This window comes from Brienomyrus brachyistius, chromosome 25 (genome assembly GCF_023856365.1).
Source record: "Brienomyrus brachyistius isolate T26 chromosome 25, BBRACH_0.4, whole genome shotgun sequence".
In the NCBI taxonomy this organism is placed as follows: Eukaryota; Metazoa; Chordata; class Actinopteri; order Osteoglossiformes; family Mormyridae; genus Brienomyrus; species Brienomyrus brachyistius.
This window is the reverse complement of record NC_064557.1, coordinates 4,309,073-4,885,788: the sequence shown is the minus strand read 5'-3', so window position 1 is coordinate 4,885,788 and position 576,716 is coordinate 4,309,073. Positions and strand designations below refer to the sequence as shown.

The 576,716-nt window shown below is 44.7% G+C and overlaps 2 protein-coding genes and 1 long non-coding RNA gene across 10 annotated transcripts; all 3 read right to left on the bottom strand.

The window, feature by feature from the left end:
- Positions 1 to 48,707: 48,707 nt before the first annotated feature.
- On the bottom strand, positions 48,708 to 57,596 carry c9orf72 (C9orf72-SMCR8 complex subunit). Its single transcript, XM_048996447.1, has 10 exons — positions 57,502 to 57,596; positions 56,085 to 56,594; positions 55,233 to 55,328; positions 52,925 to 52,989; positions 52,728 to 52,800; positions 52,489 to 52,605; positions 52,022 to 52,257; positions 51,386 to 51,443; positions 50,975 to 51,084; positions 48,708 to 50,315 (listed from the first exon to the last, which is right to left on the bottom strand). The coding sequence occupies exons 2-10, from the start codon at positions 56,535 to 56,537 to the stop codon at positions 50,129 to 50,131; spliced, it is 1,395 nt and encodes a 464-aa protein (XP_048852404.1). The 5' UTR covers positions 56,538 to 56,594; positions 57,502 to 57,596; the 3' UTR covers positions 48,708 to 50,128.
- A 76,179-nt stretch (positions 57,597 to 133,775) lies between these two features.
- Positions 133,776 to 361,407, bottom strand: LOC125720292 (leucine-rich repeat and immunoglobulin-like domain-containing nogo receptor-interacting protein 2). Of its 7 annotated transcripts, none has more exons than XM_048995508.1 (4): positions 360,002 to 361,407; positions 225,059 to 225,127; positions 198,478 to 198,572; positions 133,776 to 136,651 (listed from the first exon to the last, which is right to left on the bottom strand). In XM_048995508.1, the coding sequence occupies exon 4, from the start codon at positions 136,637 to 136,639 to the stop codon at positions 134,780 to 134,782; it is 1,860 nt and encodes a 619-aa protein (XP_048851465.1). In that variant the 5' UTR covers positions 136,640 to 136,651; positions 198,478 to 198,572; positions 225,059 to 225,127; positions 360,002 to 361,407; the 3' UTR covers positions 133,776 to 134,779. The 7 variants fall into 7 exon arrangements, 6 of the variants coding, with proteins under 6 accessions (XP_048851465.1, XP_048851462.1, XP_048851463.1 ...); XM_048995505.1 differs by lacking the exon at positions 198,478 to 198,572 and adding an exon at positions 156,609 to 156,688; XM_048995506.1 differs by lacking the exon at positions 198,478 to 198,572.
- Positions 361,408 to 460,799: 99,392 nt separating this feature from the next.
- LOC125720298 (uncharacterized) lies at positions 460,800 to 461,723 on the bottom strand. Of its 2 annotated transcripts, XR_007385411.1 has the most exons (3): positions 461,520 to 461,723; positions 461,092 to 461,343; positions 460,800 to 460,857 (listed from the first exon to the last, which is right to left on the bottom strand). It is a non-coding gene; the product is annotated as an uncharacterized LOC125720298 (long non-coding RNA). The 2 variants fall into 2 exon arrangements; XR_007385410.1 differs by lacking the exon at positions 460,800 to 460,857 and having other exon boundaries at positions 460,891 to 461,343.
- Positions 461,724 to 576,716: the final 114,993 nt, after the last annotated feature.

The following is a 576,716-nucleotide window of genomic DNA, read 5'->3' as shown; positions in this document are numbered from 1 at the left end:
TATGCGGCTATTGTATCTGTTGCCATAGGGACTCCATGTTGGTTTAGGCCTGCCAGTGTACAGTGAGAGAGAGGCGCATAACAATGCAAAACATAGGAGGCTCTGGAAAAAGAGACAAATGAGGGCATGTCTTACAACAAGTTTGACTGACACATCGGTTCCCAGTCAGAAGCAACTCTCCTGCAGTTTAACAGATATGCAGATCAAAATGACATTGCAAATTCATTTATTCTACATACGTGCTTGTCCTATGCAAGGTAAAAAGCGCGTCACAAAAACAACAGACAGGGAATAAGCCAGGATGGGGTTCCATTCCATCACAGGACACACTCACACACCAGTCACTCACACATGCAAGGCAGAGAACACCCCAGGATGGGGTGCCAAGCCATCGCAGGGTACACTCACACACACCATTCACTCACACACCATCCACTCACAAATACAAGGCAGGAAATAGCCCAGGATGGGGTGCCAAGCCATCACAGGGCACAAGACAGGGAATAGCCCAGGATGGGGTGCCAACCCATCACAGGGCACACTCACACACACCATTCACTCACACACCATTCACTCACAAAAACAAGGCAGGAAATAGCCCGGGATGGGGTGCCAAGCCATCACAGGGCACAAGACAGGGAATAGCCCAGGATGGGGTGCCAACCCATCACAGGGCACACTCACACACACCATTCACTCACACACCATTCACTCACAAATACAAGGCAGGAAATAGCCCATGCCACCCAAAAATAATTTTAAAAAAATGGCAGCAAAATATTTTAATTTTGCTGTGTTGAATTTTTTTTTCCTTTCTTTCAGCATTCTAAGTTTAGTCGCTTCAGAGCCTTTTCTCAGAGTTTTATATGCGTGATGTGTGAGGTGAGGTGAACCTGAGGCATAAGATGTCAAAGTATGACCCAAAGCACCATCGCCAAAGTGCACAGTGTTTTCTGTGTGTTTATGTGTGAGACAGAGTCATACGGACAGCATGTGTGACACTGACTGACCTTTCCGTCTGTCTCTCTCTCTAAAGAGACCTTGGTAACCATACTTGGGCTGTTGGCCCATTCTCACATATAATGCCAAAACAGCTATAAGAACATCTAAAGGCACATAGCAGCAACCGTAAAAATATGATAACATTGTTGTGTTCACATCCCTACTTATGTGTACCTCATCAATTTGTTTACGTTTGTTTTTGGAATCTGAATCCATCGTCCATGTTCAGTTATTTAGATAGAACAGCCACAGTCCCGTGCTTCAGACGGGCCGGAGAGTTTAGCTTCCTGTGAAGCATGATTGGCTGCATCTTTAAACAGGAGAAACAGAATATCTACATCAAGAAAGAAAAGGAATTCCAGCAACTTAAGACGGGCCTCGACCCCACCACACACCGAGCGGTAGAGCAGCTGCAGGAAAACATACCCTATGTAAGGGCGAGGCCTTTGTACCTGTGATCAGAAAGTTGCTGGCTTGACTCCCATCTTCAACAGAATAATCACATCTGTTAGGTCCTTGAGCCAGGCCCTTACCCCCTCAAAGGCTACCAGGTAAGTGGTCAACCATGTACTTGGACCCCAAGCTTTACTCCCATCTATCTCAAAAGAGATCAGGATGGGATATGTGAACATAGGCATTGCAGTGTACCTATATATGCAAATGAAAAATGACGCATCATTTCATGTAACACTGGTACTCTGGTGTTGGGTGACCATTGACATACTGCCACAGAGAATGACCCCTCCGTTGATGTAGGCTATAGCAGTGTCCATATCGTCACAGCTGGGAGTCCAGCACAGGGCGGCCAATTGCCGCACCCCCAGCATTCTGACATTTGGATCTTAAAGCACACTTGGGGTGCTAATCTATCAGGCTGAGCGTGTCTGCATCTATTTTTGTATTTGCCGTTTCGAGTTTTTCTCTGTCTGCTTCCTTTAATTTCTCTGACCTACCCTTAGTAACTCCCATCCCCAAACGCATTCAGGAAAAAAAACATCGAAACAGACAAATGCAATAGTGTATCTTAGCATGACGCCTCAAGCTAATACTCTTGTCCAGGCTCATTCACACACACACACACACGGACACACACATGGACACACACACCCCTGTCACTTCGCTCCACTCCGCTGCCTCCTGTTGCCATTTCCAAGTGCACAGCAATGATCAATGAGCAGACCCGTCTAAGAAAGCTGTTAGTCTATTCAGATTTCCATTTGGAATTCTCTGAAACATTACTTAAGGACTCCTCTTAATGGATGTCGGAAGAAAGCGTATTTGTGAAGCTCACTCCTTATCCGCCTGGGAGCTTGATGGAAGAGATGAGACCAGAGTGGATGGAAATTGACCCCAAGGACCATCTCTGCCAGATCAAAAACCTCTAGAAGATTTGCCTTTTTTCATCAGACACCCAAGGCAGCATAAAGTGCATTAGGGTTAGGGTTAGGCATTTTTTTGGTATATACCTTGTATTTCCACTCATAACTGCAATCTAACCCTTCACCAAAATCACTCCAGCAGGTGAATCAAAGGCGTCCGAAAGGAGATCTTCAGTGTGGCCACCCCGCCCCTAACCACAGGCCTCTGCTGAAAGGTACCATCCATCAATAAACCGTTTCTTTTTCCACTCTCCCCTAGTCACCTACTGTCTCATGTCGGACTTTGAGATTTCATGAAGCTCTAAAACCCATTTATTAAGGCCCCGGAAATTGTGTCTTTATTGCGACTTCCCAGAATGAAAAAATAGTAATGAAAATGAAAAAGATGTACCCCCCCCCAGTGTGCTACTTCAAAACAAAATCTATAGGTTCATATAATAACAACAATTATGGTGATAATAATAATAATACGAAGAAGAGGAATAGTTATTATTATTATTATTATTATTATTATTATTTTAGGCTTGCCTTTTTTAACAGGGCTTGGTCACTAAACCATCGTTACCTCATTGATTAAACTGAAGCTGATTGACGCTGCTTCCGGTCCGCTGCTCCTGCACACTCCCAACCTCAGCAATCCCCTTGCCCTTTTTTGCCTTCTTTTGACCAAACAGAGTAGATGACAGCATCCCGTGCTGCGCCGAATTGCGTGTGCATGCAAACAGAGTAGATGACAGCATCCCGTGCTGCGCCGAATTGCGTGTGCATGCAAACAGAGTAGATGACAGCATCCCGTGCTGCGCCGAATTGCGTGTGCATGCAAACAGAGTAGATGACAGCATCCCGTGCTGCGCCGAATTGCGTGTGCATGCAAACAGAGTAGATGACAGCATCCCGTGCTGCGCCGAATTGCGTGTGCATGCAAACAGAGTAGATGACAGCATCCCGTGCTGCGCCGAATTGCGTGTGCATGCAAACAGAGTAGATGACAGCATCCTGTGCTGCGCCGAATTGCGTGTGCATGCAAACAGAGTAGATGACAGCATCCCGTGCTGCGCCGAATTGCGTGTGCATGCAAACAGCTCCTGCTGCTTTTGCCTCTGTATGATTTGGTATCACGGATCCTGATCATCTCTATTCACAAACTGTCAAGCCAGCTGGTATTCAAATGTGGCTCCCCCTCCCCCATTAGATGCTAAAATTATTCTCTATACAACCCCTTACCCCATAAACACCCCCGCGCAAACTGTCTGGCTCAATGTGCACGTATCCATGTCTATGATTTTTAACAGCTTTAAGTACATAAGACGGACTAATCAATGGGAAAATTTACTGAGATATCCTTGCAGGTATTAACCTTCACTGCGAGGCCTATGTTTTATTATCGGGGTTAATAAGATTCATCGCTGACCTGGCAGCTCGTATTACACCAGCTGAGTCATGCAGAGATTCGTACTTCTCATTAAAACAGCGTGCAGCGAATGGCACGACCCTCTGCCCCACTCCGCTGTTACTGCCGTAGAGACGTCGCCGGTGCCTCCTCTGTAAGATCATAGCCATGCAAGGTGTTCCCAGAATGTGCCGGTACAGAGAAAGTCCTGTTCACAGAGTTTAGGCTGCTGCAGTAAGGAGGAAACCCAGCCCTAACCCCAACCCCAACCCTAACCCTAACCCTAACCCAGCCCTAATCCAACCATAACCCAGCCCTAACCCTAACCCAACCATAACCCAGCCCTAACCCAACCCCAACCCTAACCCTAACCCTAACCCAACCCTAACTCTAACCCTAACAAAAGGAGCCAAACAAAATACGAGACTTTTGGCATTTTCATTTTACAGTATTTGATTATATTCATAGATCTTTCTGGGGATCTGAAAAATGTCAATATACTGTAACAGGTTTTACTACATTGTGGGGAAATTTGGTCCTCACAATGTAATATAAACATAATCCATGCACACACAACCACACACACTGGTAATTACTATTTCTTTTATTGGCAGTGATGTCATGTGGGTTTTATTTTTGAGAAACTTCACAGGTAATTCTGACAGCCTTACAGGGACTATATTTTTAAGAGCTCATTGGAACATTATTAAATGCTAATTGAAATAACTTCCTTCTGAAATATTAACCGAGAGTTCATTCTGTTACTATTTTTGTTCGTTAGCTGTGGTATGAGTGGGATAAACCATTTCCAAATAATCACTTTCATAAGTTGTCATTGATTATTGCCATGTAGCGGCACACCTTGTCATGGGTTTTCCCCTCCATATGACGCTTGTGTCTCTCATTTGACAAATTTAGTCAACCCCACATGCAGTCCTTTTAAAACTCGCTTGGCTGTAAGCCAGTAGGCCAGTGTGTCAGGGGGAGCTGAATTTCTAGCTATGTGCCTCATTATGAAAGCTACTTCACAGTAGTTGATGGTTCTTTTTTCACACTTGTTGTGTGGTTAGCAGTGCTGCCGGAGTATCCTGCATGAATATGTGGTTTGCAAACTGCCACCTCAGACCAAACAAATCTCAAGGAATGCTGTCAGATGGAGGTGGAATGGTCCTGATGTGAACGGAAAAACAGGCCTGTGCAGGCTGTGATCCTGATCTGGGTGGGATGACTGTCTGTGTCTCCAACAAGATACCGAAAATTAGACAATGCTTTTCTCAGTTCTCGACTGGCTGGTCTGCAGCGTTAGTCTTTACATCATCAAGGGGTGTAAGTAATGTATAAGCTAATAGTACGTAATGCAAAGCTAAACGCTGTCAGAAAGTGTTAACGGCGGAGGTGTGAGACTGGAAGCCATGTTGATGTGTCAGGAAGCATCATGTCACATAGAGAATAAATATGTTACGGGCTCACTGAAAAAAACAAGGTGCTGACAGCCCAACTTACCTCTTTCTCGGAACGTCGGAGAGCGTGTGAGAGAAACGATCGCCTGACTGACAGCTGAGCTAATCCAGGACTCTCTGTACAAACCCTCCCGCTTTAAAGCCATGCTGAGAATCCTTTTATTGACGCGAGTGCCCCATTTCCTGAGCAGAAGCAAAAACGGAACTCTGACTGGACATCACACTCACAGACTTTAGAAACTCACCTACCTTTCGTGACGGAGTGCTACATCCATAAGAGCTAGTCAGCTTCTGAAACCCCTCCAGGTGTGAAACGTAGAAAACCTAGACAACACTATATATAGCTATATAACTATATATATATAGCTTTGGAACATTCCGGCGATCCCTGCTAGCTGCTGCATTGGTTTAAAATAACAATAGTAACAACAAATGGCTCCTCTGTGGCTCATTTTAAAAACACATTACAGTATAGAATATGGATTTTGTGGAACTCTTGATTTCCTTACGTACGCGAAACTCAGGCCCACCCATTCCGCATTCACAGCGAGTGATACAGTACGATAAACTCGGGCCCACCCATTCTGCATTCACAGCGAGTTATACAGTACGATAAACTCAGGCCCACCCATTTTGCATTCACAGCGAGTTATACAGTACGATAAACTGAAACCGACCCATTCCAACATGCACAGCGAGTGATACAGTACGATAAACTCGGGCCCACCCATTCCGCATTCGCAGCGAGTGATACAGTACGATAAACTCAGGCCCACCCATTCTGCATTCACAGCGAGTTATACAGTACGATAAACTGAAACCGACCCATTCCGCATTCACAGCGAGTGATACAGTACGATAAACTCGGGCCCACCCATTCTGCATTCACAGCGAGTTATACAGTACGATAAACTGAAACCGACCCATTCCACATGCACAGCGAGTGATACAGTACGATAAACTCGGGCCCACCCATTTTGCATTCACAGCGAGTTATACAGTACGATAAACTGAAACCGACCCATTCCACATGCACAGCGAGTGATACAGTACGATAAACTTGGGCCCACCCATTCCGCATTCGCAGCGAGTGATACAGTACGATAAACTCAGGCCCACCCATTCCGCATTCACAGCGAGTGATACAGTACGATAAACTCGGGCCCACCCATTCCGCATTCGCAGTGAGTGATACAGTACGATAAACTCGGGCCCACCCATTCCGCATTCACAGCGAGTGATACAGTACCATAAACTTGGGACCACCCATTCCGCATTCACAGCGAGTGATACAGTACGATAAACTCAGGCCCACCCATTCCGCATTCGCAGCGAGTGATACAGTACGATAAACTCAGGCCCACCCATTCCGCATTCACAGCGAGTGATACAGTACGATAAACTCGGGCCCACCCATTCCGCATTCGCAGCGAGTGATACAGTACGATAAACTTGGGCCCACCCATTCTGCATTCACAGCGAGTGATACAGTACGATAAACTCAGGCCCACCCATTCCGCATTCGCAGCGAGCGATAGAATACGATAAACTCAGGCCCACCCATTCAGTGTTCACAGCGAGCGATAGAGTACGATAAACTCGGGCCCACCCATTCAGTGTTCACAGCGAGCGATACAGTACAACAAAACAATAGTATCTGAGGGGTATGTGTGTGCATGGATAGATCAGTCAGAGAAAATGTGCTGTTGAGAGATAAATAAACTTGTGACTCGAATTGTCACCGATTTTTAGAGATTGCAGAACTTTATTTATCTGTTTGTTTAACTGTTGCTCTAGTTAGTTATTTAACCATGTAATGTATGATATTTGTAAAATCATACATCGGACGATTAAATATAAGTAACTGGAACAACAGTTGAATGAAGTTCTACAATCTCTAAAAATTAGAAGTGTTTCCACGATATTGACAACCAATGTAGATTTGTCTTTCTCTTTGTTCATTTGGTCGTAATAATTCCAAGGGTCTGAGTCTGTAGTGTGATTTTATCGCCCACCTGGATCACTGCCAGCCCCCCGTAGTATGATTTTCCGGCTCCACTATGGCTAATATATAACTGTAAATATGAAAATAACATGAGTTCTACTGGACGGAATTTCAGTGGCTTCGCAGTTGCTCTGCAGCTAAGCTGTCTACTGCACGTCAGAGCTTGTCTGACAAGCATCTGCTTTACCATCCCTGCCAAAGGTGGGCAGAGACAGGTAGAAGGACGAAAGTGATGAAGTGATGGCATGAATGACATTTTTCCTTCATCTACCACTACTGAACTGATATATGTAGTCTGGTGGCAGCACCATGATTATTCAATCACACCTAGAGCTATTAAATCTTCCAAGATTAATAAAAATGTGAATGAGGAATTATAACTTGCAATTAACATGCACAAAGGTGAGTGTGACGCCCTCATTTTCCTTATGAGGTCTGGATAGCTTTATTTGAAGGGGTTGCGATTTTTTTCCCTATGTTCTTCTGGATTTTGATTCTGCTGTAAAGTAGTTTGTGAAAAAAAAAATCTTTAACAAAAATGACATTTCATTAATTTGGTAAAATTTTAACCAGAAAATTCGTAACCAGTTGCCAAAAAATATCTTGACTTTTTCAGGATGCAGTGGGACTTATTCCAAGTGGTTTATAGTTAACCCCTACTGGCCAAAAGTAGGCTTTCTGCTAGCGGTCTAGCTGGCCCTAGCTAAGGTCCGCCTTGATTACCAGCATGTATTTGCCAAACATGGGGTGCTTGTCCTGTCCCAGCTCACCCTCACGCCCTCAGACGTTGGTGCCTTAAGAGACAGCCTATTGACTAGGCCTCTGCCCGTACAATAAGGTTCCCCAATTCCCTTCCTGGAGCTCCCGTCTTCAGCACAGTGTACAGATTTTCCTGCTCAAACACACCTAGTAAACCTGGCAACTACCTGGTGAATCAGGTGTGCTTCAGCAGGAAAAGTTTCAGACTGTGTTACAGATTGGCCCTCCAGCACCTGAACTGGGAAACCCTGCAGCAGCACCAGATGAACAGCATCCTCTGGCTATAGACACGTGGTGAGAGACACCAAAGTACGAGATGGGCTAAGCTAGCAGACGGCCCAGTAGAGGACTCGGGTGAGCCTAAGACATGCTGGATTGGTTTGCTGTGAAGGACTCGGTGAGTTTCATTTTCTTGCCTGAGTGATGACCTGGTGATCAGCTGGGACAGTGAGGCAGATGTCAGGGATTAATGTGTTTGTCCAAGACCATCTGTAATACTTCTAAATGCCATCTATGGCTGACTGCTGGGTTCTGTGAAGGATTGCCTTTTTTGTGTACAACCATAGTTTTTGATCTTGAAAGTAAAAGCATTCATTTTATTTTAAAGTGTCTCGGAAGCCCATGATACATAAGTTAATTTTTCCCTCTACAGTAGTTCCAGATCATTACCAACTGCATTTAATCATAGCCAGTTAATTGTTTGCTGTGTAATTGTTGGTGTATGCACATAGCCGGCTCTAACAATTGATTAGATGAACACAGCTGTACACGATTCAGGTCTCTGAAATAAATACAGAGTTTTTGCTAATCTCTCATCTTTTTTCCTGCATGCTTTTTTGGCAGAAGAAATATTTTGAAATGTGTCTTACCGGCACAGTAAAATTACATGTCAAAGGTACACAATAGGTCATACAAATCAATCTGTGGAGAGCTTTCATTGGCCGGTATATGTCATGGGGACCCGCCCCTTTTGGCACCCGGGTGATTGAGGTGGAAGGTTAGAGGCCAGTCCAAGCAGAAGTAACTCCACTGTAATTCACGGTGCATCACATTATCTCAGTCTCTCTCCTTCACTTTCTCTTCCTCTCTCTTTCACACACACATACAGTACATACACACAAACTTAATTTTTATTACTCAGTTTTGCTGATAAAAAGAGCCCAAAGTCTCAAATGTCAGTAACGGCCAATATATCTTTGTTGTTTTCTCGGGATGATGGCCACACTTGGGTTGTTTCGAATATGAAAACTCTACATTCACTGTTGCACCGACTTTCCGGCGTAAGCGTAACGACAGCGAATTACCTCCATTTTACTGGTTAGCAGCAGTTCAGAGTGATAACAAAACACATGACAGACACCAGCTGGGTCATCGCTGGGGGAGAAATGCAAATACCAGTTTATGCCCCAGTCCTTGGCATCTATTTACTTCTCCAGCTATCTAATCACCTCCCTCAAGCTAGTGGTAGCCCCACCCATCGTCACTTTACAGTTTCAGGTCTCCTGCCATCCAGCACTATACAGTATTCCAGTCATTCTCCCAGAATCCCTATGCCACTCACACAAACAGCAGCAATACTGTAAGCACCCAGCCCCTACAAAGGCCCCCAGAGTAAGCAGGTATATGATTATGGACCAATGCAGCCAAGTTTCACAAGGTACCTTAATACATCTGATGGGGCTTCACTTTGTCTCAGTCAGGGATGCCGGTGATGATGCTCGACTAGGGGCCACATGGGCTTTAACCGGTGCTGCTCAGACAGTCCCTCTGCACGCCATGATGGATTCTCAGTCCTGGTGGTTAGTGCCATCAAAACGTGTGGCCAGGCCTTTGTAAGCATATCCTCTGCACAGAAATAGTATCATGGAGTGTATTTCTATAAAACTCATTTCTTACTGAGTTTTTTTATAAACTCATTGCATCAGTGAGGTCTGCATCAAAGTCAACTGTCATTGTACAAGGACAGAAATGTACAGAATGACAAGAACCCAAAAGAATCAAAATGCTGCATAAATTGATAAATAAATGTGGGTTTGAAACCTGTAGTGGGCTGATTATCAACATATAATCAAAAGTGTACAACAATACAATACGTGCAAAAAAATAAAAACAAAATAATGCATGAGAGTGCAAATCAATAAAGACCATACAAAACAATACATCCATCCATCCATCCATCCATTTTCCAACAAAACAATACAATACAGTGCAAAACAATGCAAATCAGTGCAAAACAGTACAGAAAATCCAAAACAGCACAAGACAACTCAATGCAATACAATAAAGACAGTGCAGAGAATACAAGAGTGCAAAATGATAAATGCAGTGCAAAACAATACAGGATACCGCCAAACAATAAAGACAGTGCAAGACAGTGTGAAAACCAGACAATGTGACAGTGAAATGACGGATAAAATGAAGTAACAGTGCTGGTTTCATCATCTTCTCATTTTCCTCTGGGGTTGGAGCTGCCGTAGACAGGCAGCATGCGGGAATCCCTCTTGCAGTTCGTTACAAGGCCCAGCACCAAGCACCTGAGGGCAGCTGGCTGCCCCGGCTAATTCGGCGTGACGGGTGATCCCGTTTCCTGATTACGGGGCTCGAGTGGAACAAGGACCCCGGAGCACCTCCAGTGATCTGGCGACGAGTGGTGATTCACTGCCAGGTCGGCTTAAAAATCCCCCAGCTACGGCCATTAATCACAGGCCAGAAGGCCTGGCCCTGTCTCTTCACTGGGACAGCAAGCCTGGCACGTCGGATCTGAGCAAAGGGGAGAGTAGTGTGTGACGCACGCGGTGTAGGAGGAGTATTTGGGGAGGACGCTGCCACAGGAATCCAGTTCCAGCCCATTACTGTGACCAGGGCGCAACAACGACAGACCATCAGCGCTGGGCATGAACAGTTAAATCGCCAGCAGGCACGTGAATCAAATGACGATAAAACGGATCTCAACTCCTCTAATGCATTCCACAGCATATGTAAGTGACAGGCACATTGTGGGTGGTTGACTGTGTTAATGTATTCCAAAACTGACACTGGGGGGGCCCCCATGCGGAGCAGAAGAGTCTCAACTCCCTTGAGTCCTTGTGCACAGCCCTTAACCCCCTAAAATTCTTCACGGGTAAATGGCAGGAGCCTATGTTCAGACTCTAAGCTTCATCCTCACCTGTGTGAGAATGTCTGCATATCTCAAAGGACAGCAATATGTAAAAAGTAGCAGCCCGATGTATCTGTACATATGCTGAATGGCATCATCTCATTACATTTGATAATTCATAAGGTGTTGAAATACCCTATGCAATGAAACGATCTGACTGAAATTAGTGTTGTGTTCCAGGTCTTAGATGTGAACCAGCAAACTTTATTTAAACCCAGCTCATTAACCTCCAGGATATGTTGTTCCTCGGGTTTCAGTTTCGAATAATTCAATTGGAAAAAAAAATCATTCAGACATACCTTAGCACGGCACGTTCAGTACAGGCCAAGGGTGATTAATCAACGTCGTTGTCTATAGAATGAGCCGGGATGTGAAGAATCAGCAGGATTGTGGTAACGACACCTTCACGACGGCTTTTTAGCTCATTCGAAACACAAGCAGATGCTCCAAATGAAAGAGAATGAGGTCCAGCTTGCTGCATATGGCAGGAAGCTCAGGTAGCTCTGTTAGCATATGCAAGGCTGTGACTCCCAGGGCTCCTTCTGAAATGAGGCTTTCAGATAAACCCCAAGGCCGACTCCCTTTAAGGCCTTTGGCAATCAAAGGCAGATATTGAATCCTGCCTGTGTTTCGCTATGGACCCCGCCTGAGACAGGATGGCACCTTTAAGTTGTTTTCATTGATGCATCACGGATAATGTTTGGATTCGTGTATCACGTTTAACTGCTTATCCATGCAGACCAAAGCAGTTAGTTATCCTGCTTCTGCATGACAGCATGAACCTTTCTGACACAAGACTCTATGATCACTCTGCTATTTACTGCCCTTTGGGCACATTATAATATTTAAAGGTCAAAAAGGTAAAGGATAGAGGAAAGAGGACTTGCACCATAGCTAGGGAAGAAATGTGGTTTCAGGAGTTGCAATAGGTGGGCTTACTGTGCTGTGTCAGTCATTTTAACTTACTTCCCATTGGTTGTTTCACTGAATCCCACTGGGTTGGACAAATGACTGATGGCAAGATGCGATGGACCGACCTTGACTTCTTCCATCACTAGGGGCTGTTTCCATCTCGGAGCTGCCCTCTGGTGGCCTGTCCTGGTGGCGTCATACTGACCTCCCTCCTCCTTTACAGCAAATAAACAAAGTCCCTAGCTATGAATATTGTAATTAAGGCAGAAAACGCAAGGGACTTCACTCCCCAGTGTGAAGGTACAAATGGCTTGTGGGGCCCCTGTCCTTTTATTACATAAAGGGATTTTTAAAATAAATGCCTCATTCATCGTCTCACAACTACATTCTCATAATGTGAGGCCTGTGTGGTGTTGGTGGTGGGGGGGTGTTGTGTCTTACCCCTCACCAGGAAAATAGAACGAAGGCTTTGGGAAGGACACGCCGATCCACTTGAGGCAAAAAAAAACAATATGCATGAGTGTGCCCCCTATTGACAGTTTTCTGCAATGGCAAAGACACACTTTCTCTCTGAAAGATTTGCAGCTGTGTGGCCCCAGCACATTCAGGGTCAGCATGAATAAGTGTTTCATAGACATTGGTACAGCCAAACAGTCGGTTTCTTGGACATTGGTACAGTCGGTTCTTATGAATGGAGATTAAAACAAACACACAAAATTCTGTACTGCACTGACATCGCAGTTCAGTATCTGATTACTGAAGACTGACAGGCTCACATCCCTGATGGTTGATCCCTCTGCTGGTGACATGTGGTACTGCTACTTGCTGATTGGAGGGATGAAGTGATATTCAGGGCCGGCTGCCAATAGGTTACAGACTCATCATAATCAGCCAAAGCCAGTCTGGGAGAGCTGGGAGAGCTTGACAGGCTACCTGCAGCCTTCCCCTGGTAAAATACTGCCGCAGACTGGGGGACACCATGGATGGGATGCCAGTCCATCACAGGGCACATAAATGTACACAATCACCATCACAATCACATACTATGGCAAATTGGAGGGACTGGACTGTGGACTCCAGAGCCACCATGCAGCCAGCTGAATATCTAGCACATTACTTAACTGGTACATCAGGTGGCAGGGTTTCCTCCCCCCTATAAGGCTGGGGGCTGTATGTGTGTGTGGGGGGTGTTGTCCCCTTGTTGAGTGGATTTCCTCCTGAGGCCCATGCAGTTAGATAAATGTAGGTGTCTTTAAATTACCAATAATGCAAGTGCCCTGTGTCACCTGGGATGGCATCCAGCCGCACCCCCCCCCCCCCCATCGCCCTTTCTGGGGTGAGTGGTTAAAAGATGGATGGATCACTTATGAAAACAACACTCAGTTCACATTTCCTCGGTTGTCGGAAATATGAATAGATCCACAAATGTGATGCTCTCAAGTTTGCTTAAATTAGAATGTCACCAACACGCAGGAAGCTGATTCGGGGGAGGGGGTCGGGTGTTCGGAATCTCAGTGTCACAGAAAGTCACACTGTACAGGTCATGTGACATCCATACTGCTGTTGGAGGTCAAAATTTAATTCTTGTCTCAGGTCACAGTCTAACACTGAAAGCTGAGACACACCAACCGAAACCTAATTAGCCTCTATACCTGTTTATACCTGTTTATTCAGCAAATGTATGCATTTTTGTAAACTGCACATAATTTGTGTTTATTTTATATTCTGTTTCTTTATTTTTACTGACCACTAAAGTGATCACTCAGTATTCCCCTCTGTCAGTATGTTAGCAAAATATAAAGTGCATTACTTTGTACATCATACACTTACAGAGTCTTTTATAGAGCGTGACAAATCACATGCTCTATAAACACAGAGCTGGCAGACAGCCGGAAATGGAGAAGACATCCGTATAGCTCATTTAAGCCATTCTGGTTTGGCACCAGGTGCACTCACTGACACAGCGAAGATCCCTGCATTTCAGGCTGCCTAGAAGATGCCCGTTTGAGAAAAAGGTGGCCATCTTCTGTTGTTTTTCAACTGAGGATTACCGCAGCGGCCCCCGCCTCCCTTAGGCCTATGTAGCACCTAAAGTGCATCACTCATTGTGCCCCCCCCCCCGGTCATTAAACGTGGACACGGTTCCGCTGAAAAAAGAAGTGCTACGCCAGACCGCCTGAAGGGACGTCAATGACGGTAAGCAGCAGGGAGCCAGCAGCTGGAAACACGTCGCTGTGGCGTGAAAAAGCGCACAGATGTACTTATGACAAGTGCCGGCAGCCAGAAATAACCCAGGAGGTTGTGCTGCTGGAGTGACGACTCGGAGATGGGCTGACATTTTCTGATTCTGGAATTCTGCCTGCTGGAGAAAATGATTAGACTTTGCTCGCCTCTGTTTCTTACGTCACGTTATATTCATTATTCAGCTGACACAGCTGGTTAAATGCTTATATTTGCACTTATAAAGTCATAAGGCTCACAATTACAATCAGACAATTTCATGACCCTAAATTCTCAGATATGAAAATGTAGGGTGACCAGATAATCCATGACAGGGAGGTGGATTTATAAACGACCATTTCAATCAAAAGGATCAGGATTTCATTTTAGCTCTTAGCTCTTGCTGTGTGCTGATTGGTCAGTCTCCTATAATCATGCATGTGCCACTAATGTTAATGTGCAACAACTGGATGAGTCTTTCAATCAAGGAAACAAACCAAAGTACAAGGGGAACAGAACTGTTTAGCCTTTCAGTTTGAAAGCAGTTTGTAAAACCTTAAGTAGCTCACAGCGTCCCTCCTGACACGGATTATCTGGTTCCCCTGTGGAAATGTTCTCCCTTTTGAAAATTAAATGTAGTACCTGTTAGCCCAGCTCCTTAACTATTATCCCACCTGTTGCTACAGTTCCATGTCTATAAGAGGCCGACCATATGCAGCCCTGAGCTTTTATGGGGCTCATCCCTTTAAAACACTTGTCATCGTGTGGAAAAACATGACGAAGGAAATTATTGGGTGATTAAGCAGTTTCTCTTTCATAAAGTTTTTGAAATATTTATTTCCATGCTGGACGCAGAGCTGATGCAGCCGCAGTCCCTTGACTGAAAACATAATTAATAATAAATGTTTTTACTTTTGCCTTCTTTTAAGAACACTGACATCAATGGAGCGTTTCAGTGGACAGCCAATTGTTTCTGAAAGACGCCACTGCAAATCAGCATTGAGCAGCAAGACGCCACTATCGCAGTGACGTTAACTGCAAGACGGATCACATTTATAACTGTCTGGGTGAAAGCAGATCATGCAGCACTGTGCAGTTCCTCACATGAATGCGTTTCATTTTGTTTGTGTTATTCCTCTTTGTGTTTTTGCTGTTTTCCTTTATGGGTGAGGAACACACAGGATCAATCAAATGCTAGTATTTGACATCTTTCATAAACAGTTGTTGTAAGATATTTGACTTTTTCTCCATGCCGAGCTCAGTTTCCTATTTTTAAATAGAAATAATAAATAAATATACCGTCAAAGAGAGTAAATGGTGACACTTCTTGCAGTCTTTGACTGAACTGGTATATTTTTATATTGTTAACTTTTGTACACAATACTTGTGCTTCAGGAGTTTAGCTAAATAACTAAAAAAAAACTCCAATGCTAGATTATTTCAATTATGTCTGGTTGGGTTTCATATTAAAATTATACATCAAACAAATTTTAGACATCGGATCTCTCATTTTCTCTTTCAAGGATTTTCAAAATCTGCAACCCCCCCCCCACTTTAAAATTCAGGCTAAATTAAAAGGTATACCCCCTCCGGACGACCCCTGCTCCAAATCACATATAGAAGCTTGGGGGGGGGGGGGGGTGCTAATGCGTTTCATGCTTTGTCTGCAACAAGTCAGCAACAGAGGCCATGTTCATTAACTTTTATCTATTCATTGCCTTAGCAGTGGTACCCGCAGCCGGTTACCATGGAAACAGAAAGCAAGAAGAGGAGGAGTAGAACAAACAAAAATTGATATACAACCGTGGCGGCTAATAATGGCAGCTATTCACAAGAATGCGTCGTTCAGAGATTAAAGCCAGCATACGGCGTCTCCCATACATAAAACAATTAGCCCCCCATCCAGGCCCAAAACAAACGAAATGACTGAGAGAAGCTTCTAGAACAGATTCTTTGCGTAGAAAATAGGTTCATTTTCATTGCTTCCCTGCTTTGCTGTTTACGCTTCGTATGGAACTTGACAGTCTTCCTTTCGAGTCCTCTGCAAGCGTCGTCATAGTCCGCCGATGCAGAGGGCTGGTACACTTACTGCCAGGCCCCACCCATCGTTAGGCCCCGCCCATCATTAGGCTACGCCCACCCAGACTGCTACAGCTATGGGTCATCCCATCTCACTTCCTCCCTTACATATCAAGTAAGGACATCTGCAAAGAAGGTCCCTTAAAAAATATCAGGTAGTGGGGAAGTCACCCCTGCAGGTTCTCATTGGTTAAATAAATTGGATAGCTGGTTGAAATGAGAATAAGAGTTTCAGATGTTAGTGATGTACTTATTTCGCTCACTTTCAACCCACAAAGGCCAAGTAATGTCATTGTCCTTCTTTAGAGAAGACAGTCATTTAAGTAAATCACACAGAATCTGCATTATCAACCCCCCCCCCCCCCCCAAAGTAAACCAGTGCTAATATTATTTGAGAAATTCAGTTCCGACTATCTGCAGAAAGATATAAACATGACTGATGTATGACAGACGTAAGACCTGCCTGCTCATACCCCGGAATCACAGAAGTTAAATATGATTGACACATCCTGCATTGTGCACCTGAAAGTGAATTATCATAATGTCATTTCTGCTTCTTCTCTTTGTCTTTGTCCTTCTCACTTGCAAAGCTTTGTCTGACTTCTGATGTTTTCTTTCTTTTGACATGTAAGGGTGAAGTGAGTGGCGCTGTGACCTCACGCCCCGAGGGCTGCTGAATCGTAGCCCTGGGGATTTCTCTCCAAAAAACGCGCGACAAGTAGCTCAGGGGGACTGCTGGCCGTAAATTGCCCCTTTCCTGGAGTAGGAAATGGGTCCACATTGGATAGTGTAAGTTGTTGTGTAAGATAGGAAAAATGGGAGGAAACCTGAATAATTGGCACTGAATTGAAATAGCACTTACTTCCTGTTCTCTTGTTTCCTTTTCTGCAGAAGTTATGCCCAAGTTGTCTGTGAAGATTCTCAGTCATGCAGCTGGACTTCTCTCTTGCAAGGTAGAAACGTTTCACTGCTCATCCAGGCACCTTCTTCAGTCTGTTACACCCACGTTGACTCCTTAACAGCTGTATGGGTGTTTTGTACTGTCTGCTTTGTAGATGAGGCATCTGCCTCATTAATAAATGTAAATAAAACATTTTGGTGAACTGAACTGACTATCCCACCCCGACAGCAGAATCACCCGATTGTGGATAAGCAAAGTCTTCCCAGAATGGCTTAATTAAGGGCAAAAAAGGCTCATCGATGCATTTTAGTGTCTAAAGCTAAAGCAAGCGACAGGGACAATATGTCTGAGCCGAAACCTAAATGTGTCCTGGTCAGAAGATGGTCCATTACATGCAGATCATACCTCAGACCCTCCAAAACACTCAGCAGTACTCATCTCCTATAAACCCAATTTCCCCAAGCAAATGAACCTGCTACAAAGCATCACCATCTTCTGGGACCACATGTGTTGGATTCAAATCGCTTTCAGTTCCTATCTGGTACGATAGTTAATAACATGCACAGTAAGTATCCACAGACCTGGTGTCTGTTGAAATAGTCTGCAGAAGCCGAGAGACTCCTCAACCAGACCTCCTTCGCAAGAGTCTTAAGAGGTGAACTTATTATACAAATTGCATGCTAATAGTATGTATCCCTGTCTTTGAAACTTTAGCAAGGCATCTGTCACTCAGGAACCACCTGTCTGAAACAGAGTATTGCCAAAAATAACACAAGCATGATAAAGATCTGTCAGCAATAATTGGCTGCCAGGAAAAAAAGAAAGAAAATCACGCAATATCACAAAAAAATTAGAGGTTGGAGTTCAACACCCCAAGAGGAGTGAGAATTACAGAGAGCAGGAGGCGAACTTGAGTGATGGGTAACCGTGGAGACGATGCCTCGTCACACTGTGTGCCTGCAAGGGCCGATGTACAGTGACACGTTTTGATGCGTGTAAGTGGATCTGTGTTCACAGCGATCACACACCGCTAGCACTTAGCTTTGTGCTACTGATGGAATTTGACTCGTGGGGAAGAATCGTTTGAGACCCTGGCACTAATTACTTATATTCATCAGTTAAAGATTGAGGTTGAATAAAAAAACAACCCCCCCCCTGTAGTTCTGCAGGACTGCAGCCATAAATGGTACGGAACCCATTTCTGGCAGCCCTGTTGCTGCAGATCCTTACATTCAATGGATTTTGGCAGATCAGAAAGATGGTGTCGGTGTTGCGGTGGTGAACAGGCACCACCCTTCCTCCACAATCTTGCTCATCCAGTTGTCACTTCAGGATTGGATGCCAGCTTAGACAAACCCACCCCCTGCCCCTGTAAACCCCAGCCGCATGAGGCCAGCAAGTCCTGACAGCACTAATGGTGAGTGTCGGCCCACGACTTTCGCTCTCATTACCAGGACAGGCACCATGGCAAATTGTCTGCACGGTGAGACCGTCAGGGCGGCCATCGCTACCCCTCCATGGGACCCATCTTTTTATCTCACTTCTCATCTTCTGATATTAACAAGCATCTAGCGAGATCACAGTCATGGATCCTACATTCTACAAAGAGGATCTAAACATACCCACATACATATTTATGTCTATATTTATTACTTATTACTTCGAATACTCTTTCCCTCAAAGTGGTGTACAGTTGAGAAAACAGGGTCAGACAGGCAATTAGGCTTAAGATCCGCGTTCGAAGCCCTAATGGTAAAATGGGATCTGAACCAACGACATTCCTACCGTGGGCACAACCCACAGCGCCGCACACTGCCGATAATATTTATGATTACTGATCCAGAGTTTAATGTTCTCTGTTTAGAAAATGAAATTTATTAGTACTTATGGTCATAAGTCGTACTAATTGTCTAAATATTGTCGCATGTCAATTATGCAGATATCATGTGCATATTTATAGACATGCTAACAAGTTGGTTCTATTAATTTGTCATCTTGTTTCGCATCCTTGGTGACGGCCCCACGCGATTAATATGAATCAAGTGGCAATGAACAGCATCTGTAATCATACGGGATGCAGTAATCAGCCCCTTAATAGGGAGAGGATAGCCCACGGTGGGAGACGCGGGGGAAGGGTGGAGGGTGTGGGCACTCCTCCTCTTTCTTGGGACAGCCAATCAGACGACTGTCTGGGGTCCCTGGAGAACGCTGCCGAACGGTGATGTCATCGGATTCCATTCTTACTCACATCACATCACAGAGAGGTGAGCGACAGTGTGACCCCCCCCCCATCCCTGTGCTAACAAAATAATTACCAAGTGGGGGGGAGGGGGTGACATTTGTATCATTCCTCCTGTGCAAGATTGCTCTGCAAAGCAGACACTGATAAGTATAGGGTGAGAAGAGGTAAAATTAGATGGATAGAAGTGAGTGAGGGACTGAGAGAGAGAGAGAGAGAGAGAGAGAGAGAGAGAGAGAGAGATTGGCCAATCTGACAGAGTTGGAGTAAAAACTAATTAGAACATACCAGGGTTCACCAATCAGGCTCCAGCTAATTTGCTGTGAGCACTCTGTCGCCTTTGCACACACCGAAACAAGTCACTAATATGATTTACATCTCCACCGATTCATTGAACCGACACACCTGCCGTTGTGTGTCCTTTCTACAGGCGATAGACATCCAGCAAGGGCACCTCACCCAAGTCAGCGATCGAGCAGACAAATCATATCCCCCCATCTTGAAGCTTATAAGAATATGTCCATCCATCCATCTTCTAACTTCTTGTCCTGCTCATGGTTTTTTTTTTGGGGGGGGGGGGGGGGGGGGGGGTATTATAATGAGTCCTTCCTTTCCTGAATCTACATCTTGTGACAACACACCGATCTACTGAATCATTAAATAAACAGGATGCTTGGAGAATGGAAAGTGATACTAAATAAATAAGCGGTGAATAGACCTGGCAGACCTGCACATCGCTGCTAATCTCGCTTGTTTTTCCGTTTCCAGGAAACACACACCGAGGGAGGCGAGGCTATTTGCAGCCAGACATTCATGCTGTCAATGAATCAATCAGATGTTGGAACCATTAGCACCCCTCCCCCTAGGAAACAGCGGAAATGGAATCTTCAAGTTCCGCTTTGGTGGGAGGGGGAGAACCATGTGACTGGAGTGGGGGGCGGCTTCAGCAGGGAATTTGAGAGTTTAATGAACAAAGGAGTGGAACCAGCGCAGATGGTGGGTTTAGCACTGGAGAAGATACAGAGGAGATTAAGCAGATGAAAGAATTTGTGACGCTGTAACATGGCCTGAGCTGTTGGGATCCAGGTTCCTGGTGTACAGGGGCCAAGAGGGTAATATTATTAGAAGTTTCCTACTGGTTGATGGGTTCAGTCACATTGGCCTCTCCCAGTATGTCCAGACCCTTCTCCCCTGTTACAGAATGCCATCCTTTTACTGGAAGCATGGTGCTTTAACATGTAACCGCTGATTGGCTGGCTGGTTTTAGAGCGTCAAACATGACGTTCCCTATGAAGCATGAAGGAGTAAAGCAGAACCAAAGGAGCAATGCACACTTTTCCCTGGTTAAAAATAAAGGAGCATGCGGGAGGTTTGCTACAGAGCGGCTCTCGCCTCTTTTTCTTGTTGTTTTGCTTGTTAAAGCAGCAGAACCCAGTCGGATCCAAGGGCTATACAGGGAAGAGGGGAAGGTGCTTCTGACGGTGGACCTACAGCCCTGCATCTCAAACAAGCCGGATAACATTGCCAGCGGGGGCAACTGGCACTGAGCACACATACATATAGGCAAGAAAGGGAGCGGGGGAGGTGTGCAGCGCAGAGGGTCAGGACTTTGCGCCTGTGATTGGAAGGTTGCTGGTTTGAATCCCATCCTCGGCAGAGTGATGTTGTCACTGGGCTCCTGAGCAAGGCCCTTAAGGTTAGGGCAGATCCCTCAATTTCGGCTTTTAGACAGCTGAATATACGGAGTGAAGCCCCACCCCCCACTGTCATGGTAACAGCTGCATTCATGTGTCACATGATCCCAAACTCGTAGCCAATAGGCTAATTATTATCAGGTGCGTCTACAGGGCAGCTGCATTAATCACTTACAGTATTACCAAAAACAGGATGGTGTCTTTTTTCAAAATAGTTTGTTTATTTGAGGGGGGGGGGGGGGGGGTAATTGCAGTTTGACAGTGTAAACTGTGGCTGTTTTCCCCCAAAAAGCAAATGAATATTTGCTAACAGGGAACAGGACAGCATGAGCCATAAATGCGACAGTGATGAATGATTTTTGTAAATTCTCGCTTTAAGCAGATGTTCTGCTGTAGTGGGATCTCTTACCAGGCTAACAGTTAGCAGTGGAAGGTTTACCAAGTTACCTGCCCGTCCGCTTGGGTGTGCCCCTCCGCCACCCCCCCACCTCCTAGTGAGGGAGGGGCTCATCAAACACAGCCCACATGGGAGCTATTCCAAGATCTCATCTTTCCCATCGTATTCAATATATATTCATAAGCAGCATGGCCTAATTGCTTTAACTGCTGAATCTACAGTATAAAAGGGCACGCGGGTACAGCAGACGTCATCTTGGAAGATAGCCAAAGTGCCGCCTGCACACGCGGGCATTACGGCTATGACTGGCAGGCACCCGAGGTCTGACAAATGTGACACCCATTCCCCCCAAAATCACGGGCACTATTACACACGCACAGTTAAAAGACTGTGCGTGGAGGAATAATTGCCAGTTGCATTCTGAAAAGAGGACATTTTATTGTACCTTTGAGCAGAGCATTACTCTTTCAATTAGGTTTAATAAAATAACCAGGAGCCTGTTTCACTGAGGCAGGATGCAGCATTTCTTCCTGCTTGCTTAGCCAGATAATGTGTTGGATTTAAGGTGGTCTGGGCTAAATGGACTTCGTCTTCGTTCACTTATATATAGCCCAGACCACCTTAAATTCAACAGGCCATCCAGCTAAGGAAGAAATCCTGCTTTGTGACAACTGAAATGGGCTGATCCAACAACGACCAACCATGCAGGACAGTGAGTATAAACACCCTGGGTGAAGACGCTGGAGAAATCCACAGCGGAGCCATGGTGTGGGAGATATCAGCCTGTTGGTCAGATAGCTATGCCTCCATCCCGCCTTAATGGCTCTGATGTGAAGGGCCCCGATTGGCCGGCAGAACACGGACAGTCACTGAGGATGTCGGGGTCCACCGATCCCCGGCTGCCAGTTTCCTGAGCACGCTCTGAACAGCATCTGTTACTAGGCAGCTCCCTAAGCTGATCTACAGCTACAGATTCTCACCAGTGGGAAGAAGGTTTCCCAGCGCAGGCCGTATTTTAATTAACTGAATAAAAAGCATCTGTCGATGACGAGCCTCTTGCCAGAGTTGTCGCTCAAAAAATACAGTACAAGGTGGGGCTGCAAAAATCACAACAGAACAGTGGGTCATCGCATGTGTTTCGAAGCTGCGCTTTGTTAAAGAGGGGGTCAAAACAGCCCCAGAGCTAAAAAAATAAATAAAGGGGGAAACCGAGAGCGGAGCACCTTTCAAAAGGCTCTCAGACACAAACATGTATTTCCATGCCTGCTGCAGCTTTGCACGCCCTCATATCTGATATTTGCCTCAGGGGGAAATCGGCAGTGGAGCCCCTGAAATGTATTGATTGATGGGCCCCGGGTCAGAAGCACAGCGGGATAAAGGATTTTTAGGTGCAAAGCAAAGGGACAAAATCCTAAAAGCTGGATGCCAGGTAGAACCTCTGAAAGAGCATCTGGATTTCAATACAAATGTAGCCTTTGTGATAAGGCACCAGTATTCTACTATAGTGACAACAGCGTTCTATGAATACTAACAAAGTAAGGGAACAGTGTGTAGGGAGAGGCTTAGCTCAAGAAACAGGACTGGATATACCGTACCAGTCAAACGTTTAGACACACCAAGCCCCCTTCAAAGCAGAGTTATGGTCTCGCGTCACATGACCTGGTCACCTGACCTAAACTCAGTCGAAATGGTTTTGGAGCAGTTTGACCAGAGAATAAAGGAAAAGCAGCCAATGACTGCTCAGCATCTGTGTGGGACCACCTGGACAGCTGGAAAAGCATCCCAGGAGGCCACCTCTGTAGAGGAGACAGTGGGGTCAACTAGTCCCTGGAGTAATTGGGGTTAAGGGCCTTGCTGAAGGGCCCAATGGTGCGATCAGTCTGCCGACCACCGGATTTGAACCAGCAACCTTCTGAGTCTCAAACCACAAAGCTGCACCCCCCGCCCCGCCAAGCAAATTATTGTTTTTTTTGCAATAAATTCTCAGTATAAAGCGCCGGCCCCCCTCAATCTGCCAGGATATCCACGCCCCTACTGTGGCCCCTGTAAAATGCCGGCCCCCCTCAATCTGCCAGGATATCCACGCCCCTACTGTGGCCCCTGTAAAGTGCCGGCCCCCCTCAATCTGCCAGGATATCCACGCCCCTACTGTGGCCCCTGTAAAGTGCCGGCCCCCCTCAATCTGCCAGGATATCCACGCCCCTACTGTGGCCCCTGTAAAGTGCCGGCCCCCCTCAATCTGCCAGGATATCCACGCCCCTACTGTGGCCCCTGTAAAGTGCCGGCCCCCCTCAATCTGCCAGGATATCCACGCCCCTACTGTGGCCCCTGTAAAATGCAGGCCCCCCTCAATCTGCCAGGATATCCACGCCCCTACTGTGGCCCCTGTAAAATGCCGGCCCCCCTCAATCTGCCAGGATATCCACGCCCCTACTGTGGCCCCTGTAAAGTGCCGGCCCCCCTCAATCTGCCAGGATATCCACGCCCCTACTGTGGCCCCTGTAAAGTGCCGGCCCCCCTCAATCTGCCAGGATATCCACGCCCCTACTGTGGCCCCTGTAAAATGCCGGCCCCCCTCAATCTGCCAGGATATCCACGCCCCTACTGTGGCCCCTGTAAAATGCCGGCCCCCCTCAATCTGCCAGGATATCCACGCCCCTACTGTGGCCCCTGTAAAATGCCGGCCCCCCTCAATCTGCCAGGATATCCACGCCCCTACTGTGGCCCCTGTAAAGTGCCGGCCCCCCTCAATCTGCCAGGATATCCACGCCCCTACTGTGGCCCCTGTAAAATGCCGGCCCCCCTCAATCTGCCAGGATATCCACGCCCCTACTGTGGCCCCTGTAAAATGCCGGCCCCCCTCAATCTGCCAGGATATCCACGCCCCTACTGTGGCCCCTGTAAAATGCCGGCCCCCCTCAATCTGCCAGGATATCCACGCCCCTACTGTGGCCCCTGTAAAGTGCCGGCCCCCCTCAATCTGCCAGGATATCCACGCCCCTACTGTGGCCCCTGTAAAGTGCCGGCCCCCCTCAATCTGCCAGGATATCCACGCCCCTACTGTGGCCCCTGTAAAGTGCCGGCCCCCCTCAATCTGCCAGGATATCCACGCCCCTACTGTGGCCCCTGTAAAGTGCCGGCCCCCCTCAATCTGCCAGGATATCCACGCCCCTACTGTGGCCCCTGTAAAGTGCCGGCCCCCCTCAATCTGCCAGGATATCCACGCCCCTACTGTGGCCCCTGTAAAATGCCGGCCCCCCTCAATCTGCCAGGATATCCACGCCCCTACTGTGGCCCCTGTAAAGTGCCGGCCCCCCTCAATCTGCCAGGATATCCACGCCCCTACTGTGGCCCCTGTAAAGTGCCGGCCCCCCTCAATCTGCCAGGATATCCACGCCCCTACTGTGGCCCCTGTAAAGTGCCGGCCCCCCTCAATCTGCCAGGATATCCACGCCCCTACTGTGGCCCCTGTAAAGTGCCGGCCCCCCTCAATCTGCCAGGATATCCACGCCCCTACTGTGGCCCCTGTAAAGTGCCGGCCCCCCTCAATCTGCCAGGATATCCACGCCCCTACTGTGGCCCCTGTAAAATGCCGGCCCCCCTCAATCTGCCAGGATATCCACGCCCCTACTGTGGCCCCTGTAAAGTGCCGGCCCCCCTCAATCTGCCAGGATATCCACGCCCCTACTGTGGCCCCTGTAAAATGCCGGCCCCCCTCAATCTGCCAGGATATCCACGCCCCTACTGTGGCCCCTGTAAAGTGCCGGCCCCCCTCAATCTGCCAGGATATCCACGCCCCTACTGTGGCCCCTGTAAAATGCCGGCCCCCCTCAATCTGCCAGGATATCCACGCCCCTACTGTGGCCCCTGTAAAGTGCTGGCCCCCCTCAATCTGCCAGGATATCCACGCCCCTACTGTGGCCCCTGTAAAGTGCCGGCCCCCCTCAATCTGCCAGGATATCCACGCCCCTACTGTGGCCCCTGTAAAGTGCCGGCCCCCCTCAATCTGCCAGGATATCCACGCCCCTACTGTGGCCCCTGTAAAGTGCCGGCCCCCCTCAATCTGCCAGGATATCCACGCCCCTACTGTGGCCCCTGTAAAGTGCTGGCCCCCCTCAATCTGCCAGGATATCCACGCCCCTACTGTGGCCCCTGTAAAATGCCGGCCCCCCTCAATCTGCCAGGATATCCACGCCCCTACTGTGGCCCCTGTAAAGTGCCGGCCCCCCTCAATCTGCCAGGATATCCACGCCCCTACTGTGGCCCCTGTAAAGTGCTGGCCCCCCTCAATCTGCCAGGATATCCACGCCCCTACTGTGGCCCCTGTAAAATGCCGGCCCCCCTCAATCTGCCAGGATATCCACGCCCCTACTGTGGCCCCTGTAAAGTGCTGGCCCCCCTCAATCTGCCAGGATATCCACGCCCCTACTGTGGCCCCTGTAAAGTGCCGGCCCCCCCTCAATCTGCCAGGATATCCACGCCCCTACTGTGGCCCCTGTAAAATGCCGGCCCCCCCTCAATCTGCCAGGATATCCACGCCCCTACTGTGGCCCCTGTAAAGTGCCGGCCCCCCTCAATCTGCCAGGATATCCACGCCCCTACTGTGGCCCCTGTAAAATGCCGGCCCCCCCTCAATCTGCCAGGATATCCACGCCCCTACTGTGGCCCCTGTAAAGTGCCGGCCCCCCTCAATCTGCCAGGATATCCACGCCCCTTCTACACCCCTGATTTGACACAGAGATGACAGACTCCATAGAGACAGAACGGCCAGAAGATTAACTCCGAGATGCCAGGCATGTTCCCTCTAAGCCACCCTAGGGTAGATGGATAGTAAAAGTCGAAATAAAATCCAGTGTATCCCTTTAAGAACACAGGGCCGAGACTCCAGTGCGACGGTACCTTCCGCTGGCCATGTTTTCAGCATTTACAGCCTCTTTCTTTCTCTATATTTCTTCTCTATATCTCCCTCTTTTTCTTTCCAGCTGGATCTTTATGTCAGTCAGGGTCTAATCATTTCAATTACAGCCAGCTGGGTGTCATTAAGTGTGCCGCTCACATTTTGCCGCATTAAGTTCTTGGTGTTGTTGAAACTTCCCTTTCTCCCCGACCTGCCATCACTGGCCCACAGTAAATGAATTTATTGCCCTTGGGGAATTTCCACATTAATGTTTTACATGTGAAAGGTGTGTTTTAGTGGCAGGGAATGATTGGTTATTGACTCCAGCCTCGCAGGGATGCCTTGTGGGAAGCAGGAGCTGATATAGAGAGAATGCATCCAGCCCCCCTCTGAATCACACACACGCTGGCCATATGGGCTACTGTACAAAATGCAATTTTGTCAAACTGAAAGTCATTTTATAATTATTCATAATGACCTTCAAGCAGTCTAACACATGGAGAAAGACTTAACGTGCATATTCCCTTGGCTAAGTTATACAACTTTGTGTCCTTAGAGCCTTAATTTTTTTCCAGGACTAAGGAGTAAAGGTCAAAACCAATGTTTATCAATTATTAAACTGTATAAATTCTTACCAAATCATTCATTTAATCAATTATACATGTTACATTTTGAAAGTGGCACCTGTGCTTGTGGACACAGCGTCCTTGTATGTCTCCCCTGAGTGATTCTCATTCCAAATCCAAAAACAAAAAACATGACCATGTTTGCTGATGCCGCTTCCAATTTTGCTATCATGCCAGCCAGCCATGTGGGACGAGCTACTCCTGTGAATCGGTGACGCCGCTGTCACTCCGTCCGTCACATGCTTAATGGGGGAAGAAAAAGCTGGCTGGCTTCAGCAGCTGCCAGAACTGCCTCCTGTCCCTCCGCCGTTCCCGTTCCAGTCACTCCACCGCTCGCCCTTCCGCTGCTCCCGCTCTCATCCCTCCGTCGCTCGCCCTCCCTTCCCTCCGCCGTTCCCATTCCAGTCCCTCCGGCGCTCGCCCTCCCGTCCCTCTGCCACTCCGGTCCCTCCGCCGCTCCCTTTCCTCCGCCGCTCACCCTCCCTTCCTTCCACTGTTCCCATTTCAATCCCTCTGGCGTTCGCCCTCCCGTCCCTCCACTGCTCTGCTCCTGTCCCTCCGCCGCTCCCGTTCCTCCGCCGCTCCCGTTCCAGTCCCTCCGGCGCTCGCCCTCCCGTCCCTCCACCGCTCTGCTCCCGTCTTTCCGTCGCTCCCGTTCCAGTCCCTCTGGCGCTCGCCCTCCCGTCCCTCCACCACTCTGCTCCTGTCCCTCCGCCGCACCCGTTCCTCCGCCGCTCCCGTTCCAATCCCTCCGGCGCTCGCCCTCCCGTCCCTCCACCGCTCTGCTCCTGTCCCTCCGCCGCTCCCGTTCCTCCGCCGCTCCCGTTCCAGTCCCTCTGGCGCTCGCCCTCCCGTCCCTCCACCGCTCTGCTCCCGTCCCTCGTGCATCGTGGCAAGTAAAATACATACTACACACTGGAGGAAGGACAGCGAAAGACTGTCAGCCAATTCACAGAGATCAGGTGGGGGAAATCCAGGGAGTGTGCAAAGGACTGGCTAACAACATCTGCCAGTAATGAAGTACAATTAACATTCTGGACAAAACATACACTCATGCTCTGCAGATGATGGCTTTCATCCGGCTCGTTATCGGTGCTTCATCGACGAGAAACACATAAGCAGTGCGAGGAACCGTGCAAAAGTTTTTAACCCTGAAAAGGCCCCTGACTCCAGTCGAAGGCTGCATACATCCTGGGCTGCCAGCTCTCACGCATCTGGTGTGACATTCACGTTTTCAGATTCTCACGTTCACACAACAAATCGTACAGCAAATCTATATTACTCCATTATAAACTTAAAATTAGCTACATCTAAAGTGTTGGGGTAGTTTGCAAACATTGTTTGCAAACAATACAGACTATATTTGCAATGCAATTAAACTGCTATATACATGTAAATGGGGGCGGCATGGTGGTGCAGTGGTTAGCAGTGTTGCCTCACACCTCTGGGACCCGGGTTCGAGTCTCCGCCTGGGTCACATGTGTGTGGAGTTTGCATGTTCTCCCCATGTCATCGTGGGGTTTCCTACCAGTACTCCGGTTTCCCCCCACAGTCCAAAAACATGCTGAAGCTAATCGGAGTTACTAAATTGCCCGTAGGAGTGCATGTGTGAGTGAATGGTGTGTGAGTGTGCCCTGCGGTGGGCTGGCCCCCCATTCTGGGTTGTTCCCTGCCTCGTGCCCATTGCTTCCGGGATAGGCTCCGGACCCCCCGCGACCCAGTAGGATTAGCGGTTTGGAAAATGGATGGATGGATGGATGGATGGATGGAAACAAAAGGTTAAACCCAAGTAAACTTGTCTAAGTTCTTGGTCTCCCCCACTATGAAGGCAATGGGAGTCAAGACCCTTGCTGAGGTGCTCAGTGGTGGCATCACTCTGCCACCATTGGGATCTGAACTAGCAAACTTCTGACGGTCAAAAGCAGTGGCCTAACCTACTGAGTCACACACCCCCCCACCCCCACGGCTTGTTAGTAATCGATCCACCGATCCGTCCGCTTATCTGAATAAAAGGCTCTGAACCCGGAGGCGTCGCCCTGCTCAATGTCTGCAGCACCGGTCTTCTATCAAAAAGTAAAACGTCTTAATATTTACACAACATGTTTGCTGCAACATATTTTCACGGTGATCAACGGAAACCTGATTATTTATACACAGATGCCTGTTAATTAATGTCATATTTTAATTAGTCTCATGCCGCCGCTGATTACCTAATGTATCTAAACAACGGCGTCTGTGGGCTTCGCTGAAATGCAGCAACAGCAAGACCTGCTGGGTCACTGCGCCGACCTAAACACACACAACATAAGAGAACTTAATATTGATTAAAAATGAAAGCTAAACTTCTGCTGTGTTCTGCTGTGCGCTGAAGCATAAACACCCATCACACAATAAGCAAACCACCTGGGCTCTATTAAGTGCAGCATCCGTCCGTTTGACCGCTGATCGTTATATGACATCACGCAACATTGACTATCCATTCTTGCAGGGAAGAGACAAGTTTTCGGACAAACCACTGAAAAAGTCTCTCAAAAGCACAGCTGAGGAATAGTCCATTTACTTCTGGGCAAAATAAGCTGATGATTTAATACTTTCACCATCATCTGTAACATACTGCTGGTACCACATTTTCAACACGGCTTGGCTGCATCAAGACAACTGCTCCCAGTTCTAGCATTGACAGGCTAATGCATGAATAAATCACTTCAGTTTGGGAAGTAATTAATGCAACTGAGTAATCTAAGAGGTAAGCAGAACAGGAACCTTCACATATATCTGCCCCACTAGACTGAGAAGAGAGAACTCGGTATGGATTAGAAATAACACTTTTAAAAGCAAACACCCAGAGACTGCTCTCTTTGTTTATAGATCTTAAGATAAAGTCCTTGAGCTGCGTGCAGCTCTTTGCTTCAGATCCCTTGCTAATTTAATTCCTAACATTTTGGTAATAATACAACAAACACCATTATTTTTATTCTAATTATTAAATTTGCTTTGAATATTAAAGATATTTCTTTGGAAGAATTAAAAGTCATAATGTACAACGTATAAGCAAAAGAAACTGGAGAGAAAAGATGTTTATACAAAAAAACCCAGTTCACAGATTAGGAGCCATTAATGGGAGAGATGGGCTTGAAATCAAAGCCTGATGTTCTTATTCATTTTCCCCAGTCACCATAAAAACACACTTGAGTCTTACAACTGAGCTCTGATTCCTCAGAGTTTAATGCCCCAGTGAAAGTCCATTGTCAGCCTGAGATGGATAGAAGGAAGATCTAAAGCACCCTCATCGTTCACCAGAACAGAAACCTTCTCAAGCTTCAGTCCGGAAGCTGCTGTTGTCAGAAGCCTGCACCAACACGGCCTGGACCAGGCTGGGTGGACTGGGAGCTCAGCTGAAGCTGCTCCGTGACATTTATAACTGACAACCATTATCCCACATAAAAGACAGGAAAGTAAAGAGGCTCAAAGATAGACCACCCATTCAATAAATCAATCAATCAACGAACAAAATCAAGCCAAATCAAATCGAGTCAAGTTGAGTTAAGTCAAGTCGAACCAGGTATGACCTTGCATACAACCACAGATTAATAATTAGAGGCCAGTGAAGGGTAAGAATGGGCTTTTCAGCTGACTTTGCCCTGCCCATTACTGTCAACAAACGGCAACGCTGCTCTTCCGTTTGGGGTCTGTGTGAAGGTAATTTGCTTTTCTGGATATAATCAAACAAGCAGTCATAAAACCAGGCACCAAACCCCACAGGCAACAAATAAAATAAAACCTGTTACTTTGTGGCAAGATGACTCTATAATGAAATACTCTGTAATTTCAGGCTAAACACAAACTGATAATGAGTCATTTGAAAACTAAACTTTTCACTCAAACCGTAAGACTTCAGTGCTACAGAACTCCCTTTATCAAACTTTCCAGGATATCTGTGTGTGTCATTCTTATTCTCATTACCATGATGATAATAATAATTTCTATTTACAAAACATCCAAATGTCAGGCCTTCACAATCAGCAAATGAGCATTCATAAACAGGGACGACTGCAAATTGCTAGGTAACACATTCTTGAAGGTGCTCTACTGGAAAACCATAACAGCGTTTTAATAATTATCGCGGAACAGTCTCTAAAGTGCTTCAGAATATTTAGCAATTATCCATCGTTTATGAAGGTTTAATGCAGCGCCTTTTTACGTTAATTGTTACCACGGTTACCTTGTTCTCCGCAATGGGTGGCATTAAACTGACGGGCGGGTGGCTTAGCAGGTAGCTCTGTGTGTGGCAGGTTAGAGGACGTTTAAAGAGATTCAATTTCATGCCCGTGTAAACACAATCTGGGAGCGAAAGCCTAGCATGGGGGCCAAATTAGCCCTGTGTGTGTGCGAGTGCACATTGCCCTGTCCTCTTCGTCTGTAAACAGGGGAGGGCAACCTGGGGGCATGAGAAGTAATGGCACTGACAAAGGAGCCAGTAACAGTGGTCTGACAGACAAAACTGCCTTAATATCCTGCCTCCTGCTGTATTGGGCTGGAATGATGTGTGAGAGGTTCAGGGTTATCCACTCATCATACCTCCTGCTAGTGCCGCAAAGACCGTCCTGCAGGTGGCGCTATCCCCAAAGACACCAGCTGGCTTGCTAGTGACAGTGGGGAGAACTTTTGGTTCTGACCCCCCAGCCCAGCCACAGCCAGGGCCCAAATTTTCATTTTACAGGGTGGTTCGGAAAAACTGCTTTCTGATTGGCCAGTGATTGCCTTAAACAGAAAAAATAGGCAGCACACATCGATGGAAGCACGTCCACTGGCCAATCAATTAGCGCTTCTCTCATAAATATTAATGAACTGGGCAATCATGTAGAGTTTCTCTCATGAATATTAATAAGATTTCCCAAACCACCCTGCAAAAAGAAAATTCACAGCCAGAGCTGGTGGGTATGCAAACTGACCCACTTTATTACCCCCTCCCCCCCCCTCACACACACACCCCAGCCAATGTATCAGACCTTTCTATTGTATTCTCATATGGTGCCAAAAGGACTCAACACTGCACTGAAGTGGGCAGCCTGGATGACTGAGTCTCACACCTGAATTTAACCAAAATAGCTATAACTCAACTGCAATAGGGTGGCAGGTTGTCAGCTGCCTTGTCTCTTGTGCTTTTTGGGGTATGATTCAGGCTTACTCGGACCCTACATGATGTAAGTGATATGAAAAATGGATGGATGGATGGATGGATGGATGGATGGATGGACAGAAGGAAGGAACCAACTACATCCTCAGCCACAGACCTTTTCATAGTTCGCACTGTAACAGAAACTAGGTACCAGAAAACAACTAGCTTAACTTCCTTACCCTAAGTCAGAAAAAAGAATCAGATTATTCATTAACATAGTAATGCTCCTGCGTTTGACTAGTCCTTCGCAAGCCCAAGAGGAACTTCAGACACTAACTCATACCCCATCACACTGGAAACAAACGTCTCCTTGAAGGTCATGACACCATACATCACGCCTGAGTCGTGGCGCTCTACCCCACAGAGCTGTCGCTCTCTTTCAGTCAGACAGGAACGTTAGCTGACTAGATGACCTTTGACCCCATCCTCTCGCCCAGAACACATATGGGTGACTTCATTTGGCTCCTCTGACAGTCCAGACGCCTGCATGCTGCCATCAGCCGCTGCAGCTCTCTGGGATTGACATGCGGGAGATTTTACAGCTTTGCTTGAATTTTGCTCTTCACTCCTTTTGACATTTTTATTTTAAAACTTCGAAATATGCCATCATGGTGTCAAACGGTGTGTCGTGGCAGAGATTTAAGAGTATAAATTCTTATACGGCATTAGAGGAAATGTAGAGATAGAGATCCATGACCTGTATTTCAGTCTGCTGTCATCTCCTTCCCTGGAACAGCCAGCCAGATTTCAAGTTTAAGCCCTGGGGAGGAGACCTGCTTGTACTCCCTTGCATTGCTGTCCAGTAGCTAGATAAGAGACACCTGAATTGACAAAAATTTATTTTCTAGCCAGTGCGGTGTTTACTGTACCACCACCCAAACCACGCATTTGTGTGGGGTTTCTGAGGTTTGTGGCCTCCTGTTTGCATCATGTGTTCCGGGTGTGAGCAGGTCCAGGTTTCATAAACGGAATACCTGCTATAACACCTGCTATAATACCTGCTATGGCACCTTCTATAATACCTGCTATGAAACCTGCTATAATACCTGCTATGGCACCTTCTATAATACCTGCTATAATAGCATCTCTGCTGCACATTATGCCCAACAAAAGTCCATTTTTCGGGACAGAAGTGGCTCTGAATGTCAGTGAGCCAACCCCAGCATCAATTATTCTAATGACGACAATGAGACTGCAGCCATTTTATCCATACCAGCCTCCAGCTGTAATCAGTAGACATAAGATAAAAAATACTATTCACGGGTCATTTGTTGGGGAATTTACGTCTGCTGAGAGAGGGTCCTTTTCTCACACAAACTCAGCGAATGAGACAGCAGAGAATAAACACTGCTCTGCCTACTGCTGCGAGAACCAGACACTTTTTACAATTTCTCTTTATTTGGCTTTACTGTTTGAAAGACCAATAACAAACAAGATTGAAATCCTTTTGAAAACACACACACACACGTTAACATGCACATTACCACAGGGTGTTTGCTCGGTACACAACAACAAAGACTAAAAGCAGACATGCCATCCAGAGCAGAGCTGTACTGAGGAGAATGTGAACCATTTAGAATGATCTGTTTTCCATATAATTCTTTTTTGTGAACAAATTTCTATTTTAAATCAGTTAACACTGGATTGAGAAGGTAGCAACACAGATTTACAACACAAAGTAATACCCTGAATATACCTACATTACCATTGTCATTACTATCATCACTACGAAGGGACCCCTTGTATAGTTCTGACATAAACGTTCTCTTTATATAATTTCCATCTTGCCTATTCATCCATTTTCCAAACTCGCCTGTCCTACGCAGGGTTGTGAGGGTCTGGAGGAAGGCTGAACCATCTCATCCACAAAGGCCAGTGGGTATGCAGCTTGTGCAACTAGGAGTTGCAGTGAAAACCCGCAAACACAGCGGCCCTTTCTGGATGAGATTGTTCACGCCCGGCCTAGAGTCTTTCCTGGAAACAATGGATGCAACACAGGGAATAACCCTGCTATATAATGTTTTGCTTAAATTTTTCATACAAATTAAACAAATGTTGCACAGGCTGCTCTCCCCCCCGTTATGAATGAGATCCATCCCCTAAGTCGAACTTTAAGTCAAATTTGTAGGTAAGTCAGAGTAACAGTTTGCATTTCAATGGCCATAATCCCACCAAAAAACAATAACATATATCATGCAATACACCGCAATGATAAATTTACAGTAATAATACTGTACACAAGCCTCCGAAGCTGCGCCCTGGTTTCACAAACGTTACAAAGCAGTGCGTGCGTTCGTTAATTATGAACCATCGTACTTCACCTGAACGGGCTTTATGGCAGTCTGTTCGTAAGGACGAGTTGTCTGTAAGTCAGGCAATGTTGACCTAGGGACGGCCAGTATTCGGACATCTTGATCTGAATATCTGCTATCTGTTGGAATGAGTACTTGTGATTTAGCATGTGGGGGCAGTGTTTTTATCAGCAGTGACTTCAGCAGAGTCTCCTGAGGAATCCCACACATCACCAAGCCATTACTGGTGCTAATCAGAAAGGCTACTTATGTGTCTATACTGTCAGACTGCAGGAGATGGATACAACAGCTTTAGAAGTGGGGGGGGGGGGAGATTCAGTCATTTAAATCTCTAACCACCAAGAGAACAGAGATAGTGAGTGCTTGCTTTTAAATTTCAAAATCACCAGCAATCATTCACAGATGTGACTCCACAGATTATTTACCTGTGAAGGAGTTTCTGGGTCTGTCAAAGTCATTTTCCACATCTCAAGGGCGTTTAGTACTACTGCCTACAGCCGACCATGTAAATATGATTATAATGCCATCATAGGGGAGTAAACTCCCTCTAACATGTTTATGAAAGTGCGCCTGGGGATTGACTGGCATCTTATCCAGAAAATCTCCTGCCTCATGGTTTGCTTTTTGCTCAGACAGGTTCTGGGTTATCTGCAGCCATATACTGTTTAAGTGATTATGAAAGATAGATGGATGGATGGATGGCCATATTATTCATCGGCTTCTTTATTCGTATGATGTTAGCATAGGACATTAGCAAAGGACGTTAGCCTAGGACATCAGCATAGGACATTAGCAAAGGACGTTAGCATAGGACATTAGCATAGGACATTAAAACTTAATTATGGTCTCTCTGCTTTGAAAGTTCCTTTTACTAACCCAGGGTGGGCAAGACGTACAAGTAAATAAATAAACAAGTTCTTTCTCAAAATATGCTCACATCTCATGAAAAAGAAATTAAAACAAAACAAGTAAACCAGGCTTCGGGCTTGTTCACTGAAGTTTCGGGAGGGTGGGTGCTGGAGAGAGACAGATGCTCTTTCATTTTGGGGGGGGGGGGGGGGTAAAGGCCACTATAGCACAGGGACATGCAGGTCCTCTCATCTACTCCATAGTCATATTAAGGCCATTTAAATGCAAACTGTTACTCTGACTTTGTTACTAATGCTAACCAATGTCACCTACATAGTGCAGTGCTCACCAAACGGGATCCTAGCCAATGTAGGGGACGCCCTAGATGGGGCTCCTGTCAGTCAAGAGGGACACAGACAAACAATATAGGCAATTCAGAGCCAATGTACATGTTGGGAGGAAACTCAACCACCCAGGGGAAAGTCATACTGCTGGACCACTGCAGAACCACACTGCACACAATGCACCATGTAATTAGTGAAGAAACGTCAGCCATGTACGTCATTGTTCATCATAATAGGTTCTGGGTCCTGCGCCCCTATCTAGGACAACCAGGTATGGAAGATGGATGGATGGATGGACAGACCTGCACATTATATTATTGTTATTTATCACGGGCTTTCAACCCCCATGGCCCTGAGTAGTACAAGTGGGGATGCATATTGGATCGGTGCTTTTCACCAGCACATGACGTTAAAGTCTACAAGGAGGTACGCAAGCAAGCATTTCATTATACTTGTACTTGCACCCTTGAGTCCATGGTTTGTGTGTACGGTGTCACCTCATTAGTCGGCGGTCAGAGCCTTCATGGAACAGTACATCAAAGTTGATCATGAAAGAATCATTAAGCCGATAAAATATTCATGAGATCGAGAAGGAGAACGGCCAATTGAAGGCCAGGGGGTAATTTTAGCATATCCATTGAGGAGAGGCAGGTGGTATCCGAATTGTGCGTGAAGCCTAATTATGCTTAATGATGCTAAATGAGGTTGACAACACACTGTGGGAAGAGCATCAATGGTAACATCCCTCTAGTTAACATGGGTCTCCTTCAAACACTAGGTGAGCAATGGACCTTGGACCTACAGGGGTCACATAACCCTGAATGCACTATTCTCTTCAGGCCCTATGCTTTGCATCCTAATATTAACCCCCCCCCCCCCCCCAAAAAAAAAGAAAAAAAAAAGCAGTTGCTTTTATCCAAAAAGCAGAGCCAGACAGTACCTGGCGCGACTGGGGGGGGGGGCTTTGCTCTGGGGCCCAGCAATGAAACTACCTACTCCGGGATTTGAACTAGGAACCGTCCCATTACAGACACGGCATCCTAACCAGAGCCTCATACCATATAGTGCGTAACTGAGGCACAGCAGCAGGAAGATTAGACCTGCTGTAGGATGCCTGAGGGGAGGACACGGACCTTCCAGCATCTTCATTTATGGAGGACAGATGAAGAAAGAGCCCTTGATCTTCTGGGCATCCAATGTCACACTGACACCCAACTGACCAGTAAGCAGAAGTGAGGGACCAATGAGGGTGTGGTAGAAATCCTTCCCAATATTTCATTTGGTTTCATTCACCCCCATCCAAACAGAATAGACTTTTACATAAAATTTTATGTTGCCCCCTGCCCCACCCCCGATGACTAACTCTTTCCTGCACCCATACCAGTAACAGTAGTAGTACTCATTTTACTAAATAATTCTCCTACTACTACTACTTCATGAGAGGCCTGATGTCCCTCACTGCACAGTACAACAAAACGGACATGGGCAATGTACCGTCCTAGACACAGTTGTACAGATACATTGGAGCACTTTTCCCACAGGGCCACGGGGTCAAACCAACACCTTAGTAGCATTTCAAGGCATTAACGGTCTTGCTGAAGGGCATGAGAGAGACATAACTGCTTGGCTGAGGACGGGACTCAAACTGGCGACCTTCCATTCACGGGCACAGAGGCCGAACCCGCTGCTGTGTGACCATGGACTCACACAAGACCAACAGGGGGCGATAAAGAAACATCTGTTCAGCACATAATCGGTTCTGCAACCCAGCAGGAGGTACAGCCCTCCACAAAGACCAAGTGTTAGCGTGCAGGGAGATCTCGCCGAGGGAGACTCAGCAGCCCTGCCCGCCGTCAGGAGCAGAGAGACCTTAATGACTTCTGTCATTAAACCGACGGGGAACGTTAATCGCCACCCTGCAGCTCGCTATATAGCCCATCCTTATTTGAAAAGCAGAATATGGACTCATATAGAGCGCAATTTCTATATTATGCTTCTAAGGAACAAATGGCTACAACTCAAATAACCAGGTGATGTAAATGCAGTTGTGAATGAGAAAAAAAAAACTGGTCTGTTTAGAGTTCAAGGGAACATGAATAATCTGTGTAGGTCATTTTAACGGGAAAATAAATGTGTTGCAAGAGCGTCTCTTATTTTGATAAATATATAAATTTCATATTTCAGATTACGAGAAGTATCTTCGAGCTGTCAAGGGCAATTATTTTTCTACAGTGTCTTAATTTTTTATTTCAGTGTTTCCATTTGTCTAATGACAGCCATGTTCTTGGTAAACAAGCAGGTCATTTTGTAACACTTCGAGAGAGAATGTGACAGTCAGTGCACTCTTGTAATTTAACTGGTGAATGGAAAAAAAAGCTACAACGTCTATTAAACACACAAGAAACATCTGTGCATAAATACAGTCCCTACAAAAACTGTAAAATGTCACTCAGACGTTTAACCACATCCCCTATGGATACTCATTTTCACAGATGTGTGTTTTACTGGGACAGTTTCGTTTGGTATCTCTTCAAGACAAAAATTTCAACCATCAAATAAACTGCAACCCAAGTGTGCATCTTTCTGCATACTACCCTTATGGTAAAGGTTGCCTTGGAGATCAAACAAGGGAGACCCCTTAGGATTCAAACTGCAGATCACCAAACGCATACATACAGTGAGACCATGGAGACATCATAGCATCATGACGCAGAGCAGTAAATATGATTCTGAAATAGTTGCAGGCATGCAAACGGGCTGACGTGTTGACAGACGCATTTTTCAGGGCATTACCCACAATGCAGCGTTCCAGCATCTGTGCTGTCTGTTCCAGCTGGGACTCTTTTAGTGAGCTAGCGGCAGAGACTTCAGCTTAGACAAGGGCATTCGAGGAAAATGATTAGAGTGGCCTTCACGTCAGTCCACGTTTATCTGATCTGCAGCAGCTCCAAGAGGCTGTTTGGAGTGATAAAAACACAAAATAACAGCCCTTAAAACACTGACGGTGGGCATGTTTTCAGACCGTATGAGACACATGACCAGAGCTTTACTCGCCTTTGTACAAGTATGACAAAGGGTACATTGGATTCTCCTTTTCACAGACCCCATTGTGCTTTCCTTTGAGACATACACACACAGTAGAGTGCAAATGTCTTAGGCAGTCAAAGAAAATGTTTCCTGTTGGTGTAAGAGGATTTTATGTCTGTAAATGTGTAAAAGTGTGTCAGTTTAAATCCCTCTTAAAGTTACCTCAGTGTTTTCTGTGACTGTCCAACACACCAGTGTGTTTGGCTAATCGATACCTCATTGAATTATTTAACAAATTAAGTTAATTCATTTATTGAGCCGCTGGTAAAATTTAATGAGTACATGGAACGGCTGAGGTACCCCTGAGGAGAGGTTTGAGAACTCAAGCGGTGTTCGTCTAGCCATCCAGCAAGTTATCAGTCACTTTATGGGGAACGGAGGAAATTCTTGTACGTTTTTATTGTTACTCTTAATTTGCAAATATCGTAATGTTAAATTGTGTTTTTTCTCTTAGCAAATGCACACTTCCTACTCAGAAAAATTGCCTTAAACAGTTTCTTTGAAAACCTGAAACTTTTGCATAGTATTGTACAGCTCAGGAAAAAATAGAGACCACAGCATTTTTTTTTTAGTTTCATTCATTCCTTGATTCATGGGTATGCGTCTATGTGAAAGATATATTTTTTTGGTGAACTTCAACCTGGCATCTCATTGATGAAGGGCTTCTTCCTTGCTATATAGGTCTTCAGTCCTGCTTCTATAAGCCTGATACTAGCAGTGCACTTCACACCACTTAATGTTTCCCATTCCTTTTGAAGGTCACTTGAGGTCATCCTCTGATTTATGAGGCACTGCCGGATAAGTTGATGGTCATCTCTGGCATTAGAAGGCTGCTTCTGCCCTCTACCTGGCTGGTTTCTGGTCCTTCCCAGTGTCTCCTGCTTCGCCATATTGTTGTGTCCTGCTGGCTTAGAAACTTTGAGCCTGGAAGCAGCCTGCCTCGCAGTGTAGCCTTCTGCCAGGAGAGCCACGATTAAACCAGGATTTAAAAATGAAGATTTAGAAAAAAACAGAATGGTCTCTTCATTTTTTTCCAGAGCTGTATATATAGATGAGATATTGGAACTTGGGTTCCAAGCGCAGGACCAGGCCATTCACCCAGCATTCCTGGAGCATATTTTTGTGGCGTTAGGGGCCTTGTTCAAGGGCCCAAAAGAGTTGCACTCATTCAGCCAAGGATAGGACTTGAAACTGCAACCTTCCTATCACAGGCACCGAGGCCGGAACAACTGAGCCGCACATCATCACCCTGGCAGAGGTACTCGTGTCACAGGCACATGGGAATGGTTTCTCGCTCTTGCAGTTTTGCTGGGGAACATTCCAGCTTTCTACCTGCACGCATCAGAGCTGATGCTGCGATTGGGCTGGAAATACAGACCCTGTCAGGATTTCTTGCTTTCTTAAATCAAAGTCTTTATTTACACAGTGAGCTATAATGTGAAGGATTCCCAAGTAGCTCTGCTTTGTAGGACAGCCACAAAGCTATTCGGGTGAGACGGACAGAGGCACAGCGCCCCCAGGGGGAGTGGAAGGTGAGTGCATCTTTTAAACAGGCTTGACATAAAAAGCTAAAAAATAAATAAATAAATAAAAACAAAAACAACAGATTGGAGACGGCCGCGCCAAAGGCCTAGCGTGCCGCGCCGAAGGCCTAGCGTGCCGTGCCGAAGGCCTAGCGTGCCGTGTTGAAGGCCTAACGTGCCGTGCTGAAGACCTAGCGTGCCACGCCGAAGGCCTAACGTGCCACGCCGAAGGCCTAGCGTGCCGTGCCGAAGACCTAGCGTGCCGTGCCGAAGGCCTAGCGTGCCGTGCTGAAGACCTAGCGTGCCGTGCTGAAGACCTAGCGTGCCGTGCCGAGTAGACAAACGGGCTGTGAAGAGAAAGACACACAAGCTAAGGCTACAGGAGCAGAAAGCGGGAGCAGAGCTGTGCCGCCCATGTGAAATACATCAGGTGGATTCTAGATTACATTAAGACATCATTCTGAAGGCAAATGAATGTGGAGATCAGCTTCCACTGGTGTGCTCATACTGGTAAAGCTGAAAATCACCCGCAGCAATGTGGCATCCAGTATTAAAAATGGAAGGAATTTGGCCGGTAGGGCTCGCTAGGTTTGCCGCTTAATTAGCACAATTACTCACAGGGAGGCTGCCTGATTCCATGCTGCACGATTAACCCCGGAGCAGGGAGCGGAGACGCTTGCCATTCTTCAACATGCAGCTCTCGCTTGAACTGACCTGGGATCAGCGCCATTTCGAGGCCGTGCTAATTAATGACTGCTGTCCCCTCCGGTCAGGACCTCTGTGGCTTTGCGGCCAGCCAGAGCTGGAACAGAATGGACCTGTCTACAGCAGGATCTGCCATACATTAGCCTGGATGCTAAGGACACCTAAGGGCTATCTGGGATAACTCCCACAATCCTCTGCTGAAAACCGGTGCAAACACCTTCACTGCTATCCATGATTTTCATGGTGGACGAGGGAGAGCTGATTAAAGATGCGTTAGAATCCAGCTGAACGCATTTGCGTTACCATGAAATACCATCATTAATCTGATGCAGCTTAATTAAATTATGATAGTGATTAACAGTATCATTTTTAAAAATCATGCATTGACACATAATGCATGCACATTAACAAGGAATATCGGTTATTTTATAAAACACATCCATCCATCCATCCACCAACCACAAAACCGGACAGAGTTACAGGGGTGCTGGAACCAATCCCAGGCAGCACAGGGCCCAAGGCTGGGGGACACCTTAGATGGGATGTGAACCAATCTCAGGTCGGTCTGTGATACATCCCTGTGACATCTCAGTTGCTTCAGGTTGGCCCAGAATCTGAAGCCATAGAGGTTTCTGGGTCCAGTTCTGGAAACACTTCCTGAGAGGCGGAAATGTCAGGTGCAGGAAGTACAAACCCAGACCAAGATTCTGTTTCAACCAAGCAGCAAAGCATAAGGAGACACAATCACAGAGAACACAGTCACTGGTTAGTCTGTAGTTTTACTTTTTGGACCTGAAATTTCAACCTCTGCACTTCCTGGTGCAAAGAACCAAGGAACCCCCCCCCCCCCCCCCCAACCTCCCCCCCTCAGAGCCAAAATGTACCAAGCCAATCTGACAGCGAATTCCCTGGCTGCCCTTTGCTGCACATCTGCCTATAGGCTATAAGCCAAACCTTGAGCAATCAGAGAACAATCTCTCTGCCCAAACAGCGATGGGTGGCTTCTGCCCCCCGTCATGCTTTATGACAGAACTCCGTGGCTTAACAGCGCCATGCATTTGGTGATCCCTACCGTATAATTAATCATTTAACCATACACGCTGAATATATCACAAAAGACATCTGTCAAATAGATGAAAGTCTGATTTGTTAAATATTCAGTTTTTTAAAAGATACAGTAAAACCAAGCAGATAATCTGACAGATTTAAAGCGAACATTTTCAGTCCACAAACATACAGAGATTAATTCCTCAGAGACTAGTTAGTTCTGTCGGTTCAAGTCTGATTGCTGATAACCTGTGTAATAAGGACAGGCAGAGTCCAAAGATGAGCAGCTCGGTGCAAACGATGCCCATTTCAGATTCAATTATGGAAGCCACTGATGCTTTTCAAGGCAGACAAACGATAACCTAGTAAAGCAAGCAGAAAGAGATGGCGGTGGGCTTACTTCAAGCAAGAAAAACAGGAATGTCGACAATAAACAGGTGCAACCCAGAACAAATGGGTATGGGGGCTAATTAGGTACAGACTCAAAAGGGGGCAGAAAGGAAACGATGTTTTAGTTGCACAAGTACATTAGAATGCTTCTTCTTTCATGTCCCATATTGCTCTCCTTTGAGACACAGAAAGTTGACAGGCACAGAGGCCTAACTCCGCTAGGCCACCTTCCAATGACAGGCACAGAGGCCTAACCCCGCTAGGTCACCTTCCAATGTCAGGCACAGAGGCCTAACCCCGCTAGGCCACATTCCAATGACAGGCACAGAGGCCTAAACCCGCTAGGCCACATTCCAATGACAGGCAAAGAGGCCTAAACCCGCTAGGCCACCTTCCAATGTCAGGCACAGAGGCCTAACCCCGCTAGGCCACATTCTAATGACAGGCACATAGGCCTAACTCCGCTAGGCCACCTTCCAATGACAGGCACAGAGGCCTAACTCCGCTAGGCCACCTTCCAATGATAGGCACAAAAGCCTGCCCCGCTAGGCCACCTTCCAATGACAGGCACAGAGGCCTAACCCCGCTAGGCCACCTTCCAATGACAGACTCAGAGGCCTAACCCAGCTAGGCCACCTTCCAATGACAGGCACAGAGGCCTAACTCCGCTAGGCCACCTTCCAATGACAGGCACAGAGGCCTAACCCCGCTAGGCCACCTTCCAATGACAGGCACAGAGGCCTAACCCCGCTAGGCCACCTTCCAATGACAGGCACAGAGGCCTAACCCCGCTAGGCCACCTTCCAATGACAGGCACAGAGGCCTGCCCCTCTATGATGAACATCTCCTCAGAGAAGAACGCAGACACATTCATAGGTTGCTGCTTATCAAAGTAAAAGAAAACGTCACGTTTATTGGAAGTGAAGAGTTCACAGGGATTTACTTCAGTGTGAAGCACGGCATTCAAAATGAGTGTCTTAAAACTACTTAACACGATCCGTATCCCACAATGCACCTGGGTCCACCAGACTTTCCACATCATGTCTTCCGAGTATAAAGTGTGAGCATTCAAAACAACCACTGGTAAAACCTTTGAACAAAAGTGATTTGGGGGTGAGGTAAGCCATGGGACCTTACTGTGTCGACTTTCCGAACCTTGCAAACATATTCCAATTACACAAATAAAAACTAGAGAAAAACATGCCTAGCAGGATAAACTGGAACAGCAGAGAGTGAAAACAGGCCATCTTTGCTCGCCCTGACCCTTACTGTGTACACAAATCACTGAGTAACTTTCTCTGTCAGTACAAGGCAGGATAGTTACAAAAGGCAAATAGGCATATATTGGAAAATACATCTCGTTGTCATTCTGTATGGAACAGTGATGAGTATTAATTGTGTTTCTGACCTACAAACCTGACATAGGATGGTAAGCTCTGCATACAATTTGAAATGGCAAGGCAGACATCTCAGTATGTTTGGGGGGCAGTTGACCACCGCTACCAAATGGCACTAGTAGACAAACAAATGGATAGACAGAGACAGATTGACAGAGAGATAGAGTGACAGACAGAGCGATATAGACAAAGACAAATAGAGGCATAGTAATGTAAACAATAATATAAGCATAATATATACGAATAATATAAACAGACAGATTGATAGAGACAGACAGACAAACAGTCAGACAGACAGACATAGAGATAGAGGCAGGCAGGCAGACAGACAGATATAGAGATAGAGGCAGGCAGAGAGACAGACAGATATAGAGATAGAGGCAGGAAGACAGACAGGCAGACAAAGGCAGCTAAGTAGACAAACAGGCAGGGAGGGAGGTTGACAGACAGACAGGAAAATAGAATTTAGGCATCAAGTAGCTTATGCATACAAAAGACCAGTATGTAAAAGAATAATACTAAAAAGAATGAAAAAAATATATAACTAATGATACTAACAATAGTAACAATAATTAAGGATAATAATAATATCGAAAGGTGAAGTAGTAAGAATACTAATCACCACGGAGTCATAGTGGTAGAGTATTTGCCGATGTAGGTAGTGGTAGTGTGAGTGCAAAGTGATGTGCAAGATAGAGTGTGTGCCACTAGGCTAGCACTGTTATGAACAATAAGCTACAAGAAATGTTCTGCAGAGACAGTATGATTATCGATTCAGGTATGTACCACTTATCACTGTTATAAAAGTGAGAGCAGCATTGCGGTTTCCCGTTGCGGCCCAGCAGGTAAGGCCTGTGTGCTCGTGACTGGAAGGTCACTGGTCTGAGCCATGTCCTCGGCAGAGCAGCCACATCACTGCGGGGCCCTTCAGCAAGGCTCTTAACCCCTAGAAATGCTCCCTAAAAAATTAATAGCTGACCGTGTGTCATCACAGCATATGGGGGCAGAATGTGGCTCTGTGGGCTAAGCCTGTAATCAGAAGGTCACAGGTTCGAACCCAGCCTCAGCATGTCTGCGGGTCCTTGAGCGAGGCCCTTAACCCCCAGCTCCCTGGGGGCCCCAAGGCCCTTAACCCCCAGCTCCCGGGGGGCCCCAAGGCCCTTAACCCCCCAGATTCCTGGGGGCCCCAACAGGTGGCTGCCCTTCGCGGACGGCTTACTCTACAAAGAGCAACTATAGGAGGTATAAAGACAATTTCCCCAACGAGATTGATAAAGTATGAATTATTATTAAATGATACGTGCTGTACAGATACATTGGAAATCTTCTCTCTGCCTACTCCATCTTGCTGTCCATAGCTTGGGGGCGACAGTGCAGGGGGTTCAGGACGTGTGACTGTTCTGCGAGGCTCAAACCGTTGATCTTCCGACCACAGGTACAGAAGTGGTCACAGCCTCTTAGTCTGCTGAGCCGCTCAGCGACCCCAGTGTGAAGATCTCAAACAGCAGGGAGGGATACGAGGCAAGAACCACTCCTATGTGCCTATACTCACAACTAAAACTAAACCTTATTTTTATTCAGCTGAAATACTGAACGCGGACACAGGAGTTCCCAGGTCAGGCTCACGGGGGGAGCAGAAGACTATCACAGGTGGCACAGGGCACAAGGCTGGGGTACATCCTAGACATAATGCCAGAGACAAAATTCAAAGCAGCTAAGTGTAAAACATGGAAAAAGATTCAGTGAAGTATACTTTAGGATGAAAGGAGCCCATCATCACATGAAAGGAGGGAGAATAAAAAAGAGCAGAGTTTAGACTAGAAGAGCATGAAGAAGTGACACGTCAGCAGATTATGCTGAAGTCAGAACCATGTCCAAGGTAGCATAGATTAGACAGACAGACAGGCAGCCAGGCACGCAGATAGATGCAGAGGCAGGCATGCAGACAGACAGGCAGCCAGGCATGCAAGCAGACAGGTGCAGAGGCAGGCAGACAGACAGGCAGGCATGCAGACAGACGCAGAGGCAGGCAGGCAGACAGACAGCCAGACAGACAGCCAGACAGACGCAGAGGCAGACAGGCAGGCAGCGGGGATTCAGGTTATTGACATACATTAGTAGTTAGTGCTGTGGACGGCTGAGGTAACACTGGAAGAACATCTTATTTTTGTGCCAGTTGAAGTGAGTCTTTCAGCCAAACAAAGAGGGAATACTCAATAGTTCTGACAGATGCCGGAAGCTTCTTGCACTAGCGGGACAGCTGTATTAAAGAACAAAGTGTCAAACATCACAGCATCGTCTGAAAGGTGTAGAGAGGGAAGAGGTATCTCGAGGGTACTGATTTACCGTGTGCTGGGCCGGGCCCGGGAAGGACGAGCTCGAAGGCGGCGGCGCTGGGGAGCAGGGCGGAGACGGCAACCCAGTGAGAAGCTCCTGTGTTACAGGGCTTAAGCAGCAGATGGGCCACGGGGCTCTGATTCAGACAGAGGATCTGAGAGAACATAAGGGAAAAGCCGACGGTGAGATGCAACAGTCTAGACGAGCTAAAGAGCTAAAGTCTGCAACCCAAGCCTTGTGATGAGGGAGACTTCAGACTGGCCGGTGTTGGGGGGTTGACACACTGGGGAGGAATCGGCTGGAGTCTTCTGATATTTGGAGGCAGATGCCATGTCATAAGCTTCACATACATGCATGCGAAAAGATCAATTATAAGCAACAATGGGACTGGAGAAGATGCACACTTATCTGTACTTTTCTGCGTGCAGCTTCCTGATTGGAGTGCAGGAGGTCACATGACAGGTGACCACAGGCCAACAGGTGGAATGCAGGCTTACCTGCTGATATTACCAGAGGATTCCTCCGTCAGATTTCTGACAGCCCAGAGGAAAGGAGCTCCTAATTCGCATGAAACGACGGCTACATTTGGTTCCGCTTGCACCGACAGGGCCGATAAGCAGGCTACCAGCAAAAGCATATACCAGTGAAGAGCGGGAAAGCACTGCCACCTAGTGGCACATATGGAATTGCACAAGAAGTTCTAAAACTACGTCAAAAAATTGAAATTTTGGTTGTATAAAAAACAACATAAAAATGTCTCCCACGCTACTATTTTCATAAATTTCTCATGTTTAAAGACTCTTTCAAACCCAGCAGTACTTCCAAAATACTTTCAACACCTACTCTGCAATCCTTTGCGAATCCTTCAGTTGTATAATAAATCAGTAAATATGTCACTATCGATGAAGACTGATCAAAGGCTTTGTGAAGGCACTCAGCACTTTGATATCATACAGGGATTTGCAGGGCACAGTTGGCAACAATCACATCCTGCACAATAAAAACATTACAAAGGTTAGATTTAACTACACCAGAGGTACTCAGTGCACATACGCTCATTAAGAAATCACCACACACACTACACTCGATGAATCTGTCTATCTATGCACAACGTTCTCTAAATGGCTAATTAAATAAGACAACTTCACAAAGTCTTTCACACACAGCTTCATTTTTTTCCACAATTGCCTTCAACATGTTTTCGCAAAGCAACACAGTGCTGTAGTCAAATTAGTATTTAAATAAGATATTAAGAAAACATTTATATCCAATGTTTATATCCCAACAAAGATTCACTTACAATTACAAAACAAAATTTAGATATTACTTCTACCTAGCAATGTATTCATTATAATTGAGCAATAACTGATGCCCAATTATAATTAATTTCTGAGCATGCCTACTGACCCATCACTTTGCAAGTGGTTTACAAGCTCTTTCGTAAACAACCAAGAGCAAGATATGATTGTAATACATTTAATTTTGTTTGTGAACGAATCTTTCCATGAATATATTTATGAATATATTTCAATATTTTGATAGCCTGACCAGTCTAACGTTATGTAACATAACTCCATTTTCACTGCCCACTAGTGGTCAAAAGGATGAACTGCACCAGTGTGGCCAAGCACAGGCACACCACTCAATGTCAGATAATAATAAAACAATCATGCAGTTATTAGGTCGCCTGATATCTACACATAGCAAGTATATTGAGGGAGAAAACTGATTTACAAGTGTTTGGATGGCATTTCAGTTGGTGACTAACTACGTGTGAAGGTCCTGATTTTGAAGACCAACCGGAGATGAGTCAAAGAGCATTTAATCGGGTGAGAGTGAGTCGAGAAGGCATTTTAAGTAAATTCACGTCTGAGTGAGCATGTTGCACTAGACAGGCCAGCGGCTGCTGGGATTGGCTGGGGAACACAATTTATAATGGCCGAAAAACCAGAGGACTGCATCAGGGTCTCGGACGGGGGTTTAGTCCTGGGAACGGAGCCGCCACGAAAAGCCCATCTGTGCTCCATATAAATGACAGCAGGGGGGCCAGACCCCCCACCCCCAGCACGGCGAGGAGGCAGGTGTTCCCAAAACATGTCGTTGCAATTCAGCAGGCCTCTCTTATGAGTCACGGGGGTAATTTTGGGGGTAAAAAACATATGGGACTGAAAATAAAGGCAGGAGAGATTTCCCTAGTCTGGGTGGGCATGTTGATTCCTAGAATATGCAAGGTTGTTCAGGGTCATTTCAGCATTTCATCACTTAGAATACAAATGTAGAGAATTTCCCCACGGGGATTAATAAAGTAATTCTGATTTAGATCCAGCTTAAAGTAATTACACAAGTTACAAATGCAGACCACACTGAAAAGGGCGACTCACAATAGTCCAAAGCCAAACATTAACAATAAACAGATAACCTTTAAATTAAACCATTTATTAAGAAACTTTTCCAGTGTAAAAATACAGCCACAATATATGGTAGTTAATCCGAGGCATGCGCATGGTGGAGGGCGAGATGGAAACTGGTAATTAAACGGATTAACCAAGCAACAGGTTTTAAAATGTAATTACATACCTGAGAATAACCAAACATGCCCGGGATGCGAATCAACAGATGAAAACCAAGGCAATCGTTTAAATAATGCAAGAAAGATAAATCACACATGGTGATGAATGCCGGTGCTGCAGAACTAATGTAAGGTACGGTGTTAAGCGGCTCTGCGGATCTACGGCATTCATACTGCAGCAAGCGAGTTTGCACTGCGACGTAATTCTTCAGCTATCCTTTCCAGTACATCTTTCCACAGGTATGTTCACAAAAAACACATTCTGTTCAGACACCGTATGTACTGGCATTGAAACACACACACACACACACACACACACACACACACACACACACACACACACACACACCTTTACGTACGCCGTTCCTGCTGCCTGGGATGCAGCGTCGTCAGTGATCGGTTTCAAAGCCCAACCGCTGCTCGCATGTTGACACGGACCTGAAGGTACTTCCAGGCCCTTCGCTCATCACAGCTGATGATTCATGAAGACACCTGCATATCTTTTGGAAGTGAGGCCTCCAGGGCTGAACCAGGACTCCTCTTCTTCACACCAGGAAGAACAGCAGAACTTCGGCCTGAAATCCTCGAGCATCTGTGAGAGTTCTATGGTGGTACGCAGCACATGACCTTTCACCTCTGAAGCAGCAACTCATGTGACACCACACAAATATACACAGTCAGAATACATGGAGATAAGCATTACATATTACAGCTATAAAACGAAGCCTGACTCTTATGAAACAAAGGGGATCGGACGCCGCGGAGACAAGCACCAGTAGATCAAAGACCGGCAGCTCCTTTAAACATCGAGAGTTTGAAACGATCACACTGAAAGTATGACTTCACACAATCTGGCAACCACACGTTACTTGGAGCGGTGGGGTTCCTCATCACTGAAATGTCCACCTCCACCTGTACAGGGGTCAGGTTTCCACTCCAGGGCAGAACAAAGCCTAGCTCCAGGAACTGGAGGGCCGTAGGACCCAGGGGGAGTTCATGTGATGGGTATCCCTACAGTCAAAGTGCCAGCCAAGTCCAAGACTAGTGTTTCCCAATCCGTCTTCAGGGACCTGCAGACAGTCCATGTTTTCGCTCCCTCCCAACTCCCGGAAGCAAAAATGTGGACTGTCTAGCTAGGAGATGGGAGGGAGCAAAAACGTGCACTGTCTGTGGGCTCCCCCGGACCGGGTTGGGAAAAACTGCTCAAGACTCATATAGTACTGGAGGATCCGGGTCTTTCCTGCCAGGTGGGGGCCGTGGATGCAGGAAACCTCAAAACCCCATGAGCACATCGCGCTCCTGGACACTGGTGTAGAAGGGCTTCCCGAAGACAAAGGAGTGCAGGCCGGACTTGAGCTTCTCGGCCAGGGCCATGATGATGTTCAGGTCGCCCTCGGAGGTCAGGTCCAGGTCGGTCTTCAGGCTGCGCAGGGAGCGAAAAGGCTTCTTCCCCTTCTGCCTGCAGAGGGACGGAGAGCGGACCTGTCAGCATCCACAACATGGCTCTCCTACACACAAAGCTGAAATACAACCACACCCACCCCTCCCACTGCCAAATGTGTGTTATTCTGGGAGAAACATTGACACAGTTATGTGTATGGCCGCCTGTTCCACGCCTGAACCTAGGTAACAGGTGTAAAAGAAGACAAATGAATCCAACAGTCAACCTGTAAATGAAGTGAAGTAACTGCTCACACTGAGAGACTGTTCGTGGATATTTTTCAATCCTGACTGGTAACCACCCCCACCCCAAATCACACAATGATGTCATTTTCTTTACATTAGTTGCCATCCTCAGATACTCAGGACCATCTTCTGGGTGTTTATGACTTAGCAACAGAGAAAGGATCCCTCTTTAACAGACCAGGCAATATGAAATCTAAAGATATATTGTTTTCACTGTTAGTTTTGTTAGCTGTAGACCGGTTATTTGTGGATAGTCTCAGATGATGGAGAGGCATGTAAGAGTTGTACAAGATTTAACTTACAATCAGAATTTAAAAAAATGATTATAATTGTGTTTTGTAATACTAATAATAATCTTTACATGTGACACTAAAAGACCCACAAGTGCAGGTCGAGTTTGCTTTTGAAAGGAGGAAACAGGCTACGACTCACGTTTCGTCCTCGATGTACTTCAGCAGCGTGAGGGCCTTCCTGTGCAGCAACAGCAGGAACTGGGCCAGGTAGGTGCTGCGCAACGATAGGCCCGGCTTCAGCAGGAACACCTATGAGGGGTGAGCCCAATGTGAGTGACAGCAGTGACAGCTAATCACGAATGGGATCAAAAATCAAGGCGGAGTCAGGACACTCGGGAAGGGGTGGAGCTACGGTCATGGGGACATAAGAATAAGATTGGAGTCTACTGAAGGTGGGCGTGGCCAAATAGAAAAGGGTACCGCTTACTGAAATGAGGGGGCGGGACTTATAGCTGGTAGACTAATCAGGAAAGGGACATGTTATATATGAGAGGGGAGGAGCAACACAGAAAAGATGTCCAGCCAACCCCCCCCCCCCATTGGCCCTCACCTCGTCCAGAAAGCCCATCACCAGGGTGTCCTTGTGCATGACATCCTGGAAAATGTTCCTGAAAGATACAAAGACCGTCATCTAAAGGTTCTTACACGAAAATGAAGCCGCCTCTGATGCAATTTCCTACCATGGGAAACACGACGGACTTCCTCTGAACAATCCAAGTAAGATGTAACGTGGGTTAGTATAAATTTACCCTAGAATCTCTAGAAGGTTTTTTTTCAGAATTATTGATTCTTTTAGAACAAAAAAACACATCATAACAGCGGCTGTCGAGTCCGTTCTCGGCCCCTCTGCTGATTTACACACCTTATTTGGTTGGTCCAGCTAACCAGCTCTATGATTTATTACAGAGTTTCCCAATCCGGTCCTCAGGGATGCAGAGTCAGACCATGTTTTTGCTCCCTCCAAACTCCCTGCCAGAATCCACATTTTTGCTCCCTACCATGAGCTGGGAGGGAGCAAAAGCATGAACTACCTGCGGGTCCCTGTGGAACTGCTTGGGAAACACTGATTTATCGGGTTGAAGCGGCCAGTGGCGGTGGAAGCTCCTGGGGTGCGCTTAGCAAGCTGCACCTCCCTGCCCGGCAAACTGCAGACGGGACCGGCGGGGGCTCGGCGGGGGCCACGTACAGGTCGGGTGTGAAGGTCTCGTCGGTGTGGATGACTGTGTCGGGCAGCACGTCGTCCTCGCCGGCCGCCTTCCAGAGTGCGCCTAGCTCGGCCCGCATATAGCGCCGCTGCGTGTAGACATGCTCGTGGCACGGCGGCATCTGTTTGACCGTGTTGACGTCCACGTCGATATGCGTCGTGGGGAACGGCGAGTACAGCACCTGCCGGAAGGGCAGCACAAAGCTGCCCGTCGAGTCCTGCCGGCCAAACCATTCAGTGTTTGTCTTTATAGCGCCTTTCACGCTGCCTCAAGGAGGAGCATAAGTTGTACTAAATGGTTCGTGATACAGAGATAAAGAGAAGACACACAAAGGGAAGGAAAGAAAGAACATCGGAAGATACAGGAAGAGAGGAGACCTTGGAGGCTCGAGACACACAGACACACACACACTGTACAGACTCCCCAGCCCAGCCGCGTGACAGCCTACCTTGAGCAGACCCTGAACGAAGAGGCCGGTGTCGTAGGAAAAGGAGCCGTCAGCTTTGCAGAGTCGGGAGCACCGGCGTTCGGTCGGCGTGAGGAACAGGCACAGTGTGCGGACGATCTGGGGGGGTGACGGTTACCAGCATGAGATTCGGGGGCAGGAGAGAGAGAAAAAGCTACCCAGGAATAGCTGTACCCGGCAACAGACGTTTTATACAGTGGAGGGCAGTGTTGCACTCGTACCTTATTGACTTTGTCGGGGTTGCTCCCAACCACCATTGAACAGCCGCAGGTCTGCAGATGAGAGCTGATGGCTCTGCCAGAGAGAAGAGGGACAGACTTAATACCCAGCAAGCATCTATCCTGCCCCGGGCCCCAGTGAGCCAGTAAACAGGCAGTGTGGGAGCCTGACAGCACGTTAAGGGAGGCAGGCATCTTACTTGTGCAGGAAATCTTCATGACAACTGTCCCCGATGTCGTCGTCATTCAGAACCGTGTCCTTAATCTGAAACATACCAAAATAAATAAATAAAATGAATTATTAAAAAACAATGATAATAAGACGAGCTTAAAGCATCAAACATTAGACAAGGTCAAGCAGAAACACATCGCAAAGATCAGTCTCCAGGGGTTTAAGTGGAGTTCAAAGTTACAGTTTAGCCCGCATTCGTCAATAAAAATAATCTGCAGTTAGTTTGGAACATTTTAGACGGGACCAAAGAAATGCCACCACACAAGGCATTAAGGCGTGTTTAGCTGAACACTAAATAACCTTCTAGCAACATGCAGACGTTAAACATCCAACCCTGGCCTGAACAAATTTAACAGGAGGCCGGACTCTCCTGTGGAACAGGAGGCTGAGATGCACACCCAGAAGCAGTAGGCAGTGTAAGCAGGGTGCTAAAGTGGCACTGCACACAGTACACACACTGCACACAGTGCACACAAGTCAGTAACCAAGGGTAACCGCCGGATCTCTGAGCGGGTCGCACGCGAAATCCTCCTCACTCAGACCCCCACCTTCCGATAGCAATCTCTCCACTGCTGAAGCTAATCGCAAGCCTCCAGTTAAACAAGCAACCAGGAACAGCTACTATTTACTGTAATAAATCAATTGAATTAAATGCATACATCTGTGTGGGGAAGTAGCCCGTAAGCCTAGGATTGTACCCTGTTATTGCAGTACGGTTTAAAGGATTACCCCAGGAAATTCTCCGCCTTTATACTGCAACCTGAATTTAAAAAAGCCTAACATTCATCTTGGGGATAACAGAGACAGCACTGAAGATGTGCACATGGACTGAGAAAGGAAATTCAAGTCAGCATGCAAATAACGTACAAAAGGTAAGACGATACACAAGAGATGTTCACGTCCAGAACGTACAACCAACCAGGTGAGTATAAAGAGTCCCAGTCTGTTGGCTAGAACAAAATCTTGGTCTGAACTTTTACTGTTTGGACCAGAACTGTCCACCTCTGCGATACACTGGACCTGAGCAGTGGCCCCTATCATACGCAGTCTGCAGCACGATCCCACGTGTCTGACACTCTTCGACCTCAGTGGCAATCGTGGTGTTAATGAAAATAAATTTAAAAAATCCTTATCGAATTGCTATTTCGACTGAAAACGGTTTCCTGGATTCCCTTCATTCAGCGTTTCTCAGATGTTGGGATTAAGTACCACTTCAGATCAAACCAAAGCAGTCAAGTACCACATGGGTGAATAAGTCACAATAACAAATTCCCGTCGTCTTCCGGCACCCCAACAGGGGGCGCTCCATGTACGGCAGGTCAATCTGCCAATTGGACGGCCCAAGACATAAACCTTAGCATTCTTTTAACATTCGTTCAGGTTGCAGGCAGGTCATATTTACCAAAAATGAACAAAATATTAATTACATTCTCTGAAACGTGAACATATTTTAAGCTTCATTTTATATCAGATACGAATTAGCAGACTAGCCTCTCATTGTGGGTCCATTTGTCTTAAGCAGCAACGGAGACAAAAAAAGGTCAGAGTGAAAATCAAATAAGGAGAATTAAAAACAAAGAAAAAAATGGTTGGGCAGAAAAGTTACGTGGGGGAGTGATTTTGTGAACTAGTTAAGCATGTCGAGTCAACTGCCGGGTTTGTCATATGTGACACAGTATTAGTATTTTTAATTGTTTGTATTTAGGAAGTTTCATTGACATGCAGAATTTTATTCTGAAAAGATAATCAGTTAGCCTCAGCAGTATCTGTTTCGGCCGCTGAACGCGTCAAGCTTTATTACGGTCAAACGTTATTACTAGCGTTTAAACTGTTTGTGTTTGGGAAGCTGCAGTGACAGTAAGGATTGTAGTTTGAAGGGATTCAAGAAATTTGGGTAAATACCTGTTGCTAGTTTTATTTTACCAAAAAGGAAAAACTTTTACTTGAAATGAATGTGTATTTATTGAACACCAGCCTAACAGACGTCACCACATCACACCACATCATCACGCTTACGTACATCCCACTAAGAAACACTGGTACTGTGTGATCAGGTACAGGTCTCCAAATCGGAGCAGGTAAGTGGCTTGGGCGGGTGGCGGGTGGATGATGTATGTGTGCGTGTGGATTTGGACGACTTCAGAGCCGATATACACATCACTACTAAGCCGAAAACCTCTGGCTGTAGGAATACATGGTATGAGCACAGGTTTATTTAAAAATAAATGGGTTTAAAATAAAAGGTTTTCCTATCAGAATGAGAAGCGAATACTCACATCGATGTCCTCTGGGACACTGTGGGTCTTCATGGAGGACAGCAGCTCCATAATGGGGACGATCTCCGACGTCAGCACCGACACGATGTTGTAACCCTGGGGGATTAATCACAGTCAGTAGCCGGTTACCCCGGCAACCACGCAACATCAGCAGCTTTTTAAAGTGCCCTGCACACCCAGTTTTAAAGAATCACGCCAGAGCAAGGGCAAGACGGTAACAGCCAGCTGTGAACCCAGGACCTGAGCTAAAGCATCGCGACGACTTCCATCCTTCTGACCCAGAGCGCTAAGACACCCGTGAGAATGATAGACCCTCCGTTCGGGGCACATTCATCTACCTCACAGATTATCTCACAAACAAGTGTAATTCACCATTCCCTGCACTAGAGGGCATCCAGGCATTCCAGTACAGCTACACTGTACGTTTACTATAATATATTATAATACATATACATGGGGACCATTCAAATTACTAGTCAATCACTAACTCTAAATGGTATTAACTGTTGTTGCTAATGTTGTTTCGGTTGTCAGTTTTCACATCCTTGCATAAATTGCAATTTTACTCAATCGCCTGATGCTTTTATCCAAAGCAACTTGCAGTAGAGGGAAGGGCTACAATTTATTTGTGATCCCTGGGCTTCGAACCTTTGACCGTTGCATCGTTAGCACAATGCTCTACTTGCTGAGCAATAACACAAAGTCTCCATTAATCACTCTGAAAGGATATATGAGGCTTAGCAGACCTGTGCAGCTGTGAGGCTGACCCCGATGTTAGCGCTAGTGTTCCAGAATGTGCACAAGACACAGAGTTAGCTGTGACCACGATGCCATGACCAGGGACAGCCCTACCTTCTGCATCCAGATGCGGCCCTTCCGGATGCTGTGTTTGAGCCTATCCACACAGACGGCGTGCAGCGGTAGGTAGAAGCCGAGCTCGGCCTGCGGCAGGATGACGGAGAGGGCGCAGGTGTTGCGGTCACCTTTCAGCTCGCCGTCGAAGATGAGCGACACGATGACCACGCCCTTCTCCGAGAGCACGAAGAACTTGACATCGATGGCACCGCTCTCTGCACTGCGCAGGATCTCGCCGTTCAGCGTGTGGTTGGCCAAGAAGGTGATATCGCCGTCACCCAGATGCACTGCCAGCGCTGGGGGGCCCCGAGGAACCCAGATGTGCCGCACGCGTGGCCCCAGGATGTTGTCCCAGTAGGCGAAGGTGGCGGCCAGCAGGGGACAGGACCCATCTACCGCCACCTCCGTCTTGGCCACGGCCGGGGACTGCGGGGGGCAGCCCGACGACATCTCCTGGGGGGTGTCTGGAGCCTGCCTCTGGATGGGAATCTCCACGCTGAGCTGTCTCTGGGGATGGGGTTAAAAATGTTTACATTTCTAATATCCTGGAGGACAAAAATGAATGCAAATTAAATATTGGGGGGTCACACCCCCCCCCCTACTTGTAGTTACAGACTACACACTTCACAACTGCACAAAAACACCTAAAACACACACAAACACACCAATTTCTATATATAATTAAAGAAGTGTAACATATGAAACATAATAAGAAAATTGGTAGGATAATGTAATAATTAATACAGAAAGAAAGAAAGAAAATCGAGCCAGTCTTGGCAGCCATATCACTGCCATACATCTCACATTTGAACCTTCTTAGAGCATTTTCAATGGCGATATGCTCGCATTCACTAAACTCGAAAACAAAATCAAGAGACTTTTAGCTGCTTAGACTGCAGCTGTTGTAGCTCAGTCTGTAAATCTTCCGCAAGATGCTTGTCCTGTTATATATACTTTAGTCAAAGAGAGAGCATTACTTCGTGCGGCATCTCCAGACACTATGCAGGCGTGGACAGACCGCCTTCACAAGCCAACAGGCGGCTGCTCCATTTCTGCTTACCATGCTGGCCGTAAAAGGACGTGTTGCATTGTGTCTTTAGGATCTTTTAAATAATAAGAAGAAATGTATGCCTGCATATATGCATGCACATATCCTGGATCTAAACAGCATTTTCAATGCATGTGAAGCACATAAACCTCAGGAACTTCACTTGACTGGATATCGAATAAAAATCCCTGCTTTATTTTGACTAGCTACCTGTTTAACACTAAGAGGAGCAATTAAGCCGCTTCACGAAAGTAACGGCATCTCCGGCTTTAGTATTGCTGAGGTGGCACACGAACACGTTTAACAAAAACATCTCGAGCGATCGACTGTTATAGTTTGGAATGTCATGAATGTCATGGTACTTACAGCGTAAAACTACCGGATAAATAGCCCAGTTCGCTTTTTCCACCGTTAACAGCGCGTCCTTGCCCTTCATTTCCGCAACACTTCCTGGTGTGACGTCACAGCCCAAAAAATAAATACGAGCCGCGGCGCTGTCGCCCCCTGCCGGCCGCTGGCATCGTCTGACAGGAAACATACGGCGCTATGTGGAAGCATGTCTCTTCCACGCAATCGTGGCGTGCTCTCATTATCAGCCTCCATAGGGATAGACCAAGCGCTAGGGGGCTTTTCCTCCGTCACACCATTTTCTGTTAAATCTAGATGCTGTAGTGTGTGAGAATCCCAAGTGGGAGGCTGTGTCTGACATGCAGGATGCTGGATCCATTCACACCACGTTCAAAAACCACTGGGATCGGGGATCTCAGCCATTCAGGTCGTCCCGTTAATGAAATACTGAACCTTCCATGTTAAACTGGCCACTGAAAGTGTGTGTTGTATGTATGTGTGTGTGTGTGTGTGTGTGTGTGTGTGTGTGAGAGAGAGAGAGAGAGAGAGAGAGAGAGAGAGAGAGAGAGAAAGCACCTGCAGCTCAGCAGTTGCGCGTTTGAGTGTAGCAAGAGTGCCCAGTGGAACCTGACATGACCCAGAGAGAACATGCGAGCTCCACACACGCCAAAAGGCTTGTGCGGGTCCCCCAAAGCCGGAAGCGTGCTGCAGAACCCAGCCTGATACCATGTCAAGCAAGTCACTGACAGCAGTCTACGATCTGAAGATTATTTCCAGCGCTTTCTTTCACCCTTCCAATTACACGACGGTTCCCTGTTTGCAGCGTTCCCCAAGAGCTACCGTCTTCTGAGGGGCAGATTGAATGTTTCACTGGAAATCCAGTTTAATTGCTTTCCCGTCCGCTGTTCAGACCGAAGGCCTCCTTATCCTTTCACATGCCGGAGGTGCGGCCATTTCAGAGCAAATGAGATGCGTGCTTCCTGGAGGTAATTACTGACTGTAATGGAAACAGCCACTGCAGCGATGCTCTGAGCGCCGTCTGGGTCTCCACGCATTACCAAGCTCTCACCCCTCCTGCTCAGAGTGTAAAAGCCAGGAATTTTGTTCAGATGACCGCTTACCTGCTAAATGTAAACTACCCATAAGGACGGTAGATTTTCTTCCAGATTCTTCTAGAATGCTAAGTCCCTCAAAGCCTTTCCAGCATATGCCTCTTTATACAAACAACAGTAAAAGGAAAAAAAAATAATAACTTTCAATTAAAATTCTTCTTCTTTTCAATATTTAATCCTACGTCTTATACAGATAGGCAGGATGCAGTTGGCATATTTCGTAAATGTATGGTCATGTTTCAAAAGGTATTTATTTTACAGAATAACTCCATGTATTGTAACGTGGTGGGGCAGGTGGGCCTGCTTCTCTTCTCAAAAGGTTAAACAAAGCCTGTTGTTCCTTTTTCTGAAGTACGAGTGTGTCAGAGCCACTGCTGTACCCTTATTAATTGTAAAGCTGTAAAATGTCTGCCTTGCTGCTGATATTTAGATGTCCAAAATAGTTCAGATCAAAGCTGAGAGCTTCTCAACATGGGAGACGGGGACCTAGTTGGTATCTCAATTTTAATAGGAGGGAGAGGTAATATGCAAAAATGACCAATAAGCTAAAGAGATGAGCCAAGGACTGGGCTAGTAAGGACCCAGCACAGTTGGGAAGTCTCTGCACACTGCGGCCAATTTCTGTGACTTCACGGCTTGGCTCTCGCTCTGCTCGGCATTGCCAGCTGTGGCAACTTATATAGACTGTTAATGTCCTTCCAAATCACATCCAAGCAGTTGAAATGGAGAGGACAGGTGGACTCGGAACTGTGAACTCTGAAGGTGCAGAAAACATTTCAAAGATGAGCGATAGAAGCAGGATGCATCTCAGCTGCATTTCAAGCATCGATAGTAAGAATACTTTTGTGCCATGTGAGTTTCATGTGTTATTTTTCAAATAAATGATTAAAATCCCGTTTTTCGTTTTGTCATCGTGAATTATTAAGCATAGACTGCTGACGGAAGAGACGGATTTAAATGATATTAGCTTAAAGCCGTAACACAGTGAACCCTTCTAGACTGTATGCATCCTGGACGAAGAGGGACCCCAATGAATGGACTTCGGGTGGGGTAGGTGAGTCAGTGGTCAGTACCCCGCTTCTCACAAATCCAGGGTGGGGTAGGTGAGTCAGTGGTCAGTACCGACTTCTCACATATCCAGGGTGGGGTAGGTGAGTCAGTGGTCAGTACCCGCTTCTCACAAATCCAGGGTGGGGTAGGTGAGTCAGTGGTCAGTACCCGCTTCTCACATATCCAGGGTGGGGTAGGTGAGTCAGTGGTCAGTACCCGCTTCTCACATATCCAGGGTGGGGTAGGTGAGTCAGTGGTCAGTACCGCTTCTCACAAATCCAGGGTGGGGGTAGGTGAGTCAGTGGTCAGTACCGCTTCTCACATATCCAGGGTGGGGTAGGTGAGTCAGTGGTCAGTACCCGCTTTCTCACAAATCCAGGGTGGGGTAGGGTGAGTCAGTGGTCAGTACCGCTTCTCACAAATCCAGGGTGGGGTAGGTGAGTCAGTGGTCGAGTACCGCTTCTCACATATCCAGGGTGGGGGTAGGTGAGTCAGTGGTCAGTACCGCTTCTCACAAATCCAGGGTGGGGTAGGTGAGTCAGTGGTCAGTACCGCTTCTCACAAATCCAGGGTGGGGTAGGTGAGTCAGTGGTCAGTACCCGCTTCTCACAAATCCAGGGTGGGGGTAGGTGAGTCAGTGGTCAGGTACCGCTTCTCACATATCCAGGGTGGGGTAGGTGAGTCAGTGGTCAGTACCGCTTCTCACATATCCAGGGTGGGGTAGGTGAGTCAGTGGTCAGTACCCGCTTCTCACATATCCAGGGTGGGGTAGGTGAGTCAAGTGGTCAGTACCGCTTCTCACAAATCCAGGGTGGGGTAGGTGAGTCAGTGGTCAGTACCGCTTCTCACAAATCCAGGGTGGGGTAGGTGAGTCAGTGGTCAGTACCGCTTCTCACAAAATCCAGGGTGGGGTAGGTGAGTCAGTGGTCAGTACCGCTTCTCACAAATCCAGGGTGGGGTAGGTGAGTCAGTGGTCAGTACCCGCTTCTCACATATCCAGGGTGGGGTAGGTGAGTCAGTGGTCAGTACCGCTTCTCACAAATCCAGGGTGGGGTAGGTGAGTCAGTGGTCAGTACCGCTTCTCACAAATCCAGGGTGGGGTAGGTGAGTCAGTGGTCAGTACCGCTTCTCACAAATCCAGGGTGGGGTAGGTGAGTCAGTGGTCAGTACCGCTTCTCACAAATCCAGGGTGGGGGTAGGTGAGTCAGTGGTCAGTACCGCTTCTCACATATCCAGGGTGGGGTAGATGAGTCAGTGGTCAGTACCGCTTCTCACAAATCCAGGGTGGGGTAGGTGAGTCAGTGGTCAGTACCGCTTCTCACATATCCAGGGTGGGGTAGGTGAGTCAGTGGTCAGTACCGCTTCTCACAAATCCAGGGTGGGGTAGGTGAGTCAGTGGTCAGTACCGCTTCTCACAAATCCAGGGTGGGGTAGGTGAGTCAGTGGTCAGTACCGCTTCTCACATATCCAGGGTGGGGTAGGTGAGTCAGTGGTCAGTACCCGCTTCTCACAAATCCAGGGTGGGGTAGGTGAGTCAGTGGTCAGTACCCGCTTCTCACAAATCCAGGGTGGGGTAGGTGAGGTCAGTGGTCAGTACCGCTTCTCACAAATCCAGGGTGGGGTAGGTGAGTCAGTGGTCAGTACCGCTTCTCACAAATCCAGGGTGGGGTAGGTGAGTCAGTGGTCAGTACCGCTTCTCACAAATCCAGGGTGGGGGTAGGTGAGTCAGTGGTCAGTACCGCTTCTCACAAATCCAGGGTGGGGTAGGTGAGTCAGTGGTCAGTACCGCTTCTCACATATCCAGGGTGGGGTAGGTGAGTCAGTGGTCAGTACCGCTTCTCACAAATCCAGGGTGGGGGTAGGTGAGTCAGTGGTCAGTACCGCTTCTCACATATCCAGGGTGGGGTAGGTGAGTCAGTGGTCAGTACCGCTTCTCACAAATCCAGGGTGGGGTAGGTGAGTCAGTGGTCAGTACCGCTTCTCACATATCCAGGGTTGGGGTAGGTGAGTCAGTGGTCAGTACCGCTTCTCACAAATCCAGGGTGGGGTAGGTGAGTCAGTGGTCAGTACCGCTTCTCACAAATCCAGGGTGGGGTAGGTGAGTCAGTGGTCAGTACCGCTTCTCACAAATCCAGGGTGGGGTAGGTGAGTCAGTGGTCAGTACCCCGCTTCTCACAAATCCAGGGTGGGGTAGGTGAGTCAGTGGTCAGTACCGCTTCTCACATATCCAGGGTGGGGTAGGTGAGTCAGTGGTCAGTACCGCTTCTCACAAATCCAGGGTGGGGTAGGTGAGTCAGTGGTCAGTACCGCTTCTCACAAATCCAGGGTGGGGAGGTGAGTCAGTGGTCAGTACCGCTTCTCACATATCCAGGGTGGGGTAGGTGAGTCAGTGGTCAGTAACCGCTTCTCACAAATCCAGGGTGGGGTAGGTGAGTCAGTGGTCAGTACCCGCTTCTCACAATCCAGGGTGGGGTAGGTGAGTCAGTGGTCAGTACCGCTTCTCACAAATCCAGGGTGGGGTAGGTGAGTCAGTGGTCAGTACCGCTTCTCACAAATCCAGGGTGGGGTAGGTGAGTCAGTGGTCAGTACCGCTTCTCACCAAATCCAGGTGGGGTAGGTGAGTCAGTGGTCAGTACCCGCTTCTCACAAATCCAGGGTGGGGTGCTGAAATCCCACCTCCCCTCTCTCCGCGGGGATCTCTTCATGATTGCAGGGATCTGCACTGGGTTCTTCACTTCTGTAAGTAGGCCGGCAGTCCGCGGACAACTCGTGCTTAGGGAGGGGCTGCCATAAAGCCTATTATATAACCAGCTCGGCTTAAATACAGTGATGGGTGCCCTGCTTTGTGACGCTCAGGACATCGCACGGCCTCCGCAGTTCGTCAGCTTCGGTACAGCCCTGAAAGTACTTCCTTTTATCATTACTGTAATTATTGTTGTTAATCAATGCACTGTACTATTTTTCAGAAATTTGACTAAAAGGCAGTTGGTAAGCTGAGGACTTCCTGTATAATTGTTCTGAAGATGTATGGGGGTGAGTGATGGCCTTGGAACTGATGCAAAAATTACAAACCAGGTTATTTTTTTTTTCGGGGGGGGGGGGGGGGGGGGGGGGGGGGGGTGGAGAATACATCAACAGGCAGAAAATGCTGTGAAGGAGACTCCTGAGACCATGCAAGGAAGACAGGGACGAATCACTACAATACAAAGTAATGCATATGTGGTATAATGCAGTTACACCATGGAGCCTGTTGTCAAACCCTAGATGCAACAGGAATTCCGTACTTCAGTACAAATGGAAAGAGACTGAAGATTTTGGTATGTGACTTGCCTGGGACAGAAGCTCTTTCTAAGAGGCTAAATGATGTAAGATTTCTGTGTTAACAGATCATTCCGATTAGTGCCCCCCCCCCCCCTCCCAAAAGGGGCATGTGGCCCCCAATCAGGCCTCATTACATGGCTGCAAAAGTGGCTTCTGATCTTCACAAACACGGGAATCTTGATCAGACACAGTGCCTCCACTCCTTGGACAGATAAGTGTCTAGTGGCCGCCAGAAGCGCTAGCATTTGTCCATAATTACATTTTTAGGCAAGTTGCAAAACTTAAGAAGTCATTGCTAGGACTCATTCGATTTTGCAAAATACTAAACCCCCGAAATGAAAGGCAATCTCCTCTCTTCAAAGGAGCAGAGGAAAAATGTCACACTTGAAGGCCTCTCTAGTTTACTGTAATTATACTTTCAAGCCTGTTATTGTCATGACTGGGAATTAAATTGAACGCACCCCAGTACAAATGCTTAATGCGTTTACTCCGGGCTGTTTGAGTGTAGGTGGCACCGTGGTTCAGTGGGTAACACTAATGCCTGAACCAATCAATCAGAGCCGCTGAACATCTGGTATAGGTGTGCTTGGGGGCCGGGAGGGAGGTACAGTATGGGCTGCCGGGGGTCCCTGTGGACTGAGTTTATAAAGCCTGCCACACAGGGTGCACGCCAGCCCCCTGTCCTAAGCTAAGGTCCCTCTCCCACTGCAACCATGATAAGTGGCTACAAGACAGATATGTGAATGTAGACCTTTGGATCTTTGTTTCATTAATGGCACTTAAGTCAGACTTCATAGTCAGTCCATCCTTGATGACATCAGATAGGCGATGGAGACAGATGGTGTTCTTCTCCGTCACTCTTTGGCGGGAGCCGGAGACACATCAGTCTCCTTACATCACGGTGATTAACGGGCCCCTGCGCTGTAGAGATGGCTGTCTGCATATCCCTTCCCCCTTACCACTTTGATTGACGGTGTGGCAGCCCGCCGTCAAGTCGATCATAGGTGGTCCTGTTTACCTAATAACGTGTCAGGGGGCCGTGGGGTCTTAAATATTCCTGCCGCTAAAGTCGTGAGTCATACAGGTGCTTTTATGAAGACCACATTCCTTATGAAGCCACGTAAAAAGGATTTAAGGAACGCGTTTAGCGATCCATAAAGTAGTGAAACAAGAGAAGTGTGTGCAGCTCAGGATCAGGGAAAAATAAAGAACGAGCGTTTATTATCCTCAAACGCGCCCATGTCGTTAAAACGGCTAATAATAATAATAATATTGATAATAATAATAATAATTATAATAATAATAGTGTTGTTATAATAATAATAATAATAATAATAATAATAGGCTTCAAACAAGACCAGTTCATGTCAGCTCATAAAAATGCATTTACATCTGTTATATAATGGCGATTTAGCATTCCGGAATTAACATCTCTGCAACATTAGGAAAGATAAATAAAAAGCACAAAGATTATTTACCACATGCTGCATTTTTTCCACCTGGGACTCAGAAATGAATGTGGTTTAATCACATTATATGTGTGAACAGCAGTTCTCAATCACAGCAATTAGAGCCTGCCTTTCTGTCATGGGGGCGCCCTGTGTGCGGAAAGAAGAGCGAATGGCGGTCAGGAGCCTCTGATGGCTATGCAGATAAGGACATGGGCAGAAGTCTGAGAGGCTCCCCAGCCAAACCCTGCTCCCCCAAAGCTCCCCCCAATCCTGTACCCTGTACCAGCCATCCCCGCAGCCACTGTTCTTACTGGGAATCTGACTGCTTGAAGAGTGGTTCTCTAAATACTGTGTAGGCTGATTGGTTTTCCAGATGCTTCTCGACACTATTTAAACGTGAATCGTGTCCACCTGAGAATCCTCTCAGTTGCATGTTTAATTCTTCGAGGAAACTGCTGCATGGGCATCGCTTTTTGTACAGGTGATGGGGGGCGGGAGGGCTAGTCACGGCCGATGGACCATGAAGCATCACAAAGCATCATGGTGCCTCTGATTATCTCACTCCACGGGTGCCAGAGCAGTGAGGAATCGATTAGGGAGGATAACCTGCATGTTTCCAGCCCTTTGCTACTGATAGATTGTGGAAAAGAGAGCAAACGGGATGCAGAGATGGGCAAAGAGGTTCACTTTCATCAGCATCCTGGCCCCACAAGTCCTGATTCTATTTCATACAGTCGCTAAACTAATCATTGCCATGGTGGTCTCTGTGCTCAGCTCAGGAGCTCGATGTCGTGGAAAATTGCTGTTTCGATGTGGTAGATCGCCTGGAGAATAAAAAAGGATGCAAAATGACTGGCAAGGATCTTCAGCATCCTCAAGCATTACTGGCCTGTTAGTATTGCAGGTTTTCACACTGAAGATAAGTATAGCTTTGCCAAACTTTGTTTGTAACCCTTACTGCAGTGCTCAGGAATAACCCACACCACCCTTACTGCAGTGCTCAGGACTAACCCACATCACCCTTACTGCAGTGCTCAGGACTAACCCACACCACCCTTACTGCAGTGCTCAGGACTAACCCACACCACCCTTACTGCAGTGCTCAGGACTAACCCACACCACCCTTACTGCAGTGCTCAGGACTAACCCACACCACCCTTACTGCAGTGCTCAGGACTAACCCACACCACCCTTACTGCAGTGCTCAGGACTAACCCACACCACCCTTACTGCAATGCTCAGGACTAACCCACACCCCCCTTACTGCAGTGCTCAGGACTAACCCACACCACCCTTACTGCAGTGCTCAGGACTAACCCACACCACCCTTACTGCAGTGCTCAGGACTAACCCACACCTTTTATACTGTCTAATACAGCATTTTGGAGCCTGCTTTAAGATATGAAGCATTTTTGTTTGCTCATATGTTCATTAAGGAGGTCATTAGTCGTCAGCTATGAGCATAGACTGTCTTAGATGCAGTGTTGGCAAGGTTACTTGTGAACTGTATTAGGTTATATATTAGGTTTTTATCATTAAGAATATATTTGTATGTGACCCCTTGTAATCACTAACATTTTAATTAGTAACTGTAATTTAACTGCATATTGTCTCAGCATGGTGGTGCAGTGATTAGCACTGTTGCCTGGTGCCCTTGAGAGCAGCGTTCAAGTGTCTGCCAGGGTTCCTTGTGTGTGGAGTTTGCATGCTCTCTCCCCATGTCATTGTGGGGTTTCCTCTGGGTACTCCAGTCCCCCCCCCCCCCCCCCCCCCCCACACAGTCAAAAAAATGCTGAGGTTAATTGGAGTTACCACATTGCCCATAGGTGTGCCTATATCAGTGAATGGTGTGTGAGTGTGCCCTGCGATGGGCTGGCTCCTTCCCTGGGGTGTTCCCTGCCTTACACCCATCACCTCTAAGATAAGCTCCGGACCCCCTGTGATCCTGAAGAGGACAAGTGGTTACAGGTAATGGATGGTTTGTTACTGCTTGTCACCTCTTAGAGACAGAAACGTGGACGGCAATTATCTGTGCTTGCAAACACGTGATTTCCAGACCAAAGTGATATAGAGCCTTGGGTCTAACACAACCCCCTTACCCCCCCACCAGCCCTAACCTTAGCTATAAGTAACCAAACAAAATATGAGACTTTTGGCATTTTTACTTTTTTTACTGCATTCACAGATCACCAAACAAAAAACAGAATTTTATTACATTATGGGGGGCATTTGTCCCGACAATGTAATATACATAAACATAATCCACACACACACCATGTTCACCTTTCGTGCTGTGATGATCCTGTCCATGCCTCTGTCCCAGTAAGTCCTAAAACCAGTAACCCACATTGCTGTATATATCATGTCTGCCCCAGTCCCACTCTTGCTGCCTTGTTCCTCCTTGGAAGAATATTGCATTTTCTGTGTTACTTACTGTAGCTGGCACATGTGTGTGTGAAAAGAAACACATGTAGGATTGGGAAAACATACGTATTGAGAGAAGCATGGCACTGAGACGAAGACGCTTCTTCTCGCAGGGCTGCAGGCCTGCTGCCGTGTGGCTTTGAAGCTGCAGTCAATAGGATAGGATAGGATAGGATAGGATAGGATAGGATAGGATAGGGTAGGGTAGGATAGGGTAGGATAGGGTAGGATAGGGTAGGATAGGATAGGGTAGGATAGGGTAGTACTTTATTGATCCCACAGTGGGGAAATTTGCGTGTTAATGCAGCTCCAGACAGCTAGTAAGAAAGAGTTTACAAGAGTAAAAGAATATAAAAATACAAGAATAAGAATACAAATAAGAAATAATATGAAAAGATAGAGCACTAGTCCAATACTAGTAATAATGCCTATAATTTCGAGCCCGTTTTCTCCCAGAAGTTTTCAGAACCTTGAAAAAAAGAGGACAGTCCATGAAGGGGTTTCCGAGTCCATGGCAGCCGCTTAACGCCACACCCAACACGTTACTTTATGTTCAGAAAGCAGGCAGAAGATATTCTGTATCTTATTAAGATCTTTCAGTAAACGCTACATTCTGACAGCTAAGCTATGTGGGACAGTCTTCAATGTACGGGAAAAGCCCTTCAAGGTTTTAAAGTAATTTTTTAAGTGATTTAGTCCTGCGTTTCTCAAACTTATTTGTCCTGGGGACCAGTCATGCTAGGCTTTGGTGCTGCAGGGCCCTGCATAAACGACCACCCCCAACCCTCCCCCGCGGATGCATATCTGCATGGATGGATGCATGGATGGATGGATGGATGGATAGATGGATAGATATTATTACTATAGATAGACAGTGTTACTATTATTATTATCTGACTGAATTTTGATTGCTGCAGAAGCGAGGCTCTGCGGACCGGCAGGAACCCTCTCACAGACCGGCAGGAACCCTCTCACGAACCGGCAGGAACCCTCTAACGGACCGGCAGGAACCCTCTCACGGACCGGCAGGAACCCTCTCACGAACCGGCAGGAACCCTCTCACGGACCGGCAGGAACCCTCTCACGGACTGGCAGGAACCCTCTCACTGACTGGCACTGGTCTATGGTCCATAGTTTGAGAAACGCTGATTTAGGCATCATATGTAATGCCTAAGCAATTATTTTGCTCCATTACCCTTTATCAGACTTGTTTATGTTGATATTCTATTCCTTTCTCTTAATGAGTTTTAAATTTCAGTTTCTCAATATGACACAAAAAATTCAGAATTTTCTTTAGTTTCAATTCATTTCCAGTTTTAAGACACTCGACTGAATGAACACATGCCACTATTGCTTTGTTTCAAGGCTGTGCTCCACATCTTTATCTAATAACAGGTAAGAAATGACAGAGTTTCTCAGGCAACTTTTATATAAAATGTACCACATTCCGGAATTAGAATACACCCACTTACAGGCTTACAGTATGATCTTCTTTTAAATAAAAGCCACTTCCATGATTCTGAAACACTGTAATTATTTTTAAATATAATTTTAAGCACTACTTATCTGCTGTACAGGACGGAGGCCAGAATTATTCCTTTTTAAATAATTGTTATTTTGTCATATTAACCTCATATAGCCCAGTGTTCCTCTGTTATCTCAGCAGGTTATTCAATTCCCTTGATAACAGAAATAAATGTCATTTATTTACTGGACACTTTTATTCAAAGAGACGTGCATTTTTGAGGAGACTGGGTCAGTCCGTCCATGGTAGTATCGTGCTCTAGAGCGTAATTGTGAAATTAGTCTGCTGACCTGAGGATTTAAGTCCATGACCTCATGACCTCCATGATCACAGACACGCTGTCCTAACAGACTGATCCACACACCACTTCCCCGAATGTATGGAAAAAAATCCAAATTTAATGGGCCTTAGTAGCATTTATAAAGTTTGGCATGAGCTTTGTGTGTGTGTGTGTGTGTGTGTGTGTGTGTGTGTGTGTGTGTGTGTGTGTGTGTGTGTGTGTGTGTGTGTGTGTGTGTGCGTGTGTGTGTGTGTGCATGTTCTTCATGTATCGGCACAGACATCGTCAAGGTACACGAGATTCCTCAAAGCCAGCCTCTAGCCCCCCCAGAGAGCGGTGTCCCAGAGTGCACTCTGCTCTTTGCTTCCCAGGATTGTGTCCAAGTTCCTACAACCCTAATTGGATCAGTCGTTACTGGAAAAATGCATGCATATTCATAGTATTCCCACTCATATTTCATCACTATTTATACTCCCCCCCCCACCATTTCTCAGTGTTCCACACTCAGATTCACAGTAGGTGCTGAATAAATTGAGAAAAAACAAGTCTGTTTTGCTTAAAAGAACAACATGGCCATTTGCTCATTGCAAAAAAACTATAAATGTATAATGTGTTAAACTGAGCACATCGTTAATCTTCTACTTGGCTCAGTCTGCACTCTGACAGTCAGTCCACAACATTGTCAAACAGGCTGAGAATAAGGGTGACGTTACTCTTTCATCCATACGTGAGAACATGGCTGGATCTGCACATAGAAGCTGGACGGGCCACAGCTGATGAAAGACCTACAGCAGCCCCTGAAGTTGACCAAAGCGCCATTTGCAGCTGGAAAGTGCTGGAAGCAGGTGGCCATTTGCCTGGCTGTCTAAGTGACCTGTGCTTAAGTTCCCCAGTGTGTGTGAGATCATATGGGGCAATAAGGAAGAAGGTCAGTCAGAGCCAGGTAGAGAAAGGGAGTGTATTGAGCAGGCTGTAGAGAATCCAGATGCTGCCATTTCCTACTGCTGGAGTTTTGGCTAAGGGTGGGATGGGTGGTGCGGTGGTTACCAAGAAGGTCCTGGGTTCGGTCTCAGGTGCTTTCTGTGTGGAGCTCGCACGCTCTCCCTGTGTTCACGTGGGTTTTCACCGGGGCTCTGGTTTCCTCCCATGGTCCAGAAGTGTGCCCTGTAGTTGTGTGAGTGTGTGTGAGTGTGTGTGTGAGTGTGTGTGTGAGTGTGTGTGCCCTGCGGTGTGTTGGCTTGGTTCCCGCCTGCGCCCATAGTTCCCAGGATGCGTTCCTGCGACCCCAGTTTGAATTCAGGAGTTTCAGAAAACGGATGGATGGCTAAGGGTGGACTTCAGAGGCATAAACGTTTGCCAGTTCGAGGCCACAATTGCACATTCATAAGGTCTGCTGACTTTGCTCAGCTTGCCGGAGTGAGCTTTTCAGTTCCAGTCTGCACACACATCCACACACTTTTACATGCATGAAACAGTTTTATTACACTGTAAATAGTCTGTAGGGTTTGCAAACTACAGCAGAGCTTTTGATGTAGATAATTTTAGGTTTATAATGGAACAACATGCATTAGCCGTAAGACTTCTTGTGTGAGTGTGAGAGTCTGAAAACGTCAGCAACCCTGCCTTTATAAGATAATATCTTACAACTGACCCAAATTATGTTCTACCCAGTAACGTGGATGGGGAAAATAAAAGTGGTTCATACCTCAAGTAATACTGGAGACAGTTCCTGCTGAGCATAGCAATGGTTAATAATGCAGTTAGTAGCGGGATGCTAATATATGGGTCTGAATTATCTTATGTTGGGCACATCCTTACCGTAAAGAGGTGTGTGTCTTTATTTGGAAATCCCTGGACCAGCTCATTAAAAGGCCCATTAAATTTTAACTCCCTATCGCTAATGAGCCCTACAAGATGAAGTGCAGTGTCTTTTCCCACATGAATTGGCTCCACCTCAAGGAGATCAGAGACATTTTAAGGTAGATTTCTGTGTGCTTTGTACATTGATGAAGGCTACATTCACTTATTTAGCAGACAAATGAGGATCAGCAAGCAGAGTTAGGCAGCTTTCCTGGATCAGCTGGGGTAAGGACCTTGCTGAAGGGCAGAAATGGTGACATCACTCTTCCAACCACGGGATTTGAACCAGCAACCTCCCAACCATGGGCACAGAGTCCTGACCTGCAGAGCTACACGTAGTCCAAATAAGCACAAATCTGTACACAAACACATGCTGGGCGCCTGTTTTTTTTCCCGGAGGTCTGTTTACGACGCGGGAATTTCTTGTCACATCCAGCTTGTCAGTTGAAAAGCCCAGACTTTGACACGCCAGTAGGTGAGAGTGAGGCTGAGTCAGGGCACACGCTGGGAGAACCAGCTGAACTGCCACGTATGTGCCCGTCCCTGGTCACGGCATCATTTTCAGAGCAGCGGCCGCATGCCGTCTGCCACCCCCCACCCCCCTGGGCAGATTTAGAAACACGTAGGTGGGTTATTTGGCTTAGGACCCCAGGAGGCTGGCTTTGCAAAGAGCTACAGCGGGAAAGATAGAAAACTAACACGTATACACACAGGCACCTACACGGCTAAATAATGCATAAGCCCAGCAATTAAGCATCTAAATCTCAGCACTACACGAGCCAAAAAATAAACCCGGATTGACTTCATGCGACGTGACAAGCCAGGTCCACTGGGGTTCACCCCCTCCCTGATCTGGATGGCAACGGCTCGGTAAACACAGTGGGGGCCGGCTTATATATCGACCAAGCGAGTCGGAGCTACAGCTTCCTGGAGCTGGTCCTCGGCTGGGAGGCGACGGACTCCATTGAGCTGGACCCATCGCAGTGGAGTTGAGGGCTCGCTCAAACGATTAGCCTAATGACACCGGGGATGCCAAACTGCAGAACAGAGTCAATCATGGGGGTTGCAGCTAGAAACCTGTGTCCCTACTCACCTCCTCGCTCTGCTCAACTATTATGCCATTAGTACCCTGGTCCCACTGCAGTGCTGGCCGGCCCTCAGCAGGGCCTAAGAGCTACCTGACTATTTTACTCAGCTAATCAGGCTGTGCATCACCGCAGCCTACGGGCCGCGTCGTCTTGGGCTTCGGAACCATACAGCCGTCTGAGCTGTGCTCCGTTCTGGCAGGGCGATGTTTGGGCATAGTTTAAGTAGGAATCAGCTGTGGTGAGAATGCCTGGGAGGCTAGAACCTCCTTCGTTCATCTAGATGAAGCCAAATACTAACATTAGCTTTGGCATTAGCCTGGGGCTATGAGCTGGACTGACTTAGCTGACAGCTAAGCAGAGAAGCGGAGGTAGGCCCTCGGTGAGCTAAGTGGAGAAATTGGGGCAAGTCCTCTGCTAGCTAAGTAGAGAAGCGGAGGCAGGCCCTCGGCGAGCTAAACGCAGAAACTGGGGCAGGTCCTCTGCTAGCTAAGCAGTGAAGCAGAGGCAGGCCCTCGGCGAGCTAAGCAGTGAAGCAGAGGCAGGCCCTCGGCGAGCTAAGTGGAGAAACTAGGGCAGGTCCTCTGCTACCTAAGCAGTGAAGCAGAGGCAGGCCCTCGACGAGCTAAGAGGAGAAACTGGGGCAGGTCCTCTGCTAGCTAAGCAGTGAAGCAGAGGCAGGCCCTCGGCGAGCTAAGCGGAAAAACTGGGGCAGGTCCTCTGCTAGCTAAACAGGGAAGCGGAGGCAGGCCCTCGGCGAGCTAAGCGGAGAAACTGGGGCAGGTCCTCTGCTAGCCAAGCAGTGAAGCAGAGGCAGGCCCTCGGCGAGCTAAGCGGAGAAACTGGGGCAGGTCCTCTGCTAGCTAAGCAGAGAAGCGGAGGTAGGCCCTCGGCGAGCTAAGCGGAGAAACTGGGGCAGGTCCTCTGCTAGCTAAGCAGAGAAGCGGAGGCAGGCCCTCTGCTAGCTAAGCAGTGAAGCAGAGGCAGGTCCTCTGCTAGCTAAGCAGTGAAGCAGAGGCAGGTCCTCGGCGAGCTAAGCAGTGAAGCAGAGGCAGGCCCTCGGTCAGCTAAGCGGAGAAACGGGCAGGTCCTCTGCTAGCTAAGCAGTGAAGCAGAGGCAGGCCCTCGGCGAGCTAAGCGGAGAAATGGGCATGTCCTCTGCTAGCTAACCAGTGAAGCAGAGGCTGGCCCTCGGCGAGCTAAGCGGAGAAACAGGGGCAGGTCCTCTGCTAGCTAAACAGTGAAGCAGAGGCAGGCCCTCGGCGAGCTAAACGCAGAAACTGGGGCAGGTCCTCTGCTAGCTAAGCAGTGAAGCAGAGGCAGGCCCTCGGCGAGCTAAGCGGAGACACTGGGGCAGATCCTCTGCTAGCTAAGCAGTGAAGCAGTGGCAGGCTCTCGGCGAGCTAAGCAGTGAAGCAGAGGCAGGTCCTCGGCGAGCTAAGCAGTGAAGCAGAGGCAGGCCCTCGGCGAGCTAAGCGGAGAAACGGGCAGGTCCTCTGCTAGCTAAGCAGTGAAGCAGAGGCAGGCCCTCGGCGAGCTAAGCGGAGAAACGGGCATGTCCTCTGCTAGCTAACCAGTGAAGCAGAGGCAGGCCCTCGGCGAGCTAAGCGGAGAAACAGGGGCAGGTCCTCTGCTAGCCAAGCAGTGAAGCAGAGGCAGGCCCTCGGCAAGCTAAGCAGTGAAGCAGAGGCAGGTCCTCTGCTAGCTAAGCAGTGAAGCAGAGGCAGGCCCTTAGCGAGCTAAGCAGTGAAGCAGAGGCAGGCCCTCGGTGAGCTAAGCAGTGAAGCAGAGGCAGGCCCTTGGTGATCTAAGCGGAGAAACAGGGGCAGGTCCTCTGCTAGCTAAGCAGTGAAGCAGAGGCAGGCCCTTGGCGAGCTAAGCAGTGAAGCAGAGACAGGCCCTTGGCGAGCTAAGCGGAGAAACAGGGGCAGGTCCTCTGCTAGCTAAGCAGTGAAGCAGAGGCAGGCCCTTGGTGAGCTAAGCAGTGAAGCAGAGACAGGCCCTTGGCGAGCTAAGCAGAGAAACAGGGGCAGGTCCTCTGCTAGCTAAGCAGTGAAGCAGAGGCAGGCCCTCGGCGGGCTAAGCAGTGAAGCAGAGGCAAGTCCTCTGCTAGCTAAGCAGTGAAGCAGAGGCAGGCCCTCGGCGAGCTAAGCAGTGAAGCAGAGGCAGGCCCTTGGTGAGCTAAGCGGAGAAACAGGGGCAGGTCCTCTGCTAGCTAAGCAGTGAAGCAGAGGCAGGCCCTTGGTGAGCTAAGCGGAGAAACAGGGGCAGGTCCTCTGCTAGCTAAGCAGTGAAGCAGAGGCAGGTCCTCTGCTAGCTAAGCAGTGAAGCAGAGGCAGGCCCTCGGCAGGCTAAGCAGTGAAGCAGAGGCAAGCCCTCGGCGAGCTGAGCGGAGAAACAGCTCACCAAGGGCCTGCCCCTAAGTGCCAGGGGGATTTTACAGGAAAATCATGTGATGCTATTACATATATAGTCAGACTTTCTTCATGGTATCACACAGAAGTTAATGATGTTCCTGCATTGCAGGCCTGATTCTGACCACCAATAAATAAAAACTCAAGGCTGACTGAACTGGGGATTCATTTTGACCTTTTTTGACACAAGTTGGAAAATTAACGTATGGAAATATTTGCTAATCACAATTAGCCGAGCACATTTGAAATGGCATGGTGGTCCGAAGGGAACTTTCATTACAGGGAAGTGACACTTTAAGCTAAAGGGACATTTAAGGGAGCGTCACGCGCTAAGAAGCGCAGCCGCACCGTCGCTGTTAGCGGCCTGTGCTGCCAGGGACAGCGGCCTGCTCTGCATTGCAAATGAGACTCATGCGTATGCATGCACCCGCATTCGGCCGACTGCGCATCCGCCACTAATAAGCTCTGTGTGGCCCGCAGACGGATTAGTGCCGTGATTGTGCCGGCAAGGGGGGCCACATACGAGGAGGTGCTATTGAGATGTTTCTACTCCCCAAACGGTGCTGCAGCCTGGGTGTAAATGTCGCACAGCGAGTATGTCATCCGCTGTCCCTGAGTGAGGCCCCTTACCTGGTGCTGAACCCCCACTGCATGCAGCTGTAATGAAAAGCACACTGGAATCCCATGCAGGGTGTCCCCTGTCCCGCGCCCTTATGCGGCCAGTGATAGGCTCCTCAAACCTCACTACTGATGGATGCTGATTCAGCCTCAGAACAAATCTGACAGCAGACCTGTCAGTTATCGGGTTGGGCGGCAGGGTAATAGTTGTCAAAGGGGGATGGGTTGTATTGGTTTGAGGGGGCCCACTTGTTATAATGACACTGCATGGATGGATGGATGGATGGAGGGAATATTGATGTGCTCAAAACCTGCGTGAGATTAGAACCCAGATCTGGGATCAGAGACGGCCTCCGCTAGCTAGGCTAGCTAGAGAAAACACTGCAGAGAGAGAGAGAGAGAGAGAGAGAGAGAGAGGAGAGAGAGACTCGGGCAGGCGTGAAAGCCCATGAGAAGCTCCCAGCTCGCGTTCTTCATTTCTGGTCCTGAATGGTTCACTTTCATCCAAAATACAGGAGAAATTCAGAGGGAGCACTGTGCTGAAGGATTAGAGCAGCAAGCCTTCCCCATGCCCTGTGTGCTGGCTGTGAGTAGCTGCGTCACCGTTTCTACAAGGCCTGCTCAGCTTGGTATTTACAGTCCATTCTCACTCAGGAGCCACCTTCCAATGGGATATAATGTAAATCTATATAGCAAGCGGCGCTTATAGTGCAATATGTGCCATCCCTCTTACTCTGGTTCTGGCCTGATTGGTTTATTAAAACAGATCGCTTCTGTCTGGGGGCGAGGCGAGGCGAGGCGGGGCGAGGCTGCCGCTCTGGCTGTGAGCGTCGTGTGGGAATTGCTCTCATCTCCTGCTCTCCAGCTCCCGAGAGCCTTCTGAAATCACCCCGGTAACAGGCGGCTCTGCATTCCTCCTCGAGATAAGGCGTGCGGGTGTTTCTCCCAGACGTGCCAGCAGAGGGCACTGTTGCCCTTGGTCTGTGCCTCCAGCGAAAGAGAAGCACAGCCCATCGCAGAGTGGGAGGGGCGGCGGGCGAACAGACAGACTTAATGCAGCCTCATCGTCTGAAATGTCTGCATACACACCTGCTCTGGCTGTGTCAAAGCAACAGGCTTCATTATGAACTGCATATCGCCCGCGCAAATTCAAATGCGCCCATTGACATCTCTGCCTCTCTCAAAGCACCAGCGAACTGAACTCACTTCGCAGCCGGTTATTGTCTGATATTTCATACCCTAATAATTAGCAAGGATAATGACCAAGACTCGGCCTGTGTTCCCTTACTTTGGTCTTTCTCTGCAGGCAGACAGCTGAGAACTGTACTAAAAACCTGCCCTTAACATTTTTAAATGAAGCAGCAGCTTCACCATCGATAAGGCAAAAATTGTTTCATTGTGTCACTGACTAGTACAACTGTCAGAGAAACCGCACCTTTGCATATTCTGAAAGACCGATGTCACACTATTGTTAGCTAGCTGTGGTTCCGTCCTACACACAAAAGGCAATGCGGGGGACACACAGCAGGTATCCGCGGCGATCTGCACCTGTAGCTCGTACTGAACATGCCCTGTAAAATGTGAGCCCCGTTCCCTAACACCCTACGGAGCACAGCGAATGGAGAGGGCATAAACTGCAGATATCTGATAATAAAAAAGATGGAGCTGGACTTTATGAGCGAGGGGCTCGTAATTTCAGGCTGCTGTAACCCTGCGTCACTTTGTTTATTGCCTCAAAGGTGGAGGGCAGGGGGCGTCGATCTCATTGGCTGTCAGCAGTCATTTCATGATGTTTTTTAGGGGACCTCTTTGTCTGTGTTCAGAAGGTCACAGGTTCGACACCCATGCGCGGCAGAGTAGTCGCATCTCTGTCAGGCCCTCGAGCAACACGCACCCTTAACGCCCTGAAAAATGCTCCCAACGGATGTGCTTAGACAGCAAGATTCTCTCTCGTCTCTGTATAGTTTAAAAGGACGATGTTGGGAGACGTTAAAAAAAGCATTTTAGTGTTCTGTTCTAATCATTATACGAATGGCAAACAATGCTTCTTTTCATTATTTGACTGGAGAAATCCAAACTATGCAGGGCTGACTGACCTTATCTCCTTGACCACATATTGTCTGTCCATCCATCCATCCATCCACCCATACATCCATCCATCCATCCAAATTCTAGAAATTTATACCAGCCAGGGTTATGAGGGGCCTGGAGTCTATTCCAGATGGATAGGACACAAGGCTGAGACACACACACAGGGTGGGATGCCTGTATCTAACATCACCGAATGAGGTAACTGTTGAAATCTAATGAATTAATGATTGTAATGTGATGAAGGAATGAAGATGGAGCTGAGAGTGCTCTTTGAGAAGTCTCCCTTTTCCTTATCTCCGGTGAGAAGGTCAGGGAGAGATGTCCAAGAGGGATGTGAGAGATTGTCACACGACGCGGGGGCCCTGCTTATGTCGTGAGTGGTGCGGGGGTATAACTCTCCTCATTCCGCTGCTCAACAGGTGCATTTGCTCAGCAAGACCAACAGTCAACAGGCTCCACCATCAGGCCGGTCAGGGAAGTACAGCCTTTCGGAACGTCACCAGCCATCTCCACTGTGGTTATGAGGGAGACGGCATGAAAATCCCAGCTAGAGGACGAGCGTGACGTTTGTGAGACTGAGGTGGGTGAGACAGAGATGCAGCTCCCACAGAATTCTGCCATTTTGAAAACAATGAAATGAAATCTGGAAATCTGTCCTGGAAAGAAGAGCACTCCCAAACTGGCAGCCTAACAACTGGCGGTGTATTGTAATTTCTAGTGGATTTCTAGAATTATTCAAAATGCACCCAGCCTAATTGGTATGCAACATTACTATCAATCTCTGTATAAGGTTGTAGGTGCCTGGGATAGATTAGTTTTGCTTCATTCTCATTCCAAGATTTGAATAATATTAGCACACAGTTTCATTTTTCATTCTAAACCTTCTTGCTTGCCCATCAAATTGGCTTTTTATTGGTTGTGTGTACAGTTTGTGCTGTGTGTGTCACACGCGCAGCCCCTGGTAATCCTGAGGAGGAAACCCCACCCGTCCCAGGCTCACACCTGTCAGTTTGTGCTGTGTGTGTCACACGCGCAGCCCCTGGTAATCCTGAGGAGGAAACCCCACCCGTCCCAGGCTCACACCTGTCAGTTTGTGCTGTCTGTGTCACACGCGCAGCCCCTGGTAATCCTGAGGAGGAAACCCCACCCGTCCCAGGCTCACACCTGTCAGTTTGTGCTGTGTGTGTCACACACGCAGCCCCTGCTAATCCTGAGGAGGAAACCCCACCCGTCCCAGGCTCACACTCGTCAGTTTGTACTGTCTGTGTCAGGCGCGGAGCCCCTGGTAATCCTGAGGAGGAAACCCCACCCATTACATCTCATTATATCTCTTTCGTTCAGTGTTCGTCGCTGTTAAACTGATTTATGTACGGTTACATTAATTTAGCAGATGCTTTTCTTCAAAGCGACATACAAGGGAGGCATTTTGGTTTTCATACCAGATTGTATCTATTATATATATTCATATTTTGGTCCACTTTTGCATCTCAAGTGCAGAGTGCGATAATCTCACAAACAAACAAATTAATAATAAAAGGAAAAAAAAAATTAAAATAAGTTAGACTTCTTTAATTACAGATAACCTTTGGCTTGAACCCCCAGACGGATTTCTGGTTAATTGCACTTTCTCGTTAATTGTCTTTTCATGTTATTTGTGTCTATATCGTGCCCTGTCTGGTTGTCTTGTATTTATCTGTTGATGCAATGCCTGCAGATTTCTTTGGGATTAATAAAGTCTGTCCATCCATCCACCCATCCAACCATCTATCGATCTATCTATCTATCATGTCAGCAGAGAGCACCTGCCTAGGTGCACCTGCAGAGAGCACCAGCCTCTAGGGGCCGTGACTGTTAGTCACAAAACAGACACTGCCGCATGACGCTGTGGTGATTCCCTCCCGTCTTTCCTCCCATGATTTCCAGTTGTGAAAACCGTGGAAAAAAATCTGCTTTGCCCATCCAGAGTCAACATGCTTGTAAATAATTGTCTGCCCACGGGTGGTGCTTGCGAGCAGGCGGATTCCTGCCGGAGTGCGTGGCCTTAGTTTATTTTTAATTCTCGTGTCGGACCCCTCTGCTTAAGATGAAGATCTCAGGTTTTCTGTTGGCTTTAAAGATGACATTCCTGGAATGTCGTTTCTCTATTAACAGATAGATGGGTTCCTAATGTTTAGAATCTGTGAGTGACCAGGTAGGCAGGACTTTCGGGGCCAATCAGCTTTAAGCCCCTCCCCTGTAACCCTACTGGTGCGTTCGTTTTTCTCTCGGAACTCAGAAATTCCAAGGTGAGTGACATCACATCTGACAACCTCCCGTTCCAGCTACCTCATCTCGGAACAAACATGGCTGCCTCCATGAATGCACTGCTGTGTGTTGTTACTTTATGTTTTAGCAGATTCTTTTTTCCGAGAGACATACAAACAAGAAACACAAACTAGGCAAACCACATTAAAAGCTTTATTAAATATTTTAGCACATTCAAAGCGATATTCTATGAACTACACAAACTACAAACCAAAGACCCTAACAAGTCTGGTAAAAATCTAATATTGCTGCTAGGATACTGTTTACGGTCACGATATGGTATTCTCTAAATCAAACACGTGCAATTGCATTTATAACTATTAATACATTTAAGAAAATAAACATTTTTATATATATATAAAACAGAGTTACTGTTGACTGCATTAGCCGCCATGTTGAAATGACATCACAGGGGAAACTCGGACAACAAAATTCTGTCCGACATCAACTTCAGAAAGAAGGTGTGTTTCCGACAGGAAGTGGCGTTTTTCGTGACATTTTCATCCGAGTTCTGACTCGGAGAGAGATAATCGACACAGGATAACACCCAGGGTGTCCCCCTACCTCATGCTACCTGGCACAGTCTCTACCCCCCACCGATCCTGTACTATGTAAGCACATGGATGAATGGATCTAATTACCTTCTTTAAACATCCTGGTGTTTTGCAGTGTTAAGAGAGCCCTGTGGCATCCAGTAAATGGCATGCAGCCCTCCAGTACTTAAAAACCAGCCAAGGTAATGGGCAAATTATTACTCCAGCAAGCAGGGAAATTCAGAGACGATGAAATTCCCTTTAAATTTCCCTTTAAACATGCAGCTAGTTCCAGTAGAACACCCCTTTCCATATACCCGGGGCCAAAAACACAGCTCAACGCACAGCCTTCATGAGAGAAACATTAAATGTCACAGACATTAGACAGTTTTCGCTGATGATGCCTGAGTAACTTGGAAGGCAGTTCAAGATACGATAAAAGATCAGACAGGGTGACATGTGAGTTTCAGATTTTGCTTGACATGTTACAATGGCCTTCAGTGACCGTGTGAGACTCAGCGAGTCCTTACCGGATCCCTGGCAGGGTTTGAAGCTCGGCCGTTCAAAACGCCAACGTTGCCTTATATGTGAGTGAGAAGGTGCCCGGGAAGCAGCACTGAGAAATGGAGCTGGTCGTCCATGGCCAAACGCAGAGACCATCCATTTCCGGAACTTTCTGTGTCCTGTCCTCCTCTGCATACGAAACACTGTCATCTTACCTGCAGTGTTGGGGAACAGTGGATAAATCTGGGTGAGTAAGAGTTGTCTGGGAGGTGACAGTTTGAGGTCTGGGTGTTGCAGTAACTGAAGGTTTTGCCTGTGTGATGCAGGCACGCTGGTCTGGGATCAGTGCTTCTGTCACTGATCCCAGCCATCGACACTGAGCCGTCTGAGGCTGAGAATCTGGGTGGGCGTGCATTCAGTCAAGGTACGGGTGGCTACAGTAAAGGGGGGTGATGGGGGTGTCGCATGTTCTTCGCTTGTTTCCTCTGGGTTTCCACCCACATTCCAAAGGCATGGAGTTAATCCAACAGGCATCTACAGAGGAGGTTAGTTCCGGTCCAAAAAGTTAAAATCCAGACCAAGATTTAGTTTCAACCAACCAGTTGAGTAAAAAGAGAGTCTGCTGGTTGGTTGAAACAAAAACTTGGTCTTCACTTTTCTCTCTGGACCAGAACTACCCACCTCAGGTCATCTATAAATAAGTCCTAAAAGTCTTTAAAATATCTATAAATATCTTGAAAATATCTTCATAAACAGATAAAAAAAAAAACTACAACTACAGAAAAACTTTAAATATTACTTCTTAAACTAATGGAAGGAAAAAAAAACTAAATACAAATGTCAGATCCTTTCTCCTACTTCTAATAGTCATTAGTAACAATACCTGGAACATCTCTGATCGCTAGAGAATACTACCTGAACACACAGGGCACATTATACACTAGTGTCCTCAAAGTGAGCAAAACAGAAAATAGCTTATCCCTAGAAATATAATTACTAAAACCTAAAGTGAAATATATAAAAACTAGAGATATATCTTTTAAATGAAAAGTAACAGAACCAAACAATTTAAAATTTTAAGTTATATAAAAATAAATTTTATACCATACTAAGACTGGAGCCTGCAATGAACTGCCATTTGTATGTATAATGCAAATATATATATATATATATATATATATATATATATATATATATATATATATATATATATATATATATATATATATATACACACACACACACACACACACACACACACACACACACAGACACACGCACAGACACACAGACACACACACAGACACAGACACACGCACAGACACACAGACACACGCACACACACACACACACACAGACAGACACACACACCTCAGCTAATGCCGCCTGTGAGCCAGTAGCGGGTGAATGTGTAGCAAACAGACAGATTGCCTTCACTGCCGTTATCACTGGCCACACCACAGCATTACAGAGGCTGCGATACAGAGGTTATCACTCTTACTGCCATCTAAGATCATCTGTCCCCGGCTGATAAAATGCACCACACTGTCATCGAAAAGGTGCGGAAAGTTTGAGATGTTTCCATGGCAACACGGTCTGATTGTTTACACTGATGTTATCTCCATGTTGCCAGTAGAGAGTGAAATGCACGACTCGCTGGTTTGGTATTGGAAAGATTTATGAAAAACTGCATCCTTCTCACTCACATGGGAAATACATCTTGTTGTAAACAATTGCAGCAGTAACACCCATAACCAGACACACTTGGTGTTGTACCCCCCCCAGGCAATGCAATGTATCACATGCACAGAACATATATGGACTTGGTTTGCTTCATGTCTTCAGGAGACTGGATCTGACAGTCCGCAGAAACGCAGGCAGATAACCAGCCACGCCCCCCCCCCCACATTCCCCCTGGGGCCAAATGTTTCTAAACCAGCAGAACCAGCCAATTCCTAAACTCTCTAGGCTTGCGGCGAAAAATCAATGCCATCACTGTCACCTGCGCTGTAGCCAAGCAGAAGCACCTCTAAGCAGCGTATAACCAGCAGCCCCTCTGCGGGCCCCATTATCCCCTACAACCACGCTTGGTGCAGAAAGCAAAGAATTAAAGCAGCCAATCGAGCGAGGTACTTTTGTTTATTTTGGCAGTGACCAATAGGGTCTCTGTCATTGTCACCGGCCGAAGCCACTCTGCAATGCAAAACCCTCATAGCCCCGTCCGTAGTTTAGAAAATTAGTGTTTTGGTTTGCGGTAGAAAATGAGGATCCTGCGTGCAGCCGCTTCATTTCGCAGGGCGGGGGCATCGCTCACACCCCCAACTGCAAACATTGGGAGGCAGTGGAGGAATATTAAGCTGGAAGCAAAATGAAAGACAGAGGCTCAGTCAGGGAGCTTCATCTGCGTATTTGTTCCAGTTGCTCATGCCGTGTTTGTTTTCTGTAGTACGGGCATGCGGGGGGTGGGGGTCTTTAAGGGGGTGTTCGAAATGCGATTTCATAGAGTCCGGCAAAAGCTCACACAGTTATAAGTCAATTTTTCCTGTTTCTCTGAATTGATCCAAAACGGCAGGTTGGCAGTGTGACAGAAAAGATAATGGGGGGGGGGGGGGACAGGCCTTTTGAGGAAAGCAAGGCTTAGGAATATATGTGGGCAAATAAAGACAATGAAATATGAGGAGGACCAGGAGGCAGAGTTGTGTAGGTTCGAATCCCACCTCTGTGTGCAGTTTGCAGTCTCTTCTCTGCATTTTCTCTGGATACCTTCTGCTGTCCCAAGGCGTGCAGTTAGGCTAATGGTCTGTCTGTAGGCTGTGTGTGAAGGTGCGGTGGCAGATTGGCATCACATCCAGGGTACTTTGTAGCCTGGGATTGGCTCCAGACCCTCCCATGACTAGAATAAATGGCTAGACGATAGATGGGAAGAATCACATTTTATGGCAAATGCTAAGAAATGCTATTCAGGAATGTAGCTGTGTGAGACAATCAATGCCTGTGCGGAGGGAGATGTTTGGTCGCATCCCCTCAATAGCAGGAGGAGAACAAGCCTCGCCAGTGAGTCAGGGAGAGATTAACAGCCCTCTCAGAGATGCCAATCACAGAGGGACATGTCTCACAAAGCTAAGGCCTGCAGATCCATCATAGCTAGGCGTCCTGCAAGGTCTGCCTTCAAACAAGAGGCCTCCTGCCAGGCAGGACTCTCACCACCGTGCGTGCAATACCCAGGGCAATGAGAAATGTTCAAAACTATGTATTAAGTAAGTAGTAAGTAAACTAGCGACTCAGTAATAGCAAACAAACTACTGAAGTCATTCAGCTTGGATTCATGATAAAGGTTTTTTTTTTTTTTTAATTGCCCAGTTGTCTGAAGAAACAGCATCGGTTCACACAATTATACAGAAGGTTTCTTCATGCATATTCTGTTTTAGGCACTAATGACTTTAAAAGCTAACAGCTATTAGAGGATGCTACAGGATACTACACTTTACATAAACTGAAAATTTACATGCTTAATTGAAGAGTAAATCCCAAAACTCACTCAGTTAAAATCAGGCTTCCTCATGATATATTGCTGTACTGGGACCCAGATGTGACTCAGTCCTTATTTTATCCAGCAAAGAAGTTTTATGAAATTTCCAAAATTCACTCAGAAAGTCCGCAGAAAAGTTCTCTAAAATGTATCCTATGGATTGAGGGAGTTTTGAAAATTTGCTTTTCATGGCGGAACAGGTTTGAAAGTGAAACTCACACACATGCACACACTGCTCTGCAGTGGACTAAGGCACAGGAGTCGATAGTTCAGGTCCATAAAATAAAAATCCAGACCAAGAATTTGTTTTAACCGACTAGTTGAGTAAAAACAGTCACAAATTTTGGTCTGGACTTTTACTGTCTGTACTTATCCACCTATGTAATGTTTATTCATTTTCTCCCCCTTTGGTATAATTATAAAAGTGGTCGAAGAGTACTGAAGAGTATTGAAGAGTACTGAGGAGTATTGAAGAGTACTGAAGAGTATTGATCACTCCCCTTGGCACTGCATTCATTTTTACACATCTACTATTCTATATAAGTAAACTATACGTAAAATTCAAAACGTCTCCAAAATCCTTCGCCGGGCCAATAACGGCACATCACAGCCTGCATTAATACATCTGCGAGAAGCAGATCAATCATCACCCCCTCACCTGGACTTTTACATCTTCTTCCTGCCAGACTGTGCCATTAATTAACCAATTAGCCCCCTACATGTTCAGCCACGCCCACCGTCTCTCACCGAGGGGACAGACGCACTCCCATCTGGCTGGCAGATAGACCGAGGCGCGGAATGAAGCGGCCTGGTCTGCCATCGCCACGGTGACAGGGGGCTCCCAGGAGACCGGCTTAAGCTCCGGCGTGTGACATGTGCCATCAAACTCCCCCTGCAGGCTAAGGAGGATATCAAAGAGCCACCCGACCAAATGTGACACAATTCTGCTCGCGGAAAGACTCCTCTGGAGGACTGAGCTGCCTACCGGAGGCAAGAAGAGGAGCGTCGATGGCGCGGAAGGCGACGGCAGACAGTGATCAATGGCCGAAGCCGGTAACTGCTTTCCGGAGCATGGGGCCGCCTGGCGACAGTGATGAATGTGGCATCTGGGAAGGGCGACGCTTCCCCCAACTTTTCCTCGCTTGTGCCGTCTGCTTAATTGCTTTAAAATGCCTAGGAAATAATTACCCTGCCTCTCCGTAGGGATGGAAAATAAATAAACAAGCGGGACGACCAGGCAGCAATTACAAGGCGGGAGCCAGGACTTTTACTTACTTCATAAGCCAGTCGCACGCTTGTGTAATATACGGCATGCATCTGTTTTTCACACTTACTGACAAATTTGAGCATGATAGTACATTATGAACGTAATTAACATTTCCCCCCTTCGATAGACTTTGCAAGTCTGAAAAGGGCTTTCATTTATGTATATTCACTCTTATTTATTCAAATTTATGAATGAAAGACACTAGTTTCAAAGTGGTCGACTTTGCTTCAGCTGCATTTCATAATACTTTTTACATAATACTTAATAGTTTTATTGCAAAGCAGAGCAGTCTGTCCAAAAGGCCTTTTTTGCAGTTTGTAAGGGGCTGGGGGAGAAGGCTGTTCCATAGCAAGGACTAGTGACAAGCCTCTTCATCTGGCTTTTGCGATTGCATAGCGTTTCGCACAGTCCCTGCCTGTTGCTCCCTTTTGCTAAACCTCGGCTCTCTTTGGTAAACCTCCCTCAGAACCTAAGGAACCATAATCCAAAGAAATGCACTTGAGCTATTTGGTGTCTCAAAATCACCCCTAATACATGCCAGAGATTGTGTGAGTGTGTGTGCCCTGTGATCGACGAACACCCTGTCCAGGGGGCCCCCAGCCCTGTGTCCTACGCTGCCTGGGACACACTGGCAGATTTTCCATGTGTCCATGTTACACTGACGGTGAGACATCTGTATATCCAGGGATTTTAGCTCTGACTCCAGACCATTTCAAAATGCCTTCTTTCTTCATTGTCAGCTAGTCTGTTTTGGATCTGCTCGAGTATTTTTGGATCTCTGTTTAGTTGCACAATCCATTTTCGGTTCGTTTCTGACAGATGGTGTCACATTCTGCTCACAATGTTCTCTGGGACACTGTGGATTTTACTGTTGACTCAACGATAGCCTGAAGTCCCAAGTCCTACAGCAGCAAAGCAGATTAAATCTATAGTCCAAACACCAAGTTTGACAATAGACAGAAGGTTCTTCAGTTCAATGCCAGCGTCGCTTTGTGCCAAACATGACAGGTAACATCAACATCCAGAGCACAATGTTCCTGAAGTCTTCAGGTGACCCATAAAAAGTTTCACGTTTACATTCTTTTTGATGGTAGAAAATCTTCAAACCTTCCACTTTTTCAGATAGTTGACTGAGGCACATTGACTTTGACCGTAGAACGATATGAATGTGGAGCTTTTGATGTTGACCTCTGGTTCTCTGAGTCTACGAGGCTGGACTGAAGTACAGAGTGAACCAGCACTGAACCAGACAGGGCAAATCAGGAACCAGGAAAGAGAAGCATACTGTAGGTCAAATAGCTGAGAGGCAGAATCCAGACAACAGCAGAGGGTTTTGTGGTACTGGTACCAGAGAGATAGAAACCAGGATGACGTGAGAGTACTAGGACAGTGAGGCAAAAATCAACAGCAAAATATTAGATCAGTGAGATCAGAGAAGTTCCAACAGCAGCAAGATTCACTAATGAAGGTCAGCAGGAGCTCTGCAGCTTCAATGTTAGCGATTGCAGGAAGCACATTCTGCTGACTTTACAACCCCTGACTCCTGCAGATCACGATGAGTATGTGACACTGAACTGTCCAAGCTACCCTCTAATGATTTGCTAATCATTTGCACATACAATACTAGTCAAAAATCTGGACACGCCACGCTGCCTATAACGGAGTGATAACACTGGGTCATGTGACCTGGTCACCTGACCTAAACACAGTAGAAATGGTTTTAGAGAAGTTTGACCAGAGAGTGAAGGAAAGGCAACCAGTGAGTCTTCAGTATATATGTGGGACCACCTGGACAGCTGGAAAAGCATCTCGGGATCACAGTAGCGTCAGCCAGTCCCTGGAGTAATTGGGGTGAAGGGCGTTGCTCAAGGGTCCACTGGTGGGATCAGTCTGCCGAACCAGGGATTTGAACCAGCAAGCTTCTGAGTCCCAAACCACAGACCTGCCCCCCTACAAATACATTTTTTTTGTTTAATACTTTTTTGGTCAGTGCACAATTCCATATTTGTAATTTTATTTAATGTGAAAATCTGTAATAGTTTGAAAAATGATTTGCCCAGGTATGGTATAGAAGACTAAATAAGAGAGTCAGATTGATTGGTACTAAAGCGAGACTGATGTAGCATTGGTGCAGGGCTCAGTGGCTTAGGATGCGGCACCTGTGAGCATCCGGGACCCTGTGAGTAAAACACACAGGAAAGCGAGACTGATGTAGCATTGGTGCAGGGCTCAGTGGCTTAGGATGCGGCACCTGTGAGCATCCGGGACCCTGTGAGTAAAATACACAGGAAAGCGAGACTGATGTAGCATTGGTGCGGGGCTCAGTGGCTTAGGATGCGGCACCTGTGAGCTTCCGGGACCCTGTGAGTAAAATACACAGGAAAGCGAGACTGATGTAGCACTGGTGCGGGGCTCAGTGGCTTAGGATGCGGCACCTGTGAGCTTCCGGGACCCTGTGAGTAAAATACACAGGAAAGCGAGACTGATGTAGCACTGGTGCGGGGCTCAGTGGCTTAGGATGCGGCACCTGTGAGCATCCGGGACCCTGTGAGTGAAATACACAGGAAAGCGAGACTGATGTAGCACTGGTGCGGGGCTCAGTGGCTTAGGATGCGGCACCTGTGAGCTTCCGGGACCCTGTGAGTAAAATACACAGGAAAGCGAGACTGATGTAGCACTGGTGTGGGGCTCAGTGGCTTAGGATGCGGCACCAGTGAACAAAAGGCCTCCAGCTCCCAGGTCCAGCAGAGTGCTTTCATTCTTACGCCATTGAACAAGGTCCTTAATCCCAATTGCTCTAGGAACTCTGTGACCCTGCTAAATAAGCGTCGGCTAAATAAACAGAATGTAACCGTACCAAGAGACTGGAACCCCCCCCCCCCCCCCCCATTCAACAACTTTTACTGTTGCCCTCCTAGACCTCTGACACAATTCGAACACTGGCTGTGACCATGTAAGGCACAACAAAGGAACCAAAGGCATATGCACCATTAAAGAAAGCTTTGAAAGCACTGAGGTGTTTCACGATACTCCCAGCCAAGCAGGACTGAATCAGCCTGTGGCTTTCAGTCGCAGAGCGCAGACAGCGAGCAGACAGAGGGCAGACAGCGCGCAGACAGAGGGCAAACAGAGGGCGGACAGCGCGCAGATAGAGTGCAGACAGCCCGCATAAAGAGTGCAGACAGCCCGCATAAAGAGTGCAGACAGCCCGCATAAAGAGTGCAGACAGCCCGCATAAAGAGTGCAGACAGCACGCATAAAGAGTGCAGACAGCACGCATAAAGAGTGCAGACAGCACGCATAAAGAGTGCAGACAGCACGTAGAAAGAGTGCAGACAGCACGCATAAAGAGTGCAGACAGCACGTAGAAAGAGTGCAGACAGCCCGCATAGAGTGCAGACAGCACGTAGAAAGAGTGCAGACAGCACGCATAAAGAGTGCAGACAGCACGCATAAAGAGTGCAGACAGCACGCATAAAGAGTGCAGACAGCCTGCAGACACATCAGCGACAAGGGAGACCGTCACATTTCGCTCAGATTCTTTTCTCTTCAATCTCAACAGTCCAAACTCTGTTCCTCTGTTTTTAATAGATTTATTGAAAAGAAACAGCAGCAGGAAAATTATCACACATCGAAGCTGAATGCATGTGCCTCTACTGATTATTTGCTAAACGCTGGATTCTTGCAGGTGTAACACCTTGAGGTAAGCTGCTTAAATGCAGTTTAATAGCCTTGATGGTCACATAGTCGATGCAAATTAAACTCCCTGCAAACCACAAAATCACTGGGAAGCTCTAATCGAGCAGAACTCAGACCTCCGTTCATGACGTGTTTAGAAAGTCAGGCATACATTCAGCAGGTGAGCAAAATGTGTGGTCTTTGTGCCATCCATCCATCCATCCATCCATCCATCCATCCATTTCTCTATCCATGCTTTGCTTACAATCGTGCAACCAGTGTTGGAGAACCCAGACCCAGAGCCTATCCCTTTAAACACAGGAATCATGGCAAAAGACACCCTGGATGGGATGCCAGTCCATCACAGGGCACACAATCATCCATTAAGGGGGAATTACAGCCTAACCCCCGTCTATGGAGAGTGTACAGAATTAAGACAGGGAGAACATGCAGCTACACACAGGGGGGTGGGGGCTGCAACTGAATTCACAAGCACGGAGGCCATAGTACCACTGGTCTTTAAACCAAAAAAAAAAAAAAAAAACATTCATTATCCTCTAACCATCTTCCTCAAAGCAGGATATTCCTGGGACAAATGTCTAGATAAGGGTTCTAAAGGCAATCAGTACAATTCAACAACCTAGAACCCATTGGAATTTTCTGCCAACCACAGGAACCAGATCAGTGATCAGAATAGATGTGAATCCATGTTTATTACACATCTGTATGGGCTTCCAGCCGAACGTTTCTCGTCACGCTATGAGTCAGGAGTGCAGAAAGGGTGACGAAAGCACTGTGTGACTCACCTGTCACCTTACATTTCTGATTTCGCCGCCTTAATGCTTCTACGTGAACAAAACAGCAGGAGCCGACGCTGCGGGTGTTTATTAATTCACGACAGGCCTTTATCTGCTTTACTTGGATTCAGTGAAGCCCTCCTGTTTAATTGAACTGATGCCGAACGGCTCTGAACCCAAAACCCGTTTGTGTTTAATTGAGTCGGAGGTGAAGGCCCAGGAGTTCTGGAAACTTCCGCTGAGTTCTATCTGACGGAAAGGGGATGTCAGTCCCCGGGGCTTTAATCATTCTGCTGGCATTACCCACTGTGTTTCCCCGCGATAAGACAGGCGTGTTTGTTATGAATAACTGTCCATTGTTTACGCATGTCTATCTGTGATGTTTATAAGTAGGTTAAAAGTAAAGGTTTATAACTCATACACTATATTGAACATCTTCGCAGTCACACCAATATCACAGCGAAAGACAAAAAGAAATTAATCTCTTTGTGGGCCTATGCTTCATTCATGAAGAAGGTCCTATCTTTCAGGGGCACCTAAGACATAAAGTTTTGCGTCTGTAGAATTCAGCAGCTTTGTAGACTTTTTTTTTTTTGGGGGAGGGGGTATTGTTCAGTAGGACCATTATGATAATTCTGTGGGGGTGGAGTTTCCCCAAGATATTCTGATGTATTCTCATGTGTGTAGATCAACACCATGTGATTTAGACAAACTGGTGACTCGAAATCTCCTGCAGTGTGTGGTTGTGTGTCTCCCATAGCCTCATGCCCTATGCTGCCTAGGGGAGGCCCCAGGGTCACCCTGGCCTTGTGCTAGTTAATCAGTATAGGAGATAGGTTTGTCATAGGCAGATTCCCCCCCATCTCAAAGTCCTGCGGGGTGTTCCACAAAGCAGGATTAAGGGAAAGTCTGACTTATTTCGACAAGTCTGACTAATTTAAGTGGGAGTTCCGTTCCATCAACGTGTCTTAAATGAATCCCGGCTGAGCTACCATGGTAACTTATGCGAGTAAACAAGTCTACTCCAGACCAAGTTAACTGTCTCGCTTAGTTAAGCGTTGTCTTAAAAAACGTCCGACGTGTGGGAAGAGATTCCCAAAACATCGTTCCGTCTTACTACTCATGTCATGTAATCTGTTAAAATATGTGTCCTCATCTGTCATAATATTTTACATTATCTGATTGAATTATTTTATTAATCTGTAAGGTGTACCAAAATGACATGATTTCGTTTGAGTTAGCAGGAGAATGAGTCTTGTATATACATATATAAAAAATGGAACCCTTTTCCAGGAGAGTATAAAAATCATCTTTTCTGAAGTAATCCTCTGCATGATACTTCCATAATATGGAGAACACAGCTGAGATTGCAACATAATAAATATAATAAAGCCTATAAAATCACATCTTAGCATTCCAATTAATTCCAAAATAATTATAATAAAATCCCATTATAGTGAACTCGCTTATAACGTAATATCATCTATAACGGACGAGGTCCCCTGGTCCGAGCCGTGTGCCTTTAAGAACATGCAAAAAAAGCATCGGATATAGCGGACTAGCATATAACGGAATTTCGCTTATAACAGACAAACAATTTGGTCCCCATGGCGGCTTTTAGCTGTAGTTTTGTTCGCTATAACGGACATGCAGCTCCGCCTACAAGGCGTGTGGCCTGCCGGTGATATCCACCGCAGATACCTAGTCGGGATTATTAATAGTCACGCATCTGGTCAGGTGAAGTTGGATTACTACATGTACAATATAATAATCTATATCACAAGTGTGTCGGCTGGGGTGTGGCATGAGTAAATGGTGTCCTGTAGTTGTGTTCTGGGCGTACAGCAACTCTGGTTATAACAGACTTTGGATATAACGGACTGTTTTGCCAGGTCCCTTGAAGTGCGTTATAACGGTATCTTACTGTAAAATCAAAGCGTAGGCATATTACAAAGGTTAAACATGAAATGCAATGACTGAAACTGGAAAAAAAATCTGTTAAAATACGTATGAACAGGAAGATATATTTGTTTAATCACTGTCTATTTTGAAAGTTTATTACAAAAATAGCAAAGACAAAATATGGTTATTTGTGCAGAACATTTCACACAGATGTGATTGAAAGTATTTTACGGAGATCAAATAATACAGATTAACACTATACAGTAAGAATGACACATGAACTCAACCCAGAAGGTTCCCCGTTGGCTATGGGGATCGAACCAGGAACTTTCAGTGTAAACCACTGTGTCACCATGCCACTGTATTAGGCACTTGTACCATTTACGTAAGTTACGCATTTAGTCTGTCTGCAACTCTTTGCCAAGCCAACTCCCTGGCTGTGTTTATGGGCACAATATTGTCTTTTATTACCGATTACATCTTTGTATTCTTTATACAGCTCGATCAGCAGCATTTGTTCTGCGGCGGAGAGAAACATCGCTCTCGTTTTACACGCTTTCCGACTCATTTGGTCGATCTGTTGTTCATCCATTCATTTGGGCTTCTTAAGTATTGCTTACACTAAGTAAGACTATGCAAATCTGCCTTGAATGGGCCTTAGTTAGTTAAAGCTGAACTGCGTTCGTGGAACAACATGAGGCTACGTTTTGAGATGGTGCTTGGTTGGGAAAATCTGCCTCTCTTTAGCTACTTTCATGGAATACCCCGCCGGCCGGGTTTTAACCCTATTCCAGCCCGGGTTTGATTGGAAATAGCTTTCGTTTGCCCGGGCAGAAAGCAGCACTCAGCAACCAGAGCCTCGCCACATCTCTTCAAAGACTTCTGAGTTGTATTTATAATTCCTACAGAAAATGCCTCATGTTGTATCTCGTGCTGAGTGATTTCGATACATGGGGGTCCACACCATTCGATCTGGTGCTTAGACCTGCCTGCTAGGAGGCAAAGGAGGTTCTACAAGAAAAAAATCTCTGCACCAAAATGAAAGCTCTGACAATGACTCCATCACTATCTGTGATCTCCATCTACCATCACAAACCGCATGAGGGCTTCACCTGTGTTTTAATAAGACTAGATTATATAAATGTCTGTGTACGAAACACTGGGGCTTTTAAAACATATATGCCTTCATCACATAAAATGAAGCCAATTATGTCTTTACACCAAATAGCGCTATTTAAATTCAAGGCGATTCAGCTACCGAGCCTGAGGCCCAAGACTGTCATTAACATACTTACACTCTACATTATCATTCACGGGGTCTAAGGACAAAAGGGCAATTAAGAACCACACACACATGCTTAACCACGTGCATTTCAAAGACAACACGGAAAGCATTAACATTTATCCTTTGGCTTTATTTTTGTTGGGGTCTGTGGAAACACAGCTGTGAGAGAAGTGAAATATGATGAATATAAAAGCAAAAACCATGCAAAATTGCTCCACACACACACACACACATGAATGCACAGGTCTGTAATTAAATTTTTATGCAGACTCTCTATTAATTCCTATGGATAAAACTGTAATCCCAACATGACGACCTTAACCTCTACCCAGCCCTGACCTTAACCATGATTTCTTGCATGAGTTTGAGAGTCTAAAAGTGTGTCACTCCAGATGCAGGATAGTTCGCAAGCCTGGCATAATCTACACATAATGCAGAAATCTAGCAATGCTGTTAACGGCTCCAGGCCTCACAGCCAGGCGGGAACATGCCTCAGCGTCTGATTGGTCCAAGGCATGATGGGAAGTGCAGTTCAGGAGAGTTCAAACAGACAAACAAATTGTACATATATTGACCCCCCTTTGGCAGACGGCCATAACACCATCCCTTCCATTCATCAGTCCAACTTTTGTAAGTGCTTATCCAGTACAGGTTAGTGGGGGGGGAAGCTGGGGCTTATCTAAAGAAGCACAAGGCACTGGTCAGGTCAGAGGGGGCTGCCTACACAGAAAGCCAGTCCACTGCAGGGCACCAAGCACTGCATTCCGGGCACTTCACAGTCAGCGCACACCCTGGATGTAAACACTGCTCTGGCGTGTTGGAGAGCACCCGGCCATTAGTGAACGGCTTGCAAGGTCTTGCCTTTTGTACGCTGTATTCCCTGGAGAACAACGTAGTGACTTTAGCTACGGCCTGTCTGAGATGTGACGAGTCATTCGCTCCTGCTTCGAGTTTCGTTACACACTGAAGCAGGCCTGTTCACCAATATAACGTATGGTACATGTACTGTAATATATACTTATAAATACATGTTTTAAAAAGCATTAATGTAAACAGGCTGAAATAGAGGAATGGTAATTAGGTATGTAGACACAGAAAGCCTCTAGGCATTTACTCTCTCACACACACAGACAGTCTGGCATCATTCGCTATGCATTTGGCCTAAATTTCATCACTGCATTTACACGAGGACCCTCCTTGTAGAACTAACCCTGAAAGCAGGGAGGGAGATACCTGCATTTACAGAAAGAATCTCCTTGTACCAGTAACCCTGAAAGCAGGGAGGGAGAAATCTGCATTTACACGAGGACCCTCCTTGTAGAACTAACCCTGAAAGCAGGGAGGGAGATACCTGCATTCACAGAAAGAATCTCCTTGCCGATATCCCCTGATGTCTCCAGGCACATCCCTGCCACTTACAATCCACTGCCAAGCTAAAATGATCTGCACCCGTCTCCCCATGGCACATAGTCGTAGTCCTGCTAGGTCCCGACAGCCACGACTGCATTTTAATTACCATAAAGAACACGTCTAGTCTTATTCCTCATAGGAGTTTGGCCAGTTCTTCAGTAATATGCTTATTTTTGGGTTTCTCGATATGTGGTGGGTAGCAGTGAGGGATAGGGATCTATGCATGTGTCCAGAATGTCATGGGTTTAAATCCCATGTATGGTAGAGTAATCGTATCACTGTTGGGCCTTTGTGTAAAAACACTTAACCCAAACTGCTCCAGGGATCTGCACTCTCATGTCACTTTGGACAACAGTGCCTCTAGAATTAAGTTCAGTAACTAGACTATACAGATGCAGATATACAGGTGTGCAGCCACATGGTCACTGGCCCCAGTTGAAAGCTGATTGGCCCCAAGAGTGCCCTCCCAGCTGTCACTCACCAATTCAACACATACCATTGGCTAATAAGGTTGGCCTATCTGTAAGAATCATGGCCCCTTTTATGCGCCCACCGTAAAAACTCCTAGAATCGCCGCTATTGCAGATATCCGAAATTGAGTTCCTATTTTTTTGTTATTTCTTGCTAGCTGAGAGGCATTAAATCGGTTATAACCCATCACAATTGTTGCAGCATGGGTTATGTGCCACTAGTTTCCCACATAGTGATCCCTGTCATCTCCCACTGCGGCCTGTTTTGCTTTTCAGAAACCCGGCTCTCTGGTTCTTCTCTCTCAATGCCCTCTGAAGCATGAATTGTTACTAGGCAACCATTGTAACACCCATGCAGGCAATGCAAAGCCTGAGGTACCTACATGCCGCTGCATTTAATAAGACATTTAACAAGATGAGCAAAGTCCTGCACTCTGAGGCGACAAGTCCAGTCATAGCATGCTAAGTGCTCATCTCACATAGCCAAAGTCAGTGTGTTAATAACCAACTGAAAACCAACTCTTGAAGCTTTTAGGATATATTTTCTAGAAAACTTCTGTGGAGGTTTTTATGTGAATGTACCTCAAGTTCAGTTTTTTATTGTTTTTGACATGAGACCATCAGTGACCTAAAGTCAGGCTTCAAGTCAGGCACCAAAAACTCACTCAGGTTTCATGTGAGCCAACAACGGACGTCACAGAAAAGCCCCTGCAGAAATGTTAGCGGACACGTATCTCAAGGACTGTCTGCTCTTCAGTTTGCACCTTATGCAACTACCATTTGGGTATTTTTCTTAGCTTATTATTTTTATATTAAATATAAAGTATATTCCAATATATTTTAACAATCTCAGAAAAGGATTATGAGATTTTATCTGAAGCAAAAAAAAAAAACGGGAAAACCTTACTGAAGAATTAATGCTCTGAGGGCTGGAGCAAAAAGAAATTAAGTAACATCTACGTCTCTGCAAGGCAGAAAGGGAAAATCCCGCGGCAGGGTAAAGTCACATGACCTGTAAAGGTGTGTTCAGACCCTGAGGCTTGAGACTGCCCCCCATGCCCCCCATGCCCCCCATGCTTTCCAAAGCCCAACCTTAGTTTGGATTTGCTGCCAGTCATTTGTTTTCCTTCCTTTCCACAGTTCTGTTAAACTCTCTTCTCCAATACCATGCAAAAAGCCTACAGAGGGTATGCACATGACATCACAGTAGGTCGAAGTCACTGCGGATCCATCGAGTCCAACTGCTTTTCATTTAAGCAGATAATTGCTTGTTTCTAATTTTTCCTGACTGAAATAAGCCATATCACAGTGTGTTTTGCCACCCATTCCATCTGAGGGGGGCGCGTTTTGGGGGAGGGGAATGAGGTCAGTGCATACCCTCCATTATGTCCTCCAATCCCGTATCACATGGTTCTGTTCCTTTCCGTACCGAAGCAAGTCTTACTGTATACACATGTGATCTGCAAGCCACTGAGCCCCACACCACCCCCCCCCCCCCCCCCCGCCATATATATGTGTGTCTAAACAAAGAATGACATCAGCAGTCATAAGTAGTACCCAGAGGGCTCAAACATGCTCCGGGCTGACCAAATTAACGCCTTGCAGGGGATGGATCATTCCAGAGAAGAAGAGAGTACCACTCTCTTTGGCTTCTACTGACAAACACGGGCAAAGCCGCGCATTCAGCACCAGCCCCCACACTCATTATGATCAAACCCAGCAGATATCGGCGTCTCTCAGCATCGGAAGGCCTTTCCACAAAAGGACGCACTAAAGGAACTGTGTTGGATTCGACGGGGACAGCATCTTGTGCAACGTTTAAAGCTTTGGAGTCGTGTTTCGGGCTAACGTGTTGTCTCACGGGAAACGCTGCTAAAGCTAAACTTCACCCAGGAAATGCCAACATGAGGCTATGAGCATTTCTGAGGAGCCACACCGTGGTACCCATCTACCGCACATCACAAAGACGAGCGTTTCCCTGCCACAGATATGCATGTGATTGTAGTTTTCCTCTGAAAAGTAAGCTATTGTCACTCCGCAGACACCATAACCTAGTTAAAAGAATTTAGCCGAATGTTTTTATTTACGAATAAATATGGAGACTGAACAAACAACCCTGCTTACCCCTAGCTTACTGCAAATGGACAGATCTGCCTCCTACGTGGATCCTTGTGAGGAAAAGGACTTCTGTGAATGTCTAAGCAGTGAGCCCTGTCTGGCTTCCCTGAGAAACCAGGCCACAAGCCAGAACACGCCCAGAACTAATAACCTTGTATTTCCATGGCTGAACACATCCCACGTCTGAAAGGGAGCTTGAACCAATATGAGGCCTGTTACAGGGCTTTCCAGAGAGCGTCATTAAACAAGAGGGTGAGACAGAACAGCTGAAAGTGGTGCCCGCTGAGGACCTCTTAGGTGACTCCAGATTTAGCTCCATTTGAACCTCTTTCTCGCATCTATTGAGATTTCCGTGCCAAACAACAGTCCAGTTGCATGCTAATGTTAAGACATTAACTAGGACTTTCATGAAAAATGAAAAAAGCAAGCAATCAGTAGTTGCATAGTCATGCTTATCTACATATCTACCTTAATGTAATATTTCTAATACATCCCACAAAGCTTAAAGATACAAAAGCTGATAAGTAATAATTAGGCCGTTATCATGATTAAATCTTTGGTGGGGTTCCAACTTTAATAACTATCTCACACAATATAAGAGTTGGAAGGTTCCCTTTCATGTCATGGAATAATTAATCTAGAAAGTTCATCCATTAACTTAAACTCCACTAATTCATCATCCACTTTTGAGTTGAGGTCACAAGCCATGATGGTTTTGCTAAAGGACACTTATTAAACTAAAAATAGCTCAATTTAAAGTTCTAACTAGCATCAGATATCAAGAGATCATAAAAGATTATGTAAGGCATCAGCTCTGGGCGTTTTAGCTTTGACTAAATGCAAAGCTTCACCATAGGCCACCAGAGGAATTAACAGTATCAACAGACTATCCAATTACATGGCATCACCCTGCCAGCCAGCTCGAGGGCATCACCCGGCCAGCCAGACCGAGGGCATCACCCTGCCAGCCAGCCCGAGGGCATCACCCTGCCAGCCAGCCTGAGGGCATCACCCTGCCAGCCAGCCTGAGGGCATCACCCTGCCAGCCAGCCTGAGGGCATCACCAGGACACCAGGGCACAGCCGCTGACGCTCAGAGCCACCGCTTCCAGTTAGGAGCCCAAGCAGAAAAACTAAACATCTCGACATGTGAAGGAAACACAGAATTTACATCACCAGAAAAGACTACTAGCTAGGCTGTAAAAGTGTAGAATGAGTAACATCAATAAACAACCAATACATACTACCGAACTAAACACGGTGGGTTTAGAATGACCAGCACATGTGATATTCAACATCATTAGCAATGAGAAGATTCTGTCATCGATTAGCTCTGCCTCCCCTCCACCTGCTTTGAATGAAGCTCAGCTTGCCATCATGCACCACTCCTCAGAATCATACTTACAGCACAAAAGTAAAACTCTTTTTAAGGGACACATATCACCAAATGCTGTCATTCACACTCGAGGGGCTCAGACTCTCTAATGAGTTGCTATTGCTAATGACTGCTAGCATCTGCTTGCTAACTCATACCTTTCTGCACTTTTCACATGTTCTTGCCTTCAACCTTAACGATTTCTGCGGCGATGACGAGCAGACTGAGTGGATAGCCGTGAGCGCTAATACCACCTTTCGCTGACACATTCCCTCCCGCTATCCTCTCCTCCGGCATGCCGGGAGGGAAGGTGGTGAGGTCACGGCTTTTAACGGTTGGTGAAGGATTAACCCAAGGGACATCATACACTCCGGCAGGAGGAAAGCGCTTGTACTAGGGAAAAAAAAAAAGAGTTAAAGTAGCATATTATCAGTGACAGGAGCGATCAGGTCAAAGGTCAAACTTATTATTCAGCACATTGTGCCATGCCTAGTACACGGGCTGAGGAAGTCTGCAGGCCCGGAAGCCAATGGACCATCGTTCTGGAGCCGAGACAGAACCAATCAGATGATGCTCACTGTTATCTGCAATGATCCGCATTCAGGTAACTCTGGTTTCAGGCAGCGGCTGAATCCTTCCATCTGATAAATATTTACAAGCACAGGGGTAACACCAGTTCCTAGCCATGTTCTCGTTTTGCTGCCCTGAGCTGGTTTTCTGCAGTTTGCAAATGAAATGTGAATTTTAATGTACTGGGTAATGCTGTGGTCTCACACCCCTGTGGTCAGGGGCTTAGCTTTTAAGCCTAAGATCTTATGTACTTTCACTGTGGCTCTGTAAGTCTCCTCAGAAAGTCCAAAAACAGTTTAGGTGTATTTGTGCTTTAAAATCATGCGACATGTGAGCCTACTGATGGACTGACATCCCATCCTGGGCATCCCTTGCTTCATGTCCAGTGTTTAATGGCGCAGGCCCCAGGTTGGCTGTAATACTGCAATCGATGACTGGTTATGGAATACAGGTGGATTTTATTTTCCTTCCAGTAATAATTAATCCTTTAGAAGGAGGGATGCATACTATATGAATTTCTAACTAGTGACTTTGCTGGTGATAGCAACTGATGGATGCTAAAACTACATTTCATGGATTGGTCTTTCTATGACTAGATTTGCACACACACCCACACACACACAGTAGGATTGTAATTATATCTTTGTGGGGACTCTCCATTCATTTCTACGGGGAAACCTCTAATCCCAACATGATGACCTGAAACCCCACCCAGCCCTAACCTTAACCATAAGTAACCAAACAAAATACAAGTGTTTTAATTGCAGTCGCAGATTTTCATAAAATTGAGTTTCCCTTCTTGGGACCAGAAAAATGTCCCCACAAGGTAAAAAGCTATGGGTTTTTTATCACATTGTGGTGAAATCTTTGGGTACTAATTTTACACTGCAATCTATACTTAATAAATATCTACATCTGTTGGTCCCAGCAGGGACGTTAAGTGCTACCAAGTTAAAGCGCATTTTCAGCCTCACCAGTAAGGCCCATAATGGGCTGCATGTCACCACCAGACCCGAGGTGGACTGCCTTTAGCAACTCTGAGGAAATGCGAACCACCTTTCTCCAAGGTATCCAAACTTAACTACAGAATTTCAGTAAAAGAAAACAATATAGAGTCAAATACTCACAATGAACATTTAATGGGAGTGATTTTATCAGAAAGCTTCAAACACACACAGCCTCTAGTGGTACTTGAAGTGCCATCAATTCTATTTTCCTTAAACCTACCCTGAATGTACCCTGGAAAAAAAATAAGTTCCTTTCGGCAATGAACAGAACCTTGGTACTTAGATTTGGAGGGTGTTACAGTGGACTTTAATATCTCCCATAATGCAACAGACAGCAGCATTTCGACTCTAACAAAGGACCAGCAGGCATGGAGGCTGAGTTTTCACTAGTCTTTGCTGCTCCCACAAATTGCCCGGAAAACCCAGATTTTCATCCCAGATAATCCCGTCCCACACTGTATGCATTCATACCCAGTTTTACAGATGTATCACCTGCCATCAAAATACTCCTTTACCAACAGAAGAAATATTACACTGACTCATAAACAATTTTATTCTGTTAAATTTACATCTGGATAGCAGACACGATAGGATTTTTCCTATATAACCACCAAAAACCAATCTATTATAGTTAGACACGGAAGGAAATCATGAGGAAAAATATTTTAAACATAAGGACTGTAATTCTCAGCCTACTTGTAAAACCGTCAGTCTCCATAATCAGTAACAATATCCTTGCTTGGGGCAAGGATGCTGAATCCTATACTTATCCAAAACAAAAAAATAAGACATGAATATGTAATTTCTTTGTTTCAATGTTGTAAATTTCCCACGGAGGTAATAAACAGGAACAATCCATGAGATACAAAGGAGGGCAGCACCACAGCTGTGAACTCCTTTTCTATCAGCCCCGCTCATCATCTCACACCACAACTCCAAGGTCCCTGCTGGCTTTTGGGGATGCGGTGATGTGCTCCACAGCGTCACACCATCAGCAATCTCACGCCGTCGGTACCGATACTGCGGTCCCGGCCTGGCCTCCCTCTCCTGCTGTCTCCAGCCCAAATCACTCCATCCATCCCTCAGAATTCGGGGGCTGACGTAAGGTGAGGTGCGCCGTGGGCCAAATGAATGATGGCCTTTGTACGGAACTGTCCTCGGGCTGTTAGTAGCAAATCCGAGGGAGGGATTGATTAACTCAGAGAGGATAGTGGGGCATATCCACAGAGGAGAGGTTGATTTTCTTTAATGTTTAATTATAACCGACGCCAGCGTGGATACATACTCATTACAGTCTCTCGTGACGGGAATTTCCGGGCAAGGCGACACGTGATTTCTCCTTCGTGGTACCGAGCCTCAAAGCTTGCCACGCCAAGAGCAGACACTGGCCACCTGGACAGATTTCCGAACCGCCACCCTCGTCCTTAAATGCCGCACTGCTGCTTATCCAGCCTTACGACGCTCGGAGATTCAGCAGTCAGCCGAGGTTTGAGGCCCTGTTCCCCGCAGTCAAACAGAAAGTGAGCTGACTGAAATCTGTGTAATTAAGCCCACATAATTAAATATCTTTTCCTAGCATCCTGCTCAGAAACAAATCCATTGGGTTCTCTTAAATTCTACAGTGTTTCTCTTTATTGTTCTACTTTGAAATATTTTTTATGCAAACTAAGTCTGTTGCTAACTTTTTGCTCCTACACTACATACAAGTTCATGACAGACATGCATAATTAATGCTAATGGTATAGACTGATTGCTGTTTCAAAGAAAATGTCGCCGACTATGACAGGACACACATTATAAAGGTATATTGAGTACAGTACGTACAGTAGTCGTGTAACTACTGTTTAATTGATAAAGATTGAGATTAAGAATGAACAATGATGACAGAAGCCAACGTAAAACATATGTGCTACAAGAAGATTTTTTTGCTCGCCACTTGAAGTCGAAGTGAGACGTTTTCAGCTAATAGTGTTAGCGCAGGTGGCTATGAAGCCAACTCACTTTTAGGAACAGATTTGCCCATCTATGCTACTTTTTAGAAGTTGAACAAAGCTCTTTTTCAGTAGTGACAAGGCAAAAAGGAATGACAAACACCCCTGTTTCGTACGATTCGGTAAAGCATTACTCTTTCTTACTCGTTTCCATGAGGACAAATGAAAGCAAAGACACACAACAGAGGGATATTGCAGAAAGAACCATGACGTGGAGCATCTGCATTTATTTAAAGCAGGCCTCGCTTAATGGAACCGCATTCGATTTCCCAAGCAACCCGAAAGATAAATGGCCTTGGTGGGAGGCTGTAACAGGGACAGGTGAAAAATATAAGATCTCAGCACATTTTTGATCATTACTTTCACCCCGGGCACAATCATCCAGCATGATATTCCCTGCCATTATTTTGGCGAAACGTTGTGATGTCAGAGTCTGTGATGGCACAATCGACAGACGTGCAAACCGCACTGCCCGATTTCCAGGATCAGTAGATCTGTCCAACTAAATCAGGCCCAGATCAGGACTTCAGCTGAGCTTGGAACCTACATCCTTATGAAATTCCAATGACCCCCTAGCCCTGCTAGATCTGGAAATTTGCATCTCCTCAGACAGAGATGCTTTATGCTTAGGCAAAAAATCGTCAAAGTCTCCCCCCCAGCTGTCTGCGGTTTTCAACACCCCCCCCCCCCCCACTTTTACGGAGGAAAGTACATCCTTCATTTGCTGGAAGTGGGGGCTGCAGAGGGGGCCAGAGAATCAATTTCAAAGCCCAGCAGACTTGATGGATAAGGCATTATTCAAATGCACGGATTCAAGGGCCTGTAGCATAAAAAGCTCTTTCTGGATAATACGGGGATTGATAAAGAGTCTGACATCAGGACAGCCATCTTGACACCTGAGTATTGAAAAGAGCGATGCATTTAAGAGCACGGGATGGTCCGCGTGGCCATGTGTCATCGAGCATCGATCTGGTTTATCTCCTCAGCTCTAACATTCTCGACAGGATCACCTTCGCTGAGACACTCTCAACAGGCAGGTAAATAAAAGACGAAAGGGAACACCGGAAGGGGAAGGGCCTGTTCTGGCGTCAGCTGATATTACCCAAATTTTTCAAAATCCAGCCTCATTAATCTGGGTATTAATTGATGTGCGCAGCTGTTTTGGCAGGCCTCCCGGCCCCAGTCTTATGACGACGTCGTCCTCCAACCTCCATATCGCTCATTCAGCTCCAGGTAACTTGATGAGTAACAAAATGAGTCCCAGCTACTTTTAAAGATGGTTTATTTATTTAAGCATCTGCAACTCCATTGCATAAAGGATTGTGTTAAACAAGCTCTTATTGCTTTTTCCAGGTCAAATGATTTTTTTAAGGTGGCAGGATTCTGAACATGTAGACATTTCTTTGTTATACTGTATTGTTTAGGCGATAACGTCTATTTAAACAGCATTTACATTGAATTAGATATTAGTAATTATAGATCGTAGATTATATGCAAATACTGCAGTATTTTATATAAGGGACTTGAGCATCCGTACATTTTGGGGGTTGGGTGAATTCATATTTATGCGTATAGTCCTGAAAAAATACAGGACATAGAAAAAAAAGCCAATATGGGACACAAACACACTCAGCTACACCCACACCGTCGCCTTGTGGGGGCTGAGGTCTCTACCGATTTAAGGGGGTCGAGGTGCCCAATGTACTGGCCCCCAATGAAGACATAAAAATATATTCACTCACCAATACAAAAGGCAGCTGATTCTGAAATGTAAAGAGGCAAACCAAGCAAATTTCTAAGATCTCTTTCGGAAGGAATCCTATGCTTCTAGCCCCCCACCACTGCCACCCCACACTTAAAATAAAATCTGACAAATCGCAACCTTCCCCTGAATGGATGTGCGATCTAGCAGAACCGGCTCCGAATTCGACTCTATTTAAGTGCTTTCACCTCACGGATTTCACCCACTAGTTCCCAATTTAGAGGCTTTGTCGCTCCGATTTCGTAAACCAGCGCCGTGGAAATAAATCCATGTAGGAGCGCACGCTGCAGCCGATCAGCGTAATCATTCGGCAAACGGAAATATATTCCGCATCGAGCCTTTTCTTTGGTTATGATCTGTTGCATGTCATTTCCGAATAATGAGCACAAGTGGACAGGCATGTAATGAGAGTCAGGGAACATGAATTGCATCCGAGGAAATCTTAGTACGATTATATGGGCAAAGTTATTCTTTGGAGAAATGCAAGCGTATAAGGCACAGAAAGCCGGGCATTTTTTTCTTTTTTTCAGCAAACCGCTGAGAGCATAGAAATTGAAAGGCAAAGCAGTTAAATACGCACGGCGAAGAGTGAGAAGCGGAAGTAGGCCGGCTGTTTGCACACCAAGCGTGCCATTTTGGAGCATTTATTGACTTGGTGGATCCGGCTCTCTCGGGCAATTTTCAGAGCTTACAGCCATTACACTTTGCACACATGGTGATTCTCTGAATTTGTCTCAAATTACTGGAAAAGGCATGCCGGAAAACTCCGGCAACAACTTGCATGTTTTGAGTCCATTTCAGTGAAACTGCGTTTGATGACATGGTCAACCCCACAAGCTTGAGCTTTGCATCCTCTCAGGTGAAGAAAACGTAACGTTAACTACGGACCCCTAAAATAATTTCTAAATTTAAGAACACAGTTCACACATAAGCAATATCATTACCCAAGAGAAAGAACAATGACACTGACCCAAAGCACTGTAATTAGCGCTGAAGAATCAAATTCAAATTCTGTTACATGTTTATGTTGGAAATTCCATTACAAATTCTGTATGGTTTGCTTTATTCTGCATGACTAATCCATGACATACAAAATTACACGTACAAAACATACTTCTTTTCCACAGATAATTTCTTTTAAACATATCCTTAAACTATTTAATCTCAGTTTATTTCATTTCCTGTGCCCTTTATTCTGAGGAGAATATTTAATTAAGTTTGACTAGTTTCTTCGGAAATACTTTAAGGGAGTTGTTCATTGCGACAAAAGGCTTAAATTTCTCATGGGGGGTTTTCTTACACAAAAATGTGTAAGGGCAGAATTAAAAATAACCAGATTATAGAGTAGGTGGGTCCAAGTAACTAACGGAGGTGGAGCCAACCAATCAGATGTCTTGGTCTCACCTCCTCTAGTTGCTATCGTGACAATTTCTTATTGTTATTGTTTAATTTCTTCCAGTTCATCCATCTATCCATCAGATCCCTTGTCTGCTTACCCTGTACACAGTCACAGTGGGCGTGAAGCATTTCTAGCTGGACACCCATATCTGACGCCGTCATGATCCTCAGAATTAACATCATTCTGCGTTGGTCACAAAGCTCAATGTTTGAAGTGTTTTTATAGTTTTTTGGCAGCATCATTCCTATGGAGTAAAAAACCCTCAAAACTCAAAGCGAAGTGGATAATAAATGGGGTGAGCAGCTCTACCCTCAGGCTACACTGCTGCCTTTACTTTCCTCAGGGCTAATCAGCTATTGTCATATGCCTCCTTTACATGCATTACGCGGCACATGACTGCCATTGTTAGCCACTGGCATGTTTATATGAATATCAAGCTGCTGTGATGGATTCTGGGAGATGCAGGAGGCAGGGAGTGCAGCCTCTGAATGGGACTACAAGGGCATGTCTTTGACTTAGCATGAAATAAGCTAAACTCCTTTTATTCCTTACTTTACAGCATTAGACCAGAGTAATACAGGAAACCCATTTTAACCAGTTAATCCAACCTGTGTTTCGGTCAACCTTACACAACACACTTCATTATTTGCTTCCACCAATGTGTGGCGTAACAGGCTGTTTATGTTGGATGACATTTTGGTGACGACATGTTTGAAAACGTCGCGTCTGTTTCAGGGCTCTAACGGTGGGGGCCCCGGCTCTGCACTGAGAGACCCCGCAACAGAGTCATTGATAAGTCATTTCATTTTCTCAAACCAAAGCTAATTAGGCAGGAGGGTGAAACTGTACCAGCTCATTGGCTACTCATTGGCTGCTCTTCAACTTCTCATTGGAGAAGGCACAGCTGGAGTCTTTCCCTAACTACAGTTTACATTGGAGGCAGACCTCCAATGAAGTGGAGACCAGGACACCTCGGCCTTCAGAAGCTCACATCGCGGTGTGTTCAGCCTCTCACTGGCGGGGTCTGTTTGCCTGGACCCCTGGTCTGACCTCTAACAAGACCGACAGCACCCCACATGTGCACACACACACACATCAGCACTCTCTTTGACTCCAGCTTTCAAGTTCTTATCTCTCAATCTTCACTGCTCATCAGTCTCTCGCCAGTCCCAGTCTGTTACATAATCTGGTTGCCAAATGGGGGAGTGGACCGCAACGGTCATGGAAGTTCCTCAAAAATATTCTGAGGGCAGAATAAAAAAATAAAAAAAAACACCAGATTGAAATGAGATTGTCAAAGAGGTGGGTCTAAGCAACTAGAGGAGCCAGGACCAACCAATCAGATATTTTGGTCCCACCTCCTCTACAATTTGACTCTCTGAAACAATCATTTTTTTGTTCTGTCCTCAGAACTTTTTTGTGTCACTAAAACTTCCACAAGCAACCCAACCCCTGCTGGCCTGATGAAAACACTATTGGAACATACAATATTAGCAGGGGCACACAACGGGTACATGAGTATATATTCACCCTATAAAGCGATATGCATGGAAATTTCTTCTTGAAGCAGTGCAAACGCATCTTTATTTTATGTGCATTCATGCTGTTATGCCAAGAAATTACGATTGCAGTTTATTGCAGGGCATGCGCTCACACACACTGACACGTACACACTCTGCAAATAATGCAGCGGCACCAATGCCCCTGAATCAGGCCTTTGCTCTGTGGTCGGATACCAATGCATGCAAAGATCAAGGAAAGCCATAAGGCACAGAGCCACACACCTAGATTATTACATATTAGCACATGTAAGAAACAAAGTACAGGAGCATGCTGACAAATGCTATGAGGATGCAGAAGATCCTGATGTGTTTGGGAAGCATCAGTAGGTTATTCATGCTGAGGCAATAAAAACCCAGCATAAGTTACAAACGAAAGATAAGTGTGTGAGGAGGTGATTGTACCAATAGCAGAGTGTCAAATAAATCGTAGAGATGTGATTTGCGATATTAGGCGGAATCGTGCCATGCTGGATGTGGCGACAGTGAAAGTGGGATAAAGGTGAGGAGAAACAGCGGCAGATATCAGATAAGAGGGACGGGCAGGTCTGTCCGTGTCGGCGATCGGAGGGGCACCGTACCAGCACACAGCCTGCTTGCGGAGCTTGAAATAGGGCTCTTCCTTTGGACCACGGCTAAATAATCTGTGGAATGAGACAGAAATGCAGTCAGTCATTAGTTTGAAGTGCCTGCTGTCCGTCGTACTCATCGCAGGTCTCCGGCCAATCAGCTGTTGCCATGCCAAACCCCTTTAGTCGCAGGCTACTGCTGCAGTGAGATGTGTTCATCTGACAACAGGGGAAAATCCTTTAAAGCCGTACTTCTGTCTTGAAGTGATTTACTGCATCGTCCGTCAGGGAGAAGTGGTTTTTGGGCGCCGTGATACCGTACAGGTGTTATGACGTGACCTGCGGCCAGCTGCAGTACACTGGATGATGTCAGACATTTACAGCTACTGACAAAGTGCTAAAGAGCCATAGCAGTGAAAGCTGACGCTGCCGGTTTGGCAAGGCTTCAGACACCCGGCTTTTTGTCTTTTTCCCCCGAAAAAATATTTCTCTAAATCCATTTCACGATTTGTCCCATAAAAACGGCAACCCTGCTGAGAGCCGAGTTGGCCCACAGGAAAAATTCAAAATCACCCCCCCCCCCCCACTCCTTACCCGCGTGCTGGACAAAGCAGGAAATGTTATACCAGGGGTACAAAAAATGAAAAATAAATGGTTTTGATTAACAATGATTAAGCTTTGTTCCCCCACCATATACATCATGCACTGCGGCCTGGTCACATGAGTGTCAGAGTGAAATTTGAGGCTATTCAAAGTGATGTGGAGTTTATAACTGCTGATCCATTCATTCTTGAAATTTTCTGCTTAATACCGTCGGGCCACAGTAAACTACGGGTAACAAACCATGGTTACTGAATCAGCAGATATGGTGGGGGGGGGGGGGGGTACACTGCCAGCCAAATACGGCTTTAACATACAGCAGCTACATATCTGGCGTTTTTACATATTGAAAATGCGTGCATTTAGCATGCAGCTTCCTGGGGATGGTATGTGGCAGGTTAGGAGACTGCCTTTGACCAGAAGGTGACCAGGTCGAATCCCAGAGTGGCCAGTTTCACTGCTGGTTTCGGGAGCATAGCCCCCCCCAACCACTGTCTGACCCTGAATTCTCAAAAAACGTACATCACTTATACTGAATGGACTAAACCTAGAATGTAATTTGCAATGTCTCCAAACAAGAATCTTGATATAATTGGCTTATTCTGCCATACTTATAGTACAGCCAATATTATTCACAGGTAATAGACATATTTACACATTCCCCCATGGTTATCTGGATAACTGTAATCATTTCTCAGCACCAGTGAAGCACCATCCAAATTTTGGAGCACCAGACTTTACCTCATCCCCCCCCTACTGCCGGGATGCTCCTCTCCCCCCACCCGCTTGCAGCTCGTGTTGTCAGCACAGCGACAGAGGGCTCCTGCAGTTGTTGATAAAGCAGAACCTCACGCGGGCAGCAGAGGACGACCCAACGCAGCCGAGGGCCCCAGGGCAGGACCGAATCTGAATGCTATAGGAACCATTAGTCAACTGCAGGAAGCCTGAGCGTTTCATACGTTTTATACTTCTGTTTGTGGCGCTTTACGAGCACAACCACCTCCATGATGATTATTTCACTTTTGTAGTTAGAGAGGAATGACAGCAAACTGTTGAATACTTAAGTCAATACAGCAAGTACACATTTATTTTGGTGGTTGAAAGATATGGGGGCAAAGCCCCCAAATATTTGCCTAACGATACCCCTGCTTCACAATGATCTGCAACTATACTTTTCATAATAAAATTATTCATAGAATTATTTCACGGTTTGCTAGACCAGTGTTTCTCAAGCCCGTCCTCAGGGACCCCCTAGACAGTTCACATTTTTGCTCCCTCTCCACTCCCAGCATATCTTAACCAAAGCAAAGAAAGGCAAGTACCTGGTACAGGTGTTCTATGAGCTAAATGCAGGGAAGGAGCAAAAATATGGACTGTCTCGGGGGTCCCTGAGGACTGGCTTGAGAAACACTCAACTAGGGAAAGATGAGGTGGAAGGTTGAGTGTCACCACTGTATTCCCCCCCCCATCCCATCTCACATGCTGACTACCTGAGATCCACCATAACCCAGCCCTGGATAAACAGTTCTGAAAACTAAATGGGTGGATTTCTTAAAAAGCAGGGCCTTCTTAAACATTTGCCTTCTCATCAGTTAGTTATACCCAGCGACTTACCTCCTGTATCAAGACACTGAAGGTGAACATTCAGCAAATCCCCTGGCATGCACTTCCTGCTTCATGCTGTAATTCTAATCATTTTATAAATCTGTAAAGACGGAAAGTCAGGTTGTTATGGTGGCAGGGCATAGCACAGGCAAGAACGAAGGTGTCCATCCCCTTTGAGGCTCCAAGACAACATAGAGGGCTTATTAACCAAATAAGCCATATTCACAGACACACTGCATTCCGTTATATACAACAAGTCACTGGGGCAAAGAACTAAGGCAGGAACTTAAGTACACAAAGCAAACTGCGCTAATGAGGGCGCAGCAGTGAAGCATTAACAAGACAAGCAATCAAACAGAACACAGAGTAACAAGCAACAGGTGCAACTAAAGAAGAGGGATAATCACAGAACTAGGAGGGTTAGCAGACAAACTAGAAAACCCCAATCTAACACTAGGAGTAGAAGGTTAGTACCAGGGTGGACCATGCATGGGAGGAGTAAGACAGAAAAGACACACTAGGAAACTCATAATCGGACACTGCAAAGGACAACAGAAGTCAAGCAAGAAACCAAAAACGTACGTCACTGGACTTAAGCAGGGTTCAAACCCAACACATAATGGGTTCTCAATCACTGAACCACACACTCAGGCCCCTGTGCTATGTAGAAGAAACACACAAGGGTAAATAATTCAAAGAGAAAGGAGGATGAAAGTATGGCCAGCGACACCTAGTGGCCAAACGGGGAAGAGATATAAAGGGCAGCGTGGAACAGGCACCAGCCTTACAGAGGTGAAAGGATGATGCTTCCTTGTTGGCTTTGAATGGTCTCTGCTGTTTCCTATTGAAGGTGCTTGTCCCTAAACTTATATATTTGATTATTTAGTGTCTGATTATTTCTGTGGTGTCTTCAGCCTGGTGCGCTGTACTTTCTTACCAAGACCTTAAAACGTTTTTTTTTTTCTTCAGACTGCATTTTCAGTCTTAGTCGACCCTTCCACATTATGGGGGTTAGGGGCGCAGACTCCCCCACAATTTGGAAAAAACCGTGTTAAATTTTTTTAGCCACCCCTGGCGACCAAAGCAAGCATGCTAGCAGAATGAGGCAAAGCGAAAGGATACAAGAAAAGCCAGATTCAAAGATCACTATGAGATCACATGGAAATATCACATAACAGGCCACTGTAATCACTCCTGCCATCCTCCAAACCAGCACCGTACAGATATTTATGTGTCACTAAACTTTTCATGTGTTGTGTGAGGTTTTCAGAAAGAAACCTCATTTAATTTCTTATGCCGATCTTGCGATGTATCGAAACTGAAATCTGGATTTTTAATTCAATAAAATGGAACCATTGATTTCTAGATGGTTGCTGCATGGTCCTCTTGTTTAATAATCGATTATCCATATGAAAAGAGCTTTAATTTGATCAGTTTAAGATTAATTGAATAGAATACAAAACAATACAATAGAATTTCTTTATTGTCATTGTACATTTTCAGCGAAACTGTGGCTTTCTATCAATGCCACATGTTACAAAAGATAAATAAAATAAATTACAATATTAATATATAATATAGATGTGCAGTATTAAGCTGAATGGTGCAATAGGCAATGATGGCTGATTAATATGAGAACATTATCTCGGATTAAAACCTGATTAGCAGACACTCTTCCCCATGGTTGTTAAGTATTCTTCCCCATTGACATATTTCAAACAATTTTCACGTTGCCCCCCCTGTCGGCTGCTTGCCTCCGGCTGGGCCACTGAAGGACGGACGGACTCATTGGTTGCCGCTGAGCTGCTTGAAGTTATCAGCCTGGCGCCTGCTGACCCGTGACGAAGTCGCACTCGCAGACAATAGGACAGCGGGGCGTGACAAGGGGCTGCTAAACACTGCAGTCTGAATGGCTGATCTGTTCGTCCGCCCCTGAATCACACATGCATTACTGTCAGATAAACCACGAGGGGGCCCGCAGGGGGGCTAATGACACTCAACAGAAGTGCCTCGGAGAGCAACAGGGATAAATGCCGTCACTGCATGCTCAGATTAACAATTTTTGCACCCTTTCTCTCCCTAGAGAGGGGCACTAGTCAAGGTGTCTAATTTGCTAATTTTATTCACATTTATCTAGCAGGTGGTTTTTTCACCCCCAAAGGAAGGAAAGCTCGGCTTCAGAGAGGAAGGTCAGCCAGAATCCAACACCCCTTCAATAATTACAGGGCGGTGCTCAGAGATTAGGCTGCCCTCTGCGGGATTCGACCCCATGACCTTCCAGATAAGGACACAGAGCCCTGAAGCACTGAGCTACATAGCACCCCATCACTTGTGGCAGACCTGCATTAAGAGTGACATGGAGGTGACTTTGAAGGAAGCATTTGATGGCCAACTTCTTACGCAGCCGAACTCTATCCTACAGCAAACAACATGTTGCTCCTGTTATTCTGAGATATATGGTAGAAGTGCCCTTTCTCCCCCAAGCCTGGCATTCCTCATGTCTGAGGGACACATCTGTACTTAGACAACGCAGAGCGAACCCAGCTTTGGCCGAATGCCGTGGAGGTTCATTCTGTTTATACTCTTCGGTTAGACACAACCATATTTTACGGTGAAGGCTGTCGCTGTATCGTCTTTGTGTATCATATATCATTCAGCTGCTGAGGAGGGCTCTGGAACGCCCAAGGACATGTGCGACTAAAGGCAGCTGATTGGGAACAAGAGCTGTGATAGAAAATAGATGCGCTGTGGAGCCCTAGATGTCCTAATGTGTGGGTGTCAAAATCTGAACAATTTCCAGAGGAGCAGCTGGAGAGGCAGGTTAAGGTTCAAAGCCTGGCATGTGCCCGCTGATAACAGCGTGACTAAACAAATAAATTATGGAAAAGCTGCACGCCAATTTGAATGCTTTGGAACGGATACAAACTGGCCGCTATTCACTATTCAAAAGTGGAATTACCAGGATGTTGATTACGGCATTCGCAGTAAAGCCAGAATCACGCGACATATAAATTGCCTATATTACAATGTTTAACACGGACTTATCTCTCTTTATTGGCACACTCTGTTCATGCAGTTTGCTGTAAATATTATAGAATAGCATTTTAGTATCTTCTGCAGCCCAGTATTTGATATGCGTTTGGTAAAAGGATGGATTTTAGTATTTCAGTCAGGTACAAATGATGCACTTATGCCTGTGTTCATGCTATTTTTTGTGTTCATTTCTTTGTTTACTTTAATTGCCATTTGTCAATGCAAAGTTCTGCATGATACTTTGGAAAGAAGCATCTGAAAAGAAACAAAAGCAAATGCGAACGTAAATGTGAATTATTATATTATCAGGGTAAACCTGAGATGTGGGAAATCTCTCCTTGTAATGGCTCCCGATCTGGACTTGCGAACATGGCGTCAGGTCCCTTGCTAACAAGCAGCCAAAGAAATGCCGACACATGTCGATTCCACGCTCCCTGTGGTACGACGGTTCTCTTCATTTCTAACTAAGCTATCCTCTATCTTTGAGCAAAGGTCTCTGGTTTACGTCAGGGGTGCTGCAGCTGTGCCTGAATGGCGCAAAGAGCATTAGTGATGTTGGCGCCGCGGCTGTGATGAGCAGGGGGATCGAAGCAGGTTCATGATGCTTCAGTGGTGCGTCACTGCCTACGCGCTTTCTTCTTATTCGCTTAGTGATAGCAGTTTGCTGGCTCTGCTGTGCTAGAGATTAATGTGCAGTAATCAAGCCTCTGCAGCTTCCGATCTTGTTTCCCATCTGGCTTTCGGGGCAAAGGGATCGGGGCCAGTTCGCGGAGCGCGTCAGCATTTAAGTGGAATTATTTCTCTCGCTGGCTGCGGCTTTAGGCCAAACCGACCTGTCTAGGGGGCTGGCGGAAGACCAGCAGTTGACATTAGATGGCAACGTTGATCCCCCTCTCCCAGCGGAGCAGAGAAAACCCCAAAAAAAGCCTTTTAATCACAAGCTGTCGTATGGTTTGCTTAACTGCTTGTGAAGCTGACATGCATTACGTAGCCCAATAAACACTAAATATAGTTCCTGTATTAGATCCTTGAATCATGGCCTTAAACACAAACTCCAGATTTTGAACATTCCCCAAGCAATTTGGAATCTGGAACTTGCCCTGGCAGCTGAGAAGAGGGCTGTGAGACCTTGGACTAATGCCCAGAAGACCTGACTGCCTGAGGCTTAGCAGATGCTGAGAATATATTGCAAGGCTGGTGATGTCCAAGACTGGAGGGGTGGCTTAACCTTCAGGACCAACATATGCTGGCACACTTTGCTTCTATAGTCCACCACAATGCTTTTGTTATCCCCGATGCCTGTGGGCCAAGTCAGCTTGGCACAGCATCTGAATTAGCTTGTACTTAGCACCACAATAGACGACACTGCAGTATTTCCCAATCTGGTCCTCGGAGACCCATAAATGGTCCAAATTTTGCTTCCTCCCAGCTGCGTGCCAGGAAGTCCACATTTTTGCTCCCTCCCAGTTCCCAGCCAGACAGTCCTCATTTTTGCTCCCTCCCAGCTCCCTGCCAGACAGTCCACATTTTTGCTCCCTCCCAGTTCCCTGCCAGACAGTCCACATTTTTGCTCCATCCCAGCTCCCTGCCAGGCAGTCCACATTTTTGCTCCCTCCCAGCTCCCTGCCAGACAGTCCACATTTTTGCTCCCTCCCAGCTCCCGGTAGTAGCAACAATATGGACTATCTGGAGGGCCCCAAGAACTGAATTGGAAAACACTGGACTACAGGATTATCTTTGGAGGCTGAAATATTTAAATGCCTTGAGGGGTGGTGTGTGGCTCACTGACCCTGAACCCGTGATCGGAAAGTCGCCAGTTTGAATCTAGGCTTATGCCGCCGTTGGGCTCCCGAGCACGGCCATTATCTCGCAATTCCTCATGGCGTGCTGCGTGCTGGCTGACCTGCGCTCTGACCCCAAGCTTGCTCTGGCTTGTATATATGTCTGTTTGTCTCAATGACAGCAAGATGGGATATATATATATATATATATATATATATATATATATATATATATATATATACACACACAGTACTGTGCGAAAGGCAGACCAAAGAAATGTTTGAAGCTGTATATCTGGGTAGCAAGTGTACTTTGGCTTAGAACAAAAACACAATTTAACATTAGAACATGTGCAAATTAAGAGTAACACAATAAAGTAATAATTTCTTCTGTTTTCTAAAAAGTTACTGATATCTGGTTGGATGGCTAGATGAACACCGCTTCAGTTCCCAGTTTACCAACTCAGCCGTTCCACGATTTTGTTAAATTTCACCAAAAGCTCAATTAAACAATTAAATATATTGGTTTAAAAAGTCACTGACAGATTGACTATAGCTGTATGAGGTGTGCTAGTGGCCAAGTCAAAAAATACATGGCTGCACTGGACGGTCGCTGCAAATACTAGGATGATTTTAGCAGAGGTTCTGAAATGGTGAAGCTGACACACTTTGACAGGCATAATATCGTAGTTTTACACCAACACGAGGATAATCTAAACATCATTTTCTATGCCTGCCTAAGACTTCAGCACAGTACTGTATAAATGTATTTGTATATGTAAAGTACCAGTGAAAAGTACAGATATGCCAGGCCACCTACAAAAGAAAGTGAAAGTGTCGCATCACATGACGTGGTTACCTGACCTAAACCCAGCAGAAATGATTTTGTAGGAGTTTGACCAGGTAGTGAGGGGAAAACGGCCAATGAGGGCTCAGCATACATGTGGGACCTCCTTCAGGACACCTGGAAAAGCATCCCAGGAGGCCACCTTGTGAAACTGCTGTAGAGGAGACAGTGGAGTCAGCCGGTCCCTGGAGTAACTGGGGTTAAGGTCCTTGCTCAGGGGTCCAGTGGCGGCATCACTCTGCCGACTGAGACCCAAATCACCCACCCCTCTTTGTTTAATACTTTTTTGTGTGTGTGCCACGCCCCCCTGATTACCCACGTGTTCTTTCCCGATTGTACCCAGCTGTGTCTAGTTACTTTTATCAGTCCTGTGTATTTCAGTCCGTGTCTTACCTGAGTCCTTTGTCTGTCATTGATGTTAGTCGATGTTCGTGCTTCGTCCCTGGAATAAACCCCTAGTTTACCCCGACTTTGGCCGTCCTGCCTGATCCTTGCCTGCCTGCCTGCCTGTCCGTGCACCTTACCCGCAATCCACGCTCGTGACATAGAGGATGTTACAAATGAACTTTTCTGAGGTTAGGTATGTCCAAACTTGGTGCTTTGTTTCTGTTATTTTTCATGTGAGGAAGTGAACAGAACCTGGCTTGGCAGATGGTTCCTGTGAGGCCATGAGCAGGAACTCAGCCCAAGGTCTGCATGTGTGGCATTTTCATGTTCCCTGACATGTGTGACTTTTTCTGGGACACTTAAATAACTATATGAAGCCTTAATACATGATTGACCGTTGAACATGAATAGATCCATGTATGTCGCAACACACCTATAAGGTGAGCCCAGACGTCTCTCTCCATGAAGAGGTACATTATATATTCTGGAATAATCAATGAAACAGACTAGCATCCCATCCAGGGTGGAGCCCAGCTTTGTGCTCTGTGCCGCCCCCGTGACCCTGAGGAGGATAAAGGGCTCGGTGCTGGATGCCGGTTTATTTCCAGACGGTGGCCAGCGGCGACAGAGTGTATCTAAGAGCACGAGGGAAGCTCCTCCTCTGCTGTAACGTCAGGAAGGATTTGTTGTATTTTCCTGTCGTATTTACGTTGGTGTTACAAAGACTGAGCTACACCGTGTTCACCCGCATGGCCAGTCCGTTCAGAGTCAGCGATAATTTCTCGCGGGTCATCTAACGCGATTCCTTTTGTCATACATTACATTCCCATGGCAGCACGATCCAATAACTTCGGCTGCACTTCTGATTTTAGTGTAGCAAAGCTAGACGTTTATTGGAAAATGCTTGAAAGCGTCATTTCCAGGGAAGCTCAGCGTCTCTGGGAGTAAATGGGGCAGTGGGCGGGGCAGGACGCTGGGCTGTCGCATGATGATTGGAGGAGCTGTCAAAGGGGCTGGGCTTCTTGCTGATTGACAGCACTTTGAAATTATACGTCGGCAACAGATCATTTCAAGTTTAATCCCATGTGGATTTTTGCTGAGTGAAGTCTTTTCATTTTTTCGATTTTCATTTCTACATACCCTATTGTAAATAAAAATATAAATATAGCATTCTTGAGTTTGCTCCTTGTTTCGTTAGTAAGGATCATTTGTTTATTTCAAACTAGTTCGGCCACTTCCCCTGTTTAAAAGACCACCAGCTACCACTGGCTGTATCACCTCTGTTTGAAACCACCTTCCTTTCGGGCAGAGAAGTTGGGCTCAGATCACAGAGTGCTTCAGAAAAAGGGGTATTATTTTTCTGCCTTGACTCTATGTCAAACTGACCTCTCTGGGAAGCTTCTGGAATAGGCAACGGAAAATGAGAAATATATATTTGGGAGATAATGAAGGTAAATTATAAGGCAAGTACCATCTCGAGTACGTGGATCTGTAAAATGTCCATTTGATGAGCAGTGAAACCCGTTTTGAGACCTGGCAGACCCTCTGTGTAATTATGCTTATTTTATTTTGCAGGTACTGTTATCTAAAACGACAGACTGTATACTGTTTGAGACAGCAGGCTTTGTCCCTACAGCAGTTGGGGTGTAAGGGTCCTACTCAGGGGCCCAATCAGTGCCACCATGCTGCCAGATGAGGGATCAGACGCCTCGACGTTGCCGTCACGCGTACAACGTGCCCTAACTCGCTGATCCACACTCTGACCCCCAAACACAGCGCTTTGATCTATTTCTTTTTTATTAGATTACATCCCTCACGTATGTCTGCCTTAGTTAACGTGACACTGGGTGCTATCATTCATGTTGTTACCTGGTAGAAATGTTTCTCTGTTCTGTGTTTTAAAAGATGGACGTAACCTCCCTGTTTTATCTGTTGCACATTATTTGAATGATAACACAGAGGATGATGAGTAATTTTCAGTGCAAATATGCTCAGACCCTGAAAAATATTTATTTGTCCAAAAATTAATACACTGCTACCAGCAACCACTTCATCACAAAAACTCACACACACACAATAAAACAAATCGTGTTTGTAATTTCCGTTTTTTTTCCCCATACATTTTCCTCCACTTGTAAAATGTATGTAAATCTATCCCTGCAAAACGGAATACAAAGCAGTGCTCTGTGTCCTTAAAAGCAGTTTGTGTGCCTCTCTGCCATTACAGAGCTGCCATCAGGGCTGAGGAGAAGCATGTTTGGCCGCTATGCTAATAAGCCATCTTGTTGGATCATTTCGGCCACGCGGCACTCGGCAGACTCGGCACTCAGACAGTCTGCCTTGTGATAGGCAGTCCACCAATATTTATCCCCAAACAGCTTTCTGAGCACTAGTCTTTTAGGCTCGCATGCTACGGAGCACACATCGGCAAGCCGAGGGGATGTTTGGTAAACATCCCACGTTTTAGCGAGCCTGCCGACCGCAGGTGTCTGGCCTTATCGCAACGCGTCACGTCTTTGGTCAACGAGACCAAAATGATAATTATGCAAGAAGGATCGATGGCCGTCTGATTTGAAGGCGTTTGAAGGCGTTTGAGTTTAAACTCTTTCATTTCCAGTCCATTGAGAAGTCACCTCCTTTGGAAGGAGCTGCCTCACGGCCTCGTTCCTCTCGTCTTCCTTCACGAAACTGAATGCTAACATTAATTAAGGTTAATTAAAAATAAGGAAGAAGGACTGTTGATGGTAACCATGGAAACAACAGTTTTGCCTGGTAGCAGGTGGACGTTCTGCTTTCACGGATTGTCTAGGAAACGTGGAAGATGCCTCAAACCCGGAGAGTGGAAGGTGAATGGCCGGCTAGCCGCAAAGCCTGGCGTTGAGTTACTCTTAAGTACAGTCCTACTTAGACTTATTCAATGATTAAATGGCCACGTGTTGCAAGTGAACGTCTTAATTTTTGCAAAGAAGCAAACAGCTACCTGTAAAAGATTGATCCTCATTATAAACATTTTTACGTACATGCAAGGAATTTCATTTGAACTGTTCCTACTTTAATATGCCAGGCAAGAGGGCCCGAATTGCTGGGCCTCGCCCTCCAGATGGGCGTGTTTGTTCTGGGAAAAGGGCAAAGAGAGAAAAGTCACACGGGGTTTTTGGTTGCAGTGACAAGGGAATTACTATCACACCCATTACCTCTACCAAAGAGCCACAATTTCTACAGCACTGCTTATTGTATCAGGAAGCTGTAGTCCCCATGGAATGAATAGACAGACAGACAGACAGATAGACAGATAGATAGAGAGGATTCGATTGTTTAATCCAGTGTTTTTAAAACGCTGCTTGGGAACCTGCACACAGTTGACATAGTTGCTCTCACGCAGCACCCAGCACACTGGAAGGGTGCAAAAACATGCCACAAACACAGCGGCCCTTTCTGGATAAGATTGGCCACCCCTGGTCCATAGGAAGCAGCGACCATCAGGCAGGAGACATCGGGGGCTGGACGCCACTTTGTCCCCGAATGTAGTCATCTTAGCATTAGCAATAAAAGCCAAATGAGTCTCTTTCCCTACACAGTCAGTGCTCTTTCTAAACAGCCCTGGGAGCACATTACAGCCACCTATCTGAATTAGGCTCAGTTAGGTTTGTTACAAACCTTAATGTGTATTCAGTAACATCACATTTATCAACGTTCACAAGCTACTTGTTGCAGATTGTCAGGATCTGGGCCAAATACTTAAAGAGATTTCAAAAATGAGGTGTCAAAAATCCTGGATTTATTTCAAATCCCTGTAAACACAGACATACAGTAAAGCAGACTGAGCAATGGGAGCCTAGGAAGACTCTGCTACATGCACACACACACACATATACACACACACACACACACACAGGTCTCTCATTGTATCATTGTGAAAAAACATGGGGAAAACCCTAATCCCAACCTGACGCCCTTTACCCCTAACCCAGCCCAAACCTTAATCATACGTAACCAAACTAAATACCAGACTTATAGCTACTGTAGTTTTTTTGATTGCAGTCACAGATTTTTATAAAATTGGGGTTTATATTTGTGGGGACAAAAAAAATCTCCCCATAAGGTCAAAATAGCAGGTTTTTATCACATTGTGTGGACATTTTGTCCCTCCATCCATCTATCCATCCATCCATTTTCTGCCGCTTATCCAGCGTCCCGTTGTGGGGACATTTGGTGAAGCATATGACATGGGAGATGGAATCAGGGACAATGTGCAAGATTGGAGACACGTTTTTAAAAAGCAGTGGACACAAGTGGACACAAAGGATGGCCATTAATATGCAAGCCCAAGAGAAAGAGACGCATGTCACCTAAAAGGGGTTGTTGACTTGAGGAACAACAGGCGTTGGGTCCAGGCCCATGTACTGGGGGTGAAGTAGCTGAACTAACTGTGTTATAGAATGACTGTGAAAAACACACAGCCTTACCGGGACACAATGCCAATTAACAATTAATCAGTTGAATTTTTAATGAATTATTATGAATGATCTAAAGAGCAAAGTAAACACATTTACAGATGATGAAAAATGTTTATATGGGAAGTGTAATCCTTCAAACGTGAAAATAAATGCTAATAAACTAAAACGGATTGTCTTTATTCCATCTTATTAATTTGTGACAATTACCCTAAAGCAAATATTATGCAAGCAATTTCATTTAGAGTAATTAATTCTTTAGTTGTTTAATTGCACATCAGACAATCTAACCACCCACATCTTTCAAAATAAACAGAAATGTATTAAATCTAATTATTAAATGTCTAAATTAATTAATTAAATAAATAAATCAGTGAAATGTGCATAAAGGCCATTGATAACCACAGACAAATTTCCTATGTTTGTGTCAGCATGCAGGATTTGGGCAATAAACCTGGTTCTGATTCCTTGTCCTCTCTTAACACACAGGGGCGTGACATTATCTCATGAATATTAAACACGATATTTTTCCCAATTTTCAACAAAAGGTACGAAATGACATCTTACTCTGACATCTGATTTTTTTTTTATATTAAACTTGGCATCTGAAACCTTATTTGGGATTAAATATTCAGTGATTTATACTGGTAGAGACATATTTGCATATAATGTTAAATATAATCTGCAATGATTGCTTTGATTTATGTATTTCTGGGTTTAGGTGATTGGTGTAATGAAAAATGCATCTGTATGCTTGACTTAGGTTTGTAAAGGAGTGTACTGTGTATTTCTGTAAATATGTTTGCTTTTTTATTACATTTGACAGCCCTGTCCGGAAATCATGGCTCTCTTTTACGCCACAAATAAAACGCTCAGTGGATAGATCTGTGTCCTGGATCTATTGCATCCCTTAGCACTTGACTGCTATAAAAGACACACACACACAAATATATGTTACAAAAGGCGACAACTTCGGGTGAATTGAGCTGTGTTATTGTGACTTCTGGGGAGATCACAGACTCGGATGTTCATGGGGTCTCGACTCAGCTGACTTCCATTAAGTGCTCTCTTGTTCTTCTGGGAAGTCATAAAACAATCTGATTAAGATCAATGAGACCTCATAGCCCTAATTTCCTTTCCTTTTACTCTGATGCGTATTGTGACGATCACACCATCGGGATTCAGGATATCGCTCTTTATTGCCTCTGATGAATGTATTTGAGGTCATTCGCGACAGGAAGATGGCTAGGAGCTGAATGAGATTATACACCAGGCAAGCATTGAAAGAGCAGACCTGATGTGATAGAGGATTTAAGCATGTATAAGTGTGCAAGCACACTTCTGTATGAAGATAATCTAATGAACCACAGAAAGTAGATGCCTATGTTAACTGCACATTGCAGGCTGTTTGTAAGGTTTCCTGGGACTGGTTTAATTTATTTAAGAATTCTTCCTCCTTTACTCTATAGTGACTGATATTGAATAAGAAGAGTGGGTGGAATCATGCTGTCAGCCAATCAGCTTAATTAGAACCAACAAAGTAACCAATGGGAAGACAAATAAACCTGACTGACAGAAGACGACCACCCCAGGCACCAAAGCCTGCTTCCTGTCTACTGAGCAGAAGCAATTTAGGCTCATAATTCATGCAAGTTTGGGATGGCCGGCTGTTTTGTTTGTGGTCATGACGTGAATGCATGAAAAGTGTAGGATTACTATGCACCCTACTCACAATCATTGGGCTCGTACTGATCGTTAAGGCACAGTGGGATCAAAGCCACTTGAGTATCTCTCAGAAAGGTGAAAGCAGCAACCAGTCCAATCTTTAAAAATCCAGTCTGTAATTATATTAAAATCTGTATGACAGTCATGCTTATCTTGCTCGTTTTGTTTTAGCTTCTGCTATAATTCCTTTGGCAAGTTAATTTGTTTTACAATATGAATGTTTCCCTTTATGGTGCACACTAGTAGCAGAAATACAAATGAGATACAATTACACTAATTCTAACATTTAGAGAGATTATGCTGTGGAAAAAATGCCAATGCATTGCTGGATAGCTCGCACTCACTCTCTCTGTCACACACACTCTCACACTCACTCTCTCACACTCTCTGTCACACACACTCTCGCACTCACTCTCTCACACTCTCTGTCACACACATTCTCACACTCACTGTCACACACACTCTCTCACACTCCCTGTTATACACACTCTCACACTCACACTCTCAAACTCACTCTCTCACTCACTGTCACACACACTCTCTCACACTCCCTGTCACACACACTCTCACACTCACTCTCTCACACTCATTGTCACACGTGCTCTCTCTCTCACACGCTCTCTCACACACTCTCGCTCTCACTTTCTCTCCCTTGCACTCTCTCTCACTCTCTCTCTCTCTCTCTCTAACAATAATAGACATTTACCCATGGACATCTTTTGACTGTGAGAGGTAGGCAGGCTTCCCAGAATATGCAAAGAGCAGGAAAAGTGCTGGAGCTTGATTTAAATTCAGCAGCATTAACGTCTCAGCAGTGTGTGTTGGATGGCTGGGACACGTCTACATAAGGTCACCACTGTGGTGTTTAATCTATGTATGCATGTATATCTTTACTAGTTTTTTATCAGGCCTTGTATCCAAGGTACTTAACCATAATCTTGTGTTGTCTTTCTGTTCCTATCTCTTATGTTAGATGGGTCGGTGCCGACCCGTGTCTTAAATCAGCCAAAAAATATCCTCGAAGCCATTATTTATCCTCCAATTGGCTTCTTACCTCTTGGTTACCTTGTTAGGCTTCCTTATCCATGAAAAGGTTGGTTTTAATATTTTTGTTGTGACTTTCTGGATCTTTCTTTTGACAGCATACCTCTCGTTTTCAATAAAAAATAATGCTAAAATAAACCTCAATAGAATTATGCGAATAACCTGAATTGTTCTTATCTTGCCTTACATGTCTGGACATGCCTTGCCTAGTGAAATTTTTTTTAAATTTTTTTTTTAAATAGAGGTTCCTGACAAAGTCTAAAAGCCTTGATGCAGTACACAAATTTGCGTGGTGCTTTAATGCATTGTAAACGTACAAATGGGTCGGTGCCGACCCGAACAAGATAGCAAGTTTAAATGTCCGCACACATTAGCAGAGATGTATGCATTGTGATGTGATGTGGGTTCCAGCATTAAACAGCATTATCTGCAGACCAGATGTGCATTGTGATGTGATGTGGGTTCCAGCATTAAACAGCATTATCTGCAGACCAGATGTGCATTGTGATGTGATGTGGGTTCCAGCATTAATCAGCATTATCTGCAGACCAGATGTGCATTGTGATGTGATGTGGGTTCCAGCATTAATCAGCATTATCTGCAGACCAGATGCGCATCATGATGTGATGCGGGTTCCAGCATTAATCAGCATTATCTGCAGACCAGATGTGCATGGTGATGTGGGTTCCAGCATTAAACAGCATTATCTGCAGACCAGATGTGCATCGTGATATGATGTAGGTTCCAGCATTAATGAGCATTATCTGTAGACCAGATGTGCATTGTGATGTGATGTGGGTTCCAGCATTAATCAGCATTATCTGCAGACCAGATGTGCATTGTGATGTGATGCGGGTTCCAGCATTAATCAGCATTATCTGCAGATCAGATGTACATTGTGATGTGATGTGGGTTCCAGCATTAATCAGCATTATCTGCAGACCAGATGTACATGGTGTTGTGATGTAGATTCCAGCATTAATCAGCATTATCTGCAGACCAGATGTGCATTGTGACATTGCCAGGTCATCTCACAAGGCTTATGGCAGCAGGGTAGACATTCTCCCTGGTCACCAAGTGGCATTGCCTGTGTTAGTCCCATGGGATCAGGGTGGAGTCAGTAGAGGTTTAGTTACTAAACCTTGTACAATGCATTTTTCCACAGTAAGTTAAAAATTTAAATCCATTAAAAAGCTGGATATTCTATTTGGCATCATAACTATGCCATTAAATGATACCATAGCTGGGTTTTCAAACACGAATACGCAACCTTCTGGGTACAAGCCCTGAATGCTAGACCACAATACTACTATGTTGCAGCTACCGCCATCCACAGATTGGACTCTGCATCTTAGAGAAGACGTCCTTATAAATAAATTCATTTTGCACTGTTAATTACTTTTGCCCTGCAGGAACCATGAAAGAAAAAAAAAATAAGGATTTTCTCTGATTTTACAGAACACATTTAAATTAGCGCCTGGCTAATACCCAGAACTGTGACTGAAGTGACTTACTGTCCGATTAATTGCTTGAATAACAGCTGGCTGGGCTAGAATTAAAGAAGAAAAACAAACAAATGAGTAAATAAAGAAATTGAAAAGCTCACCCTACAGAGCTCTGTGCGTCTTGCTTTTTCCAGTACAGAAAATGCAGCCATAGTGATGGCCATGCATTGGGAGCTGATGTCTGCAATGTACTTCTGTGATGATTCATCGAGTTTTTGTTTAATAGGGATCGGAGAAGAAAGGCCCGGAACTTCAAGAATTCCAGACCTTTTCTGAAAGAACATTCCACTCTTTCTTTGTTTCTCAGAGGTTTCCACAGTAAGCTCATCTTGGAGAGACAAAGAGAATCGCAGACGTCACAGGGCTCCATTAGAGCGCTTTGGGCGCAGGCAGCGTCCTTGACATTTTGAGAAAAACGCTCGGGCCGGTCAGGAGCTCTGCATTCGTGGAAGCATGACATCTGTTATGTTAATGAGAGTAAACAATGGGCGAAAAAGGTTACTGACGTGGCTTTAGCAATTAAACACACAGCAGTTACTTTAATTGGCTGGGCTGTGTGTTTCTAAAGTGCGTCACATCATTTCGCCAAGATTCTACCTGAAGATTCATATGTTAAAATCAGTGAAAGGTGGTCCTGCGCTAAGGTGCAGCTGAATCTTTAAGGTGTGCAGAATTGTTTTGCTATTGTTTTACTTGACATATTTTGGTGGGCTTTAGTCCAGTTACTGTATGCTGTCTTGCTCTTCATTTGGGTTCCTCAGTATCCAAATTAACAGGGTTACAGGGGTAAATTAACAAGAACTTAATTATACGACCGTACGGCTGAAGTCACGCCACCATGAGTTCTCCCAGATAAGGCAAAACGTTACCGTACCCTATATGGGCACAAGTATTGGGACACACCTCCTAGTCAATGAATTCAGGTGTTTCATTCAGGTCCATTGCCACAGGTATGTCAAATCAAGCACCATGCAGTCAGCTTTTAAAATGTTCATGAAAGAATTGGTCGTTCTGAAGAGCTCAGTGAATTCAAGCGTGGTACTGTGATTGGACGCCACCTTTGTGAAATCCCTTCCCTGTTAGATATTCCACGGTCAACTGTAAGTGGTATTATTGCAAAGTAGAAGCATTTAAGAACAACAGAAACAGCCATAAAGTGGCAGACCACCTAGTATGAGAGTGGGGTCACGGAGTGCTGAGGTGCACAATGCATTAATGTCTCCAATGTTCTGTTGACTTGCACCGTTTGCAGCTGATGAAAAGCCCATGAGGAGAGCCTTTGCTAGGGAATGGGAAATGAATGTAATGAACTGCCTGGGCAGCAGAAAGCTCTCCATCCATCAAAGCGGAGTTTCCAGATGGACAGCCTTGCATCTAACAGCAGGATATGAAGTGCCAGGACTATCATCGGGGCAAAGAGACGGACGGAGCCCTGAAATCTCTAGAAGGTTAGAAAAAGGGGTGGAGAAAGAAAGCAGGTCTGTCAGTTCCTGGAGCAATTTGGGGTTAAGGGCCTTGCTCAGGGAATCTATGGTGAAGTCACTCTTCCAACAAAGGGATTTGAACCAGCAACCTGACCCAAAGAGCCACCCCCACACTGCTTTTAGAGAATGTACTCAGGACATTTCACCCTGTCCATCCAAAGACATAAAAGGAGCATAAATGTCAATCCTTCATCTCCTTCCATCTACGCATAGCACTGCCTATAATGTCATATTCACAGCTGGGCTACTTCACTGTAAGAGTGAGATTTCGCACGCAGTGGCTCAGTATCAGGCTCTGTCACAGCAGACCTCCATGATTGGGGGCTTGAATCCTGCTTTGGGTTCTTGCACTCAAACATGCTTTGTCGCTAAATTGCTTGTATTGCCTGCTGCCCATCTTCCTCATACCCTTTGCCAGTGTTTCTCATTCCAGTCCACAGAGACACCCAGCCAGTTCACGTTTTTGCTCCCTCCGAGCTCCCAGCATGCATGTAGCAGGTATTCGGTGTCCTTGACTGGCTGGGAGCTGGGATGGAGCAAAGATGTGGACTGCTGGGGGCCCCAAGGACTGGGGGTGGGTAGTATTTTAATGCTATTATCATAGAGGAGCCACCTTGAACTGTGATCCTTCTCACAAGAGTGACCATAAACTTAAACTTATTTCCTCTCACAATTCAAACACATGTATTCAGGTGTCTACAAAATGACAGTGTGTGAGTGTGAGTGCTTCCTTTGAGAGGCTTTCTCTGCATGCTGTGTATAAGGGGTGAGACAGTCATACCACTGTGATTCCATAAGATTATAATACTTCATAGTGAGCATAGTAACAGCTATGTTACTGGTTTATGTATGTACTATATGCTGTACTTTTTAATCATCATTATAGACTGTAGTTTTCTACTGATAAAACAAAACAGACTGTAAAACAGTATGCTGTGTCACACATACAGCCTCTGATATCTCTTATTAGTGTGTTACTTCTCCGAGATGGCGGCTGGTCGGGGAAGGAGTCTCCTATTACCTCCTGGCTCCAGACGGCAGAGCAAACGATGTCAGCGGTGGCAAATTTGGTGCAGAACTCTGGCCACCAAACGAAGGCTGCAGCAAGAGCTCATAATGACGTTATGATGATGATGATGACGATCGAGAGAATGATGAGATGATTAATCCAATAAGCATGCTCCTCGGTGGGGCCACTCGCTGTGAGATGGCCCTCCGGGTGTGGAACACTTCAATGTTGTGCAGAAAATGGAAAAGAGAAATTGTAGGAATTGAGTAACAAATCCAAAGGTTTAATAAAGCCCACTGGAGAGCCTTTGATGCACTTACAGTGTCATCTAGATGTCTGCCGGCCACGGTGTCGGAAGGCAGCCGATCGTTTGTCATCACTGGAAAAATGAAAAACAAAGAGACAATCGCGACGACTAAATATTAAAACAGCAAAATGCTTTTTGTCTTCTTTTATGCTAAGCAAACACCCAATGTGCCAGTCCAATCGATACCCTTTATGGTGTAATGCGTCTCGCCTTCCCATCATGCACTGCCTGCTTTCTAAATAGCCTAAACCATGGGAAGAATATAAATAATACAGAGAACACCGTTCTGCACAATCTGTTATTGCTTAAGGTGTTATTCAGTTAAAAAACTGTTATGGGCGCGGGGCATGGTGCAGGCAGAGTGAAGTGATGATCCACTAGCGGCTCCGACACAGAGCGGATTATTGGGGGCAGAAGAACTGGGAACAAACAAAAAAAACCAAAAGGGGTTAGAAGCAGGAGGAAAACAGCACAAACTAAGCCTACACAGGGAGATGAGTGATACAGAGAGCAGAACTAGAGAGACAGGCAGAGTAACACTGACAGAACCAATCACAGTGACCAACTGGGGCAATGAACTTAAATACAGAAACTGAGGACTAACACAGGACAGGTGTGAATAATCTAGAACAACCAAAGAAACAGCAAAGCAGGGCAACAGGAAACAGGTGGAATGAACTGCAATAACAGAGTGTTGGACAAAGTAACTTTAACAAACAGCAAGACTAGAAAAAGGACTAAACAGGTACAAGCAGAAGATAATAAAGCAGAGCACAAGCACGCTAACTGAGAACAGGGAAGCGATGATAACTAATGAGGAACACTAGGGGTAAAAAACAGGAAACGAACAGAACAGGTAAGGCTGCCCTAGAACCCACAACCAAAGGATTCTTAGCCTCTAAGCCGCACACTCAGAGGGCGGGGTCAGGCAGGCTCTGACCCTGACAAAAATATTATTTAATGCCTAATAAAGGCAGCATATCCTGATAATGTTCACTTTTACGTGTGATACAGAGGAGGAAAATGTTGCTGTAGAGGTCTGAGGAATCGATATTATTCGTCTACATAGACAAAATGGGCTCGTAATCGTACTGAATGTAACATTCCGTCTGCTCATGACTTTCTCGATAGAATAGCCAGGCTTTATCCCTCTCCGTGCCTCCCATCTCTCAATGGGCAATTCTATCGCTAGCTATCCTGATGTCCGGCTTGCCGCCACGGGACCCGATCCAGCCTTCTGCAGCCAGAACCTGTCCCGAATGCCACTTCCAGCCTCCAAATCACCCCAGACAACTGCTAACAGATTTCAACTGAAAATTTGCTCATGCAATCTGTGAGCTGTGCATTCAAAGGCAATGCACTAGGTACTTGTCAGAGCCATGGATAATAATTTCTTTTCATGTTATTCCTTATGCACGAGTTTCATATTTGTCTTATTTTTGTGTATATATTATTGAATATTTCATTGAAGATACCTGTTCCTGTTAGCAACAATGTCTAAATCGTGAACCGTTATATTGTTCTTTTCGGTTTGACCCCATCTGTGCATAAACACACAGGAAGCGTGGAGCTACGCAGTTTCTGACCGGGCAAGTTGAGATTGTGAACCTTTTTATCAAGTGTAGTGTACATGTGCAGCCACCTCAATTTACTCCTTCTAGCCAGCTGCCTGCTGGCAGCCAGCCAAAGGGAGCAACCCCCCTCCTTCTGGGGGTGTGCCTAAATTCTCATCTAAACCCGCCCGTTTATTCATTTGCAGGGTGTTACCATCAGATGGCGCTTTCTTGACAAAAACACATTTTAGTTGTGGTCACAAGTTTACACACACAAGTATAAGAGGTATCAACCAAAATCTTCAAAATTCTGGCATAATTCTGGCTGAATATTTGACCACTCTTCTTTGCAGAATTTCTATGTCATATAAACTAGCTGGGCTCCTGGCACGGACCTGGTTTTTAAGCATAACCCACAAATTTTCAATAGGGTTGAGATCGGGGTTACTTCACAAAGTGGGATTTCTTGCTTAGCCGAATAACTTGTTGGAGTTAAGCTACACTGAAGACACAGCCAAACACCAGAGACAAACAGGGCTAGGTACTTGGCTAGCAATCATGCCGGTACATACTAATCCAGTGCTATGGCATTATACGGTACATACAAAAACCCCTCGGAAGAGCAAAGCATGTGCTTTTCTATCTCTGCTTTCAACCAGACCGTAACTGTTTTGAAGCTTGGCATCCTGATCAGGAGCGACAACTTGTTGTTATAATATTCATTTATTGTTTTGTATTATTACTGTAATATAATGTGATTGCACATTTTATTCATCAGTGTTTAATCCGTTGCATGTTATAAACTGTAAAAAGGCTAGTATTGCATCTATTCTTGCAGTTTTTTTCAATTGCTAAGACAGAGTAGAATCTAGGGTAGTATCTCTTAACATGCCTGATCCATCCTTGGCATTTGCTTTGGAGAAATATCTTGGCATCCAGCATTCCTTGTTTGATCTTCTGTTAATTTGTTTACTATCAAGACCGTTTCTAAAATAGATTGTAAAAACCACATAATTTAACAAAATGACATATTTCAGTTTTGACTGCTTTTATTAGCAGTTTTAGGGTCAGTATGTATGTATGTGCAAAGTGCCCTCTGAAAATTTTATGTTGCGAGTGAGACAGGAATCCATGACTTTTCAAGCATTTAGTCATTGATTGCATTTTGTATGAAAGCAAAGTGAAATGCTTAACAGTTTAGCCCACATAAGCTAATGGTGACTGTACGGAGAGTTTGGAGAAAGCAACTTCAGTATTGCAGTGTCTGTCTTAGCAATTGAAAAAAAACTGTAAAATTGACACTGCCTTTCCAAACTGATTGGTGTGAGGAGCAGTGACAGACATTCCAGACTGAAGGGCCATTGACAGTATGCAAAGGTCTGGTGACTCCAAAGTCACTTCAAAGTTGTAACACTTTAGTAATCAAACCTCATACAATTCTTTGAATGTCTCATTCACCTTTGTGTAGCCAGCCCCTATGTCTATAAGCTTCAGAGCTCAAAAGTCTTGGCTAGAAATGTTTGTAATGTGATTTTATACAATTTGTCAGCACCACTGAAAAAAAGGTATTTGAAAAGTGTATGTTTAAAGTAGAGTTTAACAAAAAAATAGAATATTCACATTTTAAATGATCTCAGATTATTGGTGCTGAATAAAAGCATTTATAGAAATTTGGGATAAATGTTTTTTAGATAGGTGTGTTGTAGTTGCATTTATAAATAATGTCTACGTCAGAGTTACTCTCTAGCTTGTGGAAGCCCTCGCTGCCCAGCTGTTTTGGGACCAAATGCTCCTTTTGCTCAGAAACTTGTTCTTTTTATAATAATTGTGAGCGATTTTGGTTTATTTCTTCTTTTGGCTCAGACTTGAAGTGGGGTCTGATTTCTTTAGGTATGATCTGCACAGGCATATGGTGAGCACCTAGTCCGTGTCAGGACGGACACTTTGAGCTACTTCAGATTTTACAAATTACTTTAAATCTGAAAGGCTTCTGTGATTGGCTAAACAGTTCTGTTCTCCTTGTACTTTGACTGGTTCGTTTCCTTGACTGAAAGACTCATCCAGCTGTTTCACATTATAGGATGTTATAGGAGACTGACCAATCAGCACTCAGAACTCAGTGCTATCCAGATCCTTTTAATTGAAATGGTAGTTTACAAATTCTGTCCTGGCTCAAAGTATCTTTCCTGACATGGATTATCTGGCCTCCCTAAATGATTTCAGCAAAATCGGCAGAACAGCCCATGATCAGGCTAAATGAATCAATCAGGCTAAATGAATTATAACTTACTTTTATCATATAAAACTCAAAGGGTTTGTCATCTCAAAAGCATGCTAGTTATGCTTGGGTGTGTATCAAATGTGCAACCTCTGCTTATGGGGACATATGTTCCTCATGGCTGGACGGCGTTGGAGATTCAATTTCCAGTTGCCTCCTTGGCCGCTGTGAAGATCTGGAGAATTAAAGCAGCACCGATTTACACTTTAACAGATTTGCATGTCAAGAAATGCCACTAAGTCATTTCTCTGCACGCTTAATTACTTTTGCACCTCGAAATGATTACCTATGTGGAAGTAGGCCCTGAAACTCTGAAATATCGTACGGGGAACCATCCTATTCCAGGAAACATACCAAAAATCTGAAATGTATTCAACATCATGCAATTCCTTGGGGATCTATGGCTAGCACAGAGCGTAATCCAGCACTTCCTCTGCCAATAGTGTGAATACTTTTTTTGTGTGAAACATCGAAGGCAGGAATTGCAGGAGAAACAGGACTATTAAATATTTTCAGTTTTTCGTCTTTCTTGATAATGTTTTCTTCAGTGGAACTAAAAAAACACCGCAAAAGCTGACATAAAATGACAATGTATTTGAAATTACTGATAAGTAATAGTGAAGATCCTTCAAAGGGCCTGTCAACTTAAATTAAGCTGGCGCCTGGTCTGAATGGCTGTGAACACACTCCAAGCAGGCATATGTACAGATGCATGTTCCGTCCAGTCATCCTTCTTCCAAGTGGTAATCCAGTACACAGCAAGCCTGGAACCTATCCCAGAATGCACAGGGCAGGAGACACCCTGGATGGGAAATCAGTGGCCCAGAATTCAGAATATGGGATTTATAGAGGTATAGTTCAGATGTAAATGAGTATGTAGAAGGAGAGATATCTGTATGCAGCACAGAGATATTCATGCTATGTGGGGGCTCACTTTAAATGGGAGAGAATGTCTGACGTGTCAGGCATTTGCTGGTCAGTGAAGGTTGGACAACACACGAGAAATCAGTTCAATGCTACTGTGTGGAATCAAAATAATAATTGCGGATGTTGTGGGTTAAGGCACACGATGTGAAATCTTAAACTATTACTTCGTTGTCTATCTCAAAATACCAGCCAGTGAATTCCACTTTAACAGTGAACGAGATGAGGCAATGAAAGAGAACAAAATATATTTAAATATCTGAAGGCAAGTTACTCAGAAAATTCTTTTATCAATATGACCCAGAACTGGATAAGCAGTGTTGGTGAATGGATGGATGGATGAATGGGAGGGTGGATGGACGGAGTCCTTGGTTATGGAGGTCTTGCTAACAACAATGTTAAACAGCAAATAAACAGAGAATGCTAATGGCCAGTTAGATGATAGGCTTGATAAAATAAACTTTCGGTATTTATAAATGGTCTGTGTAAGGCAGAGGCTGGGTGGTAAAGTGGGAGTATTTAGGGTTTAGTTACTCGGGGAGATGTTTCTATAACCCTGGTGCTTAGCGAGATGGACAGTAAACCTTCAGCCTGATGAATAGATGGGTTTATTCATCATTGTTGGAACACGCAGTGAGGACACTGAGGTTCTGCTGTCACTGGGACATGCAGCAAGAATGAGGCAGATGTACAAAGCTATGCCCAGTAGGTCTTGCTGAGGTCTCTTTGGCAGGATCTGCTCACAGCAGAACTTTAGCCACACTTACACAGGGAGGCTGTTTCTTACCTTGGACTATCTCCTGCTGTGAAGTCTTCTTACATCTCCCACACGTGTTGGTAATGTACCAAGGGCCGATCATGCCTCAGGATTCACTGAGTTTTACACTGCGTGGAGAGGCCCACTTTTCTGCTGAAAGTGTGCATCGGAACCTTACAGCATGTCGGTAGCTGGAGCTGAACTTCAAGAGGACCAGCCTGGGACTGTGGTCAAAGTGTCTCATACAAAGATCCCTCCCCCTAATTTGTGCCATGGAGTGCAGAGAAGCATCGTGTACCATCAGGGTGCAACAAGTTTAACCGGTACTAGAATGGAGCATGTGGTCACTATGCCAGATATTCTGTACACTTCAGCAGAATCAAACATGGATGCATAATACGCAGCTTCTTACCTACAACAAAAGCTAGAGCTTCAGCATTTACTGCATCAAACCGAGGTGAATCCCACCGAAGGACAGTCAGCTCCCAACAAAGCAGGAATCCCAGATCCGTCGCGACCCTCACATAATAACTCACCACACAGCACAGATGTCCTCAGTCCAGCGAGGCAGGTGTGGTCACATGCTGGGGTGTCTTTGCTGTATGACAGTCAGAGCAGTCGGATGGAGGCGCCTGCTGTGAATTAGCCACTGATATAAAATGAAGGTTGAATGTTGGGGAGGGTATATATCAGTTAGAACTATGATAAAGAGGCATGTTCTTAAACTCCTGCACAATTAACCATCCATCCAAAGTCAAGGGAATCCTAAAACACAAGGCAGGGAATGTGCAGAATGGAATGCCAATCCACTGCTGGGCAAAAACTGCTGCTGCACATGTTATGCACAAATCATTTTTTTTCTAAAGAAAAAGTGAGTAGTATAATACCGCATCAACGTTAAACTTCAATCTACAAGAGAGCCTTGATTGTTGCACCATTTGGATGGTGACCTCCAAACATGGACGTTCGTTATCTTTGACTGCATACTAAATAGGACTGTATCGCTAAATTGCTTGAAACATGTTCACCCAAGTAAGTTCCATGCATGTGTCTGGAAGGATGCAGGTTTGAATCGTGCCAGGGAGGTTGTAGGTTTGAATCACTTTCAGAAGGTTGTAGGTTTGTATTGCGCCCAGAAGGCTGTAGGTTTGAATAGTATCATTATAACACTGGGTGCTGGATGCTGACTAACCCCACCCTCTGATTCCAAGCCTTCCCTACACGGACGACAGTGTCTAATAAATAAACAAACAAAGTGATCATATCTATGAATAGGCAAGTATGGACTAGCTTTTCTTTAAACAACTGCTATGTATTCTTGGATGATCCCGACAGAAAGGCTTCTTTATGTGGGACCATATGGTTCATTCATGACGATATCAGCAATAATTCTGATGGTCAACTATTCCATTGTGTACGAAAGCGGCATGTTCTCCATTTGTGTGTTGATACTAAAACCAAGTTTACAAGCGCAGAAGAGCTTGGCTGCAAAACATTTGGATTTCAGAGGGATCCTGGATGATTTTTACAAAATCTCCAAATCGGATCCCAGCACAATAAACTTTCAGAACTTCACTGAAAGAAATTACCATATGGCATTAGTTGCTATAAAGTCACTATAAAGTATCTGTTGGACCAATGGCAGAACTTTACTTTTGACAAAGACATTTTTCCCCCAGCCCATAGCTGCCAATATGGATAAATTATGAAACATTCTTAAAACACATTTAAACAGCAATGTTTGGTTTTGCTTTGGCCCAAATCCACATATATGAACCAAAACAAATAGATATTCTTTATTCCACATACATACATTTTTTCCTGTTACTTTTCACAATATGAATGTTATGAACAGAAATAAGAAACTACCACAACAAATTTCAAACTTTTGACCAGGAAATGAACGGCAACTCACAGCAGAAACATGGAGAAATATAGCTTCATTTACCCTGATAAAATAACTAAAGGTGATTCATAAGGTAATTAAAAATAAGAATATGTGTATATATATTTATACACTATCAATAAATGTGGTTTAGAATCACAATTTTTTTTTTGCTTTTTTGTTCTTAGAACATGATTTAATTTAATATAATGTTTCTGTCACTGGGATTGAAAAATATCACTGTTGCTGCTGCATGTTTTGGCGGAATCTCTCAGCAATTCCCAAAAATTCTTGGATCCTGCATAAACAGAGTAGGATTTGTGTCAAAGCCCTTTCCTTACATGGAGTTACTGATGACAAGTAACGGTGAGGCCCCTTTGAAAGAAAGGTCAATTTAATTAAAACGGGGGTCGCATGTATATTGCTTTAAAAAAGACGCAACATAGGCATACATACATATTCGTAATATAGAATTAAGTATATATATGAAGCCTATGCTTATGCTAAATTACTGCTGTTGCTGTGAATAAGTATGATGCGAGACTTAACAAATACAGTTTCTTTAGATAGAAAGTTACACTGCACAGGGTTCTGGAGTGTCCTTTGAAGCCAGGTCTGCACTGTAGGATTCAAAAAAACAAAAACAAAGATAAAATTAAAAAAACCAATGAACTCCATATAGGACACCTGTTGCTTCAGTTCCAAGCAGAACCCTGGTTGCCGCTGGTCTGGTTCACTAGAATCCGCAGAGGGTGATATGAGTGGCCCCAGCTTAGCATTTGGCTTTGGGGTGGCTCCTCGCTCTATAGCAAGTCCTTCCCTGCCTTCGCCGGTACTCTCCGGCTGGCTAACAGAGGCATTAAATCATTTTCATGTTCACCCGCCGTGGCCCGCTAGTCTCTGGTGGGTCCACCGGTACCCCAGCCACTTTCCGGGGCACATACTCGATGTCAATGTTGTTTTTATGCTTGCCTTTGCCACGGCTCCACACGAAGAGGAGCAGGAAGCAGAAGAGGACCACGCCCAGGAAGGTGAAGCAGCCCATTGCCGTAGACACCAGGATGGTCTTGAGGTCGAGGCCAAATGGTACATTGGATCCAGTCCCAGTCCCATTGGATGCCGTGCTGTTGGGGTCTGTGTAATATTGATGGGTCCTGTTAGCGTAAAGTGACCTGTCGCTGATGCCGAGGCTCTTCACAGCCAGCGAGACCGACACCGTATCATTGCCGGCGGCATTGCTTGCCACGCAGATGTAGACGCCGCTGTCGTGCACCTCCGACACCTTAATCTCCAACGTGCCGTTGGGGTGCACGATTACCCGCCCATTGGTCTTCTCAGTAATCAGGCGCCGGCGGGGGGTGAGCCAGGAGATGATGGGCCGGGGCGATCCTTCTGCACTGCAGTGGAGCAGTGACGGTTGCCCCTCATCCACCAAAAAAAGCTCCACGTGCTCCTCCAAGATCTTCGGCTCGGTACACGTGACATAGCGAGAGAGCAGTGGCTCTTCCAGCTCCTTCAGGGCTTGGCCCCGGATGGCCTCAGGGCTGGAGCACTCGGGCTGGACGTTTCCGAAACGCAGGGAGCGCCGCTTCCTCAGGATCCATGTCAGGCGGCAGTCGCACACCAGTGGGTTGCCGTCAATCAGTAGCATCTCCAGGATCTCTGGATCCTGGAAGGAAATTCTCTCCAGAGTCTCTAGCTGGTTGCGGGAGACATTGAGGATCCGGAGAGACCTCATGCCCTGGAAGGCGTGTGGCTCTACAGTGGCCAGCCGGGCTCCCATTAGGCGTAACTCACGCAGGCGCAGCAGATCCCGCAGCATTCCACCCTCGATTTGCTCAATACGGCTGAAGGACAGATTGAGGTGCGTTAGGTAGGACATATGCCTCAGGGGCTGGTAAGGAAAAGCAGACAAGTTGGTATTTGTGATCGAGAGTGTGGTGAGGTTGAGACCGTGCAGTGTATTAGGCGGAACCACATCCAACGAGAGCCAGCTATCGATCTCCAGGTGCCGCAAGCGGAACAGTTTCTTGAAGGAGTATGGATGGAGAGTGCTGATACTAAGTTGCCTCAGATGGAGGCTGACCAGGGCATGAAGGTGAGACAAGGCTTCAGTGGGCACCACCGTCAGGTTACATCTCTCCAGGGTCAGTGTCTCTAGGCTCACAAGACCACTAAACGCCCGGTGTGAGATGTAGACCAAGTCATTGTCACCCACTTCAAGGGACTTCAGGTTGCGCAAGTCCTGGAACATGTAATCTAGCAGGATCACGATCTTGTTGTCGCTGATGTCTAGCAGTGTGAGATTGGACAAGCCTGAGAACACACCCATGGGAATGAGATAGATACGGTTACTCTTCAGGCTGAGTGAGTGCATGTTGACCAGGGCGTTGAAGGCCCCGGGTTCCACTTGGCCAATAAGGTTGCCACTAAGGTCCAGCTCCTCCAGCTGGGGGTAGGAGGAGAAATTGTCAGGGTTGACGCTCCGCAGCTTGTTCTTGCTGAGGTCCAGCACACGTGTCTCAATAGGGATGCCCTCGGGGATAGTCAGGAAGCGTTTCCGGTGGCAGTTGACGGACTTGGTCTGGGCGGAGCACTCACAGCGGGCCGGGCAGCCCACAGCAGAACCGACGAGGATGACCACCAGGGCTAGCCCAAGGAACGGTTGCCAGCATGAGGTAGTCGTGGGCAACATGACTTTGCTGATGTAATCTACCATTCTGTCAAAGCCCTGAAAGAAGAACAGAAAGAGCGAACCGTTACAAAGATGCATTTTTGAAGTAGGGCAGTTTGCAGATGCTAAATGGCACATTAGGGGAACATTAACTGCTCTTCTCTTTTGCAAATATATACAGTATATTTGTAAGCTCAGCAAATGAAATGATAAATCAATGTGTTACCTCTTACAGGATGGTCAAGAATCAATATCAAACTCACAGCTCTATGCAAAAAAACAATAATCTGGCCTTGCAAGTATGATAAAATTTACAGTTTTTTATACGCAATATTCAATGGTATTTTCATCAAAGCTTCTCCGATAGTCTGATGCAGGTCACGTTTTATACAAGATTCGATAGCATTCCCTGGACTTCTGTATACTAAACAAACCTTCGAATAAGTTCTTTGAGTTTTGCTGTAGACATTGACTGATTAGGATCTCCCAAAACAAGATTCCCATAATTCTGTTCCCCTCATCCACTGATCAAAACTGCAGAACTATACTGTGATTTTCATTTTCATGAGTAATAAGCAAGACTTTTCATCCTCTATGAGATGTTAAGTTCCATTTAAGGGGCATCCGTGGTTAATAGCTAGACACCCCAAATCACTAATTATGGCTACTGACCTTCTCTGTACAAAAGGGAAAATGATATCCTTTCCCCTAATCTCTGAAAGGAAAAGGAGAATTGAGAATTGAAGGTTGTGCTTCTACCATAAAATCAAATGAAAATACTAGAGAAACTGATCAAAGACATATTCCCATCCATGGCTCAATTCGGTTATCCTAGAAATTCTCCTAATTTTTATCTACCACTGTTTTTCCTTAATAACAAGCAATGGCAAACAGGTTTTTTTTTCATCAGCCATGACAGTGATGGAGTGTGTGCCTACCTGAAAAAAATCTACATTGGTTTCTTAAATATAGGAGATCAATGTTTACTGAATTTCACTTAAGTCATGTGATTAAGTAACAGACCGTAGTTATTCTGCTATGTGAATTGGGTAGAAAAGAACAATTAAGATACAGATGTCAACTACCCTTCTAGCTGGACTGAAAATCCTCAGAATATATATTTTTTAAATATACCGCTGCTGTATTTTTGAAGCACTGCAGCCAATATCAGGTTCACGGAATAAAAGCAGATTTTATTATTATTATTATTATTATTTTATTTTATTTTTTCTTTGAGCTCAAGTTCCATTCCACGTAGTATATTCCACATATATTCCACTGTAGTCTAGGCAATTCTTTAGGCAATAAATGTTACAACTTCCTATACAATTTGCCAGAATAAGTGGTCTTTGAAGAAACAGCTTCACTGTGCAAGAAAAAGAGGAAAACAAACACCTACGATGTGTAAAGTGAAGCACTGAATAGCAGATAGTGAAAATGATCATTTGCCAAACTGTATGGATCTGTACGCACCCAGATGCGACTTTCCTTCCGATTTCTCGCAGCCTTTGTCCCCTCAGAGCCACGAGTCAGGGTGGTCTAATCCCTCCCTCCAGGAGACAGTAATGAGCTTGTGCAGAACTAATAATGTGCCACACGGGTGGGATTGTGTGCATGCTGGGATTTGGATTGGCACCATGGATTCCGGGCGGTTCCGCTCAGATACGCTCCACTTTGGATTCACAGCAGCCCCGACGGACCCTCGCCTCGCACGGCTCAGCGACACCGCGACCCGCAGCCACTGCTCACGCCGTCTGGTACGGAGGCTATCGCTATAGCAACGCTCTCTCTCGGAACTGCTAGTCACGCAGCATCTCCCATCACCACACTCCCCACTCTCGGCCGGCACGCGCACCTCCTGTCAAAACTCACCTGAGTTTTCTGAGCGGTGCCAACATTCACGCCGTTAGCCATTACGGTCTCTCCTGCCAAAATGCCTATGATCCTGAGTGCACGGTAAAGCTCACGCACACAAGGGAGACGCCTTAACGATGAGCTCAGTCTTCAGGCCATGATGGATGAGTTTATCCGCTATCATCCACGTGCATCACTTCTGACAGATGTTTATTGCCACGCATTGGTGACCATTAATCAATCACTCCACTACACCTGAATATTTAACTCCCAATTTTGTTCACCTGGTTCCACCTGTGTTACTCTTGACAGTAATGTCAAGCTGCTGCATTTATCCAACAATCAGTAACTGCCAGGCAATTATCCAATCAAAAACAGTGGCAGTTCACAAGTGCGTTCCCTGTCTCCTACATCAGCAGAGAATCGTACAGTTCTCCCTGAGTTAACTGAATGTGACTTCCACTTCACTTTGCTATGACAAACCCATTCTAATTCACCAAGAAGTAGGCAAGTCTACTTTGAGTCAGAAAGAATAATGTAGTTCAAAAGAGTAGGATATGAAAATTGACTGAAACCGCAATGGGCCAGGTCTAAGGATCATGCAGGTAACTTAATTAGTTAGTTAATTAAACATTATTCAAAAAGTCAACTTTTTGCCCTTTCCGCCCTTATATTTCTACTTAATTCTAATCGCAAGGTAACAGAGATCATTTTATTACCTGTTCGGCAGTATCACGATGAATGTTTCAGAGTGGAAATTAAGCCTGCCCTGAAATACAGCCTACAAAATGTATATTCACACCCAAGTGTTTGCAGATATAATTAGACTCAGCATGCATAATTACATCCATCTTTTCCCAGTGACCTCTTATCAAACAGCTGAAGCTACCCAGACTCTATCCCGGACTGAGGCACCCTGGAATGGACCTCCATCAATCCTATGCAGTCAGTCCCACAGACACACAGGAGGAGGTTGGGCTGGATTTAAACCCTGCAGCTGTGCAGTGTCCATGCGACAGCCCGAATCTCTGCTCCCTTTTGCAAAAATATAAAAAAATAACTACTGTCTGTAATTTCCATCCTTCTGACTGAAAGTGTTTATCCTATTGCAGCGTGATTACACCACATCTCCGTGATTACACCACAGCTCCGTGAGTACACCACAGCTCCGTGAGTACACCACAGCTCCGTGATTACATTACAGCTCCGTGATTACACCACAGCTCCGTGATTACACCACAGCTCCGTGAGTACACCACAGCTCCGTGATTACATTACAGCTCCGTGATTACACCACAGCTCCATGATTACACCACAGCTCCATGATTACACCACAGCTCCATAATTACACCACAGCTCCATGATTACACCACAGCTCCATGATTACACTACAGCTCCATAATTACACCACAGCTCCATGATTACATTACAGCTCCATGATTACACCACAGCTCCATGATTACACCACAGCTCCATAATTACACCACAGCTCCATGATTACACTACAGCATGTCGATGCAACCCTGAGGACTACAGTCTCAAAAGTTAACCCATGGATCTCATTCTAAGCTACCAACAGAAGCTCTTCAACAAAACAGTGATAGACCTGTTTGTCTAGAATAAGCTGTATATCTTTACAGCAGTAAAATTGTTTTAATGGGATTTTTTTGTTTTGTATAAACAAATGTTTATATATAGTGTCTTTCCTGATAGTCACCCCAAGGCATGTCTGGTGCACAAAACAGGGAAGATGGAAAGAAAGAAAGATCAAAGACAACAGAGAAAAGGAACCAATAACAACCAAGCGAGGAGGAAAGATCGACAGGCTGTTCAACACCCCCATATATAAATTACCTCACCTCACGGAAGTGGACTAATCACATGACCACTCTGCCTTAAAAACCCCACAGCACTGTCTACCGTTAGGGGGGCTGTAGAAACCAAACTATAGATGCTGCATAGTAGACACAATATACTGAGCTCATCAGATGGACCAGGTGGGTTCAACGGCTACACTTACAGTACAATCCAATAATGACACCATAATGACATCATAATGACATCATGTGATGGGTGATTCCCAATAATAGCACATTTCATTATTCAAAGCATTTGTTGTACAGAGTGTGTAGGTGACAAATATAACAACATTTTATTCAATGAAAATGACACGCATAGAGAGCGAGATTTAGATATTGGCTCATTTTTAAATAGAAAAGCAATGGGCTTCCTATCAATGAGAAGCGTGGAAGGTTATTCTGCTCAATATCTCTCTGGGCTCTCATTCTAGAAGCGCTTTATATCTTTGCAGAGAGACAAGAGTGCTGGCGTTACTCCATTAATTGACTCATTCCCATTCTCTCTAGGCTTTCTCTCACGTATTTGGGGGCTGGGCGGAGGGGGTGTCAAAGGCCAATCCTCACATGTCCCAGAAATGGTCTTTGCTTTTTTGATGAGCTTCAAGAAAAAATAAATGGAGAAAAGAGGAGAAAGAAAACTGGCCGAGCGAAAGGAACTGAAGCTGACTGAAGAGAGAATTTCCACATTAGTATGGAATTCATCATCCATAATAATTAATAAACATGGGGGGGGGTTTCCACGCTGCCATTTCAACGCATGTTTTTCTCCTTTAAGATCAGAGAAAGCTTTCTTTATGAAGTAATGAAGGAAAAAGCACAGCAAAGTTGAAGAACACAAAGCACTGCAAGGTCTATTAATTCTGTTAATGTGGTTGCGCAGTTATAAGAGCTTAATTTTATTTCTAAAATATACGACTCGCTTTGATGTCGATTATAAAAGAATTAACGGTTACACAACTCTTTTTCTACACTGATTTTCTGCTGCATGAATCCAGCTTTAGCGAAACATTAAGAGACAGAATTTTTTGAAGTTTACATGAAGTACCTTTTAGCAATAAACATGGAGAAGACCTTGGGTACTAGTCAAACAGAACATGTGGGTGAGCAGAGTTTTATGGCCAGGAACGGCAGTGGAGACAATGGTACCATTTGGGGGCAGGGGTAATGACCATGTACTCTGATGTCACTTTGCACGTCTCCTTTCTTTGGGGTGGGGGGGGTCAATGGGCCTAATGGAGGCAGAGGACATGGATAAACTGCATCACATACCAACACGGCGATGAGGAAGAATAAATCTTTACTCTCACGCACTGGCTGACAAAAAAGCTTCTGACAATAGCTAATGATGTTTTTCGATACAATAAGTATTTAACCTTCTCACAGAATTACTTCACATATATATATGTAAGTAAAGGGAGACATTTTTTTTGTACATTAATGGCATTAATTTCACGTGAGCAAGTTGTACTACAGGTGCTTTCCATGTGTTTTTAAATGAATGCCCTTGCAGAGATGTCAACCTCCACCAAGGTATTATGTTATTAGCAAGGCAAGTTACGGGTAAGGAGAGAATGTAAGCAGCAGGACTGAAAAGCAGCCAATGGCTGGCTGGATGTGATAGCACCGCCCACTTTGGGCCTCACGGCCATTCCTTACCCATCATCCCTCAAGGGAGAAGGGAAGACAAATGTATCCTCTTTGACAAAAGCTTGTCATTCTTAAATTACTTCCAGATGTGATAGTGCAAACTGAAAATTTACATGAAAGCCACTTTAGTAAACTTTCAAAAAATATTTTTTCGGTGCCGGTGTTGACCAGAAGTCTAGAATTTAACATATAATGAACAGAAGACAGTAAATACAATTAAAAAATAGAAATAGGAATCTAAATATGCAAATAATAAACATGTAGAGATATAAATCAAAGGAGACAGTCAGACGTATATAATCTAATAATAAACATGTAGACATATAAATAAAGGGAGACAATCAGACGTATATAATCTAATAATAAACATGTAGACATAAAGGGAGACAATCAGACATATAATCTGATATATAATCAGATATATATAATTTATAGATAATGACCGCACTTCTCCTTCAACACCCTGGATAGTGGCCACCTGTCAAAATCACAGCACCCAATGAAGCGTCTTGGAGCAGGACACGCCCATAATTACCCCGAGCACTAATTACGCCAGCTGGCTCCGCTTTCCACTTGGCTTAGGGAAGAAGACAGTGGCAGGCATGCCAGAATGACATAGGGGAGCACAGGGCTATTGCCTAGACCTGATCTAGGCACGGCAGGCCTCGGTTAGACCACCGCACAGTCAGGTGCCTTAATTAACCAGATCCCCACTCCCCACATCCCTTCATGCTTTTTCTCTATCCCAGATGAAACTGGCAGTAAGTAGAGGCATCCAAAAACCAGCATCTCATGCCTCGCCCTGTTGGTGCAATACGCTCCTTAAATCCAAGCACCAACCCTCCCTAACCCACCTCCTACTTCCCCATGCCCTTTCTGTGCATTTGGATTGTGAGACCAGTTAATAAACCTCACCTCTAGGGGGCAGTCACTCATGATACCTCTGTGGTGTGTGTGCTTCTGTGATGGTACATATACATAAATGTCATCCCCACACACAAGCGTCAAGCACTTTGGAATAATAACCGGGCGATTGTTTTTAACAGCGTCTCATTAACTGCTCGGATATTTAAAGCCCTGAGCTCTTCATCTCTCTTGTGAGCTTTTCTCTCTCACACCCTTAGCCTGTGAAATGACTTTGGCTGTGAATTTTTTTAGAAATATACTGTGCGAAGATCCCTACATTCGGATGACATGGCAGTACTTAGTAGAAAAAGGCAGACTGACACAGAATAAGAGATGGAATAACAGATTACAAAACACATTTCATGTTGTTGTACTTCTAAGGATTTAAACCAACAGACAAAGGCATGAATACAGATTCTTAATAAACTGCTTCATATTCCTTAGTAAGTCAATAAATCCTTGATGAATGATGCCCGCAAATCTTGCATGATGTTTTTGAAAGGCGTTACACTATCACTAAGGTAAATTCCAGGTTTGGATAGAGTGAAAGCAGCAGGCCCACGGCCAGAAATAAATGTTATGGTGTGTCCGGCAACCCGATAGAAAGTTCTCCCTTGGTAGATTTGGCCGGGTGCCTCCTAAGCAGGGAGGTAGTGTAAGAGGCACACAAAGACATTCTGTTACTTGCAGAGATATTCATTAATAAATGGACACACAGCCCATGCACATTCCATCTTATTGCAGTCACACATAAACATACCAGCCAGTAATGCAGGTTGAAATGCGGATGCAGCATACAGCATTGAAAAACAACATAAAAAAGCTCATCCAGAAGACAGACGGACCGTTAGCTCAAATGAAGCAGAGCTGGGAAATGGATGCACGATACACAGCAAATTTATTTCACGTGAAAAGAAGTAATTGCTTTTGAGAGCCAAATAGGAATCATTAGTTTACTAGCTTCATTTAAATATAAATATCTTTCTATTTAAGATAACAAATTGGGACATTAACATGGAGTCCCCACTGTTTCCACAGCAGCGTGCGTTTAATTAAGGTGCGTATACAGTTCAAAATAAATAGCCCTCCGCTATCATACTAAAGCTAATTTCAGGAAACAAGCAGCCTCAGTATCGCACACACAGTTCTCAGGTTCATTTTCATCTTTTTTACAATGTTGTTATATTTATTTTGCAATTATTTTATTTAGCAGGTGCTTCTGTTCTGAAGCGGCGTATAAGGAAGGTAAATGGCACATTACAAACATATTGCGGCCAAAGAGTTGGGCTACAGGGGCATACAGCTAAGCTGAGCTTCCAGTGCATGCCCAGGTACACGTATAAGCAGCATTACAGTAAGGGCCGAAGCAGGAACCAAGCAAGAACCTAAGACAATTATTCAAATAGGGAAGTGCAACATTAAGGAAGTGCAATGCCATCTATCAATCTGCGCATTACCTTTTGCTCTTTATCCCATAAATGGGACTGTGGTTCTGTAAAACACGCCACACATAATTTAGTTCTGCGTGTGTTAGTTCCCCTGATTCCCCACACTTCCTGGGAATTGCTTCAGATCAACACAGCCCTAAACGAATTATGTAGCAATCAGCAATGGCTGGAAGGACAAGCCATATCAGTTTGTAACTGCAACATTTTCAAGTTGATATGAAATCTCTTCTTCCAGGAGATGGACTGAGAACCAGGGGTGTAATTGTAAAATAATGAACGAAACATTACTTACTATCCTGCCGTAACCTCTAGCAAAGCAAGAGCCATTTCAGTCATCTTTTATTACTAATACCGTCCAGGCAAACAGTAAATCACAAAACGGAGTCTCACAGAATCTGCCTTGTTACCCCAGTCAGTATCACTGTGACTGAAACCATTTTCCATGAAAAAATCTTTCAGGTTTGAATTAAAAAATATTTCTTTTAAGGTTGAGGTGATTAGAAAAACTGACTCGTATCTTGGGGTAGGGTAGTGAATTATTGCTTCGACCTCCAAGGCTGTGTGTCTTTGTTTGTGTGTGTGTGTGGGGGGGGGGGGGGATTTTCAAATATCCTCTTACCTATATGTGAGTGGGACTGTGTGTGGCTCGGAATCATCACAACCCAAAATCGGTTAGCAAAAAAACTGGTTTAAAAGAAAAATAAGATTACAGGAATTAATTGAAAATTAACATAAATAACGCATTGATTCAATGAATTCATTATTTGTTTAATCTGGATACAATTATTTTTTTCTTCCATCTTAGCTTTATAGAATCAAATTGATCAAAATTCCAATCAATATAAGCAGTGTAAAGAGTGGACACAGACCTCAATAACTACAGTTCACCTAAATGTACAGCTCATCCACACAAGGCACATAGAAGGTAAAATAGGAACCAAAGGAAGCACAGTTTTCATAGCAAACACAGCAGATTGCCACATGTGCATAGAAAGATCCGGAAAATCCCCGAGTGTCACCACAGTGCCGTCAGTGGGGAGCGAAGCTGAGTGACAGAGCCAAACTGCTTCAGCTGTCTGGATCAAAGTCAGTGCAGGGCTGCTGTACGCCCTGCTGAAAGGTACTTAGTCCAAGCACTTTCAACGTATCTCGGAGGATAGTTAGCAACACATGGGGGCCGTCCTTTCAGAAAGGGGGGGCTCGTCATATTACACCAGAGAAGGAATCCAGAGAATGTAGGACTGTTTGCAAGAGAATTAAATGTTGCATCTTCAATCTAATCTTCATCAACAAAATGACCCAACTGAAAGCTCAGTGTAATGGAGAGATGAAGGACACTTTGGATAGTACCTTCACATGCTGCCGTAAGGGCAACTGCTAACCATTAAAATGATATGCATTGTAAGGGCCATGTGATTAATATTTAAAAGCTGTGCTCCAGAAAAGCATTAGCAGCCAAATGTGCTCTAGTTCAGGCATAAAATATGATACCATTGAACACTGTACTGCCAGGCCGTAAATCGCCTAAATGACGTGCATTTCATAGTAAAAGCTGGAACCAGAGAACCAGCATTCACCTGGTGACACAGGTTAATAACTGGAAAATTCTGTATATTGTTAATATTAACCAGTGGTGGGCAGGGTCCTGCTAATCCGCTGACCGCTGATTAGCAAAGTTAACTTTTTCATAAGCGGATCAGCATTCCCAATAACTGTTAGAGGACCAGTTAGCTTCCTCTAAGTTTAGTTCCACAAACTGTAAATCCACTCACATTTTCTGTCAGGTAAAGTGAATAAAGTTGACGGTCAGAAATGTTTGTAAACCCTATATTCATGCATATTCATTTCTGTCTGTTTTGAGCATGTCTGCATTCATGTCTACCTGGCAACCTGCTGGCTGACTATGTGCAAACAGAATCGATAACTTCTCAGATTTAAATTAGTCTTAGCCAAAGTTAAATGAAGTAAAATTCCATTTAAATTGGGGTAGCCTGAATTAAGCAGAGAACAGGGGCATGTATCATGAAGCAGGATTTCTTGCTCAGCTGGACAACTTCTCAGATTTAAGGTAGCCTGGCTCAAATGAACTTTATCTTAGTTCACTTACTTTTACCCAGACTACTTCATATCCAACAAGTTATCCGGCTAAAAAATCCCGCTTCATGATAGAGGCCGCTGGTTGTATTTTCTAGGTTGTAATTGACAGCGCTATAGACCAATAAACAGCTGAGACCCTCCTTCCTAGTTCCCAGGTAAACGGCGCCATGTTTGTAGTCCCCATACGACTTCAGTAAGGGCAAAATGTCAGCATGGTCTAATTACGAAATAGGGCATCTCTGACAAAAACACTTATCTCTGTAATGGAAAAATCACAGAAAGAAAATTTCAAACAAAGATTTATTCTAGAGACTCAACAAAATATCCCCTGGTGATCCAACAGGGTCCAAACGATTGGACTTCAATGTTAAACAGGTTAAAATTTTAGCTCTCTTGATATCTTTTTTGGGCTGGTGCATTCCTGGTCCCACTCGACAAAAATTACAGATGGTACCCCCCACCCAAGTCAGCAAAATTAACCAAGATGGACACCCCCTGGTTGGCAAAATATTAGCCCATTTCGAGCCCAGTAAAATCACTGTGTCTAATCTGGCCAGCCCATTATAAAAAGTCTGGCTACGCCCCTGCTGCAGAGCCACCGGAGACCCCAAAGTCTAGGGCCGAAAATCAATCCTAGCCCAGCGAAGACTCAGGCTGATCTTATTTGGTGACAATCACAGGTGACGACCATATGTTGTACTACAGGGGGCAGCCTGTATAACACTTAAGTAGAGCTTATTTATTTATAGCTTATCGACAGACAGTAACTATACTAGCTGAGCACTGAAGAATGCATACAATACTGTTACGGTCATAACTTTATACAGACATGCAGTGTGCAGGAAAAGGAGCACATCAGCCATGGTGAAAAAAACCTGCAGGTAGAGACATCAATTTCAGCCCCTAAAGGCTCCAGAATTGAATGTTTTTACTGCCAGCTCATATTATGTTTTGCCCTCTAAGTCTCCGGCAAATGCAACATGCCTTCTGGAGCTGCTGCAGATTGTTCTGAGCAGAAATCTAACTATTTTATCCTCCGGCTCCATTACATATAAATAAAAAAAGCCAGCAGACGGCAGCTGCTGTACAGAGCTGTTACGCGGCTGCATTACACTTCCTTAAAGTCTTGTATTTGTCTATTTTATGAGCTAACCATTCTTACTTAGCGCCCTATTTTCCTGGCTCCATCAGGAGAAGGGCATTCTCACTGGAATAATGGTGCGGGAAAGTTATTAAAGTCTCATTTGATCTTAATAAGCCATATTTCTTATGGCGATTAAGGAGAGAGCGTCTCACTGGTCAAACACAGCACCCCGTGAGTCTAATATCTTGATTAGGGACCTCTAGTGGCAACAGTAAAGGAAGGAAAAGTGGAACGATTTTACAGAGTTATCGGAATAAAGATTTTTAGGTCTAACGACAAAGTAGACAAGTTAGATAGATCCTACTTGCTTTCAAGATTAATAAAACACAGCCGGGGTTCTGCTGTCTCCTATGCCAGACCTCCCACTGAATGCTAAATTTATAATGCTTTGCTAAGCGGTTAAACACATGTTAAATAGTTTCAAACTCCATTAAACTCACCCTAAAGACAAGATACAATACAAAGATGTCAGGGTCTAATATTTCAGCCAATCAGTCAATTAGTTAATAACGGATCCCTGCTGGTGACAATTAGCCTTGAAGCGCTAATTAACTAACGTTAATGAAAAAAATGTGTAAGGAATCTAAGGAAGGGGAAGTAAATTATTTGGGATGAATTCCTGTAATCATTCTGAGTTATTAGGTATTAAACTTACATAAAATATGCATCAATAAATTCTTTGGCTAGTTAGAGAGGCATAAGCTTCTTAGAAGGGTGTGAGATTTTGGGGGAGCTCTTCATTTCATGGGAAATGTTTTGCTTTATACAAAATCAGACGTACAAAAATGACCAGCTAATGGTTAAATGTTACAGATGTACTGCGTATCTTTGTGAAAAATCCTTAAGGTATACAATATGAACTTTTATAAGCTTGCCATAAAGCAATAATGATAACACAAATTTTGAACTTTGAGCATGACAGTTTAGCTAGCCAGTCACAGGGTATGTATATCATTTGGTTTCCCGCGATTCATAATGCAGCGTAATATGCTTCGGTAATTTTTTCCTAATACATCAGTAGCCTTCTGATCCTCCCTGCAAAGGTGCCCATCGACCCTCCATGGCTGATTGGATTGGGAAACACTGGCCTGCTCAGTATAGCATGATGGCAAGTGGCTTAATTGGCCTGAGCACCGTGATTCAGCATAGCTACATTTCTGCACACTTTCAGTACTGAGTTCAGAGCCTGTTTTCCAATCAAACTCTCATTTGTAGTTCCTCAGTATTAGTAATTTTGGGTTTTGTGTCTGTTTTCAAAGTGTCTTTGGGAGATTAACATTCCTTAAACATATCCTAATAATTCAATTTAAATCAGTTAATAAATTGAATTATTTTAGGCATGTCCACATCTCAAGGTTCTCACTCCAGATAACCATCTGAACACAGAGCTAAGGTTAAGCAGCGGTACAATGGGATGGTGTGGTTTAGACCACTACTCTGTGGTTTAGACCTCTGCGTCTGTGCTCAGAAGGTTGCTGGTTTAGAATCCTGTGGTCGACAGAGAAGTTACGTCAGTACTGGGCCCTTGAGCAAGGCCCTTAAATTCGCTTGCTCCAGGGTTTCTGGATAAATACCTGACCCTGTGCCATCTTAACTTTTACCTGTATGTGTGTCTGTGTCTCACAGGAGAGTCAGACAGGAATTCTGTTGTACATTCTCTTTTTACCACGACAATAAAGGCATTCTATTCACTCCTGATCCCTCCTATCAGAACTGTTTCAGGAAAAAAAACACTCAGAGGAACTGATGAAAAGGAATATGTATTTTCCTACAATGGGATTCCAGCCCTAACTTCCTTTAGATCCCAATAAAGTCTCAAACAGCTTCCTGGTTCCTGACTGTGGGTGTCCTGGAGGACGTGCCCTCAAAGAGCAGCCATTAGCGTGGGGCTAAATGCTGCCCAGTACAGCAGACTGGAGACCCGGCTGAGCTTCCCGGGTAGGACGCTAAACCAAGAGCTGCAGCCAGACTCTCTCGGCACTTCATGCCAGATGGCCGTGGTGTGGCCCTCGAGAAATCAAGCACTGTTAATTAGTCTCCAATCAGTTGGGAGAGAACTGATTCTCTTATTTTTTTACTAACTACTAACTTACAGCAGTCACCCACCCACTCCTTACAATGAGTCTCACGCTGCGATTCTCACTTTTAATCCCATGTAAAACAGCCCTTAATTAAAACAAAAAGAGGAACTAAACTCTAGACTGAGGGGAAAAGCAATTAGCACAGTACAGCAAGTTACTAATTAATTGTACTGTGACGGAATTTTAAAGTACGTGCTACTTTGACATGGAAAACCGTCTGGTCCCACAGTTAACACAACGCATAAGATCAAAGCTCCACGCGCTGCTTGCAACACCAGCCAAGAGAAGCTCACATTTGTCTAGTATTACCCTGATCCTCTGTGGACGCATGGGGGGGGGGGGGGGGGGGGAGATGTATTGGAAGTTATCACACGTGTTTGTATCTCACACATAATGAGCAATAGTGCATATTTTATAATCCCAAAATGCATAGTTACAGGTTGCATGTATGCCAATGTTAATTCTACCCAGTTCTGCAGTGTTTTTCACTTATCCATTGTACTGTACCTTAGACCTCCTGTGAGGCACTGTATAAGTGTACATTTCTTATTATTATTATTGTTATTGTAATGATTATTATAGATGTGAACACACACAGCATTACACATGAGAACAGGACATTCCCAGTCTAGTTTGGATATTTAATAATCCCACTAAGAAACACACGGCCCTCTGTCGAAGCACCCAAACGGTTGCAATGCCTCTGAGTCAGTGTGCCCCCCCCGTCCGCTCAAAATGTTTGGGGGCACGGGCCTGCGATGACAATACCTGTGACGTGCGGCGTGGCCACGCCAGGAGATCCTTTAGCACCCCCCTGCCCCCACCGCTCCTCCCCAGCTGCGGTTATTCATATCCCCACCGCCTGTCACTGCTCCCCTAAGCCACCATCATCCCTGAACCCTACAGGATCATGGCAGATCCTCTATCCCTCCACCACACTGCCAGGTACTACAGCTGTTCTCTTATTACTTCTGATTACTTTTTTTTTGAGGGGGGGGGGCTGCACACATGCCCCCGGGTGTCCAGACCATTCCCCTGGTTTGACCAGTGCCCCCCCCCCCCTTTAAAGGTGCTCAGTTACTGAATGTCCCCCTGTTTCTACTTTTGGCTTCTGCGTGGTCCTGCTGTTGATGCTAAATCTGCATCCCAGGACGCAAATGCATTGGCGATGCTCCTATATGAAAATGAATTGAACTGATTTTAACGGTGACTGCATAGACTGGGTTCTGATAAGTCCATCAAGCAAACAGCAGTTACATTACTGATAAGCATTTGGACTTGTGAGCCAACAGAAGAGAGCCTGACCTAAGAGGGCATTCCGGCCCGTGCAGAAGCTAGCCAACATACACTTCTATTATTCTACGATTCACTCAACCAATTTCTAAAAAGCTTCTTAAATCCTTTTAAATGTGCAGCTAATAACTCGCTACAGCAAAGACCAGCTATGGAATGCATAGGGTTTCATTTTAATCCTTTAGCCAGATACAATGAAGAAAAAATGAGACCAGTGTGATGCGATGGAAGCAAAAGCAAAACTGTCTCTAAGAGGCATGAGAATTATTACATTTGTGACATTTTCTCGGTAATTACTCATATACTGCTCTGTGTCCCAGGCTTTACAATATGTGAGTAATATTCAGTGCAACGTTGATTCTATATTTTAAAGGAGTTTTTATTTATTTGTTTGTTTGTTTATCTAAACTCTTTCCCAATATAGTTAGTGGAAGTGGTAGGGGCATACTGTAGTTAAGAAGTCTGGGCCCCCAGACAAAAGGGACTCTCTCCCCCCCGGGCCCTCTGGTTCAAACCGTATCACACAATTGAAAATCCAAAAGATTTGTGCTTAGCAGTTGCTTTAGACTTTTGCAGTGTTCCCTTTTTTGTAACAGTAACACGTGGCTGTATGCCCCCGTGAGCACTGACAGGGGTAAAATGAAGATCTTTTTGGTGTTTCGGTGAAAAACCCCAGGTCACATGGCCCACATCTGCCCTGAGAGGTGCAGCACAGCTAATCTGCGCATTTTCTGTTTGTCCTTTTAACGAAACGGGTTTATCAGAATCTACATCCAGCTCGCTCTCCATATGGACCTCGCGGGTCACCAGCTGGCCGTCTAGCAGATTACCCGACCACCCTCTCCGCAAGGCGAGGGACACCTGTTTCAGAATTCTGTCCCGGACTGCAAAATTGGGAACAGATCTGGGCCGACCAAGACCGCGGGGCAGATGGAAGCAGGGGCTGTACATTTGGGGGGCGAGGCATCTCTCAGCAGGCTAGGGATCTGGGCCAGAAGCTCATGAGTTCAAATCCCATGTTTGGAAGGGTGACTTCATCGTTGGACCCTTAAGCCCAATTTGTCCAGCTACACTGTCTGACCCTGTTCTCTTATTCTCAGTCGTACGTCGCTTTAGGCAAAAGCATCTGCTAAATAAATGTAATGAAATATGTGGGGAGGACTACAGGTATAACTGTACATGTGTATAACATCAACGTGTCTTGTGGAGTCTAGGAATATTGATGAGGCTCCAAAACCTTTGCTAAAATTGCCTTCACAAGTAATTGCATTTGCCATTCCAGGAGAATAGACTGCCTGTCTGAAATGCCTCACGGACAGTCCCCAGGTTACATACACTGCCTGTCTGAAATGCATTATGGACAGTCCCCAGGTTGCCTACACTGCCTGTCTGAAATGCATCACGGACAGTCCCCAGATTACATACACCGCCTGTCTGAAATGCATCACAGAGAGTCCCCAGGTTACATACACTGCCTGTCTGAAATGCATCACGGACAGTCCCCAGGTTACATACACCGCCTGTCTGAAATGCATTACGGACAGTCCCCAGGTTACATACACTGCCTGTCTGAAATGCATCACGGATAGTCCCCAGGTTACATACACCGCCTGTCTGAAATGCATCACGGACAGTCCCCAGGTTACATACACCGCCTGTCTGAAATGCATTACGGACAGTCCCCAGGTTACATACACCGCCTGTCTGAAATGCATTACGGACAGTCCCCAGGTTACATACACCGCCTGTCTGAAATGCATTACGGACAGTCCCCAGGTTACATACACCGCCTGTCTGAAATGCATCACGGACAGTCCCCAGGTTACATACACTGACTGTCTGAAATGCATTATGGACAGTCCCCAGGTTACATACACCGCCTGTCTGAAATGCATCACGGACAGTCCCCAGGTTACATACACTGACTGTCTGAAATGCATTATGGACAGTCCCCAGGTTACATATACCGCCTGTCTGAAATGCATCACGGACAGTCCCCAGGTTACATACATGCTCGAGGTGCAGTGCAGTACTATATGTACTGTAGTTGCTTTTATTATTACCCTATAATTATTACGATGTACTATGATGTATAGAATCCACCACCACAGTTAGCATGTGTATTATTCTTAAATTGCTATATCAATCACATCAGCTGAGGCGCGATATAGAAGCCAGAATGTATTACATCCATAACAAAGTTCCCAAGATCATTCAGAACATTCTAAGAAAGAGGTGCGTTTTATTTCAAATTCTCCACAAACTACAGCTGATTTTCTCTTTTATTTCTAATGATTGAACCCATCCATCTTCCGTACCAATTTGTGTATAATGGATGAATTACATGTTAATTCTGTGTTCTTGTACGAGAGCCTCTCTTCATCTTTCGTAAACACCAGTGAGACCTAGGAGCTAAGCCCAGGTAGCACAGAATGCAAGGCAGGGGACACCCTGATTGACACATGAATAACATACTCTACTAACGTTTAAGATTTAAAAATGTTTAAGAGAGACCAAAACAATATAAATACATAGAAATGCATCTTTTTATGCATTAATATTTCGATTCTATGTGAGCCTTCTGTAAGGACATACTGTAGGACTGAAGGTTCATCCAAAAGTAATCGCCCTGCACATACTGATTATAGATGGTCTTACCGGTACCGCAGTGTGGACAGCTGCAAACGAGCAGGATTCTCTATCAGTCTCCTTCAGCCATGCCAGGATGCCACTGTGACTTTACCAGGGATCGATGCCCCTTTTATCTACTCCTTTCTCCAGCAGACGCACAGGCTCTGGGATGCCCGACCTTTGTCCCCGAGCTGATCGTCGGAATAACCTCTGACTCCTCATCCAAAGTTGTCCATCCTTACCTCCTACCAACATTTTCCCCCAGATCCTGGTCACTCCTGGGTCTGTGCTCTCAAATTAATTTGCTGATAGTTCAAAGGGAACAAAATATATCACCGGGAACATTGAATGAGACCTACTGTTTCATCTCTTTGTCAACAGATTCAGACGCTGCATCATGTTCTTGGTAAGAACCGTTTTTCACCCGTGCCGAGTGATAGATGGAGAAATCGCTCAACAAATATACAGCCTGCTTGGCTGTTACTTCTGTTAATATGACATGTGCATATTTCCAATCTCATACATTTACTGTCGAACACTGGGATTTAATCTGATACAACATATAACATTACCTGATGATGTATACCAGAATCATTTGAATATGTAAAGTACTTTTAACTCTTCTCTCTTATTTTACGTCTTCCCTCATAGCCCAGTCCTGTCTCCAATCACACACCGGAATACCATTCCCAATGAGTTTTTTTTAGTATACGGTGTGTTCACGATTCTTAAATTTGTATTGCAATTTACAGGAATGTGAGTCAGTCTATTAACTGCAGATCTGAGAAGGATTGTATATACAGCTGTGGAAAAAATTAAGAGAGCACTCTATATTTTTAAACAAATGTGCATTTTTAAATCCTGATTTAATCGTGGTTCTGCTGGCAGAAGCTACACTGAACAGCAGGCTGCTTCCAGGCTCAAAGTCTCTCAGACAACAGTAGGAATAAGGTGAAGCAGGAGACACTGGGAACGACCAGAAACCAGCCCGGTAAAAGGCGGAAGCGACATTCTAACGCCAGAGATGAGAGTTAACTTATCCGACAGTTTCTCATGAATCGAAGGACGACATCAAGTGACCTTCCAGAGGAATGGGAAACAAAGTGCAGGTGTGAGGTGCACTGCTAGGAGAGTTTGTATCAGGCTCCTAGAAGCAGGACTGAGGTTCCATAGAGCAAGGAAGAAGCCCTTAATTAATGAGGAACAGGGAAGAACCAGATTGCAGTTTGCAGTTATTCACAGATGCGCAGCCATGAATTGAGAAATGAGTGAAACAAAAAATTGTGCTGTGGTCTCAGTTTTTTCTGCGGCTGTATGTACAGTACCAGTCAAACGTTTGGACACACCTGAAAAATATAAATGTTTATTTGTACTATTCTCTACATTTTAGAATAATTATTAATATATCAAAACTATAAAATTGCATATATGGAATTATGCACTGACCAAAAAAGTATTAAACAAAAAAAAAAAAAAAAACTGTTAGGAGGGAAGTTCTGTTGGCTTAGGACTCAGAAGGTTGCTGGTTAAAATCCCTGGGTCGGCAAAATAATCCCAATTTAGGGCCTTCTGCAATCTCCCATGAAGGAGGCTTAGTGTGTCCAAACATTTGACTGGCAGTGTATACAGCATGCATCTATCCATTTCCCATAACTGCTTATCCAGTACCAGTGGATCTCAGTGAAGCTGGAGTGGATGAGGAACATCCTGGCAAGGCTCGTGACACATAATCACCTGCTGGGGGATCTTAGAGACACCTAACATGGACAGAAGTTGCAAACTCAATAGAGAGCTAAGGAAAGAATGAATCCCCCTACCCAAGAGGTGTGAGCCTGCAATTGGAAAGAACAATCTAGCAAAATAGCTATTAAAGATGTTTCTATCAGTCTGAGGGTGGGTGTCTTATGCCACAGATAGATGACATGTTTCATATCAGTAAAATATATTAGCAGAACATCAGTAACGAATGTAACTGTAGAATATCAGCATAGAAACCATGTATACAACCTGACTCAAAGAATATGTACTTCACACATTAGTAAGCGGAATATTGTAATACCAGAAAGTGTGCGGCATGCAATTTGATACAGGATTCCATTTAATTAAGCGTCTGTGATTATGAAAATGCTGCCAATTTAGGATTAAACAGTGCAGCTTAATGAAACGGAAAGGAGACATTGTTAGAAAAAAACATCACATTAATTAAGTGTTCTGAGAGCACCTGTAAGGGTTACGGTAATGATGCTGTGGTTTTACAAAGCAAGAAGCAAAGCTAATGGTTTTTCTGCAATTCTGCTTATAGTGTGTGGAACTGAGGCATAGTTGGAGAGACACTCGGTGCTTTCCAGGGAATTATGGGAAATCCCATGGGAACACAGAGCCTTTGACAACGGAAAGAGCTTCTGCTAAAGAGAAAACAATGGTCCTTCTACAAGCCAGCCTGTTAGTGCTTTCTGACGCAGGTAATCATAGGAGAAGCTGCTTGTCTGAGATAAGATGGTATATTTCACATTTCATTAATTGCAGAGGAAAAGCAGCTTTGAATGAATCTCCTGCTTGTTGATCTTTATTTTTACAAATTTCATGTCAATATGCAGTTCATAATAAAGCCGAATCCTGCGTCAGTACGCAAACCTCATAGCGCAACAGTGCAGCTAATCACAGTAGCAGTTACCCCATATTACACCACCAAGGTTGAATATGTGATGGAAATATGTCAATATTTTACTTGGAAAATCACAAAAAATGGCAACAAATCTTCTGCTTCAAAAAATACATGCCTGCCATTTTTAAAAATATGTATTCATAGTTTAACCGGGTGCTTTCAGAATTTATCCCTTATATTATCTTATTAGCAGGGCTAACTTCTCTGGGGGCTCAAGGCTCTGGGGGCCCAAGGCTTTTAAAGGGGCATGACTTTGGACAAAAGCATCTGTCAAATCAATGACTACAAATGTACAATAAACAAATAAAATAAGTGCACTGCCTTTAGAAACCATACTGCTGAAGCTGCTGCCGTAGACCGACTGCTTAGAAAGGCTTTGAGGAACTTACCATTGTATCGATTTTCTCTTTCCTGTTTCATCTCCTATCACAGGCAAACAGGCAAGTCCTCAATTTTTTCCCCTAGGAGACTAATGACATTTAGTGCTGGTCATTTTCACAGATAGGAGTTTTATACATGCAGCCATACATCAGTATCATTGGTAAATCTTTTGTTAGTCTGCATTTTGGGGTGTTGGGATCTATGAAGAATTCCAGTAGAAAAGACAGTCAAAAACACAACTAGTTGGCCAGGGAAATACAGGCCTAGTGCAGTACAGGTAGGGTTAAGGATTATTACTGTATTACTGTTATTATCCATCCATCCATCCATCCATTGTCCAAACCGCTTATCCCTCAGGGTCGCAGGCGGTCTGGAGCCTATCCCGGAAGCTATGGGCACGAGGCAGGGAACAACCCAGGATGGGGGGCCAGTCCATCACATGCCACCCCTATTGTTATTATGTAGTGTAATATTATTTTTCCAACATACCTACAAATTCAACTTAAAAACAGACTTAGAGAACGGATCTTGGTTATACCCTGACAACTGCCTGTAGTAGACAAACCTGCTAGCTACTATGATCACTGAACCAAAACAAAACTCTTAATTCTAACAAAAAGGGACATGATGGACGGTAATACAAAACCCAGCCATCGCCTACAAGCGCTTATACAGTACAGGGTGACAGTGAGTGCTGAAGAAATGCCAGGAAACACCAGGTACATCCTGGATGGCATAGTCCATCGCATTACACACACTCACACACTCCGGGCAATTCACAGACACCGATTCACCAAACCACATCTTTGATGTGAAAAAGGAAACCTAACCCTAACCTAACCCTAACCTAACCCTAACCTAACCCACAGACACAGAGTGAACATGCAAACTCCACACACAGAATTACAGCTCCTCTGTCTCATTACTGTTTTTATTATACTCATTCCCGTCGAGGCCCTGGCTTCCCTAAGCTGAGTCAGCCTCATTTAGGGAGAATAAAGGTGATTCGAAATACAGCGAGTGCTCACAGCCAGTGTCGCCCTGACGGACAAACACCGCAGCATGTTGACTCGAACTCCGGAGCGAGTCAGCGGAGTCTCAAAAGGGACACGTGGACAAGCCTCAGCAGCCTGGCGAACCTCTGAACTACATTTCAAAGTCACCGCAGATGCCTGCCGATTTAGTCTGTGTAACGTCTGTAAAGTCTTTAACATCTGTAAAGTGTGTGACGTCTGTAATGTCTGTAAAGTCTGTGACGTCTGTGACGCCTGTGACGTCTGTAACGTGTGTAACGTCTGTAACATGTGTAACGTCTGTAACATGTGTAACGTCTGTAACGTGTGTAACGTCTGTAACGTCTGTAACGTCTGTAACGTCTCCCTCGGCTTCACTCTGCCGCAGGATGCTGCCAACGCGCCTCTCGTCTGGAGAAGCCCCTTTCCAGGAAATGCATGGTAGGGGGTCTCCCCTGAGATGGGCACGTGGACTGGCAGGGGGCATTAATCCAGAGTGATTACCGTGCCCAATGCCACCGTACATAGGAAATATACACACACACACAGACCTGTACTCATATCTTTGTGGGGACTGTCCATTCATTTCTATGGGCAAACCCAAATCCCAGCAATGACAACTTTAACCCCCCCCCAGCCCTAACCTTAACCATGAGAAACCAAACAAAATACAAGACTTATGACATTTTTAGTTTTTTTTACTGCAGTCACATATTTTTATAAATTTGAGTTTCCGACCGAAAAAATGGATGTAATGAATGTAATGTATATCTGACCCCCCCACGCACACAATCGTGCACAAATTCTATCCATGATTAGGCCACTGGCGAGTGTTGATGATGTCATTTTTGGCCAGCATTCAAGAGTAACTTAGAGAACTAATAGAATTCACTGGTTAACTCCACACAAAGGAGATGCCTTCCTTTCGGTGTTGACGCAGACTTTACAGAGCCCTTACTGTGCTAGGAATTTATGCCTAACCAGGGAATGTAACATTTACACAGGCTAGCTTGGCTGGCAGTAGGCCTATAACCCGAATCAACTCACCTTTCCTCTTTTGATTTTTATTTTTTTAATGAATTTCGCTTGAGCACTGAAGCGGATCAGGGCTCCACCTCCAGGGACCTACAGGCAAGCCAGGCTGAGTCTTTGCTTTTTAATCAGAGCGATGCCCAGCAGAGATGACAGCAGGCGCCTCTGAATTAATTACCGCAACCGCACCGCAAAGGCGCCCCGAAATGCTGACCGTAAACGTGCGCGTTGTTTCGGGTTTTCAGTCACTGAATGTCTCACTCGCCTGCGGATACGAGCCCCGATGGCGAGCGGGATAAACGGCTCTTCCAGGCGGCGCGGACCCCTGAAAAGACACGAGTGCGACTGCGGATGATGAATAAGAGACATAGCAGGACAGGCTGGGAATCATAAGACAGTAAAGAAAGGAAACTCGCCTTTCTTAGCACCCTTCCATTTCATTTAATTTTTCAATGATTACACTTAAAACTGCTGTTGGGTTCGTGCTGTGTGACTGAAACAACGGCAACCTTTGCATTTTTAACACGCTGAAAACATCCTTTTAAATCATCCCTTTCGGGAGGTTTGTTATCGCAGATTAAATTGCCTTTAGCTAACTTAGTGTTCTGCGGTGAATTGCAAAACTCCACCATTAGGATATATTTATTAAACTATAATTTTCTTAAGGTTTGAGACAGCATAACCCACAGCCCCGGCCCTAAAACCTTCATCTCCACACTGAACGCTGAAAACAGCTTTTGATCACCGAGGACATTAGAGCCGCGGTACAGGGAAGCAGACAGTGATTATTTACTGCAGGGGCTGTGCTGCTGTCTCAGTCTTTCCCGAAGATTTATGCAGGTAATGACAGTTAAAATGGCGCCTTGGGTCAGTGAGTCAACAGCCGCAACATGTTTGTCATTATGATGATGAAGATGATTATTGAGGCTCAGCAGACATATTTATCTACAGATTACATTTCGTCATGTTTGTAGAGCACAGTATTATCATCAAGCCATTCAGCGAGTTAAGGGTACAGTAGCAAAAGTGTTTGGGCTGGGAGTCACGGGAGCACGAGGTTTAGGAATCACCTCACATCTCACGTTCTGATTTTATCTGAGAGGACAAAGCCCTCTGGCAGGGAGCCATCCATGGGGCATTTCTCACCCCTGCTGAAGAAAAAAAACAGCACAGACCAGTATGATTTCCATGCTGGTTTATGCTGCGTTGGTGCTGGTCTGCCTGCACGTGAAACTGGGCCACCAGCAATATTTCATTAATCATGCCGGTCCACCAGCACCAAAACACATCATATACTGGTTTGACCAGCATGTATATTGCTGGTCATGCTGTCATTTAAAACAGCTCTTCCCTATCTTCACACGCATGTCAGATGTCGTTTATATGATTCTGATTAATGTGACTTGCGCTCACATGCACACATATTTCAGTAAGACTAGAGCTGCAACTAATGACTTCCTATCAACCGATTGGTCAGTTAATCTAAATTACTAACCCTCCTCACGGAAATCAAAATGACTGTTTCATTTAACTTAACGTTATTTTGACAACAACAAACTGTACGTCGTTGCAGGGCATTAGATAACACACTGAAAATAAAGCTGCCAAAGGCCTCCAGTCCAGGTAAACATGAATGACCAGGAGAACCAACTGGATGCAGAATTCATCATGGTCCAGGGGACCTGGGTGAAAGAACTCAACAGAAATAGCCAGTAGACTTGGGACTGTTAATGAGAGGCTCAAGAGACAAAGTCACAAAGCAAAAATGTAAGGAGATCCGAGAGAGAATGCATCAAGTTCATCATGTGATGTGAAACTATCATGCAACCACATTAATGTTTAAGATGCTTTACCCAATCTGAGAAGAGAAAACACCAGGTGACCTGGCTCAGGTCCTTCAGGTAAAGGAATGTGTTAACAGATGCGCCTGACCTTGCTGACTGGTACAGAGACACATAGCCCTTTGCTCATAGCGCTCTGCTCATAGCATTTTGTTCATAGTTCTCTGCTCATAGCATTTTGCTCATAGCTCACTGCTCATACTGTACCGTTTTGCTCATAGCTCTCTGCTCATAGCTCTCTGGTCATGATGTTGGTGTCAAAGGTGAGACAAAGGCATGGACAAGCTTCTCTGCATCTGCCAGGGAAAGTGTTGGGCGGAGTTTAGCGATGTTCTTTAGGTGTTAGAAGGATGACTTACAGAGGTGTTTGATGTGGGTGTCAAAGGTGAGTTAAGAATCCATTTTAACACCGAAATTGGTGACACATATGGAAAGGGGGATGTTTTGGCCAGAGAAAGTGATACTGGTGATGGTAGAAGAGCGGAGATGGTGTGGTGTGCCTACTAAGATGGCTTCTGTTTTGGATTTGTTCAGCTGAAGGAAGTTGAGCCTCATCCACGCCTCTATGTCCTCCAGGCAGGTAGTTAGTGTGGATGTCGGCAGAGGAGCAGTAGAGGAGGTGGGGGTAGTCCTGAGAAAGCTGAGTGTCATCGGCATAGCAGTGGAAAGATAAACCATGCCTGCTAATGACATTTCCAAGGGGGAGCATGTAGATGGTGAGAAGGATGGGGCCAAGCACAGAGCCCTGTGGGACACCACAGGTGACGTTGTGGATGTGAGATTTTGCGTTGCCAAGGGCGACATGTTCGGTTCTGCCAGTTAGGTATGACGTGAACCAGTTATGAACAGTTCCTGAGAGTCCAATGGTGCATTGCAGGCGGTAAAGCTGCAGCTGTTTTTTCCAGAACTTTAGAGAGAAATGGAAGCGTTTTGCTCATAGCTCTCTGCTCGTAGCCCTTTGTTCGTAGCTCTCTGCTCGGAGCTCTCTGCTCGGAGCCCTCTGCTCATAGCGCTCTGCTCATAGCCTTTTGCTCGGAGCTCTCTGCTCGGAGCTCTCTGCTCATAGCCTTTTGCTCATAGCTCTCTGCTTATAGCTCTCTGCTCGTAGCGCTTTGCTCATAGCTCTCCGCTCATAGCTCTCTGCTCGTAGCACTTTGCTCATAGTGCAGCTAGCACGCTCTGCACAGTGATGGATTTTAAATGGCACTCATGCTAATCAGGCAGCGGCTCACGTTGTTCTGTTGGAAATTGAAAGAGCATTATAGTCCAATAAAAGGCCGTGTCGTTGTTATGTTCATAATGAGTTGCCTGACTGCCCATAATAGAAATCGACATGATAACTCTTTTTCCTAATGATTGATAGGCTGATTCTAAATGAATTCAACCAGCAAATATAACCACCGTTGTGTTTTGCCATACTGTTAGCAAAGATCACTTATTTATGGCATATATGTCTCAAGTGTACACTTTATGTGGACAGGATATTTGTAGGAAACTTATAAGAGGACCGTGGAGGCGTAAATTTACAGTGTCTGTTTTAAATGCCTCAAACTGGACTCTGCATGTTGCCAAATGCTGAGAGAGTACAAGACTTCATGTAGGCCTAAGTGTATCAAAAAAATAAATAAGTAAAGAATAAACCAAGTAATATTTTACAAAATGGAGACATGTTCAATAAGGTGTGACTAACATTCCCAGTACTGTGAAGTACTGAAGTGATTATTTATGTATTTATTCATCATTTTACGCTTTGAAGTCACTAATCCAGAGACTCAAATACAGCGCAGTGGAACCCATCAGCTGGCAGAGCTGGATTTTCCCGCTGAATATCAGGCCCAGACTTTTTTCTTCAGCACCAAATTCCAAGTGGGTCCACATCCGTGACTGTTGATGGTCCCAGGTTGAGCCCAAATGCTCCCGGACTGCTCAGAGCGCATAATACAATGCCTGTTCTGTCAAAGTTCTCTCCAAGCCCTTTCTGGAGAATTCCAGCCTCCCAAAGTTTCACAGTTATTGCCCAGAGGCTGACAGTTACTCACGGGTTTTAAGCGCCACCTCCTTTGACAACAAATGCAGCATTTTTCAACCCCCCCCCCCCTTTCTACATTCTTACGGTGTTTATTATTACTTATACCACAGTGTGGTTGAATTCTCAACTATGATTGGTCAGACAGGTGTTCATTAACATTCTGACCACACGTGTACTTCAGGCCAGGAGAATCTCAGTAGTAGATCAATGCACTATAATAATCTTCAATTAACTGATGGCTGATGAATGACAGGAGGATGTAATCACCCTCCACGGCATTTTATGTGGTAATTTGCCTCTGAAGCTCTGAGTTTAAAAATGTTTAATGCCTTGCTTGTTGTGCATTAAGCCCTTATGTGACACAGCTTGGTGTTTCATTCAAACACAGCATTTGGTGAGTGAGACCTTCCACTCTGGCCCTCTGATGGACAATAGAGTATAGAACAAAAATGGGCTTCGCTCCTCTGAATATAAGAGGGTATCACAGTGCTGACAACATGGACGACGCAAAGTAAGAGAACAAACAAAACAACAGCTTGCACTTTGCCTAATGTTATTAGATTTAATTGAATGCCAAGCATTCCAGGATCTGCCGCGGTTTTGTGCGGCGACGTTCAATTAAATAACATAATATTAAGTAAAGTGTGAAATGTTTTTGCTGTCCTGCGACGGAAAAGAAATTGTGTCTGCAACTCTTGCGTCTCAGGTCCAAGACGCATCGATTTTAAGATTTCTATGGTTGGGATGGATATTAATCTCGCTTATTATCTGTTATCTGGAATCAGAGAATTACTTTCTTCGCTGAATGCTGAGTTACAGGAGGGAGCACATTCAGCGTGCATGAATCAGACTCCCTGCACAGCAACTCATAACTGTCTTTTGTTAATGCTTTTCTTGGGTTTATAATTAAAGCTGTAAAGAAAGAAATGAGTGATTATTCAAGGTTAAAAAAACACATACACAATGTGCCTTTGCCAAGGGTTTCTATTTTAGTTGTAATTTCTGTATTTGATGGATGATGAAATGACATTATGGGGTTTACATGAATAGTTATTGAATTATTTTGAATTTTTAAGCACAAGCATATGCCCACATTTGTTATCTTTCCTAAAATATTTTAATGCATGTCAGGATATATCAGTCATATACAGTATATTAGAATAATGTGTATGTGTGGATTAGTTTTATATTATATTGTGTGTTACCTGTTTTTATGTTGTGGGGACAATTTTTCAGGTCCCCACAAGTATGTGTGAATGCAATCAAAAAAGTAAAAAAGCCAAAAGTCTTGTATTTTGTTTGGTTACTGATGGTTAAGGTTATGGCTGGGAGGGGGTTAAAGTCGTTGTGATAAGAGTTTTCCCCATAATAATGAATGGAGTGTCCCCACAAAGATATAATTACAAACCTGTGTGTGTGTGTGTGTGTGTGTGGGGGGGGGGGGTTAGGGTTAGGGTTAGGTATGTTCCTGCAGGTATGCTTCGGGTCCGTCAGCTCCTTCCCATGACCTAGCCTCTCTAAAACATACGTAGAGTGTCAGTATGTATGTGTGCATGCAGTGCACCGACACCCCCCAGGGTGTCCCCCGCTTAAAACCCTGTGCTAAGCAAAGCACATAAGCACCTGGAAGACAGATGAGTTCTATTTCATACTAATGCTGCGTATAACTGTTTGCTGGGTGTATTTATATCTGAATGTCGTTTGAGAGACGTTCTGTGGTGAGGGACTATAAAGGGACAGCAAAGGCAAAGCAAAAACAACAGACGCTAAGAATTAATATTTGTTGAGAGGTTAAATGAAGACCTAAGGAGTACAACTGTCAGGTGAGTAAAACACACCACACTCTGGGATGCCCTTTGGATCTTCTGGTGAACTTGCTGTGGAACAAAGAGGTACCACAGAGCTACCAGTCAGGGAATTGTGCAATTCCGAAACCACTTTCATTAATTAAATGGCTAGTTCAGACCTGGATCCTTGGATCCCAGCTTTAATGAGACGAGTTTTCCGGCAGACGACGGTCCGATTAGTGTGATATCCCGCATGTCCGCGTAATCCCGCTATTTAAGCACCAGCGGTCGATTTGACAAATTAGGTGTTATTCTCCCGATTAGTTCTCTTCAGGTCCAGCCGGAAACGGGACTAAATGTGTAGGGTCATCTCTGGCTGTCCAGCAGGATTACCCAAGAGGAATCTATTCGCGCAGTATGCTGTGCAGAGCATGGCAGGATTGCAAAGGAAGACTCTGATCTGCTTTTTATGGGCATGGAAAAATGTCTAATCAGCTCAAATGAAGCATAGCAGATAAATAAATAATGAGTCCTTTGAGGTGGGGGGGAGGGGGGTAATCAGTGTAATTTGCTGATTTGGGTGAAACAGCAGCACTAACTTCTGCCCCATAGGACTGAAGATAACCCATACACTAACCTCTGCATGAGCCTCCAAAAAGAGATCCCTTACCGACTCTGCAGGATGCAAGGCCTCGACTCCACCAGGCAAATCCACCGCGGTGCAAAGACCCGACTCTGGACCCCACGACTGGATGGAACTGGCAAAGAAACCTGGATCCCGGATAGCTGCAGAAGACGTTCCCGAGCTGGATCAAGCACCTCAGATGCGTCGCAGCCCTTAGCAAAACTGCCCCCACTCCAGGCTTCAGGAGAACTTTCCGGAGAAGTGACTTAGGTAAATGATAAATGTGGTTGGGCACAAAGGAAGCCCAGCTCAGACGAACCGTTCGCTTGCATGAACGCCGGTCCCTATCTCAGCAGCGTACCACGCACCCCCTCTGCCTATTAGCTCCAGCAGGGCGCTACTGCCTCCCACTTGTAATTAACCGCTGGAGAGACAGGCGTAGGAAGCTCAGGTTACAGGGTAATAGGTCTACTGGGCTCAATCAACCCTTCAATTAAACACTGTATTCTGCATAAAACTGTAGTAGTAAACACATTTCCAGAATCCCCTGGGACCTTCCTTAATCAGGCTGCCAGACTGCTAGGCTGTGAAACCATTAAAAATAAACACAGAAACACACGATGTCCTCACGCAGCTGGGGAGTTTCTCCTGCACAGCATGAGCACTGCCTGGGTGACCAGAGTACGGCCCGGTGCAGTCGCACTAAGACAGACAGGTTCAGGCCTGACGTCGACCGGAGCATGGGGTGTGTTTGGGGGCTGGGTCAGACAGCCAGATCTCCACCTGTAAGCTGCTCTAGACGCATGGCCATTGCTTCTTAGGTCATTTTTAGGGAAGGGTTTATGGAATTGTATCTGTATATCAATTTAATAATAGCAGCCTTGAGATAAGATGTTCCTTTTCCCCACTAGGAGCTAGAGCAAAAGCAGCATTTATAAGCTGTTATCATGCAGTGCTGAGATTTAACAGATTATTATTAGTATTATTTATTGCCATTTTTTGCCATTTGTTCAATTTAAAAATATAAATAAATCAAAATGCAAGTAGATAATTTGTTTATCTTTATTGTCATTAATAGCAATTAAAATTTCTGACTTAAAACATATGATGCAATGTTTCCCTGGTATTGTGTGCCAAACCTTTGTAATTAAGTTGAGGTTAGAGTTTTTTTGTGGTGGACTTATTTTCTCATCTGCGTTATTTTCTATGTACGAATATTTTAGATGCTTGGCAGTTTAAATTTGCCCAGGTGTAAATATATTTGTCCAGAATGCAAACAGACCATAATCGATCTTTCACATGACATTCGACACACTGACATCTGTTAGAAACATAGATGTGACAGATGGTGATGCTTTGGGCAAATTAAACCCGATGTAAAATAAAGATTTGCAGCACTTCAAAAGCATTTACATAGGATTAGTAGTTTTGTCTTTCAGTCTGTGCTGTTAATCTGAAATTAGTGCGAGCCTCTGTGCAGGGAGCGACCTCTGTCTGGAGCAGACTACCCCTCTGTGTTCCTCTGCCCAGCTGGGTTTTGTCCATGCCGGTTATACCTAATTGGCATTCTGGGTCGGGCAGCCCTGTTTCAACCCCTTAATAATCTGGACCAGAGTTACACAGACCTGGCATTTGCCATAAGCTTGTGTGTTTTGTTTTGTTTTTTTGAGACACAAACAATAATTCACTTTCCTCCACCCCCCATCCAATAAAAACACATTATCTCGTGGCTGTCTCTTAACCACCAGGATTCAGTCTGTAACCTGAACAGGAGTCGTTCTGTAATCAAATTCAGCCTCATGTGATGTGATTCTGCTCACTGTCCCCGTCTTTGAAATCCTTCGGTAGCAGCTGCTTACAGTAATAAAAAAATACGCCTCACAGCTGGTGAATTCTGGCCATCTGCACCACATAGATGCTCGCTAATGATACACAAAACATTATAATCACATGAGGTTCCCCCCACACCTGGAGGCATTCCATGGTGTCCTGCCAGGAGATGCATTCAACGTATTCATGCTAATGTGCGTCTGCTCCAAAGTAAGTATTTTAGGAGCTTTCTGAAAGGCTGACCATATTCATTTCAGGATTTCAGCATTTTATCAGTGCAAAATGCACTTCATTCTGCAACAAGAATAGCAGTAGAGAAATTGCTGGTTATAATGTCACTGGAATTAAAATGCTAATCCCCAGATGAAACAGGACAAAGGGCAATTGCAATTTTTAAACAAAGGGACGCACTTCTGCGTCACCCGGCTACATTGTCCCCAGTACATTCAGGAGAAAGTGCCCTGTGTCAACCCTGAAAAAGCACAAAGACCAGAACTTCTACAACGGAAGGAAAACCCTGACATTTCATTGGCTGTTACAGTCCCGCATAATCACAGATGATAAAACAAACTACAAAGTGCATTGCTAAAGACATAACAGCTCTGTCTCGTTGGGCATCGCAGACTTAGTCACCCAGACTTTGCCGGGCGTCGCGGACTTGGTCACCCAGACTTTGCCGGGCGTCGCGGACTTGGTCACCCAGACTTTGCCGGGCGTCGCGGACTTGGTCACCCAGACTTTGCAGGGCGTCGCGGACTTCGTCACCCAAACTTTGCTTAGGCCACACGCATTTTTGAACCAACAACTTTCTGGTCCAGTGTTGAGTTCACTGGTCACGATCCGGACCGAAACATAATTGGTGCAGTGAGCCTTGGCTTTGTGCTGCTGATGGAATTTGGGCCTCGGGGAAAATCGGTGGTGACGCCTGGTAGTTTTTCAGCTACACTACCACTGAAGACCCTGGGAATTGGTGTGCCTTCTATGTATCCTGGAACTGCTAATCGAACCCTAGTAAATTTGCTGAAATTGCACCTTGAGAAGCGAACATTATCTGTCTGTCCATCCATCCAACTTTGAAGTTCAGGTTCAGAAAGTAAAAATACAGATTTTAAAGATTTTGTTTCAACCATCCCACTGTGAATAAACAGTTACAGTCACATAATATTCAGCTTTCTTATGATACTGCGAATCAGTGCCATTGGCCCCCTATTATTTCAGTTGTTTCTCACTTCTGGGGGTAAAAAAACAGGCTGCAGTTTGCATGTGCAGCCTCCACATTGTCCAGTGCTACACTGGCATGTCATACTCAGTGGCGGAGAGCTGTGATCCTGTCTGGTCCAGGTGGCCACGCACAGCTTGGAGAGGTGAAGTGCACTGAGGCAGGTTCTGTCCCATCGTAATGCTGCCCAGAATACCTGTACCATTAAACATAGCCCCCTCCACACATCTTACATTTAAAGCCATATGCTCTTACGATACACCCCCCCCCCCCCCACCCCATTTCAATCCACTCCCCACAACACCTCTCCAGACGTCCAATACGGAAGACGGCGCCTCAGACTGCAATGCACGCTATCTTTGAAAGAGAACCACGGGACCCGCTGAGACCTCCCAGCTAAGTTCCTCACATCAGCCTCTTCTCCGAACAGCTCCTCCACAGGCACTTGTTTGCCAAGCCCTCACTGATGGGGTGGCAGCTCCCCCCAGGAGAGGCACATGCAGCAGTCTAACCAGCCGGGCCGGGTTCTCTCCGCAGATGATGCGGAGGGTTAGTCAGCTGGCAGCCAGTGAACCAGGACGAAAACGGCTTGATCTCAGGACTGTGCATTCGCCTGAAGGATAAATAAACAAAACTGACAGGCAGGAAGTCAGATCAAACAATCTTCAGAGTGATAGACGGGCGTGAACAAAGGCAACATGCTCCTATAATACTGTACGCCTCGCAGCAAAGCTTAGCTGCGGCACACGGAGAGACACGCTTTGTACAAACTGCTTACTATACACACTGTCAGAGGAGCTGAGCTAGTTAACCATCATACTCATTCATCCATCCATCCATCCATCCATTTTCTGAAACTGCTTAATCCCAATTGGGGTCGCGGGGGGACCGGAGCCTATCCCAGGAACACTGGGCACAGGTGGGAACCAACCTTGGGCAGGAACCAACCCTGGTCAGGAACCAACCTTGGGCAGTCACCAACACACCACAAGGCACAAACACTCACTCACTCAACTACAGGGCCAATGTATACTCACCAATCAACCCATCTTGCACACTTTTGGACCATGGGAGGAAACCAGAGCCCCCCAGCTAAAACCCGCATGAAGACAGGGAGGGTTAGCCAGCTGCTCCACACAGAAAGGACCCGACACCGAACCCAGGACCTTCTTGCTCTGAAGCAGCAGCGCTAACCACTGCTCAACTGCGCCACCCCTTGTACTCATTCAGATGCAGATAATTAGCCTGTAAATAAAAAATAAAAATGACCCACCCCCCCCAACAGCACACTGAGGACAGACTCCTCCGTTTGAAAAAGACAGAGGGCAGAAAAGAAGCAGTTACTGCAAAAATCCAACCAGTCAGGAGGAGCGAAAGCTGTACTGGTAAATCTAGTAGTATCTGATAAACGTTTTTTGAAGTGTGCGTTACTTTCACAGTGATAGTAGCATCGTAGTTGCTTCAAGTGCAGCTCACTTATGCTAGATTGAATCAGCCGTGCCCTTTTGCATGGACACTTGAAAGTACCCTTTTGATAACTGCCAGTCACGCAAAGTTTACTGAGGAGGACCCCCCAGTCAGCAAAGTTTACCCTAAGCTTTGCCTCCCCTCCCCTCCGTTCGAGCATCTGCCCCTGCAAAAGTCTGTGCACGTCACCAATAACATGAATGTGTTCACCTTATTACAGGGAGCCACTGTGGCCTGCTAACGAAGCAAGAAATAATTTAGAACTTCCTCCGAAGAGGGGTGACAGTGATTTATTGGTTAGGTGGGGTCTGTGCTGATAATTGGTATAAGGTGAGGATGGTAATTAACAGAGAGACAGATGCTCGGATGAGGTCATACTTATTTGCATATTATTTCACTCAGTTATCAGTTATAGTTAAGTAATAATAATAGTAATAATAATAAATAATAATCCATCCATTTTCAGTAACTGCTTATTGTATTTACCGTCGTGGGGGGTCCAGAGCCAATCCTGGGGCTACGAGCACAAGGCAGGAAACAACCCAGGACGGAGAGCCAACCCATCACAGGGCACAGTCACAGCTACAGGCAGGAAACAACCCAGGACAGAACGCCAACCCATCGCAGGGCGCAGTCACAGCTACAGGCAGGAAACAACCCAGGACAGAACGCCAACCCATCGCAGGGCGCAGTCACAGCTACAGGCAGGAAACAACCCAGGACGGGGCGCCAACCCATCGCAGGGCACAGTCACAGCTACAGCAGGAAACAACCCAGGACGGGGCGCCAACCCATCGCAGGGCACAGTCACAGCTACAGGCAGGAAACAACCCAGGACGGGGCGCCAACCCATCGCAGGGCACAGTCACAGCTACAGGCAGGAAACAACCCAGGACGGGGCGCCAACCCATCGCAGGGCACAGTCACAGCTACAGGCAGGAAACAACCCAGGACGGGGCGCCAACCCATCGCAGGGCACAGTCACAGCTACAGGCAGGAAACAACCCAGGACGGGGCGCCAACCCATCGCAGGGCACAGTCACAGCTAGAGGCAGGAAACAACCCAGTACAGGGCGCCAACCCATCGCAGGGCACAGTCACACACCGTTCACTCACAGATTCACACCTACAGGCAATTTGTTCACTCCAATTAAGCAGAGCATGTTTTTGGTCTGTTGGAGGAGACCCCACAAGAACACAGGGAGAACATATAAACTCTGCACACGGACCCTTGAACCCTGGTCCTAAGTGTGAGGCAGCAGTAATAGCTACCATGATGCCCGATAACAACAACAATAACAACAATAATAATAAGAAGAAAACAATAGCAATGCTTATTATTATAATTGATTTATAAAATGTAATGTCTATTCAAAGATTACATTACATGTAATCCTAGATTGATTAGTAAAGTACTATAACGTCAGTTTTACTAAATGTCTGCTGTACAAAATCAAGACAAAAACACAACAATTTCTGAAACTCTGAGAAAGTGCTTTTCTTTCATGTAGACTTCCTAATCAGGACACGAGACTTCATTACAGCTTATGTCTGTCAGATTCATTTCACAGCTGTGGCTCTTCTGAAAATAAACGCACCAGTCATGTCTGTTGTTGACCCAACACTGACTAATATATGCGAAAAAAATAACATAAAAGAAAACAAAACAGAAGGAAGCAGGAGGCTTTGATCTCAGACACATAGTTGGGCCCATTTCGAATGAAACCCAGTCCATGGGTGACAGTTCTGCCTTTCTGGGGAAGTTACTGTTAATCACTTCAAGTGTCTTGACATGATAAAATGGGGGTCTAACGCTAAGAATGTCTGAACAGCTCTCGTATTTCAGTGTGCCTTCATTCCCATATCATTAAGCGCATGTGAAAGCTGTAGATCCCACTGAAGTCTGGGGTTCGACATAATTACCCATGAAGCATAATGAGTGAGACAATGAGACAAGATAATTCATGACAGAATGTGTTTTTGTGGACAAACCACACAGGTAAGTGGATTCAGGGAAGTACATCTATTCTTTGTTGCATTTTTTACCCAAGGGGCATCTTTTGAAATGAAATATTTAGAAATGTTTGCTGTGTTAAAATTGGTTTACTTTTTAATCAAACAACCCTGAAGGATTGCGCTGTAATCATTTTATCCCAGTTTGATGGACGTGCTGACTCTTGCATAAAGCGTCTACAAGCATAATATATCTCTTATTTTTGTTAATCCTCAGTCCCAGTGCAGTCATAAAAAAAGTACAAGCCTTAAAAAATACAAATATAGATTTTTGTTTATAATAACTCAAAGGTTATCGCTACATGCAGTACAAAATGACATGTAAAGATGCTAGTGTCTGTTCTGAACTGAAGAAACCCTTCTGTGTAATTTAAAGGAAATGGAACTGAGGCGAAAATGCTCATATCATATAAGCAGTCAAAGACAAATGTTTGTAGCGTTTAACCAACTAAATGCCTGGTTATTCAGTTTGTGTACTGGGACAAGCCCTGGTGTTGTACTCTTAGCTACAATTACCAGAACAAGTATCCTCAGCAAATTAAGTGTAATATTTTGAGCCCTTTACATCGTGCAGTATTAAGAAGAGAAGGCAATTTGCAGAGTATGGCCGAGAGAAATACAGAAAGCTTACATTCGCACTGAACGCCGAGCCAGTGGAGTTCCTACAGGCAGCTACTGCTTCAGTTTCACTATCATTATCTGGTCTAAAAACCGATTTAAGTCCCAACCATCTTCCGAAACAGCTGATATAGCACTTTGTCATGGGGGGATCAAATTCAACCGTTTTTGGGCTGCAGCAGGATACCGGAGTACCGGCAGGAATGGAGGAGGAACATATTAACTCGACAGACACTGAGCAATGGTTCCTTTTGAACCCCAAACTTTGGGGCTTTGACAGTATGACAGTACTGTCCACTGAGCCACGCTGCCCCAGACGTAGCAGGAACATGCCGATGTTCTGCCTGCTGTGGATGACGCCACAGACAAGAATGAGGAGGGCACAGACAGACCCAGACACACAGCTCAGGGGACCAGGGATTAGTTTCCTTTTAGCTACATAATCAATATCCAGCACACTAGTAATTTATCAAAATGCGAACAAATCACAATAGATCAGGAAAACTATATAACCTTATAAGTTCAATAGGCTGACTCCCACACTGAACACATTTATGCAGAATATACATTGCCTGTCCTTAGCCAGGTTACGAAAAACAGGGTGATCAGGAGACAGGTAAGGTCTGGTGATGGAGAGACAGGTAAGGCCTGGTGATGGAGAGACAGGTAAGGCCTGGTGATGGAGAGACAGGTAAGGCCTGGTAAGCTAGACAGGTAATGCCTGATAAGCGCGAGACAGATAACCCCTCATAAGCAAGAGACAGGTAACATCTAATAAGGAGGAGACAGGTAAGGTCTGATAAGTGAGAGACAGGTAAGGCCTGGTGATGGAGAGACAGGTAAGGCCTGATAAGCAAGAGACAGGTAACATTTAATAAGCAGGAGACAGGTAAGGCCTGATAAGTGAGAGACAGGTAAGGCCTGAAAATCGAGAGACAGATAAGGCCTGATAAGCAGGAGACAGGTAACGTCTGATAAGCAGGAAACAGGTAAATGTTTTCGAACATAAAGAGCATGAAAGCTTCCAATCAAGCGACAGAGGATGGAAATATGAATATGGAAGCCAGTGACAGTTCATGTTAGCCCAAAAAGTCGGACGCATCTACATGGGCCTCCATTTTCAGAATAGCGTGATCACAGATAGCACCGATAGCCTTGTATCGCCTATGTCCCCTTTTTATGTGAATTATTGTTAGAGGACAGAAAGTGGCACAAAATGACTTTTCTGAAGGTTGACGTTCATTAAGGCTCATAACAAGCTTGCTCTATTATGGATGAGGATGAGAGAAGATGACCTGCTGCTACTGGGGTGAATTCAGAAGGACGAATCCCTACAGAGAGTATGGCCAATGCAGAAAATCACTGCAGATAATTTGGACTGGAGTCATTATATGGGGGTGACCACAAGGCCTGTTCCCTCTGGCACACCTTCCTTCTGATTCCTTCTGAAAGCAGGCCTTGCATTGCGCTCAGTTGGGGAGGAGGGGGCACCCACCCGGCCCCCTATGGCCTGTCATCATGCGCTCAGTGGTGGGGCCCGCCCACGCGTCGGACGCCGCTCTCACGCACGTCAGGAGCAGCTGTTCTCCAGCTGCTGTGCTGCTCTGCTGCCCCGGAGTTCTCTCATCCATCCTGGCTGCCCGCCCCCCCACCCGTGCCCGCTGATGTTCTGCGGTGCCAGGCTGGCAACACGCCCTCTCATTATCTCCATCCCTGTGCCCTCACAGCAGGGTGCCGGCGTGCCTGCACTGGGATGCCCTAGCCATTTGCGGGGAGGACGGCATTGGCTAAAATGCATTTGATGGCTCTGAAGACGACTGTGTGTCCTATTAACCAGCTGTGGGGTACCTGACCCCAAGGAGAAAGGTCAATCAAGGCTACACCTCAAGAGTGACTAAATCTCACCCTACCCACCTCTCAAACATGAGTCTATGCTGCTTACAACTGTTTCATACCTCACTGTGGGCATTACTTTCATCAACCATTCATGCAGAAGCTTTTAATAACCGAAGAATTCCAGTCATTTTATTCTGACTTGTTTATATGATTTCACATAAAAACCAGCCAGTTCTTTCCCTTCAATGCCTTATAAAGTGTGCAACACTCTCCCTCACCTGCTCTCCCTAAAATGCAGCCCGAGTCAGACCAAATCCCTGCAATCCTTAAGTATCCCCTCTAGGTGGCCGCAGACGATGATTCACTGCCCCCTATGGAGACCTGCAAGAACAAGAACAAGAACAAACTTCTCCCTCTTCCCAAGACCAGGAAGCTACAGTATTTAATTAGCTGCTGTACTCTATAAATGTTAAATAAGTAAAAGTGATAGTCATTAACATTTATTTCACTGTAAAAGTTACACTGAATTATTGCTTATACACTATTAATTATAGAACATGAGTGTAAAATCTGATCAAAGGCATATTACCCAGCATGCCACGCTTAGCAGCCTCCAGGTTTTTGAACCCGCTCTTAAAGACATTCAAAGCAGACTGTCTAATTACTCGTGGTTATAGATAATCTAAGGCAGTCTCCACCCCTTGTTAAATCATTACGGGACATTTGCCAGGGAGTAACGGTAACTTTGCCTTGCAGCCACCACTCGGATTTGAGTGTGAGTGAAGGGCATGTGGGGGAGCTTGTGATGGGACAGAACGGAGCAGTGGACTGGCCCAGTTATAAAATCCATCAAGACGGCCGGGCTCCTCGCGAGCCGTAAGGCACTCGGCAGTGGAGGGAGGGAGGCCCTGACATCGATCAAAGCCCACAGGAGGGTTTCAAGTCGGGTTTGCATCTCATGCGCTGAAAGGTGACCTTACGCAGCTCGCACACGCTAAGTGCATATCTGGGTCTTTTTCCGTTCCCACTAAGTATATGAACTGGTATTATGGAAAAAATAAAAGCATAAGTAAGACATCACTTGCCAAGCTTATATTTATCCTTAAAGAGCTGTAAGGTATTTTACAACAAAAGCATAGATTTGGAACACAGTATTATTGTATTAGCTGTCTTTCTGCTACAAACATGTAGTTAAGGTAAGAAATCACAAGACACAACATGTCAGCCTGAGTAGGGAGAAAACTGAGTCAGTGGTCATTGAAGATAATAATTCATATGGATTAAGGATACTTGGTAAACACTTAGTATGAATGCCATGTCTACAAGAATACATGAACATATTCATGACACATTATGATGCATTCATACAGCATTATAAACATGGCTATACATATTTATAAAAAGGCATAACACATTATATCCATGTTTATTATGAGTTATGGATGCTTTATAAAGATATCTATAGTGCATTATAGATGAGAGCTGAAGGATAATCAATAGGTAACGCTTTATATTAACTGCACCTTCATAGTCCATTCATTATGCATTCATAGAACATTCAGTGCACCTTCATAAGGCAGTCATTATGCATTCATAGAACATTCAGTGCACCTTCATAATGCATTCATAGTGCATTCATAGAACCTTCATAAGCAGCATGCAAGTACACCTTATAATAACCAACATTACATGATTATACATTTATAATGTTTGTTCCTATTATATTATGTTTGCTATTAATGTATATTACAGTTGTTAAGGGATGTTAGGATGCAGGTATGAACGTTTTATGAACACTTAATGAATACATTACAAAGTTGTACTGAACGTTTTATGAATGAAATATAAAAGCATTATGAAGGTACAGTTACTGCAAAGCATAACCAATCAACACTATAATGCCTTATGACTGTCAATAGAAGATACCGTAATGCTTTATTAATTCTTAATATTAATTCTTTAATGCATTATTAAAGTATGTATAGTGCATTATAGATGACAGTGTTACTGTATCCTCAGAGAATCGTAGCGCTCTTGACTGACCCCCTGTGGTGCAGTGTGAGGTCTGGCTTTGGCTGCAGGCCGTCTCTCTGGTGAGATTCGTGTCGAGGGAGGGTTTCTCTGGGAGAGATCTCTTTTGTTCAAAGAAGCTTTGTTCCCATCCTCATTGATCTGGCTCTTCAAAACTACATATTTATTTATTTAACATGCGCCGAATGAGCAAACAAGCTGGCAGTAAGACAGTCATGAGTCACTGATCTGCCGGGTCCCCCTCCGCAGCCCAGACACACCCATAACTGTGGCTAATGGGTCATTAGCTAACACCAGTGAAAGTTCGGCTGACGACCACAGCTAAAGGTGTTTCCCTGGTGAAACCTGCACTGGCCAGACACCCATGAACACCATCACCAGCTTAGCTGAAATCTTATGACTTTCCTAGGTGGCTCACTAGCCCTCACGATGCACACCTTCATGGTGGGGGCTGCTTGAGGAGTTTGCATGTCCCCCCCATATGAAGTGGGTTTCCTCCTGCACTTATGTGAACTGGTGTCTCAAACTTTGGGGGTTATGTATATATTACACTGGGGGACCAAATGTCCCAACAAAGTCTTAAAACCAGTTATTTTGATATATCTGTCACTAAAATCAAAGAACTTTATGTATTTTGTTTGGTTACTCATGGTTGAGCTTAGGGCTGGGTGGGGGTTGAGCAGGCTGTCATATTTGGCATTAGAGATTTTCCAGTAGAAATGAATGGACGGTCCCCACAAAGACGTGTATACAAACATTGGTGTGTGTGCCCGTGTGTATGAGGGCATCGGAGCAGCATGCCATCTTGGGTGTCCCCCGCCTTGCTCCCTACACCGTCTGGAGGCGGCTGGAGGCTCACTAGGTTAACGATCTGTGTCTGGAAGGTGGATGGGCCCTTCAGCAAGGCCTTCAACCCCAACTCCTCCGGGGATGCTGCATGCAGGCTCCCTAACCCCCAGGCTTCCTGTGGTTGTATGTTGCTTTGGAGAAAACTATCTACAGAATAAATAAATTCAGATACAGGGCAGCAGGCTCTCCTGGATAAGCAGCTAAAAGACGAACGGATGGATGGAACATGTTTTATCCCTGCGGAGGGCTCTCTAAAAAGAGCCTCAAGTGCTGTGGGGCGACGAGTTTCAAGGGAAGCCAGATTCCCATCCAGCCTTCTGTGAGATCCGTCTTCGGTTAGACTACATTTCACTTTCCTTCTAATTTTATAACATTAAATATTATGAATCACATCCTGCCAGGCAGTATATAATATTCAAGGCATACTCACCTCGATGTGCGCTCTGAAAACTCTCAGTGGGAATTTCTCATCTGTTTTTAATATGTCCTTTATATTATCCGTTTCTTACAGTCTGGAGGAGACGTTCAGCTTGACTTCAGTACTAATACCATCCATAATTCTGCACCTGCAATATTATCTCAAATGAACGTGGACTCCTCCACTCCATTAATCATTACGCACAATCAGTCAAGATGATACTTGAGCAGAATGAAAATCCATTTCCCTCTTTAAAGCATCTGAGAGCTGTTCATTGACCATGGATTATTAACGGCAGACACCATGTGTGAGCGAGGCAGATAATTCCGCTCCGTCTGCTGTTTACGTCCAGCTCCTCCACGCCTAATCCTGCGAAACGCTCTATCTGTGGAAACTTACAGACGCTAATTTACATTAAAATGTTTAGGTTAGACTTTTATCTCAAGGAATGAAGTGACCCACTCATCCAGCTGAATATCACACCTTCAGGCTTGGCGGTTTCAGGCTCACCTGGGTTCTGGGTGCATCTCCCCTCTATGTCTCATACAACGTGACTCTTAGGCTAACTGGTGGGTCGTGCCCATACTCTATGATTGTGTGTGTGTGTGTGTGTGTGTGGGGGGGGGGGGGTCCCACAATGTGATAAAAACCTCTTTTGTCCTGGTAGGGGCATTCTTTTCGGTCTCCACAAGGGAGACACAATTTTATAAAAATCTGTGACTCCAATCAAAGACATAAAAATTGTATTTTATTTGGCTAATTATGGATAGGAGGTAAGATCGTCATGCTGGGATTAGGGTTCCACGGCCAAATATCCATCCATCAACTGCCTGGGATAGGATCCACGATCCCCCATGGCCATAAAAAAGTAAACAGTTGGTAGATGTTTGGATATTTGAGTGCATTACTACCTGGTCCCTGTACAAATCTGAGTTAGAAAGCCCCTCCCTTCCAGCTGCTATACCACCCTACAGTCAGAATTAGCTGTTATGTTACAACTCCTAGATACATTTTCCTTTATTCATTTCTGTAGGGAATATAAATGATTTCATATGAAAGCCTAAATATTATAATTCAGGCTTAAAACTCAATTTTCAGCCATACATGCTGAATGCTAATCTGGCCAATCGTCAGTAATAAACAGCAAAGACTTGAGACTGAATAATTTATAACCTTAAAGTGTAGGGAGCCATAGGGAAGGTGGCACCAGTGTCTGGAAGAGTGAGTCAGGTGACCACAATCGTTTGCATAGATTGGTCACAGAGGTCCCACATGAGCTACGCGTGTGGATTTCCCTGTAAAGCCAGAAATGATGCATGATTTCTGTCGCCTGTTTGCATGTCAGTGTGGCTCCTGAAGACTTTGCCTAACCCTAACCCCACCCTCTAATCAAAATTCACAGTTAATGGCTCTGCTTAATGATCAGATCAGATCAGGTCCAGTCCAGTCCAGTCCTTGGGGACCCCCATACAGTCCACGTTTTTGCTCCATGCCAATTCCGTGCCAGACAGTCCACATTTCTGCTCCCTCTCAGAGCTGGGTAGCAGCAACAACATGGACTGTCTGGGGGGCCTCGAGGATCGGACCGAGAAATACTAGATTAGAATCTTGATAGGTAGGCAAAATTATCCAGCAAAGGCCGCTGTGTAAGCTGGCTTTCTCTGCAACTCCCTAATTAGATCACTAATTACATAACTGATTGGCTGAGGAGTCCTCACACCTGGGTTTGAGCAGCTGACCTAAAGCTTATCCCCAAAAACCTGCTCACACATTGCGGAAAAGACTGACCACCCCTGCTCTAGGTGATTCTAATATTTCTTTAGATGCAAAAACATAAACCCAACACAGCCATAGCAGCACAAACGTATTAATAAGAAGGGGCACCTTTGACTGTGCATGGGGGTCAGAAGGGAGCCGACGGCGCTGAGCAACAGTCATTCGCTATCAGAGGATCAGAGTCCGCTAATGCTACCTTCTAATAACACACCGATTTATAAAGCAGACACCAGTACCTTACTTGTGGAGAATCTATTGTATTATCCTCACACTCCTCTATTGTCTGCGATCCTTTGCTTTCCATGACCGATGGCCCACGGCAACAGAAGCTGGCCTGCTACCTTTTATGTGTTACAAGGCGGCTGTGGGTGATATCTGGTGGAAACTTACGCTATTGATTTCCGAGTGAAGCGCTAGGCCCTCTCCTTCATAGAACAATGAACCTGAATGGCGGCAAGGCCTCCATTCGCATCAGACTTTTAAAAGATGTTTAGCGTCTTTGCAGGAGCTGTGATCTTCTTGCTAAATCCAAAATGCCTCCCCGGGCATGTTTCATGAAGAGGTTCTCTTAGCACCTAAACAGCTAAGGAAGCGTGAAAAGCATACAGAGGAAGAAGCAGCCTCCCTCTATCACTGCTCTAGATGTTTTTGTCCAGTCTATTTCATGTCTGTACAAAATCATACCTCGCTTTTTACATTCTGAAGCTCCTTTGAATCAGGATTAGGTATTGTAATTCTGTTTATACACTAGGCTGTTTATACATGGATGAGCAAAATATGGGTACCACTTAAGATCATGTTTTTCTAAACACAGTCATGGTGCATAATAACGCATTAATAAAGCATTAAACATGGTTATAAATATTCATAAAAACGCATAACACATTATAACCATGTTTATTGTGCATCTCTAATGCACTGTAGATACCTTTATAATGCTTTACAAAGCATTCTCAATGTTTATACAAGACCATTATAATGCATTATAATACATTATAGATGACAGCTTCATTGGCGCTTATGAAGTATAAACACTATAATGCCTTATGACTGTTAATAGAAGATACTGTAATGTTTTGTTAATTCTCACTGTTATACTGTAATGTATTATGACAGTGTCTATAGTGCATTATAGTCAGAGATTCATAAAAAAATCATAATCCATATGGCTATAATGTGTTATTCCTTTGGATAAATATTTATATCCATGTTTATAATGCTTTATGAATGCATTATTACTTCTTATGAATGTGTTTATACATTGCTAAAAACATGGTCTTAAGTAAAGTGGTATCGAGGTGAAATTTGTTTTTCACTTTTTAAATTCCTAAAGAATCAGATTTTAGGGGTCAAGACATGCGACAAAACTCACTGCCCATCACCAGCTGAGGGGTCAGGAACCTGTACCCACATTTACGCAAGAGCCAATAGGAAGCCATTGCAAAGTGAAAAATGCAAATGCGTGCACATGATCCCATGTGACCCTGCATACAACATGCAGTAATCAGCGATGAGAGACCTCATTTACACTATGCTGTGTTACTGCTTATTAAACAAACCATTCAGACTGCTTTAATCCACATGAAAATGGCTGCGAATGTAACATATACAATAAATAATTAATTGCATTATATCCATTGGCGAAAAGAATGCTCCGGTTGATGGTAATTAGCTTATTGCCCTGGGGTATTTTCGGGGAACCTTCCATATTGTTAAATCGTTAAGCGTTAAAGAGCGGCATGCTACCTGATTGTTTTATTTCAGTCTAAGGATCATTATTGTGGCATAAACCTGCTGATGTGATTGAACAGGTCATGAAATCCAAACTCTAAAACGTTGGCAGTTCTAGACCCTATTTTAATCTTAGCCCCCCTGAAATCATTTAGCGGTTTGTTCTGTATTTCTGTACATTTTGTATGATTTCAATTACAAGTTTCCTAGGGGGTGGTGTCCCATATTCCGACAAAGGGCAGAGCGCCCCCTAAAGGCCAGGTCCCAGAATCCTTCCCTGCTGACATGCTCAGTCCTTACCAAGCCAAAGCAGAATTTCTTTTATGAAAGCTGCAGTTTTGGAAGTTGGGTTTAGAGCCCCCTCTGTACTGTTACTAGCTCCTGGACGTGTATGTTGTTTTTAACGCGCAGCCAGCTATGAACTCCTGTTCATTCAGTGAGAGAAATGACAGCAGCAGGGGAAGGAAACTGGAAAAGGAAAACTTTTAAAGTCTTTTAAAAAAACTGTGATGTGTCATTTTGCGAGACACCATCTATTAGATGGCGTGGGTGTTTTTAAGCATCTCTTATATATTTATTTATTTTATTTTGCTTTCACTTTACTGTATGGCCTGTATTGCTTCAGATACTTGCACAATAAAAGTACAATAAAACTCCTGCGCTCCCTCTCTCTCTCCCCCTCTCTCTCTCCCTCCCACCCTCTCTTTCATGCCCTTGGCCTGGGTTGGCTTCTCTTCTTTGTAGTTTCTCTCTGCTCTGTGTTCCTCATTATCTAGGTGTATATCTGGACAGAGATACATTGGTTAGATGAGGAAGGCCAGCCATGTAACTGAAATGGTTTCCATGGCGACCACACTTCCCGCCATTTTCTGTGTGGTCTTCCGATCTGATCAGAACAATACAGAAAGCAGCAAGTAACAGTATCTAAAATACAAATTACCATTTTTTTAGTTGACTCACCTAAATTATGTTATAATTTTCACCATTATTGAAAACTCCAACATAAATGCACTAGAACAGGTTAAATCCCTGGACGCTTCATTACAGTCAACTATTTTCTGTCCACTACTATGACTATAAACATACAGTATATAAACTATAGACTTTAAATGGTACAATAAATGGATTGCATTTACGTAGCACGTTTTCTACTCCTGCGAGCACTCAAAGGGCTTTACAAGTTTTGCCTCATGTTCACCCATCCACACACACACACACACACGTTTGCACACCGAGGGCGGAGGCTGCCACGCAAGGTGCCAACCTTTAACACTGGTCAGTGAAACAAGTTAAATATGGATAAACATTTGCATCACATGACTACAATGCAGCACATGCCATCATTCTCTGTTTTTGCAGGAAAACATTCCTACCCAACACTATAGCTGGTGACAGTTACTCATATCCATGCCAGCTAAATCTTTCATTTTCCTCAGTAAGTCTCACGGGCGTGAAAATCAGTTTCTCATGGATTTGTAAGCTATGCAAAACACACAAGTTGGCGCCGCCGATTTTCCCTGTTTGCCACTTTAAAGGAAGACTCACTAATTCTTCCAGGCTTCTCACGGGCTTAGGATGCGTGCATTTTACCAGAGTGATGTTAACCAGTTTCTGGGATTTAAGAAATAACCCGACTGCCTTCTTATGTGGAGAAAATAACCAATGCGCTTCTCCATGATGCAATGGGCTGCAATGGAGACGGAGGGCTTTCAGGAATGGACAAGTGGAGATAAGCGAAAAAACACAGATGAAGTATGTGAACCACATCATAACAACAATGAGATCCCTCATGCAGCTTTACAGTATGCAGCATGGGGCCCTCGGGCCCTCGCTCACGTGGCATGACGCCGGCCGGCCCTCGGGCCCTCGCTCACGTGGCATGACGCCGGCCGGCCCTCGGGCCCTCGCTCACGTGGCATGACGCCGGCCGGCCCTCGGGCCCTCGCTCACGTGGCATGACGCCGGCCGGCCCTCGGGCCCTCGCTCACGTGGCATGACGCCGGCCGGCCCTCGGGCCCTCGCTCACGTGGCATGACGCCGGCCGGCCCTCGGGCCCTCGGGCCCTCGCTCACGTGGCATGACGCCGGCCGGCCCTCGGGCCCTCGCTCACGTCGCATGACGCCGGCCGGCCCTCGGGCCCTCGCTCACGTGACATGACGCCGGCCGGCCCTCGGGCCCTCGCTCACGTGACATGACGCCGGCCGGCCCTCGGGCCCTCGCTCACGTGGCATGACGCCGGCCGGCCCTCGGGCCCTCGCTCACGTGGCATGACGCTGACCCGGCCCTCGGGCCCTCGCTCACGTGGCATGACGCCGGCCGGCCCTCGGGCCCTCGCTCACGTGACATGACGCTGACCCGGCCCTCGGGCCCTCGCTCACGTGGCATGACGCTGACCCGGCCCTCGGGCCCTCGCTCACGTGGCATGACGCCGGCCGGCCCTCGGGCCCTCGCTCACGTGACATGACGCTGACCCGGCCCTCGGGCCCTCGCTCACGTGACATGACGCTGACCCGGCCCTCGGGCCCTCGCTCACGTGACATGACGCTGACCCGGCCCTCGGGCCCTCGCTCACGTGACATGACGCCGGCCGGCCCTCGGGCCCTCGCTCACGTGACATGACGCTGACCCGGCCCTCGCTCACGTGGCATGACGCCGGCCGGCCCTCGGGCCCTCGCTCACTTGACATGACACCGGCCGGCCCTCACTCACGTGACATGACGCTGACCCGGCCCTCGCTCATGTGGCATGACGCCGGCCGGCCCTCGGGCCCTCGCTCACGTGACATGACGCTGACCCGGCCCTCACTCACGTGACATGACGCTGACCCGGCCCTCGGGCCCTCGCTCACGTGACATAACGCTGACCCGGCCCTCACTCACGTGACATGACGCTGACCCGGCCCTCACTCACGTGACATGACGCTGACCCGGCCCTCGCTCACGTGACATGACGCTGACCCGGCCCTCGGGCCCTCGCTCACGTGACATGACGCTGACCCGGCCCTCGGGCCCTCGCTCACGTGACATGACGCTGACCCGGCCCTCGGGCCCTCGCTCACGTGACATGACGCTGACCCGGCCCTCGGGCCCTCGCTCACGTGACATGACGCTGACCCGGCCCTCGGGCCCTCGCTCACGTGACATGACGCTGACCCGGCCCTCGCTCACGTGACATGACGCTGACCCGGCCCTCGCTCACGTGACATGACGCTGACCCGGCCCTCGCTCACGTGACATGACGCTGACCCGGCCCTCGCTCACGTGACATGACGCTGACCCGGCCCTCGCTCACGTGACATGACGCTGACCCGGCCCTCGCTCACGTGACATGACGCTGACCCGGCCCTCGCTCACGTGACATGACGCTGACCCGGCCCTCGCTCACGTGACATGACGCTGACCCGGCCCTCGCTCACGTGACATGACGCTGACCCGGCCCTCGCTCACGTGACATGACGCTGACCCGGCCCTCGCTCACGTGACATGACGCTGACCCGGCCCTCGCTCACGTGACATGACGCTGACCCGGCCCTCGCTCACGTGACATGACGCTGACCCGGCCCTCGCTCACGTGACATGACGCTGACCCGGCCCTCACTCACGTGACATGACGCTAACCCGGCCCTCAATCCTTCCATGCAAGTTCTATATTCTGTGATGGGAGATCGCCCATAGAGGCCCAGGAGCGACATCATCGCTGGAGGAATGAGTTATCCAGCCCAGGAGAGGCCTGGGCCATCTTGCTTACCAGCTGGCCTCTTCCCTCCTGCATCCCACTTGGGAGTGATAGACAGACCTTCACTCCAGGCCTGCTTTCATTCATGGCAGGTGACCAGTTGCCAGTTTGGGCTTTTACTCAGCTCCCTGCGCTGCCTGCTAGCGACCAGCAAGGCTAATTTGAAATGCACACTGAAATGCTGCGATGCTAGTGACAGGTTTAAGGGTGCAGGCTCACACTCTACCTTAAAGCGTGGAAAACAGGAGCCGCGCAGTTGCATTTAACCCCCCTTAAGTGGCTCAGATGAATAGGCAGGGAATTACGACGAGCTTGTTTGTACAGGCAATCACTGTCAGAAGTGAGAGTAGCCACACAGCATGTCACAGTACAGAGAGGTTAATTTAATTACCATAAACAATACTAATATATATATATATATATATATATATATATATATATATATATATATATATAAATGAATGAATGAATGAATGAATGAATGAATGAATGAATGATGAAAAATATCTGGTTCCTGGACATTACCAAGGGCTATAACCATTTCTAAAAGAGAAGTGATCATGTGACGTCTCCCCAATCACAGTGCTTGCCTTCTATTGTTTATGTTGATTAAATAAGTCCTCTCTGTTTGCCATCTCCTTCACTAAATACCAGTTATGTTTTTCGTAAGAACTGAAAAAGGCAACTAACTCTAAAGACATGCAGGCTTAGAGACATGCTGAAATCTCCCATAGTACATGCACTCTGCAATGGACTGGCATCCCATCCAGGGTAGGACCTCAGCTTAGAAGGAATGCTTGGTGAAATGAGTAAAGGAAGATACCATTTACCATTTGCACTAATATGAATGCAGGCACATTGAAATGCTTCTCTTCGCCTCCTCCATTTTGCTCTCCAGGAGACACACAAACAGGGAATAGTGAGCTTCAGCGTCATGGCACAGGGTCTGCCAGCATGCAACCCCCCTGGAGCTGGGGGGCTTGGGGCCTTGCACAAGGGGCCCCCGCACATGTGACTGTTCTGCCAAGGCCGGGGTTCAAACCAGCAACCTTCTGATCACACGCACAGAGGCTTAACTCACTGAGCCATAAGTAAATGGAAGAACTCTGCATTATTAATAGTACCAGACTTTTCTCATCCATTCATCCATCTTCTAACTACCTGTCCTGGGTTTCTTACTGACGGGAGCCTATCCAAGGCAGCAAATTGCACAAGGCTGGGGTTGTGTTCTAAAAATAAAGATGCAAAAACTTCTGCACCTATGATGATACAGTATAAATGATCATTTCATACATCTGTTTGATTTATTGAGTTACAGGTCCTACTAATATACATGTAAAACAAAAACATACAATGTTTACAACTTTGCTTCCTTTGATCGTGCATCAGCCTATTGTCCAATGTTACTATGCGAGCGCATTTTTGAAATCACAGCTTTGGATGTAACATCATAAATCCAGTAAAATTTCTAAAAGCAGCTAAAGATACGAAAAGCTGACTGTCAGACAAAATTGACTTTTTAAAGTAGCTGTCTGTGCTTGATTGATGGATAATTCTGGGGAAATGTTCCTTAGTCCTGCAGTAAGGGTGTACAAAAACGCGGGCAGCACACAAAGGGTAAAACAGAGTAAGTAGCATGCAGATACATCGAGCAAAGGAGAAATGAGAGATGTGGTGAAAATGAAGAAGTCAAGAGATGCAACAGGAGAGGCGATGAATGATGGGTGCAACTCGACTGAAAATCTCCCGGAAACAAATCTGTAGCCAGAGTTTCACAGGAAGACGGATGCCGTTGGCATTAGTGGCTAGTGGTGTCATGAGAACTGGGACTCGTGAGTGCAAGAGAGAAGCCGCTAGTAGGCCTGGCTGCTGTCTCTAGAACCTTCTGGAATCTCAGCACTGCCAAAGGATGTGAGGCAGCCGAACAACTTTCCCCGAGTTTGACCGAGAAGCCACTTCCCCAGTCACCGGGCGGATTTCTGTGGATGCTCCCAGGCCGCATATCACTGCAGCAAGCATGAGGATAAATATTTATCTGTTTGAAGAAACTGACATTGTCTACCCTGATCCTAGTGCATAGACCATCTGGAAAGCAGGGAACACACGCAAGATAAAAGAAATATTTTTTATATACTAAAATATTCACACTAATTCTGGTACGAAAAGACCTGCCTTCATCTAGTAACACTTTATTACCAGCTGACTTCACTATTGTTGAAACACACATACACACACGCACGCACACACATACACTACACAATCAGACCTGCTTCTGAAATGAACTAGTAAAATGGTGGTTTTACAGATCATGTTTTTAAAAAGCTTAGCCATCTGGGATCAAGTAGGTGTGTTACATTATTGTAGTCCCCCTTATTTCCAATCAAAAGACCCGCCATCGTAAAATTTATTTGTAACCCTATGTCAGAAACCCTTAAGTTCTTCTTCAGTCAGTGAATGCTGACTATTATTTCAGATGCCAGTTAAACAAAACCCTTTTTACACCGAGTGATGCGTAATGAAGTGACACGGATGATAAATTGCCCAAGAGTAAGAGTGATCCTAAGCTGTTCTAGCACCTTCTTGACAACCCCGTACGTATGGCGCCTGGTTATTTACCCAGTGCCGAAGTAAAAGTCACACACGTCGTGTCCCGTTTTCTGTATTAAGCTGACACAGCGGACAATGGAGATTCCTGGCAACAGCATTACTCTAATTTATTGACTTGCATCCAGTTAATTATTCATTTCATGGCTGATACTAAGGTCGTGCAGGCTTGTAAACATTAGGGAAAAATGTTGACATTTCTTCAAAGAATTTTTGCGATCACTAAATAATCTGGATAAACAGATACAAACACACAGCCCCACAGATGAGACAGCTCATCTTTCTTAGCAAGGAGCAGCTTTGTCAAGGCCTGAGGGCCTGTCATCCCTAAACAGATTAAACGTAACTCCGTGTCTCCCTCATTGCCTTAAGATTCTTAACATTAGCTAACATGCACCTATTTTGCAAATGCCCTCATGAAGGACCCAGCATTCAAAAAATACACAAAAAGATGTACTTAAGAGCATGAGCGAATTCAGCCGTGGGAAGGGCTAGGCTGCATGGTAATGTGACATAGGGGTGATAGCCATCATAGCGTTACTGTTGCGATTGATCCTCTTATCAGCTATACAGCAAGGGATGGTCAATGAGAAAATGAAATTACAATAAATAAATTAGAAAATTTTAAAGGAATTTATCCGGGTAATAAGTGTATACATTCACCCCTCCAGATAACAAATTTAACATTCGTTGTTTGTTATTTGCAAGACGGCCATGAATACTAAAATGGGAATATCTTTGGAGCTGGCTGGAAAATTGTAGAAACTTGCAGACAATGCGAATACCAAAAAAATATAAATACTGAAAATGAATTGGATCAAATAAAATCATATATTATATAATTATTAGTTTTATTCACAATAGATCAGTTAAAATAGACTTTATGTTATTGGTCAGGCTAGCAGACTTATGGTTTGAGATTTAGAGAAACCATGTAGTGCTTGTGAATTTTCACATTTGCGAGGATCTGCTGCCCTTAACCCTCTTTAATATGAAGGAGTAACTGTATTTGTTCAGAAAAAAAAAAAACTATTTATAACAAAAGCAGGTTTACAGTAACAATAAAATCTAACAAGAATCTCTTCTGCTCTCCAAATAGTTAGTGATATATAGTTGGATGGCTAGATGAAGCCGGCTTTGCCTCCCAAACATCTCCTCGGGGCACCCCAGCCTTTCCTTGTATTCATTACATTTCATCAGCAGCTCATTTAATTAATTAATAAAATTAAGCAGATAACTCAGTGAGTTACTGATTACCAAAACATGGCAAGTCACAAAATACGTGGGATGGTTGCTGCAAATACCGAGGTGAATTTAGGCCAGGTTTCGAACTGGATAAGCAGATATAATTTCATAGTTGTAAACCAACATGAAATTCATTTAACACCAACATGAAGATCATTTTCTTTGACTGCCTGAGATTTTGCACAGTACTGTATATAAACAAATTAACAGGATTTGTGATTGGTGAAAAAAATTACAAATAAACAAGGGAAAGGAAGATTGGGTAAATATGAATAACTGGTCATTTCCGAAATTAATGGAGTGGTGGCTCTGAGGCTAGGGGTATGTGCAACCGGAAGGTTGTCAGTTCGAATCCCATGAATTCTAGGAGTGTTTCTAGTCCACTGGGCCCTTCAGCAAGGCCCCTAACCAGCAATTGAAAGGTAGGGAATCTGTTACATGGAGGGCCGGTGTAAGTGCGGGTTTTTGGGATGAACCAAAAATCAACCAATAATAAAATCAGTGGTTCTCAACTCCAGTCCAGGAGACCCACCGTTATTGGATGATTGAGAGAACATTCCAAAAGCCTGCACCAACACCAGCCCTCCATGGAACAGGTTCCCCAACACTGCTGCAATTGCTTTGCCCTGGGTATGACGTTACTCTACATCTAGCCCTGCAAGCAGGTCCTCCAACCTCCATGGAAAATCTGGAGGTTGGTCGCAGGATTGGCACTCTAGCTACCGGAAAAAAACTTCCATGCCATTCCAACTAGTGTGGTGCTGAGGTATCACCCACTGCACAGCTGTGCTCAGGTTCTCATCCCTAAGGTGGTTCATCGTGTGGTGTGTGAGGTAACGCGCAGTCGCAGCATGCATTCCTTACCTACCTTAACTCCTCCCTGATCAATGGGTAAAGAACAAATAACAGAATCTGCTTCCTTTGCTCACCCAGTGTAATTTAAAATTAATTAATGCCTCTACTAATACATATATAATGCATGATTAATCAAAGGAATTTTTTGAAAGCAGTGTAATTGTTAAGGACGTATAATCCAGTTTCCAGCTGAGGAGGGACTATGCTGTAGTATACGCTTAGGCCTAATCCTTCACCTGAGGTGCTGGAGAAATCGATTTTGGAGTGAAGCAGCTGACCGGTATCCTCATGTGTGTGGGATATACAAAGTGAGCCAGAAGACTCACGGAGGGACAGTGGGCAGGACTGGCCTGATACCTCCATGCTGCCCTTGGCTCTGAACGTGTGCGGAATTTCAGCGTTTTCCCCACCTCTGATGAAATTTGCTCTGCAAACCCCCGCTTCCTCCCTCAGTCCAAAACTTATTTCAGGGAATCGATGTCTCCAGGTTACCTGTAAGGTGAGAGGTTGCACAGAGCACCAGACAGAAGCTGAACTGCCTGCTGAACGTCACTTCCTATCCATAGGGCCATATATAAAACTAATGAATTACTTTTTATTATTAAAAAAGAAGGGATGAAAAAATAAAACCTATTTGGTCCTACGATTATGGTTTGTTTAAAATTGCGTCTCAAATTGAACTGCCCATTACAAAGTAACTAAATAAACAGCCATGCTACTGGAAACAGTGGAAAATTTAAAACTATACATTAGAGACTAACATGACTGGTTTCCATGAGAATCTCAATATTTGTTTGTTTGTATGTTTGTTTAGCTAAAACAGAGAAGTTTGCTTTAATAGCAGTTAATAGACCCATCCCCTTCCCACCAGCCTGTTGGCATAATTAAGAAAGCTACAACCTAGCATAAGGTACAGCTTGAAATTTTAAATCAAATAAAGGCATTTTAATCAGTACTCCATTTGTTATAAAGAATTAACTATCAAATCACCTAAAATGCTTGGGAAATGTTACAAATCATAATAATATAAGGACTAAACAATTAGACTGTTAAGGCACACCATGACAATCCATGGTTTGGCTTACAGACAAAGCGGATTTTATTGATAACTGAATTCACAATAATTAGACACAAAAGGGACCATAGGGCGTCAAAGCAGTGTAAAACAAGAATGAACAAAGGCAAAACTAACCAGGAGGAAAAACTAGCAACAAAGAAATACAGGAAATGCAAGCAGGAAACATAGTCAGGAAAACACACTGGAATAAACGCAATGACTGACTGAGATACAAGGAAAGGGCAGGTATTTAAGTACATAAAACAAGGAACAGGTGTGAGCCGAAGCACGTATCCAAACACTAAGGCCTAGGGCAACAAGGAACAGGTGAGAGCCGAAGCACTTAACCAAACACTAAGGGCTAGGGCAACAAGGAACAGGTGAGAGCCGAAGCACGTAACCAAACACTAAGGGCTAGGGCAACAAGGAACAGGTGAGAGCCGAAGCACGTAACCAAACACTAAGGGCTAGGGCAACAAGGAACAGGTGAGAGCCGAAGCACGTAACCAAACACTAAGGGCTAGGGCAACAAGGAACAGGTGAGAGCCGAAGCACGTAACCAAACACTAAGGGCTAGGGCAACAAGGAACAGGTGAGAGCCGAAGCACGTAACCAAACACTAAGGACAAGGGCAACAAGGAACAGGTGAGAGCCGAAGCACGTAACCAAACACTAAGGGCTAGGGCAACAAGGAACAGGTGAGAGCCGAAGCACTTAACCAAACACTAAGGGCTAGGGCAACAAGGAACAGGTGTGGGTCATTAACAATCTGCAGACACTAAAGAGTATAAAACACTAAAAAACAAACAAAAAAAAGAAGCACAAGGCAACTATAAAACTGAACACAGGAACGAAAACATAACAACAAGAACCAATACTAACACACTAAAACAAAAGAAGTACAACTAACATGGGGAATTGAAAACTAATCAACCTCAAATCCAAGAATGTATGAATGCCCAGAATGGGAAAACCAGAGACACCAGCTGGCCAAGCAGGGAAACAATAGATTAGGCTGAGACTGATCCTGACAAAGACCAGAAAATTGAATGATAACAAGTACAGAACATTATAATTCAAATTGCTCTTTGCATGGACTGCTAGCTTCATCAGCTAATTAGCCCTTGATGGCGATCTACTGCTGAACGAATTCACTGTTGACTTTATGTGTGAGATGAGTAGACCAGACACTGTTTGACAGCCGTCCTTTCATTTAATTGTGCAATTCACTTTATTGTGGTGGTCTGTTTATATCGTAAACTGGGTGTCTGAGTGAACGGCTAATTTATTGGAAGGGGGTCTACATCCACAGCTGCAGCCATGGATATGGCATCATCTTTCATTCTTTTGAACAGATGAACAAATTAATTAATGAACGAATGAAGACACTGGAGAGAGATGTACCGTAACACATGATCTGTACTATGCAAAGCCTGTAGGCTGCCAGGATGGGGCAAGTACATGTAACAACCATTAATGTAATAAATACCGTTTTGGTAGTAGCTGCCAATAATGTAATGATTTTCCCCATTCTTAATGTAATGAAAGGTAATAATATAATGACTTACCAATAATGTAACAAAATCAAAACTTGATTACGAGTTATTACATTGAGTTTTATTACATTAATCCTTTCCTCTAATCAGAATCCCTTTCCCTGCATCATGTTACTGCACCCTCATCCCTGTCATTCAGCACGGAGGCCCCCCCTCTGCCAGTCCCACACACGCTGGGCCCCCGTGCTTGTCTTTGATCTCTGTTAGATTCAGGCCCAATTTAATGCTAGGGACAGCTGTGGAGCTGTGAGCCATTTGAAAGCTGTAGTGCATCAGTTCCATATCCTGCCAAACAGGATCTGACTACAAAGTGTACCTCAGTGTACTATACCTTTGCCTTATTGTATTGTCCATTCATCCACCCATCCATCTTCCAAAACTTCATCCAGTACAGGGTCCCAGGGAGTCTGGAGCTTGTCCCAGGCAGCCCAGGCCACAAGGCAGAGGGGACTGGGAAGCATGCCAGTCGCTCACTGGGCAGCCCTGCATTCTGCTGAAGCTTGCTGTATTGGAGTGTGCTGTATATCCCTGCTGTGTGGTACGACAGTCATATACACTGGCTGTGCATTCAGCTCTAATGTCATGCCTTTGCTTCCCAAAGCAGAGGTTTTGTGCAGACTATGATTCAGCAGTTAGCTCATCATACCACGAAGCACCCACGTCCAGTGCAGCTTCTGCGTCATCTCTGGACGTGGGAACTTGTGAAGTTTAGGTCCCTTCTGGGTCATGGGCAGCAGGTATCTGAGTGAGACTGAGGACACAGTGGCGTTACCTTCAGGCTCAGTGCCAGGCTGTGGGATGCTGGAGTCAGGAATGCAATATCAAATGCTGAAATAGCCAACGAAATCAATCAGCCCATTGCAGGTACAGGTAAGTATGCGGTTATAGGGAAATGTTAGCATAAGGTCCAAATATAAAATCTCTGTTGATGGAGCGATGTGCTCTACCAGTGCTGTGCAGCACTGCACTAATAAACAACTTAGTAACAAATATTCCTCCTGGGGCCAGAAAAGACACATCTTATCTTATCACATCTTTTCTTATAGTCTTGAGATAAGTTTTCCAGGTGACTGCTTATTCATACTTCTGTGATATTGTTAAAATCCAGAATAAGACGACTATTTGAAATAAATACTTAGCAAGTTGGGCTAGCAAGACATGAAAAGTTAAAGCCGGTATTAAAGATCCTTCATCGTTTAGGTTCTGCTGATGTATGATCCATAATCAACATAACAGCGGGATCCAGGGCCGGAAGACAGAAGACCTCAACTTCATCAAAGTGTGAGCGGGGGGCAAATTAAAAAATGTCTAAAAATAAGGCTCAGGTGTGTCACACCTCGAACGTCTGAGTCACCGATCACTTTACATCCGCAAATTAAAAATGGCACACGACCACACCGGTTCTCCTTCTCCACTGCCGCACCTGAAACCGCTGTGGATTCCAGAGACATCCGGCAGCTGTTGTGAAAATGACCTCGCAGCGTGTTAGACAAACTTCCCGCCGAAAAGCAAGAGCCGGGAACTGGGGTTCTCCGGGGATCCGGTGCAGTCCGCCACAGCAACAAGCCACTGGAGTTTCGAAAAGCACTGAAGCATGACACCTCTGGTAACGAGATGATTTGAAAGCCTCATTTTCAATATTAGCTCCATTTTAGTTAAAACGTTTAAAACCCAGTTGTCATCATCCAATCATAGAAAGAGAAGAATGTAGATCAAATACAAAACATAAAGTAGGAAGTAAATGTTATAAAAGTAATGACACTTCATTGATCCCTGTAGGGAAATGCTCTTCTCGCCCCCCCCCATCTCGCTCTCCATGACGCACATGAAGGTGAGACTGAGCTCTGCAGCAAAGAGGAGCCACCATAGCAGCACCCATGGAGCTGGGGGGGTTAGGGCCGGGCTGAAGGGCCCCCGCACATGTGACTATTCCGCCAAGGCCGGGGATCAAACCAGCGACCTTCTGATCACACGCACAGAGGCTTAACTCTCCAAGACAAATTCATATCGGAAAAAGTATGTCAATACGACAGCATGTCTTGATAAATTGGCAGGATTATGAACTTTTGACAGTAATTGCCTACAGCTCAAAGTTTTAGTGCTTCAAATCCCAAAACTTATAAGAAACCTGGGTAACACTTTCTATGAATGCTATTGTCATGCCCCGATCCTCTGCATGCAACGCCCCCGCTCAACCTTGTGTGGAATCCCCCCGTTTCCAGCTGTTCCTAGTGATGTTAATTACTGTGGTGTATTTAAGCCCTTGTCAGTGTGCCTTTCGTTATTCCGGTGTTTGTCCTCCTAAGTATGTTGATCCTAAATAAACCCTGTGTTCACTCAACTGCTCGACTCCTGTGCCCGTTTCCCCACTATGAGCATTTTTTAACACATTCATAACAGATTACAATGCATTCATAAAGCATTATAAACATGGCGATACATATTTATAAAAAGGTGCAATATTATAGCCATGTTCATTATGCTTATGAATTTGGTCCATCAGCCAATGTATTACAATGCATTACCATGGTCAGGATAAGGTAGGTATAATAAATAAGGATGTTCTGCTATGCATTATGAAAGTACCTATGGTGCATTATAGATGAGAGCTTCATTGGGACTTATGAAGTATTATAATCAACATTATAATGTCTTATGACTGTCAGTAGAAGACACTCTATTGCTTTATTAATTCTCATACTGACCATTATAATGCATTATGAAGCTGTCTATAATGCATTATAGGTGACAGCTTCAAGTAAATGTCAGTGAAATGCAGTGTTGTGGTTTTATGCATAAAGGAACCCACACTTTTCCAAGGTCACCCTTCATGCTTTGTGTGGAAACAACGTATGCGAGTCATGCTCAGAATACAGCATCTGCAGGACAGATAATCTCCCGTCCATCTCTGATCCATTACAGATCATTTATCATCAGAATCTCTTTTCCGTTTTTTCCTCTCCGACTCCACCCCACACCCTCAACCACCCCTCACATTCCCTTCAGAAGCATAAGTGCCCTGGCATGCAGTAATTGGACGCTGATGTGATAAGTACCCGCCCTAATCAGGCCGTTTTGGGCTTGCCCTTTTATTCCATCTCCTTTACGGGCTGCTGAATATGAGCCCTCATCCGAAGCATGCAAATAAAGCATGGGCGAGTTCATTTCCCCACGTAGCCCGCTAGAGATTCCAATTTTAAAAATAATAATTAAGCATAGTTTCCCATCACTAGAAGGATCTCAACCTGGGATCAAAGATGTCATGGCAGCAACCTCATGAAAGACATCACCGTCTGTTTACTGTTAAGAGCATCACACTACCGCCGCCCTGGTGTCCACCCCACAAATTACACACTTCAAACTGCAATAATATTAGACTTTTAAAGCGCCTATAAGCGATAAGCATTTTCTTAAATATATACAGAACTTGGATATGATGTGGCTTGAAAGGTCTGGCAGAGGATATACACGTGTAAAATATATATATATATATCTCCACACATCAATAATCAATGAGTGCTTTATAAGAGTTACGTAAAAATGGTGAATTAAATAAATATTGAAGGGTTGGTATGATGGTTCTAAGATTGCCCTTGAATACAAGACTTAATTCATGAACCTAGTACATGTATAATTTGCCTTGTATAATGCTTATGTTAAAATAGGTGAAACTGGCTGGTTAACGAAGCGTACAGCTGAACATAATGGCAAAACTGAAAGAAAAACAGACAAACGAAATATGAGGAAACCGCCTTTGCTGTCGGGTGCTGAAGCTTTACCAGCAACAACTGCTGCTGGCTGTTTGTTTCTTTGTTTGTAAGTTAGCACCTTTCTTTGTATAGCTATTCACAGATTGCAGAAGATCCCTCAATATAATACATTCATTGTAAACTCACAAAATATACAAAACCTGTACATACTGTATAAGGGATTATATTTACTTGAATACACATTGAGCACAAGCATAGATCATTTCTATTTTATATCCTCAAAAGCAAAATGCCCCAATGCAGTATATCCCAGTTCAATTGTGCTAAATTCTCACAGCATTTAAGTGTCTTTCATAAAACATCATTTATCAGGGTTGTGGTCTTTTATGGGTCCAAACTGCGGAGCTCAGATTGTCTGACGCGCTCTGCATTCCATGTGGACAGATGAGAGCTCGCAGTACTTCTGCATTTCTCCTCAAGACATGGCAGAGCCACCATCTCATTTCCGGAAGGTGCCTTTTCCGCAGCTCTCTCACATCTCATGACCTCCGTGGAAGGCAACTCAACGAGCCAATCAGTACCAGTGTTTCCATCACCCAGCCATCGCTGGACGTCCACAGAGACAAGTGATAGCTGTGTTTACAATAGCAAGAGCAAGAAGACCATGGGAGTATGGTCTTCTTTGACATTAATTACAGATTTTTGTTTCAAACAGAAGATTCATTACAGCAGTTAAAAGCTAAACAAGACATAATACCCAAAAATAAGCTTGATATTCTATGAAAATGGAGGGTACTGAGTATTATTACTATATTTATGTATAGAATTTTTGGATGAATGTTATGTACACAATACCACGGCTTTGGAAAGTACGATTGGTTATTGGTTTAGAGTTGTCATGTGGATGTTGCCATTATTTCCATGTAACTGTGCAGGTAGTACGTATCTCGGGGTCTTGTTCACAAGTGAGGGAAGGATGGAGTGGGAGATCGACAGGCGGATCGGTGCGGCATCAGCAGTGATGCGGGCGCTGCATCCGTCTGTCATGGTGAAGAGAGAGCTGAGCCAAAAGGCGAAGCTCTCGATTTACCAGTCGATCTACGTTCCTACCCTCACCTATGGTCATGAGCTATGGGTAGTGACCAAAAGAATGAGATCGCGGGTGCAAGCGGCCGAAATGAGTTTCCTCCGCAGGGTAGCTGGGCTCTCCCTTAGAGATAGGGTGAGGAGCTCAGTCATTTGGGAGAGACTCAGAGTAGAGCCACTGCTCCTCCGCATTGAGAGGAGCCAGATGAGGTGGCTCGGACATCTGCTTAGGATGCCTCCCTGGTGAGGTGCTCCGGACATGTCCCACTGGGAGGAGACCCTGGGGAAGACCCAGGACACGTTGGAGGGACTACGTCTCTCGGCTGGCCTGGGAACGCCTCGGGATTCCCCCGGAGGAGCTGGATGAAGCAGCCAGGGAGAGGGAAGTCTGGGTTTCCCTGCTGAGACTGCTGCCCCCGTGACCCGACCTCGGATAAGCGGAAGATGATGGATGGATGGATGGATGGACTAATACTGAATGATCTATCATTAGGCACTTTCCTGAAACAACGAACTAATAAATTACAGAGTAACAAAAAGAGATCTTATCAATTAAGTACAGTAGTAATAATTAGTATGTCTGCACAGTGTATTCTAACACATGGCCAGAATCAAGGAAGAAAAGCAAGACCTGGACACGCAGGCTGCTTTCATTCATCGGCAAAAATTCTATGCTTCCTGCATTTATTCCACAAAAAAACAAATCCAGAATATGAAATGTAGGGTCAAGGCGCCTCGACCAGTTTATCGCTTCCCACGTCTCTCTTCCTCTCTGCCTCCACACTCGGCGGACCTTTTATCTTTGTTTGGGCTTGTCAACAAGACTAGATACAAGATGACCTTTCGCCTCGGCATGAAGCGGCACAGACAATGAAGGATCAGACGGATGCGGCCAGCTTGCCTTTAGCACAAAGACTGGGTATCGAGAAGGTCACCATGGAGACACGGTGTTCCGGAAACGTCCGTCTATGAGGAATGCATGACGACAATGTTATAGTGTCGACTTTTGCTTTTTGTAACATTTAAATTAATGAACGAGTGCTCATCTGTAATCCGGAAAAGCTACACAATCTTCAGTTTGCTCAAATGGAAGCTATCAGATTCGTACAGGGGTAGTGTTTACAAACATGGCCTTATCATAATCCGGCATTGTTTATGGACTAATCAGAGATAATGGCACCTCTCTGGAATGGTCTCAGTCACGTGAGGACCTCGCCTTCTAAGAGATTCTGGGTTAGACCGCGCACTCGGCTCAAATTACAGTTATTTGAGGCAACAAAGAATGCAATTATCTCCATACACCCTGGGCTTCGAGAATCACCTGGTCTGGCTTGTCATCTATAATTTGAAAATGCAATTATCAGCAGAAAAGCAAGAGTTGTGATATTTACCTCGAGTGCTGTTTTCCCAAAATTTGATCATTGTGGCTGATCTACAGCCTCCTACCATTTCAGCATTCAAAATGGTGAAATATTTGAATCAGGTGAGAACCAAGATCACTGAGAAAACTGAAGAGAGCAAACCAAAAACTCAGAGCTTAGGAAGCAGACGTGTCTAAACCCGAGCCTCTTATACTTATTAAAGAAGTATTTCATTAGGTACAGGGTTAATTTCATGCATAGCAAATACCCTATAAGTTTGGGATACAAGTTCAAGGTACATTCATATTGTCCTGGGAGGTAGTGATAATGAAAGCCATTACAGTACAAATAATATAATATATAATATAATATGTAAATATACTATCGGGAGAAGCTCTAGGCTCTCGTCGTGAGCAGTTAGGGAAGATGGATGGTTAAATCTGTAAAAAACAGGTTAAGGACTGTTCCGTTACTTGAAATATGTATTGTGTAATGTTTAAGTCGGTTTGATATTTTCTCGTGACTCGCCGAGTTCCTTTGAGCGTTCGCCTACCTGCTTGCGTATTCATCACGTGGCCGCACTTGCGCATTGGAGCTGGTAGTGGAAGAGCTGCACAGGCACTGTTGAATGTGCTCTTATTACAGCATCTGCAAGCATCAAGGAAGTTGTAACTGCTCACCTCCTGGTAAATATTTAGCCAGTTATTCCCCCATACAGAATGCAGTTGAATTGAAAGCAGCACAGTGTCATGTCCTAAACATTTCACATAATATGGCAGGTGGGGTGGGGGGGGCAGTATGACTAATGCAGTGACATTCACAAATTGTTGGGACTTCTGCTCCATGTGACGGTTTAGTCACGCCTGGCTTTGTTCCCACTCCACATTTTTCCAGATGGCACTCAATGGGACTCTCTCAATGCTAATTGCACTCAGCTCTTGGTACTGATGAAGCCGCACGGCCCACAAACTCAGCGGGCCACTGGATGAGGAACGGAATGGGGTGCTGGACGGCGTGCTCAGTGGGATGTGGGATGGGGTGCTGGACGGGATGCAGGATGGGGCACTGGGCGAGATGTGGGATGGGGAACAGAATGGGATGCAGGATGGGGCACTGGATGGCACTGGATGGGATATGGGATGGGGAATAGTACGGGACACTTGATGGGATGTGGGATGGGGAACAGGATGTGGAATGGGACAGGGCACTGGATGAGTGTTGGGATGGGGTGCTCAATGGGATGTGGGACAGGGTGCTGGACAGGATGCAGGACGGGTTCTGTATAGGGAACAGGATGTGGAATGGGACGGGGCACTGAATGGGATGTGGGATGGGGAACGAGATGTGGAATGGGGAATGGGACAGGGCACTGGATTAGAGTTGGGATGGGGTGCTCAATGGGATGTGGGACAGGGTGCTGGACAGGATGCAGGACGGGTTCTGTATAGGGAATGGGATGTGGTATGGGACAGGATCCAGGATGGGATATAGCTGGAATGCAGGATGGGGCACTGGACAGGATATTGGATGGGGAACAGGATGAGAAACTGAACAGGATGTGGAACGGGATGGGATGTGGGACAGGGAACAGGATGGGGCACTGAACGGGATGTGGGGTGGGGAACGGGATGTGGGATGGGGAACGGGACGTGGGATGGGGCATGGGACAGGGAACAGGATGTGGGAAGGGGAACGGGATGTGGGAAGGGGAACGGGACGGGGCGTGGGACATACGTGGGATGGGATGCAGGAAGGGGGGCGGGATGGGATGCAGAACGGGATGAGGGACAGGGCACTGGACCTGGACATGGGCAGGATGCGGGAAAAGGTGCTGGATGGGGCATGGGATGGGGTTTTTGGACAAGGAGCTGGATGGGGAGCAGGGCAAGAAAAAAAATCCTAATTTTCATTCTGGATAAATAAAGTAAGTATCTATCTATCTATCTATCTATCTATCTATCTATCTATCTATGTGGGATGAGCTGCTGGACAGTGTTTGAACAGGGTGCTGGACGGGCCGAGGGGGTGCGCTTCGTAATTCAGGCACGTTGTGACAGGAAATCTAAAGTGCTATTGTCAATGTACGTACCATGACAAAAGATCTCTGGGTAAATTTAATGAGTCCTTAATACCACGTTTGTGTTTGGAGCTGCTGGGATGACAGTGTTCGAAAGCAGAAAGGCTTTATTAAGAAAATAACTGGATTTGATGTTTTGCATCATAAATGAACAAAAGAGAAGAGAAGCAATAAACAAAAGCTGGAAAACAAAAGCAGTAGCGGTCTTCCTCCACGCTCCCCCACCGAGTCGCCCGACTCCGCTCATTTGGCCCTCCTCACCCCCGAGAGGCTGAACAGCTTTCATTAATCAACTTCCATGCCACTGACAATAATTCCACAATCGCACTGATATGCCCGACAAAACCAGACTGGAACTGAACTAGACAACCTTAACAGACTGGCACAGTAGTCATTCTGTACATCACTTAACAAATTGGAAAGGAGAAAGGTTGCTATGGTAACCAAACTTAGTGGTCAAACAATCATGGCTCCTGCATGACAATAAGCAGTTCCTTAGGCAGTTTTTTCTCCTTCATTATATATACTTACAACCTTCTCTCTAGCGACCACATGAGCCGACGCAGTTCCGCTTACTGTCTGCACACCATCCACCCTGGCCATCCACCCTGGCCATCCACCCTGGCCATCCACCCTGGCCATCATGACTGAAAATGTGGCTTCTGTTATAGCAGTACATAATTGACCAGGTTACTATCTGAAGTAATAAATAACCCCATTATGGAGGCAGCGGCAGCTTTGCCGTTTCTGGGCCCCGAATCAAAAATCACTTTGCAGCTCCCTTCGCCCCTCAGGTGTTTAAAAAAAACCATATAAATTACTAGCAAGTAAATTCAGAAGATCATAACTAGCTAGCTGGCTAGCAGAACCTGCTGCTTCAACATCTCCAATATAACATGAATGTGTTTAATAATTGGTGTAGTGACTGTTCGTGGCCAACAGGGGGCACCACAAACCTCGGTGACACCTAGCAAAAGTGTAGCTTTAGTGGTTGCAAACACCACTGCTGTATAACGGGAGATGTCAACTACAAAATGCTTCCTGAATTAACTGATTTGACTTGGTAGGACCAAGCCAGCATCAAAATTGCTGTGACCTTCCATAGTACAGCTTATGTAGTCATGGAGGTTGCAAACAGGAAGTGAGGCAAGAGAAGGTGCTATCAGGTTGTATTTATTCTCGTGGCAGAAGCCATAGAGCGGAGAAGCTGATTGGGTAGCTAGGCTTTCCCATTAAAGAGCCAAGCTTCATCAGTGACATTGGAGTCAAGTTGCTTACTTTGGATGGATAACTGTGCCTTTTACAGGATAGTTAATCATCCAGTAAGTGTGCAAGCCACAGGGCACAGTTACACAATGATATTAATTTTGCAAAGACCAATATTTTAACATTAAAGTGTAATCTGAAAAAAAAAATGTATAGCTGATAAAGTATAACCACTTTAGCTTTGTGCAGCCCCTCAACTCTGAAATGACAGAAAAAAGTACAAATTTATAATTATATAGATAAAAGAATGAAAAGAGTTCAGCTGCTAGAGCTTGCTAAAAGAAATGATAATGTACAGGTATACTTTATATAATTAAAAATGTGCATAACATGCAAGATGAAGGATACCTTCTAGACTGTTACAAGAAAAAACTGCACATGAATTTGTAGCTACAATTACAACAGAAAGAAACCTTAAACTTGCATTACAAACCCCATTGTATTTCTGAAATGTGAACAAGGTTAAAGTCACAGAAGATGGCGTGAAGGGGATCAGTGAGCTCAGCCAAGCAGCTCCATTCACATTCCTCAGACATCTTAATAGTTTCTGCTATACTGCAATGGTCAGGGGTGCTTTTGTTTAAACATTCATTACTACATGTGGTACCTCTGTCAGATTCATGGATATTTCAGAAGCGCACGAGAAAGACACTAGTAAGATATTGAAAAGAAACCTCACCAGCAAAGATTTCAGATAAAGAGAACTAATCCACTTTGATTAAATAGTAAGTCAATGTAAAAAAAATAGCTTCACATAGGAAGATGAATGAATGTAACATTTATACTGCACTTTTCAAAACACCCAAAGAGCTTTAGAGACCCAATGGGGAGCCACTTTACCACTGTATAGCCCCCACCTGGATGATGCGCCGGCAGCCATTCATTCTGGTCCAGTACGCTCTCCACACAGTAGCTAAGGTGGTGGTGAATTCCAGTTGGAATTCATCAAATAGATACAGGGACGATTAGGAGGCCATGCCAGTGGGCATCAGGGCATCACTGGATCCCTGAGAGGCAGGACCTTGGTTTGATGTCCCATCCAAAGGACGGTACCATTGTTACATCACAGTGTCCCTGTCACTGCACTGGGGCACTGGGATCCACACAGACCACAGGATGGACTAACCTGTTGGCCACAGTGTCCCTGTCACTGCACTGGGATCCACACAGACCACAGGATGGACTAACCTGTTGGCCACAGTGTCCCTGTCACTGCACTGGGGCACTGGGATCCACACAGACCACAGGATGGACTAACCGGTTGGCCACACCAACACCTCTTCCAGCAGTAACCCAGATTTCCTAGTTGGTCTCCCAGCCAAGTACTGGCCAGGCCCAAACCCGCTTAGCTTCAGGTGGGTTACCTGGTCTGAACCGCAGATGATATGGCTGCTGAAAATACACTCTATACTGTACTAGTATTTCCCAATCTGGTCTTTGGGGACCCAAGACAGTACACATTTTTGCTCCCTCCTATCTCCTTAAGCTGGGAGAGAGTGAAAAATGTGGTCTGTCTGGCAGGGAGCTCAGAGAGAGCAAAATTGTGGATCCCTGTGGGTCCCTGAGGACCGGATTAAGAAACACTACTCTATATGCTGTGGATTTAAAATAACAGAGGAGACATAATGATAACACATTTTCTTTTGTGACTACTTTCCTAGAAAAAAAACCTGTTTTATAAAATTACCAGTTAATCCGTCAGCAGAATTTATCACACAGGACACCTTCTAACCTTCTTGCTAGCAAATGTGAGCTGTTTGTGACAGATGTTTATGTTCACTAAAATCCTGTAGGACAAGAGAGAAATAATTCAGCTGGGTAAAGTAAACAGAGGTGGAATGATGCAAACCGGACTTGCATGGCGAGAGCGGAGCATGAAACATTCTTACTTAGAAGTTACAAGAGGCAATTATGTCCATAGAAATTAAGGCAAAAATAGACTTTCTAGGCAGGTAGAAAACTAAAGAATAGTCTTGGCCATTAATAACTGAGTGAAACTAGCAAAACTTTGAAATGAATTTTAAAGGTACATTTTCTGTACACTGACATTGGCAATCCATTCATCTGGAGCCCAAGGGAAGCTTCAGTACTTCATGCTGAGCTTCTGAACCAGTGACGGAGTGCAAATCGCTAGACTGCTAATGGTGAATCCCTCTGAGAGACAACGCTAATGAGAGAATAAGCAAATAAACTGAAACAAGAAATACAGTGAAAAATGGAGAACGTCTCTGGGAAATGGATTTTCACACTCTTCTCTCTGAATGGATATTCACTCAGACTAGTGTGAATATTCCCTGACCAAGAAAAGATAGCATTGGCCTTTAACAGTTCTGCCATGTGACGAGACATAGCTACCATTAGCCCAGACAAGACTTGCCCAGGAGTTACATGTGCTTAGATATCAAGAAGGATTTTCAGCTTCAGAGAAACAGCCAAAGTTCCTCCCAATCTGACAGGCTTCAAACGACGGCCACAAACCTGATCTCTGACTCAAAAGTGAGACATCAGAAGGATATTTCTGCCATTACAACTTTTTTTTTTAAGCCTGAACCATATGAAAGCGATTGGAGGAAAGCCTGTTCCATTACGCACTGGGTATCTCAGTTCTGCTTCCTCACTGAGATTTTTCTTCATTTTCTATGATATTGGGGAGTGAAAGAGGGACCCGCAGTTTTGCTACAAACTTTGTTCATTTTCAAAGGCATTTATCAGACTGCCGGCATTTAGCACCAGGCTGGATGAAGATGAATCCCGTTGTGTACAGTGGCAAACTTACCAAAGATTAATTGATGACAAATGTAGCAGGGAAACAAGCTTGTCAGGCTTGAGGCACACAAATGTAAGCTCCCTTCTCTCTCGCTTTACTGGAAACTTCTATAGTTGTAGGAACATTGACCAGTAAATATGAGAACTAATGGCATTATGGCATTAACCTCCAGGATGGTGATATTTGATAAAAAAACACAACAATTAGAATCTTTTGTGCATAAAGGCCATAAATATACTCAAATGAACTGTCCATTACTCCCCTGTCATCTGTCATTTAGGGACAGACACACATATAAGGACGACATGGAGGAATTCAAACAGAAAAAAAAGTAAACACACAAGGACAGCTTTTTCATGTTGCTTGGAAATTGCTCAACTTCTGTGTTAATGAGGGTTATCGGCTGGTGCTTCTGTGTGGCCCAAGCAAGCAGATAAACAACAAGATGGAAAAAAGTACAAATGAATCCGTTTCAAGCCATCACTAATCTCGAATTTTTCATATTTTTCTTCGGAATTCATGGCAGGGACTTGGCACTAGTGGTGCACCGATGTGTAAATTTTGTCCAATACTTATGTCTCATGTTAACGTTTGACGTATCCACAAATCTGCAGTGGAACTGATACCTGTCACGTTGTTTCTTGAGATCTTGCCAAAGTGTGTAGCAACTACACCATATAAAGCAGGCTATGAGAAGTCAGTGAAGTGGTGAATGTCGACAAAATCCTTTGTCCTGCACTATGGAAAATGGATGACCATCCAGTGTAATATCTCCATTATTTTAGCAATTTTGCAATTAGCTCTGCTGCCGCTAATTTTGAATATTGAGCAAATAACTCTGAATATTGACTAAAGTCTAAATATCGGCTGACAATATTGAGCAAGACTGACACATCGGACTGACGCCGACGTCTTTATTTATAACAAACATTGGCTGGTGTGTCACAATATGTTAACTGATACATCATGCATCTATAGTAGGCGCCATTACTAGTGCCGATAAAAATGGTTTGGGTCATGGAGGGTAGCTGGGAAAATGCAGGCGCATAATGAACGTCCAATTAACATTTCACACAATATTTAGCAGGTGTTCCGTGTTCGGTCAGCTCTCAGACATCTGCGGTGCTTGCCTGAGAGGGCCGACAGCCTTTAGAATGGTCGTCTTCTCCACCCACACTCACCCTAACTCAGTTACTGTCTTTACTCCTCACGCTGATGCAAACAGGCAGTTTGATGGAAGGCATTTTTACAGTTTCGCAGGGGCGCGGTGTCGCTACAGCCGTATTAATGGGCAGCCGGGGAGGAGGGCAGCCCCTCATCTTGCCAGAAATGTCCACGACGACACGACGGATACCAGGCACCCGCACAAAGAATGAGGTGAGGAAGAGTTTCCGTAAAACAGAAAGGTTCATCCCCCAGACGCGCAACATGCCTGCTTGGCAACGGCAAGCAAAATTGTATTGTGGGTTTCCAAGTAGACTGGCCCCCCACCCATAAAGACAGACAGGATAAACAACCCCCCCCCCCCCCCCCCACACACACACACACACACACACACACACACACACACACACACACACACACACACTAATTATGTGATCCGTGCTGTCACAACAGACTGCATTCTGTCCAAAGACTTGCTCAAACCCTCTAGCTACAGAGACAACAGTGTATAATAGCAGGCTAATGCTTTAGCTCATCAAAAAAATATTCCCGTTTTGTTTGATATCGCCTCCCCCCCCCCCCCCCCCCCCCATGCTCCCTCCTGCCCAGAGGCTCTCAATGCAGAAAATCACACGACACAATGTCACCTTATAAAACAAAGTCCTTCCCCACATATATTGACCAGAGACGGACTAATAATTGAGAAATATAGCACAAAGGTAGGAGCCATTCTATGTTCAATCTTCTAGCCAACAGACTTTTGTATCTTAACTGTTATGCCACCTTCTGGTTGACAGAGAAACATCCATCATCGTGATGCCAGATTCAGTCCCTCAAGCTCTGAATGAGGCAGCAGCACAGGCCACTGTGCAGTGAAATCTACCGGTTTATCATTCTGTTACTCGGTGAGAAGAATAACATCATCCTCACCATAACTTTCAGATCAACTCATTTACCAGGGTGGTTGTGAATTTGACTCGCCAACTGCATTCCACAGAATGGACGAACACCCAAAAGTCCCAAAAGGGAGCTTTTACATTTACAAAATGCAGAAAGTGCTGAAATATCTCTGACGTCAAGTCAGACATGAATAATCTAGGTTTCTTTGGCGGTAAAGACTCTAACAGATCATGATCTCACTATTTACAGGTTTTCTGTCAATGCAACCGATGTGAAAATAGTTATAATGGCGCAGTGTATTAACCCAGAAATGGTAAACTCCAGTGGAATACGGACAAATCAGGTATAAAAATAACAGTCACTATCCACTTTGGACAAGTACAAGGAGTCGTAGTTTTACTGTTAAAAAAAAAAAAACACCCGCTCTGACTCACTTTATTTTTACTATTTTTTGGAGGTAGATTTAAATAATATCATTTTAAACCCTATTAATGAAGTCCCCATAATGACCTTAAGAAAAACAGTCACCTTAAGCAGTTCTGCCCTGCAGATCCTCAGTATTGTACATCAGCCACTGGAGCGACTCTGCTTACCTGACTGGAGGTGACCAAAAAGTGCCGGTCTAAGCCAGAAGAGGGCGTACTGATTACAGTGCTGAGGCTCTGGTCGTAGCTGTCGCGGATGCAAGCTCCGGGATAGCCGACGGTGTGTGTCACGCAAAGGCTCGGCGAACAGGCGATCGTGTGGGCGGTTGGCCAGAAACCAGGCAGACCAGGCAGGATCGGGGAAATCGGGGGTTTATTTGGGGAAAGGAACACGGGGAACATGCAAAGGCTAGGGCAGACAAACACCACGCACATGAATCACGTAATGACGGACCAGGGTAACCAGAAGGACCAGGACTTAAATAGGACATGACAGGATCAAAGTAATTGGACAATGCTGGAGACGATCAGGGAAGCACACGTGGGTAAGCAGGGGGCGTGGCACACACGAGGAGCGGACGAATCGGGCATGACAGTGTGTAGTTTGTTTAGGAATTACTTATTTATTAATTGATGGATAAGTAAAATGAAAGTTCTAAACCTCTCTGGGGAGGCGCTTCTGCCAAGAGACGAAACGTCCGATAGCCCTTCCAGCATGTTAAACGACGGGACAGTTTCTAGGCGGTAGCTCTGCACTTATGGCACATTTTTCCAACTTAAAATATTTATACAAAAGACACAGTTATGCAAAAAATAAAACATGCAACAGCAAAGCTGACACGTGGTTTGCGTGGCGTACCCGAGGTGAGAAGATCGTCCCTGGAGCCTCACAGCCCAGCCGGTTAGTAACACGCGTCCGCGGAGCGAAGCACGTCAAACGGCCACCTGCATTTACATTGGGGGGGGGGGGGGAATCCCAACCTGCTACCTCTAACCCTGAAACAACCGTGTGTAAGTATTCAGCCCCAGACCCACCTCAAACCACAATTTACATAATTTTATTTTATTTCATGTCAAGTGGGCTTTCCCGTTTTACCGTCCATATGCATTTATACAGTGACACAGAGTAACGCCGCCCCAGGAACATATAGCTTAAGGAAATATAGTAGTTTGTGTCAATAGGTTTTAGGTTTTAACTTAAACTCAAGTTGTTGTAAGTATGAGTCACATCCAGTGTCTTCTTGGTACTAATGTCTAGTCAGTGAAATTAACTGGCATTTTTTTCCCTTACATGAGTCAAAGTGACAGTACAAATGACACTGTGGTACTTATACTCGCTGCAGGGGCCCAAACTAAAGTCACCTGCAGAGAAGCCTGCATTATGACATGACGCTCCGTCAGATAGTAAAGGCGTCATGCATTTTAATACTGCCTTTGCTAATATAATTAGCTGTTATTCCTGCCACATGCCCAGCACATACTTCTACGTCCAATAATAATGATGCACGCTTTAAAAACACACATGCTTCGATGGCATCAGCTTAAACGTCATTTTAATCCACTTTGGCTAAATTTATGAGTAATTGCCTTAATGAAATGCCCAGAAAAAAAAGCTTCTAAAATGCCAGTAAAAAGCCTAGCCGTCCACATGAGGAACAAACAAATGCAGTTATTCTAGGTAGGGTACTGTGGATGAAAGAGCCAACGTGGAGGAATAAATTAAAATAGATGATAAATAAATGATCAAAGAGCAACAGCGGAGAGATCATGACTCCCCCCCCCCCCCCCAGCTCAATATCAGTTGACGTCATACACGGAGATTCTTGGGCCAGTGAAACTCGCTTCTGCCTAAAGAGGCGGCTTTGTTCATTTCTGCCGCACCGCCCCCTGCTGGTGTCGGCAGGAACTTTTCCCCGATTCTCACGTGGACATTAGGTTGCTGTAGTCTTTCTCAAGCCGGTGCACATGCACTACCTCTGAGGCCATGACCCTTAGATTATAAAAGTGCTCCATCTACCCCAGCGTCCTTCGTTATGGAACATCATGAAACTTTCCTCCTGGGCCTCGCTGACTCGGTACTTTCCTGATGATTGCTTTCCATTAACGTGAAACGGAAGAATGGATCCATTACGCTTCAGATCTATACAACCATCATATTTTATAGATTCCTAAATGATGTTTATTTCTTTAAATGTTGCGATTTGAAGTCCGTAAGCATCAGTCACTTTCATTTTCTCTAATTTGCTGTCAAGCAGTTTTCCTTAGTATCCTGTGATGGGAACGCGTTTGTTACACAGACATCGAAACGCGTAAATGTAAAAGAACGTATAAGAACGCATGAAAACGCCGCATTTCTGTTTTCTCAAAGAAGCTCTTATTCCGTAGCACGTCTTCGGCATTAGATTATACTTATTCATTGCTTATACATGGATCAATGCTCAGTGACGGTAGTACTTCTTCCTGTACCTTTTCCATTATAATATGTCTTTTGTGCAGTTAAATTCCTAATCTGTCGAATAGCATAACCGGTGCTTTTTGATAAACGTCAATCCCGATATTATTCTAATCTGATATTATTCTAATTCAGCCCGTGGTGCAATTTCTTTGATGCATTACGGTAATTCACAACCTCGTAATGTATGCATTATCTTCTTTTTTTTAAAGCCCTTAAGAAAATTGTATTGTATTCTGTTGCATTACAATGAAGTTGATCTCTTAGGATCTGACATCACATTAAAAAAAGCTTTTTTCCCCCAATTTCTATTAAAAAGAGGTTAATGTGACATTTCATGATATTCTAAGGAAACAACTTGGTCTGAATTAATCTGCACAGTTTAATAGTCATGGAAAAATTCAGCTGCATTTACAAAGAATCAGTGGATTCAGAACAGAACACAGCAACCTTAATAATTGTGCCCAGCCTATAGTGTATATAAGTCCACTGACACCCCCCCCCCCTTGTGTGTGTGTGTGTGTGTGTGTGTGTGTGTGTGTGTGTGTGTGTGTGTGTGTGTGTATATATATATATATATATATATATATATATATATAGAGAGAGAGAGAGAGAGAGAGAGAGAGTTAATAATTTTACAGTAAATTGTTGTACCGTTTCAGGGACTGGGGGCTGAAGAGAGCCCCCTGCAAAGTGTAACCTGAACAGGTTAATCGCCACTGCAGATACCACAATATTAAAGCGTAAAAGCAGACACTCATGCAAAGGGCAAAACAAACAATACAAAAGACAAACGGTCCTGTTGTAGGCAGTTCCTCACTTATGCTACGTCTCCGTGACCGACACATGTTGGATAAAAGCAGAGCTCCACTCTACGCTGCACTAATCGGTCCCTGGGTGTGAATGACCCGACAGGCCCAAACAAACCAAAGCACTCACAAGCTCCAGTGCTTCTCCGACAAATTTTATTTACGAGTTTAATCTTGTTCCGCACGGTAGTAATAAGTGTGGGATAGAAGTCGCGGCTCAGCCTTTACGAGAGATGAGTCTGCTATTTGGTGTCAGTGACTGCAAAAATGTCGAGTCTCCATTGTGTACGGAACTAAACCAAGAATTCATACAGTGTCATGATTTTACATACATCCTTCATACATAAAAATTCCACCATAAAATCATATGCAGTTATTATAATATGCAGATATGGGCAGAGTTAGCAGAGTGAATCCTGCCTCTGGATCATTGTGGGGGGGGTTTGCATGTCCTCCGCCTGTTCGTACCCTTGGTGCAGATTCCAGAGACACATGCTGAATTGGTCTCTGCATTGCCCATATTGTGTGAGAGTGTGTCCTACAGTGAGCTGCTGTTCTGTCCACAGTGTCCCCTGGATTTGGTCCATTGTCCCTTTGTTACTTTGGGCTCACTGTCCAGCAGCTATGAACGATGGATGGATATATTAATTAGCGATCTACTGTTAAAATCCAAGCTAATCGACCTGAAATTAGTAAAGAAAGTTTCAGAATGACAGAACCATTCTGAGCCAAGTGCTGCTTGACCGTGATCATATTGCAGAATAATGCATTATTTTTGAGAATCATGAATGATAGTATTTCCTCACGCTTGTTTGTTTGAAAAAAGTTGGAAGGGCTTAACTCCTAATTCTCTGCTCTCCCGAGACTTCAAGGAGGGATTTGCACCATGTAAACCATCTAAATGCTAATTCTCTTTGGCATTTGTTACTAATTAACGCTGGTGTGATTAAGATCAATCAGGCTGATCTCAGCATTTTCTGGACTTTGTCCCGAAAGGCCATCGGTTCCCAGAAGTGCTCATCTTCACAGCTGAACTCTGGAGAATTAATAGCATTATTTATTTTTGGTTTCTTCACATGATTCCTTAATGAAAAAGGCTTCCAGGGAACAACAAGTTAGGGGCCTCAGCCGGTAGTTTAAGTGATTAAGTTGTGTGTGTCCCCCGCCCCCCCAATCTCAAACTCTCTCCTCTGCCATTGCTGCTGGCCGTGACAGACATCAGCTTGAGGACTCCCTCCTCTCTAACAGGTGTAGAGGTTACGATGAGACACTGAGGTTTTCGGAGTAAGGAATGGTGAGGAATGTGTCTGTGTGTGCAAGTGTCTGTGTAACCAAATGTCCCCATAATGTTAACAAAATAACAAAACTAAACAACAAAAAACTGTTATTTCAACATTGTGGGGACCTTTTTTTTGGTCCTCACAAGGGGAAAATCAATTTTATAAAAATACGTCAAAAAAAAACTAAAAATGCTAAAAGTCTTGTATTCTGTTTGGTTACTTTAGGTTAAGGTTAGGGCTGGGTGGGGGTTAAGGCTGTCATTGCTGGGGTTAGGGTTATGCCCATAGACATGAATGGATGTGTGTGTGTGTGTTTGTTTGTTTGTTTTAAAAGTAATATGAATAGAATGTCCTGCAACAATACTCTTTACTAATTTATTTAGTTATATCTTTCACTTCCAAGTCTCCAAAGCTTAGATGAAAGGCGAATCTAGGTGACCTTTCCGCTAAAAGGTCATTACTGTTGCTCTGAGTAATATGTTTGCTTATGACAAACATGCAACCTTTGAAAACTCTTAGCACGGCTGTTGGCTTGCCGTCCGCTCCCCTCTCCCAGGACACAGCGAGATGAAATGGGGATGCACTCGTGCACGTCACTGCGATCTGTGGGTGAACCAGACCACAAGTCACTTTTGCAACCCGGCCGTTACTATGTTCAGCCATGTTGTGACCAGACTTTCTCACACCGATAAACGACAGCTCTTCACTGCTGGCACGAGTCTTCAGAATTAAATCTTATGAACCTTAGAAATATCAAACCTGGACAAACGATACAACCTCAGCATATTGATTTTGATAATATTACAAGGAAGTGATTCCAAAAGCCAGGCACTGCAGTCCAAAGTCGCAGCAAAAAACCTAAAGTATGTCCTGCTACAGTCTTCCAGTCGTGTGGGTTGTACGTTCTCTCTATTTATGCATGCTTACAGGAGCAGAAACCAAAATAATACACACAGCTCATTCAGGCGCTCATTAAAATATTCATACATAGAATAACTGAGTGGTTAATGGGGGAATGCTGTGATTTACTTTCATACTGCACTGAATGTTGTCAAATATATTCATCCCATCTTTGCATTTCAAAATCCACAATATTAGCAGTTTATTTATGCTCATAAATCATTTATTAAGAATGAAGCATTTGACTAAAAAAGTATTATAATAATAATAATAATAATAATTATTATAAATTTTATTTGTAATGCCCTTTACATCACAAGATCTCAAAGGGCTACAAGTTAAAATGAATATATAGTATATTATATTTATTATATAGTATATTATATATATAGTACATTAGTTATGAGGTTCTTCTGGTTTTTGACAGCAGTGGATTGTTCCCTTAATAATGCAGTTAAAAATGTACATCCTCGCCTTTTATAAACATGTGATCAATAATTCGCTGGCGCTGTTAAAAAGGACGGGGCATCCTGATCTCCAAGTCCATCTGTTTTCTTCGATTTCGTGTCATCTCCTGTGGCCTGCCAGTAGGTTTAATTGGTTCAGGCCTGAGATGTGGGCAGGTCCGTGGGCTGGTAAGGAGGGGTGCGCTGTGATGAAGAGAGCACGCCGTTCCGAGAGACTAATTCTCCTTCCAGGCTTCAGCCCACAGCACTAGCCCTTTGTGGCGGGGAGTCAACCCATGAAATATTCATGTGCTTATTGGCTGTGTCTTTCATCTAAACCAACCCCCCCCCCCACACTCACCCGACTACAGTCACTCCCGGTCATGGGAGCCTGAGGACCTCGCCTCCGGCTGAACACCCCTGGTACTAAACATCCCCGGTGCTGAACGTGGCTCGTGTCTTGGTACATATGGGACAGCGATGTGAGGCAGGGAAGTTAAGGAAGCGTTTTAGCTGTGCTATCTACACCCGTGATGTGAGGCAGGGAAGTTAAGTAAGCATCTTAGCTGTACAATCTACACCCGTGATGTGAGGCAGGGAAGTTAAGTAAGCATCTTAGCTGTGCCATCTACACCCACGATGTGAGGCAGGGATGTTAAGTAAGCATCTTAGCTGTGCCATCTACACCCACGATGTGAGGCAGGGAAGTTAAGTAAGCATCTTAGCTGTGCCATCTACACCCACAATGTGAGGCAGGGAAGTTAAGTAAGCATCTTAGCTGTGCCATCTACACCCACTATGTGAGGCAGGGATGTTACGTAAGCGTCTTAGCTGTGCCATCTACACCTACGATGTGAAGCAGGGAAGTTAAGTGTCTTAGCTGTGCTATCTACACCCACGATGTGAGGCAGGGATGTTAAGTAAGCATCTTAGCTGTGCCATCTACACCCACGATGTGAGGCAGGGATGTTACGTAAGCATCTTAGCTGTGCCATCTACACCTACGATGTGAAGCAGGGAAGTTAAGTGTCTTAGCTGTGCTATCTACACCCACGATGTGAGGCAGGGATGTTAAGTAAGCATCTTAGCTGTGCCATCTACACCTACGATGTGAAGCAGGGAAGTTAAGTGTCTTAGCTGTGCTATCTACATCTACAATGTGAGGCAGGGAAGTTAAGTAAGCATCTTAGCTGTGCCATCTACACCCACGATGTGAGGCAGGGATGTTAAGTAAGCATCTTAGCTGTGCCATCTACACCTACAATGTGAGGCAGGGAAGTTAAGTAAGCGTCTTAGCTGTGCCATCTACACCCACGAGGTGAGGCAGGGATGTTAAGTAAGCGTCTTAGCTGTGCCATCTACACCTACAATGTGAGGCAGGGATGTTAAGTAAGCATCTTTGCTGTACCATCTACACCCGTGATGTGAGGCAGGAATGTTAAGTAAGCATCTTAGCTGTGCCATCTACACCCACGATGTGGGGCAGGGATGTTAAGTAAGCATCTTAGCTGTGCCATCTACACCCACGATGTGGGGCAGGGATGTTAAGTTAGCGTCTTTGCTGTGCCATCTACACCCGCGGTATGCAGACAGGAGTTACTGTCATTAACAAAAACTTAACTAAGATATTTTTGTAAATTAAAAACGTACGAAAAATAAAATACTATATCTAAACAAAAAACTATGAATAGTGCTTCCTGAAATAAAATTAAAACAAACATCAAAGACTTTACTATTTTTAATACTAATTTAGCTAGAGTAATGATTTGTTTTTCTTTATTGACCATTAATAGTCCCTGGAACATATTTTGCTCATTTTAAAATATAATTATGCAATGTGTATTCAGGTAGGATTCTCTAAAGATAAGACACATAAAATAGTTATAAATCTAGTCATAGAAATGTAACTACTAAAACTACATATAAATATATCTTTCAATGAAAAACTAATAAAAATCAATAAAATCACAATAAAAAAAAAAACTGCTAAAACTAAACCAGATTTCAGATGAAAAGTGAAAGTAATATAGCAATAAAAGGTACATTTAAGAAACCTGTAAGGACACTGGTGGACACATGTAGATGTAAGTACTGCCTGAGAATAGACACCGAAGCGCTATTAGCTCATCCTTTTAGCCGGCCAGTCGTGCGCTCACCGGCGCCCTCTAGCTGTGAGGCAGCTGTGGAGAGATCTGATTACCCTCCCTTGGATGTGGTCAGCCAGCTTCTGTCTCAAAGCTGTTTCACTTTTGAACAATTAGTCTATGGTTTAAACATGGATAAAAAGTACATAAATAAATAAAAACCGCTTACAAAATGTACTGAAAGACTTATTTTTACCTGTGTGCTGCTTTGATCTTTCTTATCAAAAATTTGTGACATGCATATGTTTTTAGGTAAAGCTCTCGTTCATTTGCGGTGTACAGTGGACTCCAGTATTGATTTTACACTGAGGAATAACAGTTAGACACCTTGCTGAAACGCTGCAGATGACAGCACAAAATGACTGAGAAGAACGAGAGAGATTAAAGAGTCGGTAAAGCTTGTAAAACACTGGGAGGAGACGTGCAAAAGATCAATGTGATTTTTAAATACAATCAAAACCAAACAGCACATGGCGAGCTGTGAATAAGGCTGATGCACCTTAAAGATGTCACATCGGTAATGGAGGAGACAATTTATCATCCCTGGGGGGCATGGGGTGAGGGGGTGACAAAAAAAAAACATAAATAACCAAAATGTATAAACAAACACCCAGGATCCTCCCTCAATTGGCCAGGTTAGCTGCGTGTACCCTGGCTGAAAACACACACCTCCTCCTCTGACGAAATGATGAGGATGATAAGTGGTTTGGTGCAACCCATGGTGAATGGTTGGTACGTGTCCTCCTTATCCAGCCAGATCACCATGCACCTATATACATTCAAACCCATCACCTATACGCATTCATACCCATCAGTTATACAAACTCATACCCATCAGCTATATACACTCATACCCATCACCTATACGCATTCATACCCATCACCTATACGCATTCATACCTATCACCTATATACATTCATACCCATCACCTATACGCATTCATACCCATCACCTATACGCATTCATACCCATCACCTATACGCATTCATACCCATCACCTATACGCACTCATACCCATCACCTATATACATTTATACCCATCACCTATACGCACTCATACCCATCAGCTATATACATTCATACCCATCACCTATACGCATTCATACCCATCACCTATACGCATTCATACCCATCACCTATACGCATTCATACCCATCGGCTATATACATTCATACCCATCGGCTATATACATTCATACCCATCGGCTATATACACTCATACCCATCGGCTATATACACTCATACCCATCGGCTATATACACTCATACCCATCGGCTATATACACTCATACCCATCGGCTATATACACTCATACCCATCGGTTATATACATTCATACCCATCGGTTATATACATTAATACCCATCGGCTATATACACTCATACCCATCAGCTATATACACTCATACCCATCGGCTATATACATTCATACCCATCAGTTATATACATTCATACCCATCGGCTATATACATTCATACCCATCGGCTATATACATTCATACCCATCAGTTATATACATTCATACCCATCAGCTATATACATTCATACCCATCAGTTATATACATTCATACCCATCAGTTATATACATTCATACCCATCGGCTATATACATTCATACCCATCGGCTATATACATTCATACCCATCGGCTATATACACTCATACCCATCGGCTATATACACTCATACCCATCAGCTCTATACATTCATAACTTTCATCTCAGAATTAGCTTAGCATCCTCATTTTTTAAAAAACATTTTTAATACACTTAAGCGGCACACTGAGTAGTGCTGCCCTGTCTGTAAGTACTTTCCCAGCTCCATCCTGTTTTGCAGTGACATTAGGGTACCTCTGTCCTACTGCTTTTACAAGTACAGTAGCTTTGCAGTGTGTCATACTTAGGCTCTGAGGGAGGTGACCCGGTGTTCACGCAACAGAGAGCTTTTTATAACACAGGGATTAAAAGGCACGGCAGCGACAGCTAGGGGGCTGACTTCAAGTATGTCTGGTAAAGGAAAAAAAAACCTTCATCGTCTTGCCTGCACAATGCTCTGCATCTGTACTCAAAATCTGGATGAAACAGCATTCCCCATACAGTGTTATGTAATAAACTATAATTGATAAATAATCTGCTGATTTCATAGTAACTTCCCGTCCAGGGTGCACCCTAGCCTTGTGCCTTGCGCTTCCCTGGGATTGGCTCAAGGTCTCCATGGGACAAAAATCAGGATAAGTGACTGGAAGATGGATGGATTGAAAAGTAAATAAGGTCAGAGATAGTTTTAAGTAGCAGACAAATTACTGTGTTGATTATTGTAGTGACTATCATGTTCATGGAATGAAAACCAATAAAGAATCCCCAAACCACATAAAATTGAAATGGCTTTCACAAATAAAAAGGTTAAGGGTTGTCAGAATACTGTAAGCGGAGATATAAGCCAACTGGGAGTCACTGATGAAAAATTTCCACATTAAAATCCTGTCCTGTTTGTCAAAGCCGGGCTGGCTGGCAGACAAACAGCCAGAAAAACAAACAAACAAATGTGAACAAAGACACAGGTGTCCGTCTTTTCACGTCACATTTCACATGCAATCGATGCACAATCATCAGAGAACGGTCCGCCCTGTTGCCCGGATACCACGGCGCTCTCTGTCATTTCCAGTCCTGCCTTCTGTAGACTGACTCTCACTGAGGCAGAGTGCACTCCCCCTCACCCTCAGCCCAATGAAAGGTGACTCTGGAACATTCCGGGCACTTAATGGAAGCAACTCCAGCCATGAAATGAAGAGGTGCACTAAACTGTGATGTTATATGGACCAGCATTCTCTTTCAGATCACTGCACAAGGGATGCCAGTGGCCCAGCGTAATACAGGACCCTGGGCCGCGGCACATGATTAGGACTCATAGCTACTCTGGGACTCCTGTGGCCCTCTACTGGTCAGGCCACAGCATTACAGCTCACTACCCAGACCGAAGACTGAATTAGCAGTTTGGTAAATTGAGCATATATGCTCAGGTCTGCTGGTACCAGATTAAGGACACAAAAACGTAGACAATAAAGATAAACACAAGGCTCAAATTAAACACTTCGGACAGAATACCAAATTGGCGGAAATTAATGAATCAGAAATTATGAAAATTAATCTCTGTAACAGGCTGGGAGAGCATTTAGTCTGATCTCTGAGGCTAGACCAGGAAGCAGACAGTGAGAAGCAAGGAAGGCAATGAAGATGGAGCTAGTCCATCTTACTGCATACAAACGAGGAGTGTTTTAAACAAATGGGATGGACTGGTGACTCAAATGTGTTTTGCTTTTAATATCAGCCATAATGAAGATGATACAAGAAACAGGAAGTTTTGGAGAGCATGCACATTTTGAGGGCGCTGTCTGATGATTAATATTTGAAATTAGGATATTTTAAATGTATTCATTATGGCTAATCTAAAACAGTGTTACACATAACATGGAGAAAGTTAATTATATTTGAGTGATACAGAATAACTGTATATTATACTTAGAAGAAAATATTTATTTCAAAGCAAATGTTACAAAGGCTTCCATATGTGGTAGTTTGTGAGTCCTAAGTCCTTGGATCGGCGTCAGCATATGCTGCGCTTGTATAGTCAAATGACTCGTTTAGCGTACGCAGAGGCCAAGGTCAGGACGGAGAGGAGGGGGCTCAGGGAAACGCCGCGCTACAGGGATGCTATTCTGAGGCGTGCTGAAGATATTTCAATATGTTTCACTGCCAGCAGATTGTATTTACTGTGCTCTTCAGAGCAAGCAGGAGCCAGTTGCTTGGTTCTGGTTATGACAAGTTTATGGTGTCTGAAAAAGAGAACTTCGTCTCTATGAAGTCTTAATGAAAGATCCCAAGCTGTGAGAAAGGAACTGGAACTGTATGCTTTGCATAACACAGCTCATAGTATCTCGATTCAAAGATTCAAAATGCATTAGAGTGAATCTGCACTCAGATGGGTGACTCATAAAGAGCCAGAACCTAAACTCTGGTATCCAGATCTGAATATTAATAATTATTCTTAACTAACTACAATACTAAGCACATTGTATCTGCTTTGGGGAATTAGTGGTCAACCCACACACAGACATCCAACATAAATGAAAGAGAATGCACTTCAGAGAGAAGTCTCCAAGGACCTCAGGAGACGTCAGGAAATGTGGAGGAAGGCAATTACTGCAGGCTTGTTTGCTGACCTGGATGACGGCTGTTGGAAGAAGCCTTTCAAATATTCGTTTATTTTTCTGATTGATGAGCCACTGATCAACAGTTTTCTGGAAATATTTGTGTATTTGACAATGGGTTTGATGCCTAGTTCTGTTGCTGATCTAGACTTGTTTAAAACCAGTCATGCTTTTAAAGTTTCAATGTTCTTAATCACCATCATGAGGCTAAGCAGTACTGTAAGTTTGGTCCATACTGTCACTTGGGTCTCCAGAGTTGAGTTGAACTTTATTGTTATTCCCTAAGGGGCAATAACAATAAAGTTCAACTCAATTATGTAGAGCTGACGGAGGACTGGAGGAGATGGTTTCTGCATGGGAATGCAGCAGTAATCTGGGTAATGGTTTGTCAAAGCCAGCTGATGACAAAAACGATCCAGAGGCTGGAGAAATCATCAGCAGACATGAAAGACAGAGACAAAGAAAGGAGATGCAGCGCAGAAGGATGAAAAGAGGAGGAAAAACTGACTCTTATATCGTCGTGGATCTCTGGGCATTTGTGGGCTTCACAAATAAGTAAAGATAACTAGCTATCTTGTTTTTTTTTTTAAAGATGGTTTGTGGTCCAGGGGCGGCATGGTGGTGCAGTGGTCACACCTCTGGATCCCAGGTTCGAGTTTCCGCCTGGGTCACATATCTGTGGAGTTTGCATGTTCTCCCCATGTCATCGTGGGGTTTCCTCCAGGTACTCCAGTTTCCCCCGACAGTCCAAAGACATGCTGAGGCTAATTGGACTTGCTAAATTGCCCGTAGGAATGCATGTGAGAGTGAATGGTGTGTGAGTGTGCCCTGTGATGGGCTGGCCCCCCCATCCTGGGTTGTTCCCTGCCTCGTGCCCATTGCATCCGAGATAGGCTCCGGACCCCCCGCGACCCAGTAGGATAATCTGCATTAGCTTGCGTACCAGACTCCCCCTTCCAGTCTGGTACAAGGGAACAGTCGGATATGTTACTAAATCCTGTGGAGCACCATTTGTCTGGTGGAACCTGAAGTAACCCATCCCTATAGGCTGAAGATGCAACACCATTCGACAAGCACTCTGAATCAAACTCTGACAGCCAATAACGTCCAACCTAGGATGTGTAGCCAACGGCGTCCAACCTGGGACACGCAGCTCCAGGACTCTGTTTCTACTGACAGTCAGTATGCCTCACTGGTCTTAGAGCTGTTAGCACGTTTCCTCACACACAGTTCTTACTGTGACTCCACACTCGCTATGTTATATAAAACAGATTTTTGGAACTTACAGGGATAAAAAACCAATATGTCAGCCAAAAACTACACTCAGTTGGAATATGTTCTAAAACAAAGAGAGAGAGAGAGAGAGAGAGAGAGAGAGAGAGAGAGAGAGAGAGAGAGAAATCAATTCTTTGTCTTGGCTGCTTCAGGAATTCCAAATACGGAGAATGGTTTTGGGCACAAAGTTCAGGAACACGGAATGCGATTTATATATCGCTTTGTGTATATACCTTATGTGTACGGTGTTTGCACATAGGCCTAAGTCTTCTGCATTTTGATTCTCTCTCATGATCCTTGTCATGCACACAGGATTGTAATTATATCTTTGTGGGGACTTTCTATGGGGAAAACTCTAATCCCAACATGATGACATTAACCCCGACCCAGCCATAACCTTAACCATAAGTAAGCAAACAAGATACCAGATATTTGGCATTTTTACTTTTTTTGATTACATTCACAGATCTTTGTAGGGACCTGAAAATGGTCCCCACAATGTCATATAAATATCATCCAGTCAGACATGCAGAAACACAGAGACACACACATGTGTGTTAATTACAATTAATCTCTCACTGTCCCAGCACTGTCATTATTCATTTCTATATCGTTTCTATTAGGGTGCTTTTGATTAACTGAACAAAATCACTGCAGCCACACAGTTTGAATTTAATTAACATACATTTCCTGACAATTAATGGTGCTTCAAAGTATGTTTCCTACAGGCCTTACAGTACGTAGGCTAGGCTACGGCACACACTCATTCCAATTAAATTCAAAAATTTTATTTTCCCTATCTTTTATCTTTGCGTGCAGTGCACATCAAGTGAATTTATTAATCTCTCTCTATGTATAGGATTCTTTTATCAATTCAAATGACAGGAAATGGACCATGTCACTGAACCTAATTTATAAGTGACCCTACAGTTTGGTGCGTGCATTATCGCCTTTAGTACTGAGCACAATTTATATTTTTATTTAAAAACTTTTGAAATGATTATTAGTTTGCAGTAACAATGTCTCATTTTCCCACGTGAAACATTCTTTTTAATACTCCTGTTAGCCAATTAATACACATATTAGCACCAAGTTACGAGCAGTCAAGGACACGTTAGAAGTTGTTGATTCTGTGCCAAATGAGGCACAAATGTGAGACTATAAAGGAGCACAGAGGATCTGGCAGCGTTCAAAGTGCCCCCCCTGCTCCTAAATGTGTGTCCTGGTGGGATGAAACCCAGCACGACATCACAAAACCCCCCCCCCTTCAATTGCGGTGTAAGGGACCGATGCTACCTACAATGCCAAGCACAGAGCCTACAGCATGACTTTCCGAAGCTGTACAGATCATCTCAGCTCTTTCTTCTGGACTGGGACTGGAAGGGGGAGTTTGGTACGGAAGCTAATGCAGAGGGCCTCCCATGTCTTCCACAAACACTGATGGACCATAAACCATCTTTAAAAAAAAAACAAGATAGCTAGTTATCTTTACTTATTTGTGAAGGCCACAAATGCCCAGAGATCCACGACGATATGAGAGTCAGTTTTTCCTCCTCTTTTCATCCTTCTGCTCTGCGTCTCCTTTCTTTGTCTCTGTCTTTCATGTCTGCTGATGATTTCTCCAGCCTCTGGATCGTTTTTGTCATCAGCTGGCTTTGACAAACCATCACCCGGATTACTGCTGCATTCCCATGCAGAAACCTTCTCCTCCAGTCCTCCGTCAGCTCTTCATCCACCATGTGTCACGTTCCATCCTGGTTAACCTTCTTTCATAAGACTTTACCATCTTTAAACAAGCTAACATCTTATGAGGGACTCTCCTAGGCTGCTCAGCCTAGCTAATCTAAAATGCTTGAGCTACAGGGTGCTGCCTGCTTCAACACCTCACATGACCCTCTCGTGTCATGTGACTAGACCGGGGTGATATAAAATACATCCCGACTTTCCCTTTTTCTAAAATCTGTCAAAACTTCCAACTCCTTCTCTGGTTTTAACGCTGAACAGACGGTGCCGACATAGCCGGGCATGACAGTTCAGCTCGGTGCATGGCCCACCTGGGGGTGTAAGCACCCTGCAACATCCCTCACACAGTCTTGACATAACTGCATTTCGTCTCGCTGACACGAGCAGCAGGGATGGGACCCAGCTGTGACGTTCAGGAGGGGGAACTTGGACGAGGAGGAAAAAAGAGGGGAAGGATTCCAAAACGCGACAGGATCATCTGGTGACGTTTCTGCCGAACCTTTCAGAGGCCTAAAACAACAGCAGGACATTGTTTTGTTTGCTTTTATACCCTAAACTGATCCTATAAGTCTACCTCTTTCCTTAGTTGCTCACTAATGGGTGAATCGATGGATGGATTGATGGATGGGTAAACTGGACTATTAACTGCAAAAATTTTCCATTTCCCAGTAAGTTTCAAGAGTCACTCCTCATGCAGCATTACAATACTCAAACACACATCTCAGTCGTTTCGCTGAAACCACATTCTGAAACCAGTGAGGCCTGTTTGGGTTTAACAGCAAGTTAATTCCAGAGGTATTTCAACCGGAATACTTTTCTCAAGATCCAATACTGGGATTTCAAACCTGCCAAGGTTTAGCCCATTAGATAAATGGCCGTATTCGACGGTCACTGCCGGCATCCAAGCCGGACGTGGTGTTATCACATTGGCTCAGATATGTGGGTACTTCCTGCATGATAGGCCACTCACCCTATTTCGCCTAGTTCCTTGAAGTTAATCTGGATTCATGCAGCACTAGTACCTTGCCCAGGCAGAAAGTTGCACTGAATTCATTCCTATGAAGAGCCTCTTTCATAACCTGCAGTGAGTGACGAATGCGGCTATAGAAGTAAGTGTCACTCAGGCGCTGGCAGCTCGAGGAAGCAGATGACAGGGTCTTAGCTGACCGCCCGCTATGAATGCACATTACGACAGACAGGAAATTACAGAGCAACTGACAATCATTGTACAGGCACCCTACAGGAGACCACTGCCCCCCCCCATGACATTCCCAGGGGTCCTAGAACCACAACTCCTGTCTGAGAAGCTGGAAACGTGCAGCACTTCAAAGAGGGGGCCTTCACTGCTTCGTTTGGACTTTATAATAACATGGATTCAATATATAACCACTCCTTCCCCCAATTCCATTGCCACTCCCTTCTCAGCAGATCTGTCATAAGCTCCTATTGGATTAAACCAGCTGGCTAGTGAACAGTGCAAATGAATTCCTACTCACTATTGGTTACAAAGCCTTGTTCCTCCCATTACCAGCCAATAGGGTAAAGCCTTTGGCATTCATTACTAGCGGTTGACTGAAGCCCAGCTGGGTTTGGGTACATTTGATTGGCAAAGTTAGAACATTCTAAACGGAAGCCACTTTGAAGGATTCCCCAGTGAGGCACTGGGCTGAGTACGATGTGCTCTGCAAGGCCGTGGGAGGATGTGAGTGAACAGCAGTCTCCTCAGAGCTGGTTACTCTGCTTGATGGAGCCCGCGGCTTGAGGCCGTCCCATCCCCGCTGTGCTACATTAGCCATCTGTAGCAAAGAGGCCAAGAGGAACAGGATTGGTCACTGGGATGGGTTCCTCAAACTCTCATTGGCTCACAGCGGCGTGTGCTGCTGCCTGGGCCCCCTACAGGGCAGTGTGTGTAATCAAGCAAATAGAACTCCTCCGAGTACATTACGTCACTAAGGCAACCTGCGGACTGCAGAGCAGCTAGAGAAGGGCGTGTACTAGTCTTCACCTATAGAGGGCACCTATTATGGGACTGACTTGTTTGGGTAAATATGGGAGAGCAATTTTTATACATATAATATGCAGACACAAATACACAAATCAGCATGTCAAATTCAACTAAAGCCTTTCACAGAGAGGAGGTATTAGCACAGAGATTTTATGCAAACACAGCTCATCAGATGAATGTTAATGAACTTTCTGGATGGACTGCGATATGAACAATTAACAAGTGATCCCGGTTTTTTCCCAAGCAAACGTGACACTACGAATACAGCAATATATCATGCAGCAACCAACTATTCAATAATATCATGCAAAGAAGCTATTTTTCACAGATAACTTCCTGCAAACACACACCAACTGCGGAGAGTTCAGCGTCCATTCCCTGTTGTGAAGTCATTAAAAGTAATGTCATTAACATTCTAATCGAATATAGTCCGGAGAGCTTTCCATCTGCTTTTCAAAAATTTCATTAACCGTGAATTATTTATCTTGCATTTCGGGTGACGATTGTTCTCTTGGACAGATAACCATTAAAATTCAGTCACAGACAGCAAAGCGTGATTAAGAGGTGTCCCAAAACCTGGAGTGAGCACATTACGTTTGCGTGGCTTATGATGATGAACATGGGATTTATATTTTATAAGGGGCAGTGTGGGGTCTGGGACACTCCGGGGGAGTGACGTTTTTTGGAACGAGCATCCGTCCACACGACACACTTGACATCGCTGGAGTCTTGGGGTGACTCAAAACTCTCACTTTTTTCCTTACGTTTGTTTTTTCCTCTTAACTGAAATCTGGACGAAGTCTGGGGAGCCTAACTAAGCCCACACAGAATCAGAATGTGTCGCTCTCTCTTGGGATCCAGCCATCACTGTCTTTCCAGCAACAGAATGCTGGCAAACTACGTAATCGCTCGTAAAATATCATGGGTAGTTACACAGGGAATAGAATTACAATGATTAGCTTAGCGACAATTTCGCTTTATACATTTTATTGAATAAACCTGGATACTATATTAAACAACAAGAAAATAACAGCACCCGATGCAAGGAAGGAATTGTCTCTCACACAAGGTGGGACATTAACGAGATTCATTTTCGGCATTCAATCAGATCTTCTAACCACTGTTCATTACCTCCTCTTCATGCACTCAAATCAATGACTAATCAGGACATGGGTTCAGCATGGAACATAAAAGCCAGTGCACCGTTTACTCCATCTACTGCTCCACCCAGCAGCTGATGGAGTAAGATTAGGAGCAGGGAATTAGCGATGACATTCATACCAGCTCCAGGAGATACCTTCTTTTCAGCCATGGGTCTCCGCTCAGTTCTTCCGCATCGGTGTCTTAGTCCTGGTTTGGAAAGACAAGAAGAAAGAGTGTGAACAGCAGTGAACAGCAAGTCCAGTGAGGTTTTTTGGCAAGTTTCTTTGTTTACAGAAATTTATGCATATGTTCAAAGAACAGCAATAGTGAGAGAGAGACCTGCGGGTGACCTGAGACATATGTGTTGCTTAACTTGGCTAGTTTAGCTACCATACATGATACTTATAAACAGGCTTTATAAGCTTTTCAAGCTGCTCTTTTTAACGTTTCTGAGAAGGTATTAAACATGGCAGCTGGCAGACGTTTAAAAGGCTGTGATGAGATGGCGCTCCTCATTTTCCATTTCTTTCACTTCCAGGGCCGATTCTGCCACACCTTCTCCCTAGCATCGTGCAAGATTGCCACTCTTATGCTCACTTATCATCAAGCCTTTGGATAGTTCAGGGCAACCCAGTGATTGACCTTTTATAAGAAGGAAACCAGTTTAAATAGCAAATTGTCAACAGTAGCTTGAGCCAGGGGGATAGGTTTGGTTTCAGGAGACCAAACCAGTCCCCAATCCCCCACCCTCCTAAAACACACATGCTGCTCCCACAGTATTGGCAGGGTCATGTCCCCACTATCCATACCCAAATCGACACCCTCATTGTTAAGGTTCAGCAGGTAGCACTGTAACCATGGAGATCGATTCGATTCCAATGCTCAACGCCATGTGATTAGAGCTTCCATGTTCTTTACATGCTTTTCTGGGTGTCGTGTTTCAAGCTACCATCCAAACCGTGCATTTATGTGAACTGATGTCCCACAATTGCTCATAGTGTGCATCTGAGAGCCCTGCAGTAAATCGGCATTCTGTCGTAGGCTTGTGGTCTGTTTCCAGGGATCAGCTTAAGGCTCACAATGCCCCCAGTAGAGGATGAGCAGTTATGGGAGACAGATGTATAAACAAATGGATAGATATTGCCAAGAAGGTATGTTCTAATCTGCCAGTTTATGGAAATAAATCTTCAAGTAGAAAATAAGATTGCAAGGTTTCCGTCCAGAGGAGATTTAAGGAAGACTCAGGTAGGGGTGGATTAATGCATAAACTATCCTGTGCTCCAACAAACATCTGAGACCCGACCTGTCGCAGGAAAAATGGAACAGTTAGCTGAATCGGCAACACCGGAGTGTACGTGCTGATGTCAGTTTAGGGCTGCTGACTAAATTAATCCAGGCTGGACACAGCTCTCCACCTTCAGATGGGAACCTCAGAGGCTTCTGGGTAATCGCATAAAGGTGGAAAAGTGCCTCATGCTCCTGTACAGCAGCGCTGCTTAATGAGTCTAAGAAGAGGGGTTAGGCCTTTGAATCACAGTCAACATCGTCGTGGTTAAGAAAGAAGGTAGGTAGAGCTGAGGGCGATCTCATCACTGCAAGTTTATTTCCAGGCACACGCCAGCTACGATGAGCTTTGCTGCACTGAGTGCCTTTAACATCCTATAAATAGCTGAAGGACACTCTCCGTCCTGCTGTTTGGACGCACAGCTACTCTCCCCGACTCCGGACTGGCGATGTCAAGCGTTCCGGCTCCGGTGGAATACAGATGGACCGTCTGAGAGGCATTTGGATGCCTGTCCCGCCGGCCCACGATGCAGTGGGTACAGGTGTCTGGGAATGGACGCATAGGGCATGCGAGCCAGATGGCTGGCCCGAAAAGAACAGACAGCGAGAGAGAAACGAGTCAGGAAAAGCCAGGGGTTCAGGATCTTTCCAGCCATCCGTCCATTTTCCCAGTAGCGCTTATCCGGGAGGTCACAGGGAGCCTAGAGCCTATCCCAGGAAGCCCAGGGCACAAGGCAGAGGCCACCCTGGTGACTGGGCTGTCAGTCTGTTAGAATTTAGGTTCGCAATCCACATACCAGTCAAAGCTGCTCTATCAGTAAGCCAGTGTCTCATATAAACCATCATTCTGTTGACAGATTATCATAGCGTGACTACTGGCCACAAGGTGTAACACACAGGTATTAAAACACCTTTTACGCATGTAAGTTCCATTAATACATATTAACCAACAGGGAGAAGTCATTTAAGTGAGACAATTTCAGTCATGTGAAGCGTTGATCCCAGTAACTCTTCTTCAAGCGCAGGACAATGATGTTTCATCTAAGAGTTGCCTTCTATCAAAGCCCCATAATCTTATATTCAATACTGAACTTCAGCATCCAAGGATTCAGACAAATTGAAAACATCTTAACCACTGCATCACCTGCTAGCTGTGAAGATGGCAGTGATGGCAGTGAAGATAAAGCAGTGAAGCTTCACTGAGGTCAACAGCAAAAGGTGCAACAATCGACAAGAAAAGTGTTTAATAGGACCTGTAATGGTGAAACGGAGAAGCCTGGACACCCTGTACTACACAGAAACCTACATGGTGTCACATTTAACAGGTTCAGTCACTGCAAATGTATTGAAATGGCAATTTGCACAGCACTGATTATACTGAGCCATCAGTCACATCACTGTAACTGTGCCATTGTCTAATTGAGGACGAGCTCACTAGGAAACCGATCTGCTGGCATCTGTAAGAGGAATAAGTCACAAACCTGAGAGGCGCACGATCCTGGAGGGCGGGGCATCAGCTGGAGCCGTGTGCCACCCACCCAAATGTCCAGACCAATCAGGCCTCAAAATTAATCAAAAAGACAGCATGGTCTGGGAGTCTGGTTTTCAGATAAGGTGAAACTGATTACAGTGATCTTCCAGGCATCCCTGCCTTGTGCAGAGGGAGCTCATCCCTGCCTCGTGCAGAGGGTGCTCATCCCTGCCTCGTGCAGAGGGAGCTCATCCCTGCCTCGTGCAGAGGGAGCTCATCCTTGCCTCGTGCATAGGGAGCTCATCCCTGCCTCGTGCAGAGGGAGCTCATCCCTGCCTCGTGCAGAGGGAGCTCATCCCTGCCTCGTGCAGAGGGAGCTCATCCCTGCCTCGTGCAGAGGGAGCTCATCCCTGTCTCGTGCATAGGGAGCTCATCCCTGCCTCGTGCATAGGGAGCTCATCCCTGCCTCATGCATAGGGAGCTTGTCCCTTCTTTGTGCAGAGAGAGCTCATTCCTGAAAGAGATTTGATGGCGGCTTCCCCCGGGTGAGCTTCCATCCCTGCCAAAACAGGAGCCACCAGGGAATCGGTGTGTGGCGTACAAATTTCCGTTCCTTCCCATAGAGATGGGGGGTGGGGGGGGTTCGGTGGGGTGGGGGGGCCGCCTGATAATAACCACATCGGCGGCAAATTCGGTTTGGCACAGTAAAAAATTTGGGAAACGCAGCAACAGTGCTCTGCCATCTGGTCAACACGCCAGCGTTCAGTCGAAAGGATTTTAATGATGTCGTTTTCTATATTTAGTATATTTACATCATAAGGTGTTTGAAAACTGCTGTTAAGTCTAGGGAACCCATTTGTGGCATGGAGAGGGTGTAGATTTTTCATAGGAGGGGGCTAAGGTCAGGGACAAACCATTCTACTCACCTGTAACTAAATTTAATTTTAGGTTCATGCTGTGCTAGAGAGGCTGTGTTCAGCAGTGATGGTCTCGCCATTTTAGGTTTGCAGTTTGGCTTGTTTAAGGTGTAGATTTTGAAACACCACTATTTTACTGTGGGGAATTAATGGATATGCAGCATACAGGAAAAACATGCAATGCGATGTTGTGAAACAGACGTGCATCTGACACTCAGCAATGACACGAGCAGGCGCTCTGATTTCTCAATGTATGCGAGAAACAGCGTCGTTTGACATCTTCGTGGGACATGAATCACTAAGTGAGATTTGTCGGTTAGCTAGGACTTTGTTCATTATATTTATCCTTGTTCACTTATATTTAGCCCAGACCATGGGCGAAAATTATTGGGGGCTACCTTAAATCTGACAAGTTATCTAACTATCCAATAAATCTGTAATACAGGCCCCTGCTCTCTGCCTGTGTCAGACTTGTGTTTATCTGAGCTTCGGCTGTAGCTATTTGGGATAATGATACTGTTCCTAAGCTTCCATTTCACTAAACTACTTATGGTTGGGTAGCAGTTATCAGGATGCACATATCTGGAGCCAATCCCAGACAGCCTGGAGTGAAAGGGGGTGTGGCCTAGGAGAGACAACCAGATATCATGCAGGACAGGTAAACGCACTATCACACTATGGGCAATTTACCAATTCGCCTGAATACAGGAGGAAACTGGTACAGAACAGGGAGAATTCAACCTCTCTGCAGACAGAGAGATGGAGGCAAAAACCTTGTAGATTCGGTATTCTGCTGGCTACCGAGTCTCCCCAGACATAAAGATTAATAAATAAATGTTAGACAGAGGTCATTGCATAACTCTACATTTCCAAACAACCGGCTAAGATGGCAATAAAATATTCCAACATGAGTCTTTGTAATTTGTTTTTATTACCTACTTAGAGCAGTAATGCATCTTTTTAAAGATTCTAATAAAATACAACCTGCGCACAGAATTTAAATGATCGGTCTCTGAGGACTTAAGAAACGTCTCGGTTCGAAATGCTCAAATCGCCACGCCGAGATCTCTCTTCATCACACAAGGTTTTGTTCTTGCGCCGGGCATACTCCTGCATTCCAGATGCGCTGAGAGGCTGTGTGTGTGTGTGAGTGTGTGTGTGAGTGTGTGTGTGTGCCACAGTGCGTTCCGAGTGGCACGCGGCCCAGCCATCCTCTCCGTATTCAGAACAGGAGCGCGTCTTCCCAGAACAAAAGGCCGTGCTTCTGGTTGCCATGGAAACAGACTCCGTCTTTCCACGCTTATATGTACAGGATTCACGTTGGGTGCCACTTCAGAATTAAAACCCCAAAATACTCGCTAACAGCATCTGGTTGTTAGGCACTAATCGATAATTCACTTTATTTACATTTGATGTTTTATAAGCTGATAACCGCTCTTAATTGGTCTGCATTGTTTACGCATTACAAGTAATTTAACAGGGACAATGGACAAATAAGCCTCTGAATCTGACAGCATTTAGGATTAATGTCCGTTTGGACCTGCTTGCTATTGGTTAATTTATTGATGATCACTGGAATCACTCAGGCAGGGACTGACAGCAAAGCAGATTACAGCAGATGGTGATTAATCCAATTGTTCACTATAAATATTTGTTTTATAATGGTGTGTCTTTTGTAAATGCATTTCTTTTATTTCCAGATATTAGTGGAAACCAAGGATCCACTGAAAACACAAAATGTCTCTAAACCGGATTATTTATTATTTATTAGACAATAAATTCATGTCTCTTTCATCCAGAATAGTTTGAAAAACAACACAGAAAATGGAATTAATAAATGATCAGGAAGTGTTTTAAGCAAATACAACCTCAGCTGGACTCGCACCAAGAAAATGTTTTTTTGGGAATCTGATATATTCTGGGCTTTTAAATTTGATGTAATTTCATATACAGGGATTTCAGAAAAAGCTTTTTGCAACTATAGCAAGGTGGATGAACTGCAGTTCAGTCACCCGACTCTGTACATAAACAGCTGCACTTGCAGCGGAATGGAAATGCAATAAGCACTCCGAGTGAGGCCAGAACACAGCGCTCAGTTTGGCTACGACCTTCATCAAACATTCCCTCGGCAGGTGGAGAGAAGATGGACCAGCTGCCATCAGACAGTGATAAGTTGTTGTAAATTGACTTTGCTGAGATAACTAGCAAAGCACTTTGAACAGAAGAATTAGACCACACAGACCTGTTAGAACCTTTCAGTGTCTGTGTACAGATGTATTACGTAACAAACTACATGCTAATGGAATTTTCTGGGCAGCCATCTATTATAAAATCACTATTCAACTGAGTGCACAACGTGTTCAGGAGATAGTCAGTGTTTCTTCATCTTGCAAATGTTTATCCTTTTCAGAGTCAAAGATAAGGCACAAGGCTGGGTGCACCTGAATTGGATGCCAGTCCATCACAGGGCACAGGGACATACAGTCATGCTCTGTGCTCAGTTAAGTAAGTCAGTCAGTGTAAACTGCAGCCAAAGAGCAGAAGTGGAGTCCGAATCCAGATTCAAATTCAGATGTGAGGCAACAGTACTAATGTGAGCAAGCACATTACCCACATATTGCACATATTTATAAATAAATTGATTATTATTATTATTATTATTATTATTATTATTATTATTATTAAGGGCTCTCCAATATACCTGTGTGTCATAACGGGAAATAAACTACAAAACCGATTATTTTAACTTCAACGAATATGCCCTGGGAAACAATTTATGTAATTGCGTTACGCTTCTCACAACGCATAATCTGTGCAGCTAATTACAAAATCGGCGCGAGTGTACTGATACCAAAAAAATGAAAAAGAATACAGAGGCAGTCTGAATTCACCCCGAGCTCAGCGAACAATGCGAGGATGAAACGATTAAATACTGTATTTTGAAAGAGGCTGATATCGGAGCCGATCCGAGCCATGAGGCGGGAGCGATGGACGCCTGTCCTCCACCTCCAGGGATGCCCATGACGGCGGGCCGTCGGGGGTAAAGCGAAGTACGCCTCCCTGCAGTTCATTTTGTCAATGCAATAAAACCTATTAAAATGGGGCTTTGCTCGAACCGAGGGCTTTTTGCGGGTTACTGAACCACGATTTCGCCCCGTTAGAATAACCGACTGGTAATACAGCCTTATAAATAACGGCGAGGCTGTATCAGGTATCAGAGCAGCGTGCGGTCGCGCAACGTGATCATTTATCATGAATAATTATGCTGCAAGCCTTTTAAAGGACACGACTGATGGTTTGCGGGAGGGGACGTACAAGGGTGAGTAACTCCGAGATCCCGGAGACAGGGTGGGTCTTCCCCCGACGCCCCAGAAGAGAGGGGGGCGGGGGTCGGAGCTCCAATGGCCGACGGGGCGAGATGCAGTCGGGGCTTAAAAGCGGAGAAGGTCGGGGTTGGCTGGTATAGTTCGCAAAGCCATGCGAAGAAGCAGATCTACCAAGAAGGAATCTACAGACGGAGAGTGGACCTTCAAACCGAATTCGCAACAAGAATATATATTTTTCTAGTAAGGGTTAGCTGGATAGTAAATTAAAGAAACTTTTCAAAATGGGTGACTAATATTCCTTACATAATAATAATAATAATAATAATAATAATAATAATAATAATAATAATGGACAGCTGTGAATTCTAATTATTACTTATTGAAACCCCGATGCCTTTTGTATATAGCGTAAAAAACGTCATAATCATTTTTATTATTTCACCCGGACACGCAGAAATGCTCTCCGTGAAAATAACCCCCCCCCCCACGGAGCCGCGGCGTCGATCGAGGTGACACCATGAGACCTACACCCGTCTTTTCATAAAGAACTCGGCGGCGTGTTTCTCGGAGCCTAAGGACGGGGCGTCACGACCTCACGGCTGTCCATTCAATTCTGCATCGGGAACCTGATGTTCTCAACCTTCTTATCCAGGGAAAAACTGGAAGCCTGCTTGGTAATTTTATATTTACTGATTGAAGCCGGCCAACTCATCCATTTTTTCTTTCTTTGTGACACAATAACTTGGATAGTTATAAAATTAATTGGCAGAATTTAAAAAGTGTTATGTTAATGTTACTGTATACAATAAAATAAGAGGTGCCCCGAATGTATTAAATGAATCCATAACTTATTTGAAATGAGAATTAAATTTACAGTCTATCCTAATTAATTTAAACCAGATCCACAGTAATTATGCACATAATTTTTCAACAAATAGAGTACAGAGGTCAGGAATCTTTAATGAAGTGACCGTGGGCTGTTTGCCTCACAGTGGTATCCCATACAAAGACACGCCACTGGTTTCCAGTTCAAATCAGCTCTGCCATAATGCATCTCGCTGGTAACCGTGGAGACCCTGATTGGAATTGCTTGAAATATTTTTGGGTTAGTGACTGAAAATTAAGGTAGTGTTACATCCCACCTCTACCCTTGGATGAATTTGATTCCATTTTGCTGCCAGGTCAGCTATCACACACATAACAAACATGACTTATGTAGTCCCATGTTCAGTATACAGTCAAGGCATTAGTACTTTGTTCAGTAGAGAGTTCAGCTGTATGTCTGTCCAAATTCTAGATCTGTGTTCAGTAGGTAGTCAAGTTGTAGTCCAGCGTTCATTAGATTAGACTTTCTACAACTCAAGTAAACAGGAGTATAACCAGACTGTCATAGTCTGGTTTTTAGTAAATAGTCCGGGTATAGTGTTGTCTTCAGTAGATAGTTTAGACGAGTTCCTGTGTACATAGTTGAATTGTAGACCTGTGATCTGTAGATAATGTAGTATGTCCACAGGAATGCTGTGGAAGTGCTTGGCGAGATCAGAACAGAGGTAACCTCCAAATTTCCCCCACTCTCTCTTTGACGGTGCTGCTGTGTGATCCGGCCGTGTTCAGCCCAGGATTCCTGCAGCTGCCCGAGCTGCCATTTCCACGCCGCTACCATTCCGCTACACTGATATCACCTTGTCAGCTAGGTGGCCGTGGAGCCTCAGAGGTCAAAGCAGAGACGCGTCCGGATTTAATTTACGGCCCTCGACATCGCCAGCACGGCATGACATAATCTTAATTAACATAATGCTCCCACAAACTATCAGGCTTGTGTGTGTTTTAATGACTTACGGCAACAAATGCTATTGCTGCTTGGGCAATTTAATTTAATTTTCAGAAACCTTTGACACAGAGATTGACTATCATTTTCAAAAGCTTGTCATCACGTTGTCATAAACAGGCTCTCTGATGAGTGGATCGGTCTTTCTGGCCCGGTCCAGGATGGGAGCCAAGCACAGCTGGCAGTGGCCACTGTCATGAAGCGAAGTTACATACTTGTGAGAAGCTGTCATTTTTCCCTCCCTCAGTCGACACAAAAAAGAGCACATTTCTCAAACCCAGATTTAACATCAAAATTATAGTTCTCCACAAGCAGAGCCGGTCGTGTGCATCGAATGACTGGCTTTTAAAAAATCATGGAGAACACGGCTAACTCTCCACTTCTCAAATCAGAACATGGCCGCACTCCAAGTGGGTCTATTTTGGGATATCAGTCTGAGTGCCACCTTGACTTTCTCTTCGGGCTAAAGAGACGCTGCAATCAAGGGAACTCTGATGCATTTTTTTCCTTTTTCCTGGGCCTGTTATCTCACAGCCTTCATAGCACATATGGACTAGACCAAAGTGGACCCCCCAGCCAGCCCGAAGAAGTCTATTCTGGGTCTACATCCCCTTGAATTCCTCACATCCCCTTGAATTCCTCACATCCCCTTGAATTCCTCACATCACCTTGAATTCCTTACCTGGCTCCACATTTATAGCTATCAACAGAAACTAGGTTCTTTTCAAAAACCCAGTACTCTGACTCATGCATAACCATTATCACCATAAATATCCATCCATTATCCACGACTCCCCATCCAGTACTGGGTCACATCATGCCTGGAAGCATGGGGGCATGGTGCCGGAGATGCCCTGGACAGGATGTCAGTCCATCACGGGGCACACACACAAACATCACACACCGAGGGCAATTTACAGACCAATTTCCGCAGGCTGCAGAGGTCCTGGGGAGAGCACCGCATGCACATCAAGACTGAGAAATTGGTAGAAATATGTTTATCACCAAACCACAGCATATCAAAACTAAGAACCAGGTTCGAGGTTCACCTTGTATCTCAAACGTACCTGCATGAAAATGGCAAGTGCAGTCTGGTTTGTACCCCCAACACTTTATAAAAATAATAAAAAATCTTGGTGTGCCCCTCAACACAAATTAAATGTTATCCTATCAAAGACTCGCAGAGTCCTCGCTGGAGAGAGGAACCTGATTACAAACCTAATTGAGCATCTCTTTCTGTCTATGGCGGTGTTATTTTCTTTTTTCAATTCTAATTTATTATTATGTATCGATTGCTGCTGTACTTATTGTATTATATGTATTTGGCATTATGGTTTACAAGAAGCATGTAAGAATTCCATTGTGCTGCTTGTGTACCACAATAAAAATCTTTGAAACCTTGGAATGTTGGCGTAGAAACATTAATAGCTCCCCGATATTGTCTGACATAGAGGATTTTTCATTTCTGTAGTGGGCTGAATTTAAAGAAACTAAGTATAGAGGTGGCTGTTTCAGACCATACCTGATACTGAATACAATGTTCATTACGAAAAGCACATTTCCAATAGCGCAACATAAAAATAATGAAAGATGCTCACAACGAAAGTCTACCTCTCTATTTTCCACTTATGGCCTGACATATGTGTTAAATGGCAGTCGGAATGTTTACAGAAAAAAAAAACAAAATATAAGTACTTGCACTTAAGCTGAGTTAGAAAGGAATGAGTGTCAAAGTGAATTGAGCATTCAAACCCTATAAATAGCAAGCGTGGCTGTGGAGGGATGCAGGATGGGTGTACAGCAGAGCCACACCACTGAGAGGCTGTGGGGGGATGCAGGATGGGTGTAAGGCAGAGCCACACCACTGAGAGGCTGTGGGGGGATGCAGGATGGGTGTAAGGCAGAGCCACACCACTGAGAGGCTGTGGGGGGATGCAGGATGGGTGTACAGCAGAGCCACACCACTGAGAGGCTGTGGGGGGATGTAGGATGGGTGTAAGGCAGAGCCACACCACTGAGAGGCTGTGGGGGGATGCAGGATGGGTGTAAGGCAGAGCCACACCACTGAGAGGCTGTGGGGGGATGCAGGATGGGTGTAAGGCAGAGCCACACCACTGAGAGGCTGTGGGGGGATGCAGGATGGGTGTAAGGCAGAGCCACACCACTGAGAGGCTGTGGGGGGATGCAGGATGGGTGTAAGGCAGAGCCACACCACTGAGAGGCTGTGGGGGGATGCAGGATGGGTGTAAGGCAGAGCCACACCACTGAGAGACTGTGGAGGGATGCAGGATGGGTGTAAGGCAGAGCCACACCACTGAGAGGCTGTGGGGGGATGCAGGATGGGTGTAAGGCAGAGCCACACCACTGAGAGACTGTGGAGGGATGCAGGATGGGTGTAAGGCAGAGCGACTCCACTGAGAGGCTGTGGGGGGATGCAGGATGGGTGTAAGGCAGAGCCACACCACTGAGAGGCTGTGGGGGGATGCAGGATGGGTGTACAGCAGAGCCACACCACTGAGAGGAATTGCAGAGGAATAGCTCTTACAAATCCCTATAACTAATATGTCTGTGGTTATGCATGTGGCATTATGTGTGTGTCTGTGTGTGTGGTTATGTATGTAGTTTTGTGTGTGTGTGTGTGGTTATCTATGTAATTTTGTGTGTGCTTGTGTCCGTGGTTATGTATGTAGTTTTGTGTGTGTCTGTGTATGCCGCTATACTTGTGGACTACGGAACATGGATTATTATGTAGGGAACTTAAATACATACCTTGTATCTTTAAACGGCATTTAAAAATTTGATCTCATTGATGTTTTTAAAATAGGAAGAGCTGCATGGAAGGATACTGAAGTCTTCCAGAGAAACTTATTCCTGGTGGACAATGAGCCATATAAAGCAATGGGGGAGGCGGCCCCGCAGCCAGCCAATGACAATCGATAACCACACTCCATTTACTCCAAAGAAATGCACTTCCTGCTGCTCCCCACACCCTCCTGTAGGCACAAACGTTGTTTTCGCCAGTGTCTAGTTTAAGAGCAAATTTGGCAGTTGATGATAAAGGGAATATTTGATGTAGCTCCTAGTGCACGAAAATGTGAGGCTTCAGTCTTCACAGTGCAGAAGCATCAGCTTGACTTCCCAGTCTTATTCTGGGTGTTTGCAGTAAAAGAGATAATGACATCACTTTGGAATTAAATATTATCCCTGTCTATAAATATTTATCTACAATCCATCTACATTAGGTCATCATTTATCCAGTCAGGGCCAGAGTGATCACATATTTGCAAACATGATTACACTTTAAATGATCAGTTTTTATATTTGTGCATTTTATATTAGCCATCCATCCGCTTCCCATAATCCTTTGCAGGGTGGATGGGACACCAGAGGACACGGGGAAAGGACACCAGGGGGCAAAGAAGACGGGATGCCTGGGAACACAGGGGACTGGACGCCAGGGGACACATGGGACGGGACGCCTGGGGACACGGGGGACGGGATGCCAAGGGACACGGACGATGGAAGGCCAGGGGACACGGGGGACTGGACGCCAGGGGACACATGGGGCGGGACGCCTGGGGACATGGGGGATGGGATGCCAAGGGACACGGGCGATGGAAGGCCAGGGGACATGGGGGACTGGACGCCAGAGGACACATGGGGCGGGACGCCTGGGGACACGGGGGACGGGATGCCAAGGGACACGGGCGATGGAAGGCCAGGGGACATGGGGGACTGGATGCCAGGGGACACATGGGGCAGGACGCCCGGGGACACGGGGGACGAGATGCCAAGGGACACGGGCGATGGAAGGCCAGGGGACACGGGGGACGAGATGCCAAGGGACACGGGCGATGGAAGGCCAGGGGACACGGGGGACGAGATGCCAAGGGACACGGGCGATGGAAGGCCAGGGGACATGGGGGACTGGACGGCAGGGGACACATGGGGCGGGACGCCCGGGGACACGGGGGACGAGATGCCAAGGGACACGCGCGATGGAAGGCCAGGGGACACGGGCGATGGAAGGCCAGGGGACACGGGGGACTGGACGCCAGGGGACACATGGGGCGGGACGCCTGGGGACACGAGCGACGGAACGCCAGGAAACACGGGAGACGGGATGCCAAGGGACACGGGCGACGGAACGCCAAGGGACACGGGCGACGGAACGCCAGGGAACACGGGGAAAGGATGCCAGGGGGCAAAGAAGATGGGATGCCTGGGAACACAGGGGACTGGACGCCAGGGGACACATGGGACAGGACGCCTGGGGACACGGGGGACTGGATGCCAGGGGACACGGGCGATGGAACGCCAGGGGACACGGGGAAAGGATGCCAGGGGGCAAAGAAGATGTGATGCCCGGGAACACAGGGGACTGGAGGTCAGGGGCGACAAGACCCCAGGGGATGAAACCAGGAGATTCACAAAATACTAAAACCCAGAAAACTAAATACTGACTTAAGTCCCTGAACGGAGAGGACCTCAATTATTGTTTTATGCAGAGTTTGCACTGGTGCTGTCCAGTGCTGGGCTTTGTGGCATCTGCTGGTGCAATAGTCACCCCTGCATATTTGCTGAATGCTTACTGCTGGACTTCCGGAGTCTGCATAGCATTCTCAGTCCAAAGAAACACTAATGGGCAGAGCGGTCAGGAAACGCAGAACTCCGCTCAGCACGGTTCTGTGGAAGCTGGACGGAACTGCAGAGCGACAAAGGCCCAGACCAGTGTCTCTCGTGACCTTCATCCAATCCTGTCAGATAAGCGAGTGGCTGACCGAAATGCCTCTGAATAAATGTGCCGGTCGTACTGATACGTAAATAATGCAACGACTCGAATATAAAGAAATAGGAAAAGCCTTTCGGGATTGTGACTCATGGGGATGTTAGTATCACGAGGCTGTGAAATTGGCGGGCAGGTGGGAGGGGGGAAGTGTGGGCAGGTAAGGAGGGGCTGAGCGGGAATATCCGGCAAAGCAGAGGTGTAGCAGGATGCCATGCTGGGATGGGCATTTGGGTGTGCAGGGGGGAGACCAGTGTTCAAAGGGTGTCAGAGCTCTTGGATGGGGTTGGTGGGGGAGGGGCTTTGCTGTGAGATGTCTCTTTAGAACACGACACCATGGACTCTCCACCCTGAGGCTTGTGGACCGATGTCACATTCTCGAAAGCACAGATACTGCAGTGATGGTCTCACTTATTCTGGCCTTGGAGCACAGACCCCCCCCCCCCCCAACAAATTGTATTGACAGGGAGGGGGGGGTTCAAAGTCATTGGTTTGTTAACCGGTCATTTTAATACGTGGCTATGAGCCTGCCTTAGGGGCTGAACCCAAAGAGTGCTTCGATATATGTGGCTATGAGCCTGCCTTGGGGGCTGAACCCAAAGAGTGCTTCCATATACGTGGCTATGAGCCTGCCTTGGGGGCTGAACCCAAAGAGTGCTTCCATATACGTGGCTATGAGCCTGCCTTGGGGGCTGAACCCAAAGAGTGCTTCCATATACGTGGCTATGAGCCTGCCTTGGGGGCTGAACCCAAAGAGTGCTTCCATATACGTGGCTATGAGCCTGCCTTAGGGGCTGAACCCAAAGAGTGCTTCCATATACGTGGCTATGAGCCTGCCTTGGGGGCTGAACCCAAAGAGTGCTTTGACATACGTGGCTATGAGCCTGCCTTGGGGGCTGAACCCAAAGAGTGCTTCGATATACGTGGCTATGAGCCTGCCTTGGGGGCTGAACCCAAAGAGTGCTTCGATATACGTGGCTATGAGCCTGCCTTGGGGGCTGAACCCAAAGAGTGCTTCGATATACGTGGCTATGAGCCTGCCTTGGGGGCTGAACCCAAAGAGTGCTTCGATATACGTGGCTATGAGCCTGCCTTGGGGGCTGAACCCAAAGAGTGCTTCCATATACGTGGCTATGAGCCTGCCTTGGGGGCTGAACCCAAAGAGTGCTTCGATATACGTGGCTATGAGCCTGCCTTGGGGGCTGAACCCAAAGAGTGCTTCGATATACGTGGCTATGAGCCTGCCTTGGGGGCTGAACCCAAAGAGTGCTTCCATATACGTGGCTATGAGCCTGCCTTGGGGGCTGAACCCAAAGAGTGCTTCAATACAGTATATGTGGCGGTTACCCATAATACCTCGGAAAACAAAACGATGACTTTACTAACTAGGCAATTGCAATTTCACTACACACCTCCCTGAAGATCTCACTCCCCACTATTTAAAAGGAGATCTCACCCTCAGTCAGGGAAGAACATCGTGATCTTTCACTTGATCGCCTGTGTGCAGCCTGAAGGCTTGGCTGAGATGTTTTCTCCCTGAGCTCTCCCCAAGGCTTCAGAAGAAGCCTGTCACAGACGTCAGGGAGGTTTGACCTGGCAAGTCACATCAGGCTCTCGCAGACAAGACCACGGAGGAACATCACAAGTTATTGGGCAGTTTTGTAGTGGAGCCTAACTTTCTAGAGGAAGCTAATATTCTTTTGTAATACCCATCATACATTTTTAATAAGCAGTATATGCTGCCTTTCTGTTGGGGACGCACAGAGAACCGTGTCACCGAAAGTTTGGATAGGAAGTCAGTTTGTCATGGTTCAGGGCAAAGTAGGGATGTCAACATCACATGAAAGGAAAGATGAAGCAGTAGAAGAGAAAATGAGCAGTATGGAGAGATGCAATGGTCAGATGACTCTCACACTCACCACATTAGTACTACAGTGATTAGCGGCCTATCACAGGAAGCACATGGGCGGCTCATTAAAACAGACACACTTTATATCCCCGTTTCAGCATTTTGAGTGTTTAAGCTGAGGATGCATACTGCAACATCCAGTGAAAACCCAGGACAAGCATAGCAGGGCTTCATAGGCAGAGACAGGTTTAGATTGGGATCGCAGCCCTGAAGCAGTGAGCTGATTACTGAGCTGAGTTACTCCCTGTGTCAGCCCTGTCTGTGCAGTGTAATGTGCTCCGGTGCCTCCTGGCTACCATGTATAAATGCTGCTGTATACAGAACATATACAGTACTGTGCGATTAAAAGTGCAACATACGGACAGTGTTCTCTAATTAGACAAAATGTCTCCAGAATATTATAAAAAAACTGCTATTTTGAAGTTGTGGGGACAATTTCTTCAGTCTCCACAAAGGGAAATTTCATTTTTTTTTAAATCTGTGACTGCAATCAAAAAATAAAAAATGCAAAAAGTCTCATATTTCGATTGGTTATTAATGGTTAAGGTTAGGGCTGGGTAGGGGTTAAGGTTGTCATTGCTGGGATTTCGGTTTTTTGAATATGAAGATGAATGGATGGTCCCCACAAATATTTGTGAGTGTGTGTGTGGTGGGGGGGTGTTGGAGGACTCGATTTTACCATCAGTAAAACATGAGATTTCACTGAGATTTAAGCAAACTGAAGCTGTTCATCTCCCAGTGCCCTCTCAGCATACAGTATAGCCCTCAAACTGGCATGTCAGAAGTCTGGAGAATGAAACTGTAATAGTCAGAATACGACTCACAGATGAAATGGCTGGGGCCTGCCGTGTGCATACGTGTAAATCTGGCTGAAAGACCGCTAAGATTAGATAGTGCTGCTTTACAGAAACTGGGCCACTAATGAGTGTAATCAATCAGAGGGAAAAAGAGACTCACTGCAGTCCTGACTCTTATCCATTAATGCGGCCAGGTAATTTACCAGAGTAACTCCGGTTAAGTACCTGTGTCCTTGTGGTCAGACATCCTTGTGCTTAAACACCATAGTACCTCATGTCAAGCCCCAAGCCCACAGGTAACCGGTACTAAAATAAAGCAGGAAAAATTCTTATTATGAAATCATTGTGGCTCTGAGTAAAATGAGACCATTTCAAAATACAGTATAATACATAGTCACTTTTACTAATGATACTACTTTATAGAATATGGTGGGGGTATCCATGCTATTTGGTGGGTAATTGAAGGAGGTGATGTCGCTATGGGCGCCTCTGGGTTCGATCAGCTCATAATTGGCCTGAGAGCACTTGGAGGCGGGAGTGATGGTTCTGCGCTGAGGAGCGGGTGGCCATGAGCACTTCTCAGGCTGAAATAGGACCTCCATAACGCAACAACACAAAACGATACAAAACACGCTGCTGTACACACTAATCCTCCCAACGAAGAAGCAAAGAGACACGACCCATATATAACAAACGGTAAGCGATCTCCATAGGTTCTGGTAAAGGCTGATCAAACAGCACAGCTTTTTATGACTGTAGAATAGAATAGGACAGCAGGACATGCGTTGGATAAGCGAGCATCACCACGAGTTCATGCAAGCTTCAAAGCGGCCGCTTGTTAGACCCGCCTTTTAAAAAGGTGAGGAGAGATGGACAGAGACTATATTTAAAGGGTGAGCCCTTGTGAGCGCAACCGAGTGCGTGATTATGGAAGAGAACCCAAGTTCTGCTATATCACACTATACTCATTTTAATAAAGATGCTGTGGAATCTTCAACTTCATATCAACTAATCAATTAAAAAAAAATGAATTCAGTAATGAGCTCACTGAAGAATTTCCTGCTGCTCTGCACTTCTGCTACTTTATGGTTCTGCAACTTTGAGTTTGGCTGTAATTTACAGTCTATAAGTCTGGGAAAAGACCCTGTTTATGTGCGTATCAGCACACAGGGCAGGCGATGTCATGCACAACTCTCTAGATGAACCTCAGTCTCTGGAAGGCGCTCTGTCCTCCTGTCACCTAGAGCAATGTTTCTCAATCCAGTCCATGAGGACCTTCCAGAAAGTCCACATTTTTGCTCACAGGGAGCAAAAGTGTAGAATGTCCGGCAGGCAGCTCAGAGGGAGCAGAAACCTGGACTGCCTCAGAGTCCCCAAGGAGCCCGAGCACTCAAAACAACTGTCCATACGTCAAACAATATTAAAAATACTGTAGCACCATCAGTATCTATTCTAATTTTCATACCAAGGTAACGGTCAGGTGGTCATATTTAAAAAATGATTTTTCGCGTTTTAAACCTAACTCATCTTTTGAAGTGATCCATCAGTCAGAAAATTCAGGAAAGGGGCTAATGGCTAAAGCTGAGCGAGAGACAGCACAAGCCCTGAGGCAGTAAGGTACCATAATATACTGTAGGGGGGCACCAGGGGCAGACGCGTGTGAGGGAATCCCCACAGAGCCCTCGGGAGAGACACCAGGCTATAAGCAGAGCCGCTGGCCGAATAAGGGTTCAGGAGCGAAGAGCTAGAGTTTCTGGTCTCTGATTTCACCAAGGAGAGCGGAGAAAGAAGAGGAAGGGAAGCTCTCAAGGGGTTCAGAGGAATGGAAGAGATGCATCTCTCCAGTGTGGGAAAGTCGAGGGTTCTTCAGTTCCGGTCCTGGAATGCGAATCTGAGACACAGTCTGCAGATTTCCCTGCTCAAGCACACCTACTGACCCTGGAAATTAGCTGTTGAGCCGAGTAAGATGTGTTTGAAATCTTAGCAGTATTTACCTCAACATACAGCAGCACACAACACAGCAGAGAACAGATTCAATACAATACAATAAATAGACATGAAAATAAATAGCCAGCACAGCAGCTGCAATGAGGGATGTCGACCCTAATGGCTGATAGGGCACATGCTTATCATACTGATAGCGCACAGCTGCATTGTACTCAGAGAGCTGGACCCAGATGTGGCTCCTGAGCTTTGAGTGCAGCCATCTAACACATTGGTCTGTCTGCATTCAACAAAAGCAGAGAGCATGCTGGGTGGGGGGGGGGTTACTACTGGGGGCATCCAGTCTAGCAAATGCATGATACAGAGGAAGGAAGATTTATATGTGTAGCATTGATAGTGCATGAGGGCAAGTCGTCCGATTCCTGTGACGACACACCCCCACCCCCCCCACATGCACACAAAGACTGAGCCTCAAACAAACTCCTCCAGCTCGGCCCTAAGGCTGAACACAGGTTAATGTCTTCAAAGTGCAGATACAGCCACCTGACAACAGCACAGCCCTGCCCCCCTCCCAGGCTCACCTGCCGCCATCCCCTCCCCCGAGAGACTGCTGTGGTGTCTCTTTCCCCATGGAGCAGCATTCCCATTCCAAGCGGGGGGGGGGGGGGGCATTAAGAAGCTATACTGCTTTATCTCGCCCCATCTTCTCCCCCGATCTGGAAATCGGAACCACAATTCCCCAGAAAGCCCCCCAGGGATGCCCCTGTATACGCTGGCCCAAACAGGCAGGGGAACACAGCACATGGAGGACAAAACAGCAACCATTTAGAAAAACTTGCCCCTGGGTGCTGAGTCTATGAATGCAAACTGTTATTGTAAAATCTGCTGTTCTTACACTTAAGTTGTGAACTTATTCATCCATTGGGGGGGGAGCATGAGTGAGGTGAAAGGGTGGGGAGAGGAGGGGCAGGGAGGGGAAGGGGTGGGGTGAGGGGGGGCAGGAAGAGGTAGTAAGGTGAAGGGGTGGGGCGAAGGAGGATAAGGGGTGGGGTGAGGGGGGGAGGGGGGGGAAGGGGTGGTGTGAGGGGGGGCAGGAAGAGGAAGTAAGGTGAAGGGGCGGGGCGAAGGAGGAAAGGGGCGGGGCGAAGGAGGAAAGGGGCGGGGGGAGGGAGGGGAAGGGGTGGGGAGATGGGCAGGAAAAGGAAGTAAGGTGAAGGGGCGGGGCGAAGGAGGAAAGGGGCGGGGCGAAGGAGGATAAGGGGCGGGACGAAGGAGGATAAGGGGCGTGGCAAAGGAGGATAAGGGGCGGGGCAAATGAGGATAAGGGGTGGGGCGAGGGGGGGAGGGAGAGTAAAGGGCGGGGTGAGGAGGGTGGGGTTTGGGTCGGTGAAGGCCTTCCCAGCACAAAAAACTTACTGGTTTCTAAACTGGACTGTGCTGGATATGTGGTTATGAGGTGAATATGCACATAGCCATCAGAGGCTGGATATGACAGATTACCATCAATATAGAGTGTACTTTGACTAAAGAACAATAAATATTATAAAATTTAGTGCTGATTTACTCTGAAATGTACAGCAGTAGCTGGGAAGGATAATGACAATAATAAAGTGCACTGAAGCATGTTTGGCTTATGCTAACATTACGGCTAATGCTCCTACATAAATAAGGGGCTTTTAATAGGTGAGCCAGTAGAGAGATAAACGGCTGGCAAATTTAATCATAATAAAAAACTACCCAGGTACAAAGTCAAAGGGTTTTCTAATAGGACATAAAAAGCAAAATATGATACCAGAAAAATAGTGCTTAACAGCAGAAACCACAAGTTTCCCGAAAAACGAGGTTTAGGATCCACTGAAAAGGCCAAGAAACTGCCAGCCAACAAAAGACAATTTTTTCTGCCCTTCAAAGCCGAAGAAATTCATATTTGTAACTGCAAACAACAGCACAATTCTTTTTGCCTCAGAGCAGTTTACTGCATTTTGATATGCTGCACAAATGCCAAAAATGCTGCACCATTAGCACAAGTTCTATATTTCATTAGTCTTTCTTGCACATCAAAGGGGCATTTTCAGCCTGGCCTCAGTGCGTGCGGCAGCCATCATGTGACAATGAGACTAGTTTGGCCGTTAAGTCACATGACTCCTGGCGATAGCATGGCTGGGCCGTTGCCAGCAGGGTCCTTTAAGAGTTTAATAACCCAGTACTGAGAGAAAGGTGCAAATTAGCTCAATTAGGGGAAGATCAGCTGCTTAACTGTGGAAAAACAGAACGTAAATCAAGCTCCTGGGATGGGGAATGGCAAACCCCGCCCACATCAACTGTCCACTCAGACAAAAGCGATGTTTTCAGAATTTTCCCGATAAACATTAAATCACAATGAATCTCGCTGAAGGTCCCACAGACCCCTGGAAAGGGAACCCAAAGGGATGGCCTCATGGAGTCTATCATCCAATCATTCGCCTGCGCCTGAGATGAAGCTGATCCTTCAGGCATTGGAGAAGATGCCCAAGGCTGTGTACTGCTCTGGGTGCAATTAAGCGTCACTTATGTACCTTGTTTTGTGCTAAGCTGCCATTTTCGTGTCTATATGATACCATCAGTTAGTCTAGTCAAGTCTGTCCTTTCTTTGATCTATCTATCTATCTATCTATCTATCTATCTATCTATCTATCTATCTATCTATCTATCTATCTATCTATCTATCTATCCATCCATCCATACCTATCCCGTTGCGTCCACTGAGCCCATGAAAGATGAGACACAATCACGACACAAAACGCCAGTCCACCACAGATCACAGAGTCGCACACTCGACAGTGGCGTTGCCCCATATATAGCTGGGGAAATTTCAGTTAATTTATCTGAAGGCGTTTGTCAGCACAAGGGAAGCGTGTGAGACGCTTGCAAGCTGGACAGAGACTCTTTGCTGATAGGCACTCAGTCATAATGGAGTTAAACATATCAGGGAAATCGCGAATCAGGGAGACAAAGGGTGCTATGGATCAGGAGGCATGTGGGGCCTCTACAGACAGTAATTAAGCCACAAAATGGGGGTGTCTGCATCCCGTGTCACTCAGCCATGCACAGCATTTCGGCTTAGGTGAGACTAGGACACCTGCCTGTGTTTGTGAGAGATCGGTATCCATGTGTGCTAACGAACATGCAGTGGGGTATCACTAAAGGCCTGTTCAAAGAGATTCAACACAGAAACAATAGCAATAAAATTACTATAATGGCTATAATCTTATTAGGTTCTGTACTGCATACCTTTGGACCTGGACATTCACCAGAAGCTCAGCCTAGTTACACTTATGCCTAATCGACACCTGCACAGCCATATGTTTGTAATGGGCTATTTACCTCACATGCATGCAAATGTAAATAATCAGATCAACAACATGTTGCATCTATACCAGGCCAAAGCAAGTCACAGAAACGAGGGACGACCTAAGCGAGAGTCTCCTGAGTTACCTAAACCGTGCATCTTGGGGGAAACGAGAATGTGCAGAGGAATCCCATGGAGACGCGATGACACACACGCACTGTCACACGCACACACAGACACACATACGCTCACACACACAGACACACACACGCACACACAGACACACATACGCTCACACACACAGACACACACAAACATACGCTCATGCACACACACACACGCTCACACGCATACACACACACACTCACACATGCACTGTCACACACACACGCTCACACGCATACACACACACACTCACACACGCACTGTCACACACACACACAGACACACATACGCTCACACACACAGACACACACAAACATACGCTCATGCACACACACTCACACGCATACACACACACACTCACACATGCACTGTCACACACACACACACGCACACACACATACGCACACACACACTCACACACACACGCACACACAGACACACATACGCTCACACACACAGACACACACAAACATACGCTCATGCACACACACACACGCTCACACGCATACACACACACACTCACACATGCACTGTCACATACACACGCACACACATATACGCACACGCTCGAGCCCAATATGATGGGGCCAGGTTAGGCCACGTTATGCTACAGATACAAGAGGAAATTCCAGAAGGCTATCGACCTCAGCAGCAGATACACGAATATTCCTGTCAACTAAACGGCTTGTTTTTTCATTGCTGTTTTGTACAGTAATAATGACAAACTTGAACTCGAAAGTAGATGTGCCAATATTTACATGCTTTCATCCCACACGTGATAAGAGCGAAGTGAAAGGACAGGAGGAGGGGAAGAAAAGCAGTAACAGATGGTGGCGGGAAAGTCATGTTTGAAATGGACCCTTCAGCTTGCTGGAGCTTTAACAGGCATAATCAGTAGCTCATTATTATTATTTTTGATGTAAATATACTGAACTGAGTGTTTTGCAGCCCGGCAGCCCATCAGAGTACATACATTTCTGCACTTTAATGCTCAATTCAGACTATTTTCTCATTCCTCGATGTACATGTTCTCAAAAGACAGTTAAATACAGAAATGTAAGCTAAGTACAGACCCCCAAAACTTATACATTAGAATAATAAGAAGAATAATAATACAAAACAATGCTAGTGTATTCTATCTGCGTTTGGACTGAGCTGCTTCAGCCTTGTGTGTTTTCGAATGCAGTACGCTTCAGAAATTCTGCTAATCCAGGCACGTGTCTGTGAGATCTAACCGCTCTCTCCGCTACAGAGAGACAGCATTCATCAGTTTGATATTTGTTTCCAAACACCACTAGTCATGAGCCAAATAAATCATGACGGCAATAAAAAACACTCAAAGACTTAAAACGGTGCTCATGCCAGTATGGCCGGAACGTACTGGGAGCGTTTGAGGTGTGGAGTGTAGCGTGGGAGCTTGGGCTCGACCCCGATCTGCCCACCCAGCACGGAAACGCCCGGAAGGGGGGGCTTTGTTCCGGAGTAGTGGGACATGAACAGACACAAGCCGAAAACAGTGCCTGGTTAAGCTGGCAGTGTTTCAGGTAGCCTTTTCACACCAGCATTAACGCGGTCGGGGGGGGGCCAAGGGGGGGTGTTGCCAGGGGGGTAGCGCTGGTAAAATTTTATTAAACAAAGTTAGATGAGGGGCCTTTTTAGTGAAAGCCTTGTATGCCAGAAATATGCTAATCAATGTTGGACCGCGAACAGCAGTCTGACAGAGAACCACTACAAGTCGGTGATTAAAAGCGAGCCTCTTGTGTGAATGCATCGGTGCGTTACAAACCCCCACGACTCACAATTAAGCCCTCGCTCTCCCCCAACCGTGACTCCCTTGGGGAAGCCCCGTAATACGAAATCACTCATTTTTTTCTTTTGCTCATCTGGCTGCTGTCCTCGTGACAGTGTTAGGGACCCAAAAAATGGCAACCCAAAGGAACGCAGATACGCTGCAGTTCCTCCACACAACTGGAAGGGCAACATCTTAAACTTTCCAGTTTGGCTGAATCTGAGATGCATCCAAAAAAATCTATTTTCTCTGTTTCAGGCGTTCAACAGGCGCAATGCACATCATTCCCACGTTTTTCAAGATGGCCTCCACTGCTGCTATCGCTTCATCTCTCCTTCATTGATCCCTCTTGAGGCCACCGCCATGAGTAATACATACCAGCTAGTTTCTGTTCTTCTGCATGGACGTACCTCTGTCTATAAAGCAGAGTAAGTATACAGTGTAGGGAATAAGAATAAAGGTTCTTGGTTTACATCCCATGGAAGGGCCTGCTTGTGAAACCTTGAGAATGTGACTGGCAATCACTGTTGAAATTGGTGAAGAAAAATAATAAATTTAAGTTGTAGCAAGTGACAGTGATGCCAAAGCTACAAAATGTAAATGTAGTTCAGCCACGCAAGTGTACAAACAACATGAAATGCAGTAAAACATGCCTGGAAAAGACACAATAGTTGAGTCAGAGGGGCTGAAGCAATGCTGCTGTAGGACGTCTGCCGTGCGACGCGTGGGAAGACGCACCGCTCCTTAGCTCTGCTGTCTTACTTTGTGAGCCCTGTTTTTGTTCCCAAACTCAACTCCCAGTTTCTGCGTCAGTAGAACATCCCTTGTAATAAATTTCTACGGAAAGCAGCATTTTCTCCAGTGTTACATTTCGTGGGTTTATCGTTTGAACAGCTAATGGAGGCTCCTGCACTGACTCTGGACATTTTTAGTTTAAACGCAACGCTGAGAGTTTTTCGCTCCACTTACAGCTGGGAACTTGAAGGAACAGAGACTTTTGTCTTCCTCCTTCACAGGAGCATCTCAACAGGGTTGCAGGCATAACCAAATGGATCTGACACTGACAGCCGGCCACTCTCTACTTTCCATAGCGAAAACTCCCACAACTGTCTCTGTGGCCTGCACACACTGCTACAGTACATATAATAATCGTCATGCACTTACTATGAGCATGGGAGGAAATTCCCGTCAGTGTTAATGCTAGAGCAGTATTAGACTGATTAGAGACTCAAGCTGATTCTAAATAGGTAAATAATTCTGAAAAAAAATTGCGCTGGACATCTCAAAGGTTCTTCCTTTGTTTCTGATACGTTGATGCGCGTCCCCCTGCATCTGCATCTTTCTTCATATTTACAATAAAACCTCTCCGAGTGTTTTTTTCCAGCTGTTTTTCATCTCAAAGAGCCCTGGAGCATGTAAGATGTAAGCGGCATTCAAAACAAACTTCAAAACCTTCCGCTCTTTATCCGGAGGATGCCCTAACCCTCAGTCCTTCCCTTTTGTTCCCACTATTTACTATACATTTGTCTTTTTATCTTAAGTGGAGGACAGCACACTCTGCACTTAGTTAAGCCTGTTTCAGCAGTGACATTTGAGAGGCGGTGTGGTATATTTCTTTGTGACATATTTTGACATTAAAAAAATCTCAACGAAAGGATTGTAAAGCCCCACAGCCTCATTATGGACAGAAATGACCCACTTTCCAGTTCAGGGTGCACTTTAGGCCAATGGCGACAAAGCAAGGGAAGCCAGCTTGTGTAACGGCTGTTTCGTCTTGAATATAATGCCTCAAGTGTTTTTCACAGCTATTTTAAGAAATGAACTCCATCTTCCTTCTTGCACTGAAAAAAGCCTGTTATACACTCAGAAAATGTATATGAATGCATCGGAAGTAATTGCGTTTTTTAAGGTCACAGTAATTTCAGTCAAGCTATACGTTGGTGTTGCAGACTGCGAGGAACATTGAGATATTGCTTTTCACCTTTTGCATGTAGCTCTAGACTGCTGATCTGAGAACCATCACTGCTTTGATTATGGTACAACAGTTTTGGACAGGGTGAACCACAAGAGTTAAATTACACGTTACTTTTGATTGTCATTCTGAAAATGAACGTGCTAGCCAACTGCATTCAGCGGTGATTAATGGCGTAAAATGTACAATGTTTTCATATTAATGTCAATATATCATTCAGCGCGTCTCATAGATTTAGCCTCAGCTAGCAAGACGGCTGTTTCCCTTACATTTCTGTAACATAGTTTCTTACAAAGTTAGCTTTGGCAAATTATCCCCTTTGTCTTTCTTTTCCATACAGTATGATCAATGATCGGTTTCATTTTTTGGATGTTCCCTTGCATCGTCTGGCATTATACACATAATTAGCTACTAAGTACATTCCTCTATTGTCAACCCAGTAGTGCCATTGTTTTTCTATGCAGTCTGAAGTTAGCCTCCCTAGTGGCTACATTTAGCCTAAAGATAAAAGCTCAGCAATGGAAAGTGTTCCCTCCATGACGCGGATACTCACCCAGCGGAGTTCCAGTCAGTCCTTGAAGTGAGAGATTCCCCATTTCTCAGGATCCATCCCCCTAAACCGCATTGATCTAAATGCTTTGTACCCTTAGAGAATGTCGCCTTGCCTTTGTACATAAGAGCCTCTCTGCTCTTTACGCCGTCCTGCACCTCCCGCCCCCCCCCCCCCCCCCCCCCAAAGTTTAATGCTGACACAGCCTCCACCCAAATGCTCCCTCCTCGTTGACGTTAATTGCCTGGCATTCATTTTACTTAAAGTGTCCTTGAGCTCTTGTGTATAGAAAATATCGGGTAGTCATTCAATGGCCACCTTCATTTCTTGCCTTTCACGGGATTCTTACCTTGTGACGCAGACAATCTGTTAAGCTAAGGACAATATGCAAGCAACAAATATTAATTTGAGAGGAGGTTGGAGGAGGAGGGAATTGCACAAGGTGTTAGTGATAGTAAAGCAATGAACTCTTCCTTAGTCTACATGCCTGGCATTTACAGCTATTACAGTCCCTATGAATAGGAGAATCAGCAGCATATGCTTATTGGTTTACAGCAATTCTTCAATGCTGTGTTAGTTGCAGGCCATTGCTTGACATATAAAGCAGAAACACAACAGCTCGCACATGCTAACCTACGAGGTGTCTCATTCAGTCCTTTGAGTGTCAAGAAAAAGCTCAGTGAGAGAACTAGTATTAAGAAACATCTGTTGGGGTCACACACGTTTAGAACATATAGAACACACATGTTTAGAATATTTAGAATGCACACGTTTAGAACACACACATTTAGAATGCTTTCTTGCAGAGTAACCTGCTGTCCTTTAAAAGCAAGGGCTAAAATACTATGAGCAAAGCTAGCTTTACGGAGAACATAGCATTCAAAGACAATGTTTTGTGAGGTGAGCTGATCCTTAAAGTCCTGTAGCGGCATTTTCAGTGTGGCATGTGGACTTGCTTTGCACGCCTGGCACACAGCATGTGCCGCGTTCAGCCACCAACATGTAGCCTGGCCTTCATTTATGTTTCCTTTAGTTCCGCACAACGATTCGCTGAGGGCAGAATTTTCCTTACGCCCGCCCCAAGGAGCAGCTTTTCGTGTCGGTTGCCATAAATTTAAAACCAACTAAACGGAACTTCTGAGCTTACAAATTGGGTAAACTGGGCAATCCATTACAGACAGAAGTGTGTCCGGGGACTGACACACGTCATATTTACCGTGGTAAATTGACAGGAACTGCAGCAGGCCCTATGCTTACCGTGCCAATGCACTGGAACAGCTGCTTGCTTAAGAAGCATAATCTTAGATGTTGGAGTAAACAATCGCTGCAGTGCCAGACTTACAGACAATGCTTCATTAATGACATTATTTAATTAGCAGATGACTATCTATATTTAAACAAAGGGAGGCAACAGAGTGTTTTTGGGCCCCCTACTCACCTCTAAGAGGAAGCAAACTTCTTGTGTCTTAACAGAGCTAGGAAGAGCACTGGTCTGCCTTCCATTTTTTACCTGAGCTCATTTCATCCAGAGAGCCAAAAGGTAGCACTGTCAGTTGCTTTGCCCACCCGTCGCATCTCAAGGGCTGTATTAAAATGCCACAGGTCCTTTCAAAGCTCCCACGCCCTGAGGATCAAGTTGTGAACAGACACACAAGGGCCCTGAGCATTAAATCACCAGCCTGCGGAAGCCACAAATTCAATGAAAAGAGTAGCGTTTGTGTAACCTTTTAACGTACTCTACGGACTTATTTAATCCATGCCAGAGTCATTCAGCTAGCAAAAGTGTTTAAATATTCAGATATGAATTACTTGGCATCCTGCAGGAAAATAGTTACACTTTCTTGCATCAAACTGATATATTTTTAGATCATTAGATTCTGCGCAGAATTAATCAAAATGTCTTTAGTGGCTAGTTATGCTACCATGGATTAGTTTGTATGTTACAGATTTTATTCAGATAGTGTGTTTTATGCCTCTGACGGTATTATCATAATACCTATGTTTGTCTTCGGAATATAATGGAGCCTTTGTATAGGGGAAGCTTTTACAGTGGGGACAAGCTCTTCCTAGCAGGAAAATCAGAACCTCCTCTTCTTCGAAATGGTTTATAGACATGGAATATATACAGAGATGAGGCGAAACATCACATCCACCATCACAAGACTGTGCATCGAGCCTGGCTGCGTTTTGGGCTGCATGCATAGCCGCAGATCAGACTTGCTGGTCCAGTGCATCCCACAGGTGCTTGGCATGTAGCTGATCATCCAACAATGCAACAGAAAACAGGATTCATCAGCCCAGACAACCTTCTTTCCGCGCCCCAAGGTAGGTCTGTACAGTGAGCCAGTACTGAAAAATACTGTGGTACCGGAGTTTTGAAAACAAGTGCAATACTTGCATTTTGAGAAAAGCTGAAACTTAATTATACTTCTCCATAGCAGTGTTATACATTCTCATATGCAGGCTAAATACGAAAAAAGACAAAACATCGTCTGACCTGCTTTTTTGACATTTTCTTTGAACTGATCTGCTTGACTATGACACGGATGATGTCGTTAAAAACATTTTTCTTTGACATGAAGCCGCTTATTTCAGATCCATTATGGAAACTAGGAGGGGGGGGGGGGGGGGGGGGCGTGGTTGAAAAACAAAATATCTGAGAATGTTTCCCCCTCTTTAGGAAAAAATACCAAAAATTATTTAAATTGAAAATTGGCTGAGAAGAGTGCTTGCAATTATTATTTTAATGCCATTATCTGAAGATAATATAATTCAGACCATGGCTTGCAGCTAATGGACAGTTTGCATTGGTATCTGAAGCTCACTTTGTATGTTGTGAACAGCGCTGCACGTTCACTTACTGGAATAACCCACAAGAATTCAGACAGCATGTGCAGATTTGAAAGAGGCTGTGAAGGTCTGTTTATACCAAACATTTTTATCATATCATTATCGTGTTATCTCAAAAAAACAATAAAAAAAAATTCTTTGCCTCCGTAAGTTAGTATCAATACCGAAACATAAATATTTTATGTTGTCACAGAACTACTCTGACTTCCAGTTCAGATGCTTGCGTACTCATTGTAGGGACTTCCGGTGATGGAGGGGCCCCAGCACGGGCACTCTGACTGGCCTCTGATTATGCAGGTGCATTCACAGCGGGGATCCATGCTCTGCTCGTCATGACCAAATACTCCTGCCCTCCTGTTGGTTTGTACCACACTGCCATTGACAAGACTTTGCTGCGGGAATCCCTGTCAGTAACTCATGATCTTCCACTCCTCAGAGTGCTGTGAGTAGGTACTCACCCCGGCTGACCGTCAGCCCCCCACAGCTCATGCTCCAACCAAGTTGCTTCACATGCTTTAGATGTTTCAGCTATCTGATGTATTCACTAAAATTCCATACCATGCCATGTCACTTGAGACCCTGGCAAAACAGTAATGTTGTGGTGGATCGCGGGCACGAAGCAGGAAATGAGGGGCAGGAATCCAGAGTGTCAAGGAAACGTAGGACTTATTTGGGGAAGGAACACTCGGAATACAACTGGCATGGGTGACGTGGAGACATTACCACGTTAATGAGCAGGACTGGGGAAACCATCACAGACACTCACTTAAATACACCGACTTAATCAACACGACTAGCATCGGCTGATGACACAGGGATTCCATACAGGGATTCCGCACAGGGATTCCATACAGGGATTCCATACAGGGATTCCACACGGGGTAAACGAGGGGGCGTGGCACACAGGGGGATCGGAACGATCAGGGCTTGACATGTGTATTGCTCAAGTTTATATTTCAGAGAGCTAGTAATTTCAGCACAGTACTTACAGATGCATGGCATGTGCTATTTATATATTTTTTAACCTCAGGATACCCTGAGCTCGTCTGTCCAGCTTCCGCTGCCCTATTTTGAGCATTACTCACGTCTGCTTGAATTCACAGCCAGAGAGGAATTACGTAAACAGCTGTGAAGAGGTATTTTGGCCCTTTCCTCTATAAAAGGTTGGCATATTTCTGGGGTTTATTTGATGTATATTTTTGGGACATCTTGCTTCAGAATATGCAACAGCGTTTCAGCCCAGGATTCTGACTCGGCTGTTCTGAAATATGAATTCATTGTGCTTGTGCCGCTCTGTTGTTAATTCACGTCCATGTTCTGCATCACTGTCACACTGGGCTTGACCCAACTTCTTTTGAGTTCCAGATCACAGACACTTGTATATTCTGCTGTAGATTTTTGTAATACAAACTTAGAATCCATTTGTTCTGTCAATGATCGCAGGCTATCCAGAGACAGAAGACAGTGTCATTAGAGTATGTATTACAGTATGTATGCATTATCCAAGCATAATGCTGTATTCATTCACTATAAAAGGACAAGCCACTGCATCCCAGGCACTCTGGGACCCGAAATGTCTGGTCAAACTGAGCTGTGTCTGCTGCTGCAGCTGAACAGTATTAACACTCCCTTACTTTAACTGCAGTAATAAATGCACATGTTCATCCATTCTTGTGTTAAGAGTAGCTAGTGTATTATATCATTGGAGTCGGACAATTTTTTATATATAAAACATTCACTGTAACTTCACACCACTGGCTGAAAGCCTTAAGCTGATGTCATAATGAACCAGCACAGTTCTGGAACAGCTTAATATCAGCAGACAATTTGATGAACTGTAATAACAGCGAGTTTCAATGATGCTACATGGGAAATCACTGCAGTAATACAGCACTTAAAATGTGCTAAATCATGCTTATATTATAGTGAGAGTTAAACATGCCTCCCATTCTATCATCTGAAATTCACCACTGATGAATTAACCATAAATGGTAATTTTCCATCTGTATATTTTAGCCATTGTCATCCTTAGCCATACAATTATCGTTCCATAATAATGAAAAGAAAACAAAAAAGTTAATTATTTGCTTCACTGGACAAGTTTTGAGCAGCAATGCATAGACAAATATTTAACAACCTCTAAGGTACAAATCAGGCACACATGCACAAACCAGGGGAGTTCACTGGGCAAATCAGGCACACGTGCACAAACCAGGGGAGTTCACTGGGCAAATCAGGCACACGTGCACAAACCAGGGGAGTTCACTGGGCAAATCAGGCACACGTGCACAAACCAGGGGAGTTCACTGGGTAAATCAGGCACACGTGCACAAACCAGGGGAGTTCACTGGGTAAATCAGGCACACGTGCACAAACCAGGTGAGGTCACTGAACAAATCAGGCACACGTGCACAAACCAGGGGAGTTCACTGGACAAATCAGGCACACGTGCACAAACCAGGGGAGTTCACTGGGTAAATCAGGCACACGTGCACAAACCAGGTGAGGTCACTGGACAAATCAGGCACACATGCACAAACCAGGGGAGTTCACTGGGTAAATCAGGCACATGTGCACAAACCAGGGGAGTTCACTGGGTAAATCAGGCACACGTGCACAAACCAGGTGAGATCACTGGACAAATCAGACACACGTGCACAAACCAGGGGAGTTCACTGGGCAAATCAGGCACACGTGCACAAACCAGGGGAGTTCACTGGCTAACATACTGCCAATGGAGCAGCAGTCAAAAAGATGTCCTTGCACGCTAAAGGTTGCCAGTTCAAGTCCATGAGCCCCTTCAACAGTATCTGCATGATACTGAATCTGAAGAGATCTAATAGGAGCAGTAATGGGGCCAGGAATAACATAGGCTTAGCAAATGTTTTACTGTAAGTCATGTATGGGGCAGAGTGTCTCAGCGGGTGTCTGTGATTGGATGGCTGCCAGATGAAATCCTGTGGATGGAAAAGTCCTTTTCTTATTTTTCCTTGCTCCTGTGCAGTGTCTTCTTAGATGCACACTCATCTCCACTTGTTGTGGTCCAGGGCGTCCGCTGGGTCCATGCCACCACGCTACATATCATCCTTCAACCAATCCATCTAGCGTTTTGCAACCATTCTCCCTGGCGCTTCCCTGGGGCACCAAGGTGCTCCGGATCACGTGTCCATACCATCTGCAGTGTGCTTCACACATCTTATTCACACTGGATCATGTGTCCATACCGTCTGCAGTGTGCTTCACGCATCTTATTCACACCGGATAACATGTAAATATCCTCTGCAGTGTGCTTCACACATCTTATTCACACTGGATCACGTGTCCATACCATCTGCAGTTTGCTTCACACATCTTATTCACACTGGATCACGTGTCCATACCGTCTGCAGTGTGCTTCACACATCTTAATCACACCGGATCACGTGTCCATACCGTCTGCAGTTGCTTCACGCATCTTATTTACACCGGATCACATGTCCATACCATCTGCAGTGTGCTTCATTCATCTTATTCACACCGGATAACATATTCATACCGTTTGCAGTCTGCTTCACACATCTTATTCACACCGGATCACATGTCCATACCATGTGCAGTGTGCTTCATGCATCTTATCCACACCAGATAACATGTCCATACCATCTGCAGTCTGCTTCACACATCTTATTCACACTGGATCACATGTCCATACCATGTGCAGTGTGCTTCATGCATCTTATTCACACCAGATAACATGTCCATACCATCTGCAGTCTGCTTCACACATCTTATTCACACTGGATCACGTGTCCATACCATCTGCAGTGTGCTTCACACATCTTATTCACACCGGATAACATGTCCGTACCATCTGCAGTGTGCTTCATGCATCTTATCCACACCGGATCACATATCTGTACCATATGCAGTATGTTTCGCACATCTTCTCCAAAAATGGCATCGTGCCCATGAGCTTTAGGACCCCCGTGTTGGTGACATGGAGCACTTGGCTTGGGTCAGGCTTAGCGACCAGCGAAGGATTTGCATCTCCACTGTGTGTAAAGGTCGGCTGTGGTTGGCAGAGTGATGTCACCAACTGGAACCCTGAGCAAGGTAGTTAACTCCTAATTCTCGAAGAACTGTCTGACCCTGCATTCTCAATGGCACATCACTGGAGTACTGGAGTATGTTACTACCCATTTTAAATTAGTACACTTTGTTTTTGTATAACCAGAATGCATATTTGTAATATAGACATATTTTCCTGAATTCCATGTAGTAATATAGTATCTGTTACCTGGCCAGAATCCTCACTGGACCTAAAGCTCAGGTCTAATTAAAGCAGCTACTCATTTAGAAAGAGCAAACAGCCTTGTATTAATTTGTTAATTAATATGTTTTATTTGATAGGAGTTAATAAGCACACTCTTCTGTTACTTCTATAACAGTGAAGGTAGCGTCAGACTATGAACAGGCAAATGCTGATTGGCTGAGATTCCATACACGGTTCTGGGTAGAAATCACAGGGGAATCAACAGGCTTTGACGCAACCATAAGTCTCCACTGCGGTATGATGGACAAAAACAGGTGCAGTGGAAGAAAAGATGGTTCCTCACACATTATTAAAACAAACAACCTTTCAAACATGGTTATCGATTTTATGTCCCTTCTAACAGTCAGCAGTAACAGTCAACAGTGTGACATTATCTTGTTGTTAAAAAGAACAGATTTTCTGTTGAATTGATTAATAAACAAATGAATAGACAAACTATATGATTATTATTCTACTAGTCTGACAAGTCATCAGCATAGTTTTTCATTGTTTGAGCAGGCAGGAGATATTTATTCTAGAACATACCATCTGTATATTTCATGTCCCGAGACCCAGTCTGTTCAGGAGCAGATCAAAACATTGTGTAAGGTCAGCGGTTACAATGAAGCGAGGATGAATCTGTCAGCCCAGTAACAGGATACAGAGGCCAAAGTAATTACTCTTTCTCTGATTTACCCACAATGACACAGAATTTTCCAGAGCAATTAAGAATGTCTATGGGCACTAGCTGTGCCTTGAGGATTGAGTTGGTGCTACTGCAACTTCATGATTTACACCATGAAAGATACATACGGTCTCTCAAACACAGAATTGACAAGTGCAACAGGACAGAACAAAGCGCACAATGGCTAAGCTATTTATGGCCAACAATCGCTTCTTCTAGAACATTTTCAACTGGGGATTCACAGCAAGTGAAATGTCACTTGATGGTACAGAAAACATTAATATTCATTCAAATTTCTTCATATTTCAGGACAGTGACTCAGACCACTGTACACTTCAGACCTGAAAATATCTGCTACGAGTAAAATTTAAATTAAACTGATAAACTGTCGTGAAACAGCCCACTCGTACTGTATAAAGTGTTCCTAACGTTACATTTACATTTATTATTTTGGTAAAGCTTAAGTACCACTGATTATAAACTCCAATGACAAGAACCACACAAACATCACCCAACTGACAATCCAAGAAGCAAAGTCTAGGTTTAATATAAAGAAACAATGGGCTTTAACCTTCAAGGAAACCAGGTGCAGGTCCACGGCAGACAGCTGATGACGATGGTGGAAGTTTGGGGGCAGTTCTGAAGTTCTGCCCCTCCCTCCAAAAAAATAACAGGATGCTGTATCCTGACAGTATTTGAGATTATGCCTACTGCAAGTCTCAGGGCCGGGTTATAATAGAAGGGTTATAATTAATGTACTGTACAACGCCTACAACCCCGGGATTCAAACCCACAACCTTTGTATCGTTAGTGCGACACTCCACTTGCTGAGTCAAACAAATGAAATGGGGGGGCAGGGGGCACGCTGATATTACGGGGAACCCCATATCACCCTCTCTGACACATCGCCCCTGGAGGATTGTCGCCTGAATAAAATATTCATTTATTTTAACATTCTCAAGAGCTGCAGCACTTTTAGAGCTAAAAATTAATTGTAACAGATTGCACGGAATAAGAAATCATTACAGAGGTTATATTAGATGATTTACACAACACTAACAATTCAACATGTTATTTGCCCAGGCAAATATATTAAATAATTAAATGTATGCGGTACTGAGAGTGACAGTAGAGTCAGTGGAAGGCAGGTTGACGTCTCTCTGGAGCGACACCCCATCTGTGAGGGGTGAGTAATGGGAGCCACTGACCAGTGCGGTTTCTGTTGGCTCATTCTGCTTAAAAAGCTGCAGTTTGCAATTGGATCGCTTGGGAAGAACAGAAACATCAGGCAGCCGAAGAGACGGGACAACCTGCGAAAGCGGGTCTTCCAGACATCAGGCCTCTCTCTGGTGCCACACAAGGTCACCTTAAGGAGGTGATGGCAATCATCCACAGTGCTGCTCTGGAACATGGAGCGACTAGAAAATGGGTCCAGAAGCCAGCATCAGTATCCATGTGGACCTTCTAAAATTCCATCACTGTGCATGAATTATGCATTCAACTAATTAAACATGGATCCATTTCCAAAATTAAAATACCAGCCAACTTCAAACCACTGACCAAGAGGCCGGGGTACAGGATGTCTGTCCATTTCAGGGCACATAAGCACATATACTGTAAGCTGTGGGCACATTAGAGACATCAGCTGGCATAACTCCATGTCTTTGGACTGCAGCAGGAAACCCGAGTTTCCAGAGCAAACCAGTGTAGCACAGGGAGAAAAGGCAGGAGCAGAACTCCATCACTGGAAGTGTCACAGTGGTCCTACCCAGTGAGAAGACACTCAAAATCAAATGAAGCATAAAAATTAATAATCATATCTGGGGAATTAAAATAATAATTCTTAAATGTGCCTTGGGTTTCAGTGGTAAAAATTCAGAATTCAAGTATTCAAAGGAATTCATTGGAATTCAATGGAAACTCAATGGGAGACTGGCAGCAGAGACAATGAGATTAATTCTTATCAGTCATCTGCAGTGGCCAAATTTCCATATCAAAAAGTACAGTTCAGGACAGTCTACTTTGTCTATTAGAAGCCATCAGAACATATATAGTTTATGCAGGTTCTAAGGAAATACACACACTAGACTTCATAGCCAAGCACAGGACATTTAAGTTCAATTAATTCAATCAAGCAATTAATCGATTGATTTTTTAGAAGACAGGCAGTCTCATTGCAATAGCAAAAGTTCATTCATAGGCAGAAGAAACCGCTTTTCAGCCGAATAAAAAGAAGAGATGTCCAAAGACTGCTGGACAGATGTGAATGCTTTGGCAAAATGGCACAGGTGGGAAGGAACGCTACTACCACCCTCAATGAAATGAGGTTACAATGACTTTGACTCACAAGTGACAAAGTTTTTAATAGGAGGCCTGAATCCATTTCATTAACTTAGGATGGGTAGCTATCACTGAGTAATAGCTCAGTGACGCTTAAAGTACAACATAAGTAAGTGTCTAATTTCTCTGGCTGCTAGCCGAGGCAAAAGCCTAAGTCACGCCCAAGGCGGGACTCGGAGCGAAACGTCCACAGTGGCCCTTCTCATTTATTTTTTCCCTGTTCCTGATCTTGCGTTTAGTGGGGCTGTCACACGATTTTAAACTTGTTGTTCTCATGTCAGCAGCTTAAATAATTTACAGCCAGTTCCTTCATGCGGGAGGTAGCTGGTTTCAATTCAATGACTGGCGTTAATATCCCTTACTGTCACTGGCAGAAAATGCAGTGTCTGTATGCGTCCGTGTTCTCTGGTGATGATCCGTCCCTCTGGCTCGCCCTTATTCTTCCATTTTCTATTGTACTCTCTGGCTGATTCTCTATTGTACTTGTACAAGCAGTGTAGCTGGAAATGATTAATCGCCTTGGCAGCCATTAATCTCACCTAAAATCGATTTGATCTTTTCGCTAGTTGTTTTTTTTTTTCTGCCCCATTTTTTTGTTTACTTTATCCAGGGATTTATTCATTTGTTTCCATTGCATGTCCACAAACCGGAGAACAGGCTAAGACCTGAAACCATTTTGCCATTTATCATAACCCATGTTTAACTAAGTTCATATGAAATACAGTGCTTGGAAACAGGGACTCAGCACGCCATGTCTCCACAGAAGCAGTAGTTATTCATCTTGACACCCTTGCTCAGGTTTTTGGATATTTTAATAGTAAATCCAGAATTATGTGAGCATTCTGTATAAAATTGGTTGTTTCTAGGTGTTATGCATTCACATCTTACGTACAATGCAGTTCATAACATTGATACCTCCGAACACATTTGTTACATTAACCTCCAACAAAACTCCATGACTGATTCCCCAGTGGAGTTACGTTACGAGCCTGAAGCCGAGCCCTTGAAGTGCAGGGCAGGAAGGAGGGGCTATGCAGGATGAGATGCTAATCCATCACAGGGCACACACAGTAATCAGTACAAAAGCCTCTTTAAAAACTTTCAAGGACATGCAATGAACACATATGCTCAAACACGACCTGAAAGCGAGGTTTTCTATATTGGTACTTCTGAACAAATCTATCAATCTATCTCTGCAAGACTGGTGTTAAATTCTGAAACCATCCAAGGCCTCATCGCTAAGCCTTGATAGGTTTGACTGAAAGTTACCGTCGCATGGAGCGCAAAAAGCACCAATTTCACAGTGAATTACTGCAGTCAGACATCACTGATGGATTTGTAAACACAAGACAGCTTTGTCAAGCAGACCCACAAGAAGGCCAGTTTCGCCAGTTAGGAAATTTAAAGTCCACTGAAGGAAGAATGTGACTGTGACTCCAGAAAGCGAAGAACAGTAGATACTGTGTGGGCCCGGAGGACAGAGAAAACGCCTCGGTCTTAATCAGCAGTGCCATCTATTCTTTATTCTCTAGTCTTTAGCATCAAGCTGTTTTATTACAGCTAGCTTTCTGAAAACAGCGCTGCATTACAACATTGCACTCAGTCCAAACCAACCCGATATGGTTGGTAAAAGTGAAGACCACCACTGTGGTTTACAGCTGATTGTTTCAATCACCAGATCTAAATTAGATATGGACCTGCACACCCAGACACAAGCCCTACCTTGCAAAATGATGTAATTTGACTGCTGCAATTAGCATTAGCCACTTAACATTCTGCTGGAGCATGATTGGATCTTTCGCTTCAGCCCCGAGGTTAATACCCTGGCTTTTCCCCAGGGAAAGCAAATGCCCTCAGAAAATCATGACCAAGACTTGCACGTGACGGAAGACATTGAAAAAATCTGTCAACCAAAAGCCCTCCCCCTCCAGAGGTCGCCCTGCAAAACATTGGGATGCCACCTTAAAACAAATTGATCAAGTCTAAAAACAGCATAGAAATGACAATAAGCCCAAATCTTACATGCTTATTTTATTGATGTTAATTGAATGGCCTGATATCCTCCAAGTTAATCCTTTAGCAAGTAAGTAGCTGAGATATTCTGCATGTTTATCACTAGAGGAAGGTGGTCTCACACCACCAGAACTGTACGGCCTTTTCCTAATGCCACTTTATGTGAGCATGTATGTATCCTGGAGGCCCAGTCTCCGACACCGTTTGCAGGTGTCCCTGCCCAAACACGCATCCGAAACCTGGCAATTAGCTGCTTATCTAAATAAGGTGCGTTTGAGTAGGAAAATATTCAAACTCGCCTTCTAAGACTGGAATTGGGGAACCCTGGTCCTGATCCACTGTCACTCTCTACTGGGCAAGCCTCTATGGAAATAGGATGGATTATGGATTGATGGATTTATTGATCAGCAACACTAAACATTCATTTAACATGTCGTTCAGTTAATTGGATAAAGTGTCAGCTAAATCTACATTATACTGAGATTTGACCTGAGAGATTCAGCTAAAGCACCATATTTTAAGCTAGGGGTGTGCGATATGGCAAAAAATAGTCACATCACAATCTTTTTTGGTCTTTCACGGCCCCTGATCTTCCCATGATATTTTTTTATGTTGTTTTCTTTTACTGAACAGCACCACCAAACTAATTCCCCAACTTAGAGACCAATGTTGTCCCTGCCGCAAACAGAGAGTGTGTCACAGGCTGCACATTGCATGTTGGTGCCAGGCTGCAAAAGGGAGAGAGGAAGAAAGCCAAGTTACTACCTACTGTGTTCTTTTACTGGATTGTTGGTGTTTCGGAATGTATTTGGCTGACAAAAAAACTTTAGATGCGTACATGAGCCATGTAACTGCAACATGTGCATTGTAGCACAACAGTAACGATCTCTCCGTAAGGTAGATCATGGAAACATTTTACTCACTCAAATGGCAGACCCCTACTCTAGGTTACTACAGCAAGGCTCCTGTGGTATTCGAACCAACAACCTTCTGGAGTCACGCCCTTAATGGTACTTAATATGTATTTAATATTAACAAGGGAAGGGGGAATACACTCCTGGCGAAAAATTGGGCCAAACACTAATTGCGCAACATTAAGCTTTGGTCCATTTTTTTGCCCCAGAATGTAGAACACAGCTATTTTCACATAATGACCACACCGATATTAAATGTATAGTCAACTCAGAAAAGGTCTTGTATGATTTTACCTCTGAACAGACACACAACAGCAGATAATGAAATCAATTCAGAGTGAAATTCAAACATAAAGCAGAGATACGCCTCTGTGGATCCCTTTATCATAATGCCCACGCCATGGCAACGACAGTCCTGCTCGTTTCTGGTTCCACCATCAGCAAATCTCTTACAGGGTGCCGAGCTGACAAAATGATGAACAAGTGTTTTAATACATCCATCCCTGCGTTGATGGCAGCCCATTTTTCAGGCTTATTCCAAGGCAGTGACAGACTGCTTTGAAAAATACCCTGTTTACTTCCCCCCTTCTCTCGAGCTGGTCACGTTTGCATGTGGCGTTCAGCTGACCTTTAAAAATTAAAGACTAATAAACAGTTGATGAATCGTTGCTTTGTTACCATTGTATGAGCAGGCTGCCGCTATTAGCTGCTGCTAATGGCTATTGTTACCGTATGAAAGTCCAGATAACTCTGCCATAACATTGTAATACACAATGCATCACCCCGGTGTAAACAGCATGTACACATTAATAATTCAGATTAAGATCTTTTGTAGTGTCTTTCAGAGCAGGCATGGGGATTATCATCCTTAAGGTAGTTAAAGGTTATATTTAAGCTCTTTTCCAATTAGCAGAATGAAATGAAAGTGCATGGCTGTGAGTTTGATGGCATCGATGGTTTAGCGCTAAGCTGCACAAGTTCGGACTCCACTGCGCTTTATCATAATCATTTGGATAGCAGGTCGATCCCCTGGCCAGTCAGGTGGCTAATATAAATGCCTTCCCTATAATCCCGTGCAGTGGCGGACACTGGCAATCAGCACTGCACTTCTCTGCTCTCTATTTGCGTTTGCTAAAGTCATTAATTCTCATTTAGAAATGCCTTCTTTATAATCCCGCACAGTGGCGGACACTGGTAATCAGCACTGCACTTTTCTGCTCTATATCTGCATTTGCTAAAGTCATTAATTGTCATATACTTATTTATTCTGTAGTTAGACAAAAATATTATGGTCACAGGATTAACCAGAACATGTTTGGAAGAGACATATAAAGAGCGACTGCAAACTTTATCCCTTTACCTCATTTTTTTTTCTTATTCCTGAAGGATTCCAGATTAAGGGCTTTTCAAAGGGATCAGACAACTGTATTCAAGTGGGATCTTACCAAAGGCACCCAGAGCACTAACGCAGTCTGTGTAAATATCATCAAATACAACCGTTCATCAAATTTTTTTTTTATTCTCTTGACTCATGCGACCCTGGTAAAGAAAATGGATGGATGGATATTAGTTGTCATTCATTTCTTTAGCAGTGCCCCCCCCCCCCCCCCCCCCCCCCAATCCGAGAGTGGGATTCCTTTGTCCGTGGTATTCCGAGCATTCTTGGAGGGCTTTTCCTTTCCTTCCTCCTGAGGATGACCTACAGTAACCCACCATAGCATTCATGCAAATGACACCTCGAATCCACTCACTTCCCTCTATTTTTTACATTGCATGGTAACATTTTACTTCATGGGGCAAAATACTTATATATTACTTAACTACAAACTAAAAAAGTCTTAGATACATACTGATCTCATGCTAATTCATCATTAGTAAATTGTGACATTTTATGTCAAGCAGTTACTATATTTGTTACTATACTATATGTTAATTCTGCAAACCTATATGAACCACAAAGCAATCATCATCGAATTGTGACATCAGTTATTTCAAGTAGTGACTATACTTGGTCATGATTTGTACATTTTGTTTAGCAGACACTTTTATCCAACACGGGGTGCAGCTGAGAAAGCTGGGATAGACAATCCCTGGGCCACCTGAGGAATGAGGCCCTTGCTCAGAGGCCCAACAGTTACCTGGCCAACCCTAAGATTTGAACCAGCAGCCTTCTGAGTAGAAGTACAGAGCTTTAACTACCTGAGCCACACATACCTCTGGGCTGCCCTGAAATTGCCAGGTAGCATCACCGGTGCTGAGCAGAGACTTAAAGAGAAGTGCCACACAGCCACAGCACTGTCAGACACATCCAGTGGGATCACCGCTCTATGTAATCAGCGACCTAGGTGACCAAGACCTCTATTTCTCAGCAGAAGCACTCAAATTCCTCTGAGGGACATGGATACCCTGATAGATTTAGTAACTTCTACTGTCAGGGGCCTCAAATAGGAAAATCCAACAAAAGGGGCCCAAGTTAGCACTTTGTCAGTGCGCCTATAATTTCTAGCTCTGCCCCCTGGCTGTAATCCACTGACATCTCCTGACTCAGTCCCTTAGTGTATCCATCTCATTCACATAGTCTAAACAAATTCTGATCAAACTAGCTGTCACTTATCATCTTCCTTTGCGCTCTGGCATGCTGATCAGATGGGCCCCATGTGTCCACTGGGTCCTAACAGCCACTTAGTTCTCTTATGCCTTGGGCCTGCCCTGACTATGGAGCACAAGGAGGCCGGTGTGACAATGTTAACTTGCCTGTATTTATTCGGTTCACCTTCAGAGAGGGAGGCTGCAAGTGGCCATTGTAAGAGTCGGGCAGGATGAAGGACGACACGTGGCACAGACCGGACCCAGACGGGTCACACTGAGGCCCGGCGGCTTCTGGCTCAGCATGAGCTCGGAACCGCACAGGACTGACGATCGCTCCAGAAGTTTTTATTTAAGGGAAAAAGAAAATCCTTTGTTAGACTTGAGTCAGGAGCACATGGAAAATGCAGCAGGAAGCTTGCCACCCCTAGCGGGGCTTCACTGCCGCCATCACGACCTGAGCTGGACCCCGCGGTGCTCCTCAACACGATACACCATCGCCAGCAGTCATCTACCGTGACAGGTCCGGCCCAGGCGAAGGACACCCGTCTGACATGTGCGTAGCAGTCCGACCCGATACGATCTGATCGGATCATGTGAGCCTTGCAGGTGGGATTTAAACCCACAGCTGGAACGAGCAGCGGGGGTTTGCACCTGGGGACAGGGGCTTCTTTACAAAGGCAAATGGTTTTAGGGTCTGATATCACTGACTTTTGGACACCAACACAAAAGAGCCCAGTAATGTAATTTCTGAATCTACGGCACTTACAAATATTAAAAAAATTAAAATACCCACAGGGTACTGTATGTGAGAGCAACCTTGCTCCTCTCAAACCTGCTCATAAAATCACAACAGTATGCAATATTACAGGGGCCACAGCATCGCAGCTCTCACAATCTGCCAGTAAATATCCTCTAATCATTATAGTTCATTCCGCTATAAGACATTAGAATGTATAAACAGTGCATTTTACTTGCAGTTACACTGTCCACTCAATGCACGGTTCCCCTGCATAGCAAAGGCAGCAGACCCATGTAAAGGTGGGATGGATATTATGCTAATATGGACACAAGCATTTCACACATACATACCATTACAGCTTGTTAACCGCAACCAAGAGCAGCCTAAACCTATGCTCAGTATCAACAGAGAAAAAGTGAGCAGAGGCTGATCCATTGGTTGTAAACTGGATGGACACTTGGCTACACTGGACAGGCAGATGCCATCTTTACTGGCAATAAACTGGGCTGAAATGATCGTAACTGAGGACTAAACTAGGGAAACATTGCTGTGGGGTTTTCAAGCTCCTAATGCAGATATAGGAAAATAAATACATAGAGTCTGAGCTTTCAGACCGTAACAGACAGACAGACAGTAAGAACAAAGACACAGATAGACAGACATACAGCAGTGGTTCTCAAACTCGGTCCTCGGACCCCACTGCCCTGCTCGTTTTCCTGCTATCCCTGCTATCCCTGCCCCACACACTAGTCCCAGCTGTCTTTCAGATTCTGATTGACTGAACTCACCTGATCCAGGTAATCAGCAGTGTGTGGGGCAGGGATAGCTGGACAACAAGCAGGGCAGTGGGTCCCGAGGACCGAGTTTGAGGACCACTGACATAGAGAGTAGAGTATTTTAGATTAGATTAGATTAGCGTTAAAAGTCCAAGGGGGAAATTCTGACAGACAGACAGACAGATAGATAGATAGACAGACAGACAGACAACCAAACAAACAGACAGAAAGACAGACAGATAGATAAGCAGAGAAACCACCTTGTTCCTCGAGTTTGCCCCGCCTGCAAGACCGTCACGTTTTGGAGACCCGTGAGCGGAGTCAGCCCTCTGTGAGCCGATTGGCCATCATAATCATCGCGCTCATTATCATCATCAGCTGACAGCTTGCCATGGCTTTGCGGGGGAGTGGGGATGGGATGGTAAGACAGATGGAGCTCCCAAAGGTAGAACAGGCATCATCCCCGCATTCTGCTCGCCCATCACATGCATGATAAGTGTATGCCATCCAAAATAAGATAACTGAACTCTCGAACTTGTCATTATCAAAGATGCTTCAAGAACGGGTTCTTCATTTCCTTGTTTACACCCAATTCCCATTTACAGTACAACCTGTAATGAAAATATGATTTAATGCATTTCTATTAAACAAGAGCATTACAGAACATATCAGCGTGCTTCACATCTGAGGAAATGAGACGTAATGAGACATATTGGTTGATGCGGCATGCGGACCCTTGATTTTATCAGATGTCCCTGGGGACAGTAATTGAATGAGCACAGGGCTGATTACTCCAGTTCTCTTTAACAGCATTTGACAGGTACAAAATGGCTGGGGATACCTATTTAGCGGGACTCCTGACAGTATCAACACCTCCTATGGGAAACTAGGGCTAATGCACTTTTTTCAGTTCCAAACTTCATCAGACAAATTGACATCACATTGCCGTTCATTATTAATAAAGGAGCGATGCCTGGGCTCTTTGCTTCTAACCCTAACCCTATAACGTCCTTTGATTTGGCAAGAGGTTTCACATCAATAGATTGCTAGTTGAACAGGTTTCTACTAAATTCTCCATGTTCTCATTCCCGTTTGCAATAAGAATATAGCCTTTATGCACAAACTACTGTATGCGAAAATTAGTAGGCAGGACACAAGTTACCCCTTTGGCCATCCTGACAAAAGTCCCATGTGATGTGAGAGGTGGTCAGTAGTTAACAAGCTCTGGCGTCTGCTGAAGCTCATTACCACCACGCCTCCATAGGTCCAAGGCAAGCCGCCAGTCCCCTCGACCGCTCGGTTCGGAGACCGGGTGTTTGTCAGCCAGAGGGAATAATGAAGACACGCACAGGTATTCCCTGCAAGAGCAGCCCCTTTAATTTTCTAATTTTTTTCAAAGAAATGGTGATTTGGCAGGACTGTTAGTACAGATTCAATGCGATTCTCAATTCAGATGCTTTATGCAGGAGTAAAAGATGCAATGAGATGCTTAGAACAGAACACTTGTTGTGTAGTTAATGGACTCTTCTACAAAGAAATGTATGTAAATACTAAGCAGATGCTTACCACTAATGGGGGGATGAATGAGACTTTCAAACCTGCAGAGGGTCGGGCTCTGCAGCACCGCTATTGACATCCCAGTTTAACCCAATTAGAATGAACAAAGTAAGCAATGGGAAGAGGGCTAAATCTGACAGGTAGCGCCTAATGATCCCTTGAACTATGACTTTATGATCCTCACTACCCCCCCTCCCCCCTTATAAGTTGTGTTGAGGGAGGATCCACACTGCTGAAGTCACATGACTCACTTCAGCCTGTGACGGGTGACACTTCCACACTACTCAAAAGCTGACCAGGCACAGCTGCCAAAATGACAGACAGGAAGTGGCAGCTGTTTTTTGTTGGGGGGGGGGGCAGAAGATGGGCCATAATTCATACAGACGGACTTACCCTATCAGTGGTTAATGATGGGGGCCACTCAGCTTCCAGCTGAGGCCAGTGCCCTTGTGGCCCCACCCCTGCAGATATGCCTTTCAATGTCAATAGTGTCGCCTGAGGTGTTCTGCTCTCATGAAGAGGACACTCTGCTCCACATAGATGCCATGCACCAATTACAAGTCCATTCAACAAAACACTAAACAAAAAGCCTCACTTTGAGATCACACAGTACCGGACCCAATCAATCACTAGACCACCAACTTCTCAGTAGAGACCTATTGGCATAACTGGACCAGCCGTTTGTCTTAAAAAATCTTCCAGTAACTAATTTTAGCATAATTGGCTTTTTAAAGTTGCACAGTCTACAAAAGAGCAATTCAGGATGCATTTCACTTCGTGCTGTACTTTGTATAACTATGTATGTGACAATTAAAGAATCATGAAACTTGAATCTAATTAAGATTGCGGCAAACCAGAAGCTCTCCTGGGAAGCTCCGAAAACAAGACAGCGTTCAGCTCACAGCGTAATGCCAGTGCATCTCAGGGGCTGTGGAGGAACACCATAGGAGGAGAGCATGCGAGCCGTGTTCACACAGCAGCAAGCCCTGACTAATAAAATACACTGTCACCTTCCAGATGCTGTACACTCACAGTCATTTTTTTTTTTTTACTTATTACAGCTCTCTTTGGAAGTATTATTGTTAACATCTGAGTTTTTAAGGAAAGCCACTCAGGGAGTGAAAAATGTGCACGAACCCCAGGAGGCCCTCAGCATACCTCACCAGCTCTGCTGGGCCATTCTGAGGAAAACACAGCAGTTTATTTCAGTGCAGCCCGGCATATTTTTCCATCATCAATGTAACTCCCACACATATCATATTTCTTCGATGCAATAAAGGCGGTAAAGAAAGTATCTCACAGCAATATGTTTTCACAGCAAAAACTTATTTCGGGATTATTCAAATACACTCCTACTGATGAGAATAAACTTCACTCCAAATGACTTCCTAGGTGCAATTTAAATTTTAATAATCGTCTCCTGCCAGCGGAGTGCCACCCTGTTGGGGACGTTCACGCAGGCAGAACAAGCTCTGCTGAGGTCTGCAGTAGACCGTATGAAACAATGAGATGCACTGAGAAGGATCTGCCATACTGGCTCTGTGGGGTGAGTTTCCCTCAACTGAACCCCATTCAGAAACCCCTACGACTGGCTTCTTCAAAGATAGGTGGCTCTAAGCCCGGGGGGATGTTCCATAAAGCAGGATTTCCCAGTGTGAAAAATGCCCAATAGGAAGAGAGGCACGTGACATTCCTATTGCATGATCCTTACATTTGGCTTATGTGGCTAATGGAGAAATCCTGCTTTGTTGAACACACCCCCAGACCACTAATTTTCCTCACCGCATAAACATGGCAGCATCCTGAGCCATTGCATCCGGGGTCCTGCTGTTTCTAGAAAAAGCTGCTATTTGATGATTGCCAATTCGCGGCCTGAACTTACCCTCTGAAAACTCCTGGGGGAAACACCCCTTGTACTACCCATACCATGCATCTGCACCTTACACCCCCCACGTCCCTTAAGCATTTCCTGAGGCTAGATGATCCTGCTGGTTCATAAACCCCACTGTGCTTCAAGACAGCATACTGATTATCAAACAGGAGTTTATAACCTGAAAGCAGTTATGCATAAAACCGAGGAGCTTATTTTAATTGCTGATTCTGGAACGATCATAGAAAGTTAATTAGCTTGCCGACTTGAAGTCTTCCGCCTTATTTTGATTACTACTTTTACAAAAGGGAAAATGTCTCCGCCTCATAAGAAAGGCTTCATGCTAATGGCCACCTGTCCGTCCTTATAGGGCAAAGTGGTGTTTATGAACCAAAGACCTCCAAATGAATTCTTAATTAATCATTGATCGCTGATGAATAATTCTTACTTAATTTAATTGTGTGCATATTTTATTTTAAAAGCAGCAAAATGAGTAGTATTTATTCATTTATTTTGAAAGCATAAAGGTAAGGGACTACTGGGGCTGTTATAAAATAAAATATTTTAGAAGTATTTAAATATTATTTTACATTAATGATTGGTTTACATAATTCTAACAGTTTTATGCGTGATGTCAAACAGTCTGGTTATTATTAAATATTAATAATAATAGTCAATAGGTTGTACCTTATTAAGGTAAAAGTGTCACTGAATGAACATGTTAATCAAACTGAGCGAATCCTTTTAGCTGAACGGAATTAAAAGTACAGTATTGTGTCACTAACACGATTTTCCCATTAACCTCTACATTTGCTTTCATTTGATACAGAGTTTCACTTCTTGCTGTAATACTTCTCAGTCTGTCGATACGCTTCTTTTCAATGATACAGTGCGGCAAAACATTAATCCCGGACACATGTACTTTATATTAAACTGAACAACCACCAGTAAAAGAATGACAATGAGGAACTCTTTAAATTCCCCTTCAAAACAGCCCAGCTACTGTAATATGCAGCATTTGATCTTCATAGTTCAAAAAATATAGGCTAAAAAGTACATGGCTGGGTTACAGCGTCATCCTCAGGCTGACCGGGTCCTGTTGCTTATCTGATTAAGGGGTAATTCTGCACCTTGACAACAAAAGTGGGCTGTGTAGGACTTCAGGTCTTTGCTGCCCATCCTGTTTTATGGCAGAATCACGGTAACAGTAATAATGATAATTCTAACACAAACAAGTAAGGATCGAACATCATGTCATTGGACATCAACAGGTACGAGATGAACCATCTTCTCAATATCTGATATAATGTGGATGTCTTCCGCATTTGTACTGTACAGACTTTCAGAGGAGATGTTTAACCTAAAGCCTCTGTCAGTAATGGAACTCACAGATAATGTTTTGTGCAAAGAATTATGGGTAACTCTTGTGGCATGCAGCAGAAAAGAGCACTGACACCCAAACGCGATAAGATAGCAAAGCGGCGAGCAGCACTACCTATGTAAAATGTTACATCTCCATTGGACGATAGGAGGTGAAATAAGGTTACAGAAAAAAAGGGAAGCTAAAACAATCTACACACGTCTTTCGTTTTATGTGGAAGCAATAACTGTGTTATAACTTCAGCTGCCTGTATTATTTCTGAAAGGAAATACAGATCACTGACTAACTTTCTGTTAAGTTCACCGAAACATTCCAAGCAGAATACTAGTCTATACATTTGGCAATAGTAGAAACAAGGCAGAAGAATCGGATCTATATTAATGAAAACCCTAAGGCTCTTCTGCAAAATTCTGTTTTATCATACATTCTAAAGTACTTGTAGTTTCTGAAGTTTATACTCATTAATTAAATTTTACTTGGTAGTTTTTTGAAAAAGTCATGGAACAAAACAAAAAGTCCAAGTATCCTCATTCATACAGTTTCCACATTAAAGGAGAAAGAGCATAGAATATTCTTATATTATATACACACGTGGACAAAATTGTTGGTACCCTTCAGTCAATGAAAGAAAAACTCACAATGGTCACAGAAATAACTTTAATCTGACAAAAGTAATAATAAATAAAAATTCTATGAAATTTAACTAATAAAAGTCAGACATTGATTTTCAACCATGCTTCAACAGAATTAATAAAAAAAAAAACTCATGAAACAGGCCTGGACAAAAATGATGGTACCCCTAGAAAAGACTGAAAATAATGTGACCAAAGGGACATGTTAATCCAAGGTGTGTCCACTAATTAACATCACAGGTGTCTACAATCTTGTAATCAGTCAGTGGACCTATATATAGGGCTTGTCTATAATTATCTTTCTAATCTCCTGAGACAACTCTTTCCTTCGCTTCCTCTGGTCCATGTTGAGTGTGGTACACACTATGTCACCAAACAACACAGTGACTACCTGGAGCCCTATATATAGGTCCACTGACTGATTACAAGATTGTAGACACCTGTGATGTTAATTAGTGGACACACCTTGGATTAACATGTCCCTTTGGTCACATTATTTTCAGTCTTTTCTAGGGGTACCATCATTTTTGTCCAGGCCTGTTTCATGAGTTTTTTTTTTTATTAATTCTTTTGAAGCATGGTTGAAAATCAATGTCTGACTTTTATTAGTTAAATTTCATAGAATTTTTATTTATTATTACTTTTGTCAGATTAAAGTTATTTCTGTGACCATTGTGAGTTTTTCTTTCATTGACTGAAGGGTACCAACAATTTTGTCCACGTGTGTATATATATATACACACACACACACACACACAGGTTTGTATTTATAAACTTTTTGTTCATTTCAATTGGGAAAATTCTGATCCCATTATGACGACCTTAACCCCTACCCAGCCCTAACCTACATCATAAATAACTGAACAATTTTTACATTTTTGAATGCATTCACCGATCTTTGTCTTGACCAGGTAAAAATGGGGTAAAGATGAACTGCTTGCCACACTAAAGTAATTCCCCCTGTCAGATGGCTGGGAAGTTAGACATGCGACATGCCCTGTGGCCCACCACCAGGATCTGACGCTTGTTTCAAAAACAGGTATCAAGCTTTGATTTTCTGCAGGGACATTAATCCGAAATGCGCAGCAAAATGTTTATATCTGCTACACTAAGAGAAAATTAATTTAATAAAAACAAGTAATAAATGAGCGCCCCCAATAAATATATGTTTACCCATCATGTATGTGTGTGTCTGTGTGTGTTAGGAGCGGGGGAGGGGGTTGGCCAGCGATTTATGAGTTCATGCAGTTTGCTTACTGTCTTTTGAAGAACCATCAGATTTTATTAAGAAGTAAGTTATCAGCATTATAATTAAACCCCATTGTCTATCTACCAGGCAAAGCATACAAAGGTATCTTTAAGAGAGGAAGTGAAAGTTCAGCACAATTATACCACAACTGAATTCTTCTTTTAGAATGAGGAAAAGGGTCAGAATTGCAGGCATACAGTTAATACAAAAGACCTTTGCATACAACAAAGAACTTCTGTTTAGGGAAAAGTCCAACCAGACAGCACAGGACACCGATCGTCTTTCTTTGCAATATGTCTTGCTTTCTTTGTGTGATAATAAGCTAAAGATGTTCATACCCAAACTATAGTCGATTTTACTGGGGGTGTATGGGGGAAGTTGCATCCCTTATTGATCAAATGAAAATGCTATTTGAACAGATTAAGTTTAATAAAATCAAATGATATTGTAAATTTATATTTGAAAATGTGGTTTGTGTTTGTCATAGAAATGTAATATATTTACTGTGTTTTTTTGTTTTTTTTTTTTTACAAATGTATGCCTTTGGATAAATTTTGGTGTAACCTGTAATGAACGATTGGATTGGCTCTGTTACCTTGCACGCCCTGGGGAAGAAGCCTACTGGCATCCCAGCTAAAAGCCCTGTGCTTCCTGCCACAGGTTCCAGGCTCAGTGGACTCGGAGGAAAATGGATGGATCCATGGAGGGATGAAACTTCTCAGCAAGGCAGCTAGAACTACCACTCTAACGGCAAGCCGCTGGACTGGATTTAGTCCCAAACTATAAAGACTAAAGCTGACTCACAGACCAACTATATGTCTGCCAAGAGCGGGTCCATAAGGGCACAGGGTGTCGAGAACTGGGAGTACCTGACTATACTCTCACCCAAATACCACTTAGACAGAGTGTCTTCTGATAGCACCCTGCGGCGTGACAGCATGCCTCGGTGACGGACTTCAGTCATAGCTGCAAGAGCCACCAGGCAAACGAGGCTGATCGTCAAGGGCCTACTACTCCAGGAAGGTTCCACTGGGCCGCTACTGACATGCGGCATTTGTACATGACCCGCAATTTGGCATATCGAACTGCTGTGCTTACAAATAATTATGCTCTTGGTAATAAACTGAGAGTCTTATCTCTGATAAACATTCTGAAGTCAAGTAGCAAAATGAATCTCTAGTTTCCTTTGATTTTTTTTTTAATTTGCATTGATGACCCAAGCTCGTAGAGTGGGAGATATGTAGCCCTTTTAAATGTCGGGTTATTGGAAAATACTGCAATATTTTTAAGTCACAAGTAGGCTCAAGGTCAAAGAGGTTAGTCATTTTTCTTTTATGCATCACAAGGGGCCTCATCTTCAACACTATGCTGGGAATCTGAAGCTATCGTGAAAAAGAAGGCTGGGTCACATGACCTTCGGTCACATGACCTTTGGTCACAGTGCACCCGCCTCCCAGCCTCAGAGTTGCCGACCAGACAAAGACACATCGCTTATGATGTGCTAATTGGCCTCAGTATCCACATTTAATTGGAGCCTGATTTTAGGGAATAATTTTTTGGAAAACAACAGAAGCACATCAAAGATCGTCATCAGCAGCTTTTCATCTGACGGAAAGGCCCAAAAATGCCAGTAGATGCGCATTGTCCACTGAAAAAGTGCTGTTTCACAATATTAATGCCCACAAGCACAATGTTTTACAAGCTATTGGCAACTAGGAAGCCAATCTGTATACTGTGATAGCAGTCGTAACAGAAGGTGTAATCCCAACTCAGAGATGTTACACAGACAGCGGCGGTTTGCTTCATGGAGAGAAAATGCAGATGGTGAGACCAAAGGACACAGGACACATGGACCCCTTATGCAGGTATAAAGTGCTACAGGAACAATGTGCCACATCACAATCAAATAATTCAATTATGGTTTGAAAAGGACATGTAAACAGTATAAATCCACATAATAATGTCTCTGGGAGGGACAGAGAGGCCTCACACCTCTAGAGAGCAGGGTTCGAGTCTCCGCCCTGGCTCTATGCGTGATATTTTCTGCCTGGCCCCTGGGACATGCCCAGACTCTCATGACCCTGCATAAACCAAGCAGCTGTGAAAGATGAGTAAGTAGATGGGCTACATTGTAGCTGGCAACAAGAACAATGTGTTTCTTATTTTTGGTTTCTTTTCAATAGGTTTCATAAAGTTGAATGGAAACTGGCAAAAGCACAACCAAAGTTTGTGTTCATGAAACTTCTTACACGATCAGTTACAAAATTCCCATTGGGTCACGGTGACTGGCCGTCGAGGGATGTGGTCCAGCTGTACAGCACATCATGCAAAAATGATCCTGCTGTGATCCTAACACAACGGAAGCTCAGTAAGCTCAGTAAACTCAGACAGCCTGATTTTAACATGAACTCGCACATCATTCAGTACTAAATAACTTACATGAAGACTTGTATTTATTCATGACCGTATTTCATCCATCCATCCATCCATTTTCCAAACCGCTTATCCTATTGGGTCGCAGGGGGGTCCGGAGCCTATCCCGGAAGCAATGGGCACGAGGTAGGGAACAACCCAGGATGGGGGGCCAGCCCATCGCAGGGCACACTCACACACCATTCACTCACACATGCACACCTATGGGCAATTTAGGGACTCCAATTAGCCTCAGCATGTTTTTGGACTGTGGGAGGAAACCGGAGTACCTGGAGGAAACCCCACGATGACATGGGGAGAACATGCAAACTCCACACACATGTGACCCAGGCGGAGACTCGAACCCGGGTCCCAGAGGTGTGAGGCAACAGTGCACCACCATGCCGCCCCGTCGTATTTCATAAGTATGCTTATTTATTAATAAGAATCAATAAAGTACATGCTGAGGGCTATCATTTCTCATATCTCAATTCTTAAATATACAGCATATTTTATGATTTTTATGTATTATTAACAGGGGGCAGCATGATGATGCCGTGGTTAGCACTGTTGCCTCACACCTCTGGGACAAGGATTCGAGTCTCCACCAGGGATGTAGGTGATGTGTAGAGTTTGCATGTTCTCCCTGTGTCGTCGTGGGGTTTCCTCAGGTTTCTCTCCAACATGCTGAGGTTCCCTGGAGTTGCCTGTGTGTGTGGGTGTGAGAGAGAGAGAGTAAATTCTGCGTGTGGGAGTGTGACTGAGAGGTGTGTGAGTAAATGCTGTGTGTGTGAGTGTGAATGAGTGGTATGTGAGTAAATGCTGTGTGTGAGTGTGAGTGAATGGTGTGTGATAAAATGCTGTGTGTGTGAGTGAGTGGTGCGTGAGTAAATGCTGTGTAGGTGAGTGTGAGTGAGTGGTGTGTGAGTAAATGCTGTGTGAGTGAGTGTGAGTGAATGGTGTGTGAGTAAATGCTGTGTGAGTGAGTGTGAGTGAATGGTGTGTGAGTAAATGTCGTGTGAGAGTCTGAGTGAATGGTCTGTGAGTAAATTCTGTGTGTGAGTCTGAGTAAATGGTGTGTGAGTAAATTCTGTGTGTGAGTGTGAGTGAATGGTCTGTGAGTAAATGCTGTGTGAGTGAGGGTGAGTGAATGGTGTGTGAGTGTGAGTGAATGGTGTGTGAGTAAATGCTGTGTAGGTGAGTGTGAGTGAGTGGTGTGTGAGTAAATGCTGTGTAGGTGAGTGTGAGTGAGTGGTGTGTGAGTAAATGCTGTGTGAGTGAGTGTGCCGGCCTCGACCAATAGGGAGGGGGCAGCTGCCCTCGTTACAGCGGATCGGCCTGCTAAATTACTGCTGGGATCTCGACGAAAGACAGTTGCAATCAAATGACACAAGGTTCCGGTTGGTTCCGTAGCCCTTAAGCGTCCTGGGCCCAGCATGGGAAAATGTAAACATATGCCAAGACGATAACAAGCTGCTTTTAAGCCCCCCAGTTAAATCCCAAATGTCCCCTGAACTTGTCAGGAGGCAGCAAATTAGTGAAGAATGAGCTCCAGGGTCACGCAACCACACACAGGCATAAGCGGAGTCCGCGTCACCTCCTTTCCTCCCTTCAAAGGAAAAGCCACCCCATGTCCTGGGAACGGACGTGAAGGTGCGGGTGGCCGAGAAGGGGCGGGAGGCCGAGAAGGGGCGGGGGGCCGAGAGTTCGCATCCAAAGACGTCAAAGCAGCAGCAGCAGAGCAGACTGCAGATGCGTTAAGCTCCTGGTTAAAATAATTCTTTTTTTGCCAGTTAATTGATGGAGGAGGCTAAACTGGGGTAAATAATACATTAGCATGAGGACCGTGTTTGTGGGAGGATCTCTTTGTGCGTATAAGAATGTCTCATTTGTGTTTGTAAAATGTGCTGTAAGTAGTACAGTAGGGGGCTCCACTGAGCATAAGTGAGCCGTGATTAGCAGGAGCTGGGTGTGGACATCTAGGGTTTGCGTGAGGTCAGGTGACCTGCTCATTCATTCGCTTACCCTCAAGCTGATTCCCGGAAGGATAAGACCAGGATAGCAGGACAGACTCTTCATAGTCCTTCCCAAGGATGCCACCCATTTTTTTGCCCGCTCCCTCTCAGAATGATGCCGAAATGCTGGCCTAAACCGCCTCCCCAACCCCCCCAAGTCAGTACTCCCATGTCCATTTTTAGCCTCATATAAAACCTTGAATCCTTTCCTCCTCTTTCTCATCCTCCCGTCCTGCAGTTCCCCCCATTGTGTAACCCCCCCCCCCAGGTCTCAAAAGAATTTGGCAGGACACAAAATTTACACAATTCCCGATATTAAAAACAGATCATACCTTCACACTTTAATATGTCAGGGAACCAAATTTACTTTCATCACAAGCATGAATCCACTGCATCATTTGCAGTGTGGTTTAGAGGAATCAGTTTGCTCTATGGTGGCGGCATGTAGACCGCATAGGGTGAAGCAGACCACAAGGGGTGAAGCAGACCACACAGGGTGAAGCAGACCACATAGGCTGGTCAGCTAGAGACATTGCACTTGTGCATCCATCCTCAGAGAAGCATATTAACTGTAGCCTAATCTCTCTGCCTATTATAGACACAGAAGTATATTCCCCATTTGCCTCATCATTGCTCCTATGGCGCCACTGGAAAGACTTCAGTTCTGGGCCCCCGAGCTTTTTTGTGAAGGTATGTAAGATTGTCCCGGTTCTCTCCCGCTGTTCTCAGAGGTGAATTCCACACTGGGGGAAGCATCCCACCTAGAGGGCCCTGAGGCTGAGGTAACCACTTCAAACAGAGCTTTCTTCCATAAGCAGCATTTAGCCCTAACATCCATGGGCTTGGTGGTGTTTTTTCTAGAGAATTCCAGGCATAAATTACCAATTTTTTATGCGCAAAAGCAGATTTTCATGTTGCTAAAAGGGCTGCATATTTTACCTTTGTGTTTCCCATCTTAATATTCATTTCAATGTTATACTTATTTATCAGGAACTGTTGTCCCGTTCAATGTACAAGTGAGGGTGAGACAGCACTCCTGAGGCAGCAGGCTGCCCAAAACGAGATGAGAAGCTATGACCATCTAATAACAGGCAAAGATCCCAAACCACATGCCATATACCATTCATGGACAGACAAACATAACTGAATATCATCCCTACAGCTCGAAAAATTTATTATACCACAGTCATGGAGTTGTATGTCTCCTGTTTTAGCTACAGAAAAGGCCTTGGAAAAAATAAATCCACTTGAAGAAAAGAATGTGCAGTATGAGGACTCATTATTACAGCGCGTCTTGGGTGCCACACGGTACGTCTCCATAACAACCGCATCAACATCAAGGCCTGTCATAGCAAAAATATGAAAACATTGAGAGGTACAAAGTGGAATACAGCCACGCTCCAAGAATAGTGAAGTCCAACACACGGACAATCTTATTAATGGACATAAGTTTGGAACAAAGTTCTTCCGTATGCTAGAATTTGTTGGTGTTTCTCACTTTGATGGAACATGTGACTGAGACGTCCAGAAGACTATTCACATGAAGACAGTGCAAGATATATAAAACCTATTACCTATTTCTTTATGAACTGCAATACATCCTTAGTTATAATAGTAAGTACAGCCATCAGGAAAACAATTTTCTGCACTTGCTTGTCTAATGCAGAGTTACAGTGAGTTTGGAGCATGTCTTACAAACTGCACGGGGGATACAGTATGAAGAAAATAATCACATTTTTCCAAAATGACGAGTGAGATTGTTAGTCCACCTGGGTGAAAGTGGAAGGAGGTTTGATGCATAAAGGCAGGTGGGCAGCAGCATCATTTGTTTATCAATGACCACATTAGCCATCAAATTGTTCTACTCAATGTCTGAATTCTGGGGAATTCGATCATATCAGTCATCGTACTTTTCATTCGTATGTTACTGGTCTTAACAAAATGGTTTGTGAAGGAAACTACACATTCTCACTTTGAACAACTAATTACATAAGAGTATAAGAAATTTACAATCAAGAGGGTTAGGGTTAGATCCACCATTTGGTCCATCATGCTCATTTGGGGAGAACTTCACTAATAGTTCAGAGTTGTTAAAATCTTATCTAGCTCTGATTTAAAGGAACCCAGGGTTTTAGCTTGCGCTACACTAACAGGAAGACTATTCCATACTCTAACTACACGCTGTGTAAAGGAGTTTTTTCTCAAATTCAGTTTACAGTAAAATGCTCTCCCGCTGATTTCCAAATATCAAAATGACCAAATTACTGCTGGTGCAATATCCAAAAGCAGCACCAAGTGCTTAAAGAGATTTGCAATTAGAGTTTGTTGGTCTGATCAGATGGCAGAAGGTCTCGTACATAATGACGAGAGCAGAGGCGTGACATGGACCAGGTGTAATATGTCTGGAAGGACGACTGATGCTCTGTAAATGATTAAGCCAGTGAGGTCCTTCCAAAAAGCAATCAATTTACAGTTAGCAAGCTGCTAGTTAAAAGCTAATGATGTGACATGGTTGAACCTAAACCTTTTGTGGTCTGAAATTTAGTATAATTGCTGCGTCCCAGTTAGAGAATGTCAGAATCTCTGGAGCACGTCTGCAAGCATCACAGTGGATAGCCTGTATTTGTGGAGAAAATATCCCAGATGCAAATCCCAACAATCAACCAGTAGCCGCAGAGAATCACCAAACCCGTACTAGTGCCACAAGAAACAGTGACACTAAAAGCCATAAAGCTCCTGTGCTGACTAAGGAAGAGAGACTTTAAACTGCATAGTGGGCGGGATTATCTTACATCATCAATCTGTAGTCGGTCTAACCCACTTACCATATGGTATTTTATTGCTCTCTGTTAGTTTACATCAGGCAGTGATATCTAGCACTCAGTGTCACTCCTACGGTTGGGACCACAATCCTCTCAGGAGGCTGAACCCCCATCATGACAGAAACACTTTGCCATAGACCGGCATGACTGACACACTCTATTACTGTTTTTTTGTCATTTATTTTGCCTACTAAGGGCTGGACTGGACCAAAACCATTCCAGGAAAATGTAACTTACGCTACAGCACGAGTGCTGTTCACCATGGGATACGAGCACTCAAGTCCGTGGGCGTCTCTCACCATGGGATACGAGCACTCAAGCCCGTGGGCCTCTCTCACCGTGGGATACAAACACTCAAGCCCGTGGGCCTCTCTCACCGCGGGATACGAGTACTCAAGTCTGTGGGCGTCTCTCACAATGGGATACGAGCACTCAAGCCCGTGGGTCTCTCTCACCACGGGATACGAGCACTCAAGCCCGTGGGCCTCTCTCACCGCGGGATACGAGCACTCAAGCCCGTGGGCGTCTCTCACCGTGGGATGTACATACACTCAAGCCTGTGGGCGTCTCTCACCACGGGATACGAGCACTCAAGCCCGTGGGCATCTCTCACCGTGGGATGTACATACACTCAAGCCTGTGGGCGTCTCTCACCGCGGGATACGAGCACTCAAGCCCGTGGGCGTCTCTCACCGTGGGATATACATACACTCAAGCCCGTGGGTCTCTCTCACCCCGGGATACGAGCACTCAAGCCCGTGGGTCTCTCTCACCATGGGATACAAACACTCAAGCCCGTGGGCCTCTCTCACCGCGGGATACGAGCACTCAAGTCCGTGGGTGTCTCTCACCACGGGCCATGCATGTACTCGTTTTTTCAGGAGGCACAGGGTGGAGAGTGACTCATCTGACCATGTGATTCTTTACCTCCTGCTCACTCCAGCCCTGCCCATGGTATATACCTCATTTTTCTGGCTAAATTGTATTTTTAGGTAAACATCCGGGCACCCCAATTACAGCCTCTAGCTGTGAACTTCTTAACAGACTGTACTTGATAAATAACTACCTGCAGTTAGCCTAACACATGTAATCAACTGATTCAGTGGTTTTCCTCTCTTCTTGCATCTCAGACCAATTCAGAGACAGAAGAGCAGAGGAGTATGACCAATGATGTCTTATGCATCGTCGTAGCAGGCTGATGTGGCCTTAGCTTTTCTTGACGTGATGTCGAGTAGTGTCCGTCGCAGACCCAGATTCCCAACCTACTCTAAAATCCGTTGCACGTCCATAGTCACCATTAACTTTTCTGCCTATAGTGGCACCTGGACCCGCCTGGAATTTCTTTACATGACGCTAAGCCTGGTGGGATGCCAACTGTGTAACTCGTAAGTCACTCCAGAGATTGCACTGGTAGCCAAGTCTAGGTCAAAAATGATCAAAAACATGTATTGCTGAATATGTCCTATGATCTCTTGAGACCATAATAATGCAATTACAACTACAGTTACCACAACGCGACCTGCATCAATCTGAGGGGTGTCTGAAACTCCGCTCTGGCTCGTCTTCTCGAGTTTTCCTTAATCTCGTTTTTTTCCAGCTGACCTTTCACAATTTCTCATCCTTCCTGGAACAGCACTTATTTCTCATATTTGAATAATGTAAATAATAAAGCGAGCAGCAGCCATCAGGGAGATTTCAAGTGACATTTTCAGCATAATATGCCTGTGAGCTTTGGGACTAACCTAAACACAGGTTGTGTCCAATCATACAGATTATTAAATCCTCCTTCAAATGGCAACTGAAATATCATTACAGCAGCCGCGGAGACAGAAATGTGAAGGGGCAGCTTGTTTTGCTAAATGAGCTCCTTAAGGTATTCTGTACCACCCTCTTAGAAAACCCCAAGCATCACACCCTCGCGAAAGGCAGCAGCCGTTATAGGGCAGGAATATGCCGTTTTCCTCATGGAATTTGATGAGTTCTGACACTAAGAGATCAACTGACATCATAAGCATGTTAACTATATATGACATCATCACACGACTCATGATTCATATATTACATCACAGGCAAAGGCAAGTGTAAACCAGCTTATGAACAAAGTGAATAACATCAATGTGATACTATAATAATCAATGAGAAGATAACAGGATTTATTTATTTAAAAAGAAAGAGACACATCATCATGCCTACAGCTATATAGATTCTTCTTGTAGCCGGTGATAGGGCTACCTTTATCCAGTCCAGGGCCACCGTTATCCAGTGCAGGGCCACCATTATCCAGTCTAGGGGCTTCCGTTATCTAGTCCAGGGTCACCGTTATCCAGTCCAGGGTCACCGTTATCCAGTGCAGGGCCATCTTTATCCAGTCCAGGGCCACCATTATCCAGTCTAGGGGCCTCCATTATTCAGTCCAGGGTCACCGTTATCCCGTCCAGGGCCTCCGTTATCCAGTCCAGGGGCCTCCGTTATCCAGTCCAGGGCCACCGTTATCCCGTCCAGGGCCACCATTATTCAGTCCATGGGCCTCCGTTATCCAGTCCAGGGCCACCGTTATCTAGTCCAGGGCCACCGTTATCCCGTCCAGGGCCTCCGTTATCCAGTGCAGGGCCACCGTTATCCCGTCCAGGGCCTCCGTTATCCAGTGCAGGGTCACCCTTATCCCGTCCAGGGCCACCATTATCCAGTGCAGGGCCACCGTTATCCCGTCCAGGGCCACCATTATCCAGTCCAGGGGCCTCCGTTATCCAGTCCAGGGGCCTCCGTTATCCAGTGCAGGGCCACCATTATCCCGTCCAGGGCCTCCGTTATCCAGTGCAGGGTCACCGTTATCCCGTCCAGGGGCCTCCGTTATCCAGTCCAGGGTCACCGTTATCCAGTGCAGGGCCACCGTTAGCCTGTCCAGGGCCACCGTTATCCCGTCCAGGGCCACCGTTATCCCGTCCAGGGGCCTCCGTTATCCAGTCCAGGGTCACCGTTATCCAGTGCAGGGCCATCGTTATCCAGTCCAGGGCCACCATCATCCCGTCCAGGGCCAGCATTATCCAGTCCAGGGGCCTCCGTTATCCAGTCCAGGGCCACCGTTATCTAGTCCAGGGCCTCCGTTATCCAGTCCAGGGCCACCGTTATCCAGTCCAGGGCCACCGTTAGCCCGTCCAGGGCCACCGTTAGCCCGTCCAGGGCCTCCGTTATCCAGTGCAGGGCCACCGTTATCTAGTCCAGGGCCACCGTTATCCCGTCCAGGGCCTCCGTTATCCAGTCCAGGGCCACCGTTATCCCGTCTAGGGCCACCATTATCCAGTCCAGGGGCCTCCGTTATCCAGTCCAGGGCCACCATTATCCCGTCCAGGGCCTCCGTTATCCAGTCCAGGGCCACCATCATCCCGTCCAGGGCCAGCATTATCCAGTCCAGGGGCCTCCGTTATCCAGTCCAGGGCCACCGTTATCTAGTCCAGGGCCACCGTTATCCTGCCCAGGGCCTCCGTTATCCAGTGCAGGGTCACCGTTATCCAGTCCAGGGTCTCCGTTATCCTGTGCAGGGCCACCGTTATCCAGTGCAGGGTCTCCGTTATCCCGTCCAGGGCCACCATTATCCAGTCCAGGGGCCTCCGTTATCCCGTCCAGGACCCAGTATCATGTTGCAGCAGCTCTTGCTTGGCGAGATAACTTGGTGGGTTTAAGGTACCTCAGTGTAAATGGACTTTATCTTTGTTCACTTACATTTGGCGCAGACTACCCGAAATCCGACAAGTAACAAGTAATCCGGCTAAGCAAGAAATTCTACTTTATGATACAGGCACCTGGATTATTATTATTATTATTATTATTATTGTTGTTGTTGTTGTTGTTGTTAACAATGATATATAAAACTCAGGATTTGGTAAACCTATGAAAAAGCATGGATATGAGCACAGATTTGAATAAGACAGCCCTTCCCAGAATGCAGCTGACTGCCAGGGGGCATTAAGAATGTGTGGCATTAAAGGTAATCCACACCTGCTGACACCCTGGAGCGTCACGCTGGGGGACAGAGGGCCGCCGCTAGCGCACATCAAACAGCGGCCATCCTGGGATCAATGACAAACTCCACGCTGCTGCGGTGGGACTGCGCTCACCCCTCAGATATAGTTAGGCATTCCGTTTTTAGGCAAGATCAGAGAACACTTTCCCCAGAACCGTGGGGAAACTTAAAGGTTTATACTGCTCTTTGCGACCAGCACTGGCGAATTACAAAGCAGGGCCGCAGTGAAGCACTTTATTTCATTATTTATTGGTCTTGCTTAAAATACAGGATAAATTGTGATAAATGTATCGGCTGATTTTGTTCTTGTGGATTGCAGTGTGTCAGTTCATAGACTATAATACTTGATACTTCCTCTATTGTAAAAGATCTCAATTCTTCTTCTCCTCTTTGTTTTGTGTACCAATCAAACATAATTATACCTTCATGAAGAGCTGCTGCTGCAACTGGATGTTGTGCATTATAAGTGATATCCGGCATCCTTAACTCTAAATGTGCAAGTGTTTCAATATTTTCATGATATTCATACACAAACCAGCTGTTGCATCTGTCATGGCATTAGACCAGCTATAATTTGACTTAGGTATCCAACCCTTTAGAGAGTATGCAGTAAAATATCAGAAGGAGATATTAGCAGTGAGTTTGCGGTGCTTAAGAAAGGTCTGATCTCTGGGTTCCCGTCAAAGCTGAGGTCCTTTCGGGGCTTAGCAGCTATCTGCTGCGCTGAGACCAGGTCATCTCCGTCCTCACCCCTCCCCAGAGGACTGGGGTGTCCTAACCCTTAAGCGTCTTTACATGTCTTTACAGCACTTAAATGTCGGGGCCTCTTTCATGCTGATGTTGGCTTTTCACACTTCAGCTTTAACTTTCTGAACTTGTTTTTTCATTTTCTCTTTACTTTTCTCTTGCCTATTTATAATGATTCATATACAGAGAAGATCCATTCACATCTCTTCTTATACCAATGAGCTACAACACAAGTTAAGCTGTGAGAAGGTTATACAGATTTACATTCACTTATGCAAATAAACGGGTTACTGTGCTTATTAGATTTTTCCTTTGTAAAAAGAGACTTTTATTTATTTATTTGTTTGTTTTTTTTGCTTAGCCAAGAGTTATATTGCACAAAGTTATATTCATTTTCAAAGTTTATCAAGCGTACAAATGTGATTTATTATCAGAGAGTTTTTATTGTGACTGCATGGCTAAATATGTAAGCATCAGCATTTATTACTCAATAGAAAGTCTTTAAATGTAATGTAGCTTCATTAGTAGCAATGTCTGTATCCTTGTGTGAAACACAGCCAAGCTTATGCTTCAGCATACATCACGTGCACCTAAAGAGGAAGTGCTCAGAATTTCCCAGGACTTCTGACCTTCAAAGAACCATAAATCATAAACCAGTTAATACTGAAGCAGACCACAACGGGAAACTTTCTCATCAGCTGGAAACAGCATGACTCACCTTGGTTGCAAAACACGAGGCTGATTGATCACAGCTTTGACAATGACTTGTGAATCATGGTTGTTTCTTTTGGAGCTCGACTGTTCTTTGGTCGTGGACCGAGCGTCAGCACAGGCAGATGGATGTACGGAGCACCGAGAGTCGCTAATTACTCCTACAGCAAACCCTCACGCTGACTGCATCTGCTCAGCCCTTTACTGACAACCAGGAATCACTAACTATACATTTCTGTGGCAGATTTCCAACGATGCTGCCTTCTACCATTAAATAAATTCACCACTGAATATCACCCACTTCACGGTGATTGTTTTATGAAACACTATTACCGTATCACTGTTATTGTTTTTTTTGTATAGGTCTTCCATCTTTCATTCCTAATCGAATTCAGCATTACTTTTAGACGAACACTCATTACTTAATTTAATTTGAATTTGATTTTTACATCACAATGGCTCCTTATGTGCAGGAGATGAATTTCACCTAAAACTTTTTTTATATATATATAATTAAGTCGGGTTAAAGAAGCAAAAGCTTCTCTTTGATGTCTGAACTGTTCCAGGGAGAGAGAAAGTGAGGCAGAACCGTGAGAATTTATAGCATAATATTTATAAATTGTGGGGTGGAGCCAAAACGGTGTCCTGATAGCAAATTTCTCATCAGTGCCAGAGATTAATCTGGAAACGAGACCGCGGTCTCCTGTCTCTTTTGCAAGTGTCAGAGTGTAAACTCAGAGGAAGTCACCACTCTGTTGGACTGGAATATAGAATAGCACAGTATAAAGTCTAATGGTGTCACAGGCCAGGAACCTGGAGAAGGATTGTGACTTCATTGGGAGAGGGGATAACCCTGATTGGCAAAGTAATCCCCAGTCTCTCAGAAATAGGATCTGAAACCATCAGACTTGCAAGTGACCCATATTAAGTTTCTATAATCACAAGGCAGCCAAAGCACAGCTAAAAAGCCCAATTCACCCAGCTACCGAATGCATCTCATCTACAGCAATCAGATGAAATATAGTCTTACCTACATTATATATTTTTGAAAAGACAATAAGACTGAGTAACTATCACACCAAAGAATGTTTAATTTGAACATAATTTAACATTTAATTTAGTCATTGTACTCATTCATTTTAAATGGTTTCATGCAGTATGTATGTACTAACTGACTGTCTCGATTGTAGAAGGATATTGGCAAGTTCCACAGAGTACAACAAAGCTGATGACACAGAATATATCCATCCATCCATCCATCCATGTTCTATACCTGCTTGTCCTGTGCAGGGTAATGGGGGTCCAGTGCATATTTTGGAAGTTATGGGTGCAAGGCAGGGAACAGCCTAGAATTGGGTGCCAACCCATCACAGGGCACAGTCACACATCATTCACTCACACATCATTCACTCACACATCATTCAGTCACACATCATTCACTCACACACCATTCACTCACACATCATTCAGTCACACATCATTCACTCACACATCATTCAGTCACACATACAAGGCAGGGGAAATCCCAGGATGGGGTGCCAACCCATCACAGGGCACAGTCACACATCATTCACTCACACATCATTCACTCACACATCATTCACTCACACACCATTCACTCACACATGCAAGGCAGGGAACAACCCAGGATGGGGTGCCAACCCATCACAGGACACACTCATAACCACACTTATAGAGAATTTTGTAACTGCAGTTCACCTCAGAATGTTCTTGGACTGTGGGGGGACCCATAGTACCTGGAGAAAACTCCATGAGAACATGGGGAGAGCATGCAAACTCCACACACGGAGCCATGGTGGGGACCCAAGCCCAGGTCCCAGAGGTGTGAGGCAACAGTGTTACCCCGTGCGCCTCTGTGCCACGCATGCAGGACATGACAGTATATAACTACATCTATATTAATGGTGATAAACACATACAGACTTAGCCACTGATGTCTCCTCTTACACTGTTCATACGACAACTGAAGGAGATCAGATTAAGTACTTTTGTTGAGTATTTCGTAGCTATAGATTTCCAACACCAATGTATATAATAAAATCCAATAATATTCCCTTCCTAGGTCACACAAATAGAACATGCATTATTTTCTGAGCTTATTGTGCAGAAGCTTTGAAGTGACAGGGAAAAGCATACAGGTCCATTACGGACATACTTACTCCTGGGAGAATGCGATAGTCCAGCTTGTCAGCTCAGTCAGGCTTGTTGCATCAGCTCCTGTCCGCTAAATAATAAATAATGGCTGCCTCAGTGGGCATTGTTTTATCTTATTATTAACTTATTTCTTGAAGCATTTACTCCCTGAGGAAGCGCTCTGCTTCATTTGATGTGTGACTCCACGATGGGTCACGAAACAGTCAACATGCATTATCAGACTCGAAATGATCACTTCATATAGCATTAGAAAAGGCAGGCCTTAAAACGGCATGGACAATCCGCCCCTCTTTGTAAACACTAAGCCATACGTGCTTGGAGGTGCTGAAAAGCTCGGTTTGAATGGTTAACTATGCTAGCAGTAAGTAGCTGGATCATAAATAATTCCTGGTTCATTGTTTGGCTAACAATGTCCCACTCAGTCACTTGTCCTACCTGACAATCCACACCTTAAGTGCTGCCATTCCCTGCTGTGATACATTACTGTGGTACCAAAGAAAATCAATCTTGTGACTATGTAGCTGCTGCATGCATTTCTAGACGCACTTCTAAAGCATATACATGACGGCAGCCTAGCTTTTCTGTTACACAGCTAATCAGCACACTCCTCACTAGCTGAGATGTCCAGTGTGAAAGGTGTTCATGTCTGCATAGTTCAGCTCCAGTCCATCAACGAAAGCCCTCCACTTACTGACAGTTCAGGACTGCAGCATGCCACAACCCTCACTACCCCAACACTGAAAGTAAGACCCAGTATTTTCGGTGGCTGGGCCTCAATTCTTATTCAATTCAGCACCATGGTCAGAACTACAACCAGTCAATTGACAGTGCAGCACCAAGAACCAGCACACACCTTGGGTTCATCCGAAACCGAGTGCTTGTTTACTCTGTGGTACGCAAATACAGTATAGTATGTAAAATTAACAGTATGTCCGAATGCTCAGCAGGGATGAATGAGGAAGCGAGTGGCACCCAGGAGACATATTACATGCTGTGAGATTCTGAAGTGTACAAGCAAAGGATGCTATGCTACCCCACAAGGCCTCTGGAGCGGTAACCAGACACGAAGAACATCGCAAACTCAGAAATGTGTGGCAGAAGGAAAAGCTGTCTCTGGGATTTGTATATTTTCATTGGTAGTTATAATAGGGATGGGCCTATTACACCTCTGATTTTTGCTAATTATAATAGGGATGGGCCTATTACACCTCTGATTTTTGCTAGTTATAATAGGGATGGGCCTATTACACCTCTGATTTTTGCTAGTTATAATAGGGATGGGCCTATTACACCTCTGATTTTTGCTAGTTATAATAGGGATGGGCCTATTACACCTCTGATTTTTGCTAGTCATAATAGGGATGGGCATATTACACCTCTGATTTTTGCTAATTATAATAGGGATGGGCCTATTACACCTCTGATTTTTGCTAATTATAATAGGGATGGGCCTATTACACCTCTGATTTTTGCTAGTTATAATAGGGATGGGCCTATTACACCTCTGATTTTTGCTAATTATAATAGGGATGGGCCTATTACACCTCTGATTTTCTTTTGATCTGATTTGATCCAACACTGATGCCAAAACCAATGGGGAATAATGCTGGTAGATATTGGTAAAAAATTCACAGTACAATATTTTGCGATAAGCACTGCAGTATTTATAATATAAAAACAGTTGAAAATCCGCCATCGGTACAGCATTCAGCACACTGGTCAGCTCCACCCTCGCCCTCTATGGACGAGTCCGCTATCGGTACAGCATTCAGCACCCTGGTCAGCTCCACCCTCGCCCCTCTATGGACGAGACCGCCATCGGCGCAGCATTCAGCACCCTGGTCAGCTCCACCCTCGCCCCTCTATGGACGAGACCGCAATCGGCGCAGCATTCAGCACCCTGGTCAGCTCCACCCTCGCCTATCTAAGGACGAGACCGCCATCGGCGCAGCATTCAGCACCCTGGTCAGCTCCACCCTCGCCCCTCTATGGACGAGACCGCCATCGGCGCAGCATTCAGCACCCTGGTCAGCTCCACCCTCGCCCTCTCTGGACGAGTCCGCCATCGGTACAGCATTCAGCACCCTGGTCAGCTCCACCCTCGCCTATCTAAGGACGAGACCGCCATCGGCGCAGCATTCAGCACCCTGGTCAGCTCCACCCTCGCCCTATATGGACGAGTCCGCCATCGGTACAGCATTCAGCACCCTGGTCAGCTCCACCCTCGCCTATCTAAGGACGAGACCGCCATCGGCGCAGCATTCAGCACCCTGGTCAGCTCCACCCTCGCCCTCTATGGACGAGTCCGCCATCGGTACAGCATTCAGCACCCTGGTCAGCTCCACCCTCGCCCTCTATGGACGAGTCTGCCATCGGTACAGCATTCAGCACCCTGGTCAGCTCCACCCTCGCCTATCTTCCTCCTTCCCATCCTCTTCCTGTCCACATCCTCCTCCTCCCATTCTTCTTCCTCCACCTCCCACTCTCCCTGTCCCCTCCTCCTTGCTCGACTCCGAGATCCATTAGCAAGCAGCTGTCTTCAAACACACCTTGGACCAGGAAGGAGTGCAAGGACACTGTAAGTAATAACCACATGGTTCCTAAACCTTTCCCGCCGCCTGAAGGGAAGCCAGGGGGGGCATTATGTTATTAATCTCTGCTTGTCCGGAGCAGAGGGAAGCTGGCAATAACACTCGCCATTCTCTTGTGGGAATACTTAAGAGAAGCTTTTATGATGCTTTTAGATGCAATCTGTGCTACAGCACCCCTGACCCAATGCCTGTCGTCCCCATTACCATCCTCCATTCTTGGGCTTAATCATATGTTGCCTGGTATAATTAAGCACTCTGAAATGCACACACTTACAGGTCAAAATGCTTGCAATTTCCATACGTATTAGATTTCATACCGCCGTCTGTCGAAATTCTGGATGTGACACTTCAGCCCGATCATATGCTGGAAATCTCTGAGCATTCCCGGTACCCATAGGATGATGGTCACCATGAATTCCATTTGAATGCTTTACATTTTGATAGAGAATTTCTGTACAGTGGGACAAGACTATGTTCAGAAATAAGAGCTAAACAGGAAAAATGAAAAGCTGAAAACTCGGGATGCACAGCCGCTGGAGCTGGGATGAAAACTCGGGATGCACAGCCGCCGGAGCTGGGATGAAAACTCGGGATGCACAGCCGCCGGAGCTGGGATGAAAACTCGGGATGCACAGCCGCCGGAGCTGGAATGAAAACTCGGGATGCACAGTCGCTGGAGCTGGGATGCCGCTGGAGCTGGGATGAAAACTCGGGATGCACAGTCGCTGGAGCTGGGATGAAAACTCGGGATGCACAGCCGCTGGAGCTGGGATGAAAACTCGGGATGCACAGCCGCCGGAGCTGGGATGAAAACTCGGGATGCACAGCCGCCGGAGCTGGGATGAAAACTCGGGATGCACAGCCGCCGGAGCTGGGATGAAAACTCGGGATGCACAGCCGCCGGAGCTGGGATGAAAACTCGGGATGCACAGTCGCCGGAGCTGGGATGAAAACTCGGGATGCACAGCCGCCGGAGCTGGGATGAAAACTCGGGATGCACAGTCGCTGGAGCTGGGATGCCGCTGGAGCTGGGATGAAAACTCGGGATGCACAGTCGCCGGAGCTGGGATGAAAAGTCGGGATGCACAGTCGCTGGAGCTGGGATGCCGCTGGAGCTGGGATGAAAACTCGGGATGCACAGTCGCCGGAGCTGGGATGAAAACTCGGGATGCACAGTCGCTGGAGCTGGGATGAAAACTCGGGATGCACAGTCGCCGGAGCTGGGATGAAAACTCGGGATGCACAGTCGCTGGAGCTGGGATGCCGCTGGAGCTGGGATGAAAACTCAGGATGCACAGTCGCCGGAGTTGGGATGAAAACTCGGGATGCACAGTCGCTGGAGCTGGGATGAAAACTCGGGATGCACAGTCGCTGGAGTTGGGATGAAAACTCGGGATGCACAGTCGCTGGAGCTGGGATGAAAACTCGGGATGCACAGTCGCTGGAGCTGGGATGAAAACTCGGGATGCACAGCCGCCGGAGCTGGGATGAAAACTCGGGATGCACAGTCGCCGTAGTTGGGATGAAAACTCGGGATGCACAGTCGCTGGAGCTGGGATGAAAACTCGGGATGCACAGTCGCTGGAGTTGGGATGAAAACTCGGGATGCACAGTCGCTGGAGCTGGGATGAAAACTCGGGATGCACAGTCGCTGGAGCTGGGATGAAAACTCGGGATGCACAGTCGCTGGAGCTGGGATGAAAACTCGGGATGCACAGTCGCTGGAGCTGGGATGAAAATGCCATGAAGGAGAATGACATGCCAGAGGGGATTCCAGTAGTTTAAATATGACCAGACCGCAGGGTTTCAGCTGGTTCCCTAGAGAGAGTGGGACACCGAGGAACACCTTTGTCCCGTCCAGCGATAATGGATAAGCATAGCTGGAGTGGAAGATCCCGAAGGTGACCGCAGAGGAATAGATTCTCGTGCAGTCGTGTGAATCTGTGCCATGCATTCGGGGCAGTAACTCAAGATGATGCATCAGTGGCATCAGTGTGTCCAGATGTGGCATGAGAAAGATGATGAAGATGATGATGATGGTGAGGCTGATGATGATAATGACTATTGTAGTCCTTACTGGGAGAACTAAATAAGGAGGAAAAAGAAGAAAAAGCGAGCAGAACTGAGCTTAATAAAATGGGATTTGTACAGATTTACAATCCCCTGCCGCCGCGGAAAATGAAGTGATTTTTTAAGCCTCGGGGTTTGCCCCGTAGCACCTAGCAGGAGGTCCCTGGCTTGCTTACACAGGGTGTCCTTTCCACGCACAGATGTCGGTGGTGACTGGCAGAACAGACCTGTACGACACGGTGTGGCATTGCTGAATGGGGAATAAATGTGGGAATTGATGAGCACATCTCTGTGTCAGCTGCGGCACTTACAGAGGGATTGTGTGCAGACACATACCATGACAGGGGCCTTAAAATGACAATCCTGACCTCCAATAAAACAGGCTGCTAACAAAGAGCATCCATCACAATGATGCGTATTAGAGTTTCCGACAATCATTGCAGATACAGTATGTTTCTGTTTCGTGCCCTTAAATCACTACCATTGTGACGTGTGTAAATATTAAAATGAAAGGCTTCATGGCCTTAGACAGACAAAGCACTGCCAGTGAAAACGATGGCTTCCTTCCTTCCGTTGATGTTCTGTGACAGCATCCCTGAAGCTCCTCAGCATAGCAGCAGGAAAACAAATAGCTTTGTCCTCACAGAATCTGCCATACGCCCCCCCCCCAGCCGCCCCCCCTTGGCGTGATCCCGGGCCTCATCACCATGCTATTATGCAGCCCGCTATAAGTCCCCAGCGGCACTCGGCAATGGACGACCTCGCCTCCGCCCGAAGACCCGGGGGGGCCTTGAGTCGCCCAGGTAATCACTGATGGCGATCAGGGTGTGGGGACAGGAGGGAGTCATGAATGCACCAACAGGAGGGAAGGACGCCAGCCAACACAACCCCAACTGGGAGAGGGGATCGGCCAGTTTGTGGTCATTAATGGGGAGGCGCCAGATTCCACATGCAGCCAAACGCTTCCATAAAATTATATCATTTTATAAATGCATTTGTATTTGCCTGGGTGGGTGGGCATGTTAATTTGTCTATAAAGGGGGGGGGTTACTTATTCACCTGTGATTTAAATACATTCAGACATTCAGCTGGAAGCCGGACTGCAGCATGCTTACAGAACAGCCAGCTTAACGAGAGCATGTGACCCGTGCGCTAAAAACGGCGCTGAAGTTATATTTAATTACAGGTCCTTTATAACCTTATATGTTATAATCCCAGGAGCATCATGGTTTATGAAATTGAAAGATTACCTTCATTTCCACTTATTTGCATAATTTTGCCAAATGGATCTCAACCCACTGCAGCACTGTAAACACTGGTCTTTTTCAAAGTCTTTCTCATTGCAAGAAATTGGACTTAAAGATATACATGCACTGCTAGGCCCACCCTATTTAGACTAGGTGCTCATAAGAACTCACCTGGTGGCTGAGTATATCCACAGCAGTGAGCAGGGAGGGGGACTGTCTTAAAGACTGACTGTCTATTGTGATCGATCGGTTGGCGTCCATTAATCTACGGTGGCTCCTAAATGCATCCACAGCTCCACTCCCAATAAACTCACAAGTAAGACAGTCTGCCAATCAAAAGCTTCTACAGGAATTACATCCATCCATCCTTCCATTAATTTTCTGCTGCTTATCTGGAGTCTGGTTGTGGGGGCAGCAGTCTCAGCAGGGATGCCCACACCTCCTTCTCCCCAGCCACCTCCTCCAGCTCCTCCAGGGGAACACCAACGCGTTCCCAGGCCAGTGAGAGACATAATCTCTCCCACATGTCATGGGTCTGCCCCAGGATCTCCCCATGGTTGAACACACCTCCCCAAGGAGCCATCCAGGGGGCATCCTACATAGATGCCCAAATCATCTCAATATTCCACACTGCATAAAGACACATTGAGCTTTGTAAATGTAAACCTTTGATAAATCTCGATTTTACTTAGGGAAGTAAAGGAGATTCCCTGATTGACTTCACGCAGGAAATTATGACATAACTCTATAGATTTGTGAAACATTGACTTCTGCCTAAGTAAAAACGTTTGACCTCAGCTGTAGTTACACATCTTCGTAAAATTTTAGGAAGCATTTATGTGTTACTATTACAGGAACACATGCTCAGGGCAGTTTTATTGCAATTTTGTGAGAGATATATATTTTTATTCTCCAATTCAAATTTATTCATGGGACAATGCAATAGCAGGCTTTAATTCGTCTGCTGATTCAAAAGGCACAATGTTCTTGATGAGGTGAATGTCGTGATAATGAAAATACTGTAATAGAGATTGATAAGATACTGCCTTGAACTGTCTCACAGCACATAGCTTGCTGAACAATACACAGCAGCTTCATGAGGGACAGACTCTCCTTGAAGAGTCCTGCCAGTCAAACACTGAATAATATGAGCCTTCAGTTATGACGTAAACCGTCAGCCTGGTTCTGTAAGGATTAGTCGCGCGATGACACATTCTGGAGGTGACAGGCTGTCCAAGTTCATCAGTTAACTTGATTAGCTAATCTATGTCTTTACATAAAAACACTGGATAAAAAAACAAACATAAGTATACAGTACTGTTTATGTACTTTATCTCAAGCCTGTTGAATCCGCAATTCCGCAATTAAATTTAATTCAGCATTTTAATGTAAGTTGATTTTGAAAATGCTATTTTTGACTGAATAATGATCTATCATGCATTCAGTGATTTGCTTTTTGATTTCTCAGGGTCTTTGAAATGTAGCCACTTGTAAGTCTTGTAAAATTAGTGGATGAATAGAAATGTGGTATTTAAAGGAAGAGCTGAGAGTTTTTGTGTGTTTTTGAATGCCATGTCTTTTGATAAATTGCATGCTCTTTTGCTAAAAAGTGTTACAGGGTTTTTTTGTTGTCATAAACGCATACTGACCACTCGGTCTAGCTTTTCCTGCCGTCACCCTTTAAGGCATTATGACTCTTTCCGGCCTCTTTGAACACATGGAACAGGGCATAACCTTGAATATCCAGTCGCCATGGATACCAGGAGGTCATGACCTTGGTCGATCCCCAAGGATGATGTGGAAGCTCCTCACGCTGCTTAACTTGCTCCTACTGATGAAACGCTGGCTAACCAGATTAGGCGTCACACCATAAAATGGAACGACCTCCCCAGCGATAACGCTGCCATCCCACAGCCTGCTCTCCTTTACTGCCCACCCCTCACTCTGCTGATGATTCAGCCCCGCGGACGGGAGGGATTCCGTCGGCTCGCCTGTCAGACACTTAGCTTCTGCAGCAACTGTGGAGGGAAGGACTCTGAAAGCAACGCAATCAGGTAGCAGAGAGTACAGGGCCAAACCAGCAATTAAGCCACGGTACAAAAAGCCAAGTGCAACCGTCAGTGTTTTATGGTTAAGATTCGCCTCAAATGTCAGAGGGAAACAGCAAGAGGACCATTTATCCAATGGACTGAGCGGAACCTAAAAGACATGCTTGGAAGTGTTGGACGGCCTGGACAGCCTGCCAGAGAATGCAGACACACAAAGAGAAAGTTAAGGCCAAAATGAATCCCCAAGTAAATGTATGAGGGACCAAAGCACGTGGAATCCATCATGAAAACACGGGGAGGTCATGCAAAGGTCACATGCACAGAGCAGGAGAGCCTCGCACGCCGGACTCTGGAGGCGTGAGGATGCATCAATAGTGAGCGCAGAGGGAGGTGAGCGGGAACTCATCACATGAGGCTGCGAAGGTCTGTATGCTTGAGCACTGATTAACGGAGAACCCTGCTACTGCACAACGAATCTTAGACGTGTGAAGTATGAAAACAGCCCCCAGATGTGTGTTAGTGACTCTGATTAGCAATTAGTATTTAGCAAATCATGAAAGACTGCCAGCTGGGCCGAAAGAATTAAAGGGGAACTTTTTATGTTATATAAGGTTACATGCAAGACAAGTGAGTGATATGGATTTGCATGTATACACAGTTCCCTGCATGTGTACACAGTTCCCTGCATGTGTACACAGTTCCTGCATGTACACACAGTTCCCTGCATGTGTACACAGCTCCTGCATGTACACACAGTTCCCTGCATGTACACACAGTTCCCTGCATGTGTACACAGTTCCCTGCATGTGTACACACAGTTCCCTGCGTGTACACACAGTTCCCTGCATGTGTACACAGTTCCCTGCATGTGTACACACAGTTCCCTGCGTGTACACACAGTTCCCTGTATGTGTACACAGTTCCCTGCATGTGTACACAGTTCCCTGCATGTGTACACAGTTCCCTGCATGTGTACGCAGTTCCTGCGTGTACACACGGTTCCCTGCATGTACACACGGTTCCCTGCATGTGTACACGGTTCCCTGCATGTGTACACAGTTCCCTGCATGTGTACACAGTTCCCTGCGTGTACACACAGTTCCCTGCGTGTACACACAGTTCCTGCATGTACACACAGTTCCCTGCGTGTACACACAGTTCCTTGCATGTGTACACAGTTCCCTGCGTGTACACACAGTTCCTTGCGTGTACACACAGTTCCTTGCATGTGTACACACAGTTCCCTGCATGTGTACACAGTTCCCTGCATGTGTACACAGTTCCCTGCATGTGTACACACAGTTCCCTGCATGTGTACACACAGTTCCCTGCATGTGTACAGAGTTCCCTGCATGTGTACACAGTTCCTTGCGTGTACACACAGTTCCCTGCATGTACACACAGTTCCCTGCATGTATACACGGTTCCCCATGTCATGCAGATCTCCGCCTACATCCCAGACACTTCAAGTTTGGTTAATTCAAGGCTCCAGTTGAATGCTGATTGGTCCCCGGAGTGCCCCCTCCCCTGTTACCCATTGATTCGCAACATATCATTGGCCAATTATAAAGTTGACCACTCTGTATGAATTATCGGTCTTTTTATGCCTCCCACCTTAAAAAAATCCAACAATCACCTATGAGCTAATTTCCATCTCTAAATGGGCCATGGTGCACAGTCGTGTGTGTGTGTGTGTGTGTGTGTGTGTGTGTGTGTGTGTGTGTGTGTGTGTGTGTGTGTGTGTGTGTGTGTGTGACCATCGATGGACCGGCCTCCTGTGCAGGGGGCACCCCTGTATTTTTCCCCAAGCCCCCACAACCATGCTCAGGATAAACAGTTGAAAGATGAATGGATGGATGTGGTATAGATACACTATCGGTACAGGGATAACTGACAGTGTGCAGGCGGGGTTTAATGGGTCTAATATAAACGGTGATGCTGCAGCATCGACAAGCCTGAGGCCACAGTTATTAGTGTGGACGGCCATTTCCAGTAGGTATTAAATTGGAGTCGGCGAGTCCAGTGACACTGAGCTCATCCACTGTGACACCTGTAATGGAGTATGACATCTGGGCTGGTCCGAGCACATCAGGCAAATTATTTACCAAGGGTTCGAATACAGAACTTAGCCCTGAAAAACTTGAACTAGACATCAGAAAAAATAGGAGCAGCCAGTGCTGTCCTACCAGGGCCAGAGAGGCCGCAAGCTTTCAGCATTTCATTTCATCTCGTTGTTTGAACAGAATGTACTCTCACCCGGGCTGAGAAGGTAAATATCAGTCACTAAGCGGAGTGTCGGCAAATCACTCGCACCTGCAAAAGCCCTCCTCCTTCTCAGATAATTGCTCTAATTTACACCCCGGCACAACAAAAAGCCGCCGATCCGGCTGCCTGCATGGAGGAACTCTGAGTCACTGCTGCTTTTAACAAACTTTTAACCATTTCGTTAAAACAAGCAGACGGACGGACATACAGTAAGCGCACGTTCACAAGCCTCGCTGTTTTGCAAGTCTGAATGACCTCGTTATGAGGTGGCTATGCAAAAACAGTGAAGAAACGCTGGTAAAGCACGAAGAAATACACACGTCTGACACGAGCTTAACTTATGATCGCCGTTGTGGTCACCCTGCTGCCAGCAAACGTCGAGTCATAGTGCTGCCATCTCAATTTCCCACGGCAGCCAGCTTTTGCTTGTATGGGCTCCCTCAAAATAAATAAGCTCCCAGCTCCCAGCTAGCATTTATTCCTTGAAGAGATGGTCTTCTAAGAGATGTCTAGCAGTGTGGCATAACCACAGCGTGAAAATAAACTCACTTGCTCAGTCCTCTGTGCTGCCTGTGTTTATTTCGTACACAGCTGGACAGTTTTACTGCTTTACACGCAGCTGTTTCTTATGGCTTTTTCACATTAACTTTGCCATGATAAATAATTTGACAATTCAATTAATGCAAGTAGCTCTCTCCAGCGGAACAGAAGCTGCGCCCTGGGGTCAGACCCGGTAACGTTCCGGTGTCAGGGCCATTTGATGAAGCACTCTGTCCCCTGAACTTTATTACTTTATGTAAATGTGGAGCCCAGAATTTACTGCAAAACAGTATTTGTACATGAAAATAAGATTTAATTTCCATTTCAGGCCAAGTCTATTAACCTAAACATTTATATTGTATTAGCCAAAGGATTTATGCAGTAGATTGATGGTAATCTGATTATTCAATCAAATTTGGGTTTTTAATCTCAAAATGCCCATAATCAGTATTACAATGCTTACATACTTCAAAGACAAACTTACCCTGATCTCTCCTGCCCCCCCCCCCCCAATCCTAATCCACCTCGGCATAAATGAGCAGGTGGCAGGAGACAGGAAGATCCTTTTCCAAAAGGGTCCATAGAGGGGCCAGATGCTGAACCCTTAGCGCAGTAAATAACAATGTGTGATCTTGAAACATGAACTTCACTCAAAGTCTTAGGTTCTGCCGCCTAATGGACAATCATGATATTACACATGAAAATTAACCCTACCCCCCCCCCCCCTCATATCTCTGCAGAGGACGTTTGGCTGAAACCCCATCTAAGAGTATTAACACAGTACATCTGCCAAAGGCTGAAGGGCTAATCTAAATCCTTGGATACAATCCTATCAAGTGCTACTCTAATAATGAGCGCGCATGCACAGTCTAATTCAGATGGTAATCCTGCACCTGATGGTCATCTGACATGAATGTGAATTTCACAGATTATAATGCGATATATCACTCTAAGTGTAATCATTCTAACGCTATTATCTATAGCAGATTACAGTTCATTACATTATTATTGTTATTATATATATATATATATATATATATATATATATATATATATATAATTATTGGTGAAAAAAATCAGCAAATCGCTGGAACATCCTTTGCGGATACTTCATTGCACAACTCCATTCATGTTACTAATCAACTGTCAGTAAGCTACTATATTACACTGTTACTATACTGATTAGAGATGGCCAACTATCAGTATTGTCAAATACAGCAACAATCGGCCATTGGCCATTGGTTAAAAATGAGCCGATATTTACCGCCGGTAATTCACTTTAAAATGGTGACCAATATTGCTTTGCACACCCAAACTAAACAGTTCGAAAAATGGCTGTTCTGTGGACTTATTTTAGCAACCATAAAAAAGCATCTTGCAAACATTGGTCTGCTAGAGATTAGACAGTGAAAAGATATTACTCAGAAAATGAGTTTATCACACTTGATGATCAGGCCTTCCTGTTATAAATGTACAAGATGTATACAGTTATAAAATATAGTGCTCTGGGATTGTTGTTTGCCAGAGTTGGTGTTGGGTTATTAAACAATAAATATATTCATATTTTTGGAATGTAATTCATTTATTTTTAAATTTATTAAGATGGAGTGTCCTTTTAAAGTGATTTAATATTGTTAGAGTTATTATCGGTGCATCACTAATACTGATCTTACATTATCAGCATAGTATAGTATATCGGTATATTATACTGCTGCTACTTTATTAATATAATACTACATACTAATATTAATATAATGCATGTATGCATAATATAGAATATATTATCAGCATAATAGAGTATATCAGATATTATATAGCTTAGAACATGGTGGACTTTGAAGGTTCTCCTGTATCAGTCTCTAGATGCCCGGAGCGTGTGAGAGCGTGTGAGAGCGTGTGAGAGCGTGTGCCCCGCGATGCACCAGCACGCTGTCCGTGCCGTTCTCTGCCTCATGATCCGGGGCTTTCTTGGATGAAGATCACCGCGGGCCTTTCAGGGGAGCTGGCTACGCAAGGTGGATGGACGCATCTAGTGTTCTAGAGTAGTAAGCTACCACATAACAACCGTGCTAAATATACCCGCAGGGGTGGACTCCATCCTGGTCCCCTGAGCTTCCTCACCTATACCCCTGATCAGGACAAGTGTTCAGAAGACATTTACATTTACATTTACAGCATTTGGCAGACACCCTTAGTCAGAGCGACTTACATAAGTGCTTCAAGACGCTGCGATGAATTTTCCCGATACTAACTCAATAAGGACCCAGGCTATGAATACCATCTATCTGAATACTCTGTTGAGAAAGTTGTTTTTTTTTTTGTACACACACACACATACACAAGGAAAAGAGCTGGGTAAGAATACAGAGTATTACTTCAGGTATTTCTGAAAAAGACGGATGGATATATTCATTATGTATTTTAAATGCGTCTATAGTCACCTAATGTTTAAATTAAAAAAGGACTTCAGCTGCCCCACCGAGTCCTCTTGACAGTGGTCAAACAGAAGCTGCGAGTAGACCAGACCGGACCGGACCGGACCGGACCAGAGACCCAGCAGGGTGGCGGGTCCAGCCCCCCCCTCGTCTCCACGAGCCCCCCCCCTGCTGCTGCTCCACGTGTCTGCAAGCAAATCTGCTTTGATGAAGAGCTTGTTTGGCGTGAGCCGATTACGGCTCACATCGGGCTGCTTAAATCTGGCTGTGACAGCGTGGACACCTCGGGCGTGTTAAAGCTGTCGCCGTGTAGGATGGAAGACCTCTCCACGTTGGCGGCACAAAAGCAGCCACACTGTTTACCTAAAGGACATAAACTTTTATTACGTGCACAGCTGGACTGAGCAAACATCTATCCAGCCTGCCAACAGACGTGGGGTGGGGGGGAGACCCCTTAATGAAATGTGTCTCGGAGATTGAACTTGCCAGCTTTTAAATTCCCTACTCCTGTCACCGGTTCACCAAACCCTCCTGGATCAGGGCTGTTGGGGTCGAAACCCAATAACTCTGCTGTCTCATACGACTGAGATGCTGAGGCCCATTACCATTAAAAATGTGCCTGACCACCTTTAAATAAAACTATACTTCCTCCCGCTTCATTTACTTTAAAAAAATTCTAAAATCATCTGTGGCAAACATTTTTCATTCTCGGCTTCTTGTCGAAGAGCTTATTCATACACAGACGACATGCCTTGTCACATGTTCCAGTATGAGGGGTCACTGGCCAAAGAAGACTGACAGAAAAGCTCTGGCTCGATTATTAAACCTCTAGGAGGAATCATCTGAGGCACATCAGACCATCGCATTGGCTTGAGAAGAAGAGAAAGATACTCGCTGTCCAAGGCCACGCCTTTTAAAAACATGTGAAGCATGAGGCTGGGAAGAAAGAATGTGGATTGGGCCTGGTGCTGAGCATGGATAGGATAAGCCGGATGGATGGATGGATGGATGGATGGATGGATGCTACAGTTCACTTTTACTTCGAGGGCAGCTCTTACAGAGACGTCAGTCAGAATGCTAATGCTAATCAAGAGCACAAGCTTCAGCCAGCTAAGCTGCCATTTAGGTGCATGTGAGCCAGACACTAACAGGGTTCAGATGGTCTGTAGGAATCAGTTTGTCTGCTCGCTGTGCTTTTTTGCCAGGGACACTCAGGAACACATCCTTTAACAGCTTGTACATTTTAAGGTTTAGATGGGGTTTAATTGCTGTTATCACTGATGGACCCGAGTTGCATTTTCCAGGGTTTTGTATTGTATTTCATTGGGGGTGAAGGCATGGGGTGAAGGAGAAGCAGCTTTATGTGGGTGTGAGGTCGCAAGAAAAAGGAGGATGAGATGGAGAAGGAATGGAGAGACTACAGAATGGATAACAATGAGATCAGTGGCTTCGTTCTGCCTGAGAACCATCTATCCATCTTCTAACCACTAACTCACTAATAATCTGGGTCAAGGGGGGCCTGGAGTCTATCCCAGGCAGCATAAGGCACAAGGATGGGGGGCACCCTGGATGGGGTGTCAGTACATCACAAGGCACACAAACACACACAGCCACCCTGGAGGTGTGAGGCAGCAAGGCTACTCACGAGCCATCGGACCCCCTCCAGCAGGAGCTGAGAATCACAACATCCCCAGCAGAATGCACAAATTAGTTTAGATGGAAAGAAAAATATATATATCCATCCATCAAGCCCTGAAACAGTGTTCTTTGCAGCAAGAGCGCATGTGGATATTTTGCAACTGCTCAGTAAATCGAGTGCCCTCACACACATTTAATGGGTAAACTGCTGGATATTTAAAGTAGGTGAAGGGTGCAATTCACGCTCGCCGCTGCATGAGGGCTCTAACACTGTGCCGAGTGCCCAACGTGATTAGCCATCACTTCCTGTTAGCGTAGGTTAGCATGCAGCGGCCGCCCTACGCCGGAAGACGCTCTCCAGCTGTGCTTCGGCCGCGTGCGGCTAACTGCGGGATCGTCCTACGGATGAAAAGAACCGCTGCAGAGCCCGGCGTGGAGCGCCTTGTCAGGCCGCTGCAAGGATTTCACTCTGTCACTTTGGATATCCAGGCCCGAGACTGGCAGGTTGGTGTGACTGACAGAAATGAAGAAGTCTGCTAATGGCATGATACACCGAAGGAAGGAGATCGATTGATCGGACGGACAGACAGACAGACAGACAGACAGACAGACAGACAGACAGACAGACAGACAGACAGACAGACAGACAGACAGACAGACAGACAGACAGACAGACAGACAGACAGACAGACAGACAGACAGACAGACAGACAGACAGACAGACAGACAGACAGACAGACAGACAGACAGACAGACAGACAGACAGACAGACAGACAGATAGATAGATAGATAGATAGATAGATAGATAGATAGATAGATAGATAGATAGATAGATAGATAGATAGATAGATAGATTCTCACCACGTCAGCCATTCCCACTTCAGTGGTATTTCTCTCTACAAATCTGTACAAATCACTGGCACCAAAACATCACTCCTTTCAGATGTGTTAATGATGACTGTGTTTGATGCAAGCATCCCTATAAACAAACCATGGCGTAAGTAAGTACTTTAATTCAGCAGGGAATGAGTACAGATGTCAGAACAGGGAACACAGTGGATGTAGAAAAACATTTCATGCACAACAATCTAGTAAATTTAGGGAAAAAAGAAAGTTTTCTGGGTGTCGTTTGATGCTGAGGGTTACAGCAGACTAGCTTTAGGATGGCTGAAAAAAACAAAAACGTTTTGTAATGATTGTCCCCACAGTAAAAGTAAAGCATTTTATACGCCCTGCTAATGAATCCTGAGCGTGTGCAGATGACCGTGCTGCATGGAGCAGCAATTTGGGCTTAATGGTTTCCTCTTGTATCAGGCTGTGCTTTATACCTCACACAAGGGGGAAAAGGAAGACAAAAAGCCTTCATTTAGTCATTTTCATGCAACTAATTTAGGTTGTTTTTCCACAGTTTGGCAGTTTTGAGGGGTTAGCTGTGAATTCAGCCACATCTGAGGGCAGTTCATCATCTCCCAGAAGATGGAAAGTCCAGAAAGTACAAAACAAGCAACCAGTTGAGAGTCACATCACAGAGTACACAACTGGTTGGCTGAAATGTTGTGGATTTGTACTTTTTGGACCTGAAATCTCCACCTCACCCCACCAAAAGCCCCGATGACCTATGACCTCAAGCAGGCATGGACATATATGCAAACACAGACAGCATGAATATGACAATCCCAATCCTCTCCCACTTCACTGAAGGATCCTCATTTCCATGTCCACCAGTCAGGTTGCGCTCCTTGGATGTGGGAGGTGCAATATGCAAATGTGAAACCAAATCAAGTCCAATCAGGAGGCGGAGAAGGCTGAAGTGGAGCTGTAGGACACTTGTGATCTGGTGCTAGGCAGACACCCCATGCTGGGTCATTCTCAGAGGAGCACCTTCGGTCTACATCCTGTTTCCATCAGTATAAGGTTGCACACACTATCAGGCTAATGCACACACACAAGAATTTCCTCCTGTGAGGAATGAAGTTAATCTGAAGATGGGAATGACGTCAAGAAAAGTCAAATCAGTGTTAAATGGCCAGTCAATCATCTAGATATATTTGCTCATTATTTTAGTGGGTGGCGAGTCTGATCGCACACATCTTTCCAAAAAATATAACCGATAAAGATTATTTTTGCTTATATGAGCTTTAGAATTTACAATTACTGCCTAATGTATAACCGTCTGCATTATAAGAACATTATTTCGGAGGTCAGAAAGAACAACATAAAGCTCTACTTTTAAAATGATTTTTCAGATAATTATTCTGCTATGGCTGGGATCAGGCTTGGGAAAGTCGTTCCTAGGCTCAACGTATAATGAGGCACTGAGTAAGAAATATATGAAGCTGCAGCTCAGACATACTAGCTTATAGTTTATATGCAACATTCTTGGACGTACAATATAAAGCATCTTATTATAAGCTAAACACTCCAAACAAATTGGAGATGATGGTGGAAATATGTGGTGGCAAACAGTACATCTTGTACTGGGACTCCCATGAATCCAGTAAGAGAAATGCACAGTACAGACCTCAAACAAAATAACCAGCGTTTCTCCAAATACCAAGCCTCCATTAGCCATATATCATTCCTATAAACTGCTGCAAGCTTGTCTGAATGCTGCAATTAGAGAGCATCCACACTTCACAAGCGAAAGGACTAAGGTCTGCATTTTCTTTGATCCCTTTCTCCTCGCTGGTGGGGCCCTGTCGCATATGCAGGGGTACCTCAGACCGAGCACCAGCGAGATCCCCCCCTTCACAGCAAGAGCTCCCTCCCAGTGATACCCACCTCCCAGTGAGACCTCCCTCCCAGCCAGACCTCCTCCTAGAGAGACCCCTCTCCCAGCTAGACCTACCCTTCCCAGTGAGACCCCCCTCCCAGTGAGACCCTCCCTACCGGCAAGACCGCCCCCCCCTCCCGCTAAGGCATGAGTTTGCAACCCCAAGCTTCTCCTTCACATCGTTTATCAGTCATCCTGGAGGACCAGGGTGGTGACCCCGATCTCTCAGTGTCCCAACTAGCTGTACCTGAGATCAAAGGTCATAACGTACATACGTATGTCCGCGAGTCCATCCGTAAATTTTCTGTAACCACATGTCCCATTTAGGGTTGCGGGGAAGGTTCGGAGCATATCACAGAGGGTACAGGAAAAAGGTGGGTAATAACCCAGGATGGAGCACCAACCCCATACTCACACACACACAGGGCACACTCACAAACAGGGTATGGTCACACACACACAGGGCATACTCACACACACACACACACACACACACACAGGAGATACTCACACATCGTGCACACACACATAGTGCACACTCACACAGGGCAAACATACAAAGGGCACACTCACACACAGGGAAGAATATGTCTCTGAAAGTGCGATGCAGTCATTTTCATGACATACATTTACTTAAAAGTTTACCTAGAGCCAGTGCTGCAGGACTGAAGTTGACTAGTTTGTTGACTGCATTTAGACGGTGATGCTCTAAAGGACTTATGTGAACTGGCAACTTTCAGATCACCGGGAGAAAGTCCGGCTGAGCCACACACTACCCTACCAAGATATTACATGCAGGATCTGGTTATATCATTTGCACGGTACTGTATATTCACACTGCGTTTCAGTAGTTAGATGCTGCACATGGCAATTAGACACTGGTGTACGGCCCTCGAGCGGAGGCAAGGATTTCCTGAAGTGCGACATCACCCCATTAACGAGTGTAACAGGAAATCAAGGTAGAGACAGGGTGGAGCCAGGATGCCGCAAGTGAAAGTCAGCTGCTTTGTAAGGATCTGTGTGCTGCCTGAAGTCACAGCCAGAGTCACAGAGCTGATCGTGCATGACATAGAAACACCTATAACGCTCATATTCAAAACTTTTGATATTGAAATATTTGACAGCATTCATTAAATAAAGCAAATCAATATCCTGCACAGAAGAATACAATCTGAGATGTGATACTGCGGTTCCCTCCTGCACATAGGCTAACTGATGGCTCCAGATGACAGGTAGTATGTGAGTGTATGTGCCCAGTAATGGACTGGCATCCCATCCTGGATTTTTCTCAGCCTTGTGCTCTGTGCTGCTAGGAAGAGGCTCCTGGAAAAGTGGTTAGAAGAAGGATGGATGACCTTCTACAAAGAGCTTTAAAATTGTTAACATAATTCAAATGTTTTATTTTTTATACCTGTAAGACACAATATAGACTCTATAAGCAGTGAGGATGGAGAACTGCACTGAAGCCTGTGGTCTGCATTTCTTCCTACTGTTCCTTTCGCCCCATTGAAGCCCTCGGCCTCCTTACAACGTGCACATTCCCGTAACAGGCGCTTTCAGTGGAGCTCTCTGAACCCCCCCATCCATTAGAGTGACGGGTACGGGCAGGCTAAGCACATGAACACAATGCATACACAAACGAGCATGATCCTCACCGCAGTCATACAAAGGCCCTGCAGTATATATACTGTACACACAACGAACAGATGCTATAGCGCTGTAACTTTTATATGTTCAGTGCAACAGGAATAAAGAAATCACAGCTAGTGGCCATTATTAAGAAATGTTCGAACACAAAGACAGTGAAAAGACGACATCCAGAAAGAGCACAATCCGAAAAGTTCCTGCCAGATTATAAGATGAAGACTCTAAGATGGATCTATGATGGAGGGATGATGATTCGACCTGAAATGAAAACCCTAATGTGGGATCCAGCCTAACCTGCCAAACATTGTTTTAAACAAATCTGCAGACACAATACAGAGAAACAAAACCATCCTAAAAGCTACAAAATACTACTGTCAAAGCCACATACTTTTAAACCTTTCTTAAAGGGAACTGCACCTTAACCATGCAGTAATTTTGCAGGAAAACAAGGGCGCCACCAAGCTTCCAGGAGGTATATTACAACCACTGGATCTAGTGACAATTCTCTGAGTGGCCAGTCACTAAGGACGGCATCACAGGGGTTACAGGAAGATGACATTGGCATTAAAAGCCATCGCTCTTCCAGGAAAACTGCAGCGTATACAAGGACTTCCATTCTTCGCAGGTGATTGCGTTTAAGGCTTATGACCACCAACAATGGGAAACGGCTGTGCTTTACAGATATGCGACCGAGCCAATTGAAGTTTGTGTACCAGAAAATGGATCACAACTCTCGGCTCTGACCTCTCAGACTGACCTCGGCCTTTAAGAGCTGCCTCTTTGAATTTAAGTATTATCTTCAGAGGCAGAGACTCTAACATGATAGTTTGCGAAAGTGTGTATGAAGCAGCAAATGAAGTTGCGTAAGCTGCGTTTCTAAGACACATACGCACATGGAAAGGGCGAATTCCAGAATCTACATGCCCTATGAGCTGTGGAGCAGCTGTGGAGCAGCTTACCTAACGCACATATAGACATGGACCATGCGAATTCCAGAATCCACACACCCTACCAGTTCTGGAGCAGCTTACTGCGTTCCTAACGCACATACAGACATGGAACATGCGAATTCCAGAATCCACACACCCTACCAGTTCCGGAGCAGCTTACTGCGTTCCTAACGCACATACGGACATGGAACGTGCAGATTCTAGAATCCACATGTCCATGTAAGTGATTTTATACATTGCTGTGAGCACCCCAAGGAAAACCAATTATAAAAACCCACTGTAAGCCACAAACATGCCTATAGAGATAAGCAAATTAATCCTTTGCAGGGAAATAAACAGAGTGGTATGTATTTCATAATGCATTGTATCGTTTTTGAATAAAAAGGCAGTTTTTGAAATGTTGTATTATATTGCATTATTACCAGGACTAGGAATAGGGTAGGGAGGTCAATACAATCACGTGCCATCATGGAGGATGGAGGATGGCAGCTCAAATGAAAAAAAAAAAAAAGATCAACCTAATTCTTGTGAAGATGGTCATAATGATCAGTCCCGGGTGAAGTGGAGCAATGGACCGGTCACATGACTTCACTGCTCACATGGGACAGCCATGTGCCACCAGGAAAGCAGTGTAGCGCTATCTCAGTGACTGCCCAGCGTATGTGGTCCGTCGTGCCTGGTAACCTTGTGGAGGAGATATGGGGTAGAGAGAGAGAGAGAGAGAGAGAGAGAGAGAGAGGTGGAGCTCGGCTGTGGGGCTGCGAATGGCCGGCATTCCTCTGAAGCTGCCTGCGTCGATTCAGCACTGGCAACCCGCTGTTTCTCACCGGAGTATAAATACATGCATATAAAAGGACGCAGAGGACGGGGTGGGGGAGGTGGTGGCCCATTGTGGAAGCTCCTCCCCTGCTCCAGGGTCTCCTCGCCTCTGACGTCTGGAGCACCATTCACAGTCCCGCTGACACAAAGGAGCCTGATTGGCATTAAAGAACGGCAGCTTCTCCTTTAAACTGAGGATTAAATATCGAATTAAGAGTTCAAACACTTTATACTATCTATACAGCGCGATGTAGCAGCATAATCGCTTCCCGCTCAGCGCCCTGATGGTATCTGGATGCGTCTGGGGGGCGGCTGTGCCCCCCCGGGGCTGTTCTTACACACAGACACCCCGGCTGATGGAAAAAGACAGAGCCAAAGAAAAATGTAAAAAGCGCGCACAGCACTCGTGTCAGCGAGCGTAAGCCGGTGCTAATCCGCGCCCGACCACGGAAACGACTGGCGACTCACCGAGCCGGAACGCCACAGCAATGACACTGTTGCATCCCGCCAGGAAACCGAGAAGGGAGTCACGAGTTGGACCTGGAAGAGTAAAACACGGATCTGTGTCCACTGTCCAGGCCATTTGTGTAACATGATCATAAGGACCATGAGCCTCTCTTCATGTGTGGCTTTTGCATGATTTACTGTTTCTCTTACCTGGCATCCCATCAAGGGTGTACCCAGCCCTGGGCACGGTGCTGCCTGGGACAGCTTCCAGGCCCCCGCGTCCCTAACCAGGATAAGCGGATAGAAGATGGATGGAAGTTTCTCTGATAGCTCCATCCTGGGCCTCTGGCCACCTCAGTTGGGAATCAAACTTATTACAGCTCATTATTTTAAGCCACAGGCAGCACAGAGGCGCAACGGGCAGCACTGTTGCTTCACACCTCTAGACTTGGGGTTTGGATTCTGCCTCTGCTCCTGTGTGTGTGTGTGTGTGTGTGTGTGTGTGTCTATATGCGTCTCCTGCAATGGGCTGGCTTCCCATCCAAGGATGCAGCCCCACCCTGTTCTCCACACTGCTGGGACAGACTGCAGGAAGCACAGCTCGACACTGGAGGAGCAGCTGGGAGATAGATGGATATTAACTGACAATGACAGCTCAGGGTGTGAAGTTTACTAAGGATATGGGGCAGCACACAGAGCTACGACACGATATCTGCAACCACATTATCTACGTCTACACAAACGAATCCTTTACAGGGGAGCAACGCAATTCACATGCATATTTATTTCTGTAGGAGTCTTTTGAAGGAAAAAGGCAGTTGTTCTAATGATGGCAAACTTGACTATTATCTGCAGCACTTGCTAGAGGCAGGAAGTCACACATAACCAAGCACCACGGGGATTGGCAGATGGGAGAGGAACCAGCTCCACAGAAATACTTCTGGAGCTGGAAAGACCAAGCCAGACTTTGGGATAATTGGTAATCAGGCTCAGGTGAAGTGAACGAAGGTGCTGGTCACATGACTTCTGCACAGCATGGGACACCCAACCCCCACCCGTGCACAAAATACTGGGAAAGAGCTGAAGTTTTCCGGGTGAATCCGATCCGAGATCCATATACGGTTTCCACGCCACGTCAGATTTGCATTTTCAGTCTCACCCTGGGCGGCTCTCCGTTACATTTTGTCACAAAAATGGCTTTACTCACAATTAGTACTGTAACCTCACAGCTCACACTCCGTCACGTGTCCAAGGTCGCCCATGTCGACTCCGACTGCAGAAACCGCAAACCATTCCAGATACATAGATATTCAAAAGGCGACAAGGTGACTAGGCCCTGCGGAGGGCGCCATAATGTTCCGAGCCCTTGAGAGGAAAAAAGCGCTTCCTCTATATGTCATGTGTAAAGCATCCAGGTGTCTGAATGGGTCGGCTACGTAACGGTCCAGGTGACAAAAGGCAGCGCTTAGCAACCGAGTCAAGGATGCAGAAGTGCGAGAGTGTGGCTGGCGCTGGCTGAAGCGTGCTATCGCTCCGGGTTCTGTGCTGATGTTCAGGGTCACTTTTGAAGGTCATGCTTCACTGTGTCACTCTGTCCCCATCTCTCTGCAGACACTCAAGCTCATGGACCCCAGACCAGCAAGCCACAGTGTCGATACAGGGATGTAAAACACCCTTCCTGCCCACATACTGCCCACTTCCCTCATAAAAGAGACTCCGCCTCATTCAAAAAGCCTTCTGTATCCAGCCTTGTACCCAGTGCAGCCTGGGATAGGCCCCAAAATCCCCCCCTCCCGCAAACCTGACCAGGTTAAGTGGTTAGAAGATGGATGGATGGATGGATGGATGGATGAACTTCCATCCAGGTTAAGTCAGGCCCAGATCTCATCTCATAGATAACCTGTCGCAGGCATGGTCACCCTTTACAGTCACAATTACCTCCAGATGGATTTACTCATTAATCATTCATCATTTTCATTTAACGTCACAAACTTTTCGGCAATTTTAGCCCACTCCAGTGTTCAGGGTTTGGTTATGGTTGCCCACACTGGCCCGGCATTCTAGGCTTTGATTGGGTTCCTTAGCAGCCTGGATTGGTTCTCTCGCTTCTGGTTTGTCTACCTTGCCATTTTTGACCTGCTGGTCACCTGACCCCGCTTAGACCAATCAGCTTGTGGTTCCCACTTTTTCTTTTTTTTGTCCTGTGGCTATACCACTCCCTCTATGACTGCCATGCATTGCAGTAAGAAAAGCAACATTTAAGCTTGTCACACACACAAATCATTCCAAGAATTTACATCATTATGAAGGGCTAAATTCCACCTTTAAAACACGTTCAAATATGCAGTCAAATAATGGGAATGTAATTAAGATTTGAAACAGCAAAAATGTCATACTATACACATAGATTTCGGCTGAGAACGTGGCTGGGTACGAGGGGCTTTGTAAGTCCACTTCAAAACAGCTAGAGAGTGAGAGAGACAATGTAATGGACTGTTAAAATATGCATTAATGAATTATTCACTAATGAGATGTGTGACTGACATCAGGAGGAGCCACTGCATTCGGCTGAGGCTCGAGGCTCTTCTTCTGGGCACCTGGTCAGTGTGATGCGTCTGAGAAATAAGACACCGTCTGGTAGAGGGTTCCAGTCCCATTTGGGATTTACAGAAAGGATCAGGGGGTCCTTTGGGAAGCGGCAGGGAAATAAGACACCGTCTGGTAGAGGGTTCCAGTCCCATTTGGGATTTACAAAAAGGATCAGGGGGTCCTTTGGGAAGCGACAGGGAAATAAGACATCGCCTGGTAGAGGGTTCCAGTCCCATTTGGGATTTACAGAAAGGATCAGGGAGTACCAGGGGTAGCAGACAAATGGCTGAGCCTGTGCTCTGACCCTAGGCTTTGCTCTTATCTCAATGCGCATGTTTAAAAGGTGAAGTGCATTCCGACGTACCAATACAAAAGGCAAATAAGACTTTATTTCACGACTCAGTGGGAAAAGCATGCCTACTGGGGCTCCAGTTAATATAACAGAATCTAAAAGGCTTCACAATAATATATATATATATATATAAATTATACGCTCGTATATATATTTATTTTTTTCCCCTTGTTGGACATTCAGCATTTTCTGCCCCCAGATTCACAGCCAGCTGAGCTGAGAGTTTTCAGAGGGACAGAGGAACCTGCTATAGGATAATCGGAGAGGCAGCCCAGTGTGTTTACACAGCTTATATTAGGGAGAGCGTTATGGCGTATCTCTCCGTCTGTCTCTCAAACACACACACATATGCATGCACACATACATGGACACACACACACACACACACACACACACACACACACACACACACACACACACACACACACTGCTTTGTAATTATATCTTTGTGGGGACACTCCATTCATTTCTAAGGGGAAAACTGTAATCCCAAAATAATGACCTTAACGCCAACCCAGCCCTAACCACCAGCTCTGGGTGGTGACTAAAAATGAGATTGCAGATACAAGTGGCCGAAATGAGCTTCCTCTGCAGGGCGTTTGGGCTCAGCCTTGGAGAGTGTGAGGAGCTCGGACACTGGGATGGGGCTCGATGCAGAGCCGCTGCTCCTCCACATCGAAAGGAGCCAGTTGAGGTGGTTCGGGCATCTATCTAGGACACCCCCTGGACGGCTCCTTGGGGAGGTGTTTTGAGCATGTCCAACTGGGAGGAGGCCCTGGGGCAGACCCAGGACACACAGGAGAGATTATGTTTCTCGGCTGTACTGGGAATGCCTTGGTGTTCCCCTGGAGGAGCTGGAGGGGGTGGCTGGGGAGAGGGAGGTCTGGGCATCCCTGTAAAAACAGTTTTTTTATCACATTGTGTGGATATCTGGTTCCCACAATGTAATATATACAGCCTCCCACACCCCCCCCCCCCCCCCCCCACACACACACACACACTCACACACAAACCGGACGTCTTCCTGGGTCAGCTAAGTTTAATTTCAAAGATATTCATAAATTAAGAAATAGACACATAAAAGCATCCAGAAACAGACGTCAGAAAACTGAAGGAACCTGTTCTCAGAACAAAGCAAACTACCACAGAGCCATGCAAATCCAGCCCCCCCACCTGGTCAGGGGGAGATGAGGGGTTTTTTATGGCTTCTTAAGGCACTTCATCGCCCTCCTGTGAGCCTCCAGCCAACGTCACCAAGAAAACTCTGCTGCTGCCGAAGGATAAAAATGCGCATAAATGATTTCAGACTTTTGCTGCTGATACCTTCTCCCTTCCTCCTCCCTCCACCCTTCTTCCCCCCCCTCCACTAAATTCACTTACACCATCAAGTTTATAGATCGTGAGTAGGCCGCTTCCATTATACAGCCGCCCTCAGTCGCAGGACATGAGAATGGTACTGAGAAAAGCCACCAGATGGTTTAACAAAAGCCATCACACGCTTTAAACTTGTTTGAATCCCAAAATTGATGTTTCTTTCATACTCCCTGGATCCTTATAGCATGTCACAGTCTCCTATTGTATGAGGCTCATGCACGAAGCATGACTCCAGCCACGAGAAGCAGCATCCCTCTGACTTTCAGCTCCAGCATCCAAGAGTGTGAAGCCGGTTCTGGTTTCTCGCCAACCTGGGCAAAGTGGCCACATTGCCAACCTGTCACTTAGTCACTCTGAAACGGCCCTTGCATGCTTAAACCTTTGCTGAGCCTCCCGCTGTTTCCAGGATGATCTGCAGCAGTATCTCCTCCACCCCGCAGGGAATGTTTGCCTCATATCCACAGATCTGATTTTGTGTCTGATAACACGCATGTAATCCAATAAAGCACTGCCGTGAGAATGGCTGCATTTAAGCAGCCCGTCGAAACTGCCGTCATCACCACCAAGATTGCTGATGCCCCTCCCCACCTTAACTGACCTGCAAACTAAATGCCTTTGCAAAAACACGCTCCCTCTTTGAGACCGTAAACAGATCTATGAGACCCGGGAACTAGGGGATGGAATGAGATTTAGCAGCAGCCTTGGGATACAAATAGGTAGGCAAACCAGATGAGCCATTTTGTTCACAAATGAAAAACGGGAACTGGAAGCCCCCCGAGACATGAAGAACTGCTCCGAAGTCTGTCTGTCTGTCTGCCTGCCTGCCTGCCTGCCTGCCTGTCAATCTGTCCGTCTGTCAGTCTGTCTGTCTGCCTGCCTGCCTGCCTGTCTGTCTGCCTGCCTGCCTGCCTGCCTGCCTGCCTGCTGGTCTGTCTGTCAGTCTGCCTGCTGGTCTGTCTGTCAGTCTGCCTGCTGGTCTGTCTGTCAGTCTATCTGTTTGTCTACCTGCCTGTCAATCTGTCCGTCTACCTGCCTGTCAATCTGTCTGTCTAACTGTCAGTCTGTCTGCCTGCCTGCCTGCCTGCCTGTCAATCTGTCTGTCTGCCTGCCTGCCTGTCAGTCTGCCTGCTGGTCTGTCTGTCAGTCTATCTGTTTGTCTACCTGCCTGTCAATCTGTTTGTCTACCTGCCTGTCAATCTGTCCGTCTACCTGCCTGTCAATCTGTCCATCTGCCTGTCAGTCTGTCCGTCTGCCTGTCAGTCTGTCCGTCTGCCTGTCAGTCTGTCCGTCTGCCTGTCAGTCTGCCTGTCAGTCTACCTGCCTGTCAGTCAGTCTACCTGCCTGTCAATCTGTCTGTCTGTCAGTCTGCCTGCCTGCCTGTCAGTCTGTCTGTCAGTCAGTCAGTCAGCCGGTCTGTCTGTCAGTCTGCCTGTTTGTCTACCTGCCTGTCAATCTGTCCGTCTGCCTGTCAGTCTGTCTGTCTGCCTGCCTGTCAGTCTACCTGCCTGTCAATCTGTCCATCTGCCTGTCAGTCTGTCTGTCTGCCTGCCTGTCTCCCTGCCTCTTTCCCCTTCATGTCACTTTCTCGATCATTGATTACAGAGGAAACATCCATACACTCCCCACACCTCAGTCTCCATGCCAAAGATATGGGACCAAGAGAACTACAAGATGATGTAACCATGCTTCTTTGTACAACTTTATATTCCATTCAAGACCTAAACGCTCACACTGAGGGTTTAAGGGTTAGAGTATTGATAATGTTTACAATAACTACATAAATACAGGCATGGATTTGGGTACCAGCCCCACTTTCAGCCGTAATTTGCTACAGTATCTGAGTTATGTGTTAATGTCGATTTGGCTCGGCCTCTCAGATTCCCCCAGACCACCTGAAGGACTCATACAGAAAGAAGTTCTCTTGTCTTTCACTGGAGGTTCAATAAGCTTAAAAACTTTAACATTACCTCTCAAAAAGTTCTTAATGGAGTTAAGCTGATTATAGCAGTAACTGCAAGGCATGACGGTCTCATTTCATAACATTAGTATGAATGCTCTCATATTTGTTGATGGAAGTAGCAGTTTTCTTGAGATATATATTCTGGTGGTAAGTACTGCAAATTTTCAACAAACGGAATTAAATTCCGGCCTAAAAACATTTATCTTTCAAACTCTATATAGATGTGCAATAATCCAGCATGGATTTCAGGCACGTTCCAAACCTCCCCCAGTAGCTGCGAGATTCACTGTGAACTTCATGCATTATCATCATTAATTAATTAATAACAGTAATAAAGATAGGGACTTTCATGCATTTTATAAGTCAAGTTCTTCATATATTCATCTAATATACCTGCAGCTATTTCATGAAATAAATCAAATAATTCAAGTATTGAAAACTTTTTCTTAACCACTGTTATCTTCACAATGGGGTGTGATAGCTTGCAGGAATGCCGGATGAGGAACTAGATAAAATATCTATTAAGCTGTTCAGATTGCTTAAATACATAAAGCTAGAGTCATACTGAAGGAAAATGCATGATACTATGGGTGAGGATTGGCTTGATGGATCAATCCCAGCAGTTAAGAGGAAAGGAGAGGAATGGTATCAGACGGACCAGACAGGCAGCAGACTGCGCTGCATTTCCCTTCCCACTACCCCCTGGAGGCAATTTCATAAACTGAAGAATGACTAGTTTCCTAACTTGGGCTACCGACCCATAGGATGGATGAGAACTTTGCTCTCATCTGTTGTAATAGAAGCTGACTTCTAGGCCCTCTTCACTTTCTATATGGACTGGGAAACACCAGCCAACACCCAACCGGTTTAACATCGGAAGGTCAAGATTTCTGGACAGACCTTTCAGCTGTCCCCGCCGAATCCCGTCCCCCCCGAACGCCGCCCCCGCCAAATGCCACCCCCGCCGAACGCCGCCCCCTCCGAATGTTGTCACCACTGAATACAGAGACCAAGACTTTCTACCCTTTTTGATTTTCTACCCTTTATATGTCTGGACCCCATTTCGCATATAAGAAAGATCAGAATAAAGGCTCAAAACAATATGAGGTATCAATTGGTGCAAAACAGAGATACTACAGAGAGGACAATTAATCAATGTGGTTAATGACCTCACCCTGCTTCCTACACAGTGATTGGCCGAGCAGAAGAGTCCAGTCAGTCATCCTGTGGTTTTTTTAATTATTTAAGGCACTGATATGAGATCACAATGATGAACGATACGTTAAAGATGTCCTTCGGTCTCCGTCGACAAGTCCATTCTCTTATTCATATTTCAGGGCTCCCAAATTCTACACTGAAGCCCCTCTTTCTTTAGAACAGCAACAGTACAGTTTAATATTTCTCTAATAGCATACTGCCTCTCTGTGTTCCGTGAATGTTCTTATGTTGCCTCTCTGTGTTCCGTGAATGTTCTTATGCTGCCTCTCTGTGTTCGGTGAATGTTCTCATGCGGCCTCTCTGTGTTCCGTGAATGTTCTCATTCTGCCTCTCTGTGTTCCGTGAATGTTCTTATGCGGCCTCTCTGTGTTCGGTGAATGTTCTCATGCTGCCTATCTGTGTTCCGTGAATGTTCTTATGCGGCCTTTCTGTTCCGTGAATGTTCTTATGCGGCCTCTCTGTTCCGTGAATGTTCTTATGCTAGTTGAGTTAAGGCATCTACAAGTCAACAGAAATTGTTGTCAGCATGATTAGGATGGATAACAGCAATAACGTTTCACCTGTTGGAGGTTCGCTTGAGACATCGTCAGAACTCGAGGCACACGGTGCCTCTATATTTACTCTGAAACCTCCTCTGTTATGCACTATTCTGCACCATGGGGCTTCACACTCCATCACTGAAGCATCAGAACATTGTGCAAAAATTAATTCATTCATGGCAAGTTGTCGATTATCTCCAGCATACAGCCCACACTGGCAGCATCGCAGAGGTCCCAGTTCACAAAGAGCTCCGACATAAATCATTTTCACACTGGCGAACTGTGAGCCTCTGCCATGCTATCCTGTGTATTTACGTATTGAGTGAAGACTCGGGGTGTTCTCTGAAACTGCCTGTAACCACTGGGTCACAACCAACCATGCCCGCTCCCAGATCACAGAGAAAAAGGATTCTCTGTAAATTATATACAAAAGTCTGAGCCAGAAGTCTGTCAATGGAGATTTAACAGCATATCAAAGAGACTGATCAATGCATATTCAGTTACCAAATGCCCAGACAGAACTGGCATGATCAGGCCCTGGAAGGGATCATGGCAGACAAGATGATTGCAGAAAAAAACCAAAAGACACAGGAAGAAATGCTAAAAATAAGGTTTGTAAACACAGTACAGACAGGTGGGGTCCGACACAGAGCCAGGGACTGTGAGGTAAGGACAGAGCCAGCCCACCTAGCGACCACATAGGGCAACATTTCATTAGGGGGTGCAAAGGAGCGAGAGAAAGAAATCGGAATTCCTCTAGCTGTGTTCCATGACATTACGCTTATTTACACAAGTTTCAACATTTCACTTTTTCTCTTGTGAAACAGACTCAGCCAGAAACCCTGTGCTACTGAAATGATTTTTAATATAAATGAATAGAGAAAATGAGTTTTCTGCTGCTCTGGGCGGGGGAGCGAGCACTCAGCAGAATCTCGTGCACGGTGCTAGAAGACCCGGAGCCGGGCCTGGGTAGAGACATGTGCTTCTGCCATTACGTCCCACAAGCATATTTACTATCCATCCATTGGCCTACAAACAAGCCAATCAGAGGAGCCAAAACTAGCAGGTGCCACCTTCAAGAAAGGGGGCAGCAGGTCATCACAGGGCCCATGTGACACACTATGCAGGATTCGGAGACAGAGCCCTAAACACAAAGAGCAGAGTGAGAATGAAAGGCAGAAGTGACAGTGCTAACTGAGCCACTGTGACTCGCCACCATATTGATATACTTATGGTGCAACTGCTTAAGTTGAGACAAACAGTGAGAATGAATGAAAACACAGGGATGCCATTGAACAGGGACATCTGTGAGTGATTGGAGAATCTTATTCTTCCTTCTGAAAGGAAGTAAGATGTGTGTTTGTTACAGCGTGGTTTAGTTCAGGCGTTCTGGGAAACGCTCCCCATTCTGTTTTGATGTATCTAATTACTTCTGATTCAGACAGAATCTTAACCCCTTCATTGAAAATTCATCAACAGACTTCTAATCAGCAGACATGGAAATTTTTGTGCTGGGATGGTAGCGTGTGCAGTTTTTCAGCGCCAAGCCATGACATGTAACTGCTGTCGGTCGACCCATGTCAAGACAGTCTGCTGTGATGAAGACCGTATCGCTAGCAAAAGAAATCAAACCTTCGACTTCACCTGAGGGATGACACAACCTTCACTGCAAGCCCAGCTCTAAAAACAGTAATAATAATAATAATATATTTAAGAAGCAAGCTAGAATTAAATAATAAAAACAGTTTGATACTAATGACCAGGGTCACCTACTCTCGGTGTCCAATAATAACCATATAAAGTGGCACACGAGCAAATTTGAAGTTCAAATTATGATGGTGTGGGACTCCCTGGAAGACCTCAGCTTTTCTACATGCTGAAATCCAGAATGGAAATGACACCATGATAGCACTGAAATAATGTAATGAGCATTATATTAAAAGCAGGAGTTTGGTTTTACCAGTTACCCATCTGTGGGCCCTTGGGCTGATAAAGCAAAGCAAATATGAAATATTAGGCATTTCACAAGCACTGCTGCTCCCTTTGCCAGAAATGAAAATAAATAAACTTACATCATCATTAACATTTAATTCTACCTTGGTTTGGCAGCTGAAGGCTTTAAAGGCTAACGATCCTCACAAAAAAACATAATACACACAAACTTGCTGCCACGCTAGTGATTAAATACTGATTTATTTATGCTACTAACTTTGCTTTCATGTGACTTAAATAGGTTACACTGTTGCACTGTGCTTTCATGTGACTTACATAGGTTACATTGTTGCACTGTGCTTTCATGTGACTTACATAGGTTACATTGTTGCACTGTGCTTTCATGTGACTTACATAGGTTACATTGTTGCAGTTTCTGGCAGCTGAATATTTCTGGGGACAATGTAACTTAAGTACCTCACTGAAGGGTAAAACAGCAGAATCCTCTACCATTTACATTTACAGTATTTGGCAGACACCATTAGCCAGAGCGACTTACATAAGTGCTTTAAGACGCTGCGATTAATTTTCCCGATACTAGCTCAATAAGGACCCAAGCTATGAATACCATCTATCCGAACACTGTTGAGAAAGTGCAGCAAATTTTTATTTATTTATTTATTTATTTATTTATTTAACACATACACACACACATGGAAAAGAGCTGAGTAAGAACAGAGTTACTACTTCAGGTATTTCTGAAAAAGGAAAGTTTCTCACAAGTCCAGCTCCATCGTGCTATTAAAAAACTGTGTGACCATGCATGTAAACTTTGGCATTTTGTTCATTTTCTGCTTGTCATTCGATCAGTTTCATTTTTCAGGCCACCTGTCCCCTAGAGCAAGGTACTTCATGAAGCCGATTTAGTTAAAATAATCGGGCAGACAGAAGTGTATCGTTGATCTAAAAAGCAGTAAGTCTTTCTGAGGGGAGGGGGAATAGTGAGCAACACATCACAGAAACACTGACTAGAGAACTGTGACTGTTTATCGTGAGTGTAAGCTCTGAATCAGAGGGAAGCACAAACAGAGAGAAACCTTTCATCACCCATTACCATGAGCCATTAGTCTTTGTCCAAGTCTCCCTCCATATCAAAATCTAATCTCCGAATGCTGGCTTTTACCCCGCAACCAATCACAGCAGTCAGGCAGAGGCTAATAAACCAATCACAGGAGTCAGCCAGAGGCTAATAAACCAATCAAGCTGTGGGCAAAAACCTAAATTAAGCCAAACGAAAATTGAATTAATGTAAATGCAAACCCAATGCGTTTTAAAAGCAGCATCAATGATTTGCCGAAATAGTACAACAATTATATAATGGCTTCTTTTCAAGAACAGGTTCAGAAAATGAACTGATAAAATATGTATTATGTTTAACAAAATAGTAAATAGAAGTTTCTGCCTTCCTTTTCATGGAGAGAAGCAGGCGCGGAAAGCCTGTGATCAGCATGGACTCTGCTGAGCACAGCTGGGGTGATATTAACTAAGATAATGGAAACGCTGCATGAAAAGGACATTACCTTTGAAATAGCAAAATCAGAATTATGTGGCTACAAAGGTGAGTCATACTGGCTGGACTGCCAGTTAGCAGTATATAAAGGAGGTCTGACAAGCACAGCTGTGATATATGACCATTCAAAGCAACAGCTCCACCGAGGCCAGTGCCGGTGCCGAAACTGTAGGTACGTAACCAACCTGAAAAATGATTTAATATGTTAAGGGAACAGTGCACGTGCAGCACTGCAAAGAGCACAGCGATTGGTCCAGCCGATCACGCCCAGTCATTTTTTCAGTCTCTTCTGTCAAACCACCAGAACTTAAACAGAATTATAAGCAAGGCTACGTCCCCCCCCCCATCATAGCGAAATTCAGTTCACAAAGAAACTAACATAACTGGGGGCAGCTTCTATTGTCCAGGATTGAAGATTCAACTCCCACTCTTCACGTTTCAACCTTTGTAGTATCATTAGCTCATTCAAGCTCAGTTTGCCTGCTAATAAATTGACGTTTGTGTATTTCCTGTTTTGATGCTTCTACTATGAGGCTGATTATGGCACCTTGTCATTTTTATTTATCAGTTGGAGTCAGATTAATTCAGCTCATTTTCTCACTTTACAGATTACTGTACAGTTAACTTTTGCCAGGAAACTGTGGTATGTTATTCAAATGAGCTTAATGCAGTACATGGTGAGAGGGACAGTATTGCAGTGGGGGACACCTTAGATGGAAAGTCACATACATGCAGCTAATATGTTCCAGTCATTGTGGGGACTCTCCATAAATTTCTGATGCCAACACCTTAATCCTAAGTATCCCAACCCTACCCAACCCTAACCTTAACCATATTATTATTACATTGTGGGGAACATTTGGTCTCCACAACGTCACATAAACACGATGCACACACATACATACTCAATAGGTAAAAATGATACTAATTAGCCTGAATGCATGTTTTCAGACTTGAACAATGTAGGAAGAATATGCAGACTGAACAAGGGCTGCGAAAATTGATTACTAATGCATTATTTAAAAAAAAAAACATCAAGATATATTTAAGTCATAGTTGTTCACACTTTACACAGGTTGGAGAATCTCTGCTTAAAGTGACAAGCTGGTATTGTGGCTTTACTGCCATGCCACGTGAGGTCAGTCTAGCAGTGACCACACACTATTCACATACTATTCGGCTTTGTATCATCCATTCGCAGATGCATCCACCATATTTAGCTCTCTCACAATGTTACTTAACATACAAACATTAAAACTGCTAGGTGGTGACATCATTATTCGTAACATATACAGAAAATGACAGAAATGCGACTAGCCGATTACAAAATTCATTGCTAGCTATTTTAAGTGCTGATTTAATGATGGTATCGATTCATTGTTGCAGCCCTAAACTGAACACCACAGATTCATAGCCCCCAGCCCTGGAGGTAGTGCTACCGGCCAGTGCTGTGCTGGGCGGTGAAATCAGGTGAAAGTGTTTTTTTTTTCCTTTTTCGGGCCCCTGCCAAAGTGGCAGATGTTTCCTAGCCTTGTGGCTCTCTTTCCCTTCTTCATTTCGGCTGTGTAGGTCACCCACCTGCTTCCTCCCAGGGGAGACTCCCCATATCACGTGGTTCCATCCTGAGCTCGACTTTCCCACGCTGGCCGTTAACTCTGCCCATGACTCGATGTCATTCTTTACCATTGCAATAATAAATAATAATAAGGAATAAATGCTGTTTCACACTCGCCCAGATCCACAGAGTATGACAGATGAGGTGTTTTGTTGTAGTTAACATTCGGCAAATGAGATGAGATGAAGCCTGATTGGACAAAATGAGATTAGATTAACTGTGAACGAACCAATTATTTTTGTGTTAACAAGGCAGGGAAACGAATGGGTCATTAGGTGCGTGTCTCCAGGGCAGGATTGTCAATACTCTGAGGAGAAATGAGAATGCTATCGATTCATGTTTCTAGGTAATTATACTGCAGCCACAACTTGACATGCCGTGGCTTAAGGGAAGCGATTCGGGAAAAGCACACGGATCATTAAAGTCACCATCATACTGTATTAACCCTGTTGACTTTGCATTGACATCACGGAAGAAATAAAATAGTATCATAATTAAATTATTCCAACTTCATCTTTCACTGATGTCCACTGTGTCTTTTATTAAGACTAACTCTAAACCATGAATGATGTCTGGCTTTTGTGAAGACGCCATCATCCATCAGCCAGGAGAGCAATGCCTGACAATAGCTGAGAGAAGTTAAAAACATCTTTGGGGGTCTTTTGACCTTTGTCTGATACCATGACTCTGAGTTTTGTTTTTTTTTTTTTTTGCCAAAGTCAATGGAGCAGAAAAATAAACGGATTTGTTCTGGGTGCAGCTGTCCTGTGACCACGGGCACGAACCCTTTAATGCACACGGTCCACTGGACTTCATGTTCCACACGCTGACTTGTGACAATAAGCCTCACTCCTGCAAGTTTCCATTGAAGAGTCCTTCCAGCTGCCAGCTATTTGAAGACCTGGAAAGCAATGCTGGGTCCAGATTGGCACACGGATTAGCTCAATTAAGAAAGCAGGCCAAACTGGAAACCCAGAACGTGCTTCCACCCATTCGGGCAAATAATCAACAGTAGATGGCCTTGTCAGGGGGTTTTTAACCTCTGTGAAGAGCTAATGGCAGAAGCGTCCTCGTGGTAGAGCATAAGAAACATAAGAGATGATACATTTTCTCACCACTAGTCAACGGGTCGACATTGTGTACAGGCAGTGCCATTTACCACCGTGTTTCTGCATGGGGCTACAAAACTAATGTGCTTCTATATGGTGTCTAGTAGACAGGGGCAAGTTTGTTGTTTTCCGGGGCCCCGAAGTGCCATTAGCGGGGCCCCAAACCAATAAACCAGGCCCCGTTTACACACCACCCAGGAGAATGACATTCACAGTTTTGTATTGCTTGTTTAAATTGCTTTTTTAATCCCTCTGCAAAGTGTTAAAATCCAGCTCCGGAAATGTGCCCATCTAAACAGATGCATTTGGACTCTTGTTAATGCACTAATAGCTAATAGGCCGGGTTTCAAACATACACCAATCCTTTGCCCGTGAACAAGCCGTGGAGTTTGGAAGGGGCAGGAACCGAGGCAGGATTGCAAGCGCTGCAAATCAGAAACTTCAAACAAAGGCATTATCTGAAGACAGAAGAAGTGCAGAGGACTGGATTCATGCTGCGTCCCACGCTTCCCAAACACAATCAAACCGCATGCCTCTAAGCCTTTCTCCAAATGCTGACAGTTTCCCCAACAAATGAGGGTCCTTGGCTTTTAAACCCGAGTGAAAAGGAAAATACCGGTACCCCATTAATTAGCAAAGGCAGCACTTGCAAAGCAATTTCAGGTTCAGCTTTAACGACAATGTTTAAAAAAACCAGGCAACCATCACAGACTTAGCAGAGCAATTTAGTTCATTGCACTTTTGTTGGGGAAAATCTTTTTATGTTTTTTTTCGGCGGCTCAGTAGTCAGAACTGTAGCCTGACACTGTCTGGCCTGTACAGTATGTGTGATAAGCTGCCACCCCATGCAGGCCGGCTCCTGCTCGGATCAGTGTGCTTCCTGGGACAGGGTCCAGGATCACCGCAGCGCCGCATGCAATATTTTCACATATCATATATATCCCATATAAATAAATGGCTGCTTACATCAACAGTGTAACATGGTACGGTACTTACATTTTAATAATACTCCATAATATTAATATTAACTCTCATCTATACTGTATATAATGCTTGTGTATAAAATTATGTATACATATACAGACATATATATACACACACATACATATATATAAATACACATTTACAGACACACAGGTTGCAGTGTGTTTGCGTATGTGTGTATACAAGTACGTATATAATATATATTCAAATTCAAATTGAAAAAAATCTTTATTTGTCCCCGAGGGGCGATTTAAAAGGCGCAGAGGAGCAGCGCACACACATAACAGCTGTAACATTTGACACAACAGATGACACACAATAGACACACAAACATGTCAGTATATATACATATATAAAATGTTTAGAACTACAGTTTCAAATAAATACTACAGACACTATGATGATTCTTGTGCTATGTATGTATGTATGTAGGCTGCTGTTAGTAAATTTCATTGTGCTTATGAAAAACTTGTGCAACGCCAAAGAAACATGCTTGATCCTTCAACGCTTTACCAGAGTGGTAGAGAATGTGGTATAGCAAATCTCTGCCATCGCTCTTCTATACCGGTCCATCGCAGGCCTTGCTGCCAAACTGCATTATATCTGCATTATATCTGCATTATATCTGCCTAACTCGTGCATCAGCTGAGCAGCAGGTCCTCCTGGCTGCATCCCTCAGACCAGCACACCTCAGTGACAGTGTCCTGCCTTCTCCTTGTACTGACTCTCCCCCGCACACGTCTCCAATTATTTGTGGACATTACAAACATTGGGGGGGGGGGGGGCGTAATGAGAAGCCCGGCCGGGTGACAGGTGAGAGCACGGCCTGAAATATTGGTGGGAATGATGTGTCCCGCGCTGACGTGCCGTGTGTCGGCATCATGGAGCTCGTTAGCACCACGTCACTGCAGACGCAGCTGTACTCATTCCCACGTGTCAAACCGTGCGCCGAGACATTGTTGGAGGCGTCTAGGTTATTTTATTTTTATTATCGTTACTTTTTATGGCATTTGAAGAAAACCAAAAAAAATGAAGAAACCAAAATAACTGGACAAAGAACAATAACAAATTCGTCCCGCTGGCTGAACAAAAGACAAGCAGAGTTTTCCCTGAAGCCTAAGGAGCCAAACCTGCATCCTCAGCCATTAATCTTCCAGGTAAGGAGACCCAGAATCAGCAGCAGCCATCTTTGGGATGCTGCTACACAGTGCTCCTCCAGGCCATGTATGAAAAACCCTACAGTCACTTCCGAGAGCATATAGATCAGTGTTTCCCAGTCCAGTCCTCGGGGAGCGGAGCCACAGACAGTCCACGTCTTTGCTCCCTCCCAGGTCCAGCAGAAAAAATGTGGACTATCTGTATTCACGTGCAACTTACAGTATACCCAGAGTATGCATGTGCAGCTTACACAGAGTATGAATGTGCAGCTTACACAGAGTATGCATGTTCAGCTTACACAGAGTATGCATGTGCAGCTTACAGTATAGACAGAGTATGCATGTTCAGCTTACACAGAGTATGCATGTTCAGCTTACACAGAGCATGTACGTGCAGCTTACAGTATACACAGGGTATGCATGTGCAGCTTACACAGAGTATGAATGTGCAGCTTACAGTATAGACAGAGTATGAATGTGCAGCTTACACAGAGTATGCATGTTCAGCTTACACAGAGTATGAATGTGCAGCTTACAGTATACCCAGAGTATGCATGTGCAGCTTACACAGAGTATAAATGTGCAGCTTACAGTATACCTAGAGTATGAATGTGCAGCTTACACAGAGTATGCATGTGCAGCTTACACAGAGTATGCATATGCAGCTTACACAGAGTATGCATATGCAGCTTACAGCTTACACAGAGTATGAATGTGCAGCTTACACAGAGTATGCATGTGCAGCTTACAGAGTATGAATGTTCAGCTTACACAGAGTATGAATGTGCAGCTTACAGTATACCCAGAGTATGCATGTGCAGCTTACACAGAGTATGAATGTGCAGCTTACACAGAGTATGAATGTGCAGCTTATACAGAGTATGCATGTGCAGCTTACACAGAGTATGCATGTGCAGCTTACACAGAGTATGAATGTGCAACTTACAGTATACCCAGAATATCCATGTGCAGCTTACACAGAGTATCCATGTGCAGCTTACAGTATAGACAGAGTATGCATGTTCAGCTTACACAGAGTATGCATGTGCAGCTTACACAGAGTATGCATGTGCAGCTTATAGTATACACAGAGTATGCATATGCAGCTTACAGTATACACAGAGTATACATGTACAGCTTACACAGAGTATGCATGTGCAGCTTACAGTATACACAGAGTATGCATGTACAGCTTACAGTATACACAGAGTATACATGTACAGCTTACAGTATACACAGAGTATGCATGTACAGCTTACACAGAGTATGCATGTACAGCTTACAGTATACACAGAGTATACATGTACAGCTTACAGTATACACAGAGTATGCATGTGCAGATAAGGCATGAGAAAACAACACCAGAAGTCATATATGTGCTGAGAGTCATGGGTGAACATCAGCAACATCAGTGAAGTATAAGCTTATTCACAAAATGAGTAGGGTAAACCACCAAACAATAGATTACCTATTAGGTACGGATATCCTAACAAAACAAATCACCCAGAAAGTAACTTGGGCAGTGATTCATGACAACATCCACAGAATGCAGCACACAGCAAGAGTATAAGTCGAATGAAATTTTATAACAGCGACATTTGTTGCTATTCCCACGCACATAACAAATAGGCAAAGGCACAGTAACCTCTGCTGCTCTGGATTACACAGGAATTGTGATGCCAGTGTTCTGCTCCATTGACTTTGGCAAAAAAAAAAAACAAACACATCACGTAAAAATAGCAAAAAAAAAAAAACACACACACACACACACAATCTGTCGCAGGTGTCCTGGGGTTCCGGCCAATGAATCTAACACCCACTTCAATTAACGTGCAGACAGCATCTTTTTCTTTTGCTGCAAAGTGGAGTTGCAGCAGAGTGCTCCAATCCTGCGAGATGGCGGATAAACAAAAGGCAAAAAGACTTCTCCGTGAAGTGCTGTTCGCGGTCAGCACGGCGACGCATTGCCACATCTCTACACGTCCAGCACCGCGCATGCCCATCTAAAGCCGTACGCTGATTCGCATGCTCATGCTTCGCGTTTCATTAGCTTGTACCTAAAGGTTTGTGGAAGGCTTCACGTTGAAGTTCAGAGATACATAAAGGAAGCGGGCCATCGTCGGCACCAGTTCCGCTCCTCATTCACTTCACAGCAGGACTGGAGAACGTAGCTAAACCGTGCAGATAAATAAAGGGAGGACGTGATGTCATTAGAGAAAAGTAGCTGACACACATGAGAGAATAGTGTACGTGATGTCATTAAAAAAAGCAGCAACTCGTACAAATTAATAGAGAATGTCATGTGACTTAAAAGCAGGTAAGCTGTATAAATAAAGGCATTCAACATAAGCAGTTAAATTATATAGACAAATAGAGGATAGGGTGTCACGTAAGCTGCATAAGTAAATCTATAATTTAAAGTAATATAAATTTAAAACACAAATAAATTAATACAGAATGTAATGTTACATAACAAAGGCAGCAGGAAGGAAAGATGCTGGAAGCGGAAGAAAGCAGAGGGAATAAAGAGTTACCCCGCCCAGCCTCAGTGACGAATTATGGCCGTTTAACTGACAGCCCTTCTCCTGAATAGATCTGAAATCTGTATCAGTAAACCAGACAGAAACAGACCAGTACAAACCAGAACAAAACAGGCAAGAGTAAGCCAGACGTAAGCAGGCTAAAATAAACCAGACTGAAACAGGCCAGAGCAAACCAGAACAAAACAGGCAAGAGTAAGCCAGACTTACAGTAAGCAGGCTAAAGTAAACCAGTGGCCTGTACTACGAAGTGGGGTTACTGGCTTATCGGGGTAACTTGTCGGATTTAAGGTACCAGAGTTTAAATGGACTTCGTTCACTTACATTTTGCCCAGACTAGGTTCCGCGATAAGCCAGTAACCCCATTTCGTAGTACAGGCCACAGATTGAAACAGGCCAGAGCAAACCACAACAAAACAGACAAGAGTAAGCCAGACTTAAGCAGGCTAAAGTAAACCAGAAAAAACAGGAAAGGCAACTACAGTATAATGAATCAGGCATGTGTAAATCAGACTAAAACAGACAAAATGTATTCAGAATAAAAATGGCCAGAATAAGGCAGACTAAACAGAGTGGAGTAAACCAAATTAAAACAGGCCAGAGTAAAGCCGACTAATAAAGCAGACTGTCTTTCTTGGGTGGCATTTAAATAGTGAGAGCAGAGGGGCATCCCTTACAAGGCTGACTTTTCCATAAATTACAGGCTGTGTAACTGAAGGCTCGGCTCCCAGTGGTTCTTCCGTTTGTCTGCCGAAGGCAGGAGCCCATAATCATATGGATAAGTGGGGGCCTGGGCTTTCAGCCCCGGCAGAAACAGGGGATATCAGGGCCAGTGTAATGTGCAAATATATCCCTTCCCCATACTGTGGAAATACGCACCTGCCGATGGACTGATGGACTGCTGTACTGCGACACTGGCCCCCTGAAATCAGATCGGCCCCGAGCACCCTCCCCTCGCCACCCTCCATTTTCCCAAATGCATGCATGTGACACTAACAGAACTTTAGCAGTTCCCAGAATTGCATGAATACATTAATCAAAGCCATCATTATTGTGAATTTTAAGAAACAATATATTTAGTTGATATAGTAGTAAGAGGTCAGTGACAGTTATCTTTTGTCCTCTTAAGATGCCCCTCCCCAATCCCCCACCCACTGGCACCATGCTTCCTTGGATAGACTCCACGTTCCCTGTGGCCCTCTGCTGGATGTGTGTGGAACTGAAGATGGATGAATGGGTGGATGTAGGGCAGAGATTTTTACTTCTTGAGAGCTAGACATTTCAGTAGCTGGCTTTTAGATGTAGGAGCTGACATATACATTAAACCATCCACTGTTCTTCTTTTGATGCTTAATTTCTGTAAGTGGTCAATAGTCTGCAGACTTTTGTGCCACTGAGCACTTCATATTTTCTGTGGAAGGCTGAGAAGCGTAGGTGGCCCTGGAGAGTGCTGGATAAACACCTCACCATCCCAGGGGGGAGAGTCAGGAGGCTGCGAGGATCAGCATGGACCTCAGAGCTGGCCAAACCATGTCAGAACCATGTGTGATCAGCCTCCATGTTCATCGTCTCTCCGCCGTCTTTCCGCAAGCACTAAGCAGACAGGCCGTCGTCTTATCGCGCCTGATGGAGAATTCCGTGCACGGCTCTCCTCTCTACCTCTGACTGATGGAGTCTCCCATCCTCGGAACAGGTGTGACTTGTCCTCCATATGGTCTATATGGAGTTAATCGTTCAGCAATTCTCGCACAGCTGGTACGACAACAGCAGAGAAGCAAAGCTTGCAACAATAACGTCGGCCGGTTAATTCACAGGTGAAAGTTTTACTACAGCTGTTATTTTTATCGTAGCCTAAAAACATTCAAGCAGCTACATTTTATTTATTTAGCCGAGACTTTTATCCAAAAGAACTTACATTTTTCTGAGCTGAAGCAGAGTCCCTGGAGCAAATGAGAGTGAAGGACCCACTGCAATCACTCTGACAACCCCGGGATTTGAACCTTGACCTTCTCATCACAAATAGGGAGGCTTAGCCCACTAAATGACACGCCACCCCCAAAAGAAAATACCCAGGGTTCTGATCCAAGAAAACCGAACCACACAAAAAATATAAAATTGTCTCATGAGGAATAATGTACAGGTTCATTAAAATTCAGTGAAAACTGCATTTAACACCAAAACAGTAGGTGAGGTGCACACTGAGCTGCTAACCTAATGTCGTATGTGTGCTTTTCAGTTTCACTGACCTAGTTTATGGAAGTGAATATTTTAGGTTAAGTAAGGCCCTCAGGTTACTAGTGCATGTCCTTAACTATGCTACCCTGCACTACCAGGCCAGAATTACTGGTGGGTTGTGCAGTTTAATCAGAGCAATATCCATTTCTCACAAGCATGATGTCCATTCTATATATAGAGGGGTCTTGCACAATGCATTTCAGGGTCCTGGAAGATCCAGTGCCTGACTTACACATAAATAACAAAAATATTCGTTGAACAAAAATATTCGTTGCAAGTGGACGCCTTCTGTAGTGGTCGTACGTCAGAACCATTTTATATATTATCGAAACAATTTTTCACAAATGGGTTTTTGGGACAGAGTTATTTCCAGCATTTTGGCTACAGTGGGCTTTAGTGGGTCAGATTGGGCCTGCGAGTGCCGTTGTAATCAGAACAAAGAGATGAATCAGACGAGCTTTGAAGGATCAGCACAGATCACAGCAGATCAAGCAACATTAAAGTGAATTCTGTTTACTTAACAGCATTCATTAAGGCAGAATCCACATTGGGGAGAGAGCTGTACTTCCCAGGACTGTCTAATCATGGCTGTATTAATAGTTTCTGTTGCTTTTCAGGATTTGGATAAAAGTTTTAATTATTGGCTTCCAGTACAGCTGTTCCTTCTCACAATGTTGCGTAAATAACAAGAGGTGTTTACAGAGTTGTGGGTTACTGGTAGAGACCAATAAATAGGCATCACATGGTGACGTGCAGATGCTGCAGGTATCTGGGCACTCGGAAGTAGCGGAGAGCTGTGTTTCACTCAGGAAGCGTCTGCATGTGGGGTAACAGGGAATCTGCAAGCATACTGTGGGAAAATCCTCACTTGAGAAAACGAACCTCATTCACACCTTTTCATTCCAACTACTTTATAACTCAGTGTAACAGTATATAGTCATGCGTCGCTTAACGACGGGGTTATGTTCTGAGAAATTACTCATTAAGGGATTTTGTCATTATACGAACATCACAGATTACTTGTGCAGTACACACATAAATGGTATAGCCTACTACACATCTAGGCCACAGTAAACTTCATATATACATAGCGAAATGTCGTTATCGTGTCTGTGACAGTGACATACACATATGTATATAAGATACACACACACACACACAGGCAGTTAGGAGATGAATCCATGTCTGGAAACATGTGGGTTCCAAGCCTGTGGCTGGTACAGGAATGATATCATCCTTGGGCCCTTGTGCAAGACCCTAACCCTAACCCCCATTTGCTCCAAGGGCACTAGCTGTCTCTACTCGTACTCATACGACACTTTGGACAAAACTATCTGCCAAAGAAATGAATGTGTTTATGTTGCCAACTCAGTTTGAGTTTGCTTAATAAAATTCATGGCAGGAGAATCTTACTTTTATCTCTAAAAATGAAAGAGAAAAATAAATTATAAATGAAAAAATATATGAATAAAAACATGATGAAGAGTGAATATCATAGCGCCTGGTTCTGCTGCAGTGAGAGTGGCTGTGTGATGCACGGCAGTTTGACTTACATTATGCAAAGAAACAGGGAAAGGACTATGGGCAGGGTAGGCGCGAGCATGTCCGGAATCATCCAAGGGTACAACAGCAGACCACCTGAGATTTCAACAGAAACCTGTTTTCCAAGTTCACACCCATAACTGCCATTATACCTACTGCAATTTATGTGACATTGGAAAGAAATGGCTGTTTATGGAAGGGAAGCAACCACAACAGTCTTGATATTTTCATGGTTTGATTGCATAGAATACTTTTTATGCCAAAGAATGTTGCATATTGATGGAACATTTCAGATATTTCTGTCTTTTAAGTTAACCGTAATTCTCTACTCACCTCAAAATTAATAAGCATAACAACCGTTAGTCACCTAGCATGATTTAGCATCATGAGATGGTGTTAAAGGATTACGCATTTTATTAAAAAACTTTCGTCTGTGATAGTTTGAACAGCAGCCCCAGCTACAGAACACAGAGCTGACATTTAAATTGCATAATGTCTGTTACTGCTATCAAAACATGCTTCCGAAAGCAGCTAAGTCAGGCTTAAGAGCTACCCCGAGGCAGCTGGCTGTTCATTAGTCAAAGATTGTCCTTAATGGCCGTTTAGCCACTATTAATAAGCAGCACAACATGAATCACTAAAACAAGAAGCAGAACTCAAAAGTAATCCAATGTACTACCTTAAATATAATTTTTAAACCAGTTATTACTGCTGCTGACATCCCACGTCTGTAAATATGCATTTATATGCATATAAAAAATTCATTTGAATATTTAAAACATCTGAAATGCAATTAGAAGTTATCAATGCTTAAATATCAAAGATCAAAACATGGATCAACCTCCTTGCATATGAAGCTTGACTGTTTAAAATTATCATTAAGATGGGCACGCTTCATCAGGCAGACAAGCCGACATCACCTTGAACGACCATGTAACAGGATTAACCCCTGCAGCTCGCTGTGCTTATGTTGATACCAGGAGGTCACCTTCAGTAATGTGTTGTTGAAAAGGAGATTGCAGGATTTTTAGATAAGTATGAGAGTGAAATTAAGATTACTGCCTCCTTCAACAGGTTCCCTACTGCCAAAATGATTCCCATACATCCATCCATCCATCCATAATATAACAGCATTACAGGCAGATTTTTGATGAGTCCATGATTGTATAAAAGATGTATCACAACACACCCATGTAAATCACCTTGGGGTGACTTGCAGTGAAAGGCACTATATAAAAATGAATTGAACTGACCTGAACTGATATTCTTTGCTTCAGGAAGGAGCCTGCAATGGATTCGTTTGTAATGATAGGGAATTAGACATGACACACCCCTGTGACATTTACGTTTCGTGAAGGAGCGGTTAAATTTGACATGCAACCAGGAGATGAAGAGCCCAGAGAGCATTGTACCTCAGCTGGACCCCAGGACAGAGCACCTAGCCTCAGACGCTTTCATGAGCAATGCCCCCCACCCCCTCCCCCCAACAAAACGAAGTAATGCAGTAAATGTCTACAAATGGAAAAAAAGCACATTTCCAACTAATTAAGCTGTTGGATGAAGGAGAAACATCTCAGACAGATATTGCTGCTTATCAAATTAAAAACATAATCCCAGAGAGGGGTGACAGGGGGCTCAGCAGGAAGCTTATCTCCTCACATCTCCAATGGTGGCCGTTTCAATTAGACCAGCCACACTGCAAGAGGGGGGGGATTTACATGATCTGCTCATTTTTGCACTGAGTTTCCATCGGGCTCATTGAGTTTCACCTACGAGCCAAAGGCAGGAGGCCCTACGCTTGCCTTGCTGCAGAAGGCTGTGTATCAATGGATGTAAGCTTTCTGTGAGGGACGTGCTCGCTATCCATATCTCACATGCTACCTGGGCACTGCTTCGTTGGCTGGGTTCCAGACCAACATGACCTTGGCAGTATATGTCATTGGAAAATATCTGGCTTCTTATCCCCAGAAATGGACCGTGCGGAGAATTTCCACATGGAAGTCTGCAGAGATATGCCACTGCTCTTCATCCTAAGGCTGACAGCTATACAAAAGTGCCAGTAAAAACATGCTTGTCTCTAGAGGTCTCATAGATGAACATCCATTAATTTCAAGAATTATTAACCTAAGTCACGCTACGCAAGACATTGACCAGTGTCACCCTACGCAGGACATTGACCCGAATCACCCCACGTAGGACATTGACTCAAGTTACCCTACACAGGACACTGACCTGAATCACCTCAAGCAGGACACTGACCCGAGTCACTCTATGCAGGACACTGACCCAAGTCACCTTACGCAGGACATTGACTCGAGTTACCCTACGTAGGACACTGACCCGAGTCACCCTACGCAGGACACTGACTCGAGTCACCCTACGCAGGACACTGACCCGAGTCACCCTACACAGGACATTGACCCGAGTCACCCTACACAGGACATTGACCCGAGTCACCCTACGCAGGACCTTAGTCACTCTACATGAAGCATGTGCCTGAGTCACCCTCCAGCTCTTGCTGACTCATATTCTCCTCTCACGCATCCAAAAAGCCCCCCCTCACACTACCGCATCTTCAGTGTGGCTCACCGGTAAGCTGATCATCCTGCCCCCTGCAGTCCAACCAGTGAGTCTGCGCTGAGCTTTTGGCTCGGTCCGCCTGGCCTCAGTGTGACCTTGTGCCACAGGAATGTCGGTGCGACAACCCTGTGACCGACTCTTCCAACTCAATCAGAAAAGAATGCGTTACTCTCACTTTAAGTGTTCCGTATGACGAACACTGGGGAAGCTCTAAAAGTGTGAGCATGGCAAAGACCTTGTGGACAAAAGGAAGTAAATTCTATGGTGATCTTCTGCAGAAAGAATTGCCCAGACAGGACATCTTTTCTTCCTTCAGTGGGTAGAGATCCCCCCCCCCCCCCCCAAACAAATGGAACATCCCGGGAACTGAAATGGCCTTGACATTTTAGAACTTAAGATCCCCTTGGTCACGAGATTCAAAGTTTATCAGCTACAACATGCAAAGACTTCTGCTATAGACTGAGCTCTCGAACCCAGTATTGAACTAAGTGCTAAGTAAAAAGTATCCTGAAAGCTCTAAGGCTGCATGTCTGTAATAAAAAAAAAAGTCAAATATTAAGTCTTAAAATCCGATAAACACAAAATGCGCCAATTTGCACACCCAGTAATCTCAGACTCGTGGATAGGTATAATGCACAGACTTGAATTGCGTACCGTTGGTATCCAGAGAACTTACCCGGTCGTCCAGGTTGCAACCTTACGCACTAAAGTAATCCAGAGTAACCCTGTGTGAGGAGGCATATATTTTAAACATTATCCAGCAAACCGCACCACTATTATTTATTCACAAAGTTTGTATATGTATGTTTGATGTAGAGCTCCGTCAAAACAGTTGAAATGAAATGGACCCGTCATGTAGTTGGAGCACCTGTTACATGTAAGTACAACGACGTGCTACAGCATCGGATTGCTGTTTGAGGCTAAAATTCCATCTAAAATTTCATTCCCAAATTTCACTTTATCAATCACAGCATATATATTCATTTTCACCTGGTACTAACTATGTATTCCTTCACAATACAAGGTCCCCAATGAAACCCCTGCATCCACACATCATAGAGACCCTCAGCATTCATAAGATATATATTTGTAATGCCTGCAAATTTTTATATTAGATGAGACTAAAAATTGAGAAATTTCACTAGGCGAAAGAAGTCTTTTCTCATAAAATGCGTTATATCAAGACTGTTAGCACTTACACATCAAATTATGACATATCTCAGTAGACAAGATTGTCCTGAAAACAAATACATAAAGCATGTGTGGCTAAATCATGTACATACAATGTAATAAGGCTAAAATCAACGGGATAGAAAAAGACTCAAAAATCGGAATAAGGTTGAGAGGGTTAAGTTCTCTAGTCAGCTCCACGGCTACAGTGTCAGCACACTCAGATAAAATATGCAACACGGCCGTTTGCACTCTTCCCAATTACTGGGAAGGACTGATGAAAGATTTGCAGGGAACATGCAAGACCCATTAAGAGGTACATTCCCCTTAATTGTTAGTCCATGAGTGTGGCCAGTCTAATGAGGATGGACTCATTTGTGTCCGTTGATGGGCGTGCCTCAGGCCAGAAATGTACACAAACACCACGGCAGAAACGCAAGGCATGCGCGGCTCAGCAGAGGGCCAGCTTCTTGTTCTCCAAAGGAGAGGACTCAGAGGCCCCGGTCGGACAGGCCCTGTGGCACCAGGAGCCACCTGGCATCAGGGGAGAAAATCCCCTAGGAGTGACTTGGGTTGACTGCAAGATGGACATCTCACAGAAGGGATGGAAGCGCCATTGATTTTTCTAATCAGCCAAGAATTTAAGTTGAATCAAAATTCCATTCATATATACATCAATCCATTTATCCTTTCATTCATCCATTCTTCCATATTCCATAAGAACATAAAAAAAATTACAAACAAGAGGAGGCCATTTAACCCATCAAGCTTGTTTGGGAAGAACTCAACTCATATTTCAGAGTTGTAAAAATCTTATCTAGCTTACATTTAAAGGAAGCCAGGGTTTTAGCTTGTACTTCACTAACAGGAAGACTATTCCAAACTCTAATTACACAATGTGTGAAGAAGTGCTTTATCAAATGCATTTTAAGATGCTCTCCCGTTAATTTCCACCTATGGCCATGAGGTCTTGTATTTACTATTTGAAATAACTATTTGGTTGACCAGCATCCAGACCTGTTAGAATCTTATATACCTGGATCATGTCCCCCCTTAGTCTCCTTTGATCGAGGCTGAACAGATTCAGCTCAGCTAACCTCTCCTCATAAGACATTCCTCTAAGACCAGGAATCATTCTCATCGCCCTACATTGCACCCTTTCCAAGGCAGCAATATCCTTTTTAAGGTAAGGTGACCAAACGTGCACACAATATTCTAGGTGGGGTCTTACCAAGAGATTGTATAATCTTAGCATCACCTCCCTTGACTTGAACTCCACACACATAGAGATGTAACCCAACATCCTATTGGCTTTTTTAAATACTTCCCCACACAATTTTCCTGAAATGCGTAAAATTCTCAGAATTCCATTACCACTCAGCCGTTACAGGGATAGGTGATCTTGGAGCCTATCCCAGGAAGCACAGGCTACAAGGCAGGGGAATTCCCAGAATACCAGTCCATCACCAGCCATAGGCTCGCGCACAGCCACGCGCTCTGGGAAATTCAGCCGCGTGAAGCAATATTGTGACACGCATTTCATCTTGAGTGTTTCTACTCCATTTCGGCGGTGGCACAAATCAGTGTGCAGTTATATAGTGGCCTCTTGGCACTTGGGCACATCGGTATATAACTCTGTGCAGCCCCCCCCCCCGCTACATAACTACAGTAAAGGGCTGTTTAACGCAGAGGCAGACAGACTATCAAGAGCATGATTAAATATGGGGGTGGGAGCATTAGTGTCACCCTCCCCAATACCCAACACGTTGGGTGTCTTCAGCATGACTGGTAGTTTTAACCTGACATCATATACCTTCCGTTCAGACATCCTTCAGACACACGGCTGATCTAAAAAGCTCATGAAAATCACATTTATTAAAAGTGTGACAATCGGCCCGGTTTCATATTCAGGTCAGATAAAACTCCGGCATTATGGAGAATCACAAGTTAAGCGTGATAAACAGTGATAAACATGACCCTTCTGTGCTGAACCAGGGACATAATACCGTTCTTTCATCTCCATGGACCTGGACGTCTAAATGCTTGGCTAGCACTTGATACTTACAGATCAGCTCCTGGAAGAGCTGTGTTCTCGTCGGGGGATGAGAATATAAATGGAGTCATTCAAAAGAGGCATCAAAGCTAATGGCTTCACCTGCGACAGAGTAATGTGTTGGTCAGAGTTTCGTGTTCCGCATTATGAAGGAAAAGCTTCCTCCCACACACAGGGTTACTTTGCAGTTAAGGCTGCGGCGTCGCTCTGTTTCCACTTCAGAGGCGCGTCAGGAGGCCGCGAGGCTCATACATGCATTAAAGATGCATGCTGCCAAAAAATGTCGCGTAATCGGTAAATCTGAGACGTTACAGAGAAAGCAGTAAAGCAAGCAAAGAAGAAAAACTCCCAGGAATGATCTCACTGAACATCTCTAATCACCAAACATGAGCGCCCACCCACTCATGCTCCTGGTGCTTATCCAGCCCACGGCTGCGGGGGCTTTTATGTAGATGAATGAACTTTGGAGAGGATGGCTTGAGTCAGAAGAATAAATAAATAAATAAATAAATAAATAATAATAATTATTATTATTATTATTATTATTAATGGTCAAACTCCTCCAAGAGTCTGGGAAAAGACAGCATTCCCTCCCATCCCAACAGACACTGAATGAGAGGGAAGTCCAAGGAGAATTTACCAGAACCTGAAAACAAACACAGATGCTGTAATTAACCCCAGTGCCCAACACCATGATGTTCTCTTCGCCCTTTGCTATCCTCACACACTGGCTGTATTCAAAATTGTATTCCCTGAATTGTAAACTACAAGGTCCATCCAACATCCAGCACTACTATTCAAATTCACATCCTCACTATATAGCGCACTGTAAAATACCCATAAATCACTGTAGTACACTAGAGTGCTCCATGTGTACCAAAATGCAATGCAAAGGGGGGTCTATTGCCAACTGTTAATTACAGTAGTAACTGATTACAGATGAGTGTAGGGGGCTATGCCCGTAAAACATCCACACGCTCTGTCACCTGACAGAAATATTTATCTATTTATTTGTCCGCTTGTTTGTTTAATTAGTTTCTTTAGTGCACATTGTTTCCATAAATACAGAGAATCAGCACATGAGCCCAGGATCAACGACAATATCAAATAATACAAATAATACCTGCATTGAAGGAGAATATGCCCCCTGGGGCTGGAATAAAGTTGGCTTTACTTAAGCCAGTTTGCACCTTTTCACATCGAATACGGCGGAGGAAAGAAATATTACTTTTTTTCTTTCGATATTCCATTCAAACAGTAGGCAGCGAGTCCCCCTTGTCACCAACACCAAAGAGTGTCTGGGCCTTGAATATCAAGAGACCCAAGACAAACAGGTTCGGAAGAGGGGCAAATACATACATTTGTTCCATCCATCCATCCATACTGTACATGTTCTCAAACGACATGGACAGGTGAGGGGTGCGATCCGAAAGCACAGAGTCCACACTCAGCCACCCAGCCAGCCACTGATGCAGAGAACTAAACGTTCTCACTACCTACCACCTAGTACCGGGAGAACCTTGCTACCCTCTATGAGCGCCTCGCTCTCAGCTCTCAGGGAGGCCTGTATGACGCCCTGCTACCCTCTATGAGCGCCTCGCTCTCAGCTCTCAGGGAGTCCTGTATGACGCCCTGCTACCCTCTATGAGCGCCTCGCTCTCAGCTCTCAGGGAGGCCTGTATGACGCCCTGCTACCCTCTATGAGCGCCTCGCTCTCAGCTCTCAGGGAGGCCTGTATGACGCCCTGCTACCCTCTATGAGCGCCTCGCTCTCAGCTCTCAGGGAGGCCTGTATGACGCCCTGCTACCCTCTATGAGCGCCTCGCTCTCAGCTCTCAGGGAGGCCTGTATGACGCCCTGCTACCCTCTATGAGCGCCTCGCTCTCAGCTCTCAGGGAGGCCTGTATGACGCCCTGCTACCCTCTACGAGCGCCTCGCTCTCAGCTCTCAGGGAGGCCTGTATGATGCCTTATTACCCTGTCATTCACCGTTATGCTCTGAATCGGTAATTGAAAAGGGTGACCGCTAGTCAGCTTGCAGCTGGGGTTAATGCCCCTGTATTCGGTGTGACTCAGCAGGCTAGGACACCGGGCTAGTGACTGGAAGTGTGCCAGTTCAAATCCCAGGGCCGGCAGACTGATGCTTCTGCTGGACCCCTGAGTGAGGTCCTTAACCTCCGGCTCCAGACGCGCTGCATGCTGCCTGACCCTGCGCCATGACCCCCAAGCTTGCTCCGATTTGTATATGTCAAATATGTGCCTGTGAATCTCAAGGAGAGCAAAATTGACAGACTAAGGCAGAATTTCCCAATGGACATCAATGGTCTCTCCATACCGGTCAGTGTATCGCTTCCTCTTCCTGTTTGCTGAAGCCATAATAACTGCCCTTCATATTCCTTTCTCACCTCCATTAAACTCCCAAACACTAATAACTCACAGTCAGTGGGGGGCTAGATCTCACAGCCAGTGTGGGGCTGGATCTCACAGCCAGAGTGGGGCTGGATCTCACAGCCAGAGTGGGGCTGGATCTCACAGCCAGTGTGGGGCTGGATCTCACAGCCAGTGTGGGGCTGGATCTCACAGCCAGTGTGGGGCTGGATCTCACAGCCAGTGTGGGGCTGGATCTCACAACCAGAGTGGGGCTGGATCTCACAGCCAGAGTGGAGCTGGATCTCACAGTCAGTGGGGGGCTGGATCTCACAGCCAGTGAGGCTCTGGAACCACACGGCTTGATTTCCTGAGTTCAGCCAGCAGGAATAAGGACATGTCGCTTTAAACATGGTAACAGTAGCTTCCCATCCGAGCATCACAGACACGTCTGCGGACTGTCGGCATGCCTCACATAACCTTAAAAAAGGAGCAATAATAAGCATTTCACCTTCTTCGCTGCTAAATATGGATTACGAGACAGCGGGGCCAGAAATACCCACTTTGTGCCGGTTGGTTAATAAAGGAAATCAATTGAGCGCGCCCGGGTGACATTCCGACGCCAGTCCACGCATCGCCGCCGCGGACCATTATGTATGGGACAGTGCCTGATGCGGGGGCCATCTGTCACCTAGACACAACACTGGGGCATGACCCCACAGCCCCACTGGGGCGGCGCTGCCTTTGTCTCCTCTCTGAGTGGGAAGGGGGGGGGGGCGGGGGGGTAGCCTCAAGCTGCCACAGCTTCCACTCAGGGATCCGACGGTTGCTTAGCAAAGATTTTTACCACAGAAACATATCCGGCTTGCATTTTCACCAAGAAGCGAGGCTGGCTTCTGTTTGTGGGATCACTGCCTGCTCAGGGGGTTGGAGATTCCCTCTGCCATCTTCAGAATTTATATCTTCACACGCAGCTCTTGTGTCATTTTCTGTTCTCTCCAACACACTTGCTAACCTCATTGCATCGAATTAAGAAATGGGCTGAGCCAGTGATGGGTAGAGACTGTTGGGGTGGAGCCAGTGGTGGGTGGAGCCAGGAATGGGTGGAGCCAGCGATGAGTGGAGCCAGCGATGGGTAGAGACTGTTGGGGGGACAGTGATGGGTGGAGCCAGGAATGGGTGGAGCTAGCTGTGTGCCCTGACAGCGCTGATACTATATGTGATCACAGCCGCACAGTCCTGTTCCTGATGAACATGAGCACTGACGCACAAACAGCTCCCTTCCCTACCATCCTGTTCAGGCTTCTGTCCGAGATATGCACCGTTCCCCGCAATTCTCAAGGAGAGCTTAACTCCATGACAATCAAACTGCCCCTTAATTAGATTACTCTTTAATGGATATAATTAAGAACAGATAATTAATGTACTAGACTGTCAGTGTCCCAGTATTCTTGGTCCCATGCGGCAGCCTGCTCTACACGGTGTGTGTAAAATGCGGGGAAACTGACCAGAATGCTTTAAAAAAGAAGAAACTGGCAATCAGAGTAGAAAATCTGTTTTGTAATTTCAGTCTGTAAGTTTCAAGATCAAACTGCTCCCTTTGATAACCTGAGTGACTATTAGTGAGCAGGGTCAGGCATCAGTGAGCTCAGTGCTGTATAACGACTGTGCGCTGACCTGAGACCTGTAAGGGAAGCATCTGGACCAGGCGTCAGTGAGCTCAGTGCTGTATAACGACTGTGCGCTAACCTGAGACCTGTAAGGGCAGCATCTGGGCCAGGCGTCAGTGAGCACAGTGCTGTATAACGACTGTGAGCTGACCTGAGACCTGTAAGGGCAGCATCTGGGCCAGGCGTCAGTGAGCTCAGTGCTGTATAACGACTGTGAGCTGACCTGAGACCTGTAAGGGCAGCATCTGGGCCAGGCGTCAGTGAGCTCAGTGCTGTATAACGACTGTGAGCTGACCTGAGACCTGTAAGGGCAGCATCTGGGCCAGGCGTCAGTGAGCTCAGTGCTGTATAACGACTGTGAGCTAACCTGAGACCTGTAAGGGCAGCATCTGGGCCAGGCGTCAGTGAGCTCAGTGCTGTATAACGACTGTGAGCTGACCTGAGACCTGTAAGGGCAGCATCTGGGCCAGGCGTCAGTGAGCTCAGTGCTGTATAACGACTGTGAGCTGACCTGAGACCTGTAAGGGCAGCATCTGGGCCAGGCGTCAGTGAGCTCAGTGCTTTATAACGACTGTGCGCTGACCTGAGATCTGTAAGGGTAGCATCTGAGCCTGTCTGTCACAAATTGGCTTTTATCAAATATTCCTGAACAATAGTATACCCACCCACCCCCCCCCCCCCCAAAAAAAAAATCCAAGATGGCTACACAACATGAAGCTGCTGGCATGCTGCCATTTTAGCAAAGGGGTCTCGTTGACTTTTTCCATCATTTTTTGTCAGTTTGTTCAGTTCATTGAAAGAGTGATGTGGGGGCTCTAGGAGAAGCATTTAATGATGTGGGGGCTCTAGGAGAAGCATTTAATGATGTGGGGGCTCTAGGAGAAGCATTTAATGATGTGGATTTAGCTGAACTGGAGTAAAAACTGCACAAAAAGTGAAGCATTCAATGTTAGGACATTACCGTCACATACAGACGCCACGAAAGGGAGGGGAAAAGACGACACTCCCCTCAGAAACTGCTATACATTCAGCCGCTTCACAGAAGCTAATTAGCTTGTTAGCAGCAGAGGCCAGACACGGAAAACCGTAGAGCTCTGCAACACCAAATGGCTTCTGGGAAACACGCCAGTTCAGGTCTACGCTTTTTACTAGATCCGCTGTAATGCGCATGAAAAAAGAAAGTGCAGCTAAATTATGCACAGGATGTGGAGTACACAGGCGGGTGTGGAGGACCTTCTGTTTTTAACTACCGAAACACCTCACATAATTCAGTTGTCAAACTACCCACGATGACAGACGAGGGCACCTGCAAGTTCCCATCTGACAAATGTTGCCTGGCAACCATCAATTCCTTGAAAGCGTCCCTTAAAGCGACGGTACACGAGCGGAGTTTAGAGCGTTTGACAGGAAGCCAGCATTTCGGGAAGCAGTGCTTCATCATTCTCTATCAGATATGCTAGCATTTGATTCCAAAACAACACAGAGAGCAGAATACAACTCTTCTGAATGGAAAGGAGTGGGAATTGTTTTCATCTGGACTATAGAAGGACATTAGGTGGTCGGCAGACAAGCACAGGTCCTGGCAGCTATCACAGGTCATGGTCTCCCTACGTTTCCTGAGGTCGTCTATCTTATACATGAGCTCTCCAAGAGGCTTCTTGTGCATTGCCAGCCATATAAATCAATGATGCTAAATGAAAGGCCTGCACAGACAGAGACCATAACTACCTAGAAAGACCTTTCCGTAGATCATTTAGACCAGAAGATGGATTCACGTATAAACGGCTCTTTGGATGTGTGTGTATCTTTACGTCATCCTGTATGCGTGGATACTTGTAAAGCAATCAATAAAATGCAACATAACCTAACTTTGAGGGGATTAGCAGATTTGGATAGAGATCTAGAGCAAGCCTCGTTACGAGGGCTTTAGCCTGTTAAGGTGATACAAGTAGCATTGCCACTCTTCCGGGATCACGTCCTCCTGCGACTATCCCCAGCAGGAAAAGCACCAGCTGGTTTCAGAAGCAGGACGAGAACCCACATCCGACAACCCGGCACAAAAAGGCTTTGTCTAGCTGTGGATGGCTGCACCAATATGTGGGTGCATGCTGACTACTCCAGAGAGGAGTGGCATAATGATCTCCGTTGCCTCCGTAAGAGAGCCCTGGCCTAGCGATGATGCAGAGCATCAGTGGCCTCTCTTTGTACAGCAAGTGCTTTATGCCAGACAGCAACAGTATCAGCATCGTTAGTGCACTATTTAGCCAGGAAGCAACAGCTTGTCGATTTTCTTGTTTATGATTCTCTAATCTTCCATAGTGCTCGTCTGAGAAACATGCAAATGACTTCTATAATAGCGACACAGGCTAAAAGGTTTTCCCAGCATTCCATGCACGGGTAAGTAGCAGGATCGCCTCCGCACACTGACAGCAGCGCATGCGTGCTCCGCTCCTCTTTCCCTGGATCTCTGTATGCTCCATCTGCCCAGCAGCACGCCGAATACCATTTAAACACGACATGCAGCACTACAATCTCATTGTGGATGCACCTGGCTGGGAACGTTTAAAAAATATACAGTTATTTTCCAGCTTGTGATAACTTCCTCAAGCACACACACAGAGGAATACTTGTTACTTTCATACCTATCAAGTAATGAGCACTGTAGTCAACAAAAAATGGCAATTCTTTGAAAGAGGATTTTTTTTACTACTGCCCGGTGCTAACGAATTCTTCTAGAGAAATGCCTGAACCCTGGTGCTCATGTTCTATATAAATACAGAGACCAAAAAAAGGATTTAACTGAATTAACCTACAAGTTGACTGAAGAAACCCTCTGTACCTAAAATCTGCATAAGCATCTGGGCTCACTGCAGAAGCTGTTTACTATTATTACTCTAATCCAGAAATGTCCGTGGGCTTCTGCTGATATCAACTCCACTAAACGACGCCGTAAAAATCCAGAAGGGGGTCGGTGAAGCGGAGACTGACGGCCCTGTGCTCTAATCCCGTAAGCGAGTGAAACGTGGTGATGGACCTCATCGTGAGAACTCTCCGGTGAGATAAGGAGTGCCCTAAAGGTAACAGCCAGAAGCAGATACCACCAAGAGTGCGAGAGGGCCCCCATACCCCAGAGCATAGTTAACACCAGACATCATTCTCAGGATTCACCCTCAGATGTTGCATCTGGAGAAGAGCGCTCGCCTGATCTGGAGCTTCAGGTCCGGTTCATTTCACCTCGGCATCATGAAGGAGGCCTCATGTCAGCTGGGAAGCCATCTCACGTCGCTCAGAGCTCCTGAGTTACCCGGCTGCTAGTATCTGTGAGTGACAGGCATATTTTGACCGATTCATAGCACCCCCCCAAGGGAACAACTCGTGATACACACACCTCCCAAAGACGTCGGCACTTAATGCTCAGAGAAGTGATGCCCTAATAAAGCACACGTCCATCAGGATGTTAAACACATGAATTTAATGGGTCTCGTTATCCATCCATCCATTCATCCATCACTGCTTACTGGGTCATGATGAGAAAGCACAGGCCATAGCACTCCAGCCAGCGCATGCACTTTGAGAGAAACCAATTCACGTAACTGCAAGGTTTTTGGCTATGAAGGGGAACTATGGGAGGATGGGCTAGAGGAAACCCACACGGACCCAGGGGGAGCGTGCCAATTGCACAGCAGTGGCAGAGGCGTGTGGTCGCGGCGTCGCCCACAGTGCCACCGTACCGCCTTTGGTCTTATTGATTCAGATTGAATACTAGAGAGCTACAAACAATCAAAGAACATTATCTAATCTATAAAGTCCTATAATTCCTCAAGTTTCCTAATGGCCTCCATCTGGCTCCCTGTGCTTTGAAACCAAATCACTGCATGCAACAGCAAAAACTGAATCAGGCAATGAGTATGAGGGACGTTAAAGTGTATGAGTCTGTCAGCATTACCGCATCGCAGACGACAGCTGCATTTACACGGGTGAAATGCCACAGCACGCTGAAAATTGCTAGCGCCAATGCTGCATGGCAGATATGTCTGCGACCAAAGGCAATGTGTTAGGGTGGGTTTGTGCTGGTAACTATCCCAGGCAGCATAGGATACAAGGCTGGGGATCACCCTGGATGGGATGCTAGTTCATCAAAGGGGACACACCCACAACCAAACCCTGCAGGCAATTTAGAGACACTCATTAGTCTAATACAGTGTTTCCCAACCTGGCCCTCGGGGACCCACAAACAGTTCACATTTTTGCACCCTCTCACCTCCATACCAGAAAGTTAACATTTTTGTTCTCACCGATATACCCTGTGAGCCACTCGATACGAGTCCCACATCAGAGATGAAATGGGCCACACAAAACAGCCCCCACATTGCAAAATGTGGACCGTCTGCGTGTCTCCAGGGACCAGACGGTGAAACACTAGCCTACTGCGATATCTTTGGCCTATGGGAAGATGCCAGATCCCCTGGAGGAAACCTGGACAACATGGGGAGAACATGCAACCTCCACTCACACAGCACAGAGGCAGGATTCAAACCCCCCAAGCAGGAAATGTTAGGAAACAAGGCTATCTGCTGAGCCCCCCTGCTGGCCAGTGCTAAAACTTCCAAATGAATAATCATACCCTCATGCTACAGGTAACATATGGTCATCCAATGCAGATTATCTCAGGGGGCTCATGCTCTGGGCCTGTTGGGACTGACTCAAAGACAACTACAACTCTATACTGGTTATGGATGGCTGGACGGCTGGACGGACGGACAGATAGATAGTCACAGGCCCACGATCACCCTGGATAAAGTGCAAAGGGTGGGCGGGGCTTAGCACTACATATAGTCTTGTTTTATAAGGCTGCTTCATTTGCCTCAAAGAGCGACACTCCAGTCACTCAGGATGCCAGTTGCATTCATTGCTCTCCTTAAGAGAACCTCATGCAGCTGCTGGACCTGACTGCCACAAGCAGACTCTATGATTAGCAACTATCCCTCTCCATAGACTGATAGATATATATCTATATATAGATATACTAAATTAATCCAAAGAAAGATGCACTAAACATGGAACGGCTAGACCAATGGTCATAAATAACTCCAGATTGTTGAGGAACCCATGCTTACAAAGTGTCTTAAAAGTAATTTGGCAGCGGGAGGGGGGGGGGCAGTCCCAACAGAAGCCCTGTTCTCTAACAAGTTCGCTCTTTAGTGCCATGCCTTGCTGTACCTGGATCATCATTACAGGAAGAGTTTAACCGCTGAGAAGCAGGTCAGTTTAGTGCTACACTCCTCGTGGTGTACCTACGATTCCTCCGGCTGCTGCATTTAATCCTCGCAAACGGAAAGCGGTCATCGAGGTGAGCCCCCCAGCCCCCCAGTCATTAATCAGTGAGTCACACTCCCTTACTCGCCGGCATTCTCATGCACGCTTAAACGGTATCCGACATTCACCCCGAAACCCCAGTCAAGGTCAGAGCCCATCCAGCTAATCGGTCCCACAAAGCAATTAGGGATTGGGATCAAGCTGGAACTGGTGCAGCCAGCAGTCCTGGAAAAGGGGGTCCAGGGTGGCTCTTTGGCTGCTTGAGCCACGAGTGAGGCGTGCAGATGAAGGAGATGCTCTCAGCGTGTACGAGTGCCTACACGGCGGGCTGTGTGCTACACACAGACGGGCGTGGGTGGCACAGCAGGCTTGGGGGGCAGATTTCCACTGTCAGCAATAATTCAACTGAATGCTTCTCCGCTGATCAGCTCTAAAAGAATTTTCGCGGCAGACTCACGGCACCATTAGCGTGCCATAAGGTGATGTGTAGGCAAATGGGCTTGGAATAAATAAAGAGAGGAGTAAATGAGTGACGGAAAAGAAGAATGTGGAGTGGACACGCTGGAGGGCTCAGCACATGGCAACAGCCACGGTGTTCAGAGGATGGTCCCGGATCTGTCACGTAAGCTCAACATCGAACACATGGCGTGTCCCCGTGAACCGTGGGAAACGGCGGGGTGGGGAGCAGAGCGCATTCAGCTTTGAAGTGACCCTTTGCCAGCTGAAGTTTGTTTGGTATCAGTCTTGAAGGAGCAAAGAAAGCAATGGGTTTGCAGGTGACATAGATATGCTACCCTTCATTTGAAGTAACGTGATGTGAATGCGAAGAAATGCTGCGGCTTCTTCGGAAATGCCCACCTTTATTGGCATTGTTTTTCCCCGGCATTGCTCCTATAGGATCTGTCATTACCGTGAAGGTCGTCTCAGGCCGAAAGCACTTTGACTTTTTTTGTAGTGAATCAGTCAGCACCAGCAGACATGCGAGTCCTCTGTGTGGGAATATCACTGGGCATAAACAGAGAGTGTCTGTGAAGTCCAAGGCATTAGCTTAAAGGCCTCAATGCCGTCAATGGCCTGTGCCAAACGTTAGGAACCGTGCGAAGCTCAAGGGAAGCTCCCAGCTTTACACCAGGGAGAGACAAGCGAGATGTAGCCTTTGGCGGTCACCTGCCCCCCCCCCCACCCCGATAAAGAAGTGAGCCAATTGGCAGGCTGCTGGCCTTCAAAGCCCCACCCCCTACGTCCCACACAGTACCCCACACAACCACCCCATGGGGTAATCTTACATTAAAAGAAATAAAATTAATAGCAGCGGACAAAGCCATAGCAGCACCAAGACAGCAAATAAAAAATTGTAACAGTGCAAACAGAAGTAGCTATACTACTGCAAAGACTGTAGATATAACTAATGAGCAGGAATGTGGCCCTCAGGATTAGTGGCCTTATTGTGTGACCCCAACCACTACCTTCTAGGCTAATTCTTATTGGTTACTTCACCAGATTATGTTGTTATGTTAGCCAATGACAAACAGCAGACAATTTAATGAAGCCTCCTTTCTCATATTTCTAGATTTATCCTAATAGTTAAGTTTATTACATTACAATAATATCGACAACTACTGCAGTGATAGTAGTAGTAAAGACTAACACCGGGGTGCCCTGTGCTGCCTGGGATCAGCTCCAGCCCCCCACGACCCCGAGCAGGATAAGCGCTTATATGATGGGCAGATGGATACATGTGACTCTGGCTGTTTAAAAGATGAACGCAAGCCATGGTGTTCCATGTCACATCTGCATGCCTGTGCAGTGGCCCCGCGTGGCTCTATTTATAGACGGTAACTAGTTCAGTGCACGTTGCCTCTTGGCAGTCGGCGATGGACGGGGACACTGACGGGTCTCGCTCATCGATGGTGGCTCCCAGCTGCTACGCGTTGCATTCATGTAGCCTCGGCCGGGCTCCTGTGATAAGCCTCACCCCTGACAGGAGGAAACAGTTCTGAAGTAATTCATGGAAGTATCTCATACTGTCTGGAGCATTTTCGCAACATTATCCCAGCCCAAAACCCCTAGTAAGCTAGCCAGAGGTGGCAGTGGCAAGGAAAAACTCCCTAGAAGGAAGAAACTTTGGGAGGAACCGGACTCAGAGGGGGAGCCCATCCTCCAGGGGGCAGCAGAGGAAGCCCTAACCCTAACCAGACACAAAGGGGGAGCCCGTCCTCCAGGGGGCAGCAGAGGAAGCCCTAACCCTAACCAGACACAAAGGGGGAGCCCGTCCTCCAGGGGGCAGCAGAGGAAGCCCTAACCCTAACCAGACCCAAAGGGGGAGCCCGTCCTCCAGGGGGCAGCAGAGGAAGCCCTAACCCTAACCAGACACAAAGGGGGAGCCCATCCTGCAGGGGGCAGCAGAGGAAGCCCTAACCCTAACCAGACACAAAGGGGGAGCCCGTCCTCCAGGGGGCAGCAGAGGAAGCCCTAACCCTAACCAGACCCAAAGGGGGAGCCCGTCCTCCAGGGGGCAGCAGAGGAAGCCCTAACCCTAACCAGACCCAAAGGGGGAGCCCATCCTCCAGGGGGCAGCAGAGGGAGCCCTAACCCTAACCAGACCCAAAGGGGGAGCCCGTCCTCCAGGGGGCAACAGAGGAAGTCAAATGAAGTCAAACAAAATCAAAGTAGGTGATGGTGCTGCTTCTGTCAGGATGAATGTCGGTGTGCTAGCAGAGCAGGGCAGACAGGAAGGACATCCCACAGTCTGCAAGCATGCAGGAAGGCGACTGAGCATCTCGAAATCGCCTGTAGTTTGTGTGACTGTGCGTGAGTGTATGTGTGCGTGTGTGTGTGTCCCCTGTGATGGACTAGCTTCCCATCCAGGGTGTGCCCCTTCCTTGCGCCTTATGCTGCCTGGGATAGGCTCCAAGCCCAGGCTGGGTGACCCTGATCAAGACAAATGGTTGAAGAGACGGGTGGATGGCTTCAGCTGGTTTGTGGAAGACTGTGTGGTGTTGATACCATGCCTTCCGTGTTTGCTTCACACGTTCTGATATGTGACGGTTCAAAGACACGTTCTCACTCGCAAATTAGCAAGGAATCTCGAGCGGGTCACCTAGCACAGCGCCGAGACACCTGGCAGCTTCTCCGGTACGCCCCGTGAGTCTGTCGGCGCGAGTCCCACGTCAGAGACGGAACAGGCCGCTCGTCGCATACATCTCTGTGCTCTCAAGGCTCCTTTCGTTCTTTACTCTCAGCTCGGCAGTCGGTCCAGGCTTGACGGTCATCTGGCATGCCAATTATGGTGGTGTAGAGCGGAACAAAAATACCCCATAATGACTGAAACGGTGAATGTAAGAGCAAGCTGGGAAACAACGGCGAGAGAATCAAATGCAGCCCTGCAGCACGACACTAGCAAAACCTTCTCTAGCGAAACTTATTTGCTCGTTTTCTTCCTAATGCTGTCAGACTCCGCTGCCCATCGTGGGCTTATTGTGGGCAAGTCAGAAGCGGAGTCACCCCAGCCAGCTCTGAGCGGTTACGCTACAGGAAATAAAATTATAATAACTAGGGCGATTATAGGATTTGGAAGCGTAATTATGGGGGACACTTTGGCCCCTTGAAGAAACACAGGACACCCCCCACAAAGCTGGTTTGCAGGTAGGGGAGGGGGTGCCCCCACAATTAAATCTGCTAAGGGTGGAGATCCCCCATGAAAATCGTTAAATGGTTTTAGGATTATTTTTCAGGGAAGGATGAGACAAAAACATTATAATAAACCGGACCTCCAGCTCTAGAAGCACCTGTGATAATGGAAAGTCCCTGTGTGGCACTAAAGTTTCCCTACGATGCCGCTAAAGTTCCAAGAATGGCTCTCTGGGGGCAGCTGAATCCATTTAGGCGACATCACCTGATGGGGGCCTGGGTGGGGGGCGCGGGGGGATGTTGTATTTCCAACCCTCATCTCTAAACGTCTTTATTTATTTCCATCTGGCTCTATTGAAAAGCCGGTTTGCCCTTTCTAGTCCCTGGACAAAACGCCGCCGTTTCTTCCTGAAGGTTTCCCGACTTGCCCGGCAAATCTCCCATATCCAATTTCTCCTAAAAATGACCCTCGGTGAGTAATGCTGTGACAGACACTTGGGACCCCCCCCCCCATCTAATCGCGGGCAGTATTGCTGCTGTTCAGGTGCGATTGACCTCAATTACTGTGGCCGAATCCTGAGATTAACCCCAAAAGGCTTAAAATGCTAAGCCCCCCCATCAATATCTGAAAACACTTCATACACCACCTCCCTCAAAAAGGGCTACAGATGAGCCATCCGAGATGTACCCCCATGTCGAAATGGGGGGAGGAAGGGGAGGCGAAACTAACAAGGACCCGCAGAAAATGCATCCGCTAAGCGATGAGAGAGGCCTATGCCGAGACGAAAGTAAAACCTGAAAATGATAATTAATCCTCCACATGCCTCACGGACATCAGCATGGGATTCATGGAATTGCACGGCATGCGTGTCTGTGTGTGTGTGTGTGTGTGTGAGTGTGTCTGTGTCTGTGTCTGTCCGTGCTGGGGTGTGAGCGTCAGTGTAAAAAAAAAAAAAAAACACACACATGTACCACCCTGAATGCTCTGCTGATGAATATGTCTTGACTAGCAGCTACAGCTTTCGCTTACTTTCACTTAGCAGACGCTTTTCTCCAATGTGACGTGCTGTAGAGGAGTCAACTAGGCATAAGTGCAGCTACAAGTGTAAGCAGTAGTGGGGCAGGAGCTAATCAACAACTTTGAAACAAAGAAAGAACCTAATAATACTAGTGAATGACTAACTGAACGGAATTACTAGGCTTCAGTACAACAAATAACAAAAGTTATCCTTAGAAATCAATACAAACAGCCTTTCCTTTATTGTGCTGTCAGTACAAATACGTGGGTCCCAGCTCGTCTAATAACAGTCTATAAGTGCTTCAGCAAAACTGACATAGAAGCGAATCCTCGTATGGCAAATATTCAATTCCTCACTACAGTCGCATGGCCTGGCGACAGGCTCACTCAGGTTCATGTCATGATCACAAGTCTAATCGCGTTCCTCAGTTGAAGGAAGATGAGATGATGAATCTGAGGAAAGGCTGGTTCTTCTGTGATTAAGGTCACTTGCACAGGTGAGTAGAGCATCAGCAGAGCTGGCAGACGCCAAAGGGGGAGGGATTAGCGTGTGCCGTCAATCAATGCCGCTTTTAGGCCAATGAGAGTCCAGCAAAAGCCACCGAAGTACGTCAGCAGGGGAGGGTGATCGAAGGCACCATGGCTCCCGAAGGCTCCGGAACCATGTTAAGTGGAAGGATTCGAGCAGCAGCAGAGCAGGCAGAAGGTTAACAGCAGCAGTGCCTGAGATGGACAAAACAGAAACACTGTAGAAGATGAAAGACCTGGGAGGGAATGATAGGGAACAGACCCAGCTGGTTTCCTCAAAACCTCCCAATGAAGAGGTGTGCCTACCAGGTAGAACTCCCCGGGCCCAAAACCTGCCCCTCACGGGGGTCTCCTCAGATTACGCTGTAGCCTAACCAGATCTCAGCACTCTCCCCATATATGCCTCCATCTCACAGACCCACCCCCTATAAGACATGCTGATCTGTGCTGACGTTCCCCATTGCTGTCCTGCAGGCTACATCAGGAGGCTGGTACTAGACAAACAGGCCGAGGGACGTGGTCCTCACACAAACCAGACATGGGGATTTGGGCTCTTAGTTTGGACTATTAAAAGGGGGAGATTCATCACAGAGCCTGAATCGCAGCATGGTGCCGTAATGAGGAAATAACGACGTCAGCTGGACAGCCGTCCCAGAGGGTTACATTGTTACTGCCGGCTAGTATGGTGACCCGTCAGGTGCAAGCACCTGTACATCCACAGCAAGGCTGGCGCTGGGACACGTTATTAAATTTCAGAAGATAAATTTCTGTGGGGGGATGTGGGGTTGAGGCCCATGCTTGCAGAGCGTGGGGAGTTGGTGTGACATCCACCACACCTCTGTGGGCATCAGGGGAGAAGAGACAAGGAGTCCTGCTCTTCACAAGGCCCTCGTTCTGCTTCACCTGCGTATCAAATCGATTGAGCCTGCAGTTTACCGTGCAGGAGACTGGGCCAGTCAGCAAGGCAGCCCTATAATCTGGAGCTTGTGTAACTGACCCAGCCTTCCGCGGTCAGCTGGAAGGTGCCGGAAACGCATCACCTTCTGGTCCCAAGCGTCCGGGCAACTCGTAAAACTGGGCGGACAGAGCTTGACATGGCTGGACCCTTATCTGCTCCCCAGAGGTGGGATGGGGGGGGCATCCTGAGGCTCGAGTAAAATCTGATCAAGCGCCAACGGTCAGGAGGCGAGAAAAGCAGAGCTCTCTCCAGATGGGCTGGAGGAAAAAACACAGCATCTGGGTCAGAGGAGGTAGAAGGGCCCGCGCTCCTCTTCCAGAATGAGCCCGATCCTGCCTGCCGCTCCCCAGGCCAGGCTGCAGTGCCCAGACACATAAAGCCGTCAGCGGAGACAGGGCACGGCCCTTTATGACACGGGCTCCTGTGTAAAAAGCCAGCATTGACTTCCCCCCTAATGGCCAGGCTAAAAATACAGCCACAATAACAGCTTTTCATCCTACCTCACAATTCAGTGCCTCTGAATCAAGGTTCCCAGTTACATGCCTGTTGCAGCATAAAACGACGGCAGAAAACACGGTGCCGGTTGCCTTTTCTCCGCAAGTCATAGGACGGAGCGGCCCAACTGGTGGAAAAGTGTGACTCTATTTTAAGTCCCACGCCAATACGAGCAGTGATTCAGCAGGTCCTCATGTGTGGGCAAGTTAGAAGGGCAGGCGTGGAAACAGGTGCGCACGGTGGGTATCCTGGCGATTTAGCCACAGGTCCTTCTCTAGCGTTATTGTAACACAGCACTTTCTGGCTGGAGACCAGGGAGCCGGGGGCGTCTCCGTTACTCTCGGCACGGTACGCGCCGGGAAGGCCCTCCCTAAAGCTTCATGCTTTATGACATACGTGCCATGATTGCAGAACTTGGGGCCGTCCGATTCGTTAAATCACTCAAACTGAGTGCCATCCTATTACATGCTACATGTATGAAAATGTGCATTATATTAGAGCCTGTTATTTATCACCATCAGCGACTCCTTGTTACTCTTCGTTGGTGAGCTTGCATGTTTCTTACTGGCATATTGGTTTCTTGGCTTGCTTTCAATGCATTATTGGGGATTATTATTGGGGACATCGGGGATGTGTGGCAAGGCCCTTAACCCCAAACACTGCTCCAGGAACACTGGATAAATGCCTAATATGCTTCTGTGTCTGTTCTTCACTGGAGAGCAAGACATGTAAAAACTCAAGAAGCTCCATGTACTTTTGCTGGTATAACAGTGATTAAAGCATCATTGGGACTAAAACCGTCACTTACGGTATCAGTCAGAAGTTTGAACACGCAAAGCCGGCCACAAAGGAGAGTGATGGTGCCGCATAACATGACCTGGTCATCTCACCTAAACACGGCAGAAATGGGTTTGGAGGAGTTTGACCAGAGAGCGAAGAAAGAGTTGTCAATAAGTGCTCAGCATATATGTGGGACCACCTGGACATCTGGAGAAGCATCCCAGGAGGCCACCTCATGAACCTGGTGTCAGGAGAAAGCGGGGTCAGCCGGTCCCTGAAGTAACTGGGGTTAAGGACCAAATGGTGGGACCACTCTGCCAACCATGGGATTTGAACCAGCAACCATCTGAGTCCCAACACACACAGCTGCATGCTCCCCCCCCCCCCCCAACAAATAATAATTATTTTTATGTGTGCATAATTCCATAGTTATTTCATAGTTTTGATGTGATATCTTTACAGTACATTTACATTGGTTACTTATGGTTAAGGTTAGGGCTGGGTTAGGGTTTAAGGTCATCATGTTGGGATTAGAATTTTCTCCATAGAAATGAATGGAGAGTCCCCACAAAGGTATAATTGCAAACCTATGTGTGTGTCTGTGCGTCTGTGCGTGTTCTTGTGAACATGTGTGTGTCTGTGCGTCTGTGCGTGTTCTTGTGAACGTGTGTGTCTGTGCGTCTGTGCGTGTTCTTGTGAACGTGTGTGTCTGTGCGTCTTCTTGTGAACGTGTGTGTCTGTGCGTCTTCTTGTGAACGTGTGTGCGTGCCTCAGTGCGTGTTCTTGTGAACATGTGTGCGTGCCTCAGAGTATTACTGCCCGTTTCAGGCCCCTTCAAGCGAGATTTGATGACTCATTACAGAGAAGGGATGCAGTGTCAAGGTAAGATGATCAGTCCCTGATAGTTCCATAGGCCAATGCAGCCCAATCAGCTTTAATGAAAATTACGAGAACTAAGTAAAAGGTCCAGGAGAAAACATTTAGGAGCTGGACTCTGCTTTCTGAAGAGGGATCTGCCCTTTTTGGAGTCTTACAGAGGAGGTTAGTTCTGGTCCAGAAAGCAAAATTCCAGACCAAGATTTTGTTTAAACCAACCAGTTGAACATACGGAGTTACAGTCACAGAGTACTCTGCTGGTTGGGTGAAAGAAAATCTTGGTCTGGATTTTAAATTTTTGGACCTGAACTGTCCTCCTCTATTCTCTTAGTTTCAATCAGAAGTATATAGTTTACCATCTCTTAAAGGGCCAGTAGCTCTCTCTATGAGTATGCCTTCCTTCAGGAAAAGCTGTTTTATTTGCTGATCTCAGATGGCCCCTCATGTCCTGTCCTGACAGCGGGGAGCCGCTTCCCCAAAAGACCCATGTTCAAAATCCTCACTTCTCCTTCCCGACACTAGCAGCAAAGCCCAAAATCAGTTCTGGAGCTAATCCACTTGAACCGGGATTATATGGGGAACGTAACAATGGAGAATGACACGGAATGCGAATACGAGACTCATTCAAAGAACACAAAGCAGGGCGTTTAACAGGTACAAAATACCAGCGTGTACACATTTCTATAAATATGAAGGGAACTGTTTACAATGCAGACAGTTTGGTCAGATTCCACGAGTCTTGTGCTGTGTGGTATCACATTCCCACACGTCTGCACCTCCCACACGCACTTCAGGGACGCGTACCTTCCGTAAAGAGGCACACAGTGCTGCTGAACCCCTCCGACCGACGTGACTCTCTCGCCATTTGCGATTAATGGTCCGCAGAAGCATGTGTGTCGGTCCCTTGGCTGGTGGCGGCGGGAGGAAGAGGAGACAGGGCGCACACACACACACACACACACCCGCCCAACGCCTGGAGAGGCACACTTCTCAATAAGCACACAACTACATAGCAGTGATCGGTAAGCACAGAAACATCTTACCCCTCCCCAAAGAAAAATTAAACATCCATTAAGTATTTCAAAAAAGATGAGTGTGATGAAGATGAGGAAGAGTACGTGAATAAATCAGTAGAAATCTACATTGTTACCCCCCCCCACCCCACATTAGAGAATATACACACACAAACACACACACAACCCCAAGCAAATGAAAGGCTCTATAGGGTTAAGCAGAGATCAGAGAAACTGAGGCTGACCATAAGGGAGAGGATGGCAGATACATCGATTCAGAAGACAAAGCAGACACACTCACTGGAGGAGGACGGGTGATTAATAAAACATTAAAGGTGATGACCAGCATCCCACACACACCCACTGGGGTTCCCCATTACCACATAAAGGGTTCGAGTGCGTCAGCAAGGGAGAGGGCGTCAGCTTACGTAGCATCCCAATCCTGCAGCATCGCATCAACATCTCTGAAATGTAACTTTGCCCCCCCACACGCAAACGCACGGATCACCAAGGCTATGACTGTGCAGCTGTCACTCTGCTCCCATGAAGCCATGCACCTCAGATTACGCCCAGAACTGCAAACGAGAACTTCGACATCAGCAGTGGATGCCAGCTTAACAGAACCTGAAATACCCCCCCCCCCCCCCTTCTTCCTTAGCCAGGAAGCACTGAGTTAGGAGAATGTGCGAGCTCACGTTCTTCAGTCTCTTTTTATATGTGGGGTGGGCCGTGACGCCCCCCGCTGGCTGCACGCGCTCGTCGATCTCACTGCTACTGCCGGCTGGATGGGCGGCTGATCAGCACGCTCCCCCATACTTCATTCATTCCAGGTGTTTCTAATGGCCGGCAGCTAGGTTTGGCACGCTCTGCCACTCCGATTCGCGCGACGTGCCTTCGGCTCCACCGACAGCAAAATGCCCTCTGATCACACCACAGTGCTAACTGGGCACCAGTTAGCGGCACCGTCTCTCGTGCTCCCGAACGGAACCTGCGGCTCTTTACTGCCCCTCCTGGTCTCTCTCCCTCTCCGGTTCCGTCCTTGCGATCAAGGCAGGGGGTGACAACAAGTCTGTCTTTTAGGAGGGGAGGTGTGGACCACTCTGGTGACAAGAGCAAAGTAATTGCGACGAGCTGGTAAGACAGGACACGCACGCTCAGACAGTCGCTGTCTGCTCTCATTGTGGCACAGAAGCTTTAAATGCACATCGACCGTCTGCGATTTCCGAGGCCGCTCAGCGGACGGAGAAGTGCGCGTGAAGTCGCCCCCCCCAGCACGCTCAGCGCGCTCCTGCGCTCAGAAGCAGAAGGCAAACACCCCCGGCGGTAATGATTCTCCGGCACCAGCCTCAGCACAGTGGGAAAAGGGAGCAGGGAGATGGAGGAGAAAAGACATTTAAAAGCTCAGAAAACCAGCGGTCCCCCCAGATCCCGTCCGGGGGGGCAGGGTGGGTGGAGGGATCAATTCCTTAAGAACCGAACCAAGACCGACCAGAGCCGAACAAATATCTGTCTGAACTTGCAGCAGACTAATGAAACAGGATTGAAAAGGAGCAGGGGCGTCCCGGCTTGGGGGCGGCATCCACGTACCTGTCCGTCCCCGGAGTTTCTCTTTTCCTTCCTTTTCTGCGCTGGGCGCCTGATCCCGGTCCGTAAAAGCACAAGCCGATCGGCAGCGCCGGACTCCTGCGTGTTTCCCGGCGGCGGTAACACTCCGCTCCGCTGCGCTCCGCCCGAGCACAGTGACGGCGCTCTGGATGTCAGACACTTCCAAGCTGGAAAGGGGGAGGGCGGTGAACAGAGTGGGGGGCAATGTCCTTCGTCAAAGTCCTTTTTCCCCTCTCCCTCCCTTTCGTTCGGCTCCCCTACTCTCTCTCCTCCTGTTACTTCCCTCCCTCTTTAGTCGGAGGGCACAGGGAGAGTCGGAGCAGTGAATGTGCTGGATACAGGGAGTTCTGTGGGTCCCCTTGGTGAAGGGGCGGCCCGCCCGCCGGATTCTCCGCTTTGACAGATGTGCCCCCCGGGGCGGAGCTCAGCCCATCATCCGCGCACAGCTCCCGGCTGAACTTGGCCGCAGACTCCCAGGCTGACTTGCTACAGGCTCCTCGCTGCTTTCATTTATCTTCCAGGCGCTTGGTCTCGGTGGCTGAAAGCTGAGTCTGTCTCTCTCAGTCTCCCCTGCTCTTCTCTCACCTTCCTCTCTCTCGCTCTCCTCTCAGCTCTCTCTCTCTCTCTAGCTTTCTCTCTGTTTCTCCCACTCCCTTCTCTCTCCTCTTCCTTTAATATTTATTTTCACTCTCTCTAGCCGTCTCTCACATTTCTCACTTTTTCCTTCTCTATCTTTTTCTCTTCTCTCGTCCTCGCCCATCCATTCTTCTTCTCAACCCTCTCTTACATCTTATATCCTTACTCTTTTTTCTCTCTCCATCTCTCCATCTTATTTTTTTCACTCTCTTTCTCCTGTCAGCTCTCTAGCCCTCTCTTCCATCCTTTACTCACTCTTCTTCTCCCTCCCTCCAGCCAGCTCACCTTATACCGTTCTCTTTAACTTCCCCCCCCACACACACACTCCCTTACTACTCTCCACTTCTCCCCTCCTCCTTTCTCTCATTTCTCTTCACCCCTCCGGTTCTCCCTCACATATGATCATTATCCTTAAGGCAAACACCGGCACTTTTAAACGCTATGGCGCCAGGTTGCAAGGCGCTCCCTTTGCTTCTGACCTTAGGAGGCGGGGGGGCCGCAGACACAGACGTACGGAGCGCAACCTCCTACGCGCTCGGCAATTAGCGGCGGAAACAAATCGGGAGTCAGCTCCCTATCGCTCCCCGAGCATATGGCGGGGGGAAGCGGGCAACTACAAAGGATATTCATCCGACAAAAAAGAGGCAATTTTCATTTTTAGTCTAAAAACTATCCTACTTAATATAACTTCCCTGTCACTGTTGCCCTCCCAACAATGCAGGGAAGGTGCCAACACCGCCGATACACAGTAACGTCATTAACTCGGTGTGGAGCCCCGGTCTCACCTTTTTTTGTTGCTAAACTGTAAAGTAATTATAGCAAACAGTAAGCAGTGCAAATAATACGAATCTCCTCCTTGTTAATGGATATACTAGCACCGAGAGTCACTTAAAGCGCCTTAGTACATTATCATCCTGCCTCGATTTATTGTCTGATAACAGGAAATATTCAGGTTTTTCTGTGTGTGCACACACACACACACACAGATGCATTGTTTATTTTCTATGTTGCATGAGGTAACAAGCTTGTAAAAGGGGGTTACGTCTTGCTGATTGGAAATCCTATGACGGTGCGCTATACCTGAATTGCTTTTGGTAATATTTAGTTTCCCAAATTAATGTAATTATAAGCTGTTGCATGCTAGTCATTTAGAATAAATTCCAATGTTAAAAAATAATTAATGTCATTTAATGTCGCCATTGATTTCCATTGACTTGCACGCAGAAGCGGAACGTCAGCGGCATTACGGGCGATTAGTAGCGAAGACTAATTGACAGCTAATCCCTTATCGCCGAATGCACGTGCACTCTGGAAATCACGCGACGAGGCCAAGTGGCAGGTGGTCTATGACTAATTAAGCACGAGTTGGTGAAACATTTCGGTTGTGAAAATGTAAAACTACAACTTTTTAATAAATAACATGTAGAGTAATATCCATGTTGATGCCATGTTTCTAGGGGAGAATTATGTAGCGGACAGCAGTCATATAAACTCATGGCATTCAAATTAAAGGATGCTGTATTAGCCATTTATACAAGTGTCCTCCTATCTTGCTCTTCTTTGAGACCCACATGTAAGTGAGAGCAAAATCTGGGGTTCAAGTACAGGGTCAACCAGTATGCTTGGGGCATTTGGGTTAAGGGCCTTACGCCACAGCAGCTTCCTAATCAGTGGTAGAAGAGTCCTAACCCACTGAGACTCACACTGTTGCTCCAAATCAACATGGCAGGGTTGAACACAGAGCCTCCTATGTGCAAAGCAGACCCTCCACCCACGAGCTACACCCTCTTCCTTCAGAAGGAAGGATGCAGTAAAGTCTGTCCTGGGATGTGAACCAACAACGTTTCTGGGGAAAGGTCGTACCTCTAACCATCAGACCACCTGCTGATATGGATGTATATTCTGATACCAATAATAAGTGACATATGAACTTTAAGTTGCCTAGTATTAAAGCAGTACATGCAGTTAGGTTTTTTTAAAAATGTGATCAGCGATGACACACAACAATGAAATGTGTCCTCTGCATTTAACCCATATGTGACACAGCAGGGCCCGGGGAGCAGGGTTTGGGGGCGGTGCCTCGCTCAGGGTATCTTAGTGGTGCCTTGTTGGTCGGGGGTTTGGCAACTGCGATCTTTCAGTTATAAGTGCGCTTCCCTAACCAGCCACCACTGCCCACAATAATACCGAATAACATTATACAGTAAGAATGACATGTGAACTGAACCCAGAAGGTTCCCCGTTGGCTATGGGGATCGAAGCAGGAACTTTCGCGGTGTGAGGTGACAGCATAAACCGCTGCCCCACCATGCCACTACTTAATTAGTGTCTCTAAGTTCCCTGCAAGGTTTGCTTGTGTGTCCTGTGAGAGCCCATCCTCCTGTTGAGGGTTTACCTTTGCCTCATGCCCTATGTTTCCTGGCTTGGCTTCTAGGCCCATTCTGATCATGACCAGCATTAGCAATCAGTAGATGGATGGCTGGTATAATATACACAATGACCACTTTAATAGGTACATCTGCTCGTTAACGCAAATAGCCCGCTTCACCAAACAATGAATCATTGGGCTGCAATTCTATATAATGCACACAGACAGGGTTAAGAGGCTCGCTGGCTGTTTGACTATGCATTAGACGTATAATAAGTGATTCTGAACACAGTGTGATTGTTGGTGCCAGACGTGGTGGTTCGAGGAACTTAGAAACAGCCACCCTCCTGGGAATGTCACACATTACAGTGGCTAGACTTTGCAGTAGTGTGATAAAGAAAAAATCCAGTCATAAATAGTTATGAAGGTGAAAACCCTTTGTTAAAGGTATGAGGCGAGAGGAGAACGGCCAGATTAGGGAGATCACAGGTGCAAAAGGACAATTCAAACCAACAGTGTGCACACAACATGTCTATACAATGAATCTATGTCTTGCAGAATGTACGCTGTTCAGGGTTGACAGGAGGTCCTACCTGAGAAGAGGTATGTGTAGTCATGTGTACCCTCTACTATGCAAAATAGGAACAAAAAATAAGTTTGCAAAATGTTAGAAACTCACAACCCCAGAAGTTCCAATAGAAGTGATCAGACGTCTATTTGATGTGATCCGAAGCAGGAAGCGATCAGACGTCTATTTGGTGCGATCTGAAAAAGGAAGTGATCAGACGTCTATTTGGTGCGATCTGAAACTGGAAGTGATCAGACGTCTATTTGGTGTGATCCGAAGCAGGAAGTGATCAGACGTCTATTTGGTGCGATCTGAAACAGGAAGTGATCAGACGTCTATTTGGTGCGATCCGAAACAGGAAGTGATCAGACGTCTATTTGGTGCGATCCGAAACAGGAAGTGATCAGACGTCTATTTGGTGCGATCTGAAGCAGGAAGTGATCAGACGTCTATTTGGTGCGATCTGAAGCAGGAAGTGATCAGACGTCTATTTGGTGCGATCTGAAACAGGAAGTGATCAGACGTCTATTTGGTGCGATCTGAAGCAGGAAGTGATCAGACGTCTATTTGGTGCGATCTGAAGCAGGAAGTGATCAGACGTCTATTTGGTGCGATCTGAAACAGGAAGTGATTAGACGTCTATTTGGTGCGATCTGAAACAGGAATTAAAATGAAAAGATGCTGCCATATTACCTCCTCCCCCCAGGAGTGTCACTAGACATTTATGAAAAGGATGTCTAAGCCTTTACTAAGGATGTCTGATTTTAATGAACAAGAACACGTTATTTAAACTAATGTTTCTCAGCCCAGTCCCTGGGACCTCCAGACGGTTCATATTTTTGCTCCCCTCTGGGCTCCCAACTCTGAGACACCTGTCAGCACATAAATTTCTGGTAAACAGCTGTGCACAGGTACAGCCTCTCTCTCTATATATATATATATGTATATATATATATATATATATATATATATATATATATATATATAAATAAACCCAGGACGGGGAGAAGGAACCCATCGCAGGGTACCCTCACCCACCATTCACTCACAGATGCACAGCTACAGACAAATTGGTAACTCCAGCTCAGATCCCGGAGGAAACCCCACAACGATACGGGAACATTATGCAAACTCCACACACAATGAACCATGGCGGAGGCGACAATGCTAGCCACTGCACCTCCATGCCACCCAACAGTAATGTATTAGTTGCTGGGTCATCGCCATCTGTAAAGTGATTTTTTTCCATGTGGTACCACGTTCAGGTTAAGGATTTTACATGTAACAAGTTTAGCAGAAGCTTTTGACCAAAGCGATGAAGTGAGACAAATAGCACATTGCAAACATGCATGCTGTCAAGGAGTGGACTAGACATCAGCACAGCTAGGCTGAGCATCCAGTGGCTGCCCAGGTACAATCGCAAGTCGTATTGGAGCAGGAGCTACGCAAGAGGTTATAAAGCAGGAAGCTAATAATACAATTCAAGGAACAGCAGTGCAGCATGAGAACATGCAGGGAAGGTAAGGAGGCATCAAGCTAGTAGAGAGATTCATGGGACAAATGGGTCATGAGGCATCTCTCGACGGTGGGAGGGAGTCTGATGACTGAACGTGGTTTGGCAGCTCATTACACCATCGAGGAACCACACAAGAGAAAAGTCTGGAGTCTCACGTGGTGGAAGGAGCTCCAAGCGATGTAGATTTGCTAACCTAAGGGGGTGAGATGGGACTTTGGTCTGGAGGAGCGTTTTGATGGAGTTGGGTGCTTGTCCATTGATGGACCTTTAAGCCAGAACCAAGGACATAAAATGATTCAAACACCAACTGGGACCCATTGAAGAGAGACAAGCAATGGTGTGAGATGAGAATGTTTTGGTTGAATGAGTAACAAAGATGCTGCCAAATTTTGAATAATCTGCAGTGGTCAGATGGCACCAACTGACTGATCTACTACTAGAGAGTTTCATTAGTTTAGTTGTGACGTAACAAGAGGCTGGACTAACGCTGTCTAAGAGCATTAAAGAGTAGCGCTAATTAGTCCCCATTAAGTTCTCAGAAGTATGCTTGTTAATTGATGTGTTTGTATGGATGATACATTGTGCTGGTGTCCCCAATGGGATGCTAATTGTACAAGTGTATCATTTAGCTTACATGCAAGGTTGCTGATTTTAATCTCTTAAGTCACATCGAAGAATGTTAATTATTGCAATTTCCTGTCCTCTGAAGAAATCCGCAATCGTATACAGCATCCACGTTCGACTCACAGGCAGCAGAATTCTACACTCTCCATGTTTACCTTAAGGGCATGTCGACAAATCTCACATTCCACTTGTTAGTTTACAGAAGTGGAAATTTTTTTTATTGCTGGTAGTGAAAATATGCCCACAGTTTCAGAACCCAGTTTTTCCAGGCTACATAAGACCTGAATTCTAATGGCAAAGGTGAGCTTGCTACCTGCTTTTTTTGCTCATGTATGTACATGTTGACATGTATTTCACCCAAAAGCAATCAGTATGTTTGACAAACCTTGATAATTCCAGTGTGGACCAACAAGTAAACTGTTTTAAGTTGCTCTGTGATTAACCCAGAAAATAAATTATAGAAACAGACGGCAGTTTGCTTTGCAGAATGTAGTTTTTTGTTTCCTTGTTTAAAATAGCATATCATGAAAGATGCAATATGTGATTGACAAGCTTTCCAAATGATTAATTAACAACAGCCCAGCTAAGAGGGAATGTTCCCAGAACTGTAGCCAATGTTACGTGAAGGTCTCACGGCCGGCAGAGACCACTCTTACTGTAACGTTAAAGGGATGGTATTTACATGTTTTACATTTTTAAAAAGGTTCAACTTTTGTCTGCAAGTTCATTATAACCTGAACACCCTTATAACACAATTAATGCTCAAAAATATAATTTTATAATAAAATATTATTCCATAAAAGTGCTATGTGTAAACTATATGGACAAAATTATTGATACACATCTATAAATCATTGAAATCAGGTGTTTCATTCAGACCCATTTCCACCGGTGTATAAAATCAAGCACCCAGCCATGCAGTCGGGGTTACAAACATTTTTGAAAGGGTGGGTCATTCTAAAGAGCTCAGTGAATTCAAGCATGGTGCTGTCATAGGACAACACTTTTATAATAAGTCAGTTTGTCAAATTTCTTCCCTGCTAGATATTCCACTGTCAACCGTAAGTGGAAACATTTAGGAACAACAGAAACTCAGCCACATAGTGTCAGACCACGTGAAGTAACAGAGCCGGCTTGCTGCCTGCTGAGGTGCATAGTGCATCAATGTCTCCAATGCCCTGCTGACTCAGTAACCTCCTCTGGCATTAACCCCAGCAGAAAAACTGCGGGGAACTTCATGCAATGGGCTTCCATGGCCATGTAGCTGCATGCAAGTCTCACATCACCAAGCACAACACCAAACGTTGGATGGTGTGGTGTGAAGCATACTGACTCTGGAGCAGTGGAAAAGTATTCCGTGGAGTTACAAATCACTCTTTTCTGTCAGACAGTCTGATGGACGAGTTTTACAGATGCCAGAAGAACATTACCTGCCTGGCTGCATTGTGCCAACTGTAAAGTTTGGTGAAGGAGGGATAATGGTATGGGGTTGTTTATCAAGGACTGGGCTAGGCCAGCTGCAAAGGGGGGACCAACTCCATATTGATGAGTGTGGATGTAGAGTGGGGTATCATTAAAGTTCCTGTTGTCCCTGTACTTTTGTCCATACAGTGTCTATACTGTGAGGACACCATCCAGCCTCAAACCCTTTGGAGTGCAGTGCCTGTGCCATTCTTCTGCTGTTATAGTACTAGTTGTAGTAGCAGTTATAGCAATGGGATGATGTTCTGAGAAGAGCAGGAACACTGCAGACTTTGAATATTTCCATACTTTAATCATATTTAAATAGCACGACACTGGTTTGCCTGTGACATCTGTCCATCTACTATGTCCACTGTTCTTAGGTGTGTGATGTAAGTGGACATCCTTCTTTTAGCATTGTGCTATAAAACATCAAACCGTAACTATGGATGAAGGTAAATACGATTTGCCTAACACCTGGCAGATGGAGGAAGTACGATGAATGTGGGAAGAGCCTCCCAGTCGCACTGGCTGACATGTTTCACTTGGGGTGTCTGTTATAACACCAGACTTCGTCTGAGCAGACAGAGAAATGGATCGACGGAATGGGGAGCCAGCCTTCTGTTCCCCGGTGACATGCAATTAGCAATGTGAAGCAGTCAGTGTGGGATACCATTTCCATTTGAATGAAAGCCACTGAAGTCCACTGGTGTTTAAAAGATGGCTGTTAGTCCTTTCAAGAGGAAAACCTTCTTCATATCACTGTATGTGGCAAAACTTCCAGGCACTGGAAGCTGATTGGCTAGACCTCACTGGTGACTAAGCATCTTAGACTTCCTTTAGAGCAGGGCTCTTCAAATCTGGCCCTCGACTCCAAAGCCAGGCCTTGTTTTCAGTTCTCCCAGGTAGTTAGTTTAATAATGACTGACTCTGATTGGCCAGAAGCTTCACACCCGGCTCACAGGTAAAGGAAGGCTGGAAAGCAGCAGCGCCCGGACCTCGAATAGCCCTGCTCCAGAGGCTTGTTGTTAGTTTGAATATAACGTTTGACATCGTTCACTATCAGGCAGCAACTGAAGCAAAGTGCCCATCACTCACTTTGATAAAGGAGGGAGGCTTCATGCGGATTTGTACACCTCTGTATCTCTCAAATGCATTTTCTTTACAAGATTTTTAAAAACCTGTTTCTACAAAGACATCTCATTAACAATTACATCTTACTCTGCCTGTAGGTACCTTTTATGCAGCAAATGGATTCTATTGTTTATGTTCTTGGGTTTATTTTTAAAGTAGTGAAGTAATGTTGGGTATAATATTGTCTGGTAAGTTAGGTTCCGTTTTTGGCGAGCACTTCCATTTTCACTCAAGCATGTTCTCCCCACCTCCCCTTCTAGGGGGCTCCTAGGTCTCCCCCCTGTCTTTCCATGGGCCTCAGCTTTGCTGAGCAGCCAGATTTCCTTGGGATACAGCTGCCGACTCTGTAGTCCATCAGCAGCGGTGAGCAGAACTGGGACACACGGTGCCAGATATAAGCCTCGTAGAGAAGAAAACGGTCGAGCACTGGCAGTTCGGGTCGGAATCAATTAATTGCAGACCAGCACCTGTGACATGGGCTTTGTGGGCGGGGTCTCAGCCATGAGAAGGGGTATGTAGTGACAGGAGAAAGGAGATTTTGAAAACCACAGTGAAATGAAGTATTATTTACTGTCAGTCAACAAAATAGCCAATAAAGCAGCCAATAGGAAAATGATTACAGCAGCCAATTCCTGATAGCGCAAAATAAGCCACCTACTGAAGGTCCCAAAACCTTCTATTTTATCTTCAGTGCTCAGTCTCACTCATAGAAAGAGCCAATGATTCTGTGGGGTCGTATCTCTACGAGACGATTGCTAGCATGCGGCAGGAATCACAGATATGGCAACGTAATAAAAGCAGCCTCCGTCGTAACAGTATTAAGGGTTAGCCAAGCCAGTGACGGACAGCGCCCGGTGATCCGGCACTTTCCGCGCCTTTTTCATACCTCCTTCTTGGTGACAATGAGCTGACAGCAGCTGCGTCTTTACAGGACTTGAGCTACTGTGCAGCCAGATGCCTGCATTTCATTACTCAGTATATATCATTTTATTTTAAAATCCACCCATTTCCCTTAACCCCTTATCCAGTGCAGGGCTGTGGTGGTCCTGCAGTCTGAGGGTCAGCGTACACCCTGGACAGGATGCCAGTCCATCCTAGGGCACACAAACTCACAGACACAGTCAGACACTAAGGGAAAGTTAGTCAGCAAGCCACCAAACCACATGTCTGTGTGCTAAAGGAGGAGATCAAAGCAAACGGGGTTAAACTCGCGGCAGCAGAAGCTGGACATACAAAGTCCAAGCATACAGAGCAAGGGTCAGACTCGAAGCTCCAGCCCTGCAAGAGGTTACAGCGTTACCCAGTCAGCCAGCATGCAGTGTACTAAACAGTCATCTGTATATCTTAAGGCAACTTACCTATGCATGCATGCACACACACGCACAGAGGTTTGTAGTTATATCTTTGTGGGGACTCTCCATCATTTCTATGGGGAAAACTCTAATCCCAACATGATGACCTTAAGCTTACCCAGCACTAACCTTTACCATGAGTAACCAAACAAAATATAAGACATGATATCTTTAGATTTTTTATTTCAGTCCCAGATTTTTATTCAATTTAATTATTATAAGACTGGGAGGGGGGCATTTGGTCCCCATGTAATGTATACCTAACCCTCACACACACACAGATACCCACATAGGGAATTAGCAACAGGACTCACACCGGTACCTGGGCCTTCGCCAGAAGCCGCACTGACGCCTGGCGACTCCACCACAGAACGTATGTTTGCCTCACATGCATCTTATTCTGGACAAAAGCATCCGCTAAAGATGCACATTTTTAAAAATATTAACTGCAGTCTTACAAAGTGCATGTAAGTACTGGTAAATCGGCTCTTTCCCCAGAATCACTGCTGTCAGGGCTGCCCATCTGCTGGTGAGAAAAAGCTGGAGACTCATTATAACGAGACTCAAAACAATAAACGACAATGTCAGCGTTACCGACATAATCAAAGTCAATTAATGCTATTTTAGTTAAAACTGAGTTAAGGAAAAAAGCCTCAGGGCAAAGACATAGAGGAGAGCAAAGTTCTCAGGAGACCAGATGAAATGGGGGAGGGGGTATTTATCTCCCAGGCTTCACAGCTTAATACAATTATAGAGAAGTGTGTATATACGTGTGTGTGTGTGTGTGTGGAAGATGGGGGGCGTAGTTTTGAAAGTACAGTGCAAGTACAATGCAAGGCTGTATTAGTCACTCGGCCGCATGGACCGCAGATGAGGGGGGGGCACAATCACCAAAAATCATGAGAAAATGACGTACGAATAAAAACCAATAAAATGTAATTACTAATAACCAGAATTATACCGATTCAAAACAAAAGGTTATATCTGAGATTCTGAACAGCAAAGACGGAGGTGGACATGACTTCATGCCGCCCTCCCCCAGCCCGGCGCCCCCTTGGTCTTGCACTACATCAGTCTGAAACTGAGATTCATTGGGAGTCTATGATATGGGCTGGGAGCAGCTCTGCGCCATCTCTGTCCCTTTAAGAAAAGGTTCCTCTTGGTTCCTCATCATTTAAGCGCATTCTCTGCCTACGTCTATGGTCACCGTGGACTGTGGATTCCAATGGGGTTAGTATATTAAGTGGAGCCTAAGACCTTGAGATCATGGTTGGTTGAAGGAGGATATTAGAGACCTGATGTGAATTTGACCATCCTACCATGGGTCACGAGAAGTCGTGTAATTTCACCGTATTTTCTTGGTCCAATTATAATATTTGCTGCAGCATTTATTCAGTGGCTTCCACAATTATTGGCACCCCTTGTAAAGATTTATTAAAAGGATCAGAAACAAATACACATTTTTGGTGGAAGTAACTTTATCTCATACTGAAAAAATGAAGAAACTGCAACATTTCATTGAAATAAATGTAATCAAAGAAAAACAAATCCTTCATCAAGAAATAATGATTTTCAACAAAAACACATGTGCCACAATTATTGGCACCCCAGCATTTAATACTTCATAGAACCTCCCTTTGCCAGTATAACATCCCTGAATCTTCTCTTATAACATTTCATGAGGTTGGAGAATACAGAGCAGGGCATCTGCGTCCATTCCTCTCCAGCATCTCTCCAGATCGCCCAGGGTCCGAGGCCCTCTCCTCTGTGCTCTCCTCTTCAGCTCAGCCCAGAGGTTTTCAGTGGGGTTCAGGTCAGGGGCTGAGGAGCTTGACTCCGTGGTCAGCTATAACCATTTTTGTGTTGATTTGGACATGTGCTGAGTATCATGGTCCTGCTGGAAGATTCATTTATGGCCCAGTTTTAGTTTCCCGGCAGAGGCAGCCAAATTTTGTTTGCAGGGCCATTACAGGAAAAACAGCCCCACAACATCACAGAACCTCCATCTTATTTTACAGCTGGTTAATGGTTCTTTTTACTACAGTCATTCTTTTTACACCAAACCCACCTTTGCAGAAAAGCTCCATTTTTGTTTCATTAGACCATTGAATTTAGTTCCAGTCAATGTTTTTGTAATGTTTTGCAAACTCCTGGCACTTACATTTTAAGTAAATGACGGAAAATACTTCTTTCTGCCATACCGTCCAAATAATCTGTTGGCATTAAGATGGCGTCCTATGGTTTTTTTCAGAGACGTGGTAAACCCAAGATTTTACTTGGTCTTGTAATTCACCAACAGTGATCCTTGGGGGTTTTTTGCCTCTCTTACGATCCTCCTCACTGTACGTCAGGGAAAAATAAACTTGGATCCTCTTCCAGACAGGTCTGTAACAGTTCCAGTTGATGTCCACTTTTTTATTATTGCAGTAATAAAAGTTAACAGTAGAAATGTGCATTTTCAGGTGAGCAGCTATTTTTCATACCCATTCCCTGACTTATGAAGGTCAGTACACTTCTCATTCATTTGGTTACTATGTTCTCTCATCTTTCCCATTGATGGTTGACTAAAGGAATTTGGCCTCTATGTCACCTCATATTTTGTCATGGATTACAGCATGAATGTTCCTACACACCAATCAACCCAGAGATGTAATTTACATGGGATACATGCTTCGGTGACATTGTGTTCACTATAATTTCCAAGGGTGCAAATAATTGTGGCACATGTGTTTTTGTTGAAAATCATTATTTCTTGATGAAGTATTTGTTTTTGTTTTATTAAATTTACTTCAATTAAATGCTGGATTTTTCTAATTTTTTTCAATGTGAGGCTACTTCACCAAAAGGTAGATTTTTTCTTATCCTTTTTACAAATCTTTACAGGGGGTGCTAATAGTTGTGGAGGGTGCTGTAACTTCCAGTATGAGTATTATACATCACTGTTAATAGCCTTTTAACATATTGATATAAGTGCTCCTTAAACATTTACACATCTCACATTTATACAGCTGAAGTTTTTTTTCTGAAGAAAATCAGATTTTATAAAGATTTCTTGCATTCCAGCGAGTGACGTGCTGACGGCTTTTCCTTAACCGCTACGCCCCCAGTGGCAGATCTGAAAATGTCATTTGCTTGAACTTGAGCCACATTTTTGGCTTTAATTGGGGTCTCTGTCCTTGTTTTGCATCCACATACATATTGAGGGCTACCCCCCCCCTCGCGGAATGACATTAAGTACAGTTATAAGGGCCTTGCACCCAATTCCCAGTTCATGATTTTAATTAATTATCTCTGACCTCAAACAAGTTTTCGCTTCTTTTCAGCAGATGTTCCCTTAAAAAGTTACTTTTTTTGTAACACTCGCACAATATGTTTTTTTCAGTGATAGCTACATCTATCCACACACACACACACACACACAGACTCACACAATCCTCTGGCACGCTAGCACCACCTCCAGGCATAAGGCAGGCAGACGGCCAGCAGGTGACACGCCCCTGAGCTGTCTCCAAGGTGACGTGCCAGAATGTGACCTCGTTAAGCCGGCCACGCTCCAGTGAAAGCGATTAATGAGACTTTAAGGGCCTCTCATGAGTTTACGAGAAAGACAGAAGTACAGTTCATGTTCAGCAATATTAAATGGTTCAATTTATAGAAAAGCTATTTTCTATTAACTATATTTTAGAGGACTGTAATTTTTCAGCAGCAGGTTGTGGCAACACTAATGGTATTTTGCAACAAAAAGTACAGGCATATAACATTATAAAATACCTTTGTGATCACACCCGGGGTTCCATGTAAAACTGACCATCTCTCTTATTATTGCTGCTTTTACTGCCTTATCATATTTTAGCAATTTAGCACATGTTTCTATAAACTACAAAACTTTAGTTGCTATTTTTGCTCACTTGGATATCTTACTAAATATATCTGAAAATCATTGGATGGTACAGCGCCTGCCGATCTTTCTTGCAGCAGAATTTCTTACACTTTATTTACACATATAATGGGTACGCAGATCTTGCGTCCAGCCCCTGTGTTTTCATGCTGTCTTGTGCACTTTAAGTCCCGTGAAAACCCTCCCTTTGCCACTGCAGTGTACGTTGCACCTGCAGTAACGTTTTGGCATGACGCTGTATTCTTGTAGGGCCTACATGGACAGCACGACAATAAGGTCTGTTTGACTTTATTATTATTATTATTATTATTCGTTTTTTATCGTCTTTGTCACGGTTAAAAAACAATCCTGTTAAATGACACAGGAAATGTCGTCCTTGAGTCGCACAGAACCATCGTTCTGAGTCCAGACAAACTCGCGCAGACAAACAGCGCCCCCTCCCAAGGGGATGACACTTCATGCTGTGTGCAGGAGAAGGAACCTCCCCCCAAATCCAAGGAGCGAAAGAGCTGCTCCTTTCGAGGAGAGTGACTGGAGAGGTTTGCTTTAAGCCTTTTCTGGAGGACACACTAAATTGTTCGTGGTTCCCAGGCCTCCTGTGCCTGAGATAACAATCTGCACTTCCAACAGCTTCCAACAGCTCCTTCACTCTAATCTCAGCACTTAGTCCGGCTGCGTTACGACAGACTAAAAGCAGCCTCTCTGCCCTGATAACCGAGTCGCCTTCCTCAATTCAACTCCTTCTCCACGTATCCAGCGTGTCTTTGCTCCTGCCGAGAAAAAAACTGTTTCCGCTGCAGGGTGAATCACACTCAGAAATATGCTTTATTTTGTCATACTCTAGATGACACACAGACATATGCACACCTGCAGAATACAGAGTGCTGACCTCCGTCGACTCAGTGAATGTGCTGCTTTTAGATGAATTCTTTAATATATTTTTTATATAACCTGTTATCCTTCAGGCAAAGGGTTGTTATTTTACTATTACTTTAGTTACAACACTAACTGCATTAAGAGTAAGATAATGGCATTCCTTATTGCGGCCCTGTTTATCTCCATACTAGCGGTTTCTTTTTAGGGATTACATTAAATAGCTCAGGAGGTAGCTTATAATTCAGCAAGGACCGCCTGCCTTCCTCATGTGCAGAAAGGTGTCAGCGAAGGATGCAGACCTACCGGAGTACTATATAACTAGGTACATAAATTATACATGCACTCAGCAACAGCCTGCATGTGTGTTTGTGTGTTAATATCGACGTGTGGGTGTCTGAGCTTTAAGGTGAGGGTGTGTACACCACCTGCTCCCCTTTGCTTGCCAGGACCCATGCAGATGACCATAAAGCTAAAATAGATTAGCAGTTAATGAGAAGGAATGTGTGAGAGACAACATACGTTTAAAAGAAAGTACTATTTTGAAGGCATCCAAAACCTGTCCACCTAAATAACAAAACAAAACAGCGCAAATTACCTGCACTGATAATTATTACTCTCAAACTCCATCTTAATGCACTAATTGCACCTATATGCCCATTTCCTGCAAGTCATGTTAGACAAAAGCATCTGAAATGCATAGTTGTAACAAACATTGCTGTGAATGACAACTTGTCATACTATAAGTTGGGAAAAACTTCAGCTTCCAGACCAACAACATGCAAATATATATTTAACTCTCTAAATGATCAACAGGTGCCCCCTGACAGCTGAAAAAATGCAGAGCAAATTTACTTCATAAAGTTAAGAAAAACTGTTGGTTACCGGGGAGACTAGGTAGATGAGGGAGGGAGCCATCTGGGGAGAAGTGCCTCTCAAAATTGAAGAGCAAATTTCCAAAAAGTTTTTTGATGTTTCTGTGATGAGTCCACCAGTGACCTCACCGTATGTTACAGTGTTGGGAACAAAAACTCACTCAGTTCTCATGTAATTCAATGAAGAACTTTCACAAAATTTCCAAAACTCATTACGGCCTCAGACATTCTCTAGAAAACGTATCCTGTGGACTGAGTTTTGGAAATTACCTCTTCATTTATGAGCATTACTTCCCCATTGACATCAATCCTTTCTGAAAATGATTCTCCACCATTTCACACAGGTTACCAACAGTTTCACAGGGCAGTGTTTCTCAAACTAGTAGGGAGCTGGGAGGAACTAAAACCGTGGACCGTCTGGAATTCCCTGAGGACTGGACTGAGGAACACTGTTATAGAGGAATACAAAAGAGGTAGAATAGCAGCCCTTGTGATTACCAACTCCCCCTCCCCCAAACCGTAGCAAGCTTGTCCCACTTAATCTACAACCTTCTCGGTCACTGACAAGAGTCTGTATACAGTAGCTATCAAGACTCTTCAAATCTGCCCCGGGATTTCAAACATGGAGCACATTCTTCCACTCCACCAGGATCGTTTGAGAAGGCAGCATGGAACAGCCCCCAGAGGGCGATATGCTGGGAACACCAGAGAATATACATACATTTCAGTCCCTAGAACTAAAGAAACAGCCACTGAAAGGAGGCCAGTCTGCCACTGCACTGGCTGCTTCTGCTGAGATTTCAAATATAGCAGAACCAGCTGAAAAAAAATTGCCACAATATTTTGATGGACACCAGAAAAGCAGCTGTATCTCACCTTAATGAGTAACTATTTATTGTGTCGGACTAGAAAAACTGTGAGAATGTTTAACGGCAATGTTGTACCTATCCATCCATGTTCAACAAATATTTATGCAGTGCAGGGTCGTGTTAAGCCTGGAGCCTATCCCAGGAAACTCAGGACACAAGGTAGGGGACACCTTGAATGGGATAGCAGTCCATCACGTCATACACTACAGGCACTTTTACACATGTTAATCCACTGAAATCAGGTATCCTTGGACTTTAGAAGGACACTCGTGTACCTAGAGATGACAACAACACAAGTAAAATGTTCTTCATGCACTCGGACACATAACTTTAGCAATGTGGTGGCATCTGAGCAGACGTGACACACATAACAATGGTTTTCATCTTCATGTGTTCGCAGCCCATAAAAAAGAGATGCAGCAGTGGGGCTTTTGCCCACTATTGCTTTGCTAACATCCCTTCATTCATCCTTTTTGTTCAGGGTCAAAGGAACAAATTCTGAGCAATGTCAGCATGACTGGATTATCATGCTCTGACAAATTCTGTTGATTGACTGCTGAATCCAACTGAGGACTACATTCAAAACCCTTTTTTTTATCTGTATAGTGTTCCACCTGTTACAGCACAGCGTGATGGAAGGGATGATCCATGGTATGGCTTGGTGACAACAAAGGCTTTTGAGAACAGACTAACATAAACAAAAGGGACCACGAGGGGTCAAAACAAAGCCAGAGAAAAAACAAGAAATCAACAGGCTATAACTAAACACAAGGAAAAACTCACACCAAACAGGATCAGGAGACACGGGTTCAAGAGACATGGCCTTAGCAGACACAGGTCTGGGGGCCTGTACTACAAAGTGGGGTTACTGGCTTATTGGGATAACTTGTCAGATTTAAGGTAGTCTGAGCAAAGTGAACGAATATGAAGTGCATTTAAACTGTGGTACCTTAAATCCAACAAGTTACCCCGATAAGCCAGTAACCCCACTTCGTAGTACAGGCCACAGGAGATATGGGTTCAGGAGACATAGTTTCAGGAGACAAGGGTTCAGCAGACACGGGTCCACGAATCACCGGTTTGGCAGACACAAGTCCAGGCGGCACCGGTTTCAAGAGACACAAGTTCAGCAGACATGGGTCTACGAATCACCGGTTCAGCAGGCATGGGTCCAGGAGGCACAGGTTCAAGAGACACGAGATCAGGTGACACGAGTCCAGGAGGCACAGGTTCAGGAGACACGAGATCAGGCGACACGAGTCCAGAAGGCACAGGTTCAGGAGACACGAGATCAGGCGACACGAGTCCAGGAGGCACAGGTTCAGGAGACACGAGATCAGGCGACACGAGTCCAGGAGGCACAGGTTCAGGAGACACGAGATCAGGCGACACGAGTCCAGGAGGCACAGGTTCAGGAGACACGGGATCAGGCGACACGAGTCCAGGAGGCACAGGTTCAGGAGACACGAGATCAGGCGACACGAGTCCAGGAGGCACAGGTTCAGGAGACCCGAGATCAGGCGACACGAGTCCAGGAGGCACAGGTTCAGGAGACACGGGGTCAGGCGACACGAGTCCAGGAGGCACAGGTTCAGGAGACCCGAGATCAGGCGACACGAGTCCAGGAGGCACAGGTTCAGGAGACACGAGATCAGGCGACACGAGTCCAGGAGGCACCGGTTCAGGAGACCCGAGATCAGGCGACACGAGTCCAGGAGGCACAGGTTCAGGAGACACGAGATCAGGCGACACGAGTCCAGGAAGCACAGGTTCAGGAGACACGAGATCAGGCGACACGAGTCCAGGAGGCACAGGTTCAGGAGACACGAGATCAGGCGACACGAGTCCAGGAGGCACAGGTTCAGGAGACACGAGATCAGGCGACACGAGTCCAGGAGGCACAGGTTCAGGAGACACGAGATCAGGCGACACGAGTCCAGGAGGCACAGGTTCAGGAGACACGAGATCAGGCGACACGAGTCCAGGAGGCACAGGTTCAGGAGACACGGGATCAGGCGACACGAGTCCAGGAGGCACAGGTTCAGGAGTCACGAGATCAGGCGACACGAGTCCAGGAGGCACAGGTTCAGGAGACACGAGATCAGGCGACACGAGTCCAGGAGGCACAGGTTCAAGAGAGACGGGTTCATTTATTCAATTAAATTGAATAGATTCAATTAAAATGTCAGGTTTCAGGTAGTGGCCAGAAGTGTGGTGAATATAGATAAATAAAGGTTGGGCGCCAAATACAGACTGGGGAAAAAAAGAGGTTAGATAAACTTCTGGGGATTGTTTATGAATGAAATAGACAAGAAACATCTGTACCCACATTTATACAAAAATTATGGGATTTAAAAATAAACTAATTAATAAAACATACCCTGAAAAAGTGGAGGAACTGAAAAAAGAGACATCTAGAGTTCAGATAGAAATGAACATCTAAGTTGTATTTAGTCAGTTTCAGGGCTTGTTGAAATGCTCATTAATAAATACTCAAACAGTCTTATTATATGTGAGAACACATATAACAGGGGAAAACACTAGGAACTATCAATGGTACCAAACACAGACAGGAACAGGATGACCAGCGACGCCACCTAGCCAAACAGGCAAACAACAGGCATCCTACGACTAATCCTGTCACCCCCATTCAATTATAAGCATCCCATAACTGAAGAGTAAATTCCCAAAACTTAACTAATTCAGGTGACATTAGATACAATTTCTGTCTTAGAAACTCAGTGAAAGTTGGATTACATATGGACTGAGTGATTTTTGGTTCCTGTAACATACGATGAGGGAGCCTGACTTTAGGTCTCATCTCAAAAACAACAAAAGATGGATTGAAATTTGCTCTTCAGTTGGTCTCCACATGCACCAGATCCTACAATGGATCCAGGACCTATAGTGCGAGCTCTGATACAAGAACTATCCCATTACACCTAACCCTATCCATGTAATACTTCCTTATATGCCCTCATGCTACACTTAAAAATATGTTGCAAGACATATTACATCAGCCCATGCATTCGGAATGGCCGAGTCATTGTGCATTTTTACCCTTGTGTTAGTTTAACAACCTAAAATCAGAGGTGCAGTCAATGAGGGGATGCATCCAGGGAATCCAACCAAATGTCAGGCCTTAGGTGGTGCATACAGGCTTAGCCTTAAGAGCCCGTCATTACGGTAATAATCCAGAGTTCTGTGAACACCGTGCTGTCTCCCATGAGGAATCTAGGCGTTCTTGTAAAGAGCAAAGACTTACTGAAGGGTGTCATTTAGAAAGCCCGAAATGTTGATCCTGGGATAGAAGTTACCATGAAAATCTGACAAACTACACACCTGAAGCTTATCCAACTTAGGACAGGGTGCTTTGTTCAATCAGTGACTGGTGCTGCCAAGATCCCCAGACTCTTCCTTGGGAATTTCCCAAAGAGCCATGTTGGATCCGGGAAACACACGGATCTGTGTACATGCCCAAGATTCCCGAACTCGTCTGGTATTCCTTGGGAATTTCCCAGAGAGCCATGTTGGATCCGGGAAACACACGGATCTGAGTACATGCCCGAGATTCCTGGACTTGTCTGGTATTCCTTGGGAATTTCCCAGAAAGCTGTGTTGGATCCGGGAAACACATGGATCTGAGTACATGTCCGGAACAAAACAGACAGGAAACCTAATGCTTGCCTACCAGTTGCCCGCTGCCTTTTCCCCAATCCTACACACACGCATCTGGAATCCCGATCAATAACAGCCAGCTAATGAGTGTTTAAGAAGCTCATCTGTGAAAGGCCATTCTTTAAGTCCAGAGAGGGCCACCGCCATCATTTCAGAGAAGTGCTAAAAGCAAATTAAACTGTGTAAGATGTGGATAGGATGTTTATTTCCCAGGGTGGGGCAAAGTCAGGTGAAACGCAGATTATGTCACCTACAGCCAATGTCACTACTCACCTGCTCCTTCTCTAGAGCTGACCCCCCTTGCTAATTTTTGCTGCCCCCACTGGAAAATCACATAAACTTCTATGAAACTAAACAAGGAAGCCAGAATTTTGATGTTAACAACAATAATTACACCACAGTATTTTAAGTCCCGATTGTTAGATGTTGCTAGCCCCTGCAGATCCATTTTTTCTGAATCAATACAGCACCTCATGAAAATACGGCCACTTCGTTATCCAGACATTGAGAACCTCATGATATACGCCCACTTCATTATCCAGATACTCAGCACCTCATGAGATACGCCCACTTCATTATCCAGATACTCAGCACCTCATGAGATATGCCCACTTCATTATGCAGACACTCAGAACCTCATGAGATACGCCCACTTCATTATGCAGACACTCAGAACCTCATGAGATATGCCCACTTCATTATGCAGACACTCAGAACCTCATGAAAATACGCCCACTTCATTATTCAGACTCTCAGAACCGCATGAGATACGCCCACTTCATTATGCAGACACTCAGAACCTCATAAAAATACGCCCACTTCATTATGCAGACACTCAGAACCTCATGAGATACGCCCACTTCATTATGCAGACACTCAGAACCTCATGAAAATACGCCCACTTCATTATTCAGACTCTCAGCACCTCATGAGATACGCCCACTTCATTATGCAGACACTCAGAACCTCATAAAAATACGCCCACTTCATTATGCAGACACTCAGAACCTCATGAGATACGCCCACTTCATTATGCAGACACTCAGAACCTCATGAAAATACGCCCCCTTCATTATCCAGACATTCAGAACCTCATGAGATACGCCCACTTCATTATTCAGACTCTCAGAACCGCATGAGATACGCCCACTTCATTATCCAGATACTCAGCACCTCATGAGATACGCCCACTTCATTATGCAGACACTCAGAACCTCATGAGATATGCTCACTTCATTATGCAGACACTCAGAACCTCATGAAAATACGCCCACTTCATTATTCAGACTCTCAGAACCGCATGAGATACGCCCACTTCATTATTCAGACTCTCAGAACCGCATGAGATACGCCCACTTCATTATGCAGACACTCAGAACCTCATAAAAATACAGCCACTTCATTATGCAGACACTCAGAACTTCATGAGATACGCCCACTTCATTATGCAGACACTCAGAACCTCATGAAAATACGCCCCCTTCATTATCCAGACATTCAGAACCTCATGAGATACGCCCACTTCATTATTCAGACTCTCAGAACCGCATGAGATACGCCCACTTCATTATGCAGACACTCTGAACCTCATGAAAATACAGCCACTTGATTATTCAGACACTCAGCACCTCATGAGATACGCCCGCTTAATTATCCAAACACTCAGAACCACATGAGATACGCCCACTTCATTATGCAGACACTCAGAACCTCATGAGATACGCCCACTTCATTATTCAGACTCTCAGAACCGCATGAGATACGCCCACTTCATTATGCAGACACTCAGAACCTCATGAAAATACAGCCACTTGATTATTCAGACACTCAGCACCTCATGAGATACGCCCACTTCATTATCCAGACACTGAACGCCTCAAAGCAGAGTAAGGAATGTTCTTTAAGAGCAGCAACTCATAGCATGATACTGGTAAGCTTGTCATCATCATCATCATCATCATCATTATTATTATTGTATTTTTTTCTGCACTTCCATACCCCTGTCAGAACACTTAGATCTTCCAGCCTGAAGGTTCTCCATGTCCCCAGAATTAAGTGGTCCTCTAGGGGTAATCATCCATTTGTAATGCTCCTACACTTATAAAATAGTTTGCTTTGCATATCAAAATGGCCCAATACATTTATTTATGTATTATTTTTATTAATTATTTATTTGATTATTTATAGTTTCTTCTATTTTTCGTTTTATTATTTTCTCTCTTTTAAAACGCTCTGATTACTATACTTATTTACTGTTAACTCCTGCCTAGTCAGCAGTTTGCTCAACTGTAGTAGTTTTAAATGTGTTATAGAAACTTTTCCCTTGACCTTGATTATTATTATTTTTATTATTATTAGCGTATTCAGCGTATCAGCCTTCACCCTTGAATATGCCATCTTCATGTAGGCTGACAATGTTACTGTCACTAACTCTCCCTACACACTAATTATCTTCGGTTACTTAGTCTTACTATGCAAGTCATTAATTACTGTATGGCTCTTTTTTTGTTCATAAGTTCCCCTCCCTCCATAAAAGGCAATTCAAGCAAATTGACATTTTAATTGCTTTCATACACCATTACATACAATTAATTAAAGTATGCAAATGTTATTAAAACACAGCACCATCACAAACTGGATAGATGGCCCATCTCCACAGACCATACATTTTGTTTCAATTAATTACACTAAAATGGAGGTCAGAGATTTGCAGGCTCATGTTGGTTGTCTTGATAGCTTCTGCTAAAAGGTCCTAAGACCAGGCTGAAGACCAGAGGCGATCGAGACTTTGGGGTGGCTGCCCCCAAACTTTGGAGTGGCTGCCCCCAAACTTTGGGGTGGCTGCCCCTAGACATTGGGGTGGCTGCCCCTAGACATTGGGGTGGCTGCCCCTAGACATTGGGGTGGCTGCCCATAGACATTGGGGTGGCTGCCCCCAGACATTGGGGTGGCTGCCCCTAGACATTGGGGTGGCTGCCCCCAGACTTTGGGGTGGCTGCCCCCAGACTTTGGGGTGGCTGCCCCCAGACATTGGGGTGGCTGCCCCTAGACATTGGGGTGGCTGCCCCCAGACTTTGGGGTGGCTGCCCCCAGACTTTGGGGTGGCTGCCCCTAGACTTTGGGGTGGCTGCCCCTAGACATTGGGGTGGCTGCCCCCAGACTTTGGAGTGGCTGCGCCTAGACATTGGGGTGGCTGCCCCTAGACTTTGGGGTGGCTGCCCCCAAACTTTGGAGTGGCTGCCCCTAGACATTGGGGTGGCTGCCCCTAGACATTGGGGTGGCTGCCCCTAGACATTGGGGTGGCTGCCCCCAGACTTTGGGGTGGCTGCCCCTAGACTTTGGGGTGGCTGCCCCTAGACATTGGGGTGGCTGCCCCCAGACATTGGGGTGGCTGCCCCTAGACATTGGGGTGGCTGCCCCTAGACATTGGGGTGGCTGCCCCTAGACATTGGGGTGGCTGCCGCTAGACTTTGTGGGGGCTGCCTCCAGACTTTGGAGTGGCTGCCCCTAGACTTTGGGGTGGCTGCCCCCAGACTTTGGGGTGGCTGCCCCCCAGACTTTGGGGTGGCTGCCCCTAGACATTGGGGTGGCTGCCCCTAGACATTGGGGTGGCTGCCCCCAGACTTTGGGGTGGCTGCCCCCAGACTTTGGGGTGGCTGCCCCTAGACATTGGGGTGGCTGCCCCTAGACATTGGGGTGGCTGCCCCTAGACATTGGGGTGGCTGCCGCTAGACTTTGTGGGGGCTGCCTCCAGACTTTGGAGTGGCTGCCCCTAGACTTTGGGGTGGTTGCCCCCCAGACTTTGGGGTGCCTGCCCCTAGACATTGGGTTTTACAGGCTCATGTTGGTCAGAGTTTTACAGGCTCATGTTGGTCAGAGTTTTACAGGCTCATCTTGGTCAGAGTTTTACAGGCTCATGTTGGTCAGAGTTTTACAGGCTCATGTTGGTCAGAGTTTTACAGGCTCATCTTGGTCAGAGTTTTACAGATCACATGTTAGTCAAAGTTTTACAGGCTCATGTTGGTCAGAGTTTTACAGGCTCATCTTGGTCAGAGTTTTACAGGCTCATGCTGGTCAGAGTTTTACAGGCTCATCTTGGTCAGAGTTTTACAGGCTCATGTTGGTCAGAGTTTTGCAGGCTCATCTTGGTCAGAGTTTTACAGATCACATGTTAGTCAAAGTTTTACAGGCTCATGTTGGTCAGAGTTTTACAGGCTCATCTTGGTCAGAGTTTTACAGGCTCATGCTAGTCAGAGTTTTACAGGTCTCATGTTGCCACACTCAAGTGGAGTTTGGGAGAGGACCACTTTGGCATAGATTTCTCTGGAAGATCCAGTCCAGTGAAACCATCCATGGATTTGAAAAGAATGACAGTATGACAGGTAGCGTTTGAACATATGACATATTATGGTATGAAGTAAAATGACCTTCAGCGAATAAGGTGAATTTAAAACAAATGTTTGCATTTTATGCCTTGTCTTAAGTTAGACATGCACTCTTAAAGTGGCTGTTTATGATTCATTTAACAAGATTACGGAAGTATTTTTTGCTTCTTTTGTATTTCACAGCAACAACAACTAAATAATGATGCATTTATTTAAAGTGCATTTATAACTGTCTTATACGTTACAGTCAGAATACCCAGCTGCACTGGTTTTCACACCTGCTGAAATATTATGTTTTTAAACGCATTCAGTCGTTCAATTTAGTTATTATAAAATATGTTCACTGGAAATTGTACAGTGGAGACTATAGCACTATGCTTCTGTCAAAAAAAAGTACTTTGGAAAAAAAATGTTGTGTGATCTAAGAAAAGTCTTTGATCTAAATTATAATCCAAGTGTTTATTGCCCTCAGAGCTCACCAACTCGTTGGAGGGGTCGTCATGACGACCTCGTATTTGTTTCACTTCCTTTGTTGTTCTTTCTCAGCTCTTAATGAGCTCTCCTTCTTTTCCCATTGCTCTCACTGACCGTTTCCTGACGACGCTGTCAGCACCATCCCAGATCTCTTTCATCTGCGTGTATTTAGACATTTATATCTCTACTTATTACTTCTAAACAATACAAATTAAAGAAAAATTTAACCCCCCGCACATACAGGAAACTGTCTTTATTGGCTTTCTGCATCAAGTGCCTATTCTAGCTTATTATTTGTCTTAAAAAGTGCTAGTAACATTTATATAAATCACATCCACTTAATTATTGCTTCATCTGGTCCTTAGATGTGTGGAAGCTGGGAGTAAAGGTTGTAGTCGTGGCAACGCCTTGTCAATTGTAATGCTGCGCATTTAGCAGACAGAAAATCAACTGCTCCTCAAAATGAGTATATTGTCACAACAGATCTAATTAAACTACAGTACAACAGCATTTCAGTTGAAACAGGAAGCAATTGTCTCTCATACAGTATGTAATGGATACTGCCATGTACTGCAACATACCTGTTCAAAACAAATAACAAATGGCAAACTCTCATATCCCCACCGAATTTGAAAGTGAAACTGAAAGTGTATGACGTCTCCAGGGTAATGCCACCCTTGCATACTTTTTACATAATTGATACAGTAGCTGCTGCTCACTGACTTATTGTTCCTTATCTCTTGGGGGACCATAGGTTACTTCTGCATCTTGGTAAATGACTGCAGTCACTCGATCAAGGTTAGGGTTAGGGTTAGGGTTAAATCAAGGTTTTTTTTTTGCAATAATCTCTCACATTCAGATCTACAGCATGCCCTTAAATTAGGCAGGATGCTGCTGTGGATGAGTACTGCACGAATTTTTGCACTGTACGTTACAAACTGCATTAGGCACTGTTTCACTGCCAGCTCCTGATACTGTATGAAAAAAACCTCTGTGATGTCTCACAATATGGCACCAAGTGATGCTAGTGCAACTTTAAACATGTTTTGGTTTTCTGGGAGTCTGGCAAGATAAAGCTGGGTTCGCAGAGGATCTGCTCCATCAATCCCTTTTTCTTGAACTCCTTACACAAATTAGACATATAGGTTAGGCCTGGCCCAGAACTACAGGAAGCAGGCAATGTGCACCCTGCATGGATGAAGGTAGAAAATGTATATACTATAGGTTGGTCTTTCGTTATATTTCTTGTATTCATTTAATGGAAATATAACCTAAAAATTAACTGGTGTCCCATCCAGAGTTCCCCCTGCCTTGTACTCTGAGCTTCTTGGTGTAAATGCAATGCTCACTACGATTTTGTACTGTAGTGGATGGATGCAAGGATAGATGAGTGGATGGTGTGGCAAACTTTCATTTGCAATGTATGCGGTCATTGAGCGAAGCACAGAAACTCAAATTAAGCATCCCTATGCAAATCAAAGCGTCTCATTCAGGGTTCTTCCACTGCACACCACATGCAGCAATCGACAAACGTGATTCTCGAGATCACTGACGAAAAATTTAAATGTGCCACAAAAGCTAACTGCTTCACTAGACAATTAAATCAAGCCCATGCTGCTTGTAATGCGTGACATGGATACACTCGGCTAAGGATACATCTTTGGAGCTCTTTACTTCATAGGCTTTGGGATCCAGTTATATATTATTGAAAATCACCATGGCAACCTGACCTGTTCTGCCCCAGGCCTCTGGATGCCTCATCTTCGGCATGCACGTTACATCAACCCATGACCAGTAGGTGACTGGCATGCCTTCGTCTTGTTTAATTTCATCTCCATCCTCCTCCCCAGGAAGAATTTCAACAGCGTTCATCTCTTTGCGAGCAGCTTTATTCAGAAAAGCAGGCCGAGCTTGTAATGTCACCTTCACATGCTTTTGTCATATATCATATATGGCGGAGCACACATATATCATCTTTCATTCAGCGGATTTTTGGATATAGCTCCAGACAGGCGCTCTCCGGACAAGACAGGATTCATCAAACAAGAAACGAGGTGATGGATTATCTAGCGGGAGAAATCGAATTGCTGTAGAATGGCCGAGGTGCCGAGTAGCTGCCTGTAATCATCTGGAAGCTTCAGATTCATGAATAAAGCATGCACACGTGTGTCAGCGGCCTGACAAACCACCGGTTTAATTGAGAAGTTCCATCTCACAGGTCTCTCGGTGGATGTGCAGTCAGCCGTTGCAAACAGTAGCTTCCTTTCACACTATAAAACCTGCATTTGGAGTCGCCGGCCAAACTTCACCAGTGGCTGGTGTTTATCATGCAGAAACATCACTGTGTTAATATGGATGTGATGAAAATCACATGACAGTCATAAAAAGTTATGCACAATTGAAGAGCAAATTTACAAGATTCGCTCAGTCTAGGGGACACATTTTCAAGAACATTTCTGTGGGTTTTGGAAATTTTATGAAAGATTTTTTTGTTGCATCACATGAAGACTAAGTGAGGTTTGGTTCTCAGCACTGTAACATATGATGAAAAAGCCTGACTTTACGAAATTGGCGGTATCATCTCAAAAACAACAAAGCATGGACTGAATGAGTTTTGGGAATTTGCTCCTCAATTTCATTTAGGGTCTTTTATATATAATCAGAATTGTAGGGTTTGTGTTCCATATTAGCATGGTAGAAGACCTATGATAGCAACTCATCAGAAAGACGATCTGTGTTTTTCGATGGGAATAATTTGACGCTGGCCTTTCTCCTCCCTGCACTACGTCGATGATGGAAACGAGGGAGTGTGTCTTTCATTCCCCTCACTGTGATTGCCTCCAGTTTGTCTGTGGCCCCCCTGACAAGGAGTTAAAATATCAAGGCTGGTGTCCAAACAGTGGTTTCCCACTGATAGCAGGGCATATAAATCTCATCCTGTGTTTGTTACATAGATCAACAAATGGTTTCCCTCTGTGCATCATCTGCCGTCTATAGTCAGCCTTACACATTGTGATGAAAACAGGCAAATTGCACCTTGGGGAAACCATGAGCCTGACAGCATGACAACCAGGATTTATTTCAAAATATTATTTATCAAGCTATAAACCCAGTGACCCATAGGTACCTGTAGACAAATTTAACAGATTAGCGAACATCCACTGTTGTTCATTTGTTTACCAATAGGGTCATGAGGCAATAATACCTCCAACACATTTATATTAGCAAATAATTCTGCTGTTTACCAGCACATTCATTGTTCATGTGGGTTTACAGGGTTAGTCTTGCACAGCCCCCAAGTCCGACAATAAAGCAGGACCATTGAAAAACTGTTTTTAATTGGGGTTTATTTCCCGGTGGTAAACAGTAGCTGTTTGCAATATCAGTTTTCCCTACCCACGGGGGAAATCATGTGACTTTTGTAACATCCTTAGGAAACATACAACTTTTTAGTCATAGCTCACTGCTTTTGCATTTCAATGCATGTTTATTCTCTGCTTCTCGAGCAGAAGTGTGGCTATAGAAAGTACAGAAAGAGACCAGTTAGTGGCCTGTGAACGTCTGAAGCACCTGTGTGTTTCATTTCCGATCAGAGCAACTGGGGAATGACAGATAATGAATCCATCTAATTTGCTGCACTTTAAAAGAGCAAACCTGCTCTGCTCACAGCACTGAAACAAACTGTGTATGTGTTACTGCATCTGTCTGTCCGCCAAAATATCTCCATGGCAACCAAGATTGTAAAAACACTGTTAGAAGTACAACAGAACCAAGATATTCGGTTACTGGGGGGGGGGGGGGGACACAACACTAAACATGTATCATAATAATAATAATAATAATTATTATTATTATTATTATTATTATTAATAATAATAATAATAATATTAATATTATTGTTATTGCCTCATAGCGGAAAAGCTACACATTCTACGTAAGGGTACATTTTTAAATTTTTTATTTCACAAGGAAGAAATAAGCAAATAGTTTAATTTTAACAATAAGTAAAAGACGAAATTGTCTTCCCTGTATTAATGTGGAGAGAAATGAAAATCCAGCAAAAGATTAAATTAGCATCCAGAGAATCATCATCAATGTCAAGCAGTTGCTTTGTTTGAATAATGCTAACTGCTATCGTAGCAGTCCTTGATGTCCCACACACTGCCATTGTTTTTGTTATTTTTCTGATTAGATACTATATTGCCAGAAATGGTCACAATTTTCACAGTGCATTTAAATCATGGTTAATAGCTTTTTATTTCTTCGCCAATCCATTTCACTTAGTGGTATAAATTTATTTTTTTGTATTTTACTTGATAAGTTCCGAATAATCTCTTCACTCAAATGCGTGTTCAATGGGAATGGAACTATAAACGATCATTATCTATGATTATCATTATTTAAGATCACTGTCGTTCTGTTTGCAATTTAGTCTGATGTCAGAAACTGCTCCACCCCCATTTTTTCCCCCTTTTGAAGCACCTCTCGGAAGCATAACCATGAGAAGGACGGATAACCAATGAATCTTACACGCTTAACTTCCCCACGTGGATGAAACCCAACGTACATGTTGTTTAGCAGAAAGTCACCAAATTCTCCAGTATATATATACAGAGGCTACTCATCTCTCACTTCTCTCACATTGATGTGAAAAATCAAAGTAACTGCTTCTCACGGCAGGAAGCTCTTAAGAAGATAAATAGTGGAATCAAACTCACAAATATTCTGAATCCAGTTAATGTGAAAGGATTTGTATAAACAGCATCAATGGAGGAGAATCACAAACAGTGTCAATGAAGGACAACAAAAATAGCACATTAAATTTAAGCATTATGTTGAATAGACTGTAATATCATCAACAGCAATATTACCCTAAAAATCATGACCCTTTATTTTCAGAAATGTTGATGAGATTTTTTTCTCCACTGAATCCATTAACTTTTTAGAGGTTTGTATATCAAGTAAGGAACTAGAATAGATAAAACGTAAGACGACGATAATTCAGTAATATTAAATTTGCATGTCCTTATTAAATTCAGTATAGTGGCCATGGAAAAAGAGAAATGATTTCCTCTGTCCAGTCATGTATTTTTGTGTTTGGTGGCATGGTTTTCATTAAGATCTTTGCAGCTAAATAAATATTTAACAGTGTTCTTTTACAGGTAGAAAAAATTGCAACGAACAAAATTTCCATTATTTAGAAAGAATTTAAAAAGTAACACAAGTGCAAACTCAAGGCCCTTATCCCTGTCACAGAGAGTGTCCCAAAAACCCTGCAGAAAAACCACATTTGAAAAACCAGGCTGATCATACCCGCAGTCTTGTTCTCTTTAGTCAGGGGCCAGAGTTTATGACCATAGGTTAGGATTGAGATGTAGACTGACCAGTAAACTCACTTCACAACCACAGACCTCCTCAGTGCCTACAAAACTGCAGTCACGCAACAGATCTGCCTGTCTCCCTCTTACTGTTAATTATGAAATCCTCAAGGCATGCTAACACTGTCGTTAAGGGTAAACCCCCCACCCCCACGCTCTTTTTTGAGACATTACCATGGACACAAATTTGGAAGTGCTGGTTCTCATCCCCGACGCTTGACACTCTGCATGAAATTGCTTCAGTTCGTGATGCCGGTCCTGACTGGATGAGGGCAAAGACATGACATCAACTGCAAAGAGTAGGGGTATTACACATCTGTGCAAGTGAGAAGGTTTGGTCCACTTAATCACTGCCAGGCCAGAATATACATGTATTGTTCCTCCTGAATCATAGTTTCAGCTATTAGGCAAAGTTTCTTCTCCAATAAACTGGCATAGACCATAGACTTAACCAGGGACTTAGCCCCTGTTCGACAATCCAGAAGTACTTAACCCACGTTCTTGTCAGTCATGTCACCCCCCAGAAATCCACTGCTTTCAACATCCCTGGGCAGATTTCATCTCCCCCTGCAGGCTTCCCACTGTGAAGCTCTCAGAGAACCATTGCAAATTCAGCTGCAGTAATAAACTCTGATCCAACAGTTTCAAACTCACTGCAGCCTTTACGGTCTGACAGAACCTCTCTGTTGAATTGGGAGATCCCTGTTCAAGCATCGGTCTCCTTGTTTCAGCTTGACAGCTTCCTTCACCAGAGGTGCCGACCAGCAGGTCCTCAGGTTACCTCCATGACAGGCACTCACTGCTTTCAGGATAAAACTCTTTGCCGCTGCTACAACGATTGATGCCTTGAACGTGATCCATTCAAACTCAATGCTCCCCACTCAAAATTCATCTCACAGTGGTTCCCACCAAACCCATACTGGCTCACATGTTATAGCTCATCAGCTTTCTTCACTTGAGTGTCCAAAACAAATGACCTCAAGTCAGATATAAAGTCAATCATTGACCTGGAGTAAGGTGCTGTGATGTCATGTACCATTATCCTTCTGTTGGGACATGCTGTTTGTTATGGATGACATACAGCTTACACAGACCTCCAGTAGCATTTTGCGGTATGTGTTTAGCTTTGTGAGGTCATTCTTCCAAATTACGTCCCTTCAGGCATCTTGGTCTTCATCCATGTGTGCTTTGAAGTGTTTGAGTAGCACTGTAGTGTTCATAGGCTGTGCCCTTTCAAATATCACACCCACTTACTCTAGTAAGGTTCACTACTATGAACAGCTGTTTGGTTCATAAGTAAAAGGAGCAGCAGCAGGTCACAGAGAAGCAGCCCTCTTGTGCACCCGGAAAAACTCCAGTCGTACAATGTTCTGTCTGTGACTTATCTGTGAGGGTCCCCATGTCCACCTTTGGCCTTGCAGCACGAGGAGCTCAAGAATAGAAAAGAATCCTCCCAAGTCAACAGGCCTGGTTCCAGAATCCACACTGTTCATTGAGGTAAAGTCAACGGTATCTAACCCCTCACTCCAGCAGTGGGCCCCAGTAACCCCACACCAGACAGGGTACTCTGGTATTTTTGGTAACTATTCATTGGGGTCTGTCTTGTATGTTATTTAGTGTTTGTGTGTCTGTTCCCAGAAATATGTCTCCTGAACGGCTCTAGCAGAAGCTGAATCTTCAGCCAAAATCATTAATGCATGCAAACTCCTCCAATGACTTTGAGGTCACAATCCCCAAAGGCAATAACTGTAAACTTCTCTATAAATATATATTTTATGAAAAAAAATAAACATATACATCCATCTTCCGTATCAGTTAGCCTGAAACAAATCTCAGAAAGTATAGGTCACAGAAAACCCTAGACAGTAAAAAAAAAAAAAACTATGGTATATCATCCGTATGATTTGAATAATGTTTCCATTGTCTTTATGATTGGCAGTTACTGCATGTTGCTAATGCAGTGTGTTTTAAGAGGAGAGGGCATATGCTGGTTTTAAATGTAAAGCACAATCGATCCCCAAGTACTGGGGAGTGAAGTGGCATGCTAGATCAAGGGTCAACACACCCTCTCTCCGGTGGGAAGGGGATTCCGCTGCACTCTCCTGCCACATGCTCTGGGGGGAGGGGGTATCATATTCCAGTGGAAAGGCCTTGGTGCATCTGCATTACTGTAGGGATTCTGCGTGACTCCTTCATTCCCTGACAGTTGCAGTGAATTTTATGTGCTTGACAGGGCTATAGGAGCAGACTGAGAGGATGTTACACCCTGGACCAGAAGAAGAAGGAGGCGGAATCCAGGTACGAGACGTACGGTGGACTGAAGGGCACGCTGTTGGCTTTATTCCCAGTGTTACACTCAGAACCAGATCATTCAGCTCCAGAAAGTGGTTCAGAAAGTAAAATACCTGACCAAAATTTTGTTTCAGTTAACCAGCTGAGTACTCTGTGCCTGTGACTCTTTATACTCAATTGGTTTGTTGAAATTAAATCTGGATTTTTACTTTCTGAACCTGGAATTTACACCTCTGACTACACTCACGCCAATCAGAAAAGGAACTGCTAAGACAACTGGCCTGGAAAACACCACAGTTTCCTGCTATAAGGAAAGCCTTTTATTTTTATTGATATTTTGGAAAAAAAAAACCTGCAATCCCCTAGAAATGTGTAACGATTTACAGTGTGCACAGATTACTTTTATTACTTCAGGGAGTTATTGAAGCTAAAGCTATTTATGATTCAGATATCTGTAGGTCGACAGTCACCTTTTCTATCAGGAAACTGTGAAATAATGCATCTGTCAAAGATTAAGGAAAGCGAGCTGACATGATTATTTTGATGTGCTTGATGTATATAATCTCTAAAATCAAATTTATGGAATTTAAATTGACAGGGAAAGAGTGATGTTATGCATGAGATTCTTCCTAATGTGAATGGTAATGTTACTGTAGCGCCTCCTGAGAGTTAATTTTACCGCACACTTTCATGAGTAAAGTACAGGGCAGAAGTGGATGTATGTTAATAAGATGCTGCACTCCTGCCAGTAAAATGTGAGAGACAATCAATTTGTAACAAAGTCGGAGGCCAGTCTAGGTATTAAGGCCAAAAGTGTTCCAAGGTACTGAATATGTGATTAAGCCTGGAACATCAAGCACAGTCTCTCCAAGTCAGAGGAGTAAGTAGCCTACAGTTCAACACAGCTACTGATATAATCTCAGTTTATCTAATAATAAGTTGCAATGAGTTCCATACATTTTCCAGAAGCACTTATCCAGAACAAGGTTGTAGTTAGCTTTGTGCTAATCCCAGAAAGCACAGGGTACAGGGCAGGGGAATTCCAGGATGGACTGGCATCCAGTTCTCACCCACACAAAGCAATTTGGTTTTTGGACTGAAGGAAGAAACTGGAGTGCCTCGCAAACATGTGGAGAAGATGTGAACTGCACCGACGGAGCCTGCAGGTGTGAGGGACCGTCGGCACATTGAGTCACCACGTCGCCGTGACAGCAAATTTCACAAGATTTGTTTTCATTGGGGCCCTTCAACTTCAAAAGCTGGGAATTTCTTTAACAAACCATCACGAGAACATCGGAGATGAGCATCAAAGCGACATGAAACACTCCAGCTTTCTACTTTGCCGCCAATTGCAGGGAGGTCAAATAGGGGAAGACAACAAAACAGTAGAAAGAATACATCCTAATAGATACTTTACCTTATTATGAGACCTTTATAGTCAAGAGGAGTGATGATTCATTCACTCTTCATTTGGCCCAATTGGAGGTGGAAAAGGCTTTTTAATTGGCTTTCTTAATGTTAGCTTATGATGTCCCAGGAGAACTGTTAAAGGTGATTTTCACATCACTCAGCGAAAACCATTCAAGGTGATTTTCACATCACTCAGCGAGAGCAGTTAAAGGAGATTTTCACATCACTCAACAAGAACAGTTAAAGGTGATTTTCAAATCACTGAACGCCAAGAACTGTTAACTAAATTAAATTCGCACTTCATAATAAACACTATTTTAGACTCTTTACCAAATCAGCCATGTCAATGACCATTTAAAATATCTCTGGAGCTTTTTCTAGTGAAAATGTAAAAGTTTATATGAGAAATCAATTCATATACTAAGGTTCTTAAATGTTATTTTTACTTTGTACCAAAAGATTTTTAGTGAAGAACAGCCTTTGTCTTATAATTGAATATTATTTGATAACGATTCACATTAACTGCACCTTCATAATACAGTCATTATACATTCATACAACATTTAGTGCACCTTCATAATGCATTCATAGTGCATTCATAGAACATTAATAAGCAGCATGTATGTACATCTTAACATGCTAACATACCTCATCAGCTTTAATAAACATTAATAGCAAACATTTGTTAATCTTAACAAACATTGCGATCGTATAATGATATAATGTTTCTTATTAAAGCTATTAAAGTATGTTAGGATTCAAAGGTATACTTACATGCTGCTTATTAATGTTCTATGAATGCATTATAATTCATTATGAAGGTGCACTGAATGTTCTATGAATGCATTGTAAAGGTATCATGAAGGTGCAGGTAATGTAAAGCATAACCTATTATTTATTCCATTATTTTTTGCAAGGAAAAATGTTCAGATCCAAAGTATAACAAAAGCCACATTACTAGACTCAGTGGGTCATATTTGTTATTATTTGTTTCTGTACTCTGTCTGAGTCGCAATATTAAATGTCAAGGAGGGGATGATGCACATGTTATTGAACAGAAATATGAATGGTCTTATTGGAACCTTCGCTTTGTTTGTAGATGTTGTTGTCTTATTGTTTTTGACTCCGTCAGGGTCTCCCAGCAGTACAAGAAGAGACACAGGGGCAGACTGAGGTGAGAGTGCTGGAGATATGGCAACCAGGGGGTCCTCACCTGGCAAATGCTGGAGAGGTTTCCCTTTGAGAAGCAGGGCTGGACTGATGATGTGCTATGCTAGACTATAGCCTAGGGCCACACTAAACATCACCCCCCCAGCCACCTGCCCAGCTTTAAAGGGGAGCGGTTAGTTAAATCGGTCACACCCGTGTGTCCATTCTGATGTCAGCTTAGGCTGCCCAGATAAGTTAACCTGCCCCTGTTTCCCCTTTACACTAAGGTGCCTGTCCTTACTTTGGGAGCAGCTCACCTTCCATTGTCTAATAGTGGCCCCTCCTGTTGCTGTGCCCCCCTATCGTGAGTCACAGGAGTAAGAGGTGGTCACCACAGACACACAGCCTAGGCTCCGGCTGCTAGCGGATAAAGTGATTAGTGTTTCAGAGCTAAACCCTCGTTGATGAGCCCGCATTCATTATTAACACGAACAACAAAGAGAGGATGAAACTATCAAGTTAGCAAACGGCATTCTCTAGCTATTTTTAAGTTTCCTTTTTAAGTAATTCTAAAATGAGCCCCATGAGCAGATTAAAATAAAAACAAAAATGCGACCGCAAACATAATTCTAATATTTCTTCCACAGTTTAAAAGGACGGCAGTTTCTTTAACAAGGAGCTTTTGCAAATGTCCTCAAAACTGAATTGTCTGGAGGTCCAGACATACTGAGCTCCGCTTGATGCCTGCTTTATAGGAAGTCGGCAGCTGAACTGATTGACTTTTCATGTTTTGATCTGTCTGAAGGAAGACATTTTGTCATAATAAATCAAGCACATTTCAGTTAACCCTCAGCAGGAGTCAGGATGCGATCACTTAAAGTAACTTCCCCTATAATTGCAATGCAATTTAACATTTCTTTATTGCAATAATGATCTTGAGCCTGTTGATATGATCCTCAGCCTATATTTCTATGAGTGCTTTTTGGGGCCAGGCTGCACAGGCTCTCAGCCACGGGGCCGAATTGCGTACCAACTCTGACGATTTATGATATCTGCAGCAGGGTTTTAAAAATGCATGAGCAGGAAATGGACACATTGATTCTGACTGGTTGAAGAATCCATGACAAGTGGCCCAGCAGAAACCTCAGGGTGGGACTCGTGATCGGACTAAATGATGGAGCAACATAAGACCCGTCTGGATGGGTGGGAGGAAACCATGCGACGTGTGGATGGGTGGGAGGAAACCATGCGACGTGTGGATGGGTGGGAAGAAACCATGCGACGTGTGGATGGGTGGGAGGAAACCATGTGACGTGTGGATGGGTGGGAGGAAACCATGTGACGTGTGGATGGGTGGGAGGAAACCATGCGACGTGTGGATGGGTGGGAGGAAACCATGCGACGTGTGGATGGGTGGGAAGAAACCATGCGACGTGTGGATGGGTGGGAGGAAACCATGCGACGTGTGGATGGGTGGGAGGAAACCATGCGACGTGTGGATGGGTGGGAGGAAACCATGCGACGTGTGGATGGGTGGGAGGAAACCATGCGACGTGTGGATGGGTGGGAGGAAACCATGCGACGTGTGGATGGGTGGGAGGAAACCATGCGACGTGTGGATGGGTGGGAGGAAACCATGCGACGTGTGGATGGGTGGGAGGAAACCATGCGACGTGTGGATGGGTGGGAGGAAACCATGCGACCCACTACACTGCTCTACAAAATCATGGCATCGACTGTCACGTGCGTGTTGGATCCTTATATGAGAAATTTTGCTCTGTCTGAACTGTAACCATTAATCATTGTTAAGTTACTCGCTTCTGCAATACTTGCACATGAGCTATAACAACAGTAGCAGGGCTACCAATGTTTTAAAAACAGAGGTTATTTTAATGTATTTGACTGCTTTACATGGGTAACATTAATTCACAGTTTATACAGTGCTGGTGTTCATTTCCTGCCGTTTTAGCGATAGACATAACAATCACGAATATTCCTTGCAAACTTATGTAGAAGCGTAACATCCGCTTAGTGTCCGAAACATATCACCCGCTCTCTGCCCTTATATCCCAGTGAGAGTTTTATGTAGCAAACACTATAGTCAGTGAGTGAGTGGACAAGTGGATATTCTGAACACAGCATTGCAGTTAAATAAATTTCCCTGGACATATATTTTCCTCTGGATTCCCACCACGTGAAAAATGTCAATTGCAGTCGCCAAATTGTCCATAATTGTGAATGTGTGCCTGTCTTATGATGGGTTGGTGTCCTGCCCATAATGTCTGGGATAGGCTTAGACGCCTATGACCCTGCATAGGGAAAGCGCTATAGAAGATGAATGAATTAATGAATTCTTTAATTGCTATTACAAATAAATGTTTAACTTTAGTTTACAAAGGACAGTCAAGGAAAACAGATATTCTGTACACCCTATGCATCCTAACTGTAAGCTGCTAAATCAAATCCTCTTGGTATCCTTTTAGTATTAAAACGGCAGTGTTTCAAATAACTTTCCGTGTTGCATAATGCTTGAGACATATTGGCTAAGGCAGGAGATGACTGGTGTGGGGCATGAGTTCCCGAAAATCTGCCACAAATCGGATTTTTGGAAGACTAACGTGTGTCCGATGGGATTTTAGTTGACAGCAACTAAATCCCCTTTACCTGCTTAATGCTAATTGCGTCAGATGGAAGGAATGGCACATCGGAGCACAAAAGCTTTGCAGTGATAAGAACACGGTTTAGAATTGTTACCACGTTTCATCCCTTTGCAGTTAGTCAGAGAATAATTACGGCTGCGATCACCACCAATGGAAGGGGGTGCAAACCCGCAAACCCCTATAAAATTCTAATTCCGATTCACAGACGAAGGGCTGAAAGCTAAGATACATCCATCTGTAAGCAACAGGCGTTACTGGATGTTGCCATGGTGATGATGTCCCCTTTGCAGAGCCCAGGCAAGCACATTGAACCTCTTCACAGGCCAACAAGAAGGGATTCCCATCTAGGCAGATTCACTCCCCGTGTAGCGAGGAAAGTTTTATGTGCGTGCACTTTCCCTGTACATTGTATATGGTTATTAATATATTCACATAGTATCTATCTATCTGCAGTATCTATCTATCTATCTATCTATCTATCTATCTATCTATCTATCTATCTATCTATCCTGCACGTGATCCCTCTCTCGTGTTCCCTTTCTCTTTCTCTCTCCACCTCTCTCCACACAAGGCCTCCCTCCGCCATTTGTACACCCTGCACTATGTCCCGGCTCCTGCAAACTGCCACACCGCTGAGTGGCATCACTCTGAGTGCTTGCCCAGCTCGCCGTGAAATTTATGTCACTACATTCAACAACGCAGCAGAAGCCTCTGTTTGGCCAGGGTTCTGATTGTGTTCTGGCCAGAGGTATTCCAGTGCATTCTGCCTGCTTGGCTGACGCAATACTCATAAAGTCATTATTATTATTCATTGGTCTCTCAACTGCTTATCTTGCTCAAGGTCACTAGGGGCTTGCAGTCTATCCCAGGCAGCACAGGACACAAGTCTGGGGCGCACCCTTGATGGGGTGTCAGTCCATCACAGAGCACACACACACAATCATGTCCGTCAGGCATTTAACAGATGTCAGTTTGCCTATCTGCATGTCTTGGGAATTAAGAGCATGCACACTACAGTGCAGAAGCTGGATTCGAACCTCTAACCCTGGAGGTGTGAGCCAACAGCGCTACCTAGTGAGCCAGCGTAACAACAAGAGCACTGACAACAGTAATCATCATGATCAGGGGGCGATTCGGCCTTTTTAGAAGTGTGTTTGTGTGTGTGGGGGGGGTGGGGGTGGGGGGTTGGCGGTCGCAGGGTTCCTGGAGAGTAGTGAGGCGAGTCATTTTCGCATGACAGAAATGACCAAATCAGAACTAACTTCCTGCATTTCGACATTTCCTTTACACCAATACTATGTAAATTCATATCAGGTTATAATGTGGGGTTATACCATAACATACTAAACTCATCAGCATGTAAACTATTGGGATTGTATGATGAGAATCTCATCAACGTGTTGCCATTAGCTGACTGACTTTGAAATCAATTCTCTCTTTTCTGACTCCGATTGGCTGTGATTGGCTAGACGGCCAGCCAGTCAATCTAACGTGACCTATATGTGTGCACTTTCAGATACAGAGCATATCTGGAGAAGTTTTTTCAGATTTGTAATTGTGTCTGATCCAAAAAAAATGTTAGAGCGGATATAATAGTGTTTCAGAGAAAGTGAGGGTGTTAAAAGACCCCCACCCCCCCCTTCTTGCAACACCCATAATTATAATAATAGAGTCGGTAGAAGTAATAGTAGTGCTGGTGGGGGTATTAGTAGTTGTAGTATTATTATTAGTAGTAGTGGTATTAGTATTAGTAGCAGCAGCAGTAGTAGTAAGAGTAGTAGCAAAAGAAGAAGGAATATATATACAATGACCCTGTTTATCACTTTGTCCCTGAGGGCAACTGCTCCTTTCAGGAAGCAATGTTTTGACAGGCAGGGGGAAACAGAGGAGTTAAGCAGATCGCTGCGTGGGAAACGTAGCAAAATATTTGTGAAGCTGCTTCTCAAAAAAAAAAATAACACTGTCGCAAGGAGGCTTTTCAAGCTTCTTCTCAGATATGGTAATTACAGAACTCAGAGGCTGGAAACTTTATCGCCGTGGAAAGTTATGGGTGGATAACATTTGAGGGGCATCTTCAGCATTTGTCTTCTGAAAAGCACTGAGGTGAGGTAGCAGGGAGTGTTGTAGGTAGGGATAGGGATTCCCAGCAGGATTATTGATGGTTCCAGTTGCGGGAGGGCCCTGACATTCTTGCCTTAATGGGTAACCCAATTGTGCAAATCCTTTTAGATCATGGGTTCTCAAATTTTTCAGACTACAACCCTCAAAATAACAGTGCCAGAGACTCGTGAACCCCAGTATGCGAACCGCAGGGCGGGGGGGTAGACCCACTCAGTAGATTTCACCATCTGGGTGGGCAGTGTTCGCCATGATAGGTTTATCCTAAGCGACTGATTGTGGTTATGCCTACGGTAAGTTCTGCTCCCTCCCATCTCCTGTAAGAATTCCCTGAGGCCTGGACTAAGAACCGTGGTTCTAGGTAAATAACAGTAATTTTTAAATTTACCCAAGGTGACAGTATAAATCACCACATCCATATTTTATAGACAAATGATCAATATTAAATCAGTTTCTGTTTACAAATCTTCAGCATGGATAATTTGCAGCAGTCTATATGTTTGTGATGTACTATCTCCATCATTTGTACTTTGCTTTAAGGAAAAGCATCTGCTAATTGAAATAAATGTAAATGTATTTGTCCAAAGCAATATACAATAGAGGTAAATAGCACATTGCAAACCTATGTGCTGTGAAGGAGTTAACTGGGCATTAATGCAACCAGGCCGAGCTTCCAATTAATGCCCACTAATGCCTAGTAAGGCCCAGTAATACCCAGTAAGGCCCAGTAATGCCCAGTAATGCCCAGTAAATGTAAGCAGGAGTAGAACAGGAACTACACACAATTTCAAACTGAAACTCCTGAGTCTCTCTTTTCAAAAACCAGGAAAAAACCGGCTTCTAACAGACACTTATAAGTCAGACAAAAATTTTGGGTAGTACGAATACCCATATTCTCTTCAGCTGACAATCGTATGTTTACCGGCAATCCAACCATGCGTTTCTGTGGGGGCCCCCTGTTGGTAACAGACAGTCATTACACCAAATATTACATAAACCTGATGTTACTCACACCTCTGGGACCCGGGTTCGAGTCTCCTCCATAGCTGCTGCACAAGGGCCCTATACCTCATCTGAATGGTCAGCACGCAGTACAATGGTGCTAACCTGTACCTATCACCACGTGGTGAGCTTGGCATCTCTGTGCAAGGAGGGCACCAGGATTTTTTTTGTAAAAAAGAAAATCATTATAGCATGGAGTCTAGAAGGTAGTTACTTTGCATAAAGAGATTAAGCAATAATAATGCAACCTTTTTGAACTTCTTCTCATCCTCTGGCTTTCCTGGGAATACAGAGGCAGCCCTAGCCAGACTGAGCTGGCCTGCAACGGTTTTCATGTTTTTAGTGTGAGTAACGAATATATTAAACCATACTTGACCTTGCACTTCGTTCTTTTTGTTTGAACAGCCAGCATGCTGGTTGTGAATAAATAATAAAAGAAGACATTTAATGACAGCTTAGTACTAAAACAAATACTTTCAAATACAGTGCATCAGACACCTCACAGCATTTTCAATCAGATCCATTATAAATATATACAGTACTGTGCAAAAATAGTCTAAGAAAATGATTTTCAAACGATCGTCAGGTTGGTGTAAAACTATGATATTATGTCTGTCAAAGTGTGTCAGCTTAGCCACTTCAAAACCTGTCCTAAAGTCACCCCAGTATTTGCAACAGCCATCCAATGCACACACGTATTTTTTGACTCCACCCCTACCCCACCTCGCACAGCCAAGCACTTCTTTGACTTTCTTAAACCAATCAATTTGATTCATTAATTGAGCTGGATGTGAAATGTAATAAATACATGGAAAGGCTGGGGTGCCCCTGAGGAGGGGCTTGGGAACTGAAGCCGTGTTCATCCAGCGAGAGATCGATACATTTTTGGAGAAAGGTGGAAAATCTGCTTTGTTTGTCTCACTCTTAAGTTTCATATAAGGGCTGTCCACCCGTTGCTGAGCATGTTGGGAAATACTTTGCATGACAACTCATTGGCCATCAAATTTCAGCTAATGCTTGAGTGGAGGCCCTGCATTAACCTAAGAAACACATGTAAATGACTCTTTAGATCAAATGAAATGAATGCCCATTGGCAAAGATATAAATACATACCAAATTCCAAAGTAAATCAATAAACAAACCATGAAATATTAAAATAGTGCCCCTCCACAAATCGCTACCTTATCGCGGCAGAGTCGTTTCCATGCCTCCGAGACCCTCGAAGATATAGCGTCAGGGGCTATCGCCTCTGGAATGGTCTCCCAAGGCAAACTGGTCCTAGGTGTGCAGTGCTGAGGGCAATACTGAGGATCATGTTACCCCAACCAGATTAGACACACTGGGGCGCTGCCCTTGAGCCAGACCAAGAGGGGAGCTCGTGGGTGAGCACTCGGTGGCCGGGCCTCTACCCATGGAGCCTGGGAGGGCTACATGGGTCCAGTGGGCCCACCACCTGAAGGGTGGAAGATGGGGGCCAGGTGCATTGTGGATTGGTTAACAATCAAAGGCAGGTGCCCTGCTAGACATATTCTAAGTTAATAAAACCAGCTTTAGGAACATGGAACGTAAGCCGTCATGGGGCGGCATGGAACAGTCATGGGGTGGCATGGCAGTCATGGGACGGGCGGCATGGCAGTCATGGGGGCGGCATGGCACAGCCATGGGGCGGCATGGCACAGTCATGGGGCGGGCGGCATGGCACAGTCATGGGGCGGGCGGCATGGCACAGTCATGGGGCGGGCGGCATGGCACAGCCATGGGGCGGCATGGAACAGTCATGGGGCGGCATGGCAGCCATGGGGCGGGCGGCATGGCACAGCCATGGGGCGGCATGGCACAGCCATGGGGCGGCATGGCACAGCCATGGGGCGGCATGGCACAGTCATGGGGCGGCATGGCAGTCATGGGGCGGGCGGCATGGAACAGCCATGGGGCGGCATGGAACAGTCATAGGGCGGCATGGCAGTCATGAGGCGGGCGGCATGGAACAGCCATGGGGTAATAAAAAAAGAAGGTGAGGATCCAGCTAAAACCTCTAAGATGATGGGGTTCATTAGAGAAATAGAACAAACAGGGAAAAACTACAAAATAACAGGAGCACAAGGGGTCAAAAGCAAAGGGGGGAAAGTAATCCACTACAAAAGCATCTAAAAAATACCAAGGGGAAAAGCACAACTAGGAACCACCAAGCAGGACCACGACCTACAGCACAGTAACACCTGACATTCTAACACAATGAGCCATTGGGCAAATGAACTAATGCACGAACTTAAATACAAACAGAAAACCAGGGAAATGAGGGAGAGCTGTAACTCATAATCAATTAACCAATGAAAAGGAACACAGATTAACTTGAAACAGGTGGATTGATTACAATTAACTAATCACAGAACAAATGAACGCCATCAAACACTGAACACTATGAAACACTAAAAGCGAACATTAAGAATATCTAAGAACCAAAAAACTCACAAGGAAGACAAGGGCAGGATGAACCAGAAAAGGAGCACAAGGAACGTCATGAAGGGAAAGCCAAAGCTATGGACAGACAAACGGTAACGCAGGCCGAAAGCCAGCCTTGGACCCATTACTGGAGGAGTGACAGTCTTGCTACCACACACTCAACCCACTGAGCAATGCAGTAGCCCAGTGAAGAAGGGAAACAAACAGACTAGGGTCTAGTACAATGACAGAGGGAACAGGATGGCCAGCAACACCAAAGACAGGGATGGACGGGCACCAAGACTGACAGTAACCTTTCTGGGGGGAATGGAGACTGAGCTGGGGCAGGAGTTAGAGTGATACTCTGTAGGTCAGTGATACTCAAACGTTTTTTGACAGGCCCCCCCTAGGGCTGACATATTTATCCTGATTAAATAAAATTAAACAAAACATATTGATTTAAATTTTTATCATTATATGTACTGTATAAGCATATAATGTGATCACATGATTTTTAATATTCCGAAAGGTCGGCCTCCACACAGCTCTTTTTTTTCCCTCTCCTTATGTGCCGGCCCACCCCCCATAACTCCTTTGCAGCCCACAGTTTGAATACCCCTGGTCTAGATACAGTCCGGCTCACCTCAGCGCACAGCACAGGCTCTGGACCCAAACTCCCGGAGAGGGATTGAACTCCGCTCTGGAGTTGCCCCCGGGCGAGAGGCACAGGCCGGCCCGGATTAACCATGTGGGCATTTGGGCTTGGGCCCAGGGGCACCATGTCCTTGGAGGCACCAAGCAGAGCCATCCCCCCCCCCCCCCCCCATCTCATTATTTTAATTAACGAGTCAATTAATTTCTACTATATTTAACATGGTGGTATATTTTACTTTTAAAATAACGTTTTCACTATATTAAATGTATTTCTGAATTTTGTTAGCCACTAATCAGCTCTGTTTCCTTCTGATGTGATGTCATGTGTGCTGTTTCCCAGGGGCAATTAATGCTCTTAATCCATGCTGGGAGTAGCCCAGGTGTCACTCTACTTATAGCTCCCCAGTTTGGTACTAACATCTTGGAGTTCATCCCAGTGAAAGAGAAAGTTTCCTTCCTTTGACTCTGAGCCGCTCTGACTGTCTGACTGTCTGTGCTAGAAGGCGTCCCTTCTGGGTTCTGATGGGTAATGGTAATGCCCACATGGGTAATGACTGTGACACCTGGAAGGTTGTGATTAGGAGAAATGGCCTGCCAGGTCTGAAGCAGGAAATGGCCTGCCAGGTCTGAAGCAGGAAATGGCCTGCCAGGTCTGAAGCAGGAAATGGCCTGCCAGATCTAAAGCAGGAAATGGCCTGCCAGGTCTGAACCAGGAAATGGCCTGCCAGGTCTGAACCAGGAAATGGCCTGCCAGGTCTGAACCAGGAAATGGCCTGCCAGATCTGAACCAGAGCAGTGCTCTGTTATTAGACTTCTGTGCTAATCACAGTTTGAACATCATGCTTGAACATAAGAGTGTCCAAAGTGCACCTGGCAAAAGAACACCCTAAGTCACAGTTCAAGGATCAATTTTGTAATTCGTATTTTTGTTACTCAGGTGAAGAGAGGGTCTGAGATGTCAACTGATCACCACCTGGTGGTGAGTTGGATCGGGGGGGATGTCTGACAGACATAGTAGACCCAAATGCAGAGTGAGGGTGTGCTGGGAGCATCTGGCAGAGAACCCTGTCTAAGAGATCATCAAAACATACCTTCAGGAGAAATACTCTTACATTCCGAGGGAGGCTGGAGACTTGAGATAAACGGCCTGTGCTCTGTAACCTCCATTGCTAAGGCAATTGTGCAGGGATGTGGCTGTAAGGTTGCTGGGGCCTGTCGTGGCTGCAGCCCCCGAACCTGATGGTAGACACCAGTAGTTAGGTTGTAGAAGAAGGCCTCCCAGGGTTAGTTAATTTATGAGACTCCAGTGGCAGCTCACAGGTACCAGCAAGCCAAGCAGAGTGCAGCACTGGCAGCTGCGGAAGCAAAACATGGGAGTTCAGTGAGGCCATGGAGAATGACTTCCGGTGAGGCTTGAAGAAATTTTGGCAAACCGTCAGGCAACTCAGGAGGGGGAAGTAGGGCTTCGCCCATGCTGATTAGAGTAGTAATGGTGCGCTGCTGACCTCCACTGAGAAGATAGTCAGGCAGTGCAAGGAGTACTTTAAGAACTTCTTGAATCCCACTGGCATGTCTTCCTTGGAGGAAATAGAGTCCGAGAACTAGGAGGAGGACTCACCCATCACTAGGTCACTGAGGTATTTAAAAAACTCAGGAAGGCAATTGATTTATCCTGAGTTACTGAAGGCTGTTGATGTTGTTAGGCTGTCTTGGGTGACACACCGTACCCAAGCATGGAGGCTGGGGACAGCGCCTTTGGATTAGCAGACTGGGGTGGTGGTCCCAATGTTTAACAAAGGGGACCAGAGGATGTGTTCCAACTTCAGAGGGATCACACTCCTCAGCCTCCTTGGGAAGGTCTATGCCAAGGTACTAGAGAGGATTAGTTGCCTGTTGGTTGAACCTTGGATTGAGGAGGAACGATGCAATTTTTGACCTGGCCACGAAACACTAGAGCAGCTATTTACCCACATAAGCATACCAGTGGGTTCATGGGAGTTTGCCCAGCTGGTCTATATGTGTTCTCTGGACTTCGACAAAGCATGTAGGGTGCCAGGCCTGATGTTATGGGTCATTAGGTCCCTGTATAACAAGACCAGGAGTTTGGTTTGCATTGTGGGCAGTAAGTCAGACTGGTTCCCTGTGAGTGTTGGACTCAGTGTGCACTGGAGCTGTTTACAACCGAGTTTGAAGCAGCCAGGATGAGGATCAGCATCGTTAAGTTGGACACCATGGATCTCAACCAGAAAAAGATTGATTGCCTCCTCCGGGTTAAGTAGAATGAGTTACTATCTCAAGTGGAGAAGTTTAAGTATTTTGGGTTCTTGTTTACAAGTGACGGAAGAATGGAACAGGGGATCTACCGGCAGGTCGGTTGTAGTGAAGAGAAAGCTGAGTTGGAAGGTTTCAATTTACTGGTCAATCTACATTCCTGCCCTCATCTATGGTTTCAAGTTTTGGGAGTAAATGAAAGAATCCTGATCCTGGGCTGTACGTGTGCCACCGTCCTGCTTTTGGGCTGATCCTGGGCTGTACGTGTGCCAGTGTCCTGCTTTCGGCTGATCCTGGGCTGTACGTGTGCCAGTGTCCTGCTTTCGGCTGATCCTGGGCTGTACGTGTGCCATTGTCCTGCTTTCGGCTGATCCTGAGCTGTACGTGTGCCAGTGTCCTGCTTTCGGCTGATCCTGAGCTCTATGTGTGCCAGTGTCCTGCTTTCGGCTGATCCTGAGCTGTACGTGTGCCAGTGTCCTGCTTTCGGCTGATCCTGGGCTGTACGTGTGCCACCGTCCTGCTTTCAGCTGATTCTGAGCTGTACGTGTGCCAGTGTCCTGCTTTCAGCTGATTCTGAGCTGTATGTGTGCCAGTGTCCTGCTTTCGGCTGATCCTGAGCTGTACATGTGCCAGTGTTCTGCTTTCAGCCGATCCTGAGCTGTACGTGTGCCAGTGTTCTGCTTTCAGCTGATCCTGAGCTGTACGTGTGCCAGTGTCCTGCTTTCGGCTGATCCTGAGCTGTACGTGTGCCAGTGTCCTGCTTTCGGCTGATCGTGAGCTGTACGTGTGCCAGTGTCCTGCTTTCGGCTGATCCTGGGCTGTATGTGTGCCAGTGTCCTGCTTTCGGCTGATCCTGAGCTGTACGTGTGCCAGTGTCCTGCTTTCGGCTGATCCTGAGCTGTATATGTGCCACCGTGCTGCTTTCAGCTGATCCTGGGCTGTATATATTCATATATTACAAGATGTGTATTAGGCTAGAGATACATTAAGAGATATATTAATCATTCCCATAAAGAAACTCTTTTTCAGATATGTTGCACTTCACGAGAGACAGAAATAAATCCAGGGGGGGTCAGCCAGTACACAATGACCCTGGAGCGACGGGTTAAGGGCCCTGCTCAGGGCCTGACCTTCAGGGACCAGGCAGCCCTAAAACACAGAGCCACACGCATCCATATTTTTAAACATCTTTAAGATATTTTATATAAGCATGTCAGCCTTGTAGCTTTGATGACTTGTTTGTTTCCTGATTCAAATCACTTGTTAACATCAAAATGGCCTTTCCAACCGTAGCACATTCCTTTGGGACCTGCCCTAATTTTTCAATTGCATTTTTGTCTAACAGTCCTGCAGTGGAATATATCCATTTAAATTTATTATAATATAATGTATTATTATAAAAACTGTTACACTCTGTTTGTTTTTTCTAATAACACAGATTCCCTTTTATCTTTACAAAGCCTAAACAAACTAGTATAAAGTGTTTCCTAACATCTATCCATCGCACAGCTTGTTCTGGTGTGGGCCCAGTTACTTTGGAGTAATTGGGGTAATTACCTCATTATTCAAGGGCTTAAGGATGACTCTGTAATCAATGATAAACTGAAATAATGAACAGTGTTAACCCATGTATGTCTACATACTATAAATCTCTCTGAAAATTTGGATTAAACTGACAAGGACATTCCACTAAATACTGACAGACGGTTTAACGCTGATGTACAAGTTAAAATTCCCCAGAAGCACTGATAAACTGACTGTAGGCATTGCTATTTACTACAGTGTCAAGAATGCATGTTTTGTTAGTGAAACAAGACATCCGAACGTCTTTCTTTTACACTGCTTTCCTTTCCAGCTTCATCCATGATCTGAAGAGGCGTGAAATTTGATTTGTTTGCCCACTGCAGGTGACGTAGAGTAAATGGGTGACTCACTGCCTCCGTCTGCTGCAATTTCTACTCGAGCTGCGTGGGTCCTTCAGGACCTCAGCATGCAATGGGGTCAATGGGAGTTCTGTTAGGTCCAGCACAACGCACCCCACACACACATTACCAAATGTCATGATTTCTCACGCCTGTAATTTGATGACCACAGACAGGAATACTGCCCCAAGCAGATCTCTCGTTCTCCATCAGATCTTATAGAAGATTTATTGAAGATTGTTTTTTTAATCCTTCAGTGCAACATGTCAACAGAAGAGAGAACTGATTCTCTAAAACTGTAGGGGATGTGAAAAGTTGATGATACTGAGCACATGGAAAATATTGCATTTGGATGTGGGCTACAATGGGGCAAAAAAGGTCATCTGTGTTTAAAGATGGTTATAATGTCTGCACAGGTCACCTGGTGTAGCTGTTTCTATCATAAATTAAAGACGACAGTCTGAAACTTAAGCACATATTGGGGTTTCATTTAAAATTTATTGTGATGGTATACAAAGCCAAAACAACGTGAAATGTGTCACTCTCAACTACACTGTATATCCAGCATTGAATCATTAACACCTCTAATTTGGAAGCCTCCCACTTTAACGTGATAGCGAAATGCATGAATTCCAGTACGTTTTTAAAAGTTTGCTGTGGTTTTAACAAAAAAAAAAATAAGTGCGCAGATCTCAACAGTAACTAAATGGAAGCTAATAGTGTCGATTCCATTAGCTTTTAGCTGGGCCATTCCTCTTATCGAAATCAAAACATGGTTCTCTCCATAACGCATTTTGCTTAGTGTGTGATGGACTAATAGGAGGCCAAAGGCAGTTAGATAGCAGCATGGACAATTTCTCCTTGTTCCATCACTGGGATGCAGGATGATCCTGGTAGAGAAACTGTCCCTTTGTTTTTTGGGATCAATAACTTAAAACATTATATATAGACCGGACTCTTTGCTGATGCCATGGACGACGTGCAGCCCACAGTGTGTGCCACTATTTATGCCCTTCCATGGACTGGCATCAATGGGCTGCCCACAGTGTGTGCCACTATTTATGCCCTTCCATGGACTGGCATAAATGGGCTGCCCACAGTGTGTGACACTATTTATGCCCTTCCATGAATTGGCATCAATGGGCTGCCCACAATGTGTGCCACTATTTATGCTCTTCCATGGACTGGCATCAATGGGCTTTCCACAGTGTCTTCCAGTGTGCGTGTCCTTCCATGGACTGGCATCAATGGGCTGCCAACAGTGTGTGCCAGTGTGCGTGCTCTTCCATGGACTGGCATCAATGGGCTGTCCACAGTGTCTGCCAGTGTGCGTGTCCTTCCATGGACTGGCATCAATGGGCTGCCCACAGTGTCTGCCAGTGTGCGTGTCCTTCCATGGACTGGCACCAATGGGCTGCCCCCAGTGTGTGCCAGTGTGCGTGTCCTTCCATGGACTGGCATCAATGGGCTGCCCACAGTGTGTGCCAGTGTGCGTGTCCTTTCATGGACTGGCATCAATGGGCTGCCCACAGTGTGTGCCAGTGTGCGTGTCCTTCCATGGACTGGCACCAATGGGCTGCCCCCAGTGTGTGCCAGTGTGCGTGCTCTTCCATGGACTGGCATCAATGGGCTGCCCACAGTGTGTGCCAGTGTGCGTGTCCTTCCATGGACTGGCACCAATGGGCTGCCCCCAGTGTGTGCCAGTGTGCGTGCTCTTCCATGGACTGGCATCAATGGGCTGCCCACAGTGTGTGCCAGTGTGCGTGTCCTTCCATGGACTGGCACCAATGGGCTGCCCCCAGTGTGTGCCAGTGTGCGTGCTCTTCCATGGACTGGCATCAATGGGCTGCCCACAGTGTGTGCCAGTGTGCGTGTCCTTCCATGGACTGGCACCAATGGGCTGCCCCCAGTGTGTGCCAGTGTGCGTGTCCTTCCATGGACTGGCATCAATGGGCTGCCCACAGTGTGTGCCAGTGTGCGTGTCCTTCCATGGACTGGCACCAATGGGCTGCCCCCAGTGTGTGCGCTCTTCCATGGACTGGCATCAATGGGCTGCCCACAGTGTCTGCCAGTGTGCGTGTCCTTCCATGGACTGGCACCAATGGGCTGCCCCCAGTGTGTGCCAGTGTGCGTGCTCTTCCATGGACTGGCATCAATGGGCTGCCCACAGTGTCTGCCAATGTGCGTGTCCTTCCATGGACTGGCATCAATGGGCTGCCCACAGTGTGTGCCAGTGTGCGTGTCCTTCCATGGACTGGCATCAATGGGCTGCCCACAGTGTGTGCCAGTGTGCGTGTCCTTCCATGGACTGGCATCAATGGGCTGCCCACAGTGTGTGCCAGTGTGCGTGTCCTTCCATGGACTGGCATCAATGGGCTGCCCACAGTGTGTGCCAGTGTGCGTGCTCTTCCATGGACTGGCATCAATGGGCTGCCCACAGTGTGTGCCAGTGTGCGTGCTCTTCCATGGACTGGCATCAATGGGCTGCCCACAGTGTCTGCCAGTGTGCGTGTCCTTCCATGGACTGGCATCAATGGGCTGCCCACAGTGTGTGCCAGTGTGCGTGTCCTTCCATGGACTGGCATCAATGGGCTGCCCACAGTGTGTGCCAGTGTGCGTGTCCTTCCATGGACTGGCATCAATGGGCTGCCCACAGTGTGTGCCAGTGTGCGTGTCCTTCCATGGACTGGCATCAATGGGCTGCCCACAGTGTGTGCCAGTGTGCGTGCTCTTCCATGGACTGGCATCAATGGGCTGCCCACAGTGTGTGCCTGTGTGTGTTCCTTACCATGGACTTGCATCCATGGCTTGTCCACAGTGTGTGCCAATGTGCGTTCCCTTCCATGGACTGGCATCCTGCCCTAGGTTTTCCCAGTACTCTAAATCTTGACCCCCATGCTGTATAATAACCAGATGGATGGATGGATGAATGAACTATTATAAATAAAATTTCACTCAACAACTCAAATTAGATCCTGTCCAATTATAGTGAAATCTGCACAAAGAATAACATATGACAGCCAGTTTTCAATGACTGTTGATAAGAGGAATAATTCCTGTGTGTATTTGCTAAACATGATATTGTTCAAACCTGTAAATGATTTCAAAAGGAATGTGCAGTCACACAGAGTACTACTAACGGGATGAAGACATCGCGAGTAACGTTTCATTTTCTGTTGAAATGGCTCCCGTTAGCCAAAACTGGGCAGTAATGCAGTCCTTTTTAGTGATGCGGTTTACCTTGCATTGATACTGAGCACAGGAAATGCACGAAATGCACAGAGAAAGCATACTCAGTCTACTGACAGCATGAAAAGGGGGTAATATCTCGTAAAATATAGCATCATTTGTTTATACTCTTCATTATAACATATGTACTTAGGTGGAATGTTCAGGTTCAGAAAGTTCAAATCTGACCAAGGTTTTGTTTCAACCAACCAGGTGAAAACTCTGTGACTGTGACTCTTGATGCTGAACTGGTTGTTTGAAGCAAAATCTTGGTCTAGATTTATACTTTCTGAACTTTCCATTTCTGCTTGTGGAGAAAGATGGCAAAATGCAATTTAATTAAGTATAAATTCAGCATAAATGCAGAGTATATTGTCAAATAAAACACAATGAGACAGAGTATCAATTAATAAACTAAAATCCTTTTTTTGGGAAAATTTCTGTTCTGTCTTATTTTGGAAATTTAGCAAATAGTCTTTTTTACATGAGGACTGAGTGAGTTTTGGGCCCAGAACAGGAACATAATGAGGAAGCCTGACATTAGGTCATTCGTGGTCTCATCTCAAAAACAGTGGACTGAGCGGACTTGCTCTTCAAATAGTGGATTAATGGTGGGAGGGCAACCTCATATCACCAGGGTTCAATGGCTGACTCATGGTCCTGGTCTGTGTGAGTGGGATTTCAGCTGTAGGGGTTTCCTGAAGGAGTGGAATCCTGTCTAGGGGTGATCCCCGTACTTCCTGCATCAGAGTTCACTGGATAAGGATTCTATGGAAACTAGATAGATTAATGGCAGGAAGAGGCGTAGATCAGATACACATTCCTTTGAATTGAAAAATCACAAGAGTGAAGGAAAGCCGATACAGTGTAAATTCACTTTATCCATTTATACATTTATGCATCTTCTAACTACTTATTCCAACAGGGTCACAGGAGGTCATAGTAGCGGATACAAGGCTGGAGTACATATTGCACAGGATGCCAGTCCATCACAGGGGACGGGGGTGGGATACACCCTGAACAGGATGCCAGTCCATCACAGGGGACAAGGATGGGGTACAACCTGGACAGAATGCCAGTCCATCACAGGGGACGGGGCTGGGGTACAACCTGGACAGGACCCCAGTCCATCACAGGGGACAAGGCTGGGGTACAACCTGGACAGGATCCCAGTCCATCACAGGGGACAAGGCTGGGGTACAACCTGGACAGGATGCCAGTCCATCACAGGGGACGGGGCTGGGGTACAACCTGGACAGGACCCCAGTCCATCACAGGGGACAAGGCTGGGGTACAACCTGGACAGGATCCCAGTCCATCACAGGGGACAAGGCTGGGGTACAACCTGGACAGGATCCCAGTCCATCACAGGGGACAAGGCTGGGGTACAACCTGGACAGGATGCCAGTCCATCACAGGGGACGGGGCTGGGGTACAACCTGGACAGGACCCCAGTCTATCACAGGGGACAAGGCTGGGGTACAACCTGGACAGGATCCCAGTCCATCACAGGGGACAAGGCTGGGGTACAACCTGGACAGGATGCCAGTCCATCACAGGGGACGGGGCTGGGGTACAACCTGGACAGGACCCCAGTCTATCACAGGGGACAAGGCTGGGGTACAACCTGGACAGGATCCCAGTCCATCACAGGGGACAAGGCTGGGGTACAACCTGGACAGGATCCCAGTCCATCACAGGGGATGGGGCTGGGGTACAACCTGGACAGGATCCCAGTCCATCACAGGGGATGGGGCTGGGGTACAACCTGGACAGGATCCCAGTCCATCACAGGGGACAAGGCTGGGGTACAACCTGGACAGGATGCCAGTCCATCACAGGGGACAAGGCTGGGGTACAACCTGGACAGGATGCCAGTCCATCACAGGGGATGGGGCTGGGGTACAACCTGGACAGGATCCCAGTCCATCACAGGGGATGGGGCTGGGGTACAACCTGGACAGGATGCCAGTCCATCACAGGGGACATACATTCTGTGGTGAATTTAAAGATGGCAATTAGGTTAACTGCAGGGCGAATCCCAGAGTCCTGCCAAACTCCACAGACACCAACCATCATGCTACCCTTGGATGTTAAATAAATATACATTTATTACAAAATAAATGGAAAGGAAAATATATAACAATAATGAAATTATTTCTAAAATAATCCTCAGCTTTTTACATGTATATGATGTTGTTAGCAGGTGGTGTTTCGCACCAAACTGCACAAACCCTCAGTACAAAGGACTCAAGTGGACAGATCCGCTTATTGACGGTTTTACAGGCATCTTCAGGTTTGAGGAGACAGATTAATTACAGAGATTAACTGCACTGACAACATGACTGAATGCCATAAATAAGAGCTGTGCATCACATGATTTATGACATCTATTGTTCAGCAATAATTGTTTTTTTCCCATATTTTCTTCAGTACAACATGCACAGTTGAGCTGTGTGACATATTTTTCAAAAAGGCTGATTTACAGGACATACCGAGGACAGTGGCGGGTTTCCAAAGTGCAGAATGAGTTGCCTAAACACGCACTTTTTCACTGCTGCTGCGAGCTGAAAAACAAAGTGATTAACTTTCGTGATATTTCTTTTTTTTTTGCTGTCATAAATCACAGGTAGCTGGATCCAGTGGTCACAGACCACCACATGTTTCTAGCTGGAACCATTTGTGAGAAGCTTTGAATCCCATAAGAGTTCATAAGACCTTCACATGCAAAGCCTGGAGCATTCATGTGCATTATTAAACATTCATATAGAATGCAGACCTTGTAAGGATATTACGAAGGTTAATGAAGTTATTATGAAGGTTTTACGCGGAGCCCATCCTAAACAGAACAGCCTGAATGCAATGAACAGAAAATACAAGCTAAATGTATCTCTACTGTAGAGGTAATTTACCCCTGAGACCTACACAGATGTCCTGGAATAAAACTTTGACAGGTTGAGCTCCTTTATTCATATTTAAGAAATGTCAAGGGACATGACTTTATTTTTATATGTCAAGCAGTGCATTATTATAACACTGCTCCCACCAATAATAGCAGTGCTCTGGCTGGTGGGGGAATGTTCGAGTTTGGCTCACATGAGCGGGGGCTGGGGGTACAAAATAACAAATATATGTGTTTTTTTCCCTCTCCCACCTACTTGTAAAAAAGGTCTAAAAAAACACAAGAGTCAGTCACCGTGCTCCGGTTGCCATGGGATACGTCAGAGTCCTTTTATGTCTTTGAGAAGAACATTTACTCCTGAGCAAAATTACCCCCCCCCCCCCCAGCTCAATTAGCAGTGACAGGAGGCGGGCGTGTAAAATGAGGGAGGTGTGTAGGGCATGAAGAATAAGTGACAGAGGAAGTGTGTGGCAGCAGTAAACTGCTTCTCAATGTGCTTAGCATTGCTCATGCTGCTTGGGGAAATAAACATTTAACTCAGCAATATATGTAAACCTGTATAGTACATTCCAGCATCTTTTATAGACCTGACAGCGGCTTGGATGGAGCGTGTGCGTGCAACTATTACACCGTGATGACCAGTCTTCTCTCAAATGTGAGGAAAACCTGCTATTTTGATATCACGGGGGACCATTTTTTGGGCCCCGCAAGGGTGAATAAAATTTTTAAAAAGATCTGTGAATGGCATCAGAAAACTAAAACTGCCAAAAAAGTCTCATGTTTTGTTTCGTTACTATTCCCCATGGAAATGAATGGAGAGTCCCCACAAAAATATAATTACAAACCAGTGTGTGTGTGTGTGTGTGAGTGCGTGTGTGTGCATGTGGGTGAGCGTGTGGACATGTGTGCGTGTGTGTGCATGTGGGTGCGCGTGTGGACATGTGTGCGTGTGTGTGTGGGTGCGCGTGTGGATATGTGTGCGTGTGTGTGTACGTGTGTGTGCATGTGGGTGCGCGTGTGGACATGTGTGCGTGTGTGTGCATGGTCGACTGGTTAGCAGGGCCAAAGCAGCCCATGACTTTGGCCCTGCAGAAACGACAGAGGAACTCAAATGTGGACGTCTGTGAAGATTATAATGCAGTAGATTAGTGTGATACCTATGGAGCAACACTGGACATCAGAGAACTACATTTCATTTCACTCTCTATCTCTGCAGGTTTAGTTCTGTTTGTGGTCGTCCTGAAGCCATCAGAGGGAGCTCAGGGCATGCGGCAGCCTGCCACCTAGAGGAGACGCGGGCGAACTGCAGGGATGCCCCCACACATTTAGTTGATATGCCTGACATGCTACAGTATCAGCAATTCACTCAAAAAGCATTCTTTCTGTCACTTTAGGAAATCCACAAGGACACAGGGCCAGAAATTCCACACACATAAAGAGCCATACAGAACCACTATACAAAGACCTGATATCAAACTTAGAAAAGGGAAAGTTTGAAGGCAAAGGAAAAGGAATAAGGATAACAAGAATCTTTATCACGGAGATTCATTGTTGAAATAAAAAACACCTACACTATAATCATTTCTTTGTTTAGTTTTGTTAGTATAAATGTGTGTAAAATGATATAGAATTTGTTGATCTCCTATTTGATGTCATAGATATATAGGTAGATGGCAAGCATCCATTTTCTTTAACTGTGATTCTGTAATTGTCCTATTCAGGGTTGCAGGGGTCCAGAGCCTATGGGTGTAAGGAAGGGAACAATCCAGGATGGGGAGCGAACCCATTGCAGAGCACATACACAAACCAACAATAATCCCAACATGACAACCTTAACCATAACTAACTAAACAAAATACAACAGTTTTGGCATTTTAAGTTTTTTTTTTGCATTCACAGATCTTCAAAAGGCCCCCACAACGTCAAAGTTTGGTCCCCACAGTGTAATATAAATATAATCCGCACACACACACAAACACACACACACACACTATTATTTCATAAAACAACATTATCATATACAAAATGCTTACATATTAAGAGCTCCTAAGTATGAATCGGGCAATTAAAATGCTTTCTAGGAAGATGCATAGAATCATTTCCTTACCACTCCCAGAATTCTCTTTAATTCCTCATCATTACGATGCTCACTCCATATATAATTGGGTCATCAGAATGGAAATCTGAAATGATATCAGGAAGCAAGAGAGCTGAAGGGATAAATGGCTCCTTCCCAGCGAACATGCACACACATGCTGAGCCTGTGCCTCATACCAGCTTCACGCGTGTGCTGTCGAGACCGCAGGCCCAGGCCAAACCGACACGCGGGAAGCGTGTGGACACAGGAACACACACACATGCTGAGCCTGTGCCTCATACCCGCTTCACGCGTGTGCTGTCCCGACAGGTTTGGGTAGTGTATATTCAGAAAGTCGTTAACATGCATGCCATCTTTCATGCATGCTTCTTTGCAAAAAAAATAAATAAAAAAATGAAGGATCTTCAATGCAGTTCAGGTGGAATTTCAGAGATTTTTCTGAGCAGTTGTGAGTCTGCTTCCGTGAGCAGCATGAGATCGGAGTAATCAGATAATAGTAAACGGGCAGAGTGGGTGCTGTGGCCCGACGCCTCCAGGGCTCTGCATCTGATTCCAGGCCTGACTCTGCGTGTGTGGGCATGTGTATATTACAGTACATCGTGGGGACCAAATGTCCCCACAAGGTGATAAAAACCTGTTATTTTGATGTTGTGGGGACCATTTTTTCGGTCCCTACATGGAGAAACCCAATTTTAGAAAAATCTCTGACTGCAGTCAAAAAACTAAAAATGCTAAAAATGCTATATTTTGTTTGGTTAATTATAGTTAAGGTTAGAGTCACGCCCATAGAAATGGGGAGTCCCCACAAAGGTATCGATACCTAATCTGTGTGTATGTGCTTATATGCATTTGCCCCAATGGGGCAAGATAAAAAAGTATATGGGTCATGTGACTTATTATCTTTACGTCATGCTGTGATGGACTGGGCCCCCATCCTCTGTGTTTCCCAGGTGAGGCTTCAGGTTCTGAGTCACCAGTTAAGGAAAAACTTCACATTCTTTTGCGATGCATGACAGAGCCACAGAGCACTGGGATTGGAATAAGGAATCAGAGGTGAGTTTGCACTCAAACCACACAACTGGGTGGGGCCACGGAGGTTTGGTGGCCCCCAGTTTGCCAAAAATAGTCACTACACTAGAGGGACAAGCAACCGCAAGGTGATTTTTTTTGGTGGCCCCCCAGAAACAACAAACCCACCCTTGGCTGCAACAGGGAAGCCTATCGGTACTGTCCGATGCACATTGGGTGCTAAACTGAGTGATGCTACAAAATCAGCCATTCTTCATTCTAAGCAGAAATGAACAACCCAGAAGCCGCTGAACAGCCCAGAGAACAAGTCACACCCTCTCCCCCCAAAACAAAACCTAACAGCTATTTACAGTCGAGTAGAGAGGGAGTCCGGTGACCATCTCCATGCCAAAAAACACCCTCCCCTACTATCACAGCAAAATGGATAACATTAAACTTGGTGTTCAGCTGTCAGAACACAGAGCAATACCGCGTATCATCTGAAAGCGGATGACAGCATGTCAGATGTTTTACATCACGCGCTGATCACACCAGATATTCAGCAGTCATTAACGTGCAAAGACCTCGGTCTAATACTGGGCGTCAGTAATAACGGAAGTGCCACAGATTTGCAGGTTAAAAATCTATCAGCTAAAGCTATAACCGTAAACTCAATTCCAACAGGGCATGCATGACAGACTTAAGTAAAGCATTATAAACCAACTAAATGAGTCGGGATTGGATAAAATAGGCTCGTGAACATTTAATGTCTTGCCAAACAGTTTATCGTGCTCCGATGGTAAAATGTAATAATTATACACTTTATTTGAACTGTAGCCTTTGGGTAATATTTTTAATCAGACACCCTCTGCTTGGAGTATGTGACATACAGTAGATTAGCTTATCTTTGAAATACGCGGACATTTAACATAACAGGGCTTAGTATGTGCTTTGTGTTCCATTTGTGTTTTAATAGTGACTTATAAAATTGTTGGCTGCTTTACACAGTAAGAAATTAAATAATGCTTGGATAAGAATCAATGTAAACCTGTTCGTGCCCAGAATTTGGAAAATAAAGTCAAGATTAAAGATTAAAGCCGCTCAAAGCTGATATACAGCCCCGCCAATGTATTTCTAAGGAGCTCTTCAGTCACTAATCAACATTATCATAGCTTGCCATTTACTAAATACTGTCTTATATCCCACTGCTCTCTGGTGTCAGATTCTAGAAGCTATTTTTATGGTCCAGAATGTCTATTTCAGCAACCATCTAATAGGCCAGTTGCGTCTTTAATCACTGAGGGGGTCTCATGAGACCCCAATACCCATCTAGGAAGGTTTCTACCTTTTCCATTAATGACTGCAGCTTAGAGTAAAGAAAATGTGGCTACATTTAATTGTATGCGTGACGCATTTATCAAGCAAAGGATATGATTTTATATATTGATATAATGTAGTTTAAGACCATAGGTTAGGGGTGCTACAGGAACGGTCCTGGGGGATTTGAAACAAAGTATCAATCACCATTCTGGTTTCCTAAATAAAGTTTATATGTGTGTGTAGTTGTATGATGGCATCATATTACAAAGAGCCATTAATAACTGCTGTTCTCTAGTGCAGTTGTTGTTTCTCCCAGTTAACAGCTACAAACTACCTATAATCTAACTATCCAAGTAACTACCCATCAAGCATGTTGGTGATCTATATTTAGCATAACATTAAGCAGGGCTATTATCCATCCCAGATGTCCCCTCATCTCCCCGACACCTGTGCTTCAATTTAATCTTTTGTTATCTTTTTGTCATTTTTCCAAAGTTCCTACCAGCTGCCCTGAACTGCAGACACAAATGGAATCGATCCATAGCCATTTAAGCAAACATATGATATCCACTCATCTTTCATATGCTCACCTTGAGTAGAGCATCACAGGCAGCACAGAGTTCAAGTACAAGCTGAATGGGATGTCAGGCCATCAGAGGACACACACGCACACACACACAGAGTTATAAATTATGGGAAATTCAAAGGGAGACACCCATTGACCGAGCTGCATGTCTTTGAACCACTGGAGAAAGATCCGGCACCTCAGCAAGAGCATCATGCAATCAGCAAAAACACAAAGCAGAGGGGGAATTGAAGCACACAACCCAGCAGGTGTGAGGCAACAGCGCTGAGCACTGAGCCACTACAATGCCCATATCACACGCTATTAACAGAGAAGATGCTTTAATTACATGCTGTCAAGCTGAATTAGTCAGCAGCATTTGTTCTTTAATATAAAAGAAACAAAATTATCCAGGTGATTAAAAGCATCAATGCAGGTCAGTAATAGATTAACGTCTGACAATAATAAATAAGAAAACAGAGAAAACCTACTGGTTAGTTTTAGAACTGCTGTTGCATGGAGGATACAGTCCCTCTTTCATAGGCAGCTGCTGTATATGAAAGTCACAAGAGCAGGTTTTTCTTTCCTATTTAAAAATAAACCAGCCAAAAGTATAAATTTTATCTGTTATCAGCTTTGACACTTTATTTCATCAGGAATCAAACATGGAATTAGGAGAGGTTTATAAATATCAGAGAAATGTGAATTCTTCTCGGGATCTACAAAGGAAGCCAACCACTGGAAAATAAATATTACTAAAGTGTGCACTCCCTATTCAATGTGACAAATTATAATCATCCATTTAAATCAAGGAAAGACTTAACAACACTTTTTCTGTATACCATGCCTATAAGAATCTTTGAACATATTTGTAACAGATTATCATGCATTCATAAAGCATTATAAACGTGGCTATAAATATTTATAAAAAGGCATAACACATTATAGCCATATTCATTATGCATTATGGATGCTTTGTGAAACTCATCTATAATGCATGTAAGTATCTATCGTACATTACCAATGAGAGCATCACTGGAGCTTATTAAGTATTATCAACATTATAATGCCTTATGACTGTCAATATAAGATGTTGTAATGCTTTATTAATTCTTATACTGATCATTATATTGCATTATGAGGGAATCTATAGCGCATTACAGCTTCATGTTACCAAGAGCTACACCATTAAAATACCTTATTCTTGCTCTATATTAATGGTTCATAAACATGATATTTATTACTTCATTACTACTACTTTATTGCTAGGACAGGAGCAGCAGGGTCCTGAGGGTGCTTTCCTCCTAGTCTTAAAAGGAGAGTTGCCCAAATGTACAACATCAGGCAAAGGAGAGTCTGAGTGGCCAGTGACTTGGGCGGAGCAGCCCTCACTGGGCCGGGCGCATGGTGTGCGGGTGGAGCGGCCCTCACTGGGCCAGGCGCATGGAGTGCAGGTGGAGCGGCCGTCACTGGGCCGGGCGCATGGCGTGCAGGTGGAGCGGCCGTCACTGGGCCGGGCGCATGGCGTGCAGGTGGAGCGGCCGTCACTGGGCCGGGCGCATGGCGTGCAGGTGGAGCGGCCGTCACTGGGCCGGGCGCATGGCGTGCAGGTGGAGCGGCCGTCACTGGGCCGGGCGCATGGCATGCAGGTGGAGCGGCCGTCACTGGGCCGGGCGCCTGGTGTGCAGGTGGAGCGGCCGTGACTGGGCCGGGCGCCTGGAGTGCAGGTGGAGCGGCCCTCACTGGGCCGGGTGCATGGCGTGCAGGTGGAGCGGCCGTCACTGGGCCGGGCACCTGGAGTGCAGGTGGAGCGGCCGTCACTGGGCCGGGCGCATGGCGTGCAGGTGGAGCGGCCGTCACTGGGCCGGGCGCCTGGCGTGCAGGTGGAGCGGCCCTCACTGGGCCAGGCGCCTAGCGTGCAGGTGGAGCGGCCGTCACTGGGCCAGGCGCCTGGCGTGCAGGTGGAGCGGCCGTCACTGGGCCGGGCGCATGGCGTGCAGGTGGAGCAGCCGTCACTGGACCGGGCGCATGGCGTGCAGGTGGAACGGCCCTCACTGGGCCGGGCGCCTGTAGTGCAGGTGGAGCGGCCGTCACTGGGCCGGGCACATGGCGTGCAGGTGGAGCGGCCGTCACTGGGCCGGGCGCCTGGAGTGCAGGTGGAGCGGCCCTCACTGGGCCGGGTGCATGGCGTGCAGGTGGAGCGGCCGTCACTGGGCCAGGCGCCTGGCGTGCAGGTGGAGCGGCCGTCACTGGGCCGGGCGCATGGCGTGCAGGTGGAGCGGCCGTCACTGGGCCGGGCGCATGGCGTGCAGGTGGAGCGGCCCTCACTGGGCCGGGCGCCTGTAGTGCAGGTGGAGCGGCCGTCACTGGGCCGGGCACATGGCGTGCAGGTGGAGCGGCCGTCACTGGGCCGGGCGCCTGGAGTGCAGGTGGAGCGGCCATCACTGGGCCGGGCGCCTGGCGTGCAGGTGGAGCGGCCGTCACTGGGCCGGGCGCCTGGTGTGCAGGTGGAGCGGCCCTCACTGGGCTGGATGCAACAGAAACAAGAGCAGGCTCTGAGGAGATGGGCAGAGCAGGTCCCTGTATTCTAGAGGTTCGGGATGAGTGGTAGCCCCTTCTAGGGCTACGGAGAAGCAGTGGACTGAGCTCACACTTGACTATCCTGTGCTTGAAGGAGGAGTGACTGCTGAGTGTTTCTAACCCTTTCGGTCCCCAGATCCAAGGCACTTAAGGTAACCGGTCAACCAGATTGAGGGAGGGTTAGAAGCAGAAATGCAGGCTTCTGGGGTTTTTTTGGAGTCTGGTCATTCTGTCATGACATGTGGGATGAAGGATGTGAAGGTCGGCATTAGGTGAAAAAGGAGTTTAATAATTGAACAGGAGCAGGGAAACAAACAAGACTGAAACAGGTCAAAACATGAGTGCTAGTATAGGGAAGGACATGGGCAAACAGGAGGAATGACGTCAGTCAAAGGACTGGGACTAACGAAGCAAACAGGGACTTAAATACAAAGACTAACATGGGGTAACAAGGAACAGGCGAGACTCATCAGGGCCAAGTGAGGAAGGAGACAATAGGGTCACGTGTGCAGAACACAATGTAGCATAAACACAAAGACTAACATGGGGTAACAAGGAACAGGCGAGACTCATCAGGGCCAAGTGAGGAAGGAGACAATAGGGTCACGTGTGCAGAACACAATGTAGCATAAACACAAAGACTAACATGGGGTAACAAGCAACAGGCGAGACTCATCAGGGCCAAGTGAGGAAGGAGACAATAGGGTCACGTGTGCGGAACACAATGTAGCATAAACACAAAGACTAACATGGGGGTGACAAGGAACAGGTGAGACTCATCAGGGCCAAGTGAGGAAGGAGACAATAGGGTCACGTGTGCAGAACACAATGTAGCATAAACACAAAGACTAACATGGGGGTGACAAGGAACAGGTGAGACTCATCAGGACCAAGCGAGGAAGGAGACAACAGGGTCACGTGCGCGGAACGCAATGTAGCATAAACACAAAGACTAACATGGGGTAACAAGCAACAGGCGAGACTCATCAGGGCCAAGTGAGGAAGGAGACAATAGGGTCACATGTGCAGAACACAATGTAGCATAAACACAAAGACTAACATGGGGTAACAAGCAACAGGCGAGACTCATCAGGGCCAAGTGAGGAAGGAGACAATAGGGTCACGTGTGCAGAACACAATGTAGCATAAACACAAAGACTAACATGGGGGTGACAAGGAACAGGTGAGACTCATCAGGGCCAAGTGAGGAAGGAGACAATAGGGTCACGTGTGCAGAACACAATGTAGCATAAACACAAAGACTAACATGGGGTAACAAGCAACAGGCGAGACTCATCAGGGCCAAGTGAGGAAGGAGACAATAGGGTCACGTGTGCAGAACACAATGTAGCATAAACACAAAGACTAACATGGGGTAACAAGCAACGGGCGAGACTCATCAGGGCCAAGCGAGGAAGGAGACAATAGGGTCAGGCATTATTTCATAGAATTTTAATGCATTTTCATACATAAATAGACAACTTAAAGCAGTAATTAGGTGTCCCTTTCAAGCTATTTGAAAATACAGGCGAGTATCTCTGCATTCAAATCTTAAAAGCTGTCCTGCTACATAGAGTTTGAAAAGGAGCTATCCGCCTCAAAGCAGCGCTAAATGGAGCATTCATAAACATCAACGGAGCTCGCATAGAGAAAATACAGCGCGCTATCACCCGTCATCACGATTACCATCACTGGAGTTACTGATGATGTCATCATCTTGACTAATTAACGTTTGCCTGTCCCTTGCATTACGACTGGGAGTCGGGAGGGCTCCAAAAACACGTAGCTTTGATCTTGATTATATCGCTCTGAGTATCTCAGTACGTACTTATCTGGTAGTTGCTAAAATAATATGAGGCACAGCTGGATTAAGATCAGTCACTGCCAGAAGGTTTTTAAGGCAAATTAAACCTTCTGCTTCTTTCCCAAGTGCACAAGCTCAGCTAGCTGGGTAGTATCTGTTCACCTGCAGGAATATGCACATGATAATTGAGTGACAACTTAAGGTCGTGGTCATGGCACCGTTGTTGTCTTGCCAATTTGACGTTGGAAAGCTGGCTGTCATCGAGGGTCGACAGGATGAGCGGAAACAGCATGATTTATTTCGGACTTTTCATATATAAAAGTGCCCTCTGAGTCCACTAAGTGTATCGTTACTCATTTTCATTCTCGTTTATGCATAGTAATACCCTCAGAATTACTGTTGCTGGGGGTTACTGTTTCCTGGAGTGGCTTACTATCTTGAACAGCCTCTGCTCAATGTGGGCAGTGAATAGGTCTGTGGGTGAGGACTTTGTGCCCGCGATTGGAAGGTTGCCAGTTCAAATCCCATCCTGAACAGAGTGATGTCATTGTTGGGCCCTTGAACAAGGCCCTTAAACCCCTTTTGCTCGTGGGACTGGCTGGCCTGCTTTCTCAACTGTATGTCAGTTTGTCTAAAATTAATAACATGCATAACAAGTTACCATTTTGGGACTGGAACTGGCGAGCAGTGTTTGTAAGTAACAGTCAAATTTTGGTCTCATCCACCCGTAGAAAGGTTTATTTGTACTATTCTCCACATTTTAGAGTAACTATGAGGACATCAGCACTACAAAACAACATATGGAGTTATACACTGACCGAAAAAGTATCTCACAAAAATACTAAGTTTCACACTTTGGGAAATTTAGAGACACAAATTCACATGAAGTGTTTCTTACGGAAGAAAACCCCGAATGAGAGAACATTCACACTCTAAACCAAAGAACACACAATGGCAATTAACCTCTGAGCCCCTGATGTACGAACCAAAGTGCTTCACAATGAGCCTCTTCACTGTCCCTGACTGGCATTAAATTAAGATACATTTAAGATGAGTGAAATCACGTAGCATTTAATTTCGGTTCATTGGGTGCCCTGAGCAGATAGAAAACATGCCAATACCTGCAGAAGGACAAAAACAGTAGACCAGCAACATAAATACATAAATGCAACGCCGGAATGCTAAATACGCTTTGGAATGTTCTTGAGTGTTTCCCGCAGTGGCTGATTATTCAAATGAACACAAAAGAATCAACACAGATTTGTATAAATGCAACATTTTACTCAAAAACTCAAGACAGTCTGTAATTTGGCATGCTCTGTTGTAGCTACAGCTGCATGTCATTTGGTTTCTCTCAGCATATTTTTGTGTCCATTATTCTTAGGGTTAAGCTCTTCTCGGTTCTCTCAGGGGTTATTTATGAACAGCAGAGTTCAGCCCATCTCAGATTCTCCATGGGACAGTAAGAACATGTGCAGTTACTCCTTGCCTTCACAGTTTACCGGTTTTCGTATTTGGAGATCACAGACTTGTGTGAGAGTTTTGGAGCCACAAAGGCACAAATCTTAAGGACCATTTGTGAAAATGTAAAAAATAGAACTCTGGGCTTGTGATATTTCTTTTCATTTACTGTCAAACATCCATCAAGCTCAAATTATTGGCAAGTACAGCATTATTTTAAACCAGAATAGTCAAAAACATTTCACACAATGGTTGGATCTACTGACAAAATGCACAGGAAATTACAGGGAAAATACAAAATGACAATACACAATTTCTTGAAACTGTCTTACCACTCTTGAGTATTTAAGCTTAAGATTATACTAACACTGCACTTTATGGTGCCGATAGACACCCATAGATCCCTATTGTCACTCTCACTTGAATTTGAATATAGGATTTTTCTATTATGTTTGTATCCATTCACATACTCCTGCCCATAACTTCACTGTACTCATCTTGTAGCATAAATCCATATATACTGTACTCACACATGGGCCTGAGCAGAATCACATATTCACCACAAATAAAGATGAAAAATAATTAATGAGCTGAATTATCGAGTACAAATGATACAGGAATGTCCTACAGCCATGTGAAGCGGCTCAGGGAGACTCTGTTGTGAAAGGTGCTGTTTAAGATGAACTGAAATGAATATCTGGTGTTCAGATGCTGCTTTTTTGTGACTCCAGCTTTCTTCAATTCTGACTTTTGATGAGCTCTGTGAAGGCAGGTCATGGGGACAGTAGATGCTGAGCAAAGCCTGTCCTTAAGGGACATTGCAAAACAAAATAAAAACAGACAAAAGTCTCAGAATATGACAGCAGGGGAGAAAAGCATAAAAAGAGCATCTGTGTTTCAGACCTGTCAAGACACTCTGATATTTTTCATTTTTCTCTTCAATTATTATAAACAATGTTTTTGTTATGAGTTTTTAAAAATATCTAGCGCTTTAAAGTATTTTCCTTTTGAAGAGGAACGCATAATCGCAGATTACCAGAGCAAAAAGCAAACAAATGCTGTATCTAAAAAAGAATATTCACCAGGCTGTGATGCTCCCGCTCATCCTATTTATGTCTTGCTTACACCAGGCTATTTTTGGCGTAGCTGTGATGTCGCTGTGCTGAGCGTGAGGCTGTGCATGGGGCTGTGCATGGGGCTGTGCATGGGGCTGTGCGTGCGGCTGAGCGTGCGGCTGAGCGTGCGGCTGAGCGTGGGGCTGTGCGTGGGGCTGTGCGTGAGGCTGTGCGTGGGGCTGTGCGTGAGGCTGAGCGTGAGGCTGAGCGTGCGGCTGAGCGTGCGGCTGAGCGTGCGGCTGTGCATGGGGCTGAGCGTGCGGCTGAGCGTGCGGCTGTGCGTGCGGCTGTGCATGGGGCTGTGCATGGGGCTGTGCATGGGGCTGTGCGTGCGGCTGTGCGTGCGGCTGTGCGTGCGGCTGAGCGTGCGGCTGTGCGTGCGGCTGTGCGTGCGGCTGTGCATGGGGCTGAGCGTGCGGCTGTGCATGGGGCTGTGCGTGAGGCTGAGCGTGCGGCTGTGCATGGGGCTGTGCATGGGGCTGTGCGTGCGGCTGAGCGTGCGAGGCTGTGCATGGGGCTGAGCGTGAGGCTGTGCATGGGGCTGAGCGTGCGGCTGTGCGTGAGGCTGAGCGTGCGGCTGTGCGTGCGGCTGTGCGTGAGGCTGAGCGTGCGGCTGTGCGTGAGGCTGAGCGTGCGGCTGTGCGTGAGGCTGAGCGTGCGGCTGTGCGTGAGGCTGAGCGTGCGGCTGAGCGTGCGGCTGTGCGTGAGGCTGTGCGTGAGGCTGTGCGTGAGGCTGAGCGTGCGGCTGTGCGTGAGGCTGAGCATGCGGCTGTGCGTGAGGCTGTGCGTGCGGCTGTGCGTGCGGCTGTGCGTGCGGCTGTGCGTGCGGCTGAGCGTGCGGCTGTGCGTGAGGCTGTGCGTGAGGCTGAGCGTGCGGCTGAGCGTGCGGCTGAGCGTGCGGCTGTGCGTGAGGCTGTGCGTGCGGCTGTGAGTGAGGCTGTGCGTGCGGCTGAGCGTGAGGCTGAGCGTGAGGCTGAGCGTGCAGCTGTGCGTGAGGCTGAGCGTGCGGCTGAGCGTGCGGCTGAGCGTGCGGCTGTGCGTGAGGCTGAGCGTGCGGCTGAGCGTGCGGCTGAGCGTGAGGCTGAGCGTGCGGCTGAGCGTGCGGCTGGGCGTGAGGCTGAGCGTGCGGCTGTGCGTGCGGCTGTGCATGTACGAATCTCAGCATTGGGGCCGACCCTTTATGACTGGACTAGAGTGATGAGACCAGAAGCTGAACCCAGCCTATACTGGCAAGCCAACTCTACATCCTTTTTCCTGAACAATGTTAGCGTGGCTTGTTGGTGTCAAGTTCATCTTGGGGTTTTTGAATATGTCCAGCTAAGGAGAAGACACTGTTACCCAAAGTGATGCACACATGTGAAAACACATTCAGCCAGCAATGGACAATGGAGAAAGCAGGGGTCAGACAGTCCTTGGAGCAATTAGGGGCTGAGGGCCTTGCTCAAGGGCTTAATGGAGAAATCACTTTGCAGACCCTGGGATTTGAACTAACAACATACTGATCACAGCCATCACCACGCTCCAGTGTAGTTGTGGCACACCTTACAACTCCAAGGTTTGGGGCTTGAATGCATGTGGAGTTTGTGTGTTATTACCGTGTTACATGTGGTTACGCTAAGCTCTATATTGTCCAATGCGTGAGCATGCTGGCGTCCCGTCCTGGGAATCCTATACCTTGTTTGTTGTACTTCCTGCGAAGGCTGCAGCATAGCCTTGTAATGGATAGACTGTTACAGAAGACAGAAGGAATGGCTTTTAGTAGTGGCTCTAAAATTCTAATTGTGAATAATAAATGAAGATGGATATGCGGTATATTTCCCCGTCTCACACACACTGAAAATCTCATTTCTGTCTTGTGGAGTTCCTATTCCTGTTGTCGCTCCTTAAAGCAGTTAATGATCAATAACCCCATTCACACAGTGACAAGCTAAATATATTTGGTTTCAGGGTTTCTTGTATTTGTGGGGTCAAATTATGCCCCCCACCATCCCAAAGTCAAACATACAAATTACGAGTACACAATTTTGCACGAGTCTATTCACACAAAGACGCAAAGGTTCAGATCCAGGGTTGTGTTCTATTCTGTTTTATTTGATTCTTCTGACTCCCTCCTTTGGGCTTGGGCACGTGAAGCAGGAAGTGTCACTCATTACAGTAATTAATGTGCTAATTTAATACAGCATAACATAGCAGCCTCCATACGAATAGTTTTCTCTCGTCCCTAGAAATCTAAAGCCAATGCCTCTCCAGTTCATTGTTTCCCCTCACGCCCAGTCTGGGTTCAGTTTTCCCATGTTTTTAAACACTAAGATTGTCCCTCAGAACCAGTACACTTTCTCAATACATCACACGGCGACCCACTGTTGCCTTAAAATGATTTTCCCCTGCTTCCGCACTACAGAGTGTGGTTCACTATAATTTAAGTCACTCAACCTTCTACTTCAGACCAGTGTCCCATGACTCAACATGCACACTAAGACTCATTACTCTGAATAATTAAAAAGCTGATTCATTAATGCATGCCGCACAACACGGGTGACGGATTAGCAGTAAACACATCTGTGGAGTGATATCAGGCTGTGTACTATGTGAATTTTTTTTCTCTTCTGTTTCTTCGGTAGTGGATGTTCTAGCAGATGAGCAGGATGTTTTTCTTGAGTTTACCGCTCTATACTTCTGGTAGCAATGTAATGTATGTTGCAGCGCCTTTGTGGACTAACCACATGGACTAACCTGGGCTCTAGTCCAGACCCCCGGGTTGTAAGGGGTCCAAGGCCTCTTTCTTCTTCTTGTTACAGCAGCATTTTATGCTGTAGATTGAGCTATAATGACTTCACCCTTGGGATCCCACCTCCCTAAATCTGGCTATGTGCACAGTCTTATCTTTTATAGCACTGTTGCTGTCCGATTGTCGCCCCATGTGCTTGTCCCCCCCCCCGCCATGCAGCTGTGGCATAGGAAATTTGCTGTGTTCCACAGAGCATATGTGACAATAAATCCTGAAACATCTGAGGGGTAGAAAAAGCAAATATATGCAGGTCTGATTGGGTCTTTATACAAATCAATGAAAATCCAGGCCTTACGTCCAATTAGGCTCTCTGGGACAAGCAGCAGTCGATTCTTCATTCAAGGAATGAACCGGCCTGTCTATCGAGGCTCGTCAAGAATGAGGATGGGCCGCTTCGCTCTTGCCCACCACAAAGCGTTGCAATTCTATGGGCGAACAGCTCGTCCACGTTGCACGGAACGTGAGCCTGGCACACATAGCGGGAATCAGCAGAGTGAGTCATGCAGGGGTAGGTACAGGAGAGGGCTGTGTTGTTTTCAGGGTGAAAAAGCAATGCTGTAAGCACTGAGAAAATTAGTCCAGGGTGGCCTAGCAGTTACTGCTCAATTGCTGAGCTTGAGATTTTTTGTTTAATTATTTTGCAGGATGTCACAGCCTGCTGGGGGTGGGGGAATATAGATACAATTACAGCTTGTTTGCAATTTGACATTAACAAGGTCCATCTGTAATGGGGTTTGCTTCAGCAACGAACACAAACATTTTGACACGCCTTGCTTCATCTGAAATGTTTACAGCACATGCTATGCAAAGAGCTCACTCACTCCCCACAGCTGATTCATTGCTAATCTTACAAGGTTGCAGAGTTACATCCTCTTCATCACCCACCCCAATAAGACATTCTATTTACAATGCATCCTTAAAAACATGAAACCTATTCCTGATATGAAGATCGCTCTACTGAATTAAACAAGTTCACATCACTGAGAGAAGCAAACAATACTGACGGTTAGGGCCTTTTTTGATGAAGTAAAAAAGACTTTAAAGTCTAATTTGTAAATCTGTTTCTTTGGGGATCTATGGTGTTACACATTTTAGAGACAACTGAAGAGCAAGTTTGCAGACTCACTCATTCCACGGGAAATGTTTTTGAAAAAAATGATTTAGTGAATTTTAGAAATGTATTGAAAGTTCTCTGTTGGATTCCATACACATATAAGGGTGAGAGCAAAGCTTGAGGTCTGAGCCAAGCATCATCTATTTATCTGGGGGGCCAGGAAGCAGTCGAGGGTTAAGAGCCCTGTTCAAGTCTGACTCCAGCAGGCATGGGGTCAGAGCTACACACCAGCCCCTAAAACCCCGCCCTGCCGTAGGGATGTTTTCAATATGATTGGCCATGATCTATATTAACTCCTGTGGGGAATTTCTCCACATCACCAATGATAATGATCAATGGCATGAGCCTGGGGTGTGTGCAGGTTTTTGGGATAAAATTTAGGTCAGATGTACAAACCCAGGTGAGAGGAGTCTGCAGCCAATCAGTCTAACTATGGAGGTGCAGCAAAGACCCTTTCTGAGTAAGGATTCCTATCCAGGTGTAGGAGATACTTTGACATTGGGGACAACTTAATAACTTAAATGAAAAGGTCTGTTTTTTTTTTTTTTGGGGGGGGGGGGTTGAAGCCAAATAATATTTTGGGGACATGTCCCCCCTGGTACCTACACCACTGATAGCGGCAGCTTCTTAAGTAAACAAGTAATTGATTAATACTTTTCCTCTGTGCTAGACTACCTTCCCATCAGGAAATCCCTTAACACAAGTGAAGCCATGTCAACATGTCTATGAGAATCCATCAAGCTTACAGTGACAGGGATGTTCCACCTCAATGGTAACCCTACCCCCCCCACCCAGTTCCCCCAGACGCAGGGTTAAAGCATTGAAGGGTCGGAAGTAAAATATCTGAAGGTCCTGCGTGCCACCCCCCACCGAATTGTGGATTCATGAGAGAGAGAGAGGAGACGCGTAAATGCTGGAGATTGACTGGCCTGCGACAGACTGCTCAAATACATATGAAGCATTTTGATTTGTCAGTCTGGGTGACAGAAGCTGAAAGCCAAGTCAAGGCTGTACCCCAAATTCAGGTCCCCAGCTGAAATAAAAAATGTAAGACAGACAGCTTAAATGTCATTATTTCTATCAATGCTGCTACCAGTGCATCTGGAATTCATTTCTCAAGGTAAAATTTGCTATTAACCCAACTGCATGCCGGCTATATAAATTACCCATTTCACCAATCTCTAATTACCGAGATATTCGGGAACTCTACCACTACTTTTATACTTGCTGTAGACTGAGAACATTTATAGATTTTTTTGTTTTATGCTCTCTTTCATATTCCATTTTAATAATCACAACTATGCCAGTGTTTTTTAAGATATGAAATAGTTGGACACATGAAAACCATTTCATTTCAAATATCAATGCAAATTCAAATATCTAATTTATTTTATGACATTTTCACTATATTTTCTTTTAATGAGCTTTTTTACAGATCTTGTTAATAGTGGTAATCTTACTATGATATTAATGATTTCATGTTTATTTGTGTTGTTGAACAGTGGTAAAAATCCATGGGAAATTGTACTATCTGTGTGTATGTGCTGAATTCAACACATGTTGCATTTAAATAATCATGCAAACACCTCTTATGTCACTGTCAGAGGTTTTAAAAATCGCATTATGCTCCTGCATAAATCAACCCCTCCCATATCTTGCAGCAACATAAACATTAACGAATATGCATGATGGGTATTCTCGTAGATGCTGAAAGGGAGCATGCTAAGCCTCTCTTCTTTGACCTTGAACACACATGTGTGAACTCGCCAGGTGTATCAGTCACATGGAAGGGGCATCATGGGATTGCTGGGGGGGGGGGTCAGAGTAGAGTTAACTGCCTCCCTTAGATTAACGCGTCTGGGCCAAGCTAACCAACTGCCCAGCTGCCCTGATCTCTCTGCTATTCCCAGAGCTTTGGAACGCAGGTATGCATGGTGCCATCAACAACAGATGCTTGTCCCTACAAACAGAAAACAAACAAACAAGGTCCAACACCAGCTGGACATCGGCACCAGGTTGTCAGTCTGCTTTTGAGGTCCAGCTCACCAGCTGCAATTTCCCTGTTTCTCTAAACAACCCTTTGGCTTTTATTATTTTTTTTTTCTGGTTGTCACTATCAGTGTGAAACCTGTTGGCCACTCAACCTTCTAGCAGATCTCTCTATCCCCTGGGCTTCATTTGATCTCTGATTCCGTTGGCGGCCTCATGGCTGACAAAACACTCTCCGGCAGGAGACAAAAAGCATATGGGAGCCATGCCACCTCTGGACGTGTTTATTATTATTTTTTTAAGATAAAAAATGCTCTTTGGAAGCAGAAAACAAACAGCAGGATCATTACTGATTCCTCACAGCCTCCTGTCTTTCTAACATCTCCTCTCCCTCAACTGAGACAAATAAAAAGTCACTGAAATATCAGCTATAATTTACAGTTTGCTCTGACATTAATGTTTTATGTCGCCAGCCTCCAAAGCACTGGAAGGGGAAGAGTACAGTAAGAATGTCTCCGAGGCAAAGGCGTTTCTGTAGAAAAGATGGATGCTCCCATGAGAAACGGCATTAGTCTCCTAGGAGCCTGGAATCTGCCATGTGTAGGGGTTCTTTAGCCTCAGCAATGGGATTTTAGTCCAGTGCTTTATATATATATATATATATATATATATATATATATATATATATATATATATATATATATATATATATATATATATATATATATATATATATTTATTTTTTATTTTTTATTTTATTTTAATATATATACCAATGCCCTTACCAACATACAACACAAAACATATAACATCACATTGGTCCTAAGGACCACTATACTACAGTTATTACAACAACAACAATAATAATAATCAAGTGATCAAGCATCCATAATAACAACTGTAATTTAAAATCAATATAAACTAAGAGTAATATTATCAGTAATAATTGTAATGATAATAAAGTACTAATAATCATAATAATAAGTATTTTGGACCCCAGGGGCCCCCAGAGAGTCCTAATTTTTGCTCATTTCTGCACACCTGTACCAGATATTCTGTGTTCATTGTTTGGTTTGTTCTTGTTTGTTTGGTTCAGCTTTGTTCAGAAATGCACTGTCTGGGATCCCCAAGAACTGGTTTGGAAAAAAACGCTTTTAAACGTCCTGGTTCCTCACACACTTGGCTGTGTCACTCATACCCGAAAAAGTGAGATTTGGAAATGGTTCAGGCAGCTGCTCAGGAGTAGAACTCAGGGCCACAACCCAATTCTTCAGGCCTTTCAATATTCTTTCAAAATATTGAATCATATATTGGAGTGTTGCCTTTCATAAGGGAAGTCACCCTTAATGAATGTATTACATTGTTTTAATGTGTTGTGTGCACCACAATCAGCAAGGAAGAAGAGCTCTGTGCCTCCAGACAGCACAATCACAGGTTGATTCTATAATGATAGCAGAGATGATGCTCTCTGGTAATAATCTCTGCCTTCTCTGAGGAAATTCTCACCCAGGAAGTACATAGAAATCAGATAGTTTGACATCAAACACAAGTTGTACGTGAGCTTTTGGTCCTTGGTAATGTTTTCCATGAAATGCGGATTCTCAGGGCAACCTGATGTATGTTTCCTACACAGACTCATTCATTCTCATGTCACATCCTATTTCTTGCTGCTGAGTAACATTTCGACTGTTTTTTGTTTGTTATGCCACCCTTTACCCTTGTTATGCCACCTCCTTCACACTGCAGAGTACACATTCCGACCTCTGTCGCCCCTTGGCCTCCAGAGTCTCAATACCTCACCATGAGATTTTTAGCATCAGCCAATCACAGTTGACCAAATTCCATTACATCATATCGATCCTAACTCAGGATCTCTAAAATATAGCTAAACAAACAACAACAACGACAATAATGATAATAATAATAATAACTGGGAGACTGCGGTGTTGGGCACTGAGACCCAGTGCCACGCTCATATTACCACTTTATGGTTAAAACTTAATTCATCCTACATCTATATACTTGCAGTACTTTGTCAGCACTGATGTCAAAGGTTACCCAAATGAATGTGTTAGGGTAGGGGTGCCATGATGTTCAGCAGATGTAAAATGACTACTGCTTCGCTTTCAGCTTCCAGGACCTGTCATTGGGCTCGGCAGGTCACAGAAGGTCACTTTGCATGTTATTATTCTCTGATCAAGGCAGATGGCCCCATAAAGTCTACAGTTACCCACTGGATGTAAACAATTCAGCATATTGCATAGGTGGTATGGATTAATTTGTAGGCTAGGGTATTAATATTTAATCTATGCATGCACAATTTATAAAGCTGTGAGGGCCAGAATGTCAAAAAATGTATAAAATTTTAGTGCTGTGGAATTGTGCTTGACCATGAAATTTTTGTGTATAATTATGCATATTTTTTAAATACGGGCTTATGAGACATGATCAGCATCTCATTTTTAGATTAGATCATTATTTCAAGATCACTAAACTGCTTTTGTTTCATGTCTCCCGTGATTGACTCTATACACAACCAGATTGACTAATCGCAGATTTGAAAAGAGTCTCCTCAATGATACCGAAACGGCAGAGATTGTTATTGCCATGATGACGACACATAAATGTTTATGAATAAACGTAGCTGCTGGAGAAGTGAGTAACGGTTATTCAATTTGTCTGTCATAACATTAATCCAAGTGCTCTTGAACCACTTTTTTTTCCCTTTTATTTCCAGTCAAATGTTGAGCTGCCAGATCTGATCAGCTTCACCTGTGGGCATCATACACAACATGAGGCTGGAAAAGGGGACAACAAGCACTAATGCAAAAAGCCGACCGTACTCACAAGCACTAATGCAAAAAGCCAACTGTACTCACACGCATTAATGCAAAAAGCTGACCGTACTCACAAACACTAATGCAAAAAGCCAACTGTACTCACAAGCACTAATGCAAAAAGCCAACTGTACTCACACGCATTAATGCAACAAGCCGACCGTACTCACAAGCGTTAATGCAAAAAGCCAACCATACTCACACGCATTAATGCAAAAGCCGACCATATTTAACACTCAGCGCCTGTGCCGGCAGTGTGTTTATAGACTGTTTAAGGATGAACATGAGTTTTTGTGCATTGCATAGTGGCATGTAATAGAAGTATTGGCTTCGGCCTACAGGGGGAGCACCTACACTCCTGTTCCAGATATGTGGTGTTCTAGATTGTCTAGTTCAGGTGTGCTGAGAAGGAGTAAAAATGTGAACTGCCTGGGTGTCCTCAAGGCCTGGGGAGAGACTCTGATCTAGAGAAAGAGGCCACAATACAAAGAGGCAGAGAGAGTGAGAGAGAGGGGGACAGTAGGTTAGGCTACTGTCCGTTATCGGGAACAAGCAAGGCCATTTTTCATGGAGAGAGGGAAGACAGCTGTCTTTCATAGATCTTGAAAAACAGAGAGCTTAACATAGATAAACTGTCAAGCACATTTTCTTGCTGCACACCATCTACTTTACACTGTCCAACCGAAAACTCCCACCAGACTAATGTGTTCCTCTTTCAAATTTAAACGCTTAAAGCTGAATGACTGAGGAATTGAGTACAAATTGTCCTTCATAAAAAAACAGCTCTGCACTTCACGCTCTCTAGCTCACTGCAAACATCACGGGCAGTTTATGATCTGCAGAACCCACTGAAATTCATACAGATCAGAAAAGTGACATTTCGATCACCGTGGAACATATTCACAGAAAACACTGACCGGAATCACTTTCTCGGCATGGAGGGCAAGCTGAAAAGACAATGAACATATCTGTCTAAACAGCATGTGGGATGTGTCACAGACACAGAAAGTGCAGATGTGTGAGAGCATTCGCTGAAGTATTGAACGGAAATCTCTGGAGGTAGGCTTGCAAAACGTTCATGGAGAAGAATGAGCATCTAGTGATTGAGTGTGAATCACCTCTTTATGATTGTGAAGTGTAAAACGGGCATTGTATTTACACAAAGACATCTAGTACGGACAAGGAAGCAAGCATCCAGAATTAACATAACACGGGCAATAACAGATGTGAAACAGATTATGCAGTCTGCCTACTTAACTGCCTTTCATCAGTATCATTATACTAATTAAAAGTATGTATTGTTTGTATATATTGTATGCAGTATATAATTTTATTATTGTTTTAAGTGTTGAAGGCACAATTTAGGGAGATGTAGATTGAAATTTCATTGTATGTTTTTATTCCATGTTAATCACAGTGTCATGTGACTCAAACTGCTTTAGGTCGGTATAGGACATAGTGATGTTACTGAACAGGGTACATGGCTAGTGGTGTAAAACACTGGTATTTCAGAAAACCAAAGTTGCCTGGAGTAATTTAGGAAAGACTAATGGTTCGGAATGGCTTCTGCTGCCATGATGAGTGGCCGCTGTTTTCTTTAATACACCATTTCCAAAATAGCAGGGTCTGATGTACTGTGATTCTGCTCTTCCTTTTTATCCATCCTGCCCCCAAATATAATGATGCTGTAAATCTGTTATTTTTACTCTTGGGGTTGGTTAATCATCCAGTCCAGGATTATGTCTGTCCTGCCTTATGTCCTGTGCTGTCTGGGGTAGAATCCAGGGTCTCCATAATCCTTTACTTAATAAGTGGTTATTGAAATGATGGATGGATGGATGGATGGATGGATGGCTAAAAGTATGTAAAATCTGTGACAGACAGACAGACAGACACAGAAACATATATCAGATGTCTGCAGGACCTCCTGCAAGCTCTGTTGCAAGCTCTCTCTCCTGTAGAAGTCTGGGCAGACGTTGCAGCATCGCCTCAGGCAGAGAGACACATGCCCCCACAGTGTCCCCCAAAGTGCTCTCACTTCCTGGGTAAGACTGCACCTCGGACAAAGACGCGGAAACAGACGGCTGAACCTTACTACTCAGAAATACTCAAAGTCTGTCGGCAAAAGATATACAACACAGTGTGAATGGGCGGAGCAAACAGGACAGCAAAACACTTTCCAAAAGCCGGAACCCTATGTAACCAACTCGGTTTCCGTCATACTGAGCAAAGCCGTCGCTGCTAAATGAAATGAGATTCCCACTGAGACACAGGAGCGCGAAATAGTATTGAGGCGCTTAACTGATCAAAAAGCAGGATGTTTTTCTGAAGGAGCTCAGTGAACAGCAGAGTTTTTCCTGGGGTGTTAATTAACCTCTCTGTCATAAGTCCATACAGAAATCAGAAGAGTACTGCTCCCCCATGCAAATATTGATAAATTGATTTTTTTTTATATATACTATATATACTATATATATATATATATATATATATATATATATATATATATATATGTGTGTGTGTGTGTGTGTGTGTGTGTGTGTGTGTGTATATATATATATATATATATATATATATATATATATATTCCACATGCACAGAGGATACCAAGAACTAAATAATTATTGGATTTAATAAGAAGTAATAAAATTTATTTAGAATATGACAAAGTGAGTCAATGGATAACATGGTTGTCGTACATCTCTAGGGTCAACTGTTCCTGAAACTTCTTCACTTTTGGGAACATTTCTCAGGTCACCATTTGGATATCCTCAGTTTCATAAAAATCCACGAATGCAATCAAAAAAGTAAAAATGCCAAAAGTCTTGTATTTCGTTTAGTTACTCGAGGTTAGGGCTGGGTAGGGGTTAAGGTTGCAATTTTTGGGATTAGGGTTTTTGCCATAGAAATGAATGGATGGTCCCCACAAAGATATGAAAACAAACATGTTTGTGTGTCGGCGCACATGTGGAGCCTGCATTCACAGTTGACTGGCATCCCATCCAGGCTGTTTTATATGCATAGAAAGACATTTGGTTAATTGATGCTACTTAAGAAGTGTACGCACCTGTTCTGACTTGCCTGCAAATTCAACTTAAACACAGGCGTAGGGAGTGTCTCTCATTTGTAAGCTGGAGGCCGCCTGTGTTATGTCTTTTCAACTACGAAACAAATGGAAACATGTAACAAATGTAGCATCTGAGGGTGCTGCTGGGGCTGTAAGTGTCTTCAGAATGCATTCAGAAAGCCATGCCCCCCCCCCCCCCCCCATTTCCACAGCCCCATTATCCTTGTCTATCGAGTTATGGTTCAGACCCAGACCTTTGGGCAGCATGTTCCAGCTTACCTACATCACCCTTAATGACCTCCATCTTAAGGAGCAGATTCAAAGGTGTTACAAGGTGATAATTGGAACAGGGCCTATGATGGCAAATATTATTCCTGCTACGCATAGTGAGACTGTACAGTGAACAAACTGAGTGCCCGAGTTCATTTGGGGTAAGACAGCCGGAAGTTAAAGTGGCCTAGCTGTAGACAGGCGTTCGCAGATCTATACACGAGATCCTGCAATGGCACGGGTTTTGTATTCATAATTTAATTAGGAGTTATGATATTGGAGAGTGAACTGCTTGCCCTCTTCCAGCAGGTTATGGTTCTTTAAAAAAATCAGTCAGTCAATCAATCAACCAACGAAAGTTTTATATGTAACATACACAGTACACCATGTAGTGAAATGCTTTGTTGCCTTGCTCCAGGACTGTGAAACAGGGGACATAATTATTATTGAAATTATTATAATATACTAACACACAATACACCTTTAGTTAAAATTTCAGTATGAAAGACCCCCATACCAGGAAAAAAAAAATATCGGAAGCTTGAAAATCTTCTGAAGCAGGGGGCAATTTATGTGATTGAACATGCACAATCTGTATTTTAAAATATCTGTTTTAAAAGAGCAATATGTCATCATTTCCACAGAGACAAATTACTGTCTTCAGATCTGCCATATTTCCTAGAAAATTCATGTCACACATGTTCAGATGTAGACTGTTGCTATGACTCCCTACACACTTCATTTTATCCTGGGTAACCTTCATAAAAGGAAGTGTCGGATGACAGAGATCATACACAGGGACATACCTGTACTAAATGTGGCAGGCTGGAGTCTTCCTGGAGCTTCCCTTGTTCTCTCAGGATCCCACATTGCTCTCAAATCTGCTCCCCGTCCACCTCGTTTGATTTGCTTTATCACAGTTTCTTCTGGAACGTTAGAGAAGATTTGGAGGGCTGATCGCTTGGTAATCAGCTTTCAGATATATAGGGTTCTTTTGGGGGATCAGGAAGAAAACATACTTTGAAAAAGAAACCCAGTCACATGTATTTACTAGATGTACTGCAGTCACGTGACTACAAGAGCAATGATACTGGAGAAGTGGAAGAAACCCTTCACACTTCATCCTGCTGATATAGGTTGTGGTGATATAACCTTCTGCCATTTAGTGTCCTTACTGATCAATATGAATGACAAGTCTGGGGAACACAGGCCTGCGAAACACCTTTATCCTTGGAATAACAAATGAGCAAACGAGAAGCAGCTGTGAAGCTGGAAGGAGAGTTAGGACAAACGATGAAGAGGCGCGGCTCGTTAAGGCCACGCTGGGAAGGAAGCAGGAGGGGTGGGGGCACGGTGCAACAGCCTGGGATGCTGTGTCTCTTCATGGTCAAATATTTGATAGGAAATTATACAAATTATGCAATAATAGGCTACTTCTTACTCATGAAAATCCAGAAACAGGCAATAAAAATGTAAAACCATCCAAGCTGATTTCATACATTAGCAGATAAATTTCCTTCCAAAATTTCATTTCATTCAATATGCAGCAACACAACATGAAAATTACTACATTACATAAAAAAACGAAATATTATGTGAACATGCAATTTCTAAAATGAATTTAAATACCTCAGCAACAATGGACTAGACACCTAATATACAGATGTACATTTATACTGACAAATTTGTGTCACTTATATTGTTCACATGCAATCAATGGATGGAGCGACTTCTTCAAGACGGCATCACACGTCTCCCACTGGCCTAAAGCTGGAAACTTGCCTGTCATGTCTAATAAGTCTATAGTACGTTATCGGAGAACCCCGATACTGCTCATTCACAGAATAAGAGACGAACAAATGATTGCACATCACCAGTAATTTGCCCCATTTAAATGCACCTTTGTAATTACGAAACACTGGTTGTAAGTCTATAACGCCACCAGCCGGGGCTCAAGTGTAACAGTAAACACAATTTATTCCCGAGATCAGGGCCATCAAATCCAGCCCGGGGTCTGTCTGCTTCATTATTTGTTCCCAGTAAAGGCGCACTGTTGCTGTGGGAAAAAAAAATCAGACTTGCCTGCCTTAATTGATATTTTAATTACTTTTTAATGTTTTTTCCACCTTGTTATGCAGCACGATCGTTAAAATGGAGTGAACCATGAAAAGATTTAATCTCAGGAGAGTATTGACTATAATGCACGTATATTATCCCCTAATTAGGAGAAAGCCACACACCTATGTTTGCACCAGCAATGTTGGGAAATGAACTTCCCAGCTTTCTCAATGGGAGGCCTAAGCTTAGATACACAGAACATCTCGAAAAATGTCTATAATCACACTGTGATAGCACAGTGCGGCCCTGGAAGGTCGTACTATTGGGTTTTAATGTCTTCCCCATATTTCATAACGGTTGGTTATATATGTATTCAGCGTGAAGTTGCCACTTCTGACGCACGTGAAAAAATAAAAGCATGTCATCATTAATTCTGCTTGTAGTTTGTCTTTTTATTGCTCCAAATATTCACTCAACAGGTAAACATACATAATTAATAACTATACTCATTTACACATTTCAGTACTTTTTTGGTTAATTTTGTAGTTAAATATTTATAGTTTCATAATTAAATATTTAATGAAGCAATATAGGTTTGTACACCACTTGAGAGCCCTGCTATCCAGTGCTAGACACCAGCAGTGGTGGCCTAATGGTTAGAGATGTGCACTTGTAATCGAAGGATTGCTGGTTTAAATCCTCTGCCTGCAAGGTGCCACTGAGGTACCCAAAGCAACGTACTGCTTCCCGACTGCTGAATTAGCTGCCACACAACATTTGATTGTTGTATGCTGTGGTGTGTCAGTAACAACTAATCACTTCACCAGCAGTAGATAATGTCTTATTACTCAATATTCCAATAAGACCAAAACCTCCAAAACTCTCATCATGCCTGCTGTACAATGCCACGCGAAATCACTACCCAAACTCCACTTTTGTTCTTCATTAATATTGACTGTTACTTAATTTGCATCTAAAGCATTTAAATGACATTTCTCTCATGTCAACGTAACTTCCTTTATACAGGCCTGTATGCCAGTGAATATCGCTTCAAAATATAAAAATTCTTATATAGCATATTTGTTCATCACGTACATTGCAGTCTGCAGAAACAGGAATTCAGCTGCCCTGTAGTGAATCACACACCCTCGCCGTGGAGAACTACCCCCCTCGCATACCAAAGTAGTATATTAATCCCCTCCACAGAGTTGAGTGTACAGAGGTAAAATGCCACCCCCCTCATTTGCATTCATGAATAAATTAAGGCATGCAGATGGTCTAGTTAAGGAGCTCGGATCTGCAATATAAAGGTTACCAGGATGGTCTCAGGAGGGTGAATTCCAGCAAAATGGTGGAAGTGGCCATAGGATAAACTCCTGGTTCCAGTCCACAGCACTTTACATGGGTGTGTTGTGATACAACATCAATCAGAGAAAATAATATAAAGCAGGGAAAGGAAAGACAAAGAAATTAAATAAAGAAAAACAGACGACAACAGAGGAGAGGAAGCAAAAACTTCCAAGTAAAGAGATAAGAAACCTCCGGGGGTCCCCCCCCCCCCAGGTTCCAGGTGTTTTTCTTTGAAGGAAGGTTCTTCATCTGAATTACCACGGTAAAGGTTTGCGACTGCAAAAGAGCTACTTAAGCAGCCAAGGCAATGGGTTAAACTTAGGTTTGGTAAATTGACTTTAGTATTAATATTTACAGTGAATCTTCAGGTGAGAAGCTTATAGAAATCAATGTAGCATTGGAGAGACGTCACACACCACAACGAGATATATCAGCACAGTGTGAAAACTCTGCTCTGGATGAAAGAAATGCTTAGTGGCCACATGCACGTGTGAGTGCATGCGTGTGTGTGTGTGTGTGTGTGTGTGTGTGTGTGTTTGTGTGTGTGTGTGTGCATGTGTGTGTGTTAATTTCCCTTCTCTGCTAATGAATCATGCTCTTCAATTTGAATTGAATTGGAGACCATCACTGCTATTAAGACATGTCCTACACGTAATAATTGTGCTGACATTCCACAGATCTTTAGTAGTATAAACATAGTAATTTTATTAATAATCTCAGTACAATTTGTTCCAGCCTCATGCTTTGTAGCTCTGAGATTAGTTCATTATGCAAAATGTAGTTATTAAAGATGGATAGATGGACAGATAATTGAAATAAGTTCATATATAACAGAACAGTATATTATTAATAATAATAACAGAACTTCAGTTTTCCTACAAAGAACTGCATGTATCTGAGACTCAGACTAGGATTAGCAGACCCCCCCCCCGAAAAAGAATACTAAAATATTAACCAATCTGTCTAGCTGTAGACAGCCAGCAGTTTATTGTGGAGACCCCGCTGGCCCCCACTTGGTAAATTTTATTTGGGGGGGTGGGGGGTGTTGTTCTGTATTTCTTTAGGGGCTGAGCGCCCCTAACTGTCAAATCTTAGAATTGAGCCAGCTGTAAAATCATTCTGCTTTTGATAATTAAATAAGGACAATGTCTTGTGGCACACCCCCATCCACTGCCTGCTGCTACTGGGCCAAACACTGCCTGCCAGGTGTGCTGTTCCAACAGCCTGCTGGGGGCTCTATGAAGGCTGCAGCGACACAAGGCAGCCCTGGAATTTGCCCTGGAATATTTTGCCACCGACCAGGGGGGAGACTCTCCCTTGGTATATTTTGCTGAGCGGTTGGCCACAGACAAAATAAAGCATCTATTAATCATCTCCTGTGATTGACCTGGAAACACACCAAGATCAACCTATAAGTTGGGCAGCCTTAGCTATGTAATGCCACAGCTGGGGAAGAAAGACCAGCCCATGCAATACAGGCACATCAGGGGAAATTCCCTAAGGCCAGTCAGCACCAATAGACAGTGTCGCTTGTCTCCATAGGGAACTGTTAGGCTGGACAGTGTCTCCTGTCTCCGTAGGGAAGTGTTAGGCTGGACAGTGTCTCCTGTCTCCGTAGGGAAGTGTTAGGCTGGACAGTGTCTCCTGTCTCCGTAGGGAAGTGTTAGGCTGGACAGTATCTCCTGTCTCCGTAGGGAAGTGTTAGGCTGGACAGTATCGCCTGTCTCTATAGAGAAGTGTTAGGCTGGACAGTGTCTCCTGTCTCCGTAGGGAAGTGTTAGGCTGGACAGTGTCTCCTGTCTCCGTAGGGAACCGTTAGGCTGGACAGTGTGTCCTGTCTCTGTAGGGAAGTGTTAGGCTGGACAGTGTCTCCTGTCTCCGTAGGGAAGTGTTAGGCTAAACAGATTGTGTCTTCTGACAGAGAGTGCTAAACGTACTGCATAAAGGAAACTAGGTTCCTACAATACTTTATGAGAAACCAGGTGACTTTGGGGTGGGTTGAGGGGTCTTTAACGTGAGACCTGGGAGGGGTTTTCTATAAAGCATAATTTCTTAGTTAGTTGGATAACTTAACCAAATGTAAAAACTGTCCAAAAGAAGGAAAGATAAGTCACATGCCGACTAGACAATCCTTACATTTAGCTTAAGTCATCTGGTTAATGGAAAAATTCTGTTTCATGGAATGCCCCCAGAATGCCCCCACTTCTTTGCTCAGCTTAATTTATGTTTAAATTGACATAACATACAGCTAAAGACATTTTAGAGTGTTGTGTGTATTCATCTATGATGTCATAAAGGAAATATCTATTGCAATAACAATGTAGCAACTGATGGTATTGTTGCTATTGCTAACAAAAGCCCATCTAGAACAGTCCAGGTGGCAGAGTATAATTGATGGGCCATTACGGTGCTCCCAGAACCTTTTCAGTCCCAAATAAGCATATGGACACAAGCATGCTGACAATGTGCTGCACTGAGCAAGACCAGGAATGGGGGAAGCGGAACTGAGTGACTGATGAGACTGACGGATTAGGGTCCGGAAGCAGGAACTTCCATGGGTTTGGATTGTGAGACACTTAATTTAACTTTTGCTATAAGGTATGTTGGCCCTCCTCAGACTCTTTTCCTAAACAGTTGGAATTCTGGGAAAGTCACATATTTATTATGGATTCAGGCTGTTTGTTCTGTGGTGGAAAATGAGAGCATTCTAGCAATTACTAAAGGATGTTTCGAGAGAATTGATGAGGATTGCATCAGTTAAAAAAATCGTGGATGGCGCGCAGCAGACTCTGTAGTCTGCATAAATACGCCAATTGCAAGGCAAGCCCAGAAAACGATGCTGCCTCCTGCTCGACAGGGGGAGGCACACCAGCAGAACCCTCTGTGCACCTCAGAAAGATACGCAGCTTTCAATTTGTGACTCATTCCAAACTTAATAAATGGAATCTTTTACTGAATAAATTCAACGTAAGTATCTTGTTTAAAGAGTAGTACAGCAGGAAAGATCCTTCTAAGAGAAAATCCTTAATTTATGTGCTATTTTCTGCCCAGCTGGCAATAAAGATCTCAGTCTGGACAGATTCGTTAAACTTTTTGTTTACACTGATTAATTCCACCTTTTCCTCTTACTCTGTCGTGTCCACTTCTGATCCTATCACCCAAAACATATTTTAGAACCATATATTGTCCCTCTATAAAAGCTTGTTTGAAGTTATTTCCTCATATTGTATTTTATTGAAAAGGCTGCAATGCAAGACTGTTCTGCGAGTCATGTTTTATTTCCCCTTTCGCAACTGAAATGTCAAGTTCAGATGCTTTTGAATAGTATATCTTGTGTTCTACTGTTTTTACCTACTTGGGCCCACCCTGAGAGAGGAAAAGCCCTTAACATTACATTCAGCTCCTTAACTTTCAATAAAAGATTTAAAATTCTTTTAACAGTCAGATAATTGGATATTATACTCAAGAAATTATATTTAAGTACTTGAGTAGTACAGCAGGATAAGTCCTCAGGGTTACAATCATAGCCCTTAAATTCTATGCTATCTGGTGCCCAATTGACTGGTTCAATCAACAGCTCAATCAGGACAGATTCATTAAGAGCTCAACAGCAATGATTATACACAGTGTGTCGCTAAATCCTCGATTAATGAACCCTGTCTGACAGCTGATCTACTTTCAGATACCGACCTTCTGTTGATATTCTTCCATGGGACTTACCCATAGAATACTTCCATAATGATGCTGAGATACCCTCATCTCTAAATTTGCAAAAATGGGGTTCTGTTGCATTAAATATCGATACATTTTGAATTACTTCTCATTTATAATGACATTCACTTCTGTTAATAGACAAATGTATGCATCAATTAAAGCACTGATATTGATGTTTCACCAGGCATATGTTGTGGTAAATAGCTGAAAATATATCAGAAGTCGGGCTTTACTCTCCATACAAATGCCTGTTTGCCTGTTTGTTTTGCAGACCCTTCCCAGAAAGCCAGTCCCTTCATCACCTCTGGTTTCTCCAGCAGCGTGCCGAGTCCCACTCCCCTCCTCTCTGCCTCCGGGATGTTGTTGAAGACACAACAGCTGGATCCTGCATTGCCTCATAATTGCCAGGAGAGAGGCTGAGTTCTGACGTCCAAGGCATCCGGCAGAATCTTAATCTAGTTCCCTCCATGAAGAATTTAACAGTTTTGGATGCTTCAAATCTCAAGAATGAGTGATTCTTTATACTGTTGGAAAAAAGTACTAATTTTAAGGTGCAGAAATGGATTTTTTTTCCATGGGGGGCACATTAATGTTCTTTGCGCCTAGGGCCAAACCCAAAGTGTCCTGAGAAAGCCTCGCATTCTTTATCTGCAATGCTTGCATTAGGGTCTCTCCGGACAAGCAGGGAAACACTTAATTGCACAAAATCATGTGCCAAACAATGATCCAAACATATGCATAATGAACCACAGCACATTAGAAGTACAGAGGAAAAGCTCCTTTGAGTGTGTCGTGCCTGACGACGTACAGAGGATTTTTAGTACAACTAGGATTTAATATAACTCGGGTTTCCTATTAATGATTCACCATTAGCTTCTAAAAGACACTGTGAAATGTACTGGGCTGTAATGATCAGACAGAGAGGATCCAAGTGCAGAAGGTGTGGATGTTTAATTTGGAAGCTCAAATCGATGTCAGAGACAGGCAGGGTGAGAAGTGGTAAGGCAGAGAAGCAAACAAGCTGAGGACGTAATCCAAAGGGGAGAAGGCAGGTACAGGCAATGGGTCGATAAGGAGAAAGCAATCGGGGACACAACCGAAATCAGGAAACACACAGGCAAGAATCATAAGTCCAACAAACCAGAAACACAGATGATATACATAAAGGCTCTAATAGACACAGGAACTACTCAGTAAGGAAGTAGGTCAGTGCTGGGGTTAAATCAGGTAACTAATCACTGAAGATGATACAGCTGTTCAGAAATCTGGTGATGATGAAGATCGTTGTGTGGCGGTTCCGGTGGAGGTGGGTGTGGCATGAGAGCTCATCGGGCCATCCACGTAGCAACTTAGCTATCTGTGCTTCTCCCTCTCCTTCACTATTCTGCAGTTATAATTCCTACGAAGAGCCCTGTAAGTGCTAAATTCTACTCATACAATGAAGTGGAGCAGAAGCATCACCCTTGTAACAAAATGCTTTCGGAGAATTTCAAAGCATGCATCATTATTGTGATTCTGATTCTGATCATCCATCCATTCTCTACACCTGCTTGTCCTATTCAGGGTCAGGGGTCCAGAGCGTACTAGAAGCTATGGGTGCACAGCAGGGAACAACCCAGGATGGAACCCATCACAGGGCATACTCACACACCATTCACTCACACAGGCACACATATGAGCAATTTGGTAACTCCAATTAACCTTAGCATGTCTTTGGACTGTGGAGGGAAACCTGAGTACCCAGAGGAAACCTCCATGATGACACAATGAGAACATGCAAACTCCACACACATGGAGCCTTGGCAGAGACTCGAACCTGGGTCCCAGAGGTGTGAGGCCTCAGGGCTAACCACCCTCTCTTCATTCTACACTTGTCCTCATTTTGTTGTATATTTTCCATGTACATTATTTATGAAAAACAATTGTTGTAATAATTTAAGGAGGCTTGAAATCCAAAGTGAGCTTTATAAACATTCCCTTACAAAAAAGTAAATTATAATAATGATAGATTAGCCAAACATTAATATTCTAGTTTTGACTGAGTTGGGCTGTAATCCCAGCCTCAATTGTTTGAAGACCAATTGAATCTGGGCAACAGACTTCAGCATGAAAAGATGGAACTCAACCAAACAATGTCCACGTGCCCCTCAGAGGCTAGATATGGAAATCGCACACTGGCCTGAACGCTGAAAAGCTATGGTTTACGAATACCGGCACCACCGAACACGGGCACAACGTGTGGTGACAGACAGCCAAGAAAAGGGAAGACAATGGACGAGTGAAACACCGACAAGACGTGTTGGAACAGGGGTGCTCCAGAGGAACATCTGCTGATTGAAAGCTCTCCATAGGTATATGCATTATTAAAATGTCCAATTCCCTGGCAAAGGGGAAGAAAATGGAAAATATAGAGCAACAGTCTCTAAAGAGATCAAGTCAGATGCTGCTAGTGCAAATACCTGAAAATAATCGGAAATGAGGAAATCGTTTAAGGGGAACTTAATCACACACTTTGGAATTTGACGGCACAGAAGAGAATTTTAAGGTGGAGTCTGATTTCAAATTAAATTACTAGTATTGGCAAAAAACTAAAACAAATGAATTGGAAATGAATAATTTCACAACGGCTACCCGACGGCACAATAAAAGGTAAAATTAGGAGATGATGGATGATTGGCTACCGGGGGTTTGGGAGCAAGGCAGCTCAGCCTGGCACCTCTGAGCACGGCCTGGTGGTTTCACTCAGCAACTGCAAGGTCGCTATGGTGATGCAGTTTCAACATGCCCCTTCGGGAATGAATTGACACCTCGGTCACATCTGGCCATATAAAACTTTACTTTTTTAACCTTTGAGGTCTGTAGTAAATGATGGTACCTTACCGTAGTGTAATCTTCCCATTTTGAATTTTCTAGCAAGTTAGCAAGGGTTTCCACAGAGTTTCCTCACGTACTCCAAACTCAGGCAGTTTCCCTCCGAATCACGCTTGGGATGTGACTGTGAGTGTGCCTGGGATGTGACTGTGAGTGTGCCTGGGATGTGACTGTGAGTGTGCCTAGGATGTGACTGTGAGTGCGCCTGTCCATGCGTGCATGTCCCGTGCTGCCTGGAAACGACTCCAGATGGATGCACGGGATTAAGTGTTTTAGCACTGTCAAGTCCTGTAACCCAGTTCGCTAATCAATATCTGTTCTCACCAGACAATGAAACTTCTTATCCCAAAGTTATTTGCTTATCACACAGAAGAAAAAACTCCTTAAACGTTTCTTTAGAATGCGTGTTTCCCCAAATCAAACTCAGCTGCCTCACACACATTTTAAGCAGAAGCAAGACATTAAAACTTTCCTCATTAGGTGTAAATGGGTTTTTGGAAATAAAGGGAAATTGCATAGCTATTCCTTAATAGAAAAAAAGGTTGTTTATTCTGATGCTTTTCAACTGCATCAGAATGTATTTCATTTGTCAATAACATAATATTTCATGTTTTAACATAATGGCTGGTAATTAGTCAACAATTTGTAGGAGGTCAGGTCAAACCTATTTAGATAGCAATAGGTTCTGTATGAAGGTCAAACTCATAGCAATACATTATTATCTAAAACCTCATAAGGCATAACCCTAAACCTAAGCCTAACCCTTACACCCTGTGCTTCAGAACGTCCAATAAAGGTTCAAAGATATTCGATCTGGTACCTGAAATGCCTGCAAGGGGTTTTTCCATCCTGGTGCTCATGAAAGCACTCTCGAATTTCTTTAGTAGTGTATATGAGGAGACTTTCTTCTTGGAATCAGGGAACATCATGAGGGAACCCTTTTTATTTCATAGGGTACATCCATCCAGTCCTGTAAAATATGCTTTTATTCCTTGGCTGTTATATGACCACACAGAGCCATTATTAGACCCAATGAATCCCATGAGATACCAACAGTAACTGTGACTTAAAGGCATCCTTTGTCTTTCAAAATTTAAGCCTATTTACATTTAGGAAAAGGGTTGAAACACACTTGTGACATTTTTTCCTTCCTCATTGCTCATTGGTTAGGTTTTGTATACCAATTTATGCGTCTTTCTGCAATAGACATCAGCGGCATTTCTAGACTGCAGCCCTGCCGGCCACTCCAGGTTCCAGATGCTCATGACGTGCAGTTTTTCTTACTACTGAATCACAGAGGTATTGCCTTGAGTCTGTGGAAATTATTTAAGGCTCTTGTGCTCTTTATCAACTCTCCTTTTAAGTGTTCACCTTCTGGGTGTGTGTTGACTTTTCTGAGCACTGCTACTCTTTGGAAAAGCAGTTTACTGTAGCACATGCGCTCATGATTTCCGAGGGAGTTTCCCTTGATGCAGTTAATGTTTTGGCAGTTTTTGTAACTAGTGCCCCTTCAGGTTAGGCTCCAGCCATTTCACGACTGTAATCAGCTGCTTCGTGTTGCTTTAAATGTCCTCTTCTATAGCGGATCCATGCTGCAAATTTTCTGTCTATCCTTGTCATGTCCATCATGTGCCAGCAGGTGTCCCCTGCCATCCCGTTCTTCCCTATGTTCTTTGTGACTCCTAGCCCTAGTGTTTAGTTAATTTGTGAATGACTCACACCTATCCCTCGTCAAGCCTTCATTACCTGTTTCTATATGTGCCCACACCTGACCTCTTTCTTTGTCAGTCATTGTGCACTAGTCCCCTGCTTGTTGCCGGAATGTGTAGGTGTTGTCAGTGCTGTAGCAATATTGTGTCCCCCCATCTGCTTTTGTTTGACCCCTTCTGGCCATTTTGTTTTTGGCTTTGTTTGTGTTCAGTTTATGTCCCCTTGTTGTCCCTAAGTCACTCTGCGGACTGTCACTTTTCTCCATTCCCCAGTATGACAAGCTTATGACTTACCTTTTTAGCTATATTACAGTATTTATCTTCTTCAAAGCTGAGGTTTTTACATATGATGTTCACTTGTCTACCCCCTATATAAAGCAATTATAAATGTCATAGGCTATGCAGTGGAGATCCACGGGTTAAATACATTAACAAAGATCCAAATAAATGAATCCATTAAAGACACTTGGATAACATTCATTATCATTATCATTGTTTTTATGTAGTAGTTTTTTTAAATTTGATTGCATCTTCTGGGTTTATGGCTGACTTTCATTTACAGGTTCAAACTTCCAGTCTCAGTAATTGTCAATAGCCAAAGAGTACCTGCATATTTTATTTTAAACACCTGCAGCTTAGAAGTCACAAACACGGCAGATTCAAAACAATGACGCTTCATCACTAGAATACGTTTACAAAAAGGCTGTCTGAGTATTGTCAGAGAAACTGGTAAATACTAAGTTACATAGTTCACAGTCCTTCCCTAGGGTTTGTATAATCAAAACAAGCCTTTTTAGTGTAAAATATTTTGCATCACGACCTGGCTTATTACATGTCAGTGCTGAAATCTGCTGAAAAAAATTGTCTATATATTAAACATATATTAATATTTAATGTGACAATACCCTATGCTTGCAAATTTAGAGATGAGGGATAACCCAGTATTGTTACATTAGTACTCTGTGGGTATGTCACATGACACAGTATCAACAGAGGGCTGGTATCTGAAAGTAGATCAACTGTGAGACAGGGTTCATTAATCGAGGATTTAGCGACACACTGTGTATAATCATTGCTGTTGAGCTCTTAATGAATCTGTCCTGATTGAGCTGTTGATTGAATCAGTCAATTGGGAACCAGACAGCATAGGATTTAAGGACTCTGATCGTAACCCCGAGGACTTATCCTGCTGTACTACTGTTTTTGCAGTAGAATAGAATAGAATATTCTTACTGCCATTGTAAATGTACAATGAAACTCTGTGTGCTTCCCACCAAAGCTATAAAACAAAAATAAAATTTAAAAACATGAAAATAGAACAGCAAAAATATATTAGATATAAATGTACAATATCAGGCTGAATGATGAAGTGCAATTGCATATTCTTTTAGCAGCATTAAACAGTGTATTTTTCTTTCAAAATTAGCAGCAGTCATGTCGATAAGAATTAACTGCCCCATAAGCAGTTGTTTTGGGTGGGGGGGAAAGGGGGGGCAGGTTGGCAGATGGGTGCATACAGAATACCTGTGGGGCTGTAATGGGGTAATTTCAGTTAGTTGTTTCTTGCTTGGTTATTGTGATTAGTGGCTTTGGGGTAGAACAAAGTACTTAAATTGAATTTCTTGAGTATAATATCCAATTTGTTAAAAGAATGCTAAATCACTTTTAGCCAAAGTTTCAGTTACAGAGCTTAATGTAATTTGTAAATCAGATTTAAGGGACCCCGTATCTCAGGGTGGGCGTTGGAAAAAGCATTATTATTAAACAAGCTATTTTTGCTGGAAAAGGAAAAGACAGAAAACAAGAGTCACAAACGCAACTTGTATCACAGCCTTTCCAATCTAATACAACATGAAACTCTAATTCAGGGCTGCAGTGAAAACAAACTCAAAACAAACTAATATATAAGGACAATGAGAAACAGGTGGAATTGATCAGTGCAAACAAACACTGTCACATAACTCATTCTCCTCAGAGCAAGGGGCTGGTTCGGCCTCTCACACAGCTTTGTGCTGCCTTTAAGACTAACACGAAAGTTTCACTTTCTTAAGTCATTCTAGCATACATACAAAAATGAAGAAATTTCACATTTATGTAGCACTTTTCAAGACACCCGCTGCACTTTACAGGACCAATGGGGAGCCACTTCAGCCTTTGTTTCGAGCTTGTTTGCTATTTGCACAAGTACAGCTACACTGGAATGCTTCTCTTCACCAACCCCATCTTACTCTCCATGGCTTGGGGGTCGCAGCACAAGGTCAGCTAATGTGCTGGGCCCCTGAGTTCAAGGGCCCACGGTACTTATGACTACTCTGCGGAAGCCAAGGCTCAAACGGGCGATCTCCTGATCACAGGCCCAGAAGCTTAACCTGCTGAGTTACTCACCACCCCTTGGCTCTGTGGTGGGACCATGCAAACACCTGTGTTATTTTGAATGTATCAGAACAAAGATAGCAGTTTCCTGGCAGCCTTGCTTATTGCATAGTGTGAGACAGAATCAGTACATACAGACAAGAAGAGTTAACTAAAAAATCTTTAAGATCTTATTGTTAAAAAGGTTCAACTCAGGAGAGAGATATAAAAAGGTTTGGCCTGAAACAGGCAGCAGAACACAGAGACGATCATAACCATGAATTTGAGGAAATACGGCACCACCAGGAGTTCACCTAAAACAGATCGTCTCTCCACGATGGATGATTGTGCAGGGATGCGGCTCAACAGGGAGGCAACCGAGAGGCCAGCTGAAGCCTTTAAGAGCTGCGGGACTCTATGGCAGGATAATACTAACAGCTATTTCCCATGTTTACTGTAGTATGGTGGCAAAAATGGGTGCATCCCTGTTATGTAGGAAGATACATTCAGTCCAAATAATGCAAGGTGGCATCCAAGCTAGAGCATTCTGGCCTCAGTTCAAAACACAGCCTCTCACCCAGCGCTGGTCAAAGCCCATATGGCCCCCTATGTGAGCTTCACCGCCAGCATTCATCGGTTGAGACAAAGTGAACTTGGCTGCCTAAGTCGGCACCCCCCTCAGAAGTGGGTCTCCTACATCACATAGCTGTTCTGTGCCAGCCTTACAGAGGCTGAAAATACTTATAGGGGCATGATCCATCCAATTTCACTCTGTCTCCAAAGTGCATGCAAGTGAAATCTCCCGGCTGAGAGGGTGCCCCTGGACCTGTAGGCGCTTATGTTAACTATGGGACTGAGCATCCCTGCCCTCACCTAAAGGACACAGTATCTCCTGACAAGTATGACAGTGGCAGATTCAGAGCTACTGAGCGGTTTGTCTGATCAGCAGAGAAGGGTGGAGGAATACAATTCACGGCCAATTTTAGAGGGAAATCTGCAGCTTGTGATGGAAAAACTGTTAAAGAAGAATTTCACTCTTTAACGTGACAATCAAATCAAGGACGAAATTCCAGAAAAAAGGAAGATTAATGTGGAACGGCCCAGTCAGAGCCTAGATATCAAACTCAAAGGAAAACTGTAGAGGAATGTAGATATGAGGTCTCGTCACAGTTTGACTTGAACTGTCCTGCAAATAAATTTGGGAGAAAATTGCTAAATCCAGCTGAAATACAGCACTACTGACTCACTACTGTCATCAAAGTGAAAGGACATCTGCTGAGATTATTTTAAAATCATTTTTTATATTTTTTTCCATAACTGACACCTTATGCTAGATAAATGGTTAAGGCATATAGATGAAATGCAGTGTCACAGTGGAGAACAGCGTGGCCTGACGGCGGCAGCCCTGTCTCTGCAAGCGTGTACTTTGAATGTTCTGCTTGTGCTTCCTCCCACAGATAAATAATGCGCAACTCAGTGAATTTATGTCTGTAAGTTGCCCATTAGGGATGGTAAACTGTTCCTCAAGCATGATCTCTCATCTCCAGTCCTCTACTGCTAGCAGTGACCAGTTCTCTTCAAGTCTCTTGGCCGAGTCTCGCATGAGTTGCAGAAGTGCCCAGTCAATGTCTTGTATTGTATCGCATTGATGTTGAATCAAATTGTGTCAAATCACACTGCATTGCAATAGGGTCATATCATATTGCTTTAGTAGTTGCTTCATATGTAACTTTAATATACCAGATCAATGCATCGAGATGTGTATCACATCGGGATCAGTGACAGAGATGCACGTCCCTGTTGCCCAAGGTGTGTGAGTGTGTGCGCTGTGATCGATTGGTATCACACCCAGGAAGTCTGCCACTTTACCTTTGGTGATTACAGGCTATCCAAGATCAGGTACTAGATCATCAGCTGTGGAAAAAGATGGACAGTCAGGCCAAAAAGACTGAAAAGGCATGTTATCGAAGAGCAGAAAAGCTTGAAATTTCCAACTAATCACAAGAAGTAAATTCAAAGAAACTGTAACCACATGAAATCCTTAACTGTAACAACCTCTTTTCAAATGCAAACGATTTTGCAGATGTCTTTCCTACTTCGGATATACCACCAAAATCATATATTGTATGAAATACCGTTTAACTGTGGCTGTATGGGCTAACATGAAATATATATTTTCCCATTGTGATTCAAATCTGTTTTATTATGTCTATCATTTTTTTTCCCGAAATGGTCTTGTATTCTTTCCAAATCCATCTTGATTTGATTGTCATGTTAAAGCGTGAAATTCTTCTGTCACAGTTTTCCTGTCAACACCTACTTTGCATTTAGCATGTGATCGTAGCGCAGTCTGAAGGCCGCGGTGCTCTTTCATCCTTTTTGCCTTTGGTGACTTTTAGATGCACGTTTTCATCACTAATCCAGCCCACATTTACATTCAGCAGGTCCCAGCTAAGGGATCTCTCTCCAGAACAGGAGACAGGCTATTAATTATGAAGGTTATGTAATTGTTCTTCATTGGTTAACATACCGCTTGTTTATTCCTACTGTTATACTGCTATTCGGATTGTTTTTTTGGCCCAGTATGGTGTTTGGATCGTATTTACAATGTTCAGCTTCGTGTTATAAAGTTATCCACTCACACAGCAGAATATCGCTATACTGATCCCCCACTCTAGCGCACGACACACGTGACTTTGCTAGAAAAGTTTTGCTCACCACTTAATTCCTTAAGCTATCAGCTGTCAGGTACATAGCAGTATGCTAAATGATGGTACATGATGGTATGCTAAATGATGGTACATGATGGTATGCTAAATGATGGTACATGATGGTATGCTAAATGATGGTACATAGCAGTATGCTAAATGATGGTACATGATGGTATGCTAAATGATGGTACATAGCAGTATGCTAAATGATGGTACATGATGGTATGCTAAATGATGGTACATAGCAGTATGCTAAATGATGGTACATGATGGTATGCTAAATGATGGTACATGATGCTATGCTAAATGATGGTACATAGCAGTATGCTAAATGATGGTACATAGCAGTATGCTAAATGATGGTACATGATGGTATGCTAAATGATGGTACATAGCAGTATGCTAAAGGAGCAACAATAGTGAAACGTGCCCTTTGAAATTACCATGCAATCCTCACTCTAATATTACTCACTATTTTTATATGCTGTTCAGTCATCCATACATTCCTCCATTGATCTATCAGTGCACCCATCCATGTTTCATAGGAACTTTATCCTAAGCCTGTTTAATGTTATTTATGCACATTAAAAATTACATTAAACCACAAATACATGTTAAGAATGGAGCAAGAGCCGTCTTATAAAACAGTATACGGCCCAACTAGAAGAGCTATTAAAATGAAAACACTGTGAGGATGCATTAGTTACCAGTGTTGCCAAGAGACAATAACCAAGGGATAGTCCATGATGTTAGGCGGCCTAGGACAGAAAGACAAAGGTCCAGGGTTGCAAACCAGCGTTAGGTTTAATAGCTCTGGTGAAGCACAAGTAAACTGGGGGACGTTCCAGAAGAGAAGTCGGTGGACGGGCGAGAAGGTCAGTAGCCGGGTGGTCAGTCCTACACAAAAGCACGAGACGGGACCACACAAGGGAGTGGGGACGAAACGTGCCGGGCTCAGCGGGACAAGCGGGTCAGGATCGGGAATGGGCCTGGAACAGAAAAGGAAGGAGGTTAAGGAACGAACAAAAGGTAAACAGAAAGGGTTCGGTAATAAGGGAAGACGCAGGACAAGAAAACGCTTAGTATGGCTCGTAATCATTGGCTCAATACTTCGCAAGGATGAGGGGTTGTTTGACCGTTTATATGTTCCTGGTCATCACAATTAATGCCTTGCATCTGGTGGTGTGGGCGTGACAGTACCCCCCCCCTGACGGCCGCCACCTGGAGGCCGGGGCCGCTTGCGGGGACGCCCCCGCGGACGAGGAGCGGGACGGGCAGGGTGGGCGAGGTGAAAGGCGGCTACGAGTTCCGGGTCGGGAATGGCATTGGCGGGCAGCCAGCTGCGTTCTTCCGCCGACCCACCTTCCCAGTCGGCGAGATAGTACAGGCGACCCCTACGTCGGCGGGAGTCAAGAAGGGAGCGAATACGGTCGGAGGGACCCTCTTCTGGCCCGGACAGAGGGGGTTCCACCACTAGCGGAGCTTCTGGGCGTAGGGGACTGTACTTGACTGGCTTCAGGAGAGACACATGGAAGGTGGGGCAGATACGATATACCTTAGGCAGCTGGAGACGGAACGCCACTGGTCCCACCTGACGCAAGATGCGGAAGGGACCGATGAAACGAGCAGTTAGCTTCCGACACCCAGGTATGCGGAGGTTCCTCGTAGAGAGCCACACCTGTTGGCCCACCCGATAGGTGGGTCCAGAGCGACGTCCTCGGTCCGCTTGAGTCTTTCGTTGTTTAGCCTGCTCCTGCAGAGCGCGTTGGACTCGTCTCCACGTCTGGCGACTCCGCTGGTACCAGCCTTCCACTGCAGGGACTGGCCCCTCCGGAGAGTCCCACGGGAACAGCCTGGGTTGGTGCCCTAGGACACACTGGAAGGGTGAGAGGTGAGACACTGAACTCACCCGAGTGTTGAGGGCGTATTCCGCCCAAATGAGGTGAGTTGCCCAGTCGGAGGGGTTGGTCCGGCACATTAGACGTAGGGCCTTGGCCACCTCTTGGTTTATCCGTTCGGCTAAGCCGTTTGACTGAGGATGGTATGCTGAGGAGAGGCTAAGGGTGATGTTAAGCTTACGACACATTTCTTTAAATACTCGAGAGTTAAACTGGGGTCCCCTGTCACTGACGATGTCCTCGGGGAGCCCGTAGTACCTAAAGAGGTTCTCTATGATGATCTCTGCTAGTTCAGTGGCCGTGGGAAGCTTTGGGAGCGAGACCAGCCGGCACATTTTAGAGAAGCGGTCCACTATGGTTAGAATAGTAGTTTTTCCAGCCGACCGGGGGAGGTCTGTAATAAAGTCCATGGCAATGTGGGACCACGGACGAGCTGGGGTCGGCAAGGGAACTAGTAGACCAGCTGGTGCTTGGGGTGGCGTCTTTGCTTGGGCGCACTCGGGGCAAGACTCCACAAACTCCTGCACCTGCTGTCTCCAATGAGGCCACCAGTATCGACGTGAGACCAAGTGCTGGGTCGCAGCCACTCCCGGGTGTCCCGTACTTCGCTGGGAGTGCAGCCAGAGGAGCAGTGCACTGCGATACTCACGAGTGACGAATTGGATTCCAGGCGGACAGCCGGGGGGAGGGGTCCTCCCCTCGTTCTCCCGACGGATGTTCTCCTCTAGATCCCAGGTTATAGTGGACGCAAAACATGAGGGACTCAGGATGGGGTCGGTCTTTTCCGGGCAGGACGGGGGATCGAACTGACGTGAGAGAGCGTCTGCTTTGACGTTTCGGCTCCCTGGTAGATACTGGACCTGAAACGAAAACCGCGAAAACCACTGTGCCCAACGAGATTGACGAGCTGAGAGGCGTTTAGCTGACTGGAGGTACTCCAGGTTGCGATGGTCTGTGAGTACTAAGAAGGGGTGTCGTGCTCCCTCCAGCCAGTGCCTCCATTCCTCTAGGGCTAGACGGATAGCCAGTAGCTCCCTCTCCCCCACGGGGTAGTTGTGTTCTGCTGCGGTCAGCTTCTTAGAGAAGTAGGCGCAAGGGTGCCTTTTCCCTGTCTGGGGGTCCTTTTGTATTAGGACAGCCCCTACCCCAGCTTCGGAAGCGTCCACTTCCACCTCAAACGGGAGGTTGGGTTGAGGCTGGGCGAGAACAGGAGCTGAACAGAATGCCTCTTTTAGCCTCACGAAGGCGGCCTCTGCCTCCGGCGACCAGGACAGCCGTGCAGGGGGACCCCGGGTTAGGGCCGTTAGCGGAGCTGCTACTTGGCTGAAGTTGCGTATGAAGCGACGATAGAAATTCGCAAACCCCAAGAACCGCTGTAGTTCTTTGAGAGTACGAGGTCTTAACCAATCGCGGATAGCAGCTACTTTCCGTTCTTCCATGGCTACGGTCCCCTGGCCTATGACGTAGCCCAAGAACTGGACTTGGGATTGGTGAAATTCACATTTCTCCCCCTTGGCGAACAGGTGGTGCTCCCTTAATCGCTGTAGCACCTGGCGGACATGCTGGATATGGGATTCCTTATCTGGAGAGTAGATCAAGATGTCATCAACATAGACAACTAAAAAACGATGAATGAGGTCCCTAAACACCTGATTCATAAAAGCCTGGAAAATAGAGGGGCTATTAGCTAGCCCATAGGGCATCACGCGGTACTCGTATTGCCCCTTACTAGTAACAAAGGAGGTCTTCCACTCGTCCCCCCGCTTAATTCTAATCAGATTATAAGCACTTCGAAGGTCGAGTTTAGTGAAGATCCTAGCTTCGCGCAGCTGTTCGAGGGAGGAAGGGATCAAGGGTAGTGGCTCTCTCCTCTTTACGGTGATGGCGTTCAGGCCCCTGTAGTCAATGCACGGCCGTAGTCCCCCATCCTTCTTCTTTATAAAGAAGAACCCGGACGTCATTGGAGAGGTGGATGGCCGGATGATTCCCTGCTTGAGCCCCTCCTGGATGTAATCGTCCAATGATTGCTCCTCCTGTAGGGAGATGGGGTATAATCGTCCCTTGGTAGGTGTAGCTCCCTCCTGGATCTCGATGGCACAATCACAGTCTCGGTGTGGAGGGAGTGTGAGGGCCCGGGCCTTGCTGAACACATCCCCGTAATCCTGATACTCTGCCGGAATTCGACTAGGATCCTCCGGTTCGGGGCTCTCCACACTGGAGGTCCGACAAGGCACCGTCATGCATGAGGCCATGCATGTGGAAGACCATGAGGTAAGCTCCCCTGTTCTCCAGTCTAGTGTGGGATTATGGCGCTCCAACCAAGGGTACCCCAGAATTAGAGGGTCCTTAGCTTGAGGGAGGACATACACAGCAATCTCTTCAGTGTGCAGGGCTCCAACGCGCAGTGTGAAAGGATACGTGCAGAAACGAACTGTTCCCTCTTTAATCCTTTCTCCTGTCACTCCCAGGACTGAGATCGGTCTGGCTAGTTTTCGCAACGGTAACCCGAGTTGCCGAGCGAGGGCCAGATCTATAAAACTCCCTGCTGCCCCGCTATCCACCAGTGCTCTGATACAGATCCCTCTCCCCTGAGATCCCATAATCACCGGAACTGTGAGCTGTCGCCGAGCGGATTGAACAATCGACGGTTCACCTACCGGTAGAGTCTCCTCCTCTCGCTGCGGACGGACGGGACAGACTCGGATAGAGTGCCCGGCATTGCCGCAATAGAGGCAGAGCCCTCCCTGGGTCCTCCTTCGGCGTTCGGTTGCGGAAAGAGGGGATCTTCCTAGTTGCATAGGTTCCGTCGGCTCGGGGCTCTGACTCGGGAGCATTCGGCGAGCTTCCGCAGTATGTCGGCGGTGACGGCGATCCCTGACGGTGTTGTCCAATCGGACTGCTAGTCGGACGAACTCGTCAAAAGAGAGAGCTTCCCCTCGCGAGGCGAGCTCATCTTGCAAATCCTGGTTTAACCCCCGGCGGAATATTGTCAGGAACGTATCGTCCGTCCAGGCGAGCCCCGCGGCGATGGTGCGGAATTCCAACGAGTAATCCGCTGCGGAGCGATTTCCCTGACGACAGTCGAGGAGGCGATCGCCCGGCCGACGCCCCACTGCCGGGTGATCAAACACTTCCACCAGCGCCCGGTGAAAGTCTCGGGTGGATTCAATAATGGGGCTTTGGTTGGCCCACAGCGCGGTCGCCCACTCCCGTGCGCGCCCAGTTAGAAGGGAGATGACGAATCGAACTTCCGCCGATTGGGTTTGAAACATCTCAGGATGCTCCTCCACGTAGATGCCACACTGCATCAAAAACCCCCTGCACTGGTCAGGGTTTCCGTCGTACCGTTCCGGTACAGCAATAGGAGCGACGGCCGCCGAGCGAGGTGGAGATACCGGCAGGGGGGTTTGAGCAGCCTGGGCTGCAAGGAGCTGTTCCACGTTGGACAGGCGCTCCTCCAGAACAGCGCGGCTTGCTGGATCCATTTCTGCCAGGCGAAGTATTCTGTTAGGCGGCCTAGGACAGAAAGACAAAGGTCCAGGGTTGCAAACCAGCGTTAGGTTTAATAGCTCTGGTGAAGCACAAGTAAACTGGGGGACGTTCCAGAAGAGAAGTCGGTGGACGGGCGAGAAGGTCAGTAGCCGGGTGGTCAGTCCTACACAAAAGCACGAGACGGGACCACACAAGGGAGTGGGGACGAAACGTGCCGGGCTCAGCGGGACAAGCGGGTCAGGATCGGGAATGGGCCTGGAACAGAAAAGGAAGGAGGTTAAGGAACGAACAAAAGGTAAACAGAAAGGGTTCGGTAATAAGGGAAGACGCAGGACAAGAAAACGCTTAGTATGGCTCGTAATCATTGGCTCAATACTTCGCAAGGATGAGGGGTTGTTTGACCGTTTATATGTTCCTGGTCATCACAATTAATGCCTTGCATCTGGTGGTGTGGGCGTGACACATGACAGATGATGAAGACAGAGAAGGTCAGTGGTCAGATGAGCTGGATGAGATGTTCCTGAAATGCTGATGAAGTCAATGAAGAGAGACAAGGAGAGGTGTAGCATGAGTGCATTTTTATTGAAAACCAGACATGCTACTGCATTTTGAATCATCTGTAGAGGTTTCAGAAAGCTTGCGGTTGTTTCAGTAGTCTAGTTGTGACAAGATCCTGGACAAAAAGCTAAGCTACATATTCTGATAAATAAGGCCTGACCTTCATGATATTATACAGATTAAAGCTACAAGATCAGGAGGTACCTGCATGCGTTCAGGTAATGATAGCTGGTATGCAGTCATGAAGGATAGCTGGTGTGCAGTCATGAAGGATAGCTGGTCCTCTTTCATTTCTCCCGCCTTTCTGGTAAAGACGGAGACAATGGTGATCTAAGCTACATAGTGATATCATGGTGAAGGGCAGGCTTGCCAGGGAAGACAAGAAGCTGGTCTTTGGACAGCTGGAGGTGGTGATCCCTCATCTAAGGCTGTGATGTCAGTGAGGCATGAGGAAATCTGAGCAGAGACCATGGAGTCCCCCGGAGGGAGGGACAGAAGATTAGGAAGATTTTGATGAATGCTTGAGATTCAGAAGTTCAAATAAATAAATGAAGCTATATAGTTCATTGTCTATTTGAATAACTCAATAGTACACGGGAAATCCGCACAATGACGGCAGCCGCGGGGCTTACCTATGGTCTGAAACTGTCACATCAAAGGCAAGGATGGAGTCAATGGCAGGCATGGGGAAAACCAAAAGGAGCGTTATTAAATGGAACAACAGGCAGAGTAAAGGAAAAGTACCACGAGTGGTCAAAACAGAGTAAGGAGGATCAGGCAAGACCACTGGACATGGGGCATAATGAGGAGCACATGTAGACAATAATATCAATGACTGGACTGGGGAGCTTGAGACAGGGAGGCACTATATACACCACTGACGAGGATGCAGACGAGAGGCACCTGGGGATCCACACGAGGGCTGTAACGGGAGATTAAACAAGTAACAGGTGTGGCTCATTAGAGGCATGCAGGTCGTGACAGCTTCACTGGAACTTCCAAAGTGTGTGTATTTTTGTAACTGTTACATTGTGGGGACCAGATTTCCTCACAGTTTGATAAGAACCTGTAACTTTTTCCTTGCAGGGTCATTTTTTAGTCCACACAAGTATAACCTTAGTTTTATAAGAAAAAAATCTGTGACTGCAATCAAAAAATAAAAATGTGTTAAGGTTGTCATTGTTGGGATTAGGGTTTCCCATAGAAATGAGTGGACAGTCCCCACAAAGATATTAATACAAACATACGTGTGTGTGTGTGTGTGTGTGTGTGTGTGTGCGTGTGTGTGTGTGTGTGTGTGTGTGTGTATGCACGTGGGCCAGATATACCTTAACTTGTGGGGACCAAATGTCCCCAAAATGTGACGAATACCTTTTTTTACTCAATGTTTCACCTACCCAGCTCCAACAAAGATAACTTCAATGTTCTAAAAATCTGTAACTGCAATCAAATAATTAAAAATGCAAAACAATCTTGTATTTTGTTTGGTTGTTTGGTTAGGGCTGGGTAGGGGTTAATAGTTAGCATTAGTATTTTTTCCATAGAAATGAATGAGGGGACCCGACAAAGACATGATTACAGGTGTTGGTTATGTGTGTGATGCCCTCTTCTGCGGTATTCTCTGCCTTGCACCCAGAGCTTCCAGGATAGCCTGTGGCCTCCCGCACACCTAAATATGGTTAATAGATGTATTATATTATTTCTAAATCCCAGTTCATGCAGTTTTAAGATTTTTGGTGCAAAATTCCAAATGAATAGTGACTGATATCCACTAATTTGAATGTACGTTAAATATTTCACTAGGGGTATGAGGAGGATACTCCAGTTGGAAGAGCAAACAGGCATGAGTGAATCTGGTGATTGAGCAGCAAAGAAGGTGCTCACTCAGGGAGGAGAGGAGCTGGCAGGAAATGCATCAATGAAACTACGCCGAATAAACAAGAAACCCAATAGTATCGTTTCAGCAACAACAAGCAAGTAATTTAATTTGGGCATATGTGTCTTGGAACACTCACACTCTGAAGTCAGGGGATTCAGGAGTGTGGATGTGAACCAGCTCACATCAGCTGGGGCTAACAGGAAACAGAAGATACCACTTCATTCCTTCAGATGTGAATGAGTGACAGATGGAATGACAGATCAACAAAAAAGTGCCCAGTCATCTGACCCCATCTTCCCAAGATGGCCACACCCAGCTTTCACAAACACTCCAAGGAAAACCTTTTTAAAGCTATATTGATTTATATCTGTAGTTTGTATCAGTACTTACCTGATATACTACCTTACTCATCTGCTATATTATGTTTATTATCCATCCATCCATTTTCCAAACCGCTTATCCTATTGGGTCGCCGGAGCCTATCCCGGAAGCAATGAGCATGAGGCAGGGAACAACCCAGGATGGGGGGGCCACCCCATCGCAGGGCACACTCACACACCATTCACTCACACATGCACATCTATGGGCAATTTAGTAACTCCAATTAGCCTCAGCATGTCTTTGGACTGTGGGGGGAAACCAGAGTTTACCCCACGACGAGGAGAACATGCAAACCCCGCACACATGTGACCCAGGCAGAGACTCGAACCCGGGTCCCAGAGGTGTGAGGCAACAGTGCTAACCACTGCACCACCATGCCGCCCCTATGTTTATTATTATTATTATTATTATTATTATTGTCGTTGTTATTGTTATTATTGTTCTTCTTCTTCTTCTTGTTCTCCAGCTGTGATATAATGTTCCTCAGTTAGGATGGTTGTTATGCTCTTTGTGTTGCTTGTTTGTAAGTGTGTCAGTTAAAAAAAGAAAAGACTAGAAAAAGGAATTTTCTTGTATGTTAGCTAGTTCTGCATGGTGTTTGACTTCAGTGTTCAATATTGCCAGCTGTTATTCAGTGCAGCATCATTAGCAAAAGTTAGAAATGCAGCAAATCTAAATAGCAAATTGGATTTAAACTTCGACTTCGGAAGCAAGACAAAACAACTGAATATTTGAGAGTAAGCATTCTTATTTTAAAAAGCTTAAAGCTGTTCACTTGTTGTGAGGTGCAAACATTGCTATTGCTGAAACATTGTTTCAGGCCATTTTCAGTCAGCATGTGGAAAATAAACACTTAGCTGGGATACAGATTGTCTAATGAACGCACGGAAACATAAAAAGCAAGCAGATGACTTATAAAAAGGACAAGACAGCAATGTGCTCAGGATATGTGTATATATTTTCATGCTGCCTGTTTGAAGCTAAATTAGCTGAATTGGCTGTTATAAGAGATACTATCCTGGCATTTTGATTCTATCCACAGAGGACAAATGAACATTCTCTGGATAGTCAGAGGCTTCTTGATGGCTGGTTTTACACCGTATATGATCAATGATCCATTTAATATGAAGTTACAAAAAGGTCATTCTCTTACATACTAATTGGGCACAACCGCCCTCTGTGTTTGTACATGGATTTATTTGTATGTAAAGGTGTTACAAACCATAGCGGAATCGACAATTCCCAACCAGAAATGCACCGCGACGTTTGATATTCAGTCATATTGCTGGTTTTCCTCTATTCTGCTAGCACAGCACTATTTTTTGTACTCGCAGTCAGACAGTACAGTACATGACTAACCTTCTCCTCTCCAACACATTTGTGATGGAGCAGGTTATAAATAATGGACAAGAAATGCTTCCATATTATGTGCTTTACATTTTATTTCTGTTAGAACAGCTTCCTCCCATCTTATACCATCTCTTTGAGTGTGTAACTTAAATTCCCAGTATAACCTCGACTTCACTATGAACAGAGCTGTATCCATAATTGATCACTAGCAATGGATGTATTGAACCCTACGTGGATTAGCAGCTTATCTTTGTTATAAAAGTGACAGGATGATTAGATCTATTACTTATACAGACTTTGAACATTAATAAAAACAATGTAACACCACAATCAACATCATAAATTGTAGCCATTAATAGTGTCAGACAGTATCGATGGCCACAGTAAACCTTTCCAAACCCTTTCTTAAACATTTTCACTCTTTCCCAAAACCTGCCTAATCACCTGATGACCATTTGATTGTATTCCAATCAAAGAGAGGAAGGTTTCATTCAAAATATGGGGAAGAAGCCTCTGGATTTTCAGGTTTTCTAGCTTGAATGATGAGTGGTGTAATTAAAATGCTTTATAGTTAATATTACGGGCACAATGTGGGCACAATGCGGGCACAATGCACACAGCAAGAAAATAAAATACTATAACATCTGTATCACTATTATCTGGAAGAATAAGTATTGTTTTGAATTACTGAAAACTTGACGTCTGCATACAACTTCACGAAAAAGAATCCTTTGCTGAAAAACATCTCACCCATGTGAATACTGCATGTTGAAGACCTCTAGAATATGTCCATTGGAGTTTCATGAAGATCGTTAGAGTTTTGGAAGTCATGCAGAGCTGTACTGATAATTTTATGAGAGGGCTGTAGGAAAGCTCATGATATTGGCTTGCATTTGGTCTAAATTGCTTATATGCCTTTAAAAAATAACTAGAAACATTATACGCATTCTTCAGACCTGCATTTTGATTATAATGGAATCTTTGCATTTTGGCCAATTTTATACATCTGCCATCTCAGAAGGTTAGAGAAAATGGTGAACAGAATTGGCTGAGAAAACCACAAACAGCGGATGGGAACAGTATTTGATATTTTACCGAATTTAGTTTATAGTTCTGTACTGACAGTGGTGACCTTCAGCTCACAGCGCCATGCTGAAAGGATTTGCACCTGTTCTCGATCTATTGTCCATTACGGTGATGGCAGTGGAGACAGGCCAAGATAGTTTTATTGTTTTCATGCTGCAAATAATCATTTTAATGAAGTTAGAATGAACAGTTTTTTTTCTCTCATTATTTCGATTTTACACAATGTAGCAAGAATGTCCTCGCTTCAAAAGTAGTTTATTTTTTCGGTTTTACAGAGCAATATTACGTTACTTCTTTGCAAACAAAACAAATTGAAAATGGAACTTTAGTGCACCTGCAGGAAAAACAATGATTTAAACAGGGGCTTTCATTAATGCTCTGCCTTGGAGAAAAATTATAGCATTGCAGTGCCGTTGTGTAAGCGTTTCAAAAAAAAAATCACACAATAGGTTTTTGTAAGCGGATTTAGATTTTTGTGTCTAAAAGTGAGGGATGGCTGCCACTAATTCAATCACAGCACACAACGTGGCATGTAGGTGTGGCTGGAGCGCCGCTTATTTGCGTTACATGCACTGAATTATTTCTGCATTACAAAAGACTGAGTTCGGTTCTGAGAATTCAGCTGGTGACTTTCAGTGGTGGTGGGTTTCTGCGCACAGAACCAAGACGCTAACGGAGGAAACGTAATTAATTATTCACAGCCGGGATTATTCTCAGCGGGACTGACGGAACACATTTCAAACAGTGAGTGATGGCGTTGCGGCTTGAATTTGTTTGTCTAAATTACATGGATAGCACCAGGAGAGAAAAACGTAATTTTAGCAAGAGAAAAATACAGGAAAACCAAGCGGCTTTCAGCGAAGTGAGAAAGCAGGAGCAATCGATATTTCCCAAAATAAGATATTTACTGGTGCAATGTAGACGTCGGACTGAGGAATAAAACTAAGGCACTTGCGATAAAATGATACTGATATTTAGTTTCTAAAACCCACCCGCCGTTGTAAGAGGGCAGGCCTGCTCCTGGAAGACGAACGTTATTCAAGGTTTTATTTAACTATTACCAGACACAAGGGGTCTGCGAGTCACGACAGTGATGCGCAGAGCGCAGACCCTCTCATCCGACCTGTGGAGGGAAAACACACTTTCAAAGTCTTCTCAAAAACACTGAGCATGATCAGCCACCTTGCTTGCTGTAATGTCACATGGCTCATTCGAGGTCACCATTCCAGGCCCCCGCCACCACCTTATAGGCATAACGACTTAATCACCCACTGACAGGCAGAGTCAGTGAAGCCCCAGCGTGGCTGAATCACACCCACCTTTGGTCCTGGGCTGTCATGGATATAATCATGGCTGAGGGGAGTAAGTGGGCAAAAGCCCACATATGTCTGGATGACTGAATACATTTATTCAGCAAGTAAAGACTTTGTACTGGGGTTTTTCTCTCAACTTTGAATTAAATTCCTCTATGCTTAAAATTCAGGTCCATAGATCTCGCCTTTCATGAAATTAATTGAGTTTTTTTTTCTTTTTTTAACCAAGAGATATGATTGATGTGAGTGTGAATACCCATTTATAGATCATTTAATTGTTTAATCACAAATTATTATGTAATGGTAATACAAAGTAAAATCAGAATAATATTCATGATTATGTACATTTGCATCAGAGGTAACCATAGTGAAGCTGACCCACAGAATAAAGAAAATATTGGGATGAAAATTAATCAATAAAACAACTATTACCAGTAAAGAAAATAAAATACTTGGGGCAATAGGAAACCAGAACTTTCAAATCAAACAGCTTATTTTCCGCTTCATGCATCTTATTTCGCTAGAGATGGTCTTTAAACGTCATTAAAACAAGTGTGAATTCTGAGTGTCTGGTCCACCCACCCACAATAGGGCATAATGATTAGAGTCTGTTCCATCGGCGCTGCTGAAATATATCACCCAGGGTAAAATGGGGGCGGTCTGTGGTTGGTTAATAGGAGCTGGCAGTGAACGGAGAGCTTCGTTTGGAGGCCAGTCTAGCTGCTGCCTGCCTGCACTCCACTCCTCTTTGTCAAAGTCTCACTTCTGTGCTGCTGGTCCTGTAATCCCTCTTGTTTGATTTTATCTTCTAGTTCCTGTGTTCCATCCCCCTGCTCTACCAAATCCTCTATACCTGAGTGTTCTTCCAGCACAGAATAGATGGATGTTGGTTTAGTAGATCTTTGGGTCTAGGTTTTGTTGCTCTGTTTTGGTTTCAGAGTTTGAGTTTGGTTCTACGCCTTGATTCCACGTCCATGGTTCCTATTTGGGGTATTTCAGGTTCTCTACATTACATTTTATTTATTTAGAAGGTGATTTTATCCAAAGTGAGTGTTCAGCTGCCCCATACCCTTGGGGGTTCCAGCAGTGTACTACATTATGACATTTATTTATTTAGCAAACTTTTATCCTAAGCGAAGAGAGGCCAGGGTCAGACAGTCCCTTGAGCAATTGCAGGTTAAGGGCTTTGTTCAAGGACCCAGTAGTAATATTACTTAGTCGCCCTTGGGATTTGAACCAACGGCCTTCCAATCACAAGCAGAAAGTCTGATCCCAGACAGTCACACACCCCCTGCACTGCCAACAGAGGGATGCTGGTCTTGTTTATCAAAATCATCAAGTGTAGTTGTGACAGAATACTGTCCAGAACACTGTGATCAACTATTTAGTATAACATTCACATATGAACGGGTGGTCAAGAACACTTAGTAGGGACTGACCCGATTTCATCTGCAAACAGACAGTAAGTGACGTGCCCTGTGAGGTGAACGATACCAGCTGCTCGTGCTGCTGTTGGAGTGACTGGTCAGTTGCTGGAGTGTCTGCTTGCATTAGTGGTGTTGGCTTTGGTTTAGGTAGGATTTTTTTTTTGGAAGCTGACAAGATCAATTTGTTATTTTTGTGTTTGGTTGTTGAAGGAGACACTTTGTTAAGTCAGGTTCCGGATTTATATTTTTTCTTTAGTTTCGTTTTGCTTGGTAAAAATTGTTTCATTTGTTGTTGATTGTGCAGCATCCCCAGGACAAGGTGTACACAGAAGAATACCCAGATCCAGAGAAGCAGAAGAGCCCCGATTGGGAATCAGGACCCTGGGGCCAAAGGGTGCAAATTCAATACGGAAAGCAAAACAGCACCAGAAAAACTTGACCAAAAATTCTGCTAAACCGACATCACAAGTGTGGGAATCCAGCAAACCCAGAAACGAGATGTCAGATGACTGAGCTCAGAATCAGGAGACAGACAGGACTCCATACCCAGGGAGGAGACAGCAGCCAAAAGAAGACAGAATTCATAAACTGGACTTCAGAATTAACAACCGGTGCCCACTGAGCAAAGCTCACTGATTGGCCTAAACAGAAGCTGGAGATGTGACTTCCATTCGAGAGCAAAGTCTATATAATTACAATCCCATAATCAACAAAATAACAGCACAAGGGCAGTCATTTTACATGTGAAAGCGGTACGGTAACGCTGGAGCATGGTTACCATCGTCTGCTCACTGAGATGTTAGCCTGTCACACTAAGGCTAATTTCCCAAGTTTAGGGCAACTCACAGAGACATTAAGAACAATGGGCTCCGGATAACCGACAAGGCCACACAATTAAGGTGGGTGATTTTGCTACAGAGGGACTTCCAGAGAGTGGAGGGATAGAGACGGATGAACAGGTGCCTTACAGGGACACCCTGGTGGGAAGCATTTGGCCCCCTGCAGAAGGTATGGCCTTTTTCTGAGAAAACTGCATGTCCGCAAGGCAGAAGTGAAACACCCGCTCAGCACTGATGACACATTTGAGAAATTCCTGCAGAGATCTTGCTATAACTATCTCCAGTACCTCTGCATGTCAGAACTAGTTAACTGCTGTATACCAAAATTCCTCTATGTCAGCTTTTCATTTCTTCCCATATTATATATATATATATATATATATATATATATATATATATATATATATATATATATATATATATATATATATGTCTATTTTTCTTAATAATATGAAAAATACATATCCCACTCACATTGATGCATTTTACTATTAATATCTGATAAAAATACTGGAAGTTTATAAAGATGTTTCTGAAGGTATTGATGTACTTAGTATGTATGTATGTGTTTACTTTTCGTAAACTCTAATGACATTAGTGATGCAGCTGCCAATGAGTTTAATGAATTACAAATTTATGCTGCTGAATACATCTGACGTTTGCGAATATAAATAATGCATATATCAATTCATAGAGATCATTAAATGATGTACATAAGCCAATGTGTTGTTCAAATGTTATTTTCATAATGCTGTCAAATAGCTGTCAGGCAAAAGGAACTGTGTGGATGATGATGACAAAATTCAGGCCTCCAGGTGAGGAGAGACCACTTTTCTGATGTCCTGCAGCCGCTAGCAGAGCTTACCGCACACAAGTAGCTAGTGAACTAACAATAGCTATATCAGGTGGTTTTCAAAAAATGCTGTCATTTCCCGAAAGATCGGGCACTTATTTTAAACCTTCGCTTCAAAAAATGCCACTCACTCAAGCAGTGGCAGCTGCTTTTAAAAACCACAACTGTCCAACCCTTGACATACGTCAAAATTCTCAGAAACAGTTTCAAGTGGTTTAAAAAAAATGGAAAAACTGGCCACTCAGCCAGATAATATATGGCAGAAAAGTCTGAGGAAGCAGCAGGCATTTCTGCCTCAGTCAGAAGTCTAATGTGATGATAAGTTTGGACAGAGATGAAGGAGAAGAACAGCCAAAGTTCAGCACCTGCCTGTCTCACTCTCGCGATTGACTTTTCAAACTGGTCACCTGATGTGACCCAAGTCTCCACAATTCCATAAATGGTAACTGATTGACTAGTTGTCATTGTTGACACACCACAGCACACAGTGCACAACAACGAAATGCATCCTCTGCATTTAACTCATATGTGACAATGTGACATACAGAGGGCAGCTAATTCAGCGCCCGGGGAGCAGCGCTTGGGGGCGGCACCTTGTTCAGGGAACCTCAGTGGTGCCTTGCTGGTCGGAAATATGAACCAGCAATTTTTAGAAAACAAGTGCACTTCCCTAACCATTAGGTCACCACTGCCCTCACCCCCCCCCCAAAAAAAAAAGGCTCCAATGTGATGTATTGTGTGGTAAGATGCACTAGTAGCAGTATTAAGGCCTACGAGCCACTCTCTCCACCCACTGACAAATGTCTTTCATTCTTTGAGACCTCTTCACTGAACACAGGTCCATGAAACGCCAGAATCCTGGGGTAAAATTACAGTACATAGTTAACTAGTGCCTGTGTTTGTGTTTCCAGGTTTGTGTTGAGTTATTACAATGTAATTACAACTATGTTTCATTCAGAATGACATCAGCTGGACAGGGAGAGTTGATAGATCTCTACTTTAATATTAAACATCATTCTTGATTAATGTTATTACAGGTTATTAGAGCTCACAAACTGAGGTGCCACATAAATGTAGCTTCTCTGGGAAAAATAGGAATAAATAATGCCAATCGTTTGAGCCTAAGTATAGCGATTTGGAAGTGTGGGTGGCCGTTAATGGTGAATCCTTAGCTACAATCAGCAATTAAAAAGTTCCAGGCAACGCCTGTTGCTCGTTCATTACTCCTAACCTTGTGATGTTTCTTCCAGATTATTGAATCAGGATAACGAACATCTATTTTTAAAGAGTTCTCAAAAACTGTTTTTACAGAATTTACAAAATCCTGAGGGATGCTCCACGGATGAATCGGCTTGCACTCCACTAAAATATAACCATATTACAGAAGAAGGTTTGGATAACACTAACGTAGGTTCAGAGTACAGATGTATTCTGGTAGGTATGTGATAATGTTTTTACCCCAATTTAGATATTAATCATCCACAGGCATCACTCATGGGGGGGCATTTGGGATATATCTCACAGAATTTTCAAAACAGTGGTGTTTGTCCCACCCAATATTTTCCAGGACCTGGCTTTTAAAAATGTGAATAAACTTGTCAGGATAATTCAGTTCTCATCTACCCTACTGGCTGAGGGGGACAGTCTTTTAGCTGATGAGTTCATTTGCATACAGCTAAATGAATGTATGCAGTCAATACTGAAACGGACAGGTTTCTTATACATAGGTATACATACGAGGTCATACAGGATTGTAGACACATTGACTCCACTGTAATCATCTAAATAAGAAAAAGGACTGAATTACATGAAAGGTCTCGTCTTGTTGTATTATGCGTTTCTGGTAAATGCTTTAATGACACTGCAGGATTTACGGATATATTATTTATGAATGTGTATATAAATTACTAAAAACATGGCCTTAAGCAAAGTATTATCCACTATTCTTTCCTGTTGCTACTTCCTTAGCTTTCAAGAAGTTATATTATAGCACAATATTGGAAAGCCCAGCAGCCACGTCATGCGTGTGTCATATTTCGGAAATAACGTTTGGGATAAACTGTTTAGCTCACCGGTGCTGGCCTGGCGTGCTGTTTGCTGAATTCAAAGGAACAGAAAGCAAGAAGGAGCCATTTACATCAAACACGGTGAGATTTATTTATTGCATTGCATGTTTCAGTGCTGGCTTTGATCCCCAAAATCAGTAGCTAATGCAAAAGCCAGATGCAGAAAAGTACATTAAATGGGCATCTTTAAAACTGCCCCGCTCTCGAAATACTAACTCAGCCGAAATTTGCGATCTCTGCACATTTAATTCTGTTCGCATTTTCAAAAAGCGCCCATTGCAGGCCATTTGCAGAGTGTAGCTGGGCGCCTTCTGGCCCATTCTCCTTAATCACATGTTGTCTTAAAAGTAGATCTGCTGGGGAAATTTCCAGGCTACTCAACAACAGACACTGCATTACAGAAACAGACAGAGCAGTACAACCTGAGCAAGACATACTGTATAGTACAATGTCAGGATCTCTCCATGCGAGTTATTCGCTAGAGAACCCAACTGATGCAGGAGATAATAGGTCATGTCCAGCGGTATGTTATTTTAATTATCCAATTAGTAGAAATGATACTGTTTTGCATGTGGTGTCATTCTTGCACCTTGATTGATCATTTTCCGTATAGGAGCCAGACGCCATGAGGCCAACGCTGGGACCAGCAGGTGGTAACGCGGACATGGAGTGCCGCTCATTTCGCTCCCTCCACACGTGACACATCCCTCCCCGACTGGCTCCTTCTGATTTCTTGAGCCCATTCAGGACCCAGCCCGGGGCCATTGCTTTGTAATAAGCTTCAGAAATCCTCACTCTCTTCAGCCAAGTAAACATCTATAGGGGGACCTTTCGTTACTTTTTATAACCGCTGGAATACATTAAGGGGCTGCCAAAATCAAGATATCTGAATATTTTCCCCAAGCGATGCAATCGAATAGACCTCTGTGAAAATAATGGGGTGGGGGGTCTTATGAGCAACAAAGAGGAATTTGCTAATCTAACTAATCTTACTATAACTCAATAGTAGTCTGAGTGCTACCTGTAAACAGCCGATACTGAGCTGTGTGTGCAGATTGATAATAATTCTTTATCGCCATTTGTAAGAAGTCAGAGGAGGTGGTCTGCCATTTATCCAGTCCTCCTGGAGCAGTTTATGTCATTAAAGGCCTTGCTCAAGGCGTTTAACAATGATATGATTATCCTGCCAGCCATGGTACTTGAACCAGCAACATTCTGATCACAGGCTTAACCCAAAGTTTTCTTTCAGGAGGACCACTATGCATCCAGATTTTTTTATATCTAAAGTGAAAGTTATTCTTTGCCAATGTCACAGCTTGTAGAGGACAAAGTAAAAATCACAAGTTCATCTAAACAACAGAAACGTTACATTGTATACATGCAGTAAGCGGCGTGAAACATTTGTTTCTTCTTTCCAAAAGGGACATTACTAGTAAATGGGAACAAAAAGATCCTTAGCAGTTACTAATATTACTTATATTTAACTTTTGTAAAGGTAAATTAGAGTGATGCTCATGAGTTCATTACATTGTTCATTACATTTTATTTAGCAGAACCTATGCACAATAAATCACAATTAATTAATTAAACCCTGAGACAACATGAAAGCAATAATCAAATGCAAACCGACTCAATTATCCTTACACAATAAAAATGGAAAGCATGTGAACTATGAATGGAATTTACCGCACATGGTACACTGTACATACATACTGTAATACTCTGACTGATGTGAATCAACAATTCCCAAAAGATCTTGGTTTTACGTTTCATTTTTTCCAAAGCTGAAATGCTGGAATTCTACAGATCCCTAGAGAGCCTCAGTCCATTTGATGATAAATGGAGAACTGAATGCAAGTTTCATTCACAGGTACACAACTCAACTGCTTCGATTTCATCCGCATCTTCTGCAGGAAGCCATTCTCCACTTTACATTATGACCTAAAATGTTCCTTTTACAATTAAGCGCTATTGAGCAAATAAGATTCATAAAGGCAACGGCAAGAGATGTGGAAGGAGCTGCAGACTCTAAAATGTTTGTGTGAGTGGTACCAGGCATCTGTGAGTGTCCACATGAGCCGGTTTACGGTGTTCTATTTGTGTACTAACCCAATGTTGGGAGAGTGCATTACTGTACATCATGCAACACAAATTAATTATTCAGGCAGAACTGGCATTCATTTTTAGAATAGGCGCAAACTAGCTCAACAACAAGAGTATCCATCCATCCATCCATTTTCCAAACCGCTTATCCTATTGGGTCGCGGGGGGTCCGGAGCCTATCCCGGAATCAATGGGCACGAGGCAGGGAACAACCCAGGATGGGGGGCCAGCCCATCGCAGGGCACACTCACACACCATTCACTCACACATGCACACCTATGGGCAATTCAGCAACTCCAATTAGCCTCAGCATGTTTTTGGACTGTGGGGGGAAACCGGAGTACCCGGAGGAAACCCCACGACGACACGGGGAGAACATGCAAACTCCGCACACATGTGACCCAGGCGGAGACTCGAACCCGGGTCCCAGAGGTGTGAGGCGACAGTGCTAACCACTGCACCACCATGCCGCCCCCCACAACAAGAGTAATTAACAATAATTTAAACACCAGCAAAATTTCTGGGTTTGGTACAATGATATAGCAATAAGTCAGGTTAGTCTTTGGTAGCGTGTGGTAGCGTTTGTTTTTCCCAGCGGTGAGTAATGTTATTATGAGTTTCGGTTCTGCAGCACAGCTGGGTGCTGAAACACTGAAGTCACAAGTCCAGTTCAGGACGCTGTCAATACTAATAATCTCAAGGCCAGCAGTGACACTCACAGACAGCTCCTGGGAGCCAGATTCTCACCCCCCACATCAGCACTCACTGTGGCCCAGCGCAGATAGAAGTGAGGAAGCTACTGCAGCAAGGGGGGGGGGGAGTTCCCTTAATAACTAGGGCAGCCTGCGTTATGTCCAGGGCTTTCTGGAATCGTCTGGATGGATGGATGGATGGATGGATGGATGGATGGATGGATGGATATAATGGCTTGACATCCTACACCATATACAGTATATTTTTGTATTTAGCAAACAATTTGTCCAAAACAAAGAATAAGTTCTACAAATTGTATATTGCCAGCATATAGCAGGCATGGAGCTGGCTAAGCATAAATTCAGCTAGACTGAGTTTTCAATGATTACCCAGGCACAGGTGTAAGCAGTATTGGAGCAAGAGCTATACAGAGCACTTCAAACATAGCAAGATCCTAATGGGACAATTCAGTCAAAAGACAAAGTGCAATACTAAGAGCATTCAGAGAACACAAGAGACCTGCAAGGGAACACAGAGTGGCATTGACAAATAGAGGTTTTCCTGGAACACATAGGTCTAGTGGAGTTTACTGAAGGTTGGGAAGGAACCTGTGATTTGGCAGCTCATTACTCCAGTGGGGAACCACAATTGAGAAACATGTATAGCGAAACATCTAACGTGTTATTCAGGTGGTATATTGGTTTGCAGATTGACAAGGGGGATGAAGATGGGTGCCCTTCCATTACTAGAACTAGAAACCAGCAGCCAGGATTTCACTTTGATGCAATTTCCATTAGGGAACCAGTGAGGAGAGACAAGGAGGGGAGTAACCTGAGAGTATTTAGTCTGATTGAATATCAGGCGTGCTGCTGCATTTTGAATCATTTGCAGTGGTTTGACAGCACAAGCAGGTAATCCAGACAGTAGAGAGTTGCAGTTGTCTAGATCAGTGTTTCCCTCGGGGATCCCCAGACACGAGACCCCCAGACAGTTCACGTTTTTGCTCTCTCTCAATTCCCTTGGAGTTGGGAGGAAGCAAAAACATGGAGCATCTGGGTGTCTCCAAGGACTGGATTGAGAAACACTGGTCTAGATAAGAGGTGTCTGGACTAGAAGCAGAGCTGCATATTCTGCATGTTCATAAATAAGGTGCGATCGTCATGATGTTAAGCCGGGTGAATCAGTAGACCGGGAGATACAATATAGTCAGCAAAGGACAGCTGGTCATTTATCATTGCCCTGCAGTTCCTGCAGACCTTGGTGGAAACAGCAGAAATGATCCAAGCTGATCAGTGACGTCACGGTGGATGGCTGGACTGACACAGAAGGCAAGAAGCTCAGTCTTGGTTTGAATTACTTGGAGGTGATGATTTAGCTGTTCATCCAGCCAGCGACATCAGGAAGGCGTGCAGGAAATACAAAACATATCTCTGAATCTGTGTCGAGGAACGATTAAAATAAGAGCTTCACAACTGCAGGAACAGGAGTCTGTGTCAGACCTTCCTTCACAATTTTTGATTATTTCCATGTCAATGACATGCATTAACACATGATTATTCTGTATTATATATTATGATTATCCTGACGTGATGTAAAATTCTCGCTGAAGGTAAGACAGAAAAGGACAAAAAGCAGCTCAGCAATGTTATACTAAAGAAGCAATTACATAAGCCTTAATTACAAAGTAATTACTACAATTATCACAATCATTAAATAGGTAGAAAATTACACTTAAATACTGCAATTGTCTCCTGGCAACAGAAAAGCAGTCAAGCCATATGCCTTATTCAAAAAAATACTTTCCTATCCTAACTGATAAACGTTAATATATATATGTGTGTGTGTATCCAGTATATATATATATATATATATATATATATATATATATATATATATATATATAGTCCTGTTGTTTTTATAGTCAGTTTTGTGGTCAGAATGTATGTCAACTGGGCAACGTTTGTCCAGTGGAGTATGGTTTAAGAACCAATGCTGCATTGTGGATTTTTCTTTTAGATCATTATCCTTTTCTTAGGAATAAATATCCAACCATTCTTTTTTTCATAACCACTTAAGGTTATGAACCAGATAAGGGTCACAATGAGTGTTCAGCCTGTTCCACAACAGGACTCCAGGCTGGGTGAGACGTAGGCTGGACATTGAATATCTCATTAAATTAATTCACTCATGTAAGTAATAAACTGCTTCCAATAGTCTGAACACAAACACATCTGAAATGTGTAAATCAGTCTTTTTAAGCGCCCAGTGTATTCAGTTAAAACAAAGGAATGTTAATATAATTGAACTTCTACCCTGCTTAAAAACCTAAGGCTGCATCAGCTGTTAGCTGTGATTAGCATTTATAATTGCAATAGTTTAACAAAATGTTTCTATTTGTGTTAGATTGAAGGCCACGAAAATGGTGTTCTCTGTAGTCGGGGGCCACGGGCTTTTTCAGCAGTTAAACATGGGTTTAATTGTGTGTGAGTATTAGAATACTTCTGGGGAAGGCTATTGAGGACTGTTCACGCATAAGTAGAATTAGTAGGAGGACAAATACAGCGCAATAAATGAGGGGGAAAATGGCCATTTAGCAAACCTGTAGTTTATCTTCTTCACGTTGGTACTTTGCCTTCCCTGGTCTTTGCTTGCTTTAGGAGGTCAGGCCAGGTCACTAGAGGTGAAGAAGGAAGATCACACCAGTCTGCATTCAAGAAGAACAGGGAGACGTTGGAACCAATCTGCAATAATCTCTTAATAACCTTGTAGTCCTTTATTTATTTACTGTGAAGGAAACTATGCAACACCTTATAGATTTATCTGGGGGGAGGGGGGGGCGTGACCTCCATAGGAGAACTGGTGAAGTTGGAGTTTCCAGGAAGATTTTCCTTCCAAGTTATTAAACAAGCCCAACACCCCCAGGACAGCCTACAATATGATAAAATGAATTTTTGGAGAAAAACAAGATAGCATGTTTGCACAGAAAGCCCTAGTGGTGCTCTGTCAAATTACTCTGGATGAGGATCCAGCTACCTTTAGCAGTGTGAAATCCTTTATTGAAATTACCTATTACTATCCGACTACTACTGTAGTCATGTCCAAAAAAATGTGGGCCATCACTTTTAATCAGAGTACTGGTCACAGAATTCAATTGTCATGCTAATCTGGAAATGCAGATGTGACCCTGGCGCTGTGTCCTTGTGACCAGCTGTTTCCTCGAGAGGGTTTCCAGCCCCCAAGGAGGATGTGGACAGTCTGGGGCCTGTACATGTTATAATGGCCGATAATCTGTGAACAGGGGACATATTAAGTGAAGAAAATGCAGTTGGTGTTTCTTCTTAGCCATTCGTCAGATTTCGTTGGAATTCACTAGACTTTACAACATTGTCCAAATAACTGATGTTTTGTTTGTTTTGGACTTCGAAATTCCATCATACTGTAACAAGCTGTTAAGTAACTTAGAACAAGTAGCTTGCCATTAGAGAAATGGGCCTAAAGACTGGAGGTTGCAGTCCCAGGAGTGTGAAACGCTATGGAATGTTTAGTGTATTATACACAAAGCTAACAGAAGATGGAACTTGGGGATTCCACAGGGAACGATGACTGATGCTGTACCATCACCAGAATGAAGTCCAGCTGGCCCCGACTGGCCTAATTACTTTGTAAAGGATGGTGAGTCGGGGGGAATTTTAGGTTGCGGAGATGATGGGAATATACAGGAGCGAGTCAGCCACTCTCTTTGGCCACTGATTGTTTGATTAGGTTCTAGAAAACAGACAGCTGTGCTACATTGCATGCTATTAATTTTTATCTATCCTCCCATGTTCAATAAATGTAATGAAGTTGACAAGGAATCAAGGTATGGCACAGGCAGGAAAAGGCGACAATCCACTTATGGCTCCAAGAAACGTGATTCATTTAACAAAATACAAAAAAAAACACAAGGGGTCAGAACTAAACTTGAATAAATTAAAATAAATGCAATAAGCTATCATATAAAAGGAAATGGGCAACATTAGGCCCAGAACTAGAAGAAACCACAGCGGCATTAGAACAAACCTTACAGCACAGAGTAACATCGAACAACTGAGAACAATGCAGGTCAGGCACTTGCATACTGATAGAAAATTAGGACAAACAAGGAGCAGGTGTAGGACATGATCAATTAACTAATCAAGACAGGGCGCAGGACAACAAGAAACAGAATATAACGATTAACAACCACTGGCAAGGAAATGGGCAACAGGTGAAACTAATAATTAACACATACAGAATCTAGGGAGCTTAATACCAAAAACTAGGAACATTAGCTACATGCTGGGAATTAAACACTAGGAATAGAACACAAGGAGAATTAGAACCAGAATGGAAGAAAACAGAACACAAGCAGGGAAAACCCAGGACCAGAAAACTAATAGAAAATAAACACTAGGAAACAAAAACAGAAATAAACAGATGAGAGTGGTGGCTGGCCAGCCTTGAGCCCAGGGTCAGAGGGTAACACTCTACACTACACGCTTAACCTACTGAGCCATGCAGCAGTTTGGGGAAGGGGGGAGCACAAGAGGGCTGAAAGACCAGAGACAGGGGGGAGGACAGGATGGTCAGGTCAGCAACACCTGCTGGCCAAACGGGGAGGAGAAACAAAGGGCAGGGTAGGACCGGAGCTGGCCCTGAAAGAACCAGAACACTTAACGGTTCTTAGGCCCTGAACAGATATGTTACCTGGTTTCTTTGTTTGTTTAACATTTACTTATTTAGGTCTGTTTGTTTGTTTGTTTACATTGCTTTTTTGTTAACTATTGAAAGGCAGCACAGGTTCTGTAATCTATATCCCTGGTCTCTATAAATTGACGACCACACCACCTGTCAAAGGGAACAACGGAACAAACACCTGAGAATGCACTCATTGTACGGCAGATTTTTGCAGAGCGGAAAAACACACATAAGAGAATTTTAGGGCAAATATTCTACCTTTGTGGCAGGGAAATCATAACTCAAATACTCATATCTGTGTCATGTTCCTGCTGTGTATCATTTCTTAATAACAGGGATAAATAAGTAACTAAAAACAAATACTGTAAACCAGATGTTATCTCTACAGCCAGATATGTCTCTGTCCCCAATGTGCCCTATATAAGTATTGATGTATGTGTACAGTCTCTGTTTCTACATCACTGTGCAAAGGTCTTTGTGCCTGTATTTGTTTTCCTGACAAATGTTCAGTACTCTTGCTTGTCTGGCCCAGTGTGCACAGCTTAATTCGACCCTTGGTCTGCTGAGGAAGGTTCTGGGTTGTTTTCAAGGCGAAGGGAGTCTCTCTTCTGTATTGTTTGCTGGGTATAGTGACAACAGCCCAGCATCTCAGTGACCCCCCCCGACCACACACACACACACTCTCTCTATTAGACCCCCAGAAGTCTTTGGAAACCTCTATAACCCGGGGCATGGCCCCATGTCACAAGATGTGACCTCCGTGTTTAATTTGACCCGTTGGCACGTTTCCAGTCTGGAGGCTTTCGTCTCCTTATAGAGAGAGAAATTACACACTGTAATCTAACTTGTCACTGATATGCTCGCATATGCTTTAATTATTTTATATTGAATACTGTCACAAGTAGAAGTTTACATGATATCTGGTCCCCGATAATAATAATACACTGAATGTATTTATTGCTTTTCCAGAACCCAAAAACACCATAGATGCCAGGTGATTTCTGTTCACCAGAGCAATTTATACATCATCTTTAAGCATTAAGGGAACTCGTACAGCAGAATTCAGACTGTGCCAGCTGCTCTGTAACCTATGCATAAGCAAGCTGTACACTGCAGCAAAACAGAGTATTATCTGAGCTCCCTAGATCCTGAGTGATGATTAACAATAATGCAGGGCTCAGGTACTTATTGAGGTCATAAAGAACGCAGGATCCATAGCCTAACATCTGTTTCAGTAGCTGTATGTTCAGAAACTGGCAGAAGTATAACTCACTGTGTGATTGGTAGCTCAGGCAACTGAGACGAAGAGCCTGGGCATCAATCCAGGGTTGTTTCTGTGGCGGTTGGCTGGAGTGATCTAACTCCACTTATTGCTTTGTATTGTTATTTAAAGCAAAAGCTGTTAATCATGGGGTTATCAGGGATGGGGAAAACCCTATCATCTTCATCTACAGCTTCCAGGATAGGCTCCAGACCCGACACCAACCAGGGTAGGACGTGCAGGGATAGAATATGCATGGATGGATGGATGGATGGATGGATGGATGGATGGATGGATGGATGGATGGATGGATGGATGGATGGATGGATGGATGGATGGATGGATGGATGGATGGATGGATCTTTATTTTTAGCTTCTGGGACAGACTCTGGACCCCACGCCACCCTGAGTAGGACAGGCAGGGATAGAATATGCATGGATGGATGGATGGATGGATGGATGGATCTTTATTTTCACTAATCTAACTGAAATTTAGCATTTTTGTCAATTATGAATACAACCAACAAACTACAGAAGCAGTGAGGTAACTATAAAGTTCCACTTTAACTTGCTTATATTTAAAATGTATTGTCTTATTTAATATGTTAATAAAGAAGAACATTTATTATTATACCACAAATTTGTTTACGTGCCTTCAAAATTTAAAGACTATCTTGGTAGAAGTATGGACCAAAATCCCACCTGGCCAATGTGAGAGATTCTTCTTTATACAGGACGTGTCTTGAAACTGTCATTGCGAACAAAGGCTTCTCCACCAAGCAATTTCAGCTCGTCTGCCCAATACTCTTTCCCTGTGTCATTTTACTTTATTGCACATAGAATGCCTACACAAAATCATACCTTGTTTAAATAGCCACTTTTTTCATCAAACAGCCAGACATCAAGATCCATTACAAACATCTTTTCCATCTTATTTAGACCTTTTGCAACATTCAGGCCAAGAGTTATGAAAATTCAAAAAGGAAAAAAGAGAGACTGCGCTGTAATAGTGATCAGTCCCCCTATTAATACTTAGTATAGCCATACTTTCCTTTTCAGCTTTCAGAAGAAAGAGTACCAATTTTACCCTTTGCTTGTCACTGGGGCTGTACTATCAATGGTTTGTCAGTTGCACCCTAGCTGTAGGTACTTGTACCTTTTAAGAACTGTACTATGAGAAACATTTTTGAATATTTGGGGGTACATTAATTTTTGTTGTTAATGTTGTACCTCAGAGTCAATTTCTGTACCTTAAATTAGACTAAAAGGTACATTTTTCTATAGTTAGGGTATAATTGGCAGCCCCTTAATTAAGGGTTCAGCCCCAGTGACAAAGTACAAACTGCTACCCTTTTGTTCTGACAGTGTACAGCCAGCAGTTTATTTGGCTACAGCTGTACCAACTTTATACATGTAGATTTGGGAATATTATTTTATTGCTAAATATTACACCCTGATTTCCTTGGAGTCAGGATGGCCATACTTTCTTATATTGTGTCATCTAGATAGTCAATTATATTTAATTTTATGAGATGAACATTTTCCTGGTTCTTTCTAGACAGTCCATAATCTGCTGTATCAGCCAGTTATGTTGATGAGGAACATTACGGCTTGCTGTGGTTCTGTCTTGCAGTAAGGAATGTCAGGCCTGAGTTTATGAGTCACGTGAGCTGTCTCTGGTCATGCGTGGGTGTAAGAAGACGTGTCTAGTTTCCATTTCAGCAAACATGTTACAACATCGATGCCTCATCGCACAGGAATCACAATCGATAGTGTGAGAGGTTACACATAGATGGGACCAAATTATCGGTGCATTTGGGGTTTTTTTTGGATAAAGCTGATGAAAACTGAAGAAAACAGAATATGGTGAAGGGTTCGATAAAACTATTTATTTTTTTACTAATTCGTTTTTAACGCAAAATGAGAGCTGACATTCTAGCAAAACTGAAAACTATGCATAAATCATGTCATGACTGTCACCCGTGACAGATTCCTAAACTAAACTGGAATATTTTACGTGGAATCTGACAACAGAAAACATGACATGAATACAAAGTAAAGGAAAACAAACTCGCTGTGCTTGTTTCTCTTTTAATCACATTGTCTTTATCTTGTGCTTCTTTGTGTAAACTCCACATTTCCGCATTCATTTTTCCTCATTGTTCTATTCTTGATACTGTAAAATTAGACTTAGAATCATTCTTTGTTTTCTTTGTTCCTTCCTGCTATTTATCGTACAGTCGGTTGAATGAATGTGTATGAATTTGCTTATGGATGCATATCCATCCATCCATCCATCCATCCTTCCACCTTCTTACTGTTTATCCAGTAGGTTGCAGGGTACAGTAATATTCCACAGTAAATATGCATCTAATATTTTCACCCTGTATCAAGTCTTCTATATGTGGAACTAAAATTACCTAAAAACAGCAACACTTTACTTAAAGCTGTAGTCTATAAAGCACTATAGATACCTTCATAATGCATTATGATGATCGATATATGAATTACAGATGCTTCATACTGCATTATGAAGGTATCTATAGTGCTGGATTTCCCAGCATTTTTCATTTGACAGCCCACTATCACAATTTGAACACAGCCCACAATACATGTAACCACGCATGTTATTAGCAACATAGACACAAATGCCAGTGAGCAACATATCAAATCTAAATACAAATGTCAACTTTCGTTGTATATTTGCAATGCTGTGGTAAAAATGCTGTTTTGTTTTTTCATGAACATGCTCACTCACCTAATGAGAGAGTTGCTGTTCTATCCTAAATGCCAAATATTCATTGCTGTACATATATTTTCTCCTAATCTTTTGTTTGTTTTAATGTCTCCAGTTTTCTTGCAGTATCAAGAGGGAATCCATGGGAAGCTAATTCTGCAAGATCTTCATCCTTTGTGCTAGATTTCAGGGTTAATTGCCGTGTGTGTGTGAGTGTGTGTGCCCTGCGATGAACGGCAGCCTGTCTGGGGTGTGTCCGCTGAGACCTGGGATAGACAGAGCTCTCTGCTGCAAACCCCACCAGGAGAAGATGCGTCGGCACAGGAAATTGCAGTTTCTGAAATTAATCGCATTGTTCATTCATCCATCCATGCATCAATCCATGCATCAATCCATCCATCTATCCATCCATCCATCCATCCACCCATCTTCCAACTGATTATCTCGCTTTGGGTCACAGGTATATACATGTTGCATATACAACATTGTCTTAGTGCTAATTCAAAATGGTAAGTAATGTTTTGTGTATATATATATATATATATATATAGATAAAATATATATAAAATATATAAAATATATATAGATAGAACGCGATTTTGGTGAATACTTGTACTTTTTGTTGCTGAGGTGATAATTTCAGCATTATTGATGGCTCTAAGAGAAAACTACATATTCTGGTGCTCTGTTAAGCAGAAAACCCTGCACATTTCAATAACCATCAAAATGAAATACTGCACACTTCAGAAAATGATCATGTGCACCAGCCCATGGATGGAAAGCTCCCAAGAAAAAATGAGCAGGGTAAAATGGTGACATACAGGTGGGCGTGGTGCATGGGCAGGCTGACACCTCCCACGGCACAGCCAAATGGACACGATGCCCTCGTCCAGGAATAACCTGTAGGGGGCAGGTGTGTGAAAACAAGGGAAAACAGATATCTTCTGAAGTGGAGAATTTCACCCTCTGGATGGTCCCTCACCATACATTCAGTACCCACCCATGTGCTATTATTATTATAAAAAACAATAATAATAATGTAGTCTGTAGCTATGAGCTTATAAGCTTTATATTTAGGAAGCAGGTGGGATATAATTAAGTTAAATACAGTAGCGTTTAAAAAAAATAAAAATAGAACAGCTCCAAAAATACTCTCAGCACGTGTTTAATCATGATGAGGGATTTACAGAAGGAAGAGAGATCTTACAGCTACAGTCCAAAGAGAAAGAAATTTAATGACTCATAAGACAGGTATTACATCGACTGAAAAAAGTTCCCGGTGAAAATGCCGAGTGAACACTCAGAGAAAAGCAGCTAACAAGGCCTTAACTAAACATTCCACTTTCAAACAAAAGTGACTCAGTATCAGTATCACTCAGTATCAGAGATTGACCCTCCCCACTGCCGAAGGCCATCCAGATCTACACTAACTGCTTCAGCCTACTGCTGTGTTTCTACCTCATTTGGCTTAATTTGGCTCCTGTCATTGTGGCACTTGCACAATTACACAAAGGATAAATAAATGACAGCCAGTGAGTCTCTTCCAGGCAAAGGAACCTGAGCTGATGTGTACGGATCAGGTCACTTTCTTCAAAGGAAATTTGTCCATCGCTTGATTGGGCCTCTCTCAATCAAATCTTAACTTGCACACTACTGTAGATGGGCTGAAGAGTAAAAAATCCAATTATATGCAGTGGAATATTAAGGGAGTCTGTTTATGTGCCTGAGTTTGTCACCCCCCCCCCCCCCCATTCTTCACTTCCAACACCCTACTCAGCCTCACACAGATGAACTGAAGGCAACTGAAGGCATCATATATATATAAGAAAATCCAACACAAAGGATGAAGGTCTTCCAGCAGAATTAGCTTCCCATAGATTCTCTCTTGATACTGCTAGACAACTGGAATTCCTTTGATACTGCATCATCAATTCTTGCATTCCAGAGGGCCTTCTAAAGTACAGAAAGATCACTATGTGCGGAAGAGATGCGCATACACGCTGCAGATGATAAACTCCCTATATCCAATACTGTCTCGTGTTGCCTTCTTCAGGAAATCCCTCAGCATTAATTATGTATGTCCGTGGTGGTTTTTGCCAGGAAGAAAATAATAATCATCTTGCAGAGTCAGGCCTGTGATGACTTGCACAGCTATGCCGGTTGCCCTGAAATGTTTGGATTTCCCAAGTCATTAATTAGGCTAATCCCATTAGAAAGTCAAGCTAACCCCTAGTTTGAATCTCTGAGGCTCCGGGGTTCAGTAGTAGAATGTAGAGACTGCACCACTGTCTTGAAAACAGAACTGAAGGAAGTTAGGATTCAAATCTCAGAATTGCTCTTGGCTGATGGGGAATCCTGTCAACCAGTGTGTTTTCAGCCCTGTGTTACCAGAACGTAACACCAGAAGCCATAAGGATTAAGAAGCGGCAGTGTGGGAGATAACAGCTGCAACTAGTATATTGGTAGTAGACGTGCCATTGGGATTTCAGATGTGGCAAGGAATCTGACAATCGAGCACTTCAGAGGTGCCTCACAATGTGCAAGAAAAGTTCCCTTCAGAGAAGAAATCATGGAAGTCTCATAAGTTGTTGAATATAATGCATTTCCCTGTCTGAATATGGAAAGATCTGTCACTGGTAAAGTCTAGCACCATTCTTCACCCAACAGGTGTAGAAACTTCATCAAAATTTTAAACAGTGTTGCTCGATTTTTTTTTTTAAGTACAGGATCATTGTACAATAATGATACTTCTAGTGTTTTGTTTCTTATGCTACCAGGTGAATTTTTAATGGACATAAAGCAGGTGCATGTTGAATGGACATAAGGCAGGTGCATGTTTAATGGACATAAGGCAGGTGCATGTTTAATGGACATAAGGCAGGTGCATGTTGAATGGACATAAGGCAGGTGCATGTTGAATGGACATAAGGCAGGTGCATGTTGAATGGGCATAAGGCAGTCATGTCTTCAGCTCTGCCAGCTGCAATCAAACATCCAGGTTGTCAGCAGCATGGAAGTCAGACACATGCGACTGTCTTGCTCCTCCCATCTATTTAGTGACAGATGGATTAATGGATGAAATGGAGCATTGGAGATAGTAAGTGGGGCCTGGCGGGCTGATAAGTTAATCTCCATTGGAAAGGGGCCATTTTCCGATGGAATGTTAGGGGAAAGCGCAATAATTAATTGGCTGACAATTCCCTATGAGAGCAGATTCACTGGCGCGTCACCCGTCCGCTCTCTATCCAGCTGCCTACGGTGAAGACGGCCTCTGAGATGAGCGAACACGGGGCACAGACAGTGATGGATCGTACAGCTTTATCGAGGTGGCCATTAGTGTATTTAACGTGCTGTGTGCAGGCTATAATATAGGGGTCTTAAATTTATTTATAGGGAGATGGGGTAGAGGCAGGGGGAGCTGGGGAGAGGCGGGGGGAGGTGGGTTACAGTTTGTGCTGGTTTTGAATTCTCTACCTCATCTCAGTCTCAGTATATTAGTCAAATTTGACTGTAAGCGTGGGTTCCTCAACGCCTCATTTGCAATTCCATAATGGTTATGCATTTTATGGAAAAAACACACACAAGATGTCAACTCCATCACATGCCCAAGCAGTACCTGCAAGCCTCAATACTACCACACTTTGCAAATTTTGACACAATATGACTGGGGATATACTTCACTTTTTACTTATATGACTTTCTAGGGATGCACAACAATTGTGACTCACATACGTTTGAGGAAATAAAATAGTAATTAAAAAATATGTGAGAGATATATGTATATATTTATTTTTCATCTCAATTATTTTACTTCAATTATTTTGTTCATATTTTTAATGAAACATTAAAAGGATAAGCAAAGACTTTTTTCACAGCCCATTTCACTCTTATTTGCCTAAAGTGCCAAAAAGTTGTGGGGGACTGTAGCCTCACTTACCTTTGTCATATGATCTATGTCATAATCATATAAAATTATTTATAGAATATTTCAGGAATTTAAATTTTTAGAATAGAAACCAGCTATATACTTAATTCCACTATATATACTTTTTAATACAGTAAATGAAAGCCTTTTTAATGAAGGCAATCAGATTAATGACAGAGTTATTAAATCCATACATTTATGCATGCATTTTAGCTTTGAACGTCACACAATAGATGGGAAGGAGAGGCATTAATGCAAACTAAATTCTGTCTGGTCAGTGTAGAGCAGGAAATGAAGCTATACAGTATCGTGGTGTTTGGGAAAGAAGTCAATCGATGCTTTTGGCCGACGGTGGCCGATGTCCTGAATCAGTGCGAAAGAATGTGAAATACGTTTGATTTCTGAGAGATGGTGGGGCGTGTCCGCTTCTCAAGGGACTAAAGCACTGATTACTTGTACTTAATGTGTATAAGCTGGTGTGCTTTATTTTTATTTCGAGGAGGCCACCAAACACACAATGAAAATCAAGCCGCCTCGGTAAGCTTTCCCTGCTCGACGACCACCGTTTGGGTTTCAGTGTGTGCTGTCCAGACATTGAATGTGTGTGGTGATGTATCTGACTGTGTGTGGTGTAGGGGGTGAGTATGACTGTTGAGGAACTAAGATGAATTTAAAATTGACGGGGGAAGCGTAGGGGAGCGCTGCTTGTGAACAGCTCTCCTCCACATCATCCCCCCCCCCCCATCAAGACCCTCAATGTATATGGGGTGAGTAAGATTTAAGAGCGGCAGCAGCGCAGAGGCTGTACAGAGTTTATAGAGCCCGTCATGGTAAAGCAATCATGTTTGGCACAGCAGGGCATTCAGACCATGATTCTGCTAAAGCTGCTGGACAGGACAAAAGTAAAAAAAAATGTGTGCTGTCCATTCTTTTACTCTATAGACCAGGGGTGGGCAATCCTATCCAGAAAGGGCGGCTGTGTGTGCAGGTTTTCACTGCAGCTTCCTAAATGGGTTACTAACCAATGGACTGATTGGCTGAAGAGGCCTTACACTTGAGTTTGAACAGATGATGTAAAGGGGATCCCGAACACCTCCACCAAAAACCACACTGGCCGTTTATGGATAAGATTGCCCAAAGCTGCTCTAAACTAAAGGATCCCTCCCCCCCAGAGGGCCTGTTCAGCCACTGACCTAACCAGAAATAGTTTTGCTTTTTTATGAAATATGCATCTAGAAGTCATTACAAGCCAATTTGCTAATTTCCACAAACATGACGCTGTAAAATCCATATTAGATAATAAGCCACATTTTATCCTATGAAAAGTTTTTATTTTTAATGGAAGCATACAAAACACATTAAAGCTATAAAACACTACTTCCACAGTGTGGCCTTAGTTGAATTGTTTATATAGTGAAGTTATTCCTTATATAGTAGATATTACTGTACAGTGTATATGTGATGGCAATGATGCTAATACATCATTACCAAATGATTCCTGTGATTTATCTTCTCATCTTTAGCCGCCTTTTCTTGTGAGGCTAACCATAGTGGTACAGTATGTAGAGGAGGTCTCCATGCCTACACACTCCAAGGGATCCAAGACAGCAAGAGATAACATGTCCTCACTCTTCCCTGAGTGTGACCCGTGAGGAGGCCCTTCCTTCGGTGGGTCCGGTGAGGAGGCCCTTCCTTCAGTGTGACCCGTGAGGAGGGCCTTCGCTCGGTGTGACCCGTGAGGAGGGCCATTCTTCAGTGGAACCCGTGAGGAGGCCCTTCCTTCGGTGGGTCCGGTGAGGAGGCCCTTCCTTCAGTGTGACCCGTGAGGAGGGCCTTCGCTCGGTGTGACCCGTGAGGAGGGCCATTCTTCAGTGGAACCCGTGAGGAGGCCCTTCCTTCAGTGGGACCCATGAGGAGGCCCTTCCCTCAGTGTGAACCATGAAGAGGTTCTTCTCTCGGTGTGACCCGTGAGGAGGGTCTTTGCTTGGTGGGACCTGTGAGGAGGCCCTTCCCTCAGTGGGACCTGTGAGGAGGGCCTTCGCTCGGTGTGACTCGTGAGGCGGGCCTTCTCTCGGTGTGACCCGTGAGGAGGGTCTTTGCTTGGTGGGACCCATGAGGAGGCCCTTCCCTCAGTGTGAACCATGAAGAGGTTCTTCCCTCAGTGTGACCCGTGAGGAGGGCCTTCTCTCGGTGTGACCCGTGAGGAGGGCCATTCTTCAGTGGAACCCGTGAGGAGGCCCTTCCTTCGGTGGGTCCGGTGAGGAGGCCCTTCCTTCAGTGGGACCCATGAGGAGGCCCTTCCCTCAGTGTGAACCATGAAGAGGTTCTTCCCTCAGTGTGACCCGTGAGGAGGGCCTTCGCTCGGTGTGACTCGTGAGGAGGGTCTTTGCTTGGTGGGACCTGTGAGGAGGGTCTTTGCTTGGTGGGACCTGTGAGGAGGCCCTTCACTTGGTGGGACCTGTGAGGAGGCCCTTCGCTTGGTGGGACCTGTGAGGAGGCCCTTCCCTCAGTGGGACCTGTGAGGAGGGTCTTTGCTTGGTGGGACCTGTGAGGAGGCCCTTCCCTCAGTGGGACCTGTGAGGAGGCCCTTCACTTGGTGGGACCCATAAGGAGGCCCTTCGCTTGGTGGGACCCATAAGGAGGCCCTTCCCTCAATGTGACCCGTGAGGAGGCCCTTCCCTCAGTGTTACCCGAAAGGAGGACCATCACTTAGTGGGAACAGTGAGGAGGGCTTTCGCTCAGTGGGATCCATGCAGATCTCCAAATTCACCCTGTCATGGAGAGGGAACCCAGAAACCCTGCAGAGAGACCTTCTTATTTTTGGCCATTACCCAGAGCTTATGGCCATAGGTGAGAATAGGGACATTGACTGACAGGTGAACTGCAAGTTTTGTCTGACAACTTCACTGTCACTTCACCACCTCAGACCTCCTGAATGCCCTCAAAACTACAGCTTACAGATCCACCTGTCAATCTCCCTCTTACCATCATTATGAAGACCCCAATGCACATAAACCCTTTTTAAGGGTAAACTCTCCCCCCTCACCTGAAAAGTGAAACACACTCTTTCCTGAGAGATCACGCCTTAGATTTTGAGGTGCTGATTCTCGTCCCAACATGGTGAGGCTAATTGGACTTGCTAGATTGCCTGTAGGAGTGCATGTGTGAGTGAATGGTGTGTGAGTGTGCCCTGCGAAGGGATGGCCCCCCAACCTGGGTTGTTCCCTGCCTCATGCCCATTGCTTCCGGGATGGGTTCCGGACCCCCCACGACCCAGTAGGACACTCCAGTGTGTGCTGGAGGTCCTGATAGTATGACGCCAAACACAGGCCATCTTCTACAAATAACAGGGACAATACTTTTAGCCCCCATACTGGATTCCCTTCCAGCCATGGTTGAACCTTGATATTTTGTCAATGAAAATCACAAACAGGAGGGGAGACAAGACCCACCTTTGGTAGAGGCCAACAGCCACTCTGAAAGGCTTTTATTATGTGCTAAGGATACAGTCATGACTCTTACGGCATTCATACAGGGACAGAATAGCATAACCAGTCAAAGGGAGGCAGAGAAGTGTGATCTCTCATTTCTAAAAGCAGGGACCACCACCCTGGCTTGCCTAACACTATAGAGATGTGTCAGTCACTTCCTAAAAGCAGGGACCACCACCCTGGCTTGCCTAACACTATAGAGATGTGTCAGTCATTTCCTAAAAGCAGGGACCACCACACTGGCTTCCCTAACACTATAGAGATGTGTCAGTCATTTCCTAAAAGCAGGGACCACCACACTGGCTTACCTAACACTATAAAGATGTGTCAGTCACTTCCTAAAAGCAGGGACCACCACCCTGGCTTGCCTAACACTATAGAGATGTGTCAGTCACTTCCTAAAAGCAGGGACCACCACCCTGGCTTGCCTAACACTATAGAGATGTGTCAGTCACTTCCTAAAAGCAGGGACCACCACCCTGGCTTGCCTAACACTATAGAGATGTGTCAGTCACTTCCTAAAAGCAGGGACCACCACACTGGCTTGCCTAACACTATAGAGATGTGTCAGCCACTTGACCTCAAAAACCTCTAGTGCTTCCTTCTATTTATGCATCAATAAAATACAATCCTTCTATCCCAGGCATGGTGTTATTGATTTTATTTCTGCTAGTACAGTCGTTCCCCCCATATTCGCGGGTGATGTGTCCCAAGACCCACCCCGGCTAGCTGAAACCATGGATAGTAGCGAAGCATCCATGAACGCCATACATAATGTGATTTTGTGTATTTACGTATGATAATTAATAACACATGTCTACAATATATATATATATTTAGTTGCCAAGCTTTTTTGAATGGATTTAGGGTATTTTGAGGGTGTTGAATTTAAAAATAACATTACTTTTGCTGAACTGGTTCTAGTTTTTGAGATAACAGACATCCATGAAAATAATGCATTCCCCCAATGCGACTTGTGTGTGATAACAAATGCAATAGTTTCTGCTCTGTCTTTTGACTCTTTAACAGTGTCTTAGGTAATGGAATGAATGATGAAGCTTTGAAGGAGAGTCTGAAAATAGAATTAGAGTTAAATTCACATGTGTGTGTTTGCATGTTCATTTTTTGTTACTTTGGTGGTGATTATTACCCAGATCAAATCTGCCAAGTCCTTCCAAGTCCTTCCTTCCATCATGGGACACCTGTCTATTCTACACTATTTAGCCAGAAATGGTTGAAATGCTTATGATAGGGCCATGAAAAAAATGTAGTTTGGTTAGAAGAAGGGGATCCATTTGAGCTCAACAAAAGAAGATGTCCCTGGGTTTTTTTTTTAATCTATTTTGACTTCACCAAGTTGACATATTTCACAATAGAGGGCCAGACTTCCAATGCTTGTTCGACAGCTGGCAAATTTTCAAGCCACCGATGGCCACAGAAATGTAGAGGGAATCTTCAGGATGATGTTGCAGCTGTGAAGTACTCTCTTCTGGCTGGTGCAGGATGGAAAAGAAAATGTAATGCTTTGAGCACTTTCTCCACCATCCACACCATCCAGGGTTATCCCCCTGCCTTGTGGGTGTCCAGGGTTATCCCCCTACCTTGTGGGATAGGCTCTTGACCCCCACTCACAATCCTATACTAGATACTCTTGTATGTCGTTCTGTTTTTCATTCGACCAGATAGTAAACTATTAATGGCCCAGTGTGAGTGGTAGCTAAGGAGCTTAGCATTTGTTTTTAGTACAAGTTTCACCAGGTCAGTGAACTGCATGAAAGGAGACAGGAATTGGTACATGAACAAAACTAGAAACCTACTCTGACTAGTATTAGCAATTTAATATGTACGTATGATCCCCATGAAATGTCATCAGGAAAGAATATTGTATTTAGGTAGATGCATAGTCAACTGCGCTTTGAGAGTTGTGCATTCTGTATGTATACAGTGAACATTAAAGATGTTGACTGTTAAGATTGGTCACATCTTGGAGCACTGACTCATGAAAATGGGAAATAGTTATTCAGATAATAATAATTATCATTCAGAAGCAGGACATGACAGTAACGACCCCCTATGGATAGTCACACATAAGCCTCAAATGCATGGAGCTAAATTACTTGATATTCACTATTAATGGCATGGAAGTAGCATGCTCAGAAAGAGCAGTTATGAAGGCTACTGACTTTCAGCACTTAGATTGCTCACATTTTGCTTTATACTTGCATTTATCTTCTGCACACACTTTCTGCAGTGCTCTGCTGATCAGTGGTCACATAAGTAATGCCACTGTAACACAGTACAATCGCAGTGTGGTTTAAGGCAGTGGGCTCCCTTCGTTGGAACAGATCTGGAACACTGTGGCTTTAGCACAAGCTGGTCTGGTTAATTAGCCAGTTACCACAATTACTTTAATATTTTAGGTGATTTTACATACATTGTCTAGCGCTGACTTGAACATACTACATTTTGTTTTTCTGGTTGGATAGTTTCCATTTGCAGGGGTGTGTTTTTCAATCATTGTGATTATAAGAGGGCTGACAGCATCTCTGTTCAGACAGGAATAAAAGTCCTTGTACTCAAATCTTGGTGTTATATTTTCACACTTTCTAGATGAATTTTGAGAGAAAAAAAAAGTTTTAAAGATGGCTGTTATTGAGCTTTTCTGTTTACACGCTGGATTGATTTCCCATAAGTGCTTAGGCAACGTAGGCTTGTGAGCCTGGAGCCCATTCCAGTGCGGACACTCACTACTGCGACTTCGAAAAGAGAGAAATGCAACTCAGCCGTAAGCGCCAATGCAGGAGGAATATGCAATGACCACCTACACACAGCCGGGGGTGGCAACCAAAGGCCCTGGTGCTGCTGACTGACTCATCATGACAGCCCAGCTAACATATGGACTCAGCTCTGCAAGCGCTCCCATGATGTTTGAGGTGTGGCCTGCTAGTACCATGTCAGGTAGGGGCTCCACACCATTAAAGATTCTATTAAAGAGGCGCCCGGCAGCAGCAGGAAGAGCCTGTTGAATTAGTCCCAATGAGTTTTAATTGCTTCGGAAAAAATATCTATATGGATTGACTGCTAAAATGGTTAACTTCTCTGTAGAAAAAATATCAAAATATAAAAATGCTTTTTAGCAAAGTAATCATATTGAGGACAGTTAAGCAGTGGGAATATGGATTGATGGATTGTTAGAAGTATGCTGCCCCCCCCCCCCCCACCCCATCCCCACCTCCTGCCGAAGTAAGTCTGAGAGCCAAGATGATGTAACGTTATTTGGGAGGAAATTGTCTCTCTGGCCTAGTGGCTGTCAGGGGAGGGACAGCCATTTTTCCCCCCATTATTTCTCCTGTGAGTCAGAAATCAGTTTTCACTCTTCTAGCTATCGACGGCTGCCGGCTCCAGGCCACATTTTAGTTGGCTCTTGCTCATTTCGGAACCCTGGGAGACATTCTGAAGCAGAATGTGCTGAAAGCCAGAGGCCGGGCTCCTGTTTCCTTCGGCTAATTTACCCACACAGAAAGGCAGCCTTTCTGCATTTGAATACAATAAACGGTTTCGCTTTCAGCTCCAGATGCTTTATCATCAGCCAAGCACGGGCCAGAATCCTTCCCACAGATCTCGATAAACACTGTATTTGAAGCCGACAGCGGGTTAGCGTGATTGATGCCTTCTGTGAGCCAGCATTTTGTGCTGTATTTGAAATCTTGATAACTGTAAGGCGTGAGACTGCCTCATAGTGACAGAGATTCCTCAATTGCTTTCGGTCAGGATAGATACAAGGTTATGAAATACCGTGGCCACTGGCATCAAAAAGAGAAATAAAAAATATGGTGATGACTTGTGTCTCTAAGAGATTTTTTCATACAGCAGTAATTTATATGTGGCTGTGTGTTTGTATGTGTGCGTATGTTTGCATTTGTCTGAAAGTACAGTATAATCCTGTTATAGTGGACTCGCTTATAACGGAATATCGTCTATAACGGAATATCATCTATAATGGAATATCATCTATAACGGAATAACTGGTTCCGGCCGTGCACCTTAAGATCATGCAGAAAAAGCATCGGATATAGCGGACTCGTATATAACAGAATTTCGCTTATAATGGACAGACAATTTGGTCCCCAGGGCGGCTTTTAGCTGTAGTTTTGTTCGGCTATAACAGACATACAGGCTCCACCTACAAGGCATGTCCCATGCCGTTGATATCCTTTGCAGATACGTAGTCAGGATTAGTAATAGTCATGCTCTATAAATAGGCGTGGTGAAACAGCAGGCAGCACTGATTGGTCTGTGTGGCTGTCCATCACCATGCACCCGGTGCGTCAGCCGATGACGCTCGCAGCCGGAGAGATGCAGTAAGCAATGATACAGCAACTCTGGATATAACGGACAGTTTTGGCAGATCCCTTAAAGTCTGTCATAACGGGATTGTGCTGTATATTTAAATGCTCGTAGGTGTATGACCGGTTATGGAAGCAGATCACTGCTATAATACTGCATAAGCAGGTAGCACATCATTTGAAATAGTTATACATTGAGTTATATGGCACAGTGACGCAGTGGGTAACACTGTTGCCTCACACCTCTGGGACCAGGACTGGAGTCCCCTCCATGGCTCCATGTGTATTTTTCATGTGGAGTTTGCATGCTCTCCCCATGTCATCATGGGGTTTCCTCTGGGTGCTACTGTTTCCCCCCACAGTCCAAAAACAAGGTGAACTGGAGCTGCCATCCTGGGTTATTTGCTGCTATCCGCCCACAGCTTCCAGGATAAGCTCTGGACCTCTGCAACCCTGCATAGGACAAGTGGCTACAGACAATGAATAATGAGAATGTCTGCAAATAAGCTATGGCTGTGTTTATAAGTAGGTTTTGTGTGGCAAAATAGTGACTTTGCATATTGTTTTCTGATATATATATATATTTCAGATGCCCTGGTTCAAATTCAACATTTATCATTTCATCAGACATAGGGTAGAATTCTTAAAAACATTTTTGCAATTAAAGATTGAAATTTGAACAAGCACAGATATTCAAATATAGGTAGGGGAAGAATCAGAGGTCTCCCTGATTGGAGAGGAGATCAATGACATCACGTATGTTACGGAGTTTCAAAGTTTTATTTGTCGTTTGCACAACTATATTTGCTGCAATGTGCAGCGAAATGCATGGTTGCTTAGCTCCAGACTCCATTTTAAACACTCATTCACATGTCAAAAAGTTAATTCAATGTACATTTACATGGCTGGCTGGATGAAACAGCAAAACCACAGCATACCAAGGACTATAAAGGAACTAAACCCCAATTATAAACTCAGCTACAAAGGTGTGTCAGATTAGGCATTTAGTAGATGTTTGAGGTTTCCAAGCAGCAGATATTTCATACCTAAACTGCAGTTGCATCACTCGCAAAAACTGCTAATTTATTTGTGTCAAGAACAGCCTCAGAGGCAAACAGACAAGATCAGTGGCTGAGCATGAGCTTGGATTGGCGGATTTCACCAAACATGAAACCTGAAATGGGAGGGTAATCCTGCAGCTGCCAGTGTCCTTATTCCATGTTGGATCCCCCTGAATCTGGGAAGTGAGGGAGAGATGAGAGTGAGTGTGATGCTGGCTGGAATAAAGAGGGGGGCGGAGAAGACGAGGGAGACAGGAAATAGATGAAGAAAGCGGGGTAGCCTCTAGCCAGGCGGCGAGCCCGTGTGGCTGCTATACCCAGAGATTCTGGCAGTTATACATTAGTGACAAACTCAGATCAAACTAACGTGTCCTTCAAAGGGAACCTGCAGCTGGTGTGATTGTTACACTCTGGCCCTGTAGAGTTGGGGTGTGCCATCGGGGCCACCTGCTGGCTGGGAGTCTAAAACGCCACTCCTGACATCCTGACAGGTGGCCTCTGTCCAGGGCGCCTCAGTGATCACATGGCCACCTGTCCAACGTGTCCATGGGACCCAGAGGCACAGCCGTGACAATACATGCATTCACTCACCCGTCTGCCACTAATCCAGGGTAGGGTCATGGAAGCCTGTCCCTCGCAGGGGGGCAGGCAAAGCTGGATGATGACTTCGTGTGATGAATGATTTCTGGAAAGGCATAAATACAACATCCAGGAAACTATTACTTACACTCTATCTCTCTTCTCCTATTAATTACTATTAAGGATTGGATTAAATATTGTATAGATTGAACATCTTATTTTACACTATTTTTCACTACAACCTTGATGATATTGCCAGGATTTCTCGCTTAGCCGGAAGTAGGACTTGTAGCTTAGCCATGTAAGTTGTCAGATTTAAGGTAGCCTGGGTTAAATGTAGATGAATGATGATAAAGTCCATTTAAGATGTGGTACCTTCAATCCGACAAGTTATCCGGCTACACAAGAAATCCTGCTTCATGAAGCAGTCTCATTGATGTTGATTTCGGTACCACATTCCTTCTGACCTTTGCATAACAGGCCTCAAATTCATAGGCAAACCAGTGATTGTTCACTGTATGGTTTTCCTTTGTATTCCCGTGTGCACATTATTGTTCAGGTAATCCTGCTACACAAGAAATACTGCTTCATGTTACAGGCCCATTGGTGATGGAGACTTGGGGCCTGTTCTACAAAACAGGGTTACTGGCTTATCGGGGTACCTTGTCGGATTTACCCCTCTGGAGATGATGGCATCGTCGGCAATGCCATGTATCTTTCTTGTGTATTTCAGTGCATAACTTGCTGAAATCTTACTATAGAAATGTGGAAAAAATGCTGACAATCCGGAATCTGTCTTCTTTTCATTAATGTCTGTACTTTGATGTCAAATTACAAACTTCACATAAATCTGACATATTTACAAAGTACACTAAGATTAAGATGAGTTTAATGCCAAAACAAATATATAAGAAATAATTTATTTGCCATGAATTAAGTTTATGATATTGAATGAAATGTGTGACCATGCCCCAGTCAGTGAGAGTGTGTTCCCTACCCCTAGACCCCAGAGGGTTAAGGTAATCTGGACAAAATGTAAGTGAACATACATAACCGGTTGTGAACCGTAAGAAACCGGTTATTTCTCTGAACCAATCATTTTTCGTTCTGCCCTCAGACATTTTGTGTAAGTAAAACTCCCACAAGCCCATTTATAAACTTTCATTACTCCAGCTTCAGGAGTTGTGCCTTCAAATTCAGTCCTTCCCAAACACACAGCTAATTGCTGCCATTCCCAAGCTGATTTGCTCCTAAGAATGTCAATATGCCATAGAGACAGGAAGCCTCAATTCAAATACTAGAGAACAAATAAATATTACAGCAGAACTCAACAATGGAGACTTCTGCGATTTCAGTACCACATTCCTCTGACCTTTGCATAACAGACCTGGAATTCATAGAGAAACCAGTGACTGTTCGCAGTACGATTTCTCATAATTTATAGAGGACTCCTTCATATTCGCTTTACTATGTCCTCATATATGAGCTCATGCAGATGCAAACGCATTTCTGTTCAGGTTCACTACATGAACAACATGGACACAGTAACCTTATGAAATGTCACCACACACACTAAGAACCATAAATTACACAGTAAGCCAAACTTATATCACTATTCATCCAAAAGTGACAGAGTTTATTAGGTATGCAAGGCAAAACATGACCTCCATACATAGCTTAGCATTCTCTTGTACATCATATTACTGATTTTAAACAAATTATAAACAAAATAACTGTAATAGACTATCATGCATTACAATTATTCAATTAGAAGTTAGCAGACCTCACTTTAATAATTGATACACCAGGTTATAGAACCCAAATGCCATCTAACCCAAAGAACTGGCCATTTTAGTATAATAACACAGGCAAGCATAACCCCGTTAGCCAGCCAACATTCATGAACACACTGGCAAAGCCAAGATTTTTCCCATGTGGAAGCAAGCAGAAAGTGTAACTGGTCAAGTAACCATAGCAACAGACTCTATCCAAGGCCTGCTCATTCAGTCCAACCCTAAATCTGATCAAAAGCATGTCTGTCTGGGCCAATAAATAGTTTTTGAGAAGTATACTACCTTTCCTAAGGGACACCGTCTGATCTAGGAATGTCAGGAAGAGACAAATGACAAAATGCTCGGCAAAATTGAATCGTTTCAGAAGAGCAAGTGTAGTAAATCTCATACGATTCAGCTAGGATTGCTAATGGGTATTGTGGCATCTCAGAAAATGTCACTTTCTCCTGCTCTCCTGAAGGTTGCATATTTTTGCTTTCGTAGTGGAGGCTAAATTATTTTTTAAAAAAATGCTTCAACTTTTTACAGTATCATAGCTTTTCATTCTGTGGTAATTATTAAACCAAATAATGTAAGAAAATTGTGATAATATGGCCTTGATAAGAAAGAAAATGAAATTGTAACTAGTATTACATTTTACATATACAGTGTTTCCAAGTTCGGCCGGCTGGCTGGAGTGAGATTTTCAGTTCAAGACAAGTCTGCACACACGTACATATATTTGCATGTATGTAGCAGTTTTATTACCTTGTAAATGGTCTGTAAGGTTTGCAAACTACCCCAACACTATTGATGTAGCTAATTTTATGTTTATAATGGAATATAGATTTGTCCAGAGTTGCTTTCAGTCAGGAAAGACATGTGTGAGTCGGCAACCCTGCATAAATACCTATAGTATATTGCTAATATATTAATGTAGAAATGCATATACATAAGTATCTTTCACTCAATATCCGAACATTACATTAAATAAATTTTCTCTGTATACTATGTGATGTTTTAGCTTCTGTGTGGTTTATCCAGGTGTGGTTGAGTTGAGTACCAAAATCTGTGTCACAGGCCACTCCGGGGATGTCCTGTCATCACGTCGATGGTGCCTCTCCAGAGGATCCAAGCAAAAGGAGACACCGCCGTGGAGCCCTATCTTTCCGGTCCCTGATTCTTGTTTGGAACCACGCCTCTTTCAACTCTTTCCTATTTCCCTGTTACCAGATCTATTTCTGGATTCTGATGCCGATCACCCGACCCACACCCGGTTTCCCGACTCTGATCTTCTCCTCCGCCCTCTGGATTCTGATGCCGATCACCCGACCCACACCCGGTTTCCCGACTCTGATATTCTCCTCGCCCTGTGGATACCGTCGGCAATCACCCGAACCATGCCCAGTTTCGATGTCTGGTTCTGTCCTGGACCTGTTTTTATTGCCTGTCAGGCAATAAAACTGCTTACCGAAGACTGGTCCGCATCAGTGTCCATGCTGTGCATCTCTCACACATTTGTGTAAACTCATAACCAAAAGTTTCTCGGTCTGAACCCCAGACAAAGCCATGTATAGTATTATTGATCAAGACACTTAAACTCAATTTCTCCAGCAACATATCAATCTATAAAAGCTAGAATCCATTTGACTTGGAGGGTAATCTGAGAAGCTAAAAAGAGCATCATGCTGTATCCAGTGTTACATGCTAATACTGACCATTGTGCTTTTCCTGTGGACAGTCTAGTCACTGTTTGCCATTTGTGATTTGGTCCTGCATGATAAGGTTACATATTTTGTAGCTCTCTTGCTACTCTGTTTATATAGAGTGTTACTCATTATTTAGGCCCTTGTGCTGGATCCCATTAAGTTAAATCAGTCCCAGGTCAACAGGCATCCCCAAATGAGTGATTTGACTCCTGTCTGTGATGGACTATTCAATGTTGGACTGACAGCCTCCCAGAGTTACGCTCTAATGATTCATGATGGCAGTTAACTTCCCATTACCACACGCAGGTGGAATGGAAATGGATTTATAGAAAAGGTAAACAAATGAAATCATTAAAATTAATAGAATCTGGGACTATTTCACTTTATGCCCATTCAAATTGAATGTCATATTCCAAAATGATCATGCTGGAACAAACCATCACTGTACTTAGGAAACACTAAGTACACAAAGCACCATCATTCAAAAATAGTACAAAGTAGTAGAAAAATGCATTCTGAATGCATTTTTTTTTCTTTTTAAATAAGATATGCTGAAAGAGCAAAGGTCATAAAAATGCTACTGCACAATGACGTCATAATCAGGCCCTAGAGCTGTTGGCAGATTCTAGATTGAATTCTTAATTGTCATTGTTTATGACAGCACAGTAAGTTTGCACCTTCATAGTGCAAACAAAACACAAGACATAAAATGCAGACAAAATGCATAAATACAATAAATAAATAAATATGCGCAAAGGCACAAATGTGGTGAATGGTGTGATGAATAGTATAATGTGGGAGTACTGTAGTGCTCATTTCAGCCTGGTTACCACATCGAGGTAAATGCTGTCCTTAAGTCTGCTAGTGTGGGCTCTGACTGCCCAGTACCTTCAGTCTGATGAATAATTCAGAGGGAATGACGCTATTGTTCCAGGGGACAGTGAATTCGAGGAGGTTAAAGCTCCCGGAAGAGTGAGAGAAAGGGCATCAGTCAGCCGCAAGGCAGGGGGCGCCGTGACGAGATGGCAGCTGTGACGACATCTCTATGTCTCCCAGCAGGAGGCGGTCACTCCCTTTAATTTTCCGAGGAGACCGGCTAAGCCAAGGGAGCCCCTTCTCCGGATTTCCCACACAATGCCCGAAGACCGGAGAGACCAGAGAGCCGTCCCTGTCCAGAAAAGGATCAGTCCTTATCAGTGAAAGCCAAGAATGAAACACAGCTGCATTCGCAGTCATCACTGCACGCACTGCTACATCGGCAAGGTCCTGTTCCGGAGCATGAATTTGTAAATTGAAAAAAACAAAACAGTCTGCAAATACATGTTTCATTGGACTAAACAATACATTTCAGTGTTCTGTATGAGGAAAGAAACTTCATACAAAATACTGGCAAAAACCATTAAAACATTACATAAAGTGCTATATATATATATATATATATATATATATATATATATATATATGTCATAGATAGCAGTTTCTGGGTAGTTTTTCATAGTTTCATTGACATTTTTATTTCTTACTCTGTTTTTTTTTTACTTTTCTATAATACAGGTGTTTATGAGAGCAGTATGGGCAGAATTGAATTACAAGCAGAAAATTTGAGTAAACAATGGAAAACCAATATATCAAAATATCCATCCATCCATCCATCATCTCCCGCTTAATCCGGAGTCGGGTCGCGGGGGCAGCAGCCTCAGCAGGGAGACCCAGACTTCCCTCTCCCCAGCCACTTCGTCTAGCTCCTCTGGGGGGACCCCGAGGCGTTCCCAGGCCAGCCGAGAGACATAGTCTCTCCAGCGTGTCCTGGGTCTTCCCCGGGGCCTCCTCCCAGTGGGACATGCCCGGAATACCTCCCCAGGGAGGCGTCCCGGAGGCATCCTGATCAGATGCCCGAGCCACCTCATCTGGCTCCTCTCGATGCGGAGGAGCAGCGGCTCTACTCTGAGTCCCTCCCGAATGACTGAGCTCCTCACCCTATCTCTAAGGGAGAGCCCAGCCACCCTGCGGAGGAAACTCATTTCGGCCGCTTGTACCCGCGATCTCGTTCTTTCGGTCACTACCCAAAGCTCATGACCATAGGTGAGGGTAGGAACGTAGATCGACTGGTAAATCGAGAGCTTCGCCTTTTGGCTCAGCTCTCTCTTCACCATGACAGACCGATGCAGCGCCCGCATGACTGCTGACGCCGCACCGATCCGCCTGTCGATCTCCCGCTCCATGGTTCCCCCACTCGTGAACAAGATCCCGAGATACTTAAACTCCTCCACTTGGGGGAGGACCCCATCCCCAACCCGGAGAGAGCACTCTACCCTTTTCCGGCTGAGAACCATGGTCTCGGATTTGGAGGTGCTGATTCTCATCCCAGCCGCTTCGCACTCGGCTGCGAACTGCTCCAGTGAGAGCTGAAGGTCACGGCTCGATGAGGCCAACAGAACCACATCATCCGCAAAAAGCAGAGACCTAATCCTGAGGTCACCGAACCGGACGCCCTCAACGCCCTGGCTGCGCCTAGAAATTCTGTCCATAAAAACTATGAACAGAATCGGTGACAAAGGGCAGCCCTGACGGAGTCCAACCCTCACCGGAAACGAGTCCGACTTATTGCCGCCCATGCGGACCAAACTCTGGCACCGGTCATACAGGGACCGAACCGCCCTTAAAAGGGAGCCCGGTACCCCATACTCCCGGAGCACTCCCCACAGGACCCCACGAGGGACACGGTCGAATGCCTTTTCCAAGTCCACAAAACACATGTAGACTGGTCGGGCAAACTCCCATGAACCCTCCAGAACCCTGCTGAGAGTATAGAGCTGGTCCACTGTTCCACGGCCAGGGCGAAAACCACACTGCTCCTCCTGAATCCGAGGTTCGACAATCCGGCGGACCCTCCTTTCCAGGACCCCCAAATAGACCTTACCAGGGAGGCTGAGGAGTGTGATCCCCCTGTAGTTGGAGCACACCCTCCGGTCCCCCTTCTTAAAGAGGGGGACCACCACCCCGGTCTGCCAGTCCAGAGGTACTGCCCCCGATGTCCACGCGATGCTGCAGATGCGTGTCAACCAGGACAGCCCCGCAGCATCCAGAGCCTTGAGGAACTCTGGGCGAATCTCGTCCACCCCTGGGGCCCGGCCACCGAGGAGCTTTTTGACCACCTCAGCGACCTCCACCCCCGAGATAGGCGAGTCCACCCCCAAGTCCCCACACTCTGCTTCCATATCGGAAGGCGTGTCGGTGGGATTGAGGAGGTCTTCGAAGTACTCCCTCCACCGACCCAAAACGTCCCGAGCTGAGGTCAGCAGCGCACCATCCCCACCATAAATAGTGTCAATGCTGCACCGCTTTCCCGCCCGGAGCCGCCGGATGGTGGACCAGAATCTCTTCGAAGCCGTCCGGAAGTCGTTCTCCATGGCCTCACCAAACTCCTCCCACACCCGAGTTTTTGCCTCAGCGACCGCCAAAGCCGCATTCCGCTTGGCCTGCCGGTAGCCGTCAGCTGCGTCTGGAGTCCCACAGGCCAGAAAGGCCCGATAAGACTCCTTCTTCAGCTTGACGGCATCCCTTACCACCGGTGTCCACCAGCGGGTTCGGGGATTACCGCCGCGACAGGCACCGACCACCTTGCGACCGCAGCTCCGGTCAGCCGCCTCCACAATGGAGGCACGGAACATGGCCCATTCGGACTCAATGTCCCCCGCCTCCCCCGGGATATGGGAGAAGTTCTGCCGGAGGTAGGAGTTGAAACTCTCCCTGACAGGGGATTCCGCCAGACGTTCCCAGCAGACCCTCACTATACGCTTGGGCCTGCCAGGCCTGGCCGGCTTCCTCCCCCACCAGCGGAGCCAACCCACCACCAGGTAGTGATCGGTTGACAGCTCCGCCCCTCTCTTCACCCGAGTGTCCAAAACATGCGGCCGCAAGTCCGACGACACGACTACAAAGTTGATCATCGAACTGCGGCCTAGGGTGTCCTGGTGCCAAGTGCACATATGGACACCCTTATGCTTGAACATGGTGTTCATTATGGACAGTCCGTGACGAGCACAGAAGTCCAATAACAAAACACCGCTCGGGTTCAGATCGGGGGGGCCGTTCCTCCCAATCACGCCCCTCCAGGTCTCACTGTCGCTGCCCACGTGAGCATTGAAGTCCCCCAGCAGAACAAGGGAGTCCCCAGGAGGAGCGCTCTCCAACACCCCTTCCAAGGACTCCAAAAAGGGTGGGTATTCCGACCTGCTGTTTGGCGCATAAGCGCAAACAACAGTCAGGACCCGTCCCCCCACCCGAAGGCGGAGGGAGGCTACCCTCTCGTCCACTGCGGTAAACCCCAACGTACAGGCGCCCAGCCTGGGGGCAATAAGTATGCCCACGCCCGCTCGGCGCCTCTCCCCGCGGGCAACTCCAGAGTGGAAAAGGGTCCAACCCCCCTCAAGGAGACTGGTTCCAGAGCCCAAGCCGTGCGTCGAGGTGAGTCCGACTATATCTAGCCGGAACTTCACAACCTCGCGCACCAGCTCAGGCTCTTTCCCCATCAGAGAGGTGACATTCCATGTCCCTAGAGCTAGCTTCTGCAGCCGAGGATCGGACCGCCAAGGTCCCCGCCTTTGGCCGCCGCCCAGATCACCTCGCACCCGACCCCTATGGCCCCTCCCATGGGTGGTGAGCCCATTGGAGGGGGGACCCACGTGCCTTGTTCGGGCTGCGCCCGACCAGGCCCCATGGGTGTAGGCCTGGCCGCCAGGCGCTCGCCATCGAGCCCCACCCCCAGGCCTGGCTCCAGGGGGGGGCCCCGGTGACCCGCGTCCGGGCAAGGGAAACCGTGAATCCAAGATTTTTCTCATCATATATATCAAATCAAGTATCAAAATATGTGTGATTTAAAATAACCTGCAGACACACACACACACAGAGGTTGGTTTGACAACCGGGAACAAATGAAAGGAAGCAGAAAATGACATCTAGTAACATTCTTAGGGCCTTGGCTGTCATGTGACTGTAAATTCCTAGACACCATATTTAGCAATGACCACGTTGTTAAATGCACTATTAATGTCTTAATAATATAAAACAAACACGCAGGATCGGGGCAGGGGACATGCCAAGGGGACATGCCAAGAGAGAGTGTGTGTGTGTATGTCTTGGGGGGGGGCTTACTGGGTAAGGGGAATTCAGGTGACAGGCATCTTCAATAATGTCTCACATCAGCCTTCGTGGGCCTCCTGTGAGACTGAGATTCATATTTCCTCTGAGCTGGAATGTGGGGCCTGATCCCCCTTGGTTCCCCCAGAATGTGGGGCCTGATCTCCCTTGGTTCCCCCAGAAAGTGGGGCCTGATCTCCCTTGGTTCCCCCAGAATGTGGGGCCTGATCCCCCTTGGTGCCCCCAGAATGTGGGGCCTGATCCCCCTTGGTGCCCCCAGAATGTGGGGCCTGATCCCCCTTGGTGCCCCCAGAATGTGGGGCCTGATCCCCCTTGGTTCCCCCAGAATGTGGGGCCTGATCCCCCTTGGTTCCCCCAGAATGTGGGGCCTGATCCCCCTTGGTGCCCCCAGAATGTGGGGCCTGATCCCCCTTGGTTCCCCCAGAATGTGGGGCCTGATCCCCCTTGGTGCCCCCAGAAAGTGGGGCCTGATCTCCCTTGGTTCCCCCAGAATGTGGGGCCTGATCCCCCTTGGTTCCCCCAGAATGTGGGGCCTGATCCCCCTTGGTTCCCCCAGAATGTGGGGCCTGATCCCCCTTGGTGCCCCCAGAATGTGGGGCCTGATCCCCCTTGGTTCCCCCAGAATGTGGGGCCTGATCCCCCTTGGTGCCCCCAGAATGTGGGGCCTGATCCCCCTTGGTTCCCCCAGAATGTGGGGCCTGATCCCCCTTGGTGCCCCCAGACTGTGGGGCCTGATCCCCCTTGGTTCCCCCAGAATGTGGGGCCTGATCTCCCTTGGTGCCCCCTTTCCCATCAAACCCCGATTTTGTTTTCTTATGAGTTTTTCCATGAGCCATCAGTGATGAACCTGTTTTTTGTTTGTATTCCTGGATCTTCTGTTTATGCTGGTTGTAAGTCAAATCTCATACCTGCAAATCAGATTTATTGCACATTCTGCTGTACAACGGCACAGTAGCTGCATATTTTAAAATCGGGTCAGTTACGTTCTTTTATCTCTTAACAAAATATCTTATTTAACTATGCTATACAGTTGTGGCCAAAAGTTTTTAGACTGACACAAGTATTGATTTTCACAAACTTTGCTGCTTCAGTGTTTGTAGATCTTTTTGTCAGATGTTTCTATGCTATACTGAAGTATAATTACAAGCATTTCAAAAATGCCAAAGACTTTTATTGACAATTACACTGAGTTTATGCAAAGAGTCAATATTTGCAGTGTTTTCCCTTCTTTTTCAAGACCAGCAGCCGTGGCTGCTGTCAATCAACTTCTGGGCCAAATACTGACTGATTGCCACCCATTCTTGCATAATCAATGCTTGGAGTTTGTCAGAATGTGTGTGTTTTTGTTTGTCCACCTGCCTCTTGAGGATCGACCACAAGTTCTCAATAGGATTAAGGTCTGGGAGTTTCTGGGACATGGACCCAAAATGTCGATGATTTGTTCCCCGAGCCGCTTAGTTATCACTTTGCCTTATGGCACAGTGCTCCGTCATGCTGGAAGAGGCATTGTTTGTCACTAGACTGTTCTTGGATGGTGGGAGAAGTTTCTCTCAGAGGATGTTTTGGTACCATTCTATATTCATGGCTGTGTTCTTAGGCAAAATTGTGAGTGAGCCAATCCCTTGGCTGAGTAACAACCTCACACATGAATGGTATTAAGATGCTTTACTGTTGGCATGACGCAGGACTGATGGTAGCGCTCACCTTTTCTTCTCTGGACAGTCTTTTTACCAGATGCCCCAAACAATCGGAAAGGGGATTCATCAGAGAAAATGACTTCACCCCCATCCTCAGCAGTCCCATCCCTGCACCTTTTGCAGAATATCAGTCTGTCCCTGATGTTTTTCTTGGAGAGAAGTGGCTTCTTTGCTGCCCTTCTTGACACCAGGCCATCCTTCAAAAGTCTTTGCCTCACTGTGCATGCAGATGCACACCTGCCTGCTTCCTCAGCAAGCTCTGCACTGCTGGTGCCTCGATCCTGTAACTGAATCAACTTCAGGAGATGGTCCTGGCACTTGCTGGACTTTTTTGGTGCCCTGAAGCCTTCTTCACAACAGTTGAACCTCTCTCCTTGAAGCTCATGATGATGAATGCTTGATTTAGATGCAATCATACTAGCAGCAATATCCTTGCTTGTGAAGCCATTTTTTTGCAAAGCAATGATGACTGCATATGTTTCCTTGCAGATAACCATGGTTATATTTTTATATATTTTTCTTAATACATTGTTTTGAAATGAAGAATTTATCTGAAAATAATGCAAGTATTTTAATATACACAGCATTGTTCACAAGTCTCTTCAAAGAAAATGTTTAAGCCATTTATTGATAAACCCCTTGAACTAAACAGAACCTCTCATATTAAGCAGAACATACCAAACTGGTCCTATTTCAATTAGTGATTAGCCCTATCAGGGTCAGTATCTGGCATGGAGCTGGACTCACAGCTGGACTCACAGTCACTCAAAGCCAAACTTACACTTGTAGTTTCTACAGATTCTATGCATATCGACCTACTACATGTTCATCTGGAGTAACAAGGCAGTATTGTCCAGTTTACTGTAACACATATGGCAGCAAAAGTTATTCTAGAAAAATGTACTACTTATAATATAATAGACACAGAAGCCCCCACTTATCCGTGACTTCCAAGACTTTCCAAGGCCTACCAATTTTTTTCGAACTGCGGTAAACCATGCATAACTGAACCTGTGGATACGGGGTTCCCACTGTATAATAATATGTATGTATTAGTAATGTATTAGTTCAGAATGTGGGAATATCAAATCAAGCCTGAATAATGCTGCTCAGTTCTACCTCTTAACACTGGCTGTGATGCTGCTCCAAATCAACCTTCCTCAGCATCTCACTACTTCAGTAATTGTTAATGAAAATGCCCCTGTGTCTCAGACAAGGAGACCCACTTCAGCTCCACCATATCACCCCCTCCCCCCCAGAGAAAAACCCTGTACAAGTATATTTATTAAATTATCTGCTTCTCGTCAAAGTCGTAATATCTATTTGAAAACACACTCAGCTCTAATTAACCCAGGCACAGCGTAATCTGGATGTTCTAATTGAATGAAGTCTGAAGCTTTCCGGCCTTTCTTGCTGGTCATGGCTCTGATCTTCACTCTAATCATAATTGGCACAATAAGCAATCTTCCTCTGATTATTAACTCTAATTTCATCATTTCTCTCATGCAGTGCTGTTCCAGTCTCATAACTCTGCAATGCCCACTACCCACTCAGATGTCTGTAAGGCAAATGTTTGCATCACTGGGATTCAGCCATGACTTTGCCTGTTTATATAAACTAACGGTCAAACAGGAGGTGCTGAGAGGATCTCAGATGCCAGAGGTTGTGTGTTTTAATTCAGTCCATCTGTCCCTCTTTCACTGCCAGAGGTGGATAGTTCCAGTCCAGCTGGATGGTTGAACCAAAATCTTGATCTGAATGTTTTCTTTCTGTACCTGAACTATCCTCTTTTGTTCACTGTTGCTGGCACAGATATAGTGATGTGTTCTGTTTTTTATCCCCATTCAGTAAACATTCCTGCTGTTACGGCCATTTTGACTGCTAGCAGGCTCCTACGCCTCGGTTCCTTTCTAATTTCACCCCAACATGACCCCGAGGGCATACAGAAATCTTCTGAGCCCTGGGTAACAAAATTCAGAGCCACATTGCCAGGCAGGTGCCAAAATCTCCTGGCAGGACCTGGCTGGTTGTTGCTAATTACCCCAGAGGGGGTGGGATCGTCTCCTTTGGTATAAAATCTGTGCTCTGGGTAGGAAAGAGAGGAGAGCCATCTATGAGTAATCTGCTTGTGTGTTTTATTATCTCAGAAAAGGACATGGACCCATGCAAGACATCAACCAGAGCTGTAGGTGGTGCTAATGTGTATACTGTATGTAACCTGGATTTCCCAGTAATGACTGTGTAATCATTTGCCCTCACCACCAATGTTAGCCAAAGGAAGATGTGAGACATTGCCAAAACAACATCAAGGTTTGCTCTCCACCAATATGTTTGCAGTGGGTGTGTCAACATCATCTGTTAAAAACCCCTGAACCAAAACTGAGTCTTTGTTTTGTCTATGATGCAACACTGCAGCAATACTGAACCCAAATACAAACCCTAACCCTAAACCTAAACCCGAACCCAAACCCTAACCCCAAACCTAAACCCCAACCGTAACCCTAACCCTAACGGGGCATGTTAGCTATCTCTCAGGCATGTAATTGGGCCTTATTGATATGTTACTCTGGACAAAGGTGTCAATCAAAATATATATATATATATATATATATATATATATATATATATATATATATATATATATGTAATCTAATCTAATCATAGTGAATTGCAGTACACAAGTCAAGAAAATCCATTTCAGCTTTCAAAATTTTCTTAAAGGTACAGCTAAAGTTGAAGCAGCATGTATGCCAACAGGAAGCTGTGAGTTCTCTATTTATGGAGATTTTCAGGCCATCGATCTTGAGGTTAAACAGAACTCTGAAACCTGTTACGTTTCCCACAATTGTTTTTCCAGAAAGAACAATTGAACTTTATTTAGAAACCTGAAAGCCTCTGTCAGCACCTGGTTATTTCCCCCAAGTTTTTTTTGGCTTTTACGAAGTGGTGCAGAAAGTTGTAAAGGTGTTTAGCCTCAAAGAAAGCCGTCTCCCCCCATTAGTGTGTGACCGTGATTATAAACCATAGCTCTCGGCATCGCTATTGGCCTAGCTTGACCCAGAAGCCTTTGCATCAGCAAACACGACAGCTCTCTCAGAGTATAATTGAGCTGGCGGGGAGGACACGTCTGACGCACGGTGTGAGGTGCGGATCGCGTCCACCCGCCCCCTCAACCTGCCAACACACCCCGGTGCTGCCCCCAGCTGACATGCTCACGTCAGTCACGGCTTCCTGGGGCACCTTCAGGTGATGACAAAGAGCTGTGGCAGATGCTGCTCACTGAATGGGCCCCCCCAGACATGGTTGGGGAAGGCCAGCCTCTGGCGTTTTCACATGCGTTAGGGAGAACAGGGGGGCTGCATCCAAGCTGAGAAGTATTCTGTTAAGGGTGTATTTACAGGATTATTGAAAGCTCTAGGGGAATGTGGCCAGTTTTTGGTATATAAGAACACTGCTTGAAAATATGAGCCAGTATCTCTACATACTCTATAAGAAACAGCCCTAAATCACATCATTAATAGTGATACTAGTGATCATGTACTTTTTAGCTAATCCTCTTGTGCAAACAGCATATACATTTCAGTAATATATTCTGCTAGACTTTTTACTGTGAAAATCTATTTAAGTATGCTGACCAAGAATACTGGAACCTGAACCTACTCTACCATTTCCTGCCCAAAACCAAACACTATACCTTGGTTAAATCGAGAGCCAAACTATCTCCCAAAACTAACATGCTGCCAGCTTTTGTTGTGAAAGTAATAATTAGCTATATAAACTCTGAATGTATTTACTTCTCACTGTTTTCTAGCATTCAGCTATGTTCAATAACTGCTCATCTAATAGTTCATTTCAAAGGTGCGGGGCTCCATTGGAAGCCATCCCCTCGTATGGTCAGACACTAAGCGACTGATTGCTGCAGCCCCAGCAGCTCATGGTGCACTGAGCTGCCACGCAGGGCGCAAGTACCTGCAGAATGAGCGGTGACATCAGCACGGCGAGAAGGTAACCTGGCTCCCAGTTACCGAGCCGCAGAAAGGAAGCGAGTGGACGCAAGGGTGCAAAAGCATGCTGCACCACACAGCGTCCCGTCAGAGTAAATGACTGAAAACAGGAACGCAGGGCAGGGAGGACAGACCAGGAAGTACCAGTCAGGCAAAAATCGAAAGCAGAGTAGCATAGAACCATAGGAGGTCCATTTAATGAAGTTTATGATGGATATTTGAGATGGGAGTTCTGAGACGGCCCCCGCACCACCAGTCAAACATCCTGCAAAAAAAAAACCCACGTCGTTCACTGATCCTGTGTCAGGGATCTACCTCCAATGCACCAGCAGCTCTTCCCTCTGACTTTCAGATAATGCCGAGTTCCAGAGCTCAGCGCGATCCTTGGGTGGAATCCTAGGCAGGATAAGTACTGCTGTCCATCTGCATGCCAAACAAAGCCGAAGTTTGGAAGAAAGTCAAAGCCATTCACATCTGTCTCTCTGACAGAACATGAAGCTGTCAGAAATTTCTGAGATTCATGACAGTGACAGTCATAGGCTATCAGATATTAGTTATCAATGCAATCCATCACTTCTCATGGAAAAGTGTGACTTTTGAGTTTTATTGCCAAATTTTTTGAAGGGCACATTAAAAAAACCTCCCCCTCACACAGGAGTACAGAGGGTACTGATCCAACTCCCCAAAAAGATCCAAAGATACTGAGCCTTCTCCTGGTATGGGGTGTTATGTTAACATGCCCTAAACACTTCTGTGCCCGAAGAACCTTATGACAACTGCAATATATATGCAGCTGTAAGCTTGGAAACAGGCGAATACTGTATGAGGGTAATCACATGGTTTTAAGGAGGCAATGACATTTTTCAGCAAAAATACATTAAATCAGGAGCTCTGATCCAAGCCATAATAGTTTCTTATTATGCAGCATAAGCGACACCAAAAGCCAAGTGACTGTGTTTCCTTTTCACAGCAGGTGTCCAAGTCGAAGATGAACGTTGGTAGGGATAGCGGAGCATTTCAGGATCTTGTGAAACCTGCATGTGCAGAATCACCTGTGCTGTGTCCTTCGGGATTCACCAGCTGGATGATAAGTGGATGTATAGCACAGCAGGGGGCACACCAGTTAGGAGCATGGACTTGTTCCAAGAAAATGCCTTGGGAAAGTCCTGACATTGCACCCTTGAGGATGGTATTTAACCTGAATTGCTCTGCTGAAATTCTCTTTGGATGAAAACATCAGCTAAGCACAATTCCTTCCCCATGATGCATTATTAAAATGAGGCAAGTTAACAATGGCTGTATGACTCTGAGTAGGCCAGAGGTAAGCAGCCCTGGCAGAGGAGCTTCCAGGATGGGCAGCGCCGGTAAATTTGCAATCGATATTTCAAGGCTTGTTGGTGATGGATAATATAGACAGTCGCTGGGTTATGAGCGTCTGACTTAGGGACAGCTCGTACTTACAAAGAATTGCCGTAAAGCCTGTTAAATTAAAAATCTGGGTTAAATACAATCATCCATCCATCCATCCATTTTCCAAACCGCTTATCCTACTGGGTCGCGGGGGGTCCGGAGCCTATCCCGGAAGCAATGGGCACGAGGCAAGGAACAACCCAGGATGGGGGGCCAGCCCATCACAGGACACACTCACATACCATTCATACATATGGTAGGGTTGTTTTTCAGAGGTTTGGTTTGGCTCCTTAGTTCCAGTGAAAGGAACTCTTAATGCATCATTCAAAGCCATTTTGGACAATTTCATGTTCCCAACTTTGTGGGTACAGTTTGGGGATGGCCCTTTTCTGTTCGAACATGACTGCGCACCAGTGCACAAAGCAAGGTCCATAAGGACATGGATGAGCAAGTCTGGTGTAGAGAAACTTGACGGGCCTGCACAGAGCCTAACCCTCAACCCGACAGAACACATTTGGGATGAATTAGAGCAGAGACTGTGGGCCAGGCCTTCTCGTCCATCATCAGTGCCTGACCTCACAAATGCTCTCCTGGAAGAATGGTCACGAATTCTCATAACTAAATTCCAGGACTTTTGGCAATATAGTGTATGTTATTATTATTATTATTATTATTATTATTATTATTATTGTGTAGTGTATTATTATTTTTATTTCGGAATTGATACCGCTAATTCTGATACTATACTTTATCAGCATGTTGTTATTGTCTCGTCATATGTTTTAATGTTTTAATGCCATGGATTTTTAAAGCAGTGAGAGGCACCTGTGAACTCCGCAGTGCATGTCTGGCATGTGAGGGTTGGGTTTTTAGATGAGCTTATCTTCTACAGCTATACCTGCTTTAAATGAATCCCGGAGATGAACAAATTTCACCCAGTTGAATTTTCATGCTTATAAGGGCTGTAGTTGCTGTGGTTCTTCTGACAGCATGGTTCATCAGAGGAAATGCATGCTTTTGACCTTCAAGGATCAAAGAGATGTAGGACAGATGAATGAAACTTGTCCTTAGCAAACCAACATTATGACATTTTCGGACCTTTCCATTAATGGTAGTGACCCCTACCAAGCATTGTATTTCAGCAACATAATTTTCTCTTATTCCAGATGATGCTGCCTTGTTTTCTAGGAAGAATAAATGCAGAGATGAATCTGCTTGAAAAGGAAGAACTCAACTGAAATGTAGAATGAAATATTATCAATCAGTGAATAACATTGTAGGCTGATGAAAGCCAAGAGCACCCTTTACATACGAACAGGTGCATTGCATTGTGGAAATCCCTTAACCATCAGTTAAATATGGCTGCTGTTTCTATTCACTATGCTGTGTCTCTTTTATGGTCCCACTTAGATACTAATATAATGCATATTTTGTTTTTTATTATTTTGATGTGGGGTGGGCATGTATTTACTGGGGGGGGAGACAAAGCCACCGCTGGCTAGCCCTCGTTTCCACCTCTCTCGCTAAAGTGTAAAGCCACCAAAACAAAATGTCCTTTACTTACAGATGTGGTGTAAATCTGGCACAAGGCATCATACCAAGAGCCCTAACATGATCCTTCAATGCTTGATTTTAGATGCTTCTTTCCAACTTTTCTTGACTGGATTGGGAAGGTTATTTTTGTCATTGCTCTTTGACTTCAATAACTGTCCTGACTGCCTCAGAAACTCTGGTGTGAAATTGATAACCTGAGCTGTAGTCCCTTGAGCCACAACATATCATCAGACCAAACATCCGAGGCAAAGCCTGGTTTATTCCGGAGAGACGAGAGGCTCTGCATTTGCCTAATGACTGAAGCTCCTTGCTTCACTCTCCATGTTTCCAGCTGATCCGGGCAGATCAAGCGCAGCTCTTCTCCTTGGAAATTAAAAACTACCTCCGCTGTACTGAAGCTCTCCCTGCCATTTGACGGAACTGCACGTCATGCAAATTTTCTCCCATTTGACTTTCCACCAACCATGCTTACAGTATTGTGAATCCCATCAACTTTGAGGGTTGTTATTTCAGCAGCATGGTTTTTTGGTATATTTGCTTTTAGGTTATGGAAACTAAGAAGGGAGACTATAGCTATGCATGAATAGGTTTCTTGAATATTTCTTAGATCTTCTGGCACCAAAATGGTTTCTACATTATAAGACAGGGAAAGATTTGTCTGATATGAGGGTGGGAAAAGAGGCACAAAACAAGCATAGAGTTTTAGGGACGTCAAGTCAAATCAAGTCAAGGGGGTTTCATTGTCATACCACTGACCCAGGACCACTGCACAACATGCAATATCATTGACAAGGGGAAGGTTTCACATAAAGTGCAAAAAACAGGACAATGCAAATAGAGGTGGCTGGGCACAAGGGTTCATATGTATAGTGCAGTGTGAGAAATAAATAAAGAGCAAATGAATAACTGGTGAAGGCCCTGACATAAAGCCTGTGACCGTGCCCTACCTCAGGACATTCATGTCGTCACATGACCTTACATGCATGAATGTGTACACACACTCTCTGGCTAGCTTAATTACTAACCCTTTTGTCTTTGGTCTTCACAACCAACTTGCATCTCAATACATATTCTGGTAATATGACTCTTAATTGCAAGTATAAGTCAAGGGTTAGTTTAATTAAGGGTATATAGCATCATGTGAAGAAGCAGGTGTCCCAAATTGTAGACTATTAACCCATTACTGTGGTCCTCCTTTGCCCATAAGCCTAGACCATTACACAGAGCCCTGCTGAATCCTCAAACTGCTACGCAGATTAGTGCTGAAATTCTGTGAGCCCGAAAGGGGAGATTCAAGGTCATGTTGGGTTACTGTAGCAGAAAGTGGTCACACTTTGAATGGATCAGCAGGGGTGAAACGTCTGAATGGATCAAAGGACTGAAGCCTTAGCACCAAACACCTTCCATGAACCTTCAATTACGTTACAACTTAACGACTAGTTTGAGTTTGAGTGTCAGCCTCTCTCTGTGTCACCCACAAGCTTCAGTCTACTCCAAGCCCACTGTGCCACCATACCGCCATATTCCAATATTATTCCTTTATTATTTTGATAGATGAGACCGTTCAAGCAGTACACTATTACTCTGCCTGTCAAAGAACATAGAAGAGTAGAAGTGGCAATCTTGATCCAAGTTTAAGGATTTCTCTGACAAATATCGCTCTGATGATGAGAAGCATGAAGGACTTTTCCCAGGGTGCAAAGCGCTGCATAGCATCGATACATTTTTTTTCATTCTTTGCTTATATATAAGTCTATTTTTTCCAGTACACTTCCATAACAATGTGTTTTTTAAGTATTACTTCTGAAAAGCTATTTTTGTTTTGACATTTCTTTTGTTTTTGTACAGGTATATTATTTAGTGTTAAATTCATCCACGTGTCCTTGCATTTATGATCAGTCGATACTTTCAAGGTATTGAGCACGTACAGGGTCTATAACTAAAGGGTACCTGTGATACACTCACAAAGTTTCAGCAATTTATTCAAGATGACAGAAAAAAATATATGTCATTTAACTTTCAGAAGACTTACAACCTTGTGCAAATTAATTGTAGACAGTTGCCACGGCTATATGCAGACAAACTGACCACAGTCAAGACGGACATCACAGTCACATTAATTCACACATCTCATTGGGTCCGGATTAAAAATTGTTTGGGAATAACCCAGGATGGGGTGCCAATCCAACACAAGGCACACGCACAATTTATAGCTATGGGGAATTTGGCAACTCCAATTAACCTCAGCATGTTTTTGGACTATGGAAGTAAACCAGAGAACCTGGAGGAAACCCCATTTTTACAGGTGCCCGAACCCCAGAGCATTCATTTTAAACATTCAGGGACAGCTGAAGCACAGTCACACCACATAGCCTTAACCCCACCCAAGCAGGTCTGCCAATCTGTGGGCACAGTGTCTCCTCTGTCCATCCATGCAGTCACACCACATAGCGTTAACCCCACCCGAGCAGGCCTGCCAGTCTGCGGGCACAGTGCCTCCTCTGTCCATACACGCAGTCACACCACCTAACCCTAACCCCACCCGAGCAGGCCTGCCAGTCTGCGGGCACAGTACCTCCTCTGTCCATCCATTCAGTCACACCACCTAACCCTAACCCTACCCGAGCAGGCCTGCCAATCTGCGGGCACAGTACCTCCTCTGTCCATCCATTCAGTCATACCATTCAGCCCTAACCCCACCCAAGCAGGCCTGCCAGTCTGCGGGCACAGTACCTCCTCTGTCCATCCACTCAGTCATACCATTCAGCCCTAACCCCACCCGAGCTGGCCTGCCAGTCTGCGGGCACAGTGCCTCCTCTGTTCATCCATTCAGTCACACCACCTAACCCTAACCCTACCCGAGCAGGCCTGCCAATCTGCGGGCACAGTACCTCCTCTGTCCATCCATTCAGTCATACCATTCAGCCCTAACCCCACCCAAGCAGGCCTGCCAGTCTGCGGGCACAGTACCTCCTCTGTCCATCCACTCAGTCATACCATTCAGCTCCAACCCCACCCGAGCAGGCCTGCCAGTCTGCGGGCACAGTGCCTCCTCTGTCCATCCATTCAGTCATACCATTCAGCCCTAACCCCACCCGAGCTGGCCTGCCAGTCTGCGGGCACAGTGCCTCCTCTGTCCATCCATTCAGTCACACCACCTAACCCTAACCCCACCCGAGCAGGCCTGCCAGTCTGCGGGCACAGTACCTCCGCTGTCCATCCACTCAGTCATACCATTCAGCCCTAACCCCACTCGAGCAGGCCTGCCAGTCTGCGGGCACAGTGCCTCCTCTGTCCATCCATTCAGTCACACCACCTAACCCTAACTCCACCCGAGCAGGCCTGCCAGTCTGCGGGCACAGTACCTCCTCTGTCCATCCACTCAGTCATACCATTCAGCCCTAACCCCACTCGAGCAGGCCTGCCAGTCTGCGGGAACAGTGCTTCCTCTGTCCATCCACTCAGCGTACTCTCTGCCCCGTTGGTTGTGCAAACCTGCAGGTCCCAGGCTCCTGAGGTCCATGTGACATCTTGTTTCAATTCATTTACACAAGGGTATATGTACAAAAACTTCCAGTTCTAATTATAGTATTCACTGAAAGGAAAATATTATACAATCAGCACATCAATCCATCCATTTTACACAACTGCTTATTCAATACATCCAGTCTGGGCAGGGGAGACCTTGAATGAAATTCCATTCCATTTCTGGGCAAGCACTCACACTTACAATACAACACACTATGGGCCAATTACAGATACCAATTCTCATAAATATATATTTCTGGACTATATAGAAGAGAAAACCTTGAGAATATCTTAACGCCATACACACAAAGCCCATGGTCAGGAATTTAACCCTCTGCCTGGGACATATGATGATGCAATACTAACATCACTTTCCATCCATCCATCCATCCATTTTCCAAACCGTTTATCCTACTGGGTCACAGGGGGTCCGGAGCCTATCCCGGAAGCAATGGGCACAAGGCAGGGTCCATCCATACATCCATCTTCAAATTGTTTATCCTTAGCAGGGTCACAGGGAATATTGTCCATGCATTCATCCATCCATCCATCCATCCATCTTACAACTGTTTATCTTTAGATAATATTATTCATCTATGCCGTCTGTCAGTCTCTGTCACTCCTACCGTGTTCCAGTTAGGGCTGCACTCGAATTTTAATCACAATCACAATTTTGGCTGCCACAATTAAATTAAGATGATCGTCGGTGATATTAACATTTGAATTGCGGGCTCTGCTGCATATCAAATCAAGCACTTTCTCAACCAAAAGTCAGCCAACCACCAGGGGGCGAACGAAAGCACAGACTGCATGAGCGGAAACCTCAAATTGAGACAGTGAGACGTAAAGTTGGGAGCAGAATGTTATATGTTTTTGTACTTATTAATTTAAGTATTTCCAAAGATTAATTTTAATCCCCAACAGTGATAAAATAAAAGCCTTGCTTTAACATAAATACTAAAAAAATAGATCGTTTTAATCGCTATTACAGTTGGGTATGGGCTCGCGGTCTTATTTGGAAAAGATACAAAAAGAGACGCATATATTGTTTATTCATTCGATTTGTATTTGCCCAAGTAACAAAGCAAAAGAATGATTAGCCGCTTCAGTCGAAAACTGAATTTTACTTATTTCAAATAAAATGCAGGGTTGGCAACTTTGGTCAGCTGCATGGCATGAGATTTTCTGTTCTATGTTCTGCACATACATTTACATGCATGTAAGTTTTATTACCTTGTAAATAATCTGTAGGGTTTTAAAACTGCCGTAACGTTTTTGATGCAGCTAATTTTAAGTTCAGAATGGAATATAGATTTTGCCGTAATATTTCCTGTGTGTATACTACAACCCTGAACACGTACATATTTTTGTTTCACCGGAATTGATTTGTATAGAAAATAACAGTATACAGTTGTTAAAAAGCAGAAATTTCGACCAACATGAAATAACCAATAAACGACTTCTATTTATTCAAAATTTTATAAAATGCATACTACATTTAAAAATTTCCAGCCTTACGGACAGAACAGCCACTCTGTTATGAACATTACGGCTTTTTGAGTGTTGTTAGCTGCTGTTATTATTAGGGGGTAATCAACGTTACCTGCAGGATCGCTATTTTTCTTTTTGCTGCAATTGGTTTCATTATTACTTAAACCCTTTAAATTCTCATCCTTGCATTAGAATATACAGTGAATATTGATGGTATCTCATGCTGCGTCATATGTTTTAAAATTACTACACACTGAATATTGAACTGAAACTTGACATAAGAAAATTAAATCGCAAATCATAATCGCAATGTCCGTCAGAAAAATCGCGATTAGATATTTTCCCCAAATCGTGCAGCCCTAGTTCCAGTTTGGCTAGCAAGGGTCTCTGCCACCCATCCTGTTTCCTCCCCTCTTGTGCAAAACCACTCATACCTGTTCCTTTTCTAATCCACTTTATCCTTATATATAGGTCCAAGAGTGTGTGTTGTTCCCTAATTCGGTCATTGTTAGTGCTGTACATGCTACTGTTGGTGTACTGTGTTAATCCCAGCTTGCAAGTAGCTAATCCTAGTGTTTTATGTTACTGTTTACTCAACACTCCCCTGTGCTTGGGTCATCCCTGGTCCCCCCTGAATTTTCCTCCCTACCCCCTGTTTTGACCCCTCAGTCCTTTTATTTCCATCTCATTGTATGTTCTTTCTGTTCTGCAGTAAAGTCCCCTTTAGTTACCCAATGCTGCATCTGGATCACTCCTTCCCTCTCTTAAATCGTGACACTATCCATCCATCCATCCATCCATTTACCGCGTATTCTTAGCTAGGGAATAATATTCATTATAAAACCAAAAGCATCCGGATTTTGATTAGCCTAACGTCTCATTTAATCTAGTTTTGTTCACGAATCAAAAAGAAGGCTATCAAGTACTTCTCCAGACAGTTAGTTTTTTACAAATGCCCAAGTGCAAAGGCATTTGCAAGAAATACATTTAAATATGTGATCATGGATAACAGTATATGAGGGCTAAGGGTCTAGTGACTCAGCTATCAGAGGCTGGGGGCAGAGAGAACAAAACAGTTGACTGTCATCCTCTAGACCAGTGTTTTCCAACTTTTCCGGTCTTCAGGGACCCACAGATGGTCCATGTTTTTGCTCATTCCCAACTCCCTGCTAGACGGTCCAGATATTCACGGGGAGCTGGAGGGAGGAAAAACGTGGACCATCTATGGGTCCTTGAGGACCAGATTGAACAACACTGCACTAGACACTGTGGTAAGCTAAACACCTCGGTCCTGTTGATGATCTGTGAGCCTGGAGCCAGATGGCCACAGGCAGGAGGCAGAAGACAGAACAAAAACAGAAGCTTTTTATTGACAAATAGTTTGGGTATAGCAGAGGAGAGATAACAAGTTCAAAAAAGGATATCCAATTGTCCTCTCAATGGTGCCCACTGAGATAAGGATCCCTATATAGGTACAGACTTGCATCCTGTTGGGAATGGACCCTGCCTAAGCCCTTAAATGAATAAGCTTGCCTGAATTAGACGTGTATTTGTGTGTGTGTGTGTGTGTGTGTGTGTATGTGTGTGTGTGTGTGTGTGAGTTTGGTGTAATGTTTTGCTACAGACACTCATAATTACATTTTTATTATTTGGAGTACCAGGACACAGAGCAGCATCTCCCTGTAGTCTGTGAATCATGACAACCTTTTAAGGTTCTTTATCGGGAAACAGATGTCTGGCAAAATGTTTCACAGTGAAGGATTTGCCGTTTGAGAGATAAAGGGTCATTTTAGGGTTCAGTATCAGTGAGTCTATCTCCTCTGTCTCAGCTTCAGTTGCAGAAACAACCACGTGAAGAGCTTCCGTCCCTCTCTTTCTCACCCCGTTTGTCTTTCACCCACCGTACAGTAAATGCTAAATCGTACAATATTGGGGCAATTCTGCATTAATTAGTTTTTTGTGAATCAAATGGAAAAGAATATAAATGTGGAAATAAATTCAGGGCAAGCATAATGCTGAATATTTATCGCTAAACTCGAAGTGGTTCAAGGTATGAAATAGAAAGAAATCCATCCATCCATCCATTTTCCAAACCGCTTATCCTACTGGGTCGCGGGGGGTCCGGAGCCTATCCCGGAAGCAATGGGCACGAGGCAGGGAACAACCCAGGACGGGGGGCCAGCCCATCGCAGATAGAAAGAAATAAAAATAGAAAATAAAACAGAACTTCATACAAGTATATAAATGTATGTAGGTTTCTACAAAAGAGTTGATGGCAGACATGTAAATAGATATTTCAGTTTATGGAATTTCATTTCAGGAAAGAAATTCAATAACTGCATTCTAGAGTGTCACTAGGCGTATCTAGAACTTATAGACCCCCTGACAAAATGTCATATTACCTCCCCCCACCCCCAAATTTTACATATTCAAGGGTCCTTGTCAAGTACTGGGCCCCCAGAACCTGTCCCTGTCTTTATCTGAAAGCGAGGAAATTACATATTACAGTGCATTTTGTTTTATTGTAACAAAGTTCTCTTTAATTGAATTTTTATTTTGAAAGTGTCACTATCACATATATATTAATATCTAACTGTATTACTATCAACATACTGTTCACAGAGCATACTGTGACCATGCATCGCAATTCTGGAAGCATTAACAAATGAAGTCATTGTTAATGAATTTGTGGGTCTTTTGTAATCATTACATGTGGTTTCTGTGCTTTTTGTCACATTTCTAAATTGAGTTTCCTATGTATTATTTTGTGCCAGTCCTATCTATAATTAACATTATAAGAATCATCCTAATGATATTATAATATCACTGACAAGCAAGTACAGTATTGCTCACAATCACTCACAGTCTTCTTGCGATCAATACTCCACGGCTATGGGAAGATGAACTGCATTGATCCAGGGTGTCTGAGTGTTTCTGACGCAGCCAACTGGGGAGTCTTTGGATTTTGTCTTCTTCCACAGCAAAGCCCCGCCCTCCAGATTCCTCCCCTGCTGCCACCCTTGACTGGATCTGTCACAGGCGGCTGCGGGGTTGTCTCACATGATAGCGATGTCCGCCCGTCCATCTGGGCCCAGTGTGCATCTCCTTCCTCCTCAGTCTCTCAGAGCCCCTTCCTGCCGGTTCATCATAATAGGCTCATGCAGTTTTTTCAATTGAACGTTCCGCAGAGCTTCATTACTTATTTCCATGATGTTTTTCACGTATCTTCCCCCCTCATGTAGTGTCCAGTCAGGCTGACAAGCTCCTGAACTGCGATTTAAATGGATTCTGGCACTGCAGAACCTGCACTAAACTTGAAAGTGTTGTCTGGGATCTTTTGATTCTGTGTTGAAACACCGTCAAAGCCCCGCCCACTTCTAATTAAATTGTCAACACATAATACCAATATAAAATTTTGTTAGAATGTAGACAGCGGGTGTGAATTCTCTTTTTTTATTAAGTTTATGATATAGGTCAGCACGGGGCTGCTGGTTTACGGTGGCGATGATAGTGATTTGTGTTTGCTGTTCAGGGTCTAAGTGAGATTGTAGGGCTCATGAAGGTGGTATGAATCAATGTTGAAGGGCCTGCAGGAACAGAGATCTTCAGCACCTCACTGCCACTGTGGCCACAGATAACAGAGAGGGAAACAGTGACCATCTGGATGTAATTCATTGTACTCCCTGGGAGAGAGGAGTTCCCAACCTACAGATGAGCTTACCCTATCCACAGGCCACCAAAGCAGCAAAATTTCAAGTTCTGATAGAAACTTAGGAAGCTCTGGTGCCACGCCTCTTCTGCCAGCTGGATCCGGGCAATGATTCACAATTTCAAACAAACAGGCATGAAGCCATTGATAGATAAACAGGGACTCACACATTGACTGAACCCTTCTTTGATCACCAAGTGCTCACTGCACAATGTGACTGAGTGTTTGCAGGCAAATCTCTTTTTATAAGAATGTGTTTCTCCATAAAGCTGCATGATCAGGCCTTGAACACAGTCTATATAATTCCAGTAAAATATTCAGTTATATCACTGAAATTTGCTTTGTCCCAGTAATATTTAAGTCTTACTGTTGTAAACAATATTCTGCATGGTAATTAAAAATATTCTCATAGATAAACAGAAGCACATTGTGATGACTAAATAAAAACATCAATAAAATTCTGCCAGGTGATCAAACTAAAGCTATATTCACATTGCAAGACTTATTGTTCAATTGCATTTTTTGTTCAGAATTATGATTACAAGTGACCTATATCTAAATGTAATATGAACTCATCTGTCCTCCAAAATGGCACGCATACGCACAATGATGCATTTTTGCATCTGGCTGGTGATGACAGGACCTAAAGCAAAAAAAAATCACATGCATTCTGATCTGACTGTTCTCACTCATGTTGCATGGCCATGAATAGGATACAAATCCAAATAGCCCTGAAAATATGAGATCTGTGTCACACTGAGGTAAAAAAACAGATTTGAGTCACTCCAGCTTGGAAATGTGAACGTAGCCTTAGTAAAAACATAAGAGCCAGCTATACTTTATAGGTTTCCCAGTAGGTTTGACTTCACTCTGAAATAGGAGAAGATTAGCCAAAATATGCCTCAAATGTACATGGACATCAATGAAGTATAACAGACATACTTATAAAAAAGAATGGATGGTAATTTGGACAAATTGTTGGCATTTAGCATCTGAAACGGTTGAATGTGTTTTTTTTACTGCTGAGTCAGAGAATCACATCAATGACACATTCCATCGCGTTTATATCAGCACTCAGCCTAGTGGAGCAGAGTGTAAAAGGCAGGCATTTAGCCAAGCCAAATTCACTTAAGTCTGCGTTTGTGGTTAGTCAGATCCTGCGCACAAGTGCAAGGTTAAACACGTCAACAGTGACATTTTTGGCTCATGAAAGAGACGCGATTGTAGGGGTCAACAACATTCCATGATGGGAAATGACACAGTATTCATCAACGCATCATTGGAGTATGTGGCCATGGACAGCAGCATTTAAGTGTCACTGACAGCGTAATGACACAAGACTTCTTTAAACATTCGTCCTGGAGCACTGTTAAAGATCACATGGTCAGGAGAAAGGCAGCTTGACATCTCTGATGGCAGGAGAACAGAAAACCACAAACCGTGTCACCAATAATGACCGACTTTGACTTTGCTGTCAAAGTTCACACCACTATGTTTTTCAATATGACTCAATTCATTTCTAATGCCACCATCTCCAGAACAGTGATCCCATCACTTTACACACGATACAACAAAGCAAGAAAAGATATGACAGCAAAGATACATATAATGGTAGTTAAGAATAAGGTGTAAAAAAACAAAGAGGAATGAAGATTCAGGATTGCTGAGGAAGTGAGATCCTGGGTAATCCATAACAAATTATCAGTTCAACCATGTAATGCCGAATGGCTGATGAGAGGGGATCCAGATGCAGGACAACCAAGGGTTAGAATCGTTGGATGGGAGACTGAGTCAGAAAAGCAAAATGTCTGTCCTGAGGATGCAGGCAGAGTCAGGAGTATGTGAAACACAGGAGAGCAGAGACAAACTCACAGCAAGATGGGGATTGGAAATCAGGCTCACCTGGCAGGTGACTGAGGATCGTAAATACGCACCAGCACACAGCAGGAAACTCTGGCACTTGGATGAAACCCAAGCCGGGAAAGAGTAAAAATAAAAGAAGGCTCGTAATTGCATATGGGACAATTCCTCACACTACATAGAGTATTTAGACCGAATATATAGCAGTAGAGATTCATGGGAATTGCTATGGGAGTGAGTAGGTATGAAATACAAATAAATTAAAACCATCTGTATGAAATCACTGCAGTATTACTAGGGCTGCGTCTGTTTATTACTCCTAAGTGCCTAAGTGGATTTTTAACAAGTTTTTAGTTTCCACAGTTGAACAGGGCACATAATCAATCACATGCAAGCTTGTGTCATTAGCTCTATAATTATGTGTTATTATAATAATCTGTGTGCTTAGCTGGGTGCAGTATACAAAAATATCTTTACTGCTTTTTAATTGATGTGGCTCAAGTTAACTACCCTGTCAAAGACAAACGTCTGCTAACTATTGATAAGTAGATCAATTTTCATTTATTACCCAATAAAAAGTGCATCTTGGTTTATGGTTGCATCAGAGCTCCTTTACATCAAAAAGTGTATTTCTAAGAACTTTCTTTGACTAACTAAACAAAGCCCTGCTTTGTCAAAACTGCACTGTCTTGCTCTCTAAACACACACAAAGTAATTAACAATAGCTTGCTGGCACCTAACAAAACCTTTAATAATAAAGAATTTATTTGCTGACTTTGCTCAATAATGAGTCAAACATGTAACGACCTAACAATCCCAAGATCACAACAGGGGTTTACAATTTCCAGACAAGGGATATTGTCAAGCTCTGTGCTGGTTCCGTTCCCGGAGGTCTGCTTTTCATCCTGATAAACTCTGACATCAATTTTTGAAGAAGGTATTTGCTCTTTCAGGAGTCTTCTGTGATTATGGGCTGTAATCACAGTTCCCATGGTATTTTTTCATGTGATACTTCCTCGGCTGAGATAAGCCTTCTGATAATGGTCAGAATATGATGTACAGAAGTCTCTCATTTTATGAGTTCTAAACAAAAATTACAAGATAATTATGAGACAAATAGGCTTTACACTCTATTTCCAATTATTCACAAATACCTTAAAAAATCTTCATCACATAAGATATTGCTTTCATCTGGATTTATTTCCCAGTCCTATCCCCTTTATTTCCCCTTTTGTTGCAGATTCGCTCCGTACACCTTGAATGTGTTATGTTTAATTGCAAAAAAATAAATAAATAAAATAAAAATGTACGACTTGGTGGCTACAAATGCTACCAGTGAATATTAGAATGAATTTAGTGAACAAAAGGTTACAGATGTTTACATGGTGATGATTTTGATGGCAATAAAAACCAAAAGGCAGGTCACATGACGTGATTCATCTGCTTCCTGTTCATTTCACTTTTCAACCGCCTTTATAGCCCAGCAAAATAATTGGCTAAAAAAGCTAAAAAGTTTTTGATTAAATGACTCACAACTGAGCCATACCACAACTGTTTGGGTCTTTTACTTGTCTTTAAGTGGTGACTGGAGTCTTTGAACAGGTTCCTGCCATATTATAAATGCTGGAAGTGTGTTTCCATGGCGATGTTGACATGCCAACTTGCAGTCAAGTTACAGAGAAACTTTCTACCAGTTGTATTGCCAGAGACAGGGTATTTTGCCCCAAATGTACGAGCGGGAGAATGAAATGAGTGAGCCAAAAGTATCCTACCAGGCAATCACTGCAAAGAGAACTGCCTGAAAATGACATTTTATCTGGCCTGAGGTTATTTCAAAGTACCCTGTCAGAGAAGATCTAAAATATTACAAGATTATGATGGAAATTAATACAAATTGTTTCAGGCAAAGCACAAGGGAAGAGTCACGTGATAAAATCATTAAATCTTCACATCCTGGAGGCAAATATGAACTATGAGTAAATGACTGTCAATGCCATAGCTGTGACATTTATCCTAGATTTTACAGAACAAGCATCTCATGTGCATGTTATAAAGCGGAGGGCTTTCTAACTTAGTGCTAATGAGGCATGATTAAATAAAAAAAACAGCTCCTGATATTTTTGCCCTCTCCCAACAAGAGGGGAAAATAGTGGGTGTTTCTCAATACCAAGAAGGCAAAGATAGTACAAGATCTTGCCAAGTTGCCTCCCAAGCACGGATTTTGGATGCAATGAATCATGGGAGATTTTTACTATCTTTTGTACTTCAATTCAATTTTTATATAGCGTCTTTCATAACAGAGTCATCCCAAGGCGCTTTACATGGGTGTGTTGTGATAGACTACAATGTCATCAGAGAGTACTTCTCTTCTTAGTACTGGAACTGGTCTTTAGGAATGGAAGACGATGTAAAATTCGTGCATTACAACACAAGTACAGTCAAATATGCATCTTGAGAAACACCAAATAAATCTAGTATAAAAATTAATAAAATTAATATAATAATAAACATAATATGTCATCTTTATCTTGTTTAATTAATGGTGAACTTATATTGAACATTATAACAATCTGTCACTGAAATATAAACAAACTAAACATTTCCGGTAACTGTTGATGAGTTCTGCACATCAGCCTGTAGGAATTTTAGACCATTCCTCCACAAACCTTTTATAGGGTTATGGTCAGTATTTTGACTTGGCCATTCCAAAAAATTAAGTTTATTCTGCTTAAACCATTTTTTGATAGAATGATTTGTGTTTTGCGTTGCTGGCTTGATATATTATCCACTTTCTCAAGTGCTTCAGGTCAGAGACAGATATTCTGACATATTCCTGTAGAATATGCTGGTTCTATTTAGTATTCAAAGTTCCATCAATGATGGCAAGCTGCCAAAAGTAAACCCAAAGCATGACACTGCAAATCACAGATGGGACGAGGTTTTTGCATCGGAATGCAGTGTTTGCTTTTTTGATAAACATAATGCTTCTCATTCAAGTGAAAAGGTCCATTTTGTACTCATCCATCCAAAAGTCTTCTAGCTTATCCATATGGGTTTAAGCAAACTTTAGATGGCAATGTTCTTCTGGAAAAATACTGGCTTTCTCTCTGCAGTCCTGCCATGCACACTACTGTTGTTCATCACTGTCCTGATGGTAGACTCATGAATGCTGACATTAGCCAACTCCAAATAGGCTGTCAGATTCATTGACATTACCCTGGCGTTCTTTGTGACCTGCCGGACTATAACATGCTTCTGATCCAATTGATTCTAAATTCTCCTTCAAATGAACATTGGATTATTTTCCTCAATAAATAAAGGAACAAACACACCGCCTGGCCAAAAAAATTGTCACCATTTGAATTTAAATCAGCAAGTACTTAGGAGCCAATGATTGGATCATTATTACAGCTCAGCAACGTTATGCAGCAATAAAGTGAAGTCAGCTGAGCACCGGAATCTCCTGAATGGCCAGATTATCCCATCAATGGATTTTTTCTTCCCTAACAGCATGGACATATTCCAGGACTATAATGCCAAGATTCATCAGGCTCGAATTGTCAAAGAGTGGTTCAGGGAGCATGAGGAATCATTTTCACACATGACCACCACAGAGTCTTGAGCTTAACCCCATTGAAAGTTTTTGAGATGTGCTGTTTTTGAGACCTTATGGAGTGGGTCAACTCACCTATCATCGATACAAGATCTCAACGAGAAACTAATGCAAATCTGAATGAAAAAAAATGTTGAGATGTTACATAAACATGTGGAAACCACACGCCACAGATGCTGAATCTATCAAATCATACATGCTTCATTTAAAAATCACTGGCACATCCAATCAGATTTGTGCGCAAAAATTGAGAAAATTGTAAAGGGTTTTCAAACTTTCTTTGACCGCTTTAGGTATATTTTCTTTTGCTTTTTAGATGTTAGCATGTCCCATAAACTATACAGGTCACATTTTCCTTTAACCATGAAGCTCTTTTAATAAGTTTCTACTTGGACACTTAATTTTAAAATTATATATTTTATCAAAGTATTTTTCAGCCAAAACCCTCAGGTGCCAGCAAGCCATGATTATACACCCATCAGAGAAATTCAGTTAGCGTGTCCTAAAAACATTACTTGGGTCTCAGAGTTTTCTTGCTTATAATATTAATTATTCTGAGGTTGCCCTCCTAAGTTCTGAGTTATATAAGATTAACACATCTATATTTTCATCAGTTCACCACTGAGAAACTGACAAGAACTTCCTGAAAAATTTGTACTGTTTTGAGACATCGAGCAACCCAAGTCTAGTTGACGTGGAGCACAGGTTTCAACAAAGATATCCTCTGTCTTAAACTTTCAACATCCATGTTATTGAGCCCTCTTCCTGCATACTGTGTTCCAGAACCTTCCATCCAGTCAGCACCCTCAAGTCCCAGAGGTTACCTCTATCCCGTGGTGTCCTGACCACTCTCACTGCTCTCTCTCTCTCTCTCTCTCTCTCTCTCTCTCACACACACACACACACACACACCACACACACATACACAGATACAGAGGTTTGAAAAGCCTAATCATAATTATTACATCCTTAACCCCCAACCAGCTCTAACCTTAACCAAAAGTACCCAAACAAAATACAAGACTTTTGGCATTTTTAGTTTTTTGATTTCATTTACAGATCTTTATAAATTTTAGGTTATCCTTGAGGGGATTGAAAAAATGGTCCCCACAATGCAAAGTTACAGGTTTCTATCACATTGTGGGGACACGCACACGCACACACACACACGGGCCATGTCTGCCCATCCAGACTAATGATGCACAATGCTAACCTTCACCTACACTGACTTTTGGTCAAAGGAACAATGTACATCTGCCTCCCAGAAAACACAATTTCCCCTGCAGTAGCCCTGTTAATTTATCTCCACTGCCAGTCCTTCACCTAAAAGAATTGTTTTCCTCTGTAAATGTCATGAAATTGAATTGAAATGTTATAAAACAAAAGTCAATACTAATTCTGTTGAGTGTTTCATAATGGACCCATATGTTAAATGGGCCTTTTCAGGCCTATATTCATAAAATGAAATGGAAAGAGGATCTTTAACATACATTGATACACCCAGTGCCATTTCTTTAAGTTTTGCCTTGGAAAAAGTACATTGTTTTCATCAATGTCTTGGAACCTAGATTTAAATAAACAAACAAACAAATAAATTATGTCTGCAAAGCACATGAAATTAAACTCATGGAACGAAATTAAACTCATGGAAACCTAACTGAAAACACATCTTAACTGATGATATCCGTCCTGTAGCTTAATAAACTGGGAACCTTATTAAATCCTGGAATTCTACGGGTGTCTGTATGGGGATTATGTTGGCTCACCCAGAGAGAATCTTCGCATGCAACATCCCGAAACTCAGATGCTGAAGGGCAACAAACAACACGGCCTTTAAAGACATGAGCGAATTTCAGAACGGCCATAAGCAGGTAATTGTCTCACGTGCTCCAGCAGCCATGCAATTATTTTCATGGGAAAACCATGGTCTAGGGGTGGCATATGTTAGTGTCACATTAGACATACATATTCCACTTTGCATGAAACATAAGAAAAATAGTAAGAGTAATTTGACTTGATCAGGATGAGCTATCTGTAACAACATCCTGACCTTGACATGACAAGAGCTGTGCATATTTATGTGGGTGACGCTTTGGTTTATATTGACCATTACAATATCAGGGGATTCATCCATCCATCAATCCATTTTCCAAACCGCTTATCCTACTGGGTCGTGGGGGGTCCGGAGCCTATCCTGGAAGCAATGGGCATGAGACAGGGAACAACCCAGGATGGGGGGCCATCCCATCGCAGGGCACACTCACACACCATTCACTCACACATGCACTCCTATGGGCAATTTAGCAACTCCAATCAGCCTTAGCATGTTTTTGGACTGTGGGTGGAAACCGGAGTACCTGGAGGAAACCCCGCGACAACATGGGGAGAACATGCACATACATGTGACCCAGGCGGAGACTCGAACCTGGGTCCCAGAGGTGTGAGGTGTGAGGCTTCTTTGAGTAAAGGGATGGTGGCCCTGAACATTAAAACTGGTGTTTTTTTGAAGACAAGCAAAAAGAAGGTGTCAAAAAGGAGCCCTTTCTATGACTCACAGAGTTTGATGAAATTGGTTTTATTGTCATAAGATGAGACAGATCCGAAACACAAAGCATCCTCCCATTCTGAACGCCCCAAGCATACTGACAGGTTCTTCTGGACGGTCTGTGAGTCCATTGGATGAGTCACTGCAGGAAGCAGAAGCTGACCAGATGGAAGGTTCCAGAATGAGGTGTGCAGGAATAGGACTCAAGTGTGTATGGTTACTTGAGTCAAGGGAAAAGAAGCATCAGAACATCATGCTTACAGACAGGAATTAAGCAAACAGACCAAAACTATGTGACAGATCAGACTGGAGTGATAGGACTGAGCAGTGAGCAAGGCTGCTCAGTATATTTTTATATCCTAATTAGGTCCCAGGTGTCCAAAGTGCCTTTAAAAGGACTTGTGCATTGCAAAATGACCACATGTCAGCAGCCGAGATGCCGGACAGCTCCTAGCATTCTGTGCTTGAGGCCCTTTTAGCAAGAGAACAAAAGGAGTGTGCATAAGAAAGCCTATTCATGTTTTACTTTATTATACAAAATGTGAAATGTGGAAGGAGATTGACTGGGGCTTATTTGCAAGTCTTGAAAGACTTTTTTGGGATTTGATCTCCTTGTAGATCAGGTAGAAAACTCCCCTGTTCATCTTGGTCCTGGAATCAGTGGTTCCATCAAACATGAAAGGTAACACTTCCTATGAATGCTATGGCTATACAAATCTATGAACACACTTATAACACATTATAATGCATTCATAAAGCATTATAAACATGGCTATAAATATTTATAAAATGGCATAACACATTATAGCTATGTTTATTATGCATTATGAATGATTTATGAAGTTCTCATTTAGAATGCATCTAGAATCATTATAATGCAGTAGAAATCATCCTCAATTCTTATACCGACTATTATGATGCATTATGAAGGTATCTACAGTGCATGATAGATGAGAGCTTCATTGAACCTTGTGAAGTATTATAGTCAACACTATAATACCTTGTGACTGTAAATAGAAGATGCTGTAATGTTTTATTAATTCTTATGCAAATGGTTATAATGCATTATGATGAGTGTCAGCAGAAGATGCTGTAATACTTTAAGATGTTTAAGATGCTGTAATACTTTAATTAAGGTTAATTCTTACACCAAATATTATCTTATAGGTGACAGCTTTAAGTAAAGTGATACCGGTATACCCTTAATTTTAACACCATAAAAAGATTAGTGTTAATTGCACAAGCCCCCATTGTGTTCAAGCCTGGTGGTTTGAGGGCCAGCCTGCAATGCCACTGCATATCTTCCCCGTTGTATGGAAACACACACCTGTGCTAAAAGCAATGAGGGGACGATAAAAGCTGAAGGTGTGAAGCAGCTCCTGCATGATTCTTGTGCAAGATTTTGCCATTGAATGTGAAGCTGGATGCATAAGAAAGCTTCACTGAGATAGAAATATATACAGGACATATTTTTCGATGTGACTGGTTTTGTCAGATGGAGCCACAGCCACGATATTTACCTGAACAATCTCAGTACAAAAAAATACTTTCTGCTGAATGATTAATGAAAAAATGCACGTAAGAAACAAATATTTTTTGCCTGTGTTTAACTTGAAAGATTAGGGTTAGGGTTTAAATACAATCTTTAAAATACAAGTATTTTAAAGATATAAATACTGATAATATTCAATGTTTTCATTTTCTTTTTGCACATTTTTTTCTGCTATCTATATGCTTCCCCTCAATCATGTGATCAATATTATTAAAGTTACAGCCTTAATTTTTATTTAAAATGTGTTGCTGTACTTAAAGTTAGATTTTCAAATGAAATAAAACTACAAGCATGTTCATTTGACAGTATGTTAGTTTAAGGATGAAATGTAAAAAGTATGGAATGAAATGAAATGATTGGGCTTTACCAGGACTGTGAGCGACTGCATCATTCCAGATGTTTCTAGGACTGAACATGTAAATTAAATGATGATGAACGCTTAGAGAGCAGTCATCTTAAAGCCCCCTGGGATTTGTATTTAATATCCTACCTCCCCCCTCATCGTCCCAGGATTTAATTACTTTTAATACCAATTATTAAAAAACTGAAAGAGCAGTGAATTATCCATCCATCCATCCATCCATTTTCCAAACCGCTTATCTTACTGGGTCGCGGGGGGTCCGGAGCCTATCCCGGAAACAATGGGCACGAGGCAGGTAACAACCCAGGATGGGGGGCCAGCCCAGCGCAGGGCACACTCACACACCATTCACTCACATGTACTCGAACCTGGGTCCCAGTGGTGTGAGGTAACAGTGCTAACCACTGCACCACCATGCCGCCCCTTACAGTGCTAACCACTGCACCACCATGCCGCCCAAGCAGTGAATTATTTTCACAAATATGAATATTATCTACATATCATCCTCATATCAGAAAAGATCAAGGTAGGTTGAACATCAAAGTATTAGGAGCAAAGAAAATGGTCAGAGGCCACAGAAGTATCTGTGACTTAAGGTCATTCCTGGTTAAATCAGAGGTACTTCCTGTCATACTTGTGTAATTCAGATGTTGAGAATGGTCAAATATCTGTCACGTAAGCAAGATGACGGTGGCACAAGGTATAAACAGAGAATGAATCTGTTTATACTGCCAATTTGTTAAATTATTAACCTTTCTGGCACAGAGTGCTAAAAGGTGACGTGATCTTTGTTATTTTAAAGGTTTTAAAGATACATGAATCTTAACAACCTGGCTGCTCTGGGTCAGAGTATTAATTTAATCAATAAAAATATGCGAATCTAGCCATTTTTGATGGAGAAGAGGAACATTTATCTGTAGCTTTAGGAAGCAGGTATTACAGACATCCCACCATAGGCGAACTGATATCAGAGAGGTGGACGTTTGTCTTATATTGGGCTGACAGCTTTCTGGAACACTGCGCATCATTTGTGGGCGTCAGGGAACTGCTGACAATTTGAGGGAGACTCTTGGAACTTCCAGGAGAGGTAGGATGTCTGGTGTTGTGTTTCAGCAAATGCCATCTCACTCTTACACTTTAACAGAGTAAGAATACCTCAAGGATGTATGAGCTGTTTTCTGCCATGTGTCAGGATCGCTACCCATCTGGTGCTCTTCCATGTGCCTTCCCTCCGTTTGTCCAGTTCTCACTGCCCATCTTATTTGGTGTTACCCTTGTGTGATTCCCTGCTCCCCGGGCCGCGGCATGGCTTAACGGGCTAAGCGGTCAGCCATCTTCCAGGCTGCCTGTTTTATTGTTTATTATTTAACTCAATATGATCCATTCCAATGTGTCTGAAGTGGAACATGCCTAACTAATTTGAAATATAGGTAATTATTCCCTAAACAGTTAGCGATGGACTGCAGCTTTTGATGGTTTCGCTTCTGAAATAAAATGGTCCAACGATCATGGGGGCAGCCAAAGGTTTCCAAGGTGTGGCAGTGGTGGTTCAGAGTTTTGAAAATTTGGGTCTTGTCTTACTGATTAAGGAAAATGTGGGTCCGGAGGTTAAAGGGACCCTTTTATGGACGTCCAGTTTTTCCCTTCCTTTCGTTACTGTCTTATATCGCGTCATGTGAATGTAAACGGTCTGCAAAGTCTTAAGGCAAAAATTAGACGCCAAAGGGAGTAACTCTCACCACAGAAACCTCTCCTCCCTAATCTGTGTGAAACACCTCATTTGAATTGCAGCCTTTACTTCCATAACATGGTGAGGTCACGTACTTATTGGATACCTGCAGACTGCAAGACAGGGGCACAACATGTAGGTCAAACCAACCAATCAGAGTATACTGGGATCACCAGGGGGTGGGGCTTAAAGCTCTAAGCGAGCAATTCACACAGTTATATAGACAAAGTGAGTAGAGATGTACAGTAGTGTTTTTGGAATACTGGAGCATGTGAATCTATTCTAGTAGACCTGAAAAATAAACATTAGAACAGTGAAAATGAGCATAATAGGACCCTTTTAAACCAGTTTTTAAGACAAAGCCAGTTAGTTTACTATAGGATCCATACTGCCAGTTACCTTCGAGGTGTTTAATTTTTGCATAGCCTGATACTGCTGGGTACAAGAATCCACACAGAAGAGGGGTGTCGCAGTCAGGTCATTTAATTCCTCACTAGTACGCTGGCAAGTGAGAATCATGCCTGGCACGGACAGCGGGAAGAAGGGAAAGCACTCATGTTCAATTAATAACTCAGGAAATCAGCAGAGCTCACTGAAGCCCATATCTGCACAGCTCCACCGGAAAAGGAGCCACTTTCATTTAGACCAGTCAGGTGTTACAGGATTTAATGATCAGAGACGCACACAAGCTCTTCATTTCAGGCTGAAGGTTGGCAATGTCTCCTCCATGTCCAAAAAATATATCAGCACTCAGGAGATAAGAACATCTTGGAGGGGGGTTACAGTTACGAAAGGTTGCAAATATTACCAGCACCAGGCAGCAGAATCTGTGCCAAACATGGGCGAGTCTCGAGTGTTTGTTGAATGATTCTTATCAGCCTTTAATCACTGTGCCTTGTACTGTGTGCAGGTTAAGGGGAAGGAGATCGGATGGCTGAATTCAATTTCTACTGTTATCACCAAGATCCTTTAAATCCTGCTTTTCCTGAGTGGTAATGCACGACAAAGATCCAGTTTTAATAAATAGATTCTCTGTGTTAAACCAGTGCTGAAAGGGCAAAGTTTATATAAAGTAATTTATGTGTATTAGTATTTGGGTTTCTTTAATGAAAAATCCTAGTTATATCTTTACATAATTAACAATAAAAACTCAGGGTGCTGCAGCTTTCTAAGAAAAAAAATGCTAAATCAATATGGACAATATGAACGGTATTTTATGACTGAAAAATGTCAGAAAAATCTCCCCAGTTATACACGTTCCCAGACTTCACTGCCAGTGAGAAAACGCTGACACCTAAGAGACCTCAAAATGACAGCTGCCATGTGACTCGGAGGAGGATCATGGGACCAGAGCTCAACCTCCTCTTCTCCTTGAGTCCCCAAAAAGCACAGCTTTCTAAATAAAGCATCTCGCTCGACTGGTTGTCCAATTATAATGGTGGTTAATGGTGGTCCTGTTGAAATGGATACTGTTGCTGTGTTTTTAGACACATTTATATGCATATTTAGTGTTGCTCCCAGTAGTCAAATGGTCATTCCTAGATCACACACACCCATATTCTGTACAGTTTAACCCATAACAGAGTGCGGGGATCTATATAATGTGACAGAAACATAAATTACAGGCCCTCCCCTACTCCCCCAGATGGTCTGTTCCATTTCATCTAGTGCATCTAGTACAACCATGTAGTGCCTCTTACCATCTTTCATTTTATAGTACAGATGACATATTCCTTCAGTTAACTAACATTTATATGTATAAATGAGTGGACTGACGTCAGAGATAATCTAGGGTTAGCTCAAGAAACTGACTGGGCATTTCCAAACTATCTTACCATTGTCTGTCACAGAAACTGACTTGGCACCTAAAATTCCTAACTAACTTCGAGAGAGATTTATTTTCCAGAGCAATCAGGGGTTTGTTGGACTATGAAAATCTCCCTATAAGCTGTGGACTATTTTCCAAAGTGTGTATAATTAATAGAGGGGCTGAGGTTTAATAAATTCCTCATATTTGCACTTCCATTTGAGTAAGTGAGAGCAGGCCTGCCAAACCCCTGGAAAGACAGTGGGAGGGTGATGGACTCTTGTACGATGCAGTAGAATCTCTGTGGTCCGAGCAGTGACTCACCAACACCAGAGAATGTAGATTTGACCACGTTTTTTCAGGTTTTGCCGTTTTTTTTTTCTTTTATAGGAAGTGGGTTTGTCAAGGCGATTCATCAGTCCACCAGCTTGTCCTGGGAACAGACCTGACACTCCAGGCGGCCACCTGATGTGCATCACTCACATTTCACCCAAATATGAGGTTAGATCACTGAGCTGAGCTGCATACATTCCCTCCTGCTTAGCTGAGGCCCACAGAATTGCAGCTTTGGGGGCGGCTTGACCAACGTCAACACAGTCTCTCTGAATCACAGACTTCACCTTCTGCATCTTCAATGCTTCTTCCTTAATGTAATGCACTTTAAAATTAACTGAACATTAACTCTCTTCAATAAATTAGAGTCAATCCTCAATCTATATACTTGACATTCCACTGGATTGGTGTTGATTTCAGATGAAAAATGCTAATTGATCTGTAATGATAAGATAAACAGGATACAACCAGCATGCATAAAACAGTCATTTCCCTGGTTAATATCAAATCTATGATACCCAATGCAATAAAAAGAGTTATGCTGAAAGCAAAGAAATACTACTAGAATCTTATTGTACTATTATTGTATTGTTATTTTATTATTTTATATCAAATCATCTGGGATTTTTTGTTGTTCTTAGAGGTGACATGTTTGATCATTAATGCATTTTTCTAGATTGTACAAATAATTTCGATTATTACTTTAATAGTGATGCGTGGTACAAAATTAGATGTGATAGCAGTAATAAAATAAACATTAACAGGTATCACTGATGTATAATCAAAGTGAAAATATGTGTGTAAATGTTACCTGCCATTCCCTGCTCATCGGCTCCTCATGTGTGCCACGCCCCCTGAATTCCCACGTGTGCTTCCCTGATTGTTTCCAGCTTTGTCTGATTTCTTTGCTTAGTCTCGTTGTATTTAAGTCCTGGTCTGACCTGTTCCCTTTGTCTGTCATTGTGGTTCAGTGATGGTTGTCCTAGTCTTGCCTGTTCCCGGTACCTGTTCCCGAATAAACCCCACGTTTGCCCGGATTTTGGCGTGTCTACCTGTTCCTGCCAGCCGACCCGCACGATCGCTGCACCCCGCCGCGAACACGATCGTGACATTACCTGTAAATATAATGCAGCTTTCTAGAAGTCACTGACTACTAAAGTACCCCTGAAGCAGTTTGCATTGTGATCCTAAAAGTCACCCTCTGGTTATGAAGGTGAAGCTCTCTACATTATAATAATAAATGTCGCCCCCTGGTGATGAAGCTGGAGCTCTCTACATTATAATAATAAATATCACTCCCTGGTGATGAAGCTGGAGCTCTGTACATTATAATAATAAATGTCGCCCCCTGGTGATGAAGCTGGAGCTCTCTACATTATAATAATAAATATCGCCCCCTGGTGATGAAGCTGGAGCTCTCTACATTATAATAATAAATGTCGCCCCCTGGTGATGAAGCTGGAGCTCTGTACATTATAATAATAAATATCACTCCCTGGCGATGAAGCTGGAGCTCTGTACATTATAATAATAAATGTCGCCCCCTGGTGATGAAGCTGGAGCTCTCTACATTATAATAATAAATATCACTCCCTGGTGATGAAGCTGGAGCTCTCTACATTATAATAATAAATGTCGCCCCCTGGTGATGAAGCTGGAGCTCTCTACATTATAATAATAAATGTCGCCCCCTGGTGATGAAGCTGGAGCTCTCTACATTATAATAATAAATGTCGCCCCCTGGTGATGAAGCTGGAGCTCTCTACATTATAATAATTAATGTCGCCCCCTGGTGATGAAGCTGGAGCTCTCTACATTATAATAATAAATGTCGCCCCCTGGTGATGAAGCTGGAGCTCTCTACATTATAATAATAAATGTCGCCCCCTGGTGATGAAGCTGGAGCTCTCTACATTATAATAATAAATGTCGCCCCCTGGTGATGAAGCTGGAGCTCTGTACATTATAATAATAAATATCACTCCCTGGTGATGAAGCTGGAGCTCTGTACATTATAATAATAAATGTCGCCCCCTGGTGATGAAGCTGGAGCTCTCTACATTATAATAATTAATGTCGCCCCCTGGTGATGAAGCTGGAGCTCTCTACATTATAATAATAAATGTCGCCCCCTGGTGATGAAGCTGGAGCTCTGTACATTATAATAATAAATATCACTCCCTGGTGATGAAGCTGGAGCTCTCTACATTATAATAATAAATATCACTCCCTGGTGATGAAGCTGGAGCTCTCTACATTATAATAATAAATGTCGCCCCCTGGTGATGAAGCTGGAGCTCTCTACATTATAATAATAAATATCACTCCCTGGTGATGAAGCTGGAGCTCTGTATATAACAATCTTAAATGCTAGCTTCTGGAAGCTCTGTAGATCGATCCATCTTCTAAACACTTATTTTTATCAGGTTTGCAGAGGGGGGCATTCATCCAGAAGAGCATTTGTGAGGTAAGGCACAGATATTGGATGTGAAGGCCTGGTTTAAAATCTTTGTTCAAGTTCATCCCAAAGGTGTTCAGTGGGGTTGAGGTCAGAGCTCTGTGTGAGCCAGTCAAGTTCTTCCACACCAAACTCACCAAATCTAGTCTTCAGGGGCCTTGCTTTGTGGCCTAAGGCACAGTTATGCTGGAACAGAAAAGGGCCTTCCCAAAGGTGTTCCCACAAAGTTGGAAGCATAGAATTATCCAAAATATCCTTGGAATGCTGAAGCATTAGTTCCCTTTCATTGAAGCTAATGGGCCTAACCCCTGAAAAACAACTCCTGCTCCGGAGTGCAGTGGCAGCGTGCTTTACACCACTCTGTCCAACACTTGGCATTGCGCTTGCTGATGTGAGGCTTCTATGCAGCTGCTCGGCCAAGGAAGCCCATTACATGGAATTACTGGGGCACAGTTTTTGTGCTGGATTAATGACAGTGGACATTTGGAACTCTACAATTACTGAGTCAACAGAGCGTTGGTGATTTTTACACACTATGCGCCTCAGCACTCGGTGACCCTGCTCTGTTACTTTATGTGGTCTGCCAGTTTGTTGCTGAGTTTCTATTGTTCCAAAACGCTTCCACTTTGCAATAATACCACTTGCAGCTGACCACGGCACATCTAGCAGGGAAGATAGTTCACAAACTGAATTATTATAAAGGTGGCGTCCTATGACAGTACCATGCTTGAATTCACTGAGCTCTTTAGAACAACTCATTCTTTCACAAATGTGTGTAGACCTGACTGCATGGCTGGGTACTTAATCTCATTTACTTATAGAAATGGGTCTAAATGAAACACCTGAATTCAATGATTAAGAGGTGGGTCCCAATACTTTTGTCCACATAGTATATATCAGACTGTGCAGGGTACAAAGCTGGGATCCAGCCTGGATAGGAAGTCAGTCAAATCACAGGGCAGATATGTACACACTTCCATGCTTTGTGTAATTTAGAAATGCTAGTCAGCCTCATGTCTGTGGACCAGCTGCGTAGCTACAGGTGAGCAGGGGTGGTCAGTGGTCACCCCAACTGATTGTCTCCACCCATCAGTTGCCGACAGTAGGTAGCTGGCACTAGCAGACCTCACAAGACCCCCATCACAACATACCCATTCCAGGATGGTGTTCTGGTATCTCCACCACTCTGGACTGCAGCTGGAAACCAAAGCACCTGGAGGAAAGCCAGGGAGACCATGCAAACTCCACATTCAGTGAGCAGAGGTGGGGTTCAAACCCACAGTCCCGGAGGTGTGTGGGAACAGCACCCCCCATTGAGCAAGCCAGCTCTGCAGATCATGGTCGTGTGCCTTCAACCTTTACAGGGGAGTAGCATCGTCATACTGGGTCAGTTTGATGCTACAGTTGATTGTACAAAGGTTTGCTAAATAAATGCGATTAATATGCCACACTCTTTTTGGCATGTTTTGTGTCATTATGATGTTTGTGGAATATGACTGTCCATAAGAAATATAATCATGAAAAATTAAAAAATCACATAAGTGTCAAACACAAAATGATCAAAATAATCAAATTAGACTGTAAATTCCCAATGAGCTTAATCGTTCTACCTCATATTGGCTCCAAACATTCTCCAGTTTTCTAAATTATTCATCAAATGCCAGTAAGTCTAAGAGGAATTGTGCAATTTAGAATCAATGAATCACAAGTTAAGAAGCTGATTGAAATAATGATTGCAAGACACAACTCATTTCTCAGTGGGTAAGTGAGTCATCAAGGTGTAGAACTAGCAAAGTACAAGAAAGTTTGTGAGGGAAGAAATGGGAGTTGTGGAAAACCTACAGCTAACCTATACAATCTGGAGAAAAATCAGCCACAACATTAAGAAACGATTAAGCAGTCTTTCCACTGAAGTAATAGATAAGTATTATTGTTCTACCAGTGCTATTTATCAGCTCATGAAGCGACTTAATAGGACCACAGTGCGTAAAGCCAACAGCTGCTAATACAGCATGGAGGAGGCCTTTAAAAGATACTCAGTATGCACAGGCTCGGAAGAGGCTGGACCAGCAGGAAATACAAACTCTGCTATATGGGGCGACGCATCATTAACTACATGAGGACATAAAGTCTGGCTCTGGAGGAGCCATTTACAAAATAACAGCGGGCTATTCTTTAAATGGAGAGACATCCTGGCAAAATTATGAGTTGTGGGTTTTTTTCATTCAATCCATGCTATGAATTGCACATAGGCATTTTATTATGAAGTTTTAATGTACATTTCATGATGTTGCGTCACATTTATCTAGCAGAGGCCAAAGTAAGAGAACAGGGTCTGCTGGTGTCCCTGAAGCAATCAAGTTGAAAGGCCTTGCTCAATGGTCCATCAGTGAAATGAATCGGCCAGCCATGGGATTTGAACTAGCAACCTTCTGATCACTGGCACAGGGTGATAACCCATGGATCCTTATGCCACCCCTGTCTGTTTGACTTCCTTTCAATTGGATCTAGGTGAGTGGGACAGTCACACTCAGGATCTGGAGCCCCTGTTGCTCCAGTGAACAGTGGACAGCAGGATGATTATTGACCTACTGCCTAAACCAGCTGAACAGTGGTCAGCAGGATGACTATTGACCTATAAGTACTGCCTAAACCAGCTGAACAGTGGTCAGCAGGATGACTTTTAAGCTACTGCCTAAACCAGCTAAACAGTGGTCAGCAGGATGACTATTGACCTACAGTATTGCCTAAACCAAATGAACAGTGGTCAGCAGGATGACTTTTAAGCTACTGCCTAAACCAGCTAAACAGTGGTCAGCAGGATGACTATTGACCTACAGTATTGCCTAAACCAGCTGAACAGTGGTCAGCAGGATGACTATTGACCTACTGCCTACCAAACTGGAAATATCTGCTGGCCAGTATTCCTTTGCTTTCACTTTGATTTTTGGAAATCAGTCTTGCTTTCAACAGATCAACAATCTGTAAAGATGAGTATGCAGTATATTGATAATGTATATACACTGAGAGCCAATGGGAGGCTGACAAATGGAACAAGGCCAGAACTAGGCTGCTTGTGTTTCCATGATGATTGCTGAGCAAAGCCAGCTGGCCCTTTTGTGGCTGGTTATCCAAATAAGGATAAGGTTAGGGGGGCGGCATGGTGGTGCAGTGGTTAGCACTGTTTCCTCACACCTCTGGGACCTGGGTTCGAGTCTCCGCCTGGATCACATGTGTGTGGAGTTTGCATGTTCTCCCCATGTCGTCATGGGGTTTCCTCCAGGTACTCCGGTTTCCCCCCACAGTCCAAAAACATTCTGAGGCTAATTGGAGTCGCTAAATTGCCCATAGGTGTGCATGTGTGAGTGAATGGTGTGTGAGTGTGCCCTGCGATGGGCTGGCCCCCCATCCTGGGTTGTTCCCTGCCTCATGCCCATTGCTTCTGGGATAGGCTCCGGACCCCCCTCGACCCAATGGGATAAGCGATTTGGGAAATGGATGGATAAGGTTAGGGTTAGGGAAATCTGGGTGAAGTTAGAAGGGACATTATTGGATGATGGGTTGATGGCCCCCGTGCTGATTAATTGTATCATTTAAATCTGACAAACATTATCCTTTTATTTTGCTATCTGCTGTCCTTCTCTCCTACATATGTGATAAACCTCCATCCCTACACCTGCCACTGGATATAAGATGTCAGTCTCACCACAGCCCAGAATAACCATCTGCCAGCATAGCTCTTAAAAAAGCACCCCAACTGTGTTGGGGTGTGGTGCTTGATGACAAACAGAAGCCTCGAGCAGAGGTGTAGCGCTGAATTCTCTAGCTAACTGGCCTGCACAAGTGCAGGGGCCTTCCTTGCCACTGCGGGCATCCCCAAGCAGCTGTGCCAGGCTGCCCAACTCCACTGGGAAGGTTTGCAGATGCTGCCTCTTAGCAGGTTTAATATGCTGCTTGACAGGTCAGTCCCTGGCAGCTGGTGTGAGTATAAAGAGTGAAACAGAGAGCTAGCAGGAATTAGCTCATAAGGTTACATCAAGGCCTGAAAGGTCACTCATATTTCCTGAAGTATGTGTTGTTATTGAGTCAAACGGACCTAGTATTCCAAAACAGACAAAATCGGGCCTGAAACATCCATTCATCCAACCCACTTGTCCTGTGCAGGGTTGCAGAGCCTATTCCAGAAACTATGGGTACAAGGCAGGCTGTATTAAGATGAACTCACAGGTGGCCCCGTAACTGGCCACGCTGTCCCAGTAGCATAGAATTAAAGAAATATGTTGAATGTCCCCCTGTCACTGTGATGATTTGGGAGGTAGTAATTGTCCAGCTGCACTACTCACGATTTGGTGGAGTGCCTCCAACTCCACCTAGCAGACATACATATGATGGAAGTGATGGAGGTGTGGATCGATTCTGACCATGTGTGGACTAATCATCCAAAAATTCAGATACAGCACCCATATCGTCTGTGATTCACTCATAATATTCAATTGTATAACTTGTTTCTCATGAGAAGAATCAGCTTATCTAGTCCCAAGAACTCTTGTCCTGGGATTCTTATTCTGTTCAAGAACACTTGTCTTATTATTTCTGATGAACTGAGACGCTAACCCCGTTCAAGGACGTTTGCTTTTTTTTTTTCGAGGTTTTCCTGGGAAGAAAACGTGGTCCAACATGTTTTCCAACATGTGTATATACATTATTGATTAGTGTGTGGCCCGCTTATTTTCTTCACAGAAGATGTTCTCATGAGAAAGGGGAAGTTGATCAAGGATACTTGTCTAATTACCTTTGATTGAAACCATATCTAGCAGTTGGTGTGGGATACTGATCTTATCTAGAGAAAAGGGGAAGATGTTGATTATGGGAACTTGTTTTTGTATTTTTAATTTTAACCGCAAGCCGCATTACCTGGAAAAGATTGGAAATTTGAGAATGCCTTGCCTGAGGGGAGGGGTGAGCCAGGCCAGCTCGTCCCCTCCCCACACGTAATGCCCAAAATTTAGTATAAAGGAAAGGGGAGATCTCAGTTTTGGTTGGAGCTCAGCCGTAGGATAGAGCGCGCATCGCCCGCCACTTTCTCGGGACTCACGTGTTGGTCTCCTGCCAGGACTGAAACGGGCTCCCCAGTCTAAGAGTGAGGGTAGGTGATGAGGGCACGTCCAAGTATGAATAGCTTTGCAATGCCTGTGTACTGATTCAATCAGTATTGGGATTAATTATCATTTTATAAGAATCACAATAACAATAATATTAATTGGTACTTCCTATGTATGCATGTTTTATTGTCACTTTTTATATATATATATATATATATATATATATATATATATATATATATATATATATATATATATAAAATCAGTTGTATTGGCAGTTTGATTATTGTTTATGATTTATAATACCATTGAATATCACTTCATCCATCCATCTATCCATTTTCCAAACCGCTTATCCTACTGGGTCGCGGGGGGTCCAGAGCCTATCCTGGAAGCAATGGGCACGAGGCAGGGAACAACCCAGGATGGGGGGCCAGCCCATTGCAGTGAATATCACTTGTGATATGGAATTGTTTTGCATTGCCTTTGATCCAATATTTTGGTATTGATTTTACTGCAAGGTTATTTTGTATTACTTAATAATAAAGTAAAGTAAAATAAGTAATAATAAAGTAATAAAGCGTTTTTAGAAGCGAACCTAAGTGTTTGTTCCTTTGAAAGCCTTATATCCCCCTCACATCATCTTAAAACACAGGCACAAACACTTACAGACAATTTGGCAACTCTATTCACCTCACAATGTTTTTGTACTGTTGGGGGAACCTGGAGGAAACCCCACGATGACACAGGGAAACCCCACGATGACACAGGGATTAAATGCATGATTACATGCATAATAACATGCACAAGCAAAGAACTGAACCCTGATCCGATCAGGAAAAGGAAAAAAAAATCTGTTTGATATGCTGTTAGGAACAGATTAACTGAGTGAGGGTTTTACGATATAATCTGATCTCACTTCTTAAAATATTAGGCCTCATATACTGTCTGCCACAAAATGTCTGGCCTTCTGTTCATACTTCTGCTACTGTATCATTATGTATTGTGGACAGTTATAACATATGCTGCCTAAGCTTAGGGAAACTTTGAAACATATAATCTTGAAGAACAGACATTAGATTTCATATGATCCATTTCTGTAAACGAGCAGAGATCGAAATCCAATAAACTTAAATGGCATCATTCTCAACAACGGCAAACTAATTTGCCAGCAGACGGCATTTTACACTATAAACTGGAGTTTATTAACAGAGCTTATAAAGCTTAGCAGCACACCGGGCCCTTTAAAATGTTTTAATTTACATTTTTATTAGAAAGGTCTATGCATGACATCAAGTGTTTGACTTCATATAGATTACACTGGGGGGTATTCCACAAAACAGGATTAAAAGACAGTCTGACTTATTTCAACAAGTCTAGCTCATTTAAGTGGGAGTTCCATTCCATGAACGTGTCTTAAAGGAATCCCGACTGAGTTACCATGGTAACTTAGGCGAGTGAACAAGTCTGCTCCGAACCAGGTTAACTGTCTCGCATAGTTAAGCTTTGTCTCAAAGAACGTCCGACGTGTGGGAAGAGATTCCCAAAAAATCGTTCCACGCTCTCACTACTCATGTTATGTAATAAATATATAAAGCCTATAAAAATCACATCTCATTCCAATTAATTCCAAAATAATTCAAATAAAAGCGTATCCATATTACAAAGGTCAAACATGAAATGCAATGACTGAAATTGAAAAAAAAAATCTGTTAAAATAATATGACTAGGAAGATATTTTTATATTTTGTTTAGTCACAGTCTACTTTGAAAATTTATTAGTAAAAAAAACTAAAAAACAAGATACCGTTATTTGTGTAGAACATTTCGCACGGATGTGATTGAAAGTTTTTTACAGAGATCAAATAGTACAGAATAACGTTATACGGTAAGAAGGACATGTGAACTTAACCCAGAAGGTTCCCCGTTGGCTATGGGGATCTAACCAGGAACTTTTGCGATGTAAGGCGACAGCATAAACCACTGTATCACCATGCCACTGTACTAGGCACTTGTACCATTTACGTAACTTACACATTTAGTCTGTCTGCAACTCTTTGCAAGGTCAACTCCCTGGCTGTGTTTATGGCCACGGCATTTATTAGCGATTACATCTTTGTATTCTTCATACAGCTCCATCAGCAGCGTTTGTTCTGCGGCAGAAGAAAACATCGCTCTCATTTTGCACGCTTTTGTTTGTTTTTTTGTTTGGCTACTTATGGTTAAGGTTAGGGCTGGTTGGGGGGTAAGGCTGTCATATATTTCATGGATTACAGTTTATATGAAGAGTCTCCACAAAGATATAACTATAAAGCTGTGTGTGTGTCTGTGTCTGTGTGTGTGTGTCTGTGTGTGTGTCTGTGTGTGTCTGTGTTTGCACATGCACATGTTGACAGACCACTTCATGGTGATACAAATGTCATACGTCTATGATTTATGATTGTTCAGCTTCAACTCCTTTAATGGATTTTAATTGACAAATATCCCCTTCAATTACTGTTAAAATATGTATAATTAAGAATCTTTTCTGTCAAGATAGCTTGTTCTCTGAATGGAGAATTATGTGAAATACATCTTATAAAACAGAGCATGCCTGCCTTGTGTTTATGTTCATTTATAAGATATTACAAACACAGCATCAAGGTCAGGCGGCTCATAGAACTCATGAAAATTCAGAATGCTACACCAACTTTGCACAGCTCATATATTACTGTCAAAATATTTGCCTAACCATAGAATTATACTTTTAATGTGCTGTGGTTATATTATTAAGAATAATGTAGGGGAATTTAAATGTTAATGCGTACATATTCATCTGTGTAGGTTACTCAAAAGTACAATATCTTAGTGTCACAGTATTTATACTTAGTTGTCTGATTTTAATGGGATGCTCCTTTTTACAATTAATTTTATGTTAACCTCATCAAAGGTGTACATAATGTTATCATGTTGTCTAGATTGGTCACTATATTGTTAACCCTCTCTGCCCCAGGCACAAAATGTCTTTGTAATCTTAGAAACTCCCTTATGATCCCATTTCATTTTGTTTTATAAATATTTTATGAGGCTCATTTAACCTGGATTTGTATGTGTAAGACAGTGTTCAAACATGCTTTCACCATCAACAGACAAATCAGACCAAGCTGATCAAAAATAAATTTAGAAACAGCTGAATCATGTCAATTAAGTTTGTTTGTTGAACTCCAGCTTTGTTTATTGTGAGCAAACAAGGAACCGCTGTCTCAATATGAACTCCAATAACCACAACAGCACGGAGTGGCGCAGTAAGTCAAAAACCAAGTAAAATCAGCTCCTCTTCTAACAGACATATTATAGCCATATCACCAGGTCGAGTGTGCCATCTTGTTCACGAGTGGGGGAACGATGGAGCGGGAGATCGACAGGCGGATCGGTGCGGCATCAGCAGTGATGCGGGCGCTGCATCGGTCTGTCATGGTGAAGAGAGAGCTGAGCCAAAAGGCGAAGCTCTCGATTTACCAGTCGATCTACGTTCCTACCCTCACCTATGGTCATGAGCTATGGGTAGTGACCGAAAGAACGAGATCGCGGGTGCAAGCGGCTGAAATGAGTTTCCTCAGCAGGGTGGCTGGGCTCTCCCTTAGAGATAGGGTGAGGAGCTCAGTCATTCGGGAGGGACTCAGAGTAGAGCCGCTGCTCCTCCGCATCGAGAGGAGCCAGATGAGGTGGCTCGGGCATCTGATTCGGAAGCCTCCGGAGGTGTTCTGGGCATGTCCCACTGGGAGGAGACCCTGGGGAAGACCCAGGACACGCTGGAGAGACTATGTGGGATCCCCCCAGAGGAGCTGGGTGAAGTGGCCGGGGAGAGGGAAGTCTGGGCTTCCCTGTTGAGACTGCTGCCCCCGCGACCCGACCCCGGATAAGCGGAGGATAATGGATGGATGGATGGATGGAGTGTGCCAGATCTGAGTGATGGTGGCCTTCACGGGGTTAACAGAGACTGATTGTTGCTACTGCCCAGCAGTCAGCCTGATATGTATATAAGGTTGGGGGGGTGAGAATGCTCTGCCCATGATCAGGATGTTTGATGGCTCTAACCCTGTTGGCCCACTGAGCAAGGCCCTTAACCCCAGGTGCTCAGGGGACTGTCCATCCCTGCTTCCTCCATTGTCCATTGCTTTAGATAAAAGTACCTAAATAAATGTGAATGAATATGAGAGCAGATGATGCTTTAGGGGTTAAGTGACAGACAGGCCATAATCGAAGACTGCCTGGCAAATTATACGTATCACCTCTTCAGTTTTCATGTACCTGTACCGACTGATTTAGCTTCTTATTTGACTACTCGGGTGCTGCACTGAAATCCTACGGCTGACTTTTTAGACAAAAGGGAGCATTACAAATCTCACCTGACAGAAACCGAGACCGTCCAATGGAGGTTGTTTTGCTTGCAGAAGAGCAATGTAATTGATTCCAATGATCATCGTAATAAAACCCAGTGTGAGAAGCTGTTAAACAGAATAGCTGCCGAACCAGCATCCTTGAAAAATCTGAAATAAGACCCATTTTTATTAATTAAATTCCCCTGTACATATAGCTTGTTATCCACTGTAGCGTGGGTGGCTAGAAAACACCACTGGGAGAACACACTGGTTGTCATCATTAACGTTAGCTTCAGCCACGTCTCTGCAATGGAGAAGTGAGCTCATGTGCATTTCCTCTCAGCCCTTTAACACGCTGCCATATTTTATTGCTGCTAGGGTTAGGACCTGTCACCCTGCTCACGGTTTTTGCAGGTTCCTCTGTTCTAACCCTGTCACCCTGATCACGGCTTTTGCAGGTTCCTCTGTTCTAACCCTGTCACCCTGCTCATGGCTTTTGCAGGTTCCTCTGTTCTAACCCTGTCACCCTGCTCACGGTTTTTGCAGGTTCCTCTGTTCTAACCCTGTCACCCTGATCACGGCTTTTGCAGGTTCCTCTGTTCTAACCCTGTCACCCTGCTCATGGCTTTTGCAGGTTCCTCTGTTCTAACCCTGTCACCCTGCTCACGGTTTTTGCAGGTTCCTCTGTTCTAACCCTGTCACCCTGATCATGGCTTTTGCAGGTTCCTCTGTTCTAACCCTGTCACCCTGCTCATGGCTTTTGCAGGTTCCTCTGTTCCAACCCTGTCACCCTGCTCATGGTTTTTGCAGGTTCCTCTGTTCTAACCCTGTCACCCGGCTCACGGCTTTTGCAGGTTCCTCTGTTCCGACCCTGTCACCCTGCTCACGGCTTTTGCAGGTTCCTCTGTTCCAACACTGTCACCCTGTTCACGGCTTTTGCAGGTTCCTCTGTTCCACCACTGTCACCCTGCTCACGGCTTTTGCAGGTTCCTCTGTTCTAACCCTGTCACCCTGCTCACGGCTTTTGCAGGTTCCTCTGTTCTAACCCTAAACCTAACCCTGCTTTTTTATACTCTGCTTCCTTCCCTTCACTTCTCTCCTTCTCTCGCTCCATGTCATTCTCCATTATCTGAGTGCCTCCCAGTCCCCAATGGCTGTGAGACTCACATGAAACCTGCCCAGAAATCCATACTCATCACTGTAATACACTGCATGAGAAATCACTGCATAACATTCATTATAACACATCAATGGCTATTTTCTCTCAAGATTTATATATAAATTGTTGCATTTGGTAACACTTTACCTGAGGGGGCACAAGTAACTCAGTACCTCAGTTAGTACTCAAGTACAGACACTCCTGGGTTGACAATGGTCCTTGTTACTATATTTTGACTTTATGATGGGTATTTCAATTCCATTCTGTTTTTCACTTACAGTACATTCTTCAATAAATTGCATGAGATACTCACTTCATTATAAAGTAGGCTTTGTGTTAACAATTTAGCCCTATGTCTAAGCATGTTTAAGGTAGGCCATAGGCTAAGTTATGATATTTGTTAGATTAGGTGTACCGTGTTAAAATATATTTCCAACCTTATGATATTTTCACCTTACGATAAGTTTATTGGAACGTAACTCCATCATTACCCAGGGAGTGTCTGTACAAATCATGAACGAACAGAGTAACTGCATGAAACACATGAATGGCTGTGACTGATTAATGACGAATGAACATTGGATCAGTACCTAAGCTAACCACTGTAAGTGGTCTCATTTCAGTTCTGATTCATATCCGAGTTCCTCAGTCTGTCATCTTTTCTTTAATATGTCAGAAACAAAAGCTTTGAATTTCATGGACACTGTCACCCCATGTGATCTGTCAAGCCCCTAGTCATCAGAAACAAATGATGTAATGCAAAATGTAGGTTATTTTAGGTGTAAACGTGCATCTTAATGAATGCAATAGAGCCCATTATTACTCGAGTAGAGAAATAATGGTTATCAGCCATGTTGTCCTCCAGGTAGCCGATTCAATGAAAAAGCCATCAAATGAAATTGAAAATCACGTATCATTATAAGACGTGGGACATTTCTGGCTAAATATTTCCCTGGGTTATTCTTGTGCTCTTAATAAAGATTTAGAAATATTTTTTTGAAAAAGACTGAAGCTAAAAAGAAGGAATACATTTAGTGAAATGACCCCCCTGCATAACATGGTAATTTTCTACCTGCATTTATTGCATTCTGCCACTGAATTCATAAAGGACATCATATCATTTGCATAATTGCGAGTCACCAAGAATCTGATCTCTCCTTCCCATATTTAATAAAATTTGTCCCCCTTCGGCCCATTTTCCAATGTAATTCTCCTCTTTATTGATGGTGGGATAATGATATTTTGAGATGCACATGTATTTGTTCGGTTATTGGCACCTGCCTTTGAAATAACATACTGTTACCTTTATTTTACATGCTTACTCAGATATGTCTTCTTGAACAACTTTCAGGGCATAGATTTCAGTCTCAAAGTGACATTGAATGAAAATGTGTCCACATGTGGAGTCAGTAACTGTAAAGATACATCATGCAGGCTCTTTGTTTGAAGCAAACTCAGGGCTGTATTCATATTCCACCCCAGTGCCTCCTGGGAAACCACAGCAGAGGAATCTTAGTGAATGTGGTCTCAGATCGGCTTAATTAATCCGCAAAAGCTGCACTGCCTATCGTCTTTGAGGCCGGACAAAGCAGCTAATTTTGAGGGAATCAAAAACCTTTCAAAGGCCGCAACGCAGCTGAAATCGCTTCTTCCACAGTTCTCTTATATGATTATTGCTCTATAGAAGATTCTCTGAAGTGGTTCAAAGAGGCCTCAATCAGCGCACATCAAATGTTCTGCATTTATCTAAACTTAACATAAACCTTGCACTTTGACTGGATGGAGATAATATACTGCTTATGTTGTTGAAAGACTAAAGCCTGAATGAGGACAAATACAAAAGCAGAAATGGACTCCCTCCATTTAAAAATGACCTTGCAAATGATTTAATGGTCTGTAGCCTTTTTAAATTGTCACGCTGCACTTTAAATGTTGTTATAAGATACAGGTCAATGCAAACAGTAACAATAATCAAATTATTATACTGATTAAAAAAATAATAAGATTAATAAGACTAATTTTCTTCTTATTATTGAGTCTTAGTTTCCGGTTTCAATCGGCCGGTCTGTTTTCCTATTCACAGAATTTCTGGATTAAGCTCCTGGAAGGGGAGAAATGTCAGTGCATGTTACAGTTTGAACCTGAAACCTTCTGGATGGCACTTTAAGATTATACCAAGCGCTGAGATTAATATTCCCACAGGGAGGGGCCTAATTGGGAAATCGGCAAAGGTGATAACGTTCAAGGTTAAGTTCCCCCAGCTGCTGCATCGTCACTGGAAAACGATTCATTCTGAGCACCATCAACATGAAACAGGTGCTGCTTTTTATTGCATTTTGTCTTAGTATGTTACTTTGTGTATTAGCATCACTGGAGGCAGTGTCAGCAGTGCTTACAAAATCCAACCAGCTTGGTGATATGTGTGTGCTAAGATGTTTGTGTTGCTTTGTTAATGAGGTCCCTGCAATAAACAAAGTGATAAAATAATCGGATTGTGATATCACAGAAATAATTGCCTCTTAGCTATGAATCTTGCCAATTAACTTCAGTACAAAATAGTTTACAGTATCAACATACTGTTGTTCTAAAATAATGACAATATTTGAGAGAACATCCATAGGCACTGTTGCCTTGCACCTGAGGGTCATGGGTTTAAATCCTATCTCTGCTCTGAGTGCTTATATATTTTTATACACCTCTGCCCCCATGTCGTATGGATTTCCTCTGGTAGCCCACAGGCAAGCAATTATGCTGACTGGTGTCCCTGAATTAGCCCTGTGCTGGACTGCTATGTGACCCTGGGTGTACCCCAGCTGTGATTGTGTATATATGTGTCCTGTGGTGGACGGCTATGTGACCCTGGGTGTACCCCAGCTGTGATTGTGTATATATGTGTCCTGTGGTGGACGGCTATGTGACCCTGGGTGTACCCCAGCTGTGATTGTGTATATATGTGTCCTGTGGTGGACTGCTATGTGACCCTGGGTGTACCGCAGCTGTGATTGTGTATATATGTGTCCTGTGGTGGACTGCTATGTGACCCTGGGTGTACCCCAGCTGTGTGCTTTTGCTTAGCTGGGATCGGCTCCAGACCCCCATAATCATGACCAAGATAAGTAGCTGGAAGATGAGTGAATAGATACATAGATGGATGTGATAATGTGGTATGTCTACACATTCATTTATGCTAACATGTGATGTGGAAACAATCAATGTTGTTTGTGCCCATTGGGCAGACCTCCCCCTCCAAAGAGGAAAACCTTAATTGTCCTGAGCTCAAGTGGCTCGCATAAGAACAAACAATATTACTCCAAGTTCCTGAGGCCAGAAAGACATTCTTGCATGTGCCTCTGCAGCACTGATGGTTTTCACAAGGGTTAGCAGTATTACATTAGAATGAGACAAACAAAACATCCATTTTCAATAGAGGGGTGAAATAATGGCAAAGAACTGTAATAAAACAAAGATCCCTTCCGACTGTGTCAGTGTAATCCGCTTATTTCCCCAGCTGTGATACAGCGTTTCCCTCTGATGCAAGGACCATTGAGCTTCATGTGGACCCATAATGAGAATAAACAGTGGCATCAAGATCTGAGAAATTCTTCAATAATGCTCCTCTTTCAGGACTTGGCAGTATGGCTTTGAAGTCAGTTTATTTATTTTTATATAGAGACATTATTTACATTATTAATTATTATTAACTATTATTATTATCCATCCAAATTCCAGTTACTTACCCTTGTCAGGGTCACAGGGGGGCTGGAGCCTGTCCCAGGCAGCACAGGGCACACAGTTAGGGGGTCGATTGGAGGACAACAGGAGGAGGACTACATGCAGAAAGGAGATGGGATCCAAACCCAAAATCATAGCGGTATGAGGGAATTGTGAATTATTATTATTATTATTATTATTATTGTTGTTGTTGTTGTTATTATTATTATTATTATTATTATATATACCATGTATTTATTCCTATTATTTTTGTTATTATTATTATTATTATTTCTAGTAGTAGTTGTAGTAGTATTTAATTACTCATGCAAAGAAACCTGGTAGTTTCAAAGGGCAAATAAGAGTCTCTCAAGTGTGTTGTTTCAGGATCCCTTATAAATATAACCTTCTGGTCTTATCTAAGTATATTTCCTCTAGCCAAAAAACACGCGAGAGTTTTAGTTCTTTTCCAAAACAGAATGTAAAAGTAAGTTATATTTTTAACTGTTTATTAAGTATCAGTATTTAAAGATGTACAAATAATCCTAGACCTAAAGTGTACTTTCAAAAACTAACATAAATGTTTCAAACATGAACAGATACTTTAATTAAAGTAACATGATTTATTCAGATAAGATCTCACTGCTAATCCATCATACAATAAACATTTTAATTTGTGTACATTTTTATCCTCATCCACACTTTCATATGGATTTTGTTACACATCAATCCTCAAGTAAAATATTTATGCAGTAATGATATATAATTCTAAAGTATTTTCTGGTAATTTTCTACACTTTCTTTTTTAGATGACTTACATATACAGTAAAACCTCAGATTGCTTGTCAGCAGACAAAGCATATTCATAATACTCATATTGCAAGACCTCAATCTTGGCTTGTTTATCAAGTTAAAATTAATTTAAAAATTTTGCTCGTCTTGCAAAACACTCGCAAACCAAGTTACTTGCAATCTGAAGTTTAACTGTACAAGTTTACAAATATCTACATTCTATTCATCCCTCTCCTGTAACCGCTAGTCCTGTCCAGGAACAACCCAAGATTGGGTGCATGTACTCCCAGCGGTCATTTTTGAATGTGATGTGTGTTAAAACATCCATTTTATATGCTTACATTAAAATATGGGGTCTCTCTCCATATTCTAATCCTCAAAATCATATGATTCCTAGGAGAAGGGGAAGACTTTCCTATAAGATGGCAAAGTGATCATGGGATTTGTATGCCACTAACCACTAGCTGTGATCTATTAGTCAGGAATGGAAACATTGTATTAATCTAAATGTAAAAATAAATGTGTTTGGCTGTAGAGTTGAGTCAGAATAAATAATGTGGTAGAATATGAGACTGGATGGATAATGGATGGCTTTGTGTTTTGTCTTTTTGTCTTAAAATGATTAATCTCACCAATCTCACAATTCTTACAGAAGCCTTCAGCGTACAGGTCAACTGGAGATCCCCCCCCCCTCCCCCATGTGCATTATGGGTCGATTTTCCTATCAGCTGCTTTGAAGAAGCCCTGATTATCGATTATGCCTGGGGGGTGGGGGGGGGGGGGGGACAGAGAATGATCCAATAAACCCCAGGTGACACCAAAGCTACTCTAACAAAGAAGGGATCAAAGATCCCCACTGTGGGCCAGAAACCCCCCTGTGCTATTTGAGCCCGTGGGCTGCCCACGTTCCAGCTGTCAGCCTCACATTCATGTAGCAGCTTCACCCTAAGCACCCATTTGAAGGTAATTATAGAGACGACAAAGTGTATCGCAGCCAGATTTGCATACTAAAACTCTGCTAATACGCCCCTAGACAGAACCAAATGCTACCTTTTGTCTTCCTGGATTGGTTTCTTTAAATAGCATATCTAACGTCTGCTGAAATTTTGGAAAAATGTTCTGGGAAATAAAACATTGGGGTATTAATAAATGCAAGCTACTCATGCGCAATTCCAAAACAAGTTTAGAGTACATGTCTGTCAAATGCTGCATGTGAAAACTGAAAAGTAAAGAATTGCTGTCACTCACATAATATTTTTATCCATGCTAGGGGTAGGTTTTATGATCTGTATAGACTGTGGGGCTTAAATGTGCCACTCCCCCTCATATACCCCGTGAGGATTCCCCGCGTTACCAGCTGGTTTCTTGTTGCTGTCATTAGTCCTGTGTATGTAAGTCTGCGTTAGGTATGTTTTCCCCAGTCCAGTCATTGATGTCATTGTGTGTTTTTCCAGATGAAACTCATATTCTCTCGATCCCTTGACTCTTGTTCATGCTTCCCCAGTCCATGCCTGCACAAGTCGTGTCGGCATATTTTATAAGGCATTGGATCACCTCACAAGCAGAATTCTTACCACCTGCCAGTCGTACTGTCGTATTTTTGAATTTTGTTTAATAATAAACAAAAAACAAATATACAGATTTATAGGCAATTTCCCATTCTATTATTAACTAGAAAATTCATACAAAATGATATCTAACTAATCTTGCAGAGAAGATAATTACACATATTTTGGTGATTTTTGTATTTAATAAGCACATCTTTTGTAAAAAATATATATATATATATGAATACATTCCTGAATTTCAAAGTGCTTATTAATAAATATTTCTGTACTGTACCCTGTATTCACTTCTTCTACCCATAAACATGGATGCGTGTCACTATGGAATTTTACCAAACCATTTGCATGTCATATATACTCATAATAAACATTGTGCTTTTGAATAAACTCCAAAATAACAATAATATTAATCAATATATAGGGGAAGGCATATATGTTACAAAGTGCTTTTAATTTACTTTGTACTTGATTTCCTCTAGGTCTGAAATGTGCCTGCCTATTTTTTAAGATATTCTGGGGGGATCCCTTTGCGATGCCTCTTTGTAATCCTCCTATAATTGCACAGGTTAGGTTGTGGGAATAACTATTTGATCCACTGGCATGGATTTCTCAGCTACAGGGGTTCAATAACCAGGATCAAGTTTATGTTCAAATACGATTCAGTGTAACAATGAATTTCAAAGGTCTTTCTTATCAGGAAGATGAAGTCTCACTATCCCTGCAAAATGTTCCAGCTGCACAAAAGCAAATAGAAAGTGATTCGTCTTTGTGCTTTTCCATTCTAAGCAACCCAGCCACGCTCATACCTCCTCACTGTCCGCTCACTTTATGAAGGGAATACCACAGCCGAAAGGAAAAGATTAATGAATACGAAAAAGTTCCAAGACAACAGAGAACACAATAATGGCAAACAAAAAAAGCACATGAACCCAGCCCACAACGATCCATCCGAGTCTGAATCACCATACATCCATCTCTGAAGTTATCCTGGCCAGGGTTGTAGGAATATGAGTCTATATCTCATTAAAAACTGGAAAACCTACGAAAATCAACTAGAGAAGGAAGTAAAATACCTCAAGATGCATGAAACACAACTAGAAATGTGAAGAAAGCAGCAAGAAGGCACATTTCTGAATTTGACTGCTCTCATTTTTCTCAGCCAATATAATCCGTCTTCTTGTCTGAAACTGATCTAGGCGACCACCAATCAGACACTGATTGAAACTGTTCTAGCTGTGCTACTCTGTCACCAAATTGAACAACTTGCGTCACAGTCATCACGGTCCTTTTATGTGCATTTGAATGGAGTTGAACTTCTTTAGCATATAAGAGAGTGTGTCAGGAGAGCAAATTGGTCACAATAAGCTGTCAGAACCCATACGGTGGTCTTAACGTGCCTCTGAAATCTTTCAGACCCACGTCCATATTGACATTAGAAACGCAAGAGTCTACCATTATACCTTCCATCAATAACTATTGGGTTCTGCTACCTATCTCCAGAAAGCCCCAAATCTACCGCCATACTTGGATTATTGATTGATTTTATGAATTCATAATCTCTGTACAGGCTTCCCTTACTATCCAAAAGCAGAACATTCCTATGAAGTCTTTCATAAGCCAAAATGGTGTAATGCAATTACCATTAATTTAAATGGGAAAGAAACTGAGTGTTCACAGACCCTGTCAAATCAGACCAAGATGACACATAAAACCTAAAATAATACTAACATATTGTAATGATCGGTTGGGGAAGCAGGATACAGGACACTGAAATCCAAAACAAAGGGGTTTATTACGGAGCAGGCAGACAAGGGAGCACACGATCAACAACGTTAATGACAGACCTGGGGAAACAGACTTGAACACGGACTGAAATACACTGGACAAGTCGGAAACAACACCAAGTAGCTGATCACAATCGGGAATAAACACGGAGTTAATGAGGTGGGCATGGTCCACGAGAGGGCTGGACAGAGGGACGTGACACATATAGTAAAGCAGGAAAGATAAATAATTCATGTATAGTGCGCAGCAAAACAGCCGCAAACCATGACATTTCCACCCCCATGTTTCACAGTTGGTATGAGGTTCTTTTGCTCAAAACCTGACTTTGGTTTATGCCAAACATATCCTCTGTTACTGTGTCCAAATTATTCCATTTCAAATTCATGTGTCCAAAGCACATTGTTCCAAAAGTCCCCGTCTTTGTCTAGTTGATCTCTGATGAACTTCAGTGTTGCCTTGATGTTTATTTGACAGCAAGAGTTTCCTCCTTGCACACCTCCCATGTAAATCAAATTTGTGCATCTCTTTCTGATGATAGATGCATGTACCTTGACATCAACTGTGGCAAGAGCTTCCTGCATAACCCGTGATAACCTTTTAGAATTTTTGGAGATGCCTTTCATCGTCTTGCGGTCTGCTCTCCAGCAGAACTTGTTAGGACAGCTTACCCTGGCCACGCCAGCAGTTGTTTTAAATGTTCTCCTCTTGTAAATTATTTTCTGGACAAGGGAATGACTGATTCTCTCTTGAGATCTTTTTATATCCTTCCCAGACTCATATGCATCTACTGGCTTCTTTCTGAAGGCCTTAGGGAGCTCTTTGGATCTCACCATGGTGATACCATCCACTTCAACAATCAAGAGCAAACGATTAAATGTCTGTGGTTTAAAAAAGACAGGCTCCAGCAAAAAGCTCTGTAACGATGTTCTAATCATTTTCACCTGATATGGTGCCACCTGAATCTAATTCTAGGAATTTTACATAGTGATGAATATGAGGGTCTCCTAACTTTTTCCTCAGTGTTAGCATCTTAGTTAATTTCTTTTTGTAAAGTGAATTTGTTTCTTGTTTTTGCATAGATGATACAGTTACATCACTTTCATCTACAGATATAATTTTACAGAAGATTTAATACTGATATGTTGATATTTCTTAATAAAGAACTAAATATTTAATGGGGTGTCCTAATTTTTTCATATGACAGCATAATAGCTCATCGCTAAACAAATGCTAAATGCTATTTTTACTTTTTTACTTTTTCTTACTGTTACCTTTTGTTGTAAAAGCGAAAATCACATCAGATTTCTGTCAGTTAGCGAAAAACAACTACTAATGTTGGTCTTCCATAAAAGTGAAACGCAGTACAATGACCTTTTGTAAAGTGGGTGGTACCTATATTTCATCTAAACTTTTCATCTCCTTAGCAGTAAATCTTGTGTTCTTATTGTCTTGCAACTTTCTGCTCATTAGTTTGGAAAAGGCAGAGTTTACTCACCTGACATAAATCAAAACAAGGCCATCCTCTCGCACTGTTAGCCTTCACCCAGATCAGCATAGTTTCCTTAGCCTTTCTCATGTAGCTTTTGACTGTTTGTGTCTCCCGGGGCTCATCATTCATTTGCAGAAGACTAACACTCATTTTCCTGTCTGATAATCACCCAGGGCAGATGCTGTAACCAGACCAGTACCATGGAAAGAGCAGGGCAGTTTTCATCTCCAGAGACTCAAGAGATGCACTTGACGAATGCCGGTGATGCTCCTCCTGGTCCTTACCGTCTGGTTTTTTTGTCCCCGGTTATACAGAGTGACCCAGGGGGGTAAGCTGAGATGTGGACTGTATGTATTTGGATGTGCAGTTTCCTTTCATGAAAAACTCCATTACACAAAGGTCTGAAATCAATAAAGGCTGAACACATCACAGTCTCTATTTGCTATCTATGTATCTCCTACCAATAATACATCCTTAAACAAGCAGTGTAAAGCTTTAGTCTGCCTGGACCAGTTAAATAAACCATTCTGTAGCTTTAGACATTGTGACCTCTAGAGAGACCATACTGGGACAAATACTCAGTGTTTGTCAAGGTGAACCATCATCTGCTGAGCTGGTTTAACGAGCCACACCCCCAGCTCTTTGTCTGTGGAGTTTGCATATTCTTCCTGTGTTCACATGGTTTCCTTCAGCTATGCCGGTTTCCATATGTATGCAATGCCTATTGGAATTTCTATATTACACATAATTTGCAAATGTGTGTTTTCCGAAAAGGACTGACATCTTGTCCAGGGTGTCCCGTGTCTCACACCTTTTGCTTCCTGGCATAGGCTTCAGGATCACAGAAGCCCAGTACTGGAAAAGTGATTATGAAAGTTGAGTGGATGGATGGATGGATGAAGCGAAAAGCTATAGTGACAAAGATCACTATTTTCATGCATATATTTTCTTTTTTCTAAAAATGTGTTTGTGCACAACTGTTTGTAGTTTTTTTGCCATCATTAAACGTCACCATATAAAGAAAAGCTTTTTACGCAACTATGCTATCTGGCGATAATGAAGGTATCAACAGGAAAACATCTATTTCTTCCTCTTTGAATGTGCCCTTTTGTCCTTTTGTTGTTGGCCTGCAGGGACAGTACTACATTTAATAAACCCATTTGAGGAGATGCCACTGAAACCTATCCAAGCTGTTTTAATGATACTAATTTCAGAGGAGACCCTGAGGAAAGATCAAATTAACATCAAACAAGCAGAATGAGCTTGACAAAAGCAAGGAGTGGTTTATCAGGAAGTAGGGAGTAAACCAGAAAACTTTAATGAATGGCTATTCTTTGGTTAGCATACGTATTAATATTTAATTTTGTTTACTGATTGATTTGTCTGTTCATATTTTTTGCTGCTCAATATGATTAGTCAAATGAGCTGTCAATCACGAGAGATCGCTGTGGAGAGACAGGTGGGTCGGGCTTTTCTGGCTTCCTGCCACATCACCCATTGTACAGTTTGAAATGTCAGGGCATGACTGTCCCCAAACAGAACATTTATTATTCTCATTAAACATAATGTTTTTAGAGGTTCATTTAAATTGCAGATATGTTCAAACAGTTATTATGAATGTGATTAAGGACACAGGATTATAACCTATAGTCGCAATCCTGGCCAATAAAATGTTAAAGTAAAACTGAAAGCACTAACAAAACAATAATGGTATCAGTGCAAAATAAATTGTGCCATCTTTTCCCACATTTAATTACTGGTGTATAAGAGGAGAGAAACCAACCTATTCATGGGCCCGGAGACTGCAGTCAGTAATGTGTTATTTCGGTACCTGGTGACCTCTGATCCCTGTGAGGGCGACAGGAGCCAACTGAAAATCGGTGGCAGAACCTGCCTGCTACGAGCAGAGTTGGGCTATCCACATAGTGCTCTTTATCCATTTCTCCCTAGCTCTCGCAGCAGTGAATAAAAAATGACTGGCACTGGTTTTGAAAACCAAGCATGCTGAAATAATTGTACAGCTGGAAGGGGTTTTGACACTAGCGACGCCTCTGGGGGAACCAAGCTAACAGGCTTACGTTTTTTAGTATGTTTGGGTGATAATTTTGTTTGTTTGTTTGTTTGTTTTAGGAAGGAGGGCACTGCAGCTACCATGTGGAAATATTAAGGTTGCAATAAATCTGTATCTTCATCTTCCTTATATAGTATGAGGTATCAGTGAGATAGTGGACACCAGAAAGTACGGGGCATGAGGCAGAGACACCGATGAATCGCAAAGCACACACTCACAAAATCACACACTATGGGCAATTTTATTTCCAGTTCAGCATTACAGGCTTTAAACAGGGTGTTGTTGTATTACTCAGCGTTCACCACTGATCCTTTGAACATTTCTTCTTAAAATGACTGCCTCAATTATATATGAAGGCCTGTAGGTCATAAGACATCATGAGCGTCAAGGTCCTTACAAGCCAAACATGAAAAAGTTTCCAGATTTTAAATGGTATTGAAGTGATTCTTTGGCCTTTTGCTCTAAGACACTGATTTTCAATCTGTCCCCATTTTTCCTCTCAACCACAAAAGTGAGTAAAGTAGACAGTGGCCCCTTGGGGCGGAGACTGATTTTCTGCAAGAACCATTGTCTAAGCTGCCAGGTATGATGGAAAAACATGACGGGAATGTAAATTCAGGTACCTGCGAGGTCATCCTCAGTAGCAATGAAATTACATTGCACCCCTGCACAAAGAGCACTGTAATCCAGAGTAGATGGGTTAACACCAAGGCCAGTGTTACCATGATGCACTGGTGATGGCACCTTACACCTTTGTGCTTGTATAAGTGTAGCAAACATCTAAAAGAGAGTCACATGGCTTATGATGTTATATACTTTGTTTATATACAATTTGACACTTTTTTTTCTTTGTCCACAACCTTAACCAACAGTCCACCTGCTGCAGCAGAACCATATGGATCATCATTTCACCATCTTCTTTACACCACTTTTCCTAGTGAGGGCCACGGTGATAAGCAAGTCAGACCAGACCTTCTTTACCAAGGCCACAGACAGACTCATTGGGGGATTCCCAGATGTTCCTAGGCTGGCTAGGAGATGTAGTCCCACCAGTGTGTCCCCCAGTGTATCCCCCAGTGTGTCCTCCAGTGTATCCCACCAGTGTATCCCCCAGTGTGTCCCCCAGTGTCCCCCCCCCCATGTGCCTAGAACAGCTCCTTGAAATGCAATCCAGTGGCTTCCTTTAAGATAACCTCTTCAGATGGTTCCTCTTGATTTAAAGGTACAACGGCTCTATGGATGCTTTTCCACCACACCAGGTACTATACTTTTGGTACTTTGAGAAAGTACCAAAAGTATGGTGCTTCAAGATATTGGTTTTCTACTGCCGTAAAAACAGATTCCAGCACCAAATGACATCATAGGTGGAAGCGGCATATTTTGTACTGAATTCTACAAATGGCTCTAGTATATTACAGGGCTGGATGATGTGCAATATTAATACCTACATTGCATGTTATGTGCATGCAATTCTTACATCACTAGTCAGCTATATTAAGATCAGGCTTTTTCTTACCTTCAATTCTGTATACAGTCATTATAACACAGGGAGTTTAAGTCTCGCTGAAACATTATTACATTGTTATAGAAAAAAACCCTTGGCTAACTTTGCAGTTTTAATTATTATTCCTTTCATAGATTATCTAATATATTGTAATGACCTGGCTGGGGTTGTTAGCCAGGTGCATTCTGGGTATTGTGTTGTCTGTATTTTCTATCGTTCTGCTAGTTCCTATGTGTTTGATTCTCATGTTGTGTTATGTTAATGTTAGCCACAGTGAAGTTGATGTGTGTTCTGTGGGGCGGGTTGAATTGGTATGGTTGGCTGACACCGCGACTCTGTGTGGTGGGAGCGTGATAGGGGTGCGGTGTCAGCAGCGTTAAAAGAGGCAGAGGAAAGAGGGTAAAATAAATGTTTGGTGTGAACCCCTACTGTTTCCTACTGGATCATTCAGGGATTACAGACCTGCTGCTGAGACGCTCGGGGTCGCGCGGTGTATGGGGCACGAGCGCTCTCAGTTTGGCTGTGATAGCTAACGAGTAGCCTAGCCAGTTCAGCTCCACTAACCCGCGGTCGCTACAATTGGTGTCAGAAGTGGGATCGCTGAGTGTCTAGCAGACACTATGGAGCCGGCCGTAGGCGAATTAGAGCGTCTAATCCGAGACAACTGCTCGCTCCTGGAAAGCATGGCTAACGAGACCCAGCGGAGAAGACCCGAGCTGAGGCGGCCGGAGGGCCGCAGCGCTCCCCGGAACAGCCGCCCCCTGCTATCCCCGCAGCCAGAGGGGATTGCTGGGGCCACACCACAGCTTCCTGGCAGGACAGCTGCTAAGCTACAGCACTACACTGGGGCGATGCAGCTGGAGCCGTACCTGGCTCAAGTCACGCTGGCTGCCACTCACAACGGGTGGGGCCAAGAAGAGACGGCCACCCATCTGGCGCTCGCACTGGAGGGCCCAGCGCTTCAGGTTCTGCTGGACCTGCCCCTTGAGGAGCAGCGCGACCTCCGGGCGTTGACCACCGCGCTCGGCAGAAGGTTCGGACAGAGACCACCAGCCGAGCAGAGCAGGGAGAAGCTGGCTCGCTGCCGCCGATGCGAGGGAGAGAGCCTGGGGTCCTTTGCTGCGGACGTCCGCCTCTATGCCCGACGAGGCTATCCAACATTCCCGGGAGCGGCACAAGAGGAGCTGGGTCTCCACGCCTTCCTGAGGGGACTCACACCGGAGAGGCTGCGACAGCATGTCCGGCTGTCATCCCCCCGAGACCTGGAGGAGGCATTGAGGGAGGCTGAGCGGGCTGAAGTGGTGCTGCAGGACGAGCCAATGACCCGACGATCAGCCAGGGGGGTCGAGCGAGAGATGAGCGTGACCCAATCGGATGAGGAAGAGGAGGTCAGACGAGCCCAACCAGAGGCAGTTCCCCGTCGGAGGCGCCGGACGGACTGCTGTTATCGGTGCGGGGAGCCCGGTCACCTCGCCCGGAACTGTCCTGCACCTAGTCCTCGGGCCCGAGCGACATCACCGACGGGAAACGGCCGCGGGGCGGGACAGCGAGGGAACCCCCACCCCAATCATTAAACCCTCTCTGTGACACTCATCATGTGGTGGGCCGCTGTGGGTCCACCCGTGGACTATACCTGGACTGTATAATTGATGGACGGTCTTGCCGGGCCCTGGTAGACACGGGGTCCACCATCTGCTTGCTGCGGAGGGGGGTACTTCCGGAGACGGGCGGTTCATTGCCGAAAGATTGGACCCCTACTCACACAGCATTGTACACCGTCACAGGAGGAAAGTCGGTGATGCCGGGGAGAAAGACTCTGCAGGTGGTGGTGGGAACGAACAGTGTGAACCACGAGTTCTGGCTTGCCGACATAACAGACGAGTGCATTGTTGGACTGGACTTGCTGGCCCACTGGGGGGCACGGGTCGATGTGCCGGGAGTTGCCCTCCACCTTGGTGCTGAGACCGTGCGCCTCCAAGTGGGCCGCGGTAGCCAGGGACAGACCCCTACCCCACCAGCACCTCCAAAACCCTCGTGCCCCACAGCTCCAAGCCACAGCCATGGGTCGAGGGCGGCGAAGGTGCGGAAAAGGACCCAGGGGGTGAACGTAAGCAGGGCCAAATCCCGCAGCCAGAGTCGCCGCCTAGCTCGGCAGTCTCTCCACCACCCGAGACTGTCGCTGCAGTAGAGGAGCTTGGGCGGCGGAGTGGGGTGCACCTCAGTGCGACACAGCAGCGGCAGCTGCAGAGCCTCTTGGCGGAGTTTATGGACATTTTTGCCGCCAGGGAAGAGGACTGCACCAGGACGGGCCTGGTGAAGCACACTATCGACACTGGAGCAGCTGCTCCTATACGGCTGCGGCCCCACCGCCTGCCCCTCGCCAAACGCCAAGCTGCCGAGGAACTGATAAAAGAGATGGCCGCTAATGGTGTCATTGAACCCTCGGAAAGTCCATGGGCCGCACCTGTGGTTATGGTGCGGAAGAAAACAGGGGGGTGGCGCCCTTGTGTGGACTACAGGCGTCTGAACGCGGTCACCCGCAAGGACTCTTACCCGCTACCTCGCATCGATGATGCACTGGACTACATCGCTGGGTCCAGTTGGTTCAGCTCGCTAGACCTCCGCAGTGGGTACTGGCAGGTGGAGCTTGCTACTGAGGCACGGCCCAAGACTGCATTCACCATAGGGCAAGGACTGTGGCAGTTTAGGGTGATGCCTTTCGGACTATGCAATGCACCAGCCACGTTTGAAAGGTTAATGGAAAGGGTCCTCAAAGACATTCCCCGTGCCCGCTGCGTGGTCTATTTGGATGACCTGCTGACTCATGCCAAGGACTTTGAACAGGCTGTTGCCAACCTGCGAGAGGTCCTGACCGCCATCCGGGGGGCTGGACTAAAGCTGAACCCGGCCAAGTGCACCCTTCTCGCTCGCCAGGTGAAGTTCCTGGGACATGTGGTGAGCAAGAAAGGGGTGGCTACTGACCCAGAGAAGGTGGATGCTGTGGGGGACTGGCCTCCCCCATTGAACGTCGCCGAGCTACGAAGCTTCCTGGGGCTGGCCTCCTATTATAGGAGGTTTGTAAAAGACTTTGCCACCGTCGCTAGCCCTTTGCATCAGTTGACCAACAAGGGTCGGCGGTTTGGTTGGACTGAGGACTGTGCAGCGGCTTTCGAACAGCTGAAAACTGCCCTTGTGAGTGCCCCAGTCTTGGCATATCCTGACCCCGGCCAGCCTTTCCTTTTGGACACTGATGCCAGCAACGTGGGGGTCGGAGCGGTGCTCTCCCAGAGGGGAGAGACTGGGGAGCGGGTGGTGGCATACTACAGCTGCAGCCTCAGCCGGGCCGAGAGGAATTACTGTGTTACCCGGCGTGAGCTGTTGGCTGTGGTCCTGGCGGTTCGTCATTTCCGACCCTACCTCCTGGGCACTAAGTTCCTGCTCAGGACCGACCACGCCAGCCTAACCTGGATGCTGAACTTCCGCCAGCCGGAGGGTCAGGTGGCCCGGTGGCTGGAAATACTGCAGGAGTACGACTTCGAAGCCCAGCACCGACCAGGGCGACAGCACGCTAACGCCGACGCTCTGTCCAGGCGCCCCTGTTCTGCGGATGAGTGCCGGTACTGCAGGCGCCTGGAGGAGCTCGACCGGGGTCCGACATCGGCAGCAGCAGAACCCGAGGGTGAGCATGAAGGGCAGGAGCCTTTCACCGCAGCGGAGCTGCAGCAGCACCAGGTGAGCGATCCAGCGCTGGGGATGGTGAGGGACTGGATGGAGGCGGGGACACAGCCAGACCGGTCCGCCGTGTCTTCCCAGGGGCCCGAGACGAAGTCACTGTACTCCCAGTGGAACAACCTGGAGCTCCATGGCGGTGTAATCTACCGGCGGTGGCGAGCGCCAGACGGTGGAGGCGACATACTCCAGCTCCTGGTTCCCCGGGCCTTGCGGCCTGAGGTCCTCCGCTGGGTTCATGGGGCTGCAGGTACTGGCCATTTTGGGAATGGCAAGACGTTGCGGCGGTTGAGACGGCGGTTCTACTGGCCGGGGTGTCGTCAGGACGTAGAGATCCATGTTCACTGCTGTGACGACTGCACGGCACAGAAGGGTCCCAGCCAGCGCTCCCATGCCCCATTGCAGCAATACCTAGTCGGGGCGCCCATGGAGCGGATCGGAGTGGACATCCTGGGTCCGTTCCCTGTCACTGATGCCGGCAACCGGTATGTCCTGGTCGCGATGGATTATTTTTCAAAGTGGCCAGAGGCGTACGCGGTGCCAGATCAGAGTGCGGCAACGACGGCGCGGACCCTGGTGGACGAGATGTTCACGCGGTTTGGTGTACCGGAGGAGCTCCATAGTGACCAAGGGAGAAATTTTGAGAGCCAGGTGTTGGGAGAAGTGTGTCGGAGGCTGGGGGTGAGAAAAACGAGGACCACCCCCCTCCATCCTCAGAGCGATGGTCTGGTTGAGCGGTTCAACCGCACGCTGGCCACCCAGCTGGCCATCCTGACCAGCCAGCATCAGAGGGACTGGGATCAACATCTGCCCCTTGTGTTGTGGGCGTATCGGACAGCAGTGCAGGAGTCAAGTCAGTGTACTCCTGCAGCGTTAATGTTCGGAAGGGAGCTCCGAACCCCGGTGGACTTGGTGTTCGGGGCGCCCCCTGAGCCAGAGATTGCTGGTGGACCAGAGATGGACTACTACCGGCGGCTCAGGGAGCGGTTGCACACGGTGCATCAGCTGGCAAGACGGATGTTGGAGGGAGCTGGGGCTCGCCAGAAGCGGGCGTACGATACCCGTGCGCACGGTCCCCTGCTAGGGGCCGGAGATCGGGTTTGGGTGTTCTGCCCCCAGAGGAAGCGGGGGCTGACCCCCAAGCTCATGAGACACTGGCAAGGCCCGGGCGAGATCCTGGAACAGCTATCAGAGGTGGTCTTCCGAGTCCGGATGCCGGGGCGGGGAAGGCGGGTGGTGCTACACAAGGACCGGCTGGCGCCGTACCGTCCGCTTGCCCCCGACCCACAGACTGGCGTGCAGCCTGGGGACTCCTTGCTCCCTACGCCTGGCCCAAATGGGGGTGCCGTGGATTTCCAGTCAAGGCCGAAGCGTACTCGACGCCGGCCTGAACATTTGCTGGACTACATAGTGGACAGTTAAGGTTGTGAGGACACTGAACAACAACAACAACAACAAATTTATTTTTATATAGCGCATTATCACAACATTACATTGTCTCAAAGCGCTTTACAGTATCCTCACCCAAAGCCCCCAGTGAGTAAGCCATAGGCGACAGTGGCAAGGAAAAACTCCCTAGAAGGAAGAAACCTTGAGAGGGACCAGACTCAAAGGGGAAGCCCATCCTCCAGGGGCCGGCAGGGATAGTCAAATAGAGAGAGGAGAGCAAGGAAGATAAGCCAATGCCGAAGCCGAGTCTTCTTCCAATTGCCAGGCAACCAGAGGTAAGGCAGCGGGTCATACATGGAAGATCAGAACGGCGAGCTGGATGCAGGGACGTCACTGGTGGTGGTCGGGTGTGCTGGATATCTTGATAGATTGAGGTCTCCAGGCATCACCCCCAGGAGGAGTAGGGGAAATAAAATGTACAATTAGGCATAGTAGAGGAGGCTATTGGCAGTGCTAAAAGCTAGGTGAGTACAATATGAAGTGCAATCTGCAAGCTCCGGCAGATATGGCTATGGCAGCATCAGTAGGAGGGAGAGGCAAGTGGGAATGCCGGCATGGGGAGTCCCTGAAATGTCAGCACTCCAGTTCCACAAGAGATTGCAAAGCTAGAGTGACAGCACTGACAATCCAGTTCATCCAAAGCCAATGGCACTGATCCCCACCTAGCTCTACACCTCACACTACAGGTCTGCCTGGGAGTGAAGAGTTAGCTAGGGCTAGAACTAGTGTCCCTATACGCTAAACTAAACAGGTGTGTTTTTAGTCTGGACTTGAATATTGAGAGTGAACCTGAAACCCGCACATCCGGTGGAAGACCATTCCACAGCAGAGGAGCTTTGTAGGAGAAAGCGTGTAGCACTGAACCTCTTGGGGGGGGCTGTGTAATGACCTGGCTGGGGTTGTTAGCCAGGTGCATTCTGGGTATTGTGTTGTCTGTATTTTCTATCGTTCTGCTAGTTCCTATGTGTTTGATTCTCATGTTGTGTTATGTTAATGTTAGCCACAGTGAAGTTGATGTGTGTTCTGTGGGGCGGGTTGAATTGGTATGGTTGGCTGACACCGCGACTCTGTGTGGTGGGAGCGTGATAGGGGTGCGGTGTCAGCAGCGTTAAAAGAGGCAGAGGAAAGAGGGTAAAATAAATGTTTGGTGTGAACCCCTACTGTTTCCTACTGGATCATTCAGGGATTACAGACCTGCTGCTGAGACGCTCGGGGTCGCGCGGTGTATGGGGCACGAGCGCTCTCAGTTTGGCTGTGTTAGCTAACGAGTAGCCTAGCCAGTTCAGCTCCACTAACCCGCGGTCGCTACAATATGTTTAAAAATCACTTTAAAGTTTACCTCTGCTGCTTTCACATGAGTGCTGCTTGCATTCTCCGAGACGATCATAATCATTTTCATCCTTGCTGTTTAAATCACTCCTATTCAGGTTTGTGAGAAACTTATGAACTCTTTCTGTTTTATAAATACCCCAGTATTTATTATATTGCTATATTTACAAGAAAATCACAATGCTAGGACAGCATGCTATATGGTATTTATACTACTTGCATGCTGTCCTAGTATATTAAACAAAATACTTTAAAAATTTCTTGTCATGCAGTTCTGATCTTTTTGTTATATCTGTTCTCTGACCAGATCACAATATTTTTTTTACTTGGTTTATACCAGACATGGCCTCAATTGATTATAGACCTTTGGCCTTGGATGCTGTGTTACCATGTGCATCCTTGTGTTCAAACATAGTGTTCATTATGAACAGTTCAAAGCTTACACAAATGTCCAATAACAATTCTCCACTCAGATTTCAAACTGGGGAGGGCATTCTCCCCAGTGACATCCTGAGCTAACACTTGGGCCATGCATATTTCCATCTCCTAAAGTAGTTCAGGCTCCTTTCCCAGAGTTCGTATGCCCAAAACCAGTGTCAATTGTCAAAGTCGGATCTTTCTGTATCCTTTCTATTCCTACTTGCTGTTAAAATATCACTGCACCCAACTCCCCACATTTCACCTTGAAGGTTTTGACTCCACAAAAATAGGATCCTTATTGATGCAGTCATACCATCATATTATGATTATCAGGTAAAGATCGCTAAGGAAAGCTTTTCAACTGTATTTCTATGGGGGAAAATGACTGTGGTTTAGCAGAGAAGAGGTGACCTTGTTGTAAGGAAAACAACCCAGTGTATTAAAGATATTCTCTATGGTATCCAAATTCAACTCATGTTAGCTCAATAGTACCATATCAAAAGGCTACTCTTGCCACCACTATTTCAGTGTTTTTATGAAGTCGCAACAACAGACATTTTCAAACCCCTCCCAGCATTTTCATGCAAGTGTTTTTGAATGAAGTGTATGTGCAGAGTAATTGTAGCTCTCAAAAAATATTTCTCACAGTCACGCAAACTATCAAGAAAGACACACTGCAATGTATTGACAGTTTTCTGTTATAATGAGGTCACATCCCCCGATGACGTGATATTACAATGGCTAGATATGTCTTCCTACAGCGAATCACACAACTTTGGTCGTAGCATGGCAATGGCAGCAGGCAGAATACCAAAAAGGAGCTGAAAGTATGATTGAAAGGTTTCCAGGAATTCATAATGTCACTGCTGACCTTAAGCAAACCGCTTAACCTCAGTTTTGGGAGAAATGAGGCTTTGACACCCTCCATAGGCAGAATTATTGTCCCTGTCAATCACAGCCTGGATATAACCCCCTGCCATTGGTACTTAACCCACCTTGCTTCAGTAGACAGGTATAAACAGTGTAGCCGTACGTCTGGTAAGTTGGTTTCGATACATGTTCCTGCTAAACCCCTACAATAAAATGCAATATGAGGCGGTTTTCCTGGGTAGCGCCTTTGCTACGTGACCTCACCCTTCCAAGACCCAACCTGTCATGTTTCTCTAAGCCGAAGCTACCCAACCCCACAGTGTTATTTCTCAGGGTGGTGACGGGAGGTGGTGAAGAAGAGATTTATGAGTCACCATTTGTTTTATAGGTTGGCAAGTTAGAAGTTACGTGTCTTACACAAACTGTTGAAATTACACAAAAATAATTGTGCTTGGAAATAACAGTATGCAAGATAGATCGGTAAAACTTTACAATGATTCCTTTGTAACTTAGTAGTAATTCATTTACTGTACTTTTCAAGTACAAATCATTAAGAAATATAGTAGCTACTTGAGATAAAAAGTCATGATTCCTTAGTGATGAACAAACACAAGATTAGTATTTTATTTTTACTGTCATTGTTCTTTGTTCCCTCAGTAATTCAAAGTTTTATGTATAGATATAGTACAGTATTAGTACTAGTACAGTAGCAGATCACAGTATTACTGGCCATCCATCCATTTTCTGTAACCATCTGTCCTATTCAGGGTCATGGGGGGGTTACCACAGTACTCAGTAGAAACCCCATGACAGCACAGGGAGAAACTCCACACAAAAGGAGCCATAACAGAGACATGTATCCTGGTCCCACAGATGTGAGGCAGTAGTGCTAACCACTGCATCACCATGCTGCCCCATATAACCATGAGTTTACAGGAAATGGCCAATTAACAGTAACTAAACGAAATTTGTGTAGGTGAACCCCAATGGGAAGAGATTGCTCTGATTACTGTCCACAGTCCAAACATATCCACATTGGGTAAATAGTTGCTCATCATTAAAGATAAATCCTTCATGTGCATAAGTAGACTGGAATTATTTTCTTCATCTACCCCATAGTTTGGTAGTTAAAGTGGAGGATCAGCTGACGTAGCATCCTGGGAGGTTTTAGCTGTAGTTTTGTTTGCTATAACGGACATGCAGCTCCGCCAACAAGGCGTGTGGCCTGCCAGTGATATCCAGCGCAGATACGTAGTCGGGATTATTAATAGTCACGCATCTGGTCAGGTAAAGTTGGATTACTACATTTACAATATAACAATCTATACCACAAGTGAATCTGCTGGGGTGTGGCATGAGTCCTGTAGTTGTGTTCTGGGCGTACAGCAACTCTGGATATAACAGACTGTTTTTCCAGGTCCCTTAAAATTCGTTATAACGGGATTGTACTGTATATTTGTTCAGGATTTGTTCTTGAGTAGTAAATGAGTTACTACTAAGTTACTAAGGAACCATATTATCAAGTGTTACCAATATATTTATTTTTCAGACGAGTCATTTTAAAAAGTTCTGCTAGAAGTCTTTTGTTTGGCAAAAAATTCTGGAAAAGGGAAGGTCAATAACAATTTATAATCAGTAGCAACCTTATCTTTCATTAGTCGGCAGCAAATAAAGGCAAAATTAGTTGTGCTTCCCTTTTAACTCATATAAAATAGAGTGTAATAGTAGAGAATAAATATGTAAAATTATTGTTTGTGTGCCCTTAAAAGCTAATAGTTTAAGCCTAATTTATCAAGAATTATCAATTGATTACAGAAATCTATTTCATACCATCCATCCATCCATCCATCATCTCCCGCTTAATCCGGAGTCGGGTCGTGGGGGCAGCAGCCTCAGCAGGGAGACCCAGACTTCCCTCTCCCCGGCCACTTCGTCCAGCTCCTCTGGGGGGATCCCGAGGCGTTCCCAGGCCAGCCGAGAGACATAGTCTCTCCAGCGTGTCCTGGGTCTTCCCCGGGGTCTCCTCCCAGTGGGACATGCCCGGAATACCTCCCCAGGGAGGCGTCCCGGAGGCATCCTGATCAGATGCCCGAGCCACCTCATCTGGCTCCTCTCGATGCGGAGGAGCAGCGGCTCTACTCTGAGTCCCTCCCGAATGACTGAGCTCCTCACCCTATCTCTAAGGGAGAGCCCAGCCACCCTGCGGAGGAAACTCATTTTGGCCGCTTGTACCCGCGATCTCGTTCTTTCGGTCACTACCCAAAGCTCATGACCATAGGTGAGGGTAGGAACGTAGATCGACTGGTAAATCGAGAGTTTCGCCTTTTAGCTCAGCTCTCTCTTCACCATGACAGACTGATGCAGCGCCCGCATGACTGCTGACGCCGCACCGATCCGCCTGTCGATCTCCCGCTCCATCGTTCCCCCACTCGTGAACAAGATGCCGAGATACTTAAACTCCTCCTGGGGGAGGACCCCATCCCCAACCCGGAGAGAGCACTCTACCCTTTTCCGGCTGAGAACCATGGTCTCGGATTTGGAGGTGCGGATTTGGAGATGCTCTATTTCATACATTTTAATGAATAATGCATTAGAACAGCTTGTTATGGAATAACCATTAATATCAAATAAATTAATAACTCGAGGTCCTAACAATAACATTAACTTTCACATGTTACCGATGAGTCTCTTCTCTGTAACACCCCAGAGTGCACAGAGCCATTACTGACAGCTATTGATTTTGAGTCATATGTACAATGAATGGATTTTTTTTCCACACCCGGACCACTTTAACTTACTTTTAGGGTGAAACTCCTCTTTAATGACCTCCATTGCGCATTTCCCAACCGGCTGATGCGAAGTAACTATTTTATGCCGCTATTCTAACCTTATGACAGCCATTTCATTGGTGAGGCGGAGAGTTAGCATTCGCTAGTATTTAGCCTGCTTAGCTTACTGACTGACTCAGTGTGGGAATTTATCCCAGCACCCCCGACTCAGTGCTTTTCTTTTTTTGGTAGGTTTTTAATGACCTCCATAAGCGAGGAACACGGTTTAGTGTTTTGTTTGATTGGTTTGGCTGCTTTTAACAGCGCAATGTTCCCTTGAACTGGTCCGTTGGATTTTATTTTCAGCGCATTACCTCTTGCTGGCCATCAAATGGTACCACCAGCAAATTTTGTTTTCTTAAAATTTTACCATCCAAGTTGTAGCGAAATCCAGCCCTATTTAGGCATAGCGAACATGCCAGTGATAAAGCTATCGGCTTTAACCAGCTTTGTGTAACTATGCCATCTCCATTTAACTGAAGCTGAATTTTTAGGGAATTCCAAGCAGCATTGAAGGCATGTGCCGGCTTTTCCTCCTCTGTAAAGGCAGACTACAGCATGCCTGCAATTCTGGGTTACTAAAATGATTAGGTGCTGCAGTATTTAGGAAAAAAAAACTATGCTGTATAAAGAAAGAGGAGCGATGCAGTGACTGCTGGGGTATCACAAGCCATAGCGCCCCTCCCTGTAATTGGTTTATATGCCTACAAAATAAAGGAGACAGAACACCTCAAGACATTAAACATTTAAACCCCCAAAACAGCAATGTGGTTAATGTTACAAACAACGGATAATCAGCAGGGAGATTAACCAGAGATCTTCTTGTGTCTACTTTTGCTTTTTGCAGGTTTAACTGACAGTATGTCATATTGTGGAGACATCACATGAAGTCTTGCAATGACAGTCAGCATGGTTTTATTAATACGTGGCTCTATACAGGCATACGGCTACAGTTCAGTGCATAGATTATAAACTTATACAGCGAGTGCATATGTACAGTACATGAGATGAATGCCAATTTTGAATGTATTATTGCACACACCTTTCTGATGGGAGACGCACGCGCACGCACACACATATACAGATGCGCGACCGTGAATTACAAAAGTAGAGAGTCGCCTGCACAGCACATTGTCAGAACAGATGCCCCAACTAAAAGGGACTCATTTCACACCCTCGCTGGCAGCCCCGGGGCTCGCTGCAGGGAAACGGGGCAAAAAAATGGGAAGGGAGGGGGGGCCTGCCTGTGCAATAAGTTCGATAACAAGAAACAGAATCTTGAATCCCAGTAACTCCGATCCCCTAGTGGGACTGGTGAGTGTGACGGGTTTCGTGATGATAGGCAAGATTCTTAAATTTCCCATGTAAAATTCAACATTTTAAAATACTCTGTAATACAGTCATTTACTGAAGTACTGAAGTATCATTACCACAACTGTGTTTTTCACCACCTACATTAGCTGAATATTGTTAATATACAATGAACATAATTCATTCATCTTCATTCATGCTTATCTTACACAGGGTCACAGGGGTCCAGAACCCTAACCCTAACCTGAACCCTAACCCTAACCCCTAACCCTAAACCCTAACCCTAACCCTAACCCCTAACCCTAAACCCTAACCCTAACCCCTAACCCTAACCCTAACCCCTAACCCCTAACCCTAACCCCTAACCCTAACCCCTAACCCTAACCTGAACCCTAACCATATCTCAGAACCAATGGGTGCAAGGCAGGGAATAATCCAGTATGTATTACATACACACACCTTTCACTCATGCATTCATTCCATTGGACAGCTTGGTAACTCCAGTTAACCTCAGCATGTTTTTGGACTGTGGGGGGAAACCGGAGTACCAGGAGGAAACCCCACGACGATATGGGGAGAACATGCAAACTCCACACACATGTAACCCAGGCGGAGACTCGAACCCGGGTAATCCCTGCACAATCTTACTTAAAAGTTATATCTGTCTAGTATTATGTATCGATTAAGATCAGTGGTGGACATGAAGGTGATACCCTAGATTGCACCCAATCATTGTTTTCCATATGAAGAGCAGCCAATAGGTGGCATTTTAGCAATGTTTTTTCAACCATGGGGACACTGGAGGGGGAGTACTCACCCCCCTCATACACACCCCTCTGAGTCCACCACTGATTAAGATTTTGACTTAAAGATTTCAGGTAACAATATGTCAAAAATAATATGTTTGCCCTTAATCTGCCTTACCTGTATAAGGTAGTTAAATGAGTACCAAAACATAATATTACCATCAAATAAAATTACATTTTTTCCACAAAACAAAGAGTGAGGGTAAAATTTAAAAGTAAATGGTACTTTGATTAGTTTGATGGCTTGTAGTCTTGCATGTCTGAGACGATGAATCAAAATGAACTAATTACTGTGTGATATATTGAAGAAGGATATAAATATGGCTAATGTGAGATTGTATGAGCTAATTTGAGAGAAGAATTTAGTACTTACTATGTAGCAAGACAAAGCTGTCTGCTCCCTAGTGGAGGAATCAGAATAATAAAAGAAATTCAACCTGTTTCAAGAAGGGATGCCTAAGCTTGGACCAGAAGGTTCACATAAGGTGGACATCAACTTCAATCACACTTGTGCTTAATGTCCATTAACCAGAAACAAAGAAATACATGATATGCACCAGGAGATCATTGATTTGTCTGGCTTGTGACCACACCCAGTTTTCAAACAGAAGTCAGGTCGCTGATACAGATACACTCATACACTCACAAGCTGGTCAGCAAAATGCAAGTAAGGACTTGTGCACAATGTCTGCCACCTCCTGGTGACATTTATATGACACCATAAACAGAAACCTCTTTCAGCTGTTTGTTCAGGGTAGCTTGATAATAAAAAAGATGAGAGAAATGTTAAAACGTGGTTAATGCTATGCTGTAAGGATCACTGAAGAGTCTATGGGGAGGGATGGGCTTCATCCAAAGGTTCTATAAGCCACCGTCTGCTACAGGCTGGTGGGAAATAGGGGTCAGAACCAAACTTAAAAAATGGGCCCAATCTGCTGTCCTTTAAAGCAGTGTTTTACAAACTGGTCCTCAGGGACCCCCCCAGACAGACTATGCTTTGCTCCGGTTACAGAAAACATGGACTGTCTGGCTGGGAGCTGGGAGGGACAAAACACTACTTTAAAGATCAGACCAGGCTGACCTAGTCAGTGATTGTCACGATCAACCCGGAAGTGGGCGAACGCACTGGCAGAGTGAGCGTGCAAAGAGC

Bases quoted from the DNA above. Each gene is read 5' to 3' on its own strand.
- c9orf72 (XM_048996447.1), bottom strand. From the start codon at position 56,537: ATGTCGTCGGGCTGCCCCCCGCAGTCCCCGGCCGTGGCCAAGACGGAG. The intron at 51,444-52,021 runs GTACGTGGCCCC...TGTATCTTTCAG, and splicing joins GAGACCTTCACACCCGACCT to GAACATTTTCCAGGATGTCA. The intron at 51,085-51,385 runs GTGAGGGCCAAT...CACCCCTCATAG, and splicing joins TGATGGGCTTTCTGGACGAG to GTGTTCCTGCTGAAGCCGGG.
- LOC125720292 (XM_048995504.1), bottom strand. From the start codon at position 251,032: ATGGGGAATCTCTCACTTCAAGGACTGACTGGAACTCCGCTGG. The intron at 225,128-250,989 runs GTGAGTATCCGC...TTTCCAAACCAG, and splicing joins ACTGACTGGAACTCCGCTGG to GACTAAGACACCGATGCGGA. The intron at 136,652-225,074 runs GTATCTCCTGGA...TTCTTCTTTCAG, and splicing joins GACCCATGGCTGAAAAGAAG to GGCTTTGACAGAATGGTAGA.